This window comes from Salmo trutta, chromosome 23 (assembly GCF_901001165.1).
Source record: "Salmo trutta chromosome 23, fSalTru1.1, whole genome shotgun sequence".
Lineage (NCBI taxonomy): Eukaryota > Metazoa > Chordata > Actinopteri > Salmoniformes > Salmonidae > Salmo > Salmo trutta.
In genome coordinates this window covers 15,114,859-15,691,574 of record NC_042979.1, presented here as the reverse complement: position 1 = coordinate 15,691,574, position 576,716 = coordinate 15,114,859, and the positions used below count along the sequence as shown (strand labels likewise).

Below are 576,716 nucleotides of genomic sequence, written 5' to 3'. Positions count from 1 at the left end.
GGCAACTTCACCGCATCAAAGGGACGATGGACGGGGCCATGTACCGTCAAATCTTGGGTGAGAACATCCTTCCCTCAGCCAGGGCATTGAAAATGGGTCGTGGATGGGTATTCCAGCATGACAATGACCCAAAACACACGGCCAAGGCAACAAAGGAGTGGCTCGAGAAGAAGCACATTAAGGTCCTGGAGTGGCCTAGCCAGTCTCCAGACCTTAATCCCATAGAAAATCTGTGGAGGGAGCTGAAGGTTCGAGTTGTCAAACGTCAGCCTCGAAACCTTAATGACTTGGAGAAGATCTGCAAAGAGGAGTGGGACAAAATCCCTCTTGAGATGTGTGCAAACCTGGTGGCCAACTACAAGAAACGTCTGACCTCTGTGATTGCCAGCAAGGGTTTTGCCACCAAGTATTAAGTCATGTTTTGAGGGGTCAAATACTTATTTCCCTCATTAAAATGCAAATCATTTTATAACATTTTTGATATGCGTTTTTCTGGATTTTTTTGTTGTTATTCTGTCTCTCACTGTTCAAATAAACCTACCATTAAAATTATAGACTGATCATTTCTTTGTCAGTGGGCAAACGTACAAAATCAGCAGGGGATCAAACACTTTTTTCCCTCACTGTATGAATGTGATGAAAGAACCGGAACCAACTGTCACTAGTTAAACTGACAGAAAGGTGGGGGTGTTCATTTAATTTGGAATAAGCTTTTATTTTCATATTTACCACAGATCAGTACAAAATTGCATTTTAAACAAATAGGACAACAAATAGTAATTTGCAACTCCCTTTGGTCCCACCATACTATACTCCCTGCTATGTGATGGCTTATTATGTGACTGCTTTGCCATTTCATGACCCCTCTGTCTCAAACAAGTCCTGTGAGTCTGAGGAGGCTACGGGATCAGTGTCCCCCCACGGGACGGTTGAGCTAACGTAGGCTAATGTGATTAGCATGAGCTTGAAAATAACAAAAACATTTCCCAGGACATAGGCATATCTGATATGGGCAGAAAGCTTAAATTCTTGTTAATCTAACTGCAATGTCCAATTTACAGTAGCTATTACAGTAAAATAATACCATGCTATTGTTTGAGGAGAGTGCACAATTATGAACTTGAAAATGTATTAATAAACCAATTAGGCACATTTGGGCAGTCTTGATAGAACATTTTGACCAGATATGCAATGGTTCCTTGGATCAGTCTAAAATGTTGCACATACACTGCTGCTATCTAGTGGAATAATGCATTATGGCCTTTCACTTGCACTTCAAAGATGATGGTACAAAACAAATACAAAAAAACGCATGTTTTTTCTTTGTATTGTCTTTTACCAGATGTGTGTTATATTCTCCTACATTAATTTCACATTTCCACAAACTTCAAAGTGTTTCCATTCAAATGGTATCAAGAATATGCATATCCTTGCTTCAGGACCTGAGCTACAGGCAGTTAGATTTGGGTATGTCATTTTAGGCAAGAATTGAAAAAAAGGGTCTGATCCTTAAGAGGTTTTTAAGTGAATGCAAAAGCCATTTTGGTTAAGTTAAGCTGCTATTCAAGCACCATCTCAGATCATTGGCGCTCTCTGCCTAGGATGGCGCCCGCCTCAGAGCACGCACGCTCCATCTGACACCCGTCTTCCGGAGTGGTCATGGCAACCTGAAGGCTTTTTTCAATAATTTTTCTTAGCAGAAACAATTATGCCGAGATCCACTTCTAAAACCAAATCATCACGATGCATCGTGTTCTTGGAAATAATAAGTAGCAAGGCTACCATTCAATGGCGGAAATCAAAAAGCATGCTGTCACGCCTAAAGGACTGTTGAATAGTTTTGATAACAGAGGACCAGGAAAGAGCTTATTTCTACCACTCACATCACACAACTCATCTAATTGAGATCGGCTGGAATGTTCTCGATGCAAAACACTCAATATTTCCCTCCACAAAAAACCTTTCAATGATATGAGTGTATATGAATGGAGACTATTCTTAGACCCCAAAATAATGTCCCATGGGCTTAATTCCAAGTGCTTTACAGGCAGGGCTGGGTCGGTTACTTTTCAATGTAATCCGTTACAGTTCCTAGTTACCTGTCAAAAATCGTAATCAGTAACGTAACTTTTGGATTACCCAAACTCAGTAACGTAATCTGATTACATTCCGTTACCTTTAGATGACTTTCCCCTTAAGAGACATTATAAGAAGACAAAAATGAATGTTACCAATTGAACGACATCTATTGCAGGATAAATCAATGTTAAAGTATACATATCTGGCCATATATAGATGTAAAATTGTACTTTATGGGTTGGTTATGTAGGCTTCTTCTAACCCATCGCTTTCTACTACATATAATAATACGATTAAATGATATCTTTACATTAAAAACCAAAGTCTATCAGAATTCCAGTCATTCCAATAACTGTTATACCCCTTGTTCTTCAAGAATAGGACCTGGAAATATGGAAGTATAGATTAGCCAAATTGTTTTAACTGAGCATCAAAGCTAAGGACTTATTAGCCAGCCCTACTCTATTGTTTATGATTTTGTTATCATGAGGGACTGATTGGGCTCATTGATTTGAGTTGAAAATAAATGCTGCGCTCATGGAATGGCATGCTTTGATCAATAATAAGTGATATCCGTATCGCAATAGACTACACCACTGCTGTCATCCTTACCTCCAAGCATTTATTCATGTTGGAATATCTTTGGATGCCGACAGTAGTCGCACCATTGGAAAACATAGCTTGGACTGTAGCCTAGAAAAGCCTATTCCTGCTCTTTTCCCGCGATCCATTAAACACACATAGTGGTCTCTGACTTGTGGTTAGACTCGCTCAGGTGAAACAAATGTTGATTTGAATGTCATTGAGAAAACAAAGGTGTCTAATTTTTTGTTGTTGTTGCAAACTTCCTTTCTGAATTTAAATGTAATCCTCGAGGTAATCATATAGTTTTCAAAAGTATCTGTAATCTGATTACAATATTTTTGCTGGTAACGTAACGGATTACAATTACAGTTTTTTTGTAATCCCTTGCATGTAACGGATGCAAGGGATTACAAAAAAACTACTCCCCAACCCTGTTTATAGGCATAGAAAATCTCTCTCTCTCTCTCAGCTGACCTGTGGATGAAAATGACATGGATTCCGGTATACCATTCTCCCTCCCTCCCTCTCTCACTCCCTCCCTCCTCTCTATATGCAGCGGAAATCAAAGAGTGCTGAGCCAGGAAAAAAAGATGCCATCAATCTCCACTTGTCCCTAACAGTCACGTTTTCCAGACAGAGTTACACAGCACTCAGAGATACCGTTTTCTCCCTTTCCAAGCTGTAAATAGTGCTCCTGTAGCAACCTTCTCATGTTATCTACCCCTTTCTATTTAAACACACACTATTTACCAAGGGAGGACTCACACAGTGGGCCTATCTTTACATAACCCCCGTGTGTGTATTCCACTGTGTATGACTCATCTTATATGACATAATAGAATCCACGTGGAGATTTAGAAATGTATTAATACATTCCAGTTGCTGAATCGCATATGTGAGGACTTTTATATGAGTAAAGATTTACTTTTTTGCAGTCTCTCCAAAGTTGGAATAAATCAGTGGTCATTATTCTAATACGATAGTCTACAAAGCAGATGTTAGCCTCTCTGATAGGCTTAATAATCTTCTGCATCCCCTTTTCCCCCCCTGTTTGGATAATGCTATTTCAGATATTTTTATGATGATCTTTCTAAGTATATGAAGTGTATTTTGCAGCACTCCCTGCTCCAGCCTAAGCCCTGGAGGATCAACAACATTATTGTCGGCCGGGAGAACAAATTCCCTGATTTAATCCCTGGAGTGGTTTTTATAGACCGACAGAGACCCACTCCACCTGACATAACCTGAAGGATGTGAGAGAGACCCCTGGTTTTAGAACCTCACACAGAAACTGACTGACCTGCCTGGAGCGTATCTGGTAAACAAGACCGCAGGGCTTCTGTTGCCCTTGTCCTGACCCCAGGCTGCTTCCGTGTAAGTCGCCGACACATCAGTTATACTGCTGTTTACCTCGGCACAGGTGGGCTAGACTTAACAGATCATGACTCCCCTCTCTGCTTGGGCCCTATCATGTGTTCTGAGTGCCTGGCTGGGTGAACTCTCCCAGACTGATGCATCGTAGCTTCCTCCTTCCTGTCATTGGTGTCATAATGACAACACCTGTGTCACATGGCAGGATTGTCCAGGACGGTGTATGTTGCTCTTAGATGATGTAGCATCAGGAGTCTACCGAGCAGAACATTACAAGTCCAGCATAGCTATGGTCTGTTGGGCATCTGAAATATCCCCCTCACTCTGTAGCCTGAGGCGGAGTGAGAAACAGTTGCTTTGTGTAGGTGTTTCTGTCATGGGATGACTGGAGCTGGCTGAGGCACGTCTTGTGTTTACAGAGTTTCTCAGTACTTTCCACATAATAGCACATACGTAGGTGACAAAAGCCAGTTAGTTGGAGGAGCAACATCTATTTTAATCAAAATAGCCCATTTTAATATTCATGGAACAGCTACAGTATATAGTCTAGAGACAGTAGTATATCAACCAATTTGGAAAGACTGGCAGGGGTCTAATGGTATTCTCAAGTCACATTAATAGTCTATGAACACAGTTCAAGGTGTGAAAAAAATGAAACATCACTTTCCGATGTCCTTGTTTCCTCAAGTTGTTAAAAGACTGAAGATACTCAAAGGGCATTGCTTTATTCGGTGTAAGCACAGAGAAGCCGTGTTTTTGCAACAATGTGTGAAAAGCTCACAGCCAACTATTTGTCTCCAAGGCCCTCCTCTAGTCTCCCTCGTTGTGTGCTTCAACGGCAAAGCTTTTACTGTGTCGACAACCAAGGAACAGTGAGAGGACCGAGCAGAGAGAAATTACATGTGAAGTGAGCTATTTGAGGTGGGAGACCAACTACAGCCATTATTATGGGTCGTGAGCATCTGGAGGGCATGTGAGAGTGGTGGTAGGAGCGAGAGAGAGACAGAGAGAGAGAGAGAGAGAGAGAGAGAGAGAGAAGGAGAGAGAGAGAGAGAGAGAGAGAGAGAGCGAAAGAAAGGTTGGCACTGGCCCTCTGCAACCTCTGTTGCAAATCATGATGCAATAAGCGAAGTAGCTCACTTTTCTAAATGAGAATATAGACAAATGACGGATAGCGATAATCTGAGAAGTCAGCAGAGCACGTCGAACGTCTCAGTGCCCACACAGCCATGTTAAAACACTGGGAGGAAATAGATGGGGAGGGAACCAGGGAACCGCATTGGATGTAAAAATGTTTAAAAAAATTGCCAATACGGCATTAGCATCGCTCCAGTATTCCAAACAGAGCAACGACACCGAAGGCATGCCACAGCCGCTGAGCTTAAATACAGTATACATATACACCTGCTGGGCTGAGAGGACTGGGAGGACTGAGAGGACTGGGAGGACTGAGAGGACTGGGCTGAGAGGAAATGTCTTCACTGTAGCTCTGTTCGAATACCAACCATGCCATGTAGGACTGTGGGCCAACAGTATGTGTGAGGCTAGAAAAAAAGGAAAGATTAGATGTATCCCTCTCAGAGCCTATCCATACAACAGAACGCCAAAGATCTTAACCAGTACACGTTCCCTCACCTTGGTATGACCGGGCCATATGTACTGTGTGGTTCCAGACAGTTTAAGCCATGTCAGCTGCCCTAAATAATGCCATCACCTTAACAAGCAGGCATCAGCAGTGCAGTGGGGGAAGATTAGCCATTGTTCGGCTGGTTGCTTGTTGTCTCTCCTGCTGAAGGGCAGATGGAAATTGCTTGGGGGGAAAAATTATTTAATCACCAATGTCAATATTAATATGAATCACCCAGAAAGCAATTGTGTGAACAAAACATAGCCCAGGGTTGACGAGGCAAGAAAACACGTGTACACACCTATGCACACGCACAAACGCACACACACACACACAGACACACACACAGACACACACACACACACACACACACACACACACACACACACACACACACACACACACACACACACACACAACAATCTGGATCAAGACAAGTATGATTCTTTGCAGGGATAAAGATCATTTAAGGCCTAAAACTGCAATAGTTGCGAGCGAACTCCATGGAAATAGTTTAGGGCAGACAGAGATAGGCCATATCCAATAGGGCATATACAGTGCAATCAGAAAGTATTCAGACCCCTTGACTTTTTCCACAATTTGTTTCATTACAGCATTATTCTAAAATGGATTAAATAGTTTTTTTTCCCTCATCAATCTACACACAATATCCAGAATACCCTTAATAACAAATTTAATACAAATAAAAAACTGAAATATTACATTTACATAAGTATTCAGACACTTTACTCAGTACTTTGTTGAAGCACCTTTGGCAGCGATTACAGCCTCGAGTCTTATTGGGTATGACGCTACAAGCTTGGCACACCTGTATTTGGGGAATTCCTCCCATTTTTCTCTGCAGATCCTCTCAAGCTCTGTCAGGTTGGACGGGGGGCATCGCTGGACAGCTATTTTCGGATCTTTCCAGAGATGTTGGAATGGGTTCAAGTCCGGGCTCTGTCTGGGCCATCAAGGACGTTCAGAGAATTGTCCCAAAGCCACTCCTGTGGTGTCTTGGCTGTGTAATTAAGGTCATTGTCCTGTTGGAAGGTGAAACTTCTGAGCACTCTGGAGCAGGTTTTCATCAAGGATCTCTCTTAACCTAGCACCATCAGTAAAGTATTCTCCAGATGTGATGCTTAGCATTCAGGCCAAAGAGTTCAATCTTGGTTTCATCAGACCAGAGAATCTTGTTCCTCATGGTCTGAGAGTCTTTAGAGAACTTTTGGCAAACTCCAAGCAGGCTGTCATGTGCCTTTTACTGAGGAGTGGCTTCCGCCTGATTGTTGGAGCACTGCAGAGATGATTGTCCTTCTGAAAGGTTCTCCTATGTCCACAGAAGAACTCTGGAGCTCTGTCGGAGTGACCATCGGGTTCTTGGTCACCTCCCTGACCAAGGCCCTTCTCCCATTGCTCAGTTTGGCCAGCTCTAGGAAGAGTCTTGGTGGTTCCATTCTTCCATTTAAGAATGATAGAGGCCTCTGTGTTCTTGGGGACCTTCAATGCTGCAGAAATATTTTGGTATCCTTCCCCAGATCTGTGCGTCAACACAATCCTGTTTCTGAGCTCTACGGACAATTTCTTCGACCTCATGGCTTGGTTTTTGCTCTGATATGCACTGTCAACTGTGGGACCTTATATAAACAGCAGTCTGCCTTTCCAAATCATGCCCATTCAATACATTTACCACAGGTGGACTCCAATCAAATTGTAGAAACAACATAAGGATGATCAATGGAAGCAGGATGCGCCTGAGCTCAATTTCGAGTCTCATAACAAAGGGTATAAAATATTTCTGTTTTTTATTTTTAATAAAATAGCAAACATTACTGAAAACTTGTTTTCACTTCGTCATTATGGGCTATTGTGTGTAGATTGATGAGGAAAAACATGATTTAATATGTTTTAGAATAAGGTTCTAGCGTAACAAAATGTGGAAAAAGTTAAGAGGTCTGAGTACTTTCAGTATGCGCTGTATCTTTAACCTTCAGTGTATCAGTGTAAGTCATGTATGCTCGACCTCTCCAAACAAATATTGCCAGAAAAGCTTTTACACTTTTTGTCTCAATTGCCTTTTGAACTTCAGTTGCCTTGGAGTGGTTGGAGGGTTAACACATTATGTTTACGGTGTCCAACGTATCAACCTTGGCCCATTCATCATTATACTACATTTCATGAACCAAACTATTGACTAAAACATACCAGTATTCTATATTCTATACAAACAGTCTATATACACTGAGTGTACAAAACATTAAACATGAAAAGACATCTGTTCTTTCCATTAAATAGTCTGACCAGTGAAAGCTATGATCCCTTATTGATGTCACTTGTTAAATCAAACTTCATTTGTCACATGCGCTGAATACAACAAGTGTAGACTTTACCGTGAAATGCTTACTTACAAGCCCTTAACCAACAGTGCAGTTCAAGAAGAGTTAATAAAATATTTACCAAGTAGACTAAAATAAAAAAGTAATAATAAAAAGTAACACAATAAGAATAACAATAACAAGGCTATATACAGGGGGCACCGGTACCGAGTCAGTTTGCGTGGGTACAGGTTAGTTTAGGTAATTTGTACATGTAGCTGGGGGTGAAGTGGCTATGCCTAGATAATAAACAGCGGGTAGCAGCAGTGTACAAAAGGGAGGGGGGGTCAATGTAAATTGTCCGGTGCCGATTTTATTAATTGTTCAGCAGTCTTATAGCTTGGGGGTAGAAGCTGTTGAGGAGCCCTTTGTTCTTAGACTTGGCGCTCCGTGGCGATTTTATTAATTGTTCAGCAGTCTTATGGCTTGGGGGTAGAAGCTGTTGAGGAGCCTTTTGGTCCTAAACTTGACACTCCGGTACCGCTTGCCGTGCGGTAGCAGAGAAAACAGTCATTAACTTGGGTGACTGGAGTCTCTGACAACCGGTCAGGATGCTCTCAATGGTGCAGCTGTAGAACCTTTTGAGGATCTGGGGACCATTGGCAAATCTTTTCAGTCTCCTGAGGGTGAAAATGTGTTGTCGTGCCCTCTTCACAACTGTCTTGGTATGTTTGGACCTTGATAGTTTGTTGGTGATTTAGACACCAAGGAACTTGAAACTCTCGACCCGCTCCACTACAGCTCCATCGATGTTAATGTGGGCCTGTTTGGCTCGTCTTTTCCTGTAGTCCACAATCAGATCCTATGTCTTGCTCACATTGGGGAAGAGGTTGCTGTCCTGGCACCACACTGCCAGTTCTCTGACCTCCTCCCTATAGGCCGTCTCATTGTTGCTGGTGATCAGGCCTACCACTGTTGTGTCGTCAGCAAACTTAATGATGGTGTTGGAGTCGTGTTTGGCCACGCAGTCGTGGGTGAACAGGGAATAAAGGAGGGGACTAAGTACACATCCCTGAGAGGCCCCAGTGTTAAGGATCAGCGTTGCCTACTCTTACCACCTGGGGGCGGCCCGTCATGAAGTCCAGGATCCAGTTGTAGAGGGAGGTGTTAAGTCCCAGAGTCCTTAGCTTAGTGATGAGCTTCGTGGGCACTATGGTGGGCACTAATGCTGAACTGTAGTCAATGAACAGCATTCTCACATAGGTGTTCCTTTTGTTCAGGTGAGAAAGGGCAAAGTGGAGTGCGATTGAGATTGCGTCATCTGTGGATCTGTTGGGGCGGTATGCGAATTGGAGTGGGTCTAGGGTGTCTGGGAGGATGCTGTTGATGTGAGCCATAACCAGTCTTTCAAAGCACTTCATGGCTACCTACGTGAGTGCCACGGGGCGGTAATCATTTAAGCAGGTTACCTTCGCTTCCTTGGGCATAGGGACTATGGTGGTCTGCTTGAAACATGTAGGTATTACAGATTCGGTCAGGGAGAGGTTGAAAATATCAGTGAAGACACTTGACAGTTGGTCCGTGCATGTTTGAAGGTTTTGTTCACATCGGCTACCGAGAGATTTATCACACAGCCATCCAGAACCGCTGGTGCTTTCTTGCATGCTTCAGTGTTGCTTGCCTCGAAGCGAGCATAAAAGGCATTTAGCTCGTCTGGTAAGCTCGCGTCACTGGGCAGCTCACGTCTGGGTTTCCCTTTGAAATCCGTAATATTTTTCGAGCCCTGCCACATCCGACGAGCGTCAGAGCCGGTGTAGTAGGATTCAGTCTTAATGCTGTATTGATGCTTTGCTTGTTTAATGGTTCGTCTGAGGGCATAGCGGGATATCTCAAAAGCGTCCGGATTAGTCTCCCGCTCCTTGAAAGCGGCAGCTCTAGCCTTTAGCTCGATGCGGATGTTGCCTGTAACCCATGGCTTCTGGTTGGGATATGTACATACAGTCACTGTGGGGACGACATCGTCGAAGCACTTATTGATGAAGCCGATGACTGAGGTGTTGTACTCCTCATTGTCATTGGATGAATCCCGGAACATATTCCAGTCTGTGCTAGTAAAACAGTCTTGTAGTGTGGCATCTGTGTCATCTGACCACTTCCGTATTGAGCGAGTCACTGGTAATTCCTGCTTTAGTTTTTGCCTTTAAGCAGGAATCAGGAGGATAGAATTATGGTCAGATTTGCCAAATGGAGGGTGGGGGAGAGCTTTGTGTGCATCTCTGTGTGTGGAGTAAAGGTGGTCTAGGATCTTTTTTTCTCTGGTTGCACATGTGACATGCTGGTAAAAAATTTGTAAAACTGATTTAAGTTTGCCTGCATTAAAGTCCCCGGCCACTAGGAGAGCCACTTCTGGGTGAGCAATTTCTGGCCTTATAGACTTGGTTGAGAGCGGTCTTAGTGCCAGCTTCGTTCTGTGGTGGTAAATAGATGGCTACGAATAATATAGATGAGAACTTTCTTGGTAGATAGTGGGGTCTACAGCTTATCATAAGGTACTCTACCTCTGGTGAGCAATACCTCGAGACTTATTTAATACTAGACATCGCGCACCAGCTGTTATTGACAAATAGACACACACCCGCCACCCTCGTCTTACCAGAGTTAGCGTCTCTTTTCTGCCGGTGCATGGAATATCCCGCTAGCTCTATATTGTCCGTATCGTCATTCAGCCACGTCTCGGTGAAACATAAGATGTTACAGTTTTTGATGTCCCGTTGGTAGGATGATCTTAATCGTAGGTCATCAATTTTATCCTTCAATGATTGCACGTTAACAAGAAGAACAGATGGCAGTGAAAGTTTACTCACTTGCCTACGGATTCTCAGAAGGCTGCCCGATCTGCGGCCCCTTTTCCTGTGTCTTTTCTTCACGCAAAAGGCATGGATCTGGGCCTGTTCCAGTGAAAACAGGATATCCTTCTCGTCAGACTCGTTAAAGGAAAAAGTTTCTTCCAGTCCACGGTGAGTAATCGCTGTTCTCATGTCCAGAAGTTATTTTCGGTCATAAGAGACGATAGCAGCAACATTATGTACACAATAAGTAAAAAAATAAGTTACACAAATGCAAAAAAAAATAAAAAATAGCACAATTGGCTGGGAGAATGTAAAATGTCAGCCATGTTCTTCAGCGCCATCTTAAGACAGGTCCTCTTCAATCAGTGTAGATGAAGGGGAGGAGAAAGGTTAAAGAATGATTTTTAAGCCTTGAGACAGTTGAGACGTAGATTGTGTATGTGTGCAATTGAGAGGATGAATAGGCATGATAAAAGACTTAAGTGCCTTTAAGTGCTATAGTAGTAGGTGCCAGGCGGTTGACACCGGTTTGTGTCAAGAACTGCAACGCTGCTGGGTTTTCACACTCAACAGTTTCCCGTGAGTATCAAGAATGCTCCACCACCCAAAGGACATCTAGCCAACTTGACACAACTGTGGGAAGCATTGGAGTCAACATGGGCCAGTATCCCTGTGGAACGCTTTTGACACCTTGTAGGGGCCATCCTCAAACGAATTCAAGCTGTTCTGGGGGCAAAAGGAAAGTGGAGGGGGTGCAACTCAATATTAGGAAGGTGTCCTTAATGTTTTATACACTCAATGTATACAAACAGTGAATGGGTTTCCAGGACCTGGTATAAAACACCATTGTTCCAGTGCTGGAAGAAAGCATGTTTGAATTCATGCCTTTGTTTTTCTGCTGTAGACATTTTATATCTTGTGCATCCAGAGGGAGAAAAATATCTAATGCATCGGACCATTGCCATTGCTTGGTCCAGTACATGGCCATTGGTATGTACAGTAGAGGGGATGGTGAAAGCACTGAGTGTTCTGATAATATGCATCTAATTACCCCCTGGCTGTTGCTGTGGTAAGCGGACAGGGAGGTGGCATTATCTCCAAAGTTCTATGGCAGATGGCAGGATGTCTGAGAGGGCTGCTTGAGAGAGAGGGAGCGAGGGAGGGAGAGGGAGAGATAGATAGAGGGATGCATAATCACCATCTGACTCTTCCTCCACTATCTCCTCTCTTCTTCTTTTCTCGCGTCTTAAAGGATCCATCAGTTCAAATCGATTCAGCACTCTGTGGCACATTAAAATGCAAGTCGTCCGAATCCATTCATTCATTGGACAAACGGAGGGCCTCTCAATATTCTGACTGGGGTCAGGCCAGAGTATGAGTCAGTGTGGAGGAGAGGTGAGGAAACAAGAGGGGTTCTTCCATTTTAATGTGCAGAGAGAACAATTACACCTGCTGCAGAATGACCTTTCCCCTGACTTTTCATTACTCATCATCTCCCTACTCTCTGGGCTGCTGTACTGTATAACTTACAAGTAGAATTCAGAATAACAGTTTTATCATAGCTACTCTTCTTCACATCACAACCCATGTCCACTGACATTGATTACTGCAGATAATGACATATCTGGGTAGGAGAGGCTGCTTGTGTAATAACCACCATACTTTCAAGTAAAGGTGCAGTTGGGACTTCTATACAGTAGAAGTAAACCAGGGATGGGCAACTTTGATGGTGGCCACAAACAATCTGAACTCATCGTGAAGGGCAGAAGTTGCTCGCGGGTCTACATACCTACATCCACACTGACACATGCAGTCAGAGCCCGCACTAGCCTTTTGGGTGCCCTAAGCTACATTTTGTTGAGGAGCCCCCACTGACCTTGCAAGTAAAACATTTTAGCAGCCCCCATCTTGACAGCGTTGAGAAAAGGATGCCATTTGCTGCAATTCAACACATTTTGCCATGGGGCGGAGAGAAGATATTGAAATTTTATAACAAATGTTATGCAATACTATTCATTTTTCCATGGAGCAGAGGGAAAATGTTGCAGTGGAGAGAAAAAGTTGCAGGTAATTTCATGTAATAATTTTTTGGTGAGGGGGATATTGATCCACTGGCCAACAAAAGGGGGGCCACCAGTTGCCCTTCAGTAAACAATATTACTCTACTTCTGCTCTCTTTTTCAAGTGTAAATCGTTTTTGAAAAATGATATTACATTTTTCTCCTTGTAATAACAAATACAATACTGTATTGCTTCAACCAATGGTGTAAGGTACTTAAGTAAAAATGGTGGAAAGTAATACTTAAGTATTTTTTGGGGGGTATCTGTACTTTACTTTACTATTTATATTTTTGACAACTTTTACTTTTACTTCACTACATTCCTAAAGAAAATTAAATACTTTTTACTCCATACATTTTCCCTGACACCCAAAAGTACTCGTTACATTTTGAATGCTTAGCAGGACAGCAAAATTGTCAAATTCTCACACTTATCAAGAGAACATCACTGGTCATCCCAACTGCCTCTGATCTGACAGACTCACTAAACGCATACTTTGTTTGTAAATTATGTCTGAGTGTTGGAGCGTGCCCCTGGCTATCCATAAATTAAAATAACTAAGAAAATGATGCAGTCTGGTTTGCTTAATATAAGGAATTTGAAATTATTTACACTTTTTACTTTTATTACGTAAGTATATTTTAGCAATTACACTTACTTTTAATACTTTAGTATATTTCAAACCAAATACTTTTAGACTTTTACTCAAGTAGTATTTTACTGGGTGACTTTTACTTTAACTTGAGTCATTTTCTATTAAGGTATCTTTACTTTTACTCAAGAATGAGAATTGTATTTTTTCCACCACTGGCTTCAACACAACAATTGTGACCATCAAAGCAGCCGTAAATTAGCCTTCGTAATGTCTCTGAATCTCCTCTCATTTATTCTCTTTTTAATTGTATCTCTCTTCTATTCTCTCTATTTTTCCATGTCTTCTCCTAACATTCTTTAAATCCCTGCCAGAGGAGTGGTGCCCCCCCCCCACACACACACACACACTATTTCTGGTTATTGCTGTTGTTGTTATTAGTTAGATGTCTCTCTCTTTCCCTTTTCCTCCCGTCTGTCAACCAGCGCTGTGCCTGCAGGACACCAGAGAGGAGGACTGGCATCCTCTATGAGGAGGAAGCAGCAATTGCCCTCACGCTCCACTGCCCACAAGCCCCCGGGGGACCACAAGGAGAGGGGAAGGTGGAGGTTGACAGCCCCCAAACACTCTGCTTTCGGTTTCACACGTATCATGTGAGCACGCATACACACATGCATGTGCACATGCACGCTCACACACAGGCAAGCACACACACATCGTGCATGCACACACATACACACAAGCACACACAGAACATGCAAAGAATATTCTGCAGTTTACATCCGGAGGAAGGTAGCCTGACTAATGCTCGGATGAAGCCTGACCAATGCTCAATGCACTTTGCTTATTTTCAGTTATTTTATGTCTAGTCCAGTTCCTTACATAATCCAGTTTGAACCCTAACTTATTCCATGGACATTAAGCCAACCTCACAGATTGATAGTGTGTCATGTTTCTCAAGGAAGACGTGTTGTGAACAAGTGAACAGATCGCTGTAGCCCATCACAGCATGTTGCCCCTTTGGTTCTCATTGCTGTGATTCTGGTGAAAAATATGATGACAAATGGTCTAGTAAGGATTAATATGGTTAGGAACACATTGGCAGAGGTGTAGGCTCCTCTTTAATATCCAATTATTTAATCCAGATTAAAGATACGGATACATACATGGAGGAACATTCTCCAGGAGAGATGGACTATGTTGAAAGAGTGATTGGTAGCACGACATTATAGCTCAGTAATAACCGGGTAATAACTAAGTATTTGCAACATTACCTGTTTCTCTTTAGTTATACCGCTATATCCCTTTAAATATCCCAACTAGCCCATGGTTTGTTACCTGGAAACAGAGATGGTAGTTTATATGTAATAACATAGAATCAGGGCTGGAAAATGCAACATTACCTGTTTGTCTTTAGTTATACCGTTATATCCCTTCCCCATAACAGACAAAACATGACAGTGGCATATGTCCTTGTATAGTCACACTAAGGGCTCTATTCAATCCATATTGCGGAAGTTCAGCATTACAGCGTGAAATTTGAAATTTAATTGAAATTTAAAGGAAATGTTCCCGCATTAGCACAGACTGCATTCACAGTAAACCGCTGCCATATGTCAGTTCAATCAGAAATTACCTTTACATTTCTATCACACAATCTGAAACGCTTCAACTGTACAGATTGAATAGAGCCCTAAATTACTATGACATGACAAACAAAGCCCAGTTCACAATCAGAGGGTTTTTTATTTACAAAAAATATCTGCACAAGATATGATTAATATGGATATACATTTAACAAGTGACATTCGGAGACATGCTCTAACAAAAAGGGAAAAGACTGCTCAAGGATGAGTTCTTGATTACGGGAGAACGGCATAAAAATGACACAGTGAAAGTTGAATCCCCCCTCCTATTTTCTTGAGTTCAAACCAAAAAATGTAGGAAGAGTTGAGCAAGCTACTTATTTCTATGTGTAGGCTCTTTGCATTAGCCTAGACATACAGCAAAAAAATATCTTTCTTAACTCTTCCTCAGTATTGGTTATTTTTTAATTTTGTCTTTATCAAGAAAATAGTGGTGACTTAACGTTCACTGGGTCATTTTACCCCATTCTCCTGTGCGTCATCAATAACCTTTCTTTGAACAGTCGTTTTCCTTTTAGCTACAGCATGTCACCGAATGCCACTTCTCATATCTTGTGCATATCTTTATTTGTCAATAAAGAAACCTCTGATTGTGAAATGGCTTTGTTTGTCACTTGAGCACTTCAATACATTATTATAAATCACAGACATTTTGGATTTGGAGGAAACTCCACTCCATGGCCATGTTGACACCTGCTTGTCGACCATCTCATTCCAAAATCATGGGCATTAATATCGAGTTGGTCCCCCATTTGCTGCTTTAACAGCCTTCACTCTTCTGCAAAGGCTTTCCACTAGATGTTGGAACATTGCTGCGGGGACTTGCTTCAATTCAGCCATGAGTATTAGTGACGTCGGGCACTGATAAGGCCTGGCTAGCAGTCAGCTTTCCAATTCATCCCAAATGTGTTCGATGGGGTTGAGGTCAGGGCTGTGCAGGCCAGACAAGTTCTTTCACACCAATCTCGACAAACCCTTTCTGTATGGACCTCGCTTTGTGCACGGGGGCATTGTCATGCTGAAACAGTACAGGGCCTTTCCCAAACTGTTGCCACAATGTTGGAAGCACAGATTTGTCTAGAATGTCATTGTATGCTGTAGCGTTAAGATTTCCTTTCACTGGAACTAAGGGGCATAGCCCAAACCATGAAAACCAGCCCCAGATCTTTATTCCTCATCCAGAAAACTTTACAGTTGGCACTATGCATTCGGGCAGGTAGAGTTTTCCTGGCGTCCACCAAACCCAGATTAGTCCGTCGGACTGCCAGATGGTGTCGCGTGATTCATCACTCCAGAGAAAGCGTTTCCACTGCTCCAGAGTCCAACGGTGACGAGCTTTACACCACTCCAGCCGACGCTTGGCATTGCGCATGGTGATCTTAGGCTCGGCCATGGAAACCCATTTCATGAAGCTCCCGACAAACAGTTCTTGTGCTGATATTGCTTAGAAGCAGTTTGGAACTCGGTAGTGAGTGTTGAAACCGAGGACAGACGATTGTTACGCGTTACGCACTTCAGTACTCGTGGTCCCGTTCTGTGATCTTGCGTGGCCTACCACTTCACGGCTGAGCCTGTGTGGCACCTAGACGTTTGCTCTTCACAATAACAGCACTTACAGTTCACCGGGACAGCTCTAGCAGGGCAGAAATTTGAAGAACTGAATTGTTGGAAATGTTGCTATGACGGTGCCACGTTGAAAGTCACTGAGCTCTTCAGTACGGTCCATCCTACTGCCAATGTTTATCTATGGAGATAGATATCTATGGAATTAGATATCTGTGCTCGATTCTATAGACCTGTCAACAACGGGTGTGTCTGAAATAGCCAAATCCACTAATTTGAAGACGTACATTGTAGTGTATTTTGGTAACTTTGGTCACTACTAGCTAATATAGAAAGAGGTGTCAGCTCCAGGACGGAGAGCAGGAGAGGGGATAGTGTCTCTTGCGTTTGGATGCCTCCAGACATCTTACAGAAGAGAAGGCACATGGTGGACATCCCTCTCTTTCCCCCTCCCTCGCTCTTCCCCTCCCTCCTTACTTCTCCCTCTCTTTTCCCCTCTCCCCCCGTCGCCCCCCCCCCCCTCTTCCCTTCACTCGCTCTCTCTCTCCTTCTGTGCCATGTCTTTCGGGCCTATTCCAAGCTGCTCTGTCCCTGTCAGCATCTGTTAGACTCAGAGACATTCAAGGTGTTTTCCCCCTGCAGAAAAACATTCAGTGCCTCCAACCCCCCAGCCTGACACAGCAGCCCACCCAATTTATTATACTGTAATTTATCCATGGGCCTTATATTGTATATAAACTGCATTATGCATGCAGGGCTCACAGTTATCATATTTATGATTTACACCTCCATACTAATCCAAAGCCGTGATTAACTACCAATCTTCCAGCTTGTGCCTACATACATAGACCCGCAATGAACCACCCAACTTCATCTTCCTGCGTTCATATGCTGTGTTCCTGATTGAGATATTACTCATGTGGCAAACTGTGATTACGCTATGAACTTTTTCTCAGGAAGGTTTTCCCATATGGGAAATACTTCTTGCTGGATGCTATTTTCGATCTGCATAGTGATATTCCGAGGTGTTTTTGCTGTATATCTATACTATACCCTGGCAGCTGGTATCAGTGAATAGCAGCGACCTTTCTCAGCATGGTGAAATGACTGGCTCACAAGCCCCTGTGCCAGACTCAGCTCTCCCCAGACGCTAGTTAAAAAAACGATGTTGACCTATGCATGTCTCCAGGACTGTATATCTCAGCCAGAACAGCACAGAGGAAATAATCCGCCCATTTTAAATTATTATGTAGCCCTGAGTCCCTAAATTGATTTTCTTTTGAGTAACGTGCTCCTAGCTGCGACTGTTGGACATCTGAGGATTCTGCACTTCTTTTTTTATTTGTATTGATTTAGTATTAGACTAGACTTCCATGATCCCACTTATTTAATTGGATTTCAGACAGTTTTTCTCTAACGTAGGAAACAAATAACTAATCTGATTTGGACATGTGTTGGAGATTAATTAGGCATTAATTTAGACCTGAACTCTAACAATGGCCTGCTTCATATGCAAATTCAATTGAAAAGGTGACCTTCTTTCTTCCTTTTTTTACAACATGAGTTTAATTTAGCTACCATACAGTGTTTGTCTGACTGTTACGTTGAATGACCAGGGTTCGGGTTTCTGAGTGTGTTTTATGACTGAAGATTGTATTTGTGAGCTTTCATCACATAATCTGATACAGAAATGACATTTACAGATTTAGCCATCTCATTTTAAGAGCTCTGTGTTTTAAAGGTATATTGGGCTCTGGGAAACAGGTGATAGTGTCTGGTCACGTCGTCCCAATCTCTCAAAGGTCAGGCTGGACATCGCTCAATGCTCTCATTATGTCTCCGTGGAAACTAGTGTCTGGGGAGAAACAGTTGAACCTTTCTTTCATTACAGCACTATCAGGGTATTAGTTTATATTGGGGTGAGAGTTCACCGCTAAAATTCTATCAGTCTCTCTGTGGTCAAGAAGCGACTCCACTCCTCTGACAGACAGAATGTCTTGAGAGTGCTTGGTTGATTGCCTTCCTCCATCTTTTGCCTCCTCCATTTTTTAGGATGGTACCTATTGTTGCCTGCTGTGATGGATAAACTTTAATAAAAAAGACAACTCTGAAAAACTTACAAAATCCTGAAAGCTGTCTTCTTTATCCCCACTTTGCTGTTTTTTTATGTCTTGTTGTCTCCACGTTGGAAAATATTAAATCATCATCCCTTCTCCCTGGGGTGAATTTGCAAAACCATCCGTAAAAATAAGAAGGCAGCCACAAAAAAGCAAAAGCACCAAAAAAAAATCCATAAATAAAAGCTTCAAAGAGGGCATCTGAGAGAGAAAGGAGGAAAGCTCAAAACACGTCTAAAAAAAAGTCCAAGATGAATCCTCCATAATCCTCCTGGATTGGTGTGTCGGAAGAATTCAGCTACACTTTGTGGCTTGAGATCACCTCCAAATACTTGAAGTATCGCAATTAAACTTTACAGCGTTGAACAACTACGTTAAACAACACCTGTGTGTGCAGCGTAGAATCAAACCAGAAACACTTCATTTACTGTACGTCTCGCTGCTCCTTTCATGAAATAATAGATATCCATACTATATCTCATGCACACACAAGGGTGGAGGCAAGGGTGGGGGCAAGGGTGGGGGCATAGAGAGAGAGAGTAAGAGAGAGAGAGAGTAAGAGAGAGAGAGAGTAAGAGAGAGCAAGAGTGAGAGAGAGAGAGAGAGAGAGAGAGAGAGAGAGAGAGAGAGAGAGAGAGAGAGAGAGAGAGATGAAGAGAGTGAGTAAGCAGGAGACTTAAAAGGTGATGGTCAAAAGAGAGTACCTTAAAACCCTCAGAAGGGTACTGTAAGACCAATTTAAATGAAGAATATCTGGCAGCCTCCATCCCCAACGCCGAGATGGCAGGGAAGGTGACCTCCACTAAACAAGTGCCTGAGCTCCGACTTGCCTTCCCTGCATCTCTCTTCTGTCACTTGGGCAATCAGGGAGCCAGGCACAATCCCCCTATCTAAATTGCTATCCCTTAATGGAACACTTTAACCTCCTCCTTAAATAGCTACGGGAAAATGAGCCCCTCAGACTTCGGTAGCGCCGGCTGAAAATAGGACTCATCAAACAACACTTTTCCAGAATTGCTTGACAGATGCTTTCTCCTTTCTCTCGTTGCTGAGGGGGAAAATACAGTTACCTGTTTGACACTTGTAGACATGTGGTGTAATAGTACCTCGTCTTTCACAGCCTTTTCCAGACAACGCGTATCTCAACAGTTTCTGCAGCATTGCTCTTCAGGGGAAGCTGAGGAGGCTCCTGTGGCTCGTTTCATAACTATTATTAACTGCTTCTCAGTTTACTCCAGCAAGACCTGTAGGCATTGTCTTATGCATTTTTACTTTTTCTGAGAGCAAGGGCATAGACACTCCTCACAATAACTGCTTTAATGGAATTGAACAACAATTGAACAATTCCAGGTATTCTTGTTTCCACCAGGTGGTCTGTAGATACTGAAAGCACAAATATCCCTCCAGATGAAAGAAAGGCCAGCATCAATCTGATCAAGCCTGGACCTACAGCAAGAATTAGAGACATGGGAAGAAATTAAATGATAAACTCTCTTGGAGACCAAGTCATGATATAGCTGGCAAAGACTGGCTAATGAAGTTGTATATAAGGATATATAGGAGGGAATGTAAAAGTGACATTAGTCACATTTTGTATTTATATAATGGGTTCGTAGCGTGTAATAAAGCTATTCGCTCTCTTTTGTCACTCTCCTATTTGACGCAATCTTACTGTTGGCCTAAGAGTGGGAAAAGCAGGGGCTTCTATAGAGCAAGTATTAGGGACTGGCTAAATAGGAGGAAATTAAGGCTAAGTCTTATCAACACCTTCCCCTGACTGACCTGCCATGAGGTTTTTCTAATATCCATGTCCCCAAATGTACATTCACTGCAAACTAGTCCCGCCAAGTTCAGTGGGAAATCCCAAGAAAGCAATGATGAGAACTGATGCCAAATTTTAACACACCGTAAGGCATATGCACAAATTAAATCAAGCCAGATAGAATCTAATTAATAATGATCGCTGATTGAGTGACAACTTGTTTATGCAACACAACGATGAAAGACAGAGACATATTTGCCAGACGCAAGGTTAGAAATCATTAGGGTTAGGAATCATTCCCATCAACCGACTCAATGGCAAAAATCACCTTAATTGACCATTTTGGTCCCCTTTAAATGATGTTCAGCTTATAAAACTTCATAAAGCCTTCATAATGCCTTCCTAAGAACTACATAAATGTGTACAAAGCATCCATAAAAGTATGGCATGCGTTATAAAGGGTTCATAAATGTGGCATAACTGTGTGACATAATCACCAATGTCAGATGTGACATAAGCCACTATGTCGAATATGACATAAACATGTGCTTTATAAAGGGTGACATGTTATGCTGCAGGATGACACGCGCTCTAAAGAGAAGTCATGTTAGTCACATTACACCAGGCAACAATTACCTTGATGAAAGTGGCTTTCTTCTGAAAACAAGTTACATGTTCCTCAGTACACAAAGACACACACAAAATATAACTAGCCGTACCGTGGGGTTCTAGACCCAGTCAGGTCTTTGACACAACAATATAACAAGCCATACCGTGGAGAGCTGGACCCAGTCTGTAGACCCAGGTTCTGTAGGACTACTCCAAATCCTCTTGGCTCTGACACACACATACACTCAAACGCAAGCTTTGCAGTTCCATCAACCTATCTAAATACCTATCACACCCTGTGTATCATGACAACTTAAAAAAATTGTCAGAACGTTTATAACCTATTAATTGACACATTATGTAGTGTCCTGTACTACTTAGTTTGAAGTGAGACACCTTCGGTCATTCATAACACATTCATAAAGACTCTATAACGCATGACAATGTACTTACCTTAAAAGTCAGACACCTTTGGTCATTCATAAAACATACATAAATGCCTTATTTCATATGACGCTGTACTTACCATAAATTCAAACACGTTTGGTCATTCATAACACATACATAAAGGCTTAATGATGTAAACACAAATGTATTAACTCTAAAGGAATCAACAGTAAAAACAAAATAAACATTAAAGAAAAGTTTAAACCATACATTTCCTTTTAACAATACAAATACATTACATTTTCAAAAAGTCCAGCAATGCAGTTACATTGAACATTACACAGGGCTGTGAATAGTGTAGCTTGACCCTGATATTTTAGGAGCTTCAATGTAGCAACCCTTTGCCTTGATGACAGCTTTGCACACTCTTGGCATTCTCTCAACTAGCTTAATGAGATAGTCACCTGGAATGCATTTCAATTAACAGGTGTGCCTTGTTAAAAGTTCATTTCTTTCCTTCTTAAGTTGAGGCCACGGGTTAGCAATGAACCCTGAGACGGGATTGCTAGCAAGGCTGGAAATTCAAAACATCAAAAATCTAATAATTTCAATTTCTCAAACAATCAACTATTTTACACCATTTAAAAGATAAACATCTCCTTAATCTAACCACATTGTCCGATTTTCAAAGAGGCTTTACGGCAAAAGCATAAAGTTAGATTATGTTAGGACAGTACATAGCCACAAAAGTACAAACATCCATTTTCAATTCAAGGTCAGGCGTCACCAAAAGCAGAAACCAGCTAAAATTATGCACCAACCTTTGACAATCTCCATCAGATGACACTCCTAGGACATTATGTTATACAATACATGCATTTTTTGTTCCATCAAGTTCATATTTATATCCAAAAACCGCATTTTACAGTAGCTGTGAAATTCTGATTTTTTTTCTTCTCTGAAATGCTTCCGGTGAACAACGTTACAATTTTCAAAATTACTATTCGAAAACATTGGTAAATTATAATATTGTCATTCAAATAATTATAGTTTAACATTTCGTAAATGATACTGTCTTGCCAGATTTCAAAATAACTTTACTGGGAAATCACAAGTTGCAATAAACCAGGTGCTGTGCTAAGAACAATAAGCTAGCCTAATTAGCTTAGCATCATCTTGTAACCATGTAATATCAATAATACTATTGTCAATAATCCATTACCTTTGATTATCTTCATCCATTGGCAGTTCCAGGAATTCCAGGTCCACAACAAATGTGGTTTCTTTTGACAAAGTTCATAATTGATGTCCAAAGAACTCCAAGTTGTTCCATGTTGTTAGCGCTTCGGTGGCTACTAAAAAGTAGCGCGGGGGGGTGTGTGAAGTCACGGCAAAAAGTTAAAAAAGTTACAAAAATAATCTATTTATGTTTGTTCAAACATGTCAAACGTTGTTTAGCATCAATCTTTAGAGCCATTTTTAACGTGAAACATCAGTAATGTTTCAACCCGACCTCACCTGTGTCTAGAAAAACGTTTTTGAAAAATGTCCCGTGTCTCATGATTGCGCAGGTGCAGGCCATAATGGAAGTGACGACATCCCACGGACGTCAACTTCAATGCATTCTTATTTGCTCCCTGTTAATCATGGAAGCTTCAAACAACTTTATAAAGATCGCTGACATCTAGTGGAATCCGTAGGAGTTGCGAACTGAATCCTTTCTCACTATGGTATCTAATAAACAATGACACTAAATAGTACAGCCACAAAATTCTCATTTTTTTTAATCAATTTTTCTCAGGTTTTTGCCTGCAATATGAGTTTTGTTATACTTACAGACACCATTCAAACTGTTTTAGAAAATTCAGAGTGTTTTCTATCCGAATGTGTTAATAATATGCATATCCTAGCTTCTGAGTTGGTGTAGGAGGCAGTTAAAAATGGGCACGTATTTATTTCAAAATTCTCAATACTGCCACCGTGGCCCGTAGAGGTTAATGTATTTGAGCCAATCAGTTGTGTTGTGACAAGGTAGGGGTGGTATACAGAAGATAGCCCCCTCATCGATCTACAGACAATAACCCAAAAATGACAAAGAAAAAACAGGTTTCATTTTTTTTCTTCATTTTATCACATTTACATAAGTATTCAGACCCTTTAATTGGTATTTTGTTGAAGCACCTTTGGCAGCGATTACAGCCTTGAGTCTTCTTGGGTATGACGCTACAAGCTTGGAACACCTGTATTTGGGGAATCTCTCCAATTCCTCTATAAAGATCCTCTCAAACTCTGTCGGGTTTGACGGGGAGCGTCGCTGCACAGCTATTTTCAGGTCTCTCTAGAGATGTTCGATGGGGTTCAAGTCCGGGCTCTGGCTGGGAGACTAGTCTCCCAATCCCTGCCGCTGAAAAACATCCACACAGCATGATGTTGCTACCACCATGCTTTACCATAGGGATGGTGCCAGGTTTCCTCCAGACGTGACGCTTGGCATTCAGGCCAAAGAGTTGAATCTTGGTTTCATCAGACCAGAGAATCTTGTTTCTCATGATTGGAGTGGACTCCAATCAAGTTGTAGAAAAATCTCAAGGATGATCAATGGAAACTGAATTTTGAGTCTCATAGCAAAGGGTTTAATACATTTGCAAACATTTCTAAAAACCTGTTTTCACTTTGTCATTATGGGTTATTGTGTGTAGATTGATGTGGGAAAAAATGTATTTAATGCATTTTAGAATAAGGCTGTAACATAACAAAATGTGGAAAAAGGGAAGGAGTCTGAATATTTTCTGAATGCACTGTATACCAGTTTCTTGGTCTGAGTTTATACTTTCATCCAATGTAAAAAACACTATTTCAAATGTTGCTACATAAGACCAAATCGAGCCGGTCGGTCACATATGGTAAAGATGCTCTGTAACACATTTCTGTAGTGCTTATGAAGGCATTATGAAGGCTTTATGAAGTCTTTATAAGCTGAATGTCATTTAAAGCGGGAACACAATTTTTAAGGTCCCAAACCCTGAAAATCATGTTTTTCATCAAATTGTATAATATTTGAATAAAACCAGTTCATAGTAGGTTGACTTAAGTTTATGGAAAATTATTGTAGCTGGTACATTGACAAAGTTACTGGTTCCCTCCCCCCATGTCAAATGCTTGGATTCAGGAGGCAGGCATTACTTCCATCTTTATGCAACTTCACGTAAAGCCACAACTTTTATACACCAATGGTAGCGTGTTTATAATCTTAACTAACTTAAAAATGTAACGCATTAAAAGCATCATCATGTGCGCATCATATGGCTTATTTTTGATAGCTCAAGCAGAACGTGGCAGAATGACACTGGTAACTAACCCCTTTTCGTCTGTGTTGTGACTTTTAGGTAGAATGAAAACATCAGACAGCACTGGCTGCTTATCATTTTGGGTGGATAGGCTGAGGATGCACTAGAAATTACGAAAATGTCACGCGCATGTAGTGCACATTTCAAGTGACGTCGCTTTATTAATTAGGGAGAACAATAGATGGGTCTTATGAGTAAGGTAATCCTGAAGACAGATGCTGTACCATCATTGACAGTGAATCTTGCAAGCGCTGACCATAATATAAGTATCAGAGTTGGACACTGTAGCCAACATTTTGGTGTGATGGAGGGCTAACGTTAGCTAATGCAACTGTGTCTGTTTCTACTTTGATTTGTGAACGGTATCTTTTCTGTAACATGTGGGGAATTTGAGTGTGAGACATTTGCATAATGATTACAATTTAGGCTGTACCTGGCAGCTATGCATTTCAATGAGAATGCAGCCAGGCAACCACCGCAGCACGAATGCTGCGATACAAAATAAGCTTTCCCAAGGCAAAAAAGGGGGGATATGCTGTGAAGCCTGTGAAGAGACCCAACATACTGTAAGTCATAGTTCTTCATTCCAAGTCTGCATCAATTTAGCATTTCAGCCACATGATACTGTAATTCCAAATACTAACTGTCATGTCCTGGCCAGTATAAGGGTTAATTAGTATTGTAGTTTGGTCAGGACGTGACAGAGGGTATTTGTTTTATGTGGTTCAGGGTGGTGTGTTTGGTTAAAGGGTGTTTGATTTAGTATTTCCGGGGTTTTGGTTTATAGTCTATGTTTATGTATTTCTATGTCTGGTCTGGTGAGTGTGTTTCTATGTTGTGTTGATTGGGGTTGGGACTCTCAGTTGAAGGCAGGTGTTGTCTATCTGCCTTTGATTGAGAGTCCCATATATTAGGGTGTGTTTGTGGTTGTTATTGGTGGGTGATTGTTATGTGTTCAGCCTTATGCTTTAACAGACTGTTAGTTGTTGTTAGTTCGTTCATTTTTCTTGGTTTGTTATTTTGGTGTTCATTTTGTACTTATTAAATTCTCGAAATGAGCATACACATACCTACTGCGTATTGGTCTACCTTTTCAGATTACGATTTCGCATTATCGTCAGAAGACGAAGACGACAACCGTGACAGAATCACCCACCACTCAAGGACCAAGCAGCAGAGGAAGGAGCAGACGGCGTTCGAGTTGGACTTGCGGGAGAAGTGGACTTGGGAGGAAGTTCTGGACGGGGCCGGACCTTGGCACCAGGCTGGGGAGTATCGCCGCCCGCAGTGGGAAATTGAGGCAGCCAAGGCAGAGAGGCGGTGGTACGAGGCCAGAGACGCGCTGAGGGAGAAGCACGAGAGGCACCCCCAATAATTTTTTTTGGGGGGGCACACGGGTAGTTTGGCTAGGCGAAGGAAGAGCCGGAAGCCAGCTACCCGTGGTTATATGGAGGAGCGTATGGGGTGGAGAGCGCTATGTTTCGCTGAGAAGCGCACTATCTCACCCATACGCACGCACAGTCCGGTGCGAGTTATTCCAGCCCCTCGCAGGTGCCGTGCTAGAGCGGGCATCCAGCCTGGTAGGAGGATGCCTGCGCAGCGCATCTGGTCGCCGGTACGCCTCCGAGGACCAGGCTACCCAACTCCCGCTCTACGCACGGCTACCATCAGGCCCCTGCACAGCCCAGTCTGCCCTGTACGAGCACTCCGCTCGTACAGGGCTACTAGTTCCATCCAGCCAAGGCGGGTTGTGCAGGAGGTAAGATCTAGACCGGCTGTGCGCCTCCATAGCCCTGGGTTTCCAGCTCCTGTCTCTCGTGCGGACCCGGAAGTGCGTCAACCCAGTCCGACTCGTCCTGTTCCCTCTCCCCGCACTAGCCTGCAAGTGCGTAAACCCAGCCTCGCCAGTCAACAGTCGTCGGAGCTTCCCGCCAGTCAACAGTCGTCGGAGCTGCCCGCCAGTCAACAGTCGTCGGAGCTGCCCGCCAGTCAACAGTCGTCGGAGCTGCCCGCCAGTCAACAGTCGTCGGAGCTGCCCGCCAGTCAACAGTCGTCGGAGCTGCCCGCCAGTCAACAGTCGTCGGAGCTGCCCGCCAGTCAACAGTCGCCGGAGTGGTCAGACTGCGCTGAACTGCCGGAGTGGCCAGACTGCGCTGAACTGCCGGAGTGGCCAGACTGCGCTGAACTGCCGGAGTGGCCAGACTGCGCTGAACTGCCGGAGTGGCCAGACTGCCCTGAACTGCCGGAGTGGCCAGACTGCCCTGAACTGCCGGAGTGGCCAGACTGCCCAGACTGTCCGGAGTGGCCAGACTGCCCAGACTGTCCCGAGTTGCCAGACTGTCCTGAGTTGCCAGACTGCCTAGACTGTCCCGAGTTGCCAGACTGCCCAGACTGTCCCGAGTTGCCAGACTGCCCAGACTGTCCCGAGTTGCCAGACTGCCCCGAGCTGCCAGACTGGCCAGACTGCCCCGAACTGCCAGAGTGGCCCGACTGCCGGGAAAGGCCTGAACCGGAGCCACCTCCTGATATAGGTGGGTTGGGGAGGGGGGGGTGTAGCACAGTGCCGTCGTTGACGGCAGCCACCCTCCCTTCCCTCCCTTTAGTAGAGGGGAAATTTTGTTTTGTTGGTTGGGGTTGTTGTTTTTGTTTTGTTTTTTTGTTTTAAAGGTGCTTCCGGGGTTAGCACCTTTAAGGGGGGCGGGTACTGTCACGTCCTGGCCAGTATAAGGGTTAATTAGTATTGTAGTTTGCTCAGGACGTGACAGAGGGTATTTGTTTTATGTGGTTCAGGGTGGTGTGTTTGGTTAAAGGGTGTTTGATTTAGTATTTCCGGGGTTTTGGTTTATAGTCTATGTTTATGTATTTCTATGTCTGGTCTGGTGAGTGTGTTTCTATGTTGTGTTGATTGGGGTTGGGACTCTCAGTTGAAGGCAGGTGTTGTCTATCTGCCTTTGATTGAGAGTCCCATATATTAGGGTGTGTTTTTGGTTGTTATTGGTGGGTGATTGTACTGTGTTCAGCCTTATGCTTTAACAGACTGTTAGTTGTTGTTAGTTCGTTCATTTTTCTTGGTTTGTTATTTTGGTGTTCATTTTGTACTTATTAAATTCTCGAAATGAGCATACACATACCTGCGGCGTATTGGTCTACCTTTTCAGATGACGATTTCGCATTATCGTCAGAAGACGAAGACGACAACCGTGACACTAACATTGAAAAGATGTACTAAAAAGTCCCCAACTAAATATTGCATATTTCAAGAACTTCTAAAACATCAGAAAACACATTGCAGAATAAGTAGCTCACTACATAAACTAATTGATAGCATCATAACTCAGTATAGTACTGTAAATTAAATTCACTACCCATAACATTTCCCTTTTCAAACACATTACAGGCTACATAGACAGGTTCCTGGATCTCCTCTTCAACGAGGTCACCCTTGATCAAGCACCATATGTGGGGAAGCTATGTGATCTGTCCATCCCAAGACCCCTGTCTGCCCAGTATGGGAGGCATGGCAAGGAGGAGGCCATTGTTGGATTTGTGCATTGGATTTGTCCCCCTACCCTCCTCATCAATCTCCCCTCCCCATCGAATTGTACAAATGGGTCCTGCACAAAGTAGGGGGCCTATATTAGGCTTATGGCTCTAATAAATTGTTTCATGTCAAATGACGACACCAATATTTCTCAACATATTTTTTTCATAAGTATTCATGTTGATGAATATTTACACTATGCTGACCTAATGTAAATGATCAAATAAATGTCTGACCAAAAAACTAAATGTTGAGCTTTTTGAAATGTATAATGTTAAGGCAGAGATGCCAAGACATTGTCCAGTACACTTCTTGTATGCGGTTTTCCCCCCAATGTCTTTTGACGAAGTGTATCAGTGAACTTTATTCTGTTGTTAGTTTCAAAACAGTTGAAAGGCAATTGTGTTTAGCTCCTGTTCGTCAAATACCCAACAGTCCATGAAGAATTCTGTTAACCCACAAAGGAATTTTGGAGAGAAAATGGGTTGAGGCAAACTATTTACCCTTGAAAGTCAAGTCATCAATAACATGTGGCCCATTGTTTACCTAGTTACTTGGCAACGACCACAAGGGCATTTCAAAGAGCTGTCAGTCAAGGTGAGCTCATGAATATAAGTTCCCTGCCCACTCAACCTGTTCTTTCAGGCTTCCTGATAGTTGGAGATGAAATTTGGAGCATTTTAATTGTGTAAAAAAATTATAGGTGATGTTTCGGTCACTAAAAGGCTGTTTTTACTGTGTGGGACCTTGACGTATTTTCCAAGATTTTCAACTAAATTAATTGATATCATTATATCCAAAATAACTCTTCATTAATAGTAATACTAACTCCCAATGCATCATGTACATACACTTAAACAATAACTATTCTCCAAAGACAGCTACTGCCTCTATCCGTTTTTGCAGTGGCAGGGTTGAGTAAACTGCAAAGCCAGTCAGTTTTCCCTTCTTTTCTATTTTCTATGTGCTGTTACTATCTTTCTGAACTTCTACCCAACCATAATTCCCTCCTCAAAGCATCCTACTCTCCCAAGCAGTTCCATTTCCCCTCTCTTCCATTGTTGATCGGCTACCTCTCACCTTACCCCATCAGGATTAGATTTGAGCAGAAAGGATGTGTGTAGTGGGACCTGCCAGGGACTGCAGCATCCATAATACATTCCTACGAAGTCCCTCAAACCCTCTCCAGTAGCCAGCCTGCTGCATCGGGGGGAATTGGGAAAGACATAATCATAGTCCCATTGACTTTCTCAGTCGGATGTCGCTTTCATCTCGGCTGGAGTCCCCTCGCCTGCTGAGCTGATTCTGATTCACATGGAGGGAGAGCTGAGAGAACCATCCCAGGCCCAGGGGACCAACAGAGACCAGCACCAAGCAGGATTAGCCTCAGACCTCCAGCCAGACCACCAGCCAGACCACCAGCCAGACCACCAGCCAGTCCTGGGGTGTAGAAAGGAAAATGTGTAGACTCTGCAAAAGTGAAGCTGCATGCTCATTCGTTTGGTTTGATGACTTTCATGATCTGCGTCCAGTCTCAGACACTATACCCACACTGTTGATATTACCCAGGGCCAACCAGGCTGTGGGTGTTATCCAGTCATTTCAAAGGGCACATCATTTTACTTGATGGCCTCATCAAAATACAAGCCTGGCAAAGAACAGATAGCCTGGTAGTGCAGTATAAAGTATGTTTCTCTCACTATGGCCATTGGCCAGTAAAAACTGAGGCGTCCTAGTTTATGAGGAACACATTTATGTAATGCCCCACATCCACCTCATTAATTCTCTCATCTCTAGTTCTCACCCACCTACCAGGATCCTGTTAGCCCCCTATAATCCGGCTCAGAATGGCAACGTTCCTAGATTGTCCAAGGCAAAGAGATTATCTACGGCTTTCATTGGAGAAAGCAGCAGAAGCAGGACCGAGCCTATGCTTTTCTATTGAGGAACTACAAGGTGCATATATGCTACATTCTACCCCTTCAGCACTTGAACTGCATACTGCACCTAGACTCAGTACATGTTTGCAACAAGTCAAAACATACAGGGTTGCACACATCCAGTAGGTATATGGGTATGCAGTTGTTTCTCTCTGTATAGAGATGAAATAAGATGTCTCCGTCATGGCAACCTATTTTTGGTATGAACTTGTAACCTTCTTTGAAAGACTGGTCCTTCTCTTTTAGAGTTTGGATCCTGTTTGGAGGCCTACTGTTGATTATTCAGATACCTGGCATGGAAAATGGGTCAGTTACTTTAAACAAAGCATCTAACCTGGCTGGTTTAGTGCTTCATAGTCTATGAACAGATTAGAGTGAAGTGATGTGGGTCACCCTGCATGCTGGAACATCATCAGCATTGGGAAAAATAACAATCCTTCTAAATATTCTGTTATTCTAGTTGCATGGCTTATATTGCACAATGGTCCATTAAATAGTGATTTACCTAGTCTGTGATGTCCTTATACTCTTGTTCTTTCCCAGGCAGGTCCCTGAGTAAGCGAGTCTGCTGACTGACCTCCGGGGGGCGAAGGGCATTAACGTCTACTGTGGTGTGAAACTGACCTGCACCCTGTGACCAAGGTGACTGTTTCTGCCACATCCCATGACACGCTTCTGCTTCTGATGGATTGACTGACCACTTTGCTCTGTGTGGCTGAGTGTGTGTGTGTGTTTGTGTGTATATGTGTTTGTGCGTGCATGTGTACATGTACGCACAAACATGTACTGTGCGTGTTTTGTGTCATAAGAAGGTTTTGATTGTCCCTAAAAAGCAGGGAGATGCAGTATAATATGATACTATACACTTGTCGAGCAGCTGTTTCTCTTGATGTCTCTGCATAGACAAGAGTGGGTTTTCTGCATGTCTCATGCTAATGACTCCCCACACACTTTTTCCCTCTAATGATCTCTCGCTCCTCTTGTCTTTCTCTTATCACTATACTGCATGCTCCCTCCATTTATCTTGCATGCTCCCTCGTTTTAGAAAGCTAGTAACAACATTCCTAGATTTTCTACTCATCACCAGTAGCGGTGCGTGGGTAAAATCACAGAGGAAGCCAAGCCAAACCAGAACAACCTATGTTGTGATAACTGCGTTGTTTGCTCTATAACCCATTAGTTCGTAAGCACCCGTGTTATACAAATAGGCCGTGACAACAAAAAGACAACAGTCACACATATGTTTATTTCATCAGAAAACCGGAGAGAAATATCTGTCCAGTGAAGTCCACAAAGCAAATACTGCATGTAATAAACAGTTACAACACCTGCAGCATGGTCAAGCAAGTTCATGTTTTCGGCAGTTTACTGAACAACTACTGATTTAGAACCACATAGTTACCACAAGTCAGCACAAAGACAACAGGAGCACTGCCTCAGCTAATTCCAGCACCATTTTAGCTTAAACATTTAAACATCATCAAATCAACTGGGCTATATATGCTTAGTTTAATACACCAAAAACAAACTTAAAGATGCCAAAACTATTTAGTCCAATCAATGTTGTTAAATATCAAGTGGCTGTCCATAGTACTGATTTCTGTTTGTATGTGTGAGTGTGTGTGTGTGTGCAAGTAAAACAAAAAATGCTGACTCACACATCTTGTAGACTAGTTGAACGCCAATGCAATCCTCCCGAGAGGCGCAGCGGTCTAAGGCACTGCTTCTCAGTGCTAGAGGCGTCACTACAGACCCTGGTTTGATTCCAGGGTGTATCACAACCGGCCGTGATTGGGAGTCCCATAGGACGGCGCACAATTGGCCCAGCGTCATCCGGGTTTGGCTGGGGTAGGCCGTACATTGTCAATAAGAATTTGTTCTGACTAAAATAAAAATAAATAAAAATCCTCTCCTTCATGTTGGCAAAACGGTCTATGGCTGTGTCATACAGTACACTTCCTGACCCCTCCTGTCTCAGCCTCCAGTATTTATGCTGCAATAGTTTATGTGTTGGGGGCTAGGGTCAGTCTGTTATATCTGGAGTATTTCTCCTGTCTTATCCGGTGTCCTGTGTGAATTTAAGTATGCTCCCTCTAATTCTCTCTCTCTCTTTTTCTCTCTTTCTCCTTCGCTCTCTCTTTCTCTCTCTCTCTCTTCTCTCGGACCTGAGCCCTAGGACCATGCCTCAGGACTACCTGGCCTGATGACTCCGTGCTGTCCCCAGTCCACCTGGTCATGCTGCTGCTCCAGTTTCAACTGTTCTGCCTGCGGCTATGGAACCCTGACCTGTTCACTGGACGTGCTACCTTGTCCCGGACCTGCTGTTTTGGACTCTCTCTCTATCGCACCTGCTGTCTCTAACTCTGAATGATCGGCTATGACAAGCCAACTGACATTTACTCCTGAGGTGCTGACCTGTTGCACCCTCTACAACCACTGTGATTATTATTATCTGACTCTGCTGGTCATCTATGAACGTTTGAACATCTTGGCCATGTTCTGTTATAATCTCCACCCGGCACAGCCAAAAGAGGACTGGCCACCCCTGAGAGCCTGGTTCCTCTCTAGGTTTCTTCCTAGGTTCTGGCCTTTCTAGAGAGTTTTTCCTAGCCACTGTTCTTCTACATCTGCTGTTTGGGGTTTTAGGCTGGGTTTCTGTGCAGCACTTTGTGACATCAGCTGATGTAAAAAGGGCTTTATAAATACATTTGATTGATTGATTGATTTAGTTTTGTTGTCATGGGCTACCTAGCTAAAATGCTGCTAGCCTAACTTCCTCGCATGGGCAACAATGACCCAGCTCCTGAGCCTGCTAGGCTACATCTAGACTACATATTCAACTTCAATCATCTCAGGCCAGAGGCACAACATATACATTTATGGTTAGATCAGAATCGCCATCATAATCATTGGCCTGTACAGAGAATTACAGTGCAGTCTGAAAATATTCAGAACCCTTGACTTTTTCCACATTTTGTTACGTTTTCAGCCTTGAGTCTTCTTGGGTATAACGCTACAAGCTTGGCACACGTGTATTTGGGGAGTTTCTCCCATTCCTCTCTGCAGATCCTCTCAAGCTCTATCAGGTTGGATGGGGAGCGTCGCCGCACAGCTATTTTCAGGTCTCTACAGAGATGTTCAATCGGGCTCTGGCTGGGACACTCAAGGACATTCAGAGACTTGTCCCGAAGCCACTCCTGCATTGTCTTGGCTATGTGATTAGGGTCGTTGTCCTGTTGGAAGGTGAACCTTTGCCCCAGTCTGAGGTCCTGAGTGCTCTGGAGCAAGTTTTCATCAAGGATCTCTCTGTACTTTGCTCCATTCATCTTTCCTTTGATCCTGACTAGTCTCCCAGTCCCTGCCTTTGAAAAACATACCTACAGCATGATGCTGCCAGCACCATGCTTCACCGTAGGGATGGTGCCAGGTTTCCTCCAGATGTGACGCTTGGCATTCCGGCCAAAGAGTTGGATCTTGGTTTCATCAGACCAGAGAATCTTGTTTCTCATGGTCTGAGTCCTTTAGGTGCCATTTGGCAAACTCCAAGCGGGCTGTCATGTGCCTTTTACTAAGGAGTGGCTTCTGTCTGGCCACTCTACCATAAAGGCCTGATTGATGGATTGCTGCAGAGATAGCTCTCCTTCTGGAAGGTTCTCCCATCTCCCCAAAGGAACTCTGGTTCTTGGTCACCTTCCTGAGCAAGGCCCTTCTCCCCCGATTGCTCAGTTTGGCTGGGCGACTAGCTCTAGAAAGATTCTTGAGGGTTCTAAACGTCTTCCATTTAAGAACGATGGAGGCCACTGTGTTCTGGGGGACCTTCAATGCTGCAGACATTTTTTGATACCCTTCCCCAGATCTATGCCTTGACACAATCCTGTCTCGGAGCTCCACGGATAATTAGTTTGACCTCATGGCTTGGTTTTTGCTCTGACATGCACTGTCAACTGTGGGACCTTATATAGCCAGGTGTGTGCCTTTCCCAATCATGTCCAATCAATTGGTTCTTCTTGATTCTCTCCAGACCTGACTACCCTTGACCAGCACAAAAACATCCTGTGGCGTTCTGCATTAGCATCGAACAGCCCCTGTGATATGCAACTTTTCAGGGAAGTTAGGAACCAATATACACAAGCAGGTAGGAAAGGCTAGCTTCTTCAAGCAGAAATGTGCATCCTGTAACACAAACTCAAAAATGTTCGGGGACACTGTAAAGTCCATGGAGAATAACAGCACCTCCTCCCAGCTGCCCACTGCACTGAGGATAGGAAACTCTGTCACCCCCGATAAATCCACTATAATTGAGAATTTCAATAAGCATTTTTCTACGGCTGGCCATGCTTTCCACCTGGCTACCCCTACCCCGGTCAACAGCCCTGCAACCCCCACACAAACTCGCCCAAGCCTCCCCCTTTCTCCTTCTCCCATATCCAGTTAGCCTATGTTCTGAAAGAGCTGCAAAATCTGGACCCCTACAAATCAGCTGGGCTAGACAATCTGGACCCTTTCTTTCTAAAATTGTCTGCCGAATTGTTCAACCTCTCTTTCGTGTCGTCTGAGATTCCCAAAGATTGGAAAGCAGCTGCGTTCATCCCCCTCTTCAAAGGGGGGACACTCTTGACCCAAACTGCTATAGACCTAAATCTATCCTACCCTGCCTTTCTAAGGTCTTCGAAAGCCAAGTTAACAAACAGATTACCGACCATTTAGAATCCCACAGTACCTTCTCCGCTATGCAATCTGGTTGCAGAGCTGGTCATGGGTGCACCTCAGCCACGCTCAAGGTCCTATACGATATCATAACCGCCATCGATAAGAAACAATACTGTGCAGCTGTATTCATCGACCTGGCTAAGGCTTTCGACTCTGTCAATCACCACATCCTTATCGGCAGACTCAACTTGGTTTCTCAAATGACTGCCTCGCCTGCTTCACCAACTACATCTCCGATAGAATTCAGTGTGTCAAATCGGAGGGCCTGTGGTCCAGGCATCTGGCAGTCTCTATGGGGGTGCCATAGGGTTCACTTCTTCGGCCGACTCTCTTCTCTGTATACATCAATGATGTCGCTCTTGCTGCTGGTGAGTCTCTGATCCACCTCTACGCAGACGACACCATTCTGTATACTTCTGGCCCTTCTTTGGACACTGTGTTAACTACCCTCCAGACGAGCTTCAATGCCATACAACCCTCCTTCCGTGGCCTCCAACTACTCCTAAATACAAGTAAAACTAAATGCATGCTCTTCAACCGATCGCTGCCCGCACCTGCCCACCCGTCCAGCATCACTTCTCTGGACGGTTCTGACTTAGAATATGTGAACAACTACAAATACCTAGGTGTCTGGTTAGACTGTAAACTCTCCTTCCAGACCCACATCAAACATCTCCAATATAAAATGAAATCTAGAATTGGCTTCCTATTTCGCAACAAAGCATTCTTCACTCATGCTGCCAAACATACCCTCGTAAAACTGACCATCCTACGGATCCTCGACTTCAGCAATGTCATTTACAAAATAGCCTCCAACACTCTACTCAACAAATTGGATGCAGTCTATCACAGTGCCATCCGTTTTGTCACCAAAGCCCCATATACTACCCACCACTGCAACCTGTACGCTCTCGTTGGCTGCCCCTCGCTTCATACTCGTCGCCAAACCCACTGGCTCCAGGTCATCTACAAGACCCTGCTAGGTGAAGCCCCGCCTTATCTCAGCTCGCTGGTCACCATAGCAGCACCCACCCATAGCACGCGCTTCAGCAGGTATATCTCACTGGTCACCCCCAAAGCCAATTCTTCCTTTGGCCGCCTCTCCTTCCAGTTCTCTGCTGCAAATGACTGGAACGAACTACAAAAATCACTGAAACTGGAGACACTTATCTCCCTCACTAGCTTTAAGCACCAGCTGTCAGAGCAGTTCACAGATCACTGCACCTGTACATAGCCCATCTGTATATAGCCCAAACAACTACCTCATCCCCTACTGTATTTATTTATCTTGCTCCTCTGCACCCCAGTATTTCTACTTTGCACATTCATCTACCATTCCAATGTTTAATTGCTATTTTGTATTTACTTCACCACCCTGGCTTATTTATTGCCTTACCTCCCTTATCTCACCTCATTTGCACACATTGTATATAGACTTGTTTTTCTTCTGTATTATTGACTGTATGTTTGTTTACTCCATGTGTAACTCTGTGTTGTTGTATGTGTCGAACTGCTTTGCTTTATCTTGGTCAGGTCGCAGTTGTAAATGAGAACTTGTTCTCAACTTGCCTACCTGGTTAAATAAAGGTAGAATCAAATAAATAAATAAAATTTGAATTTACCACAGGTGGACACTAATCAAGTTATAGAAACATCTCAATGATGATCAATAGAAACAGGATGCACTTGAGCTCAATTTCAAGTCTAATAGCAAATACTTATGTAAATAAGGTATTTCTGTTTTTTTTATAAATATGTTCAAATTTATAAAAACCTGTTTTTGCTTTGTCATTATGGGGTATTGTGTGTAGATTGGTGAGGGGAAAAAAGTATTTAATCGATTCTAGAATAAGGCTGTAACGTAACAAAATGTTTAAAAAAAGTCAAGGGGCCTGAATACTTTCTGAATGCACTGGTACAGAGAATCAAGTCAAAACCACAAGTCCAAATCCCCATCAATGGCTTAGGAAAGGGCTTATTTAGCAAATCAAATCAAAGTTTATTTGTCACGTGCGCAGAATACAACAGATGTAGACCTTACAGTGAAATGCTTACTTACAGACTCTAACCAATAGTGCAAAAAAGGTATTAGGTGAACAATAGGTAGGTAAAGAAATAAAACAACAATAAAAAGACAGGCTATATACAGTAGCGAGGTTATAAAAGTAGCGAGGCTATAGATGTAGCGAAGCTACATACAGGCACCGGTTAGGCAGGGTGATTGGGGTGTATGTACATGTAGATATGGTTAAAGTGACTATGCATATATGATGAACAGATAGTAGCAGTAGCGTAAAAGAGGGGTTGGCAGGTAGTGGGTGGGGCACAATGCAGATAGCCCGGTTAGCCAACTGGTTGGTCAACCCAATTGAGGTAGTATGTACATGAATGTATAGTTAAAGTGACTATGCATATATGATAAACAGAGAGTAGCAGCAGCATAAAATGAGGGGCTGGGGGGGCACACAGTGAAATAGTCCGGGTAGCCATTTGATTACCTGTTCAGGAGTCTTATGGCTTGGGGGTAAAAACTGTTGAGAAGCCTTTTTGTCCTAGACTTGGCACTCCGGTACCGCTTGCCATGCGGTAGTAGAGAGAACAGTCTATGACTGGGGAGGCTGGGGTCTTTGACAATTTTTAGGGCCTTCCTCTGACACCGCCTGCTGTAGAGGTCCTGGATGGCTGGCAGCTTAGCCCGAGTGATGTACTGGGCCGTACGCACTACCCTCTGTAGTGCCTTGCGGTCAGAGGCCGAGCAATTGCTGTACAGTGATGCAACCTGTCAGGACGCTCTCGATGTAGCAGCTGTAAAACCTTTTGAGGATCTCAGGACCCATGCCAAATTTTTTTTGTTTCCTGAGGGGGAATAGGCTTTGTCGAGCCCTCTTCACGACTGTCTTGGTGTGTTTAGACCATTCTAGTTTGTTGTTGATATGGACACCAAGGAACAGCCCCGTCAATGAGAATGGGGGCGTGCTCGGTCCTCCTTTTCCTGTAGTCCACAATAATCTCCTTAGTCTTGGTTACGTTGAGGGATAGGTTGTTATTCTGGCACCACCCAGCCAGGTCTCTGACTTCCTCCCTATAGGCTGTCTCGTCATTGATCAGGCCTACCACTGTTGTGTCATCTGCAAACTTAATGATGGTGTTGGAGTCATGCCTGGCCATGCAGTGGTGGGTGAACAGGGAGTACAGGAGGAGACTGAGCACGCACCCCTGGGGAGCTCCAGTGTTGAGGATCAACGTGGCAGATGTGTTGCTACCTACCCTCACCACCTGGGGGCAGCCCATCAGGAAGTCCAGGATCCAGTTGAAGAGGGAGGTGTTTAGTCCCAGGATCCTTAGCTTAGTGATGAGCTTTGAGGGTACTATGGTGTTGAACGCTGAGCTGTAGTCAATGAATAGCATTCTCACATAAGTGTTCCTTTTGTCCAGGTGGGAAAGGGCAGTGTGGAGTGCAATAGAGATTGCATCATCTGTGGATCTGTTTGGGCGGTAGGCAAATTGGAGTGGGTCTAGGGTTTCTGGGATAATGGTGTTGATGTGAGCCATTACCAACCTTTCAAAGCACTTCATGGCTACGGATGTGAGTGCTACGGGTCTTTAGTCATTTAGACAGGTTGCCTTTGTGTTCTTGGGCACAGGGATTATGGTGGTCTGCTTGAAACATGTTGGTATTACAGACTCAATCAGGGACATGTTGAAAATGTCAGTGAAGCCACTTGCCAGTTGGTCAGCACATGCCCGGATCACACGTCCTAGTAATCCGCCTGGCCCCGCAGCCTTGTGTATGTTGACCTGTTTAAAGGTCTTACTCACGTCGGCTACGGAGAGCGTGATCACACAGTCATCCGGAACAGCTGATGCTCTCATGCATGCGTCAGTGTTGCTTGCCTCGAAGCGAGCATAGAAGCGATTATGCTCATCTGGTAGGCTCGTGTCACTTGGCAGCTCGCAGCTGTGCTTCCATCTGTAGTCTGTAATAGTATGCTAGCCCTGCCACATAAGACGAGCGTCGGAGCCGGTGTAGTATGATTCAATCTTAGCCCTGTATTGACGCTTTGCCTGTTTGATGGTTCGTCGCAGGGCATAGCAGGATTTCTTGTAAGCTTCCGGGTTAGTCCCGCACCTTGAAAGCGGCAGCTCTACCCTTTAGCTCAGTGCGAATGTTGCCTGTAATCCATGGCTTCTGGTTGGGGTATGTACGTACAGTCACTGTGGGGACGACATCCTCGATGCACTTATTGATACAGCCAGTGACTGATGTGGTGTACTCCTCAATGCCATCGGAAGAATCCCAGAACATGTTCCAGTCTGTGATAGCAAAACAGTCCTGTAGTTTAGCATCTGCTTCATCTGACCACTTTTTTATAGACCTAGTCACTGGTGCTTCCAGCTTTAATTATTGCCTGTAAGCAGGAATCTGGAGGATAGAGTTGTGGATGAATTTACCAAATGGAGGGTGAGGGAGAACTTTGTACGCGTCTCTGTGTGTGGAGTACAGGGGATCTAGAATTGTTTTCCCTCTGGTTGCACATTTAACATGTTGATGGAAATTTTGTAGAACTGATTTAAGTTTCCCTGCATTAAAGTCTCCGGCCACTAGGAGCGCCGCCTCTGGGTGAGTGGTTTCCTGTATGCTTATTTTCTTATACAGCTGGCTGAGTGCGGTCTTAGTGCCAGCATCTGTCTGTGGTGGTAAATAAACAGCCACAAAAAGTATAGCTGAAAACTCTAGGCAAGTAGTGTGGCCTGCAATTCATCACAATATAGAGAGACTTCCTAGAGACTTCCTTCGATTTCGTGCACCAGCTGTTGTTTACAAATATGCACAGACCGCCCCCCCTTGTCTTACCGGGGTGTGCTGTTCTATCTTGTCGGTGCAGCGTGTATCCCGCTAATTGAATAGCCATGTCGTCATTCAGCCACGATTCCGTGAAACATAGGATATTACAGTTCTTGATGTCCCGTTGGTAGGATATTTGTGATCGTACCTCGTCTAGTTTATTGTCCAATAATTGCACGTTGGCGAGTAATATTGACGAGTATTGACGGGTGAGCTAGCTAGCTACTCATCAACTCAAGCAGACCAGAAACAGACAACGTTTTTCTGAAGCCAAATCCATACTGGCCTCCTTTGGGGGGCATTTTTCTGCACCAGGACAACCCACAGTTGAGCTCAGCTCAATGCTGATTGGCTATTTATTTTTATAAAGGGAGACCAAATGCTTGCTGGCATCAATCAATCAAATACTACAATGGAGACATGTTATACTCTTTTGGTCCAGACGGCATCAGTCACATGGGCTGCACATACTGAGACAGGGGGGCGTTGTTTCCCTCGCTCAGAGGATTTCTCCATTGAGATTCAGCCACCTGCGAATTGACGGTTAACTACGGAAGCACAGAGAGCACTGAGAAATTATTTCACAATTTAATGGGTCAAATATTTGAGGAAGCCTTGCTTCCCTTGGCATCCATGAATACACATCAATGTTCATCACTCTCTGCCTCCCCCTCTCATTGTTCCACTCTTTCACCTCTCTCTCTCTCTGCATCAATGTTGTCACAGCATTTCTCTATCTCTCTCCCTCTCTCTCTCTCCCACCCTCCCTCTCTCCACCTTTCCCTCTCTCTCCCCCTCTGATTCGGGGTGATTTAGTGGATGGACAGAGCACCCGGAGGATGACAGCAGTGCTGAACTCCCACACAGTGGTATGGTGCCAGCTTCATTTATGGGATGAGTTATAGATTTCCTTCCCTATGCGTGGATGGGAAAAGTTAAAAAGTGCTAACGACATGACTGAGTTTGGATTTCATTACAACACGGTGCCACCGGCAGCCTTGGCTCTGTCTCCTAATGGAAGCTGGGTTTGTCAACTACACGTTCTTGGTATTTGGAGATGGATTTTAGAGTTGATTGACTCTGGACTAGGGATTGCATGGAAGCTGAAATGTGTTTGATTTGATTGTTCATAGGTTGATGGTCTTTCAGTCCATGCTGTTTGATGGGATGAGACCTTATAAAATAGTGTTTTAATGAAACACGTCAATGTTATGCAGGGCAACGACACAGTGCTATACAAACTCAGGCTCTGAGTAATTTTTTGTTACATGTTTTGGAGCCAGGCATAATTCATAAAAGTGCATATACACTGAGTGCACAAAACATTATGAACACCTGCTCTTCCATGACATACACTCTTAGAAGAAAAGGTGCTATCTAGAACAATCTTCAGCTGTTCCCATAGAACCCTTTGAAGAAACCTTTTTGGCTCCAGGTAGAACCCTTTTGAGTTCCATTTAGAACCTTTCCGAGAGGGTTCTACATGGATCCCAAAAGAGTTCTACCTGGAACCAATTTGGAACCCTTTTTTCTAAAAGTGTAGAATAACCAGGTGAATCCAGGTCAAAGCTATGATCCCTTATTGATGTCAATTGTTAAATCCACTTCATTCAGTGTAGATGAAGGGGAGGAGACAGGTTAAATAAGGATTTTTAAACCTTGATACAATTGAGACATGGATTGTTTATGTGTGCCACTCATTGCGTGAATGGGCAAGACAAAATATTTAAGTGCCTTTGAACAGGGTATGGTAGTAGAAGCTAGGCTCACTGGTTTGCGTGTGTCAAGAACTGCAACGCTGCTGGGTTTTTCACACAACAGTTTCTTGTGTGTATCAAGAGCAGTTCACCATCCTAAGGACATACAGCCAACTTGACACAACTCTGGGAGGCATTGGAGTCAACATGGGCCAGCATCCCTGTAGAACACTTTTGACACATTGTAGAGTCCATGCCCCGTTGAATTGAGGGTTTTCTGAGGGCAAAAGGGGGTGCAACTCAATATTAGGAAGGTGTTCTTAATGTCTTTTTGACATTTCTGAAAGGCGTATGTATAGCTCTCATTCTTTCTAGTGTATAAGCTCACGTCAACGTTGACAAATTACCTGCTTTGGCCCTCTGTATCTACACGTCTACACTCTTAGAATTAGTGGTGACTCGAGGAACCCTGGAGATCCTCAAGGATCCATTGCTAGTCAATGTTTCATGTTTGCATTTTTGGTTACTTGAGCAGTTCTTGGTGTGTTGAGTCGATGGAGATGACGATCGCGGCTCCAAGTGGCATTTCTCAGCCATTAACCTCTTATCCTACTTATCCCCTCAGATATCCTGCTCCTCTGTTTTTCAACTAAGTCATTTTTCTTCCCTTGCTATGTTTTTTCATTTAGTTTTTCATGTTATTTTCAACTATTCTTTTAACAGGAGAATTTAAGGACATTTTTTGTCTCTTACCCCATGCCGTGCATCCCCCTGGCAAATGAAAGTCACAAATTAAAACCAAATAAAAATTATATTTTTAGAGTCGCCCACTTCAAAAGTCACCCTGTAGTCTGCCTGGAGGAACAACTGTCGGCACAGCAACATCTAAAGGCATCACAGCAGGGGGCACGCCAGTTGAAAGAGGCCTCTTCCAAAAATGTGTCTGCAGGGTGCAGGATATATGCAGTGCCACAGACCTCCCTCGCCCAGGCACAACTGAGATAGCATCAACCTCAGACATTACTTGATTAAAACCTGTGGGCTTACCAGCTCCTCCTCCTTCTCTCCTGCCATCCTTTCTCTTTCCAATAGGAAACCCTCTCTTTCATGTTCTCTACATCTCTCTGTTTTACTCTCTCTCTCTCTCTCTCTCTCTTTCCCTCTCTCTCTCTCTCCCCCTCTCTCCCTCCCTCCCTCCCTCCCTCCCTCCCTCCCTCCAGTGTGGCATAATGCTGTCTACTGACACTTACCCCAGCCTACCCACCCACCCATGTCTGATGTTGGTTTGCCCTCCCAACCAGCCCCTGCATCACTGGAAAGCAGCAGAGGGCTCTACGGGGTCAGAATCGTTCTCTCTCTCTCTCCCTCCCAATCTGTGTGAGAGTGTTTACAGGGGACTAATTGAGCTGTTGGCCTTGTTAATCTCACTAATTATACACTTCATACAAGAGGGGGCAGCACCCCATGGGGTTTCTCTGGGGTTAAGAGCCCCATTGTTGACAACACAGCCGGATGGACAGACACAATGAAGAGAGGAAGGAGAGAGTTAAGGAGAGAGAGAAAGGAAGAGAGATATAGGTAGTAAAATCAATGTTATGCACAATAACATTCTCTTCAACACTGCTAAGAGAAAGAAAGAAAGGGACAGACAGACAGAAAGAAAGGGACAGACAGACAGACAGACAGACAGACAGACAGACAGACAGACAGACAGACAGACAGACAGACAGACAGACAGACAGACAGACAGACAGACAGACAGACAGACAGACAGACAGACAGACAGACAGAAAGAAAGGGACAGACAGACAGACAGACAGACAGACAGACAGACAGACAGACAGACAGACAGACAGACAGACAGACAGACAGACAGACAGACAGACAGACAGACAGACAGACAGACAGACAGACAGACAGACAGACAGACAGACAGAGTATGCTTACATGCACACTAATAATTTGATATTCAACTGATTATGGCAGTAGGCCAAGTATGGCATTAGTCATATAAACACCTTACTCTGCTTATCTTAATCAGCCGAAGGTCATCATTTCAGTAAGCATACGCCGAATAAAACTCCTGGTTTTCTGAGCAATCTTTTGAATTATTAGGACATGTAAACACCTTTATCTGAGTTCCAACGGTGATCTGCGCATGTGAACGTTCCGTATTTATCAAAGTCCCATCAGGTAGCCTGAATTCAGATGTGTAAACAAGACTATTAGGGAAATTGTTCTCCTTGCAAAGCATGTTAACGTTTTAATCAAACTGTTATATTCATCTGAGTGTTCACAATAATCGTATTAGAGAGAGAGATAGTGAAGCTATCTAAGGGAGTGAGAACAGCACTGTTCAAGCCAGCCTTTTCTCTTAATGAGGTGATTGTTGTATGAAACTGTCCAAAACTTAAACTTCAAACTTCTGAGAGGAGGAGAGGAGAGGTTGTGTCCTCGACCAGGAGTCTGCTGTTCTTTAGTTTGATCTGTGTGTAATTAGCTACTTTACACTGCAATAAGCAGTAGATTAACGAGGTGGATTTCTTCCTGCTAAAGCTTTGATCCGGCAAATCTTTATTCTATTAGTCAACGTATTTGAAGTGATTTATTCGCCTAATAATCTGCTAATACACAATTCAAATGCATAATGCAGTTTCTGCCACTGATATATTTGCTTCTGTGTGTTTGCATGATCATTTTGTTGTGAGATGTACCGGTAGGTAGTTAGCAAACACACATACTTAGCGGAGTGTGATGATGATATTGTTGATGTCAATTTGTTCACCTACACACTGACTAATGTGTGAGAGTTGTGCATAAGTGAAGTCAAGTGAACAAGAGCCTTAACTTTTCATACAGTCGTCTATAACCCTGTCATGGAACCTAGCCTCTGTGATGTTGTGACTCTCAACACTGTGATATCGACACAGATAACTCTGGGGTATTTTGTTGCCCTGGTTGGTTAGCCTCAGCATAGGGTCACTGAAGGTTGGACTCCTGCCAAAGGCCAGACAGACTCATACTTGGTCTTATGTCGTCAGAGACGTAGGAGAGGTCTAATCTCATTAGAGAGAGATATTAGGTAGTTTCAAACAATATTGAATAAATAACGCCAATCTTAGATTTTGTATGTGTGGGTTGCTGCTGCATTTCGATGGACTACTGAATGGTCACCTAAATAATGCAAATAATGAGGGGGGGAAACTAGGCAAATGGAATATTAACACATAAAACAGAAGTGACGGGAAAGGACAAAGCAAGTCAAGCATGTCGTGACCTGTCTAATACATAATGTACATATCATGTGCATCTTATAGAAAATGATTAATCTGACAAGTAAAGGATGCTTCATTTGAAAAGCAACCATGCAAACCTCTTCATTACAGGGTTGTAGAAACATGCTTTATGCATTAGTGCAGCTAACTGGAACTGATTATGACATGTTCAAGTATGGTTTCCTTAAATGAGCTGTTGCCACCCCCACCATTCACACACACATTGTTTTTATCTATGATATACAACACTTCAAAGTAGATCTACATACAGTTGAAGTCAGACGTTTACATACACCTTAGCCAAATACATTTAAAATCAGTTTTTCACAATTGCTAACATTTAATCACAGTTAAAATTCCCTGTCTTAGCTCAGTTAGGATCACCATCTTTCATCACATTCCCAGTGGGTCAGAAGTTTACATACACTCAATTAGTATTTGGTAGCATTGCCTTTAAATTGTTTAACTTGTGTCAAATGTTTTGGGTAGCCTTCCACAAGCTTCCCACAATAAGTTGAGTGAATTTTGGCCCATTCCTCCGGACAGAGCTGGTGTAACTGAGTCATGTTTGTAGGCCTCCTTGCTCGCACACACTTTTTCAGTTCTGCCCACACAAGTATGCTTGTGGTCATTGTCCATTTGGAAGACCCATTTGCAACCAAGCTTTAACTTCCTGACTGATGTCTTGAGATGTTGCTTCAATATATCCATATAAATTACCTTCCTCATGATGCCATCTATTTTGTGAAGCGCACCAGTCCCTCCTGCAGCAAAGCACCTCCACAACATGATGCTGCCACCCAAATGCTTCACGGTTGGGATGGTGTTCTTCGGCTTGCAAGCCTCCCCCTTTTTCCTCCAAAGATAACGATGGTCATCATGGCCAAACAGTTCTATTTTTGTTTCATCAGACCAGAGGACATTTCTGCAAAAAGTACAATCTTTGTCCCCATGTGCAGTTGCAAACCACAGTCAGACTTTTTTATAGCGGTTTTGGAGCAGTGGCTTCTTCCTTGCTGAGCAGCCTTTCAGGTTACGTCGATATAAGACTCGTTTTACTGTGGATATAGATACTTGTGTGCCCGTTTCCTCCAGCATCTTCACGAGGTCCTTTGCTGTTGTTATGGGATTGATTTGTACTTTTCGCATCAAAGTACGTTCATCTCTAGGAGACAGAACGCGTCTCCTTCCTGAGCAGTATGATGGCTGCGTGGTCCCATGGTGTTTATACTTGCAAACTATTGTTTGTACAGATGAACGTGGTACCTTCAGGTGTTTGGAAATTGCTCCCAAGGACGAACCAGACTTGTGGAGGTCTACAATTTTTTTCTGAGGTCTTGGCTGATTTCTTTTGATTTTCCCATGATGTCAAGCAACGAGGCACTGAGTTTGAAGGTAGGCCTTGAAATACATCCACAGGTACACATCCAATTGACTCAAATTATGTCAATTAGCCTATCAGAAGCTTCTAAAGCCATGACATAATTTTCTGGATTTTTCCAAGCTGTTTAAAAGGCACAGTCAACTTAGGGTATGTAAACTTCTGACCTACTGGAATTGTGATACCGTGAATTATATTTGAAATAATCTGTCTGTTAACAATTGTTGGAAAAATTACTTGTGTCATGCACAAAGTAGATGTCCTAACCGACTTGCCAAAACTATAGTTTGTTAACAAGAAATTTGTGGAGTGGTTGAAAAACAAGTTTTAATGACTCCAACCTAAGTGTATGTAAACTTCCGACTTCAACTGTATCTAGGCTGAGTGTACAAAACATTAGGAATGTCTGCTCTTTCCATGTCGATGACAGACCAGGTGAATGCAGGTGAAAGCTATGATCCCTAATTGATGTCACTTGTTAAATCCACTTAAATCGGTGTAAATGAAGGAGACAGTTTCTATTAGCCTTGAGACAATTGAGACATGGATTGTGTATGTGTGCCATTCAGATGGTGAATGGGCAAGTGCCTTTGAACAGGTTATGGAAGTAGGTGCCAGGTCCGCCGCTTTGAGTATGTCAAGAACTGCAACGCTGCTGGGTTATTCACGCTCAACAGTTTCCCCGTGTGTATCAAGAATGGTCCACCACCCAAAGGACAACCAGCCAACTTGACACAACTGTGGGAAGCATTGGAGTCAACATGTGCCAGCATCCCTGTGGAACACTTTCAACACCTTTTAGAGTCCATGCCCGATGAATTGAGGCTCTTCTGGGGGAAAAAGGGGGGTGCCACTCAATATTAGAAAGGTGTCCTTAATGTTTTGTACACGCTGTGTACGTTTACCACTGTACAGAGTTTACTGTGTTTATGAATAACTTTTATTGTGTATCGTTAAATATACTTTTTCCATTTATTTTCTGTGTTATTTCCCAGTATATGGGAGACAGACACAAGGAGAGAAGTCATAAACTGGAAAAATAGCATTTGGAAGAGAGAAAGAAAGACAAACAGCAAGTTAACAGGGAAAGGAGGAGGAGAAAGAGATGACAAGGAAGGAGATAGAGCAGCTTCTACAAAAGAAAGCCAGCATCCTGTCTTTTGTGTCTTGGAGCACTTCATGCTTCTGCTTCCATTAACCTCCAGCATGACAGGAGGAAAACAAACAGATAGTTCCCCCTCTTTCTTCCACAGTGTGTCAAACTGAAATGGGCCACGTGTATCAGAGGTGCGAGATGAATCACAGGCGACACAGATTAGGAGTCAACAGGGTTCCCTTCCTCTGACGGGGCCCTGCTGGAGGGACCATTAGAGAATCAGAGCATGTGCAAGGAAGGGGAGGCCCAACACTATCAAAGCATCTCAAACAGAATTCCTCTCAGGCAACTCTGCAGACAGCTGTGAAATCGATCAGGCCCTCAAAGTGTGTGAGAGTGATGTGTGAGGGAAGGGAAATTAGCATAACTGCCATTCCCACAAAGAACTTTCAAGAGTTTTCAGACGGCTACCAAAGAGTTCCAAAGAATTTAAAGTGCTTGACCTAATGCCCGGTCTCATGTACTCGCTTGATTTATATTCTAAATTGATGTACCTTTGATAAGTTAACTGATACGATCAGAGGCCAGAGCAACCATCCACAGGTACACAGCCCACACCCAGCCTTCCACCAACGGAGAAGTATTTTCCATGAGAGAAAACAGAGAATGTTTCCATTGCCCTTAGTCACCTGTGTTCTATATTCAACATGTGTCTCTCTCGGTGATGTCACACAGAGAGCAGATAGGATCTTCCTTTCGAGACTGATGGAGCGATAGGCATCTCTCCGGAATTTAGCATTTGGGGGAATGGATTGCCTGACAGGTCAGAAAAGCTCTCAGCCTCCTCAAAGCGAGCCCCCGGCTAATCGTCCAAATTGAAAAAGTATTTACAGGCAATCTGCCATGCCTATCTGGAATGGCCTAATCGGATCTGAGGGCTAGCTAGTTTGGTCCTGGTTGGATTGTTTGGAGTTGGAGACCAGAGTGTGTACTCTTTTTCCCTCTGATTTTTCCTCTCTACTCTCTTACCTACTTTTGGGATTAGACTTTAACTTTGTCTCACCTGCCAGTCACATAGCTCAAATAGCAGGTGAGTAGAGGTGACTTTTCCTTTGTCAAACACACTTCTCGACTAAAGAGACATGGCAGGTAAGACACATTGCAGGGCTAAGTGCAGCTTTGTTGTTCCCTAATCCAGACCAAATCTGGATGCTACACAATTGCCATTTTCTGGCTCTACAACGTTAGAGGAAGCACACCAAAGACAAATACCATAGAAACTCTTGACAGTCATGAGATGAGTCACTAAATGCCGTATTCTTTCACGTCAGACCCTGCTTTGATGTTAGAACTACACACTGCAATCGCACACAAGAGATAAGAGATGAATGCAGACATGTGTAACTTGTGCAGTCATAAACTGTCAACAATTCATGTTAAACCACAGGGAAAAGCTGACTTGCATAAAAGCTGTTGTATAGCAAAATGCAGGAACTCAGTTGGGGTCTCAATGTACTGTTTTCATCTCGTTTAAAGCCCCCAAAAGGCTAAATGCCCTAGCAAAATGCCGTAGTGAGTGGGTGTAGTGTATGATATAGGGATGAAGCTGATAATACACAGGATGAAGCTTATATACTCAACATACTGGAAACACTTGATAAACTCAGTGCCCTTTCCCTCCACAAGGGCCATGGAGGTGCGTGCCACGAGGGTGGGAATTGAGAAGGACCCATTGAGGATGAATGCTTGAAAAGGGTCGTTTTGGATGGAGTGTGAGGTTCTATGCCAGAGGGAATTTGCATGTGAATGTAGCTGAACGTGTCTGGGTTCGAGTTGGCTGGGCAATGGCCCTGAAAATCTTTTGAGTCTCAGTAGAGCCAAAGCTCCTCTTACTCGTCATTTACATAACCCAATAAAAGGATAATGAGCAGTCACTGAGCTGTCAATTAAAGGCCCAGTTACCTTCTCTATAGCCGGTTTGTTGTGTAGCTCGACACACCATTGTTTCTGGTCTCCTTCAAGGTGGTGGTCTTCCAGAGGATTCTAGGATGTACTGAGGCCTGCTAGGCTGCTAAGAATAGAAAACCATGTTACCAACCTAATCAACACCCCCTTCTCTCTCCACCCACAGCTTGTCTGTGTCAGCATGCCTGTGTGTTTATAAGTGCATGTGTGTGCATTTATACAGATTCCTAATTACACTTAATTGTATGTGATGTAAGTATGGGATAATTACTCTTATAGGTGTCTGAATTATTATGATGTTCTTACAGTGACTGTATGGAATATTCCTCTCTTAGCACTAGTTGAAGGTCACTAGAGTGGTAGTTTATGTTGCCATGACAATTAGTTGCTGGGAAAAACAAGAAAAAAAGAATAAGTAAAAGAGTCCAGAATCTGTGGACTTCTTCCCACTACCACACGTTCTTTACTCTGTCCCAGAGCTACTTTCTCGATTACACATCGCTCCCTTCCAGTGAACCCTGGCGAATGACAGTCAGCCTTTTGAGTGGGGCTGAATTAAGCAAGCAGAAGCTCATTAGGTAAGCAGGCTGAAGTAATTGAAAGCTAGGAAGGAGTTGGAAGGTGTCAGGAAACTTGGATCCATATTCATCCGTACACTTTGCAATGTGTTCTTACTTCTGTGTTCACATTCATCTGACCCCCGACTGAAGGGGCGGGCTTAAACCATCTAAACACGTATAGTTATATCAGTCTGCATTTAGACAGTCAGACCAATTCAGATTTTTTCCCCCCGACTAATTGGTCTTTTGAGAGCTGATCTGATTGGTCGAAAGACCAATTAGTGAAAAAAAGATCCGAATTTTGCTGCCTGTCTAAATGCAACCATAGTGAACAGGCTGAAACCAATGAACTGGAGAAGTGGAAGAGATTGTATATAGGGCATTGTCAATTAGGATAATGGTCTGACTCAACATTTTGTGTTTGCTTTGTGAACCATTCCAAAACAGTGTGATGTTTAGAATAATCATCTACATGTGTATGTTTCCATCCCATGACTCATGCTATGTTGCTGTGCTCTGTACCTCTATGCCCTGCTACATCACACTCTGCCGTGCTGCAGAGGCCCAGGCAGCAGACCCCATGTGTGGTGATTAATCTCCATGTGACCTTGTGTCTTGGGGGCCTGTCAAACACACAGGCCACATGGGGTCTAGAGATGTCTGGGGACAACTGGGATGACCGTGGCCATACGTCTCCCGGGGACAGTGGCCAGACAGTCCACCTCACGACCATGTCTCATGACGCCCAGAGTCTTTGTCCCCAGCAGACCATTCACGGACGATAGATTCCCACATGAATTACATAAACTATAATAGTGGTCCAACTGTGAAAGAATCCTCCAGAGGTGGGGGTTACGTCTTTATAGAGCACATCAACAATAACAGATTCAGCTGGTAGTATGCCTCTGGATAACAACACATAACACATAAAGCACAGCAACAACCTGCTGGTAAAGGCTAGGGATTACAATAACACTTAAAGAGGAGGCGCTGTGAAGTAGACTGATGTTGAAGTGTATATCTCAAAGTAATGCTTAAAGGAGCACATCAGTGGCCTGATACTGAGAAAATGTGGTGCTTGAAGAGGCAACAAAAGCTAGGGAGAAAACAGAGTGGTGTCAGAGACTTCTTTCTCCTTGCAGGGTTGTAGAGTCAGATCAGTGGCGCTGCTAGAAATAACTTTACACAGACTAACAATGCCGCTTCCAAGGAGTTCAACCAGGGGCGGACTAGCCATCTGGTTTTTCAGGCAAATGCCAGATGGGCTGGTACATTTTTAGCCCAGCGGGCCTGTCCAACTTTTTTTCTTCGCACAAAATTATAATTATCTTGTAAAAAAATGGGGGCTTCAAGAAAAAAAATGGTCTGGTTCATTAGAAATGCCTGGGTCGATTTTTGGTCACAGTCCACCCCTGAGTTCAACTAGAGCTGCGTAATTTCATCCAACAAACCACTATGCGCTCTGATGAACAACACTTCTTCCATCATCAGGTCATCCATGTCTATAGCAACTCTTAAACGTGCATCAAACACAAAAATCCAGTAACACAGAATAAAGGTTTTAGCACTGTTTTTACTAATGTTACTGCAACATAGGGGTTATGTTTAATACCCATAAAATAGATCATGCTCAATATAAGAATATGCAAAAAACTTTTACAGATTACAATTACTGCCTAAAGGTTACTGTCTATCTATCTATCTATCATCTATCTATCTATCTATCTATCTATCTATCTATCTATCTATCTATCCATCCATCCATCTATACATCCATCCACCCATCTACCGTTGAAGTCGGAAGTTTACATACACCTTAGCCAAATACATTTAAACTCAGTTTTTCATATTTCCTGACATTTAATCCTTGTAAAAATTCCCTCTCTTACGTCAGTTAGGATCACCACTTTATTTTAAGAATGTGAAATGTCAGAATAATAGTAGAGAGAATGATTTATTTCAGCTTTTATTTCTTTCATCACATTCCCAGTGGGTCAGAAGTTTACATACACTCAATTAGTATTTGGTAGCATTGCCTTTAAATTGTTTAACTTGGGTCAAACATTTTGGGTAGCCTTCCACAAGCTTCCCACAATAAGTTGGGTAAATTTTGGCCCATTCCTCCTGACAGAGCTGGTGTAACTGAGTCAGTTTTGTAGGCCTCCTTGCTCACACACGCTTTTTCAGTTCTGCCCACAAATTTTCTACAGGATTGAGGTCAGGGCTTTGTGGTGGCAACTCCAATACCTTGACTTTGTTGTCCTTGAGCCATTTTGCCACATCTTTGGAAGTATGCTTGTAGTCATTGTCCAATTGGAAGACCCATTTGCGACCAAGCTTTAACTTCCTGACTGATGTCTTGAGATGTTGCTTCAATACAGCCACATAATTTTCCTCCCTCATGATGCCATCTATTTTGTGAAGTGCACCAGTCCCTCCTGCAGCAAAGCACCCCCACAACATAATGCTGCCACCCAAATGCTTCACGGTTGGGATGGTGTTCTTCGGCTTGCAAGCCTCCCCCTTTTTCCTTCAAACATAACGATGGTCATCATGGCCAAACAGTTCTATTTTAATTTCATCAGAACAGAGGACATTTCTCCAAAAAGTACGATCTTCGTCCCCATGTGCAGTTGCAAACCGTAGTTTGGCTTTTTTACAGCGGTTTTGGAGCAGTGGCTTCTTCCTTGCTGAGCGGCCTTTCAAGTTATGTCGATATAAGACTCGTTTTACTGTGGATATAGATACTTTTGTGCCCGTTTCCTCCAGCATCTTTACAAGGTCCTTTGCTACTGTTCTGGGATTGATTTGCACTTTTCGCACAAAAGTACGTTCATCTCTAGGGGACAGAACACGTCTCCTTCCTGAGCGGTCTCCTTCCTGAGCTGCGTGGTCCCATGGTGTTTATACTTGCAAACTATTGTTTGTACAGATGAACATGGTGCCTTCAGGCATTTGGAAATTGCTCCCAAGGATGAACCAGACTTGTGGAGGTCTACAATTTTTTTCTGAGGTCTTGGCTGATTTCTTCTTGATTTTCCCATGATGTCAAGCAATGAGGCACTGAGTTTGAAGGTAGGCCTTGAAATACATCCACAGGTACACCTCCAATTGACTCAAATGATGTCAATTAGCCTATCAATTAGCCTCTAAATCCATGACATCCTTTTATGGAATTTTCCAAGCTGTTTAAAGGCACAGTCAACTTAGTGTATGTAAACTTCTGACCCACTGTAATTGTGATACAGTGAATTATAAGCAAAATAATCTGTCTGTTAACAATTTTTGGAAAAAAGTACTTGTGTCATGTACAAAGTAGATGTCCTAACCGACTTGCCAAAACTATAGTTTGTTAATAAGAAATTTGTAGAGTGGTTGAAAACGTTTTAATGACTCCAACCTAAGTGTATGTAAACTTCCGACTTCAACTGTATCTATCTATCGATCTATCTAGATATGCCTTGTAAATGCTTTACCTACTATACATAGATGATTTTTATGATAAGATATTGTCATCACAATGTTCCTTCGGTACAAAAGTATACCAGTGATTCACAGTCAATGAATTCAATAGATTTTAATGAGCTTCAATGCATAAGACCTTGCTCAAGCATAAGACCTTGCTCATTATACAGCCATCCCTGTGCTTATTCAAGGGACTGTAAAGCAGAGAAGCATGTGCTGTGCTCTCTTGGGTCTGGTCCCTGGTCTGTGACGGTATGATGAATGATGGCCGAGGGGGGAGGAGACAGTGCCAGGGCAGGTCTGACAGACGTTCCGTGTGCCACGTGTGTGGCTTTGTCTCAGAGAGCATGCTCATCTTTGTCCTACTGTCCCAGCGGCTGCCGGTGGCACCAACGCAGGGCCTGGTGGATTTAAAGAGCCTCCCGTCTGTGTGACGTTTGGCAGGTGGTGGCTTCAGAAAGCATTGTTTTCTCAGAGGGAGGGATTTCTGCAGTAAAACCCTGCCATGCTTACTGTTGTTGGACTGGCTGGGCATGCACACTGGGGCTATGGAGACTTTAATACCTGTGACAGGACTAGAGGGGGACTCCAGGCAAACTGTACTGGAATTCATACTGTTTTAGAGTTATTTTGTTGTGAATATCAATATTTCTCAGGGTCAATCTGTAAATCATTGTCACCCCCGCATACAGTACACTCACAGAGATTGAGCAACTACATGCGCTGTCCTTGGTGCTGAAAATGGTATGCGTATTCAAGGACAAGATGGTCGCTGTCCAGTGCTGAATTTTGTGTAAATTATTGACAATTGAATGCTATAGGTTTATCTGCTATACAAGTGTTGATCCCCAAGGCTGCAGTATTCTACACTGAATTCGTTCTATACTGGTATCAGTATGGAGACTAAGTGCCCTTATTACTTTTATCTCTGTGTGCTTATGGAAATGTACTTTGTTCGAAACTGTGTGTACACACACACCACCCCCCATCACACACAACCCAACTGAGTTTGTTTGCTTCATTTGGCAGTGCCTCTGTCACGTTGAGAGACCTCTCATCTCCAGGTGCCAGTGGAGTGAATGGCCTTTCATTAATCTGCCTGTCCACACTGGAGACCTCCCCTAATTAAAGGAATTGTTTACCTTTGAGCTGGCACGACCGCTGAATTATTGATGATTAGCCTGCCCTGGTCACTCCACTGGGTCTGCCACTGCGAACACACCGGCCAGTGGATGGATAGATGCCAACACATACCCTAAGTCTGTTGTCTACACTGTTAGAAAAAAAGGGTTAAAAAAGGGTTCTTCGGCTGTCCCCATAGGAGAACCCTTTTTCATTCCAGTTAGAACCATTTTGGGTCCCATATAGAACCCACTGTAGACGGGGTTCTACCTGTAACCAAAAGTGTGCTTCCTGCAACCAAAAAGGGTTCTTCAATGGGTTCTCGTATGGGGACAGCCGAGGAACCCTTTAAGGTAGATAGCACATTTTTTCTGAGAGTGTAGGCCAGGGGTATGGTCTCAGGGTAGTAAGTTAGGGGCCTGTTGATCTCCCTTTAGTGGTGTGGGGGCTGTGCTTTGCCAAAGTGGGTGGGTCATACCCTGCCTGGTTGTCCCTGTCTGAGTGTAACTTTTGGGGTGTTCCCCGCCCCCTATCTCAGTCTCCTGTATCTATGCTGCAATAGTCTATGTCCCGGGGGGCTTTTGTCAGTCTGTTATATCTGGTGTAATTCTCCTGTCTTATCTGGTGTCCTGTGTGAGCTTAGGTATGCTCCCTCTAAATTATCCCATCTCTCTCTCCCCTCCTGGAGGACTTGAGCCCTAGGACCATGCCTTTAGACTATCTGGCCTGACAACTCCTGGCTGCCCTTGTCCCCAGTCCACCTGGTCATGCTGCTGACTCAGTTGCCTGCGGCAATGGAACCCTGACCTGTTCACCGGACGTGCTACCTTGTTGTGCTACTGACCCAGTTTCTGTTGTTCTGCCTGCACTATGGAACCCTGACCTGTTCACTGGTCGTGCCTCCTTGTCCCGAACCTGCCGCCCCCCCCCCCCCGCACATGCTGTCTCGACCTCTGAGTGCTCAGCTATGAAAAGCCAACTGACATTAACTCCCGAGATGCTGACCTCTTGCACCCTCTACAACCATTGTGATTATTATTTGACCCTACTGGTCTTCTATGAACGTTTGAACATCTTGAAGAATGATCTGGCCTTAATGGTCATGTACTCGTATAATCTCCACCCAGGACAGCCAGAAGAGGACTGGCCACCCCTCAGAGCTTGGTTCCTCTCTAGGTTTCTTTCTAGGTTCCTGCCTTTCTAGGGAGTTTTTCCTAGCTACCGTGCTTCTACATCTGCATTGCTTGCTCTCTGGGGTTTTAGGCTCATTTTAGGTATAAGCACTTTGTGACAACTGCTGTTGTAAAAAGGGCTCTATAAATGAAATTGATTGATTCACAGACTGTAAATGTATCGCGATATGTTCTCCTATTTAAACTAAGATTCTATAAACTAGAACAAAAGTATGTAGGTAGCAAGGCCATGGTTACTGTTTGTGTCTTGTTATGTGAGCATGCATTGTTATAGGTTTTAGGATGAGAATGATTCTGAAAGCTGGCTCCAGATGCAGTAATGTACTGTTGTATGGCACTAATGTAATATGTCCTTGATAATCTAATTGCTGTAAAACTTGACCTCTGATACCCAAAACTATGAACTCTGTCAATGTCAATACATCTGGTACATTATAGAAAAGGCTGCTGAAAGCTGATCCCATACTGAATGACTACTGAAGACAATGGTCCTTGGGCATACATTTAAACCTAATAAATTAATTGAAACCTTATCTTTAGTAACCAATGATATTATTTGCATTTAGCTTTAATGTGAAAGGAGACAACTTTAATAGCATATACAGAATAAATCCCTGTATCTTTCCTGTGGATAAAAAAGCAACTCAGACGAAACCAAATCCATGAATGATTAACCCCAACAATAAGTAAATCCGCAGAACTAAAATTCAATTTTCAGAAACCCCAAAGCGAGACGCCATTCAAAGCTCATGAGGATTTGGACTTAAGACGACTTAGAGGTGATTTATGCAGTAAGCCAAATGGCTATGCTGGGAGGAGAGGGAGAACGAGGCCCCAGCAGCCTTAAAGAGGGAGCCTGTCTCTGTGTCATGACTCACTGAAGCAATGTGCTGTATGACAAGCAAAGATGCCGGTGAGCATCAGATTGCCACAGGATGTGTTCCAGTGGGCGATTCCAGTGTCTATTCCCCTCTAAATCAGCTCTTACCTCCTACCCTTTGTCACCAGAGGCCAGCCTGTGAAAGAATAATGGTGTAGGCTAAAGTGTCAAACTGCTTATCCATGCCCACTGGGTATGACCATTCCAAATATATCTGACAAAAACATTTACATTCATGTTTGAGTTTACTCGCAACTGTGAACAAAATAGTATTTTATAGATAGCATTTGTCAGTAAACAAACAAAAAACTTGGGCTCCCAAGTGGAGCAGTGGTCCAAGGCACTGCATCGCAGTGCTAGAGGCATCACTACAGACACCCTGGTTGGGAGTCCCATAGGGCTGCACACAATTGGCCCTGTCCGGGTTTGGCCGGTGTAGGCCGTCATTGTAAATAAGAATTTGTTCTTAACTGACTTGCCTAGTTAAATTAAAACAAAAAGTTACACATGTTTATCCAGGAAGGACACTCCAATCAGCATGAAATGTTACATTTGGTATGGTATGGTATGTATTCATTTGTGGATGTCCATCATCTGTTTCGTATGATATGTTCCGAATTACAATTTGTACAACATGTTACGAATTGGAATTCGTACAATATGTTACCAATTTTCAAAACGTATGATATGTTACGAATTCCAATTTGATGTTAGCTAGGCTAGGAGTTAGGTTCAGGGGTTAAGGTTAGGGATAAGATTATGGGTTATAGAAGAAGGGTTAGCTAACATGCTAAGTATTTTCAAAGTTGCGAATTATCTAAAATGCGAAAGTTGTCTGTGATGAGATTCAAACACACAACTATTGGGTTAATAGGCGTTTGTGTTATACGCCTACCCATCCACCCCGACCAACCACCCTACTTTCATTTTTGTCTTAAGTAACCTTCAGTCTTATGCAACCATACCAAACATATCATACTGATTTGAGTGTCCAGGATTTACATTTACTTTGTTACATCTAGTCTTGAGACCAGGCTGAGATATACAACCTGCTGCTCATAGAGACCTTGCTCTTCACAGTATAAAGAGACCAATAAGAGATTGTACTGCTGAGACCTACATGAAGGTTTTGTGAAGAACATTTATTGATCATTGAAAACATCCTGTGGCGTTCTGCATTAACATCGAATAGCCCCCGAGATATGCAACTGTTCAGGGAAGTTAGTAACAAATATACACAGGCAGTAAGAAAAGCTAAGGCTAGCTTTTTCAAACAGAAATGTGCATCCTGTAGTACTAACTCAAAAAAGTTCTGGGACACTGTAAAGTCCATGGAGAATAAGAGCACCTCCTCCCAGCTGCCCACGGCTCTGAGGCTAGGAAACACTGTTACCACCGATAAATCCACTATAATTGAGAATTTCAATAAGCATTTCTCTACAGCTGGCCATGCTTTCCACCTGGCTACCCCTACCCCAGTCAACTGCCCGGCACCCTCCACAGCAACCCGCCAAAGCCCCCACCATTTCTCCTTCACCCAAATCCAGATGGCTGATGTTCTGAAAGAGCTGCAAAATCTGGACACATACAAATCAGCTGGGCTAGACAATCTGGACCCTTTCTTTCTAAACTTATCTGCCAAAACAGTTGCAACCCCTATTACTAGCCTGTTCAACCTCTCTTTAGTATCGTCTGAGATTCCCAAAGATTGGAAAGCTGCCGCGGTCATCCCCCTCTTCAAAGGGGGTGACACTCTAGACCCAAACTGCTACAGACCTATATCTATCCTGCCCTGCCTTTCTAAGGTCTTCGAAAGCCAAGTTAACAAACAGATTACCGACCATTTCGAATCCCACCGTACCTTCTCCGCTATGCAATCTGGTTTCAGAGCTGGTCATGGGTGCACCTCAGCCATGCTCAAGGTCCTAAACGACCGATCATAACCGCCATCGATAAGAGACATTACTGTGCAGCCGTATTCATCGACCTGGCCAAGGCTTTCGACTCTGTCATACACCACATTCTTATTGGCAGACTCAACAGCCTTGGTTTCTCAAATGCTTGCCTCGCCTGCTTCACCAACTACTTCTCTGACAGAGTTCAGTGTGTCAAATCGGAGGGCCTGTTGTCAGGACCTCTGGCAGTCTCTATGGGTGTGCCACAGGGTTCAATTCTCGGGCCGACTCTCTTCTCTGTATACATCAATGATGTTGCTCTTGCTGCTGGTGATTCTCTGATCCACCTCTACGCAGACGACACCATTCTGTATACTTCTGGCCCTTCTTTGGACACTGTGTTAACTAACCTCCAGACGAGCTTCAATGCCATACAACTCACCTTCCGTGGCCTCCAACTGCTCTTAAACGCAAGTAAAACTAAATGCATGCTATTCAATCGATCACTGCCCGCACCTGCTTGCCCGTCCAGCATCACTACTCTGGATGGCTCCGACTTAGAATACGTGGACAACTACAAATACCTGGGTGTCTGGTTAGACTGTAAACTCTCCTTCCAGACTCACATTAAGCATCTCCAATCCAAAATTAAATCTAGAATCGGCTTCCTATATTGCAACAAAGCATCCTTCACTTATGCTGCCAAACATACCCTCGTAAAACTGACCATCCTACCGATCCTCGACTTCGGTGATGTCATCAATAAAATAGCCTCCAACACTCTACTCAACAAACTGGATGCAGTCTATCACAGTGCCATCCGTTTTGTCACCAAAGTCCCATACACTACCCACCATTGCGACCTGTACGCTCTCGTTGGCTGGCCCTCGCTTCATACTCGTCGCCAAACCCACTGGCTACAACCTATCTACAAGTCTCTGCTAGGTAAAGCCCCGCCTTATCTCAGCTCACTGGTCACCATAGCAGCACCCACTCGTAGCACGTGCTCCAGCCGGTATATCTCACTGGTCACCCCCAAAGCCAATTCCTCCTTTGGTCGTCTTTCCTTTCAGTTCTCTGCTGCCAATGACTGGAACGAATTGCAAAAATCTCTGAAGCTGGAGACTCATATCTCCCTCACTAGCTTTAAGCACCAGCTGTCAGAGCAGCTCACAGATCACTGCACCTGTACATAGCCCATCTGTAAACAGCCCATCTATCTACCTACCTCATCCCCATACTGTATTTATTTATTTATTTATTTATCTTGCTCCTTTGCACCCCAGTATCTCTACTTGCACATTCATCTTCTGCACATCTACCATTCCAGTGTTTAATTGCTATATTGTAATTACTTCGCCACCATGGCCTATTTATTGCCTTAACTTACCTCATTTGCACTCACTATATATAGACTTTTTTTTTTTTTTTGTTCTACTGTATTATTGACTGTATGTTTTGTTTATTTAAATGTGTAACTCGGTGTTGTTGTATGTGTCGAATTGCTATGCTTTATCTTGGCCAGGTCGCAGTTGCAAATGAGAACTTGTTCTCAACTAGCCTACCTAGTTAAATAAAGGTGAAATGAAAAAAATTTACAAATTAAAATTGACTCGTTGCTGGTTGTAATAAAATAAGCTGCCTGGGGTTAATGGAGAGCATGCAGGTGCATAGGTTGTTAGATATGGTGCATATGCAGAAGGATATGACAGAGTGAGAGTATGTACAGTATAGGAGAGATGGCTGCATATATGCTTGCTGAAAGGATGGCAATAATTGCCCACTATAAATAGTCTTGAAGTAGAGCCGGATGGGAAGAGAGATGGGACGGGTCCTTTCACCATTTCTCTCCACCCTGTGGAGTGCTCCTGCTGAGAGGAGGGAGGGGAAATGAAAGATGAAGGAGGGAGGGGAAATGAGAGATAAAGGAGAGAGACCCCATATGGGTTCTCTTAACCAGCCGTGCTATTAGCAGTCAGCATGATCAGACTCCCACATCCGCCAGGGTAGACAGTGGGTGGGGTCAGAGCCTGGTGCAGGAAGTCTTTCTAGCAGCCGCTGCTGCAGTATAGGCAGAGTGGGCGAATAACAACCAGGGTTCTGGAGAGGCTGTACTCAAGTGCCAGCTAAACTACGTCATTCACATTTACAATGCAAATCATTATAAGGGGATTTGTTAAAAGCATCTGGTGGAAAGTTACTGCATCACGGGCTTTGGTTTCTTGATTGTACCGTAGCACTTTGTTCATTCAATGTTTTAAACATTTTGGTTGGACAATGTTACGCTATGATGGAGATCAGTTGACTGGTGAAACAGGACAATATCAACCATACGTACAAAACACTCCGTATTGATATGTTATGTTATTTAACAAAATATTGACCATATTTTGGCACATAGCCTGCCATAAACAAGTGGAATTCAAAGTCTTAAAGAGAGACTGAAACCACCGATTCACAGATTCTGCATGTGTTTTCCTGTTGCTCAAGGCCGCAGCCATGGAGTTAACATTGGGGGGACCAAATCTGCAGGGGGGTCTGCCCCCACCCCTCATTTTCCTGCCATTTAAAATATTTTAAAAATTCACTACACATGGGATTTTTTAAAATAATGTCTTATAGTGTATTGTATTTTTTTAACCTTTTCTTGTTTCATTGTCTGTAATGGCAGAGATTAGGGATTAATAAAGTACAATGATAACCATATAAACAGAAATCTATGCATTTTTAAATAAAGAGAAGTCCAGATATTGTGGCCAAGGTTTAGCAAATTGTTGTTTTTATTTACATATTTACAAGTAAACTTGGGTGGGCAGCAGGGGCATTTGCTCTGCTCTCTCTCCTCTTGTCCTATCATGTCTCCAGACCTCTCTCCTCCGGTCCTATATTCTCCTCTCCTCTCCAGTCACCTCTTCTCCTCTCCTCTCATCTCCCCTGCTCTCCAGTCATCTCTTCTCCTTTCCTCTGCTCTCCTCTTCTCTCCAGGCAATGACATGTGTTTTGACTTTCCATTCTTCAAGCAAAGGATCCAAAGGCCTTTTTGCGCTTATCGTTGACAGCGATAAAAGACTGGCATATTCCTTCAAGGTCCAGTCTGTCCAGTTTCTCCTGGTGCACATGACACATGGCCACATTATTCAGCCTTGTTTGACTCATCGATGATCTAAGCCATGTCTTAAGCCTCCTCAGGGCACTAAAACTCCTCTCAGCCTCTACAGAGGAGGCAGGGACGAACAGCTAAAGCTTCCACCTGACTGAAGAGACCTCTCACCTCTGGCACCATTTCTCAAATAATACTAGCAACATCTGAGCTCGTTTGATATGTGTTATTAGCCCCAAACATGGCCAGCTGCACCTGCAGTAGTCTTGAATTCAATTCAGGATACTCGTCTACCAACTTGTCCATGTTTCCGCGTACTGTAGCAGCACATTTTCAAGCTGCTTCAGCTTGTGTAATCCAGCTTGATCAAACCTATGTATGAATTGAGTATTCACTGTGTCCAAGGCGTTGTAGAATTGGGCTCTGTTCAAAGACTAGGCATCCGGATGGATATGGGCTGCAGCCTGACCGGTGTTGCTTTGTAGGTTTGCGGATATGAGGCATCTGAATAGGTTGTAGGTCCAACTTTGTTGCCATAGCACTTGCTTTTGCGAACAAGACATCAAAGTGCTCCTCCGTTCGCTTGTCCTGCATGCTTGTTTTGACATGGTCCACAGCCTCCAACATGCCTGAAACAATCGGTTTCCTAAGCTGCAGGGAGGTGTTCAGGCACTCAAGCCATTACAAGGCCGAGCACAGTGTTCCCTTTTAGAAATGTTCCATGAAGACCATTAAGTTGAAGTGTCAGATGAGCTGCATGATTCCATTTCTTCAAGGGCTGTCAGCATTGACTCATACTGGCTGAGAACTGAGCGGGTGGCAGGGGTGCGAACAGTCCACCTGGTGGGACAGAGAGGTTTGAACTAGAGATTGACTGATTAATCGGAATGGCTGATTAATTAGGGCCGATTTCAAGTTTTCATAACAATCGGTAATCGGCATTTTTGGACACCGATTATGGCCGATTACATTGCACTCCACAAGGAGACTGCGTGGCAGGCTGACTACCTGTTATGCGAGTGCAGCAAGGAGCCAAGGTAAGGTGCTAGCTAGCATTAAACTTATCTTACAAAAAACAATCAATCTTAACATAATCACTAGTTAACTACACAGGGTTGATGATATTACTAGTTTATCTAGCTTGTCCTGTGTTGCAAATAATCAATGCGATGCCTGTTAATTGATCATTGAATCACAGCCTACTTCGCCAAACGGGTGATTTAGCAAGCGCATTCGCGAAAAAAGCACTGTCGTTGCACCAATGTGTACCTAACCATAAACATCAATGCCTTTCTTAAAATCAATACACAAGTATATATTTTTATACCTGCATATTTAGTTAATATTGCCTGCGAACATGAATTTCTTTTAACTAAGGAAATTATGTCACTTCTCTTGCGTTCTGTGCAAGCAGAGTCAGGGTATATGCAGCCGTTTGGGCTGCCTGGCTCGTTGCGAACTGTGTGAAGACCATTTCTTCCTAACAAAGACCGTAATTCATTTGCCAGAATTGTACATAATTATGAGATAACATTGAAGGTTGTGCAATGTAACAGCAATATTTAGACTTAGGGATGCCACCCATTAGATAAAATACGGGAACAGTTCCGTATTTCACTGAAAGAATAAACGTTTTGTTTTCTAAATGATAGTTTCCGGATTTGACCATATTAATGACCTAAGGCTCGTATTTCTGTGTGTTATTATATTATAATTAAGTCTATGACTTGATAGAGCAGTCTGACTGAGCGGTGGTAGGCAGCAGCAGGCTCGTAAGCATTCATTCAAACAGCACTTTCCTGCATTTGCTAGCAGCTCTTCGCTGTGCTTCAAGCATTGCGCTGTTTATGACTTCAAGCCTATCAACTCCCGAGATTAGGCTGTCAATACTAAAGTACCTATTAGAACATCCAATAGTCAAAGGAATATGAAATAATAACTACAACCTAAAACTTCTTACCTGGGAATATTGAAGACTCATGTTAAAAGGAACCACCAGCTTTCATATGTTCTGAGCAAGGAACTTAAACGTTAGCTTTTTTACATGGCACATATTGCACTTTTACTTTCTTCTCCAACACTTTGTTTTTGTATTATTTAAACCAAATTGAACATGTTTCATTACTTATTTGAGACTAAATAGATTGTATTGGTGTATTATATTAAGTTAAAATAAGTGTTAATTCAGTATTGTTGTAATTATCATTATTTCAAATATATATATAAAAATCGGCCGATTAATCGGTATCGGCTTTTTTTGGTCCTCCAATAATCAGTACGGGTGTTGAAAAATCATAATCGGTCAAACTCTAGTTTCAACAAGGTGAAACCATGCTTGATTTTGCGATTTCCTGGAAAATCACCTTGAACTTGCCAGATTGATTAAAGAAGCCCCCCAATTCATGCACCAGACCCATTGAATCTCTTACTAGTGGAGAGGCTACACAGGCAGCCTGTGTAACTAAGTTCACGCAGTGTGGACCACAGTGACAATACATAACCAGCGGTTGTTCTTTCCTTAAAATGGCTTGCACCCCCTGCAATCGTCCAGCCATGTGTGCGGCACCATCATAGGTTTGTTCTCGAAGTTGGGACAAAGGAAGGCCTAGACGCATCATCACATCACATGCCATCTTGGCTATATTTTGCCCTGTCGTTGATGACACTTCATAGAGTCCCAGGAATTCTTCCTTTGGTTGTAGATATGCATCTACAAAGCGCAAACATATTGACTCCTGCTCAACTCCTGATATATCCTGGGTGCCATCAATGATAAGTGCGAACTGGACCACTGGCATTGATGTTATTTCCGACACAATTTCTTTGACGATTGTATTGCCCACTAGCTTAAATATTTTTTTCTTCATTTGGGGACTGCTGAAATCAAAGTGACATTTCAGCCAGGTGCTCAGCTCTGCATCGCCCTCTGCCGTGTACTTTAGAAGTTGGCTGAAATTCCCACTCTCCTTATCAAAGCCTCAAAAAGCCTGACCTTGCCGCGCCAATTACTTCACACCCCCAACAATCTTCATAAGATTTCTCCTCGCTTGTTGCTGCTGTCTTTCAAGCTCACGTGAAAGTTGCACATTAACAGGCTTTGGCTCCTGAATCCGAGTCATCACAGCTCATTTGTGACACTGGCTGTCTTTATGCGCACTAAATTTCTCCGGTGCCTTCTTCCAATTTTGAAAGCCATTCTTGAATCTGCATCTGCTTTTAACGCAAGCTTAGACTTTTGTGTTGCAAAGTATTTAGCACAATAGAAACAGAGGACCCCCTTTAAGGAGGGGCTGTAATGGAGCCAAGTATAATCTTTAAACTATTTCTCCTGAAAGTAGAGTATTTGATAGGGTTTGACTAGGTATGACATTCACATTTGGCTGATTTGGGCGAGGTTCAAGCTCCCCTCCCTCCCTCTCCTGTACCTTCATCTTCGCCTGCCTGTCTGCTCTCTCTCTCTCTCTCTCTCTGTCTGTCATTGTCTCAAACTCACTCTCCCTGCTTGATTATATTATCTGAAATACACATGAGAAGCCGTACTTAGAGGAATATCTCAGCTTAAATGAACATTAGGACTAGACTGTTGTGATGTCATTTTTCGGTCTTAACCCTCAATATTTGCTCCTTTTCTCACTCACCTCCATGTCACCTGCTCTCCCTGTCCTGTTGGCATCCTTGTGCTCTCTCTCTCCCTCTTTACTCTGAACGCACCAGAGTGGCGCCTGTGCCTAAACTCAAATCAAATCAAATGTATTTATATAGCCCTTCTTACATCAGCTGATATCTCAAAGTGCTGTACAGAAACCCAGCCTAAAACCCCAAACAGCAAGCAATTCAGGTGTAGAAGCACCTAACCTCAGTGGGCCCTGTGCCTAAACAAATCAAATTTATTTATATAGCCCTTCGTACATCAGCTGATATCTCAAAGTGCTGTACAGAAACCCAGCCTAAAACCCCAAACAGCAAGCAATGCATGTGAAAGAAGCATGGTGGCTAGGAAAAACTCCCTAGGAAAAACTCCCTAGAAAGGCCAAAAACCTAGGAAGAAACCTAGAGAGGAACCAGGCTATGAGGGGTGGCCAGTCCTCTTCTGGCTGTGCCGGGTGGATATTATAACAGAACATGGTCAAGATGTTAAAATGTTCATAAATGACCAGCATGGTCAAATAATAATAATCATAGTAGTTGTCGAGGGTGCAACAAGCACGTCCGGTGAACAGGTCAGGGTTCCATAGCCGCAGGCAGAACAGTTGAAACTGGAGCAGCAGCACGGCCAGGTGGACTGGGGACAGCAAGGAGTCATCATGCCAGGTAGTCCTGAGGCATGGTCCTAGGGCTCAGGTCCTCCGAGAGAAAGAAAGAAAGAAAGAGAGAAAGAGAGAATTAGAGAGAGCATATTTAAATTCACACAGGACACCGGATAAGACAAGAGAAATACTCCAGATGTAACAGACTGACCCTAGCCCCCCGACACATAAACTACTGCAGCATAAATACTGGAGGCTGAGACAGGAGGGATAAACCTAACCTCAGTGGGCCCTGTGCCTAAACTTAACCTCAGTGGGCCCTGTGCTTAAACTTAACTTCAGTGGGCCCTGTGCCTAAACTTAACCTCAGTGGGCCCTGTGCCTAAACCTAACCTCAGTGGGCCCTGTGCCTAAACTTAACCTCAGTGGGCCCTGTGCCTAAACCTAACCTCAGTGGGCCCTGTGCCTAAACCTAACCTCAGTGGGTCCTGTGCCTAAACCTAACTTCAGGGGGCCCTGTGCCTAAACCTAACCTCTGTTGTGCCAACATTAATTGTGTCGTAGGAACAACACCAACACGGCGATATCAGATCAGTCATCAATATGTGCTCCTTTTTTCACTCACCTCCACATCACCTGCTCTCCCTGCCCTGTTGGCATCCTCATGCTCTCTCATTCCCTCTTTACTCTGAACGCACCAGAGTGAACATGAAAGAAATATTATCAGTAAACAAGGGGTGTTTCTTGCCATGATGTTCAGGAATGGATAACTAACCATTTCTGATCTGAATGGCAATAATTATTATATCAAGAAACATTGACTCATCTGTTGTACTACTGTGTACTTCTATCATCTGACTGGTACTCATTTTCTCACTGCTCTCAACTTACTTTTCTTCTTTTCTGATGCCCAAAAAACTGACGACTGTCACTGCTACCCATCCTCTTTTTCACGATGACACTCACTGTGAATGAAAGCTGACTGTAATAAAACTGCTTGCACTTTAATCAAACAAACACTAATAATGCTATTTATCATAAGCAAGTACAGCTATAAAGTATACTATACGAATATGCAATAAAAGAAAGCTACTACTGTCTACATAAATTACACATGCAGCGCAACATAAATTATTGACACTTTACTCAGACTTCACGTGGGCTTTCTGACAAATATAACTTAATAAAGACATTAACGTTAGTTGAATGCGCCCGTGAACACCATTGTTGGTCCCTGGGTGAATGTGTGGCAAATTAACTTTCCAGGTATTTTTCACTAAAACGTTTGTTTCCACTCCATGCAATTACTGTCACTTTTAAGCTAAATATTATTTATTTCCACAATTACTGTTACAGCGCAAAATTACGTTTTGACGTTGATGTAGCCTACATAACACTCATATTACATTTGAAAGTAATGAAAAAGAGAGACAGTACAGTGCTTGACATTGATTGTACCTACCCACAGCAGTCGGGGCAAAGGCTTCTGCTGGGGTACGGCAACACCACTTGGACAAACCACACGCAAAACTGCAGTACATGGTAAAACGAGAACCGGTAGTAATACTAATGGCAATTTGTTTAGTTTAGTTATGATTATGATTAATGATTATTTCGAACGGCGGTGCGTGGTTGCCTCTCTTAGCATAGCAATTTTTTTTTTAAACTTTTTTTTATATCAATATATTGGGGGTTGGGACATTTTGAGCATATGTGTCCCCCCCAATATATATTATAATTACGGCCTTGCTGTTGCTCAATAAGAAACATTTGATTTCAGTCTTGGAGGGTGTGGTTCGATGTGGCAGTTACTGATGTTTGTCCCCCATGAGACACCATATGACTGGAGGCAGTATCACTTCCTCAAAATAGTCAGAATGAATCTAAGATAACTCAAATCTGTTACGAATTTTGACGTTTTTTGCAGAGGAGGTTTTAGTCATGCAATTTTACATCTAACTAAGGTTTCTGGTGCAGTATTTCTCAAGTTACAAGATGCGCAACATTTTGTCTTATGTAAACAAATTCCGAGCTGCTGCTCATTGCTGGAAAGGTCTCAGTCTGTGCCATTGGATAGAGTGCAATTTACGCAGTTGTTCATCCCGTGTCAATGGGCAAATGGACATTGTGAAAATCAAAACCCAACCCAACCCTCAAGTAGGTCATGACAAACTCAGTTTTGGACGATACTGACTTTATGACCAAAGTTAAGCTAGGTACTTGCACTTAAGTAAATTCTAGCAATGGAATAAATGTTTCTGACTAATACCGTTTTCAACAAGAGAAGTTGGTTCTTGAGTTCAGCTCGCCTTTAAGGCTGTTAATTCTGGCTCCAAGCATGCATCAGCCGCCTCCAGTCGCTCCCTTGGCATGGAGATACACAAGACGAGTCTGTGGTAATTGAATACAGCCAGCCCAGCCGCCCAGGCCCCTGCATGATCCTGCGGGAGTGCCGGTGCCCCTGTAAGTGAGGCTGAACACTTTATCCCGTGGCATTAGGCCTCCATGTTTGAGTTAATACCCCAGAGTAGAGCCTCTATCCACTGGCATTAGCATCTGACACTCCACCGCAGAGCAGGGAGCTCACACTTTTACTCACAGCATCAAAATCTCGACTGGGTTTCCTCACTGTATGTATACACAGTGATTATTATATATTATTTTACTTTGGAACAGATATGGTATGTATTGAGTTGTAGTTATTGGATGTCGGATATTGGTTGACTTCAAATCCATGCACCAAAGACAAATATTTACTTGGTCACTGTCCCCTGAGGGTTTTGGGTTGATCCCTGTGGTCACACAAGTGTCCATAATCACTATAATTAACATGGGTGCTATTTTATCCTCTTCTTACAGACGAATCAGCCTTCCTGGACCCCCTCTGATCTGTGGTTTCCTTGGGATGCAATGTGATGTACTGGCCTGTGTCCTCTGTGCTGGAAGAGCAATGCCATCCCTGAATTAGAACTGACAGGGTTATTTCATTTGTGCTCAGTGGGTGGACCAATAAAGAGAGCAGGATTAAATTAATAGAGGAGATTTTTTTTCCGTGACATGTCCAGGGGAATTTCCATTAGCAGAGGGGAGGATGAACGAAACCACCTGAAATGAAGAAGGGATGTATGTGTGTGTATGTGTGTGTGCACATTCGTCATCTGGTTGTTCTCTCTCCAAATGCCATCCATGGAGTGTTCTTATTTTTCCATTCATTTCCACAATGTCAAGCAAAAGTCTACCTCAGCCCTCCTCCAATTACTGACATTCTTTACCCTTTGCTGCCAAAATGCCACGATATATTCCAGTAGAAGTGTTGCTCAGATTCCGTAAGATATTCTATACTCTTTTTATACTGTCGGGATACTTGTATACATCTCCTCGACAACTACTTAAGCTGTTGTTTTAGCTTTAGTCTGTAAGGTCCTAAATCAAATGAAATACTCAGTGTGTGTAATGGGTGTATAGGTGGGCGTTATGGGGGTGGGATTCGCAAGATGTATCACTGTTGGAAAATCAACATCAACCAGCAGTAAGCTAGTACATTCAATACGTAATTCATCTGTAGTTCCAAGCTAATGGCCTTCTAAATGAGTCCTGTTGAGATCTCCTAGATCGATCATTAGGTCATTTCGCTTGAAGTAAACATGCGTTATTTAAAGAGGACCACGGTCCACAGAGAATACTATGAGCTTTGAATATAAACTCTTTAAGGGTCAACTGCCACTATCACTTTTTGTCCTTCATTCGTTTTCCTGTCCATGTCTTCCCCCACTTTCTCCCTCCTTTAGCCTCAGTGTCTGTCTGCTCCATAGATCTAATGTCTGGACAGGTGCTTTTCAACGTGGTCTCAAAGCATTTGGTATTATTCTGTGAGTAAACCTGTGACACTCCATTTAGTATGATATGTTACATTTTGTATGGTATGTATTCATTTGTGGATGCCAATCATCCATTCCGTATGATATTTTACGAATACAATTACTATGATATGTTACGAATTGCAATTCATATGATATCTTGCGAATTGCAATCGTATGTGGCTAACGTTAGCAAGGTGGCTAGGTGCCTAACGCTAACCTTAGCTAGGCTAAGGGTTAGGGGTTAAGGTTAGGATTAGGAGTTAGTCTTATTTATTCCATTTTATTTAACCTTTATTTAAGGTTAGGGTTAAGGGGTTAGCTAACATGCTAAGTAGTTGGAAAGTAATAAGTAGTTGCAAAGTTGCTAATTAGCTAATGTTGTCCTTGATGAGACTTGAACACACAACCTTTGGGTTGCTAGACGTTCGCCCACCCATCCACTCTGACTAACCACCTTAATTTTGCTTTTGCATAAAGTAACGTTCTGTCTTAATTTACCATACCAATCCGTAACATACACTACATGGGCAAAAGTATGTGGACACCTGCTCATCGAACATCTCATTCCAAAAATCATGGCCATTAATATGGAGTTGGTCCCCTCCTTTGCTGCTATAACAGCCTCCATTCATCTGGGAAGGCTTTCCGCTAGATGTTGGAACATTGCTGCGGGGACTTGCTTTCATTCAGCCACAAGAGCATTAGCGAGGTCGGGCACTGATGTTGGGCAATAAGGCCAGGCTTGCAGTCGGAGATCCAATTCACCCCAAAGGTGTGCAATAGGGTTGAAGTTCTTCCACAGTGATGTCAACGAACCCTTTCTGTATCGACCTTGCTTTTTGCACGGAGGCATTGTCATGCTGAAACAGGAAAGGGCCTTCCCCAAACTGCTGACACAAAGTTGGAAGCACAGAATCGTCTAAAATGTCATTGTATGCTGTAGCTTTAAGATTTCCATTCACTGGAACTAAGGGGCCTAGCCCAATCCATGAAAAACCACCCAAGACCATTATTCCTCCTCCACCAAACTTTATAGTTGGCACTATGCATTCGGGCAGGTAGCGTTCTCCTGGCATCTGCCAAACCCAGATTTGTCCGTCGGACTGCCAGATGGTGAAGCATGATTCATTGCTCCAGAGAATGCGTTTCCACGGCTCGAGAGTCCAATGACGGCAAGCTTTACACCACTCCAGCCGATGATTAGCATTGTGCATGGTGATCTTAGGCTTGTATGCGGCTGCTCGGCCATGGAAACCCATTTCATGAAGCTCCCGACAAACAGTTATTGTGCTGGCGTTGCTTACAGAGGCAGTTTGGAACTCGGTAGTGAGTGTTGCAACCGAGGACAGACGATTTTTACGCACTACACGCTTCAGCACTCGGCGTCCCCTTCTATGAGCTTGTGTGACCTACCACTTCGTGGCTCAGCCATTGTTGCTCAGCCGTTTCCACTTCACAATAACAACACTTGCAATGTTGGGGCAGCTCTAGCAGGGCATACATTTTACAAACTGACTTGTTGGAAAGGTGGTATCCTATGACGGTGCCATGTTGAAAGTCACTGAGCTCTTCAGTACGGGACATTCTACTGCCAATGTTTGTCTATCAGAGCATGGCTGTGTGCTCAATTTTATACACGTGTCAGCAACGGGTGTGGCTGAACTAGCCAAATCCACAAATTCTAAGGGGTGTCCACATACTTTTGGCCTGTAGTGTATCTTACTTATTGAACGTCCCGGGCTTACGTTTGATATGTTACGTGTAGTCTATGAGACCAGTCTGTGCTTTTTGACCTGTCTGTACTTTGCTACTGGCCAAGAGGTTCCTGTCTGTTTGTCTGAGCTAAATGGCAAAGCAAAACGAGACACAACCTTCCCTCTTCAGCTCAGCAAAGTGGTCAAGATTTATGGCCAAATACCTAGACCACTGACCTCCAGCTTTTACGCATCATCTGATGTCTTCTACCACAGAATGATCAGCTCTTGAGCTACAATGAAGATAGATACAGAGAGAGGGATACAGAGAGGGAAACTATTCCAAAACAAATATATAACAGGTGTTATTTTTTTTACTTTTTAGGTTGACAGGTATGACTATGGTGGTAGCTTGGATGCTGTGATCTACTGCAACAACAGACTGAATAGTAACACACAAGGACGCTACATTAAGGTATTCCACAGGCGTTTCTCTCCCACTCGTCAGTGCATGGTGTTTCTCTGACCTGTCTCCTGTCACAGCACTTATATTTACAGGGTGGAAATCTGAGCTGAAGGGCTTTCAAACCAAAAACAATCACTGTCCAGGTCAGGATGGACAGAGAGGAGAGAAGGGAGGGGGAGAGAGGGAAATTAAGAAATAGAGAGAGCAGGGGAATCAGAATAGAACAATAATGAGAGGAAAGGGGAAGATAGAGCATGCAGTGTGTGGCTGGGAGACCCACAAGGGATGGGTGAACTCAGTGCATCCCAATTTCCATTTGTTGCTGCACAACCCCAGATGATTATAGTGTAATGATGGTTATTTTAATTGGGCCTTTTTCATATTGCTTATTGCTTTAACCCTTGGGAACCGCCACACACATGCATGCATGCATGCACACACACACACAGGCACACACACACACACACACACACACACACACACACAGCTCAATACGCATTCACACAGACAAGTCAAACCCTCACAAGCCTCTATTGAAATACTTGTTCAAGGTCATGCATGTGTCTAGTGTTTGACTCACAAACACTTATGAGAGAGTGAGCCTTTATGTACTGCTTTGTTTAGCGAGTTTTCCTCTTGAGATGGCCTAGCATTCAATCATCCATTTTGAATCAGATCGGAGACGATAAGTGGATGGCTGCTGTTATCCAATCAGCACTTACCTCAAGATCAAAACAAAAGCCTGGCTGTCTTTCTTTACTCCATCTCTCTGATATATGGCTATATATGCACAGGGCCTGTTTAATAAAGGGGCTTAGGGGGCCCTCGAGGCAGAGAAAAATGGAAATATGTATTTAAAAATATATATTTCACTGCAACCAACAACCACAGGCCTTGGGGGCTGAAGAACCAGAGAAAAATTGAAAAATATACATTTTTACAGTTAAATTACATCTTTACTAATAGGCACATACATTTTTTAATTTTTTAAATATCTAATTCTCTCTCAGTATGAAGTGAGGGTGAGGGGGAGCCAGGCATGCAGCATAAATACTTATTCAGATGTTGTTTGTTGAAAGCTAGTGAATCCCTCTCTTCCAATCATCGGGGCATGGTGTCATGTGCATGCATCCAGTAGGTAATGTAATGGACACCAGCTTCTATACCGCAACTCATTCAAGCATTTCAGGTCTGCTCTCCTAGGACCTCGTTATATGCAGAGCACTCTGTAGAGTACCCACAGCTACTGTACAGGGCTGACTGAACAGGATAGGAGGTGCTTCTTATGTAGGCCATTCCTCCGTTTCAATTCAATTTGTTCCTATGAGAAGATCTCACATTGTTTTCACCAGCAGCTGTTTTTTTCAAGGTTCAGTGCCTATTTGATGGTTAAGCGTAAAACCCATCACCCATGATGAGTTGGAGCGAGGGTATCTGTGAGTGTTGTGTTGTGTTCTGAGCTGTGCTATGCTACAGTATGCTGTGCTGTGGGGCAGGCCTGTGCTGAGAGGGAGGTCATGTCTGTGATGTCTTCTGAAGCCTCCCGGTCTTTTATCATCCAAAAGGGAGCAGACCCGGCGGGCTGTTGGGAAAGGAAGGCTATCATCAGAGGACACGTTTAATTTCCATAAAGAGGACTTTGTTTCCTAATTAATCTCCTGGCTCCGGCGCCCTGCTCCACTCCTGTCACTTCCTCGGAATGAAACACGGCCGGCAATTTGTTAAATCAATTATTCCGGAGAGGAAGCAGCCTTTTGGCGAGCACGCACACAAACATAGGCTAAGCCGCACACACATGCATGAGATAGTTAGACGGTAGATGAGATGGGCTGCTGTGGAGAGGCAGGATGGCCTTCAGGAGGATGGTGGAGTGTGTTGTTGGAATAAGGGGCTCAGCATTAAGAGCGCAAGAGAGAAAAGGAGTTTGTCCTTGTTGACATGGCAGAGAGCTTTGTAAACATGAGTCTGATAAGGACTCACCTTGGCCTTTCGTCCTGAGCTCCAACAAAACAGCACAGCGGCTTCTCAAGAGACACGATCCACACAAAGAGAGATGAGGAGAGGGAACATAGAGAGGTAAAGAGCGGGGGCAAGAGAGAAAGGTAGATGCTGAGAAGGAGAGGAGGCAGAGCGAAGCAGAAGAAGGGGTTAGAAAGAAAAAAAACTATTGTTCCATGGGAATTCTCTCAGTCTCTTTCTCTCTTTTTTAGGGCATGGATCAGCTTTAATATTGCAAATAGATTGTGGCTTCTATGAATGTAATTTTCTGCATAATTTCCAATCCCCCATTAAAAAAAATATATATTTTTTTTTCTGTTTTTATGTACAGTATATATTTTCCTTTATTATTTTCCCCTAACCCTATCACCCCTCGCCTAATTGGAGTAAACTAATGGACAACAACACTTAGGCCTCTACTTTCAGCTTATACATACCATATACAGTTGAAGTCAGAAGTTTACATACACCTTAACCAAATACATATAAACTCAGTTTTTCACAATTCCTGACATTTAATCCTAGTAAAAAGTCCCTGTCTTAGGTCAGTTAGGATCACCACTTTATTTTAAGAATGTGAAATAGTAGAGAAAAATAGTAGAGAGAATGATGTATTTCAGCTTTTATTTCTTTCATCACATTCCCAGTGGGTCAGAAGTTTACATACACTCAATTATTATTTGGTAGCATTGCCTTTAAATTGTTTAACTTGGGTCAAATGTTTCGGGTAGCCTTCCACAAGCTTCCCACAATAAATTGGGTGAATTTTAGCCCATTCCTCCTGACAGAGCTGGTGTAACTGAGTCAGGTTTGTAGGCCTCCTTGCTCGCACACACTTTTTCAGTTCTGTCCACAAATATTCTATAGGATTGAGGTCAGGACCTTGTGATGGCCACTCCAATACCTTGACTTTGTTGTCCTTAAGCCATTTTGCCACAACTTTGGAAGTATGCTTGGGGTCATTGTCCATTTGGAAGACCCATTTGCAACCAAGCTCTAACAATATCTCAAGACTGATGTCTTGAGATATTGCTTCAACATATCCACATAATTTTCCTCCCCTCATGATGCCATCTATTTTGTGAAGTGCACCAGTCCCTCCTGCAGCAAAGCACCCCCACAACATGATGCTGCCACCCCCGTGGCATTTTTGTTTCATCAGACCAGAGGACATTTCTCCAAAAAGTACGGTCTTTGTCCCCATGTGCAGTTGCAAACCGTAGTCTGGCTTTTTGATGGCGGTTTTGGAGCAGTGGCTTCTTCCTTGCTGAGCGGCCTTTCAGGTTATGTTGATATAGGACTCGTTTTACTGTGGATATAGATACTTTTGTACCCGTTTCCTCCAGCATCTTCAAAAGGTCCTTTGCTGTTGTTCTGGGACTGATTTGCACTTTTCGCACCAAAGTACGTTCATCTCTAGGAGACAGAACGCATCTCCTTCCTGAGCGGTATGACGGCTGCGTGGTCCCATGGTGTTTATACTTGCGTACAATTGTTTGTACAGATGAACATGGTACCTTCATGTGTTTGGAAATTGCTCCCCAGGATGAACCAGACTTGTGGAGGTCTACAATTTTTTTTTCTGAGGTCTTGGCTGATTTCTTTTGATTTTCCCATGATGTCAAGCAACGAGGCACTGAGTTTGAAGGTAGGCCTTGAAATGCTTCCAAAGGTACACCTCCAATTGACTCAAATGATGGCAATTAGCCTATCAGAAGCTTCTAAAGCCATGACATCATTTTCTGGAATTTTCCAAGCTGTTTAAAGGCACAGTAAACTTAGTAAACCTCTGACCCACTGGAATTGTGATACAGTGAATTATAAGTGAAATAATCTGTCTGTAAACAATTGTTGGAAAAATGACTTGTGTCATGCACAAAGTAGATATCCTAACCGACTTGCCAAAACTATAGTTTGTTAACAAGAAATTTGTGAAGTGGTTGAAAAACAAGTTTTAATGTCTCCAACCTAAGTGTATGTAAACTTCTGACTTCAACTGTACATCTTACGGACACAATCTATTTTACTTTAATTATCTTTTGTTTGTTTTTAGTCCGTTCATTCAGCTACCCTCAACCCCTCCCATCTATCTCTGAACACCATCCAGTTTTGATTTCTATTTGCCATATATTTTTCAAATTGGTGTTGATGTTTTACAAAAGTTCTGAACCTTTCTATTTTCATAGTTATTACAGATTGTAAATTAAAGATAAACATTTTTGCTAAGAGTATTATTATACTATTGATCGATTGACTATGACTTTTCAGGTCACGCAGTAGTGCTATCTGCAGAGTTAGCTCCAGGTAAATGTTGCAATTCTTCAGCCATTCTTGAACCTGCGACCAAAAAGAAGCTACATGTGGACAGTACAAAATATGCAGAGCTGGGATGGTTGTGTTCCCATATATATAACATTCTGTTGGTTGCAAGAATTTTCTATAATAATTTAAATGTAAAAACTGTTGTCTCTTTCTCTCTTTGTCCCTCAATGTCTTCCACAAAGTTTTGAATGAGCAGTTTCACCTTGAATCATTTATATGGTGAAGGTGCTATTTTCTATACACTACCGGTCAAAAGTTTCCGAACACCTACTCATTCAAAGGTTTTTCTTTATTTTTACTATTTTCTACATTGTAGAATAATAGTGATGACATCAAAACTATGAAATAACACATATCGAGTCATGTAGTAACCAAAAAAGTGTTAAATAAATCAAAATATATTTTATATTTGAGATTCTTCAAATAGCCACCCTTCGCCTTGATGACAGCTTTGCACACTCTTGGCATTCTCTCAACCAGCTTCATGAGGTAGTCACCTGGAATGCATTTCAATTAACAGGTGTGCCTTCTTAAAAGTTCATTTGTAGAATTTCTTTCCTTCTTAATGCATTGTGTTGTGACAAGGAAGAGGGGTGTACAGAAGATAGCCCTATTTGGTAAAACACCAAGTCCATATTATGGCAAGAACAGCTCAAATAAGCAAAGAGAAACGACAGTCCATCATTACTTTAATACATGAAGGTCAGTCAATGCGGAAATTTTCTTCAAGTGCAGTCGCAAAAACCATCAAGCACTATTATGAAACTTAAAAATATATATATATTTAACCTTTATTCAACCAGGAATGGCTCACTGAGATTTGAAATCTCTTTTTCAAGAGCGTCCTGGCCAAGATAGACAACACTAAGTCATTACACAATTACAGACATACAACATGAACAACTACAGGTAATCTAGTAAAAAAAACTAGAATTCACAAGAGTCTAACAAAATCATAAAACAGCAAATTAAAAACATTGACAGGTCATGGAATGCGCCTCAAAATCCTTCATCATTGATTTAAAAACACCAATCGGGACAAGCTCTTCCAGTTTAAAAGTATTTTGTAAGGCGTTCCAAGCCGATGGCGCAGAGTACATAAAAACCCTTTTACCAAATTCAGTTCAGACATTTGGAACAGTTAGCAGGATAAAGTCATTGTCACGAGCGGGATGAACCGTTTAAGGAGTGAGTCAAGCGCAGGAGACTGAGGTCCGTTGGAACAAACTTAATTTAATAATCCAATGGCAAGATCCAATATATGGCTGAGAGCATAACAGTCAAAAAATGACTAAACGAAGCTCCGCTCAAAAGGCAGACGGGGCGCAGCCCGGCAACCCTAATGCCTATACAATAAACGTAACACCACACGTAACAAAGAACAATCCCGCACGAATCCTAGCTAAACACAGACAGACTAAATACCCCCCACTAATGACAAACACAAAACAGGTGCAATAACAAAACAGACATAACTAACAGACACTGAAACACAGATCGGTGGCAGCTAGTAGGCCGGCGACGACGACCGCCGAGTGCCGCTCGACCGAGGAGAGGCGCCACCTTCTGTGGATGTTGTGACAGTACCCCTCCCCTGACGCGCGGGTCCCGCAGCGTGCCGACACCGGCCTCGGGGACGACCCGGAGGGCGAGGCGCTGGGCGATCCGGGCGGAGGTTGTGGAAATTCCGCAACATGGCTGGATCCAGAATGTCCCTCGCCGGGACCCAGCACCTCTCCTCCGGACCGTACCCCTCCCAGTCCACGAGGTACTGTAGGCCCCCCATTCGACGTCGGGAGTCCAAGATGGCCCGGACTGTGTACGCCGGGGCCCCTCCGATGTCCAGGGGGGGCGGGGGGACCTCCCGCACCTCAGCGTCCTGCAGCGGACCAGCTACCACCGGCCTGAGGAGAGACACATGAAATGAGGGGTTAATACGGTAATATGTAGGAAGTTGTAACCTATAACACACCTTGTTTATTCTCCTCAGGACTTTGAATGGCCCCTCAAATCGCGGACCCAGCTTCCGGCAGGGCAGGCGGAGGGGCAGGTTCCGGGTCGAGAGCCAGACTCTATCCCCTGGGTTAAACACCGGGGCCTCACTGCGGTGGCGGTCAGCGCTCTCCTTGTGTCGATCTCCAGCCTTCTTTATACACTCCTGGACCGCATTCCAGGTCTCCCTAGAGCGCTGGACCCATTCCTACACCGCAGGAGCCTCTGTCTGGCTCTGTTGCCATGGCACCAGGACCGGCTGATACCCCAACACGACCTGGAAGGGTGACAGGTTAGTAGAGGAGTGGCCACTCCCCTGGCCGGTCCTGGTAATATGACCGCAGAAACCTGCCCACATCCTGGTTAATGCGCTCTACCTGCCCATTACTTTCGGGGTGGAAACCCGAGGTCAGGCTGACCGAGACCCCCAGCCTCTCCATAAACGACTTCCACACCCTGGACGTGAACTGGGGACCCCGATCAGATACGATGTCCTCGGGCACCCCGTAGTGCCGGAAGACGTGGGTGAATAGGGCCTCCGCGGTCTGTAGGGCCGTGGGAAGACCGGGCAACGGAAGCAGACGGCAGGACTTCGAGAACCGATCCACAACAACCAGGATCGTAGTATTTCCCTGAGATGGCGGGAGATCCGTAAGGAAATCCACCGAGAGGTGAGACCATGGTCGCTGTGTAACGGGGAGGGGCTGTAATTTCCCTCGAGGCAGGTGCCTAGGAGCCTTGCACTGGGCGCACACCGAACAGGAAGAGACATAGTGTCTTACATCCTCTACCAAGGTGGGCCACCAGTACTTCCCCCTCAGGCCTCGCACTGTCCGTTCCACCCCAGGGTGACCCGAGGAGGGTAGAGTGTGGGCCCATCGGATCAAGCGATCGCGAACACCCAGCGGAACGAACTTCCGACCCGCGGGACATTGAGGTGGAGTGGGTTCGAACCGACCCGCCCGCTCGATGTCCGCATCCACCTCCCACACCACCGGTGCCACCAGACAGGAAGCAGGGAGTATGGGAGTGGGATCGATGGTCCGCTCCTCGGTGTCGTAGAGACGTGACAGTGCGTCGGCCTTCCGGTTCCGAGAACCCGGAATGTACGAAAGGGTGAACTGAAACCTCATAAAGAACATGGCCCACCTGGCTTGACGAGGATTAAGTCTCCTCGCTGCCCGGATGTACTCCAGGTTACGGTGGTCGGTCCAGATGAGAAAAGGGTGACGTGCCCCCTCAAGCCAATGTCTCCACACTGTCAAAGCCTTGACCACAGCTAACAACTCCCTGTCCCCCACATCATAGTTGCGCTCCGCCGGGCTCAGCTTCTTAGAAAAGAATGCGCAGGGGCGGAGCTTCGGAGGAGCGCCCGAACGCTGCGAAAGCACAGCTCCCACCCCAGCCTCGGACGCGTCCACCTCCACTATGAATGGCAAAGAGGGATCCGGATGCGCCAGCACCGGAGCATTGGTAAACAGAACCTTCAGACGACGGAAGGCTCTGTCCGCCTCTGCCGACCACCGCAATTGCACCGGACCCCCCTTCATCAGTGAGGTAATGGGAGCTGCCACCTGGCCAAAACCCCGGATAAACCTCCGGTAATAATTGGCGAACCCCAAGAACCGCTGCACCTCCTTTACCGTGGTAGGGGTCGGCCAATTACGCACAGCCATAACGCGGTCATCTTCCATCACCACCCCTGTGGTGGAAATGCGATATCCCAGAAAAGAAACGGCTTTTTGGAAGAACTCACATTTCTCAGCCTTGACGTATAGGTCATGCTCCAGCAGCTGCCCAAGCACTTTACGCACCAGAGCCACATGCGCGGCGCGAGTGGAGGAGTAGATCAGGATGTCATCGATGTACACCACCACCCCCTGCCCGAGCATGTCCCTGAGAACCTCGTCCACAAAGGATTGGAAGACGGCGGGAGCATTCTTTAACCCATACGGCATGACGAGGTACTCATAATGGCCAGATGTGGTACTAAATGCAGTCTTCCACTCGTCTCCATCTCGGATACGCACCAGGTTATACGCGCTCCTGAGATCTAGTTTGGTGAAAAAGCGCGCCCCATGAAATGACTCCACGGCCGTAGCAATGAGAGGTAGTGGGTAACTGAACCCCACTGTGATAGAATTTAGACCTCTATAATCAATGCACGGGCACAGGCCTCCCCCCTTCTTCTTCACAAAAAAGAAACTCGAGGAGACGGGTGATTTAGATGGCCGAATGTATCCCTGTCTCAAGGATTCAGTGACGTATGTCTCCATAGCCACTGTCTCCTCCTGCGACAGAGGATACACGTGACTTTTAGGAAGGGCCGCGCCAGCCTGGAGGTTTATCACACAATCCCCCTGTCGATGGGGTGGTAATTGAGTCGCCTTCGTTTTATTGAAGGCGATAGCCAAATCGGCATATTCAGAGGGGATGTGTACAGTGGAGACTTGGTCTGGACTCTCCACCATGGTTGCACCGATGGAAACTCCTATACACCTACCTGAGCACTCCCTCGACCACCCCTTAAGAGCCCTCTGCCCCCATGAAATCTGAGGATTGTGAGAGGCTAGCCAGGGAAGTCCCAGCACCACCGGAAATGCCGGGGAATCAATAAGAAACAGGCTGATACGTTCCTCATGACCCCCCTGCGTTACCATGACCAGTGGCACTGTTACCTCCCTCACTTGGCCAGACCCTAGTGGTCGACTATCTAAAGCGTGCACGGAGAAGGGTTGGTCCAGTTTAACCAGGGGAATCCCTAACTTATCAGCAACACTTCGGTCCATAAAACTCCCAGCTGCGCCTGAATCGACTAGTGCCTTATACTGGGAGTGAGGGGAAAACTCAGGGAAGAAAACAGAGACATACATGTGGTCGACAGGGGGCTCTGGGTGTGGCTGGTGCAGACTCACCTGGGGGGTCGATGGGGTGCTCCGCCTGCCATCTGAATTCCCGGGAGAACCTCTCCAGCACCGGTCCGCAGTGTGTCCTCTACGGCCACAGTGGGTGCAGGAGAGGCCCCCCCCTCCGGTCCTCCCAGCAGCAGTCCCTCCAAGCTCCATGGGCGTTGGAGCAGGAGGGATGGGAGGTGGAATGAATAGGCCCCGATCGGAACGTCCCCGGGCAGCCAGCAGGTTGTCCAGCCTGATGGACAAATCAATCAACTGGTCCAGCGTGGTGGTATGGTCCCGGCAAGCCAGCTCCCGGCGGACGTCCTCACGTAGACTACACCTGTAGTGGTCAATCAGGGCCCGCTCATTCCACCCCGATCCGGCGGCTAGAGTCCGGAACTCCAGAGCAAAGTCCTGAGCACTCCTCGTCTCCTGCCTCAGATGAAATAATCGCTCGCCCGCCGCCTTGCCCTCCGGGGGATGATCGAATACCGCCCGGAAGCGGCGAGCGAACTCTGGGTAGTTGTCCTTCGCTGAGTCTGGGCCCTCCCAGACGGCGTTGGCCCATTCCAGGGCTCTACCCGTGAGGCACGAGACGAGGACGCTCACCCTCTCTTCATCGGAGGGAGAGGGCCGGACGGTCGCCAGGTACAGGTCCAACTGGAGCAAAAACCCCTTGCACCCAGCGGCCGTCCCATCGAACTCCCTGGGAGCCATGATCCGTATCCCGCTTGTACTGGGTTCGGTTGGATTCGGTAGGGGCGCAGGGTGATGACTCGGTCCTGGTGGGGTTGATGGAGCGACTCGCTCCCAGCTCTCCAATCGGGTCAGCACCTGGTCCATGGCCGTGCCCAGTCGCTGGAGGAGGCGGGCATGTTGGGAGACTTGTTCCTCCATTGAAAATGTTTCTGTCCCTGCTGACTCCATAAAGTGGTGCGGGATTCTGTCACGAGCGGGATGAACCGTTTAAGGAGTGAGTCAAGCGCAGGAGACTGAGGTCCGTTGGAACAAACTTAATTTAATAATCCAATGGCAAGATCCATATATGGCTGAGAGCATAACAGTCAAAAAATGACTAAACGAAGCTCCGCTCAAAAGGCAGACGGGGCGCAGCCCGGCAACCCTAATGCCTATACAATAAACGTAACACCACACGTAACAAAGAACAATCCCGCACGAATCCTAGCTAAACACAGACAGACTAAATACCCCCCACTAATGACAAACACAAAACAGGTGCAATAACAAAACAGACATAACTAACAGACACTGAAACACAGATCGGTGGCAGCTAGTAGGCCGGCGACGACGACCGCCGAGCGCCGCTCGACCGAGGAGAGGCGCCACCTTCTGTGGATGTTGTGACAGTCATGTGAACGAAGAACGTACCCACCACATTTCTGAACAATAAAAATGCCCAAATAAAATGGTAGTAAACCCCAAATGGCTTTGTAAATAAAAGTATACCAGTGACTGAGCCTATGATTGACTAGAGAAGGCCAGCCAACCCTTGTATATAAAGTGCAGTGGTGCATGAGAGTTTTGCAGTTTAAAATAAATCTCAATGCTCCATGGTAAAGGGTGTCAATTGATCTCAAACACTGAGCGGAAGCATTCATATATGAAATATCCCCATCGTCTAGTAAAGGCATAAATGTAGCTGATACTAGCCTACCTCTGGCTTAAAAAAAACAGGCCTTATTCCAAAAATAAAATCCTAACTTCAGCTTTAATTTAAATTTCTTTTTAAGTTGTTCAATATGCAATTTAAAAGAGAGGCCGTCATCAATTAAAATTCCAAGATATTTATATGAGGTTACAGTCTCAATCTCATTGCCCTGACAGAAAGGTTCACAGGTCTATTTCTTGCTTTAGAAAACACCATTAGTTTAGTTTTGTCAGTATTGAGGATGAGCTTCAACTGACACAAGGTATGTTGAACAGTATAAAAAGCAGTTTGCAAGTTCTGGAAAGCTTTTGTGAGAGACAAGGCAGAACAATAAATAACAGTATCATCAGCATAAAAGTGAAGTTGTGCATTTTGCACATTTCTGTCTGAATTATTTATATAAATATTGAATAAGAGGGGACCAGCTAGAGAGCCCTGGGGCACACCATTACAGACAGCAATTTAACAGACATGAGCCCATCAAATTGAGTGCACTGAGCAACTGCATGCTCCGAAAGACCTACACTCGACAATCTCTGCCTCAGTATAGCATGATCAACTGTATCAAAAGCCTTAGAGAGATCAATAAAAAGTGAGACACAGTGCTGTTTTTTGTCAAGGGCTTCAGTGATATCATTTAAAACCTTCATGGCTGCTGTAATTGTGCTATGCTTCTTCCCGAAGTCCGATTGGTACATTGATAAAATAGACTTAGTATATTAAAACTCTTTCAGCTGTTCACTAACAATTGTTTGAAGTATTTTCGCCAGAGGTGATAGCTTTGAGATTGGCCTATAATTATTTAAAAGAGTTGGATCTCCCCCTTTTAAAAGTGGTAGGACAAATGCTGATTTCCAGATCTTTGGAATTTCATTACATTCCAGGGTTAGATTGAACAGATATGTAAGTGGTTCAGCTATGACATCAACTGCCAGTTTTAAAAAGCAGGGATCAAGAAGATCAGGACCTGCAGGCTTTCTCTGATCTAAGGATTTCAGGGCTTTATGTACCTCCTGCACCGAGAATGAAAAAAAGCTAAAAGTTTGACCAGCTCTCACTGGTTCATCCACACAGGGATGTACAGAGAAAGAGGATACTGAATCAAACAGCCTACCAGATGATATAAATTGCTCATTGAAACAATTCAGCATTTCAGTTTTGTCATATACAGCAACAGAGTCCTTCAATACACATGACGGTAATTCATTAACACTTCTTTCACCTAATAGCCTCCCAAAACTTTCTACGGTCATTCAGGTTATTAGTGGTAACATACATAAAATATTCAGACTTGGCCTTCCTGAGAAGAAAAGAACACTTCGCAGCTGCCTAAAAATAAGCCAATCAGCATCAGAACATGATTTCCTTGCTTTAGCCCAGGCTAGATTCCGTTTGTGAATAATACAAGACAGCTCAGAAGAAAACCATGGATTATCCCGCCCTTTAACCCTGAACCTGGGAATGGGGCATGTTTGTTTATTATTTGGAAAAAAAACATCTCAAAAGAACTTCCAGGCAGTTTCCACATCAGGAATAAGCTCCATCTTGCTCCAGTCAAAATAAAACAAATCATGAAAGAAAGCCTGCTCATTCAAACTCTTAAAATTTCTCTTACGAATAAAGCATGGGTTTATCTTAGGAACCTTAGTATTTCTAACAGCAACAACAGCACAATGGTCAGTTAAATCATTACAAAAAACACCAACTGCAGAATATTATTTTGAAAATTTGTCAATATCAATTCAATCAGGGTAGATTTCTCTGGACATTTGAGATTTTGGTGGGTGGGTGAGTTAATCAACTGGGTAAGATTCATAGGATAAAAAAAAAAAAATTAAATCATCAGACACCGGCTTTAACCAGCACCAGTTGAGATCACCAATCAAGATAATTTCACTGTAAAGAAGTTGAGACATAATGTGCATCAGAGAAGAAAATGCATCACCAAGAGCAGAGGGGGGTCTATAACAACCAATCACAGTTATAGAGAGACTGGCTCTCATGAGGAGCGCCATAGGAATGGAAGACCCAAGAAACACGAGCAATGGACATTAGACCGTTGGAAATTTGTCCTTTGGTCTGATGAGTCCAAATTGGAGATTTTTGGTTCCAACCGCCGTGTCATTGTGAGACGCGGTGTGGGTGAACGGATGATCTCTGCATGTGTATTTCCCACTGTAAAGCATGCAGGAGGAGGTGTTATGGTGTGGGGGTGCTTTTCTGGTGACACAGTCTGTGATTTATTTAGAATTCAAGGCATACTTAACCAGCATGGCTACCACAGCATTCTGCAGTGATATGCCATCCCATCTGGTTTGGGCTTAGTGGGACTATCATTTGTTTTTCAACAGGACAATGACCCAACACACCTCCAGACTGTGTAAGGGCTATTTGACCAAGAATGAGAGTGATGGAGTGCTGCATCAGATGACCTGGCCTCCACAATCCCCCGACCTAAACCAAATTGAGATGGTTTGGGATGAGTCGGACCACAGAGTGAAGGAAAAGCAGCCAACAAGTGCTCAGCATATGTGGGAACTCCTTCAAGACTGTTGGAGGATTCCAGGTGTAGCTGTTTGAGAGAATGCCAAGAGTGTGCAAAGGCAAAGAGAGGCTATTTGTAGAATCTCAAATTTAAAATATATTTTGATTCTATTTTGATTTGGTTAATACATGATTCTATATGTGTTATTTCATAGTTTTGATGTCTTCACTAGTAAAAATGAAGAAAAACCCTTGAATGAGTAGGTGTTCGAAAACTTTTGACCGGTAGTGTACATCCATGTGAATGTGTGGAGGGGACCTAGCAATCTATCTTCTGTCTGCTAGTGTAGAGGTAGTTCTCCACAGAAACTGTTTAACAAGGACACTTGTGAATTCAAGCTCTTTCTCTCTCTCTTACTGTATGCTTTGAAAGTGTCTAAATACACTAGCTCTGTCTGTAATAGAATGACTTTAGAAATAAGAGGAGGGACAGGCCTGAACACAAAAGATATCTGTAGATTCTGTCTGACTCATGCTTGATCTTAAGACACAAAGAATGGACCACTATTCATTTTAGAGATGAGAGATATTTGAGGGGTGCAAAATGAAAAAACGGATTCTCAAATTGAAAGATAAACAGTAGAGAAAGTGATGCTGATGGCTATTCTTCCGGGCTGTATTAGAGGAAAGAGGAATAGGCATCGCAGGATGTGTTTGAATAATGCATTCCATCTTGTTGTGGGACACATTTCATTAAGCCTAGCAGATGGGGCCGACGCTCCATGCGTCCACTCATCTATCATAGGAAATTCATCAGGCCTATCCTCTTCCTGCTCAGACAGCATGTATGTGATAGGACCCTGTCCATCTGATCAGATAACTGACTGCCCACACTTATTCATTTCTCTTTCCATCTTCATTTACTTTCTCTCCTCCCCAATCCCTGGCCTCCTCCCTCCATTGCTCTTTCCTCCCCACGCCTTCTCTGACTGACCCTAATGACCGCTGCATATAATCCTGATTCCCGACCCTGCTGCCTGCTTATTCTCTCTCTCTCTCTCTCTCTCCTCTCTCTCTCTCTCTCTCTCTCTCTCTCTCTCTCTCTCTCTCTCTCTCTCTCTCTCTCTCTCTCTCTCTCCTCTCTCTCTCTCTCTCTCGCTCTCTCTCTTCTCTCTCTCTCTCTCTCTCTCTCTTCCTCTCTCTCTCTCTCTCTCTCCTCCTCTCTCTCTCTCTCTCTGTGTGTGTGTGGAGGGCACATTCACTCTGCAACTTGCTAACACTACTGTAATTGGTATGGGAATGACTTCTGAGGGAGGAAAGCAGCCAATTAAAGCCTTTAACATGAGCGTTGGGGTCATGGGCAACAGTGTAGACAGGGGCCATGCTGATTTGAGAAGGGGTCAAGATGGATAAAGAACATCTGTATGTCTGACATTGTGTTAAAGCTCTCCCACAACTAGCCTTGGGTTGATGTGTGTGGGCTTCACTGGGTATGATGGCTAGGGCATCGGGTAATTGGTATTTGGAAAGTGGAGGTCAAAGCATTAAATGCTTGACCTATGGAGTGCTTGTTGATGCATAGTTGATAATCAACCCTCAGTATCGAAGCTCATCATATACAATAATGAATGGAGGTTGAGATTACCAGATAATGACTTGATCTATTTATAATCTATTTATTTGTGGTTTTCAACATGAACATGTTCAGAGTTGGATGCACTCACTGAACGATAATTTTGCTTATGAGTGATTCCTTACAAAACCCCAGACAATTTCGAAATGTAATCCATAGAAGAGTCCTTTGGAGGAAGATTGTTGACATATACTTGACATTTGTATCTAAAAGCATAATTGAGAAATAATTGAACAAAGTTGGAATATTAATGACATTTTATCCAGGCCTAGTTTATGACTTTAGTGTTTTAATCTGTATGTGCTACAAAGCAAATATTGCTTGCTCTGTAATATGAGTAGCATTTTGTTTTCAATAACTTTGTTTTACCTTAATTCGTGAATAATGAAAAATTTAAACATGTTCCAGAGTGGATTCGCTGCTACTTTTAGAGTTATGAACCAATTTGTAAGCATTACCAACAGAGTGAATGTGAAAATGGATTCAAAATTGTGCCCTCGGCTGGTGATTTGCAGGGTGTGCAATGATACAAGTAAAAGGAGAGCTGTGATTGGTTACGTAGCTGTCTATGCCAATTTCTCTGTATAAAATAATGTTCAACAATATATTAAAAAAATGTGATTTAAAAAAAAAATATTTTAACATGCATGTTTATATTTTTCAATATTAAATTGATTAAAATTTAAAAAAAGATTGAAATCAAAATACTACTCATATTACAGAGCAAGTGGTAAAGCTTCATATGACACCAATGTTTGCTTTGCAGCACCTACAGACAAAACACTAGAGTCTTAAAGGAGGCCTGATACAAATGTCAAATATATGTTAACAATTCTTGCTCCAAAGGATTATTCTATGTAATACATCTTGTGAAAATCCCTGAAATCATGGTATTTTTTTGTCTGGGTTTCGTGAGGAATCACTCTGATTTTGTCCATTTATTGTGTCCTTGTTGTTGATCAGGGGAAAACCTCTCCAAGGTATTGAAGCCAAAGTGATCCATCCGAAGGGGATTTTCAAAGAGCTCGCTACATATCCCAATCCTAAGAGGAAACAATGGCTCTGACGGCTATTCACAAAGTGAAAAGAGCAGAGTCCTACGGGAGCTAACGGCAGGTCATCCCACCCTCTATACAGGCACTCGATGCAGACAGATCTACAGTAAGTAAAGAAAGAAGCTGGGTGGATGAGAGTTAAATCAACAAAAGGTAGGGGTAAAAACACAAGAATGAAAAATATACTATATTTCAAAGAAATGAAAAGGGTTTGGAGGGAACCGGGAGAGGTGAGGAGAGATGACATATAAGGGGAAAATAAAATTGGAAAATTGCAAGTAAATCCCTGGCTCAGCTTCAGAGAGGGGTGAAGGTTGAGGTGTGTGTGACAACTGGTGTATACAGTACATATACGTGTGTGTGTGTGTGTGTGTGCGTGCGTGCGTGCGTGCGTGCGTGCGTGTGTGTGTGGAGTAATCAGAGGATCGTCTCTTTGTAATGGTTGGAATGGAATGAATGGAAAAGTATCAAACACATCAACCAAATGTAAACAACACAATGTTGCTTTCATTCCATTCCAGCCATAACAATGATCCCCCCCCCCCCCCCTCCGGTTTAAAGTGACGCCAGACCTTTCTGATGTGCACGTGCATAAACGTGCAAATGTGAAGCAAGCTGGTCAAAATGTTCCAACGAACACCCTGCTGTATTAATCAGTTCAGGGCAAGGAAATTGAGTCATAACTCTCAATTCCAATGAGGCGTGGCTGGATCATGATGTACACAGTGTCTACCCTCACCGCATTCCCAAGGCTTCTTATCACTCCATGACCTGACCTGGCTTTCTGGCCTCACACCTCCAGGTCAACAAAAATCACTGCTGTGTTTGAGCAGGATAACCTTGTCCCTCTTTATCAGTGTGCAATCTCTCACCGTCTGTTCTTTTATATTCCTCGTGAGTGGCAGATGTGAGCTCATCTCAGACAGGGCTGATACAGTCTCTGATTCCATCTGGCTCAAAAACCTCTCTCTCTCCTCGTGAGCTGCTGCTGCTGTTTCATAAGCATCAAAAGTGCTAGAAGGGGTATTAGTGGGAGCAATATGTGTGAGAGTCGTACCAGTAAATACTAATGGTAGTATTTATTTACAGATGAGTTTAGCTATGATGGTCCAGATGTTGATAATACAACTCACTCTTATCTGTCTTGCACAGCTCTCTATCTATCACTCCCGCCTCTTCCTCTATATCTATAATTTACTTTCTCTCTCTCTCTCTCTATATATATATATCTCTATTCCTCCTTCCATCATATGGTTGAGGGGGTGCAGCTTTCTAAGACAGTAGTGCTCTTGGAGAGAGGATAACCAAATCCCCGCCAACTAAATGACAAGGGGAAGGGTACATGGTGTACTTTAGACGCTGCAGCGATACCAGGGACACGTGGGTATCCTTGTATGCTAAATCCCCCCTTTACCCCTGTCTGGGTGTTAACGCTCTGCGCCATATCGCTCCCAATCTGTAGTCCTGGCTCTCCTGAAAACCCCATTATGGGAGCTAATCCCCAGCAGTGCTCCCTCCATGCTCGCTGCTACTCCCCGCTCAGGGAGACCCAGGCTGGGCTAAATAATTCAGGCACCGCTGGGCCCGTGCTACAGCCTGCCCAAAGCTAGGACCCTGCATCAAAATGAATTGGTGTGTTTTTTCTCTATCACCTCTTATCGTCCTGCCTTTATCCTATGCGGTAAAGTACGGCTTACACCATTGTCAGGCTTTTGAATTGTTTTTGCAGTGGAGAAGCAGCAGGGAGCCACATATGACACCACAAGCTAAGCATATGTGTCGACGTGGAGAACAAGAAAGAACACTTCAGATATGTTTGATTCTGAAGACTGCACTGAATGAGTAGCTTTACTACTACCAGTAATGATTTTATGTTGGGCTCTCATAAAAGTGCTGTACTTTTCTACAAAGTGAGAGAAAACACGGAAAGGAGAGAGAGAGAGAGAGAAAGGAGAGAGTGCTGGTCCCTTTGGGGGCCGTCCCAGACTGACTCATTTCTGCCAGATCTATCTAAATGGATCTGGTCTCTGTGAAAAAAGCCCCGGTCTGATGAGAGATGGGAGGCACAAAGAGGATAAGAAAGAAACCATAAATACAGAAAATAGTTATTGAGGCTGAAAACTAGGCTGGCTGAGAGGATCTGACCCGACTGACCCGACTGAAATGCAAAGGTGTCGTCAGAGTCAGTGCTGCGGCAGATGAGAACATAATTACTGGTACTGACACAAACTGCTGGACTCGGCTTTAACTAGGCCTATCTGTCAACATGGCTTATTGTAGATACTGTAGCTATCCTGTTTAGCAACATGGGTGCTATATCACAGGTGGTACAGTATGTGAGCTCAGGTATAATTGCCTTGCTGTTAGAGATAATATTACGACCTAAGAAGCCATCTACAATAGCAGGTACACTTCTCTGGCAACATGCTGTATTGAGAATCATTTTAAGCTAGTATTTCTCTATTTCTTTGTTCTTTAAAATAGCACTATGATTAAAGGGAAAAGTTATTCAGGTCTGAGTGCAAGGTTATGAGGTCACGTCTCGGCCACTCATCACACACATAGAACCAGAGAAGAGTACAGGTAAACAACAATAATGTCTCATTAAAGAAATGGCTCATAATGGCTTATTAGAAACATAGTTAGTGGTTGACCCAGTGTGGAGAGTGCAATGTGAAGAAGAAAACGAGGGATATAAAATACCTGATCTGTTTCTCTGATGTAAAGAGAAACAGAAACTCATTCTTAATAACAAATATTTAGAGTAAATATTGAGTTTCTGAAGTAGTCATCAAATATTGATATATGCAAATACCAGCAGAGGAATACAGGGGGGTATGGACCACTTCTGGCAAGGTTATTGCTAAGGGAATGAGTCATTCTGAGAACATGAATGGTCTGAAAAAGCTCTCTAAGCACCAGAACCATGGTATGTACTGTGAATGAGACCGACTGATGCACATTCACACCAAAGCCGTTAGAGTCTGGCCACCCTGTCTAAACATGAATGTAGGACTTCTCCTCACCTATTACTAATTATATTCTCTCTCCTCTAGGATTTCCACCAGGCACCTATTGAGCTGTCTGACAGATCTGCTCAGGCCTGGCCTCCAAGGCTGTGGAGATCAGATGCTGTGCAATGCTCCCATAGCATCTGTTTTGAAAACAACACATTATTGCAAAGCCTCATAAATTATGTTGTTTGCTAGCGTAAGTCCAAGCCAGAAGCAACTACTAGCATCTTCTCTGGCTTACATAGAGCTGTATTGACGAGAGAGCTAGTGACTCAATTGCCTCAGAGCTATGGTTCCAACAAGTGAGGACCACTAGAATTGGATAGGGACCGATCTCAAACCGTCTCCAGATCCATAAATGAATGATGAATGGCATACAAGTATCAATACCAGTTTTTTTTTACTAGATTAGGGCCACACAGAATGAGAGGTTGGAGTGAGTAGCAGATGTGGCAAGGTCTTTGGGTATTGTGAGTATTGTCTCCTCTTAGACCCCCCTTTAAAGCCTCCTCAGGGGGCCCTTAATGGAACAACAGCTGTGCCGGCGCTATTTCTCATTTAGTTCACTTAGAGGCTGCCTCCTTATCAGCGGCTCAGAACAACAACACAAGGTTGCCCTTCCTGCGCTCCTCTCTTTCTCTAAAGCTCCCCTAACGTGATTGTAAACTTTTTAAATTACATTGTGCTTCTGGAGAGTTGCAACATTGAATTTGATAAAACCCTCTAGAAACCAAATGCAGCGTTTTCTCTGAGGCAGCTCCCTGATCACCCCAAACCAACAGCACACACGCACACACACACACACCACACAAAGGAATGCATGCGCACACAGCAGCACACACACAAATAAGGGATGGATCTAAATGTACAGAATGGTTAGCTGGAGGAGAATGGGGGAGGGTCATGCTTTTTCAATTTCAGACAAGGGGAGGGTTTAGTATTTTTTGTATCTAGTCCAGGGGAAGGTCATGTAATTTGTAATTGATGAAATTTCAATATTTCTCAGTTTTAGAATTGGTAGCTTATTATGCTATGTATCGATGTGTGCCCAATGCTGCCCCTATAGGCTATTTATTGTGGTCTCAATCAAATTATCCATAGCCTATAAGCTATAGGCTATGAAGTGCATGATCAGAAAACCACAGAGCAAAGTTATATTTCTAAGATAGCTGCTGGAATGGTGTAAATATAACTAGTCTGCATTATTCCAACCCTGAGCCCCAGCCTGCTCTGCTCTTACTGATCAACAACCTTTGTGTGTGCTGCCTATCCAATGCTGTGCTGTGTAGGCCTACAATGACAGTTCAAGAGGAGAGACAGTACGGAATAAAAAAAATGTATGAAATGTATGCAATGTAAGTCGCTCTGGATAAGAGTGTCTGCTAAATGACTAAAAATGTTTAAAAAAATGTAAATAATTCATTTGTTTTTAGGCCTATTCCCAAAAATGAAATAGCTTGTGCGCGGACTAGCCTATAGCCTATGTTCTGTTACATTTTAAAAGGAGAGCGCGAAGTTGAGAAGGAAGGACCGGAGGTCAAATTTGATAGCTTGTGAATACTACAATGGATTTTATTAAAAACTATGTGCTTTTTACCCATGATGTATTTATCAGAGTTATTGACCTCACAATACGCCATATTCGAGTAACTCACAATGTGGTGCTGAAACTTGAAGCAGCAGCCGTGGCACCATCTGTAACGGCAGTCATATAGAGGGGACCAAGGCACGGCGTGTTGAGTACTCATGATTATTATTTAATGAGAAAATGAAACACTTTACAAAGGAACAAAAACGACAGCAAACAGTTCCGTCAGGCAACAACCACAAAACAACTACCCACAAAACACTACCCACAAAACACCCCAACTACCCACAAAACACCCCAACTTAAATATGATCTCCAATTAGAGACAACACGAACCAGCTGCCTGAGGAGCGTCGCCTGAGGCTCCGGACTGGGAAGCGTCATTATAGGTTCTGGACTAGGGACCGTTGCTGCAGGCTCCATGCCATGGATCATCTCTACAGGTTCCGCACCATGGATCATCACTGGAGGCTTCGTACCATGGATCATCTCTACAGGCTCCAGGCCATGGATCATTCCTACAGGCTTCTTGCCATTGATTATCCCTACAGGCTCCAGACCATGGATAATCCCTACAGGATTCTTGCCATGGATTATCTCTACAGGCTCCGGGCCATGGATTACCTCTGGAGGCTTCGTGCCATGGATCATCACTACAGGCTTCGTGCCATGGATCATCTCTACAGGCTTCGGACCATATATTATCACTGGAGGCTTTTCTCATGGAGCTGGAACAGGTCTCACCGGACTGGAGAGACGCACTGAGGACCGGGTGCACAGAGCAGAGCAGGCACCGGACGTACTGGGCTATGGAAATAAGAGCAGGCACCGGACGTACTGGAAATAAGATAAAATGAACACGTAGGCTAATACGATGCAAATACAATGATATTCATGCAATGCCTTTACTATAAATGAAATCTTTCCACCCCTACTCTTGTTCACGGTGGTCTGTGAACCCACAACCTTCTGGCCCGCAGTCATGTGCCTATCAAATTCCTGTGTTGCCATGCAATGCATACATGACAAAGAACAGTTTCCAAAACTCTGGTCTGTCCAAGAAGCGAGGGTAAATGGTAGGCATGTTCTCTGCTATCTACTTTATGTTTTAATTATTATTTTGGTTATAGGAGAGGGTCGCTTTTTTCAAGGGTTCAGGGAGTCTTTAGGTAAAATATATTTTGCTGAAGGGAGGTCCATCCATTTTCATTTAAGAGGTCAGATTTTCTCCATGTAACCCTTATTATAAATCCACTATTCCCCGGTAAGACGTCATTGTAAATACAAATTTGTTCTTAACTGACTTGCCTAGTTAAATAAAGGTTAAATTGAAGAAATGTTAAAAAATAACATTCACTCCCTAAGCATACCCACACAAACCCAAGAGGACACTCTAATACAATTAGCTGCAAAGCAATTATTCAGCACTGAGTTTAGGTTTGATGATGTGTCAAAATGCTTGTCAATGCTTTTTCCCCTCTCTCATTCCCCAGGTTGCAGCAGTGATCATCCAGCATTCTGTTCATCGACATCAAGGGGGATTTCAGTAAACATCACACATTGCAGGCCTCCTACTCTCCTAAATCCTTATACTTTTAGCTGCAGCATATGGTCCGGTGGAGAAGGGGTCAAAAATGTCCTCAGTGAATATGATGACACAGCAGATTTATTACAGGAAGCATTCGAACAACTATATTGGCTATGAAGTGTTCCATTCACAATTAGGATGCAAGTCTGCATGACTAAGAGGTGGATAGAAGAGAAGACGAGAAATATACTGAACAAAAATATAAACGCAGCATGCAAGAATGTCTGAGATTTTACTGAGTTACAGTTCATATATGTGTTACGTTCGTCGTTAGAAGGATCGGACCAAAGTGCAGCGTGGTAGGCGAACATTTTACTTTTATTTAAAAATGAACACCGACAAAACACCAAAATACAAAACGAACGTAAAGTTCTGCAGGCTACACAGCAACTATACAAAAACAAGATCCCACAAACTAAAGGTGGAAAAAAGGCTGCCTAAGTATGATCCCCAATCAGAGACAACGATAGACAGCTGCCTCTGATTGGGAACCATACCCGGCCAACAAAGAAATAGAAAACATAGATTGCCGACCCTAGGCACACCCTGACCTAACCAAATAGAGAATAAAAGGGATCTCTAAGGTCAGGGCGTGACAATAAGGAAATCAGTCAATTGAAATAAATTAATTAGACCCTAATCGATGGATTTCACATGACTGGGCAGGGGTGTACCCATAGGCCCACACACTTGGCAGCCAGGCCCACCCACAGGCGAGCCAGGCCCAGCCATTCAGAATTAGTTTTTCCCCACAAAATGGCTTTATTACAGACAGAAATACTCCTCAGTACCCTCCCCCCACACCTCCTCAGATGATCCCGCAGGTGAAGAAGCCGGATGTGGATGTCCTGAGGTGGCGTGGTTACACGTGATCTGCGGCTGTGAGGCCGGTTGGACATACTGCCAGATTCTCTAAAATTACTTTGGAGGCAGCTTATTGTAGAGAAATTAACATTAAATTCTCTGGCAACAGCTCTGGTGGACATTACTGCAGTCAGTATGCCAATTGTACGGTCCCTCAACACTTGAGACATCTGTGGCGTTGTGTGACAAAAATGCACATTTTAAAGTGTAATGATCCTGCTGTTTAATCAGCTTTTTGACCTGTCAGGTGGATGGATTATCTTGGCAAAGGAGAAATGCTCACTAAAAGTGATGTAAACAAATGTGTAAACAAACATTTGAGAGAAATAAGCTTGGAGAACATATAGGATTTTTTATTTCAGCTCATGAAACATGGGACCAACACTTTACATGTTGCGTTTATATTTTTGTTCAGTGTAGATAGTGCCATTTGAAACCAGGATAGTGTAGATAGTGGTGCTTGAAACCAGGACAGTGTAGATAGTGGAATTTGAAACCAGGACAGTGTAGATAGTGGAGTTGGAAACCAGGACAGTGTAGATATTGGAGTTTGAAACCAGGACAGTGCAGATCAGGCCTCGGAATATATTTTTGCCATCGCGGGCCAGAATCATATTACAGGATTATACATCATGTGTATGATTGTGTTGACAGATATATCTACTGTAATTCATGTCCAGAAATGCTAATTATTTTACTTTTTTAACATGCACAGAAATAAACCACATCCATGTTCTCCTTTTGGTAGGTATTTTCATTATTAAACATGCTATTAACTACACAGAGAGAAAAATATACTGTGCAATCAGCAACACAGACAGAACTCTTGTCAACGGGTATGCACAAAAACACAACGAAGAGAGAGAGCTCAACATTACATTTAAACTACTCAATAAGTGTGAGGAGTGAAGTCTCTGATGGGCATTGACTAGAGCAGCGAAGTCAGGTAATGTTTCTGACGTCGCTATGCGCAGGATTGCTGAGAGGTGAGAGTTAGTAAGAGATTATCTGTGCCTTGACTTGTTATATTTCATCAATGAACATGTCTGTTCACATACATAGGTTGGCCCAAACAGTACAAACATCTTCTGAGCATGACTTCTAATCTTTCAAAAGTTTTGTTAATTGAGAGATGCATAGAACCTCGTCCGTGACATTGTTTTAAATAGTTCTCCAATCACTGCATCAGACTGAAGATCGATATGCTCAAGTTGCAGGTCAGTGGGAGCGTTATCCACATTGAAGGAGAGGAAACTATAGTTTTAGCAAGTCGGTTAGGACATCTACTTTGTGCCTGACACAAGTCATTTTTCCAACAATTGTTTACAGACAGATTATTTCACTTATAATTCACTGTATCACAATTCCAGTGGGTCAGAAGTTTACATACACTAAGTTGACTGTGCCTTTAAACAGCTTGGAAAATTCCCCAAAACTATGTCATGGCTTTAGAAACTTCTGAAAGGCTAAATTACATCATTTGAGTCAATTGGAGGTGTACCTGTGGATGTATTTTAATGCCTACCTTCAAACTCAGTGCCTCTTTGCTTGACATAATTGGAAAATGAAAAGAAATCAGCCACAGAAAAAAAAGACAAAAAAAAGACCTCAGAAAAGTCTGGTTCATCCTTGGGAGCAATTTCCAAATGCCTGAAGGTACCACGTTCATCTGTACAAACTATAGTACGCAAGAATAAACACCATGGGACCACGCAGCCGTCATACCCCTCAGGAAGGAGACGTGTTCTGTCTCCTAGAGATTAACGTACTTTGGTACGTTAAAGTGCAAATCAATCCCAGAACAACAGCAAAAGACCTTGTGAAAATGCTGGAGGAAACACATACAAAATTATCTATATCCACAGTAAAACGAGTCCTATATCGACATAACCTGAAAGGCCGCTCAGCAAGGAAGAAGCCACTGCTCCAAAACCGCCATCAAAAAGCCAGACTACAGTTTGCAACTGCACATGGGGACAAAGATCGTACTTTTTTGGAGAAATATCCTCTGGTCTGATGAAACAAAAATAGAACTGTTTGGCCATAATGACCATTGTTATGTTTGGAGGAAAAAGGGGGAGGCTTGCAAGCTGAAGAACCACATCCCCACCGTGAAGGACGGGGGTGGCAGCATCATGTTGTGGGGGTGCTTTGCTGCAGGAGGGACTGGGGCACTTCACAAGAATGATGGCATCATGAGGAAGTAAAATTATGTGGAATTATTGAAGCAACATCTCAAGACATCAGTCAGGAAAATAAAGCTTGGTTGCAAATGGGTCTTCGAAATGGACAATGACCCCAAGCATACAGTGAGGGAAAAAAGTATTTGATCCCCTGCTGATTTTGTACGTTTGCCCACTGACAAAGAAATGGTCAGTCTATAATTTTAATGGTAGGTTTATTTGAACAGTGAGAGACAGAATAACAACAAGAAAAATCCAGAAAAACGCATGTCAAACATGTTATAAATTGATTGCCATTTTATTGAGGGAAATAAGTATTTGACCCCCTCTCAATCAGAAAGATTTCTGGCTCCCAAGTGTCTTTTATACAGGTAACGAGCTGAGATTAGGAGCACACTCTTAAAGGGAGTGCTCCTAATCTCAGTTTGTTACCTGTATAAAAGACACCTGTCCACAGAAGCAATCATTCAATCCGATTCCAAACTCTCCACCATGGCCAAGATCAAAGAACTCTCCAAGGATGTCAGGGACAAGATTGTAGACCTACACAAGGCTGGAATGGGCTACATGACCATCGCCATGCAGCTTGGTGAGAAGGTGACAACAGTTGGTGTGATTATTCGCAAATGGAAGAAACACAAAGGAACTGTCAATCTCCCTCGGCCTGGGGCTCCATGCAAGATCTCACCTCGTGGAGTTGCAATGATCATGAGAATGGTGAGGAATCAGCCCAGAACTACACTGGAGGATCTTATCAATGATCTCAAGGCAGCTGGGACCATAGTCACCAAGAAAACAATTGGTAACACACTACGCCGTGAAGGACTGAAATCCTGCAGTGCCCGCAAGTTCCCCCTGCTCAAGAAAGCACATATACATGCCCGTCTGAAGTTTGCCAATTAACATCTGAATGATTCAGAGGACAACTGGGTGAAAGTGTTGTGGTCAGATGAGACCAAAATAGAGCTCTTTGGCATCAACTCAACTTGCCGTGTTTGGAGGAGAAGGAATGCTGCCTATGAACCCAAGAACACCATCCCCACCGTCAAGCATGGAGGTGGAAACATTATGCTTTGGGGGTGTTTCTCTGCTAAAGGGACAGGACAACTTCACAGCATCAAAGGGACGATGGACGGGGCCATGTACCGTCAAATCTTGGGCATTGAAAATGGGTCGTGGATGGGTATTCCAGCATGACAATGACCCAAAACACACGGCCAAGGCAACAAAGGAGTTGCTCAAGAAGAAGCACATTAAGGTCCTGGAGTGGCCTAGCCAGTCTCCAGACCTTAATCCCATAGAAAATCTGTGGAGGGAGCTGAAGGTTCGAGTTGCCAAACGTCAGCCTCGAAACCTTAATGACTTGGAGAAGATCTGCAAAGAGGAGTGGGACAAAATCCCTCCTGAGATGTGTGCAAACCTGGTGGCCAACTACAAGAAACGTCTGACCTCTGTGATTGCCAACAAGGGTTTTGCCACCAAGTACTAAGTCATGTTTTGCAGAGGGGTCAAATACTTATTTCCCTCATTAAAAAAATGCAAATCAATTTATAACATTTTTGACATGCGTTTTTCTGGATTTTTTTTGTTCTGTCTCTCACTGTTCAAATAAACCTACCATTAAAATTATAGACTGATAATTTCTTTGTCAGTGGGCAAACGTATAAAATCAGCAGGGGATCAAATACTTTTTTCTCTCACTGTACTTCCAAAGTGGTGGCAAAATGGCTTAAGGACAACAAAGTCAAGGTATTGGAGTGGCCATCACAAAGCCCTGACCTCAATCCCATAGAAAATGTGTGGGCAGAACTGAAAAAGCGTGTGCGAGCAAGGAGGCCTACAAACATGACTCAGTTACACCAGCTATGTCAGGAGGAATGGGCCAAAATTCACCCAACTTATTGTGGGAAGCTTGTGGAAGGCTACCCGAAACGTTTGACCCAAGTTAAACAATTTAAAGGCAGTGCTACCAAATACTAATTGAGTGTATGTAAACTTCTGACCCACTGGGAATGTGATGAAAGAAATAAAAGCTGAAATAAATCATTCTCTCTACTATTATTCTGACATTTCACATTCTTAAAATAAAGTGGTGATCCTAACTGACCTAAGACAGGGAATTTTTACTTGGATTACATGTCAGGAATTGTGAAAAAATGAGTTTAAATGTATTTGGCTAAGTTTTATGTAAACTTCCGACTTAAACTATATACGTACCTTCAACATAAATGTCCCACAAGCAGTGGGAGTGAAATCAATACACAAAGGCAAGTATTCATTGGCATTTAATTTGAATAACAAATACATTTTTCAAAACTTTACTTAAGCAAATTCTTTATGTGATCTGAGCATGATTCCACGGGCCATATTGAATCAGGTCGCGGGCTGCATATGGCCCCCGGGCTAGCCTTTGCCCAGGCCTGGTGTAGATAGTGGAGTTTGAAACCAGGACAGCTATTTTGGAAACAGAAATAGAAAGACGGAGGAACGTGGGTGGGAAAATATAGATAAGGAGGATATTATCTGAATAGAGAGACAGAGATATAAAATGGGGGGATGACTGAATAGAGATTTAATTTGATTTATTAGGATCCCCATTAGCCAACGCCAATGGCGACAGCTAGTCCTACTGGGGTCCGACAAAGAGACAGCGAGATACTGAGGAAGCAGGTTGAAAGGTAGACTACAGTACATGACTAGAGTTTAAACCTCCCACACATGGCATTTCTCTCTGACTGTGGAGCATCTCAGTCCTGCCCCGAGAGCAGGTTATCCAAATTTCAGAGACCATTCCCCTGACTACATGACCGTTGCCAAGTCTTTATTGCAGGAAAGTGCGCTTTGGATGGAAAGTCTTTCATGATTTTATCCAGCTCCCCCTGAGTACAGCCCTCAATGACCAGTCGATTTCTGGTCACCCAGGAGATAAGTAGGAACTGCCATTAAAAATTACTTTTCCCTTCTTCTTAGACAGTCACTACCCACTGCATTTTTTTCTTTCTTTCTTTCTCTCTTTCTTTCTTTTTCTTTCTTTCTTTCTTTCATTCATTTTTCGGGCTGAAAGTTTTACTACCTTCTCTGAACATTTTAAATAAGCATTGACTTGACACTTGAGGTGCACATCAACATTTATACTCATTAGTAGGATAAAATTTCTGAAAGAGGTTAGTAGCTTGAAAGCATGAAAGTAAAATTACAGCGAAAAATTAAACATGGAAAGTAGCCTCAATGTATTATTCGTGGTTAATTACATTTCCCTCCAAAGGGGACAACCAAAAAGCTATATGTTCAGACTGCCATATTAGCTACCTTCAGCAAGTCAAAACATAAAACGGCAGATACTTTGCAGCAGGTGGATGTCAGCACCCAACCACTCACCTAACTAACCCTGAAGAGACAGCAGGCCAGCAAAGATTACAGCAGCAGAATAGCACTGGGCTCTCCTATCAGTGACCACAGAGAGACTGGGGCTCTGGTGCTTGATTGGCATGTCTGCAGTCCTATCTCTCCGTCTGTCCCACCCCCTCCCCATCTTTTCAACCCTTCGCCCCCTCCCCATTTCTCATCCCATTAATGCCTGAATTATTCAAAGCAGAATAAATTGATTTCTTGATAGCTGATAGTCTCAAATCAAAACCAAATCTCAGGCCCGTCCATTTGTTAGGCAATTTTTGACAATCAAATATTCATAGAGGAATAAACGTTAGGAGATAATTTGGCTTCTGGAGAGATAAAGTAGACACATTGGAATTTCAAATGAGGAGAATCAGGAAATACACAATTAACTATGACAATATGCAGGTCCAGAGTAATGAAAAACTGAAAAGTTATTTTACATTTCATACTATTCATGATCCCTTTTATCTTCAGTTTTATGAATCACAAAAACACCAGACATTATGCTTTAAAGGGGCAATCTGCAGTTGCTACATCTATTTTTGGACTTCTAAATGTATGATATGTAGGAACCCAAAATGTTTGTAAACAAAGCAAATGTAAACAAACACTGTATAACCTCAAGACATGGTTAATAAGAGAAAATGAGCAAGAGCAGGAGGGAGAGAAAGAAAGAGGAACGGAGCGTGAGATCAAACGGCAGCCAACCCCATCACAGGGAATGAAGGAGTAAGAATTAGTCAAGAGACTGTGGTTTTGATTTCCCAGAGTGTACTGCTAATGTACTAATGAACTCTCCCGGTCTTCAATGAGAGGCCAACGCTGATTGATTCACCCAGGATATAGAGGGAAAAACACCAGAGATATTAATCATGCTGATAACATCAGTACTCAAATCAAGAGAACCTTTGTGCAATTATATGAAATTGCTGTTTGCGTTTCACATCTTTCCCTCCTCGCTGTGCATGACGTCGAAACATTGTGTCTGAAATTAGAGCAGTATTCCAGTCATGCTCAATTCAAAGACCTACTGTAAACCAGTGGTGTAAAGTACTTAAGTAGTACTACTTAAGTCGTTTTTTGGGGTATTTGTACTTTACTATTGATATTTTTGACTACTTTTACTTTTACTTCACTACATTCCTAATGAAAATAATGTACTTTTTACTCCATACATTTATTGTGACACCCAAAAGTACTTGTTACATTGTGAATGCTTAGCAGGACAGGAAAATGGTGCAATTCACGCACTTATCAAGAGAACATCCCTGGTCACCCCTACTGCCTCTGATCTAGTGGACTCATTAAAGACAAATGCATTGTTTGTAAATTATGTCTGAGTGTTGGAGAGTGCCCCAGGCTATCTGAATTATTAAAAAAATGTTAGTTGTGCTGTTTAGTTTGCTTAATAATATAAGCAATTTGAAATTATTTATACTTTTACTTTTGATAAAATTGTGCCGTTTGGTTTGCTTAATATAAGCAATTTGAAATTATTTACACTTTTACTTGTACTACTTAAGTATATTTAAAACTAAATACTTTTGGACTTTTACTCAAGTAGTATTTTACCGGGTGACTTTCACTTTTACTTGAGTCACTTTCTATTAAGGTATCTTTACTTTTACTCAAGTATGGTACTTTTTCCACCACTGGACCTAACTGGATGGCATTTAATTAACAGAGTCTTCTCTCCTGGGAACTGAATCCATGACATAAGGCCTTTAATAATGCAAAATCCATGAGATGGGACACTCCTGTAGGCTGTGCTCAGAGTTGTGAGACTAGAGTATGCAATAGCTATGGGTTCATAAGATGCATTAGAGGAAAAAGGTTACAGTGAGCAATAGTATTTTGGACTGTGATTTCACATGGTAACAAAGAGGATTCATCATATTGTAGCAACTGTTTCATACCGTATAGCTTGGGGGACTGTGTTTCATAACATGAAACCATTTTACCACACCATATACTGTTCTATTAATGCACTGTAAAAACAGAATATGGGCTTTATATGATATGAATGCACAATACGTACTGTAGGTTGCTGATTGCATTTAGTGTTTCATTGCTGTGCTTTGTACCCAACTTTATGAAAGGAGCTGCATCATTCCCAGGATATAACTGCTTCATACCACAGTACAAATAACTGTTTCACTAAACAACACAAGAGCAATTGTTATTACTGTCTCGCAATTGTTTGGTTGGCATGGTATTGTAGCAAACGGGGAGCAGGGACGCGAACCCGAGTCCAAGGCCGGCACTATGGGGTGGCAAAGCCGGGCATGGCCACCCCAGATAGAATTTGTACCACCCCAATCATAATATTAAAATTTTTAAAAAAGGATCTGTTGCTGTGCACTTGAGCAAGCCACGTAACACTAATTGCTCCAGGGGCGCTTTACAATGGCGACCCTGGCCGTGACCCCACTCCTTGCAGGTGTCTCAGGGTGAGTTGGGATATGCAACAACAAAAACACTTTTCCAGGACAAATATAAGCACCCCCCCAAATAATAATAATATGAATAATTATTATTATTATTATTTAATGACCATGTAGCGCCAATGTAGCGCCTCCAGGCCTGCCAGTAGTGCAGACCAGGACCAAGGCTATATGCTGGTGTGCACTCATGATCTGAAGAGGCGGGGGAGGGTGAAATAATGTAATATTTAGTAGTTCAAATCCAAAAATGCATTCTGATTGGGCACCTAGCCATGCAATGTCATAAGGTACCATCTTCATTACCTTGTTTAGGAAGCTCATTGTGTCCTAGGGTGAGGTAAAATGTACAGTTTATTTTCTCACAGAGAGGGAAAAGGTTGTTCATTTTTGCAGACGGCTACAGCTAGCTTCGTTAAGTTTTGGTAGTGGCACACAGAGTAATTATAGCTAGTTGGCTAAGCTTTGATCAGCATGGATATCCGAAAATGGCTGGGCACTGACAAAAGCAAAACAACTGAGGACCACCATGTCGAAACTGATGCCTGGCACACGAGCAGCCTGCTAGCCTGATAACCAAGGTTCATATGCCTAGCAGCAAATGCAATGCCAGCCAATCCCCCACACCGCCTGCTGACATACAAGAGCACGAGGGTAACATCACAACTGCCAGGCTCCCGAGTGGCGCAGCATCTCAGTGCTAGAAATGTCACTACAGACCCTGGTTCAATTCCAGGCTGTATCACAACTGGCCGTGATTGGGAGTCCCATAGGGTGGTACACAATTGGCCCAGCGTTGTTAGGGTTTGGCCGGTGTAGGCCGTCATTGTAAATAAGAATTTGTTCTTAACTGACTTGCCTAGTTAAATAAACCTGCACATCTGTTGCCACTAGCACCTGACGATGATAATGAGCCAACGCAGGTTTGTCTTGACACTTACCCAAGCTGCATTTTCAGTGGAAGAAAGCGGATCTTTTGTAGCGCCTGGTTCAGCGACAGAGAGTGGCTTGAATATTCCTGCAAGTCAGATGCAGCCTTCTGTCATCGTTTTAGCATCGTCTCCAATGCTAATTTAGACAGAGCTTTCACTCAAAATGGCTACTGAAATTGGAAACATGTCATTGACAACACTCAGGGCTGGGGAAGCAAGCCTCTTGTATAGAGCATTTGAAATGCATGATTTTATGGAAGACAAACACGAAGCACAATGGGAAAATAAATGTCTCACTCTTGTGAATACTGAGCAGCTAGGAAGATATCATCTTTATCAGTGGACATTTATTGCAGTAAATGTGCTTACTTTGCGAGGGAGTTTGAATGCGATTGACTCGATGGGAGAAGGAAGCAGTGGACTTTTTCTGTCAATGTTGGAATACACGCTGAGAAAAGACAACGAACTTGCAAAAGCATTTAGTACAATTCCACGTAATGCCACACATACATCCCATGACATTCAGAACGAAGTCATAGCTCTTAAGGGTAAGATTTTCACAGAGGAAATTGTGAATGAAAGTGGTATACACTGAAAGTAGATGGAACCAAAGACCCAACTGGATGAGAGAACATTTATATTGTCATTCTTTATCACTAACTAACCTTGTTATCGCTAACTAAAGAACCACTATCGCTAACCAACCTTGTTATCTCAGCGCTAACAAATGTTGGCCTCAGCACTGAAAATATTCCAAGTCAATGCTACGAGTGGGCTAGTGTTTCCCTGTGTCCCGGAAACACAGGGGTGTGCAGAAAATATTTCAAGATAACTTTAATTGCAAAGTGCCATTACCGACTGCATTTGGCTGTGGTGCACGCTATGTTGTATGAGGAGGCGGCATAGGACTTTTACAATATGTGTAACTCCCTGTACAATTTCTTTAGGAAACCCACGGTGGCTGCACAGTACACTGGGGAAAGACTTAAAAGACTTATTGATCAGAGATGGACTGGCCACCTCGCCATGATGTCAGTTATTTTGAAATCAAGTGACCACATCACAGAGATGATCTGTGAAATCAAATATACTTGCGCATATGGCACAGAAGTGAGACTTACAGTGCATTCGGAAATTATTCAGACCCCTTTACTTTTTCCACATTTTGTTACATTACAGCCTTATTCTAAAAGTGATTAAACAGATTTTCCCCCTCATCAATCTACACACAGCACCCTATAATGACAAAGCAAAAACAGGTTTTTAAATTTTTTGCAAATGTATTAAAAATAAAAACTTCAATATAACATTTACATAAGTATTCAGACCACAGAAGCTTGTAGCGTCATACCCAAGAAGACTCGAGACTGGTGGGGTCTGAATACTTATGTAAATGATATATTTAAGTTTTTATTTTTAATACATTTGCAAAAAATTATAAAAACCTGTTTTTTCTTTGTCATTATGGGGTATTGTGTGTAGATTGATGAGGGGGAAAATCTATTTAATCACTTTTAGAATAAGGTTGTAATGTAACAAAATGTGGAAAAAGTGAAGGGGTCTGAATACTTTCTGAATGCACTGTAAGACCACAGGCTTATTGAAAGCTACGCCAGAGCCGAGCTTTAAGTTTATTGCTGACATGAATCAAGATCCTGGGGCTCCTTGACCCTCCTAACAAGTTACGTCAGTCAGAAGCTACTGATTTGCACACTGGTGTCAAACTTGTCCGCTGTATGTATGGGTGCTTGAAAACTGTGATATGAACCTGAATTCGAAAGGTTTTGGGAGGCATGCCAGGAGGGCACGAGTCACTAGCTCCAAGCAAACGACGGAGACTCATGAGTTAAACGCTGCAAGAGTATGTAGTTGAAAGCACAGTGGGTCAGCATGATGATGGAGACGAGAGGGAGTGTAAACAACAGTTTTTCAGCACTTTGGATGCCGTGCTGGGGGAAATGTCATCACAATTTAGCAAAGGAAATATTAAACTGGTGTTAGCTCGTTCTGCCATGGATCGGAAGCGGAGTTTATTGTGGCTTGCACATTCTTGCAAAGTGAAATCGCAACCACAGCCAGCGACAACAAATGGAGCCCAGTCAGTGTTCTTCAAAGATATGGCAGGCCTTTGTCAGCAGTGCCAACTGTGCTGTTGGCACTGAAGCATGAATTAACATTTGGGGCATCTACAGCAATGTGCGAAAATTCCTTCTCCACCCTGAAGAACGTATTCAGTGAACACAGAAAATCATTGTACCATCTAAACCACTGTGAAATATATTTTCTTTAACCAAAATATTGAATTTTCAGCTGTTTGAAGCTGGTGTACAAAACCGAAAGTAAAAGACTCAAAAACAAAACTTAACGGGAAGCCTAGAAAGTCAGAAATAGAGCACATAGAACAGATCTACTGCTTCTTAGACTTGCTTTCTATGAGAATGAGATCTATAACATACATTTCTATGTGAATTTAGTCTGGTCGCCCAAAAAGTGACAAATTGCAGCTTTCATTTATTGGTTTTCCCTCATGTAAGACTGGTTGTTTGGCAGATTTTTTTATGTAATGTATAGTTACTAAAGGCCTTTCCTTTTTACTTCAATGCATGTTACATTTATCTGTGATTCTTAATGTCATTGCTTGTTTTTGCAGGTCTAATTTCTATTTATAGATATACTGCTTTGCGCTATTTTATGGATATAGGGATAATGACCAATGTAGCCTATTGGTTGTGCTCTAAGGTGAGGCCTGGTGCGGTGCTCCTATTGTCCTGGCTGTCCATTTTGGTGGTGCTGAAATTGGCAGCGCATCCTTTCATCACGCTGACTGGCAGTGCCTTCTGTCCATGGTCCTGAATCAAAATCAAATCAAATCAAATTGTATTTGTCACATGCGCCGAATACAGCAGGTGTAGGCCTTACAGTGAAATGCTTACTTACAAGCCCTTAACCAACAATGCAGTTTTAAGAAAAATACCCCCAAAAAAGTAACAAATAAAAGTAACAAATAATTAAAGAGCAGCAGTAAAATAACAATAGCAAGGCTATATACAGGGGGGTACTGGTACAGAGTCAATGTGTGGGGGCACCAGTTAGTCAAGGTATTGAGGTAATATGTACATGTAGGTAGAGTTATTAAAGTGACTATGCATAGATAATAACAGAGAGTAGCAGCAGCATAAAAGAAAAGGGGGGGGGGTCAATGCAAATAGTCTGTGTAGACATTTGATTAGATGTTCAGGAGTCTTATAGCTTGGGGGTAGAAGCTGTTTAGAAGCCTCTTGGACCTAGACTTTGCGCTCCGGTACCGATTGCTGTGCGGTAGCTGAGAGAACAGTCTATGACTAGGGTGGCTGGAGTCTTTGACAATTTTTGGGCCTTCCTCTGACACCGCCTGGTATAGAGGTCCTGGATGGCAGGAAGCTTGGCCCCGGTGATGTACTGGCCCGTATGTACTACCCCCTGTAGTGCCTTGCGGTCGGAGGCTGAGCAGTTGCCATATCAGGCAGTGATGCAACCCGTAAGGATGCTCTCGATGGTGCAGCTGTAGAACCTTTTGAGGATCTGATGACCCATGCCAAATCATTTCAGTCTCCTGAGTAAGAATAGGTTTTGTCGTGCCCTCTTCACGACTGTCTTGGTGTGCTTGGACCATGTTAGCTTGTTGGTGATGTGAATGCCAAGGAACTTGTAGCTCTCAACCTGCTACACTACAGCCCCGTCGATGAGAATAGGGGCGTGCTCAGTCCTCCTTTTCCTGTAGTCCAGCGGTCCCCAAGCACCGGGCACATTTGCTACCGGGCGTCATGGAAAGGATGAATAATAAAAACTTTTTTTTTTAATCGGTAAAATAAATTGTGCAGTAATTACATTGAAATTGGTGCAGTCTGTTCTGTTGGTCCTTTTCTCACCACTCTTTAGTAATGCGAGCGCCGCGAATTCATCACGGTCTGCGTGAGTTGTGTTGCCCGCCAACTTTGTACTAGCTAGCTATGTTAGCTGACATGAATGAAAACAAACAAACGTCGCTGGAGAGCTTCTTCAGAGGTGGTAAGGGAGATAAAAGGCCCAACAACGATGTCGATAATGCAGAGACAGCAGAGCCAGAGACTGCAAAAAAAGAAAGCCTCATTCAATAGAAAAAATGATGAATCCTACCTAAAATATGGCTTTATTGCGACAGGTGACTCTCATGTTCCAAGCCCCCTGTGCGTAGTATGTGGAGATAGGCTATCTAACGAGGTAATGAAGCCCTCAAAACTGCTTCGGCACATCAAATCCAAGCAACCTGCACTTAAAGACAAACATGTTGAATTCTTTGAGTGAAGAAAACCTGAACAAGAAGGACAGAAGCAAGTCTTGAAAGCCACCGCATCAACAAATGTGGTTGCACTGAGAGCGTCATACTTAGTGGCTAGCCATATTGCTAAGGCCAAGAAGCCTTTCACTATTGGCGAGGAGTTGATTCTACCTGCTGCTAAGGACATTTTCTGTGAACTCTTAGGAGAGGCTGCAGCTAAAAAGATAGCACAGGTTCGTCTTTCGGCTACCACCGTCACAAGGCAAATTGATGAAATAGCGGAGGACATTGAGGCACAATTGTTAGAGGCTTAACGAGTCACCATGGTATGCAATACAGAATGACGAATCTACCGATGTCGACAACACGGAAATACTGCTTGTTTATGTGCAATATATATTTCAAGATGATGTGCATGAGGTTATGTTGTGTGCGCTGTCCCTGCCGACTAACACAACAGAACTATTCAAGTCTTTAGATGATTACATGTCAGGAAAATTGGATTGGTCATTCTGTGTTGACGTATGCACAGATGGGGCTGCTGCCATGACTGGATGGCTGTCTGGTTTCACTACCTGGGTTAAATAGGTTGCGCCTGAATTTGAGTCTATGCACTGTGTCATTCACAGAGAAATGCTGGCTAGCCGAAAAATGTCATCTGAATTTAACGTCGTATTAAATTATGTTATTAAAGTATTCAATCACATCAAAGCACACACCCTTAACTCGCGTCTGTTTGGCAGCTTTGTGAGGAAATGGACGCAGAGCACAAACACCTCTTATACACAGAAGTCAGATGGCTATCCAGGGGGAGATCGCTTGCTAGAGTGTTTGAGTTACGAAAGCCGCTGCAGAGATTTCTTTCAGAAAAAATGTCACCACAGGCAGCACATTTCAATGACGAGGAATGGGTCGCAAAACTCGCTTACCTGTGTGATATATTCAACCTGCTCAACGAACTCAATCTGTCACTTCAGGGGAGAATGACAACTGTCTTTAAGTTGGCAGATAAAGTGACTGCATTCAAAGCCAAACTGGAACTGTGGGGATGACGAATGGACAAGGGCATATTTGACATGTTCTAAACATTAGCGGGGATTTTGGGAGAGCCTGGGCCGTCTTTCTCCCAGCTGGTGCGCAATCAACTAGCTTCGCTGTCAACGGACTTCGAGCGTTAGAAAGAGGAGGAAGGGAAGCGCTACTAAGGTGCACAATAGTAAATGTTGGTAGACAGAAGGTGCTCTTTGGTAAAAGGGGTGAGTTGGTCATCAAAAAGAAAGGAGGACCAAGGCACTCTTCATATAATTGATTAAAATGCCTTTATTAGTGTGGCATGTTCAATAAAAACAATGTTTTTAAAAATCTGACGCGTTTCGGCTGCATGGCCTTCGTCAGGGAGTACAAAGAAATAATACAATGTTCTCTTTTTAACAGCTTTTCACATTAACCCTAATTTGAAGAGGGTGTGGTTAAAATTGATTGGACACACCTAGTAAGCAATAGTATACACACTTTAAAGTGAAATACTGTAGCTATGTTGTCATAAAAATGTTACTCCAAGCTAGAAGTATCAGAACACTTAGAAAGGTAGGTCTAACCTAAAATATGTCTGGGAGAAGTGTCAAGAATAAGAAAGCAATATATTCCATAGTACACTAGAACATAGCAAAACATGAACAACAAGAGTCTAAACATAGCTGAGGGCAATTGAGCAAAATGTCCACTAGATGACAGCAAATGTACCCATCACAACCCTACAAGAAGGGTGAGAAATCCATATCTTCATTTAAATCCGGGTATTTAGTGGCCTGTAGTTTGTAAATCCCCAAACTTTCCCTTTGGTTTAACTGTTTAAGACGGTCCCATTTTCTAATAGAGGCCGGGATATGATCAATACCCATAGCTTGTAGGGAGGCAGGGTTGCCATGGTGTAAGGACTTGTAGTGCCTTGCCATGGGGTAGTCTTCATTGCCTACCCGTATGGCGTACTTGTGTTCCGCTAGGCGATCTTGAAGGCGTCTCTTTGTCCGTCCAATGTAGAACACCTTGCACTGTGGACATTCCAATCTATAGATGACATGAGTGGTTTTGCAGTTAATGAAATGCTTGACGTAATACTCCATTTTGGAAGCTGTATCAACAAAATACTTTTTCTGTGCAATATTTCTGCAATGGTTGCACTGGTTACATTTTAAAGAGCCCTTATGTTTAGACTCTTGTTGTTCATGTTTTTCTGTGTTCTAGTGTACTATGGAATATATTGCTTTCTTATTCTTGACACTTCTCCCAGACATATTTTAGGTTAGAACGACCTTTCTAAGTGTTCTGATACTTCTAGCTTGGAGTTAAATTTTTATGATAACATAGCTACAGTATTTCACCTTAAAGTGTGTATACTATTGCTTACTAGGTGTGTCCAATCAATTTTAACCACTCCCTCTTCAAATTAGGGTTAATGTGAAAAGCTGTTAAAAGAGAACATTGTATTATTTCTTTGTACTCCCTGACGAAGGCCATGCAGCCGAAACGCGGCGGATTTTTATAAACATTGTTTCTATTGGACTTCGAGCGTTACTTCCAAGCCGCCAAAGACCCACGAAGGGCGAAGGAATAGATCCGCGACCCATTTGTGAATGTCCCAGGTGAATCGTCCATGTTTGTGCAGGATCAACTCCTTGAGGTTGCAAATGATGGTGGCCTTAAAAGTATGTTTGAGATAACTTCATGTCTGCCGAACGTTTGGATTAAAATCAAGGCTGAATATCCTGAGATAGCCATAAAAGCACTGAAAACCTTGCTTCCATTTCCAACATCCTATATCTGCGAAGCGGGGTTTTCCGCAATGACGGCAACAAAAATGAAATTACGGAGTAGACTGGACATAAGGAACACCCTTCATGTCACCCATCACCCCTAGATGGGGCCGTCTTGTTGCCTGGAAACAAGCTCAGCGACATGGTGAGTTGCAATGTTTTTGTTATGTGGTCTTTAGAGAAAAATATAAAATAAACTTTTTTTATAATATCATCAAGTTAGACCTACTTAAACTAAAATGTTATGAAAAAAGCGTCTATACTAAACTTATAGGCCTTATCGATATTCCGGTCGTGTTTGAGGGCACTATGGTGTTGAACGCTGAGCTGTAGTCTATGAATAGCATTCTCACATTGGTGTTCCTTTTGTCCAGGTGTGAAAGGGCAGTGTGGAGTGCAATAGTGTGGATCTGTTGGGGTGGTATGCAAATTGGAGTGGGTCTAGGGTTTCTGGGATAAGGTGTTGATGTGACCCATGACCAGCCTTTCAAAGCACTTCATGGCTAGAGACGTGAGTGCTACGGGTCGGTAGTCATTTAGGCAGGTTACCTTAGTGTTCTTGGGCACAGGGACTATGTTGGTCTGCTTGAAACATGTTGATATTACAGACTCAGACAGGGAGAGGTTAAAAATGTCAGTGAAGACACTTACCAGTTGGTCAGCGCATGCTCGGAGTACACGTCCTGGTAAACCGTCTGGCCCTGCGGCCTTGTGAATGTTGACCTGTTTAAAGGCCTTACTGAATCAATGGTTACATTGTCTGCTGTTTTAATGAGCGCATCATAGGCTATCAGTCTTCGTGGGGCTTCTCTTTAACATTGCTTGCTTTCTTGTGTGCAAAATGACAGATGTGAGAGCTTTCAAGGAGCAGAACATTAATCCGGACACTTACAAGAAATCTTGCTACGCCCTCCGACAAACCATCAAACAGGCAAAGCTTCAATACATGACTAAAATCGAATTGTACACCAGCTCTGACGCTCGTGTGGCAGGGCTTGCAAACTATCACAGATTACAAAGGAAAACCCAGCTGAGAGCTGCCCAGTGTTGCGAGCCTACCAGAAGAGCTAAATGCCTTCTATGCTCACTTCTAGGCAAACAACACTGAACGTTGGGTGAGAGTACAAGCTGTTCCGAACGACTGTATGATCACACTCTCCATAGCGATGTGAGTAAGACTTTTAAACGGGTTAACATTCAGATTTATTACCAGGACGCGTACTCAAAGCATTCACTGACATTTTCGACCTCTCTTTGACCCAGTCCGTAATACCTACATGTTTCAAGCAAACATAACCTGTCTAAATTACTATCGCCCCATAGAATTCACATCTGTAGCCATCAGTTGTGTGTATTCATGAATGCCAAGGGAAGCCAGGCTTCCAGAAATATTTGACCAATATTATTTTGTAATTATAAAATATTTCATCTTTTGTCTCTGTGTTTCACAGTTTTTCCGTCAATTCGTCAAAACAGCGCCACTGTCTCAGTATGTGTAGCGCATGTATCTGATGCTGTCTGGAACAAACGAGTATGACATGTTGCCGCCGTAGCATTTCATTGATTGATGCCCGCAAGCATTTGGTCTCCCTTGATTTAAAACCTCTTGTGGCTCGGTGTCCCGCTAGCGTTCCACTACGTCAACATCCGGTGAAATTGCAGAGCGCGAAATTCAAAATACAAAAATTGTAATATTAAACATTCATGAAAATTCAAGTGTCTTACATTATTTAAAAGTTGAACTTCTTGTTAATCCAACTGCGTTGTCAGATTTCAAAAAGGCTTTACGGCGAAAGCATACCATGCGATTATCTGAGGATAGCGCCCCACATCAAAATACTTTTTTAAACCAGCACAGGCGTCACAGAATCACAAACAGCGATAAAATAAGTCACTTAGCTTTTGAAGATTATCCTTTGTTTGCAATCCCAAGGGTCCCAGCTACACAATGAATGGTCGTTTTGTTTGATAAAGTCCTTCTTTATATCCAAAAAAGTCTGTTAAGTTGGCGCCATTGATTTCAGTAATCCACTCGTTCAACATGCATAAAAACGAATCCAAAAAGTAAAGTTCGTCCAAACAAGTCAAATGATAATTCAAATTAATCCTCAGGTACTCTAATATCTAAATAAATGCTAATATTTAAGACAGAGAATAGTATGTTCAATAGGGAAGATAAATAACGAAGAGCGCACACCTCATTCACGCGTGCAACAAGACTACTTTTCTAATGAGGGACACCTTGGATAAACTACAACTACTTGTTTGTTTTTCAAGACACAAGCCTGAAACCCTGTCTAAAGACTGTTGACATCTAGTGGAAGCCATAGGAACTGCAATATGGGTCCTATTTATTTGTATATCCCATAGGCTAGCATTGAAATTGCCTGTGACCTCAAAAATACATTTTCCGGATGGATTATCCTCGGGTTTTCACCTGCCATATCAGTTCTGTTAAACTCACAGACATTATTTTAACAATTTTAGAAATGTCAGAGTGTTTTCTATCCAATGCTACCAATTATATGCATATCCTAGCTTCTGGGCCTGAGTAACAGGCCGTTTTCATTGACTACAGCTCAGCGTTCAACACCATAGCGCCTTCCAAGTTCATCACTAAGCTAAGGACCCTGGGACTGAACAGCTCCCTCTGCAACTGGATCCTTTACATCCTGACGGGCCGCCCCCAAGTGATGAGGGTAGGCAACAACACATACTCCACGCTGACCCTCAACACAGGGGCCCCTCAGGCTTGCATGATCTGTCCCCTCCTGTACTCCCTGTTCACCAATGACTGCATGGCCACACACGACTCCAAGAGGCTCAACATTAAGTTTGCCGACAACATAACGGTGGTAGGCCTGATCACCCCCGACAATGAGACAGCCTATAGGGAGGAGGTCAGACCTGGCAGTGTGGTGCCAGGACAACAACCTCTCCCTCAACGTGGGCAAGACAAAGGAGCTTATCTTGGACAACAGGAAATGGAGGGCCGAGCACGCCCCCATTCACATCGACAGGACTGTTGTGAAGAGGGCATGACAATGCCTCTTCCCCTTCAGGAGGCTAAAAAGATTTGGCATGGGCCATCAGATCCTCAAAAAGTTATAAGGCTGCAACATTGAGAGCATCTTGACTGGCTGCATCACCGCTTGGTATGACAACTGCGCGGCATCCGACCACAAGGTGCTACAGAAGGTAGTGCGTACAGCCCAGTACATCACTCGGGCCAAGCTCCCTGCCATCCAGGACCTCTATGCCAGGCAGTGTCAGAGGAAGGCCCTAAAAATTGTCAAAGACTCCAGCCACCCAACTCATAGACTCTTCTCTCTGCTACCGCATTACGAGAGTGCCAAGTCTGTGACCAAAAGGCACCTGAAACAGCTTTTACCTCCAAGCCATAAGACTGCTGAACAGTTAATCAAATGGCTACCCGGACAATTTACATATGACCCCCTTTATTATTAATGTATTTATCTTCATTGTTATGCACTGACTCCCTTGCACTGGCTCAATGCACACTCACTTGACTCTACCCACACACTCACTACACTGACAGTCCGACATACACGCACACTAACTCACACACAAAACACACACACATGCATATTAACAAACACACACACACCCACACACACTGCTGCTACTCTGTTTATTATATATCCTGATTGCCTAGTGGCTTTTACCCCTACCTATTACCTCAACTACTGCTTTGTTATTGTTTTGATTGTGTTACTATCTATCAGGTTTCAGGTAAGACCCAAATACAGACTGTGTTGAAGTAACATTGTTTATTACAGCAACAGGTTAGGCAAACGACAGGTCAAGGCAGGCAGGGGTTGAAAATCCAGAGTAGTGGCAACAGTACAGGACGGCAAGCAGCCTCAGGGGCAGGCAGAGAGGTCAGGCAGGCGGGCTCAGAGTCAGGACAGGCAAGGGTCAAAACCAGGAGGGAAAGAAACAGAGAGACTGAGGAAAAACAGGAGCTGAGACCAAACGCTGGTTGACTTGACAAGCAACACGTACTGACACCAGACAAACAGAGGACACAGGTACAGTATTAGTACCCAGGGAGAAATGGGGAAGATGGGCGACACCTGGAGGAGGGTGTAGACAAGCACAAGGACAGGTGAAACAGATCAGGGCGTGACACTATCTCCTTTTTTATTTAGCAAATATTTGTCTTACTTTTAAACTCTGCACTCTTGGGAATGGGCTCGTAAGTAAGCATTTCATTGTAAAGTCTACACCTGTTGTATTCGGTGCATATATCATTTTATTTTATTTTATTAGAACATTTTATTATTATTATTTATTATTATGCGATAGGCTACTGTAAAAGTGACGTCAATACTATAAAAACGACACAGCTTACTTTTCACCCCCACTCTGCTCTCGTGCTATGGGCATTTACTTTTATTTGCGGCAGATTCAAATTGGCTACTGTCATATAGGACATTTCACATTAGCTATGAACATAGAATATGCACTTAGTTTGATTTAGTTTGCTTTTCTGAAACTCTCTTACAGAAAATATTTGGCACCTGGAGAAGTGGCAGCTTGGCTCACTGTAGGTTACACTCATTGCGTAGTGTAACAAATTCAACAGAAATGTTGACTATAGCTCTAATTATTGAAGTTCAAGCTATGAAGCCAGTAAGAAACTTTGATAGCCCAGTGGTGCATATCCTGTCCAGCTGATCTGTGCAAGTTGGTAGGCAAAAATTATGTGTAGATCTACGCAGCTACCGCTGCATTTCGGATACACTTGTATGTCATAGTGAGACACATATCTTTGTGTTATTATGCTGAACAAAAATATAAACACAACATGCAAAAATTTCAACGATTTTACTAAGTTACAGTTCATATAAGAAAATCTGTCAATTGAAATAAATGTATTAGGCCCGAATCTATGGACCTCACATGACTGGGCAGGGGCACAGCCATGGATAGGCCTGAGAGGGTATAGGCCCACCCACTGGGCAGCCAGTCCCAGCCAATCAGAATTCGTTTTTCCCCCACAAAAGGGCTTTATTACAGACAGAAATACTGATCAGTTTCATCAGCTGTCCGGGTGGATGGTCACAGACGATCCTGCAGGTGAAAAAGCTCGATGTGGAGGTACTGTGCTGGCGTGGATACACTTGGCCTGCGGTTGTGAGGCCGGTTAGACGTACTGCCAAATTCTCAAAAATGACGTTGGATGTGGCTTATGTTAGAGAAATTGATATTCAATTATCTGGCAACAGCTCTGATGGACATAGCTGCAGTCAGCATGCCAATTGCACTTTCCCTCAAAACTTGGCGTTCTGCATTAGCATCGAATAGCCCCCGCGATATGCAACTTTTCAGGGATGTCAGGAACCAATATCCTCAGTCAGTTAGGAAAGCTAAGGTTTGCTTTTTCAAACAGAAATTTGCTTCCCGTAGCACTAATTCCAAAAAGTTTTGGGACACTGTAAAGTCCATGGAGAATAAGAGCACCTCCTCCCAGCTGCCCACTGCACTGAGACTGGGAAACACTGTCACCACCGATAAACCTACGATATTCAATAATTTCAATAAGCGTTTTTCCACGGCTGGCCATGCTTTCCACCTGGCTACCCCTACCCTGGTCAACATCTCAGCACCCCCTGCAGCAACCTGCCCAACCCCCCCCCCCCACCCGCTTCTCCTTCACCCAAATCCAGAAATTGTTGCAACCCCTATTCAAACTCACTTTCGTATCGTCTGAGATCCCCAAAGATTGGAAGGTTGCCGCGGTCAGCCCCCTCTTCAAAGGGGGAGACACTCTAGACCCAATCCTGCCCTGCCTTTCTAAAATCTTCGAAAGCCAAGTTAATAAACAGTTCACTGACCATTTCGAATCCCACCATACCTTCTCCTCTATGCAATCTGGTTTCTGAGCTGGTCATGGGTGCACCTCAGCCACGCTCAAGGTCCTAAACGATATCATAACCGCCATCGATAAAAGACAGTACTGTTCAGCCGTCTTCATTGACCTGGCCAAGGCTTTCGACTCTGTCAATCACTGCATTCTTATCGGCAGACTCAATAGCCTTGGCTTCTCAAATGACTGCCTCGCCTGGTTCACCAACGACTTCTCAGATAGAGTTCAGTGTGTCAAATCGGGGGGCCTGTTGTCTGGACCTGTGGCAGTCTCTATGGGGGTGACACAGGGTTCAATTCTCGGGCCGACTCTTTTCTCTGTATGTATCAATGATGTCGCTCTTGCTGCTGATGATTCTCTGATCCACCTCTACGCAGATGACACCATTCTGTATACATCTGGCCCTTCTTTGGACACTGTGCTAACAAAACCAAACAAGCTTCAACACCATACAACTCTCCTTCCATGGCCTCCAACTGCTTTTAAATGCTAGTAAAACGAAGTGCATGCTCTTCAACCGATTGCTGCCCGCACACTCCCGCCCGACTAGCATCACTGCTCTGGACAGTTCTGACCTAGAATATGTGGACAACTACAAATACCTAGGTGTCTGGTTAGACTGTAAACTCTCATTCAATACTCACATTAAGCATCTCCAATCCAAAATTAAATCTCGAATCTGCTTCCTATTTCACAACAAAGCATTCTTCACTCATGCCGCCAAACTTACTCTCGTAAAGCTGACTATCCTACCGATCCTTGACTTCGGCGATGTATTTTACAAAATAGCCCCCAACACTCTACTCAGCAAACTGGATGTAGTCTATCACAGTGCCATCCGTTTTCTTACCAAAGCCCCATATACTACCCACCACTGTGACCTGTATGCTCTTGTTGGCTGGCCCTCATTACATATCTGTCTCCAAACCCACTGGCTCCAGGTCATCTATAAGTCTTTGCTAGGTAAAGCCCCACCTTATCTCAGCTCACTGGTCACCATAGCAACACCCACCCGTAGCACGCGCTACAGCAGGTACAGTTGAAGTCGGAAGTTTACATACACCTTAGCCAAATACATTTAACCTCAGTTTTTTACAATTCCTGACATTTAATCCTAGTAAAAATGTCGTGTCTTAGGTCAGTTAGGATCACCACTTTATTTTAAGAATGTGAAATGTCAGAATAATAGTATAAAGAATTATTTATTTCAGCGTTTATTTCTTTCATCATATTCCCAGTGGCTCAGAAGTTTACATACACTCAATTAGCATTTGGTAGCATTGCCTTTAAATTGTTTAACTTGGGTCAAACGTTTCGGGTAGCCTTCCACAAGCTTCCCACAATAAGTTGGGTGAATCTTGGCCCATTCCTCCTGACAGAGCTGGTGTAACTGAATCAGGATTGTAGGCCTCCTTGCTCGCACACACTTTTTCAGTTCTGCCCACAAATTTTCTATAGGATGGAGGTCAGGGCTTTGTGATGGCCACTCCATTACATTGACTTTGTTGTCCTTAAGCCATTTTGCCACATCTTTGGAAGTATGCTTGGGGTCATTGTCCATTTGGAAGACCCATTTGTGACCAAGCTTTAACTTCCTGACTGATGTCTTGAGATGTTGCTTCAATAATTCCACATAATTTTCCTCCCCTCTTGATGCCATCTATTTTGTTAAGTGCACCAGTCCCTCCTGCAGCAAAGCACCCCCACAACATGATGCTGCCACCCCCGTGCTTCTCGGTTGGGATGGTGTTCTTCAGCTTGCAAGCCTCCCACTTTTTCCTCCAAACATAATGATGGTCATTATGGCAAAACTGTTTCATCAGTTTCATTTTGTTTCATTAGACCAGAGGATATTTCTCCAAAAAGTACGATCTTTGTCCTCATGTGCAGTTGCAAACCGTAGTCTGGCTTTTTTATGGCAGTTTTGGAGCAGTGGCTTCTTCCTTGTTGAGCTGCCTTTCAGGTTTTGTCGATATAGGACTCGTTTTACTGTGGATATAGATACTTTTGTACCTGTTTCCTCCAGCATCTTCACAAGGTCCTTTGCTGTTTTTCTGGGATTGATGTGCACTTTTCACACCAAAGTACGTTCATCTCTAGGAGACAGAACGCGTCTCCTTCCTGAGCGGTATGAAGGCTGCGTGGTCCCATGGTGTTTATACTTGCGTACAATTGTTTGTACAGATGAACGTGGTACCTTCAGGCATTTGGAAATTGCTCCCAAGGATGAACCAGACTTGTGGAGGTCTACAATTTTTTTCTGAGGTCTTAGATAATTTCTTTTGATTTTCCCATGATGTCAAGCAAAGAGGCACTGAGTTTGAAGGTAGGCCTTGAAATACATCCACAGGTACACCTCCAATTGACTCAAATGATGTCAATTAGCCTATCAGAAGCTTCTAAAGCCATGACATCATTTTATGGAATTTTCCAAGCTGTTTAAAGGCACAGTCAACTTAGTGTATGTAAACTTCTGACCCACTGGAATTGTGATACAGTGAACTATAAGCAAAATAATCTGTCTGTAAACAATTGTTGGAAAAATTACTTGTGTCATGCACACAGTAGATGTCCCAACTGATTTGCCAAAACTATAGTTTGTTAACAAGAAATTTGTGGAGTGGGTGAAAACCGAGTTCTAATGACTCCAACCTAAGTTTATGTACACTTCCGACTTCAACTGTATATTGCACTGGTCATCCCCAAAGTCAACACTACTTTGGCCACCTTTCCTTCCAGTTCTCTGCTGCCAATGACTGGAACGAATTGCAAAAATCTCTGAAGTTGGAGTCTTATATCTAACTTATCTCTAACTTTAAGCATCAGCTGTTAGAGCAGCTTACCAATCACTGTACCTGTACACAGCCAATCTGTAAATAGCACACCTCATCCCCATATTATTACTTACCCTCTTGCTCTTTTGCACCCCAGTATCTCTACTTGCACATCATCATCTGCTCGTCTATCACTCCAGTATTAATGCTAAATTGTAATTATTTTTGCCTCTAGGGCCTATTTATTTCCTACCTCCCTACTCTTCTACATTTGCACACACTGTACATAGATTTTTCAAATTTTCTTTTCTTTTGTGATATTGACTGTACTATTTGTTTATGTGTAACTCTGTATTGTTGTTTTTGTCGCACTGCTTAGCTTTATCTTGGCCCGGTCGCAGTTGTAAATGAGAACTTGTTCTCAACTGGCCTACCTGGTTAAATAAAGATAAAATAAACAAAATAAAAACATCTGTAGCATTGTGGCATTGCACATTTTAAAGTGTCCTTTTATTGTTCCCAGCACAAGGTGCACCTGTGTAATGATCATGCTGTTTAATCAGCTTCTTGATATGCCACACCTGTAAGGTGGATGGATTATCTTGGCAAAGGAGAAATGCTCACTAACAGGGATGTAAACAAATCTGTTCACATAATTTGAGAGAAATAAGCTTTTTGTGTATGGAAACTTTCTTGGATCGTTTATTTAAGCTCATGAAACATTGGACCAACACTTTACATTTTGCGTTTATATTTTTGTTCAGTGTATATATATATATATATATAAAACACAAGTTATACCACTCTTACAGCCTACATTTCAGATCCATTTTCTTTACATTTGAACAGCAGGTGGACCAATCTACCTTATTTTATTAGGGCTCTAAAGCAATACTAGTTGTGCCTCCCCATGGATTTAAAATGCAGCCTCTGGCATGTCATCCTGGAGCCGGGCCTTCCTGGCGTTAATAGCAAACACCCTACGCATTGCGCCAATAGGGTTAACCCACTTGGTGGGAATTATAGCATGGCATACAGCAAGGATTGCTACAGTATAATACTCATACTATTTGAATCCAATGTCTCATTTCAGTCAAGTACAGTAGTACACTACCAGCAGCCTATGTAGGCCTACAACATGACAGCATTACACAGTTAAACCCTCAAATTACTGTTCGATTTGAGCAGGGCTCACCTCCCTCACCGGCTTCGCCTGGTCATGTGACAGGCAATAGTCCTGTTCAACACGGGCCAACTTAATCAAATCCCCTCTTTGTTCCAGTATACACTGTTGCCCTCGGGCTGGGATTTCAATAGAGATAGATGGAGGACTCTTGTGCCCAAAATACCATTTTAGTATGGGCAGCGCCATTATGAACTTACACCGTTTTGGGTGGGACTTCCTATGGGTCGAGGAAGGATGTCAAAATTCCATCCAGGTCATCAGGAGGGATCAGTTAACCTTGGCTTTACAAACAACACACTCCAGGTGGGAGTATGCACCCTTTTAGTTTGTTTACCAACTCATAGAAGTAGAAGAAGAAGAAAATGTACTACTTCAAAATGGGGATGGCCTCAGTGGCGCTGCCAATGCGCTCACAGATGACACAATGGGACAGATATAATGGCGCATCCTCTAATTATTTCTATGGGGATTTCTGAAATATCAGCTGGTGGACGTATTGTATTTCGCCGGAAGTCGCATTTCATAATAATAATAGTGATAATAATAATAATACATTTTATTAATGCCTTTCAAGATACCCAATAAAATAGCAAAAATAAACATGACAATAATAAAAGTAAAGTGCATGACAACTAGAGTGGCAAAGCTTAAACATTTGAAGTAATAATTACTTTTCATTGACTTTGAATTCAACTTACTAAAGTATTTGGGGTTTTCAGTCAGCATAATGCATCGTTCAGAAACATACATCTCTTTTCCATAAAATATATGTTCTAATTTTGAAACAAGGTTTAATTGGGAATGTCGATAAAGCATTTTTATCAAAAGCAATCACTTTTGTATGTGAAAACACAGAATCCTACTCAATACATGGGGGAGGCCACCCGGTTCGTAGCCCGGTTCCAGAACAAATGCCATCACTTTGCACACAGTGCAAAGTCCTCTCACCCAGGCTCCCAAGCCAGCTTAATCGAATCCCCTCAATGGTTATATTGTGGGAAGAAACCAGTCACAGGAGGTTGGTGGCAACTTAATTGGGGAGGACGGTATTTTATTTCTTCATTGTGTCGTAGCCAAGCTGATCCTGATGTCAACGATTCCCAGGCAAGGTCATTTGACATGGAGCCCAGTCTACTGTCTCTGTTCCAGCATCTTTTCATGGTGTTTATTAGGCTTGGTTTTAACAGGATGAAGGTGCTGCTAACTGTGAGTCATTCCAGAAACTGTATCATTCATTTTTGAGACGGAGGCAACCAGTGGATCTTGGCACTGAGTTTTGGATGAGAGTGCCAGTAAGTAAACAACATATTGCCTAGATGATTTCTGAGAGAATGAATGTGTGCATATAGCTACAGGAAATGTGAAGGCTATGGTCAGTGAGTGAGGAGAGTGAGTGACACTGACAGACAGATGCACTTGGTTGCTGTGTCAATCCACACACTGAGCAGTGACTCTTTCTCTAACCAGGATGGAGAGGTTTAGGTCCAGTGCTTGGCAACATGGTCCTATGCTGGTTTTCTTTCAGGGCAGGGTAAAAGGGTGAATTTTTACTGCAAATATTTTAAGGGCTTCTATCTTTCTGTCTGGTCTGATGCCAGATGGAACATGATACAGACATGGGCAGTGGTCCAGTGAATTAAGCTCTCCTTTTTTGAAAGGTAACATTTGTTATATGCTTTTTCTTGTGTGCACACTGCATCACGGAACCAACTCCACTGCGTGACAGTTTACAAGATGTCCCATTTGCTATCAGGATATTCAAAGCTGATGCTTCAGCGTCATCAAGTGGAGCTACATTAAATTACACCTAAAAAAAAAAAAATCATTGAGATTTCGGTAAATCCTCTTAAGTGTAGACCCCATTCTGTACATAATATCCCCCATAATACAACTTGCTGAGAGCTGTCCTGCAAAATCACATTTTGTAACAGGAAATGAAAAGCATAATGGATATACATTAAAAAAACAACAACAGCAAAGAAACACCATCCATGGACCTTGAATGAGATGATGAATGATCTATTTAAAACTGCAGATAGAATCCCTACACACACACACACACACACACACACACACACACACACACACACACACACACACACACACACACACACACACACACACACACACACACACGACTCACACCCACGCACATTTACACACTATCAATAAGTGGTCATTTAGTATATGGACTCACAGAAATCAATGATTTTCAAATATAAAACCGCCTTGTAATCAATTGCATTTGCTGGTTAAAGTGAATCAATGGGGATTACTTCACCAAATTTGGAACATCGCTTTGGCTCAAGAGACACAGTCTATTCTGTTATCTGAGAATTCTAATTTACTGAAAGAACCATGTGGGCTCATCAGGGCCAATGTCACATTCCCTTTATTCAGGTCCTCCTAATTTCTCTTTTGATCACTGACTGCAATTACTGTACCTGCTCTTCTGTTTTGATCAAGTCATATTCATTTTGCTGTGGTTACTATTGGTACCTTTTTTTCACTTCTCTTTAATAACAAACCTAGGTTTTATTTTATGCGGTGGTGTTTAAAACCACCCCCTAACAATGTGATCAATCACATTTGCAAACATCTACATCCTATTTATTGTGAATTTGTTTGTATTGCTCAATAATCTTTCCCTTATCTCTGATTTACAGCTAATTGAAACCTGAACATCAGTTCCAGACTTTCAGGAATGGTTGTTTAAGGACATGTATTTTCTTTGTTATTATGAACTGTGTGATGAATCTGGCACCTCTAGTGTCACATCTGGTATCACATCTGGTATCACCTCTGGTATCACCTGCCACTGTCCATCTTGATGCACTATTCCACTTCTCTATTGAACGTTGAGATATCAGAGAGCAGATACTCTATCAGCCTTTAGTGAGATTATTTATGCCCCCAGTTTAACTTTGTGTGACTCGTTTGATTCAGGTTGAAGGTGAAAGGTTCAGCTGTCTCCTCTACTGTCTGTGTCTATTGAATAAAATGACCCAGCAATGCTTTGTTCTGGGAACAGTCTCTTTGATCCCAGTGCAATTTACAGTTAATTTATACATGTAAAAAACTAAAATCAATGACCAGTTCTGATATTCAGAGACGGAGTAAACTATCTTGGGAGATACTAGAGATACGCCTACTTTCCTCCTATTCTTGCCAGCTGTCCGTCATCTTTGAACCACACACTGTATTGGGAGAGAAAAAAATGAAAAAAAGAGGTTTTAGCCTGGAACAATAACCAGTTTTCCTCTGGATAAATGAGGCTCAGAGGCTGGCATGCAGGCGGACAAGTAGGAGGATCGGCAGACAGATGAATAAACATACAAATTATAGACAGATTGACAGACTAACCTTACTCATTGACTACTGTGTGAGTTTACCAGTGAAAGCGGCCATGCAGTAGACGTGCATTGCATAAGCCAATGATGTCACTTCACCAAGACCTTTAGTACAGCTGTGCTTGTATGTCTGGGGATGAGAGGTCAGCTGAGGTAAGGCCCTGTTGAAAGACTCCTATGGCTGTGGGGAGAAAATAAAAGGTTGAAATGAAAGATCCCATTTAATCTGATTGCAAAAAAATCTATGCAACAGACCTTTCCCAGACACGCCCAACAGCCCTGTGAAAAACCTTTATGCTTTTAATTAGCAACATAACTCGTTTTTAACTGTCATAAATAACTCCATCTGTATCATAGGAGACACCCTGAAAGTATAATTGTCTTAATTGGCATCATTCACACAAACATTCATTTTTATTGTATCATGTTTAAATGGCAATGCCATTTTTAATAACACCTGCCCTAGACTGCTTGATTCGTTTTTTAAAAAGACAACACAAAACAGACAGCAGAAAAGCTGATGCATCCTTGTCTGAACCTGAATGCAGGGTTTGATTTCACTCTGACAATACATTCCTAATGACAATGTGCCGGTTCAATAATATTGTGGTTTTGTTTCTATGCCTATCTTATTTACTATTGTAAAGTGGTTGTTCCACTGGATATCATAAGGTGAATGCACCAATTTGTAAGTCGCTCTGGATAAGAGTGTCTGCTAAATGACTTTAATGTAAATGTAATCCTGTGTTGTGTAAGACAGTTCAGCCTGGTTCATTTCTGTGGGGCTTACCCATGTAGGCAACCCTATAACCAGAGCCATGCAGTCACATGACCCAGACTGATCTCCTGGTAGACTGGGTCAATAGATGGGTCCGTCCCTCTACCTCTGTCTTGAGGATGTGCTTGCAAGTGGCAACATGGGCGTGGGCAACAGAAACAATGTAGTAGTTTGTAAACAAACACACTGTAAACATTGCTGTGGCTGATTCAATTGAATTCCAGCCATTCCAAGTGAGAGGATTAGACAAATCCTCTTTATTTATGTGTACGCTGTGTACAGGATTACTTTATAATGTATCTGTAATGCACAGTACCAGTCAAAAGTTTGGACACACCAACTCATTCAAGGGTTTTTCTTTATTTTTTACTATTTTCTACATCGTAGACTTCAAAACTAGGAAATAACACATATGGAATCATGTAGTAAGCTAAAAATTATTAAACAAATCAAAATGTTTTTTTTTTCTTCATATTCTTCAAAGAAGCCACCCTTTGACTTGATGGCAGCTTTGAACACTCTTGGCATTCTCTCAACCAGCTTCACCTGGAATGCTTTTCCAACAGTCTTGAAGGAGTTCCCACATATGCTGAGCACTGTTGGCTGCTTTTCCTTCACTCTGCGGTCCAACTCATCCGAAATCACCTCAAATGGGTTGAGGTCAGGTAATTGTGGAGGCCAGGTCATCTGATGCAGCACCCCATCGCTCTCCTTCTTGGTCAAATAGCCCTTAGACAGCTTGGAGGTGTGTTAGGTCATTGTCCTGTTGAAAAACAAATGATAGTCCAACAAAGCGCAAACCAGATGGGATGGCGTATCACTGCAGAATGCTGTGGTATCCATGTTGGTTAAGTGTGCCTTGAACTCTAAATAAATCACAGACAGTGTCACCAGCAAAGCACCCCCACCCCATCACACCTCCTCTTCCATGTTGCACGGTGGGAACCACACACGGGGAGATCATCCGTTCAACTACTCTACGTCTCACAACAACACAGCGGTTTCAACCAAAAATCTCAACCAAATCTCAGACCAACGGATAGAATGTCTATTGCTCGTGTTTCTTGACCCAAGCAAGTCTCTTCTTCTTATTGGTGTCCTTTAGTAGTGGTTTCTTTGCATAAATTGGACCATGAAGGCCTGTTTCACACAGTCTCCTCTGAACAGTTGATGTTGAGATGTGTCTGTTACTTGAACTCTGTGAAGCATTTATTCGGGCTGCAATTTCTGAGGCTGGTAACTCTAATGAACTTATCCTATGCAGCAGAGGTAACTCTAAGTCTTCCTTTCCCATGGCGGTCATCATGAGAGCCAGTTTCATCATCGTGCTTGATGGTTTTTGCGACTGCACTTGAAGAAACTTTAAAAGTTCTTGAAATGTTCTGCATTGACTGACCTTCATGTTTTAAAGTAAGGATGGACTGTCGTTTCTCTTTGGTTATTTTAGCTGTTCTTGCCATAATATGGACTTGGTCTTTTACCAAATAGGGCTATCTTCTGTATACCACCTCTGCCTTGTCACAACACAACCGATTGACTCAAACGCATTCATGAACTTTTAACTAGGCACACCTGTTAATTGAAATGCATTCCAGGTGACTACCTCATGATGCTGTTTGAGAGAATGCCAAGAGTGTGCAAAGCTGTAATCAAGGCAAAGGGTGGCTACTTTGAAGAATCTCAAATTAAACATATATTTTGATTTAACACTTTTTTGGTTACTATTTGATTCCATATGTGTTATTTCATAGTTTTGATGTCTTCACTATTATTCTACAATGTAGAAAATAGTAAAAATAAAGAGAAATCCTTGAATGAGTAGGTGTGTCCTAACTTTTGACTGGTACATTACGTCTGACTGTAAGCACTGCAGCCCATTTCACGGGCGTAGGAGGGAACAAAGTGATTCATGGCTACATCATGATTAGGGAATGCAGTTTTTGCTGGCTAGACAACATAAATCTCATTTGTGTCTATAGCACTTCCAATTATTTTTATAGAAACAAAGAAGTTGTGTTTATAATGTCTTCCCTAATACTGCTTTTTTTAAATAAAATAATTGGCTCACAACAGAGGGTGTGTGGTAAAAGTATTGATTAATGACTTGAAATGTTTCACCTAGTTGCACTGATTGGCCAGGGTGGAGACTGGAAACATCTGATTGGTTATGCGACACGGATCACATGAAGAATCAAAAGCTAGGGGTACGAGTAGCATCTCATTAAAATAGAGCTTAAACGTCTTGTGAAAGAGATCATTCGCATTGAGTGTTGAAAGGTGTGATCGATACCGTAACAATATTTTGAATGGAAAGAACTGGGAGGTGATTTTCACATGCAGACACACACTCATGACTCACACATGCACATGAACACACAGACATTTACACTCTGTCGATAAGTGGTAATTTAGTCCAATCTAGTACAGGCTTAACTGAATGGACAGCAGAGACAGAATGCAATATGACGTTTTATTAAATAGTTTAGGCAATGGCCTCGTCTTCGAGGGAAGATCCTCAGAGCCAGATGATATGATGGCAGGCAGCCCTATGCGGGGCTGCTGGCATCAACACCCTGCTTGGAGAAAGGACTTCCAATGACGGGCCTTATAAGGTTATTATAGCTGGTGGTGGTGGGGAGGTGGAGGGTTGTATAGGCTCACAGAAATCAATAATTTTCAAGTGTAAAACTGCCTTGTAATCAATTGCATTTGCTGGTTAAAGCGAATCAATGGGGATTACTTGACCAAATGTGGAACATCGATTTGGCTCAAGAGACACAGTCCATTCTGTTATCTGAGAATTCTAATTTACTGAAAGAACCATGTGGGCTCATCAGGGCCTATGTTACATTCCGGTGGAAAGTCCAGACCAGGTCTCCACCGTGCACATCCCCTCAGAATATGTCGATTTGGCTCTCGCCTTCTGTAAGGAGGGCGACTAAATTACCACCTCATCGACGGGCGGACTGTGCGATAAATCTCCTGGTAGACGCAGCACTTCCCAGGAGTCACGTGTATCCTCTGTCACAGGAGGAGACGGTGGCTATAGAAACATATGTCTCCGAATCCCTGGGGCAGGATACATTCGGCCCTCCACTTCACCTGCCTCCTCAAGTTTATTTATTGTGAAGAAGAAGGAAGGGGGTCTGCGCCCATGTATTGACAATCGAGGTATCAATCAGATCACTGTGAGGTACAGCTACCTGCTGCCTCTCATCGCCAGGTGCGTATCCAGGAGGGGGACGAGTGGAAGACGGCATTTAGTACCACCTCAGGGCATTATGAGTACCTCGTCAAGCCGTACGGGTTGATGAATGCTCCATCAGTCTTCCAGGCCTTTGTTGACGAGATTTTCCGGGTATAGTGGTGTATATCGACAACATTCTGATATACTCCGCTACACGCGCCGAGCATGTGTCCCTGGTGCACAGAGTGCTTGGTCGACTGTTGGAGCATGACCTGTACGTCAAGGCTGAGAAATGTCTGTTCTTCCAACAGTCCGTCTCCTTCCTAGGGTACCACATTTCCACATCAGGGGTGGCGATGGAGAGTGACCGCATTTCAGCCGTGCGTAATTGGCCGACTCCCACCATGGTAAAGGAAGTGCAGCGGTTTCTAGGGTTTGCCAACTACTACCGGAGGTTTATCCGGGGTTTTGGTCAGGTAGCAGCTCCCATTACCTCACTGCTGAAGGGGGGACCGGTGCGACTGCAGTGGACGGCTGAGGCGGACAGGGCTTTTGGTCACCTGAAGGCTCTGTTTACCTCGGCTCCCGTGCTGGCTCATCCGGATCCCTCTTTGGTGTTCATAGTGGAGGTGGACGCGTCCGAGGCTGGGATAGGAGCTGTGCTCTCTCCCACCAAAGCGCCGCCCCTGTGCTTTTTTTTCGAAGAAACTCAGCCCGGCGGAGCGAAACTGTGATGTGGGGGACCGGGAGCTGTTGGCTGTTGTCAAGGCTCTGAAGGCATGTAGACATTGGCTTGAGGGGGCTAAACACCCTTTTCTCATCTGGACTGACCACCGCAATCTGGAGTACATCCGGGCGGCGAGGAGACTGAACCCTCGCCAGTCAAGGTGGGCTATGTTCTTTACCTGTTCTGTTTTCACTCTATCCTACAGACCAGGTTCCCAGAACGCTAAGGCAGGCGCACTGTCCCGGATGTATGACACAGAGGAGCAGTCCATGGATCACACTCCCATACTTCCGGCCTGGTGGCACCGGTGGTGTGGGAGCTGGACGCGGACATCGAGCAGGCGTTACGCACAGAGCCCACTTCCCCCCAGTGTCCAGCTGGGCGCCTGTACGTTCCGTCTGCTGTCTGCGACCGTTTGATCTATAGGGTCCATACGTCACCCTCCTCTGGTCATCCTGGCATCTGTCGGATGGTGCGATGCCTTAGTGGGAAGTACTGGTGGCCCACCTTGGCCAAGGACGTGAGGGTTTATGTTTCCTCCTGCTCAGTGTGCGCCCAGTGCAAGGCTCCCAGGCACCTGTCTAGAGGGAAATTACAACCCCTACCCATTCCACAACGGCCGTGGTCGCACCTGTCGGTGGACATCCTGACGGATCTTCCTCCCTCACAGGGCAACACCACGATCCTGGTCGTTGTGGATCGGTTTTCTAAGTCCTGCCGTCTCCTCCCTTTGCCCGGTCTCCCTACGGCCCTACAGACTGCGGAGGCCCTGTTCACACACGTCTTCCGGCACTGAGGACATAGTTTCTGATCAGGGTTCACGTTTAGGGTCTGGAGAGCACTCATGGAACGTCTGGTGGTTTCGGTCAGCCTCACCTCAGGTTTTCACCCCGAGAGTAACGGGCAGGAGGAGGGAGTAAACCAGGATGTGTGTACGTTTCCGTGGTCATATTGCCAGGACCGGCCGGGGGAGTGGGCGGCGTTCATTCCCTGGGCAGAGATGGCCCAAAACTCACTCCACCACTCCGCCACTAACCTCTCTCCTTTCCAGTGCGTACTGGGGTATCAGCCGGTTCTGGCACCTTGGCATCAGAGCCAGATCGAAGCTCCTGCGGTGGACGAATGGTTTAAGCGCTCGGAGGAGACCTGGGACACCGCCCATGTGCACCTACAACGGGCCGTGAGGGGGCAAAAAGCGAGCGCCGACTGCCACCGCAGCGAGGCACCGGTGTTCGCACTGGGGGACCGGGTCTGACTCTCAACCCAAAACCTGCCCCTCCGCCTGCCCTGCCAGAAGCTGGGTCCGCGGTTTGTGGGGCCATTTAAAGTCCTGAGGAGACTGAACGAGGTAAGCTACAGGTTACAGCTTCCCCCAGATTATCGTATTAATCCCTCGTTCCATGTGTCTCTCCTCAGGCCGGTGGTGGCTGGTCCACTCCAGGAAGCTGAGGTGCGGGAGGTTCCTCCGCCCCCTCTGGACATCGAGGGGGCCCCAGCGTATGCTGTTCGAGCCATCCTGGACTCAAGGCGTCGGGTGAGGAGCCTTCAGTACCTCGTAGAGTGGGAGGGGTACGGTCCGGAGGAGAGATGCTGGGTGCCGGTGGAGGATGTCCTGGACGATTCGTTGCTGCGGGATTTCCACCGTCTCCATCCGTATCGCTCTGCGCCTCGTCCTCCGGGTCGTCCCCGAGGTCGGTGTCGGCGCACTGCTGGAGCCGCGCGTCAAGGGGGGGGTACTGTCACGACTTCCGCCGAAGTCGGTCCCTCTCCTTGTTCAGGCGGCGTTCGGCGGTCGACGTCACCGGCTTTCTAGCCACCGCCGATACACTTTTCATTTTCCATTTGTTCTGTCTTTGTCTTACACACCTGGCTTCACTCAACCAATTACTTGTTTATTATTTAACCCTCTGTTCCCCATCTTGTGTTTGTGAGTGATTGTTTATTGTAATTCGGTCTGTCTTTGTGGGCTCGGGATGTTACTTTGTAAATTTGTCTTTTTGGGTAAAGTACGTTGATTACTCATATCTGCTGTCCTGCGCCTGACTCTCTTCACCAGCTACACACAGGACCCTTACATGGTGAGAAGACCAATTTTCGGGATGTCTCAGGGTCTGAAAAACACAGCTGTAGCTCGGCCACCTTCCACCGCAGATGCAGAAGTCCGCCATAGGCAGTTGCGATAGATTGAGACGCAGCCCATGAAAACAAAAGGTCTAGCTTAATTTGATGGATTTTGATGGGGATTTTTTTTATTTTAATTAGGCCTACAGTTTAATTAGGCCTACAGTTGCATAGGGCAGGACTACACGATGTAAAACTGCATAAAGCAAGCTCAGCCTTGTGAGTTGTATTGTCCAATCATGTTGCTTTCTCTGTGTAAAGGAAACCCACCTAGTCCCCGTCTTTAAAATATAATTCATAAGAACAAGTACAAGTTTACTGCAGTTTTACAGGGTTTTCATCCTCCTCAAGGCCGGGAGTTTTTTTTAACAATGTGACCTGATTAGAAAAACTCTGGTCACATCATAGCCCATATTGAAACTTTTTACAACAGATTTATCATGTCATACAGTATCATACAGTATAAGGTCCAAGGTTTTACCTGGTTAGGTTACCAGATCAGGAAAAACAACAGCCCCAGAATTGTTTTCTTTGCCACACTGCTCTGGGACCTGTGGTGCCATCTCTGTTAGCAAGCATCTACATCCTGTAAATAGTGAACTTGTTTGTATTGCTCAATAATCTTCCCCTTATCCATGATTTGCAGTAAATCCCCAGTGCCCTGCTAATTGACCATGAACATCCGTTCCAGACTTTCAGATATGGTCGCTTAAGAACATGTCTTTTCTTTGTCTTTATACATCTGGCACTTCTAGTATCACATCTGGTATCACCTCTGGTATCACCTCTGGTATCACCTGCCACTGTCCATCTTGATGCACTATTCCACTTCTCTATTGAACGTTGAGATATCAGAGAGCAGATACTCTATCAGCCTTTAGTGAGATTATTTATGCCCCCAGTTTAACTTTGTGTGACTCGTTTGATTCAGGTTGAAGGTGAAAGGTTCAGCTGTCTCCTCTACTGTCTGTGTCTATTGAATAAAATGACCCAGCAATGCTTTGTTCTGGGAACAGTCTCTTTGATCCCAGTGCAATTTACAGTTAATTTATACATGTTAAAAACTAAAATCAATGACCAGTTCTGATATTCAGAGACGGAGTAAACTATCTAGGGATATACGTGGGATAAGACTACTTTTCTCCTATTCTTCCCAGCTATTCGTCATCATTGAAACATACTGCATTGGGAGAGAAACATTTTTCTTAGCCTAGAACAATAACCATTTTTCCCAAGGCATATTAGGCTCAGAGGCTGGCATGCAGGCAGACAAGTAGGAGGATCGGCAGACAGATGGATAAACATAAATAATATAGACAGATTAACAGACTAACCTTACTCATAGACTAGGTGTGAGCTCACCAGTGAAAGTGTCCATGCAGTAGACATGCATGCATCAGCCAGTCACTTCGTCGAGACCTTCAGTGCAGCTGTGCTTCTATGTCTGGGGGTGAGAGGTCAGCTGAGGTAAGGTTGAAATAAAAGGTCCAGTTTAATCTGAATGCAACCAATCAACTCCCTCAAAGATATTGCCCAGACACACCCAAAAGCCCTGTTAGAAACGTTAAGCTCTTAATAAGCATCAGGTTTTATATGACTAGTTTTTAACTGTCATAAATAACTTCATCTCTATCCTAGTAGTCACCCTGGATGAACAGTGCCTTCGGAAAGGATTCATACCCATTCACTTTTTCCACATTATGTTATATTACAGCCTTATTCTATAATGGATTTAAAAAAAACAAAAAAATTCTCAGTAATCTACACACAATACTCCATAATGATGGAGGGAAAACAGGTTTTTAGAAATGTTTGCCAATGTATTAAATATAAAAAACAGAAATACCTCATAAGTATTGAGACTCTTTGCTACGAGACTCGAAATTAAGCTCAGGTGCATCCTATTTCCATTTATCATCCTTGAGATGTGTCTACAACTTGATTGAAGTCCACCTGTGGTAAATTAAAATGATTGGACATGATTTGGAAAGGCACACACCTGTCTATATAAGGTTTCACAGTTGACAGTGCATGTCAGAGTAAATACCAAGCCATGAGGTCGAAGGAATTGTCCGTAGAGCTCAAAGACAGGATTGTGTCGAGGCACAGATCTGGGGAAGGGTACCATAAAATGTCTGCAGCATTGAAGGTCCCCAAGAACACAATGGCCTCAATCATTCTTAAACAGAAGAAGTTAGGAACCACCGATACTTCCTAGAGCTGGCCGCCCGGCCAAACTGAGCAAATGGGGGAGAAGGGCCTTGGGAGAAGGGAGGTGACCAAGAAGCCGAGGTCACTCTAACAGAGTTCTGGAGTTCCTCTGTGGAGATGGGAGAACCTTCCAGAGGACAACCATCTCTTTAGCACTCCACCAATCAGGCCTTTATGGTAGAGTGGCCAGACGGAAGCTACTCCTCAGTAAAAGGCACGACAGCCTACTTGGAGTTTGCCAAAAGGCACCTAAAGACTCTCAGACCATGAGAAACAAGATTCTCTGGTCTGATGAAACCAAGATTCAACTCTTTGGCCTGAATGCCGAGCATTACGTCTGGAGGAAACCTGGCACCATCCCTATGGTGAAGCATGGTGGTGGCAGCATCATGTTGTGGGGATGTTTTTCAGTGGAAGTAACTGGGAGACTAGTCAGGATGGAGGGAAAGATGAACGGAGCAAAGTACAGAGAGATCTGTTGAAAACCTGCTCAGGACCTGACTGGGGTAGAAGGTTCACCTTCCAACAGGACAACGATCCTAAGCACACAGCCAAGACAATGCAGGAGTGGCTTCTGGACAAGTCTTTGAATGTTCTTGAGTGGCCCAGCCAGAGCCCAGACTTGAACCTGATCGAACATCTCTGGAGAGACCTGAAAATAGCTGTGCAGCAACACTCCCCATCTAACCTGCCAGTAGCTTGTAGTGTCATACCCAAGAAGACTCAAGGCTGTAATCGCTGCCAAAGGTGCTTCAAAAAACTACTGAGTAAAGGGTCTGAATACTTATGTAAATGTGATATTTGTTCTTATTTTTAATAATTAGCAAACATTTCTACAAACCTATTTTTGTATTGTCATGATGGGGTATTGTGTGTAGATTGATGATGGGGGAAAAAAACTATTAAATCAATTTTAAAATAAGGCTGTAACTAGGGCTGCCAGGAACATGTGATACAGCTGCCTGGTGAAGCAAGTGCAACTGCTGCCCATTGGGAAGCAATAGTGGAAAGCACTTTGATACAACACCGTTGCACTGGTCATTCACACAAGCTTGTCGTTATGTTAGCTACAGTAATTGGAATTTCAATCAAATTTATTTATAAAGCCCTTTTTATATCACCATTTTACATCAACCAATGTCACAAAGTGCTGTACAGAAACATCTCAATCTAAAATCATGGGATTAATATGGAGTTGGTCCCCCCCCCTTTGTTATAACAGCCTCCATTCTTCTAGGACGGCTTTCCACTAGATGTTGGAACATTGCTGCGGGGACTTGCTTCCATTCAACTACAAGAGCATTAGTGAAGTCGGGCACTGATGTGGGACGATTAGATATTGCTAGCTGTTGTACATATGTATATTATGGGGTTTTATATAATCTATTTTACAAGTGTACTGAGAAGTGACTGATTCCAGCTGCATCAGAAACCAATAAAGTGTTGACTTCAACTTCTGGATCATGTCATTGTGAAATGTATTTGGATAAACTAGCTTCAATCTTACTTCTAAAACAAATCATGCAGGGAGCTGGTGTATCATTTAAACTTTAATTTGTTGGCAAGTAAACATGTTTTAATAAAACAGATTAGTCTGTCAATATAGCATATAAGTAGACATGGCTTGTATTCAAGACGGTTTATTTGCTCTGGAAATCTCTCATCAATCAGAAATATGTAGGGAGAAACACCCCAAATAGTGTCCAGCGGTGAAGTATCCCTTTAATTAACCAGCGCCATGCTGCTGTTGTTGCCAGCTAGCCAGCATAAACTAGCTACCTGGGAAGAGCATGGCTTATCAGGACAACTGACTGAACCGAATCCATTCAACTCCACTCGAGTCTCAGCTGCGCAACATACGTCATCAATTTGGGAACCAGGCGTGTCCATATAGCTGCTCCCATGTTCCCTGAAAACTGGAACATCCGGTTGTTGGGTATTTGGAACATACTAGACAAAGATGGATATACTGACAAGATACACTACATGACCAAATGTATGTGGACACCTGCTCATCGAACATCAATCAAATTTCAATCAAATTGATTTATAAATCAATTTTTACATCACCCTTTTTACATAAGCCAATATCACAAAGTGCTCTGCAGAAACATCTCATTCCAAAATCATGGGCATTAATATGGAGTTGCTCCCCCCCTTTGCTGCTATAACAACCTCCACTCTTCTGGGAAGACATTCCGCTAGATGTTGGAACATTGCTGTGGGAACTTGCTTCCATTCAGCTACAAGAGCATTAGTGAAGTTGGGCACTGATGTTGGGCGATTAGGCCTGGCTCGCTGTCGCGTTCGAATTCATCCCAACGGTGTTCGATGGGGTTGAGGTCGGGGTGCTGTGCAGGCCAGTAATGTTCTTCCACCCCGATCTCGACAAACCATTTCTGTCTGGATCTTGCTTTGTACACAGGGGCATTGTCATGCTGAAGCAGGGAAGAGCCTTCCCCAAACTGTTGCCATGAGGTTGGAGCCACAGAATCGTCTTGAATGTCATTGTATGTTGTAGCGTTAAGATTTCTCTTCACTGGAACTAAAAGGCCTAGTCCGAACCATGAAAAACAGCCCCAGACCATTGTTCCTCCCCCACCAAACTTTACAGTTGGCACTATGTTTTCGGGTAGGTAGCGTTCTTCTGGCATCCGGTGAAGTGTTATTCATCACTCCAGAGAACACATTTCTACTGCTCCAGAGTTCAACGGCAGCGAGCTTTACACCACCCCAGCAGAAGATTGGCATTGCGCATGATAATCCTAGGCTTGTGTGCGGCTGCTCGGCGATGGAAAACCCTTTCATGAAGTTCCCGACAAACAGTTACTGTGCTGATGTTGCTTCCAGAAGCAGTTCGGAACTCGATAGTGAGTGTTGCAACCGAGGACAGGCTATTTTACACGCTACGCGCTTCAGCACTCGGCAGTCCCGTTCTAGGAGCTTGTGTGGCCTACCACTTTGTGGCTGAACCGTTGTTGCTGCTAGATGTTTCCACTTCACAAGAACAGCACTTACAGTTCACCGGGACACTTCTAGCAAGGCAGAAATTTGACTAACTTACTTGTTGGAAAGGAGGCATCATATGATTGTGCCACGTTGAAAGTCTCTGAGCTATCCAGTGAGGCCATTCTACTGCCAATGTTTGTCAATGGAGATTGCATGGCTTCGTGCTCGATTTTATACACCTGTCAGCAAAGGGTGTGACTGAAATAGCCAAATCCACTAATTTGAAGGGGTTTCCATATACTTTTGTATATATAGTGTACATGTCTCTACGCCCCAAACAATGGGAGCCATTGTTCACAAAGCCGCACGGCAGGCTATCTAGCTCCCGACTATCCTTTATTTGGATTGGTGGATACATCTAATCATTGTAATCCTTTTTTAATATTCGATGAGTATTGTTGACATCAACCGCCTGTATTCAATGGAGAGAGATGCTATGCTACTAGCCTCATACCATGAATATGCATAGCCTTCTCGAGACAAAAGTGTTTTTTCTCAAAGTTGCCGGGATATCACGTGTCCTACTTTTATCAGTAAACACGTAACAATTTAAGCATTATGAAACGTCTAATAGATCAAGTAAACCTCACATAGCAAATAAGTCATAGATTTTTTTGCTGACCAAATTTGACACTTTCTCATTGACCTCCAAAAAAAAATCCTTGCTTGGTGGGCGAAATGTTGGGGTGCCCTTGTTGCTGGGGATTGGAAGTGTCCAGTGTAAGAGAGGCAGGTTGAAGTGGCCAGAGTCAGAGTATTGCAGAAGGTGAAGTATGCTGAGGCAGTATTGAAAGTAGAGGAGGATGGGTCAAGGGTGAGGGATCCAGAGAGGATCCCTGTGACTAGCAGATCTGTGCCAGCACAGAGGGCTAGGCCAACGAGTGATATATGCTTCAGTAAGGTTGGCTTCTTAGCGTTCATAGCAATGGTTATAAACTGTGCCGCAGAAATGGAACTTAATCATAAAAAATAGATGTAGGCAGCTGCAGAGAAGTATTTGGGTATACGAGATTTGACTTCAGAAGAGTTACAGGGTGTGTTGAGTGTTGGTGTCCGGTCCTCTCAAGCCATTGGCATGGTGCAGGAGCAGATAGGTTCAAAGTAGTGGAATGGGGTAGTGGATTTTTAATGAGTGTAGGGTTAGTTGGAACTGTGTTTTTTTTGTATCATTAATAAATAAATAAAAATGTGTGTGACTTTTTTCCATTTTGTATCACAAAGTATAATGGGTTTATATTATAGTCCAGTTGGGGGTGGTAATGCAACATATTGGATGCCAACTGCCATTAAACCTCAAAGAAGAAGAATGCCCCAGTATGTAGGGGATCTAGTTTCAGGCATTTCTTTTTGCCTGCTAGCTGCAACATGGACAGACATAACATAGTAAATGTAAATCTGTCATACTCCAATTGGTATGTATATATTTTTTGATGTTCATCATTCATTTCATATAATATGTTACAAATTACAATTTGTTGTGACTAAAGTTAACTAGGTGTCTAACGTTAGGGTTAATGTTAGAGTTAAGGGAAGGGTTAGCTAACACACTAAGTAGTAAAAACTTGTAAGTAGTTGCAAAATGTCTAATTAGCTCAAATGCTGCAGTTGTCCTTCATTAGATTCAATATGCTTGTTACACGTAATGTACGTTCACGTTATGTAACCATACCTAACATAACATATCAAATTGAATTTGATTGTCTCGGATTTACATGTAACCTACTATGTTACGTCTAGTCTATTAGACCAGTCTGCTACATTAGATTCAGTTGATCAAGCCACACTTCATTCATACAGGAGGCTCCGTTTGACGAAGGTGGAGACAGGAGACATTTGATTGGTTAAACCACACGGTTCACGTGAAGACACAACTGCTGGGGGCACGACTCACGAGTTGTATCTCATTAAATAAATAGCACTTGGCTGTCTTGAGAGAACATTCACATGAGGGGTGATACTGTAACAACGTTTAGAATGGAAACAACTGGGAGGTGATTTTTTCCGAAGCTATTCAACGTGTTTATTCTGTTCTTCAAGCTAATTACAGATATACTTTATCAGAGTGATTTTTGGAGTGAATATTCCGTAAGTAGCCTACGCTTATTCTTATTTTTTACGTTTATTTTTTGGCCATATTTTCACAAATTAGGGCTACTGTGTGTGTCCATGTGTTTAGTTTTTATAGCTCGTTAACTGGGTCGTTTTACGAAACGGTGGCTTTCCTGTCCCACAAGAAGTGTCTGACTGACAATGTTTTTTGTTTTATTTGAAGTGTTTTATGTTAAATTGCAAACAAGCGCATGGTGGGTGTGCATTCTAGCAATTTGGTAATTTCATGCAAGGTCATAAGATGTGTCAGTGGTTTTATAGTAAGGGAAAGGACATTTTAATTATAATTTATCAAATCACATGATTAAGTGATTTTAAAAAATAAAAAAAATTTATGGGTGCCATTTTAGCTAGGCATCTTGTCTGTAGATTTGTCACTTAGTCACTGGTGTTTAGTGTTACCTTCACTGATTTTACACATTTCTGTTTTTAAAGTAAATTATTACTAGTTCAAAACATTTTCTTAAATGTACATCTTGTCTTTGGTTTATATATGCAAATGTATGCAACATCCTGAACTTCCATAGTGTAGTTTGGGTTTTAATTATCTCAAATGTAATCTTGTATAATTGTCAGATGCTCATTCCAGTTATTTCTGTCTGTCCATGACATTAGGGTTTTAACAGTATCATTATAGATTGAGTATTACATTTTGTGTTTTTCTTGTTCACAGATATCATTCTGGTCTTTGCTAGAACAACTTTTAGCTCCGCTCCATACAACGTCCAGTCTGAGAATGAACTGTACACAGTAAGTGTTCACTAATCCTTTGGATCTCACCTAAAACATTTGTTGATGTTAGATATGTTTTGGGGGGGGGGAAATGCATCCCCATTTCTAACCAGAATTTTCTCCTTCCATCCTCAGAGTGCTTCATGTGTTTGGAGGCCACTCCATACCCCAGCAGTCTGCCATGCCAGTGGACCTTGCCATGCGACTGCGACTGTGCCTGAGCCAGAGCCTGCCCCTCTGTCACCTACAGGGGGTGTCCCCTCTGAAGGTCCTGAGACCTCACCTTCACACCAGAGACTACCGGTCTCCCAGCCTTCACACTGCGGCGCTGCAATCCTCATCTTCATCCTCCTCCTCCTCAGAGCGATCAGAGACCAAGAGCTGTGTGCGCAGGAGCAGTGCCAGCCCTAAGAAGAAGCGTGTAGTGTTTGCTGATACTAAGGGGTTGTCTCTCACTGAAGTGCGACTGTATATTCCAGACAACTTCTTTTCCACGGCCCAGAGGGCTGACTCCTCTACCTCCTCCTCCCCTGTCAGACCGCAGAGCCTGTTGCCGGGTCCTGCCAGTGGGAAGCAGCAGCTCTGGAGATTAAGTCTGGCCTTCCCCCAACCCATGGCAGACTTCAAGACCTTCCAAGCCCGCCTGCAGGAGGTCCTGGTGCAGCTGGAGAGCTGCAGTGTGACTGAGCGATCACTGAGTGGCACCGTGCGTGTGTGCAATGTCAGCTTAGAGAAGGCTGTGTATGTGCGAGTAACCTTTGACTCGTGGCGAAGCTACCAGGACATCCCCTGTTCCTACCTGCAACAGCGCTACGGGGGTGCTGAGACTGATGTGTTTGCCTTTGATGTCCCCCTCCCCCAAAACCTGGATCCCAGCGAGCGTCTGGAGTTCTGTGTGTTGTTCCGGCCAGGCAGCGGGACCACACTGCGTTGGGACAACAACGGGGGACAGAACTACTGTGTGTGTGTGGAGCCCGAGGGGGCTGGGTATAGTAAAGCCCCGGTACAGCGCCGCATCACCACTCCCCGCTCCCTCCAACGTCCCCCCTCATGGCCAAGGAGTGGAGGAACCAGCCTGAAGAGCCCCCTTTACCCTGGACTCTCCCACTCCTCAGAAGCCTTCATCAGCCAGAGTTCGGGGTGACTGGATAACTGTCACTTTCTGGTAGTGAACTGTCCCTAGTTTGGTCAGGAGCGAGCCAGCTTTGCCTTTTCTGATTCAGGTGTGGATCTAAGTAGCTGTCTCAACTTGCCAGCTGGACAATCTGTTGCTAAGAAAATGTGCAATGTTAAACCTGATTTTTAATCTTGATCGAGGAAGTGACTCATTGAATTGACTGTTTAAAATTGACTTGACCCCATCAGATGGTCGAGGTTAGGAGGACTACAATGTGTTCCTTTGTAGTGGCCCTTACGTCCACGGCTCATCTGGGCCCCAACTAATGTGAAATTGATTTGCACCTTTGTATTTCTTACAGAATATTGTCCTGTGTTACTATTTTTTATTTATTTTTTTAATCCATTTCAGTGGGTAAGTTTCCCAGTGCCAAGATCATAATATCTTATCTTATTATTTTAGTGTACCTAGGCTTCTGGGAAATGTCCAGATGTTTTTAGGTGTATATGGGGCACTAATTGTACAAACCCAATGCCCTCCCACTGAGGCTGGATGTTCTTTATAACTGCCATGCAGACTCCAACTTCAGCCACCTTAACTGGCCTTTGAACAAATGTAATGTGCTTTGATTTTATTAAACATTTGAAAATAACATTAAGTTCTCATTCTACTACTTGCACAGATCACTTGTGTCAATTGCTAAATTGTAATTACTTTGCCACTATGGCCTATTTATTGCCTTACCTCCTTTGCACACACTGTATACAGATTTTCTATTGTGTTATTGATTACGTTTTTTGTTTGTGTAGCTTTGCTTTATCTTGGCCAGGTCAGTTGTAAATGAGAACTTGTTCTCAACTGGCCTACCTGGTTAAATAAAGGTGAAGTAAATGCATTCTGAAACTTCATGGATAGCTAAACAGACACAACATACCACACTCCAGTTTCCTATACTAGTTATCAGAAGACATCTAAGCTAACCCCTACTATAAGGATGTATACCAAAATGAGCAACTCAAATGCACATTGACAAATGTGGATGGAATCTTGAACATTCTGTCTCATGAATGGAATGCAGTAGGAACAGGTTTTTGTCCAAAGCCGATGAACGGCAGCGATTAAAACTAATCAAGCTTTATTTTATTTATTACAAAAAACACAAGGGGTAAAATGAAAGTATTAGAACATGAAGGACAAACAATACAGCCTCAAGACGCTATCAAACATGTATCAGTCTTTCCGCAACAGAGCCATCCATGTGTGAGAGTGCGTGTGTATGATAGTGATAAAAATGTCAGTTTCCTTTTTCGTGATCACAATCTTGTGAAACCTGAAACCTCCAAGACCCCCCCCCCCCCCCCCCCCCAGTTCCCCAATAGCTGTCCCTCAACCATTCGAGACCCCTTCCACAGTCCCCCCCCGGAAGAAAAATAAATAAATAAAATTAATTCCATTCCCCACCCCCAAATGCACCAACAACCAAGAGAATGAACTAAAGAGAAAAAAGGAAAAGACAAAACAGCAAACAACAATGCAAACAAAACAAAGGACAACTGAAATCATAACAGCAATGCCAACTGTATATGTTTGTGTGCATGTCTGGCACTATTACATGTGTGTGTTCTTGTATGTGTTAATTGGAATGAGAGTGTGTGTATATGCATGTGTACAAACACCTGCACGGCATCAGCCTCAGGCAAACCGGCATTAGTTGTAAAAACACTGCCACTTAGTGTCATTCAAATGCACTTTTGTTTTATTTAGACTTTTTTTCCCCTTTATCTTTGACCATCATTCTCTCTCTCACACAGCAACTCCACTCCCCATTGTCTCCAATTCCACATACCAACCCTCAGCTTCCCTCAGCCCATCCCATCTATCTCTGCTGGCCACCCATTTCGTGTTTCTACGCAACACATATCTTTCAACTATGCTATGATGTTTAACGTACAATTTCAATCTATCTAATCGAATAGAATCTACAGATTGCGTGTTGAAGATAAATACTTTTACTAAGAGTATTAGTAATTGACTGACCCGGTCTCTCCAGATCTAACAGTACAATTTCTAGGGTCAATTTTAGATCAATGCTATGCATTTTCAGCCATTCCTGAACCTGAGACGAGAAACAGGCTACCTGAGGGCAATACCAAAAAAATGGTCTATTGATTCTGTATCCTCACAACTAAATCTGCAGAGCTTCGATGATTTTATGCCCCAAATATTCAACATTTTGTTGGTGGGAAGAATTCTATATAATTTTAGCTGAAAAGCACGAAGTCTTGAATCTTGCGTTGTTTTATATATCAACTCATACACCCTGTACCATGGAATCAGTACATCAAAAATCTCTTCCCAACTATTTTGCAATCTGTATGGCACGGTTGTCAACATCCTAACTTATCAAGCTTTTGAGTTGTGTCCATATTAGTATATAAGTCAGGTGTGCAGTTTGCGCATGCTTCCACTACCGAACACTATCTAAAGGCTTGTTATTGTGCTCTACATCAATAAGGCTCAGATTTCCCTGGGTGTCTTCCTATCTGCCACATCATGCATTCCAAACAGCCTAGCCTATGTCAATGGATGTTCTGGGTGGAGGAGTGATACAATGGCATGCCTCCACATGAGCCACCCTGACTGGCACGCCCAACTATCTGCAGTACTGTTGGGTAATGCTGTAGAGCCTCCGGCAACGTGAACATCAGCTCACTTGGGCGGTAGAAACAGCAAGTGGTTTGTTACCATGGCAGCATTGGAGCCTGTGTTTACATGCTAGGGTGGTGTCACCATGTGTTCGGAATAGGGAGCGATGTGAGTCTGCTGTCACTTGTTCTCTCTTACCCCTCTCTCCTCTAGGACTATAATGTCCTTGGACTAAAGATGTTGTGAATAGTTCCAGGTAGTTAGGTCAGCCTGAAACTAGTGTGTGCGTGTGAACACGGATCTCACATTGTATGGTCATCATGAAAGGTGATGCCATGTGTCATGACCCCTCCCCACAAAACATAAACATGATAGTTCTCTATTTCCAAATACAACTCAAAAGCCAGCATGGCATGTGTCCACTATTGTGTGTTCTGACCAACATGGACTTGGAGCATTTCATATTATTCTGTATGTAAATCCGAGACACTCTATTTAGTATGAAATATGTTTCGTATTGTATGTATTCATTTGTGGATATCCATCAGCCATTTTGTATGATGTTACAATTTTGCAAAACGTACAATATGTAATGACTTGGCGAAACGTACTATATGTTATGAATTTGCAAAATGTATGATATGTTACCAATTCTAGCTATCTGGCTAATGTTAACTTGGCTAGGGGTTAAGTTGAGGCGTTAGGTTAAATGGTTAGAGGAAGGGTTAGCTAAATGCAAAGTAACTAAAAGTAGTAAGTAGTTGAAAAGTTGCTAAAATGGTAAAGTTGTCCGTTGGCCTCCCGAGTGACACAGCGGTCTAAGGCACTGCATCGCAGGTTTGATCCCGGGCTGTGTCTGAGAGAACCAAGAGAGGGTACACAATTGGCCCAGTTGTCCGTGATGAGATTCGAACTTGTGTTATATTTGCTCGACCAATCACCCCACTTTAGATTTTGCCTTAAGGTAACCGTCGGTCTTATGTAACCAAACATAACATACAGCTATCAAACTAATTTGAGAGTCCTGAATTTACATTTACTGTGTTACGTCTGACGTCTGAGACCAGGCTGTTCTGGCAGGCTGGTACAGGTAGGCCTACATGTTGTGGAATGTTCCAAGTTCCAACCCCACAATGAAACGGCACATGCTGTTCCAAAAAACAGAAACACTACATATTACCCAATAATTAAGCCAAGTTAAAATGTCTGGACATGTGTAAAACTCTCCCAATGAAATGTCAGTCGGTGGTCTTTTTCTAAGATGCAGGCCAGTAATTTGCCGCCAACCAGTCTGCTTCTCAGTGCCATTCTGAAAACTCCCCTGTTGAGTCTAGTGTTGTCCCACCTGAATGCTACTAACATTTATGAACCACTCGCTAAACAGAGGGTTTATGTTGCTGTGTGAAGTTTTTTTGTCGCTTATTGCTGCCGCTCTTCACCATGACAAGAGGAAGAGGGGGAACGCTCTTTTGTCTGTGAGCTCTTTTGTCAGCAGCACACCTGAGATGGGCCTGAGCAGACAAACAGAGAACTGGTCACATTGCGTTCCACAGTTTGGCAGGTGTTCAAATATGTTGTGCATATTCCTCTCAAAGTGCATGACTTGTCACTAGTAGGACATATGAAAACATTGGTTCCCTCTACTGGGGGTTTGAATGTTGGCCTGCAGAGTAAAATAGTTTGAATTATAATCTCTTTGCCTCCCTCTTTCTTTACTTCCATAGTGGACAGTTATCCAAATAGAGAGACAGTGACACTAGTGCGAGTTTCTCAATCTTTATTAAGTTTCATCTGTTACTTAGTTTATCATCCACACAATCTGAAATATAAATAAATCCAAGAGTATAGTAGAACGAAGTGTGTTACTGGCTGGTAGGTCGTGAGTTACTGGCTGGTAGGAGCGAGTTACTGGCTGGTAGGTCACAACCAGATATAGGACACAACAGGCAACATCAATAACTGACAACCAAATAGATTCAACTCAAAAGTCATGACTTGAAAAGATAAGGTGGTTTTAGCGGGGGAAAGCAATTGAACAAGGAGCTACCTGGAGCACTGAAGGAGCAATGGTGGAAAAAGTGCTAAATTGTCATACTTGAGTAAAAGTAAAGATACCAGAAAATGACTCTAGTGAAAGTCACCCAGTAAAATACTACTTGAGTAAAAGTCTAAAAGTATTTGGTTTTAAATATACTTAAGTATCAAAAGTAAATGGAATTGCTAAAATGTACTTACTGTAGGTATCAAAAGTAAAAGTAAACCATTTAAAATTCCTTATATTAAGCAAACCTGTATTTAAAAATGTTTTACGGATAGCCAGGGGCACACTACAACACTCAGACATAATTTACAAATTAAGCATGTGTGTTTAGTGAGTCTGCCAGATCAGAGGCAGTAGGGATGATCAAGGATGTTCTCTTGATAAGTGTTTGAATTGGACCATTTTCCTGTCAAAATGTAACGAGTACTTTTGGGTGTCAGGGAAAATGTATGGATTAAAAAGTACATACTTTTTTTTAGGAATGTAGTGAAGTAAAAATTGGCAAAAATATATATAGTAAAGTATAGATACCCCAAAAAACTACTTTAGTATTACTTTAAAGTATTTTCACTTAAGTAATTTACACCACTGTGAAGGAGCTATCTGAACTATGTTGTGTGATGGCTGCAGGTCTATCCAGCAGAAGCAGGGTCCTCTGTGGGCCTTATCTCCTGTCACACTCACAGATGAACTTCTCACCACCGTCATTGTTGCCTGAGGATGTGAGAGAAAGGACAATAAGGAGGGTAGAGAAAGAGAGTGACATGGAAAGAGCAAGGTAAAGAGTGTGATGAATACCATGAGCAGTACTATAAATAATGCAGTACATCGCTAATCATTGTTGTGTATTGTGTATGAGGTGAGAGGGAAGGGGACTCTTTGGAGCAACAACTGACCTTTCTGAGGCTCTGGTCACAGTCATGGGCATAGGACTCGGTGTAAGGATTGTCAACGATGGCCCAACATTCATTGTGCTGCATGGTATCATTGTACTGTAGCACTTGCCATGGACCTCACAGCACCCGTTGGATGATACCATAGAACACACTAACTCTGAGACAATATCAGAATAACACACACTGGCAATACTTTGGTCAGTACTTTGGTGGCAGCGATAAGTAACAAAGAAACAACACTTTAAAGCAAAACCTTCATTAATGTCAAGTCAACATAGATTAATTAGTGGTTGGTATAGAATGTGTGTGGACTGGAATGGTTTTAACCCTATTGCCATATTCCCAACCCATGTCCCTTGACCCTTAACCTCTGACCTGTCCAGATCGTCCACAGGGGACCAGAGCCTCACTTGCCACAGTAGCATCCGTAGTCAGTGTAGTCCAAGATGGCCAACTATCAGGCATGGTGCAGGGGATCATGTCTCTGAACTGACACAGGGCCCTGTCGTTAAGGTTGGTTCCCTGGGCTGTAAGAAAGATGATAAAGGATGTGTCAGATCAGATTAATATAAATATTAAGATTTGACCCCTTTACTTGTTTTCTTCATCCATTGAATACATTTGACATATTCACAAATATTGGATAATGCTAACGAGGATGATGATAATGATCGAGACTTACGCATGACAAAATTCAATTGAAACTGTTGCAGGTAAACTTGCCCGATTATAATTACATCGTATGAAGCTGCTAGTCAACAACAGAGAAGCCCAAAGCCACAAGGAAAACTGCTTGGGGGGTGTTCATGTTGTCAGCCAATGAGAAGTGAAGTTCTGGACCTACAGTAAATCTCTGAAATAGGGTCTACTTATATTACTTGTAACTCAGCGACCTTGAGGCGCTTTCCAAGACAAACCAGTAGTAAACATTGTGGCAGATACTGTTTACAGGAGAACATGCAGCCCCTCTTTCCAGACACATATGGTCATGTCTGAGATTGAGATTTTAGTCATTTAGCAGACGCTCTTATGCAGAGCGATTGGGGTTAAGTGCCTTGCTTCAAGCCACACCTGAGATCACAGGAGAACATACAGTCCAGTCCAGACAGACACAACTGAGCTTGTCTTGTCTCAAATAAGATAAAAGAAATGACAGCCCATCATTACTTTAAGATATGAAGGTCAGTCAATCCGGAAAATTTCAAGAACTTTGAAAGTTTCTTCAAGTGCAGTCACAAAAACCATCAAGCGCTATGATGAAATTGGCTCTCATGAGGACCGCCACAGGAAAGGAAGACCCAGAGTTACCTCTGCTGTAGAGGATAAGTTAATTAGAGTTAACTCCACCTCAGATTGCAGCCCAAATAAATTAGAGAGAGTTCAAGTAACAGACACATCTCAACATCAACTGTTTAGAGGAAACTGTGTGAATCAGGCCTCCATGGTCAAATTGCTGCAAAGAAACCAATACTGAAGGACACAAATAAGAAGAAGAGACTTTCTTGGGCCAAGAAACACAAGCAATGGACATTAGACCGATGGAAATCTGCAAAACACCAGTTTTAATGTCAACAGTGAAGAGTTCCTCTGTCCAGTGTCTGTGTTCTTTTCTTTTTGCTGGCCAGTCTGAGATATGGCTTTTTCTTTGCAACTCTGCCTAGAAGGCCAGCATCCCAGAGTCGCCTCTTCACTGTTGACGTTGACACTGATGTTTTGCGGGATCTATTTAATGAAGCTGCCAGTTGAGGACTTGTAAGCCGTCTGTTTCTCAAACTAGACACTCTAATGTACTTGTCCTCCTGCTCAGTTGTGCACCGGGGCCTCACACTCCTCTTTCTATTCTGGTTAGAGCCAGTTTGCACTGTTCTGTGAAGGGAGTAGTACACAGCGTTGTACGAGATCTTCAGTTTCTTGGCAATTTCTCGCATGGAATAGCCATCATTTCACAGAACAAGAATAGACTGACAAGTTTCAGAAGAAAGTTCTTTGTTTCTGGCCATTTTGAGCCTGTAATCGAACGCAAAAATGCTGATGCTCCAGATACTCAACTAGTCTAAAGAAGGCCAGTTTTATTGCTTCTTTAATCAGTACAACAGCTTTCAGCTGTGCTAACATATTTGCAAAAGGGTTTTCTAATGATCAGTTACCCTTTTAAAATTATAAACTTGGATTAGCTAACACAACGTGCCATTGGAACACAGGTGTAATGGTTGCTGATAATGGGCCTCTGTACTCCTATGTAGATATCCATGAAAAATCATCAGTTTCCAGCTACAATAGTCATTTACAACATTAACAATGTCTACACTGTATTTCTGATCAATTTGATGTTATTTTAATGGACCAAAAATGTCCATTAAAATTGAATTTTTTTTAAAACAAGGACATTTCTAAGTGACCCCAAACTTTTGAATGGTAGTGTGTATATAATGTTGAAGTCGGAAGTTTACATAACCTTAGCCAAATATATTTAAACTCAGTTTTTCACAATTACTGACATTTAATCCTAGCAAAAATCCCCTGGTCTTAGGTCTGTTAGGTCAGTTAGGATCACCACTTTAAGAATTTAAGAATGTGAAATGTCAGAATAATAGTAGAGAGAATGATTTATTTCAGCTTTAATTTATTTTATTTTCTTTATTCATTTTTATTACATACACTCAATTAGTATTTGGTAGCATTGCCTTTAAATTGTTGAACTTGGGTCAAATGTTTCGGGTAGCCTTCCACAAGCTTCCCACAATAAGTTTGGTGACTTTTGGCCCATTCCTCCTGACAGAGCTGGACTCAGGTTGTAGGCCTCCTTCCTCGCACACGCTTTTTCAGTTCTGCCCACAAATGTTCTATAGGGTTGAGGTCAGGGCTTTGTGATGGCCACTCCAAAACCTTGACTTTGTTGTCCTTAAGCCATTTTGCCACAACTTTGGAAGTATGTTTGGGGTCATTGTCCATTTGGAAGACCCATTTGTGACCAAGCTTTAACTTCCTGACTGATGTCTTGAGATGTTGCTTCAATATATCCACATAATGTTCCTCCCCTCATGATGCCATCTATTTTCTGAAGTGCACCACCCCCGTGCTTCATGGTTAGGGTGGTGTTCTTCGGCTTGCAAACCTCACACTTTTTCCTCCAAACATAACAATGGTCATTATGGCCAAACAGTTCTATTTTTGTTTCATCAGACCAGAGGACATTTCTCCAAAAAGTACGATCTTTGTCCCCATGTGCAGTTGCAAACCAGTCTGGCTTTTTTATGGCTGGTTTGGAGCAGTGGCTTCTTTCAGGTTTTGTCAATATAGGACTCGTTTTACTGTGGATGTAGATACTTTTGTACCTGTTTCCTCCAGCATCTTCACAAGGTCCTTCGCTGTTGCTCTGGGATTGATTTGCACTTTTCACACCAAAGTACGTTCATCTCTAGGAGACAGAACGCGTCTCCTTCCTGAGCTGTATGATGGCTGCATGGTCCCTTGGTGTTTATAATTGCATAATATTGTTTGTACAGATGAACGTGGTACCTTCAGGCGTTTGGAAATTGCTCCCAAGGATGAACCAGACTTGTGGAGGTCTACAATTGTTTTTCTGAGGTCTTGGCTGATTTCTTTTGATTTTCCCATGATGTCAAGCAAAGAGGCACTGAGTTTGAAGGTAGGCCTTGAAATACATCCACAGGTACACCTCCAATTGACTCAAATTATGCCAATTAGTCTATCAGAAACTTCTAAAGCCATGACATAATTTTCTGGAATTTCCAAGCTGTTTAAAGGCACAGTCAACTTAGTGTATGTAAACTTCTGACCCACTGGAATTGTGATACAGTGAATTATAAGTGAAGTAATCTGTCTGTAAACAATTGTTGGAAAAATTACTTGTGTCATGCACAAAGTAGATGTCCTAACCGATTTGCCAAAACTATAGTTTGTTAACAAGAAATTTGTGTAGTGGTTGAAAAACTAGTTTTAATGACTCCAACCTAAGTGTATGTAAACTTCTGACTTCAACTGTATATATATATATATATATATATATATATATATATATATATATACACACACACACACACTCTTTGGACTCCGACATTGCTCATCCTAATATTTCTTAATTCCATTATTTTACTTTTTAGATTACTGTGTATTGTTAGATTTTTCTGCACAGTTGGAGCTAGGAACACAAGTATTTCGCTACACCCGCAATAACATCTGCTAAATATGTGTATGCGACCAATCAAATTTGATTGGATTGATATACATTTATTTGAAAAGTACTGTACGAGATAAAGTAGTGAATTTATAGTGTCCCAGACACTCTGACTCAGGCAGATGTGTTCCCAGAATAGCTTTGAGATAACATGGCATGACACAACGAACAGACACACTACTAGATAAGAAGACGAGGTAACATTGTTGAATTTCCACCAATTGGGTGAGTGGTTGGAAACATATGACAACTTTCATTGCAATTGAGCTCAGGGCAAACCAGAGTCACATTACTAGTTGACCAAATGCTTTGTGTTTTTTTTTTTAAGTTGATGCGACAATACATCAAAATCACACACATTTATACTCATGTAGATTAAACATATATGTTGTGGTTGTATGGGGAAAGACATGGTGAGAAATATGTGTCTGAAAATTGGGGCTGTGTGTACTCCTGCAATCACTCTCTTCAAGGTCTCTATCCTTTTCACCCCAAAACATGTCCAGGAAAGAAATGTCCATATTGCATTGGGGAAGATTTTTTTGTTCCTGACATATTGCTGTCTTCACACTTTTAGAATACCATCTGGCATCTCAACAAAATGTTACCTATTACTTGAACATGAAAGAATACTAATATAACACTTCAATAGATTCACAATATTTGGTTCAACGAATACTGTGGAAATCAAATCAAACAAAGGGGTGGATACATTTTGATTAGATCTTCCATATGTGACACTCAAATTGATAGTCAAGGGGCTATGCCCATCTACAAGAGTTGTATTCCTATCCATACTGGTAAACCCTTTATTTCAGAGATACCACACAATAAGAATGCTATAAAATCAATTATCTTTATTGGGATAGAAATCTGGAAACAAAGAAGAAAAATGTACACAACATGGTCCAAAAGGGTTACATTAACAAGGATGTCAAAGGAGCTTCAGCCTCATTAATCCATCTCCATCTCTGCTCGTCTGTCACCCCACTGAGTTGGTCCCTTGGATTCACATGTAGGGGAGGTGTTTTGACCATATATAGTCATTTAGAAAATATACACAGCACTATCTAATAATTACTTAACTTACTACTATTTAAATAAAACATGTGCACTGATACGCAAACGGATATAGCTGGTGAAGCATAATGATACAAAGGCCAGGCACACTGGCCAAATGGCAAGTAACAGAGGCTGAAGAGAAAATCCCAATAAAAAGGCAGGAAAAAAATCAATGATTATTACTACTGTACAGCAACACTGGGGCATCCATCCAAAATCAAACACTGTATGGTTTTCCATGATATTGCATCTTACCTACTACTTCCCTGTTCTACTATTTCCTGTTCTTGTCTGATGAAGGGACCTCCTGTCATCAAGCACAGGCCACAACACAACCCTTACGTATTATCAGTCAGAATTCACCACCACCCCCAAAACCTCTCTATCCTTCCTATGCGTAACTATTCTGCTACCTAGTACTCCTCTATGTCTATAACAAAGCAAGGTTGGCGATCAGCAAATGGGATGGCAGTCATTGAACAAGAGGAAAGGCAGACTGAGGAAGATTGGGGTGATAGAAATAATTCTAAACTGAGATATGTACAGGTGTAATGCTGGAGGCTGTGCTGTGAGAAGCTGTGGTGTCTGCGGTGCAAAGGCAGAGAAGCCATAGACCTCTGGTCAGATCGGCTTATACAGCAGGGTGGTGACATACTTCTTCTTGTAGCGATGAGTCGCACTAAGCACCATCACACCATCCTGAGAGGAGAGAGAAATATACTCCATTAGCACATACTTGACATTTCCCTTCACCTCTCCAAAAGCAACTCTTCTGGGAGTCCTTCTGTTATCTCTTCCAGACGTTGAATCAATCTACTAAGGCTCCATGGCTTTGATTTAATCTTTCTGATCTCCCTGTGGTCTTACCTTGATGGACAAGGCGTAGAGGTGATTGAGCATGACATGATTGGGTTCTGGGAGCAATGCAGGGTCACACTGAAGAGGAAAAGAGAATACATCTTACTCCAGTGCATACACATTACTGTCAATTACATGAATAGCTCTCATGTCTTCATCATTGATATTCCCATGAGGGTTTGGATTCAGTTGTTAGCATCTTCTACTCACAGAGATTCCTGTGTCCTTGTTTAGGATGACCTGTAGCAAGTGAGGTGGGAGAATGGGCGGAGACTTGAACTTTTCTTCCTGCTTGGGTATGTAAGGGTCCTGATGGTACGGTCCGGGAGGGGAGCTGGACAGGTCTAACTCACAAACAGATGGGAGGAGGGGCAAGTTAATAAATACAATGGGAGAGCGAACACCAAGATTTGTCTAGTTAATATTTTGCTATTGCAAGTTGAAATCTAACTTTCTAACACCATGGAGACATTTTCCAATACAGTAGCATAACTTGAATGGATGAACACATTATGGATACTGACCTTGACACTGACCTGACATATCAGAGCATTTCTGTGAGTCCACCATAAGTGCATCAAACACCTCAAAGTCAGTCTTCTTCACTTGGATGACATTGTTGACTGTGCCTAGCTGGTTGGTTACAACAGGCTGGCGGGCCACAAAACCAGCAATCAAACAGAGAACTCATAAACATCAAATCTGTTACAGTCATTCACTCCCATATGCCTGTGTAAATAGCGGAGTAGACAGGTGTTCCTATAAAGCCATTACAACACGTAAAACAGAGGTCGTTCTGGTCCCAAAAACACGCTGCTCACCTCAGCTGGATCATGGGTCCACGTCCCGTCCACATAGAACTTATACTGATGCTCCCCTTCAGGCAGATCCACAATTGCCACAAAGTTGTTCTGACTGAAATAGAGAACAAACTAACATTAAGCGTTATGAATTCGGGGGCAGAAATGATTAAATATTAAAGCATTAGACCTCTCACTAAAGGACTTCATTCATACAAAAGCTATACTTAAATCCAAACTGGTTCTCTAGCAGATAGGTAAGAATGGCTCACCCAGTGTTCAAGAAAGGCCTTTTTCCTTGATTCAGATTACAACCTCTCACTTATTTGAAAATGAAATAATTTCCAAAATATCACAATTTTTAGAACAAGCCATAGAAAGTTGGTTGCAATTTCAGTTTAATCCACCAGAAAAGACAGAACAAATATTAGAACAAATATTATAGTTAAACTCAAATATACTAATAGATTTTTTTTTTAAAATATGGAAATGTCTGCTCTGTCCAAAATTACAACCAACTTATTGCAGCATTACCGCAAAAAAAATGGAGGAGGAAAGTGAAAGGGGGAGAAAGTAAGTAACTTGTCTGTTGGCCCTAAATTAAAGCCCATAATTGGTTAAAGAAAACTGTGATAAATAAAATGTATACCAGTTTGATTTAAGGACCAAAGAATTGACAGCTGTGTTGTATAGATTGCAAAATAGTTGGGAAGAGATTTCCAATGTACCAATTCCATGGCACATGAACTGATACACAAAAGGATGCCGGATTCAAAACCTAAGAGTTATTCATTTTAAATGATTTTACAAAACTCTTGCAACATATATAATGTTATATATATGAGGGATACAACCATCCGAGCTCTGCAGATTTTGCCGCGAATAGACAGAATCATCAGATCATATGTTTGGTACTGTCCATATGTAGCTTGTTTTTGGTCACAGGTATGGCTGAAGAATTCAAATGAAATTGTATTTGTCACATGCGCCGATTACAACAGGTGTAGACCTTCCCGTGAAATGCTTACTTACAAGCCCTTAACCAAAAATGCAGTTAAGAAAAAAAGTGTTAAAGTATTTACTAAAATAAACTGAAGTAAATGTATAAAATAAATAAGAAAAATAATTAAGGACCAACAATAAAATAACAGTAGCGAGGCTACATACAGGGGGTACCGGTACCGAGTCAATGTGCGGGGGCACCGGTTAGTCGAGGTAACTGAGGTAATATGTACATGTAGGTAGAGGTAAAGTGAATATGCATGGATAATAAACAGAGAGTAGCAGCAGCATAAAAATGGGGGTGTGGGTGGGACAAGGCAAATAGTCCAGATAGCCATTTCATTAGCTGTTCAGGAGTCATATGGCTTGGGGGTAGAAGCTGTTAAGAAGACTTTTGGACCAAGACTTGGCGCTCCGGTACCGCTTGCCGTGCGGTAGCAGAGAGAACAGTCTATGACTAGGATGGCTGGAGTCTTTGGCAATTTTTTGGGCCTTCCTCTGAAACCGATTCTTAAAAAGTAGCCACCCTTTGCCTTGATGACAGCTTTGCACACTCTTGGCATTCTCTCAACCAGCTTCATGAGGTAGTCACCTGAAATGGATTTCAATTAACAGGTGTGCCTTGTTAAAGTTAATTTGTAAAATATTTTTCCTTCTTAATGCGTTTGAGCCAATCAGTTGTGTTGTGACAAGTTAGGGGTGGTATACAAAAACTGCAAGACAAACAAAGAAGATAGGCTTTTGAAAAAGTAACTATTTTTCATAAAATTGTACAGTTATCTTAGCTAGCTGAATTGTTTACCAGTTGCTAAGCAGTTGCTAAGGACTCTCCTGGAAGAAGCTAGCTAGTTAACAAAGAATAACAAATAATATCTAGTTAACAGAAGAAAAGAAAGACAAAATAAGGACAGAAGAAAAAGGACATCAAAGTGAAACAGTCCTCTAAAGACACAAGAGACAATAGTACAAGAAACAACGCTTCTATTGCATTTATATTCTATTTCAATAGCTTCTTCAAGGTTTCCAAGATGGCGTAGCAGTCAGACGTCCTTTGTCCTCGTCTTGTCCCGTGTGTATGTATTTTATGTATTTTTCTTCGCATATTTTTTTGTATATTTTTTCTAGAAACTCAACTTCAAAACACTCTCCTGCAACCCACCTCACCAAATGTGGTGCTGATCTGTTTTTTTTATTTATCCTTTTTTTTCCTTTCTTTTTTTCCCCTTTTCTTTTTTTCAAAAGTATTATTCACCTCGTAAAGCTATCGCCAGTTTTGTACAACGCGACTCAGACCAGAGCATACCGGACCTATTTTCTCTCCATATCCCCGAATTTCTACTGCAGCTCTGGACATTTACACCTGGATCTTGCAGCTAACTAGCTGCTATCCGAGTGACTATTGGCTAACATCGATTCCGGAGCAAACACCAATTATCCCGGAGCTAGCCAGCTGAAGAGTTCCATCAGCCACTCCTGGGCTACAATCACCTATCTGGACCCGTTTTACTGCCGATGCGGAGCCCCACTGGGCCTTCATGACTGGAATTCCGATGTTATCTGCCCGAGGGAGTTATTCAACTGGCCCCTCCATCACAACGTAACCTGAATGCCCATCTGCTAACTGCGGCCCGCTAATCGTTAGCTGTCTTGAGCATATCGGCTGCTATCTGAACAGGTCTATCAAACAATCTTCTTGGGCCACTATAACTGAAACTATTTTGTCAATTGGATTGGTCCCCTCTACCACACGGAAGCCACTAATCTACCGACGGAAACGAACGGGGTGGCTAAAAACAGACCTCCATTTTCTGCTAGCTTGCTACCCATTGCTCGGCTAGCTGTCTGAATCGCCGTGACCCCAACCAACCTCACTACTCACTGGACCCTTATGATCACTCGGCTAAGCATGCCTCTCCTTAATGTCAATATGCCTTGTCCATTGCTGTTCTGGTTAGTGTTTATTGGCTTATTTCACTGTAGAGCCTCTAGCCCTGCTCATTATACCTTATCCAACCCTTCAGTTCCACCACCCACACATGCGATGACATCACCTGGTTTCAATGATGTTTCTAGAGACAATATCTCTTTCATCATCACTCAATGCCTAGGTTTACCTCCAGTGTATTCACATCCTGCCATACCTTTGTCTGTACACTATACCTTGAATCTATTTTATCGCCCCCAGAAACCTGCTCCTTTTACTCTCTGTTCTGGACATCCTAGATGTCCAATTCTCATGGCTTTTAGCCGAACCCTTATCCTACTCCTCCTCTGTTCCTCTGGTGATGTAGAGGTGAATCCAGGCCCTGCAGTGCCTAGCTCCACTCCTATTCCCCAGGCGCTCTCTTTTGATGACTTCTGTAATCGTAAAAGCCTTGGTTTCATGCATGTTAACATTAGAAGCATCCTCCCTAAGTTTGTTTTATTCACTGCTTTAGCACACTCTGCCAACCCAGATGTCTTAGCCGTGTTTGAATCCTGGCTTAGGAAGACCACCAATAACTCTGAAATCTCCATCCCTAACTACAACATTTTCAGACAAGATAGAACGGCCAAAGGGGGCGATGTTGCAATCAACTGCAGAGATAGCCTGCAGAGTTCTGTCCTACTATCCAGGTCTGCACCCAAACAATTTGAACTTCAACTTTTAAAAATCCATCACTCTAAAAACAAGTCTCTGACCGTTGCAGCCTGCTATAGACCACCCTCTGCCCCCAGCTGTGCTCTGGATACCATATGTGAACTGATTGCCCCCCATCTATCTTTAGAGCTCGTGCTGCTAGGTGACCTAAACTGTGACATACTTAACACCCCGGCCATCCTACAATCTAAGCTTGATGCACTCAATCTCACACAAATTATCAATGAACCTACCAGGTACAACCCCAATGCCGTAAACACGAGCACCCTCATAGATATCATCCTAACCAACTTGCCCTCTAAATACACCTCTGCTGTTCTCAACCAAGATCTCAGCGATCACTGCTTCATTGCCTGCATCCGTAATGGGTCAGTGGTCAAACGACCTCCACTCATCACTATCAAACGCTCCCTGAAACACTTCAGCGAGCAGGCCTTTCTAATCGACCTGGCCCGGGTATCCTGGAAGGATATCGACCTCATCCCGTCAGTAGAGGATGCCTGGTTATTTTTTTTAAATGCCTTCCCCACCATCTTAAATAAGCATGCCCCATTCAAGAAATTTAGAACCAGGAACAGATATAGCCCTTGGTTCTCTCCAGACCTGACTGCCCTTAACCAACACAAAAACATCCTGTGGCGTTCTGCATTAGCATCGAACAGCCCCCGTGAAATGCAGCTTTTTAGGGAAGTTAGAAACCAATATACACAGGCAGTTAGAAAAGCCAAGGCTAGCTTTTTCAAGCAGAAATTTGCTTCCTGCAGCACAAACTCAAAAGAATTCTGGGACATTGTAAAGTCCATGGAGAATAAGAGCACCTCCTCCCAGCTGCCCACTGCACTGAGGATAGGAAACTCTGTCACCACCGATAAATCCACTATAATTGAGTATTTCAATAAGCATTTTACTACGGCTGGCCATGCTTTCCACCTAGCCACCCCTATCCCGGTCAACAGCACTGCACCCCCCACAGCAACTCGCCCAAGCCTTCCCCATTTCTCCTTCTCCCAAATCCAGTCAGCTGATGTTCTGAAAGAGCTGCAAAATCTGGACCCCCACAAATCAGCCGGGCTAGACAATCTGGACCCTTTCTTTCTAAAATTATCTGCCGAAATTGTTGCAACCCCTATTACTAGCCTGTTCAACCTCTCTTTCGTGTCATCTGAGATTCCCAAAGATTGGAAAGCAGCTGTGGTCATCCCCCTCTTCAAAGGGGGGAACACTCTTGACCCAAACTGCTACAGACCTATATCTATCCTACCCTGCCTTTCTAAGGTCTTCGAAAGCCAAGTTAACAAACAGATCACCGACCATTTCGAATCCCACCGTACCTTCTCCGCTATGCAATCTGGTTTCAGAGCTGGTCATGAGTGCACCTCAGCCACGCTCAATGTCTTAAACGATATCTTAACCGCCATCGATAAGAAACAGTACTGTGCAGCCGTATTCATTGACCTGGCCAAGGCTTTCGACTCTGTCAATCACCACATCCTCATCGGCAGACTCAACAGCCTTGGTTTCTCAAATGATTGCCTCGACTGGTTCACCAACTACTTCTCCGACAGAGTTCAGTGTGTCAAATCTGTGGGCCTGTTGTCCGGGCCTCTGGCAGTCTCTATGGGGGTGCCACAGGGTTCAATTCTTGGGCCGACTCTCTTCTCTGTATATATCAATGATGTCGCTCTTGCTGCTGGTGAGTCTCTGATCCACCTCTACGCAGACGACACCATTCTGTATACTTCTGGGCCTTCTTTGGACACTGTGTTAACAACCCTCCAGACGAGCTTCAATGCCATACAACTCTCCTTCCGTGGCCTCCAACTGCTCTTAAATACAAGTAGAACTAAATGCATGCTCTTCAACTGATCGCTGCCTGCACCTGCCCGCCTGTTCAGCATCACTACTCTGGACGGTTCTGACTTAGAATATGTGGACAACTACAAATACCTAGGTGTCTGGTTAGACTGTAAACTCTCCTTCCAGACTCACATCAAACATCTCCAATCAAAAATTAAATCTAGAATTGGCTTCCTATTTCGCAACAAAGCATCCTTCACTCATGCTGCCAAACATACCCTCGTAAAACTGACCATCTTACCGATCCTCGACTTCGGCGATGTCATTTACAAAATAGCCTCCAACACCCTACTCAACAAATTGGATGCAGTCTATCACAGTGCCATCCGTTTTGTGACCAAAGCCCCATATACTATCCACCACTGCGACCTGTACGCTCTCGTTGGCTGGCCCTCGCTTCATACTCATCGCCAAACCAACTGGCTCCAGGTCATCTACAAGACCCTGCTAGGTAAAGTCCCGCCTTATCTCTGCTCGCTGGTCCCCGTAGCTGCACCCACCCGTAGCACACGTTCCAGCAGGTATATCTCACTTGTCACCCCCAAAGCCAATTCCTCATTTGGCCGCCTCTCCTTCCAGTTCTCTGCTGCCAATGACTGGAACGAACTACAAAAATCTCTGAAACTGGAAACACTTATCTCCCTCACTAGCTTTAAGCACCAGCTGTCAGAGCAGCTCACAGATCACTGCACCTGTACATAGCCCCTCTATAAATAGCCCAAACAACTACCTCTTCCCCTACTGTATTTATTTATTTATTTTGCTCCTTTGCACCCCAGTATTTCTACTTTGCACACTCATCACCTGTCAAATCTACCATTCCAGTGTTTTAATTGCTATATTGTATTTACTTTGCCACCATGGCCTATTTATTGCCTTTACCTCCCTTATCTCACCTCATTTGCTCACATTGTATATAGACTTATTTTTCTACTGTATTATTGACTGTATGTTTGTTTTACTCCATGTGTAACTCTGTTGTTATATGTGTCAAACTGCTTTGCTTTATCTTTGCCAGGTCGCAGTTGTAAATGAGAAGTTGTTCTCAACTTGCCTACCTGGTTATATAAAGGTGAAATAATTTAAAAAAAAATTAAAATACAGAAGATAGCCCTATTTGGTAAAAGACCAAGTCCATATTATGGAAAGAACAGCTCAAATAAGCAACGAGAAACGACAGTCCATCATTACTTTAAGACAGTCAATCTGGAAAATTCAAAGAACTTTTAAAGTTTCTGCAAGTTCAGTCGCAATAACCATCAAGTGCGATGATGAAACTGGCTCTCATGAGGACTGCCACAGGAAAGGAAGACACAGAGTTACCTCTGCTGCAGAGGTAATAAATGCTTCACAGAGTTCAAGTAACAGACATATCTCAACATCAACTGTTCAGAGGAGACAGCGTGAATCAGGCCTTCATGGTCTAATTGCTGCTAAGAAACCACTATTAAAGGACACCAATAAGAAGAGACTTTCTTGGGCCAAGAAACACGAGCAATGGACATTAGACCAGTGGAAATCTGTCCTTTGGTCTGATGAGTCCAAATTTGAGATTTCTGGTTCCAACCGCTGTCTTTGTGAGACCCAGAGTAGGTGAATGGATGATCTCTGCATGTGTGGTTCCCACCGTGAAGCATGGAGGAGGTGTGATGGTGTGGGGGTGCTTTTCTGGTGACACTGTCAGTGATTTATTTAGAATTCAAGGCACACTTAACCAGCATGGCTACCACAGAATTCTGCAGCGATCCACCATCCCATCTGGTTTGCGCTTAGTGGGACTATCATTTGTTTTTCAACAGGACAATATTCCAACACACCTCCAGGCTGTGTAAGGGATATTTGACCAAGAAGGACAGTGATGGAGTGCTGCATACAATGAACTGGCCTCCACAATCACCCGACCACAATCTATCTGTAATTTTAAAGCTGGTCTACCCCCTTAAATAAAAAAATAAAAAACAGTAAGGGCATACATACAGTATACACTGAGTGTATAAAACATTAGGAACACCTTCCTAATATTGAGTTGCACCCCCTTTTACAAGGTGTCGAAAGTGTTCCACAGGGATACTGGCCCATGTTGACTCCAATGCTTCCCACAGTTGTGTCAAGTTGGCTGGATGTCCTTTGGGTGCTGGACCATTCTTGATAAACACAGAAAACTGTTGAGCGTGAAAAACCCAGCAGTGTTTCAGTTCTTGACAGACTAAAACCAGTGCGCCTTGCACCTACTAACATACCGCGTTCAAAGGCACTTAAATCTTTTGTCTTGCCCATTCACACTCTGAATGGCACACATACACAATCCATGTCTCAATTGTCTCAAGCCTTAAAAATCCTACACTGATTGAAGTGGATTTGACAGGTGACATCAATAAGGGATCATAGCTTTCACCTGGTCAGTCGATGTCATGGAAAGAGCAGGTGTTCCTAATGTTTCGTACATTAAGTGTATACTCACTCACAACATTGTGTGAATTGCACCAAAGGCAGGTCAACAATAATGTTATAAGTATGATGCCCTTCTCATAGCTGCTAACCCACCTCCTGGTTAGGGGGATCTTGTTGGCCCAGTTGTTGAAGGATCCGGACAGAAAGACCTCCTTTCCGCTTCCAGTCCAGCGGAACACAGTGGGGCGGTCCAGTGTGGGCCCTTTATCAGCCTCCAGGTCCTGCCGCCATGCAAGGTACTCCTCTTTCTCTAGTGGAGCCTAGGAGACGAGGGAAGTGTGTGTGTGAGAAATGGGAAGAGGGAGAGATGAGTCTCTCTGTGTGTGTTTTGACCAATGGGTAATATACTATGTTAATACTGTAGATAATCCTCTAAGAAAACCAATGGTCCAAACCTAATGTCTCCATCATAATCCATTCAAAAGTTATTGAAGTGTTTACCCTTGAAGGACAGACAGAATTAGTTTGGCATCCTACAGGGTGACTAAATGGAGGACAGAGAAAAAAAAAGTGGTAATAAATCTGGAAAAATGGCATCAAGTCAGCTAGGCGGGATTCTGTGCAAGAATTAAGGCTACTGTCTACCTGACAATCCACAGGACATAAAACAATAGAGGTAAGATGGATAGGACACATGACATGTAGTATTTTATTTAAGATTCCCGTTCTTTTTCGAATATTTCTCACCAAAACAGGCGTATCTCTGTGAAATGTCAACAGAGCACTGAGCTTATACCCAGCTTTTTATTTTCAAAGCCTTTTACATTTAATTCAGCTCATGTCATGGTAAATTAGCTTTTTAAGACCCACTGAAATAACTTTGAAGACGACGACCACAAAATGTAAAATCCTCAACAAGAAAGCGAGAAATCTGCACCACTATCAACAGAGCTCGGTGCTTATTATGGGATGTATTAGGTTACAAAATCTGTCTTTTTGGATAGAATGTTAATGATATGATAGAGAACGACCACACTTGAACGATTCAGAACATGAATAATCCTATTTGTCTTGGTAAAATGTATTTTAGAAACATAAGGAAGATACATTTTATCACCAAAGCACGTTTTCTCTGGGGCAGAGTGGTTGGACACCCTACATAATTACAGAGGTTTACTCCTGTAAAACTGACCTTGATGTCCTCTCCATGGAACATATCAGCATCCTCTGGACTGTCTATGAGGATTTTAGGCCTGTCGCCCTCCTTGGTGCGGCTGTCCCGCCTGTGTCCCGTACCCATACCGGTGTTAGTGTTCCCCATGGTCCCCTCTGTGTCAATAAGCCAAAATCACTGTGGACAAAGGTTGGAAAATTGCCTAAACTAATGGGACAACAGTAAAAAATACTAAAATCAATAAGGGACATCAGGAACAGAGAATGTGGGCACATCTAAATACTATGTGTAGGGTAAATGCATTTGAATTCAATCACTTTTCACAGCATCCCCTTTAATTTAAACAAAACTTTGCATACATGTTTTCCCATGGAAGAAGTGGTCAGAAAGATTGTTTTTGGACATGAATGCCAAAACATTCAGGAGATAAAGGTGCTCAAAGTGGACCCATTTTGCATACCCAACAACAACATGAGACATCCATGTCTTCAGCACTGGAAAAGATAAACGGTTGAGTTTTATATAATTAAAACTCTCACAGTGTTGACAAATTATTCTGTTACTTCTTTGAAAATATATATATAATCTAAAACGAGTAAACTACAATTTTTTTCATATTCACATATGTTGAAGCTTAGACCTTATTTCACATCATCGGAGGTTTTGGTGTGCCCACAATCGGTTAAGACACAACATGATCTTGAATGAGTGTCATTTAATTCATAGGCCCATTCTCTGAATTACATTTCTATCACTTTAGACCACTGCAATTTAGCTCGTACACATTGAAATGTTAATTGAATTTAAATTGTAACTTGTAATTACTACCACAAAGACGGCTGCCAGTTCACCCACCGGCGAATGTCAACTTAAATGGTCATGTCTATTCTATGATCTATATTTCTATGATTGCTGTTTGGCCAAGCAGCCAGCTCTAGGAAGAGTACTGGTGGTTCCAAACTTCTTCCATTTAATAATGATGGAGGCCAATGTTCTTGGGGACCTTCAATGCTGCAAACATTTTTTGGTACCCTTCCCCAAATATGTGACTCGGCACAATCCTGTCTCGGAGCTCTATGGACAATTCCTTCGACCTCACGGCTTGGTTTTTGCTCTGACATGCACTAAAGTTGCAAACGTTTCTAAAAACCTGTTTTTGCTTTGCCATTATGGGCTATTGTGTGTAGATTGATGAGTATTTTTAAATTTTCTTTATCCATTTCAGAATAAGGCTGTAATGTAACAAAATGTGGAAAAAGCCAAGGGGTCTGAATACTTTCCGAATGCACTGTGTATATACATATATATAGTACCAGTCAAAAGTTCAGACACGCCTACTCATTCATGGGAATTTCTTTAATTTTACTATTTTCTACATTGCAGAATAATAGTGAAGACATCAAAACTATGAAAATAACACATATGGAATCATGTAGTAGCCAAATAAGTGTTAAAAAAAATCTAAATAGATTTTAGATTCTTCAAAGTAGCCACCCTTTGCACACTCTTGGCATTCTCTCAAACCTCTTCACCTGGAATGATTTTCCAACAGTCTTGAAGGAGTTCCCACATATGCTGAGAACTGTTGGCTGCTTTTCCTTCACTCTGCGGTCCAACTCATCCCAAACCATCTCAATTGGGTTGAGGTCAGGGGATTGTGGAGGCCAGGTCATCTGATGCAGCACTCCATCACTCTCCTTATTGGTCAAATAGCCCTTACACAGCCTGGAGATGTGTTGGGTCATTGTCCTGTTGAAAAACTAATTATAGTCCCACTAAGCACAAACCAGACGGATGGCGTATCGCTGCAGAATGCTGTGGTAGCCATGCTGGTTAAGTGTGCCTTGAATTCTAAATAAATCACTGACAGTGTCACCAGCAAAGGACACCCTGACAATCACACCTCCTCCTCCATGCTTCAAGGTAAAAACTACCCATGAGAAGATCATCCGTTCACCTGTTGAAACCAAAAATCTCAAATTTGGACTCATCAGACTAAAGGACAGATTTATACAGGTCTAATGTCCATTGCTCCTGTTTCTTGGCCCAAGCAAGTCTCTTCTTCTTATTGGTGTCCTTAAGTAGTGGTTTATTTGCAGCAACCTTCATGTCTTAAAGTAATGATGTAGTTTCTCTTTGCTTATTTGAGCTGTTCTTGCCATAATAAATATATTTTATTTAACTAGGCAAGTCAGTTAAGAACAAATTCTTATTTACAATGACGGCCTACACCAGCCAAACCCAGACGACGCTGGGCCAATTGTGTGCCGCCCTATGGGACTCCCAATAACGGACGGTTATGATACAGCCTGGATTTGAACCAGGGTGTCTGTAGTGCCTTAGACCGCTGCGCCACTCAGGAGCCCAATATAGACTTGGTCTTTTACCAAATAGGGCTATCTTCTGTATGCCACCCCTACCTTGTCACAACACAACTGAGTTGCTTAAACACTTTAAAAAGGAAAGAAATTCCACAAATTAAGTTTTACCAAGGCACACCTGTTCATTGAAATACATTCAGGTGACTACCTCATGAAGCTGGTTGAGAGAATGCCAAGAGTGGGCAAAGCTGTCATCAAAGCAAAGGGTGGCTACTTCGAAGAATCTCAAATATAAAATACATTATATAAACACTTATTTTTTGGTTACCACATGATTCCATATGTGTTATTTCATAGTTTTGATGTCTTCACTATTATTCTACAATGTAGAAAATAGTAAAAAATAAAGAAAACCCTGGAATGAGTAGGTGTGTCCAAACTTTTGACTGGTACTATGTGTGTGTGTACATATATATAATACACACACACACACACACACAAAGAAATAGTTTGACAACCCCGTTTGTAAGCTTTTAAATTATATACATCTCAAATGTGATTTTTGCAGTGATTAAGACATGGTAAGGTTGGGAATGCAAAATAGGTCAACTGAGCAACTTTGTCTCTTGAATGTTTTGGCATTCAGGTCCCAAAAAAATCCCTTTCTGAACATTTCTAAAATTGGAAAGGTTTCGTTCAAATAAAAAGGGGTGCTATCAAAAAGTGATTGAATTCAAATGGATTTACTCCATAATGTTATCTAGCTACAGTGCCTTAAAAAAATATTCACACCCCTTGACTTTTTCCACATTTTGTAGTGTTACAAAGTTTTCACTGGACAGTCACTTTAAGCTGCAATATCTAACTTTTTAGTTACCCTACCAAATTTACATATAAAATGTGAGTTATAGGACTCTCATTCTCCTTGAAAGACAGTCTAAGAAGTGGTAGATCTGTCCTATGTGAAATATATCTATGCTTCCCGTTCTAAATACTATATTTTCAGTTATTGAAAATATATTTCACAGTGGTTTAGACGGTACAATGATTCTCTACGCTTGTTTTGTCACATACACCGAAATCAAACTATTAGAAATTTAGCAACCAGGAAATGGCAGAGCGATTTCTGCCAAAAAATGATGGATATAATGACAAGATACTTCTCTCCCCACCTAACAGCCTCATCCCATGAATATACATAGCCTTGTCAGGACAACTCCGATATAAATAGCAAATAAGCCATTTGTTTTTTGTTGTTGATCAAATTCAACAATCTCATTGATCTCTATACAAAAACTCCTTGCTTGGTGGGCGAAAAAAACACCAACTGCTTGAGGTAGACAGATTTTCCATCAAGTGGAGGCTCTCTTTGCCGCTTCCTGTTTGTTTCTGCATAGTGCACCTTTAAAACAGACTGACATCAATGGATCAACTACCAATTCCGGGAAACGCAGTAAACAATACGGGAATGACGCTTTTTATAACCCTTACTTGCAGGTGAATGGATAAATTGCTTTGGGATAATTTAAACACTCTCTATTCTATTTTAAACAACGAAAATACATCCGCAACAGGGCCCGGATACGCTACATAATTGCAATTAGTTTTTTGGAAGGAAAACGATTTAACTCATATTGTAATTAATTATAGGTCATATTTCATACTAGACATCTGGAAACACCGGACAGTTTAGTATCCCTGGTTAGGGTGCTGTGTTAACTTAGCTAGCTAAAAACATTAGCTAACGTTCGCTTTACGTTACCAAGCAATGTCTAGTAGTTATGTCAAATAATTTGTGTGTGCTTCCCTGGGGTCAAACTTTTCCACATGGTCGGATATTAAATGTTTTACCGGGAACAGATAATAGATGCGTGCTGTGTAGGCAATCGGGCAAGCTCTTTTCGAGTTGCTGCAACCGATGGATCATTGGATGCTATAGTTACTAGCTAGCTAGCTAAAGTAAACAGCTAGCTCCCTCTGTGGCTATATCTGATTTAACGTTGACAAGAACCACAAACTGAGAAGGAAATATGAATATTGAAAACCATACCTTAGAATTGATGTCAGTTTACACCACTAAAATGCTCGTCTTTTATTTTACAATTTTCCCACGTTCTGTTGTTGACACCACAACCTTCCTCATCATTCCAGAGGGCCCCGCCTCCTTTCTTCCTTAACTGTCAGATAGTGCGTGCAGTTTCACTTTCTTACCACCAGGTGGAAGTGTCGACCTTTGATGGGCTATCGAGGCTCAGTCCAGCAGGGAAAACTAGATTTCTAGGACATAAAAGTTATAGACCATCCCAGCTAAACACTCATTATTTAAGCATTATTTAGACATTTTTTCAAACATTTTCCTTGTGTATATCTATAGTCACATAACAATGTATAATCCCTGTGCTGAAAGTCAAACTAGTAGTCCTTGTGTTTTTCATGCAAGTCTTTCAAGTCAACTTTACAATCATGATGACGGGCAGTCAAACAAACAAGAATGGTCACTTGCTTCTAAACTTCTGATATGGTTTTTCCAACACCCTACAGTTCTTAGCAGCTTGTGAAATAGCCCTGAGTGGCTGGCTCTGGCTGCACTGTCTGGTGGCTCCCTATCTTTAGTCTGTCTGGGTGTGAGGAGAGCTGCAGAGGAGACTGCAGATGATTCTGTCCCTGTTTCATCCTCACCTTCTGCATGTCCTTAATGCCAGTACCAATTACTCCCTTACCAGCCTCCCTCCATAATACACAAACAGAAGGCTAGTGAGGGGAGGATGGCTCATAATGATGCCTGAAATAGAGAGAATGGAATGGTATCAAACTCACGGAAACCATGTTTGATGCGTTTAATACCACTCCATATTATTCCGTTCCAGTCGTTACTATGAGCCCATCATCCCCAATTAAGGTGCCATCAGCCACCTGTGATACACACGCTCATCCACTCATAAACAGACACACTCATTATACACAGTTGCACAAATCTCTGAAGCTGGAGTCTTATATCTCCCTCTCTAACTTTAAGCATCAGCTGTCTGAGCAGCTTACCAATCACTGTACCTGTGCATAGCCAATCTGTAAATAGCACACCCGACTACCTCATCCCCATATTATTACTTACCCTCCTGCTCTTTTGCACCCCAGTATCTCTACTTGCACATCATCATCTGCACATCTATCACTCCAGTATTAATGCTAAATTGTATTTATTTTCACCATCAGGGCCTATTTATTACCTACCTCCTTACTCTTCTACATTTGCACACACTGTACATAGGTTTTTCTATTTTTATTTTATTTTGTGTTATTAACTGTACGTTTGTTTATGTGTAACTCTGTGTTGTTGTTTTTGTCCCACTGCTTTGCTTTATCTTGGCCAGGTCGCAGTTGTAAATGAGAACTTGTTCTCAACTGGCCTCAAACGCACTAATCAAGACATAGACACGTACACACTCTCTCTCTCTCTCTCTCTCTCTCTCTCATGCATAGGTCAGGTACACATATACATAAGGCATCCTCACAAACATACGGATACCCTCCAGTTTTGCTTGCTACCGCACAGGGAGCCTGTGCCCTTTGCTGTGGCTCATAATGAGGTCTCGGATCAAAGTGCTGTTCAAAGGGATGCTGGGTTGTGAGGCTCACAGACAGTAGGAGGCTAATTGTTACCAAGCTATCTAAAAACATCATCATTATATTATAGTAGCATGGCCCCATGTTTAGAATCCAATCTACCTTTACCCGAATGCCTTTTATTCAAATATTGAGCTTTACTTTCTAGCTGGGAGCAGGATGGTGCTGATAGTCCTGTATCCCTGTGGTGCCCTGTCTGTCAATCACACGGCACAGCATGCCCCTAGAGGCCAGGCCAGTCAGCAGTCCTTCCTTTGAGCTCAGTGGGACGTTTGTTACCCTTTACATTGATTTACACTGACCTTCATTCAGTCACACAAGAGACTCTGTATAGACACACTCTAGCTTGAATGGGCCCTGACCCTGCTGTCACTGAGTGGATCATTGCTGTGGTAAAGAATAGCAGTGCTGTGAGCTATGTTTGAGACAAAGGCTAAATCAAATTCAACTTCAAATTAAATTGTATTTGTTACACTTTGTAAAAAACAGTTGAAATGCTTACTTACCAGCCTTTCCCAACAATGCCAAGATATTGTTTTTAGAAATAATAGAAAAATAATAATATGAGGATTGCATAATGGGTAACGATAACGTGGCTATATACACAGGGTACCAGTACCAAGTCGATGTGCAGAGGTATGAGGTAAATAAGGTAGATACATTTGAAGTTGGAAGTTTACGTACACCTTAGCCAAATACATTTAAACTCCGTTTTTCACAATTCCTGACATTTAATCCTAGTAAAAAGTCCCTGTCTTTTAGGTGAGTTAAGATCACCACTTTATTTTAAGAATGTGAAATGTCAGAATAAAAGTAGAGAGAATTATTTATTTCAGCTTTTATTGCTTTCATCACATTACCAGTGGCTCAGAAGTTTACATACACTCAATTAGTATTTGGTAGCATTGCCTTTAAATTGTTTGACCCATGTTAAACATTTCAGGTAGCCTTCCACAAGCTTCCCAGAATAAGTTGGGTGAATTTTGGCCCATTCCTCCTGACAGAGCTGGTGTAACTGAGTCAGGTTTGTAGGCCTCCTTGCTCGCACACACTTTTTCAGTTCTGCCCGCAAATTTTCTATAGGTGAGGTCAGGGCTTTGTGATGGCCACTCCAATACCTTGACTTTGTTGTCCTTAAGCCATTTTGCCACAACTTTGGAAGTATGCTTGGGGTCATTGTCCATTTGGAAGACCCATTTGCGACCAAGCTTTAACTTCCTGACTGATATCTTGAGATGTTGCTTCAATATATCCACATAATTTTCCTTCCACATGATGCCATCTATTTTCTGAAGTGCACCAGTCCCTCCTGCAGCAAAGCACCGCCACAACATGATGCTGCCACCCCTGTGCTTCACGGTTGGGATGGTGTTCTTCGGCTTGCAAGCCTCCCCCTTTTTCCTCCAAACATAACAATGGTCATTATGGCCAAACAGTTTGATTTTTGTTTCATCAGACCAGAGGACATTTCTCCAAAAAGTATGATCTTTGTTTTTTAATTGCGGTTTTGGAGCAGTGGCTTCTTCCTTGCTGAGCTACCTTTCAGGTTTTGTCGATATAGGACTCGTTTTACTGTGGATATAGATACTTTTGTACCTGTTTCCACCAGCATCTTCACAAGGTCCTTTGCTGTTGTTCTGGGATTGATTTGCACTTTTCGCACCAAAGTACGTTCATTTCTAGGAGACAGAACGCATCTCCTTCCTGAGCGGTATGACAGCTGCATGGTCCCATGGTGTTTATACTTGCATACTATTGTTTGTACAGATGAACGTGGTACCTTCAGGCGTTTGGAAATTGTTCCCAAGGATGAACCAGACTTGTTGAAGTCTACAATTTTTTTTCTGAGGGTGTGTTGTGGGTGTGCTGATTTCTTTTGATTTTCCCATGATGTCAAGCAAAGAGGCACTGAGTTTGAAGGTAGGCCTTGAAATACATCTGCAGGTACACCTCCAATTGACTCAAATGATGTCAATTAGCCTAACAGAAGCTTCTAAAGCCATGACATCATTTTCTGGAATTTTCCAAGCTGTTTAAAGGCACAGTCAACTTAGTGTATGTAAACTTCTGACCCACTGGAATTGTGATACAGTGAGTTATAAGTGAAATAATCTGTCTGTAAACAATTGTTGGAAAAATTACTTGTGTCATGCACAAAGTAGATGTCCTAACCAACTTGCCGAAACTATAGTGGTTGAAATTTGTGGAGTGGTTGAAAAACGAGTTTTAATGACTCCAACCTAAGTGTATGTAAACTTCGGACTACAACTGTATGTACATATAGGTAGGGATAAAGTGACTAACCAACAGGATAGATAAACAATAACAGCAGCGTGATGAGTAAAAAGTTAGTGCAAAATAGTTACTGGGGCTAACTATTTAGCAGTCTTATGGCTTGGGGGTAGAAGCTGTTCAGGGTCCTGTTGGGTCCAGACTTGGTACATCGGTACCGCTTGCCGTGTGGTAGCAGAGAGAACAGTATGAATTGGGTGGCTGGAGTCATACAATTATTATGGCCTTGCTCTGACACCGCTTGGTATAGAGTTCCTGTCCTGGATGGCAGCGAGCTCGGCCCCAGTGACGCAAGTTGCCATACCAAGCGGTAATGTAGCCAGTCACGATGCTCTCAATGGTGCAGCTTTACAACTTTTTGAGGATCTGAGGGCCCGTGCTGAATCTTTTCAGCCTCCTGAGGGGAAGAGGCATTGTCATGCCCTCTTCACGACTGTTGGTCTGTATGGAGCATGATAATTCCTTAGTGATATGGACACAGATGAACTTGAATTACTCAACCTGCTCCACTACAGCCCGGTCGATGTTGATGGGTCTCTGACCTTCTCCCTGTAGGTCTCATTGTCGTCAGTGGTCAGGCCTACTACCATTGTGTTGTCGCCAAACTTAATGGTGGTGTTGGATTCATGCGCGGCCACGCAGTCGTTGGTGAACAGGGGGTACAAGAGGGGACTAAGCATGCACCCCTGAGGGGCCCCAGTGTTGAGGGTCAGCGTGGTGGTTATGTTGTTGCCTACCCTTACCACTTGGGGGCGGTCCGCCTAGAAGTCCAGGATCCAGTTGCAGAGGGAGCCTTTTAATCCAAGGGTCCTTAATTTAGTGAAGAGCTTGGAGGGCACTATAGTGAGCTGTAGTCAATGAACAACATTCTCACATAGATTGGGTTTCTTCAGAGCTGCCAATAAACAGAATATCATCACTTAATCTGTTATGAAAGCGTTATAAAACGCTCATCTAAGAAAATATCCCCAAGCTTAAAACTCCATTTAGAGATGGATCCAATCTTTTATTTTTCAGAAGAACAGTCTTGACAAACTCCCGGGGATAGTGTTCAGTGGTGTTGGTGGCAGTAGCCACTCACAGTAACCATTGTACTCCTACCACCGCAAGGTAGGGCTTCTTAGAAAACCACCCAGCCAGGGAGAATGTGGATCACTCTGTGCCTTTCACGCTTACTGGCGCCACATGAACACCTGAGGGGTTTCAATGAGCCACTCCACTCAACACTCCATGGGCAAACTCCTTTGTTTGTCCAGTGATCTGCTTAGGATACAATGGTTAGTCACTATCTATATAGTGCTCTTGGCATTTATTTACAGATTTACCTTGATAGATCAAATGTAATCTCGTAAAGACACTGACGTTTGTTCCCTGAGCAAAGAAACACGTAGCACATAGAGTCCATTAGGAGGGTTAATGTCATGCATTTATTTCAGCACTGTCACATATTCCCCAGCCTTGACCATCTTAGCATTCAAGTACCAGACATTAGACCTTCATTACATGAGCATAAACATGATATACTGTAGCACCTGGGAAAATGTATCAACATGTTCCCCTAACTAACCCAAACTGTAATGTCACTCCATAAAGCCAATACATTTCACAGTTAAATGTACAAGTCGAGTCTGAAGCAATGCTACTGCAAGTATCATGAAGGCCGAATGTGTGGGCGCCAACATTACTCATCCTACAGAGATCCTTTTAAATGCATGATTTCAATTCCAAGAAATAACCCTCAAAGCTGTACAATTCTAAACTTCAGTGTTCAAATAAAATTAGAATGGCAGCAGCAGATTATTCCACTTTGTCATGTGCAGTGGTTGTACAGGAGCAAATATACTTATGGATGAATGAACAGGCCAGCTACTGGATTAGTGTCCAATACAACAAAATTCACAACCTTCATCATAGTCTTTGCTTAAAGATAACATAAATGGATCTTAAACAAGTGAGTGGAAAAATGGAGGGTAGAATAAATACAGCGTTTTAAATGCATAATAATATATGTCATTATACTTATATGGCATATGTCTTGATATATAATATTATGTATGCACATAGCTTTCATTCCTGTTTGGTACATGTGCTGATCAGGAGCAGTTGCACTGTCAGTCTTAACACAGAAGTCTATCCGTTCGTCATCCAAGATTTGAAGGGGCTTCAAAATCTCCCTCAATGACAGATACTATTTTACTTTCAACAATTATGATACAATACAGAAGATGATCCAAATATGATGCTTGAACCAAAACAGGTTATGTGATAGCATAAGACAGCCTATCAATCTGATTCTTATCGAATTCAAAATCAAATCACAGAAAAGGTGTCTTAGACTGTAACATGACAAATGGAATGTATAAAGTAATCATTTAGGGCAGCGTTTCCCCAATTCCGGTCCTCAAGTACACCAAAAGGTACATATGTGTTGTGGCCCTAGACAAACACACCTGATTTTACTTGTCAACTAATCATGAAGCCCTTCACAAAAACATTGATTTAATTTGTCCGGGGCAACAACAAAAATGTGTGTCGTTGGGGGTAATCAAGAACCGGAGTTGGGAAGCACTGATTTAGGGGAAAGTGAGCCTCCCAGGATACCCCAAGCCTTCAAAGCACCACTGAATTGTTGGCTTGTGTGTGAAAATGGGCTGTTGCCTTTTTATCCTTAGTGTTTCATGAGTGTCTATAACAAGTGGGTTGTCAGCTTGTGTTGTCATTTTACTGTCAGTAAGTATTTGTAGGTCATTGAATGTTGTTTTCAGTGGGTCGTTGATCTGTGGTGTCAGTGGGTCGTTGATCTGTGGTGTCAGTGGGTCGTTGATCTGTGGTGTCAGTGGGTCGTTGATCTGTGGTGTCAGTGGGTCGTTGATCTGTGGTGTCAGTGGGTCGTTGATCTGTGGTGTCAGTGGGTCGTTGATCTGTGGTGTCAGTGGGTCGTTGATCTGTGGTGTCAGTGGGTCGTTGATCTGTGGTGCGAAGCAGGAGATCTGTTGATGGCTTATTCTGTCCAGTCTCTTAGTGGTGCAGTATTCCTCTATTGGGCTCAGGTTTGTCCCCTACAGTGCCATGGTATATGCTCTCCCAGGCAGGGTGAGGTCTCGTGGGCTATAGTGGTAGGCGGATATGCATGGCCAAGCTGTTGGGCCGTGCAGCCAGGATGTAGATGGCACTCTCCCTCAGGAAGTCTTCCCAGCTCACTGGTCTGGTGATGGGAACAGAGAGGTTAGGGAGCCAACTCCTCTAAACTGAGGCCTGCTTACTGCAAACACACAATTATATTTAGTACATACCTGTTGTCATCTTTCTGACTGCTTCTCTCACTGCTGGAGCTGGCTGGACTGCTCTCAGATATGGGGCCAACGTGGCTAATACTGCCTCAGGAAACACACACAACAGAAATATTGTATCACTATACACTACAATTGGCGGCATTGAGTTTCCAACATGTCTGCCAAGGACAAGACACCCTTTTCTTTCAAAAAGTGTTTTGTTTCAGCTGTGAAGAGGTCAGGTGCAAATATAGTGCAAAACCACATTCCCACTGAAAATGTCTCAGTGGGTTATTGAGACCAAATGGCTCTCTTCCAGGCCACAGCCAAACTCATGAATTATTAAAGATTGAGAAAGGTTCAAGGTCTGCTTTGTGAACCTCCTCTGTGAAAGATTAATACTTGAACACCTTCTGTTACATCCTCAATCTTCTCGCACTCTCTGGCTTAATATTATGTTTATATTATACATTCTCCAGCTTAAAATTATGTCTATATCATATACTATACGTAAGCTCTATGCAAAAGCTGAAAAAAAAGAAAAAACAGAAAACAGCCACTTCTGACCTAAGAGATGAATTAGAATGCATTCTCAGTTCTGGGCGTAGACCCTCTCACGTCAACTTAGCCCCCTGTGTCCTCAAAGCTGATGAGTGAAGCCTTCTAGAGCTTCTCACAGAAAAACAAAAGCCTATCTTTTGATCTTTCTAATGAGAGGACTGGATCGATCTTATCAAACCAACAGGGAATCATCACAGGAAGGACTCTTGGAGTATAGGCTAGACATCTCAATTGTTCTTTCAACTTTATAGCTACCACCTGTAGTGTTTGATCTGTGATTTCATTATTCCTCAGGTGGACCTTATCCTGGCCTTGGTGGGTGGGGAAGTGAAATGATGGGTGGAATGTCAAAAGGGAATAGGTTGTGTGAGATTACTTGTGGATTCAGGGCTTGGATGTGCCAAAGAGAAGAAAAATAATTATAACCCATGCCGTGCTGTGTCACTTACCCACAATTCACAGGAGAACACAATCCAAAGAGTCTGTGAAGGATGGAATGGCATTACATGACATATAACAATGAAGGAGGGTAACACAGGGTAGTGCATGCACGCACACACTTATTGTGAATTAATTGGTATCAGAGAGAAGGTCTAGATCACAGTGAGACCAACACTGAGATGAAGAGAGGTGAGTTATAGAAATAAAGCTAGCTTAAGTAAATTATTTCGTACAGCTCAGAGCAACCCTGAACAGGGCCAGCTCTACGAGGTAGCAAAGCCGGGCATGGTTATGTCATAAGGTACCTCCATTACCTTGTTAAGGAAGCTCATCGGATCCCGGGTTGGGGTTTCTTTCCTCACAGGGGGGAAAAAAGTTGTTCACTTTTGCAGACAGCTAATAATAACCTAGCTAGTAGATACTAGCTTTGTTACGTTTTGGTAGCGACAAGCTGAATAATTATAGTTGGTTGGCTAAGCGTTTATCAGCATGGACATCTAAAAATGGCTGGGCACTGCCAAGAGCACAAAAAAATAAAAATACATTTAAAATACATTTTAAAAAGAGGACCATGTCGAGTGCGATCCCAAGCTCACTGATGCGCCTGCAGCAGGCACGACCACTGAGATGGAGAAGAGCCAGGGCCTATCAGCAGCTGCACAAGGGTAACATCACAACAAGCACCTGTACCTCTGTTACCCCAGTCATAGCAACTGACAACCTGTTGTAGCTAACCAAAACTGAACCAGTGGAGTTTATTGTGGCTCGAACATTCTTGCAAAGTGAAATGGCAACCCCAGCCAGCAAAAAAAAAAAATGGACCCCACTGAGTGTTCTTCAAAGACACGATGGGCATTTGTCAGCAATGCAGACTGTGCTGTTGGCACTGAAATATGATTAAATTCAGATGAAACCCCAGCAGTCAGCTTTAGTTCACAGCTCTCACAGGCACAGTCAATTTGCTGCATCTCACACCATAAAAAAATGAATATTAGTCATTTGTTTGTAGAGCAGGGTTCCCCAACTGGCGGCCTGCGATTTCATAGATATATTTTTTTTATTGTTGGACATAAAAGACTGAAAACACCAGTAAAATCAGCTCCAAGGGAGCTTTGGAAATCTGTTCCCAAGTATTCCCACGCATAATAGAGATATACTGTATGTGATCGTATACAAAATTCAAGCAAGGTTTGAAATTATTATGTTTTAGTACACAATTATATCCGTTTGGGCTTCTTGCAGTCAATTTGCAGTCTACAAAATATTCGTAATTATGAAAATATCCTCCCGCAGCTGAATTTTAATTGATGTTCCCTGTTGTAGAGTATGAGGCGGATAGAAGAGCAGAAATGGGTCACATTGAGTAGGAGCGCCTGACTGCGAGTCTGTGACAGACATTGAATTAACTTTCCAACCTCATCTCCTGTAGATGGATGGTCATGGGCTCAGTCTCACCAGCGTTACGCTCACCTCACGTTGCAGGACTGGGACTCCTTGCTGAACTTCTGAAACCAGGACTGCTGGGCCCAGCGGGTCTCTGCTCCCGTAACCACTCCATCTTTATCCAGGTCCAAACCCACGAACACTAACCGCACGTGGTCCCTCTCCTTAGCGCTCAACAGACGCACCAATGAGTTCTGGGGACAAGGCAGTGTTAATTATGGCTCTCTTTTTACAGATTTAGTCCAGTCTCATTTTTGACTAAAATATCATTAAGTCTTAGTCACATTTTTGTCATTTGATTAATGATTTAGTTTAATTATTGTCAAAATGATGAAAACAGTGGGCCATTTGTCAAATAAATGGCCTTTCATTTGAGTCACATCACATTTTTATTGCCTCATTAACCTATATAGTTAACATAAATCAGTGACCATGTGCACAAACATACATAGCCTTGTCCTACCAACATATTGTAATGCATAACATCCTATTCTTCCAACAGCAGAAATATGACAAACAAACTCAGCAAAAAAATAAACGTCCTTTTTTCAGGACACTGTCCAAATAACTTCACAGATCTTCATTGTAAAGGGTTTTAACACTGTTTCCCATGCTTGTTCAATGAACCATAAACAATTAATGAACATGCACCTGTGGAACGGTCATTAAGACACTAACAGCTTACAGACTGTAGGCAATTAAGGTCACAGTTATGAAAACTTCAGACACTGAAGAGGCCTTTCTACCGACTCTGAAAAACACCAAAAGAAAGATGTCCAGGGTCCCTGCTCATCTGCGTGGAGGTGCCTTAGGCATGCTGCAAGGAGGCATGAGGACTGCAGATGTGGCCAGGGCAATAAATTGCAGTGTCTGTACTGTGAGATGCCCAAGACATCACTACAGGGAGACAGGACGGACAGCTGATTGTCCTCAGTGGCAGACCACGCGTAACACCTGCACAGGATCGGTACATCCGAACATCACACTTGCGGGGACAGGTACAGGATGGCAACAACTGTCCGAGTTACACCAGGAACGCACCAGGAACGCACAATCCCTCTATCAGTGCTGAAGGCTTGTAGGCCTCACCAGACATCACCGGCAACAACGTCGCCTATGGGCACAAACCCACCATCGCTGGACCAGACAGGACTGAGGGCCATTCCCCTCAGAAATGTCCGGGAACTTGCGGGTGCCTTGGTGGAAGAGTAGGGTAACATCTCACAGCAAGAAGGAGGAGATGCACTGCAGTACTTAATGCAGCTGGTGGCCACACCAGATACTAACTGTTACTTTTGATTTTGACCCCGCCTTTGTTCAGGGACACATTATTCAATTTGTTAGTCACGTGTCTGTGGAACTTTGTCTCAGAGGACGTTTCTTTTTTTGCTGAGTTTATATAAGAATTAGCTGGCCATGTAAATTCCTAATTCAGCCAACATAGATATTACTCATTACATAAAACAGAGAGAGACAGAGAGCAGCACAATCACCAGATGGTGCAGCAAAGTATTGGCAAAGTAGTATGGGTTGCACCTCGCATCATTGCCATTGTTGTCAATGTTCCACAGATGAATCAGCAACAATTGGGGTTTCGCCCAGTGATGTAGTTGAGTCACTAAACGTCATGTCCAAATCGGGAGTCCCAAGTCCCCTGTACTCGAGTCCCAGTCCAAGTCCGATTCCCCAATAGTCACAAGTCCCTATGGCTGAAGTCTGAGTCCCAGTGCTCAAGTCCTGGTCCAATTGCTCAAGTCTGAGTCACTGGGTCCACATTAACTCAAAATAACAATATTTACGAAGTCAGTGTAGTGGAAAAAGGAAATTGGTCAATAAATTGTTTGCTATCCCTTTTCCTTTTTTTCTGTGCCACCAAATATTTCTGGTAATGTTACCAGTTGCAAAACGTTGTTGAATGTTGCAGGTAGAAATACCATGAATAGAGCCAACGTTGTTCCTTATGCAACACGTCAGCGAGCCATGTTGGTTTTACAGATCATATTTCTATATCTGAATTTTCCAAAATGTTCCGTCCTGCTGAACACACCCCATGTTAGCTATAGCTAGCTAATGAGGTAACATAACTGAACAAGATGTAGCCTAAAATGGTTAACGGTCCGGTCCACAAGTAGCCTAGTTTAGAATGGCCTGCTATGTGCTCTATGAATGTAAAATGCGGCCCACCAATGCACGGTATTATCGGTCAGATCTTTGAAAGGTAAGGGCTAGATTCAAGCCTTTTTCTCTGACGAAAAGAGGGAGACTTGGCTACAGAACCTGGCTATGAAATGCAGTGGGGAATGTGGGAAGGTTGAATGAGACTATAACTTCAAAGACATTCTACTTTTCTACACTCAAGGGAGATAAAGGCATAGCTAGACTGTTGTTTTGCTATTAAACGCAATGCTGTTATTGTTTTTAATTTCGTAAAGCTGCTTGTGTTTCTTAACCAGGCAAAGGGTAGCTAACTAGAAGGCTGGTGGTGACTGGTTAGCTACAAGGAAGCAAGAGAGTGCGGCGGAGCTGGAGGGGAGCCGGAGCGGAGCCCGTCTGCCCACACTCCCCGGAGCGGAGCCCGTCTGCCCACACTCCCCGGAGCGGAGCCCGTCTGCCCACACTCCCCGGAGCGGAGCCCGTCTGCCCACACTCCCCGGAGCGGAGCCCGTCTGCCCACACTCCCCGGAGCGGAGCCCGTCTGCCCACACTCCCCGGAGCGGAGCCCGTCTGCCCACACTCCCCGGAGCGGAGCCCGTCTGCCCACACTCCCCGGAGCGGAGCCCGTCTGCCCACACTCCCCGGAGCGGAGCCCGTCTGCCCACACTCCCCGGAGCGGAGCCCGTCTGCCCACACTCCCCGGAGCGGAGCCGGAGCGGAGCGGAGCCCGTCTGCCCACACTCCCCGGAGCGGAGCCCGTCTGCCCACACTCCCCGGAGCGGAGCCCGTCTGCCCACACTCCCCGGAGCGGAGCCCGTCTGCCCACACTCCCCGGAGCGGAGCCCGTCTGCCCACACTCCCCGGAGCGGAGCCCGTCTGCCCACACTCCCCGGAGCGGAGCCGGAGTGGAGCCTGTCTGCCCACACTCCCCGGAGCGGAGCCGGAGCCTGTATGCCCACACTCATCGCTTTCTCCCCTGCAGTTCACCAGCTGATGCAGGCTGTGTGCCAGGTGTGGCATGTACATCCCATTGCTGAACAGAACTGCGCTTCTAATATTAATTGTGCTTATCACTGAAAAGCTCTCAATCTCTCCAAAAACTCTTGTCTAGTCCACTTAGTAGTCAGATTTAATTTTGTCTCGTTTTAAACACCTGAAAATAAAATAATGTGCGTTTAGTTATAGTTTCTGGGCCCATTTAGACAGTTATGGTCTCGTCAATTGCCACTGAAAAATAGGTGTTTGACTAATATTTGAGTCACTATTTTTGTTGACAAAATTAACACTGGAACAAGGGAATCTGGAGTATGTGAGTGTGTGTGTGTGTTTCATGGGTTCTGGTACCTCTGTGCGGAACTTCCTGAGCACTCCCAGAGACTCATGGTATAGGAAGTCAGACCACTCAATCTGGCCCCTCTTCTCTGGGTCCAGGGCAGCGAACTGAGCCAGTACCTCCTCTTCCTGCTCATCAGACAGGTCCTTCTCAAACAGTTGCTTGGACACAAAGTGGTGGTACTGCAGCAGCTCATCCGACACCAGGCACGACTCTACACAGCAAGAGCAATTGAACCAAAGTTAATCTCCACAAGCAGTGATCCAAAATACAATTAGTTTATGATTAATTTTACAAAGGTGAAATGCCTCTTGTTGATTTCCCTTCACACAGTAGGAAACGAGGCTGAAATAGTGTGCAGTTTTATAGCTACCTGTAAACAGACAATTGCTAACAAATACATACATTAACAGGTACTTACCAATAATTCCTGTATAGAGACATTTTGTTATTATGAGCATGTGCACATTACAACAGAGAGCTTTTGGCACCTTTCTGTACTCAGTAACTCATAACGCGCTCAGAGGGTTGGTTCAGAGATGCTTGAAGAGCTGTATGAGAACAGCCCTGTATGCATGTACTGATCTATTCATCTGTCAACTGTGCTGTACCAAATAAAGCATACTTGTCCTAGCTTATGGAGATCTGTCAGCTATGAAATGTATTGTTCTCTAGAACTTCAGCAGTATGACTGACCAGGGATGATCTTGCACTGCTTGAAGGTTTCCATTAGGCTGTACATCTCCTCTTCAGTCAGAAGCAGGTTCACATTGTCCTGTGGGAAGGAAATGTCACGGTTAAATGGGGAGAGATCTGATACAAACTGGCATCTGAAGTAAAGTCAAGTAGAGAGTACTGGAAAGCAGCACAAAGTAGGCTTGGGCGGGATACCGTATACTGAGGTATTTGGAAATAGCCTCAGGATGTTTTTTTTCAATACCTTTGAGACGTTTTTTTTCGTTCAATAGATTTTTATATTTGTAGCTTCTTTAAGTTAATACCTGCAGTCAACTTGTGCAATACGATAGGAAATAAAGCAGATCACGGTCTGCATTTCACATGATAAAACTTACCGAAGTTCCCCACAACAGCTGAGCCAGTCATGTTTGTTAGAAAATAGCACAACAGGAGAAAGCGGGAGCAGGTGAGTCCAGCGGTGTATTGACAGGGGTTGCATTTTATATTGAAAGGCTGTTGTTTTTGATTCAATAGAGTGATCAGTGGCGTGCAGCTACAGTTTTCCTTCACAGAAAATACATTAGTGCAACACATTCGGCAGAAAAATAGCTTAATTTTCATCAGATGACAACAGAAGCGCAACGCTATGAAAAAGCAAAGTCTTTGTTGCAAAATCGACGCATGGCCATCATATTTCTAATGTTTATCATAGAAATAATGTAGCCAGCTACATTTCCTAATGTTTTGCTTAAAGTTAATCTTGCATTTTACCAGAGAAAAGTAGGCTACACCACAAAAAGTAGGCAACTGAAGCACAAAATGTGTCTGATGCCTAGCAAAATTTTAAAAAAAGAAGTATTTTAGATCTGTGTTTACAAAATGCAGCAAGATATCTTAGGGATTGAACGCTATTTATAATAAGGGTTACATGGAGAAAATTGGACATCTCTAAAATGAAAATGGCCCTCCCTTGACCAAAATATATATGACCTAAACCCTCCCTAAAAGTTTGAAAAAAAACAAGTGACCCTCCCCTATACCCAAAATAGTAATTCAAACAAAGCTCATTCTAAAAATGTAATCAATCAATTACATGACCCTCCCATGGACTAGATAAAACTATTTTTTTTACTAATCCCTCCTCTTGACTGAAATTGAAAAAGCATGACCCTTCACCCTCCCCAATTTTCCTCCAGGAAGTAATTCTGTGAATTTCGATCCATTCCTTATGGGTTTTATATTTTTTCATTGTGAAAAACAAATATCATAATTTTGCGTTAACGCTTCCCCTAAGTTTAACTTGCTAGTTAACTAAGTGGCTGAATTAATAAGGAGATGGGGCATCATATAGTGTTCTCCTTCTGCTGTGTTTGAGAAGTCTGTACAGCTGCCACTGCTATGATTTTCTTGCGTTTTTTTCCTCCTCTCTGTTTTGTCCCTCTGCTCCGAGCAGAGCAGGCAGAGCATGTACACATGCTGCTCCAGGGCCAGTACTGTTCTTCCTAAAAGACAAGCATGCATCAATTTTGTTCATTTGCACAATAGATCTTGTTCACATTAGCTTGTAAATGTCCAAACTCAAAATTCGGTAGCTCCTACCTATATGTGTAAAACGTTGACCTTTGCAATTCACTTATTTATGTTTGCGCTCATTAGAATATTTAGCTAGCAGCCTCCATGGAAATTCACTATTACTTCTGCAAATTTTGTAATAGACAGATTTTGTGCGTTGTTTTTGGTGCCCCATTGTGTACTATGCCAGTAATACCATAAATCCCAGGATGAGAGAAGGACGGTATGACGATATGAAAATCTGGATACCGCCCAGCCCTAGCACAAAGTGTGACCCACTGCATGCGGTATAATCGCATGTACCATCATTATTTGAAGTGTTCTGTGGTAGATTATATATGGTGTGTGCCCTAATGGATTAATGTGCAGTGTGTCTGAACGCATTAAGTTCAGCATGCGTCATACATGTTCCAGAAAGCCTTGGTGTGCTTATTATGCAGTTTCTCTGAAGCTATTATTATCATCAAGTATGTCAAGTGTATTAGATGGTTTTATAGTATCGCTTCTTAGAAACTGTCCTGAAATAAACAACCACGGTAATAGGAAAATATAAGCCTAGCAGCCATTTTACTACACTCCAGAAAGGTGATGAGTCTGAATGTGCACCATATGTCTACCTGATTCTGTCTACCATGCTGTTCAAGCTAAAAACTTGGCGAGGGAGCAGCTCAGGTCGAACACATTAAAACTTAATTTAAGTTAATTATCTGCAGGTGTGTGATGGATGCGGAGGCTCTCAACCCTGATGAGCAGGTTGAGAGGAGGGAGTTGGAGGACAGAAGGTAATAATTGGGTTGGATAATTGTCCATGATGGGTGAAATCTCTGGGTCACCCAGGGTTATGAGATCACATGAATATCAAACCATTTGATTTCCAGTAGCGTCACCCACCAAAATATATTTAGATTATAGCTTTACGTACTAATATGGAGCTTGAAAACAGGATATGGAGTCCAGTGCTCTTTGGGCTTTCACTAGCCCCTTTAAGGAATCAAATAAACAGTAGCTTAGGGAAAGATAGGAGTATTCTTTAGAGCAGTGGTTCCCAAACTTTTTAATAGTCCCGTACCCCTTCAAACATTCAACCTCCAGCTGTGTACCCCCGACAGCACCAGGGTCAGCGCACTCTCAAATGTTTTTTGCCATCATTGTAAGCCTGTCACGCACCCAATACATGTATTAAACATAAGAATGAGTGTCACTTCCCACGAGGCAGTTTGTGACAAAGAGCTCTTATAGGACCAGGGCACAAATAATAATTTTGCCCTTTATTTAACCATCTTACATATAAAACCTTATTTGTTCATCAAACATTCTGAATAACAGGTTAATGAGAAGGGTGTGCTTGAAAGGATGGACATAACTGCAATGTTGGGTTGTATTAGAGAGAGTCCCAGTCTTATATCATTTTCATGCTAGTGAGGGCCGAGAATCCACTCTTACATAGGTACGTGGTTGCAAAGGTCATCAGTGTCTTAACAGCGCGATTTGCCAATGCAGAATACTCTGAACGCAGCCCAATCCAGAATATTCCATTTTCACAGAACCGCTTGTTGCAATTTGATGAGGCTCTCTTGTTCCGATATCGGTAAGTGGACTGGTGGCAGGGCATGAAAGGGATAACGAATCCAGTTTGTGTCATCCTTTTCGGGAAAGTACCTGCGTAATTGCGCACCCAACTCACTCAGGTGCTTCGCTATATCACATTTTATATTGTTCTTAAGCTTGAGTTCATTTGCATACAAAAAAAAAAAAATCATACATTGATGGAAAGACCTGTGTGTTGTCCTTGTTAATGCAGACAGAGAAGAGCTCCAACTTCTTAAATCATAGCCCCAATTCTGTCCCGCACATTGAATATAGTTGCGGAGAGTCCCTGTAATTCTAGATTCAGATCATGCAGCGAGAATGTTTTTTAAAATCACCCAGATAGGCCAGTCATGTGAGAAACTCATCATCATGCAAGTGGTCAGACAAGTTAAAATTATGGTCAGTAAATTCTTCTTTTTTTTTTAAAGTGTCAATACTTTGCCCCTTGATAACCAGCACACTTCTGTACGTTGTAAAAGCGTTACATGGTTGCTGCACATATCATTACATAGTGCAGAAAATACACAAGAATTCAGGGGCCTTGCTTGAACAAAGGGTTAGGTTAGGTGTCACAAAAGCTAATTAATTTGATGTCACAAAGCTGTCCAGTACTTTAAAAATATCCTCTGCTGTTGTCCTGGTTTCCAGTGGTTTGCAGAAGAGGATGTCTTCCTTAATTGACCCCCCATAAACATAACGGACATATACCAGGAGCTGTGCCAGGCCCGCCACGTCTGTTGACTCATCCAGCTGTAACGCATAGAATTCACTGGCTTGTATGGGAAGCAGTAATTGTTTCAAAACATCTCCTGTCATGTCACTGATGCGTCATGAACCAGTGTTTGATGAAGGCATTGGCCTTTTCCTCCCAGCCATATCCGCGGCAGCAGGAAGAATTAAGTCCTCCACAATAGTATGGTGCTTGCCTGTCCTAGACACTCAGTAGCTCACCATATAAGATGCTTCTAGCCCCTTCTTACTAATGGTACATGTTGCTTTTATACATGTCTTACTACTCAAAAGTCGTCTTAATTCTCGCTCAAAAAACTAATGTGGCTTATTTTTCAAATTGGCATGTTTTGTTTCTAAATGTCTGCGCAAGAGTGAAGGTTTCATCGAGTTGTGAAATTGTACTTTTGCATATATAAACACACTGTGGCTGAGGAAAGGTACTACTCCCAATATAAGTGAACCCCAAATCAATGTAGTTCTCATCATATTTGTGCCTTTGATGGTCCAACGTCCCTGTCTGTTGTTCGGTGCTTTCCCGGGTAAGGGAGCAGTAGCTCTTCGGCTGCATCAGATTCACAACTGTCAGTGTCCATGCTAGCTGGGCTAACAACAAATGTACAATTACTGATGCTAGCATTGGATGTGCTTGTGGAAGCAGAACAACTTGTGTCGTTGACAGGTGCAGGTGTAGCACTGCTGGTAGTAGCAGTACTACCAGTAGAGCTGGTCCATATAGACACATATGTGGGCCTTATTTTATTTGAACCATTTATCAATTTGAGCAAACGGAATGAGCAGCAGCTACATACGGACTGTTAGTGGAATTCCCACGAGAGTGTAAGGGTTAATGTGATTGGATGTTAGTTATTTGACAAGGCTACCTGCATTTGACATTGTGTTGTTATTTCGCTGAACACTAGATGGTTCAATTTTATTTTGGGCAGTGAAACGAGGCTACTCAGGCGAGAAAAAAATACAAAAATAAAACTCACCCAAATGTACAGCCACGTTGGAAAATATACAAATTTACTGTTTGAAAATGTGAAAGGCCAATATTTTTTAATTTGGCGTACCCCCGACGGCATTGCGCGTACCCCAGTTTGGGATGACCTGCTTTAGAGAGTTTATTTATCACACATATGCTAAATAGTCCAAACTCTGCCTGCCAGATTATCGTAACAGGGGGTGTCCAAACAGGAGAACGTCAGAAGAGAAGGGGATGAAGAGGTGGTGAATCAAATCTGGGGGCTGCTAGAGACAGCCTGCTGGGTAACATTAGTATTTCTGAGGATTGAGTAAACACACTGCATTCAATACGAGTCAACAAATAATCCCATAATTGTGAGTGCATTGATTAGCCTGCATGGGGAGACAGTTTCCTGGGCCTGGCAGTGTACCATACTCACTCTCACTCAATATCCACCATGCTCAAATCACCTCAGCACCGGGAGACTGCTGACTTCATGTTCGAAAGAGCGAAATCAGTTCTGTATCTGTACATAGTGGGATGTGTTGAACTTGGTGTATAATTAAAACACCACAACCCACTTTCTTGGCTACTGTTTGCATGTGTATTCTCTGGCAGGTTTGTTAAACTATTGCTCAAGATCAGTTCCATGTTGAAAATAATCCCATTTGAAATCCTCAGGGAGCTATAGTAAACATACTTTTTCTCATGTAGTGTATGTGGACACCTGCTCATCGAACATCTTATTCCAAAATCATGGGCATTAATATGGAGTTAACCCCCCTTTGCTGCTATAACAGCCTCCATTATTCTGGGAAGGATTTCCATTAGATGTTTGAACATTGCTGCGGGGACTTGCTTACATTCAGCCACAAGAGCATTAGTGAAGTCGGGCACTGATGTTGGGCGATTAGGCCTGGCTCGCAGTCAGCATTCCAATTCATCCCAAAGGTGTTCGATTGGGTTGAGGTCAGGGCTCTGTGCAGGCCAGTAATGTTCTTCCACACCGATCTCAAACCATTTCTGTATGGACCTTGCTTTGCACATGGGGGCATTATCATGCTGAAACAGGAATGGCCTTCCCGAAACTGTTGCCACAAAGTTGGAAGAACAGAAGAATTGTCTAGAATGTCATTGTATGCTGTAGCATTAAGATCTCCCTTCACTGGAACTAAGGGGTTTAGCCCAAACCATGAAAAACAGCCCCAGACCATTATTCCTCCTCCACCAAATTTTACAGTTGGCACTATGCATTCGGGCAGGTAGCGTTCTCCTGGCATCCACCAAACCCAGATTAGTCCGTCGGATTGCCAGATGGTGAAGCGTGATTCATCACTCCAGAACGTGGTTTCCACTGCTCCAGAGTCCAATGACCACTCCAGCCAACGCTTGGCATTGCTTATGGTGATCTTAGGCTTGTGTGCGGCTGCTCGGCCATGGAAACCCATGTTATGACGCTCCCAACAAACAGTTCTTGTGCTGACGTTGATCCAGAGGCAGTTTGGAACTCAGTAGTGAGTGTTGCAACCGAGGACAGACGATTTTTAAACGCTTCAGCACTCAGCAGTCCCATTCTGTGAGATTGTGTGGCCTAACACTTCGTGGCTGAGCTGTTGTTGCTCCTAGATGTTTCCACTTCACAAGAACAGCACTTACTGTTGACCGGGGTAGCTCTAGCAGGAAGAAATTTGACAAACTTACTTTTTCGAAAGGTGACATCCTATGACTGTGCCACATTAAAATTCACAGAGCTCTTCAGTATGGCCATTCTACTGCCAATGTTTGTCTATGGAGATTGCATGGCTGTGTGCTCGATTGTATACACGTCATGAACGAGTGTGGCTGATATAGCCGAATCCACTAATTTGAAGGGGTGTCCACATACTTTTGTATATATAGTACAACAACAGTAATAAATTGGATGACTTGCCCTAGATATTTCTGATGATATTGTCATCTCCCGAGTAACGCCTGGAGTGTTTTTTTTGTATGTGTTAATCCACAATCCAAACAAGTTTAAATAGGTTACTCTATCGTGAGCACTTTGGGGATTTGTGCACCGAATCAAATTATAACATATTAAAAGTAATCCCTTTATGTTACAAAGACCCTTAAGCAATAACAATAAAATTTAGGGACACTGTTGCTGTGACTTTCTGGTCCCCTTGACAGTGGAAAAGTCTAGTCATAAGTGACAGCAGCACCAGCTCTAACCACTTCAGTCAAAGCCTGTGGATGAGAAGAGAGGTGATAATGGCACAACACCAAAGCTGTGAAATTAAAATGTCAAATGGGGACACAGCTAGACATTTTGGATGGCTGTACTAGACAATAAAATAAATAGTATTTGTTTCTGCAGCGTCAATGAAGGTTCTTTGGCTGTCCCCATTGGATAACCTTTTTTGGTTCCAGGTAGAACCTCAACCTCCTTTCTGTGGAAAGGGTTCTACCTGGAACCAAAAAGGGTTCTTCAAAGGGTTCTCCTATGAGGACAGCCGAAAACCACTTTTAGCTTCTAGATAGCACATTGATTGTAGAGCTGAACTCTTCTTAGATGAAAATGTGTCTTTTTCCTCACTGTCACCCTCTTCTACTATCACTCTTCATCTCTTCACTTTCTCCCTCTCACCCATACTAAATGCATGCTCTTCAACCGATCATTGCCCGCACCTGCCCGCCCGTGGATAATTATAAATACCTAGGTGTCTGGTTAGACTAAACTCTCCTTCCAGACTCACATTAAGCATCTCCAATCAAAAATTAAATTGGCTTCCTATTTCGCAACAAAGCATCCTTCACTCATGCTGCCAAACATACCCTCGTAAAACTGACCATCCTACCGATCCTCGACTTCAGCGATGTCATTTACAAAATAGCCTCCAACACTCTACTCAACAAATTGGATGCAGTCTATCACAGTGCCATCCATTTTGTCACCAAAGCCCCATATACTACCCACTACTGCGACCTATACGCTCTCGTTGGCTGGCCCTCGCTTCATACTCGTCGCCAAACCCACTGGCTCCAGGTCATCTACAAGTCTCTGCTAGGTAAAGCCCCACCTTATCTCAGCTCACTGGTCACCATAGCAGCCCCCAATCGTAGCACGCGCTCCAGCAGGTATATCTCACTGGTCACCCCCAAAGCCAATTCATCATTGGCCGCCTTTCCTTCCAGTTCTCTGCTGCCAATGACAGGAACGAACTGCAAAAATCACTGAAGCTGGAGACTCATAGCTCCCTCCTTAGCTTTAAGCACCAGCTGTCAGAGCAGCTCACTGCACATAGCCAATCTGTAAACAGCCCATCCAACTACCTCATCCCCATACTGTAATTATTTATCTTGCACCCCAGTATCTCTACTTGCACATTCATCTTCTGCACATCTACCATTCCCGTGTTTAATTGCAATATTGTAATTATTTTGCCACCATGGACTGACTATTTGTTGCCTTAACTCCCTTATTTTACTTAATTTGCACTCACTGTATATAGACTTTGTTTTCTTTTTTTTCTACTGTATTATTAACTGTATGTTTTGTTTATTCCATGTGTAACTCTGTTGTTGTATATGTCAAACTGCTGTGCTTTATCTTGGCCAGGTCGTAGTTGCAAATGAGAACTTGTTCTCAACTAGCCTACCTGGTTAAATAAAGGTGACATAAATACAAATACTGATCTTGGGCCAGATAGGATAAAAGTCAATTGTGCTGCATAGTATTTGGGGACATGGTGTGTTCAGGTTCATAAAGTGTGTGCTGTTAACAGTTAGTAGTCAGAGCGTTGGGCCAGTAACCGAAAGGTTGCTGGTTCAAATACCCGAGCCGACAAGGTGAAAAATATGTTTGTGCCCTTGAGCAAGGCACTTAACCTTAATTTGTATTACTATGGCTACCATGTAAAATAACATGTCACAGCGCCAGTCCGGTGAATGTGACAAAACAATTTTTTTCTTCTTTTTTAACAGTGGCGGGTATGACTCAAGGTTAAAAAAAAATAGATACAAAAAATGTAAAACAACTTTGTGGATCGTGGTTGGTCCATGTGAATCGACAATGGGAGGTTCAGATTGAGTGACTCACGCAGTAGTAGCAGCCCCAGCCTGTCGCGGTGTGGGCCGTCTCCCTCATCTCCTGCAGGAGTTCGGTGCGCAGGTAGCCCAACTCCCTCAGACAGCCGTCATGGAAGACTCGTGTGCAGGTCCTGCAGGGGAACAGGTCGTTGGCCGTCCACACCTCACACACCTCGCACATCTCATCATTGACCGGCTGGAGGAAAAGGCAATTAAGGTCACTAGGTTAAAGGGCATACTCAATTCATAAAACTCATTGGGGTTTGATGCCTACGTAGGAGGATCGAGTTGTATTTCATATCAACTATGTTGAAAGATGCATCCGTATGTCTGTGAAATTGAAGTCACTCACACACAGACTCTCAGACAAAGCAGCTTTGAATGATGAAGGCAAGCGGTCCTCTCCTTGAAGTTACAGTCTTGGCTGGGTATTGGCTTGATTAAACAGCGAATAGAAATAATTATGCCATTGTCTGCTGATTATGCAATGTACTCAAATATTTTATTTAAGTTTGTATTCAAAGCTTAGACAGCAATGTTTTCTTTCGTAATAATTTAATAAGTATGGAGTGACATTTTAGCAGTATCAGTTTAGTCTTGGTCTTCTCCTCTGATTTCAGGTCTGTCCCTCAGAACTGGATTTACAAGAGGTACACACTTGACTGTCAATACAGTGAAAATGATTATAGTGGGACGTTTGACTATAGCACAGGCAGTTATTAGAATAATAATAAGTTAGATTCAATTCACTGTCTGGGTATTTACCTTTTTAACCTATCATGGTCATCTGGACTGACCTTGTCAAACCTGGTCCCTGACAGGTGACCATAGCCAGAAGGAACCATACCTCCTCCATGCTCAATACTCAAACCTATGAATTATATCCCACAGACAGTGTGGTCTACACTCTCATCACATTATGAAACGGATGTAACGCAACAGTAGTTTCTAACTAGCTTGTCTTCTCATTATGTGGGAGGATTCTTATTATTCTGAAGAGGCTGATAGGAACGGAGAAATGACTATTGGTTCTACCCAACCATGAAGGAGGCTGAAACTGCTTTTCAATATCACAATTATAGCAGATTTTTTGTAACTCCTTGATGACTAATTATGATTTTTTTTTATACTCTTATGTGAAGTATCCTACAGCTCCAAATATAACAGTTTAATTTAGGTCTGATTTGGAGTGCTATAATAACATATGCCATTCAGCGTTTTGTTGCTGCTATGGCCATCCGTTTCAGTCAAACGTTTATGTTTTATCTTTTCCTCTCCAGTCTGACCCTGGAGCTCGTATTATTGTAACATATAATTGTTAATTACTGCAAGTAGTCCACTCTCTATTCAATTTGTTATATCTGATGAGCACCATTAGTGATAGAAAGCATAACAATCCTCTCTAAGAGTCCTTTTATAACAATGTGCTCTTCCTAATAGCCCCAACCAGCTGATTGGTCATCTGGTACACTGCTGAACCCCGCCCCCATCCCTGACCACCTCAGGATCCCAATTAGTTATGGTGGCCCTGGGTAGTGAGGCAGGGCCAAGGCCTCCTCTCTGAGACAGCCCGAGTACCCGCCCACACCACAGCACGCGCTCTATGAAGAGCACTTAGACAACATTTTTACGGTGGAGTGGAAATAGCTGGTGTGTTTAATTAGTCATATGTACGGGATAGACATGGTCCAACGAAATGCTTCCTTGCTCATCTATAAATGCTCATTTCACCCATGGGAGAAAATGATAGACTCACCATACTTAACAGTTGTTTAGGTCTCTTTTCAGTCAGAACATCAACTCAACTGGAGTGCATGGGAGATAAGTCTGATGCCATGGTAATTCCTTTACAATCTCACACGCATCTTTAAAATCCCAAGATTCGGGGATTTAAAGAACAAAAAAAAAAGTGTGGATTTAGTCAAAGTATACCTTTTATTGAACAATACCTTACCTGCTCTCTCTGTCCCAGTGCTATTTCTACAGGCTGGTCATCATTGGCATCTCTCTTGGGACGTACAAATGCAGGTGGGGTGAGCTGATGGCCGGTCTTGTCCAGATCCTCAGGCTCCACCCCCTTCCCATCCCGTAACCTATTCCAGGCCTCCTGGTTGACCTTACACTCGTCCCTGGTGGGAGCCGGAGCTGGAGCAGCAGCTTGCTGGGAGGTCCCCGAGGGTCCCACTTTGCTGTCTGCCTCCCCATGCTCCCCCTCCTCCTTTGGACTTGGTGGTGGCAAGGATTCAGCCGGCCCCTCTCCTTCCTCTCCAGATCTTTCCCCCTGGTTTGTTGTGGATGGAGCGCGTTCCTTCATGCCCTGCTGAAAGGCAGAGACGACCGAGGTGCATTTCTGCACCTGCTGCTTCTTAGACATGAGCACTCCCATTACTATAGTTAGAGAGGGGGAGTGAGAGAGAAAGAGATGGGGGGGGCGAGAGAGGTCTTCATTACTGTGTGCATGGCATAAATATCGGTTGAGCGATATGGTTCATTAGACTTGCCATTTTATCAAGAGTTACTATCAAACTGATATACTGAACAACTTTGTGTGGTGTTTGTGTGCTTGCATTACTTGCCTTGCTCTTAATGGTTCCATTCTCAGGCCTAGTGACATATGATCTATCACCAGATTGATGAGCAGAAGCAGCTGAGCGCAATCACATCCCACTGGGCACAGATGTCAATTCAACATCTATTCCACTTGGTTCAACATCATTTCATTGAAATAGAAACACGTAGAAACAACGTTGATTCAACCAGTGTGTGCCAAGGGGGATGAAATGGAGCAGTAAACATAAATCAACAAATGAAATGGATGGGAATCGTAGAATAAAACCCAGTAATCTCCAGACAACAAACAGAACATATGTAACTAACTACTTGTGCTCATTCCACTCGGCTCATAAGTGATCATGAATTCCATTATTGAAAATGGGGCAGTTGGATTCAAGTTGATTACACGGTACTTAGAGGACACATGTTGTGATCTGAAATCTAATCCCATTCATCAAGAGTACAACAGGAGTCCTTCCGTGACTCTGTCCTCTCCTGTCATTCTCCGGTTGAAGGGCTTTAGGCTTCAGTTCTTAGGGCTTTTGGTGTACTATTCCCCCCTGCTCAATGACAGGATTTGGAGGACATTCTCTCCTCACACCCATAGGCCTTTACTGATACAGCCTCCTGTGGACCTCCACTAACTAGCAGCTCAGACAGACAGAATGTGAACAAGCTCAAAGTCCTCTTAGTGACAGGAGGAGATAATTATGCTGGTGTAATTAACCTCACCCAGTGATGTGTCCTTCCTCCCTTAGCTCAGAGTGTTGAGGTGATGGGGGACGGGTGATACAGTGACGAGGCTTAGGAGCCAGGATGTGTCTGCGGAGTGGTCTGTCTGGGTACTGTCTCATATTAGATAGTATTGAAATCAGGAGTAATGGCAAGGTCCAGGGTGGTCATCTTTGTTGAATCTACTCAAAATGTATTGAGGAAACATACGATTTGTCACGTGCACAGGATATAACAGGTGTAAAACAGTACAGCGAAAATACTTACTTTCCCAACAATGCAGTATTAAATATCAATGGGAAGAGGAAATAATATAAAATGTTATCTAGTGTAAAAGGTGTTTCCAGACACTAGAACTAAGTTAAATGAAAGTGAAGAGATTGCACTGTGAATAAGGAAAGAGCATGCAGGGGATCATATAAAAACATGAGCAGGTTAAAAATAATAATCTCCTTTGCCCATGTCAGATATCTTCTATGATGGGAAGTCTGACTGTGTCTGGGAGTTGGAGCTCACATATTGCTGCAAGACTCATGGCACCAGGTTGTGGGAAGAGTCTATAGAGCTCACAGAGCATCTGAGGAAAACCACAGGGAGGCTACAGTCAGGCTCCACTGGAGGCCATCGCTGGCTGACCAGACCTGGCACACACACACACTACCATCCTGACTACAGGGCCTGGCACCCCCTGATAGATATAATAAATAATCCGCCTCTCATTACTAAACATCTTCCCCTGGAGCTGGAACTGCTCGTAGAGAGACTGAGCAGAGTAGCAGTCCTCCCCGTTTTGAGGTTAAAGGGGCAGTGCAATTAAAACATGATTTTCCATTTTTTTTTAATGATATTTCCACACTATGTGGTCGAAATAACACTCTGAAATTGTGAAGATTACATATAATGCCCTTTGTGTAAGCCGTTTGGAGAAGAAAAAGAAAACAGAATTTCAGCCTTTTCAGATGGGATGGAATTTTTGGCCCACATCATGATGTCACAATGTGATCTGATTATAATAGACCAATGACTGTTCACCTGGGTAAGGGAGTGGGCTCTAGACCATCCTATCAGCCAATCAAGACTGTGTAACGTGTATGCTGGGAGTCGGGAAGTAAGTACAGGGAGTGAATTTAACAATAAATAGACGAACATGGACAAAACAAGAAACATGAGCAGCGTACAGACATGAACACAGAGTCAATAACACATAGGGAAAGAACCAAAAGGAGTGACAGTTATAGGGAAGGTAATCAGGCAGGTGATTGAGTCCAGGTGAGTGATGAGGCGCTTAACGATGGTGACAGGTGTGCATAATAATGAGCAGCCTGACGACCTTGAGCGCCAGAGAGGGAGTATACGAGAGTACCCCCTCCCTGATGCGCAGCTCCAGCCGCCAACCAGAGGTACGATACCGGAGACCAGGAGCAGGTCGATAGCTTCTGCTGAGGCGCGGGGGCCTGACAAGCCGGCTGAGGCATGGAGAGCCCAGCTGAGGCATGGGGAGCCTGTCGCGCCAGCTGAGGTATGGGGAGCCTGTCGCGCCAGCTGAGGTATGGGGAGCCTGTCGCGCCAGCTGAGGTATGGGGAGCCTGTCGCGCCAGCTGAGGTATGGGGAGCCTGTCGCGCCAGCTGAGGTATGGGGAGCCTGTCGCGCCAGCTGAGGTATGGTAGCCTGACAAGCTAGCTGAGGCGTCCTCGGTAGACACGGCAACGGACGCTTGACGGGGCAACCGGGTCTTGTAAACCTGACGAGCCGGCTGAGGCATGGAAGCCTGATGAGCCAGCTGAGGCACCCCCGGTTGTTCTGGTACCTGAACACGACGTCACCTACACTAACAAAAAAAAACACAAAACACTCCCCGATGCTCCGGCGTTATTCTGTAACATGTACACTGGGAGTCGGGAAGCAAGTACGGAGTAAATATTTTAATAAATAAATGAACATGGAACAAACCAAGAAACACGGGTAGCATACAGACATGAAACAATAATGCCTAAGGAAATAACCAAAGGAAGTGACAAAGGGAAGGTAATCAGGCAGGTGATTGAGTCCAGGTGAGTCTGATGAGGCGCAGGTGTCCATAACGATGGTGGCAGGTATGCGTAATAATAAGTAAACTGGCAACAATGAGCGCCAGAGAGAGCGAGCAGGAGTAGACGTGACAATGTATGTAAATATCATCCCATTTGTTTCCTAATGCCTGCATGATCACTGAGCATTTCAAGGGCCAAAAGAGGCTCGGGGAAATAAATTATTAAACAGTGGTTTAGACATAGTGATTACCTAAATTAATAAAGACTGCATGGGGGCTTTAACTTATTTATTTTTCTTGTGGAGGCAAGTTGAAGCTGACAAGTTGGTCAGTGCTTTGTACCATAAAGGGAATTGAGAAATATGCCACTGGTTGTCTAGCAGGTCTGCTAACCCAAAGCTTTTGCCAAGTAACTGTCACAAAATAATATACTTCCCCTAACACTTGGCTGGTGTTTTGGTAAGAATGTTTACACGAATCTTACCTCATGAGACACTCAGAATGTGTAGCCTATAATCCAGAATTTATAGTAGTGAAAACTGCATTTATTTACAAAAGGGGATAAAGACTCAATGTCTAAGATGGCAACAACCTTTATCTTTTGTCCCACATACTACAACTCAGGCTAAATCCAGAGAAATGTGTAGGGGAGGAGTGCTTTGGTTCCGTCAGGCTGGCTTTTCACTCGTTTCCTACAGGAGCAGCTGGGTCAGACCACTCTGAATGATTTAAATGCCCCTGGATCATTTTGGGGGGGGGGGGGGGGGAGGGGTGCATGGAGCGGAAAACATTGCCACTCCTTGGGGCCGGACCTGACATACATGCATGGCAGAGAGAGAATCCCAGTCTGAATGAGCTGCACTGCGACAGCCTGAATATTCTCCCACTTGGTCTTGAGATATGGGCATCATTCTTGGCCCTTTTATTGGCACTTGTCTCTTTCATATTTTTCTGTTTAACAAGACCCGTAATACCTATGGAGAAGTGGGTATTACTGTAATAAAGCAAGAATAACGATTGTGCAGCGTTTTTCGGCAGAGCAGCAGCATAGTGAATTTGCTCAAGCTAAAGAGGAGCACTTTCACATGCAGTGACCATTTCTGAATGTAATTTTTTTAATGAATGGGCAACACACACGGTTAGATGTCTTACACAACTACTTACTCAATGTGTGGATCCAAGTGTAGATTGTTGCCTACAGAAACTTCTGAATCAGTCTGATTTGCTTGTTAATTTTAACTAAGACCTCAAACTGGGTTTGCGCTCTGTAGAAGCAAGGCACCCAATGGTGGTGAACAAGATGGATGACGCTCACTGCACCGTCTTGGTGTAGTTAAATATTGATCATTTTGGAGGAAGATAAGAGCACCATGGTGCTCTTTAAATCCCTCTGACCTAGCGCTCACTCCCAGTAATCCTGTTTGTAGACTGTCTATACTCCACTGGTCAGACATGATCTATCAGAACGAGTCCATGTCTGGCACTGCCAGGCAGCTCTGATGGAAGTTCTTGGGTGTTATATAGAATCTCATTTTGTCCCGCAGAGATGACATTTTGGCAAAGGCAGAGCATATGCCAAACAGGAAATGAATCGTGGACTGGAATTAGAATGGGTTGGATCCTGTGAGCCGTGTATCAGGGGCAGATCAGGACATCTTGGTGCTCCATTAGTATTCAGTCAGACACCTCCACTGCACAGGTCTCTAAAACACGTTTTATGCGCGTAAAGTCATACCATATAACAAAAATAAATCACAACAGCGGTGATGGAAACAGGAAGGGTCGGTACAGTTTTATAAATGCCGATAGACAATTTGTTTGACACAGTGGGATCTTTTTGTGCCTGTAAAATTATTTATGCAACAAATTGAAGTGGAAACTATTTCTTGCTCAATTGTTGATAGAATAAGCATCATGTAAAGGCAAATTTGCGGTCATCCCACTAGGCACAGACATCAATTCAACATAGTTTCATTGAAATGACGTGGAAACAACGTTGATTCAACCAGTGTGTGCCCACAACCAGTGTGTGCCCAATCCGTTATTTAATAAAGGTAATGTTGGTGTTAGCTTGAGTAATTGGAGATGGGAGTGAACTTTTGCCTTGAGCGCATGCGCAAAAACCTGATTGGGTAAGTTTGCCATTTATTGCAATTGATGGTTTTGCCACAAACTATCAATAGATTGCATTTTCCAATGGAAACATTGAATTTGTGTTTTTATTTTGTACATGAGAACTTATCAAGAGGGGTTTTTATGTGCACTGTCGTCACACACAGCCTTTTATTCGCAACAAGTCAGGTTGATGGAAACAAACCTCTGCTGGGAAAAGTTAGATTTTATATAATATTCGCATGAAAATCTGTCGCAAATTGGATGGAAACCTAGCTACTGTGGAATGTCATCCAAGTTTAGCGCCTACATGATTTTTTTTTCTTCCTGCATTATACAAACTGGTGGATTTAAAAGATTAATTCAATGAATCCAGTTTCACAGTAAGGCCTGAGGTTCTAGGTCTGACTACAGAGTTGACTGTACATGTGACATGTTTTTCTTCACAGGTCCATTCTGGGTATGTGCTGATTAGAATCCCAACCAGTCCTCTTTTTCATGCTGGGATCATTTGGGGGGGGGGGGGGGGGGGGGCGCACAAAGCGTTCATGGGAATGAATCCCATTTAGCCAAAGATCTCATCCACGGACCCCCAGAGCAAAGACCTGGAACTAATTACACTAACAAGTTTGCCAATGAGCAGAATCGTTTACAAAATGTACACACACACACACACACACACACACACACACACACACACACACACACACGTAAGCATACATAAAAATGGTAGAGCCAATGGTTCCTTTTTGGAAATACAGACCATCAGGCAGAAGCTGTATAATCACATCTGTGTGAGGCATACTGCCATAGTTCTCTGTGCATGTAGAGAATGACTGAGACAAAATCTCCTTGCCCTGCTGGGATTCCTCATCTCTGGTACACCGAGAACACCTCTTCTCTGTCTCAGAACCCAACAAAGACACCCAGGGGGCTGACAACTGTCTGGTTAGTCCCAAAAACAACATATGGTGAGTTAAAATTCTGTTTGTGTGCTGTCCGTGGTGCACAGAGAGGCGCTTGGAAGTAGAGGAATTTAAATCTAAATGCATCCTTAGAGAGCAGCTCCTATGTTGGCATTGACAGGCTGCCAGGCAAGCAGAAAGGCTGTGCCAGTCAATACACTGAGGCTGAGCGAAGCGGACAATGGCCACTGTGAGAACGGCAGAGGAACATGCACAAGCTGCAGGGATCTGTCGCAGGCTGTTGAGCAGGACTCAGTCCAGGGCTCCAGGACTCCCTAGGTACAAGACCTGTGTTGACCCCAGGATGGGACATACTACCTGGGGTAGTATTGAACTCTGTTGCTCTGTTCTGCTCTGTTGCAGGTAGCCTACTTAGTGGGACATGATTCAGCCTTTGGTCTTGAGGAATAGCAGGATGTTATTTCCCCCCCACCCACATGACTAACTCCTTTTCCTGCCACCATTAACTGAAGTGAGCCATCCTACACTGCCCAAAGAGAGGTTATGATGCACAAAATGATCAAACGTGGCTGGGATCTACCCCCCCGGCTGAGTGCTGACCTAAATCGGCTGCGAAACGTGCTGTATTCCAGCCAGTTTAAGTGGAACGATTCCAATCATTTTTCAAATGAACTGTCAGTATGCCAACATTCCATACAAACAATCAACAGCCATACAGTAGCTGAAATCAGTTGATGACTTAATGCAACAAGTACTGATATTTTATAAACACTCAGTTTTCCTAGAAAACATTGCGACATTTATGGTCTGTTTACATATATTTTAAAGGTTATTTATATTGGCATAAAACCGGTGTAAATGTATTTATAATCATATGACAATATTTTAGGTTGACAGTAATTATATTACACAATCTCTGATATACATCAGATGCCTTACTTTCAATTTCCTGCATAAGAAAAAGAAAGAACTGCATCACCTATGCCACAACTACCATTCATTAAAAATAGACTGGTTTGGATTTCTCCCTGACCACAATGGCTGCCATTTCATATAATTTTGGAACTTGGGGCCATAGCCACTCTAGTAATTGAATAGGATATCTGTGGTTTCACCCCTATAGCGTTGCGAAGGCCTTGCTGACACCAGGTCACTATATCCAGCCTATGAATGTTTAGTTTTTTTAAAAAACACAGCCATCAATCATTGGCAGATGAAGAAAAATGCTATAGCCTAGCTCCTGCAAATCACCCGAGATGCCTTTTCGTCATGCATTAATTAAATGCAACTCTGAAATGTGTTATGCAACAATTTTGCTGTTGGTCTGTATGTCATATTGAAAATAAATGGAATTTACCTGAGATAAAATCGGACAACTCTCCACCGCGATTTGGGACTTTTTTTCCTTGTGTCTCACGAACAGCTACCCAGCATTGCAAGGCTTCGATTGAATGAAAAGTACGCGTTTAGCCTACTCAAAATAGCCTGGATTGCACAAATATATACTGAAAATGTGACACGAATTACCTATCCGTGATAAGAGTGACAAGAGTCCGTCAAAACGCTGACGTGGACAGCTCCAGTGCTGAAATATTTTCCTTGCCACTTGCACGTGTGGAGAGCGACAGTACAGCTCCGCCAAGAGGAACGCGCCCTTGAAAATGCAGCCTTACGCACAGCACAGTTCCAGCCAATATAAAGAACCATGGAGCAGGTGCTGTGCACTAATCACACCCACACTAACAACACGCCTTGCTAGTCAATCGAAAGCATCGAAGAGCTAGAGAACTTGTAGGCCACTAAATCTACCTTCTTGATTGGCCGGGACCAGTTCTAAAAAAAATTACGTTTGTGCCAGGATACACTTATAGCCAGTAACCTCCCAGAAAGGTTGAGAACGTCATGTAAATGGAATGTGGAGGCTTTCACAGCCCTCACTCACTGCTCTCATGGATCAATATCATCAACTCAAAACAACATGATGCAATCTGTCTGGAGATCTAATGGAAGCCTATAGAACTATCTGTTGACACACAGTTAGGATACTCATCGGTACAGCACAAGACATGCAACCAAAGGACTCTTTACAGTCCCCAGGTCCAGAACAGAGGCTGGGAAACTTTACATGGAACTCTGCCACAAAGGGGCCTGGAGAGACACAGCCACATACATACAATGTATTAGACCTAGATATTGCGTGTATATGCTGACATGTAGGCTGTGTGATGTTTTAAAATGCATGTATTTCACTCCTTGACTAATATGTTCTGTACTATGTATCATGTCATGTTTCATGTGGACCTCAGGAAGAGTAGCTGGTGCTTTTGCAGATGCTAATGGGGAATTCTAATAAATACCAAATAGTTCAAATTGAAGTTCAGGCATCTTCCAAATGCATTGGAAATTATATTTTGACATATTCAATTGCAGTACTGCACATTTGAACAGAGAAGAAATTCAAATGAATATCATAAATTGTAGTCCTTGTGCCTGAACACTCAGCTTCTGACCACATGACTTTAAAAGCCCTCAGTTTCTGAGCACATTGCTTCACTAAGATTGCCCTTTCTACATACACTCCCCTCCATATGCATTTGGACAGTAAAGATTTTTTTTTTTAAATTTGGCTCTATATTCCAACATTTTAGATTTGAGATGCATTTTGTTGGATACATTTGTGGTTTGTTTTGGACTATGTTTAGCACAAAAGGAACTGAATGTTGAACAATATTGTACCATTTTGGAGTCACTTTTGTCATAAGTAAGAATAGAAGATGATTCTGAGCACTCCTGCATTTATGTGGATGCTACCATGATTATGCATAATCATGAATAATGATGAGTGAATTTACAGAGGCACAAAGATCACACACACCACCCCCCCAAAAGAAAATGCTAAGCTCCCCTGTTATTGGAAAGAGGTTAGTTAGCATGTTTTGGTGTAGCCTCTAACCTTTATCGTCATTATTCATGATTCATTTTAAATCATGGCATTATCAGGATTAATTTATAAATTGTTCGTAAATATCTTACCTACTCACTTAAAAATAAAATTCCTTAAGGTCGTTATTCAGTTACTATTGGGCAAAACATAACACAAAACAAACTGAAAATGCATCCAATGAGTTTGTAGAGTCACAAGCTTGATGTAGTCATTGCGGGCAAGGAATATGGGACCAAATACTAACAGCTTTTGACATTAATACCCTTTAAGTGACTAGTTTCCTTTACACTGACCGGCTTGGATGGTGCAATGGAACAGATCATTAGCAGTTCATCCACAATGCAATAGCATTACCATTAGCATTCATTTGGCTGGATTTAGGAGAATAGCCTTGGCTGCTTTTCATGCACCCTAATGAACAAATTCCCCAGCACCATACCAGAGACAGTGTGTCACAGTCTCCTATCCCCTTTCGTTCGCACCCGTACCCTCCATAGATATGGTAATTGTTGCATTGCCTTATGGTTGAGCCAAGATTGATATGAGTGAGTGATATGCTTGCTTCCTTTGTCCTTTTCTTATACAGACCTTCAACTCAAGTATGAACCTTTACAAAGCCTTTCATTCTTCCGTCTGCGATCCTTGTGACTGTCCCACTCTAGATGGAATTTCCTAAATGATTGACTGTTCAGGATTCAAACCAACATAATGAAAAGCACATCCACGCTCTTGCTCTGCTCAAAAAAGGATTCAGAAAATAAAAATGTAATTCAATGATCTGTTTTATCAAAACAACCCCAAAACATTCATTCATCAAAGGGCAAGTCAAGGCTTTCATCTGTTGTATACCATGCAAAAAAAAAAAAGATTTAGAGAGCACAAAAGAGAGCTGGCTATTATCCAAGTTGTATCCATTCTCTCATTCCTAATCCATGTCAAATGTTTTAATTGGAGATTTTCAAAGGTTATAAAAATATTTCAGTGTCTCCAGATTGATCATCTTTCATTCCCTTTTTTTGTTCAAGCTGGACTGTTGCATTACAATTACTGATATGCCAACAGCCTCTCCTTCCAAGTGTAGTTATACTGTATCTGTATTTTGTCTAAGACAGCCGAGACAACGATACCTATCAGGGATCTTTCACAGTGTACTCTTCATCAAATCAGCTCACACTGCCAAACAGTGTCTGTCAGAGACTTAAAAGGAATGTTTAGAGGCCAAATGTGCTGCCGCAAGGAGATTGTTCCAGATCATTGTGAGTCATGATTTAAATATTAACCAAAACTTTGTTTTTCAGAGAATATGGGGATTTTCTTTTCTCTTCAGTTCAATGCAGTCCCCATCAGAGGACCATCAAAACTCAATAACAGAGTGAGCAGACAGTATAGGAGGAAAAGTGAGTTTAGAACTGACGTGGTGCTGTCCAACCTATTTAGTCTAACATGATTCAATCATGTAACCGGAGGCTGTACAGTATAATACTTTAAGTGCAATGCTTCACTATAGGGATACTCCCAACCTTGGCGGTTGGTCTTTCTTCCCTTTTCAAATAGCTACGAAAAAATATTCTAGTAGTGCAGGGGTTTACACAAAGAGATAAACCCATAGGGTTTACACCCTTCCAAAAATAATCAACGACCTACATATGACTGACCCTGGAGTGTGTCATTCTCTGAGATAACATTTAGCCTCCTTTCTAAACTGGGTTAAAACAGTCCTTCATGGTTTGATAGGATTTAAAATAGAAACTTAAGAAAACATCTGTGCATCCCTATGTTACTGTATTGTGTTAATATTTACTAAATAAACTAAAGTTTAAAAAAAAGTTACGTTTCTTAACTGCATTGTTGGTTAAGGGCTTGTAAGTAAACATTTCACTGTAAGGTCTACCTGTCTGACCTGTTATAGTCAGCGCATGTGACAAATACAAATTTGATTTAAACATGAATAGGAGGGGGGTTGTAAAAGTATAGTGATGTATGTTGATGTCAGGACTGTAGCCAAGCAACTAAAACAACTGATTTAGAACTACTCCAATTTGTGAATTGTTGCTCTTGCAAAGTGTCATGTCTCAATTGGCACTGTGCAACTGTCCTTATAGGCCCTTCCTTCATAAACCTGGGAGATAGAAACAGCTGGTTACACCACCTTACCAGACATAATAGAATAGTGACTAGATTAGGGTCCTAATGCTGAAACGCGAGAGAGACTACTACAGTCAATAGTCTCCTTCATTCAGGGGTCAGAATCACATTTATTCACACTATAGGCACTGAAGCTAAAAACTACAGACTATACTTTAAACACTTTAAGCTACATTGTAACTAATATACAGTTGAAGTTGGAAGTTTACATCCACTTAGGTTGGAGTCATTAAAACGTGTTTTTCAACCACTCCACAAATTTCCTGTTAACAAACTATAGTTTTGGCAAGTCGGTTAGGACTGTGTGCATGACACAAGTAATATTTCCAACAATTGTTTACAGACAGATTATTTCACTTATAATTCACTGTATCACAATTCCAGTGGGTCAGAAGTTTACATACACTAAGTTGACTGTGCCTTTAAACAGCTTGGACAATTCCAGAAAATTATGTCATGGCTTTAGAAGCTTCTGATAAGCTAATTGACATCATTTGAGTCAATTGGAGGTGTACCTGTGGAAGTATTTAAAGGCCTACCTTCAAACTCCATGCCTCTTTGCTTGATATCATGGGAAAAGAAATCAGCCAAGACCTAAAAAAAAATATTGAAGACCTCCACAAGTCTGGTTCATCCTTGGGAGCAATTTCCAAACACCTGAAGGTACCACGTTCATCTGTACAAACAATAGTATGCAAGTATAAACACCATGGGACCATGCAGCCGTCATACCGCTCAGGAAGGAGATGCGTTCTGTCTCCTAGAGATGAACGTACCTTGGTGCGAAAAGTGCAAATCAATCCCAGAACAGCAGCAAAGGACCTTGTGAAGATGCTGGAGGAAACAGGTACAAAAGTATCTATATCCACAGTAAAACAAGTCTTATAAATCGACATAACCTGAAAGGCCGCTCAGCAAGGAAGAAGCCACTGCTCCAAAACAGCCATACAAAAAGCCAGACTACAGTTTGCAACTGCACATGGGGACAAAGATTGTACTTTTTGGAGAAATATCCTCTGGTCTGATGAATCAAAAATAGAACTGTTTGGCCATAATGACCATCGTTATGTTGGAGGAAAAAGGGGGATGCTTGCAAGCCAAAGAATACCATCCCAACCGTGACACACGGGGGTGGCAGCATCATGTTGTGGCGGTGCTTTGCTGCAGGAGGGACTGGTGCACTTCAGAAAATAGACGGCATCATGAGGGAGGAAAATTATGTGGATATATTGAAGCAACATCTCAAGACATCAGTCAGGAAGTTAAAGCTTGGTCGCAAATGGGTCTTCCAAATGGACAATGACCCCAAGCATACTTCCAAAGATGTAGCAAAACAGCTTAAGGACAACAAAGTCAAGGTATTGGAGTGGCCATCACAAAGCCCTGACCTCAATCCTATAGAAGATTTGTGGGCAGAACTGAAAAAGCGTGTGCGAGCAAGGAGGCCTACAACCTGACTCAGTTACACCAGCTCTGTCAGGAGGAATGGGCCAAAATTCACCCAACTTATTGTGGGAAGCTTGTGGAAGGCTACCCGAAACATTTGACCCAAGTTCAACAATTTAAGAGGCAGTGCTACCATATACTAATTGAGTGTATGTAAACTTCTGACCCACTGGGAATGTGATGAAAGAAATAAAATCTGAAATAAATAATTCTCTCTACTATTATTCTGACATTTCACATTCTTAAAATGAAGTGGTGATCCTAACTGACCAAAGACGGGATTTTTACTAGGATTAAATGTCAGGAATTGTGAAAAACTGAGTTTAAATGTATTTGGCTAAGGTGTACGTAAACATCCGACTTCAACTGTATATAAAAACTAAGAAACAATTTAACAGGATGATGTGCAATGGGGTATATATATATATATATATACACATACATACATACATACATACACACATACATACACACACATATATACATATACACATACATACACACGCATGTGGACCCAGCTTCAAATTAGTAGATCAAGCCCTTTCAGCCACACCCATTGACAGGTGTATAAAATCAAACACAGAGCCTATGCAAACTCCAAAGACAAACATTGGTAGTAGAATGGCATTACTGAAGAGCTCAGTGACTTTCAACTTAGCACCGTCATAGGACGCCACCTTTCCAACAAGTCAGTTCTTCACATTCTTGCCCTGCTAGAGCTGTCCTTGTCAACTGTAAGTGCTGTTATTGTGAAGCGGTAACATCCAGGAGCAACAACGGCTCAGTCACAAAGTGGTAGGCCACACAAGCTCACAGAATGGGACCGCCGAGGTCTGAAGCGCATAGCACATAAAATCATCTGTCCTCGGTTGCAACATTCAATACCAAGTTCCAAACTGCCTCGTAGCAACGTTAGCACAAGAGCTGTTTATCAGGAGCTTATTGAAATGGGTTTCCATGGCCGAGCAGCTGCACACAAGCTTAAGAACACCTTGTGCAATGCCAAGCGTCGGCAGGAGTGATGTAAAGCTCGCCGCCATTGGACTCGTGTGCAGTGGAAATGTGTTCTCTGGAGTGAAGTATCACGTTTCACCATTTGGCAGTCCGGACTAATCTGGGTTTGGTGAATGCCAGGAGAACGCTACCAGCCCGTATGCATAGTGCCAACTGCAAAATTTGGTGGATGAGAAATAATGGTCTGGGGCTGTTTTTCATGGTTCGGGCTAGGCCTCTTAGTTCCAGTGAAGGGAATCTTAATGCTACAGCATACAATGACATTCTAGACTATTCTGCTCTTCCAACATTGTGGCAAGGCTCTTTCCTGTTTCAGCATGACATTGCCCCCATGCAAAAAGCAAGGTCTATACAGAAATGGTTTGTCGAGATCGGTGTGGAAGAACATTACTGGCCTGCACAGAGCCCTGACCTCAACCCCATCGAATGCTGACTGCGAACCAGGCCTAATTGGCCAACATCAGTGCCCAACCTCACTAATGCTCTTGTGGCTGAATGGAAGCAAGTCCCCGCAATGTTCCAACATCTAGTGGAAAGCCGTCCCTGAAGAATGGAGGACGTTATAGCAGCAGAGGGTAGCAACTCCCTATTAATGTCCATTATTTTGAAATGAGATGTTTTACGAGCAGGTGTCCACATACTGTTGGCCATGTACTGCAGTGTTTCCAAACCCTGGTCCTCCAGTACAAATGTTCGTTGTAGCCCTGTACAAACACACTTCATTCAACTCATTGAGGGCTTGATGATTAGTTGACAAGTTGAATCATGTGTGCATGTCCAGGGTTACAATAAAATGTGTACTGTTGAGGGTACTGGAGGACCAGGGTTGGGAAACACAGGTGTAGTGTATATGTTAGAGTCAGTCCGTGGCATAGCGCAAAAGGCAGTGCAGAGAGCAATGTGCAGTCCAGGATGAAAGTGCATGGTGCATAGTCCGTGCGTGAATAGTGAAAAGCCTATAAGTGGGAAGATCAAAGTGGACCAGATGGTCGGTTAGTAAGGTTCACGGCGCGGGGGAAAAGCTGTTAAGGTGGCGGGAGGTTTTCGTTGTGATTGACCTGAAACGTTTGCCAGAGGGGAGTCTTCTGAAGAGGGAGGGCTCGGAGTGAACGAGGTCGGCGAGGATCTTTCCTGCAAGCTTCCTTTTCCTGAAGGGCAGGACCTCGATGGAGTGCAGGTGCAACCGATGACCCTCTCAGCAGACCGGACAATCCGTTGCAGTTTGCCCTTGGACCAGGCACACGCATTCCCAAACATTGATCGAAGAGGTGAGAATGGACTCAAGGATGGCTTTGTAGAACCAGATCAGTATCATCTGGGAGAGTCTGAATTTCTTCAGCTGTGCAAGAAGTACATCATCTGGTGTGCCTTTGTGACTGCTGTAATGTTGTCCTCCTACTTGAGGGAGATGATGGTCCCCAGGAATCTGAATGATTCAACCATACTTTCAGCTGAGCCATAGATTATTTTAATTTATTATTATTTAACCAGGGAAAAAAGGCATTGAGATCTAGGTCTCATTTGCAACATTGCAGAAAAGAAAATTATACACAATTTAAAAACAAAATTAAATAGCAAATATTACATACACAATCAAACATGTATCAATATGCTTCCTGAAGACAATCACCATCTGCACAGTTTTGATAATGTTCAGCTCCAGGTTATTGAGCTGGTCCTCTGTAGCTCAGTTGGTAGAGCATGGCACTTGCAATGCCAGGATAGTGGGTTTAATTCCTGGGACCACCCATACATAAAATGTATGCATGCCTGACTAAGTTGCCTTGGATGAAAGCATATATTATACTACTGTGACTGCACTAGGAAACCATTCGGCCAACTTCTCTCCAGTACATAGACTCATCATCGTTGGAGATAAGGCAAATCAGGGTGGTGTCACCTGCAAATTTGAGTAGCTTGACAGACGCATAGAGTGAGTGGGGTGGGGGGGCACGCAACCCTGTGGCGCCCCTATGCTGAGTGACAGAGACATCGCTACATTGCTTTAAGCACACAAGCACTGGTCAGAGCCTAGGATCCTAGGGCTGGTAAATTAGTCTGTGGCTTAGCATTCACAATCAAGCAACATAATTTAACTAATATTAGGGATGATAAGAGATTTTGCTTCTTGTAGAGTGTATAGGGTAGATACCAACACTAATGTATTAAACCTATGTATTAAATGTATTAAACAAAGAATTGACTGGTTGAGATTGCTAGATGAAATCTATTGATGGTGCCTCCTGCTGAGCAGTCGATTGCAATGCTTTATGGCCTCTGAAGGAACCAAGTCAATAATTCACATATGATGGAAGAAACCCTGCGGAATGGTGCTTGTCTCCTCTTGGGTAGGTTTGGATCCTTGCATTTTACAGCTTATACCTTAAAGGGCCACTTTTCAACCTCATATTCATGATAACCAGTGTCTACATGTGAAAACTGCACATTTTTAATTTTGGTATAAAACATTTTAAAAAGTTCTACCCAATGACATCAAAAGTTACATTTTAAAAACAGTGGTTTTCAAACACTGAGAATAACGGTGACATGGGGAGCAAGGAAATACCATCCCTCTGGCTATAAACTCATTGCAGGTTTTGAAAAAGCACTGGTTTTTCTTACTTTTAATCCTAACGTGTGATGTCACAGAAGTATTTTTCACAGATAGCGTCATTTTCACAGACACTGGTTTGGTGCTGGAGATAATGAATATGAGGTTGAAAAGTGTCGGAGTTGGCCTTTAAGGCTAGGTGACGGCGCATCAGTAGTCTAGTAAGCTGAGCCAACAGTGTGGACCTGCCAAACAGTCATTATGGACCACAAAACATCCATTAGGACCAGTGAGACGGCCAGGCAGAACCGCTGACAGCCTTGAGCAATGAATTTAATTAAATGTGTCACAGGTTTCTGCCTATTTATGGCACAGCTGGAGTACATAGGACAGGCTGTAACGCTGGTGAGCACAGCAGGAGATTTATATCATATAATCTCCCCTGATAAAAAAATAAATAAAAATAGACCAAACACCATTTCAAAACCTGCACACTATGATGTGTAGCTTGCCAAGTAGAAAATAAAAAAAGTATCTTAAATGCAGATAAATGTGATATATACACACACCGACCTGTCATAAATATGTGCGGAAAAAGAGAAGAAAGCTAAATGCAATTGAACAGATCAGCTGGAGGGTCTAATTATCTCTTGGGGAATGCTGTGCTAAGGAGATTCATGTTTGATGTTTTGTTTACGCAATCAATTACTTATTTTTCTATTTACACAGTATTTGGGTCATGACTCTTGGGTCCCGTGTGGCTTAGTTGGTAGAGCATGGTGCTTGCAACACCAGGGTTGTGGGTTCGATACGATTCCCACGGGGGACCAGTACAAAAAAATATGCACTCACTACTGTAAGTCACTCTGGATAGGAGTGTCTGCTAAATGACAAAAATATAAATTACCAGCTGTGTGTACATCGCATAGCCCTACATTAAGTTGATGGATATCGATTATGCCGGAATGAGGACATTAACACCAATGAAACATACGGTTTTCAGAAATGGGGCATCGGGGAGAGTATCTGCCACATCTCTACCTAAGATGGAGAGAGGATGATTTGGGTGGGTGGTGGGGGGGGTTGTTTGTACAATGTAAATCAAGTTAATGCTTCCTCTCTAAAATGTACACTGTCAGACAGGAAGCATTAACTTGACTAGCAATGAACCATCTGAAGAAATGCAATTAGCCGCTTACAATAATAGATAAGATTATCAAACTGTACAGTAATGCTTCATCTAGAAATTTGTCATGATTATTCTACAAACCATCAATAGTGTTGAAGCATTTTTCATATTTATTTCTGTGTCTGGATGATGAGTGAAATAAACTCTTCATCATTACAGTTGCAGACTGTTGCATGATACAATAAATCCATAGGCATTTGGTTAAAAAAAAAATTTAAAGCAGAAAAATATTTTTGTTGTTGTTGAGTTTACAGACAAAAAGTTGACTGAAAACGTGCTACTTTCATAAGTATATAAAAAAAAACCTGCTGAGATGAAATGCATAGCTGCAGAGGAACACATATCTAGTCTTGACAAATGCGATGAAATGCGACGCAATCATGCTATGAAAGTGTAATATTAATTAGAATGGATTCTAATTAAAATGATTTAATTAGGTTATTTTAAAGCAGGAATCCCTAATGGTGAAACTGCCATGTTCATTTGCGATATTGCAACGACAGAGAAGTTACTTCAAACAATGAACACTGTTTTTTTTTCCTTCTGACATCATTGCACACATTTACCACGATGCTGGATGCTCCTCAGTTCCATTAACAAAACAAAAACAAAAAGTGCTCGGGCGAACAGTGGCACTGTTTCCCTTATGCCGATTTCAGCTTTAAGTATTCTGTTAATTTAATAGACCTGCTGCCTCAATCAGTAATAAGTAAAACAGGATTACTAACAAAAATAGATACGTTTAAATACTATTTATACAGCCAGCTGAAAACTATGGCTGACAGCAGCCTGACAAAACCTCAACATGAGAGGATCTCTGCTGATTAAAGAGGAGAAAGAGATGAGCAGAGAATGGTCACCTCTGACTTCATTCCTCTTGATCAAATCTCTTATTTTCCAATAGGGTAGTTCATTGTTCATTTGTCTTTTAGCAATATATCTTTGATTTACTGTGAGGGCACTTCACTGAAGAGTAACTTCATAAAAGTTGGACAGTAATGAATTGAAAGTGCATTAGCTTTAGAGTAAGGAGAAAGAAGGCCCCTTCTGTCTGCCAGACAATCACTCAGATGTCAAATATAAAGTGTTGACGGCACAAAAGGAATTCCATCTTACCGTGGCAGTAATCCAACAAACCGCTTTACAGCACTTCTTCCTGTAAAGGAAATAGGTATAACCAGAACCTGATGTTGTGGTGCACTGAGCATTCAAACTTTCAAAGCATCAGAGGGAACCTCTCCCGCCAGAGTGTTAAGACAACAGTGTGACAAAGCCTGTCTGCATTGCTTTCCATTGCATGCTATTTGCAACCAATTGAAGGCTGTCTAATTACTGGGCTCCTCTCATTTGCTGATAAGGATTTGGGTGTGGCCGTCCAGAGGAAGGAGCTCCATGGAGTGGACACCAGGGCTGCGTTCAGTACGTTTTTACGTTTTGGAAAGTTAAATTGAACAGAAATAGTGCTGTACTGAACGGCCAGTTGAAAACGGGGAGGGGTTGGGCTGTGGAATGCTGTCAGCACGCTGTCAGCCACTTCCCTTTAATATGTCACTTATTACTTCAAGCCACACCCACCAAAGGGGAGCAAACGTACCTCAAAGTCCGTTTAAGAACATTTTGGGGGAAACGTGTCGTTCAGTAAACCGTACCACAACATAGCAAATGTTCAAGCTAACTGAGCGCACCTACAGTAAACACTTCCTTGTATGTAAAGAGAAAATAAATTACTCTTTACTTGGTCTTGGTCTGTTCATTTCCATATTTGCCAGCTCAAGCAGATTTCTTAGAACCTTAGAGGACTTCCCCGCTAATGAACATCGTAGCATAGTCTTTGCATTGTTACATTGGCCTCACAACCACAAGGCTGCAACTGTACCCTATTACAGTGCCCTATTTACAAGAATACATTTGAACTTTGTATGTCCTTCCAAATGAACATAAAAAAGTAATCACCGTAATGTTGAATAAGTCAACACAACATAAGATAGGCCTACTTTAATAAGTGGTCAACAAATTACTGTTGCGTAAGGGAATATGTGACGTCATTTGGAGGTAATGCTTGAAAACTGAGAGCTGCAGGGGAACATCTACTATCTCACTGATCTAATTACCCTCTTCCGCACATCCTCACAAATTACTGTACGGCTGTCTACCCAAATCACCAGTTGGATAAGTAAAAAGTGCCTCTCTCCAAGGCAGCATGACACCTTGCAAACAGAGAGATGGAGAGACATGCAAAGGCAACATGATCTCATCAACTCACTGCGCTAAAGTTTGTTTTTGTTCAGATTCAGCACCGATGAACCCAGCTGTGGTTCCTGAGATTGCGGACTGATGGGCGCAAGGGAGACGCAAGATAAAGATATACATCCATCACATCCAAACTGAAGGCGTCACCGCTCCAGTGATGATGCTCTAATGTACTTGAGTCCGAAAGACAGGCTCAGCTTGCATGCATAATTGATTTCGTTGCTGGGCCAGATTAAAGATGGGCATGCTTTTGTGCGCGATGAGAGGCGGAAAATGTTTTCTGTTTGGCCCTAATGTGAAAGGAAATGGACTGCCACTTATCAGAGATGCACTGTTATGAATGCCTTGTTTATTGGTTCAACTCATCCTGTTGTTGGCATGGATACAGTGTGAAAAGAGAGGGTGAGACAAAGAGAGGGGAGAGGTCAAGAGTCTGAATCTACAGTGAGCTCCAAAAGTATTCAGACAGTGACACATGTTTTATTGATTTGGCTCTGTACTCCAGCACTGTGGATGTGAAATGATACAATGACTATGAGGTTAAAGTGCAGACTGTCAGCTTTAATTTGAGGATATTTTCTTCCATATCGGGTGAACCGTTTAGACATTACTGCACTTTGTAGTGAATAATGATGAGTGGGAGTACAATATTTGAGTGTCTTTTGAGAGTTTTTCTCACTCATTATTCACGATTCATTTAGGATTCAAGATTCATACAGTCTTGAAGGAGTTCCCACATATGCTGAGCACTTGTTGGCTGCTTTTCCTTCACTCTGCGGTCCAACTCATCCCAAACCATCTCAATTGGGTTAAGGTTGGGTTATTGTAGAGGCCAGGTCATCTGATGCAGCTCTCCATCACTTTCCTTCTTGGTCAAATAGCCCTTACACAACCTGAAGGTGAGTTGGGTCATTGTCCTGTTGAAAAACAAATGATAGTCCCACTAAGAACAAACCAGATGGGATGGCGTATCACTGCAGAATGCTGTGGTAGCCATGCTGGTTAAGAGAGCCTTGAATTCTAAATAAATCACAGACTGTGTCACCAGCAAAGCACTCCCACACCATCACACCTCCTCCTCCAAGCTTCACGGTGGGAACCACACATGCGGAGATCATCCATTCACCTACTCTGTGTCTCACAAAGACATGGAGGTTGGAACCAAAAATCACACATTTTGACTCATCAGACCGAAGGACAGATTTCCTTTGGTCTAATCTCAATTGCTCATGTTTCTTAGCCCAAGCAAGTCTCTTCTTCATATTGCTGTCCTTTAGTAGTGGTTTCTTTGCAGCAATTCGACCATGAAGGCCTGATTCACGCAGTCTCCTCTGAATAGTTTATGTTGAGATGTGTCTGTTACTTGAACTCTGTGAAGCATTTATTTGGGTTGCAATCTGAGGTGCAGTTAACTCTAATGAACGTATCCTCTTCAGCAGAGGTAACTCTGCTTCTTCCTTTCCTGTGACAGTCTTCATGAGAGCCAGTTTCATCAAAGCATTTGATGGTTTTTGTGACTGAACTTGAAAAAACTTTCAAAGTTCTTGAAATTTTCAAGATTGAATGACCTTCATATCTTAGAGTAACGATGGACTGTCATTTCTCTTTGCTAATTTGAGCTGTTCTTGCCATAATATGGACTTGGTCTTTTACCAAATAGGGCTATCTTCTGTATACTGTACCACCCCTACCTTGTCACAACACAACTGATTGGCTCAAATGTATTAAGAAGGAAAGAAATTCCACAAATTAACTTTTAACAAGGCACACCTGTTAATTGAAATCCATTCCAGGTGACTACCTCATGAAGCTGGTTGAGAGAATGCCAAGAGTGTGCAAAACTGTCATCAAGGCAAAGGGTGGCTACTTTGAAGAATCTCAAATATACAATATATATATTTGTTTAACACTTGTTTTTTGGTTACTACATGATTCCATATGTGTTATTTGATAGTTTTGATGTATTCACTATTATTCTACATTGTAGAAAATAGTAAAAATCAAGAAACACCCTGGAATGAGTAGGTGTGTCCAAACTTTTAACTGGTACTGTTTCAGGCTGCCTGGATGGCTGTACGGCCTTGTGGTGAGGATGTGCACCTACAGTAATTGGACAAGGAGAGCAGTGTGAAAACCATACCTACGGTATAAGCTGTCATTGGATCCAAGACAACAGACTCCGGAGCCCATGGATTTTGAATTTTGTTTAATGTTGATGTTTTTTTATGTTTTAAGTATTTTACACTTGTCAGTATAAAGATGGCTGAGTCATCAGCTACATCTGCTCTTCCTTCATACCCGACAGGTCTTTCTTTCTGCATGCTTTAGAAAATCACTATTTTGTACCTATTAACATTTTCCATTCTTTTTTCTTGCAGATATTCAAATGTGTTTGAAAGAGGATTGTTGTTTGGAAGCAGATAGGACAGCGTCTTGTAGCAACTAGATTGAAATGACAGGAACAAGATAGGCTAAGATATTACATTGCTTCTAGCGGTTTGTCTGTGTGTTGTTGGATAAGGAAGGTAGATATGTGGACAAATGGGTGAGTATGTATTCCCTTCCGATTGCTTATTTCTGATGTAAAATTGTAAATCAAGGCACTGAATGCTGTCATTTTTTCGGACTTGTATTTCTCTGAGATGGCTATTTTTCATGCATTTATGATGGCCTCTCAAAAGAATAACTGTAATAGTTTTAATGCCTGTAAAGTTGAAATTTCATATGCTTTTATATTGAATAATCAATTTCTGGGGCCCATTCCTTAAAACTGAGAACAAATATGCCTGGAGGATTTTTATGAGCATTGACACATCCCCTTGGGCACACACTGGTTGAATCAATGTTGTTTTTAATGTAATTTGTCAACGTATTGTGACATGGAATCAACATGGGAAATACATTGGATTTGAAAAAAGTAATCAACCAGTACTGTTTTCATCTCATTTCAACCAGTGTTGTTAACATGGTCTAAAGCATTGCATTTCAGTGCAAGAGGTGTCACCACAGTCCCTGGTTTGAATCCAGGCTGTATCACATCCGGCTGTGATTGGGCAGCGCCCAATCGGCCAAGCGTCGTCTGGGTTTGGCCAGGGTAGGCCGTCATTGTAAATAAGAATTTGTTTTTAACTGACTTGCATAGTTAAATAAAGGTAAAATATATAAATATATATAGACTTAACCTGACTAACAGGTTGTTACATCAATCTTATTTCGACACATAATCATCAGAACTATGTGTACATTGAAAATGAGTACAAAATTCCACATGGAAACATAAAATGTTTATTTATTTAACAGTTATTTAACTAGGGAAGTCAGTTAAGAACAAATTCTTATTTACAATGACCGCCTACCCCGGACGACACTGGGCCAATTGTGCACTGCCCTATGGGACTCCCAATCAGAGCCGGATGTGATACAGCCTGGATTTGAACCAGAGGCTTGTTTCAACGTCATGATATCAACCAAAAATGAAGAGATGTATTGAAATATAATGTGAAGCTACAGTTCAGCTATTTCTGCCTGAACAGTGACTCCTACTGGTACATGAGGGAGTAATACACTTCAGTGAGAACAAGGCTTCCATCCAAATGCCTACAATACCTTTATGTAACCTGCTTATCGTTGGAAATAAGCTGTGTTCGTTTCAGCTGAGCTATCATGTCAACACATTTAGGTATTGATCAGCTTTCATATTCATTTGCGTAGACTATCTAAATAACATTGAACAGTTGAAAGTAACTCTAACTTTTCTTATACAAGCTGTATGTGAAAGTAAATTCAGAGTGAGGTTGGGTTTATGTCAGTTTCATTGACATCTGATTTGCCAAACAAAGGACACCATCATTTCAATGTGAAGCTAGGTATACTGTCATTCATCCAGGGTTGATTGGATCTTTGGAAGTTTAGAAGTAGTTATTTGCCCTAAAAATAGGAAGCCAAATTCATGATTTTAATAGAAAACATTTACCTTTGAATATAAAATATATATTGAATATTGGATGAGATTGAAAAAATATTTAAACAAATATTTGTAACGTGTCTACATGGAATTTTCAATGCAATTTCAACATATGCGGCAGGTAGCCTAGTGGTTAGAGCGTTGGGCCAGTAACCGAAAGGTTGCTAGGTTGAATCCCTGAGCTGCCAAGGTAAAATCTGTTGTTCTGAACATGGCAGTTAACCCACTGTTCCTAGGCTGTTATTGTAAATAAGAATGTGTTCTTAAGTGACTTGCAAAGTTAAATATACATGTACACTGAACAAAAATGCTAAGATTTTACTGAGTCACAGTTCATATAAGGAAATCAGTCAATTTAATTGAATTAATTAGCCCCTAATCTATTGATTTCACATGACTGAGAATACAGATATGCATCTGTTGGTCACAGATACCTTAAAAAAACTAAGAATGGATCAGAAAACCAGTCAGTATCTGGTGTGACTGCACATTTTACAGTGGCCTTTTAATTGTCCCCAACACAAGGTGCACCTGTGTAATGATCATGCTGTTTAATCAGCTTCTTGATATGCCACACCTGTCAGGTGGAGGGATTATCTTGGCAAAGGAGAAATGCTCACTAACAGGGATGTAAACAAATGTGTGCACAAAAAAATCTGGAAATAAGCTTTTTGTGCGTATGGACATTTTCTGGAATCTTTTATTTCAGCTCATGAAACATGGGACCAACACTTTACATGTTGCTTTTATATTTTTGTTCAGTGTAGTTTATGAAGATTATGTTGAAATGAAATGTATTTAACAACCTGTTAGTGAGGTTAGTCAATGTATTTAAGTCAACGTTTGACCCATAATTTCAATGTTTACGAAGCTGGTTGAAATTAGATGATGTACTGGTTGATTACTTTTTTCAAATACATTGATTCCACGCCATAATACGTTGACAAATTACATTGAAACAACGTTGATTCAACCAGTGTGTGCCCAGTGGGATTGCCATAGATTCTTTATTATGACATATCCCATTCTGAGGACAAATCTATAATTAGGAAGTACACAAACACATTGAGTCCTTCTTGTTCACATTGTGAATTACAAAGTAGTAATTGGCTGTGAGAGAAACATTTTGACAAATTACAGGTACAGGCAATACTGACAAGTCTCAGACTCATTTTGTCCTTTTTTCTCCCTCTGTTATTTTTTGCCCCAGTTGGTGTTGTGCTGAGTGTGGCTGCAGAGAAAAGCTGACAAAGATAGATTGTCCCTTCACCACAGTTTAACATGGAGTTTACAGTACCAAACTCCTTCCATTTGTTTTAAATGGTTATTGCTCCAATTCTGAGACCAACATATGCTGGCTTGTTTGTGTCCACAAACACATTTCTATTTACTTGATAAGTGAACATCTGTTGCAGTTTTGATGGTGCACTGTGATGTAATGACGCTGGAGAGGATGGCTGCTGTTTTATTGGCTCAACCGTGTTATTTTGTTAGCTTTATTGCATTGTTTGTAACTTATATTGTACATAATATTGCTGCTACCGTCTCATATGACCGAAAAGAGCTTCTGGATATCAGAACAGCAATTACTCACCTTGAATTGGACTAAGAATTCTTCTTTAATGAGTCGGATGAGAGGGATTTACTCCAGACACCCAAACAGGCCCTCCTCCCTGTCATTTGCAGGAGAAAGAGACGGAAGAGGTATTGTGGAAGGAAATCAGGGCGCCTTGTGAGGATCCGCCGACCAGTGGCTAATCTGCCTTTGCCATTGGTCCTATTGGCCAACGTACAATCACTGGATAAAAAAATGTAACGAACTAAAAGCACATATAACCTACCAACGGGACTTTAAAACTGTAATATCTTATGGTTCACCGAGTCATGGCTGAATTATGACATGAATAACATAAAGCTGACGGGTTATACACAGTATCGGCAGGATAGAACAGCAGACTCTGGTAAGACAAGGGGTGTCGGTCTATGTATATTTGTAAACAACAGCTGGTGCATGATATCTAAAGAAGTCTCGAGGTTTTGCTCACCTGAGGTAGAGTATCTCATGATAAGCTGTAGACCATACTATCTACCTAGAGAGTTTTCATCTGTATTTATTGCAGCTGTCTACATACCACCACAGACCGATGCTGGCACTAAGACCGCACTCAATGAGCTGTATTCCGCCATAAGCAAACAGGAAAACGAGGACGTGTACTCTGAGCACCAACTGGCAAGTGTCTTCACTGACATTTTCAAACTCTCCTTGTCTGAGTCTGTAATACCAATATGTTTCAAGCAGACCACCATAATCCCTGTGCCCAAGAACCCTAAGGTAACCTGCCTAAATGATAGCCAACCCGTAGCACTCACGTCTGTAGCCATGAAGTGCTTTGAAAGGTTGGTCATGGCTCACATCAACACCATTTTCGCAGAAAACCTAGACCCACTCCAATTTGCATACCGCCCCAACAGATCCACAGATTATGTAATCTCTATTGCACTTCACACTGCCCTTTCACAGCTAGACAAAAGGAACACCTTCAGTATGTGAGAATGCTATTCATTGACTACAGCTCAGCGTTCAACACTATAGTGCACTCAAAGCTCATCACTTAGCTAAGGATCTTGGGACTAAACACCTCCCTCTGCAACTGGATCCTGGACTTCCTGACGGGCCGCCCCCAGGTGGTAAGGGTAGGTAACAACACATCCACCACGCTGATCATCAAATCGGGGGCCACTCAGGGGTGCGTGCTCAGTCTCCTCCTGTACTCCCTGTTCACTCATGGCTGCACGGCCAGGCACGACTCCAACACCATCATTAAGTTTGCCGATGACACAACAGTGGTAGGCCTGATCACCGACAACGACGAGACAGCCTATAGGGAGGAGGTCAGAGACCTGTCCGTATGGTGCAAGGACAACAACCTCTCCCACAACGTGATCAAGACAAAGGAGATGATTGTGGACTACAGGAAAAGGAGGACAGAGAACGCCCCCATTCTCTTCGACGGGGCTGTAGTGGAGCAGGTTGAGAGCTTCAAGTTCCTTGGCGTCTACATCACCAACAAACTAATATGGTCCAAGCACACCAAAACAGTCATGAAGAGGGCACGGCAAAACCTATTCCCCCTCAGGAGACTGAAAATATTTGGCAAGGGTTCTCAAATCCTCAAAAGGTTCTACAGCTGCACCATCAAGAGCATCCTGACGGGTTGCATCACTGCCTGGTATGGCAACTGCTCGGTCTCCGACCGCAAGGCACTACAGAGGGTAGTACGTACGGCCCAGTACATCACTGGGGCCAAGCTTCCTGCCATCCAGGACGTCTATACCAGGCGGTGTTAGAGGTAGGCCCAAAAATTGTCAAAGATTCCAGCCACCCTAGTATTAGACTGTGCAAGCAAACGGTACCGGAGCGCCAAGTCTAGGTCCAAGAGGCTTCTAAACAACTTCTACCCTCAAGCCATAAGACTCCTAAACATCTAATCAAATGACTACCCAGACTATTTGCATTGCCCCCCCCCCCCCCCCCCTCTTTTACGCTGCTGCTACTCTCTGTTATTATCTATTTATGGTCACTTTAAAAACTCTACCTACATGTACATATTACCTCAATTACCTCGACTAACCGGTGCCCCCGCACATTGACTCTGTACCGGTACCCCCTGTACATTATATAGCATCGCTATTGTTATTTGATATTTACATTTTTTCATATTTTTTGTTTTGTTTTATATACATTGCTCCAAAAAATAAAGGGAACACTTAAACAACACAATGTAACTCCAAGTCAATCACACTTCTGTGAAATCAAACTGTCCACTTAGGAAGCAACACTGGTTGACAATAAATTTCACATGATGTTGTGCAAATGGAATAGACAACAGGTGGAAATTATAGGCAATTAGCAAGACACCCCCAATAAAGGAGTGGTTCTGCAGGTGGGGACCACAGACCACTTCTCAGTTCCTATGCTTCCTGGCTGATGTTTTGGTCACTTTTGAATGCTGGCGGTGCTTTCACTCTAGTGGGAGCATGAGACGGAGTCTACAACACACACAAGTGGCTCAGGTAGTGCAGCTCATCCAGGATGGCACATCAATGCGAGCTGTTGCAAGAAGGTTTGCTGCGTCTGTCAGCGTAGTGTCCAGAGCATGGAGGCGCTACCAGGAGACAGGCCAGTACATCAGGAGACGTGGAGGAGGCCGTAGGAGGGCAACAACCCAGCAGCAGGATCGCTACCTCCGCCTTTGTGCAAGGAGGAGCAGGAGAAGCACTGCCAGAGCCCTGCAAAATGACCTCCAGCAGGCCACAAATGTGCATGTGTCTGCTCAAACGGTCAGAAACAGACTCCATGAGGGTGGTATGAGGGCCCGACGTCCACAGGTGGGGGTTGTGCTTACAGCCCAACTCCGTGCAGGACGTTTGGCATTTGCCAGAGAACACCAAGATTGGCAAATTCGCCACTGGCGCCCTGTGCTCTTCACAGATGAAAGCAGGTTCACACTGAGCACATGTGACAGACGTGACAGAGTCTGGAGACGCCGTGGAGAACGTTCTGCTGCCTGCAACATCCTCCAGCATGACCGGTTTGGCGGTGGGTCAGTCATGGTGTGGGGTGGCATTTCTTTGGGGGGCCGCACAGCCCTCCATGTGCTCGCCAGAGGTAGCCTGACTGCCATTAGGTACCGAGATGAGATCCTCAGACCCCTTGTGAGACCATATGCTGGTGCGGTTGGCTCTGGGTTCCTCCTAATGCAAGACAATGCTAGACCTCATGTGGCTGGAGTGTGTCAGCAGTTCCTGCAAGAGGAAGGCATTAATGCTATGGACTGGCCCGCCCGTTCCACAGACCTGAATCCAATTGAGCACATCTGGGAAATCATGTCTCGCTCCATCCACCAACGCCACGTTGCACCACAGACTGTCCAGGAGTTGACGGATGCTTTAGTCCAGGTCTGGGAGGAGATCCCTCAGGAGACCATCCGCCACCTCATCAGGAGCATGCCCAGGCGTTGTAGGGAGGTCATACAGGCACGTGGAGGCCACACACACTACTGAGCCTCATTTTGACTTGTTTTAAGGACATTACATCAAAGTTGGATCAGCCTGTAGTGTGGTTTTCCACTTTAATTTTGAGTGTGACTCCAAATCCAGACCTCCATGGGTTGATAAATTGGATTTCCATTGATTATTTTTGTGTGATTTTGTTGTCAGCACATTCAACTATGTAAAGAAAAAAGTATTTAATAAGATTATTTCTTTCATTCAGATCTAGGATGTGTTGTTTAAGTGTTCCATTTATTTTTTTGAGCAGTATGTATATATATATATATATATATATATATATATATATATATATATATATATATTTTTTTTTTTTTTTTTTTATTAAAACTGTATTGTTGGTTAAGGGTTTGTAAGTAAGCATTTCACTGTAATGTCTGTTGTATTTGGCGCATGTGACAAATAACATTAGATTTGATTCTGATACGATTTTTACTGTATGTCTTTCACTGGTTTACAAAAGGATTGTATGCAAACTATCTTCAGTTTTTCCTGAAAAACATTTAGCTCTTTCCTCAAACTCTTGATATCTGATGATATAAAGCTCATCAGTTGCTCAACGGCTTTCAAAGGCTCAATTATTTCAAAATCAAATTCAAATCAAATGTATTTATATAGCCCTTCTTACATCAGCTGATGTCACAAAGTGCTGTACAGAAACCCAGCCTAAAACCCCAAACAGCAAGCAATGCAGGTGTAGAAGCACGGTGGCTAGGAAAAACTCCCTAGAAAGGCCAAAACCTAGGAAGAAACCTAGAGAGGAACCAAGCTATGAGGGGTGGCCAGTCCTCTTCTGGCTGTACCGGGTGGAGATTATAACACAACATGGCCAAGATGTTCAAATCTTCATAAATGACCAGCATGGTCAAATAATAGTAATCACAGTGAACAGGTCAGGGTTCCATAGCCGCAGGCAGAACAGTTGAAACTGGAGCAGCAGCACGGCCAGGTGGACTGGGGACAACAAGGAGTCATCATGCCAGGTCCTCGGGCTCAGGTCCTCCGAGAGAGAGAAAGAAAGAAAGAGAGAAAGAGAGAATTAGAGAGAGCATACTTAAATTCACACAGGACACTGGATAAGACAGGAGAAATTCTCCAGATATAACAGACTGAACCTAACACATAAACTACTGCAGCGTAAATACTGGAGGCTGAGACAGGAGGGGTCAGGAGACACTGTGGCCCCATCCGATGATACCCCCGGACAGGGCCAAACAGGCAGGATATAATCCCACCCACTTTGCCAACGCACAGCCCCCACACCACTAGAGGGATATCTTCAACCACCAACTTACCATCCTGAGACAAGGCCGAGTATAGCACACAAAGATCTCCGCCACGGCACAACCCAAGAGGGATGCGCCAACCCAGACAGGAAGACCACGTCAGTGACTCAACCCACTCAAGTGATGCACCCCTCCTAGGGACGGCATGGAAGAGCACCAGTAAGCCAAAGACTCAGCCCCTGTAATAGGGTTAGAGGCAGAGAATCCCAGTGGAGAGAGGAGAACCGGCCAGGCAGAGACACCAAGGGCGGTTCGTTGCTCCAGTGCCTTTCCGTTCACCTTCGCACTCCTGGGCCAGACTACACTCAATCATAGGACCTACTGAAGAGATGAGTCTTCAGTAAAGACTTGAACGTTGAGACCGAGTCTGCGTCTCTCACATGGGTAGGCAGACCATTCCATAAAAATGGAGCTCTATAGGAGAAAGCCCTGCCTCCAGCTGTTTGCTTAGATATTCTAGGGACAATTAGGAGGCCTGCGTCTTGTGACCGTAGCATACGTGTAGGTATGTACGGCAGGACCAAATCGGAAAGATAGGTAGGAGCAAGCCCATATAATTCTTTGTAGGTTAGCAGTAAAACCTTGAAATCAGCCCTTGCCTTAACAGGAAGCCAGTGTAGGGAGGCTAGCACTGGAGTAATATGATCAAATTTTTTGGTTCTAGTCAGGATTCTAGCAGCCGTATTTAGTACTAACGGAAGTTTATTTAGTGCTTTATCCAGGTCGCGAAAAAATAGAGCATTGCATTAGTCTAACCTAGAAGTAACAAAAGCATGGATTAATTTTTCTGCATCATTTTTGGACAGAAAATGTCTGATTTTTGTTACGTAAATGCAAAAAAGCTGTCCTTGAAACAGTCTTGATATGTTCGTCAAAAGAGAGATCAGGGTCCAGAGTAACACCGAGGTCCTTCACAGTTTTATTGGAGACGACTGTACAACCATCAAGAGTAATTGTCAGATTCAACAGAAGATCTCTTTGTTTCTTGGGACCTAGAACAAGCATCTCCGTTTTGTCCGAGTTTAAAAGTAGAAAGTTTGCAGCCATCCACATCCTTATGTCTGAAACACAGGCTTCCAGCGAGGGGGCAATTTTGGGGCTTCACCATGTTTTATTGAAATGTACAGCTGTGTGTCATCCGCATAGCAGTGAAAGTTACCATTATGTTTTCGAATGACATCCCCAAGAGGTAAAATATATAGTGAAAACAATAGTGGTCTTAAAACGGAACCTTGAGGAACACCGAAATTTACAGTTGATTTGTCAGAGGACAAACCATTCACAGAGACAAACTGATATCCTTCCGACAGATAAGATCTAAACCAGGCCCGAACTTGTCCGTGTAGACCAATTTGGGTTTCCAATCTCTCCAAAAGAATGTGGCGATCGATGGTATCAAAAGCAGCTGCAGAGCCTCGGTCTGACGCCATTAAAAGGTCATTTACCATCTTCACAAGTGCAGTCTCAGTGCTATGATGGGGTCTAAAACCAGACCGAAGCATTTCGTATACATTGTTTGTCTTCAGGAAGGCAGTGAGTTGCTGCGCAAGAGCTTTTTCAATTTTTTTTGAGAGGAATGGGAGATTCGATATAGGCTGATAGTTTTTTATATTTTCTGGTTCAAGGTTTGGCTTTTTCAAGAGAAGCTTTATTACTGCCACTTTTAGTGAGTTTGGTACACATCCGGTGGATAGAGAGCCGTTTATTATGTTCAACATAGGAGTGCCAAGCACAGGAAGCAGCTCTTTCAGTAGTTTAGTTGGAATAGGGTCCAGTATGCAGCTTGAAGGTTTAGAGGCCATGATTATTTTCATAATTGTGTCAAGATATAGTACTAAAACACTTGAGCATCTCCCTTGATCCTAGGTCCTGGCAGAGTTGTGCAGACTCAGGACAACTGAGCTTTGGAGGAATACGTAGATTTAAAGAGGAGTCCGTAGTTTGCTTTCTAATGATCATGATCTTTTCCTCAAAGAAAAGGGGTGCAACTGCATCTAGGGTATTGCGCAAGATTAAATTGATTTCCTCAGTTAGGTGGTTAACTGATTTTGATGTCCTTGGGTAGGCAGAGGGAGTCTGGAAGGGCATCAAGGAATCTTTGGGTTGTCTGAGAATTTATAGCACGACTTTTGATGCTCCTTGGTTGGGGTCTGAGCAGACTATTTGTTGCGATTGCAAACGTAATAAAATGGTGGTCTGATAGTCCAGGATTTTGAGGAAAAACATTAAGATCCACAACATTTATTCCATGGGACAAAACTAGGTCCAGAGTATGACTGTGGCAGTGAGTAGGTCCGGAGACATGTTGGACAAAACCCACTGAGTCGATGATGGCTCCGAAAGCCTTTTGGAGTGGATCTGTGGACTTTTCCATGTGAATATTAAAGTCACCAAAAATGTGAATATTATCTGCTATGACAACAAGGTTCGATTGGAATTCAGGGAACTCAGTGAGGAACGCTGTATATGGCCCAGGAGGCCTATAAACAGTAGCTATAAAAAGTGATTGAGTAGGCTGCATAGATTTCATGACTAGAAGCTCAAAAGATGAAAACGTCTGGGGTTTTTTGTAAATTGAAATTTGCTATCGTAAATGTTAGCAACACCTCCGCCTTTGCGGGATGCGCAGGGGATATGGTCACTAGTGTAACCAGGAGGTGAGACCTCATTTAACACAGTAAATTAATCAGGCTTAAGCCATGTTTCAGTCAGGCCAATCACATCAAGATTATGATCAGTGATTAGTTCATTGACTATAACTGCCTTTGAAGTGAGGGATCTAACATTAAGTAGCCCTATTTTGAGATGTGAGGTATCACGATCTCTTTCAATAATTGCAGGAATGGAGGAGGTCTTTATTCCAGTGAGATTGCTAAGGCGAACACCGCTATGTTTAGTTTTACCCAACCTAGGTCGAGGCACAGACACGGTCTCATGGGGATAGCTGAGCTGACTACACTGACTGTGCTAGTGGCAGACTCCACTAAGCTGGCAGGCTGGCTAACAGCCTGCTGCCTGGCCTGCACCCTATTTCATTGTGGAGCTAGGGGAGTTAGAGCCCTGTCTATGTTCGTAGATAAGATGAGAGCACCCTTCCAGCTAGGATGGAGTCCGTCACTCCTCAATAGGCCAGGCTTCGTCAACAAAGTTGGCAGTTTATTCCTGGACCCCCCCAAGTAAGGTCAGGTAACGCTGTAAAATTCCAATATGCTATCTCACGGGACTAAACAACAATTCAGACAGCAGACTGTGCACACGCTTCAAAAGAAGATAGGTGGACCAAAACACACTGTAAAAACACAAAACACACTCAGCAAAAACCCTGTCCCTTTTTTTCCCCCACATTATAAATTTTCCAACACTATCGATTCTGCTCGCTCCAGGAAGTGAGTGGTAGCCGGTGAAGAGGCTTTCACCCTGTAGTCCTGAAAACATCCTTCCTCTGTGTTGCCAGTAGCTGCAGTAACATAACAGAGCCGTGATAGACAGCCTCTGGGAATCAGGCAGGATTTCATGATCCAATCCGCCAAGAGTGGTGATCCTGAACAGGCTTCATTATCATTATGGTCCCCTGAAGACCTCCAGGGCTATGATCAGCCATGCACATTCCTCTTACATGGCTTCTTAGGAGCACTTAAGGGGATTACTGGAGAATAAGGGACTCCTTGAGTATCCACTCGCGGACTTGGACATTTAGTATGCAACAATAAGACATGGAGCTTTCTGCAATCCACAGCTGTGCAACCCTTGACTGTGGTGTGATGCACTTTAAGCATATTATAGAAGGGATAGGACTTCTGTATATTTACAATAGAGACTTTAATCTCATCTGCTTAAAAGCAGATAACTGTTAGAATGCCAGTTGGTGAAGAGAGGTGCATTTGGAAGGTAAGCAAAGAAGCCCTCCACAAAGATCCACATCTGGAAAAGTGGCCTATTTTGGTGATTTAGTTTGGTTCTTCCTTTGCTTTCCTCCTGCCTTGCACAGACAAACGTAAAAAATGCCTGCCCTTTGCTCTCATCAACAATGATGGTTAGTTATGGTAATATGTTACTCAGCATCCTCATCCTGTTTCAATTTATCAATGCAGAAGTTATCCACTCCCCTCTCACTGTCCAATGATGTTAACAACTGCAGATAAAAATGTAAGATGGAACAAGATACAGAATTGCTTTGAAGGCTTGCTTCCATGTCCTCTAACACATTTTCAAACAGTCCATTTTATATTTTCCAACGTGGCTGTACATTTGGGTGAGGTTTTTTTCTCGCCTGAGTAGCCTCGTTTCACTGTCATAAATAAAATTAAACCACCTAGTGTTCAGAAAAATAACAACATAATGTCAAATACAGGTAGCCTAGTCAAATAATTAACATCCAAGCACATTAACCGTTACTCTTTAGCGGGAATTCCACTAACTGTCTGTATGTGTAAAACCCCAAACAGCAAGCAATGCAGATGTAGAAGCACGGTGGCTAGGAAAAACTCCCTAGAAAGGCCAGAACCTAGGAAGAAACCTAGTGAGGAACCAGGCTCTGAGGGTTGGCCAGTCCTCTTCTGGCTGTGCCAGGTGGAGATTATAACAGAACATGGCCAAGATGTTCAAACGTTCATAGATGACCAGCAGGGTCAGATAATAATGAGAGTGCGCTGACCCTGGTGCTAGAGGGGGTATGCAGCTGGACGTGGAATGTTTGAAGGGGTACGGGACTATAAAAAGATTGGGAACCACTGCTCTAACACATCCCATACAGAACTAAACTGAAGGGTTTTGAGAACACCTTGGGAAGTCCACAGCCGGACCAGGATGTGATGGACCAGTGAAAACATCGACTCCAGGTTAGCTTATACCTCTAGTCATGACAGGCAAGTCCTGAAAGGATGAGAAGGTCTATAGTTGCCCACAACAACCGTGGTACCTAGCACTGTTTCATACTTTAAACAGCCATTAGGTCAGAGTTCAGAACTCTCTTATGATATTCTTCCAATACAGCTAGAGAGGAAGAGGCGAAGCGAGAGGGCTGACACTGCCCCCCAAAATCTGTCCGTGTGAGAATAAAGTGTGAAGGAGACCAAGTGGAGATGTTTTGTATGGAGGCCAATGAGAGTGTCGAATTTGGTCAACATTAAATTTAATTGGTAATTTGCTAAGTGAAATAGACGTTTCGTAATGTTTTGGTTGTTATGAATGTACTGATATAAGCGGACGCACGTGGCTTCCTGGCAACTTTGAGAAAAAATAGTTTATATCGTAGTTGTGCCTGTTGTTCACGTGGATCTTCCCTCTAATTGGCTAGAATATTCCCGCCTGTTCCCCCCTCCTCCAGCCTGCCTTCAGCCTTTGAGGAAATGTACTCCCATTGTTAGAGCAGACATTCCAGTATCTTGTCAATATAATAGATCATCCTTGATACATTATATCTCAAGTATAAATACAAAAACAGGCTCAATATTCGTGCAAGAATATAGTATACTGTAGCTTCTCCAACAAAGTCTGCTCTTGCAACACGCTGATAAAAAGCCTCCCATAGTTTCTCCCAGGCAGACCCAGTGATTATCCTGGACGCTTTGTGTAGATGGTGCATTAGTGAACAAAGGTTGAAGGTTAGAGGAGTGTAAGAAGTAGCCCACCGGCTCCATCCATTAGCCTGGGTTCCTTCAGCCAAATCAGTACCACTGCCCCATCCCAAACACACAGACACACACACACACACCCTCCCATCCTCTTTCAGTGCACTGTCAGAGCTCTGCTCCGGGGAACTGAAAGAAAGAAAAGAGATATTATCACAGCCCCTCGTCTCTCGCTATCTCTCATCCTCAAAGTGGCAAGGGGTTGAGAAGGGCGGGAGCAGCTCTGTGAAGTGCCCACGTGAGTGAACTGCTAAGGGGAGCCCAGAGAGTGAGAGGTAGACAGAAAGAGGCAGAGAGAGTGATAGAGAGACAGACAGAGAGAGAGATGGGGAGAGAGAGAAGAACATCATTCCTGTGTGAGAGGCAGAGAGGCAGAGTAAGAGGCTGCTGAATGGGTGTGTGATTGCAGAGTGTAATAGTTGCCAGTGGGATGGAACACTGGGAGGACCAGAAACAGGGTGCAGTGTATGAGACTGACACAACGTGACTATGAAAGGGAATAAATGGAAGGGAAAGAAAATAGAGCAGCAGGAGACAGATGGGAACTTTATTTTCGTGCACAAGCCCTTTCCGGTTACACTTCTGCAAAATTGATGAAGGCTAAATCAAAAAGTGCTTAGATGTAAAAACTTTGTTTATTTTTTATAATAAATGAAAAGCATTCCCCAGATATCCTCAATGTTGGTGAAGGAAACTACAGTAACATCCTCACCCTTGCTGAGAAAGCAATTTACCGTGTTGAGAAAGCTGAATTTTGTCTCATATCATAGAGTGTAGGACTGTAATCGGTTCGTTCAGGGCTGCAGGCAATGAAGGATTCTGGGACATCTGGGATGTGTGTGTGTGTGTGTGTGTGTGTGTGTGTGTGTGTGTGTGTGTGTGTGTGTGTGTGTGTGTGTGTGTGTGTGTGTGTGTGTGTGTGTGTGTGTGTGTCTGTTGTGTGTGTGTTGTGTTGTCCAAGTTCCTAATCTTAGCAGTAGCCCCAGTGGAGAGAGAAATCAGTCTCAGTCCAGGGACAGAAGAGACCGACTCAGATGATTACCCGCCAGCTGGGAAAATATCATATCCAAAAGAAATCAGGATCTGTCTGGTGTGTGTGATCCTATGTATGTGTGCTACTCTTCCTGTAATATAACATTAGCATTAGACAGCTTTTGATATCAATCAAATCTACCGAAAATGATTCATGTGAATCTCTAAGGTCATATTCAAAGTATCCCCAGCACTAAATATTGTTTTTATGCAGCAAAATGACTCTGTAATTCTATTCCATTACCCTGTAGCCATCCACAAAGCAGGTACATATTTCCTGTGGAGCAAAAAGGGGAAATTAATCTAATTTACAAAGCATGCTCTGCCTCACCTCATCTTCATAAATCACCAGAAGATGATGCACTTTGACCATCACCTCTTCATGACGGTTGATTCTGCTCAAATCAGCCATATTGACCCTGTATCAGAAAATGGAGACAATCTGCCGCTGTAATGAACTGCCCTCATCTAATGTCTGTATAAATGACTTTCAGTGGCACATCCCATTTGAGGTATTTTTCATACAGCATGGGTTAGAAATACTAGAAACACATGTTATATGGATAGTGGATTGAAACTTGATAGGAATATGAATACAGCCCAGGCTCTGTCACATCCCTGACAGAATAGACTGGTTGTTTCAACTTCAACTGTCAATCTGAGGGAGTTAGTATGTTCCCACATTAGTCTGACAGGTTTTGGTGTGAAGTTGGGATTTAGAGGAGTAGCCTGAGGAAACTTCACCTACATGGGGCTTCCATGAATATAGAGATGTCACATTCTCATGAGCCATTAGATGGTGAGTTACAGGGAGACATGAAGCTGATGTCCCAATGCTAAATTCTTCCAGCTGGCATACTGTTGTCATCGGAGACAGATATGCTAGGCCACAACTTGGGCCAGATTCTTTTTTAGAGGAAAATAAACATAGAACTTGCATAGAACAGAATAATGAAATAAAGGTTATGAGAATAAGGAAGAACCCATCCAGGTAAAAGTGTAAATCTGTCTTAGTCTTTTCCTAGAAATGTCTTGCACCAGCTTGTTCCTAAGTAACCTCATCAAAGATACAACACCTTAAGCATGTACTGTAACTCATAGACTTGTTTCTCTGTACCTATCCCTTGATGTTGTTAGAACCTGCTCTAGCCTACTAACACCAGAGACTGTACTGGTATGAGTTCCTCATTGTGTTTTAGAAATGGATGTGAGTAACAAACTGGTGTAAGACATTTCTTCTCCACCATGAACAACTCTCTCGTTACTTTACAAATACAATAGGAAAAGACTTAAAGACAGATTTACACTTTTACCTAGATGGGTTATTCCTTATTCTCATAACCTTTATTTCATAATGCTGTTCTATGCAAGTTCTATGTTTAATTTCCTCTAAAAAAGAAAAGGTGCAATCTCTTAATCTGGCCTAAATTGTGGCCTAGCATACCTCTCTCTGATCATAACAGTATGCCAGCTAGAAGGATAATATCGACGTATACCCTGATTCGATGAGTATGTTTATAAGGAAGTGCATAGGAGATGTTGTACCCACTGTGACTATTAAAACCTACCCTAACCAGAAACCATGGACAGATGGTGGCATTCACGCAAAACTGAAAGTGCGAACCACCTCATTTAACCATGGTAAAGTGACTGGGATTATGGCAGAATACAAACATTGTAGTTATTCCCTCCGCAAAGCAATCAAACAAGCGAAATGTCAGTATAGAGACAAAGTGGAGTCGCAATTCAGCGTAGCAGGCACGAGACGTATGTGGCAGGGTCTACAGACAATCACGGACTACAAAAAGAAAACTAGCCACGTCACGGACACCAATGTCTTGCGTCTAGACAAACTAAACACCTTCTTTGCCCGCTTTGAGGATAATACAGTGCCACCGACGCGGCCCGCTACCAAGGACTGTGTGCTCTCCCTCTCCTTCTCCGTGTTAACCCTCGCAAGGCTGCCGGCCCAGACGGCATCCCTAGCCGTGTCCCCAGAGCATGTGCAGACCAGCTGGCTGGTGTGTTTACGAACATATTCAATCTCTCCCTATCCCAGTCTACTGTCCCCACATGCTGCAAGATGGCCACCATTGTTCCTGTACCCAAGAAGACTATCGCCTCGTAGCACTCACTTCTGTCATCATGAAGTGCTTTGAGAGGCTAGTCAAGGATCATATCACCTCCACCTTACCTGTCACCCTAGACCCACTTCAATTTGCTTACCACCCCAATAGATCCACAGACAACGCAATCGCCATAACACTGCACACTGCCCTATCCTATCTGGACAAGAGGAATACCTATGTAAGAATGCTGTTCATTGACTATAGCTCAGCATTCCAGACTCACATTAAACATCAATACAAAATTAAATCTAGAATCGGCTTTCTATTTTGCAACAAAGCAACCTTCACTCATGCTGCCAAACATACCCTCGTAAAACTGACCATCCTGCCGATCCTTCAAATCAAATCAAATCAAATGTATTTATATAGCCCTTCTTACATCAGCTGATATCTCAAAGTGCTGTACAGAAACCCAGCCTAAAACCCCAAACAGCAAGCAATGCAGGTGTAGAAGCACGGTGGCTAAGAAAAACTCCCTAGAAAGGCCAAAACCTAGGATGAAACCTAGAGAGGAACCAGGCTATGAGGGGTGGCCAGTCCTCTTCTGGCTGTGCCGGGTGGAGATTATAACAGCACATGGCCTAGATGTTCAAATGTTCATAAATGACCAGCATTGTCAAATAATAATAATCATAGTAGTTGTCGAGGGTGCAACAAGTCAGTAACACAAGAGTAAGTGTCAGTTGGCTTTTTCATAGTCGATCTTTGAGAGTATCTCTACCGCTCCTGCTGTCTCTAGAGAGTTGAAAACAGCAGGTCTGGGACAGGTAGCACGTCCGGTGAATAGGTCAGGGTTCCAGCAGGTCTGGGACAACAGATCTGGGACAGGTAGCACGTCCGGTGAACAGGTCAGGGTTCCATAGCTGCAGGCAGAACAGTTGGAACTGGAGCAGCAGCACGGCCAGGTGAACTGGGGACAGCAAGGAGTCATCAAGCCAGGTAGTCCTGAGGCATGGTCCTAATGCTCAGGTCCTACCAGAGAGAGAAAGAAAGAAAGAGAAAGAGAGAATTAGAGAGAGCATATTTAAATTCACACAGGACACCGGAAAAGACAAGAGAAATACTCCAGATGTGACAGACTGACCCTAGCCCCCCGACACATAAACTACTGCAGCATAAATACTGGAGGCTGAGACAGGAGGGGTCAGGAGACACTGTGGCCCCATCCGATGAAACCCCCGGACAGGGCCAAACAGGTAGGATATAACCCCACCCACTTTGCCAAAGCACAGCCTCCACACCACTGGAGGGATATCTCCAACCACCAACATACCATCCCGGGACAAGGCCGAGTATAGCCCACAAAGATCTCCGCCACGGCACAGCCCAAGGGGGGGGGGGGGGCGCCAACCCAGACAGGAAGACCACGTCAGTGACTCAACCCACTCAAGTGACGCACCCCTCCCAGGGACGGCATGGAAGAACACCAGTAAGCCAGTGACTCAGCCCCCGTAATAGGGGTAGAGGCAGAGAATCCCAGTAGAAAGAGGGGAAACCGGCCAGGCAGAGACACCAAGGGCGGTTCGTTGCTCCAGCCTTTCCGTTCACCTTCACACCCCTGGGCCAGAGTACACTTAATCATAGGACCAACTGAAGAGATGTGTCTTCAGTAAAGACTTAAAGGTTGAGACTGAGTCTGCATCTCTCACATGGGTAGGCAGACTATTCCATAAAAATTGAGCTCTATAGGAGAAAGCCCTGCCTCCAGCTGTTTGCTTAGAAATTCTAGGAACAATTAGGAGGCCCGCGTCTTGTGACCGTAGCGTACGTGTAGGTATGTACGGCAGGACCAAATCGGAAAGATAGGTAGGAGCAAGCCCATGTAATGCTTTGTAGGTTAGCAGTAAAACCTTGAAATCAGCCCTTGCCTTAACAGGAAGCCAGTGTAGGGAGGCTAGCACTGGAGTAATATGATAAAAAAATGTGGTTCTAGTCAGGATTCTAGCAGCCGTATTTAGCACTAACTGAAGTTTATTTAGTGCTTTATCCGGGTAGCCGGAAAGTAGAGCATTGCAGTAGTCCAACCTAGAATCGACAAAGGCATGGATACATTTTTCTGCGTCATTTTTGGACAGAAAGTTTCTGATTTTTGCAATGTTATGTAGATGGAAAAAATCTGTCCTTGAAACAGTCTTGATATGTTTTTCAAAAGAGAGATCAGGGTCCAGAGTAACGCCAAGGTCCTTCACAGTTTTATTTGAGACGACTGTACAAGCATCCAGATTAATTGTCAGATTCAACAGAAGATCTCTTTGTTTCTTGGGACCTAGAACAAGCATCTCTGTTTTGTCCGAGTTTAAGAGTAGAACGTTTGCAGTCATCCACTTCCTTATGTCTGAGACACAGGCTTCTAGAGAGGCAATTTTGGGGCTTCACCATGTTTCATTGAAATGTACAGCTGTGTGTCATCCGCATAGCAGTGAAATTTAACATTATGTTTTCGAATGACATCCCCAAGAGGTAAAATATATAGTGAAAACAATAGTGGTCCTAAAACGGAACCTTGAGGAACACCGAAATGTACAGTTGATTTGTCAGAGGACAAACCATTCACAGAGACAAACTGATATCTTTCCGACAGATAAGACCTAAAACAGGCCAGAACTTGTCCATGTAGACCAATTTGGGTTTCCAATCTCTCCAAAAGAATGTGGTGATCAATGGTATCAAAAGCAGCACTAAGATCTAGGAGCACGAGGACAGACGCAGAACCTCGGTCTGACGCCATTAAAAGGTCATTTACCACCTTCACAAGTGCAGTCTCAGTGCTATGATGGGGTCTAAAACCAGACTGAAGCGTTTCGTATACATTGTTTGTCATCAGGAAGGCAGTGAGTTGCTGCGCAACAGCTTTTTCTAAAATATTTGAGAGGAATGGAAGATTCGATATAGGCCGATAGTTTTATATATATTCTGGGTCAAGATTTGGCTTTTTCAAGAGAGACTTTATTACTGCCACTGTCAGTGAGTTTGGTACACATCTGGTGGATAGAGAGACGTTTATTATGTTCAACATAAGAGGGCCAAGCACAGGAAGCAGCTCTTTCAGTAGTTTAGTTGGAATAGGGTCCAGTATGCAGCTTGAAGGTTTAGAGGCCATGATTATTTTCATCATTGTGTCAAGAGATATAGTACTAAAACACTTTAGTGTCTCCCTTGATCCTAGGTCCTGGCAGGGTTGTGCAGAAAGAAGTTCATGAATTCATCACTGCTGAAGTGAGAGCCATCCTCTCTTGGGGAATGCTGCTTTTTAGTTAACTTTGCGACAGTATCAAAAATAAATTTCGGATTGTTCTTATTTTCCTCAATTAAGTTGGAAAAATAGAATGATCGAGCAGCAGTGAGGGCTCTTCGATACTGCACGGTACTGTCTTTCCAAGCTAGTCGGAAGACTTCCAGTTTGGTGTGGCGCCATTTCCGTTCCAATTTTCTGGAAGCTTGCTTCAGAGCTCGTGTATTTTCTGTATACCAGGGAGCTAGTTTCCTATGACAAATGTTTTTAGTTTTTAGGGGTGCAACTGCATCTAGGGTATTGCGCAAGGTTAAATTGAGTTCCTCGGTTAGGTGGTTAACTGATTTTTGTCCTCTGACGTCCTTGGGTAGGCAGAGGGAGTCTGGAAGGGCATCAAGGAATCTTTGGGTTGTCTGAGAATTTATAGCACGACTTTTAATGCTTCTTGGTTGGGGTCTGAGCAGATCCTTGACTTCGGCGACGTCATTTACAAAATAGCCTCCAACACTTTAGTCAGCAAATTGGATGCAGTCTATCACAGTGCCATCCATTTTGTCACCAAAGCCCCATATACTACCCACTGTGACCTGTATGCTCTTGTTTAGCTGGCCCTCGCTTCATATTCATCTCCAAACCCACTGGCTCCAGGTCATCTATAAGTCTTTGCTAGGTAATGCCCAGCCTTATATCAGCTCACTGGTCACCATAGCTGCACCCACCCGTAGCACACGCTCCAGCAGGTATATCTCACTGGTCACCCCCAAAGCCAATTCCTCCTTTGGCCGCCTTTCCTTCCAGTTCTCTGCTGCCAATTACTGGAACAAATTGCAAAAATCACTGAAGCTGGAGACTCATATCTCCCTCACTAACTTTAAGCACCAGCTATCAGAGCAGCTCACAGATCACTGCACCTGTACACAGCCCATCTGTAAACAACCCATCCAACTACCTCATCCCCATACTGTTATTTACTTTTTTTGCTCCTTTGCACCCCAGTATCTCTACTTGCACATTCATCTTCTGCACATCTATCACTCCAGTGTTTAATTTCTAAATTGTAATTATTTCACCACTATGGCCTATTTATTGCCTTACCTCCCTTATCTGACCTCATTTGCACACACTGTATATATACTTTTTTTCTATTGTGTTATTGACTGTATGTTTGTTCATTCCATGTGTAACTCTGTGCTGTTGTTTGTGTCGCACTGCTTTGCTTTATCTTAGCCAGGTTGCAGATGTAAATGAGAACTTGTTCTCAACTGACCTACCTGGTTAAATAAAGGTGAAATAAAAAAATAAAATAATAAAATCATTAAAAAATTCAACACCATAGTACCGCCAAGCTCATCATTAAGCTAGAGCACCTGGGTCTCAACCCCTACCTGTGCAATTGGGTCCTGGACTTCCTGACAGGCTGCCCCCAGGTTGTGAAGGTAGGAAACAACATCTCCACTTTGCTGATCATCAACACTGGAGCCCCACAAGGGTGCGTGCTCAGCCCCCTCCTGTACTCCCTATTCACCCATGACTGTGTGGCCATGCGTGCCTCCAACTCAATCATCAAGTTTGCAGACAACTCAACAGTAGTAGGCTTGATTACCAACAACAATGAGACAGCCTACAGGGAAGAGATGAGGGCACTCGGAGTGTTGTGTCAGCAAAACAACCTCTCAATCAACGTCAACAAAACAAAGGAAATGATTGTGGACTTCAGGAAACAACAGAGGGAGCACCCCCCTATCCACATAGACGGGACAGCAGTGGAGAAGGTGGAAAGTTTTAAGTTCCTCTGCGTATACATCACAAACATACTGAAATGGTCCACACAGACAGTGTGGTGAAGAAGGCGCAACAGCGCCTCTTCAACCTCAGGAGGCTGAAGAAATGTATTTTGTCACCTAAAACCCTCACAAACTTTTACAGATGCACAATTGAGAGCATCCTGTCGTGCTGTATCACCGCCTGGTATGGCAACTGCACTGCCCACAAGCGCAAGGCATTCCAGAGGGTGGTGCGCTCTGCACAACGCATCACCGGGGGCAAACTACCTGCCCTCCAGGACACCTACAGCAACCAATGTCACAGGAAGGCCAAAAAGATCATCAAGGACAACAACCACTGCCTGTTCACCCCGCTACCATCCAGAAAGCGACATCAGTACAGATGCATCAAAGCTGGGACTGAGAGAATGAAAAACAGCTTCTATCTCAAGGCCATCAGACTTATACAGCCACCACAAACACAGAGCGGCTGCTGCCTACATACAGACTTGAAATCATTGGCCACTTTAATAAATGTATAACTAGTCACCTTAATAATGCCACTTTAATAATGTTTGCATATCTGCATTACTCATCTCATATGTACATACTGTATTTTATACCATCTATTGCATCTTGCCTATGCCGCTCTGTCATTGCTGATCCATATATTTATATGTATATATTCTTATTCCATTCCTTTACTTAGATTTGTGTGTATTAGGTAGTTGTTGTGGAATTGTTAGATTACATGTTAGATATTGCTGCACTGTCAGAACTAGAAGCACAAGCATTTCTCTACACTCGCAATAACATCTGCTAACCATGTGTATGTGACCAATAACATTTGATTTGATTTGATAACTTATTTTCCCAATAATATAAGACCAAGGATTTGACTAAATGAAATTATTAAATCATTGATACCAAGATGAAAAATGCAATGTTTCTTAAAAAAATAAACATTTATTTACATAAAATGAGCTATACAATATAAAATCAAGCTTATAGTAACTGTGAGCAACATTTTGACAATTATGTTCTGCAATACATGACACATGACACAGTGTTGGTCAAAAATAATTCAATGGTATCACAGCGCCATCCACCTTAAAATGAGAACTAACTTTCAGTCCCATTCACTAAATATTTGAAATATTGAATCTTTTCAAAGGACGTATACTGGAGCTCCGAGGTTTAAGGATCACCCACAGCCTTTCAGTGTCTTCTCTTGCCTGATGAGAAATAAAGCACATAGAGTAACAGGTTAATACAGAGACAGGTTGGGAAACCTCACTGTTAAAGGAAGAATATAGATGAGCACCATGACTGACTATTTGTATCATTAATAGAATTGTTTATTGAATTGAATCATAGTTTTACATAGAAGCTCACCATTCTTCCCTTTTCTGGCCTTTCCCTTATGCGATTTCCTCTTCAGTTGCTTGATGAGTTTGGCCACCCAGTTGTTCTTGGTGGCAGGAGGAGCACACAGTCTAAGATTCTTCTTTGTGACAAACCTGTTGGCAGAAGTAAATGGCAGATTAGACACATTGCATCAATGCAGTCACACACAGGCAGAAAACATTCACTTGTGGCTAGGGTGATGGGTTCAATTCAGTCTGTAGAAGGTATGTTGCTTACACAGTGGCAGCTATCCGACATCCTCCACTAACTGTCTGGATACTGTATGACTTCACCACTCTGTGGGGAAGCTTGGTATCGGTCGTTGTCAAGCAGCAGTCCATAGCCTGATCTGTGCTTGCTGAAGGGACACACACACAAACACACAGCAGGTTAGATTATACCCTCTGTGTATCCCTTCTGTGTGCGTATACCGTTCTACTCAAATGAAACTTCAATACTCTCTTGAGAAGATGAAGAGCGTGTTTACAGTTCCACAGATGATGATAACAACTAGTGATTAAGGCACAGCATCATGTTACTAAGACGTTATTAGAGTAGTTACTATAACTTGCAGCAAAAGTAGTAATAACAGCAACTCTGCAGTAGAAAAGAAGAGGATCTCACCTGCTACATGGCTCCAGAGGACTGATGCCAACAGAAGAAATGCAGCCACCTGTAAAGACATCCTGTCTCAGTTGTGCTCTGTCTTAATGCGTTAGACAAGGATCTGCAGATCAATGGACTACTGTGGTTCAGGCACAGCTTTATATCCTCACCGTAGAACTCCTTTCACTTTCACTGTCCTCAAGTCACGCACCCATTTCCCGTAAACCATGCTTCAGCTCAGTACGCCCCTTGACCTCTCACCTTTTTAAAGAAAACTAAATAGAGACTCTGCCAGTGCTTTCTTCGGAGTTGAAGAATACTTTCACTGCAGTTACGCCTCCAGGCAATAATGTCTGTAAATCATTGTCACCGTTGATGGGGAGATAAGCAACCTATGAGAACTGATAATAGAGGATGGCCACAATCCTGTGCGTGGGTGTGTTTTAATGTGTGTGGCTTGTGTCAACATGTGTTGGTTTGTGGTTGTTTGTGTGTATGTAAGAGGGGGGCTGTTACTGTAAGTCAGTACTCTTTCTTTTATGTATGTGTTTTAATGTGTGACAGAGGGAACACACACGTCTGAGGCAGGCTACCTCTATGATGTGTCTGTCTGCCCTTACCTGTCTCTCTCCCAGATATGAATTGTGTGGAACCTTCTCAAATGCACCGTAGCATAAAATGTACATTCCAGTGGTTGTCTTACTAACCCTGTGTCAGGTCTAGGCTGAAACGCTTATGAAGACTGATGAGGCATGAAGAGAGACGAAGGCTTAGTGTTTACTTTGATCCTGCGTTGAGCTAAATGTGTCTCCCTTCCAGCTCGTTTTGCTAATATATGCTACCCAGTCTCTATGATGGATCAAGCCAGAGAGAGGCAGCCTTCTCCTTCAAAACCCAGTGATTAGAACAACTCTTTTTACACTGCGTTTTATCAAAGGGGTACACAATGTGGCTTCTCAATACTCAATACTTATCATTAAATCTCTTCCCTTGTTTAGAATATCTCTGCACACAAAATGGGCCAGTAGCTTGTAATGAAATAAGCTGCAGAACATAGTACTGGCACTGACTGTTTTCCCATTTTGTTATCTGACACATAACTAAACCCATCAGAGTCCTAATAAACTTGCTTGTTCAAACTTGTATCTCGTAAAATTTGTTCAAAGATCGGTTATTAGGAATGATTATCTAATCACTGTGAAGTCTCTTCAAAGTGTCATGTCACATAAACACCACATTGTGTCAATTCATACCAGTTTCACATAACTCTATTCAAAGCCTGCCAGATCTATGCTGGGATCTTTGTTGGGTAAGCCTATTCCGGGAAAGAGAACCCTTGATAATGTACTGGCATTAGAGATATAGGTTATGCAGGTAAGTAAGGCATGGCACAATAGATGGCAGTCCTCCAGTGGCAACAAGGGGACTGTCAGTCAGTGCTTTGTTCTGCTGTGACAGAGACATGTAATTACCAACGGCTGGAGCTACAGACCTGATGAAGATGCCAAATGGAGGATGACAGTGCCAATGACTGTTCTCATGTTCTCCTGTTTCATAGGCTATGAATGTTTAGTACCTTAACAATTAACAACCCCTCGCAGCAGTCAAATCCTAATAGACTGTGGTGGTCATCCGTAGGTGAGTAATTTGCCCCATGCTCACCTCATGTCAACCGTAAAGTTGGAGCTGGCCTGCCGATGCCACTGTCACTACAGAGTTATGTAGATGTCCAGTCAAGAAACAATTAGCCAGTACTAAGAGGGTTGTACGTGTAATGGTATGTCTTGTTTTTGGCCGGAAGCCAAGCAGAAATTCATTGTAACAGTTCCAAGAAAACTTGGTTTTTGGGAAGTCATTCCACAGGGATCCCTGACAGATAACATAAGACCAACAATGACACGCTATGTACACCTCATTTCACAAGAAAGCAATGTCGTACCAAAACAATCCTAGCTTCTAAAATAAGCAGTACGAGACTGTTTAACAATGTATATTGCACACTTATTTTGCACAACTATTCCTTTATACTCTGACAGTGTTCGTCAAGTAATCTTTAGTAATTAACCTTGTGTTCAAGGAAAGGCTGTAGTAGTGGCACTGCATATTTGTACATGATTATGATGTTAATCTTCTACTGGGTGGTGAAGGAGAGCCAGGGAGTTGTGGAAAGCCCCAAGTTCACACTGCAAAAATCAGAGATAAGGCTGTTTGACCCTATGGCAAGTGTCACCCTGACCAGGGGTCAATAGCTACAATTCCCAGAAATTCGTCAGGCAGTCAGCAGGGGATTCCCACCCTCTCACAAAGCCATGGAAACTGCTGATGTAACCTTGAATCGACAGAATGTATCAACTCCTACCTCACAGCCTGAACCAAGCTATGGAAATGGGCTGCACATGGACTCCTCTCTTCAGGTGGGACTGCCAAAAATGTGGAAAAACAGTTATTTCAGCTTCACTTTGTTCTGTTTTTTAAAATTGGATATTGTTTCATGTCTCAGTTAGCAACACATTTCAAGCCTAACTTCCTTGAGCAGAGCTGTTCTGTTGTAATGACTGTGACTAGTAATGACTAGTGTGACTGACAGACCAACTTCGGTCCTGCTTTAAATGAAGTGCAGCTCATAAAGGCTTCATAAAGCCTTCATAAACACCACATACATGTGTTACAAATTATCTTTAACCATATGTCATGCTTTGTAAAGGGTTCATAAATGTGGCATAACCACCCATGTCAAATATGACATAAACCTGTGCTTTAAAGGCCTTATAAATCATATTAAATTGAGGCTTCACAAAGCATTTATAACCCTGTCATGCATCTTGGTAGAGCATTGCAACTCTAGGATAGTGGATTTGATTCCCAGGACCACCCATACTTAAAAATATATTCACTCATGACTGTAAGTCCCTTTCGATTAAAGCTTCTAAATTGTATATATTATATTATATTACTCAAACATTTCTAGGATGCCCCAACCTCTTTCCCTTTTGGGTGCACAGACAATATTGGACCTGACCTCAACCTCCCCAAAAATTAACACTCTAAAGTGCAGTCATGCACAGCAAAAAACTTCGGTAGGGCCTTTTAAAATCTGTTTCTATTTTTCACCTTTTTTCAGACTTTTTAAGTAGAAAAACAACAACATTGGATTTTAACCCTTATTTTGCCAGGTAAGTTGACTGAGAACACATTCTCATTTACAGCAATGACCTGGGGAATAGTTACAGGGGAGAGGAATGAGCCAATTGGAAGCCGGGGATGATTAGATGGCCGTGATGGTACAGTATGAGGGCCAGACTGGGAGGCAAGCTAGCAGTGGGATGCAGGGTGGTATGCTGCTAGCTAACAATGCCTAGACCACATAATTGGATGACTTTTGAAGTCTGGGAAAAATCTAAGGAAACTTACATTTTCGAGTGTACTATCCCTTTAATTCAGTGAGCATGCCCTGTACTGTTGTTTGGTTAGTGGTTTTCTGTAGCTCAGTAAGCCACGTGATGATTATGTATTCCATATTCAGTGATTTGCTTTGTGGCCAATGGAATGGGTGGCGTAAAAGGCCAGCAACACTCCGTATTATTCAGAGCCCCATGACATTACACCATATATACATTCTACACACCTTACTGAGTATTCCCTACAATACTTTATACCAAGGCATCCAGTATAGTTCTTGCTCTTCACCGGACAGATGCTTCTCTCCGGTTTTGTGATGTAGTTTAATTTATTTTCCGCCATGGTGTGACTGTTGTCTTTATGCTGTCACAGCCTTAATGTATATCACGTGGCGTATGAACGAATGGGTTATAGAGCAAACCATGCAAATATCACAACATAAGTTGTTACATGGCTTTTTTACTGGCTTGGCTTCTCCAGTGATTTTACCCATGCACAGCTACCGGCTATAAGCCAATATATATTCCATACACAGTGATTCGAATTGGGGGCATTAATGTGATCTTGGAAAATGTTTTTTTAAACCCACATTAAATGAAAATGTCCCTTAAATATGAACACGTGAATTATTGTTCATGTTTAGACAATTATTTTCATATATCATGAATACAGGTTATTGACAGTTTTCTACTATTTGTTTGGGACTTTTATTTAGAACATTTCTGAAATTCCGTGACCCAGAAGTACTTTTTTAGTGTTGCTGACTAGATGCTGATCATGTGAGTTCAAAAATTAAAGGCCCACTTGTGGTGCCACAGGACAGCGAAAAACAAGTAACTTAACTTTTATTTATTGTAATTTAAATTAGTTTGAGTTAAATGACATACTGTACTTACCTCAATCGTTATTTCTAATAATTTCAGTGACTTCACAGCAATTGCTAGCTAGCCGAAATTAAGCTAGCTAGCAGGCTCAGCAAAAATAAAAATCCTCTTAGATAAGGCCACTTCTCATTCACGTCATGAGATTTGTAAAGGAAAGAGGAATATTATAATATGAATCGAATGGAGTTTCTCATCTCCCCATTTAGAGTTTCTGGCACAGCACAGAAATGCCCTTATCCAGATGGTGTGACAAAAGGCATTTCCTAACAGACCTGTTAGCTTTCTTTGTTGTTACTTTTAAGGTTGGAACCAACATGCAGTACCTCCAGCAGGCAGAGAAGCAATAACCATTTGTCTGCCAGCTCAGGGTAAAGCTACACTATTCACAGCTCTGTGTAATATTCAATGTAATTGCATTGCTGGACTTTTTGAAACTTAAAGTATTTATTTGTATTGTTTAATAAAAAATACAAATAAAGGAAATGTATGGTTTAAACATGTCTTTGTTTATTTGTTTTAGCTTTTATCTATGATTTCCTAAGTGTAAATACATGTGTGTACATCATTAAACCTTTTTGTATGTGTTATGACTAAAGGTGTCTGACTTTATAGTCAGAACAGCATCATATGATACAAGGAATTCATGTGTGTTATAAATGGCCAAAGGGGTATGTCTTTAAATTAAGTACTGCGTCATGAATGACTGAAGGAGTCTCACTTCAAACTAAGTAGTACAGGACACTACACAAAGAGTAAATAAATAGGTTATTAACATTCTGCTGATTTATGAAGATTCACAGGTTATTGTAGTATGTGAGGGGTATTTAAATGCATTTGTGTGTGTCAGAACCAAGATGATTTGGAGTAGTCCAACCTGAGACTACCGCACCAGGTATTCCTCTTCTGTTCCCATGCTGGAGACCAGGGCTTGATTACAACCTGTTACAATGGTGACAACATTCTGGAGCTGATCTTTCAGCGGGGAAGTGGGTGAATGTGTCAAAGACCTGATTGGGCCCAGCACCCCACGATATGGCTTGTTTTTGTGTGCATGTTTGTGTACTGCGGAACATGTAACTTGGTTCCAGAAGAAAGCCACTTTCAACTTCTTTAGGTTGGGGGCTTTCATCAAGTTAAGTGTTTCTTGGTATAATGTCATCCCCAGGATATTGCACAAGAAATATAAGCCTGGGATATCAACCATTCAGAGTTGGCCTTAGTGGGAGTGACCATAGAATTCTACAGGAGTGACCTTACGGAGTAAAGTACGTCATCATAATTATGGCTAAACCCTGGCCATTTCCACTATTTATTTGATTTGAAACTTAACTAATGAAGGCCAAGTGTGATGCGTTGGCACACCATACCTTCCACAAATTTGGCCGATAGTGTCTGGGAATGAGATTAGGTGTAATGTGACTAATATGACCTTACTTTAGAGCGTATGCAATCCTTCAGCAAAACATGTCACATTTATGAACCCTTTATAAAGCATGACATACTGTTATGGATGCTTTGTAACACATGTAGTGCTTATGAAGGATTTGTGAACACAGTATAAGCTAAACAATTTAAAGCAGGACCAACACTTTCATAAATGTACAAACTATTTAATTTGAGTTTCACAATAAGATCAATTTAGTTCATTGGTTATATTAAACAAAAGTATTTGTAACAAACAAAATCTATGGCAACTGAACCTATCAACTCACCAACACTTATAACAAGGCATGACTCAGATTGGCATAAATATAGTACCCACTACCTTCCGCCAAGAGAAGTAGACATCAATCATTCACTTAGACAGCTTGAGCAAGGGAGCTCTATTGCATTGGGGCAAATTCAACCTGAGCTCAAATAACATCCCTTCAGTTTCATGCATTGCAGACTAGAGGTGAGAAATGTAACATGTCCTTGTCCAGTGACCTACAGCACACTGTACCTACCACAGAGAAAGAAATAAAAACAGTCAATGCTTATGTCCTCAATTTCTACTTTTTCCTTTTTTCCATCCAACAAGTCACATCACACAAGGCATTCATTAAAGCTAGGCACCTGTCCAAGGGAAAAGGTGCTTTAATGGCTCACATAAGACTACAGACCTGTATATTTGTGATTAGAAAACATTGGGGATTAGAAAACATTGTTATAAATCATACTGTTATTCGAGATGAATTAAGACAGTTATTGCTGATGCTGTAAAATATTGTAATATAATCGTCAGTGTTGGCAGTAAGAAACCACCATTTTTAAATATAAAAACAAGAAAAGAATTGATAATTTCCTTCAGCAGACACTTGAGATGACAGACATAATGCACTTTGCTGGGATGGATTAATTCATTGCTTTTTGCACACTATCCACCCATTTCCTGTTGACTTGTCATACATAACTGAGCATGTGCCAGAGAGCATTGTGGGTCCCATAGGCCCCTTTCCCATCCACTCTGTAAACAGCCTCATTAACTGGCCACCCGATAGGCAATACAATGGAGAGTAATGCTGTGAAGGCTTCGATCTGTCCCATACATGACCAAGGAGAATAAAGTGGAGTATTACAGATGTTCTTCAATGGTTTTAGAGTTTGTCGTTTTGAGGATGGACGTGAAAAGTTCCAACCATCCAGTTCCATTGTGGTCCGTCTGCATTGACAGAGCAAGAGGAGAGAGCACCTTTGTTGACATCATACAGCCTACACTGAAGTTGAGTTTGAGAGGACAAGTCACCCAAACACCTCAGTCCCTCTAGATACTTACGGCTGCCCTTATGGCGAATTCTTCCGGGTCACCCCAGGACCCCCTCCCCCCCCTCTGTCCATCCTTGCACCCCCCCAGAACCAGAGAGGGATGTACAGTGTAGGGTGCCTTACAGTGGGCCCTGGTCAATTGCAACAGTGCAATAGCAGCTCTACCCGGAAGTGTCAGGGAGGAGTCTCTTAAACCAGCGCCCCACTGCCACATCCACCCTCATCACCAGGGTCACCCCCACCAGCACAAACACACTGCTCACCAGGAACCCAGAGGCCTCAAACATCAACCTGCAAATATATAGGAAACATGTTAAGAGAAGACATAATGCTTAATAGCATGCTAGAGAAGACAGATGACACATTTTGAGAGCATGGTCAGGGACTTAGACAAACCCAGTCACACAGAGTAGGAAGGAATGACACAAAGCCAATGCTGTGGTTACTGTGAGTTGGGAAAGATACTTACTTGGGTGCAAAAACCTTCCACACCATTAAATGTCTCCTGAGGATAGCAGCTGCACAGACTGATGCAAAGACCTGAAAGAGGGGAGAGGAGGTCCTAAGTCAATTGCAAAGCAGTAGCGTGTGTGTTAGGGATGGGCATGGTAATTCTACTATCCGAAGGGGCGTTATTATTCAAACACTTGTGAGAGTATTCATTTTGATAAATGTAGGTCTATTTTAAAACGTTGTCTAAATGAAATAGTTCAAGTTACCTTGTTACACACAAGCATATTTTCATGACGTTTGAAATTCTTAATTTAATAAAAACAAACTTAAAAAATATTGTGTTTATGTACGGTCCATTGAGCTACTGCTGCTTCAGACGTCACATGGCTGACAGTACACTGTTTACAGCTGTAAATGTAGCCTACATTTCTGAGGACACACAAAGTGATTATTTTAATATCATTGTCTCTCTGTCATGGACTATGGGTTGTTTTACATGAAAAGGTATTGACAACGATATTCTATTTCCCCCACTTCAAACAACGATTAGCCTACAGGCACACACCAACAGAGACCTGACACAGATCAATGCAAAAATCTCACCAGAACAGAATCAGTTCTACAATGGCAAACTTCAGACTTCTTTTTCACTGTTGCTAATAGCCTAAGCTACTGTTAGCCAGAAACTACCGGAGAATAGCACCCAGAAAAAAGCTGCATACGGTTGTGGCATTTTGCGTCATTCTGATTAGTCAAGAGCAATATTTTTGTTATTTAAATAAACTTAAAATATACATGATATTATTCTAATAGTGCTTACCTGTGCCCCGTTAATGAAGAGGTAGCGTGTTGCGAGCTGTAGAAGGGCAGAGCTGAACTGCTGGGGACTTTCCCTTAGTCTCATCTCCATGATAGCATTGTCCTCTCCTTCCTCCCCACCCCCTCCTCTTCCTCCTCGTCCCCCTCGCACCTCACACACCAGCGGCCAGAAGAGAAGCAGCGGACAAGCCACTGTATTCACAAACATACAGACACATCAGCATAAACTGACCATCATATTCATGATCAATATTCAGGTACACCGTGTAGCCATCAATTAACTTAAGTGGTTGTCAGTATTGAAATGTGGTACGGTATTACGCATAGACTGAAATAATGTCTGGAGGGATACGATTATAGCCACATTAACCACGATGTCAATCAACCTAAACACATTAGAATTCTTACTGTACAACACAGTAAACGGGTGAGTACCTGCAAAGAGGATGTGTGAGGAGAAGGTGTTGAGGGTGACCAGTGAAGCGGGGAGTATGGTGCCCGTGTGCCCACCAGGGAAGCCCACGAAGGCAGCAGCCCACTGGATGGATGGGAACGTAGGCAGATGGCCTGTGGCATGGAAGAACTGAGTGGCAGCCAGGGACCACAGCACTACCGGGGTCCAGGGCACAGAAAAGCCACCTGGCAGAGGGAGAGACAAGTCAAATCAAAGTAAAAACCTTATTGGTCGCACACACATATTTAGCAGATGTTATTGCAGGTGTAGCGAAATGCTAGTGTTCCTAGCTCCAACAGTGCAGTAATATCTAACAATACACACAAATCGAAAAAGTAAAAGAATGGAATTAAGAAATATTAGGACGAGCAATGTCGGAGTGTGTCTGTCTGTCTGTATGCATGTATGCATCTAGGTATGCACACTACCGTTCAAAGGTTTGGGGTCACTTAGAAATGTCCTTGTTTTTGAAAGAAAAGCACATTTTTGTCCATTAAAATAACATCAAATTGATCAGAAATACAGTGTAGACATTGTTAATGTTGTAAATGACCATTGTAGCTGGAAATGGCAGATTTTATATGGAATATCTACATAGGCGTACAGAGGCCCATTATCAGCAACCATCACTCCTGTGTTCCATTGGCATGTTGTGTTAGCTAATCCAAGTTGATCATTTTAAAAAGGGTAATTGATCATTAGAAAACCAAATGGCAATTATGTTAGCACAGCTGAAAACTGTCGTCCTGATTAAAGAAGCAATAAAACTGGCCTTCTTTAGACTAGTTGAGTATCTGGGGCATCAGCATTTTTGGGTTCGATTACAGGCTCAAAATGGCAAGAAACAAAGAATTTTCTTCTGAAACTCGTCTATTTTTACTCGGAGAAATGAAGGCTATTCCATGCAAGAAATCACCAAGAAACTGAAGATTTCGTGCAACGCTGTGTACTACTCCCTTCACAGAACAGCGCAAACTGGCTCTAACCAGAACAGAAAGAGGAGTGGGAGGACCCGGTGCACAACTGAGCAAGAGGACAAGTACATTAGAGTGTCTAGTTTGAGAAATAGACGCCTCACAAGTCCTCAACTGGCAGCTTCATTAAATAGTATCAGCAAAACACCAGTCTCAACGTCAACAGTGAAGAGTCGACTCCGGGATGCTGGCCTTCTAGGCAGAGTTGTAAAGAAAAAGCCATATCTCAGACTGGCCAATAAAAATAAAAGATTAAGATGGGCAAAAGAACACAGACATGGGACAGAGGAAGATTAGGAAAAAAAGTTATGGACAGACGAATCTAAGTTTGAGGTGTTCGGATCAAAGAAGAACATTCGTGAGATGCAGAAAAAAATGAGAAGATGCTGGAGGAGTGCTTGACACCATCTGTCAAGCATGGTGGAGGCAATGTGATGGTCTGGGGTGCTTTGGTGGTGGTAAAGTAGGAGATTTGTACAGGGTAAAAGGGATCTTGAAGAAGGAAGGCTATCACTCCATTCTGCAACGCCATGCCATACACTGTGGAAGGCACTTCATTGGAGCCAATTTCCTCCTACAACAGGACAACGACCTAAAGCACAGCTCCAAACTATGCAATAACACATTAGGGAAGAAGCAGTCAGCTGGTATTCTGTCTATAATGGAGTGGCCAGCACAGCCACTGGATCTCAACCCTATTGAGCTGTTGTGGGATCAGCTTGACCGTACGGTACGTAAGAAGTGCTCATCAAGCCAATCCAACTTGTGAGAGGTGCTTCAGGAAGCATGGGGTGAAATCTCTTCAGATTACCCCAACAAATTAACAACTAGAATGCCAAAGGTCTGCAAGGCTGTAATTGCTGCAAATGGAGGATTCTTTGACGAAAGCAAAGTTTGAAGGACACAATTAATATTTCAATTAAAAATCCTTATTTATAACCTTGTCAACGTCTTGACTATATTTCCTATTCATTTTGCAACTCATTTCATGCATGTTTTCATGGAAAACAAAGATATCCAAGTGACCCCAAACTTTTGAACGGTAGTGTATGTACAGTGCATCAAGAAAGTATTCAAACCCCTTGACTTTTTCCACGTTGTTACATTACAGCCTTATCTAACATTTGATAAAATAGTTTTTTTTCCTGTGTGAGACACACACACACACACACACACACACACACAACCAATCAAAAGTTTGGACAAGCCAACTAATTCGAGGGTTCTTTATTTTTATTATTTTCTACAATGTAGAATAATAGTGAAGACATCAAAACTATTAAATAACACATATAGAATAATGTAGTAACCAAAAAAAAGTGTTAAGAAAAATATATTTGATATTTGACATTTCTTCAAAGTAGCTACCATTTGCCAAGAGTGTGCAAAGCTGTCAAGGCATTCTGACAATCAGCTTCACCTGGAATGCTTTTCAAACAGTCTTGAAGCAGTTCCCACGTATGCTGAGCACTGTTGGCTGCTTTTCCTTCTCTCCGCGGTCCAACTCATCCCAAACCATCTCAATTGGGTTGAGGTCGGGTGATTGTGGAGGCCAGGTCATCTGATGCAGCACTCCATCACTCTCCTTCTTGGTCAAATAGCCCTTATACAGCCTGGAGGTGTGTTGAGTCATTGTCCTGTTGAAAAACAAATGATAATCCACTAAGGGCAAACCAGATGGGATGGGGTATCGCTGCAGAATGCTGTGGTAGCCGTGCTGGTTAAGTTTGCCTTGAAGTCTAAATAAATCACTGACAGTGTCATCAGCAAAGCACCCCCACAACTCCTCCTGCATGCTTAACGGTGGGAACCACACATGCGGAGATCATCCGTTCACCTACTCTGCGTCTCACAAAGACAGAGGTTGGAACCAAAAATCTCACATTTGGACTCAGACCAAAAGACAGATTTCCACCGGTCTAACGTCCATTGCTCAAGTTTCTTGGCCCAAGCAAGTCTCTTCTTCTTATTGGTGTCCTTTAGTAGTGGTTTCCTTGCAGAAATTCAAACATGAAGACCTGATTCACGTAGACTCCTCTGAAAAGTTGATGTTGAGATGTGTCTGTTACTTGAACTCTGTGAAGCATTTATTAGGGCTGCTATTTCTGAGGCTGGTAACTCTAATGAAAGTATCCTCTGCAGCAGAGGTAACTCTGGGTCTTCCTTTCCTGTGGCGGTCCTCATGAGAGTTAGTTTCATCATTGCGCTTGATGGTTTTTGTGACCACACTTGACGAAACTTTCAAAGTTCTTGAAATTTTCCAGATTGACTGAGCTTGACTGTTTCTCTTTGCTTATTTGAGCTGTTCTTGCCATAATATAGACTTGGTATTTTACAAAATATGGCTATCTTCTGTATACCACCCCTACCTTGTCACAACACAACTGATTGGCTCAAACGCATTAAGGTGGAGAGAAATTCCACAAATTTACAAGTCACACTTTCTGATTGAAATGCATTCCAGGTGACTACCTCATGAAACTGGCTGAATGTGTTAAGAGTGTGCAAAGCTGAATGACAAGAGTGTGCAAAGCTTTCATCAAGGCAAAGGGTGGCTACTTTGAATAATCTAAAATAGAAAACATTGAACATTTGTTAAATTCCATGTGTTATTTCATAGTTTTGATGTCTTCACTATTATTCTACAATGTAGAAAATTGAAAACATAAAGAAAAGCCCTGGAATGAGTAAGTGTGTCCAAACGTTTGACTGGTACTGTGTGTGGGTATATATATATATATATATATATATATATATATATATATATATATATATATATATATATATATATATATATATAGCCTTGCAAAAGTATTCATCCCCCTTGACGTTTTTACTATTTTGTAATTTAAATGGATTTTTATTTGGATTTCATGTAATGGACATACATACACAAAATAGTCCAAATTAGTGAAGTGAAAAAAATAACTTGTTACAAAAAATGTAAAAAAGGAAAAATGGTGGGTGCACATGTATTCACCCCCTTTGCTATGAAGCCCCTAAATAAGATCTGGTGCAACCAATTACTTTCAGAAGATACATAATTAGTTAAATAAAGTCCACCTGTGTGCAATCTAAGTGTCACATGATCTCATATATATATATATATATATATATATATATATATATATATATATATATATATATATATATATATATATATATATATATATATATATATATATATATATATATACACATACACACACACACACACACACACACACACACACATACACATACACATACCTGCTCTGAAAGGCCGCAGTGTCTGCAACACCACTAAGACCAAGGAGCTCTCCAAACAGGTCAGGTACAAAGTTGGAGAAGTACAGATCAGGTTTGGGTTATAAATCTCCACAGCGGAGATTGGAGTATCCGTCCACAGGACCACTTTAAGCCTACACTCCACAGAGCTGGGCTTTACGGAAGAGTGGCCAGAAAAAAAAGCCATTGCTTAAAGAAAAAAATAACCAAACACGTTTGGTGTTTGCCAAAAGGCATGTGGGAGACTCCCTAAACATATGGAAGAAAGTACTCTGGTCAGATGAGACTAAAATTGAGCTTTTAGGCCATCAAGGAAAACGTTATGTTTGGCGCAAACCCAACACCTCTCATCACCCCAAGAACACAATCCCCACAGTGAAGCATGGGGGTGGCAGAATCATGATGTGGGAATGTTTTTCATCTACAGGGACTTTGAAACTGGTCAGAATTGAAGGAATGATAGATGGCACCAAATACAGGGAAATTCTTGAGGGAAACCTGTTTCAGTCTTCCAGAGATTTGAGACTGGGACGGAGGTTCACCTTCCAACAGGACAATGACCCTAAGCATACTGCTAAAGCAACACTAATGGTTTAAGGGGAAACATTTAAATGTCTTGGAATGGCCTAGTCAAAGCCCAGACCTTAATCATATTGAGAATCTGTGGTATGACTTAAAGATTGCTGTACACCAGCGGAACCCATCCAACTTGAAGGAGCTGGAACAGTTTTGCAGATCCCAGTAATTGCTGCAAAAGGTGGCTCAAACAAAGTATTGACTTTGAAGGGGTGAATAGTTAAGCACGCTCAAGTTCAGGTTTTTTTGTCTTATTTCTTGTTTGTTTCACAATAAAAAACATTTTGCATCTTCAAAGTGGTAGGGATGTTGTGTAAATCAAATGATACAAACCCTCCAAAAAAATCCATTTTAATTCCATGTTGTAAGGCAACAAAATAGGAAAAAATGCCAAGGGGGGTGAATACTTTTGCAAGGCACTGTATATTCTGAAGAATAGTATAATGAACAGCAATAGTTAAATAGGATAGGCCTTGACTACAATACAGTATATACATATGAAGTGGGTAAAACAGTACGTAAACATTATTAAAGTAACCCGTGTCCAATGACTATGTACATAGGGCAGCAGCCTCTAAGGTGCATGGTAGAGTAACCGGGTGGTAGCCGGCCAGTGACAGTTACTAAAGTTCAGGGCAGGGTACAAATAAGTCAGGGGCAAATAAGATAAATCCATAATCATTAGTATCTCTAGTAGTTAGTTCGAGACAAACATGCAACATATGCAAAAGTAAAAATTACAGGCATGTTATAAAAGATGAAAAGAGGAACAAATAGTCAGACCATTGATCACACACTGTGAGCAGCTTACCAGAGTGCACCCCCTGCAGGGCGTTGAGGGTAGTGGAGGAGGCGTGCATCTGCAGCAGGGCTCCCATCTCCAGGAGCAGCAGCAGGAAGGACAGGGACATGCCCTCTGGATGCAGCAGCAGCAGGCCCAGCCCTAGCAGGCCGCACAGCAGGACCACGGGGGCCGAGTAGACCGTACCCAGCCCGTAGGCCTCCACGGCAGGCCGGTCGCCCCCCTCAGGAACCCTGGCTGGTTCTCCATCCTCCAGGGAGCGGCGCATGCGCTGGTAGAGCTGGGGGATAAGGTGGTGCAGCTCTGCCTGGGTGCTGATGCCCGTGCTGGCCCGGTAGCGGGGTGGGGGGAGCAATACAGGGGTTGCAGCCCTGCTCTTGATAAATACGGTGAGCGGGTCCAGCCATAGCAGCGCCAGCCCTACACCCAGCAGAGAGAAGGCAACCCTGGGGAGGGCCCGCTGGCCCAAGCTGATCAGCTCAGCCAGGTTCCGAAAGCTGTCCTCTGGGGTGGCAGCCACAGCCCAGTGGAGCCCCAAACAGACAGACAGCAAAGGCAGGATCCAGCGGGCCGTGAACACCGTGCCACCAGGGCTGTTCAGGTTGCCGTAGTGCCGCAGCCAGCGCCGCAGCAGGTAGGTCCAGGCGCCCAGAGAGGCCAGAGACAGGATGTAGTGCAGGTTCTTCAGACGGCTGTCCTGCACCCGTGACAGGGGGGAGAGGAACGGGGAGGGCTGGCAGGAGCCCTGCTCCTCACGACAGCCGTGGAAGAAGAGGGAGAGGTAGAGAGAGCCCACTAACACACCCAGGCAGGCCAGGAAGGTGCTGCTCTCCCTCCTCACGGCTAAGGGGGACAGAACCGGGGAGGGCAGCAGCCCAGCGGGTTTCAGGGGGTCATGGACAGGGGGCAGCAGGAGGTTGTCCCAGTTGAGATGGAAGGGGACATAGAGGCTCAGGGAGAAGAGCAGAAAGGTGACCACACGGCCCTCTGCTATTACATAGCTGTCAGAGAGCAGGGAGGCACAGCGCAGGAGGAGCACCAGGAGGGGAGGGGTTAATAAGAAGCGAGGCAAGGTCAGCCAGCCACGTCTTGGGGCCACCTCTCCACCCTCAGCCGCTGTAGTCTTCCTGGCCCGTCGGGCTCTCCAGAGGACCAGTACCTCAGAGGAGAGGGCTGCAGCCGCCAGGCACCAGGACCCCTCAGCATAGCCCTGGGTGAACAGCTGACTTGCAGCCACACACACCCCCACCACAGTGGCTGCCACCAGAGGGACCCTCAGCAGACCACTCTCCCTCACCAGCACAGAGGACATCTCAGAGAGGACGTAACACAGCACGCAGGCACACGCCAGGACAGCTATGCCGGCAGCCATCTTGGCTGGGTTGAAGTGGGCCCAGGTGGCGCGGCAGGTGTCCCGGACAGAGGTCAGGTACCCCTGCAGGGAGGCCACTAGTTCTGGGGTGGGAGAGCGGCCCTCTTTGACGGTGCTGAGGTACTTGGAGGAGAGGCGGGAGAAGTCTGCCTGCAGCTGAGACAGACTCTCTGGAGGGATGTCTTTGGCCATGCTGGAATAGGTCTCTAGGAAACGGTTGACCTTCAAAGACAAAAAAGGGTCAAATGTATCATTAGGTGTGGTCATGATACCAGAATTTTGGCTTCGATACCGACACCAGGTTTAGCATCACAATACCATCACCATGCTTGATACCACGTCAAAACAAGATGTATTAGCCAAAGTCACAGAACGGGACTTGATCCAGAAAGATCTTTTGAGTTCAATATCATTCATGCCATTTTTCAGAGATAGCCATGTATGCATTAATGAAATCAATTTTACAATCAATTTGACTTTGTTTTTACCAATATATACTGAACAAAAATTTAAACGCAACATGTAAAGTGTTGGTTCCATGTTCATGAGCTGAAATAAAAGATCGTAGAAATTATCCATACGCACAAATTGCTTATTTCTCTCCAATGTTGTGCACAAATTTGTTTACATCCCTGTTAGTGAGCATTTCTCCTTTGCCAAGATAATCCACCTGACAGGTGTGGCATATCAAGAAGCTGATTAAACAGCTTGATCATTACACATGCCAGCCCAGGACCTCCTCATCCGGCTTCTTCACCTGCTGGATCGTCTGAAACTGAGGAGTATTTCTGTCTGTAATAAAGTCCTTTTGTGGGGAAAAACTCTTTCTGATTGGCTAAGCCTGGCTCCCCAGTGGGTGGGCCTGGCTTCCATGTGGATGGGCCTATGCCCTCCCAGGACCACCCATGGCCCAATTAATTTATTTCAATTGAGTGAAATTGTTGCGTTTATATTTATGTTCAGTATAACTACATAACGGTAATCATTTATTTGAATGGTAAATCTCTATTGATAAATTGAGTCAATCAAGATGTAGCCTATCCACATTACAAGTGAATGCATATTCAATAGGAGTGTGGGCATGCATTGAGTTATTGCGCTTGTCTTGGCTGATTTCAAAGGGCTATAGACATAAAACAATCTGTTTCCTTTCCATTTAGGACTTATTGTATTGAACTGATGAACAACATTTGCATAGAAGTGCGCCATATCTCTTTATCCCGTGTGGCTCAGTTGGTAGAGCATGGCGTTTGCAACGCCAGGGTTGTGGGTTCGATTCCCACGGGGGACCAGTAAGGCGAAAAATGTTTTATGAAATGTATGAATTGTATGCATTCACTACTGTTAGTCGCTCTGGATAAGAGCGTCTGCTAAATGACTAAAAATGAAATGTAAAATGACTTCATTCACACAGAGCGAGAGAGACAGGAGAGACGTGGCTGAGGCGAGGGAGATGAAGTGAATGAATACATTTTTTGGCAATGACTATGTTTTTGGTGACAATGAGCTTTAGAAATCAACATATTTTGCATTATGGTTTGCATATTATCACAAACAAAGTACGAGGGTCATGAATTGATGTTAGCTTCACCTGTAAGCTAGCAAGGAAAGTTAGCCTACAAAGCTGGAAGCTACCTGTATCTTCTTGCATTGTAAAGTGTTCTAGCCTGTAATGGAAATTATTTTCTAAACAGTTGCAACATTTCTACATGCCATATTATTGAAGTGTGTTAACTTCAGTGTAGCATGAGTGAGGAGCTAACATGCAGCCCAGACTCCCAGTGAGGGAAGCGGTTCCTCAGTACAGGCTAAAGCTAGCAATGAATAAGTGGAGCAGGTACGTTGAGCTTGCGCTATAAGGGGACATCAGCTGCACATAGAGAGTTGATCCTCTCTCAAATCAGTAGATGATGTGAGAGAAGTACTGAAAGTAACAAAAATTCTAGTACTGAATCATTTTCCATGTTCTAGTATCAAAAAAGTACAGAAGTTTCAGTATACCGTACAACAAATGTGCAGCCAATTGTAATGTTCAACATACATCACATGTGCATCTGACATGATAACAGATCTTTGGGATTACCTGTTTGGCATTGATCCACAGTGCCTCTGTCTGGCTGAGACCTGCTGGTGCACCTCCTGTCTGGCTGTCTGCAGGGAACAGAGGCAGCAGGACCTGTCCCACACTGCTGTAGGGGATGGGGATGCCCAGGAGCAGGGCCAGGGTAGGCACCAGGTCTGTCTGGGGCACCATCTCAGGATCACTCTACAGGGAGACAGAGACAAAACAAGGGTCATTAAATGTGGAATGATCAATGCAACACTCACTATTCATATCATGATTGTTGAGGATATTATAGGAATGGTGGGAATGTGCAGCTGCTATACTCACCTGGGAAGGGGATGCTGGAAAGAGGGGAGAGGGGCTGTAGAGGAAGATGGCAGCATCAGTCTCCTTCTGGCTCTCTCCCCCGTGGTCACCTGTATCTGTCATACCGTGATCTCCCATAACCACTAAAAGGGTGTCATTCTGCAGCCGATCAAGCACAGATCTTGGGGACAAAACAATGGTCAGACTGGTAGAGCCATGGTATGTCATCTGACATACCGCACACAGTATTTTAGAGAGCATTGTACAAATGCAATCCTAAAGACAGTTCTTTAAAATGGCATTGATATTACATTCTGTACTACTGAATCTAAGAGAGTATGATATAGCCTAGTGCTACTGTGGCCAGGAGACCTTATAATTCCCACTGACCTGATGACCCCATCCATCTGGGTGAGCTTGTCAGCCATGGCCGGGTGGTCAGGACCAAACCTGTGGCCACAGTGATCCACCCCCAGGAAGTGAGCTACCAGCACATCCCAGTCATCACTTACCACTGAGGAAGAGAGGAGAGAGAGATGTGAAGGAGAAGTCCAATACTGTACACCACAAATGCAAATGTGTCTGGCTGTCTGCCAATGCTTACTGATGTTGTACAGGTGCTGCAGAATTCCATTGTCCACTGTGTGCAGATCCTTGACATTGAAAGAGGGGAAGGGCAGGGAACGGTGGAACTTTTTGGGGAAGAGACTTTCCCATGTGTCATCACCCATGAAGACCACTCTCTTGCCTATAGAAAGGAGAAAGGGAATAATCAGGCAAAGCTGAGTTCAAATTTTCATCATGTCCCATCTGTGCCTTTCTGAGTATAACCTTAAATGTTTTACTTACAGGATAGCGAATTGAGCCAGACTTTATAGACTGTCACTCACCCACTTCTGCTAGCTGGTGAACTAGGTTGTCCTCCAGGATAGCGCTGGAGGCAAAGTTATTGCCCACATCAATGAAGGTGGGCAGGGAGCCTGTGGTAAAGCCCTTGATCCTCTGCATAGTGGTGGTGGGGGGGTCGGCACGGAATGGGAACAGGCGGGCATGGGAGGGCTTTGATGAGGTCACTTCCTCCAGCACAGGCAGCTTGTTCTCGAAAGGACGGGGCTCTTTGTTTGCAGGGTCAAAGCGGGCAAAGTCGATCTTCAGGGCGTCTATGATGAGAACCACAGCCTTGCGGAAGCGTGGCTGTCCTTGGCAGAAGTCCCCCTGCTGGCCCCCTGGCAGCAAAACATCCCCACAGGTGCTGGTCCGGTTGACCTCCAGCCTCACCAGCAGGAAGCCGCCCACAAACAGGAAGATGCCAATGTAGAACATGGCACACAGCCACAAGAGCAGAACTAGGATGGGGAGTCTCTTCATCCTAGGGACAGATCATAGACTGTATATGGGCCAAATGCATGAGTGTAGAAACAATTTGCTGGTTGTAGCTGGAATCTTGATCATGACATACAAATGTCAATAGCCAACTGATAATCACGTTCATTGCTATAGCGGCAGCATTTCTAACGTGATTTAAAAATAGTATAGAATCTTGCAATATATGTACACATTCAACCTCTATGTAACCGTAGGCTACCACTAACAGCAAACTGGCTAACGTTCGCTAGCTACTGGTACACAAGAAGTGCCATAGCATCCATAACCATGGGCCAAAAAGTGAAATTATCTGACGTGTCCTTTCCTTAAGACTGGCTTCGTTAGAATTCAAGTTAGCGAGCTGGACTTGTAACTTGTTACCACGTAGCTATTTACATGATCTGTTTTAAATGCAACAGCCATATCGCTGATCAGTTGCTAGTGCTAGCTAGCCTAGCTACCAATCTGTACCGTTACTAGCTAACGTTACTGACCTTGTAGAGCTCCGTTTTGTCCTCTCTGAGACGGGGCTTGTCGATAACGAGTGTATACACGACCGCCAGCAACGAGACAGGTGCCTCAGGTACACACAGTGCGATAATATTCCCCCTTACCTTCATTGGGACTCCAGCTCAGCTATTCATTCAACTACCAGCGCCTAGCAGATCGGAAGCGCATGTCCCTACACGGTCACCTTTCGCTGTAACCCCACTTCCGGTATATACTTCTTCTTCTTTGGTATTATTGTGGTCTGCAAAAAAATAAAAAAAATAATTGCATGCTACCACCTACTGTATCGGCTGTGTATCAGCCTACTATTCTGTAGTACGAATTAATTACACAATGTGAAAACATTTCCCTACTAAGTAACCCTGCACACATTAAAATCTCACCACTATTCCACTACTTTGGCCCTATCTGATCCTACTCCAGGCCAGCAGCCTGGAAGGACGGAACACTATCATTCAAAACATCCTGTAACTCTTCCGCAGTAAAATCTAAGACACACAAGTACTTCTCTGCAACTGCCACCACAACATCTATCCTCTGTGATTTACATTCCATTCCTGCGGTACAATCGACAACCAGGGCCATGAACACCAAAAAAGCAACCTTACTGAAGCACATTATTCATATCACTATAGGCCTCGGGCCTACTCACAGGTATCCTCATAGGATCCCTTACCCTGGACCCATTTTCCTCTACTATTCTCTTCACTGCCTCAGCATACGACACCTTCTGCACTACTCTGATCCTGGCAACCTTATCCTGCCTTTCTCTCAACGGACACCTCTGATCTCCAGCACCATGGGCACCCCAACAGTTTACACACCAGTAGTGGAAAAAGTACCAAATTGTCATACTTGAGTAAAAGTAAAGATACCTTAATAGAAAATAAAATCAACCAGTAAAATACTACTTGAGTAAAAGTCTAAATGAATTTGGTTTTAAATATACGTAAGTATCAAAAGTAAATGTATTTGCTAAAATATACTTAAGTTTCAAAATAATAAATAATGATTTCAAATTCCTTATATTAAGCAAACCAGACGGCACCATTTATTTTTATTTTATTTTATTTACGGATAGCCAGGGGCATACTCCAACACTCAAACATAATTTACAAAGTATGTGTGTTTAGTTTGTCCACCAGATCAGATGCAGTAGGGATGACCAGAGATGTTCTCTTGATAAGTGTGTAAATTGGACCATTTTCCTGTCCTGCTAAGAATTCAAAGTGTAAAGAGTACTTTTGGGTGTCAGGAAAAATGTATGTTGTAAAAAGTACATTAATTTCTTTAGGAATGTAGTGAAGTAAAAGTTGTCAAAAATATAAATTGAAAAGTAAAGTACAGATACCCCAAAATATTTTAGTACTTTACAGTATTTTTACTTAAGTACTTTACACCACTGTTACACACACCACATTTCCACCAATAAGACACATTCCTTTTTGTCATGTCCTCCTGCATCAAAACTCAGTAGTAGAGACAGTGTCTTCCCTGGTCTATGCTGACATTCGCACTGCAACATATGGAAAGTGCTGGAAATTCGGACTCGGGTTATTGTCAAGGCCTACATAACAATGATTAAAAACATTGAAAGTGTTAGAAATATTAAACATTCACAATGTATTTTTTATTATATTTACAATAATGTAAACGTATATTTTTTTCATGAAACAACGCATCATCTGGAAAGATAATCGCCAAAGTTCCATTTCCCCTATCAACAGGGGGACGTGTTTAACCAGTGCACCAATTCGATGTTGTAACTGCGTTTCCTGAATCGGCCGAGGGTCACACATGAACAAATATTCATTCATTTCACCTAAACCACATAGCTACATATCTGCCAACAATTAAGTTAAGAAAATGTTCCGAACATTGTGCCGGACTGGCGGTGCCCTTTTAATGGTAAGAGACATGCTAATTCAAACTAGCTAACTTTAGGTAATTACTGTTAGTCTACTGAGTTAGCTTGCTACTGTACGCCAGCTAGCTTGCCTTGCTATCATGTGTTCACTGAGATGTTAGTCAGCTACCTAGATAACTAGTTACACAATATATACAAAAGTATGTGGACATCCCTTCAAATTAATGGATTCGGTTATTTCAGCCACACCGTTGCTGACAGGTGTATAAAATCTAGCACACAGCCATACAATCTCCATAGACACACATTGGCAGTAGAATGGCCTTACGGAAGAGCTAAGTGACTTTCAACATGGCAACAAGTCAGTTCGTCAAATATCTGCGCTGCTAAAACTGCCCTGGTCAACTTTAAGTGCTGTTATTGTGAAGGTGAAATGCAAAGTGGTAGACCACCAAGTCTGTCCTCGGTTTTGAACACTCGCCACCTAGTTCCAAACTGCCTCTGGAAGCAATGTCAGCACAAGAACTGTTTGTCGAGAGCTTCATGAAATGGGTTTCCATGGCCGAACAGCCGCACACAAGCCAAAGATCACCATGTGCAATGCCAAGCGTCGGCTGGAGTGGTGTAAAGCTCGCCGATATTGGACTCTGGAACAGTGGAAACGTGTTCTCTGGAGTGATGAATCACGCTTCACCATCTGAAATAATAAACTGGTTGGCTGGGACGATGGGATCTCCATACATGGAGTCTTCCTCCAGGTTTAGCGGATGCCAGGAGAACGCTACCTGCACCAATGTACAGTGCCAACTGTAAAGTTTGGTGAAGGAGGAATAATGGTCTGAGGCTGTTTTTCATGGTTCGGGCTAGGCCTCTTAGTTTCAGTGAAGGGAAATCTTAAAGCTAAAGCATACATTGACATTCTACACGATTCTGTTCTTCCAACTTTGTGGCAACAGTTTGGGGAGGGCCATTTCTGTTTCAGCCTGACAATGCCCCTGTGCACAAAGCGAGGTTTGTCGATTGATGTGGAAGAACTTGACTGGCCTGCACGGAGCCCTGACTTCAACCCCATCGGAACACCTTTGGGATAAATTGGAAATCCGATGTGAGCCAGGCCTAATCGCCCAACATCAGTGCCCACCCTCACTAATGCTCTTGTGGCTGAATGGAAGCAAGTCCCTGCAGCAATGTTCCAACATCTAGTGGAAAGCCTTCCCAGAAGAGTGGATGCTGTTAGAGCAGCAAAGGGGGGACCAGCTCCATGATAATGCCCATGATTTTGGTATGAGATGTACGACGAGCAGGTGTCCACACTTTCGGTCATGTAGTGTGTCGTTGGCCAGTTGAAAATGCCCTCAACAGTACAATCAAATCACATTTTATTTGTCACATTAGCCGAATGGTGCTTTCACAGAGTTTATAAACCTAAATCTGCGCTCTTTGTTGCTATTATATTTAGTGTTGCACGGTGTACCGGCACCACGGTAATATCATGGTACCAAAACGTTTATGAACCAACATATTAGAATACCATTTCATATGATAGATACTACTGACTTTTTCAGCCCTACCCATCTGAAGAACCTGCTTGTGTCTGTTATAAAATCTTTATAAAATCAGTTTTGTTTATAAATTCAGTTGAATTTAAGCTACAGCAGCTAGTCTCTTGTATGTGCAGATCCAATAATATCCACTTTCATGTGCATATCACTTGTGGCATCTGTAATCGCCAACCGCATCCCCTATCAGCCCTCACTCACCTGCTTCTCTCCGTCCACTCTTTGCTCGCTTCTATTCCTCAGTCAGTTTGAAAAAATATATAATTTAGCCGGGATGCAGACCCTGATGAGTCTTCTGTTACAATGTATGAACATTGCTCTGTTATAACCAAGAGCACAGACCAGTCTGAGTAGCCTTTGCAAGCTCACTGTCATGCAGCCTCTGAGTGTCGGAGATGGAAAAAGCACCGCTCCGCGACAGGCATGCTTGCAGCTTTACAGCAAAGAAAATGGCTCGTCTCTAGCCTAAAAATGTGCCATATTACCAGAGAAGCCTTTTTTCTTTCTATCGGGATTCACACTCATTTTATATAATTTCACAAACCATGTCGAGGGACACCTTAAACTAATCCTGGGTCGCGAATTATTGGTTTGATAATATACAATATTGTTCAGTCATCTTACCTAGCTAGCTAGCAACCTGGTAACTTAACAGTAGGTTTAGGCAAATTTAATGGCACATAAAGAAAGGAAAAGAGCTTGCCACTCATGAGATGTGCTTAAAAATGTAGGATTCATATAGGCTTAATTGTAAGCCTAAACTATCGTGTGCCTCCCATAGCCTGTTTTGGACTTGGATTGTGAAGAGACATCTTGTGGGGTATGCATGGGTGTCTGAGCTGTGTGCTATTAGTTTAAACAGACAGCTCAGTGCATTCAGCTTGTCAACACTTCTTACAAAAACAAGTAGTGATGAAGTCAATTTTGAGCCATGAGAGATTGACATGCATATTAATGTTAGTTCTCATGTCAATTTAAGGGCCAGCTGTGCTGCCCTGTTCTGAGCCAACTGTCATTTTCCTAAGTCCCTCTTTGTGGCACCTAACCACACGACTGAACAGTAGTCCAGGTGCAACAAAACTAGGGCCTGTAGGACCTGCCTTGTTGATAGTGTTAAGAAGGCAGGGCAGCACTTTATTATGGACAGACTTCTCCCAATTTTAGCTACTGTTGTATAATTTTTTTTTTTACTATTACAGTTACAATCCAGGGTTATTCCAAGCAGTTTAGTCACCTTAACTTGCTCAATTTACACATTATTTATTACAATATTTAGTTTAGGGTTTAGTGAATCATTTGTCCCAAATACAATGCTTTTAGTTTTGGAAATATTTAGGACAAACTTATTCCTTGCAACCTGTTCTGAAACTAACCTCAACTCTAAGTGTTGCAGTCATTTCAGACGCTGTAGTAGCTGACGTGTATAGTTTTGAGTCATCCGTGCACACGCAACACTGGCTTTACTCAATGACATGTCATTAGTAAAGATTGAAAAAGGTAAGGGGCTTAGACAGCTTCCCTGGGGAATTCCTGATTCTACCTGCATTATGTTGGAGAGGCTTCCATTAAAGAACGCCCTCTGTGTCCTGTTAGACAGGTAACTCTTTATCCACAATATAGCAGGGAGTGTAAAGCCATAACACAAGTTTTTCAAGCAGTAGACTATGATCGATAATGTCAAAAGCCGCACTGAAGTTTACTAAGGGTTAGTAACAGGCTGATTGGTCGACTATTTGAGCCAGTAAACAGGGCTTTACAATTTTTAGGTAGCAGAACTACTTTTGCTTCCCTCCAGAACTGAGGGCACACACATTTCTAGTAGGCTTTGATTGAAGATGTGGAAATATCGTCTGCTATTATCCTCAGTAATTTTCTATACAAGTTGTCAGACCCCGGTGGTTTTTCATTGTTGATAGACAACAATAATTGTTTCACCTATTCCACACACATAATTCAAAATGACAATACTTGTCTTTCAAAATTTGGTCAGTTATAATTGTATGTGTAGTGTCAGTGTTTGTTGCTGGCATGTCATGCCCAAGTTTGCTAATCTTGCCAATGAAAAAAATCATTAAACTAGTTGGCAATATAAGTGGGTTTTGGGACGAATGAGCAATGTGATTCAATGAATGATGGAGCTGAGTTTACCCTTTTGCCCAAAATGTAATTTAAGATGCTCCAAAGCTTTTTACTTTCCTTCTTTATCATTTATCTTTGTTTCATAGTATAGTTTCTTTTTTTAAATTCAGTTTAGTCACCTGATTTCACCATTTGAAGTATGTTTGTCAATTGGTTGTTCAGCCAGACTTATTTACCATTCCTTTTGCCTCATCCTTCTCAACCATACAATGTTTAAATTCTTCATCAATCCAAGGGGGTTTAATAGTTTTTAGTCATTTTCTTAATGAGTGCATGCTTATTAGTAACTGGAATAATCAATTTTATAAATGTTTCAAGTGCAGTGTCTGGTTGCTCCTTATTACACACCACATACCAGCAAACGTTCTTTACATCATAAACATAGGAATCACTACAAAACGTAATGTATGACCTCAGACTTTGGTTTCCCAAGATATGGCTTCTATATTGTGATTACTGCATCCGATGGATTTGGATACTGCTTTCAAGCTTATTTCTGCAGCACTAGTAAAGATGTGATCAATACATGTTGATTTCATTCCTGTTCTGTTTATAACTACCCTTGTCAGTTGACTGATAACCTGAACCAGGTTGCAGGCACTAGTTACAGTTTGAAGCTTTTTCTTGACTGTGCAGTTTGAAATCCATTGAAATCACCCAGAAAATAGAGAGGTATATCACATACTTTATCAAGAATTTCACACATTATCCATATACTGACTGTTAGCACTTGGTGTTCTACAGCAGCTTGAAAAAAGTTTGTGGCCGTACGCACATCCTTAGCATAAAGAAGCAGCTTCCCACAATAATGGGCTTTAGGTGAGGCAGATGAACTGGTAGCCATATTATTTCAACAGTATTTAACATGAGATGCTCTCTTAGCTTTACAGGAGTGTGGTTCGGAATATAGACCGCAACACCGCCACCATGGCATTTCTGTATTTTCTGTAGATGTCATAACCATGTATTGCTGCCACGGTATTATCGAAGTGAGTTTCAGAGATAGTCAGAATATGAATGTAATCTATAACTAGCAAGTTATTGATTTTATGAACCTTGATTCTTAGGCTACATATGTTAATGTGGGACATTTTTAGCCCTTTTCTGGGATGCTTGATTGTTTTTATTGCTTTACTGGGAAGCTTATCAGAAGTAGACATGCTCGTGTTGTTTATGTTTGAGCTGATAGTGCAGGGTGAGCTGCACATGGTGGACTTCCTACTAGGGCACACCGCCACAGTGCTAACAGTATTACTCTGGTTCATAGGCACATGATTACTGCATACAATAGCTGTAGGATCAACAGAGACATTCAGGGCATTTAGAAGGACAAATTAAGTTACTTACGTTGTTTGCCAACGCCCCTGGGCTAATGTACATTTGCAGCAGCATTATGACAATTTAGCAACACAATGGTAGGGATCAACTGAGCTGGTCTTGGGTCATTAAGTCATTCTCAACGCAGCCTTGAAATGCGTGGAGAGAGTCCAGGAGCCTAGATGATTTGGACGGAATCCGTCATTCCTGTAGAGCATCTTATATTTCCAGAAGGTGTCGAAGTTATCTATGAAAGTGATTCCAACAGAACTACAGTAATCTTTTAGCCAGGTGTGTAATGCCAGTAGCCTGTTGAATCTTTCACAACTGCGGCACGACGATGGTACCGGACCTGAAATAATTGGCTGCTTTTTGGGATCTTTCATTGCTAGAATCAGTTATTTTAAAATCAATTTTCAGAAGTTCCGAGCTAGCCCTCGTCATTTGACCCCACATGGATTACGACGGCGTCAGCTCCCGGCATCTGTCTTAGAAAAGTCAGAAGCTGCCTTGTAATGTCCTGTACTCGTGCTCCAGCATTGCACAGGGTTTTTTCCCCGGGAGCCAAGATGTTTCTTGGTTTCTGTTCATCACTCTACTTTTAGAAATATTGATATTGACAGTATGTTTGTACATCCACTGTATATCTGTACAGCCACTACTCATTCTCTTATAGCTCTATGTTCTCTCTACCTATTTGTATATAATGTATGTAAACACTGTAAATTCTAAGGTCGGTATTCTGTCTCTTAATGTTGTCTCTAAATGTTGTCTATCACTAGCAGCACCATATCACCAAGTACAATTCTAAGTGTGTAAATGTACCTGGTGAATAAAGGTGATTCTGAAGTTGCAACTCTAATGGAGTAACCTTCTGATGCAACAATGTGTAATGTACATTGATGGTGATTTAGTGTTTCCCTCCAGCATTCCCAGAGAACAGTGCCCACAGTCCCAGCGTTGTGGGCGACACAAGCCCAGCAGCGATGGGCGTCCAGTCTGCCCATGAACACTGTGGTTCTGTTTGTGCCACAACAAGAATCCTGGGTTGTGGAAAGGATGGGCCGCTTCCATCGCATCTTGGAGCCGGTAATTTAACCATTGTTTTCCAATTAGCCAGTGATCTGCACCCTTAATTACACTTTCACACTATGTCACAGTTTTTGTCCCGAATGCATAAAAATGATCAATTTACTAATTTGTCTTTTACTTTTCTGGATATTCTGTAGGGCTTGAATTTCCTAATACCAATACTGGACAAAATTCGTTATGTGCAAAGTCTTAAAGAGATAGTTATTGATGTCCCAGAGCAGTCTGCGGTCTCTTTAGGTGAGTGGCAACTGTGTCACTGTTATCTTCACTGTAAGCCAGTCCTCATTATTCTCAGTCGGTCCTTGTCTCGGAATGAACTGATATCTGATTACATCCACAGATAATGTGACACTACAGATAGATGGAGTCCTCTATCTTAGGATATTGGATCCTTTTAAGGTAAGTTTGTAAAGTCCATGATTTCTTGAGGTTGTTGTTCATGGAAGTTTTTGCTTTGTTTGTAGATATTGATAACAAGATGTACTTCCTTCCAGGCCAGCTATGGAGTTGAGGACCCAGAGTATGCTGTCACCCAACTTGCCCAGACCACCATGCGGTCAGAGCTGGGGAAACTGACCCTGGACAAAGTATTCAGGGTGAGTCTCGGTTCTTTTTTACAAATTTTGTTTGTGATATTTTTTTTTAACCTAATTTCCTTGTTTTATATTTCTCTATTTCTCCAGGAAAGAGAGACCCTTAATACCAACATAGTGCACTCCATCAACCAGGCGTCAGATGATTGGGGAATCCGTTGCCTTCGTTATGAAATCAAGGATATACATGTTCCACCACGTGTCAAAGAGTCCATGCAGATGCAGGTGAGAGGGGCTGGCCCTGCTGCCAACAAACTGAGAGACAGGTCTTGAACCTCCAAACTATTTCTGAACATGATCTTATCTATAGATTAGTGATACATTGCACATTATTAAGACTTAGCCTATCAGTTTTGTATGTTTACACTCTTTCTGACTGCCTTCCGTTGTGTAGGTGGAGGCAGAGCGTAAGAAGAGAGCCACTGTGCTGGAGTCTGAAGGTCACAAGGAAGCAGCCATTAACGTTGCTGAGGGTCGCAAGCAAGCTCAGATCCTGGCCTCGGAAGGACAGAAAACAGAACAGATCAACAAAGCAGCTGGTAGGTTAATACACATATCTAGATGACTTAAGGCCTTTGTTAACTACTAATGATGGTGTGAAAGTTGGACCGTTGTTTTTGATGTAAACTAAGTAATGTAGACTAAGTTTGCTTTATCTGCCTTAGTTGAATGTAAGTCGATCTAGATAAGGGTCTGCTAAATTACGTAAATATTTCTGTTGTGCGAGGCAGCTTGATGTACTGAGCTTTCAGAAAGTATTTAGTCCCCTTTTTCCACATTTCAGCCTTATTCTAAAATTGATTAAATAAACTCAGCAAAAAAGAAACGTCCTCTCACTGTCAACTGCGTTTTATTTTCAGCAAACTTAACGTGTAAATATTTGTATGAACATAAGATTCAACAACTGAGACATAATCTGAACAAGTTCCACAGACATGTGACTAACAGAAATTGAATAATGTGTCTCTGAACAAAGGGGGGGGTCAAAATCAAAAGTAACAGTCAGTGTCTGTTGTGGCCACCAGCTGCATTAAGTACTGTAGTGCATCTCCTCCTCATGGACTGCACCAGATTTGCCAGTTCTTGCTGTGAGATGTTACCCCCACTCTTCCACCAAGGCACCTGCAAGTTCCCAGACATTTCTGGGGGGAATGGCCCTAGCCCTCACCCTCCGATCCAACAGGTCCCAGACGTGCTCAGTGGCCATGGCAGAACACTGACATTCCTGTCTTGCAGGAAATCACGCACAGAATGAGCAGTATGACTGGTGGCATTGTCATGCTGGAGGGTCATGTCAGGATGAGCCTATAGGAAGGGTACCGAATGAGGGAGGAGGATGTCTTCGCCGTAACGCACAGCGTTGAATTTGCCTGCAATGACAACAAGCTCAGTCCGATGATGTTGTGACACACTGCCTCAGACCATGACAGACCCTCCACCTCCAAATTGAGCCCGCTCCAGAGTACAGGCCTCGGTGTAATGCCCATTCCTTCGACGATAAACGCGATTTAGACCATCAGCCCTGGTGAGACAAAACCGCGACTCGTCAGTGAAGAGCACTTTTTGCCAGTCCTGTCGGGTCCAGCGACGGTGGGTTTGTGCCCAAAGGCGACGTTGTTGCTGTTGATATCTGGTGAGGACCTGCTTTACAACAGGCCTACAAGCTCTCAGTCCAGCCTCTCTCAGCCCATTGCGGACAGTCTGAGCACTGATGGAGGGATTGTGCATTCCTGGTGTAACTCAGGCAGTTGTTGTTGCCATCCTGTACTTGTCCCGCAGGTGTGATGTTCGGATGTACCGATCCTGTGCAGGTGTTGTTACACGTGGTCTGCCACTGCGAGGACGATCAGCTGTCCGTCCTGTCTCCCTGTAGTGATGTCTTAGGCGTCTCACAGTACAGACATTGCAATTTATTGCCCTGGCCACATCTGCAGTTCTCATGCCTCCTTGCAGCATGCCTAAGGCGCGTTCACGCAGATGAGCAGGGACCCTGGGCATCTTTCTTTTGGTGTTTTTCAGAGTCAGTAGAAAGGCCTCTTGAGTGTCCAAAGTTTTCATTACTGTGACCTTAATGACCTACCATCTGTAAGCTGTTAGTGTCTTAACGACCGTTCCACAGGTGCAGGTTTGTTAATTGTTTATGGTTTATTGAACAAGTATGGTCAACAGTTACAATGAAGATCTGTGAAGTTATTTGGATTTTTACGAATTATCTTTGAAAGACAGGGTCCTGAAAAGGGGTCCTTTTTTTGCCGAGTTTATATTTTTTTCCTCATCAATCTACACAAAATACCCCATAATGAAAAACCGAAAACATGTTTTTAGAAATGTTTGCTAATTTATTAAAAATAAGCATACCTTATTTACATAAGTATTCAGACTCTTTGCTTTGAGACTCGAAATTGAGCTCAGGTGCATCCTGTTTCAACTGATCTTCCTTAAGATGTTTCTACAACTTGATTGGAGTCCACCTGTGGTAAATTCAATTGATTGGACATGATTTGGAAAAGCACACACCTGTCTATATAAGGTCCCTCAGTTGACAGTGCCTGTCATAGCAAAAACCAAGCCACGAGGTGAAGGAATTGTCCGTAGAGCTCCTAGTCAGGATAGTTTTTTGGCTCCGATTTGAGGAAGGATACCAAAACATTTCTGCAGCATTGAATGTCCCCAAGAACATAGTGGCCTCCATCATTCTTAAATGGAAGAAGTTTGGAACCACCAATTCTCTTCCTAGAGCTGGCCGCCTGGCCAAATTGAGTAATCGGCGGAGAAGGGCCTTGGTCAGGGAGGTGACCAAGAACCCAATGGTCACTCTAACAGAGATCCAGAGTTCCACTGTGGAGATGGGAGAACCTTCCAGAAGGACAACCATCTCTGCAGCACTCTACCAATCAGGCCTTTATGGTAGAGTGGCCGGACAGAAGCCACTCCTCAGTAAAAGGCACATGACAGCCCGCTTGGAGTTTGCCAAAAGGCATCCAAAGGACTCTGACCATGAGAAACAAGATTCTCTGGTCTGATGAAACCAAGATCAAACTCTTTGGCCTGAATGCCAAGCGTAACGTCTGGAGGAAACCTGGCACCATCGCTACGGTGAAGCATGGTGGTGGTAGCATGCTGTGGGGATGTTTTTCAGCGGCAGGGACTGGGAGACTAGTCAGGATCTAGCGAAAGATAAACAGAGCAAAGTACAGAGCGATCCTTTATGAAAACCTGCTCCAGAGCGCTCAGGGCCTTGTCCCTAAGCACACAGCCAAGACAACGTAGGAGCAGTGGTGGAAGAAGTACCCAACTGTCCTACTTGAGTAAAAGTATAGATGCCTTTTAATAGAAAGTTACTCAAGTAAAAGTCACCCAGTAATCTACTACCTGAGTAAAAGTATAAATCATTTCAAATTCCTTCTATTAAGCAAAGCAGGCGGCACCATTTTCATGTTTTTAACATTTATGAATAGCCAGGGGCACACTCCAACACTCAGTGTGTGAATTGGACCATTTTCTATGCCCTGCTAATCATTCAAAATGTAATGAGTACTTTTGGGTATCAGGTCAAAAGTACATTATTTTCTTCAGGAATGTAGTAAAGTAAAAGTTGTCAAATATAAATAGTAAAGTATAGATACCCCAAAAAACTACTTAAGTAGTACTTAAAGTATTTTTACTTAAGTACTTTACACCACTGGACAGGAGTGGCTTCTGGACAAGTCTCTGAATGTCCTTGAGTGGCCCAGCCAGAGCCCAGACTTGAACCCAATCGAACATCTCTGGAGAGACCTGAAAATAGCTGTGCAGCGACGCTCCCCATCCAACCTGACAGAGCTTGAGAGGATCTGCAGAGAAGAATGGGAGAAACTCCCCAAATACAGGTGTGCCAAGCTTGTAGCGTCATACCCAAGAAGACTCTAGGCTGTAATCGCTGCAAAGGGTGCTTCAATAAAGTACTGAGTAAATGGTCTGAATACTTATGTAAATGTAAGATTTCAGTTTTTTATTTTGAATAAATTTGCCCAAATTTCTAAAATCCTATTTTGTTTTGTCATTATGGGGTATTGTGTATAGATTGAGGAGAAATAAAACAACTTAATCGACCGATAATGATTTTTTTTCAACGCCGATACGATACAGATTAATCGGCCAATTCGGGGTGGTTTTTTGTTGTTGTTTTTTTACTTTTAAAATAAAATATTTTATTTGTAATAATGACAATTACAGCAATACTGAATGAACACTTTTATTTTAACTTAATATAATACATCAATATCAATTTAGTCTCAAATAAATAATGAAACATGATCAATTTGGTTTAAATAATGCAAAAACAGTGTTGGAGAAGAAAGTAAAAGTGCAATTTGTGCCATGTAAAAAAGCTAACGTTTAAGTTCCTTGCTCAGAACATGAGAACATATGAAAGCTGGTGGTTCCTTTTAACATGAGTCTTCAATATTCCAAGTTAATAAGTTTTAGGTTGTAGTTATTATAGGACTATTTCTCTCTACGATTTGTATTTCATATACCTTTGACTATTGGATGTTCTTATAGGCACTATAGTATTGCCATCCTAATCTCGGGAGTTGATAGGGTTGAAGTCATAAACAGTGCTGTGCTTCAAGCATTACGAAGAGCTGCTGGCAAACGCAGGAAAATGCTGTTTGAATGAATGCTTATGAGCCTGCTGCTGTCTTCCACCGCTCAGTCAGACTGATCTATCAATTATCAAATCAGACTTAATTAGAATATAATAAACACACAGAAATACGTGCCTTTGGTCATTAATATGGTCAAATCCGTAAACTATAATTTTGAAAACAAAATGTTTATTCTTTCAGTGAAATACGGAACCGTTCCATATTTTATCGAACGGGTTGCATCCATAAGTCTAAATATTGCACAACCTTCAATGTTATGTCATAATTATGTAAAATTCTGGCAAATTAATAACAGTCTTTGTTAGGAAGAAATGGTCTTCACACAGTTCAACGAGCCAGGCAGCCCAAATTGCTGCATATATTCTGACCCTGCTTGCACAGAACGCAAGAGAAGTGACACAATTTCCCTAGTTGAAAAAAATTAATGTTAGCAGGCAATATTAACTAAATATGCAGGTTTAAAAAATATACTTGTGTATTGATTTTAAGAAAGGCATTGATGTTTATGGTTAGCTACATTGGTGCAACGACAGTGCTTTTTTCACTAATGCGCTTGTTAAATCATCAAATCAAATCAAATTTATTTATACATTTATTTATAAATCATCACCCGTTTGGCGAAGTAGGCTGTGATTCGATGATAAATTAACAGGCACAGCATTGATTATTTGCAACGCAGGATAAGCTAGTTAAACTAGTAATATCATCAACCATGTGTAGTTAACTAGTGATTATTGCTTGTTTTTTTATAAGATAATTTTAATGCTATCTAGCAACTTACCTTGGCTCCTTGCTGCACTCTCATAACAGGTAGTCAGCCTGCCACGCAGTCTCCTTGTGGAGTGCAATGTAATCCGAGTCCAAAAATGCTGAAACTTCAAATTGGCCGTAATTAATCGGTCAACCTCAACTTAATACATTTTAGAATAAGGCTGTAACGTAATAACATTTGGAAAAAGTCAAGGGGTCTGAATACTTTCTGAATGCACTGAACAAGTACACCCACTGGACAGGACGCTAGCCTTTGTGACCGTTTCTGATGAGACTCTTATCTTCACCTAGGTGAGGCCAATGCTGTCTTAGCCAAAGCAGAGGCCAAAGCTAAGGCTATCCGGCTGTTGTCAGACGCTCTAGCTGAACAGGTAAAATAGTTGTGATGGCTTCATTGTGTGTGTGTGTGTGTGTGTGTGTGTGTGTGTGTGTGTGTGTGTGTGTGTGTGTACGCGCACATCTAGATGGCACATTGACCCAACTGTGATTGTGTTTCGAACAGAATGGAAACGCTGCAGCCTCCCTCAGTGTGGCTGAGCAATACGTCTCCGCTTTCTCCAACCTGGCCAAAGAGTCCAACACCATCCTGCTGCCCTCCAACTCTGGTGACATCAGTGGCATGGTCACACAGGTCTGTCTCTGTTTCTTAAGCTATTTAATTATGTGTGATTGCTCAGCCCATCTACCCTGGCCCTCCCTTTCAACACACCCCTGTCTCTCCGTCTCCTCTCTCAGAACAGTAACAGTCTATATCTTCCCCTTCCCCTCAGGCTATGACTATTTATGGCAGCCTGGCTAAGCAGAGCTCAAAAAAGTTAGAAAGTGTGTCCCCAGAGTGGGCCATGGAGAAGAGTGAGGAGCTTGTACCACCAGCCCCGTAGTGAATGACGTCAAGACCACTCAAAGCAGTCACCGAACCGGAAGCAGTGCCAGACAACCATGAGGCGCCAAGGCATTGTTGCCTGGTTAGCACCACCACTGTCTGGCCCAAAGGACACACTATCTGTTGCCGATTTGAAGGACATTGAAACAGGATAAGAACGTAAAGATTTGCTTAGAGGCCTGGAAACGTCAACCCATTTGGGAGGATTCATGTCACTTACACATTGTTTAATTTTGATTGAGTGTTATTGCACACATTACATATGTTCCAATTACAAATCCACAAGCTGTCATATTGGTACTCTTCTCTTGCATCAAATACCAAATGACTGTGATGATGGGTATGATAGTAACTTATGGTAAACTAGTAACCTGATTTAAAGCATTCTGTTTAAGTGCTGTATTGTTGTCTTTTATATTTCCAACTATTTGTCCTTCATATGTTTTCATTTCATAGTGTCATGAATGTTTTACTTCATGTGAGAGCTTGTAACCTGACATTAAGATCCTCCAAGGGTCAGAGCAAGCAGAGGAAGGAATAAAGGTCAGGTATTTGAATAGTTAGGATGCAATACTTTCAATTTGGCTGCATTTAGACGGGCAGAGCGTTCTGATCTTTTTTCTACTAATTGGTCTTGACCAATCACATCAGATCTTTTTCAGAGCTGATCTGATTGGTCAAAAGACCAATTAATGAAAAGAATGATACCTGTGTAAATTATAAACTACATCAAGTTAAGTCACCAAAAGTACTTGTAAGAAAATGACCTTGGATGGAAATATAATTGTTGAAGTGGAATGTTTTGGAGGAAGGTTTTGCATAACATAGCAAGATTATTGATTTAAATGGCCAATATACCAATAATGGTCATCCATTATGATACTGTCACTATTAAAGGAATTGTGATTGACTTTAGGGACGATTGTAACACCTCATCACAATAAATCTTGGTTGAGAAAATTATTGGTTTGAATGATTTGGAAGTGGACACAGCAGTGATTTCATGTAATTTTTTTTCTCCATGTTAACTGTAGTAAATGTACATACAGAAGTCATGCTCTCTGAAAACGATCTCAGTGAGATTCCTCCTAAGACGCAATTTTCTGAGGATTTTTCACCTTCGATATCACATGATTTCCATCAGTATGCATGTTACACATAGGAAAAGCCTCAGGGGGGGCTGTTGAGTTATTCTGTGGTAGTTTGTCTACAAAGCTACTTTACAGCCTTAACCATTTCTGTTGCACCGTGACTGGGGTCTCAACTCCTTATGTCGTCCGCCATCCTCATTTCGCCTGCTTTCGAAAAATGTCAAAGGTAATCTCGAAGGCAAAGAGAGGAAACGTGGAAACAAATGCCCTTGTATGAAATGAGACTAGGCCGCTAGCACATCATCAGGCAGGAGGAATCCCAAAGTATGTGTTAAGTGCCCCAAAAATTAAGCTTCTTTTGCTAGACATTTTATAGATCAAAGGATAAGTAGAGAATTTTCTCCTCTGAGAAAACAGCTGATTCAAAGGGGAATCAGCAGATTTTAAAACACGTCCATGCTAGCTATAGGGAGGATGCTCTTGTGCATCCTCTGCCGAAGTAGATAATCGAGGAGGTGAGCATACTGTTCGCCTACTAACGAATTGACACTCTTTGACCACCTATCGGTTTCCGGGTCACAGAGGAGAGGCTGGAATTTTGTATAATTGAGAATTGTTCAATATCGTCAATTATCCCATGAACCACCCAATCAAAGTTTTACATGCTGACCAAACCACCTCTGTGTCATCGTGCGTATGTTGATTTTCACTATCCCCACCAAATGTGTTCATGACACACAGGTTAAAATACCAAAACCAACTGTGAACCAGCTATATTGGTCAAATTCCAGGTTATCCTGATGGTTATATAGGCATAATGACATCACTCAGACTCAACAATGACAAGGTATTGGCCACCTAGATATGTACATAATCTAGTTTATTTTAAATAGGAAACACTGTCAGCAGAAAATACAATAGTCTAGAATATCCATGTGAATGGACAATAAAGGGCTATCAAAATGTATTGTTGATGGCAACATTGTTTGTGATATTGTAGGATTTACTCATGTGACACCATTGCTTCCAAGCAGTTTTGTGATAATCATTTTAATCATTAAGAAAATTACTCCAATCCTTAGTGGTTATTTATTTATTCTTTCAGCATGGGTTGTTGTCATTTGTATCATACGCTTGCCCGACACATTTTACTGAACATACATTGTGATATTTCTATCCATTTATGTCTCTATAGAAAAAGAACATCTGGAAAAAAGCACAAGCATACTTTTTTAATCCTTAAGGGAAGATAAATATGTAGCCTTATGTTGTGTGCAAATTTGATATAGGCCTATATTTTGACCAAAAAGTTACACTTTTTTAATTCTATATTTTTTGTACAGGTGAAAACTACAAAACAGGCCACTAACTGGGAGCGACAAGTCTGCGTCACCACCTGTTCCCTCATTCTGTGGTTTTTAGTCTCTCTTCATTGATTGGTCAGAACTTTCTGTAAGGTCCGCCCTTTTCAGAGATTATGCTCACTCAATGGATGGACTAGATGTCATTAGAGAGTATTTCGGCGCCGCCCTCTTATCTCGGTGCCCTCAGGTTAGTCTAATGAATTTTATCATGGCGTGCCCGTGGCAGGGGGCTATTGCTCTCTGCCGAACCTTTATGTTGCCCTTTACAGCATCTCAAGCCCACCTGTAACTCTGTGACAACTTAAAAAAGTGATTGGAGACATTGTTTGCAATGTTACCGGGCTGAGCGCATTTTTTCTGAGACGTTTGGTACATTTTTTTAACTAGAGGGATTGTCAGAGAAAAGCTCTTGCGATGTCTCTACTTTGTGTAAGAGGTGAGTTTTTCCCTTTTTCTTTAATACATTTTCATGGATTTTTGACTTCATAAATCGAAAGCAAAAGAATTGTTTCAAGTGAAGTAACGTTAGATTGTGAATCCCAGCAGTAACCGGTTTGAAAACCAAATAGACCAAACTGGATGAATTGAACTTTTGCGGCCGTGATTGTTTTTTTCTTTTCCTTGTTGAAACAAAGTTGTTTCCTTATGTGTCTCCCTTATGCAGATGTAAAAGATAAACGCTCGAAGTTAATATATTGTATAAAAATAGTTTATTTTGGCAATTTAATTTGGACATGGAGATTATCTATTACATAATTCTGAGATGGGAGCCGTCACCTCTACCACCAGCTGTTTCCCAGCGTTTCTGCTCTTGTCAGCTGAGTTAACGTTTGTTAGTGTGACATGTCAGTTTCCAAATTACAACATTAGCAAAAAGCAGTTTTACTTGCTAAATATTTTTTGCTTGTGTAATGGTTGTTATTGGCTATCAAAAGTATATTTAGAATTTGGTTGACTATTATATCAAGTAAACCAAAGCCACCTAAATTAGATTGTGTGCTCTTATGGTACACAATCTGGTTTTGCAATAGTGTTATCGTTTGTGTGGTGTGTGTGTGTGTGATCGAGACACTGGACAGCCTTTTATCTTTAGTTTGTGTGATGTCTAAGATCACCATTGCCATGTCCTCTAAACATCTCATTTACTTCACAAAGAGTAGCCTATAATCCAATTTGTGTGGTAGTGTTTCTGCTTAACATCTAAAGTGTCTTAACAAGACTGTATACTACAGTTCAGGTAACATTTTGCAAATGAGGTTGTTTGAAGTCAAATAAGTGTCAACTTAGTCAAAACCACATTTCTGCTCTTATATGTGTGTAGTATACAGCCCGGGGTTAAGCTGGCTGCCCATGTTTGATTATTTTTCTGGGGGTACTTGATACTGGCACAATTTATGCTTGTGCAGTGACTCATTTTTCAATTGATGATGTAATTAGTCATTGAAATTATGCACAAAATACCATCAAGGAATAGAGGCAAAAAATACAATTTTGCTTGACTGAGTTCTCTGAACTTGTCAATTATTTATACTGTAAGAAAAGCTTTTCCCTGTTTCTTTTTTCAGTTCTGAAAAATACTAAAATGAGGCAAAACATGAGTCAGATATATCTATTAATGAAACTGAAAAATAATTACTAGTATCTGATTAGTTTTATTAGCTCCCCCTCTGTCGTCAATACCTGTGGCTCAGGATCAATACCCATGGCTCTGCGGCTGGTATGGGAAATCTCTCTTTTTGGCACTGAGGGAAATGGGATAAAAAGCAGGCAGGTGTTGACTGACAAGTCTTTCAGGCCTATCTCCATCAAGACTAATAATGTTTAAACAACATTTTATGCCCGACATCTCATGTTAGTCTACATAGCAGACCAGGTAATAGACCAGTGTCAACCATGCTTGAAGCATTATTTTCATTATCTCTTCAAACATTATATTTTTGCAGGTACATAATGGCACAGATGTGTGATTGTGGTCATTAGGAACAGTTGGCAGAGGTACTTTTTGATGGAACTTGTGTGCCTTGTCACAATTTCATAGTAATCAGGCTCCTCCCACCTAACAAGTGAGGCGTCTAAGTTTTTAGCTCACTTAATTGAGTCAGTGGCTTTTGTTGTCACATCCAGACTTACAGCAGGTGCATGACACCAGATGGTGAGGTAATAAAACGGTAGAAATGATAGCAGTCTTCTCTTGGCATCTCTCCATGGGCTAACCTTAATTCTCCCCATCCAGTAGAATCTTGTTTGACACCTCATTAGGCCAAGCCTCTACCTGGGCCCGTCACAGGCCAGAAGAGATGAGGGCTTGTGGCAGTGTATGGGTCATGAGGAGTCTGGACAGGTGAACACAGCACATCCAGAGACGAACACTCTAATTTACAGTAATTTAGCATGTTTGTTTAATATTCTGTGGTTTCCTCGAACACGTTAGTCCTAGAAAATGTACAAGATCCATTTATTGATTAGTATTGTGAAAATGGAAGCTGGAGCCACCGTAGTTTAGTCTACCAACAAACAGATAGTGGTGCATTGAATCTTAGACCGGATGGTCGGCCTGTATGTGATTGGCTGCTGTGACTCACCCCTTCCCCCATACAGCAGTGTCATGGTTTTTTGTTTATTTATTGCCCCTAGAAAGGCCCATCTCCATGGTGATGTCTTTACACAACAGATATGTGTTCTAGCCCTCCAAGTGTGACAGGTGGACAGTCACAGAGACCCCTGCTGTGTGGATGAGGGCGGGGCTGGGTGGACAGTACACATGGACCTCTCATCATAATAATATCGTCCTGCAAACCTAGGGATTGTATTGTGTGGATGCTGAATAGGCATCCTGGTTTGGTAGATGATTATTATTGCAGACTGAGTGTTTTAGGAGTACCACCAAGCCTTTTCAAATGCTAAGTGTGCCATTGACATGGAGAGGGGTTTATTCTGTGGCTCCTTTTGAATAAACACTGATGTGTGTCTCTTAGTGCTATAAAAAACAGTGTTCGTGACAGTCTTGATGAAATGAAAGCACACTGTGCATGATGAAATGGGCCATGTTGACTTTGTCACAGATTCAGCTGCGTCAATAATCTGATATGTAGATAGAGGGACAGAAGGATAGCTCGAGGTGTATGGACTAGGCCTATAAATCATGAAGATGTCATGTTGACAGGGCGAAAGAGAATTGGTCAGAGGACAGCGAGATTGAGAATAAAGTGCAGTGAGAGAGCTGAGAGATTGCAACAGTAATCCCCTGGCCATCTGTTGTTCTGTCTCGCTCTCTCCGTCTCTGTTTCTCTCTGCTCTCTGGTCTGCTTTCCCGCCCATAGGCTCCACCTGATCCGCTCCAGTGCAGTGTGTAAATACAGAACAATAGAAGCCTCTTACCCTGCTCTTCTCTTCCTGGCTTCCTGTGCCGCCTGACAACACTCCCTAGGCATGCGTGGCCGGAGTCAGCAGTGTGTCTGTCCCATCCACAATATGTGGTCACGTGACTTGCATCCTCTGACCCCAATTTAAGGGTTACCAGTACTAATCCTCCGAGCTGAGTAACAGTCGCAAGCCAGGCAGGCGTCCAGTGGATTCATTGGTGGAAATCCCTTAACTCAATATTCAAATGCACCTTGTGCTGGGCAGCTGGCAACTCCCAAACGTATCTTAAAATTTGACTGGATGTGATCAATGATATAGTTGGTATGTAGTATTCTTATTGGATCTTTTATCTGTCCCATTTTATTACTCTGCTGCTGTGTGTTTTCAGTCTACTAAAACTAATATATACCTTATCTTCAATTATATATAGCCAATTGTTTCCTTTTACTGCTTTGGATACAGTTAGGGTTCTTTTGTTGTTCCTATCTTTTGGTTGAGAAACAAAGCTATGGTCAGACATCAGGTGAGCACACAGTAGAGCAGATTAGAAAACAGTAGGTTGATAGGGGAACTGAGCAACTGCCCCTGGCCAAACACTGATGGCTTCCTCCAGTCACAAAGATGGACGGCTGAGCAGAAGAGAGATAAGAATCACTTTCCATCATAATGGCCCCTCGCTTTATGGCCCTCTGCTCTGTTCGCCGCCGCTTACAATGACGTCAGCTTGATTGGGACATCATGCCTGCCGTCGTGCCAGCTCACAGGCCAGAGTCACAGCCTGGTGGCCTAGAAGAGCTGTTCTGGAAACACTGACGTCACACTCCTGACCCTCTGCTTTTCCACTGCTCCCTTTCCTATTTCCGCAGAGCCAGTGGGAGAATCGCAATTGGATTTCCTTGGTTCCTCCAAGAGGAAAGATAATAAATAAATAAATAAATAAATAAATAAAGGAGCTTGTATGAAATGACTCTTCTCTAGCGCGTCATCATCAGGCAAATGACAATTGCAGAAGTGGAATCCCAAATGAATGTGTAAAGTGATGAATAGAATGTAGCTGGTGTTGCTAGACTTTTAATATATAAAAGGATAAGTAGCGTTTCAATTCGTGCGCATGCTTTTCTCATCTGAGAAAACAACAGCAGTTTCAAAGGAAGTGTGGTGGATTACAAAACTCTTCCGCGGTAGGATACACCAGAACATCCTCCCCCACAGGAGGCAATCGAGGAGAGGAGCAAATTCCTCTGTTCACCTATTAACGAATTGATGCTCTCCTACATATGGCGACCGCTTGTCGGTTTCCGGGTCACGGAGGAAAGAGGAGTCGGAGTGGACAGACCTTTGCCCAATTGAGAATATCTCAGTGTCAGGGAGTGGACAGGAGTCTGTGTGTGTGTGTGTGTGTGTGTGTGTGTGTGTGTGTGTGTGTGTGTGTGTGTGTGTGTGTGTAGAGAATGGAAGATGGCAGGTGCATTTTGAAAGCGCTCTCTCCTCCACCTCCATTTCCCTCCTTGGGGTCGTCTCTTTGCCACGTTGTTGCTGGGGAGGTTAAGAGGCTAACTAAGATGGACAAATACATGAAGCCACACTCACTTGGGCTGCATGTTATTCTAGCTGTGTGCAGAGCGAGAGAGGGGGAAGAGCTGTACGTGCTGATATTAAATTCATGTAGAGTCAGCTCCTGTCACTCACTGCCACCCGATCCTGCCCATCTGCCATCCCAGCCCTGTCGTTTAGTCGCCGGTACATAAGGCTGAAGCAGCTATCACAATTAATCCCGTCTAAACCATCTTTCAAATCCATAACCCTTATTGTATAGATACAGGAAAGGTCTGAAGTCCGCCAGGTCTAAAAATACACCGGAGTGCACTGGATGTTTTTCTGCTCTCGTTGTCCACATAGTAGATGAAAAGAGAATTTGCTAAAAAAAACGTCTGGTAGGCTTATCATCATCATTGCCCTTGTTGTATGTTACATTCTGCTTTGTGATACCTATATTTTGTGTAGATTAATCCGCCATTCAACCAATGACTACCGTCTCACCATTCTGACTTGTTCTTCACACACCTTACACTGGAATGATAGGTATGACTTTGACTTTCTGTGAACTGAAGGTCATTAGGCCAATATTAGGCTATCCCTAGACATTTGAAATATCTTCATGCCGAGAAGAGCCTTCAGGCTTCTGTCATAATAAAAATGTAATAATGGTCCATTTTAAGTAAAAAAACTAAAAAACTATTATTGCAGGGGAAGTTTGGTAAAACTAATTCCGTCTGAATCGTCCACTGGAAAACTGACATGCTGTGGTAACATTTATATAACCAACATTCTATAGTAATACTAGTCCTGTGCAACTAGGATTTAGGGCTCTCCATATTCCAGTCTATCAGGGTTTTGTCCAGGCAAAGGTTGGGATTATGGATCCAGTGCCAGAGAACATAGCCTATCTGGGAGGGCTAGGTCAGTACGGGAGTGGATTGTGTATTATGGGATTTGACTGTGAAAGATTACAGCACAGAGGTCAATATGAAAGTGTGGCCTCAGAGTAGTGGTAAATTTATTAGAAACATCTGAATATTTACATGAGAACTTGATAACATGTTACATGTTATTTTAACTCATTTTTATGATGTTCAATGGTGTATTGAAACATTGTTTCTTTAGTTTTAATGTTTTCAGCCTTGCTGTTCTCCATCGGAATAACAAATCAGTTTTTATGAAAGTATCCCACATCTTTAGGGTTTAAACTTTAGGGTTTAGATACATTTTTTGGTGAGTATTTAGTGATTGTCTAAAATGTGAGAGGCTGGTGTTTTCTGCTGCTAGGTTGAGGTTGAGAGGATATTGTAATGCTGATGCTCACTCATACAGACATCACCTGGATGGCCACGTCTCACCCTCAACAGGTTCCTACTCAACGCTTCATCAAGACGTGCTCCATCTGTTGGTCTGCATACATTATTCATGAATTTCAGGCCTCACCTACACATGTCATGTGCTCTTTTTTTCCCCTGTGGTTGTGGCTGATTGGTGTTTGTGTGACTGGTTCCTGGTCCCTGATTCACCAATTGGTATGCACTGCTGGGTTACACTCAGCATGATGGATCTGACTGCAGCCTCTCAGGGGATGCCGTTGAGGAGACATGAAGTGACCACGGGATCATAGTCATTGTACACAATGTAGTCTACAGCAATTTGTTTCTGATAAAGCTGTGTGATATCCCTGAAGTAAGCCATGAGCAGGGATACTGACTTGCTGTCTCTTTTAAAAATAAATAAAAAACACATCTTTGATGTTTAATGGTTATTTTATGTTTCTTTTTCAGTAAAGAAAGCCAAGCTACATGGATCACCGGGTAAGTCCTTAAACTCTTTCTTTTATTTTAGTGTTATGTCTTTGAATGTTGTCCCGAACTAGAAACTTGTGGGTGTGTCATAAATATTTTAGCTATTTTGACAGTGGGAATTATGGGCACAACACCTGGCATTAGCGTGATACACGCAACAAATACGTTTTATAGGTCTGACGAGGTTTGACCACTCACTGGCCAATGAAAGCATCGGAGCTGGTTTTTTTGAGGTTGTAATAAACAGAGTGGTGTCTGTTTTCTACCTACAAATATAGCTGTCTTTTGAACGGTTTAAGCTACCAAATATTATGACCCCATGACTGAAAGATAAGACTCGCAGGAACACGTATTGCCTGATGATCTTCTGAATTTCCCAATATCTTTTTGATGCATTTGTCACTGCAAACCATACATCCTTATGATTGAAGTACTGTCAAAAGTACTGTCAGACTGATTTGGCACCGGTGCACGTTTTTAAGGACACACCTCAGATATTGCCATCCCTCCCACCTCAGCGCAAGCGAGCACATAAAACAGGTAAATTACCAATCCTGCTGCAAGGGTTGGAAAATAGCAGAGCACCGGCTTTAACAAGTAGAAACTGCCAACAAGTGTGTGTTTGACAATTGTCAGCCTAAAAATAGAGGTGTTACCGAGGTATTTGGAAATGGCCACGGGATGATTTTCAATACTGTCAATGCCGTTGAAACTTCAAATAAATTGTTTTCATTACATTAGAATATTTGTAGTTACTTATTAAGTAAATACCTGCAGTGAACTTGTGCGATCGTTGGAGATAAAGCAGGTTGCGTTTTTCATTTCACCTGTCACATTATTTTACATTATGAAGCTTACCGGTAGTCTCCAGTCTAGGGCTGTCCTGACAAAAAAAATCTTGGTCAAATCGATTGGTCTAAATTTTTAAACATGTATTTTTCCATATATAGACACACCCTATGTGTTTTTAATAAAATCAACTATATGCATTGAGCTTGTCTGATGCTTAAAGCTTACGGTTTGATGAAATAAGACAAATGCCTCACGAGGGCGCCAGAGATCTATATAACCAGAAGAAAAAACACTTAACTTGACCCAACTATTCTCCTCCAGCTCCTGCTGGCTTTCGCAGATTCTGCTATTACTCTCCTGAAGTTGCTTGTAATACGCTACACGAGGAGTTGGCAACCTTTCTCATATTGAATGCCAATTTATCTTTTCTACCGATCTGTGTGCCAGTTATGGTTTTCATATGCACATTTTCGTGTGTAACAGTTTCATTTAATTTATAATAACGTCTTCATATCTCAAAATCATTGTCATGTGGTTAATCAAAATTCCATAAAATCTAAATGATGAACCTAAAAAAGTAAATGCCATTGCCAACTATGTAAAAAATAGCCTACATAAAGCCAACAAATAAAAACATTGCAGCCTGCAGGTAGAAAAAATCCTATACAACCTCCCGAGTGGTGCAGTGGTCTAAGGCACTGCATCGCAGTGCTAGCTGTGCCACTAGAGATTCTCGGTTAGAGTCCAGGCTCTGTCGCAGCCGGCCACGCCCGGGAGACCCATGGGGCGGTGCACAATTGGCCCAGCGTCGTCCGGGTTAGGGGAGGGTTTGGCCGGCAGGGATGTCCTTGTCCCATTGTGCACTAGAGACTTCTGTGGCGGGCCGGGTGCAGTGCACGCTGACACGGTCACTAGGTGTACAGTGTTTCCTCCGACACATTGGTGCAGCTGGCTTCCGGGTTAAGTGGGCATTTTGTCAAGAAGCAGTGCGGCTTGGTTAGGTTTTGTTTCGGAGGACGCACAGCTCTCGACCTTTGCCTTTCCTGAGTCCGTACGGGAGTTGCAGCGATGAGACAAGACTGTAACTACCAATTGGATACCACAAAATTGGGAAGAAAAAGGGATAAAACATTTTTTGCCAACACCTTTCTGCAACGAACTTGAAACTTTGTATCAACTATTAAGATGGGTACAGTCATGACGTTTATGCTAGCGAACTTGCAACATTGTATAAAATATTCTGGGCACTCAGTTTCCTGCGCCAGTGAGCTCGGGACAGACACAGCTCTAGGCTATTTGTGCAAGGGATAAGAAGCAGTGCTTGACTTGGGCAGGAGCCAACCGGAGCTGAGGACCAGCACCTCAAATTTTCTACTGCTTGAGCTCCTGTTCCTCTTATAGAATATTAGCTCAAAAGTATTGTGGATCTCCTGCACCTAAATATAAACAGTACCAGCACCCAAAATGAGTACCGAAACCTATTTCAGTTCTGGAAGACTGTGATAACGCTCTTGGTAGCCGATGTGAGCAAGACCTTTAAACAGGTCAACATTCACAAAGCCACAGGGCCAGATGGATTACCAGGACATGTACTCAAAGCATGCTCTGACCAACTGGCAAGTGTCTTCACTGACATTTTCAACCTCTCCCTGACTGAGTCTGTAATACCTACATGTTTCAAGCAGACCACCATAGTCCCTGTGCCCAAGGAAGCGAAGGTAACCTGCCTAAATGATTACCGCCCCGTGGCACTCACGTCGGTAGCCATGAAATGCTTTGAAAGACTGGTCATGGCTCACGTCAACAGCATCTCCCAGATACCCTAGACCCACTCCAATTCGAATACTGCCCCAACAGATCCACAGATGCCGCAATCTCAATTGCACTACACACTGCCCTTTCCCACCTGGACAAAAGGAACACCTATGTGAGAATGCTGTTCATTGACTACAGCTCAGCATTCAACACCATAGTGCCCACGAAGCTCATCACTAAGCTAAGGACCCTGGGACTTAACACCTCCCTCTGCAACTGGATCCTGGACTTCCTGACGGGCCGCCCCCAGGTGGTAAGGGTAGGTAACAACACGTCTGCCGCGCTGATCCGCAACACTGGGGCCCCTCGGGTGTGTACTTAGTCCCCTCCTGTAATCCCTGTTCACCCACGACTGCGTGGCCAAACATGACACCGACACCATTAAGTTTGCTGATGACACAACAGTGGTAGGCCTTGATCACTGACAACGATGAGAGCCTATAGGGAGGAGGTCAGAGAACTGGCCGTGTGGCACCAGGACAACAACCTCTAACTCCGTGTGAGCAAGACAAAGGAGTTGATTGTGGACTACAGGAAAAGGCGGGCTGAACAGGCCCCCATTTAACATCAACGGGGCTGTAGTGGAGCGGGTCGGGAGTTTCAAGTTCCTTGGTGTCCACATCACCAACAAACTATTATGGTCCAAACATACCAAGACAGTTGTCAAGATGGCACGACAAAACCTATTCCTAGACTGAAAAGATTTGGCATGGGTCCTCAGATCCTCAAAAGGTTCTACCGCTGCACCATCGAGAGCATCCTGACCGGTTGCATCACCGCCTGGTATGGGAACTGCTTGGCATCTGACCGTAAGGCACTAAAGAGGGTAGTGAGTACAGCCCATTACATCACTGGGGCCAAGCTTCAAGCAATCCAGGACCTATATAATAGGCGGTGTCAGAGGAAAGCCCATAACCTTGTCAGAGACTCCAGTCACCCTAGTCGTAGACTGTTTTCTCTGCTGCCGCACGGCAAGCGGTGCCAGGGCATCAAGTCTAGGACCAAAAGGCTCCTTGGCAGCTTCTACCCCCAAGCCATAAGACTGCTGAACAATTAATCAAATGACTCCCCCCTCTCCTTTGTTTTGTACACTGCTGCTACTTGCTGTTTGTTATCTATGCATAGTCACTTCACCCCTACCTACATACCAACAAATTACCTAATCTGTACCCCGCACATTGACTCTGTACCGGTACCCCCTGTGTATATAGCCTCGTTATTGTGTTCTTTTTTTTTCTTTTTCAAGTTTATTTGGTAAATATTTTCTTAACCTACAGTACAAGAAGAGTTAACGGCTGGTAAGTAAACATTTCACGGTAAGGTCTACACTTGATGTATTCGGCGCATGTGACAAAGTTTGATTGGATTTTGATAAGAAGTAGTCAGGTAGGCCTATTTTATTAGGTTTCTACTGGATGAGAGCATGACATTTTTCCCCTTTCACGCTGAGTGGTTATCGAAAGGGAGAGAGCTGGAAAGATTTTTCAAATACATCAAGGAACTATTGTAATTCTCAATGGATGTAAAAAACATACTTTGTTTGCTTGCTGTTTGAAGCGAAGAAAGCATTACTTTGAGAAGCTCCATAGGTCATTAGTGGTGGTGCGTTAAGCCAATCAGAAAGACTATCAGATCCCCAAATGGGCACATTTTATATGCCAACATTTGCACCTATTGGCCTACTTCTATGTGTGTGCGTCCCTTACTCAACATTGACAGGAGCGCTCCAAACAAAAGACAATGACTAAATTGACAACTCGTAAATGGAATGAAATAAACCAAAACTTGTTTCTCACAAGTGTAGCATTGTTTGCTGAGTGCACAAACAATGTTTCCACTCCTACATTGAGAACGGGAAGATTGGAATAATAATATTGAATGCATTAACAGAAATACCATAACCAAAGAAACAAACATTGTAGATTTTAAAGTTCATTCCTATAATTTCTGATGTACTACTGGTTATATATGTAATAGGGAATTGATATACACTAACGATCAAATGCGAACAATTCACACAATTAAGTAACAATGAATGTGCACAAATTGGCTAGAGAGCGCATTCTGGAGAGAGAAGTACATTGTGCATCTGGGTGCATGGTCAATCTGATGTCTGCATTGGTCATGCAGCATTTACGGTCATACAGGCTCAGCAGAAGTCAGGGCATTCATACTTCTTGTGATTCATGGAGCAGTGCAGTTCTTGTCAAGGAAGTGAGTTTTTGTTTATACAGGATTTACCGCCTCCACCTAGCGTCAACCAATCATGTCAATGCGGAGCTATATAGAGTCCTCTGCATTGTTACAACATTTGGGAGGTGCATGGCGATGCGGTACAGAGCTGGATTTGGCCTCTGCATGCCTCTGGAGGCTCCGCGATTGCGTCACACCCTGCATATGGTGCTTCCGACCACATTTTCGGATCAAGCATAAATTGGCTTTTAGTCTAGGTCTCCGCAATGGATTAGTTCATTGAGACGGGGGCAAATATATATTTGTTTGTTTTTTAGTCAAGCAGTAACAAACACTCTTGGTCAACCAACAGCCTAACGACCAAACAATCGACCGGTCGACTAATGGTCTAGGGCTGTCCTAAGTCACGTTTGTTTACAAACACACAACGACAAGAGACCAGAGCCTTGTGAGTCACTCACTGTGGGGCAGCACGCACCAGGTGATCTAGTTACAGTATGGAATTCACAAAATGATAGATATCTTATAATTCTCACCTTAACTGTCTAAAATGTGCTAAATGTTGTGCATTTGGTTTGCTAACTTAGTAGCTAGTTATATAGTCTTGCAAAATGAAACTTATCTTGGTAACAGCAGAGAATCCCTTCCTGGATCAAGAGCCTTCCTTGCTGTCTATTTGTTTTGTGTGCAGCAAACTGTGAGTAGAATGTTTGAGTTGCTTGCATAACTTTATGAGCTGGGATGACTGTCCTGCAAATAGCTTGCATTTTGCTATGAGATTTGACATGTACTTGTTAGCATTGCTAACCTTCAGATTACAGAGGCTCAGTGGGGTTTGCCCCTTGTGTTCAGTGCCGGTGTTACTGAATATCCCAGGATGGCACAAGGTCTGTTTGACAGTCAGAAAACTGCCTAAATCTAACGTGCACAGACCTTTTGTGGGGGCGTCCCAAAAAAGGTTTCCCACAACCGCGGTCACAGATTCGTTCAGCAATTAATACAAGTGGTGAAATCAGCACCATCGGATAAGTAAAGTATTTTGCAAAACTATTTTGATCTAGAATAAATTCTCAATTGATTGACAATAACTCCAGTCAAAATAGAAGATAGTAATAAATATTATAGCCTAACATTACTATATCCAACTCCATTTATTGCCACTAATATGTATCCCGGTGGTTTTCAAACTTTGACCGCTACCCCCCCCCAAAAAATTGGTACAAAACTTGTGACCCGTACATGTGCACATTCGGAAAGTATTCAGACCCCTTCAATTTTTCCACATTTTGTTACGTTATAGCCTTATTCTAAAATTGATTAAATAAAAAAAAAATACTTGTCAATCTACACACACTACCCCATAATGACAAAGCAAAACTGTTGGAATTGTATTTTTAAAAAAAAACTGTATTCAGACCCTTTGCTATGAGTCTCAAAGTTGAGTTCAGGTGTATCCTGTTTCCATTGATCATCCTTGATGTTTCTACAACTTGATTGGGGTCCACCTGTGGTAAATTCAATTGATTGGACATGATTTGGGAAGGCACACACCTGTCTATATATGGTCCCACAGTTGACAGTGCATGTCAGAGCAAAAACTAAGCCATGAGGTCGAAGGAATTGTCCGTAGAGCTCTGAGACAGGATTGTGTGGAGGCACAGATCTGGGGGAAGGGTAACACAAAAATGTCTGCAGCGTTGTGAAGGTCCCCAAGAACACTTTGGCCTCCATCATTCTTAAATGGAAGAAGTTTGGGACCACCAAGACTCTTCTTAGAGCTGACCTCCTGGCCAAACTGAGCAGTGGGGGAGGAGGGCCTTGGTCAGGGAGGTGACCAAGAACCGATGGTCACTCTGACAGAGCTCCAGAGTTCCTCTGTGGAGATGGTAGAACCTTCCAGAAGGACAACCATCTCTGCAGTACTCCACCAATCAGGCCTTTATGGTATGGTGGCCAGACGGAAGCCACTCCTCAGTAAAAGGCACACGACAGCCCGCTTGGAGTTTGCCAAAAGGCACCTAGACACTCTCAGACCATGAGAAACAAGATTCTCTGGTCTGATGAAACAAAGATTGAACTCTTTGGCCTGAATACCAAGCATCACATCTGGAGGAAACCTGGCACCATCCCTACGGTGAAACATGGTGGCAGCATCATGCTGTTGGGATGTTTTTCAGAGGCAGGGACTGGGAAACGAGCCAGGATTGAGGGAAAGATGAATGGAGAAAAGTACGGAGAGATCCTTGATGAAAACCTGCTCCAGAGCGCTCAGCACCTCAGACTGGGGTGAAGGTTCACCTTCCAACAGGACAACGACCCTAAGTACACAGCCAGGACAACGCAGGAGTGGCTTTGTGGAAGTCCCTGAGTGGCCCAGCCAGAACCCGGACTTGAACCTGATCGAACATCTCTGGAGAGACCTGATAATAGCTGTGCAGCGACGCTCCTCATCCAACCTGGCAGAGCTTGAGAGGATTTGCAGAGAACAATGGTAGGAGATATTTCCCAAATACTGGTGGACCAAGCTTGTAGCGTCATACCCAAGACGACTCGAGGCTGTAATCGCTGCCAAAGGTGCTTCAACAAAGTACTGAGTAAAGGGTCTTTATACTTACGTAAATGTCATATTTCTATTTATTTTTAATACATTTGCCAAAATTTCTAAACCTGTTTTTGCTTTGTCCTTATGGGGTATTGTGTGTGTGTGTGTGTGTGTGTGTGTGTGTCTGTACATTGAAGGGAAAACATTTATTTAATACATTTTATTATAAGGCTATAACGTATCAATGTGGAAAAAGTCAAGGGGTAAATATTTCCAAGTGCACTGTACATGCAAGTGTGCACACGCTCACAATTGCTGTACAAATCTAGCCTGTCATTACAGCCATAAACGTTGATGCATTTTCAAAATGCAAGATCGGCTACAGAAATAAACTGTTTTACAACTGCATTTGGAGCAGAAATTCATTCATGTTTGCAGCCAATATCAACTAGGGATATATCATGTAGCTTTTTTGGAGTCCAGGGCAGCGAAAATCATATACCCTACATTAGTGGATGTTGCAGGATTGGATGGAAAGCATGTTCTGTCTGCACTGCACCATCACTTTGGAGGGCAGCCTGCCTGCAGAGTGCTCGTTGCCAGCCGGGAAGCCTTGTTCTTCCTTGTCGTAAATACATTTGCAGAATATGTTATGTCTTCATCCCATAATATTGAAGGCAGTGCGATGTTACAGCTGCTTATATTTAGACATGTAGCTACTCAAACTAGGCCTATATAGAAAATGATCAATCAGATCGCCAGGTTGCCTATTATTGTTTTGGCAAAGATGCCTCCGAAGTATGTTTGGTCATTGGTCAATATCAAGACGTGCAACTATTGGTTCTAAAGCGTAGATGAGAATTTAACCACGACTTGTGGGTTCCTAACAACAACGACGACAAAGTTATACAAAATAAATTAATATTTTGGGGGAAATTCTACCACCACTGAAAGGGGCACTTTGGAGGGACAAAGGGTAAAGTGCTCTGCACAGGTAGAGCCCTATCTGTGCACGTGTCTGCCTATATGTGTAAACCTTAAAGCCTTCATAGCAGCTAGTCACTTGCACCCATTTATCTTGTAGGTCAAACAGTTAAATGTGTCAGGGCAGTGATTGGTTGATTGTATATTGCATAATCTCATGGAGCTGTGTGTCCCTACTTCCTGCCTAGCTCTAGCCCATGTGCTGCAGGTTAGCTGCTCAGATAAGTGTTGGCTAAGTCCAAATCCCCACGCCCTCCACCTAGGCAAATCCTTCCACTGTTTGCCTTCACACCTATCCCATAAGCCCCATGAGCGTGTTCCTGGCTAGCAGTAGCTGCAGCAGTGCAGTGAGTCACTGCTGATCTTACCATGGGATCTCCCAGTGTGGTGTAACTCACACCTCAGGTCCTTGACTAACCCTTGTCTTGGTTAATGATCACTGATTCCCCAGACTTTATCTCTTAGATTTGTTTGATTCTTGTCTTAAAACAGTTTAACTTCGTACTTTTTCTGGGATGTGTTGTATAGTCCTAGGTAAACAGCCTATGTCCTAGGAGGTAAGAGAGCAGTATCCCTCTGGCCCCTCCTCCACTTGTGACATCAGCTCAGCCGCAGAGCAAACACTCCACTCCACTTCTCTGCTCAGAACAGAAGACATAAATTCTGTTCAGTCTCCTCCATTGTGCTGTGGGCTACATGTAAACATTCACCTCACAGACAAGGACAGGACCAGTTTGCCGGCTGTTTTTGTCTTTTGTCTGTTTATTCAGTTCTATTGAGCCTGTAATCATGGCTTGATTTGTAAGCTCTGGTCTGTGAGAAGTTCTGTGACTTGACTGAGGTGATAGAGGTTAGTTGCAGAATAAACATGGACACGCATATGCAGGCACACACAGACACACACACATTCACGCGTGCCCAACCCTTTTAATGTTTTGGTCTCTGGTCAAGTGCTTTTACCTAACATTAAGATTGACCTTGAATTGGCCTGGGATTTTTGTGAGGGCTTGCATCATGCTGCTTCCATATTACCTTGAAACCTTGAAACCGGCCAATGGTTTGATGGGTGATTCTTTTGTTTTCCGCTCTAGCAGAGTTCTGGTACTCAGAATGAAGACTTGATACGAGGCTGCGTGGTTGATTTGAAGGTTTCCTGGAAGTATCAACAGGGTTATATAGTCCTAGAACTGGACAGAATGTGGCTGTGTTTTATGGTGGTCACTGTGGGCAGGGGAAAGAGGATGGTGTAGCTATACTGCACGGTACAGTACGTATCTTCTGAGGCAGTGTTTGGTTGAGCTCAATGTTTTGACTACTCCGTGTTAGGATTACTTTTCAATTGCAGATTAATCCAGCTGGTCATGCTTGACATGAATTGTTGTAGTTGCCCAGAATACAAATATACTGTAGCTACTAGCAAATACTTGCCCACCACATACATTTGTACTGTAAGCTATTCATAAAACACAACTACCTCAGGTGCTTCTTGTGACAGAGGAATATGTCTCCTAACCCATACAACATTGATGAGAGGTCTTAATTTTAAATGTCAGCCTTTCCAACCACACGTGTTTTTCTGACTAATTTATTGAAAAACTCAGCATGCGTTAATAATGAATGAAGACACTTGACTAAGGCATGTGGAGTGAGTTGGAGCGACAGACAGAGGGGCTCGGTGAGCTCCCTAAGAATGGCTTCGTAACCTGTGCTGATCATTACATGATCTTCGCTGATCAGTCTCCACACTCTGATCGTAGACCGTCAGCAATCATTTCCTGCTCGAAGCTGGACTGTCTATGCTTCTTGATGCTGGATCAAATTGCATTTGTCACATGTTTCATAAACAACCGGTGTAGACTAACAATGAAATGCTTATGGGTTCTTCCCAACAATGCAGCACGAGAGAGAAAAAAAGAGATGGGTAATAATAAATACACTGAGTAGCGGTTACTTGGCTATATACACAGGGTACCAGTACCTAGTCGATGTACAGGGGAACGAGGTAATTAAGGTAGATACAGTTGAAGTCGGAAGTTTACATACACCTTAGCCAAGTACATTTAAACTCAGTTCTTCACAATTCCTGACATTTTATCCGAGTAAAAGTTCCCTGTCTTAGGTCAGTTAGGATCACCACTTTATTTTAAGAATGTCAGAATAATAGTAGAGAATTATTTATTACAGCTTTTATTTCTTTCATCACATTCCCAGTGGCTCAGAAGTTTACATGCACTCAATTAGTATTTGGTAGCATTGCCTTTTAAATTGTTTAACTTGGTTCAAATGTTTTGGGTAGCTTCCCACAATAAGTTGGGTGAATTTTGGCCATTCCTCCTGACAGAGCTGGTGTAACTGAGTCAGGTTTGTATGCCTCCTTGCTCACACATGCTTTTTCAGTTCTGCCCACAAATGTTCTATAGGGTTGAGGTCAAGGCATTGTGATGGCCACTCCAATACCTTGACTTTGTTGTCCTTAAGCCATTTTGCTATAACTTTGGAAGTATGCTTGTGGTCATTGTCCATTTGAAGACCCATTTGTGACCAAGCTTTAACTTCCTGACTGATATCTTGAGATATTGCTTCAATATATCCACATAATTTTCCTTCCTCATGATGCCATGTATTTTGTGAAGTGCACCAGTCCCACCTGCAGCAAAGCACCCCCACAGCATGATGCTGCCACCCCCAGTGCTTCACAGTTGGGATGCTGTTCTTCAGCTTGCAAGCATCCCCCTTTTTCCTCCAATCATAAGGATGGCTATTATGGGTAAACAGTTCTGTTTTTGTTTCATCAGACCAGAGGACATTTCTCCAAAAAGTACGATCTTTATCTCCATGTGCAGTTGCAAACCATTGTCTGGCTTTTTTATTGCGGTTTTGGAGCAGTGGCTTCTTCCATGCTGAGCTGCCTTTCAGATTATGTCGATATAGGACTCGTTTTACTGTGGATATAGATACTTTTGTACCTGTTTCCTCCAGCATCTTCACAAGGTACTTTGCTGTTCTGGGATTGATTTGCACTTTTCGCACCAAACTACGTTCATCTGTAGGAGACAGAACGCATCTCCTTCCTGAGCGGTATGACGGCTGCATGGTCCTGTGGTGTTTATACTTGCGTACTGTCATGACGTTGGCCTGTGGGTAAGGTTTATGACCCCCCATAAATACCTTCTCCCTTCCCCTCTCTCTCTGACCCTACTGAAGGACTGGAATAGCCTGTGTTAAATATAGAGAGTCTGGGAACATCAAACATGGGGAAAGGAACCATCTTTTGATAATAAAACCAGTTGGAAATATGCTTGATAACGTAATGAGTATGTATGTCAGTTCATTGTTATCTGAGACATTATGATTGATGACAGGAGGACATAAACTTTACCTGAGAAAGTATACACCCTCTAGTTATCAGAGTCACATGGAATTGTTATGCAATTGAAATGTTTGATATTGAAATTGTTTGTTAGGAGATTAAATGTAATTTTAGCTTCCAAGTGAGAGAATTGGGTTTTCATAAGGAAAGTGCCCTGCCGATCAGTGGCCCAACCCTTTGTAGAGACATGGGGTTATAAACGATGGGGCGCCTCCTTCCTCCCCCTCTCCACTATATAAGTCTTTGACGAAAAGACATTCAGGTGTTCCAGTACGGGAGGACTGCAGCCTCTACGTTATAAGGACAGACACATATCAAGAACAGAACTAAGCCAACCTCGGCGTGAGCTATGGTATGAACTGGTATGAACTTTGAGCTTATTCACTACAGAAGTGATACTTCCTAGCCGTTGAGTTAGCCGCTGCTAACGTGGGCTAGGAAAGGACGGACGACGGATCCAGTCTAACAACCAGACGAAGATACCACCACCATTGACATTCTTCCACTACACAACAGGAAGATCTGTTGGCCAACCACGGCCAGCATCTACGACCAATCTACCGAAGCGCAGCTCAGAGTAAATATTTATTGCATTTTCCTTTTCCAAATGGGCGGTAATTTAGAATGCATAAGATAATGTATTTACGATAGCATAGCTGCTGTTTCTGTGTTCCTAAATCTTCCCGCTCTTTCATTCAAGCCCAACCCCCTTTTCCTTTGTGTAACCAGCCATGATACAGGCTCAGTCCACCAGGACGTTTTCTGTATGACATCATATGAATTCTGTGTATTTGTAATTCTGTGTGATTAGTTAGGTATTTAGTAAATAAATAATTAAACCCAATTTTGTATTGCTGATTCAACTTGTTAGCCAGGGTTCGTGAAGATAACCAAGAATTTATAACTTTCATGATGAGATTGAAAATAAGATAAGATTGACTGCTATCGATGTAAAATATTACTAAGTATTTTAAGAGTTTATTCAGAAGATAACAGCTCTATAAACGTTCTTCTGTGGTGCCCCGACTTTCTAGTTAATTACATTTACATGATTAGCTTAATCAGGTAATATTAATTACAGAGAAATAATTTTATAAATTAGCATGTCATATCACTTAATCCGGCATAGCCAAAGACACCACAGTACTATTGTTTGTACAGATGAACGTGGTACCTTCAGTTTTTGGAAATTGCTCCCAAGGATGAACCAGACTTGTGGAGGTCTTTTTTTTCTGATGTCTTGTCTGATTTCTTTTGATTTTCACATGATGTCAAACAGAGGCACAGAGTTTGAAGGTAGGCCTTGAAATACATCCACAGGTACACCTCCAATTGACTCAAATGATGTCAATTAGCCTATCAGAAGCTTTTAAAGCCATGACATAATTTTCTGGAATTTTCCAAGCTGTTTAAAGGCACAGTCAACTTAGTGTATATAAACTTCTGACCCACTGGAATTGTGATTTAAGTGAAATAATCTCTAAACAATTGTTGGAAAAATTACTTGTCATGCACAAAGTAGATGTCCTAACTGACTTGCCAAAACTATAGTTTTTCAACAAGAAATTTGTGGAGTGGTTGAAAAACAAGTTTTAATGACTCCAACCTAAGTGTATGTAAACTTTCGACTTCAACTGTACATATGTAGTGCCTTCAAAGTATTCATAGCCCTTGATTTTTCCAAATTGTGTTACAACATGAATTGAAAATGTATTAACCTCTATGGGCAAGCGTCCCACCTACTCAACAGCCAGTGTAATCCCGTGGCGCGATATTCAAATACCTTAGAAATGCTATTACTTCAATTTCTCAAACATATGACTATTTTACACCATTTTAAAAACAAGACTCTCGTTAATCTAACCACACTGTCCGATTTCAAAAAGGCTTTACAACGAAAGCAAAACATTAGATTATGTCAGCAGAGTACCCAGACAGAAATAATCAGATACCCATTTTTCAAGCTAGCATATAATGTCACATAAACCCAAACCACAGCTAAATGCAGCACTAACCTTTGATGATCTTCATCAGATGACAATCTTAGGACATTATGTTATACAATACATGCATGTCTGTTCAATCAAGTTCATATTTATATCAAAAACCAGCTTTTTACATTAGCAGGTGACTAGCATGTGACTAGCATTCCCACCGAACACTTCCGGTGAATTTACTAAATTACTCATGATAAACGTTCACAAAAAACATAATTATTTTAAGAATTATAGATACAGAACTCCTTTATGCACTCGCTATGTCCGATTTTAAAATAGCTTTTCGGTGAAAGCACATTTTGCAATATTCTGAGTAGATAGCCCGGCCATCACAGGCTAGCTATTTTGACACCCACCAAGTGTGGTACTCACCAAACTCCGATTTACTATTAGAAAAGTTTGATTACCTTTGCTGTTCTTCGTCAGAATGCACTCCCAGGACTTCTACTTCAATAACAAATGTTGGTTTGGTCCCAAATAATCCATAGTTATATCCAAATAGCGGCGTTTTGTTCGTGCGTTCAAGACACTATCCGAAGGGTGACGTGTTTCGTGACAAAAAAATTCAAAATATTCCATTACCGTACTTCGAAGCATGTCAACCGCTGTTTAAAATCAATTTTTATGCCATTTTTCTCGTAAAAAAGCGATAATATTCCGACCTGGAAACCCTGTTTTAGTTCAAAGACAGAGAAAATAAAAACATGGGGTCGCCTCGAGCACGCGCCTCAGTCTCATTGTACTCTGATCGACCACTATCAAAATGCGCTAATGTTTTTCAGCCAGGGCCTGCAAAGCCACCATTCATCTTTCTGGCGCCTTCTGAGAGCCTATGGGAGCGTTAGAAAATGTCACGTTATGCCAGAGATCCCCTGTTTTGGTTAGAGATGATCAAGAAGGCCATGAAATGGTCACAGAGAGCGCTTCCTGTTTGGAATCTTCTCAGGTTTTGGCCTGCCAAATGAGTTCTGTTATACTCACAGACACCATTCAAACAGTTTTAGAAACTTCAGGGTGTTTTCTATCCAAATCAAACAATTATATGCATATTCTAGTTACTGGGCAGGAGTAGTAACCAGATTAAATCGGGTACGTTTTTTTTTATCCGGCCGTGCAAATACTGCCCCCTATTCCCAACAGGTTAAATAGTTTTTTGTTGTTGTCACTGGCCTACACACGATATCCCCATAATGTCAGTGGAGTTATGTTTTTTGAAATTTTAACAAATGAATACCAAATGAAACGCTGAAATGTCTTGAGTCAATAAGCATTCAATCCCTTTATTATGGCAAGCCTAAGTAAGTTCAGGAGTAAAAATGTGCTTAAGTCACAATACGTTGCATGTGTGCAATTTTTTTTTGACTACCTCATCTGTACCCCACACATACATATTATCTGTAAGGTCCCACAGTCGAGCAGTGATTCAACCATAAAGACCAGGGAGGTTTTCCAATGCCTCGCAAAGAAGGGCACCTATTGCTGGATTGGTCAAAAACAAAAGTGACATTGAATATCCCTTTTGAGCATGGTGAAGTTATTAATTCCACTTTAGATGGTGTATCAATACACCCAGTCACTACAAAGATACTGGCATCCTTCTGCTCAGGGATTTCACCATGAGGTCAATGGTGACTTTAAAACAGTTAGAGGTTAAAACCTCTTACATCTAGATGTTCCGCTAGCGGAACACCTGCTCCAATATCCAATGATGGGCGTGGCGCGAATTACAAATTCCTCAAAAATCAAAAAACATCAAATTTTCAAACATATGACTATTTTACACCATTTTAAAGACAAGACTCTCCTTTATCTAACCACACTGTCCGATTTCAAAAAGGCTTTACAGCGAAAGCAAAACATCAGATTATGTCAGCAGAGTACCCAGCCAGAAATAATCAGACACCCATTTTTCAAGCTAGCATATAATGTCACAAAAAACAAAACCACAGCTAAATGCAGCACTAACCTTTGATCTTCATCAGATGACACGCCTAGGACATTATGTTATACAATACATGCATGTTTTGTTCAATCAAGTCCATATTTATATCAAAAACCAGCTTTTTACATTAGCATGTGACGTTCAGAACTAGCATTCCCACCGAACACTTCCGGTGAATTTACTAAATTACTCACGATAAACGTTCACAAAAAACATAATTATTTTAAGAATTATAGATGCAGAACTCCTTTATGCACTCGAGGTGTCCGATTTTAAAAAAGCTTTTCGGTGAAAGCACATTTTGCAATATTCTGAGTAGATAGCTCGCCATCACAGGCTAGCTAATTTGGCACCCACCAAGTTTGACCCTCACCAAACTCAGATTGACTATAAGAAAAATTGGATTACCTTTGCTGTTCTTCATCAGAATGCACTCCCGGGACTTCTACTTCAATAACAAATGTTGGTTTGGTTCAAAATAATCCATAGTTATATCCAAATAGCGGAGGGTTACGCGCCCGACACGTTTCGTGACAAAAAAATTCTAAATATTCCATTACCGTACTTCGAAGCATGTCAACCGCTGTTTAAAATCAATTTTTATGCGATTTTTCTCGTAAAAAAGCGATAATATTCCGACCGGGAGTCGTTGTTTTCGTTCAAAGACGAAAGAATAAAAACATGGTGTCGCCTCGTACACGCGCCTCCAGTCTCTGTTCTCTGATCGACCGCTATCCAAATGCGCTACTGTTTTTCAGCCAGGGCCTGCAAAGACATCATTCAGCGTTTTGCCGCCTTCTGAGAGCCTATGGGAGCCGTAGGAAGTGTCACATTACAGCAGAGATCCTCAGTTTTCAATAAAGAGAGTGTAGAAGGCCAAGAAATGGTCAGAGAGGGCACTTCCTGTAAGGAATCTTCTCAGGTTTTGGCCTGCCAAATGAGTTCTGTTATACTCAGACACCATTCAAACAGTTTTAGAAACTTTGGAGTGTTTTCTATCCAAAGCTAATTATATGCATATTCTAGTTTCTGGGCAGGAGTAATAATCAGATTAAATCGGGTACGTTTTTTATCCGGCCGTGAAAATACTGCCCCCTATCCATAACAGGTTAATGGTTGTGATAGGAGAGAACTGAGGATGGATCAACAACATGGTAGTTACTCCACAATACTAACCTAAATGACAGCGGGAAAAGAAGGAAAAACATTCATCCTGTTTGCAACAAGGCACATAAGTAATACTGCAACAAATGTGGCATAGCGATACTTTTTTTGTTGTCCTGAATACAAAGTGTTATGGTTGGGACAAATCCAATACAACACGTTGCTGAGTACCGCTCTTCCTATTTTTAAGGATAGTGTTGGCTGCATCATGTTATTGATATGCTTGGGATCGTTAAGGACTGGGGAGTTTTTTTCATGATAAAAAAGAAACGGAATGGACCTAAGCACAGGAAAAATCCTAGATGAAATCCTGGGAAATAATTTTCCTTTCAGCAGGGCAATAACCTAATACACAAGGCCAAATCTACATTGGAGTTTCTTACCAAGGCAGTGAATGTTCCTGAGTGGCCAACTTACAGTTTTGACACAAATCTACTTGAAATTCTATAGCAAGAACTGAAAATGGTTGTCTAGCAATGATAACAACCAATTTGACGGAGCTTGAAGAATTTTGAAAATTTGTAAATTTTGCACAATCCAGGCGTGGAAAGCTCTTAGAGACATACCCAGAAAGACTTACAGCTGTAATCGCTGCCAAAGATGACTCAGGGGTGTGAATATTTATGTAAATGTATCTGTGCATTTCATTTTCAATACATTTGCAAAAAAAAATTTTCACTTTGCCATTATGGGGTGTTGTGTGTAGATTGAATTCAGGCTGTAACACAACAAAACGTGGAGTAAGTCAAGGGGTATGAATACATTCTGAAGGCACTGTTACGAGGAATAAAGTCACTAGGCAACAGGATAGATGATAAACTGTAGCTGCAGCATTATGCGATGAGTCAACATTTTTTTGCAAAAAGAGTCCATGCAGATAGTCCAGGTAGCTATTTAACTAACCACTTAGCAGTCTTTTATGGTTGTTCAAGGTACTGTTGACTCTAGACTTGGTGCATTAGTACTGCTGGCCATGCAATAACAGAAAGAACAGTCTGGCTTGGGTGGCTGGACCCTTTGACCCTTTATTAGGGCCTTCCTCTGACACTGCCTTGTATAGAGGTCCTTGATGGCAGGGAGTTTGGCCCCAGTGATCTACTGTGTCGTACGCTCTACCATTTGTAGCACCTTGCGGTCGGATGCGAAGCAGTTGCCATTCCAAAAGGTGATGCAGCTAGTCAAGATGCTCTCAATGGTGCAGCTGTAGAACTTTTTGAGGATCTGACCAAGTCTTTTAAGTCTCCTTAGGGGGAAGAGGCGTTGCCATGCTCTCTTCATGACTGTGTTGGTGTGTGGACTATCATAGATCCTTTATTGATGTCGACACCGAAGAACTTGAAGCCCTCAACCCACTCCACTACAGCGCAGTCGACGTGAATGGGGGCGTCCTTGGCCCTCCTTTTCCTATAGTCCACAATCATCTCCTTTGTCTTGCTAATGTTAATGGAGAGGTTGTCGTCCTGACTCCACACTGCCAGGTCTCTGACCTCCTCACTATAGGCTGTCTCATCATCGGTGATCAGGCCTATCACCGTCGTGCCGTCAGCAAACTTAATGATGTTGTTGGAGTCATGTCCGGCCAAACAGTCATGGGTGAACAGGGAGTAAAGGAGGGGACTAAGCACGCACCCCTGATGGGCCCGCGTGTTGGGGGTCAGCGTGGCAGATGTGTTGCCTACATATCCACAGATGTGTAGGCACCTGGGGGCAGGCCATCAGGAAGTCCAGGATCCAGTTGCATAGGGAGGTGTTCAGTCCCAGGGACCTTGGGTTAGTGATGAGCATAGAGGGCGCTATAGTGTTGAATGGTAAGCTGTAGTCAATGTACAGCATTCTCACACAGGTGTTCCTCTTGTCCAGGTGGGAAAGGGCAGTGCGGCGTGCAATAGAGATTGTCATCTGTGGAGATGTTGGGGCGGTATGCGAATTGGAGTGGGTCCAGGGTGTTGATATGAGCCATGACCAGCCTTTCAAAGCATTTCATGGCTACAGATATGAGTGCTATGGGGCGATTATCATTTAGACAGGTTACCTTGGCGTTTTGGGCACAGGGACTTTTGTGGTGTACTTGAAGCATGTAGGTATTAGACTGGTAGGTATTACAGACTGGGAGAGGTTGAAAACGTCACTGAAGACCCCTGAACAGTGTTTCCACCAGCGCCGGCTGTCGGCCGACTACAGTGTCATTTTCAGCCGGGTACTTTTTCAATTTCCATTAACTAGGCTACTTTTCAATTCACTAGTCAGAAAAAAGTCTGCCGAGCCATCTACCGCTAAAATGAACAATATGCATCTTCTAGCGATCTATTGATAAGACAGGCGCCTGTCAGTCGCGAAGTGAGTGATGACAGGGAAAGACTGCTCGTTTGACAGTCTGCTGTGGGTCCGACCTCCATACCTGGGTGTGTGTTGTGTGCACAGTGTACTGTGGTTGCAGTCAAATTTCTACACGGTGGGACAGAGCATGAATTTGCACGTCCCATATAATGTGGTAATGATGAATCTAAAATCAGTTAACCTATTGTTTTCTGGCATATTCATTTCCTTTCGCGTGCAGGGTCTGACATTAACGATGGCCTGCCGGGACCAGTGAAAACATGTTGGACCAGTAGATCTCGTCAGTGGCCAGTTACTTTTCATTATAGGATTTGTTTTATTTTTATAAACTTTATTTTCATGCCGATAAACTTTACCTGAAAGTGGGAGTGTTCACTAATGATTCATTATAAGCAAGTGTTTTGCTAACTTAGTCTAAACATTCTACATCTCTTTCCAACTGTGATGCTAGATGCGAGGGGGGTGTAGAGCGCTGTAGGCCGTGGCACTAAAGAAAAATATTTGGACTTTTATACACGCTTTCATTGCTTGCTAGTAAATTAATATATTGTGTTTTTTTGTTTTGTTTTTTAAAGGTTGGATATGTCTGACTTTAATTATCAACAGCAGTTGACAAGGTGGTTCTGGCTCTGAGGCCTATAACCTAATGTGCTAATGTTGTGTCAAATGGACAATGCGCCAATCGTTTCCAACCTGGCATGGTATAATTTGATAGTCTTTTCTTAATTTATAGACCAACACCGATCAGGCCCGGTCCTTGCCGATATGCCGCCCTAGGCGAGACCCAAAACAATTCCGCCCTCCAATCCCCGCAAAGTAGAATACTAGCCTAGGCTTTAGTGTCGGCCCACAATGCACTTTTATGAATGCCCATGTGGTAGCCTACTGTTTGTAAAACAATTTACTGTTAATCCCTGTAATTTAGTTACATTCATTTCTGTTAATGCATGTATCAATTACCGTTATCATTCTCTGAGTGGAAATGTTTGCAGAGTTCATTCATAACCTGCTACACTTGTGAGAAACAGGTTTTGGTTTATTTAATACCACACTCCATATGAGCATGTGTCTGGTTTCTCTGTCCTGTTAATGTTGACAGAGTGTGCACGCACCTGAGGACTCATAGAAGTAGCTGGCATGCTTCTCGCAAATGTCAAATGTAGTAAAGTGTCTAGCTCAGCTTCTCAGTCATTTTTTTTCTTCACTTCACACAGTAAGTCAAGTCTTTTCTCTTTTTTTACATTTTTTTTTTACATCCATTCAAATTGTAATAGTGACGCACAGTATTTGAACAATCTTTACAACGCTCTCCCCCTCGATAATCAGCGTCGCTGATAAATAGGCTATGGACGTGGTGTTTTTGTTTCAATTTTAATGATTGTCAATTTCATCTTCATAGCTATCCCCTTCATACGTTCCTTGTCAATTCATTGTCTTATAACCATGCAGAATTCTTAGTTTTTCATGCAGGAATAAAATATAAAACGTTTATTTTGTAAATGCAGTTCTAAAATGCTGCTTATTGTCCTTTCTGCTCGGCATCAGACTAATGTTGTGCTTTAGTTGCACTTCTATCATCAGACAGCACTCTGACTGATGTGTAGCTACTTTTCTCAGGTACTTTTCTCAGTGTAGCCAGCCTACTTTTCTCTGGTACTTTTTTCAGTGTAGCCAGCCTACTTTTCTCTGGTACTTTTCTCAGTGTAGCCAGCCTACTTTTCTCTGGTAAAATGCAAGATTAACTAAGAAAAACATTAGGAAACGTAGCTTGCTACATTCTTTCTATGATAAACAGAAATATGATGGCCATGCATAGTTTTTTTGAAAAATACCTTGCTTTTTCATTAAACTCATTTAGCCTACTTGTGTGGCTACCAGCCAAATAGCGTTGCACTTCTGTTGTCATCTAATAAATTAAGCTATTTTCTGCCTAATGTGTTGCACTAATGTATTTTCTGTGAAGGAAACTGTAGCTGCACGCCCCTGATCACTCTATTGAATCAAATACCCCGGTATACGGTAAATACTATATACCGTCCAAGACTACTCGTGGCTTTGATTGACGAGTGCTTTTACAGAGGTGTGCACGTGTGAGTTCGCTGATTCTCTCCATGTCCATTCAGAAAGTTATCTTGACCGTCTGAACTCCATCTCTTTTTAATAAAAATCTAATGCACCTGTCATGATTTAATCTTGTAAAAGGCCTATTTTCGGTAGCTTGGGCTACATTTTATTTCTCTCTTTACGGCATCATCTCTTTGAAGAACATATGCCATTGAATGACCACAGCACAGGACTTGTGACGTTATGCAACTATTTCTGGGAAAAGTGGGAGAACACTTCGGACTTAGTTTGAATGTTTTTGTGCGTCGAAATATGATCTGCATTAAAAATGTATATATGCAGAAAAGTCAACGGACAAGGTAGACATCTTTATTTTGACTCCGTTAATATTGTCAGTATGAAAATGCAACAGATCCTCTCCAACCTGCCATTATTTAACTTGTTGGTTTATTAATATTTGGGCCTATAAGTAATAACATGAATAAGATTGAAATGACATGATAATAACAAAGTGTAATGGCTTGTTTCAAATAGCTTTTATTAAGAAGCATATCCATGAAAACAAGTGTACAAACAGAATTTAACCATTGTCAGTGACAGTGTATATTGGCCTGGCCAATTCAATTACCGTAACCTCATATTCCAAGACAGTAACAGCCCTATTTCAGTTTCCCTGTATTACAATCACCGACCACTAGGAGCGCAACCTGGATGAGCATTTTCTTGTATGCTTATTTCCACCAGCGTGCAGGCATGCGTGCGTGCCCCTGCACGTGGGTGTGTGTTATGACAGAGGGTGAGTGTTTCCTCCTAAAGGTAGATGGTATCATTCCGTTGTGCAAGGTGGAAGAGTTCTTTCAGGGAGAGACCGCAATCACTACGTGGCTCTGATCTAATCAAGGCCTCCTCCTTCTCCCCTTACCTTTTACCTAGTATTCATGGGAAGCAGCAAGTGTGGTCCAAGACAAGGCATGGGGCATCTAATTTGTAAGGGGGAGATGGTGAGTGTCTTCAGGGCATGGTTGTAATGTAATGGCTGTTGTTACTGACTGCCTGTCATCCTAAGACTCTAATTAGACCTGTGTCTTCTCACCCCAAAAGCCCTGGGCCTGGTGTCACTGCTAGGGACCTAATAGCTTACAGCTGGTGTCAATATAACTAGTCCTCTGGGGCTAACAACATAACTGCAGGGCTCAAAACTGTGACTAAACATTTGCATTTGCAAGGCTTTGACAAAAAAATGTTTTATTGGTGCTAGGGTGCCAGTAATAATTACTTTTTTCCCTCAACTGTTCAGAGGAGACTGCGTGAATCAGGCCTTCATGGTCGAATTGCTGCAAAGACACCACCACTAAAGGACACCAATAATAATAAGAGATTTGCTTAGTCCAAGAAGCACAAGCAATGGACATTAGACTGGTGGAAATCTGCCCTTTGGTCTGATAAGTCCAAATGTGAGATTCATCTTTTGTTCCAACAGCTGTGTCTTTGTGTGACGCATGGTAGGTGAACGGAGGATCTCCGCCTGTGTGGTTCCCACCGTGAAGCATGGAGGAGGAGGTGTGATGGTGTGTGGGTGCTTTGCTAGTGACACTGTCAGTGATTTATTTAGAATTCAAGGCACACTTAACCAGCATGGCTACCACAGCATTCTGCAGCGGTACGCCATCCCATCTGATTTGCGCTTAGTGGGACTATCATTTGTTTTTCAACAGGACAATGACCCAACACACCACCAGGCTGTGTAAGGGCTATTTGACCAAGGAGAGTGATGGAGTGTTGCATCAGATGACCTGGCCTCCACAATCGTCCAACCTCAACCCAATTGAGATGATTTGGGATGAGTTAGATCGCAGTGAAGGAAAAGCAGCCAACAAGTGCTCAGCATATGTGGGAACTCCTTCAAGACTGTTGGGAAAGCATTCCTATCTTCACAATTATTCTATGTATAAAAGAGTTAAAAAAAAAGAAATACCCTTGAATGAGTAGGTGTCCAAACTTTTGACCGGTATTGTGTGTGTGTGTGTGTATATATATATATATATATATCTCACAGTGCATTCGGAAAGTATTCAGATGCCTTGACTTATTCCACATTTTGTTACATTGCAGCCTTATTCTGAAATTGATTAAATGGTTTTTTCCCCCTTATCTACCCATAATACCCCATAATGACAAGTTGTTGTTTTTTTGTGCCTTTTGGGTAACTCCAAGCGGGCTGTCATGTGCCTTTTACTGAGGAGTGGCTTCCGTCTGGCCACTACCATAAAGGCCTGATTGGTGGAGTACTGCAGAGATGGTTGTCCTTCTGGAAGGTTCTCCCATCTCCACATGGGAACTTTGGAGCTCTGTCAGTGACCATTGGGTTCTTGGTCACCTCCCTGACCAAGGCCTTTCTCCCCCGATTGCTCAGTTTGGCCGGGCGGCCAGCTCTAGGAAGAGTCTTGGTGGTTCCAAACTTCTTCCATTTAAGAATGATGTAGGCCACTGTGTTCTTGGGGACCTTCAACGCTGCAGACATTTTTTGGTACCCTTCCCCAGATCTGTGCCTCACACAATCCTGTCTCGGAGCTCTACGGACAATTCCTTCCATGGCTTGGTTTTTGCGCTGACTTGCACTGTCAAATGTGGGATCTTATATAAACAGGCCTTTCCAAATCATGTCCAATCAATTGAATTTACCACAGGTGGACTCCAATCAAGTTGTAGAAACATCTCAAGGATGATCAATTGAAACATGATACACCTGAGCTCGATTTGAGTCTCATAGCAAAGGGTCTGAATACTTATGTAAATAAGGTATTTGTTATTTTTAATACATTTGCAAATATTTCTCTAAACCTGTGTTCGGTTTGTCATTATTGGGTGTTGTGTGTAGATTGAGGGAAAACAATTTTATCCATTTTAGAATAAGGCTGGAACGTAACAATGTGGGAAAAAGTCAAGGAGTCTGAATACTTCCCGAATGCACTGTATGTGTGTAAATATTAAAAAGTGTATTGTTGTTTCCAGACCTAAAGTGGTCTCCTGATGTGTTTGAAGCATTGTTGTGGACTTAGAACATCCCATTTTTGTAAGTTTTCCCATAAAAAAGTGTGATTTTTGAGAGTGAACCTGAAAAACCTAGGACAACTCGGTAACCTGGAAAATAATACCAGGAAAAAGGTTGAACTGATTTTCATAGGGCCTGTGGAGTGAATCGCTAACAATAACACCCTTTTTGAGATTGCGAAAGGTTGTATTTCTTCCCTCCAAACAATCAATATAAATATATTGTCAAATTGGAATTAATTGTGTTTGGAGGGTAGGTCATTATTGGCTGTAGATTACTTGCTCAGCCCGCTAATTAAGAACATTTGAAATTATTTGCGCATCGTTCGCTTTCTCGGGACATTGTTATTTTCTTTCGGACCAGTAGCTTTCAGTTGGCACTGGCAAATTTACCTGAATGTCAAGCCCTGCTGTTGTTAATTCGCCAGGTTATCTATGTAATGAGTCCTCTGGGGCTAACAGGTGTTATTCCATTAGTGTTAATGCTTTGTTTCCTTCTCTGTAGAATGTGGTCCGTGCGTGGATGACGTTGTTGCCCCATACAGTCTCATTCTGTACCTGTTCTAATGATTTAATCTGAAGTTTTGTTGAGTTTGTGTCCATGGCATAATAAATGTTTGTTTTTGTCATTTTGGAAACCTGTGTAAACCGGTGGAGAGGCATTGGGATGTGACGTAACCAGTCTAAAACTGATCTGGTGACATGTATATTTTCCCAGATCGATAGACTTGTATAAAGGTGCGTGTCTGTCGGAGATCACAGCTCTTCTTGGAAAACAGGTAATTTTCCTGAGTGTTGTGTATAATTGTCTACTGGTTTGTTGGACGACATTCAAATCCATAGTCTGGGCGCTTTGGTGCTGGCTTGTTTGTGTAGCTGTGTTACGGTACCACTACCAGTGTATCTGATAGTTTAGATTACTGTTTCTAATCCAGGCCCCTCCCCTCTGCCCCAGGCTGTGGGTCAAGCAGAACCAACAGCACTATGGGAGGGCGGGGTGGGTGGTGGGGCTGGTAGCTGGCAGAGTGCGTCAACAGGCACGTGTCGGGCCCGCCCGCTCTCGCAAACTGGCGCAGGAAATGAAAAGTGGTGGTTATGTCACACGGGCTCTCTAATCTCCCCTGGGCAGGCGCTGCTGCAAACCGCTGCTGGCTCCTTTTTGGGAGAAACCAACCAACAACGTTATGTTATGTTGAGGCTGAGCACTGGCTGTTTAAAGCTGTACGCTACAGCCAGGACCACTGGGATGGGCTCATCCCGATCTACCCTCCTCCTTTCATCCCTCTCTCCATGTCAGTGCTGCTGGAGGGATAGAGGGAGTTACCACTGCAACGTCAGACAGAAGGGCCAGCCGACGTCTGGTTACATATCCTCCTACCACTAAAGTGGAATATGTTTCATGTTGTAGCCTTCATATATTTCAATAACAATCAAGATGGAGATCGTTTTCTCTACCTATTATTTAAATTTGATACAGAACATAATATACTGTACTATACACTGAGTGTATACAACATTAGGAACACCATCCTAATATTGAGTTGCACCCGTAAAGTTCTTTGGGCATGAACTACAAGGTGTCAAGTGTTCCACAGGGATGCTGGCCCATGTTGACTCCAATACTTCCCACAGTTGTGTCAAGTTGGTTGGATGTCCTTTGGGTGGTGGGCCATTCATGATACACAAGGGAGACTGTTGAGCGTGTAAAAACCCAGCAGCGTTGCAGTTCTTGACACACTCAAACCCCGTTCAAAGGCACTTAAATATTTTGTGTTGCCCATTCACCTTCTGAATGGTACACATACACAACCCATGTCTCAAGGCTTAAACCTCTTTCACCTGTCTCCTCCCCTTCATCTACACTGAAGTTGATTTAACAGGTTCCTAATGTTTTCTACAGTCAGTGTATAATATCCTACAGTAAATATGAAATAGTTTGCCAATCATTGCTTTATTAAATGGAACTACCTGCTTCAGTGCTGCCTTTTTCAATATGTTTATGAATCAATGGTATTTTAACCTTGGTCTTTAACTTGATAGTATGATTGATGGTGACCTTTTCTGCTGTAGAAGCGGGTCACAAGTATAACGACTTTCTCTGCATCGCGTAGGCCTTATGTACTGGCTTGTTTCAGTATCAGAGGTGAAGTGGTGATCATGCCCAGAGCTATGTTCGGGAGGCTGCTCTGCAGTGAGGGAATCCAATCTGCCTGGGGAGAGAATGGCTCGGCTATATTTTGCTGCCTTCCTGGCGGTGTCCGACTCTGTAGTGAGATTAGCAGGGTCAGTGCATGGGGCTGTGTGCAGGGCATGGGGGGGGAAGGGGAAACAGACTTATCTCCTTGGACTCTCACTAATGACAGTTGGCGAGTGAAGCTGCAGGCCAAGCTAGCTTTACTGCTACTGTACAGGCCCCAAGTCTGATCTATGGTCAATCATGTTACTATCCATGTCGCATCCCATCATGGCCACGTCTGCCACCATGTTTTTTTTTCTTTCTGACCTGCATACAGAAGTTGTATGATTCTTGTCTGGCAAATCATTTGATGTCCTGCAGATTACTGCCTATGTCATATAAAGACAAAGTAATATGGAGACTTCGTCTCCTACATGTACACAGTAATATGTTTGACTCAATGGTATCTTTCTCTTTTGTTCCCTCCCACAATTACTGAGGTACTTTCAGCATGACTATCCTAATTATGTGGTGGGGATAAGTACTGTTTATCAGTATTGTATACTGAACAAAAATATACCACCATTTGCATCATGGAGCGTGACACATCTCCTTCGCATAAAGTTGATCAGGCTGTTGATTGTGGCCTGTGGAATCTTCTCCCACTCTTCAATGGCTGTGTGAAGTTGCTGGATATTGGCGGGAACTGGAACACGCTGTAGTATATGTCGATCCAGAGCATTCCAAACATGCTCAATGTGTGACATGTCTGGTGAGTATGCAGGCCATTTTCAGCTTCCAGGAGTTGTGTACAGATCCTTGCTACATGGGGTCATGCATCATGCTGAAACATCAGGTGATGGTGGCGGATGAATGGTATGACAATGGGCCTCAGGATCTTGTCACGGTATCTCTGTGCATTCAAATTGCTATCGATAAAATGCTATTGTGTTCGTTGTCTGTAGCTTCTGCCTGCCCATACCATAACCCCACCACCACCATGGGGCTCTCAGCAAACCGCTCGCCCATACACATGGGCTTCGGTTGTGAGGCCTGTTGGACGTACTGCCAGATGTTCTAAAACGGCTACTCAAATCCAGAGGTACGTGACAATGCCGTTGGGGGTACGCCAAATAAAAATGTGATTCACATTTTCAAACAGTCCATTTAGATTTTCCAATGGGGTTATACATTTGGGTGTTTTGTTTTTTTTCTTGCCTGAGTAGCCTCATTTCACTGCCAAAAATCAAATTAAACCATCTAGTGTTCAGCGAAATAACACTATCAAATACAGGTAGCTTAGTCAAATAATTAACATTCAATCACATTAACCATTACTCTCTAGTGGGAATTCCACTAACGGTCTGTATGTAGCCTAACGTAGCTGCTGCTCATTCCGTTTGCTCGAAAACCAGGACAACAGAAGTGGATATTTTTAAAGTACTGGACAGCTTTGTGACATCAAATGGACTTTGGTGGTCAAGATGTGTTGGTATCTGTACTGATGGCGCAAAAGCCATGACAGGAAGACGTAGTGGAGTGGTAATGTGTATGCAAGCAGTTGCTCCCAACACCACTTGGGTACACTGCAGCATCCACAGAGAGGCTCTTTCTGCCAAAGGAATGCCTGACAGCTTGAAAGACGTTTTGGACACTACAGTGAAAATGGTTAACTTTGTTAAAGCAAGGCCCCTGAACTCGCGTGTATTTTCAGCACTATGCAATGATATGGGCAGCGACCATGTAACACTTTTACAACATACAGAAGTGCGCTGGTATTCAAGGGGCAAAGTATTGACACTTATTTTTATATATATATAAAATCTTTTTTTTTTTACTGACCATTTTCACTTGTCTCTGACTGCTTGCATGATGAGTTTCTCACACGACTGGCCTATCTGGGTGATTTTATTTATTTAATTATTATTATTCTCGCTGAATGAACTCTCCAACTGTATTCAATGTGCGGGACAAAATTGAGGCTATGATTAAGAAGTTGGAGCTCTTCTCTGTCTGCATTAACAAGGACAACACACACGTCTTTCCATCATTGTATGACTTTTTTTGTGTGCAAATGAACTCAAGCTTAAGGACAATATAAAATGTGATACAGCGAAGCACCTGAGTGAGCTGGGTACGCAATTACGCAGGTACTTTCCTGAAACGGATGACACAAACAACTGGATTCGTTATCCCTTTCATGCCCTGCCTCCAGTCCACTTACCGATATCTGAACAAGAGAGCCTAATCAAATTGCAACAAGCGGTTCTGTGAAAATTTAATCAGAAGCCACTGGCAGATTTCTGGATTGGGCTGCGCTCAGAGTATCCTGCCTTGGCAAATGCGCTGTTAAGACACTGATGCCCTTTGCAACCACGTACCTATGTGAGAGTGGATTCTCGGCCCTCACTAGCATGAAAACTAAATACAGGCACAGACTGTGTAAAATGATTTAAGACTGAGACTCCCTCCAATACAACCCAACATTGCAGAGTTATGTGCATCCTTTCAAGCACAACCGTCTCATTAACCTGTGGTGAGTTATTCACAATTTGATGAACAAATACTGTTTTATATGTAAGATGGTTAAATAAAGAGCTAAATTATTGATTATTATTATTTGTGCCCTGGTCCTATAAGAGCTCTTTGTCACTTCCCAGGAGCTGGGTTGTGACAAAAACTCACTAATTATTATGTTTAATGTGTGAGTGAAGCAGGCTTATAATGATGGCAAAAGACATTTTGAGAGTGCGCTGACCCTGGTGCTAGAGGGGTTACGTAGCTGGAGGTTGAATGTTTGAAGGGGATCGAGACTATAAAAAGTTTGGGAACCATTGCTCTAAAACAACGTTGGAGGTGGCGATAACATTCAATTATCTGGCAACAGCTGTGGTGGATGGTCCTACAATCAGCATGCCAATTGTACACTCCCTCAACTTGAGACATCTGTGGTGTTGTGTGACAAACTGCACATTTTAGAATGGCCTTTTTTAATGTCAACAGCACAAGGTGCACCTGTGTAATGATCAAGCTGTGTAATCAACTTATTGATATGGCACACTTGTCAGGTGGATGGATTATCTTGGCAAAGGAGAAATGCTCACTAACAAGGATGTTAACAAATTTGTGCACATGGAACATTTGGGCAATCTTTTATTTCAGCTCATGAAATATGGGACCAACACTTTACATGTTGCGGGTTATATTTTTCTTCAGTGTGTATATGAGTCCTCTCCATGACCTCACGTCATCGTGCAGGCTTTTGATCTCCTTTCTCATCTCTTTGTATTACAGACAAGTTCAATTCATATGTGACGCTGAAGGTACAGAATGTCAAGAGCACCACCATCACCGTGCGAGGGGACCAGCCATGCTGGGAGCAGGACTTCATGTTGTAAGTGACCAGTGACCACACACTTCTTAGACTGCTCTTCCTGTCCTATGCACTCACACATTGTCGTATAGGCCACAACACACCTGCTGTTTGTGTGGAGTATAGAATAGTCTGTCTGAAGGCTCTGTAAGTGTCACTGTTTTCATACAGTGTCAACAGAATCATGTAACATCAGGTTTGTTTTGGTCGATGAGGATCAGAGAGTGAAGATAAAGGGAGGCTCTATGGCTCTGAGCTCAACAGACTTTATTGTGACAGTATGTCCTCCATGCTCAGTCACTAACACCTTTTTTTGATTAAGGCTCACGTGCTGATTTGGCTTTTGTAATTATGCAGCAGATGCAATCACCCGAGTGCTCTACCCTACAGACAGGTGAGAGCAGGAAAGCTAGCCTGCCGCTGGTGGTAATGCTCTGTAGCTACACTTCAGGTTTATGATTTTTCAGACAGTAATACGTGGCAGTAGGGTGGGTTGTTTCGGGAAAGGTAGCTAACCGGTTCTCACAGCTGTTCACTTCCTTATTGTTAATCATCTCATTTTCTCTTTTTAGTGTTCTGATTGTAGGCTGTGACGTTGTAACTGTAGATTTAGTCTTTGTGTGTGTGGTCATTGTTCTGTTTATTTTTCCAGAACTGTCACAAGGATGTTGCGGAGTGTAAATGCTCTGCCTTAGTACTGTTTATGAAACACAATACGATAGCTTAGCACATCACTCAACGGTGTTGTCATCAAACATTCAGCTCAGGCCCCTTGACGAGCACCACCTGTTACTGTAAATCATGTTTAGCAAATGTGTTAGTTTAGCACAAACTACAAGTCCTATGCCAATGAACAGGACAGTGTATGGTCTAGCTGAGGTGAGCAATTGAAGCGCTAGTGAATGGCATTGGCATGTTAAAAATTATATCTAGTGTGTGTAAGAAAATACACAAGTTTACTGTTATCTGGAAACTAGCTCAGCTCAATTTCTTCCTTCTCCAGTGATGTCTTTTCTTGCCAGAAAGCTGTAGCCTATTGGTTCTGTGGGTCAACCTTTATGTAACAGCTTCCCTAATTGATATCGATCACGTTCTATATAATTGACTTCGAATACTTTAGTGGATGGCTGCACGTTGGTCTTCTTAATGACACAGCAGATTGCCAAAGGGTCTTATGGTTTGTCAGGCCAGGCTTCTGTTTCTATGTTAGCCAGAGGGCCTTGGAGACTAGAGGCCAGATCAGACCACACCTTCCTTGTGAGATAATGGCCATCCCCACCTAGAGACGTGCTCAGGCCACCAGAGGTTACAGAAAACAGGCGTGTAGTGACAGCTGTGGATCGATATGTATGTCTTACATCCCACACTCGCCGTATCTCTAGGTAGGGATTTTTCCATAGCGCCTCTGCTATGCTGCTCAGAGTCATTATAGACCTATTGTTCTTAATGCTCTTTAGGTGTACAAATACAACACGGTTTGATAGAGCTTAGCCTACAGTATGTGATGTTAAGAGCCTACATGGAATTGTCTCATTTGGACTGGGGCTTATGTTTACACTGATGGTGTTGTTTTTGACGATTGAGGTAATGGAAGGATCTTTCACTGTTTCCGTGACGGGGTGCTCCAGGAAGTGACATAGAGGAGAGCCTTAATGTTTCTGTGCTTGAATGAGGCCTCAACAGAACCATCTGTCTCTATGGCAACTCATCAATTAATCATTATTCTCTCCTATCCCTGCTTTTTGAGTGTTTAGAGAAAGTAATGGGGGAAAATGATAAATGCAGTATTTTCCAGCGTTGTTTCCCGAAGCCTGTTGGGGTGGGGTCCTGTGGTTCATTCCCATCTCACTCCACAGACAATGGGAAGCTCAAATGAAACATGCATGGATTTCTGAATGCTGCTTTCACAGAAATCGGTCTGTGCCGTGGGTTCTTTAGTTTGTGTTTCTATGCTGCAGAAAGAGAGCGCTCAAAGTGAAGTCAGTGTGTGATTGAGTCTGTTTACTATTTTGATATGTTCAAAATGATCTACTTATTGTTTGTATTTGTTTTCTAAAAGTATATTGGTATGACCATAAGCAATTTATACAAGTACCTGGTTAATCATGTTTGCATCCACTGTGGCCACGTAAGAGCCTAAGATTGACAGTGGTTGGTTTTCTCATTAGGGTAATAGTGTTGTCGTCATTTGGTGCATCTCTTTAAGTGTGAGTGGTTTAGAATATCTTTGTTTGCACCTGGGCTCACTCTTACTGCCACCGTTACTCAGGGCAGTGCACTTTTGATAATTATCTTCTCTCTTCTTCCTATTGTTTTTGCCGCATTAAGTTGTCAACCACGGTAGATGCCAGTATGCAAATGAGATGGATACATCATGAGTAATAGTCGCTTTCGAAGGAGATGCTCTTTTATTGTTATCAAGCTTTACTTCCATTTGAATGGCAAATAAAGGACTGAATGCATCTCAACGTCTGACATGATGCGTAAACAAAGACCACAAGTAGTCGATGAGCAGCAGGCCAGACAGTAGTACTTATCCTAGTTTCTGTTGTCATAGTTACTTCGATGTTTCCATTTGAATGGATGTGACTCACTACATAATGAATGCAAACCATCCTTTAGAATATTTACAGTTTAGTCCTATACAATGTTACCTATGGGCTCAATCACTTTGTCTCTGTCTATCAAACGTTATCCAATGGGAGTTGATTATGACCCAATCTTCTTCATTCCCACCCTCTGTCTCTCCAGTGAGATAAACCGTCTGGACCTGGGGCTCATCGTGGAGGTGTGGAACAAAGGCCTTATCTGGGACACCATGCTGGGGACTGCCTGGATCCCCCTCAAGAGCATCCGCCAGTCAGAGGAGGTGAGGAACACAGAGAACGCACACATGCATCCAAACGTACACACACAATTACATCAGACATCCAGCTCAAATGTTAAAACCATGTACACAGATATGTCTGGGCACTGTTTCACCACCCAGTTAGTTTAATCTGGTCTGTCTATGACCTCTGACCTTGTCTTCCTCTTCCTTCAGGAGGGCTCAGGGGAGTGGACCTTCCTGGATGCTGAGGTTCTGATGAAGGCTGATGAGATTTACGGCACCAAGAACCCAACGCCACACCGGCTTCTGCTGGACACGCGCTTTGAGCTGCCTTTCGGTAAAATGTCATATAGATCACCATTTTTCGATTGGGCACATGGCTATCACAGGATATCTCTTTTATATAATAGGCTCTCTTTAAAATGTATTTGTTGCTTCTATACAGTACATCATGGTCAAATAGCTTTTACAGTTACAGTAGCTAAAGGTAAGATGCTGAAATGTTGTAGGTCTGTTTTTGTTGTTGCATTGGAAGAAGTGACAGACATGAGGCACAGTAATGATTTGTACAGTAGTAGCTTTTCCAATGACCTGTGCTTTAACATACGTCACCAGACATGATATCGATTGGCTGAAATGCCAGCAGGTTGAGTAGTGAGCCTCTTGGATGCAGCCGCTCTCGTCTCTCTACACTGAGAGGGAACAGTTCTGTAATTTGTACGTCACTTTCAACATCGCTGTCCCTTAATGTTGCCAGTATTGGGGTCGACGTGCCTCAAACACTTCAGATCAGTAACTTCAAAGTTAAAACTGTGGGAGGAGCTCAGGCTGCTTTCAGGTGTTTAAGGGCAGGCCTTTGAAGGTAGGGGAGGTGAGGCTGTGTGTTTGTCTGGGTTCTTTGTACAATTGATCCCATTCATTCACCAGGAAAGGGGTTTGGTTTCATCTGCCTTTGAAGCCCTGGCCTTTTGTGTTTGGCTCTCTTTAATGTCCAGTGTCTCTGTAAAGGATCATGGCCCATCCGGGCACAGGGAGGGAGTGGGGGCTCTGCTCTAATAGACCAGCGGCATCAAATCAAGTTGTATTTGTCACATGGGCCGAATACAACAGGTGTAGACCTTACATTGAAATGCTTACTTACAAGCCCTTAACCAACAATGCAGTTTCAAGAAAATACCTTCAAAAAAAGTAGGAGAAGAATAACAAATAATTAAAGAGCAGCAGTAAATAACAATAGTGGGGCTGTATACAGGGAGTACCAGTACAGAGTCAGTGTGCGGGGGCAACGGTGTCGAGGTAATTGAGGTAATATGTACATGTAGGTAGAGTTATTGAAGTGACTATGCATAGATAATAACAGAGAGTAGCAGCAGCGTAAAAAGGGGGGGGGGGTTAGCAATGCAAATAGTCTGGGTAGCCATTTGATTAGCTGTTCAGGAGTCTTATGGCTTGGGGGTAGAAGCTATTTAGAAGCCTCTTGGACCTAGACTTGGCGCACCGGTACAGCTTGTCGTGCGGTAGCAGAGTCTAATACTAGAGTGACTGGAGTCTTTGACAATTTTTAGGGCCTTCCTCTGACACCGCCTGGTATAGAGGTCCTGGATGGCAGGAAGCTTGGCCCCAGTGATGTACTGGGCCATACGCAGTACCCTCTGTAGTGCCTTGAGGTCGGAGACCGAGCAGTTGCCATACCAGGCAGTGATGCAACCCATCAGGATGCTCTCGATAGTGCAGCTGTAAAACCTTTTGAGGATCTGAGGACGCATGCCAAATCTTTTCAGTCTCCTGAGGGGGGATAGGTTTTGTCGTGCCCTCTTCATGACTGTCTTGGTGTGCTTGGACCATGTTGGTGATGTGGACGCCCCGTCGATGAGAATGGGGGTGTGCTTGGTCCTCCTTTTCCTGTAGTCCACAGTCATCTCCGTTGTCTTGATCACGTTGAGGGAGAGGTTGTTGTCCTTGCACCACACGGTCAGGTCTCTGACCTCCTCCCTATAGGCTGTCATGTCGGTGATCAGGCCTACCACTGTTGTTATCGGCAAACTTAATGATGGTATTGGAGTCTGGCCAGGCCACGCAGTCATGAGTGAACAGGGACTACAGGAGGGAACTGAGCACGCACCCCTGAGGGGCCCCTGTGTTGAGGATCAGCGTGGGGGATGTGTTGTTACCTACCCTTACCACCTGGCGGCGGCCCGTTAGGAATTCCAGGATCCAGTTGCAGAGGGAGGTGTTTAGCCCCAGGGTCCTAGCTTAGTTATGAGCTTTGAGGGCACTATGGTGTTGATCGCTGAGCTGTAGTCAATGAATAGCATTCTAATATGTGTTCCTTTTCTCCAGCTGTGAAAGGGCAGTAGAGATTGCATCATCTGTTGGGCGGTATGCAACTTGGAGTGGGTCTAGGGTTTCTGGGATAATGGTGTTGATGTGAGCCATACCCAGCCTTTCATAGCATTTCATGGCTACCGACGTGAGTGCTACGGGTCGGTAGTCATTTAGGCAGGTTACCTTAGTGTTCTTTGGCACAGGGTTTATGGTGGTCTGCTTGAAACGTTGGTATTACAGAGTCAGACAGGGAGAGGTTGAGAATGTTAGTGAAGACACTTGAGTTGGTCAGTGCATGCTCAGAGTACACATCCTGGTAATCAATCTGGCCCTGCGGCCTTGTGAATGTTGACCTGTTTGAAGGTCTTACTCACAACGGCTGCAGAGAGCGTTATCACACAGTTGTCCGGAACAGCTGATGCTCTCATGCATGTTTCAGTGTTCCTTGCCTCAAAGCGAGCGTAGAAGTTATTTAGCTCGTCTGGTAGGCTTGTGTCACTGGGAAGCTCTTGGCTGTGCTTCCCTTGCAGTCTGTAATAGTTTGCAAGCCCTGCTACATCCGACGAGCGTCGGAGCCGGTGTAGTATGATTTTGATCTTAGCCCTGTATTGATGCTTTGCCTGTTTGATGGTTCGTCGGAGGGCACAGAGAGATTTCTTATAAGCTTCTGTCAGCTCTAGCCTTTAGCTTAGTGCGAATGTTGCCTGTAATCCATGGCGTCTGGTTGGGGTATGTACGTACAGTCACTGGGGACGACATCCTCGACGCACTTATTGATAAAGCCAGTGACTGATGTGGTGTACTCCTCAATGCTATCAGAAGAATCCCGGAACATATTCCAGTCTGTGCTAGCGACGCCGTCCTGTAGTTTAGCATCTGCTTCGTATTCCCGCTTTAATTTTCGCTTGTAAGCAGGAATCAGGAGGATAGAATTATGGTCAGATTTACCAAATGGAAGGCGAGGGAGAGCTTTGTACATGTCTCTGTGTGTAGGGTAAAGGTGGTTGCACATTTAACACGCTAATAGAAATTAGGTAAGACCGATTGAAGTTTCCATGCATTAAAGTCCCCGGCTACTAGGAGCGCAGCCTCTGGATGAGCGTTTTCCTGTTTGCTTTTGGTGGTATACAGCTCATTGAGTGCGGTCTTAGTGCCCGCATCGGTCTGTGGTGGTATGTAGAAAGCTCTTGGTAGATAGTGTGGTCTACAGCTTATCATGAGATACTCTACCTCAGGCAAGCAAAACTTCGAGACTTCCTTAGATATTGTGCACCAGGTGTTGTTCACATATATGCATAGGCCCCCACCTGTGTCTTACCAGTCTGCTGTTCTGTCCTGCCGATACAGTGCATAACCCGCCAGCTGTATATTCTTAATGTCATTGTTCAGCCGCGACGCAATGAAACATAAGATATTACTGTTTTTAATGTCCCGTTGGTAGGATATATGTGCTTTCAGCTCGTCCCATTAATTTTCCATCGATTTGAACATTAGCTAGCAGGATGGAAGGTAAGGGTAGATTAGCCACTCGTCTAATCCTCGCAAGCCACCCTGAACTTTTTCCACAAAATCAGTTTCCTTCTCAATGAATCACGGGGATCTGGGCCTGGTCGGGTGTCTAGTAGTATTTCCCTCCCATCCGACTCATTGAAGAAGAACTATTCATTCAGTTTGAGGTGAGCAATCGCAGTTCTGAGGTCCAGAAGCTCTTTTCGGTCATAAAAGACAGTAGCAGCAACATTATGTACAAAACAAGTTGTGAACAACGCAAAAAAATAAAAAAAATAGCATGGTTGGTTAACAGCCGTTAAGACGGCAGCCCTCCCCTCCAGCGCCATCGTAACATCATAATACCTTGGTAGTAGCTATTAATGTATACTTTGTCTGTCTGTACATTAGTCACTTGTTGGGCTGGTTATGTCCTCAAGTAAAGGCTTGTGCAGTTTTGCAGCCCATAAAAGTCCTGTACTCTGCTTCTTATGTCTCTGTGAAGTTCTGTCACTGTCAGGACTATGATCTTTTTCTTCTGGGCATTCATTTGCGTCTGTCATTACAAACGTTTCTACAGTGGAGCTGTAGTACCGGTCCCTGGCACCCAACAGTGCAGTTTGAGGGCCTAGCCAACTATTAGTAATGTCTCATTCTTAAGTGGCTTATGATATATTTAAAGGGCCATGAATATGTAATGGCAGCATGGTGTATGTGGGAGCACGGATGGTGTAGGTTAGGATGCAGCTCACCAGTCGTGTGTGTGTGTGTGTGTGTGTGCGCACCCCTCTCTGCCAGACATCCCAGATGATGAGGCACAGTACTGGACCGGCAAGCTGGATCGCATCAACACTATGAGGATCCATGATGAGGTAAGGCCTACCCAACATGCAAGGCGCCAGGAACAGTGTGTCAAATATGTAGATACAAAATGTACGTATTTTATATTTCAAGCAGTTACACCGGTAATCTATTTATGGAAATAGCCTCTGTTTGCATATTGTAAAATACCATGTACGTTGCGGTCAAATGTTTTGTCACCTTATCTCGTGGATTACACTTGGCTCTTTGCATTCACTAGCACACAGTAAAATACATGTAAATAGACAATGGAACTAACTCTGGTCATATGACTCTTTCCTCACAGAAAGCACTAGTTAGGTACTGTATTGACATGTGTTCATCACTGTTTGCTGTGCTCTGAAGTGACAACAGATTGTAGATAATAACTAACTATTGCATGCAGTGGCATTGAAGTCATGGTGGTGATACAAATATTATACAAATGCAGGAGTTTGAGAGTGACGATGATGCTTTGTTGTTGTGGATGATGGTCAGAGGTCACAATTCCTCTTCTCTTTTCCTCTCTCCAGTACCCTCTGCAGGATGAGGTCCAAAGACGCCCCATGCCGCTTGCTGCCTCCCAATGCTGTGAGTGGCTGACTTCCACACCATAATATCCCACTAGATGGAGCTCTCTCATCATCCCCGTCTCTCTCTGGCTTACCATTTAGTTTGGGCTTTTCACGTTCTATATTTGCTTGTCGTATTCCTGAGTTATGTGTGAATCTCCTAACCCAGACTTAACATCAAGTAAGCCTTTTATCCAATACATTTTTTCCAAAAGTCACTACTCATGCAAAGTTATGAAAAATGTCAACACACAGGGATGCCACTTTCATGCATGGCCATAATTCCCCCTCCCAAGTCAGGCACTGTTTTTGCATACTCTCCACTACCTCTCACTTTACTTCTCTGCCAACACCCTCACCAGGCAACTATTTCGGATGGGCTGACACACTGAGTATGTAAAACAGTCTTTTTTGTGATTAATTTTATCCCTTCCCAAAGCTTCACCTTGGCCTATCCTCAATGCATTGTGCATGTTATCCAGCACCAAAAACAATCGCTACAGCCAGGGGAAATACCCCCCCCCACACACACACACACACACACACACACACACACACACACACACACACACACACACACACACACACTCTCCTCTACACCTCATGTCAGAGTTTCATCTATATTTCTTGAGTTTCATCACCTTTATCAATTTCCCCACGGGACATGGAAATACACACATTGTTATTATTTCTACCTGCATGTAAACAAAACTGGACAATAGCAGTTAAGGCAAGATCTGTTTTTGCAGTCAGCAGGTCACCTTGATAAGCATAGTGGAAGTTGATGACTTCCTGAACAGATGTCAATGAGATGAAACGGCATCGTCACACAGACAGGGGGCAGTGTTCGCCAGCCTGTTTTGAAAAATGGAAACATCAGTTAGTTCAGGACAGGACATTCTATTTCACTTATCAGTCTGGAGCGCAGCCCAGCTCAACTTGCACCTTAAGCAGGCCACTCAGCTCAGGGTCAGCATTCTGCAATCCAAAGGACCTGTCTGCGTGCCAAAGTTGAGACTGCGTCACTGAGGAGAGACAATGTCAACATTGCATTTGAATTTCTTAACTGATTCATTTTGGAGTTTCCCTTTTTGACTGTTTAATGACTTATACGTTCAGTCGCATCACATTCCCCTTCACACTGTGGTTTACTTCCTGGTTGGCTTGCATTCAAAGGTGCATGACCCTTGCCCTCCTTATCTCCCTCTTACCTGACCCTTCCTGACCCCAGTGTATATCACCACTTGTTCTTATTGTGTAACTCATATATGTATGAGGCGAACATGTTTTTCTTTTTTTTTGTGAAATTGTGAGCATCAGTGGGATATTGTAGTGGAGATTCTGTAGTCATTTTTAGCAGTTGTTATAATGCCTAGGTCTCTAGAAGTTATCTTGTGGAGCTTGTCCTTTTGCCCCTCTTACAGCCCTGGATGACCATGACAGTGCGGTGGACGACCGGGACAGTGACTACCGTAGTGAGACCAGCAACAGCTTGCCCCCACGCTACCACACCACGACCCAGCCCAACTCCTCCATGCACCAGTACCCCATGGGCCCCCGGCTCCAGAACCACCTGGACTCCTGCACCGACTCCATCCGCAGCTTTGACATGGACTACAGAGACCACCGTGGTAGCAGGTAGAGCTTCTGAATATCACCCGCAAACGTGCAACATATGCCCCTACACAGGATTCACAGAAATGCACAAATTCAACCCGTAAAAGATTGCACACCTGTTCATATATTCTACAGTCATACATATTGACAGATAGTGAAGGATGTCCAGAGTTAGGACATTAATAAAAAATGTTTAGTGCTGTATTGGACATTTTATTTTGTTTTGTTAGTTTGTTTTAAACATAGAAAATTATGTAAATAAATCATATTGCAAATAGACCCAGTTAGCTGAGGGCCTGGATCTTAACTGTTTTGTTTGTTAGAGGGCTTCCCTCTTTCAGACGATTAAGGGACATCCACCCTCCTGGGACAGAATGGCTGAATCAATTGGCTGCCTTTGTTGTACCCGGAATACAAGCATATTTCTCAAGTAATATGAGTAGCTTTAAATCTAGTCAGTTTATGTTCATTTGTCACTGGCACATGGTTTGACACCGCATAGGAAGGAGGTAAACAATGTCACCTGCTTGAATATATGAACTGTGCCCCCGAGGACGTGCTACTTCCATCTGCTTAGGGTGTGTGCAACCGTGCAAGATAACCCAATAGCAATTGAGTCTTTGGTGTTTTGTGTATTTGGATCTAGTATAGAATTTCATTTAGTTAATGGAATTTGAAAATGCAGTGTAGCTTTGAAGAAGGAACAGATTTGGTCTTAAACAATGTCGAAATTGTCCAACTGCTTAGATGTTTTCCCAGATGGAGCACAAATAATCTGCCAACTCCATTCATGTACCCAGTGTAGAGTGGGTCTTTGCTCTCTTACATGTGTGACTTGCTGTGGAAAACATGTGCTTCAGTGAGATTGTGGTAAATCTCAGTCTGTGTGGACAGATAGAAAGCTGATCCGGATAATTCCATAACATCTGAAAAGAAAAGTGGGATTACAGCCAGGAAAAACTGATTTAAAATTGACGTATTGTTATGAAACTTCTTTGGCAGTTTGAATGAAACTGAGCTTAGTTAAGCCTGCTCTTGTCTCATATGGGTCTTTGTGACCCTGATTTTGGAAGGGAAGGTTCAGTAAGAGGGAAATACTGCCCTCCCTGACCATATTTCTATGCAGTCTGTAAAATGACTTTGGACAGAGATACTTCAGGTTGGATTTCAGGGCTTTTGTGCTGTTATTGATAATCCCCAGAATGACAAGATCACGCACATAACACGGGCATATCAAACAAACTGAACACACGTTCACCGAATAGTTATTTACACATGACAAACATTTTTATTTATCGTATTTAATGCTTATTGTCTGTCACATGGGCTTTATTACTTTTCTGTCCTCTTATAATTTGCAATAATTTCTGTTTGCTTTTTTCTTTCCGGTTTTTGTCCCCCCTCGCACATCCCATTTTGCCTCTACTTTAATCCATGAACCTAAACTAGAGCAATAAACCATAAAGGGAGGGTCAGGATCATCCCTGTAGATTCTGGCATGGGTGTGGAGGATTGGGAAAGCAAATACAAAGTGCAGGGGAGAAATCAGCTGAGCGAATTCCTGGACAAGGAAGAGAATTGTTGGGTTGAGGATGATGTTATTCTCCGAATGGGGAGAGCTCTCACTGAGCCCTCAGGCAGCTCGCTCTGCCAAAGCACACAACGCAGTGGCATCCTACCTGCCACCTACCCAGTGGGCTATGACACTATCGATCGGCGGCGGAGAAAAAAGATCCGGGATCCAGGAGGGCTGGCCTTCTCCGAGGCGGAGAAACTCACAGACGAGCCTTTTCCCCCTGACCTTGCACTCCTCCGCCAGAAGAGAGGGGAGCTAGTGCTGCGGCAGGTGGCAGAGATCGAGGAAGAGGAGGAGCAGATGACGCCATGTCTCAAGCCATACAAGAATGGACTTCTTTACAAGACTAGGATGTGGGCCAAAAACAAGCTGGGGGACACCTTGGAGAACTATGTGGCGTATCAGGAGGAGGAAGCTGCCAGAATGAGAACAGGTTTGGCGTACGATTCAGAGGAGGAGCTCCAGTACTCCATGGGATCAGAGGAGGAGCTTGAGGAAATTGCCTCCTTAGCGGAGGCCATTCACTCTGAGAATGGGAGGGTCCAAGGCAGGTATGCTTCATCCCATGGAGGTCACATAGACAAGTATCAGAGTTATCTGGTTAAGAAGAGTGGAAAGGGGAAAATGGGAGGATGGGCTCCTGAAGCAATGCTGTCTCCAGTGGAGGAACCAAGTGACGAGTATGTAGATCCCATGGATGAGCTCCAGTGCCTAGTTGAAACAGTATCAGAGTACCTGGCTGAAAAAGAGGAGGAAATAAGCAGGTATGGGTCTCTTCCCAAGTCATCCAAGTCAAGGTTATCTTCCCAGGGCAGCATAAGAACAGAATCTACTGGAGAGGACCCAAGGACCCCTATTGATGTCAAGGAAGAGACCCAGACAGAGGCTCCACCTGAACCAGGAATATCTGGAGTGAAACATGCAATGAGTTCATTATTCAGTTCCTTCACAGACAAGGTTAGTTCAGCACCCAAGCAGCCACACTCTGGTTCTGCAGAAACTAAAGAAGTACCACCTGCACCATCTTCTCAATCTGGTATATCTAAGCTATTTTCATTCATTCCAAAATCCACCAGTCCTGCTCGTGTAGCTCTTGTATCTCCTACAGCTCACCCCAACAGAACATTTTCCTTCAATTTGCCTTCCCAGTCTGATGCCAAGACACAAGTCCAGAATCAAGAAATGCCAGCCATGAGAACAGAGATGTATAGTGCAAGTGATGAAGTTCAGGACTCTGCAACAAAGCCACAAACACCAGCAGTCACTGCAGTTGTTGAGAAAATGAGTTTTGCTATAAAAAAATCTGGTGAAGTGGTAGTGAACTCCACCGAGGGAAAACAATCCCCAGGGAGAAGTGGCTCAAGAGAGGGCTTTCAAAATCTTGTACACTGGGAGGAGAAACATATCCAGCAAGGTGAACAGTCAATGGCTGTGGGAGGAGGCAGAAGACTTGATAATTCAAGAAATGTACCCCAAAATAAACAATTTGTTAATACACAAGGAAAAGTTGTGCATGTGAGACCTGACTCTATGACTGCCTCTCAGCAAAATGTGCCTACTTCAGTGGATGGGAAGTCCATCAGCCAACCAGAACCAGCGAGTTCAGGGTTCTTTAGCCCTTTCAAGAAATCATTCAGTTCATTGATTGCACCAGTTAACCCTGTTCCCCCGCAGGGCCCTCCACCTGTTGCAGTGTATCCTGTATTTGGGTCGGCACCAGATATTACATCAGAGAAGCCTGTGGAGGAGCCATCTTTAGGCAGTAAGCTAAAACTCCAGTTTCTCTCCTCTGACAATGTATCTTCCCAACAGCCTCCAAAAGCAGCAGGAGGAGGAATGTTCTCTGGGTTCATGAAATTTGCTTCTGGTGAGGATGTCAGTGCTTCCAAACCCCTAGAAATTCCCAGTCAAGAACAGGCCCAGCATCACCAATTGCCCCCAGTTCCACATCAGCAACATCAAAGGCCTCCACCAATGTCTCTTGGGATGCAGCAAGCTCCTCCTGAACCTCAAGGTTTTTTGACAGGTCTTTTTAAAGGGGCCGCCACTGACGATACATCTAAGGTTGGCTCCAATCAGCCCCAGCAAGGAGGGCTGTTGTCAGGACTTCTTAGATTTGGCTCTGGAAGTGACTTATCTGGGAACCCACCACCACAGCAAGTCCCCCCAAACAGTCAACCTCCTAGTGCCAGTAATCGTCAACAGTTCCCTCCTCAACCTCCCCCACAACAAATTGTACCTCCTCCTTCTCAGCCTGGGGGTATTCTCTCAGGGTTACTGAGGTTTTCCTCTGCAGAAAACCTTTCACCTAATGTACAATCTCCCCAGGGCCAACAGCAAGGGGTGTTCCCTAGAAATCACCCCAGTCAGAAACAAGCACCAAGCCCATCCCAACAACCACCCTCTCAACAAGCACCCCCACAACAAGGAGGACTTTTCTCTGGGTTGTTTAAATTGGGTTCCTCTGATAATGTTTTGAGCACCCAAACAACTCCCCTCCAGCAGCAACAACTGCCGTCTGGTGGTCCTCGTAATCAGCAGAACTTCAACCACCAGAATATGCAAGGGCCAAACCGTGGTCCACTGAGGGACCAGGCTTTTCTAGACAACAAACCAGGCTTCTCTAGACAACATACAGTTCCGAAACCTGCTCAACAAGGTGGTCTCCTTTCTGGACTTTTTAAGTTTGCTTCTGCAGACAATGTATCTACCAATCAGTCCCCAATACCTCAGACACATTCTGCAGCTCCTCTCAATCAGCCTAGCCAGCAGTACCCAAACAGGCAGAATGTGCCGTTGCAAAACCAGAATCAGCCTAGTCAACAAGTACAAGACCAAAATCAACCAACACAGCAGCCTAGTCAACAGGTACAAAGCCAAAATCAACTAACTCAACAGCCTAGTCTGCTGTCTGGGCTATTCAAAAAATCTTCCACAGAAAATGTGCCTCAGCAGTCGCCACCAATCAGCCAAGAAAGACAGCAACATGTAATTTCGCCACCAAATGTAATCTCGCCAAATACCAGACAAAATCTAACTCCTTCACGGCCAGATACTGCAAGCCAGCCTGGAGTTCTCTCTGGATTGTTTAACAAGTTAACAAAACCCTCTGGAAATGTTGAGGCCTGTAATCCGTCACCAGCCATGCAAATACAACATCATACAATCACTCCAGCTGGACAGCCTACACAGCAAACTCATCCATCTACACACATACCACATCAGGTCCCACATGAACCCAATGAGGAGACTGACAAAAAGCCAGGCTTTCTATCAGGACTATTCAATAGGAATCCAACAGATGAAGTCTCCACTCATAAATCAGCAGAAATTGTCAAGCACAATCTAGAGCCAAAGACACTATCTGAAAGCTCCCCAGGTTTTCTCTCAAGCATGTTCAGAACTGGGCCAAGCAACACTGTAGCGAACCATACTTCTGAGTCTGAAATGGAGAGGAGAGAAAGTGGTCTCCTTGGTCGCTCCTTTCCAAGACAAAACAGAAATGTTGCAGAAATTGCACCTGGCTCATGGGAAGCTGAGACTTTAGATTTAAGGACATCAGCTACTTATGCTAGGTCTTTTCAGAGCCGACCATCCTACACATCATGCAGCACTGGCCATTTACCTCAGTTAATGCACTACCATGGTTCTCTTCAGTCAAACCACCCAGTAGCCACCTCTTACAGTGCAGAAAATATGTTATCCCTTTTACAAGGGCATCCAAATACTGCAGTGATGTCATCCCAACAATATCTTAATCAAAGTAACCATTCTTTATATTCAATAACCGGACAGGATGGTTACCAAGATCTGTTGGAATCATATGGAGTCAATTCTAGTTATGGTGAAAACCAATGGATCCAAGAATCAATTCTGTGGCAGCAGCTTCAAAATCAGTCACAGACTTATCACACAAGTGATGTGAGTTATGTACAGCCTCCAGAAGGAGCAGTGTTCCAAGACTCCACTCTCTACTGTAGCTCCACAAATATAGATAATCAATATAGTTCCCCTCAACCATGGCATGAAATTGACTATAACAAAGAACCGATTAAGCACCACCAACAAGAGGTGCCCAAAAATGTTGACAGTAATCCATATGCCAAGACAAAATTATGGAACAGCTATGATGACTTGGGAAATCTGCATACTAATCAAATTATGGAACAGAAGGAGTACTGGACTGAAGAAGAGGGTGCATTGAACTTGAGCACCAAAATTAGTAATGCTAAGTTTGGTAAGTGGAACTCCTTTGATAATGGTAGCTGTTACAGTCTGAATGGAATTTCATATCATGAGGGCTATTATGAGGAAAATCCACCTAATCTATCTTATTCAGCTAATTGGCAATATAGTGACCAAGGCATGGTTAATCAAAGTCAATTGAGTTTGACTAGGTCATTTGATTGCAGTTACCCTAAACCTCACAATGGAGAGATGGAAGAGTGTATGTACTTGGAAGAGACAGAATGGTACCAGCAATGGCTTGTACTTTTGGAGCAAGGTATGTGGTGGCCAGCTGATGATGGGGATTGTGGGTACTTTGTTTACACTGATCATGAATACATATATGCCTTGCTAACAGATGCAGGAGGTACGATGGTCTATGCTTGTGCACCTGAGGGAGAGTCCTTGGGAACTGGGCCTGATAACTTCCCAAGTGCTTGGCTACATAATGAAATGGTCACAGTATGTGGATTTAAAGTCCCTCTCTATAATGAAGATGAGCTCCTCTGGCTCCCTGGACAAGATCAGGGTGATCCCAAACTCCTCAATGCCCCCCTGGACCTATCTGCTGCCTATAGAAAAGGAAATCAGATCATGAATTTGAACCTGGAGCGCTTCTCTCAGATGTTTGAGAGCTCCTTCCTTGCACAAAAAGAACAGGCTGTAGATTTCTCACTATATAGACTGAACAAAGTAAGAATGGATCCAAGACAACCCAACCATGCCTATCAGAATCCATATATGGAGGTCATAGACCTTTCGTGTTCTAACAGGGATCAGAAAGGCCCTTATTGGAACAATCAGCAAATGAAGGAACTTCTCTCTCAAAAGGTTGCTGTCTCACATAATGCTACCCCCACCATAGATTCCTCTCAACAATGCTTGAACAACTGTTACCAGCCTCGTCAAAGAAGGCGTTCATCTTTTGGGGTCAGAGTCAGGCATGTAGATGACACACCAGAGGAGGAATGGAGACAGAGAGTGACTCCAGGAGAGGAAATACCTAATCGCCAAGTCAAGAAGTTCTCTTCATTCATTTCCTCAATGGTTGGCAAAACCGCTGAGTCAGATTTGAACAAAGGAAGAGCTGGCTTGGCTTCTCGTGTTAATGGAGAACAACATAAACCACCTGGGACTGAGGCTACCCCAGTGGACCAACAGGCCAAGAGCATACTTTCATCAGGTTTCCAGAGTCTCAAATCAAAGATTATCAAAGAAGATCCCCCTGCTACAACAACTCCGGCTCAGAGTGCAGTTCAACAGACAGAGAGACCAGCCGCATCCACCTCTTCGAGAATTCTACCCACACCTCCCACATCTGGACAATATGGGCAACCTCCAGCACAACCACACACTGTTACTCAGAAACCTAGACTTGCACGACAAGCCACCATGTCTCAGCAAGCTGCTCCACCAACACAGCCCACAGTGCCAACCAGTTCCATGGACCCACTCAATAAATCTGTCTCTCCCCTACAACCACAATCACAGTACACCACAGATAGATCATCTGTAAAACCAGTGGAAAAACCAGCTGAACAACCACAGGGAGGATTTATGAGCTTTTTCAAGTCTGCCCTACTGATCGAGGAGCCAATGCGAGAGCCCCCTAAACCCCCAGAACCATTGTCAAAACCACAAGATGGAACTGGTTCTACTGCTAGCTTACCTGGCAGCACATCCCCGAATAAACAGGAGGACACAGGAGCTTCTAATCTTTTTGGGTCAATAGGCAGCTTCTTTAGTGCAGAGTCTCCTCCATCACAGCAACCAAAACCTGTTGTTAAAAATGAGCCAAACAGAGTTGTTACACAAGGTTCTCAATCAAGACCATCTCTACAGAAACAACAAACAATGGACGGAGTGCAACGTGGGGTACCACATCCAGCTCCTGGTCAGCCACCAGGTAAAAGCATGTCACAAGTATTTTCTCCCAATACAAGCACTGGCCCCACCCCAGGCCGATCGCAGACTATGACACCAACCGGACAAACCAAACAGGAGCCACCCCCCAAACCATCAGGTGGACTGTTCGGCTTTATGGGAGAAATTGGAGACATGATCTCTGGCACACCAACAACTACAACTGCTACTAAAGAGGAATCTCCTGGTATGGGGTTATTGTCCATGTTTGGTGGGTCTAGTCCTCAGCAGGCACCAACCCAAACTGAGTCACCTCAAGCACCTCCCCCAGAACCACATGTTAAAAGTTTATTCTCAATGTTCGGTGGACCAAGTCCACCACGGGGACCATCACAGGCGGCAACACCACAGGCACCTCAATCTGAACCCAGTCCACCACAAGCTCAACCACAAGCTCAACCTCAACCAGAGACTAGCTCTATTCTTGGGGGACTCTTTTCTGGTTCATCTGCCAGTGAAAGCCCACCAAAAGGACTATTTTCTATGTTTAGTGGCCCCAGTGCCCCACAACCTCCAGGACAAGCTGGGTCAGCTCCAGAGTCCTCTGTCCCAGAATCTACAGTGCATAAAGAACCACCTACCAAAAATGTGTGTTCCATGTTCAGTGGCCCTCTGTCACCCCCACAAGCAAGCTCTGTTGATTTGGTAGCCACAGTACCTACTCCTGAGTGTGCCAATGCCCAGAAGGAATCCATCTCAGGTATTCCACCTCAGGAATCTGCCCCACCTAAAGAGCCACCAGCTACAGCTGCCCCTCAAACTGCGGGTTCTATGTTGGGAGGGTTGTTTGGAGGATCTAGTCCGCAGCCAGCTACAACTGCCCCTCAAACTGCGGGTTCTATGTTGGGAGGGTTGTTTGGAGGATCTAGTCCGCAGCCAGCTACAACTGCCCCTCAAACTGCGGGTTCTATGTTGGGAGGGTTGTTTGGAGGATCTAGTCCGCATCCAGCTACAGCTGCCCCTCAAACTGCGGGTTCTATGTTGGGAGGGTTGTTTGGAGGATCTAGTCCACAGCCAGCTACAGCTGCCCCTCAAACTGTGGGTTCTAAGTTGGGAGGGTTGTTTGGAGGGCCTAGGCCCCAGCCAGCTACAACTGCCCCTCAAACTGCGGGCTCTGTGTTTGGGGGATTGTTTGGAGGACCCAGTCCACCCCCAGCACCTATTCAAACAGCAAAACCCCCTGAGAACAAAATATCAACAGCTGCACCTCGCACAACTCAAGCAGATGGCACTATAAAAATAAAAGAGCAGGGAAATGCACCTGAAGATGGTACTGCAGTTGAGGCTGTTGATTCTGCAAGCACATTACCTACCCCTGAGTGTGCAAGTGCCCAAAAAGAATCCATCCCAGAGGGTGCACTTCAGGAACCTGCACAACCTAAAGAGTCCGAAGCCCCTAAAGAGCCACCAGCTTCAGACACTCAAACTGCAGGCTCTATGTTGGGAGGGTTGTTTGGAGGGTCTAGTCCCCAGTCAGCTACAGCTGCCTCGCAAACTACAGGCTCTATGTTGGGAGGGTTGTTTGGAGGGTCTAGTCCCCAGCCAGCTACAGCTGCCTCGCAAACTACAGGCTCTATGTTGGGAGGGTTGTTTGGAGGGTCTAGTCCCCAGCCAGCTACTGCAGGTTCTATGTTGGGAGGGTTGTTTGGAGGATCTAGTCCCCAGCCAGCTACAGCTGCCCCTCAAACTGCAGGTTCTATGTTGGGAGGTCTGTTTGGAGGGTCTAGTCCCCAGCCAGCTACAGCTGCCCCTCAAACTGCAGGTTCTATGTTGGGAGGTCTGTTTGGAGGATCTAGTCCCCAGCCAGCTACAGCTGCCCCTCAAACTGCAGGTTCTATGTTGGGAGGTCTGTTTGGAGGATCTAGTCCCCAGCCAGCTACAGCTGCCCCTCAAACTGCAGGCTCTATGTTGGAAGGGTTGTTTGGAGGGTCTAGTCCCCAGCCAGCTACAGATACTTCTCAAACAGAACCAACAAAACCCCCAGAGAACAAAATATCAACAGCTGTGTCTGATACCACTCCAGATACTACTGCCAAAATAAAAGAGCCGGGAGACACCCCTAAAGATGGTACTGCGGTTGAGGCTGTTGATTCTGAAACCACAGCGTCTACCCCAGAGTGTGCCACTGCCCAAAAGGAATCCATCCCAAAGGGTGCACCTCAGGAACCTGCCCTACCTAAAGAGCCAGAAACCACTAAAGAGCCACCAGCTACAGGACTTCTCTCCCTGTTTGGAGGTTCTAGTCCCCAGCCAGCTACAGCTGCCCCTCAAACTGCTGGTTCTATGTTGGGAGGTCTGTTTGGAGGTTCTAGTCCCCAGCCTGCTACAGCTGCCCCTCAAACTGCAGGTTTTATGTTGGGAGGTCTATTTGGAGTGTCCAGTCCCCAGCCAGCTACAGCTGCACCTCAACCTGCGGGTTCTATGTTGGGAGGGTTGTTTGGAGGGTCTAGTCCCCAACCAGCTACAGCTGCCCCGCAAACTGCAGGTTCTATGTTCAGCGGTATGTTAGGAGGGTTAAGTCCCCAGCCCGCAGCTACTTCTCAAACTGCAGCTTCTATGTTTGGGGGGTTGTTTGGAGGGTCCACTCCCCAGCCAGCTAAAACTACTCCTCAAACAGCACCAGCAAATCCCCCTGAGAATAAAATATCAACAGCTGCCCCTGACAACACCCCAGTGGATAGCACTGACAAAATAAAAGAGCCAGGAGACACGGGCACCGTTACTTTACACGAACACTCACAATTATCTGAGGCACCAAAACAACCTGACACCAAAACTCAGCCTCAGGAGTTGGTTGGCCTCAAACCGGATGGTAATGCTGTTGAAGTAGCCCAGGATCAAGGGTTTGAGAAACTTCCTGCTCCAGCTGTGGACTGTCAATCAAAAGAAGCGGAAATCCCTGCATCATCAGGGCAACCTGATAAAACAGAACAGCCCTTGAAATCAGAACAACCTCCAACAAATGATCAGTCCAGTTCTGGAAAAGAAAAGGCTGCATCTGTGGAAGGAGAAGTAATGCATGAGAAGCCCATTGTAATTGTGGGAGAGCCTGAGAGTAAGGGAACGGACAAATCAGGCCCACCAGTGGAAAGTACCCAGAAAATTCCCCAAGCTGACCAGTTGACTAAGACTGAAGAGCCAGCCCCCAAATCCCTGTTTGGGGGTTTTATGACAGGAACCAGTGATGCTGGAAAGTCTTTTGGATCCATGTTTTCATCTCCCCCCACAATTCCCAAAGCCCTTCCCACAATGCCTCAAGCAGAAGCAGGTGGTGGTCTGTTCTCAGGATTCAAAACGATGTCTGCAGGCCTGTTTCAGGAGGAGAAGCCAGGTGCAGCAAAGCAAGAACCATCCACAACCTCTCTATTTGGGACAAAATTAGGTTTCTGGGGGGCTGCTGCCGAACCTCCCAAGCCACAAGCTCCTCCGGTTATTACCACTCAGCCCAAAGCTAATGATAAGCCAACCAAGGAGACAAGTGATCAAAGTTCGGTAGGTCCCCATGACTTAGCCAAACCCCAGATTTGCATCTCCACACCTGACGTAGATCCTTCAGCATCCCTGTCCCAAAAGGAGAAGGAAAGCCTTGTAGAACCACTCCCCTCTGCAGATTCCACCTCTGAAGTGCTGCTGGACAACCAGTCCAAGAAGGACCTATTGAGTTCTAAAAGGCCAGTAGAAGCATAATAAATGGTCTTCCCCAACACCATTTATGATGCATTGATATTTTGGGGAGAGTAATCCGGGTCCAGCTTCGCACTCCACCCCATTGAATTCTGTGTTCTGTTTTTCCTTTAACCGTGTTTGTTTTTAGTGTTTGTGCTACTGTAGCCTTGTGGTGTTGGTGGTTGATTGTGAAGTATATTATACCCATCGTGGTATAGTGATAATAAGCTAAGTATTTCTTACTCTAGAACTCCTAACGTAAGATTAATTCTATTTGCAATTAGAATTCTATGAATGCATTCAAAAGAAAGTCTAACCTTACAGAATTCCCTGTTGTCATTGTTTGATCAAATTAGAGATTTCAGTAACTCATTGTCCCCCAGATATAGAAATACAGAAAACCAATACAGACAAACAATGATTGAGATAATTTAGTACATTCAAATTCATTTCAGGCAATTGGTGTATGCATTCTAATTTGCCAAAATGTAATTTTTTTCTCTAAGGTTAGATGTCTTTTAAAATGGTGTACAATTCAGTAGAAACAATGGACTAGTTGTAATAACGTCTATATCCAATTAATGAGCCCAATCAGTTGCATGATTCAAAGTGTTTTTCTTCCTCACAACAGTTATTATTCTAATATTAAGTCTCTTCCCTTACCTCTTTTTCACCACTCCAGTCCGGTGGAAAGTAGTCGCTTTGGGTCCTCTGGAAACCTGAGCCAGACCAGCTCCCAGCTTAGTGAGACAGGCCAGGAGAGTGCTCCAGGCTCAGGGCTAGAAGAGTCCTTCCACTCTTACCACAGTACCACCTTCTGCCCCTCTACCAATGGCCAGCAACCCACCAACGGACACCTCCCCAGCAATGGACACGCTGTTTTGGGGCAGGAGGAATTGCGCAGACCCTCCCTGGATGTGGGGAAGAGCTTAAATGGCTCTATGAAGAGATTGGACCACTCAGTCGAGAAAATATCCAATAAAATGCTGCAAAGGTGAGTCTGAGCTCCAGCAAGTGTCATACATTTCAAACACTTAGATATCCACATTTTCGAGCAGTAAATATTACAAATACAGTATTAGTGAGTGGTCATTCTATCTCTTTCTCCCCACACACCCCAGTTTCCACGACAATGGGCCTCCGTTGCCCTTCTCTCCATCCAGAATACGCTGGTTGAAGGCCATCAACAAAGTGAGGGTACAGCTGCAGGAGGTAGGAAGTTATCGCAATGTAACTTGTCGGTCCTTTGCTCTTATCTTTTACTCACTCTCTACACATTTGCAACCACCATTTTATTATCCTGCTACCTGTTTGTATTGTTTCCCCATCTGCATGGTTGGGTTTCACCTCTATGGTAGTTTGAACTAGGCAAACTATATTTCTTATTGAAAGTGTATTTAGATGGATTTACTTGTTTACTGCTATCTGGGTGTTCCCTCAGTGAGGTACCAGAGGGGTTTTCATGTTGTACATGCAGATCATCCCTCTAAGGTCTACTGGGAGTTACTTATTGTTGCATAAACATGTATTGAACAACCAGAATGTGTTACTCTGCTTGGTATTTCAGTACAGTACACAGTTTACTCTCTGGAAAATGTACAACCTTTAATTTCTTGCACTCTGGCCTCTCCACACAACCCCCCCCCCCCTCTCTTCAGACCCCTCTAGTTAATTTCACCTCTCATCCTGACACCATGTAATTGTGAGAGGTAGGCCTTGGCTTCTCTTTGTAAAGTTACACGTGACCTGGTGGCGCTGTGCTTCAGAGGTGGGTAATTATCATTAATGGATTGTTAACTCAGGAATGAATCGCTCTCTCACACAACAAAGAACCTCTCAAATGTAGCCTCTCGTCTTCTCGTGCTATATCAGATAAGTGTTTTCCATAATACAACCCAAGCTACAACCAAATTATGTGTAGTTCATAAGTATGTTGATGTCCAAAATATCTTCTGAAAAACAGAGTTCAGTCTACAGTACTTATTTATTTTGCTCCATGATCCCTGTTGTCGTCTTCCCTGTCTATGGATCTATCCCTCTGCAGCAACTGAGCTAATGGAGTGGTGAATTGAGCCTAGGGGAGAGACTGAGCAACTGAATGAGAGGGAGAGATGCAGGGAAATGGGGAACGAGTGTGAGGGGAATAAAGTACAGCTTCAATGTTGTTTATCCCATTTTTCTTTTGCGTATTTTGCCGAGCAAATGTAGGCCATGCTTTTTCCTGTGATGAAGATGCTCACTTGGGGTGAAAGGATAGTGGGGAAGTGTTGCACATACGAAAATAAAAACTGACACGCCCAGTTAGATATAAAAAGGTACAAGGGAAAGGAATGGGCTGAGATGTTGGCAGAATAATACTGTCAGAAACCATGTTGATTTCACATAGTAGACTTGGTGCTTAGGACTCATTTGAATGAGATGGTGGCCAAACCAGTATCTCCAAACTGTCGCTCAAGGAAATTGAATACATCAAAAAAAGAATGACCTCTGTCAACCTCAATTTATCCTTATTCTCTGTGAGGTCGGTATCTGGGTTGGTGCTGCTTTGAGGTTTTATATTGAAGCCAGTCTGTCTGTTGGTCAGAGACAGTTCATATACAGTGTGAGGACTGCTTTCAGCTGTAGCACAGATTATGTTATCTAAGCATGCACTCGATTAATCAAACTCCACCCGCGGTTAGAGACCAGTGCTGGTCGTAATGAACAGGTTACAGTTGTTGTGCATTGTCTGGTTATGAGGGAGCAGTTGTCATAGCCCTGTTCCATTATGCTAATTGCTATAGGGCCGGTAGAGAGGGGGCCATGTAAACGCCTGCTGATGGAAGGCAACAGGAGAGCTGTAGAGCAAGGTGAAAGCCATACACAGTAAGTGTTATTTATTTTGGGACATCAGGAGGGACTTAAGACACAAGCCTGTATCCTGACAAGACTGTGTAATGAAGTACAATTAGTCATTCATCAGTCAATAAAGGTGTCAAAGGACAGGATGAATCTAATTGGGTGCTACAATGCATCTTAACACACATTTTCACACATTTGGGAATGGATATTAGCTTGTGTGTTTGTCTGGGTACATCAGTGTGTATGTCATATACAGTGCCTTCACATTTTGTTGTTAATCTCAATTGAATCCAATTAAAATTCAGACTTTGTGTCACTGGACTACACATTACCCCATAATGTCAAAGTGGAATTATGTTTTTAGAAGTGTTTACAAATGAATAATAAATTAAATGTATTCAACCCCTTTTTTATAGCAAGCCTAAATGAGTTCAGGAGTAGAAATTTGCTTGACAAGTCACATAAGTTGCATGGACACTTGTGTGCAAAGAGATACAGACGTCCTTCCTAACTCAGTTGCCGGAGAGGAAGGAAACCGCTCGGGGATTTCACTAAGTCCAATGGTGACTTTAAAACGGTTAGAGAGTTTCATGGCTGTGATAAGAGAAAACTGAGGATAGATCAACAACATTACAGTTACTCCACTACTCCAATACTAACCTAAATGACAGAGTGAAAAGGAGGAGGCTTGTACAGAATACAAATATTCCAAAACATGCATCCTGTTTGCAATAAGGCACTAAAGTAAAACTGCGAAAACTGTGGTAAAGACATTTACTTTATGTCCTGAATATGAAACGTTATGTTTGGGACAAATCCAACAACGCATCACTGAGTCCACTCCTCATAATTTCAAGCATGGTGGTGGCTGCATTGTGTTATGGGTATAGTTGTCATCAGCAAGGACTGAGGAGTTTTGTTTTAGGATTAAAAACAAATGGAATAGAGCTAAGCACAGGCAAAATCTTAGAAAACCTGGTTCAGTTTTCTTGCTAACAGACACTGGGAGACATTCACCTGTCAGCAGGACAATAACCTAAAACACAAGGACAAATGTACACTGGAGTTGCTTACCAAGATGACAATGTCTTGAAAATCTTTGGAAAGACTTCAAAATTGCTGTGTAACAATGATTAACAACCAACTTGACAAAGCTTGAAGAATTTAAGGAATGTGCAAATATTGTACAATACAGGTGTGCAAAGCTCTTCGACTTACCCAGAAAGGCTCAGCGCTGTAATCGCTGCCAAAGCTGATTCTAACATGTATTAAGTCAGGAGCCTGAATGATTAACTATTACAAATATATTAGTGTTTTATTTTTCATAAATTGTAACATTTGTAAAAATAAAAAAATCTTCCACTTTGACGTTAGTGTTTTGTATAGATTGTTGACAAATCCATTTTAATCCCACTTTATAACACCAACAAAATGTGAAAAAAGTCGAAGGGTGTGAATACTTTCTGAAGGCACTGTATGTGCGAGTTATGAAGTCAAAAGGGTAGGCACACAGCCAAACGGAGAGAGTGAGTGAGGACAGCGGGAGGAGACCGATAAAGAGGGGGAAATGAAGAGGGAGACTGAGAGCTGGCATTTTCACAGTTTCAGATTAGCTTTGTGCTGGAATATGTCGCCAGAGGACAGAGCGAGCGAGAGAGAGAGGGAACAAGAGAAAGTGAACGCACGAAAGAGTGGGAGAGAGGGGTGGGAGGGATACTTAACTGGGAATGAACTGTCATGTGAGCCTACACTCCTCGCTCCTGCCCTTCCTGTGTTTGTACATCTGGAATGAGAGAGAGTCAACACTTCCCCTGCGTCTGTCAATCTGGGTGAAGACGACCAGTCGTATGTGCTTTGAATGTAGAGCATGGAATTAAATGTACAGTACCCGGAGATATTTAACGAACGAAAAAAAATCTGTGGTGACTTTTACGATTTTGCGCTTGTCATCTATTGAGCAGTTTTCCACATGGGGTAAGGTTTATTGAATGATATGCATCTGTAGAAATTGTGTTCTTGCATGAAGTTTGCATTCAATATTGCACTACATAAAGAGAATGTTTGCTCCTGACTTTTATTCGTGAAATGTACTACTAATAGAATATCTGCTTTTCATAACAAAGTGTAATATTGAATTATAGTTGAGTATTGTTTTTACAAATATTAAAGGACAACTTTGCTCTTTGTTTGCCTTTATTTTACTAGGCAGGTCAGTTAAGAACAAATTCTTATTTTCAATGACGGCCTAGGAACAGTGGGTTAACTGCCTTGTTCAGGGGCAGAACCACAGATTTGTACCTTGTCAGCTCGGGGATTCGAACTTGCAACCTTTCGGTTACTAGTCCAACACTCTAACCACTAGGCTACGCTGCCGCCCCTGTTGCCTGAATAAGAAAAAGAGCGGCCAATCGATCAGTTGAAAACGAACAAAGCAAACCAGACTTTTTTTTTTTCCAGGCCGCAGACCATGAAGGAAAGAGAGAAAAGACATTGCTCTTGGGCACTTCAGTGACTCTGTCAGAATTACCCAGACAGGCTCCTACCAGCTGCCTCCCCCTCTCCGTAGTCTGGACAGCTTACTGTGGAGGCTGAGCCACTGGCCATTCAGACTATATGGGCCACTGGCTGGCTAGGTTAAATGGGCCAGTAATGGTCTTCAGGAGCTTCTGCTGAAAGTAATTTGTGTCTAAATTACATTTAGATAATCAATGTGTATTTTACCTCAACGTTTCTGTTAATCTTGTCCCTGTTTATTTTCTGATTGTCATAGTTAATGGAGTATGATATGAAATGGCTAAAACGGGTCATTTAAATGGAAAGTTAATGGATGTGGATATCTAATTCCTGACAGTCATGGACAGCTGTTATAAATGTATATACATCACTAATAGCCAAATGGTTCTGGCAGGCTAGCTGTTCTTATTGCTATGCATGATTATGCCTTCCTGCCAACTGTGCTCTTATCATGCTAATGCACACCTCCAGAACTTGAGTGGTATTGGACAGAGGTAAAACCTCTGGTATAGGAGCGGGTTAATGAAGTTTCCCACCAAAATTAGTTTTGTGACCAACTGTGGTAAATTTGCAGCAACTTGTGAACGTCTGGCAAACAATTCTAGGAAACTTGTGGCAAACTTTCTGTTTGCTGCAAACTCCGTATGAATATGCAAATTAGATCAGGTTTTTGGTTACTCTGTTAAACAACATTGAAATGTATCGACATAAACCAAATCACATAACTTTAAATGAACTTCAGAGAAAAAAACTAAACATACTAAATGTACAGTACCAGTCAAAAGTTTGGACAGCTACTCAATCCAGGATTTTTCTTTTCTTTTTACTATTTTCAACATTGTAGAATAATAGTGAAGACATCAACTATGAAATAACACATATGGAGTTCCCACATATGCTAAGCACTTGTTGGCTGCTTTTCCTTCACTCTGCAGTCCAACTCATCCCAAACCATCTCATTTGGGGTGAGGTCAGGTGATTGTGGAGGCCATGTCATCTGATGCAGCACTCCATCACGCTCCTTGGTCAAATAGCCCTTACACAGCCTGGAGGTGTGTTGGGTCATTGTCCCATTCGGAAAAAAAGTGATAGTCCCACTAAGCGCAAACCAGATGGGATGGCGTATTGCTGCAGAATGCTGTGGTAGCCATGCTGGTTAAGTATGCCTTCAATAAATCACTGACAGTGTCACCAGAAAAGCACCATCACACCACCTCCTCCATGCTTCACGGTGGGAACCACACATGCAGAGATCATCCGTTCACCTACTCTCCAACTCACAAAGACACGGCGGTTGGAACCAAAAATTCTCATCAGACCAAAGGATGGATTTCCACCGGTCTAATGTCCATTACTCGTGTTTCTTGGCCCAAGCAAGTCTCTTCATATTGGTGTCCTTTAATAGTGGTTTCTTTGCAGCAATTTGACCATGAAGGCCTGATTCACGCAGTCTCCTCTGAACAGTTGATATTTAGATGTGTCTTACTTGAACTCTGAAGCATTTATTTGGGCTGCAATCTGATGTGCAGTAAACTCTAATGAACTTGTCCTCTGCAGCAGAGGTAACTCTGGGTCTTCCTTTCATGTGGCGGTCCTCATGAGAGCCAGTTTCATCATAGCATTTGATGTTTTTTGTGACTGAACTTGAAGAAACTTTCAAAGTTAATGAAGTTTTCTGGATTGACTGATCTTCTCTTAAAGTAATGATGGACTGTCGTTTCTCTTTGCTAATTTGAGCTGTTCTTGCCATTATATGGACATGGTCTTTTATCAAATAGGGCTATCTTCTGTATATCCCGCTACCTTGTCACAACACAACTGATTGGCTCAAATGCAATAAGAAGGAAAGAATCTCCACAAATTAACTTTTAACAAGGCACACCTGTTAATTTTAAATGCATTTCAGGTAACTACCTCATGAAGCTGGTTGAGAGAATGCCAAGAGTGTGCAAAGCTGCCAAAAAGGCAGGCCACTTTGAAGAATCACAATTATAAAACATATTTTGATTTAACACTTTTTTGGGGGGTTACTACATTATGCCATATGTGTTATTTCATAGTTTTGATGTCTTCGCTACAATGTAGAAAATAGTAAAAATAAAGAACCTTGAATGATTACAGTAGGTGTGTACAAACTTTTGACTGGTACTGTACATCACGTCAGAGAATGTGTAGGAATATATGATACATTTTTAAAACCCAGTGAAACAAAGCCCTATTGTCTAAATATGTTTTTCACAAGATAAGATTTCATAAGATAGGATTTATTATTAGAATTGATGTGCACTCTCTGATTGCAATCTGAGAAAAACAAAACGTGTGTGTGACAGTCTTAAGTGGTGTTAACTCAGATCTGTCTAAAAGACAGTGCCAGAGCAAATCAATAGATTTTCACATTCACTGACACACTTTGGCTATCTTAGGTGACAACACATACACACACACCATGCTGTTTTGCCATACAAATACGGTCTACATTTGGGTCGAGTTAAAATATTGTTACACAGAGAACATGTTTTAAAATGTTACATTTGAAGGTCACTCTACTAAGGACATGGACTAAACTCATTACTTGTATGTATTTTATTCATAAAGCACTTTTCACAATCCCCAAATTTGAACATTTTGTATTTAAAATAAATTGTTGTGATAGAATGAAAGTGTAACACAACGCGCTGCAGTAGTTGAACCAAAGGCTAACAAGCCAGATACCATACTGTAGGCAAAAAGCAGGCACAAATGCATTAAAAAAGAAACTAAAAGTAATTTTAGCAGAGCTATAAATCGTGGCTTAAGAGCATATTAGCATTGGAATGAGACACTCATGGCTCATCAGTCTATTGATCTATTAATTCATAGGAACATATCAGCAGGAGGGCTGTGCATCCTCCTGTCACTTCTCACACTACATACAAGAGCAGATACTTATCCACTATTGTTCAGTGGAAAAAATACATGCTCGCAACAGTCTTGCTGCGGGGGATTTTGTTCTTTGCAGCTAATACACTGTGGTCTGTAGGAATTCCCATGCTGGGGCACAGTGGGAAAATTGATATCAACACATCATAGGACTTGAAGCACACATCCAGTGCCCAAAGCAGTGTGTACCTTGCTCCAATGCTGGTCCATTAATGACCGTGAACACCTGTGAGCAGTCCCCAAGAGTCAACACAATTGGGTAGGGTCTGGTCACCTCCGCCTGGTGCAGGTACTCAACCATGTTGGTCCCAACTTGTTAGAGAAATAATTTAATTTTAGAATATGAGGACTTGTCAGGCACACTGACAATGCCATCACACACAATTTATTTGGTATATTTTACATCAATCAACACCCAATCCCTGTTTGACGCCTACGTCTTCTATTCATTTTGGGCTGGGGCATATAGTTATATTTACACAACACTAACCATGTTTCCAGCCAACCACTTTCATTTGGCTGAATTACCTGACGCATTAAAAGTCATGACCGGGCTGATGGAAAGATTAAACGCCTACAGACAACTTGTTTGTTTGACGTAGTGGGATGTCTCTTTTAACCCAGAGTAACCAAAATGTATTACGCGAGAAATGGCGGCGGAAACTCCTTTACGCACAAATATTGCTATAATAACCGTCATATCAAAGTAACCCTGGACAAGCACACCTGATTCAACTTGTCAACTAATCATCATGGCCTGAGTGAGTTGAATTGAGGTGTGTTTGTCAAGGGCTAAAACGAAACTGTACTGTTGGGGGTACTCGAGGACCAGGGTTGGCAAACACTGGGCTAGAACGCATGTGCCAGAGGGGGCACATTTGCTATATAATGCAACCGCAACCGTTTGACAAAACTATCAGTAGAGTTGAAAATGCAATGTAAACCCATTGAACTTTTTTTTTATTATTAGGTACATGAGAATTTAACAGCAAAAGTTATTTTTATGTGCACTTCGTCATCACGCATAGCCTTTTATCCGCAAAAGGTCAGTTTGCTGGAAACATCACCGGTGGGAAAATGCGTATATTGTTTTATGCAGATTTTTTTTATATTTGCATTTAAATCTGTCGCAAATTGAATGGAAATCTACCCAATGTCTTTGAGTGTGCAGTAATGCGTAACAGATTCTGGAATGCTGTTCCTTTCATTCAAGGTTTACAAAAGGCCATCTAATTTTCCCATCAATCTCCCTATGCTTATCCAATATAACAACTAACAGGCTGAAAGTCAATGAAGGGCTTTCTGGTCTCATTGAAGCTGGGTCAGAATGTCTTCCTGCCTAATTTGTATACTGGTGTTGGGAGGACCACTGTCAGAAGTCTTAAAGCGATGTCACCTTGTGTATCTGGAGAGAAGAATGTTTAGTGAATAACTTGATAGTTTCAGGCTAAAAATTAATGAGCATGTGAGGTACTATACCTGCACTTCCAATATAAGTATTTAGGTCTGTTTCTCTCTGGGCTGGCAAAGCAAAGTTTTTTTTTGGTCCTTGAAGACTGCAATCTGGTACCAGTGAGTTTCCATGAGCAGTCTGGGTTTGAAATGTAGAAGTCCTGAACAATCTGTTGTAAAGCAGACTAACTTTTTTTGTAATATTTTATTACCGCCCCATATGACTTCAAATTGCGTTATGTTGTAGCCAGACAAACGATTACTTTTCCGTTGCAGTTGATCGTTAGTCTGGCTAACACCTAACTCTTGAAGTCCTCCTGACTTCAGAGTCTGGAATGGCTCTTTGATGTTGTCGGCGCAATGCGTCGATAATGAAGGGGGCTGTGCTTTTACTGGTTGGCTGTCCTCTGTCTTTCTCACTCAAACAGCCATACACTGAGTACTGCCCACTTCTATTACAATGGTTGGATTTTCAGATCCAAACAATGAGAGGTCTCAACCCCGAGGGAAAAATAAACATCTGAGAGAAACAATCAAACCCTGTTGTGCAATTTATTAGAACATATTGCATTAACAAACAGCCTCCTTTCCAGACCAGTGTGGTCACAGCTCTCCCTGCGCTGTGAGTCACGTGGGTTGCGTCAGCCAGGCTAGTTAATCCCAGCAAACAGAATCAAATTCAAGTCTGTTTTTGTAAAAAATGTAATCCACCATGGCCTGGAGTATCCAGCAGACGTGGATACTCTCTGACTATCTCAACTGTCTTGGCCCCATTCTGTCTGGTCCACTGAGCCCTCCGGATCATGGTCTCCTTCATGTACTCTGCAACCTGGTTGGCTGGCCAGATGTTGTTCAACCACTTGGTCGTCTGGGCTGCGCTCTCATATTTGACTCTGTTGTGAGCACAAAGTATTCAATAAATAATAATACTCCTTTTAACAATCAGTTCTCAAAATACACAAATCTTTCAACATATACCTGGCAAGACCGGCTACTGCTCAAGCTTGGTGTGTCCACAGTCCTATGTGTGTCCTGAGGACCTTCCCTTGTATATCAAAAAAGGTGGCGTTTACAGAATACTCACTGCGTGTAAGGCTTATGTTCTTCTTTAACTTTAGGCTATAGTTGAGTCGCTAGCTAACATGCTACTGAACCGTGACACTAGCATATTGACATGCATATTGGTATTAAAAGACTGCAACGTATTCACCTAAAAATGTTTTTAGGCAAATCATTAGTTATCTAGCTACCTAATCACATGAATTGTGCAAAAATATGATAGTTAACATGAACTATTTAAGTGCTAGCCAGCCAGTCAGTCAGTGGCGCTGACCGATTTTGAAACTGGTATCACAAAAATGTTTTTCACTCTATCCCATAAAACATGACATTGCTAACTAGGCACCATTTAGCTAATAAAATGTTAGGAAGTTTAATAATAAGTTACTCTCACCGGACAACTTTGGCAGGTACTGTAGCTAGCTAGATGGATTGGTTTCTAATTTCCAACAGATGTTTCTCATTTCTAATCCCCTTGATTGGTCAGTAACGCTTACTGGTCTTGGAACTCATGTGTTTACCACAAATGCTGTTGGTAAACTGTTTGCCACTAGTGGAAATAAATGTTGCTACCAAAGGTTTGCCACAGATGCAAATAGAATCTTGGGAGAAGTGTCTGCCAGAAAAAAACCTTTTGGCAAACTATTTCATTTGTAGCATATTTGCCACAAACTTGCTGGAGATTTGCAGCAACAAATTCATTTTTCTAAGGGAGGGCCTTCTATGCGTTTAGAGAAGGCCTAAGGATTTATGAAATTATTTGTAGTTTTAAAATACAGATGTATTTTTAATTTCAATACTATTTCAATGATATTCAAATTCTATTTTTCTTTTCAGTGATATTCTGATTTAATCGCTTCAGTTTGTGTTGGAATGGAAAGGGTTAACACTGAAGAGAAAGATTCAATCAGAGTTTTCTTTGGTGGTCTTTTGGGAGATAAATCCTAGCCAAGTCAGTCATTTGCTCTCAGAAGCTAGAAGGCATCTGCCATTGAACTGTATTAGCAAAGATTTTTTTATAACTAAACCAAGATACACCTGTCGTTTTAAAATTGGAACAAATGAATCATAGTGGACAGAACAAGCAAGGAGGTGGGCAGAGCCAAGCACGAGCTAGCGAGATCTTATTGGCGTGTTCTAGCATGCATTTGCATATTACCATTAGGGAACATCTGCTCTTCCATATTTGGTAGTGAGTTGAAACTCCAAGTGGATGCTTAACATTTATACATCCGGTGAAATATCTGTCTCATTGTTCGATCTGTGGTATTAGGGCAGAATTTTGGAGTGACAGTGGAATCAATCAATAACATTTTGACTTGTAATAAGTGGGACAGTTTCTGCAGAAACCTATGGAAACGGGTTTCCCACGGCCTCGCTAGCTAGCTTTTGTTGTAGGCAAGGGGTATTCACCTGGGGTTGGCGAACCCCTAGATACTGCTGAGGATTTTTATGATCTCTAGCAACAACAGAATAAACAAATTACATTCCTACAGAAGAAAAGAGGAGAATGTCTTTCTAATGATGATTCTCAACTCCTAATCTTGAGCAAATTACACATTGGAGCCAATTATATTTACTGGAGTATCTGACATACAATAGGCTTTGAAAAAGCACCCTGCGAATAGGTTAGCAGTGTGGCAAGTGCTGCTGGTAAGCTTTCTTGACTTGGACTTACATTTTGCCAACACATGGTTAACATTTGTTAAACCAGCTAAACAGCTGCTCTTAGTGAAAATGTGTTTGGAGTTACCTTTTGTAGCCAGTAGACTATGTTAAAGTTTACACTCCCTCTTCCAATTATAATGTGGGGAGGTCAAAATAATGAAAAATGATCTACCAAATCAATTCATATTAATATGTTGATTACTTCTCCTTGCCTTTGTCATTCACTTGATGATACGAAGAGACGTGAATTTGTTTTGTTTTTGCTAACGCATGATGGGTGTCCCTGGGTCACCGGTTTGTCTAGGAGGGGTCCCATGGCAAGAAAATGTTGAAGACCCCTGTTCTAGGCTAGTGTGCAGCGACTGCAGCAGGTGTTATCGAAGAGGATGGTGCTAATAGCTTCACCCTTTTCAAGATTAACTTTGAACAGGAAGTTAAGTTTCATCGTATGGTGCGTGAAAGTGTTTGAATTTTTTTTTATTGCATCTCACTTGCTGTTAGCTATCTCTTTGAAAGTAACTTGTGTGTGACACATTGCTGCATTTAAACTTTAGCTGGCCGGTTACTTTGTGTGCTAAACGTGAGATTTTCTTGCGCTGGGAACTAATATTTGTACATTTTGGTTGGGAAATGCTTAGCCTAATAGTTGTGTTTTTGTATTCTTATGATTGGGACCTACTGGCTTTTTTTTTTTATTGAATATTTGTAGCTACCTTTTAAGTAAATACCTGAAGTCAACTTGTGCAATACGTTAGGCGATGAAGCAGATCGCGTTCTTCATTTCACCTGTCACATTATTTTACATTATGAAGCTTACCGTAGATCCCCAGAACAGTTGAGCCAGTCACGTGTTTGTAAACGGCACAACTGGAGAAAGCAGGAACTGGGAGGAGTAAGGAGTTGGCCTGCCTCAATTCTGAAATAACTTTATTTTGATAAGCTTGAAATGGGCATGGTCTACTAAACTTAACAACCAATAACGCATATCTAAGTTTAGCTTTCAGGTTGTTTATCAAAGTTATCTGGCTAACTCATTGATCCTGCTTTTGTAGTACACCCTCCTGGTGAGTCCAGCTGTTTATTTGGTTTAACTTGCTTACGAGCCCCTAACCAATAATGCAGTTTTTAAAAATACGGATAAGTATAAGAAATAAAAGTAAAGTAAATAAAGAGCAGCAGTTAAATAACTATAGCGAGACTATATACAGTGGTACCGGTACAGAGTCAATGTGCGCGGGCACAGGTAATATGTAGGTAGAGCTATTAAAGTGACTATGCATAGACGATAACAACATAGTAGCAGCAGTGTAAAAGAGTGGGGGGGCAGGCAATGCAAATAGTCTGGATAGACATTTGATTAAGTGTTCAGGAGTCTTACGGCTTGGGGGTAGAGGATCAGTTGCTATCCCAGGCAGTGATGCAACCAGTCAGGATGCTCTCGATGGTGCAGCTGTAGAACCTTTTCAGGATCTGGGGATCTGATACTATGTTCATGTTCTTTTTCTTGATTTGGGCATTTGGTACAACATGTTGTAACGTTTTTTTCCCCCACTGAAGGCCGAGGACCAATACCCACGTTTCGTCACTGTCTCCTCCTATATTTGTACATGCTCTTAGTTTCTCCGCCTTAACACCAGCCAGAGAATTACTCCCCTATCAATTTCAGATGGGAGCAAAGCCGTTTTTGCAGTACTTTTGTGATGTTACATTGTGAACTTGCGTCTAATATAGTACTAGGCATAGGAGGCACGTCCATAAGGTACATTGAATTAAATTGTCAAAATGATATAGCCTAATTAGCCTACTCCTGTCAATACAGAAATCAATTAAATCATAAAAAATGGGCTACTACACCAGAAAGCATGATTTGGCCACAGAGGATCATTGGCTGCTGTCGGAAGGGTGTGCATGTTCAGTCTTTTATCATTTTTGGGTCAGTGCTACTTGAAAAAAAGAATTCTGACAATTTCGTCCTCGGTTAGATGGATTTCATAGTGTATTTGTCTCCCCTTGTAGGCCTATTATATGCACTAGACAATGTTTTTATGTGCAACTCAATATTGGGAAGGTGTCCTTAATGTTGACTATACTCGGTGTATGTTTTATCTTATTGGTCAATTTCATAGATATGTTTGGTATGTGCTCTAGCTACAGTATATGCATCAAACTCCAGTCCAGTTAGACGTAGATGATAAACGAGCTCAAAAGCTGACGGGAAAGAAAGTTAAGCCAACAACCCTGTGCTCTGTCGGACACAGACTTTTTGGTCTGGGCAAATGGCCACAGAACCACACAGAATGATGGTGGTTAAACTGACCATTCTGTCATTCAGTCACAGACAGCAGCACGGGGAGGGAAATTGTGCAGCACTGATTCCCCTCAGCGGGTTGGTTCTTAACAGCATAATGGCACACAGTGAGTGGATAGGGTTTGGCTTTCACTGTGTCTGAGCTGCTTCAAACAACCAGGATCAGTGGGGATGAGGGTTAGATGAACAAGCAATGAATCCTTAAATGCTAGTTGGCTGTTGCGTAAGTGCGTGTTTACTTATTGCCTCACGATAGAGTACATTTGTGGATTTCCATGTACATTCAGGTTCATAATTATTGGCACCCTCTAAGAATCTGTTCTATGTGCTCTATTTCTATGCTTCCCGGTCTTAAGTTTCGTTTTTTGCGTCTTTTGCACACTAGCTTCAAACTGCAGAAAATATTTTGGGGGGGATTTAATGACCAGATACTGTATTTTACAGCGGTTTAGATGGTACAATGATTAGCTACACTATCCATTGCTTGTATTATCACAAACTGATATTTTAGCAACAAGGAAATGGCAGTTCGATTTCTATATTTTGCACCTTTAAACAAAATATATTTCTCTGAGCAATTGTATTAGTAACAGCCCCAGACCATTATTCCTCTTCCACCAAACTTTACAGTTGGCACTTTGCATCGGGCAGGTAGCGGTCTCCTGGCAGCCGCCAAATCCAGATTCGTCCGTCTGACTGCCAGATGGTGAAGCTTGAGTCATCACTCCAGAGAACGCGTTTCCACTGTTTGAGTCCATTGGCGCTTGGCATTGCGCATGGTGATCTTAGGCTTGTGTGCGGCTGCTTGGCCATGGAAACCCAGTTCATGAAGTTACGGACAAACAGTTCTAGTGCTGAAGTTGCTTCCAGAAGCAGTTTGGAACTTTAGTGAGTGTTGCATCCGAGGACAGACAATTTTTTTACGAGTTACGTGCTTCAGCCCTTATCGGTCCCGTTCTGTGAGCTTGTGTGGCCTACCACTTTGCAGCTGAGCCATTGTTGCTCCTAGACGTTTCCCCTTCACAAGAACAGCACATACTGTTGACCGGAGCAGCTCTAGCAGGGCAGGATTGTGAAGAACTGACTTGTTGGAAAGGTGGCGTCCTATGATGGTGCCACGTTGAAAGTCACTGAGCTCTTCAGTAAGGCCATTCTACTGACAAGGTTTGTCTTTGGAGATTGCATGGCTGTGTGCTTGATTTTATACACCTGTCAGCAACGGGTGTGGCTGAAATAGCCGAATGCACTAATTTGAAGGGATGTCCACATACTTTTGTATATATTGTGCATCTCTACTGCAGCTGGTGTGCACAAAAATTACCCTGACTCAGAGGAGAGAATTGAGCTGTCAACTAATTACCAGGCTGTCTTCTGATCATGTCCTAATTATAGAGTTTATACCAGCTGTACGGTGTCTGATCATTTCCCTGCTCCTTCCTTCTCCATGACTGAAGAGAGGGGGTGAGTGGCCAACCCACTGATGTACAGAGCATTGGTTTGACTCACAATGACCCCCAATATCAATGTGTGGTTTTTATCACAATTCCACGCTCCACCATAATCTATCTCTCTGGCGTTGCAGAGATGAATGCCCTCTACTCCCACTCTCCCATGCCTGAGTGTCTGTGTTTTGTCTGTGTGTGTTTTGTATGATTCGGCCGGCAGTGTAAATAGGAGTGCATTGGCATGAGCTAGCTAAGTTCTTATGTGCGTTGTTTGCAAACCATATAGAAACTGACTCCTCAAATAACTCATCCAGTCATCCATTGCAATTTGACTTATCTTGGCTATAGCACCACTTATTTAATTAGTTTTTTAATGATATCACCAGACATTATATAGCAGCAGGAATCTGGTGTTTTTCTCTCTCTACTTTCTGGTCTGTTGGACTGAAAAATGTGTATACTGGCAAGGTCTCAAAATGAAGGTGGAATTATAAATATGTTTATTGATTCTCTGAGGGGTTTGTGTACTGTATGCCAATGACTGAAATGTAAAGGATGAAAGGGCTTGTACGCATGCATAAGGGAAGGTTCATGTTGATAGGAAACAAGCATTGCAAAATAAAAAAAATCATTGTGTATATAATAATGTTTAGAAAAACAAACTTGTATTATTTCTCTCATGTCTCTGTCTTCTCTGCCTTGCCAGTCATGGACAAGGCTCTGTGAGCAGATCAGTCTCTTCTACATCATCAGGATGTTGTGTGGTCACACAAAGAACTGAGGCCCAGGGTGCTGGTTGGCCCCTGAGGACGAAGACCAGGAAGCTTACCCCCCAGACAGATGTTCTCTAGGGGCCACGAGAGGGGCCTCGGTGGACCAGATGAATCCAGCGATGTAGAGGCACCTCAGAGTCCACACAAGTGGTCCAAGAGGAGGGAGCTGGGGGGTAAGAAGAGCACTCAGAGCCCCAAGGTGGGCCGGAGCCTGCGGAGGAAGTTCCAGAAGTTCCTGCAGGGCCCGGCAGGGCCGGGGGAGCCCTCCATCCACCACCAGCCCCAGGATCTGCTCTCCCCTGTGGAACAGGACATGTTTATATGCGGCCTGAAGAGAGACCCCTCCAGTGGGGAGTTCACTGGACTCCACTCCTCCCTGCCCAATGGCCGAAGTCACACAGGGACTCTAAACCTACCTGTGGCTGGGGATATGGCGCTGAACAGAGAGTGCTTCATCAACGCCCCCGGTACTGTAAGTACCAACGGCCCGACCGCAAGCCTACCCACCTCTCCCTCTGGAGAGAACAGCAGCGCTGAATGTCAGGATGGGATCGGGGTTGTGGAGGACACACACATGCCTTCTCCTAGTGAAGGGGAAGAAGAGGAGGAAGATGAGGGAGAGAAATGCTCCAGTGACATCGTCGAACACATCTTGAAAGAGCTGAGAGGTATCAACAAGATTCAGGAGGAGATCGCAGACCTGCGGCAGTACCTGACCTCTGTGAGAGGCTCAGTGGACGAGGTCTCCTGCTGTGTGGATGCAGTGCTGAATGAGATAGGGGAGCTCTACTCCTCTGGAGCCTCAGCACCAGGACCCCAGACCCCTCAGAGGCTTAGCGTCAGACGTGGCAGCCCGGGCAGTCAGAATGTCGTCACAGCCTTCCACAGGAGGGCCACCAGTCCTTTACTGGAGCGCCGGCAGGGGTCTTGGGACAAAGACCCAGTGATGATGATGGTGCCACCACAGGGGTCACCTAAAACATGGAGAGAAAGGTTAGCTCCTTGCCAACCCGAACCAGCCGACCAGGAGAATTCCGACCACAGCTCAGACGTGCCCTCTTCACGACCAGGGCCAAGTCAAGCCAGCCTCTCCTACCTGGAGAAAGGGTATGCCCATGACTGCCCAAGCACCAGCTCCCTGTCGTCAGGCCACAGCTCCAACACTCTGGACCGGGACGCCAGGTACCGCTCAGTTAAGGCCAGGCTATGGCAGAGTGGCTGGGCCTCGGCAGGCATGCAACACAGTGTGAGTGGAGATGGGGGGTGGAGCGAGGAGAACGGCTGGAGCGAAGAAGACATCTACTCCTGTCAGAACAGTGGGGAGGAGGTGGAGGACCACTGTGCAGGGCCAGGTGGCTGGGACAGGTACACCACAGGAGAGACCAGCAGCACCCCAGGCCAGTCCTCCCACAGCAGCTCAGAGCACCTGTCCCTGCTGTTCGGCATCCACAAGAACTCCCCCTCCAGCTCGTCCAGTGTGGTGGACTGGCGGCACCCCAGGCAGCAGGGCAGCAATGGACACCTAGTGTGTGACTGTTCAGCCAACTGCCCATACTCTCGGAGCTCCGGCTACCACACAATGGACGCCTATGCTGATGTGGGGAGCTGTGGGCCGTCCAGGAGCATGAGTCGCTCCACTGTGCTGCTCACAGACTGTGATGATGGCTACCTGGAGCTGCACTCCCCCTATGACCGCTATACGTCCTCTGCTGACACCCTGGATGTGGGATCCGTTGAGAGCCTGGACAGGGAGTGGACTGAACAGTCTGTCCCAAGAGACGATGCAGGAGAGTGGGGGTCGGGGAACCTGCCTAGCCCTGAGCCTGAGAACACCCAGCTCCTCAATGTGGGATTTGATGTGAAAAGCATTGGGAAGGCTGTGCTCACCTTTAGGTCTGCTCTGAAAGGGGCTCTGAGGAAGCTGGAGGGATCAAGCCTAGAGCCTGGCAACGATGACAGTGAGTCAGAAGCAGCTCCCTCTCCTGTCAGACCTTGTTCCCCTGAACCCCCGGAGGGAGAGATCACTATGCCAACTGATCACGTTCGCCCTGTGTCTCCACTGGAAGAGTACAGCGAGGCCTCAATCTATGTGGACTGCAGCCCAGCCCAAGAGAACCTGCCTTGCTCCCTACAAGCATCCCCAAATGAAAGGACTCACTCCCCCTGCACCCCTACCGAGTATCACTCCATGGAGCATTTAGAGAGCCAAGGAGAGTATCAGACTGATGGGGAACTGTCCAACCCAGAGCTGACACCAGACCACAGTCCTCCAGGAAGGGCTGGGAAGAGTTCAGCCGATTTTAACATCAGCCCAGAGAGGATAGGGTTAAGTCCAACAGGGTTAAGTCCAACAGGGTTAAGTCCAACAGGGTTAAGTCCAACAGGGTTAAGTCCAACAGGGTTAAGTCCAACAGGGTTAAGTCCAACAGGGTTAAGTCCAACAGGGTTAAGTCCAAAAGGAGAAGACCACGATGGAGCTGATCAGGATGAGTTTAGAGAACAGGATGTTGTTAGCCCTAAGAAGGAACGCCTTGCTAATCTGCAGCGCATCCTGAAAGAAAAGAGACAGAGATGTAAACTTTCCAAAACTTCCCAAGGATCCCAGTCCATGTTCTCTGAGGAGGAGTTCAATCCAGGTAGATCTCTTTTCGTGTGCTACATTATTTGCAAGTACAGCAAAAAAATTAAGTAATCTAACACTCATTCCCTATGTACCTAAACTCTGACTGCTTTTTTCTGACTGCATTAGATGGAAATTACACATTTAGCCCATGATTTATAACTATTAATGTAGCAGTATAAGATATGATTGATCCTGACACCTTGGATTGAAAATTGTCACTATTGATTGCTTGTGTAGTTGACCTGGTTATTTATGATCTTCTTAGATATTTATATCCATGAACCCTAATGTTGTCTTTTTTGATGGATGTTCTTCCTTCCAGATGGCAGCAGAGAAGATGACCAGGTTACTCTCATGAATTTCAAATGAGCTCCCTTTTCAGTTATGTTTTGTTGTTTTCATTTACACAGATATATTTAGAGTTTTGGTGCGACTGTTGCGTTTGCCGTTGGGTGTTTTTATATCGTATGCATGGAGCCAAGCATGGTCCCTTTTGTTTGTCATATTTTCAACTGAGCTGTTTAACTCTTTGCTTGTGATTTATTTTTGAGGTTTGCTCCTAATGAATGCATTTTCAAATGGATATAGAATAATGTTTTGATCGAATTAAAAGCACCTATTATTTCTGTAAACCTGAATAGAGTAAAAGAATGATGTTCTTGGCAGGATCAGACCAATAGAAAACACTGGTTAAGTTGTTTTTTGAGAAGCAATATTCTCGGCACCGGCTTCAGTGTTTACATACAACAGCCGATCCTGCCTGGTTCCCTCAGAACTGTTTCAAACGCTGTCAGAACCTCCTAGTACTGGGAGAGGAGAGCCCCAGAGGGGTCCAGCTACCTAACTCTAGCCCCATTTAATCTGAGTGGAAGAGGAGCACTGGCACTGATGAAACACTTTACCTCGGAGGAAGAGAGATTAAACATTTTTAGTTATTGTAAAACTTCAAAAGAATGATCCAAAACTTCCCCACCAATGTTCTCCCTGTTGTACTCTGAACTGCGCAGCAAAAACAAGTTGTGCCTTGCTTTATCTGCATCTGTACATTGTAGTGATGTGGGACAGCAAACTGCTCATTGTTCATCATCTCCTTCCCACATCTGATTTGACATGCACCCCCCTCTTGCTATTGAGATAAACACATATATACATATACCGGTCAACATTTTTAGAACACCTACTCATTCAAGGGTTTTTATTTTATTTTTACTATGTTCTACATTGTAGAATAATAGTGAAGACATCAACTATGAAATAACACATGGAATCATGTAGTAACCAAAAAAAATGTTAAACATCAAAATATATTTACTATTTGAGATTCTTTAATGTAGCCTCTCTTTGCCTTGATGACAGCTTTGCACACTCTTGGCATTCTCTCAACCAGCTTCACCTGGAATGCTTTTCCAACAGTCTTGAAGGAGTTCTCACATATGCTGAGCACTTGTTGGCTGCTTTTCCTTCACTCTGCGGTCCAACTCATCCCAAACCATCTCAATTGGGTTGAGGTCAGGTGATTGTGGAGGCCATGTCATCTGATGCAGCACTCTCCTTATTTGTCAAATAGCCCTTACACAGCCTGGAGGTGTGTTGAGTCATTGTCCCATTTGAAAAACAAATGATAGTCCCACTAAGCGCAAATCAGATGGGATGGCTTATCTCTGCAGAATGCTGTGGTAGCCATGCTGGTTAAGTGTGCCTTGAATTCTAAATAAATCACTGACAGTGTCACCAGCAAAGCACCTCCTCCTTCATGCTTCACGGTGGGAACCACACATGCAGAGATTATCCATTCACTTACTCTGCGTCTCACAAAGACACGTCAGTTGGAACCAAAAATCTCAAATTTGGACTCCTCAGACCAAAGGACAGATTTCCACCGGTCTAATGTCCATTGCCTGTGTTTCTTGGCCCAAGCAAGTCGCTTCTTATTATTGGTATCCTTTAGTAGTGGTTTCTTTGCAGCAATTCAACCATAAAGGCCAGATTCACGCAGTCTCTTCTGAAAGTTGATGTTGAGATGTGTCTGTTACTTGAACTCTGTAGCATTTATTTGGGCTGCAACCTGAGGTGCAGTTACCTCTAATGAATGTATCCTCTGCTGCAGAGGTAACTGGGTCTTCCTTTCCTGTGGTGTCCTCATGAGATCCAGTTTCATCACAGCGCTTGATGGTTTTTGCTACTGCACTTGAAGAAACTTTCAAAGTTCTTGAAATTTTCTGAATTGACTGACCTTCATGTCTTAAAGTAATGATGGACTGTCATTTCTCTGCGTATTTGAGCTTTTCTTGTGTATACAACCGCTACCTTGACACAACATAACTAATTTGCTCTAACGCATTAAGGAAAGAAATTCCACATTAACTTTTAACAAGGCACACCTGTTAATTGAAATGCATTCCAGGTGATTACCTCATGATGCTGGTTGAGAGAATTCCATGAGTGTGCAAAGCTGTCATCAATGCAAAGGGTGGCTACTTTGACGAATCTCAAATATAAAATATATTTTGACATGTTTAACACTTTTTTTTGGTTACTACATGATTCCATAAGTGTTATTTCATAGTGGATGACTTCTATATTATTATACAATATAAAGAATAGTAAAAATAAAGAACAACCGTTGAATGAGTAGGTGTGTCAACTTTTGACTGGTACTGTGTATATATAAACAATGATCATATCGGTTGTTGAATTTTATCTATTTTAGGCTTTTCAGTTTGGCAACAATCATGCCATGTATGGATCAAATGTAATCCTCTCCTTGTCTCGAGACATTACTTAAAATGCTGCTGTTCTGAAAGCGTTTTGTTCTGCATGTACCATCCAAGAGGTGAAACTCAACCTGCTCTGTCTTTTTCCATTCTCTCTAACCTCTGTGTACCTTTTTAACAAATAAGATTAACTATATTACTGTGGTCTAATTACTGAATCTGAAAAACTAATGTGTGTTAAATCCTACAGGGACGAGATGATGGACCCAATTCCAGACAAGCTTGGATCAAACCAGGGTAAATCATGACGCCCAAATCATTTCTGTCAATGTTGACTTATATTTCGCATGCCTTTTTAATGTGCTGTAAAAGCTGATGCATGTGTTTCTGTGTATTCTGTACGAGTGTATCATTCTGTTCCGTGTCCACAGCGGTGGAAGTGGTTTGTTTGGGATTGACAGCATGCCAGACCTTCGTAAGAGGAGGCCTATACCTCTGGTCAGCGACGTGGTAAGTGTTGCTTCCCATCCGTCTCAATGCTTCAAATCACACTTTCTGTCCTGTCTGTCAGTACATGTTTTTCTATCCTGTAATACCAGAACAAGAGAAGCATCTTGATAATTAAGGATTCAATTGATATTTTCAGCTTTTGCTTGAAAAAAAGTGCTATCATCATAAGGAATCACAGAGCTATCACCCAGTGAGGCACATGTGAAACCAGTATTACAATCTCTCTAATTATTCCCCACAACTCTCTTGAATGCAATCACTCTCCTTGGTCAGGCTATGGTAAGTGGAAAAAACACAATTGCTCCTTTCCTTTTGTAGTCAGAAAAAAAAATATGACTGTATATCAAGTAGGACAAGAGATTGTACACCATGCAGCTGTTCTGCAAATAATGGGCAACAGGGGTTTCATGCTGCACCTGAGTAACCAAATGCACTGTAGTGTTCCTACTTGATATAATCATTTAAAACAATACTCCCTTCCTCGTATTCTACCTCCCCTTAATTCATTCATATGATAGATTGATTTGTTCTGTTGGGTTTTATTCTCCACCCTTACATGCTGAGCCATGTACAGACCATCACTACCGAGGTTTTATCTGAATCCTCCATTGGTAACACACACACCTGGGTTAAGTGTCTCGACTGGTCAGTGATGGTTTAGTTCCTCCCATGTTGTAACAATCCTTACATTAGTTCCTTCCTTCACCCGGTCTGGTGTTTAAAACTCTATGGGCCTTGTACTACTCACTTGGGTAGTACACTCACTGGGTAAAGGTTCACAGAACACTTACAATACTCCACCAATCTGTGTGATCACTGTTTTGGGTTTAGTTGTGTTAACATGGCAACTAACAAGATTTTCCCCTGTCGTCCACAGTCACTGGTCCAGGCTAGAAAGGCTGGAATTACCTCTTCCATGGCCGCGCGCTCCTCCGTAAAAGACGAGGAGCTGGTGAGTACATCATGGGATGCATGTTACTCAACTGAATTAATCAAGACTGTTCAAAACTCACCTGAGAGGACCAATATCATAGGAACAAGTAATATCTCAGTATCCTCTCTCCTCCCCCTCTGTAGAAGAACCACGTTTATAAGAAGACTCTACAGGCTCTGATCTACCCCATCTCCTGCACCACGCCCCATAACTTTGAGGTGTGGACGGCCACCACGCCCACCTACTGCTACGAGTGTGAGGGGCTGCTTTGGGGCATCGCCCGCCAGGGCATGAGGTGCTCCGAGTGCGGGGTCAAGTGTCACGAGAAGTGCCAGGAACTGCTGAATGCTGACTGCCTGCAGCGTAAGTACAGCACAGCACAGCTGAAGCTAGACAGAGGAAGTATGTTTAGGATCCTTTTGCGACGACACAGCCGTATTGCTAAACTGAGCTATCTGATGCATTCAAAAGCCAGTCACATGATTGACAGTGTATGAGACATAGATATGCATTTTGCAATAGATTTGTTTATAATTTCTCTGATTGGCTGGGTTGACACTTTTCCAGACTTTGTCTACCGAGTTGGTGGCTCGAACTTTCCTATTGAATTACTTCTACCTCCTCACCATCCCAGAATACAGCTGTCAGTGACATGTAAAGTACAGTGGAATTATATGGTGTACTCCGTTGGTTATGATTGATGTTGCACAAAATACATAATTATACATCCAACTGCTTTCAGTCATTCCACTCGGATGGTCAAATAAATAGCTTTTAACAACTGGGGAGATATATTCGAATGTTTACATCACAACCTTCACATTATGGTGCCAAAAAGAGACTCCTATTCCATGTACTGTATTTGGGTGGTTTCTGATGTTCTAGGTGCTGCGGAGAAGAGCTCCAAGCATGGGGCTGAGGATCGTACCCAGAACATCATCATGGCCATGAAGGACCGCATGAAGATCAGGGAGAGGAACAAGCCGGAGATCTTTGACGTGATCCGGGATGTCTTTGTCGTCAGCAAGGCGATCCACGCTCAGCAGATGAAGACCATCAAACAGAGTGTACTGGACGGAACCTCCAAGTGGTCGGCCAAGATCACCATCACAGGTACACCGACACAGAGAGTAATGGTATTGCACCAGTGGTCACGTTCCATGAACTGTTCTATTGTATTGTAACTAGTCTTCTCTCCCCATCTGAATTTGTCCATGTCTCCTTTATTGATTTCGAATGACTCTGTCGTCCTGTCTGTCCACCTGTGGTATGATGTTTCTCTGTCTCACTGTTCATATGTCTGTCTGCAGTGCTGTGTGCCCAGGGACTGCAGGCCAAAGACAAGACGGGTTCCAGCGACCCCTACGTCACGGTCCAGGTGGGCAAGACCAAGAAGAGGACCAAAACCATCTACGGCAACCTCAACCCTGTCTGGGAGGAGAAGTTCCACTTGTGAGTCTGACTTGGCCCTGCACATGTAGTCAGTAGTATTATCTCGCGAGAGCGCGTGTTCCTATGTGTAAGCAGGCCAAGACTTCAAGTCTCAGGCAGTCTAGGTTTCCTCACCCAAAGGAAGTATGTGGTCATGTTTAACCCACTTCCAAAATGTCACACGCTGTCTGGAGCCCTTTGACAATGGGAGACACTAATTTATTCAGGGTAGTGGTGCACACAGGCGTAATTAAATCTTCCCCTTAAATTACATCAGGCCACACCTAGTTCAGTTCAACTACCTTAGAATGAGCTGCAATATTAGCATCCACGCAATGTAATTACCATGCATATCTGTTCTTGGTATGAAATCTTCACATTAACGCTACCTTACTCATTTTCTGCCCCAGCGAGTGTCATAACTCGTCGGACCGCATCAAGGTGCGTGTGTGGGACGAGGACGATGACATCAAGTCCCGGGTGAAGCAGCGTCTGAAGAGGGAGTCCGACGACTTCCTGGGTCAGAGCATCATCGAGGTCCGCACGCTCAGCGGAGAGATGGACGTCTGGTATAACCTGGGTACGTCCTGCAGTATAACGTCGACTGTATGTGAGACGAAGGTGGCTGCCTGTGTTCATGAGACCCATCATTATTATGTTAAGTGAATGTACAGATAAGTCAAAGTGGTAAGAATGACCGCGTCAAAGGGGGACATTCCACTGCATCGCAGCCCTGAGAAATAATAGTGGGTTCACACAGGGCCTGTTTTGGAGTTGTTGATCCAATGTTAATCTAATGTTCATGGCTTCTGTCCATACCAGGCCAACTCTGAGCCATTGGAAAGTGTCCAGTGTACAGGGCCCTCTCCCTTTCACAGCCTCTCCTCAGTCCTCACATGCCCCTGTGCTCCCTCCTCATTGTGTCCAAGAGGCTCTATTTTTAGTGTGTGTACACGGGTCTCAACGTAGAAGTGCTTTTATTCAGCCGCCGCTTTGAGGGAATATTCCCTTCTGATCTGATGGGGTTGGTGTGAGAATCAAAACGTTTCAGATGATCAAAGGGTGAAGGTTGTTTGTTTTGTTCATGCTTCTTTTATCCTGGAATCCTCCGTTTTCCAGATATGTACTGCTCTAATCCCTATCACCCATACATCTACTCTTCTAAGTTATGCCAAAGGCATATTCTGTTAGCTTCCTCGTTGCATCCGCCAATCCCCTCCCTTTCCGTTTTGAATTATACTCTATCATTATTATACTCTATAGGAGGGCTGAAATCAACCCTTTGAACTACCAGATTGTTAGTTGCTACACAGTGCTTTGTCTTAATGGCCTGTCTGTCCCAGGGTTAGTTAATGATGGGTAGAAAGTCTAAGGAAAAAAAACATTGAATCAAAATGTATTTGTTACATACACAGTTTACAGCAGGCATAAAATGTGCAGTGAAATCCTTATCTGCTTGCTCCCGCAACACCCAAGACCTCTTACGGTAACACAGTGGGTTAGTTAGCACCCTAGTGCATCTGCCTCTCATATGTCACCAGCTCTGTTCTACATCTTAGCCCTCTTCTGTAGTCCAGTCTGTGTTGTGCTTGTACCTCATTACCCACGTCTCCCTTGGCCAGCAATACCATTTTTCTCGCCCAATTGCACAGGCGAGGAGTGGCCCTAAGGCTCCTACTTGCCCTGGATGAAAACATTGGCTGTCCCCACCAAGTCTTTACTTTCCCCTGGGCTTACTCTCACTTGTGCTTCCTCTCCTGCCCCTTTCTCTCTTCCTTTGTCCACATGGCTTCTTTCTTCCTCTGTTTTCTAGCTTTTTTAAACTCTCCATTTTGGAATGGGCTGGTTAGGGACTCAGGAGGAGGGTGGGGTGTTGAACAAGCTTGTCAATGTTCTTCTAGCTTTAAACACTTTCCAAAAGTGAATTGTTTCATCGCCCTTAGCTTTCCTTTTTCTTCCTCCTCTTAATGATAGTCAACCTTTTTAGGGATGCCTCACTGTCTGTCATGGACTTCCTATCCCTGCAGATGAGACACACACCATGAGTTACTGATGTGGTGTTTGTTTGCATGCATGGGTATGTGATTAACTGTGCCATTCTGAAGCTGCAGGCCTCTTTCTTTGCCTGTTTAATCATGACTTTTTGAAAACGACTCCACCATGATACTGAAAAGGCCTTCAAAGGAACAGCACTTCTTGAATGTTAAAGTGGTTGTGCAGTGTGTTAGCCCTATGACAAGCAAAACGTCTGTACACTTTCCCTAGACTGTGAAATATACATTTAGCTGATGTTACTCATTGACTGTGTTCGACACTAAAAGAGATGTGAAATCATAAGCAAAGCCACTCTTTCACCTCCTCCATCCTCTTAGGGCAGATCTCCTCCTTGATTAATATGTAGCACACTCCAGTCGTATCGCGACCGCTTAGACGACACGTACGAATTACCCTGATAATGTGGCTGTCAGGGGAAATAGCCGGGGGTGAGCTGCTGAACACGCCACTTCCAGAATAAGACCAGCTGAAGTGTCTTCAGCCGGAAGAACAAGGACAAATCCATACAACCCTGAGCCCTTGTCCTCAGTACAAACTGTAGTAATACTAGTAGTATAGCACCCACTGAATGGCCTTGTAGCGGAGCCACTGTACACCCATTGATAGTAATAGTCTGTAATTGCCATTTGATTAGCAGACCTGGTTAGTGTGACAGATCTAGATTATAGTAATTGACTCACTGACGTGTGTGTGTGTGTGTGTGTGTGTGTCTATTGTTACAGAGAAGAGGACCGACAAGTCAGCCGTGTCCGGCGCTATCCGTCTCCACATAAGTGTGGAGATCAAGGGAGAGGAGAAAGTGGCTCCCTATCACGTCCAGTACACCTGTCTACACGAGGTACAACACTCAGTACATCTCCCTGTTCGTATGATTACTGCAGACACCATCAGTGAAACTAGTCCTAAACCAGCTCAGAAACACAGCTACTTGTGGGTCTCTGTATCACACGGACATTGTGGCGGTCTGCCTTCCAGAACCTCTTCCACCACTCAACGGACGTTCTGGGCCAGGGGGTGGTGAGGATCCCAGATGCCAAAGGAGATGATGCCTGGAAGGTGTACTTTGACGAGGTGGCCCAGGAGATAGTGGACGAGTTTGCCATGCGATACGGGATCGAGTCCATCTACCAGGCCATGACGTGAGTCAGAGGAATCTGACAACCTACTCTAACTTTCTCTTGCTTTGTTCAATCGCTCTCTCTTGTTCTCTCACTCTCGTTTCTTCTCTCTTTCTCGTTCCCTCTCTTTTGTTCACTCTCTTTCTCTTGTTCCCTCTTTCTTCTCTCGTTCTCCGTTTCTTCTCCCTCTTGTTCTCTCTCTCTCGTCTCTTATCTCTGTTATTTATCTTATCTCTCTCTTGTGCTCTCTCCGTCTCACTCTGTCCTTCTCCCCCTCTCTTCCCCCTTTTCTCTAATATGAAATAGCCATTTGGTGCTGTTGTCATTCGCTGGTGGCCCCAAATGAAGGAAAGTCAATTATAAATTGTCTGAAAATGGCTCTGTCTCCATGAGGTGCTATTTTCCGTACAGATGCCTGTTAACCGGCTCCATCATTTACACAAAGCACACTCAGGTGGCCATCCCTCAGACGGAATGGAGCAGGGGCCTGATGGGAGAAATGAGACAGCCGTCCCACGTAGTGAGGGATCATTGGGTGAAAACCTGACCCCAGAGAGAGTGCTAGCTAGCTAAACATAGGCCTGCTTTTGTGCAGTGTGTTGTAAATCCTGATACGTCCCTGAAATCCACTGCTACTGTATATTATTTTGCCCCGTAATGAAAGATGTCTGTGTGGTATAAATTGAGTCAAATTACATAAACATGTTCTTAGCATTTTGACCTGAACATTACATTGCGATAATTATGGTATGTGAACAAGAGACATAATGAAACTTTAAAATAATAGAATCAACGAACATTGAGCTGCTGTCTCTGAGCCCTCCCTGACAGGGCCCTCTCCTGGTGTGTTTAGGCACTTCGCCTGCCTGTCCTCTAAGTACATGTGTCCTGGCGTTCCGGCGGTGATGAGCACCCTGCTGGCCAACATCAATGCCTTCTACGCCCACACCACCGCCTCCACCAATGTCTCCGCCTCTGACCGCTTCGCCGCCTCCAACTTTGGGGTTCGTATGGCCCCACACCCCTTTCTCTCCCAACCCTAATAACACCATCTGCCTTGTAGTTGTCATATACCACAGGTTGTCTTTCTCTGGATGATTTTCACCTTAATTCTCTCTTCCCTCCAACAGAAAGAGCGCTTTGTCAAGCTCTTGGATCAACTCCACAACTCCTTGCGCATTGACCTCTCCACATATAGGGTAAGTTGAGGAGTTTTAACATTGACCTCTAAATATGCACCTTCCCCTTTTATCTCTGTTTTTCTCATGGAATGGTCCCCAATTGTTCTCCCTCAGAACAACTTCCCTGCCAGCAGTAAGGATCGTCTCCAGGACCTGAAGTCCACTGTGGACCTACTGACCAGCATCACCTTCTTCAGGATGAAGGTATAGGCCAAAGGGCTAGGCTACAAAGACTCTCTGTGAAGAAATCTTTTCTCTACTCCTGCCTTTGATGTGTTTTGTCTTTCTTACTCTCAATGAGTACTGGTGTTATAACAGTAAATCATCACCATATAATATCACTCTTTATAGTGCTGTGTAAGGGTTCTCTCTCTCTGTAACGCTCATCTCCCTCTGGTGTTCAGGTCCAGGAACTGCAGAGTCCCCCCAGAGCCAGTCAGGTGGTGAGGGACTGTGTTAAGGCCTGCCTCAACTCCACCTACGACTACATCTTCAACAACTGCCAGGAGCTGTACAGCCACCAGTACCAGCTGTTAGACACAGTGAGTCACACAGTCGATCTCAGTTCTACTCACTGCCATTTACACTAACAGAATTAATGCAGGTTATTCATATTAGGGTGTCTATCCATTCTACCCAGAGTGGTTGAAAATGCACTTTGGTGACGACATTTCACTTCATTATGTTAGAAAATACATTTTACCAAGGCAAGTATAATTGTTCATGTTCTGAATCATTCAGTGGGGTCTTTCTCTACCATACCATTAACATCAAAAAGTCAGATGTCAGAACCTAATACATCCCATAATAAGCACCAAGCTCAGTTGACAGTGGTGCAGCTTTATCGCTGACACTTGAGGAATTTACTTTTAGTCTTCCAAGTTATTTCTGAGTGTCGCAAATATCAAAATTAGCATGACATTGAGCTGAATTAAATGCAAAAGGCTTTGAAAAGAAATAAAAAGCTTGCAGTACCCTCAGTGCTCTGTTGACATTTCACAGAAATGCGCTTGTTTTTGTGAAGTCTTTGGGAAAAGAACAGGAACTTCGCATGAATATGAACAGCGTATATTAAAATACTACGTCACGTCTCAAAATCACTATTTATCTTACCTCTCATATGTTTTATGTCCTCCGGATTCGAGAAGAAAGATGGCGAGTTCCACAGTGAGCCTGTCAGTTAACCTTAAATCTTGCACAGTATCCCCCCTAGCTGACGTGATGCTGTTTTCCTGATTTATGACCACTTTTTTTCCTCTGTTCTCCATTCATTTTGTCACCCTAATTTTAACCATCGTACAAGAGTAAAAACTCCAATAACCTTTGAACGGATTATGATAGAGACATAAAGTTTGGATCATTGGCTTTCTTAGAGGAGTATCTATACAATTTACATATCATTTTGCCCGTTGGTCCAAATTTGTTTTTGAGTCAACACCCTTTTCATATGAATATGTCAAGGGATATCACTTTAATCCAGCAGTGTTACATGCGGTGTTTTGTCTGACTGGGAGTGTGGTTGTGTTCTGGTCCAGCACAAAGAGGATCTTCCCCTGGAGGAGCAGGGCCCCAGCATCAAGAACCTGGACTTCTGGCCCAAACTGATCACCCTTATAGTCTCCATCATAGAGGAGGACAGGAACTCCTATACACCTGTGCTCAACCAGTTAGTATCCAAACACACTAATCATTTATGTACTCCTGTAATATTTCCAGTGTGTAATTATACTCTCAACCATCTCTCCTCCAGGTTCCCTCAGGAGCTGAATGTGGGGAAGGTGTGTGCTGAGGTCATGTGGGCGCTGTTCTCCCAGGACATGAAGTATGCCATGGAGGGTGAGTCACCACGGATGACCTATCAGGAGCCGAGCAGACACGTGTCCAATCTGCGTCAATTTGGGGTCAAGCTCCTCAACCACTAATACCATTTTCCCAGTCTTAATGGCCCTACCTGGCCTTTTGTCTGAGTGTGTTTGCGTGCGTCGTGACTATATGGTGAAAGAATGAGCCTCGGTGTATACAGTTGAAGTCGGAAGTTTACATACACTTGGGTTGGAGTCATTAAAACTTGTTTTTCAACCACTCCACAAATTCTTGTTAACAAACTATAGTTTTGGCAAGTCGGTTAGGACATCTACTTTGTGCATGACACAAGTAATTTTTCCAACAATTGTTTACAGACAGATTATTTTGCTTATAGTTCACTGTATCACAATTCCAGTGGGTCAGAAGTTTACATACACTAAGTTGATTGTGCCTTTAAACAGCTTGGAAAATTCCATAAAATGATGCAAAACCGCAATAAAAAAGCCAGACTATGGTTTGCAACTGCACATGGGGACAAAGATCGTACTTTTTGGAGAAAGGTCCTCTGGTCTGATGAAACAAAAATGGAACTGTTTGGCCAAAATGACCATTATGTTTGGAGGAAAAAGGGGGACGCTTGCAAGCCGAAGAATACCATCCCAACCGTGAAGCACAGGGGTGGCAGCATCATGTTGTGGGGGTGCTTTGCTGCAGGAGGGACTGGTGCACTTCACAAAATCGATGGCATCATGAGAAGGAAAATGATGTGGATATATTGAAGCAACATCTCAAAACATCAGTCAGGAAGTTAAAGCTTGGTCGCAAATGGGTCTTCCAAATGGACAATGACCCCAAGCATACTTCCAAAGTTGTGGCAAAATGGCTTAAGGACAACAAAGTCAAGGTATTGGAGTGGCCATCACAAAGCCCTGACCTCAATACTGTAGAAAAGTTGTGGGAAGAACCGAAAAGCGTATGTGCGCAAGGACGCCTACAAACCTGCCTCAGTTACACCAGCTCTGTCAGGAGGAATGGGCCAAAATTCACCCAACTTATTGTGGGAACCTTGTGGAAGGCTACCCAAAACGTTTGACCCAAGTTAAGCAATTTAAAGTCAATGCTACCGAATACTAATTGAGTGTATGTAAACTTCTGACCCTCTGGGAATGTGATGAAAGAAATAAATCATTCTCTACTATTATGCTGACATTTCACATTCTTAAAATAAAGTGGTGATCCTAACTGACCTAAGACAGGGAATTTTTACTCTGGTTAAATGTGAGGAATTGTGAAAAACTGAGTTTAAATGTATTTGGCTAAGGTGTATGTAAACTTCTGACTTCAACTCTACATGTGGAGCGTACTATAGGTACTAAGTAACAGTAGAAGGAAAAGGAAATCTCCCCAGTCTGTCTTCTCCACCCCCTGTCTGTGGCTCCGTCTCTGTCTCAGCATTGTGTGTGTGTGTCTTCTACCATATCTTTCTTTCAGTAATGGATAACGTTGATCATTACCAGTGGCTTCAGGGTAAGACTGCATACTGTACTGTAAATAAGAGACCCTCTTCTTATGCTATTCTACAAGATGTGCCAGTATTCTGTTAGCCGTTAGATATTTCAGCAATAAGGCCCGAGGGGGTGTGGTACAGTATATGGCCAATATACCACAGCTAAGGGCTGTTCTTAGGTACTGTTCTGGATACAGCCCTTAGCCGTGATATATTGGCCATATACAACAAACCCCCGAGGTGCCTTGTTGCTATTATAAACTGGTTACCAACTTAGTTGGAGCAGTAAAAAAAAATGTCATACCCCTGGTGTACGATCTGATATACTACGGCTTTCAGCCTGTCGGCTATCAGGGCTGGAACCACCCAGTTTATAAAATGTATTTTAGTGTATTTCTACCAGAGCACTACTGTGTGAATCTGGCCAAAAGGTGACAGAAGTTACGTTGGCAAGCCATTTGCATTCATCAGTTGTGTATGGCTCGTCTCCATTCCATCCTCCTCTCCACTTCTATCTTCATCTATTTCTTTCTATTGTGTTGCCTTGTTCTTGTCTTTCATTTCGTTCCTTCGGTCCGTGCTAATTTCTCTGTGTTCTAGCCCCATCTGAATTCCACCTTCGTGGGCAGACGTTTTATGCTGGTAAGAGCATCAACTCCCACCCCATCACTCCTCTTGTCTTGTTCTCCTCCCAGAACCCCCAACATATAAACATAGTTAGATCTGTGTTTCCATCAGAGATGCAAAGGTAATCCTATAGGGAAGGCTGTTTCTCTGTGGTCGGACAGTTTCCGACGATGTTTTACTTATTCCGTCTCTGATTTCATTTCTGAGGATAGAGAATGATGTGTAAGGTGGAGGGCTGAGTGGGATGACTAGGGAGGGAGAAGAATGGGGAGCAAGCTACACTGAAGCCGAGTATGGAGAGAGGGATGAGGCGGGATGGAGAGAGAGAGAGGGGTATCCCAGGGGAGGATGGAGGAGTTCTGGGGATGTGAGATACAGTAGAGCTTCATGCGGTGCAGAGCGAGAGGGCTACAGGACGCAGGGAGTAGATGGGCTGGGTGTGAAAGCTGCTCATGTCTCCCAGGACCCCATCCATTACCTCCTCTCCCCAGAGGTGGATTGTACATCTCTAACTTTCCTCTGTCCTCATGAAACTCCTTTTCACACTCCCAATGAAAGATGTCTCTCACAGGAGAGTTGAATGGTTAAGTGTGTGTGTGTGTGTGTGTGTGTGTGTGTGTGTGTGTGTGTGTGTGTTAATCAATCACCCTGCCCAGGGGCACAAGGGGAGTGGAGCCGCCCACCACACACTCAGCCTGCAGTAAGCCCACTTCAAAGCCCAGTTGAGAGAGGAGAGCCCTCATGTCACCTGGCTGTGGCTGTACAGCCCGCTGGGGGTGGCTGGCTGCTCTTCACTCCTCTACCTCCAAGCTTACTGAATCGTACCTGTTCTGTGCCCTAAATATCCATACTACTCTTACAGTAATATTATGACTCACACTCATACATAGGTGCATATTTATGCACACTTGTACACAATGACACACACACACACACACACGCGCACAAAAAGAAACACACCCTCAGAGAGACACACACTCACTCTCTGGTGTCTGTCTCCACAGAGCATGAGAAACACACCCTCAGAGAGAGACACCCTCACTCTCTGGTGTCTGTCTCCACAGAGCATGAGAAACACACCCTCAGAGAGAGACACACTCACTCTCTGGTGTTTGTCTCCACAGAGCATGAGAAACACCGGCTGTGTAAGAGTGCTGACTACATGAACCTGCACTTCAAGGTCAAGTGGCTGTACAACGAGTATGTGAAGGACCTGCCAAACTTCAAAGGGGTTGTACCCGACTACCCATCGTGAGTTAACTATGACTTGTCTAAACTTAAGAAATGTGTATAAAAATAGGTTCACTCTATTTTACCCCTTACGCCAATCTTTCCCATGTGCAGGTGGTTCTTACAGTTTGTGCTGCAGTGGCTGGATGAGAATGAAAGCGTTTCCATGGAGTTCATGCATGGAGCTCTGGAGAGAGACAAGAAAGATGGAGTGAGTAACGGGAAAATAACCAATCTTTGTCAGCTCTTTACTATAAACTATATAGTTACAATTGTCTCCGTCCCCTTCTCCCACCAGTTCCAGCAGACATCTGAGCATGCTCTCTTTTCTTGCTCGGTGGTGGACGTCTTCACCCAGCTCAACCAGAGCTTTGAGATCATCAAGAAACTGGACTGTCCTGACCCAAAGGTCATGGCCCACTACAGCCGACGATTTGCCAAGGTGACCTTACCCTCCTTGTCCTAGCTACCTGTCTGACCTGTAGACAAATGCCTGTTGGGATACATTGCTCTCTCATATCTCCATCTGTGAGATTCATTTTAGGGAACCTCTCCCTGAGTCATGCTTGAGTTCTACTTTTGGCTTGAAATGTTTTTCAAATAATAGCTAGGTTTCCATCCAATTGGCAACATATTTTAATGTGAATATAAAAAAATCGGCATTCGAAAAATATGTGCATTTTCACACCAGAGATGTTTCTATCAAATTGACTTGCTGCAGACAAAGGCTGTGCGTGATGACATAGTGCACATAAAAATAACGTGTGGTTACATTTCCATGTACCAAATAAAAAAAATACAAGATAAATGGGCTTCCACCGCATTTTCAACTCTAATGGTTTTGTTCATAAAAAACGTGTGTTATATTGTGAATGTGCCCACTCTGTGCTTGGCGTGTGCGCTCTAGCCAAGAGCTTGTACATACAGTGCAGGTGTGCTACCTACTGAACCAGTGTCTGGGCAAGGGAGAGGATGAATATGATGACATCTCTGACCAGAAAGCTACCATTCACCAGCTCTGCAAGAGTTTTGTCAAAATATGTTTGTTACTCACCAAATTTGCCTGCATCTAATGTAATTTACTGCCGTTACACCTGGTATGTATTGTACTTCCAAAATAGGTCTAAATAAAAATTTACAAGCAATCATGTTTTTTTTATGTATTGTTTTTGACCGGAAGAGGCATCGCTAGGGTTGCAAAATTGTGTGAACTTTCAATTAAATTCCCTGGGTTTTCCAGAAATCCTTGTTGGAGGATTTAGCATGTCGTGCTCATTCCCTCCTGATTCTGGGACCCTCCAACTGGGATTTGGGGGAAAACCAGGAAAATTATTGAAACCCTAGCAGTGCCTTTTCTGGTCAAAAACAATACATTTGCTTGTATATTTTCATATACACCTATTCTGGAAGTACGTACCGGGCATAACTGCAGTAAATGACAATTGTTGCATATTTGGTGAGTAACAAATGTATATTGACATAACTCGCAGAGCTGGTGAATGGTAGCTTTCTGGGCAGGGAAGAGATCTTGTCATATTCATAATTTATTTTCCCCAGATCCTGGTTAAGCTACCTACATGATGAGATTATTAAGGACTAAATAGTGAGATTATTTTTGTTTCTCAAATGGCAGCCAAGCATTGATCATCATGTCACCAGAATAAGACCCTAAATATTTATTGGAAAGCAACATCAAGCTCATCACCGTGCACTTTCATCACCCTGTGAAGTTTTTTTTAATTAAAATTTTACCCCCTATTTCTCCCCAATTTCCATCTTGTCTCGTCGCTGCAACTCCCCAACGGACTAGGGAGAGGTTAAGGTCGAGTCATGCGTCCTCCAAAACATGACCGCGCTTCTTAACACCTGCCCACTTAACCCGGAAGCCAGCTGCACCAATGTGTCAGAGGAAACACCATTCAACTGATGACCGGAGTCAGCCTGCAGGCGCCCGGCCCGCCACAAGGAGTCGCTAATACGCGATGAGCCAATTAAAGCACCCTCCGCCAAACCATCCCCTAACCAAAATGACTCTGGGACAATTGTGTGCCGCCCTATGGGACTCCCGGTCACGGCTGGTTGTAACATAGCCTGGGATCAAACCTGGGTCTGTAGTGACACTGCGACACAGTGCCATAGACCACTGTGCCACTCGGGAGGCCCAACCCTGTGAAGTTCATCAGAATTGATTTAATCTGTAGCCTAATAAATTGTATGCTTTCCCGAGTTGTAGTGTGAGGACCACACAACATATCATTGCGTGACTCCAAGTTTATCCCGCCATTTCTCGCCCAATTAATTTTACTCACACAAAAATATCCCACCTTGTCTAGCGTATTTTGTTTTCTCGACATTTGAAAAGTTTACCGACAAATTAGCTTTTCCATCAGGCCTGTCGCAACATTTTTTTATCCGACATGTACTTTACTCGCATGAAATGGTTGGATGGAAACCTGGTTACTGGGAGAAAAAGTTTGGCATTTGCTCAAACCTTTTGAAATAGCCCCAAATCTCATTAAAGTGATTCATGATCATGACCGCCCGTTGCGTTTTCTTCGGAAAGCAGCCAACTCTGCCCTTTAGAGAAATCCTTACCATTGCTTTTTTTATTTTAGAGTACTATACCCTTATTACCGATATTAGCCCCAGAAAATCCTATTTCTATAAAAGCAGCCGGAGCATTGTCTGGGGGACTTTAAGATTTGTGTAAAGGAATTGGATATGATATGTTCTCATTAAATAGAAATGTCTAATGCGACAGTCGTTCTTTCTAGCTGGGCTTGGGCTGGCACAGTCTATAGAGAGACTGAGGTTTTTCATCACAGAGAATATATTCAGGGAATGCATTCCTACTTTCAGAGGACTCTTTCCAGCAGTAGGGCAGAAAAGTTACCCGACAGTTACCTCACATACCCTCATTCTAACTTTACCTAAAAAAACACACTAGCCTCTAGCCAGTGTTTAAAGGCCACTTCCCATTAACAGAAAAGGATGACAGTCGTTTAGTGGTTGTAATGAGATAATATATTTCCAATGACACTGTAATGACCTGTTTTCCTCCCCACAGACTATTGCCAAAGTTCTTCTGCAGTACAGTGCCATTCTGACCAAGAGCTTCCCCTCGTACTCTGACAAAGAGAAGATCGTAAGTCTTCATATACTGCCTTACACAACATACAGTGCATTCGGAAAGTATTGACCCCTTGACTTTTTCCATATTTTGTTACGTTAGACATATTCTAAAATGTATTTATTGTTGTTTTTTTTCCTACATACAATACCCCATAATGACAAAGGGAGAACCAGTTTTTAGACATTTTAGACAAAATTTTGAAAAAGTCAAGGGGTCTGAATACTTTCCGAATGCACTCTATCCTTAGTGTTTTCAATGGGAGTTTCAACCTCTAAATGGTCTCTCTATCGCTCGCTCTCTTCCCCTTTGTAGCCCTGTGTACTGATGAATAACGTGCAGCAGTTGCGTATCCAGCTGGAGAAGATGTTTGAGTCCATGGGTGCCAAACAGGTAAGCAGCAACACTATGTACGGGAAAAGATGATAACAAAGAGCTTTTTTTCACAGATGGGTAAGATGGCGTCGGGGTGAACAATGTTCATACTCACTGTGCTCCGGACCACCAGGAACCTCCTGGAGAAGACTACAGGCGCGTTGTGTCTCTGGGCTCATGCAGCCGGTTGAGCAGCCATTGGTGTTAGCAGGTTTTGATTTAAAGCAGTGAATGATGTGCTACTCTGGCATCACACCTAGAGAAATGAAGAACCTCAACTATTTGCTCTATGTGAACACATGGTTCAAATTGCTTTTGTGTGTGACTGTTCTCCATAGTCAAGATTATGAACTTGTTGTTTGTGTCTTTCCGTACCAGATTGCAAAAGCGGAAGCAATGGTAGGGAGATGGTTCACGTGACTTAGAGTTGAGAAGTGGATGTGTGCTACTGTAGTATCCTGCCATGTGGAATAAAGCATTAGATCAATAGCAGCTATAAGCCAGTGCTTATTGTGTAGACTACTAGACTGTTACATTAACATATGCCCTTGGTGATTCTATTATGTCCGTAGATCAATTTCCTAGAGTGCATAAAGCTATGTGCGGTCTATAGGTTTTCATTACCGTCCCTACAGTATGTTTAGCATCCCTACTTAAGAGCACAATATAGTATCTATATGTTTAGAACATGCTTTATTCAGAATGATTGTTCCGTTCATACTGTGTAGTAATTCAGTTATTATGTGGTTTGGATGTTGAGTAAAGCAGTTTGTAGTTTGGCCTAGTAATCCCTTCGTTTTGGTTTACGCGCCCATGGCTGAATTGTAGCACTAGACTTTGACAAATTGACTTGAAATAGGTGTTTCCTTCGCTGCTTAAGATTGACGAGCAGGTGGATGATGAGGAAGAAGAGGACGAGAAGGTGGGTGTTCACTTTTGATTGGAGGCTGTTTGATAGTTGCCAAAGTGGTGTTGTAGATCCTGTTGCATATTACGTATTGTCTAACTCACCTTCCCCCTGACTAGCAGGTCATAACTGAGGATGAGGAGAGAAAGACTCTGGTGGGTATTTATCATTAGAAGACTGTAGAATAGACTTCACCCTCTATAGAGCCTTTAGGAACCCCCATAGTAAAACCATAGACGGTCAACTACTGGAGCTAGATTTCTCACATGATAGTTCCCTGTGGCCAATTAGATGAGTCTTTAGTCTTTTGAGGGTATGGAAGTTTAATGGTAAGAACTTCTGCACCCAGAGGATCAGTTTCAGGTTATTGGGGCTGTGAAAGTGTGAAATGCATGGAATAAGCTAGTATCCAGAATTGTTTGTTTATTCACTGCTGATGAATGGCACATGGCTTGTGGTTGGGTTTTTCTAAGGTAAGACAATCAGTGTTCATCTAATGAATGTAGAGAGTGGAACTTTAATCTGAGCTGTGTTTTCAAAGAAGCACAACTCTGGGGTTGTGTGAAGCCGTGATGTTGTCGTAGTAGCTCTGCGTCGTGCTGTGAGGAGATGAACTTGAAAGGCGGACTGTTCTGGGCTCCTGTAGAGAAGCAGGGAGATGTGGGAGGGAAGGAGTGATTAGCAATTGAGTTATCCCAGATGAAGCTTAGTAGGAAGAGTTCACAGGAACGTCACAGTGCACGCTGACTTGCGCTCTTCTGCCTGTCAACACAAATTAGACACTTAAAAGACAAGACACACTGTTCAAGTTTCATTGTCAACAAGCACCAATTTAAAATAAATAAATAAAAAATTATGTTTTGTTTATTTTGACAGTTAGAAATACTCAAATAAACTACAGTATCTTCAAAATTGTACAATATAATGGAATGGTCATAAACCGTTGACTGATAATGAACATTCTGCTGTTACTGCTGTTACCACATGTCTATCTGTGTCCTGGAAAGCCAACACACAGGTCTTCATTATAATCAGTCTGACCTTCAAACTGTGGTGCTGACTTTGTGCAGTTAGCAGGAATAAAAGAAACTTGGGCATTTTCCCCCTCTTTTTCCCCCCCTAGGGCAACCTGGGCAAAATGATAGAATGGCGGCAGGTGGGTGTAAGACGAGGACATTATGTATGTGCATGTATGGACGTTCTGTACATGGATATATATAAAATATATTGTTTTTGAACCTCAAATAGAAAACTGACGATCCCTTTTCCGTACAGTGCATTCGGAAAGTATTCAGACCCCTTGACTTTTTCCACATTTTGTTACGCTACAGCCTTATTCTAAAATGGATTAAATTGTTGTTTTTTTCCCTCATCAGTCTACACTCAGTACCTTATAATGACGAAGCAAAACTTATTTTTTAAACATTTTTGCAAATGTATTAAATAAAAAACTTCATATTTACATAAGTATTCAGACCCTTTTTTCAGTACTTTGTTGAAGCACTTTTGACAGCAATTACAGCCCTGAGTCTTCTTGTGTATGACGCTACAAGCTTGGAACACCTGTATTTGGGGGGTTTCTCCCATTCTTCTCTGCAGATCCTCTCAAGCTCTGTAAGGTTGGATGGGGAGCGTCGCTGCACAGCTATTTTCAGGTCTCCAGAGATGTTTGATCGGGTTCAAGTCCGGGCTCCGTCAAGGACATTCAGAGACTTGTCCCGGCTGTGTGCTTCGGGTCGTTGTCGTGTTGGAAGGTGAACATTTGCCCCAGTCTGAGGTCCTGAGCACTCTGGAGCAGATTTTTCATCAAGGATCTCTGTACTTTGCTCTGTTCATATTCCCTCAATCCTGACTAGTTTCCCAGTCCCTGCTACTGAAAAACATTGCCACAGCATGATGCTGCCACCATCATGCTTCACCGTAGGGATAGTGTCAGTTTTCCTCCAGACGTGACACTTGGCATTCAGGCCAAAGAGTTCAATCTTGGTTTCATCAGACCAGAGAATCTTGTTTCTCATGGTCAGAGTCTTTAGGTGCCTTTTGGCAAACTCCAAGCGGGCTGTCATGTGCCTTTTACTGAGGAGTGGCTTCCTTCTGGCCACTCTACCATACAGGCCTGATTGGTGGAGTGCTGCAGAGATGGTTGTCCTCCTGGAAGGTTCTCCCATCTCCACAGAGGAACTCTGGAGCTGTCAGTGACCATCGGGTTTTTGGTCACCTCCCTGAAGAAGGCCCTTTTCCCCCGATTGCTCAGTTGAGCTGGGCAGCCAGCTATAGGAAGAGTCTTGGTGGTTCCAAACTACTTCCATTTTAGAATGATGGATGCCACTGTTTTCTTGGATCTTCAATGCTGGTACCCTTCCCCAGATCTGTGCCTTGACACAATCCTGTCTTGGAGCTCTATGGACAATTCCTTCGACCTCATGGCTTGGTTTTTGCTCTGACATGCACTGTCAACTGTGGGACCTTTTATATAGATAGTTGTGTACCTTTCCAAGTCAAGTCCTATCAATTGAATATACCACAGGTGGACTCCAATATAGTTGTAGAAACATCTCAAGGATGATCAATGGAAACAGGATGCACCTGAGCTCAATTTCGAGTCTCATAGCAAAGGGTCTCAATACTTATGTAAATAAGTATATTTCTGTTTTTTATTTTTAAATTTGCACAAATTTATAGAAACCTGTTTTCGCTTTGTCATTATGGGGTATTGCGTGTAGATTGCTGAGGAAATTGTTTATTTAATCAATTTTAGAATAAGGTTGTAACATAACAAAATGTGGAAAAAGGGAAGGCGTCTGAATACTTTCCGAACGCACTGTAAATACAGAACATGATACTGTACTGTCTGATACTGCTGTCATTGTTGACGTGGTCGGCTGATGTAACTTGTAAACCGACTCAGTGTATCAATCAGTTCTCTGAGGGTTTATCAAGTGTTCTGCCTCTAGCTGGAGGTTCACAGTATGTTTTGTGTTCTGTCTCACTCCAACCCTTCAGGAAAGTGTGGAGGAGGAGGAGGTTGAGGAGGAGCAGGTTGAGGTTTGTTGGTGTAGTAGAGGTTGTGTCAGTGACACACTGTCACTGATATGGTCATGGTCACATATCGTCATTCCCACTCACTGCCCCTCTCTCCACTCACGTAGTGGTGGTCACACTCGCATTCGCCACGTCATTGTGCCTTCTCATGGTGGGAACGGACACCACCATCGTTACCGGGGTGACTTTGATCTTGTTGGGTTTTTCACTGGTCATCTGTTTGGTGCAACACTCTTCCCCTATATGACTGCGGTACTGTTGTCTCTTACCTGTTCTCTAAATCCAAGTGCAGCTGTGTTGCGCTCCATTACAGACATCTCCTTCCCACAACTTCATTTACTTTCAGACTACTATGCAGTTTAATGATTTAGTTATTTTCCCTTTTCTTTTGTTTTCAATAGACTGACAAAGAGAAGGTGGGTTCATTACAAACAAGTGTTGTGTATATATACAGTATGTAGTCCTACAGTATGTATGCAAAGGTTTACTGTACCTCTTTTTACAATTTTGTCTTTTGGTTAAGTCTATTATCCTAAATCTTCTCCTGCTGTTAGTGCTAGTTGGGTTTGTTGCTGGTCCGTACTCTAGTTATTGCAACAAAAGACACATTTGACAGATGTTCTTTTTTTTATTTTATTTTTTACTTCTCTCAAAGATGGATGCACCCCCAGAGGAAAAGGTGGGTTATAGTTTGTGCCTTTCTCCCTGGGTTGTATAGTTGAGCAGTAGCTATGCTGCTCACAAAAATGTCACTGGTTCATTGGTCAACACATTTCCCAGTTGGTACCATATTATTTTATAGCACCATCAGATATTTGCCATGTATTTCTAGTTTTTACCTCATACTAGCTCTTGATAAATACGGTCATCTCCTTTTTTCCCCCCCTCCCACTCTCTGATAGCCTGAAAAGAAAGACGAGGAGAAGGTGAGTGTAGTAAGGATGTGACATCATCAGTGCCCATCTCCACTAACACTGTCACTCTCACTAACTGTCACTTACTCAGCAGTATACACACGTACAGGAGGCTCATGAAAAACATACTCAATCTCTCCCTATAGCCCCTGTAAGCCCTCCTTGTATCCACTGGTGCAGAACTCCTTCAGTAGTTCCCCTACAGCTGTCCTATACTCTTGTCTGGAATCTAGACATGTAGTCTAGTCCCTGGCAGTCCATGTATCAGCTGGCCTATTGAAGCATTAGCTTAATGGGCCACATCATGTTGTCATCTGTCTGGCTGGGGTTGCTTTAGGCCTCTGAGATGGTTTCTGTCAGACTGATGCTGTGGTTGTTGATACGGGACACATTGTGACCCCTGGTGGTCCTCCAATAGGATATACTTCTGAGTCAATGAATCTTCTGTCATATTAAACCGCCATTTTCTTTCATCTGCTTTCTTTGAAGGTGGTGATTATTACCGACAAAAAGGTGGGTTAGTCTACAGGAGTGTTGGCTCTAATAACAATGACTGTAACTAACTGGAAGGGAAGTAGCAGTGACATTGCAAGTATAGGGAATCTCCCTACTTCAGTCAAACATTTTTCACAGTTTCTCTGAAAACGATGTTTGAGTGACCATTGCCTTTCCTTGCCATGCTTGTTCATCTACTGGCAAAAAGCAAAATAACACGTTTTCTCCATTGCTGCTGGATTATTGTGTGTGCTCTACTTTGGCTTACAATCCGCATACTTTACAGTATGTGTATTATCTGGCATCAAAGGGAATTATGTTGCTGTTTTCCCCCATATCTATGGTTTTTGAGAATCATGCTTAACTGTTGTACAAAAAAATGTTCTGTACTCAGACTTATTACACTGTCTCTGTTATCTCTCTGCGTCTGTCTTACTATCTGTGTGTCTGCCTGTCTGTCTGCAGCTGGACACAGAAGCCAGTGACCTCCTGAATGAGCTTCAGGTCAAGCTGAACAATGTGCTGGATGAGCTGAGTACCACGTTTGGAAACAGGTACACACATGCTCCCACACAGTCCCAGGATTCCAACATGTACACTCTCCCCATACTATGTCACTCATAATGTTTCTACTGTAGACTCATGCACACAGCTTCAGTCCATTTTGCTCTGAACCCTAACCCCTGTGGCTCCTTTCTCTCCTGTAGTTTCCAGGTCCGTATTGATGACTGTATGAGACAGATGGCCTCTCTGCTGTACCAGATCAAGGGCCCAGTCAACGCCAACAGCCGCAACATGGTGGAAGCCGACTCCGACAACATGCTACGGCCACTTATGGACTTCCTGGATTCCAAGTGAGTGGATCCCTCCTGCTTCTCTATTGGCTGCTGATTTGGTGGTGTTCATTTTGGTGCATTCCCTCTGAAGTCAGTTGTTTTTGTCAGTATGTTGTGCCATGTTGCGTGATTGTGTATTTGTTGATTTGCTGTATGTGTTGTCTCATTAAACGTCTGTGTGTGTCTATGCAGGTTAACGCTGTTTGCCACAGCGTGTGAGAAGACTGTTCTAAAGCGGGTTCTGAAAGAGCTGTGGAGGATTGTGATGAGCAGCCTGGAGAAGACCATCGTCCTGCCCCAAGGAAACGACACCTTCGTAAGGCCCAACACCCCTCCCTAACATTTACCTTCAAACCTGGCCCTTTTCCTCACGTCACTCTACTCCAAACACACCGTCGCCTAATGTTATGTGTATTCCTCTCCTCAGGGGGCCCAGATCCTGTCTGCAGCCAAGGAACTGGGGCAGCTCTCCAAGCTCAAGGATCACATGGCAGGAGAGGCCAAAAGCCTGACCCCTAAACAGTGTGCTGTCATGGATATAGCACTGGACACAATCAAAGTTTGTGTTTGAGTTTATAGGCCAACATACACCTGTGGTAAAGTGACTACTTAGATGATGAGGGGACTGTGTTGCTGATCCTTTAATTACAGGCCTCGTTCATTTTATAGTAGGGAATCAAACCTTCTCCCTCTCTCTCTCTCTCTCTCTCTCTCACTCTCTCACTCTCACTCTCACTCTCACTCTCTCTCACTCTTCTGCAGCAATACTTCCATGCAGGAGGGAACGGTCTGAAGAAGGCGTTCCTGGAGAAGAGTCCTGAGTTGACCTCACTACGCCACGCTCTGTCCCTCTACACGCAGACCACAGACACGCTCATCAAGACCTTCGTCACAACACAACACACACAAGGTGAGGCGGCGCGCATGCACACACACACACACACACACACAATAGCATCAGTGTGCTTCCCATTGTGTCTAACTAAATACTGTACATTAGTCATAAAATAAGACCTTTGCTTCTCCCCTGCTTTGCCACCAGGGGTCACCAGAGGCTCCAGTGCTCCCTCTTGAGTACTGTTCTATTTAGTATTGGGCTTGAAGTTGATCTATCAGCTAAATACTGTGTGTGCCTCTGTTACATACCTGGAAACTAACTTTCTCTTGCTCTGTGACTGTTCTGTGTGTGCTGGGATTTGTCTAACTCTAAAATGACTCACTGCTGCCATTTGACACTTTGTTTGCTTATTTGTCTTCTCTCCTGTGATCTTTTCTGCTGCCTCCTCACCAGTGCACAATGGGAAGGGTATTAGGTTAACTCCCAACGAAAAAATACAACCCTCCAGGGGTAGGTGGTGTCAACAACCCCGATCTCCTTTACTCTGTGTACATAAACCCCCTCCCATCTCCCCCTGTGGGTGAGTTTGCCCCAAACACCAACCTTGACTGCTCCTCCTCCTGGTTGTATGACCTTACCCATACCCTCTCCTCCTCCTCCTCCTCCTCCCTAACGGATACTATGGTATCTATAATCACACTGACCACCACTGGAAGATAATGTCTTGTGTTCCCATCTGTGTGTGCTAGGGTCAGGAGTGGACAAGCCGGTGGGAGAGATATCCATTCAGATCGACCTGTTCACCCACCCTGGTACTGGGGAGCACAAAGTCACTGTCAAAGGTTTGTATATTTGTAGAGTTAAGGAAAACAATTACTGCAATAAACCCTTTTCTGTGTCTCCCCATCCCAACAAACAAACTAATCTCCTTTCTCGTTGTACCAGTGGTGGGAGCCAATGATCTGAAGTGGCAGACGTCTGGGATGTTCCGGCCCTTTGTGGAGATCACCATGATTGGACCCCACCTCAGTGACAAGAAGCGCAAGTTCCAATCCAAGTCCAAGAACAACAGCTGGGCGCCCAAGTTCAACGAGACCTTCCACTTGTGAGTCCAGAGTCAAGCAATAGTACAGTAACCTGTTGCCTAAAATGATCAATGTGTAGTCCCTTGAAATAGCCATTGCTCATTGTAAAAAATAAATAAAAAATTGTAAAAAATGATCTCCCTCCCCTCTTCCATGTCTCCTCAGTATCCTAGGTAACGAGGATGGCTTTGAGTGCTACGAGCTGCAGATGTGTGTGAAGGACTACTGTTTTGGCCGTGCCGATCGGGTGGTGGGCATGGCTGTGATGCAGCTGCGGGATGTGGCAGAGAAGGGCAGTGTGGCGTGCTGGTGCCCCCTGGGTCAGCGGGTCACCATGGACGAGACAGGCCTCACCGCCATGCGCATCCTCTCCCAGCGCTCCAACGACGAGGTGGCCAAGGAGTTCGTCAAGCTCAAGTCTGAGATACGCTCTGAGGAGGAGGGCAGATGAGGTCTCCCTGAAGGAGGGGTGTGAAGGGCCTCTAGTAAAGTGGGAAGTAATAGGAGCACGTTGACTACTACTACTTTGGACTAATAATGTCCCCTGGCTGCTACTGGCTGTTTGATGGACACTGGTTCACCATTACACTGTCACTCACTGTGTATTTCCCAGACTCCCATTTTGTGTCCCTCACTCACTATCTCCTACACAGACGTAGTTCGTTTCTCTCTCACTCAATGGTTATTAGACACAATCTCACACGATATTGTACTTACTGTGGGTCGGCCAGTCTGGCACTATGGACATGCCATGGGCGCTATATGCCAATCAATTCCTGCCAGCCTGTATGCACTTCAGCACAGGGTCTCCCCCTCACCCCACAATCCCCACCAGTGTTCATGTGCAATACCCCCCAACTGTGGCCATATGTTTGATGCCTTACACTTTAGAAGCTGTGAATGTGTGAAGTTCAGACACAAAACTGTAACTGTAGTAGAAAGCTGTTTATCTTCCTCAATCTCTCTTTAGTGTTCTTCAGGATCCATGTTCAAATCTCATTGATGCCACTATTAGGGTCCAAACGCAGGATGTCATTGTTGGTGTTTTGGTCGAAGTAGATTCACCTGGTTTCTATCGTTTGGACTTCTACCACATGTCAAGTACCCTACTCCTAAATATAGTGTACAAATCCAGTTTTTTTTCCTGTAGAAAAGTGAAGTGTTTTTTTGTATTGAAATTAGTGCCGTGTGGTGGTTCTGAAGTGAGTTTTACATTTGAGTCTCCCCCCTATTTTTTGACATGAGGTACTGTAATGGCAACAGCACTCAATATAAAGGGTTTGTAAGTTGTGTGCCTTGTCAGGTGTTGGGCTTCTATTCATAACCCATTAGTCCCATACAGTGTTAACAATGCACTTTGAATGAGAATTACTGTAATACTTTTTAGTCTAAATTGTCATAAATGTTCTTAATGCAAAGGGCTGCCTTCTATCCAGAGAGAAACTTCCTTTTAAGGATAGAGAGTGGTGAGCACTTTTTAATATGGACTATTGCTTCTTACATCAAAAACGACAATAGTGTATGTAGGGCCCTGTCTTGAACTTAGTAATCACTGCTAAATAACCCTGTTGAATACAACATTTTACAAACATTTGGCTAATGTTGCCAACCCTCAATGACAGCCATTTTATTTATAGTTTTTATGTATTTATTCCGTATGTAGAGTCTGGTCTACTTTGCAAACAGAGGGCTGCTAGATGGCATTTGAGTATAGTTTTGAATTGCTTTTTACTGCAATTTTCTAGCAGGACACTACAGATACTAAGTGGACCTAGAGGGGCTTTTGGGACCAGAGGAGTTTAAACAATTTTCATCTCAGATGAGGGAAAGGCTAGCCTCGTATGGTTCGTAACGAGGCTAGGAAAAGGCAGTCCAAGCCCTCGGTTTGCAAATATTTTCCTGCTATGTTTCCTTGTATCTCTGAGTGGCCTTACATTGGTGATAATAGAAGTTTTCTATATACATGTTTTTACCCCCCATTTTCTGTGTATTTCTTTTGTCTCACAACGATGCAGAGAGTTGGTCAATTTGACCGAAATCAACCGTATCAGACTGATGTTGTCAATGTGATTTTCCTTATTGCTGTTACTTTATTTTTGTTTTTAATTGTATTGGAGGATTTATATTTGTTTAGATGTAGTCATTTTCTTAGATATAGTATTTATATTTTTGTTGTTTTCCATTTTGATCCCTCTTAAAAAAATGTTGGAATGATGTGGAGATGTTCAGTACGGTATCATGAGTTCTGTTGGATCTACAGTATACATTAAGGGGTAATGCATGAGTTCTGTTGGATCTACAGTATACAGTAAGGGGTAATGCATGCCTGTCATATCCCTGATAGAAATGAGAACATATCACTCCTAACAAAAAATATTTAGCGATTTGTCAAGTTACACTGCCGTTGTCCATACAATAATAGTCAGTTTGATGTTCACACACAGAAGAAAACTGCAACATCACACACTCTTAAAGCGATGTCTGGGCTTTATATGCAGTATCTACAGTACCAATGTGAATACATCTTTTTGGCTGTTGATTTAGGGGAAAAAGTCTACTTCTAAGGAGGGCACTGCCACTAAGATACATGTTCCTTGTGCCAAGCTGTGCAAGTGTTCACTTTTTATCGTTTCATTACATTTTTTTAATACATATTTTTTAAATCTTGTGAAGCATTGCACTATAATTAAAACACTACAATAGTTAGTTAGCACGTGTTGTATGTCTGAGTATCTGGACTTTTGTGAAGTTTTATTTGTATTTTGCAACTGGAAAGATCATGGTATTGATCATTAAAATGTGTACATTACAATTTATTAATTTTGTATAAAGTATTTAAGAAATGGCTATTGATGTGTCTGGCTAATTTATTAGGGGTTCACAGCGAACTCGCATAGATTGGTTACTTTTATTTCAAATTTGGCACACAGAAACTACAGGCCAACTACCGATTTGGCCCATAGGTGACAGTTATAAGCAGTCTCACTTAAACCCTCATATCCAGTGGCCCGTTTGACCTAAACACTTGAAACCTTGCATGTAGGTGTCTTGCCAAAAAAACTAAAAAATGTAGGTGTCTTTCCTCATCCTGAACAAATTCTTCTCAAGGACCCATAATGTCCGTCAGGATAGATTTTCCTCCATCTTGGACATTTTTTTTTTTTTTTTACTTTTCAAAAACGTATTCTCATGAACCATACACTCTAAATAACACCAAATGCAGTATGTAGGCCCATGGTACATCACTTAGAGTTTCTCAAATTAAGGGATTGGTTAAGAGATGACTGAGTAATTGATAAATCAGGAAATCTGATTTTATTTGTCCATTTAAATCCACTAGACAATGGCCCTTCAACTCAAAACTTTTTAGGGTCATCACAAACATTACCATGATGAACCGTGTTAAGTTTGGCATTTATCTTCAAAATAAGGAACCTTAGCAATCAAATTTGACTATGTAAAACTAATGCATTATTAAATAATGATAAAAAATCTCTGACTAAATTTGGAATGTAGGACCATGGTACTTCTCCAAACTTAGCTTTTCTCAAGCTAAGGGATTGGTCAAAACATGGCTGAGTTATTGACAAATCTGATTTGTGTCCATTTAAACCACTGTAAATCCACTTCCACAGTGGCCTATCAACTTGAAACGTGTCATCGCTATCATGGTCGTCCCTAAAATGAACCACACTGAATTTCATGTTGATTTCTCAAAAAACAGGGAAACTATTAACAAATAGTTATTTTCATATTTAACGCTAATGCTCAAAATCATCTTCTCATGAACCATATGCCAGATTCACTCCAGATTTTGTGTGTATAGACTCATTACATCAGTCGCTTAATGGTTTTGAGATTTATTTTGTTGCTGCTGCATTCAAATATTGTATGGCCGGACTGTACCTAATAGATGCACGTTAGCACTTATGCTAATGCAAAAATACTTAATCTTCTCATGAACCATAAGTCAGATTGATTCCAGATTTGGAATATAGACTCAATGAATTAGCCTCTAATGAATTTGAGAATAGTCAGCCACACTACTAGATGGCACCATATCAAACCAGGGCTATAAGAACTGAGCCGATGGACATGGGGCCAGGAAATTTGGTATGGAGCACCTTCCTAATATTGAGTTGCACCCTCTTTTGCCCTCAGAACAGCCTCAATTCGCCGTGGCATGGACTCTACAAGGTGTCGAAAGCATTCCACAGGGATGCTGGCCCATGTTGACGCCAATGCTCCAACTTGTGTCAAGTTGGCTGGATGTCCTTTGGGTGGTGGACCATTCTTGATACACATGGGAAAATATTGAGTGTGAATAACCCAGCAGTGGTGACACACTCAAACCTGTGCGCCTGGCACATACAACCATATCCTGTTCAAAGGCACTTAAATATGTGGTCTTGCCCATTCACCCTCTGAATGGCACACACATACAATCCATGTCTCAATTGTCTTAAGGATTAAAAATCCTTCTTTAACCTGTCTCCTCCCCTTCATCTACACTGATTTTGAAGTGGATTTAACAAGTGAATTCAATAAGGGGTCATAGCTTTCACCTGGATTCACCTGGTCAGTCTGTCATGGACAGAGCATTAGTTAGTTCCTAATGTTTTGTACACTCAGTGTACGGTGCCTTCTGGAAGTATTCAGACCCCTTGACTTCTTCCACATTTTGTTAGGTTACAGCCTTATTCTAAAATTGATTCAATTGTTTTTTTCCTCTCATCAATCTACACACAATACCCCATAATGACAAAGCAAAAACTGTTTTTTTCTAAATGTTTGCTAATTTATAAAAAATGAAATATCACATTTATTTAGGTATTCAGACACTTTACTCAGTACTTTGAAGCACATCTGGCAGCGATTACAGCCTTGAGTCTTCTTTGGTATGGCGCTACAAGCTTGGCACCCCTGTATTTGGAGAGTTTCTCACATTATTCTTTGCAGATCCTCTCAAGCTCTGTCAAGTTGGATGGGGAGCATTGCTGCACAGCTGTTTTTTAGGTCTCTCCAGGGTTCAAGTCCGGCCTATGAGTGGGCCACTCAAGGACATTGAGACTTGTCCCGAAACCCCTCTTGCGTTGTCTTGGCAGTGTGCTTAGCTATTTTTAGTCCCACCCTTCAGCTCTCCTCAACGCCTCCCATCTACAGCTGAAGTCAGAAGTGTACATACACCTTAGCCAAATACATTTAAACTCAGTTTTTCACAATTCCTCACATTTAATCCTAGTAAAGATTCCCTGTTTTAGGACAGTTAGGATCACCACTTTATTTTAAATTTGAAATGTCAGAATAATAGCAGAGAATGATTTACTTCAGCTTTTATTTCTTTCATCACATTCCCAGTGGGTCAGAAGTTTACATACAGTGAGGGAAAAAAGTATTGGATCCCCTGCTGATTTTGTAAGTTTGCCCACTGACAAAGAAATGATCAGTCTCTAATTTTAATGGTAGGTTTATTTGAACAGTGAGAGACAGAATAACAAAAAAATCCAGAAAAACGCATGTCAAAAATGTTACAAATTGATTTGCATTTAAATGAGGGAAATAAGTATTTGATCCCCTCTAAATCAGAAAGATTTCTGGCTCCCAGGTGTCTTTTATACAGGTAACGAGCTGAGATTAGGAGCACACTGTTAAAGCAAGTGCTCCTATTCTCAGCTTGTTACCTGTATAAAAGAGACCTGTCCACAGAAGCAATCAATCAATCAGATTCCAAACTCTCCACCATGGCCAAGACCAAAGAGCTCTCCAAGGATGTCAGGGACAAGATTGTAGACCTACACAAGGCTGGAATGGGCTACGAGACCATCGCCAAGCAGCTTGGTGAGAAGGTGACAACATTTGGTGCGATTATTCGCAAATGGAAGAAACACAAAGGAACTGTCAATCTCCCTCGGCCTGGGACACCATGCAAGATCTCACCTCGTGGAGTTGCAATGATCATAAGAATGGTGAGGAATCAGCCCAGAACTACACGGGAGGATCTTGTCAATGATCAAGGCAGCTGGGACCATAGTCACCAAGAAAACAATTGGTAACACACTACGCCGTGAAGGACTGAAATCCTGCAGCGCCCGCAAGGTCCCCCTGCTCAAGAAAGCACATATACATGCCCGTCTGAAGTTTGCCAATGAACATCTGAATGATTCAGAGGACAACTGGGTGAAATTGTTGTGGTCAGATGAGACCAAAATGGACCTCTTTGGCATCAACTCAACTCACCGTGTTTGGAGGAGGAGGAATGCTCAAACATGGAGGTGGAAACATTATGCTTTGGGGGTGTTTTTCTGCTAAGGGGACAGGACAACTTCACCGCATCAAAGGGACGATGGACGGGGCCATGTACCGTCAAATCTTGGGTGAGAACCTCCTTCCCTCTGCCAGGGCATTGAAAATGGGTCGTGGATGGGTATTCCAACATGACAATGACCCAAAACACACGGCCAAGGCAACGAAGAAGTGGCTCAAGAAGAAGCACATTAAGGTCCTGGAGTGGCCTATCCAGTCTCCAGACCTTAATCCCATAGAAAATCTGTGGAGGGAGCTGAAGGTTCGAGTTGCCAAATGTCAGCCTCAACCTTAATGACTTGGAAAAGATCTGCAAAGAGGAGTGGGACAAAATCCCTCCTGAGATGTGTGCAAACCTGGTGGCCAACTACAAGAAACATCTGACCTCTGTGATTGCCAACAAGGGTTTTGCCACCAAGTACTAAGTCATGTTTTGCAGAGGGGTCAAATACTTATTTCCCTCATTAAAATGCAAATCAATTTATAAAATTTTTGACATGTGTTATTCTGGATTTTTTGTTGTTATTCTGTCTCTCACTGTTCAAATAAACCTACCATTAAAATTGTAGACTGATCATTTCTTTGTCAGTGAGCAAACGTACAAAATCAGCAGGGAATCAAAAAAAATGTTCCCTCACTGTACACTCAATTAGTATTTGGTAGAATTGCCTTAAACAATTTAAACTTGGGTCAAACAGTTTGGGTAGCCTTCCACAAGCTTCCCACAATAAGTTGGGTGAATTTTGGCCCATTACTCCTGACAGAGCTGGTGTAACTGAGTCAGGTTTGTAGGCCTCCTTGCTCGCACACTTTTTCAGTTCTACCCACACATTTTCTATAGGATTGAGGTCAGGGCTTTGTGATGGCCGCAAATGGTAGCAAGATCTTATCTATTTTTGCTAACTTTCTATTCAAATTAATTGTAGTGAGATCATTTCTTTCTTTTAGAATATGAATACTGAGTAAGTCAACTTCACTCTCAGACCATTTTATTGGTAAACTGCACGGTAATGTAAAAATTATCTTTTTTATCCAATAAGTAATATAGTTCACTCATCATAATTCGGTTGTAATCTAGAGAGGTTAGAAAAATTACCTAGATCCTCTGAGGCTGTGGAGGGATCCAAATTGTGGATTTAAAAGAAAACATGAAAGGAAATCTTAACGCTACAACATACAATGACATTATAGACGATTCTGTGCTTCCAACGTTGTGGCAACAGTTTGGCGAAGGCCCATTGCTGTTTCATGCAATGCCCCCATGCACAAAGCGAGGTCCATATAGAAGTGGTTTGAGATCCATGTGGAAGAACTTGACTGGCCTGCACAGAGCCCTGACCTCAAGCCCATCAAACACCATTGGGATGAAATGGAACAGCGAATGCGAGCCAGGCCTAATCGCCCAACATCAGTGCCCGACCTCACTTATGTTCTTGTGGCTGAATGGAAGCAAGTCCCCGCAGCAATGTTGCAACATCTAGTGGAAAGCCTTCCCAGAAGAGTGGAGGCTGTTATGGCAGCAAAAGGGGGACCAATTCCATATTAATGCCCGTGATTATGGAATGAAATGTTTGACGAGCAGGTGTCCACATACTTTTGGTCTTGTAGTGTATGTTCTACAGGTTCTTGGCAATACCTTGAGTTATAAAAGACACATGCCCTGTAAAGACCACTGTGTCATTGAAGAAGGGTCATGAAGATGTCCATACCCACAAGGTAAGACTTACCCGCAGTTATAATGACATGATGTGTCTCTTCAACAGCTTGGTATCATGTGTCTATATTCGTGTCTGTGCGTCCTTTTACCCATTGGCTCATAACGTAGTCCTCGGGACTACAGAGGACCCTTTGTACTCATGTCCAGGTATTGGATTTCACCTATAGCTCTGAAGGGCTGAGATTCTGATCAACATCCTCCCCCTACTTTCATAACAATTATCGCAACTCCGATGGTACTGACACTTCAAGTCCACGTATGAGCCATTTCATTGTCTGATAAGAGTAACATTTATAGACATGAATAAATCTTGTCAAAATCAATATGTAATCTATTGTAACTTTGGGCAGTATGCCTGTTTGATATGAATTCATATTGGAAGTGTAAAGTGGTGTGCGTCTGCGCATGTGTCCCCACCTCCGGGTGTGTGACATACCTTGCATCCTCTGATCTCCCTGGTCATTGCTCCATTGTTTGTTCTGATTGGCTAGTGTCAGTCCCTTACCTCACAGTTTTACTGCCTCTGCTCCTGCCCTGCTCTGTGGCTCACCATCGAAGTCCAAAGATCGCTGCCTGCAGTGTTTGCTCAAGCTTTGTGCCATTACACTGAATGGGATCCCGTTCCGTTACCTGCTGCTGACTGTGGCTCCCCCAGCCCTTCACATCCCAGCACTGGGACTCCACCTTTTCTGCTCTGCTCCTGCCTTCTACCTAGGGGTCTGTGAGGAGCGTCTGTGTCTACGTCTCGGCCTGTGTCTGTATTTGACCAGACGGAAGCACAGGTCTGTCTCCTGGATTTTTTTCTAGTTCAACTAAAAAAGGGAGGGCGCGCTGAGTGAGAGAACTGGGAGTCATTGGTGTTGTACTTTCTCCCTGCTCCTCTTATTTGTACCTATCTGTGTGTTTTGCTGAAGGACCTTGCTGTTCCTAAGGACTCTGATACCATTCTTCTCACTGACGTAAGTGACTGAAATGATTTGATTTTTTTTAATGACTTTCTACTGATACTGCTGCTAACAATGTTGTGAACCTGTGTCTGGGGTCTAGGAGGGAGTCTCTACAAGTTCAGAGACTTCCGAGATACAGTATTTGGCTATTGAGTAAAACCTGATCAAAGTCTAATTGACCTCCAGCATCTCAATTATCTTTAACACAATAAAGCACTGTATCCAGGTGTATTTTCTGGTACAATGAAGGGAGTAGAGATGTCCAATGTGAGTCTCAACTAAAACAAAAATGAATGGAATACTGTGTGGGAAAGCATTGTGATTACCTAGTTGTTTTAGTTTTGGGTGTTGTGGTGGGCGTGAGAGGGATAGATCACCTTATGACCTCTGGTTTGGATTTGTATACAGCTGTTGATTTGTCAGTTTCTGCCAAAAATACATTTAGCTGTGGTGATTGAACTGCACAGTGTCATGGTGACAACCCTGTTGACATTATGGACGCACAGAGACTTCAAGTCGTCTCCCTCAAAAATATATGACCCATTATTGTAAACCCATTGTGGAAAGGAAAATTGCTCTGTTGAGAATCTGAAATGGCAAATTATATAAGTGGCTCATCATGTTATCTCCATTGCTATATACTATAAATACATATAAATTAAATACAGTTTATGTAACTCTAATGCTTTCCATTTCCTTAAATAAAAAGTGTGGGCTGTATATGAGGTTGAGCTGGTGGCGCCCATCACGAAGGACCTAGAAAACAGATAAGATAAGAGAACTTGAGAGGAGCTTTGTGAATATACTGTAGGGAATACCAGGTCTAATGTTCAGGGTTATAAGCTATCTCACGTGTAGTGACTCAGTATGGATTATCAACAGGATATTTTTCTCTGGTACTAAGCGTTGATAAGGATTGGTGTTACATCTCAACATGACATACAGTGCACTCAGAAAGTATTCAGACCCCTTGACTTTTTCCAAATTTTGTCACGTTACAGCCTTATTCTAAAATGGATTAAATAGTTTTTTCCCCCTCATCAATCTACACACAATACCTTATAATGACAAAGATAAAAACGTTTTTAGAATAAAAAAAACTGAAATATCACCTATACATAAGTATTCAGACCTTTTACTGAGTACTTTGTTGATGCACCTTTGGCAGCGATTACAGCCTCGAGTCTTCTTGGGTATGACGCAACAAGCTTGGCACACTTGTATTTGGGGAGTTTCTCCCATTCTTCTCTGCAGATTCTCTCAAGCTCTGTCAGGTTGGATGGGGAGCGTCGCGGCACAACTATTTTCAGGTCTCTCCAACGATTTTTGATCGAGTTCAAGTCCAGGCTCTGGCTGGGCCACTCAAGGACATTCAGAGACTTGTCCCGGCTGTGTGCATAGGGTCGTTGTCATGTTGAAAGGGGAACCTTCACCCCAGTCTGAGGTCCTGAGAGCTCTGGAGAAGGTTATATCTAGGATCTCTCTGTACTTTGCTCCGTTCATCTTTCCCTCGATCCTGACTAGCTTTCCAGTCCCTGCCGCTGAAATCATCCCTACAGCATGATGCTGCTACCACCATTCTTCACCGTAGGGATAGTGACAGGTTTCCTCCAGACGTGACGCTTGGCATTAAGGCCAAAGAGTTCAATCTTGGTTTCATAAGATGAGAGAATCTGAGAGTCTTTAGGTGCCTTTTGGCAAACTCCAAGCAGGCTGTCATGTGCCTTTTTACTGAGTGGCTTTCGTCTGGCCACTACCATAAAGGCCTGATTGGTGGAGTGCTGCAGAGATGGTTGTCCTTCTGGAAGTTTCTCCCATCTCCAAAGAGGAACTCTGGAGCTCTGTTAGAGTGACCATTGGGTTCTTGGTCACCTCCCTGATCAAGGCCCTTCTCCCCTGATTGCTCAGTTTGTTGGGGCAGCCAGCTCTAGGACGAGTCCTGGTGGTTCCAAACTTCTTCTATTTAAGAATGATAGAGGCCACTGTGTTCTTGGGGACCTTCAATGCTGCAGACATTTTCTGGTACCCTTCCCCAGATCTGCGCCTCGACACAATCCTGTCTCGGAGCTCTACGGACAATTCTTTCGACTTAATTGCATGGTTTTTGGTCTGACATGCACTGTCAACTGTGGGACCTTATATAGACAGGCGTGTGCCTTTCCAAATCATGTCCAATCAATTGAATTTACCACAGGTGGACTCCAATCAAGTTGTAGAAACATCTCAAGGATGATCGATGGAAACAGGATGCACCTGAGTTCAATTTCGAATCTCATAGCAATGGGTCTGAATACTTATGTAAATAAGGTATTTCTGTTTAAAAAAAATTATACATTTGCAAAATGTCTAAAAACCTGTTTTCCCTTCGTCATTATGGGGTATTGTGTGTAGATTGGTGAGGAAAACAATTAATTTAATCTATTTTAGAATAAGGCTGTAACATAACAAAATGTGGAGAAGGGGTCTGAATACTTTCCAAATCCACTGTACTCTACCAGTGAGTATAGAGGGAAGAAAACTTAATCCATAGCACGTTAATGTACATGAGCTTTTACAAGAGCTTCACCCTTGATAGAAGAAACTAGTATGGTACAGTCAATGTCTTTATGAGGGACTATACATTTTACTTGCTCTGATCAGATTTGTATTTTCTTCTATTTTTGGGTCGTTACACCAATTAGGTGCTTTTTGAGTCGTGTATCTTTTTCCACCATCTCAAGAGGTAGTAAGTGCCAAATAAAGGGTAACACTTCATTTGGATAGTCCATCTGTAGATGGTCTACAGACTATTTACTGACTATCAGAAACATTTCAACGATCTCCTAACCTTAACCTTTATCCTAACCTTCTTCTAAACCTAACTGTAACCTTAGCAAGCAGTTGCTTATCAACAGATAGTTTGTTGATAGTATGAACATCTGTAGAGCAGCCCATCTACAGATGGACTTTCCAAATGAAGTGTGACAAAATAAAGTAACAGGGTTGACCGTAACAGAGTTGACGACTTCATCTTAAATCAGCTGCAAATCCCTTTGTCACAGGGGGAATGGAAGCTTTTTGTGTGCAACAGGGAGGAGGAATTAAATGCTTAAATTCTTATTTTTGTATTATTAATATTACGTTTCTAGCCTGTCTATCTATGGTTGATGTGTTATGCTCGAACTGCTCAGTTTTCCACCACAACATACCATATTAAAACAAGACTTCATTTCATGTAACAGCATTGACCTTAAAATGAGAGACAGGGTTTGTTTTACTTTAAAATAAATCACTAATAACATGAAATAAATCATCTTTAAAAATGACTTTGTCAAAGCAACAAAATAACTAGGGCTTCACAATGAGGGTGAAAACTTGGAAAAATGTGTGTGTGTTAAAATCTTCCTAGAAGTCACAGAGGATGCACAGAGGGAAACTTTATCAAGTCTTTTTTACATTTTACATGTGGTCTATATTAAAGGCCCCTAATTTTATATAACAGAATTTTAAAATTAAATATTTGTGCACAAATTACTGAAAATATAAAATATCATGGAACGACCCTTTTAACACGTTTCAAAGACTCCTAATGGAACAAATTACACTGTACTAACGATGAGTCATAGTTTGGCGACATGGACTAAGATATTCCCAGTGACTATGGTTTATTTTAATTTAAAAAGGCTCCAGCCACAGTAATCCAGAACAACATTTATGAAATTCATATTTCAGGGATTCTTGAAAGATGGGACAATCTCAACTTTTCTTCACAAATATTTGTCTTAATATTAACAACATTTGAAATGTACATTTTGATAGACTAAAGTACAGTATCTATCACCATGTAAAGGAACAATATCCTGATTAAATGCAACTAAATGGATTTATGTGACCTCTGCCAGTGTCAGGGATTTCTTCGTCGTCAGACGATATGGCGAAATCATCGTCGGAAAATGAGGACCAATATGCAGCAGAGTTGAGATAGTTCATTTTGAACGTTTAATAAACTCAAAACGAACATACAAAAATAACAAAATAAACTCACGATTTACAGACAGTCCTGTTATGCTCACTCACGCTAAACCAGAAACAATCTCCCACAATTACACAGACAAACACACCCAACTAATATAGGACTTCCAATCAAAGGCAACACCACACAGCTGCCTTCAATTGGAAGTCCACCCCAATTAACCAAACATAGACATACAACTAACTAGATCAACATAGAAATACGTAAACAAGGAACAGTGCCCAAAACCCCCGGAATACTTAAATCAAATACCCTACAACAAACACACCACCCCTAACCACATAAAACAAATACCCTCTGCCACATCCTGACCAAACTACAATACCAATTAACCCTTATACTGGCCAGGACGTGACAGCCAGACACCATAAAAGGCATTTCATTTCTGCATTTATTGTTCAGCAAGTGATAAAAGGCCTTGATTGCTTAATTCTAACATTAGATTAGTCAAATATGTAATACAAATCTCCAAACATATTTTTGTTTTGTGTTATAGCACTATATAATGCTCCAGGGCTAATTTATTTAGCTTTTTGGCATGTTTTTCTAGATTCAGAACATAAAACAACATTTTCATAAAGCAAACATACCTTACAGTAGGTAGAACTGCAAATACTTCAATAAGTTAAGAATATGTTGCAGAACAGTGATTCAAATAAAATTCTGAATATTGTCATAAACTTGGATTTGAAAGAATATCTGTCCCTAAAAAAATTACTTTTCATTTAGAAAACAGCCTATTTGGCATTGATATGAGTCAGAAACATTTATTCTACTGTCAAAATTGACTGAGTGTAAATAGGATAATTCTGGTCATAGTCCATCTCGTCCAAAACAGAGTTTTGTGAGACTTGTGGTCGTGACTGCATCACAAGGTTGGGTTTGTTTCAATTGTTTCAATCCTGCCCACATGCCCAAAGCTGGCAGCACACAAGTAATCATCAATTCAGAGTGCAGCAGTACGCTACCCAATCATAATGCCCGTGGTAAATTTGGATCACCTTTGGATATCTCTATGGGGCTAGGTAAGGACCAACGGTAAATTACACAATGTACATGGGACAATATGTTAACTCCAAATTTGAATGACTTAACTATAAATTGTAGAAATTAATATACAAATATTGAAAGCATATGTATATTATGGAGAGTGGTACTCAGTAATATGTTGTATTGGATTTGCCCCAAACATAACACTTTGAATTCAGGCCAAAAAGTTAATTTCTTTGCCACATGTTTTGCAGTATTACTTTAGTGCCTTGTTGCAAACAGGATGCTTGTTTTGGAATATTTGTATTCTGTACAGGCTTCCTTCTTTTCACTCTGTCAATTACAGTAGGTTAGTATTGTGGAGTAACTACAATGTTCTTGATCCATCCTCAGTTTTCTCCTATCACAGCCATTATACTCTGTAACTGTTTTAAAGTCACCATGGTGAAATCCCTGAGCGGTTTCCTTCCTCTCCGGCAACTGAGTTAGGAAGGACACCTTTATCTTTGTAGTGTTTGGGTTTATTGATACACCATCCAAAGTGTAATTAATAACTTCACCAAGCTCAAAGGGATATTCATATGTGATAAAAACAAATGTACCCATCTAGGTTCCCATCTTTGCGAGTCATTGGAAAACCTACCTGGTCTTTGTGGTTGAATCTGTGGTTGAAATTTCCCTGCTCGACTGAGGAACCTTAGAGATAATTGTTAAACACTATTATAGTCCATGCAACTTAAGCATAAAACTTGTTAAGAAATGTTTTACTCCTGAACTTATTTAGGCTTGTCATAACAACGGTGTTGAATACTTATTGACTCAAGGCATTACAGCTTTTCAAGATTTTGAAAATATAATTCCCCTTGACATTATGGGGGCCAGTGACAAAAAAATGTAATCAATTTAATACATTTTAAATTCAGGCTGTAAAAACAAAATGTGGAAAATGTCAAGGGGTGTGAATACTTTCCAAAGGCACTGTACATATTTTTGCCTCTAAAAATATAAATTCAACGCAAACATTTCTAATATATGGAAAATGATTCAATTAAAAATCTTCAATAAAAACAACCATTCTCTGAGATCTTTCAGTACTCAGCGAGGAGTTGACAAAAAACCTCATTAAAATGTACATATTTTAACCAAAATACATATTCTATCTTAAAGGTCCAATGCTGCCATTTTTATCATATCAAATGATTTCTAGGTAACAATGAAGTACCTTACTGTGATTGTTTTCAATTGAAGATGCACTTTGTAGAAATCGCTCCGCCATTTCCTGGTTGCAAAAATTCTAATAGTTCACCTAATTTCAGTTAATATTCATTATTGCCAGTTTTTAGAATTTGAAACACATTTTTGGAGATTTTGACATTGGGATCCTTTGCTCCAGACAAGGGCATATTTCGAAAATTCCAAAAACTAAAACTAATCTTTTCCCATATAAAATTCCATGTTTTAAATCATGTAAAAATTATATAAAACAATCCACTATAAAAATAAAGTTTCCCTGCCTGACAAGGATTGTCTCGACTTTCAAGAGTCCCTGATTTAGTTGAATTAGGCCTCCTCCAGGATCCATTTAATCTGTGTATGAGAAACCTATTCATAGAAACCTGCTCCTTGTCCAAAACTTAAAAGAGAATCCCTATAAAGCCCATTAGAGCACCTCTGTAACGTTATCAATGCTGTATTGTTGCTCAATTTCACCTAGTCAATTCTCTGTGTTTATTTAGATATCAGGAAGCTCACTCTGTGTTTAGGGAACAGGTGTGTGCCTTTGTCTGTGGGCAGAAGGATATGTATGGAGGCGGGGGAGGTCATTAACTAATTATCGCTCTCAGTAGTGTAAAACTGATAAGAGTGGTCGTTACCAATGACACTACATTTGAAGGCCTACATGAGTACAACACTGCAAGGCTCACCATGAACTTGTCATAATAAAATTATAGCTGTTCTACACTTGCTCCGCCACACATTGGTTAGAGAATATAGACCTACTATACCATCTACTGCATCTTGCCTATGCCGTTCGGCCATCGCTCATCCATATATTTTTATGTACATATTCTTATTCATTCCTTTACACTTGTGTGTATAAGGTAGTTGTTGTGAAATTGTTAGATTACTTGTTAGATATTACTGCATAGTCGGAACTAGAAGCACAAGCATTTCGCTACACTCGCATTAACATCTTCTAACCATGAGTATGTGACAAATAACATTTGATTTGATTTACTAGAGTAAATGAGACCGTTCCTGTCGTTAAATAGTTACAGTATACTGTAGCTGCACCACCCTTGTATGAAGAAATCACGGTCAGGAATTTTCCCACCTTGCTTCTCATCATTTTAGATAACAACTTTCACTATTATTCCATTATGTTTCTAGCTACTATTCCACATCACCCATCTGTTTTTTCCCCCAGGTGGAATATGGAAGTGTTGAGGTGAACATGGGATCCCTACTGTCACAGTTGGGTCTGGAGTGTGGGGGGAAGGCTGTGAAAGGTGAGTTAAATGACCTGCTGATGTCTGATGCGGAATTTATTATTTTACTGCCACACCTATGTCTCAGCCCTAAAGTGTGCTAAAACCAGAGTTTATTGGTGGAAAAGTTGCTACTTTTATGGCCACACCAGTGATCTTTAAATGATGTTGTGTTTCCACCTACAGAGGAAGAAAGACACCTACGAGCAAATGACAGAGAACTGAACTTGTCTTACAAGTACGCTGTGAGTACTGGGGTTGACTATTCATTCCAAACCAATGTTTACACGATGTGTGTCTGTGTATATATGTTGTATGCATGTTCTATATGTTTTCATGTGTATGTGTCACAGTAACACGTTCCCCTCTTGCTCCCCATGCAGGACAATGCCATCAAAACCTCCAAATACAACGTATTCACCTTTCTCCCGCTCAATCTGTTTGAGCAGTTCCAGAGACTGGCCAATGCCTACTTCCTCTTCCTCCTCTGTCTCCAGGTAACCTTTACACAGCCACTCTGAGCCGTATCCTCTCAATGCTGCACAGGGCTGAGTCCTGTAGACAAATGCACTGGGACTGTACACCTACATACTATACTTGTTAGGAGAACATCAGTATGACACAATGTACATGTAATTGGACATCTTCACTGGCTTTCAACAGACATTAGATATGCTTCTCTGAACTCTTTTGATTTTAACCAGTTATAATATCTTATCCAGTTATCTTTCAGCATATCTACGTATGATTTAGGTAGCACCAGTCCAAGGCCAAATCAAGGGAATCATTGTACACATATTCAAACTCCTGAAAAATACAAAAAACGTACATTGACTCTGAGTGCAAATGTGTATTTCTTCATAGTATCCACGTAAGCTTCCACATGCCAATGGAGCTGGCTGTAGGCCTATACAGTACTATACACAAACTGTACAAAACATTAAGGACCCCCCCCCCATTTGCACTCAGAAAAGCCTCAATTTGTTGGGGCATGGACTCTACAAGGTGTTGAAAGCGTTCCACAGGGATGCTGGCCCATGTTGACTCCAATGCCACAGTTGTATCAAGTTAGCTGGATGTCCTTTGGGTGGTGGACCTTTCTTGATACACACAGGAAACTGTTGAGTGTGAAAAACCCAGCAGCGTTGCAGTTGTTGACACAAACCGGTGTGCCTGGCACCTACTACCATACCTCGTTTAAAAGCCCTTAAATCTTTTGTCTTGCCCATTCACCCTCTGAATAGCACACATACACAATCCATGTCTCAATTGTCTCGGCTTAAACATCCTTCTTTAACCTGTCTCCTCCCCTTCATCTACACTGATTAAAGTGGATTTAATAAGTAACATCAATAAGGGATCATAGCTTTCACCTGGATTCACCTGGTCAGTCTATGTCATGGATAGAGCAAGTGTCCTTAATATTTTGAATACAGTGTATAGTAGGGAGTATAGTAGTACAATATAGCAGCAGAAAGTTTTGTCTATCCTGGCTCCTCTCAGAGCATCCCAGAGGTCTCGTCCCTGCCCTGGTACACCACCGTGGTCCCCCTGGTCCTGGTGCTCTCCATGACCATGGCCAAGGACTGCAGCGACGACATGGTGAGCTCAACATCTACTAACTACAGTATTAAGACCGCATGCAGGAGATGGTCCACATAGACCTGTTTGTCGTCACAATTATGTACGTGTCCTGGTCTCCAAATCCTCATTCTCTTTCCGTTTCCTTCGCCTGTGTAGAACAGACACAGATGTGACAGACAGGTGAACAACCGGAAGGTGGAGGTCCTCATCGAAGGAGAGTCAGTCTCTTTTTTGTTGTTGTGTAAACCAGATTCTCAGTGCTTGGAAAGTGCTTGAATGTCACAGATTAGCAACAGTCTCAAGAGGGAGAGGCTACAAGGACACGCCTGGTACCCAAAGTATATGACGTATGTCGCGCAGCGAGAGTTTAGTGGGGACAAACGGATTTGGTTCAGTCAGTCATCATAATGAGACCTCAATTTGGATGTTAAATGACGAGACAGAGTCATTGATGCGAGTAACCAGTCTTGTTCGGGTACATTGCAATACGTCCGGGTATATCAATCACGCCGGTAAAAAACACCGGTGTTGCAGTAATTAACATTTACCAACAGATGGTATCAACGTGCCATCTTACACCCATAACAACCTCCCCAGCTTGCTTAGTTTATGCTTGTGACAAGGAACTTGAATTTCAGAATCATTCCGTTTTTATAGGAGTAATTGTTCCTTATTTTGAATAAAAATGTAGACGTTAATGCCGTAGTTGTAGGCTACGTTGAAAATCACTAGAATAAATGTCCTTTAGCTGTCCCCCTGGTATTGGCTACGCTATCTAACTACTTCCCTCTCCTTAATCCAGGAAAGCAGTCCGCAGCAAGTGGGAGCATAGGACACACTGTGCCAATTTCAAAGATTTTACTGAGTTACAGTTCATATAAGGAAATCAGTCAATTAGGCCCTAATCTATGGATTTCACATTGGTTGGTCACAGATACCTTCAAAAATAGGTAGTGGCGTGGATCAGAATACCAGTCAGTATCTGGTGTAACCAGACACATCTCCTTCACATAGAGTTGATCAGGCTGTTGATTGTGGATCAATGGCTGTGCGAAGTTGCTTGATATTGGTGGGAACTGGAACACGCTGTCATACACGTCGATCAAGAGCATCTAAAACCTGCTCAATGGGTGACATGTCTGGTGACATGTCTGGCCATGGAAACACTGAGGCATTTTCAGCGTCCAGGAGTTGTGTACAAATCCTTGCGACATGGGGCCGTGCATTATTATGCTAAAACATAAGGGTGATGGCGGCGGATTAATGGCTGAATAATGGGCCTCAGGATCTCGTTACAGTATCTCTGTGCATTAACATTTACGTTGCTAAAATGCTTTTTTTTAGTTGCTCGTAGTTTATGCCAGCACATACCATAACCCCACCACCACCATGGGGCTCTCTGTTCACAACTACTTGCCCACACGATGCCATACACACTATCTGCCATCTGCCCGCTACAGTTGAGACCAGGATTCATCCATGAAGAGCACAGTTCTCCAGCGTGCCAGGGGCCATCGAAGGTGAGAATTTGCCCACTGAAGTCGGTTGAGCTTCCCTTAAACTGTTTGCGACAGTTTGTGCAGAATATTTGGTTGTGCAAACGCACAGTTTCATCAGCTGTCCGGGTGGCTGGTCTCAGACGATCCCGCAGGTGAAGAAGCCAGATGTGGAGGTCCTGGGCTGGCGTGGTTACACGTGGTCTGAGGTTGTGAGGCCGGTTGGACGTACTGCCACATTCTGTAAAACAACATTGGAGCGGTTTATGGTAGAGAAATGAACATTTCATTCTCTGACAACAGCTCTGGTGGACATTCCTGCAGTCAGCATGCCAGTTGCACGCTCAAAATATGCCACACCTGTCATGTGGGTGGATTATCTTGGCAAAGCAGAAATGTAATGTAAACAAATGTGTTCACAACATTTTATAGAAATAAACTTTTTGTGCGTGTGAAACATTTCTGGGATTTTATTTTAGCTAATGAAACATGGGACCAACACTACGTTGCGTTTATATTTTAGTTCAGTATAAATGCATGGCTCTCACTGAACCAAATCCATTCATGTCCAATCAACTGTGCAACACACGTCATCAATTTGGGCACCAGGCATGTCCATATAGCCTCTCCCCTCTCAAGAGGTCTATATATTTCTTATGAATGCATCTGGTGGTGACGTCAGTCAGTGTTCTTAGCTTTCTCAAACACCAGAGGTCCCTGTAGGCTTGCTTTAGCGCTGCATCATTACATTCTTGCTCTTTTCAGACTACAGAGTGAAAAGTGGATGGATGTTCAAGTTGGGGACATCATCAAGCTGGAGAATAATCAGTTTGTCACGGTAAGGATGGAGGTGATAAAGGTGTCTGCAGATGGTGATAAGGTCAAAGGGCAGATGTACAATAGAAATACAATCAGCCAGTGAGGTTCACCAGTCATTCTACAGAATTGAAAATCTAACTGATTTCATAATTTATGAGGTCTCTCTCTCTTTTTCTCTCTTTTTCTTTTTCTCTCTCTCTCCTTTTGTTATGTCTATCACTCCTTCTCCAGGCTGATCTTCTGTTGCTGTCCAGCAGTGAGCCTCTCAATCTTGTCTACATAGAAACTGCTGAACTAGACGGGTGTGTTTCTGTGTGTTGCATGTGTTTGTGTTTACCTTTCACACCTGTGACATTTCACAGCATTTTTTAATTGTATCAGCTCTCCCTCTGTGTTTCTCATCCTGCTTTCTTCCTCCTCTAGAGAAACTAACTTAAAGGTGAAGCAGGCCCTGACTGTGACAGGGAAGCTGGAGGATAGTGTAGAGAAACTGGCCAACTTCAATGGTAAGACTGGAAAAACGGATAGATTATCATGGCTTAAAAGTCTAGATTGTATTATTTAGAATACTCTTACCTGTTCATCAGTCACTGTTGTATAGTCCCTGAACCTTTCTGTCCCTGCGTAGGCGAGGTGCGCTGTGAGCCTCCCAACAACCGCCTGGATAAGTTCACTGGCACCCTGACCCTGAAGGGAGAGACGTACTCACTGGACAACGAGAGGATCCTGCTGAGAGGTTGCACTCTGAGGAACACCCAGTGGTGCTTCGGCCTGGTCGTCTTTGGAGGTGAGCCATATCGGTCCACATAATGACAGAGACATTACCTAACAGGTTAGGGTGTCCCTTTATATGGCCAAAACTTTCATTAAAAAAAAATCCTCAACCGACGATAGATCTATTCATTCTTTTAGGTCCAGACACCAAGCTAATGCAGAACTGTGGAAGGACCACATTCAAACGGACCAGCATTGACCGCCTCATGAATGTGCTGGTGCTGAGTGTGAGTATGAGTATTATACACACACACACACACACACACACACACACACACACACACACACACACACACACACACACACACACACACACACACACACACACACACACACACACACACACACACACCTCTTAACTGTTGTGTTTGGTCTTCCAGATCTTTGGTTTCCTGATGATTATGTGTTTAATCCTGGCCATTGGGAATGGGATCTGGGAATACCAGGAGGGCTCTAAGTTCGCTGCCTTCCTGCCCAAGGGGGTTAGCGCTCCCTTCTCAGCCTTCCTCACCTTCTGGTCCTATGTCATCATCCTCAACACTGTGGTGCCTATATCTCTCTACGTCAGGTCAGTGCACTTCACATCTTCTCTAGGAGTGACAAACATATATTTTAGATGTTGTTGTAAAAAAAAGAAAAATATGGAAATGATAATGGACCTACATTCATACCGGTTTTTTGAATGTGTCCAGACAATAATCACTGAAATGAAAGCTAGACAGTCAGGGAGAATAAAAAAATCCCCAAAATATGGATAGATGACTATTTTTTTGCCAATTTTGACGGTGAGGAAACATAACCAATTTTCAGTGCGGCCCTCCGGATCTCGTTGAAGGCCACGGCCTCGTGGCAAAATGAGTTTGGCACCCCTGATCTAGTCATTCACTGCATGTGCATCTAAATGTGTTCCTCTTACTGTGCCTTTGGTGACAGGACTGTTTCACCACTAACCATCAAAGTGAATTGATTGCATTTCTTTCTCTCTCTCTTTCTTTCTCTTCCTCCTGTGTATTGGGTGCAGTGTGGAGATAATTCGCCTGGGGAACAGTTTCTACATAAACTGGGACAGGAAGATGTATTATCCCAAGAGTGACACGCCTGCCGAGGCCAGGACCACCACGCTCAACGAGGAGCTGGGCCAGATCAAATACATCTTCTCTGACAAGACCGGAACACTCACACAGAACATCATGACCTTCAACAAGTGCTCCATCAACGGAAAGTCCTATGGTGAGGCCTGGCGCTGGAATACACACACATAAACAGTTGTCATGTGTTTACACACACAAATGCATTAAGACTTAATTTAATACACATTGGCGCCAATCAATCACTGTACCATGTAACTGACTAAATGTGCTTCTGTTCTCCAGGGGAGTTGTTGGACTTTTCAGGACAAAGAGTTGAGATTAATGAGGTGAGAGGAGGAACAGGGTGTGTTGGGTTTATGGATTTAATGTATGAAAGAACATCTCTAAGTCCCTTTCTTTGGCAGTAAGTGTTTACATTCTGTGGCACAAACATTCCTAACCCTCCCTTTTCTCTCTCCGGTAGAAAACAGAGAAGGTGGACTTCTCTTGGAACAACTTGGCAGACCCAAAGTTCTGTTTCCATGACAACAGCCTGGTGGAGGTGGTGAGGGCGGGCAACCCTGAGGTGCAGGCCTTCTTCCGCCTGCTGGCACTGTGCCACACTGTCATGCCTGAGGAGAAGAAGGAGGGTGAGCAAGCGCCTCCTGCTGGATTCACATGTTATTGCATGGGTGTAGGTGACCATATGGAGGCTTGAGGTAGAAGTTGTACCTCACCACAGCCCTATGTCTACCCCTGAATGGGAGAACTATCTGTGTTACCAGTGGTTGGGACATCTGCTACCTGCTCCATAGGCTAGACTAGTCTGGCTACCAGTCTTTTTAGCTAGCATTCCACTCTTTGCCATTCCTCTGGCAAATGACAGGAGTGGCAAGGAGTGGAATGTTAGCTAGAAAGACTGGTACCCAGGACAAGGTTAGGCACGGTGACAAATGAATCACTCCATTGTGATCTTCTAGGTGAGTTGTACTACCAGGCCCAGTCACCAGACGAGGGCGCTCTGGTCACAGCAGCCAGGAACTTTGGCTTTGTGTTCCGCTCTCGTACACCAGAGAGCATCACTGTGGTGGAGATGGGAGAGCTGGTCACCTACGAGCTGCTGGCTGTTCTGGACTTCAACAACGTCCGCAAGAGGATGTCGGTCATCGGTGAGTCCAACCAACACTTACCGTTATGCTTTTACAATTTTAAGGAAATATGTTCTGGAAACATAGCTATCTAGAATGATCTGAATGACATGAAGAATCTATGAATCTATAACATTTGTTCAAACTTTGGTGGCTTTATTGTAAGAGGTTGACTTTTTTAGTTTTTTGATTTGAGCAAACCAAACCTGATTATATCTTGTGTGGCCCCAAGTGCGCAGTCCAGAGGGAAAGCTGACTCTGTACTGTAAGGGAGCAGACACCATCATCTTTGAGAGACTGAGCCCTTCCTGCAGCAACCTAACGGAGGTCACCACCGAGCACCTCAATGTGAGTAACCAGTATGTCTGTGTCTGTGTGGGTGTTTATGATTACGTATTTCTTGTGGACCGTGTGAATATATGTAAAATCTTACAAGATTGACTATATCTTGTGTCCAACCCTGTACATGTGTATACGACTATAACTCTAAACTGTTCCATTGACAGGAGTTTGCTGGAGAGGGTCTGCGTACGCTGGCTCTAGCCTACAAGGACATAGACCCAGAGTATATGGAGGATTGGAAACTGCGCCACCATGTGGCCAACACTGCCATGGACGAAAGGGAGGAGAAGCTGGATGCGCTGTATGAGGAGATAGAGAAAGGCCTGCTGGTGTGTACCACAGAAAAAATATATCATTTCAATGGCTTATCATAAGCCCCACAAGACAATCTACTAGCATAGACTGAATATTACTGAATCTTAGCGTTTTTACCGGTATGTGTGTAGCTGTTAGGATCCACTGCCGTAGAGGATAAGCTACAGGATGGAGTGCCCCAGACCATCGAACAGCTTTCCAAAGCCGACATCAAGATCTGGGTGCTCACTGGAGACAAGCAAGGTGGGTCATCTTCCTCAGAATACACTATCAGGCTGTATCACATCTGGACGTGATTGGGAGTCCCATAGGGCGGTGCACAATTGGCCCAGCGTCGTCCAGGTTTGGCCGGGGTAGGCCGTCATTGTAAATAAGAATTTGTTCTTAACTGACTTGCCTAGTTAAATAAAGGTTAAATAAATGAAATAAAAATCAATAGGAAAAAAAAATTATCTGGCACTTCCTGAGTCTCTTTTCTCTCTGTCGGGAACAGAAACAGCAGAGAACATTGGCTACTCCTGCAACATGTTGAGAGAGGAGATGAATGAGGTTTTCATTGTGTCGGCAAACACAGCAGAGGAAGTCAGAAAGGAACTTCAGTGAGTCCACAGACAGACCATTGGCAACCACATTCGTAGCTTGAAGCACCACAGTACGGCGACATGTAAAAGTACCTATCTCTCCCTTTCGACCTGACCAGGACTGCGAGGAGGCAGATGACACCTGATGGAACAGAGGAACCTACTGTCAAGAAGAGTAGAAGTGGCCTGTTTTGTCTTCTAAAGACGGAGACGGTGGCGGATGAGCCAGTGAATGGAGAGTACGCTATGGTGATTAACGGACACAGTCTGGTAAGGACAAGGACCCTGGTGGGTCACAGGACAAGGACCCTAGTGGGTCACAGGACAAGTTACTGGAAACATGATAACATAACATAATATTCTGAGCCCTGATTGACAGATGTTGTAATTACTTTTTTAATGATGATCGTACAATACAAAAAATAAATGTTTTAAAGTGAACAAATGACACACACACACACACACACACAAAAGGAGGAATCTATTGGTCCTAGTGATGGTCCTAGTGATTGTGTCAATCCACTGTGTGTGTGTGTGTGTGTGTGTGTGTGTGTGTGTGTGTGTGTGTGTGTGTGTGTGTGTGTGTGTGTGTGTGTGTGTGTGTGTGTGTGTGTGTGTGTGTGTGTGTGTGTGGTTCTTTGTGTGTGTGTGTGTGGTTCTTTGTGTGTCTGGTTCTTGCGAAAACAGGACGTGTTCCAACACTAGTGGAATTGTTCCAATATTTCATGAACAATCCTTCATTACTTTCCTTCTTCCCATCCCGTCCCATCTCACTTTCCCCCCACCCTCCCTCTCCACCCAGGCATTCGCCCTGGAAAAGGACATGGAGATGGAGCTGCTGCGGACGGCATGTATGTGTCAGACAGTGATCTGCTGCAGGGTGACTCCACTGCAGAAGGCCCAGGTGGTGGAGCTGGTGAAGAAGTACAAACAGGCCGTGACTCTAGCCATCGGCGACGGGGCCAACGATGTCAGCATGATCAAGGGTAGGAGGGAGATGGGGAGACTGGAGAAGGAATCCGATTATATGAACTACTGTAGTTAAAGACTGATCCTGATGCTAAAAGTTTGACTGCTATTATACGATTCCTCTTATCAACTCATACACACAAGCACACACTCATCCTCTCACTCTCTCTCTCTCTCTCGACCCCTCTCTCTTGCCCTTCCCCCCCCCAGCTGCTCATATAGGGGTGGGTATATCAGGTCAGGAGGGTATGCAGGCTGTGCTCTCCAGTGATTACTCCTTCGCTCAGTTCCGCTACCTACAGCGCCTCCTGCTGGTGCACGGCCGCTGGTCCTACCTGAGGATGTGCAAGTTTCTGCGCTACTTCTTCTACAAGAACTTCACCTTCACCTTTGTCCACTTCTGGTACGGCTTCTTCTGCGGTTTCTCAGCACAGGTGAGACAAAAATGCACACACCGACACATAGAGGCATGACAGAAAAGCTGTCATGTCTCATTTAGTTAATTATATTTTCGCTAGTGCCAGGAGTTTTTGCTGAGCACATGGCCAGGCCAGGAAAAACTCTGGCATGTATGTAATGTGTGTATGCTGTGTTGTTTTTCCCACAGACGGCGTATGATGATTGGTTCATCACCCTGTTTAACCTAGTTTACACAGCTCTACCTGTGCTCAGCTTGAGTCTTTTTGACCAGGTAATTATAGTGACATATCTGACATGTCTGTAATGTACGTCAGTGGCATATTATTCACACCAAGTATTTATTCCAATGTATGTACTTAATATGTTTGTATTCACGTGTTTATCTTTAGGATGTGAATGACTGGTGGAGTTTCCAGTACCCCCAGCTCTACACCCCAGGCCAGCTGAACCAGTACTTCAGTAAGAGGGCCTTTGTCTACACAGTGTTACACAGTGTCTACAGCTCCCTGGTCCTCTTCTTCATTCCGTGGGCAGCCATGTACGACACGGTCCGAGATGACGGCAAAGACATTGTGGACTATCAGTCCTTCGCCCTGCTGGCCCAGACCTGCCTGCTCATTGCCGTCAGTATACAAGTAAGAAGGGAGGAATGCATTGACTTACGATACGACATACAGTATGGTCAGTTTGTGGTGGTACATGAGTGTCCTGTGAATTAATGTTGGGTGGGGTTACAGCTGAGGCGAAACCATATCCATATAAATACACACACACACACACACACACACACACACACACACACACACACACACACACACACACACACACACACACACACACACACACACACAGTAACAGAGTCTGAGGTAGCTGCATGTGTCTTTGTTAAAGCTGGGTCTGGACACCCATTATTGGACAGCAATGAACCAGTTCTTCCTGTGGGGCAGTCTGTCTGTGTACTTTGCTGTCATATTCACCATGTACAGCAATGGCATGTTCCTCACCTTAACCTCCTCCTTCCCCTTCATTGGTGAGTAGTACCCCTCAGCACCCCCCATCCATCCACCTCCTCTCCCTTCATCATTCATGTCTTTCTGTCTGAACGTTTGGTAGTACTGTGGTGTGTATGTTCATAGGCATGTCAGTCGGTGACATCATCTGTCATTATGTAGGTTAGTGTCTGTATCTAAACGCATGTTGTCATGCTGTACTGTATGTAACAGGCACAGCCAGGAACTCCCTGAACCAGCCCAACGTGTGGCTGACCATGCTACTCACCTCCATCCTCTGTGTGCTTCCCGTGGTGGCATACCGCTTCCTGCGCATCCTGTTGTGGCCCACCATCAATGACAAGGTTAGAGGTCGAGGGTCAACACATTTTTCATTGGCATAGAAGATTCACAAATGATTACTTTTCCCTCATTGTCTCTCTCATTTCTCCTCATCCCTCCCCCTCTAGGTGAGGTACAAGGTGAGACAGGACAAGGTGCTGCCCCCTACCCCTCGCCGTGTCCAAGCCCGGCGCACCAGTACCCGCCGTTCAGGCTATGCCTTCTCCCACGCCCAGGGCTACGGTGACCTGGTGACCTCAGGCAAGTTTCTGCGGAGGACCCCAAAGAGGCGGCCAGCCCTCTTCTCCCAGACAGACTCCCCATTGGCCCAGACCCAGCCTCAGTTCTACCGCACCATCAGTGAGCGGGAGGAGCCACCACTGAGTCCCTAGGACTGATGACGTGACAAGCACACAGTGTTCAGGTCATTAAGTCTGACAACCCTCACTCAATCCTTTCCAAACATCTATCAAATATCAATCAGCCATGTTTCTGTGAAACACTTCAACACTTGAGTCTGATTTCCACTGATGTGAGGACGTGTAACATTCTTTGACTGGATTTTAAAAAAATACAAGGACAACACCAAGCCTGAATTCAGCATTTATTGCCAGGCATAGAATTAAGAATGAAAATACTGTAATTTAATAGGATCTCTATGGTGCCAGGCTTAGATGTATGTGTAAGTACTTGTAACTGTGAAAAAACTATTGGTGAAACAACAAGAATATCATGCTGGACATTAGTCAAAGTGATAATTATGTGGTATTATGTTCAAGATTTTACAATGCAGATGTATAATATATTTTATTATAGATGTATACATGAAATGTAGTTATTATTGAGTCATAATGATGTTATTATATGATTTGGTGAGACTAAAATTATCTTATTCAAACTTTCTTTGAATATTGTTCAACTGACATTCTGAGTACACCCTGTGTACTCAGGGTTTTGCATTGAGTTATTTATGATATATTAGATCATTATTTGAGATATCATGGGTGCATTATGTCAATCATAGCCTATATCTGACTAACTGACATAGTAGATGTATTTTTGTAATATTTGTTGGACCTACATTAAGTTGTAATCTTTTTTTAAATCTGGGAATAATGTAATTTGTTTAATGTATTGTCGTTATTGTATGACAATGTGAAATGATTCTCAATCACTGAAACACTAATCATAGACACTCTCCAATATGATTTCAATGATGTACTTTTTCAGCATTGTAGGCTACAGCCATAATAAATGTTTGATATTTTTGTATTCCTTTTGTTGTTGTGATTGTTGTTTTTAGTCATTGATTATTTTCAAGTAGACTGGTCTAAATAGCCTACATTTATTTCTATTCGCTATTGTTATTGTTGGAAACGGCTTGAGTGGCAAGTCCTGCGCTGTGCGCATTGGATAGACACGTTGTGACGCAAATATACTGTATACCGCTGACCCGTCTGGCCTCTGTTTTCATCAGCACTAGAAGCGCGGCGCCCTGACTGTTGGAAACAAGGAACTGTCCTGCAACGGTTGGAACTATTAAACAATGTACAACAAAATTATCGATTGAAACCTTCAAACTACCTGCAACATCCACCGTATGTATATTTAATGTTGTTTATTTTACGTAATACATCACCATTCGAGGGGCGCATGTTTTATTAATCATTCAATTACATTATGTTGAAGAGTTTGAAGGAAACATATATCGTTATTCTTCTCAATTATATAATATGCATATGCATCCATTGTAACTTTAAGTTGGAAAATTGGGAGAAGATTACAGTGCAAGTTTTTACCTACAGCTATTAGAATAAAATGTAGGTTAGGAGATGCCTATGCGTAGGCTTTTCCATGATGCTTTCCTGACAAATGTAAATCCATTTCTTAGTTTTTTATTGCTTTAGTGTGTGTTCATTTTGAATGTTATTTAATTAATGTAAACGGATTTAGGACATTGTAGTGCGACTGGCAAACGTTGGTCATGTGTGTGTTGCGGTAGACTACAGGCATGATGCGGTGACACACACGTTCTGTGCTCCGCTGTCAGTTTCTCGCTTTCACACTCGCCCTATTTCACTCGCCTTCCCCATCTTTCATGCAGACCCTATGTCTGAAAAGCTGTGTGTTTTGGAGCGATTTCAGTGCGAACAGAAATTGTATTTCAATTAGGCTACATCATTTGTAATTTGTATTAGGATTTAGAATTTGAATGTAATATTTTTACATTTGTAATGCACAAATGTAATTATAGATTTCATCATTTGAACTTGTATTTCATGATTTGAAACTGAATTTAATCAATATTGCATTACATTTTAAAAAACTATTTCATTTAATATTCAAATTGAATGTTTATATATTCAGTTTCAATATGGTAGATATTGAATTCATTGTCTGTGTATCAAGTTTACAAACTATTATTGAATATGTTAATATATTTCATATATTCAACTTCTCAGATGCATTCAGATTCAGTTTTCTAATTCAGTAATCTAAATTCCGATTCAAAACCAGAGACAACATCATGGTACTTTGGCAGCCAGGAAAGGTAGAAGAGAACAGATAGAATAAAACACTGTGGTAAACAGAAGCTTCTGGTGGTTTCTGAAGCCAATGTGGCATGTTGAATACATTTTCTTCCTTTGAATTTGGCTCTACCGTTGGAACTGTTTTGGCTATAAACTATTGTGACCCCTTTCCTGAAAGCTATACTCTCTGAAGCATGGACGTGCCTTCTGTTCCCCTCTATGATGATCACATGTCGTGTAAGACACGTTAGAAGGGAGTGTCACAAAAAACACAATTTGGCCCCCATAAGAATATAGTTGAATAGCCCTGTCATAACCCCTCAGGATAGTCTTTCCACTCCCTTTTCAATTTTGCTCTTGTGACTGACTGGGTTCGAAACAGGTCTCCTGCATGTCACAAGACTGTGTTAGCCCACTTAGCTAAAGCCTGTAAGTTCAGGAAGTTCATATAAAGCTACTGCTGCTACTCGCTGTTCATCAGATATGCATAGTCACTTTAACCATATCTACATGTACATACTACCTCAATCAGCCTGACTAACCGGTGTCTGTATGTAGCCTCGCTACTTATATAACCTCGCTACTGTATATAGCCTGTCTTTTTACTGTTGTTTTATTTCTTTACCTACCTATTGTTCACCTAATACCTTTTTTGCACTATTGGTTAGAGCCTGTAAGTAAGCATTTCACTGTAAGGTCAACACCTGTTGTATTCGGCGCATGTGACAAATACACTTTGATTTGATTTAACCTCCCTGGGCAAGGTGGGACGTTTGCGTCCACCTAGTCAACAGCCAGTGGAATCGTGTGGCGCGAAATACAAATACCTCATAAATGCTATAACTTCAATTTCTCAAACATATGACTATTTTACACCATTTTAAAAACAAGACTCTCGTTAATCTAACCACACTGTCCGATTTCAAAAAGGCTTTACAGCGAAAGCAAAACATTAGATTATGTCAGGAGAGTACCCAGCCAAAAATAATCACACAGCCATTTTCAAAGCATGCATATATGTCACAAAAAAACAAAACCACAGCTAAATGCAGCACTAACCTTTGATGATCTTCATCAGATGACACTCCTAGGACATTATGTTATACAATACATGCATGTTTTGTTCAATCAAGTTCATATTTATATCAAAAACCAGCTTTTTACATTAGCATGTGATGTTCAGAACTAGCATACCCACCGCAAACTTCTGGTGAATTTACTTAATTACTCACGATTAACGTTCACAAAATACATAACAATTATTTTAAGAATTATAGATACAGAACTCCTTTATGCAATCGCGTTGTCAGATTTTAAAATAGCTTTTCGGCGAAAGCACATTTTGCAATATTCTGAGTAGATAGCCCGGCCATCACGGCTAGCTGATTTGACACCCACCAAGTTTGGCCCTCACCAAATTCAGATTTACTATAAGAAAAATTGGATTACCTTTGCTGTTCTTTGTCAGAATGCACTCCCAGGACTTCTACTTCAACAACAAAAGTTGTTTTGGTTCGAAATAATCCATAGTTATATTGAAATAGCTCCGTTTTGTTCGTGCGTTGAGGTCAGTATCCGAAGGGTGATGCGCGGGCGCATTTCGTGACAAATAAAATTTCTAAATATTCCATTACCGTACTTCGAAGCATGTCAAACGCTGTTTAAAATACATTTTTATGCGATTTTTCTCGTAGAATAGCGATAATATTCCAACCGGGCGACGTTGTATTCGTTCAAAGAGAGAAAGAAAGACATGGAGTCCTCTCGTGCACGCGCGCTCCAGTGTCAGTGTTCCGTGCCTGACCACTCACAAAATCTCCTGCTTTTTTTTGCCCAGAGACTGCAGAGCTCTCATTCCACTTTCTGGCGCCTTCTGAGAGCCAATGAAAGCCTTAGAAAATGTCACGTTACAACAGAGATGCTGTATTTTTGATAGAGATGCCCTAGAAGGACAACAAATTGTCAGACAGGGCACTTCCTGCATGGAATCTTCTCAGGTTTTGGCCTGCCATATGAGTTCTGTTATACTCACAGACACCATTCAAACAGTTTTAGAAACGTTAGAGTGTTTTCTATCCAAATCTACTAATTATATGCATATTCTCATTTCTGGGTAAGAGTAGTAACCAGTTTAAATCGGGTACGTTTTTTATCCGGCCGTGAAAATACTGCCCCCTAGCCCCAACAGGTTAAAGGATGATACACTGCTCATACTCAGGACCTCTGCGTCGCAAAAACACGTAACCCCCCCCTCCCCTCCCCCCCGAAGCATTCCAACCCAACGCGCTATTGAAAAAGGCCTCCTTCAATGGCGCAAGGTGCAAGACTTCAGGCTGAAGAGTGAGTTTATGAATCCCCATCTGCTACATTCACACCCCAAATTCACTCCACAGCGACCCCAGTGGTTAAACTGAGCTCAACTGTAGATCTGAGTCCAGTGGCACCATTGTAAAGGACGCCACGCTGCCTGCGAGTACCGCTGCCTGCAAGTACCGCTTCCCTATGATATAGGTCAGATGGAGACTCAAACTCAGGACTTCTACCTCATAAACACACGTGACTGCCATCCTGAAGCATTCCAAACCATCGTGCTATTGAAAAAGGCCTCCTTCAATGACGCAAGGTGCACAAGGTCACTTCAGGCCGAGGGATGAGTTTCACAGATCCCCCATCTGCTACACTAATACATGTTACAGGTGTTAGTTTCAAGTCTCCGGCAAGAGTAGTCATAAGGGTAATGTGACTGACTAGGTTAAGAATGTGTTAGTCTGTTGAGCTAAAACCTAGACATTGGTCCTGTGACTTGGATGGGTCTCTTCAAGGAGGAGGTCAAAGGGGGGTGAAGTGTAAGACAGGTGGTTTGGTGACCACGTTCGCATAATGAGTAACTTGTCTGAGACCTGAAAAGTTGCATTGCCTGGCACACAGGAGCCCTGGGTTAGAACCCCATCAAAAAACAAACACGTCATTAGGTCTCAGGCAAGGTTGCTCATCACACGCATGGATCACCAAACCATTAAATGTGGTGGACAGATCCTTCTGCTTCTGTTTGCCACAGGAAGGGTTGTTGTTGTGCAACAGGCCTGATTTCGAACCCAGTCAGTTATATTGGTGCCGTGATCTCTGAGTTGGAGATCAAAGGGGGGTGAAATGTAACGGAGGTGGTTCGATAAACCACGCTCTTTTGATGAGTAACCTTGCTGGAGACTTTAAGACTTGTGTTAGCTTCCTGAACTCATCCCGTTGAGCTTTAGCTTACACAGTCTTGTGACATGCAGGAGGCCTGGTTCGACCCCAGTCAGTCACAAGAGCAAGATTAATAGGGAGTGGAAACTAGAATGACTATCCCTAGAAGGGCTATGACAGGGCTAGTGAACTATTCAGCCAAATTGCGGTTTTTGGGTCACTCCCCTTCTGATGTATCCTGCGCGGCATGTGATCATCATAGAGGGGAACAAAAGGCACGTCCATGCTTCAGAGAGTCTACGCTTTCAGGAAATAGATATGGTTAAAGTGACTATGCATATCTGATGAACAGCGAGTAGCAGCAGTAGCTTTATATGAACTTCCTGAACTTACAGGCTTTAGCTAAGTGGGCTAACACAGTCTTGTGACATGCAGGAGACCTGTTTCGAACCCAGTCAGTCACAAGAGCAAAATTGAAAAGGGAGTGGAAAGACTATCCTGAGGGGTTATGACAGGGCTATTCAACTATATTCTTATGGGGGCCAAATTGTGTTTTTTGTGACACTCCCTTCTAACGTGTCTTACGCGACATGTGATCATCATAGAGGGGAACAGAAGGCACGTCCATGCTTCAGAGAGTATAGCTTTCAGGAAAGGGGTCATAATAGTTTATAGCCAAAACGGTTCAAACGGTGGAGTCAAAAAGAAAATTATTTCAACATGCCACATTGGCTTCATAAACCACCAGAAGCTTCTGTTTACCACAGTGTTTTATTCTATCTGTTCTCCTCTACCTTTCCTGGCTGCCAAAGTACCATGTTGTCGTCTCTGGTTTTGAATCGGAATTTAGATTACTGAATTAGAAAACTGAATCTGAATGTATCCGATAAATTTAATATATGAAACTTTGATAAACTTGACATAATAGTTTGTAAACTTGATACACGGACAATGAATGCAATATCTACCAATATATAAATATTTAAATTTAATTTTAAAACTGATAGCAAAAAGTTCAAATTATGAATTCTATTATTCAATTTGTGCATTACAAATGAAAAAATATGAAATGAAAATTCAATATCCTAATACAAATTCAAAATTATCTAATTCAAATAAAATGTCTGTTCGCACTGAAATTGCTCCATAATACACACACACACTTACCCTAACCTTAACTCCAAAACCTAACCTTAACCCTAAACCTAACCATAGCTTCTAACCCTAAAACGAACCCTAGCTCCTAACCCTAAACCTAATTCTAACACTAATTCTAACCTTAACCCTAAACACCCTAGAGATAGCATTTGACCTTGTGGGGACCAACAAAATGTCCCCAGTTGGTCAAATGTTTTGTTCGTTTACTACTCTTGTGGGGACTTCTGGTCCAAGTGAGGGAAAAAACTCACTATACAGTGAGGGAAAAAAGTATTTGATCCCCTGCTGATTTTGTACGTTTGCCCACTGACAAAGAAATGATCAGGCTATAATTTTAATGGTAGGTTTATTTGAACAGTGAAAGACAAAATAACAACAAAAAAATCCAGAAAAACGCATGTCAAAAATGTAAGTATTTGACTCCCTCTCAATCAGAAACATTTATGGCTCCCAGGTGTCTTTTATACAGGTAACGAGCTGAGATTAGGAGCACACTCTTAAAGGGAGTGCTCCTAATCTCAGCTTGTTACCTGTATAGCTTGGTGAGAAGGTGACAAATGGAAGAAACACAAAAGAACTGCCAATCTCCCTCAGCCTGGGGCTCCATGCAAGATCTCACCTCGTGGAGTTGCAATGATCATGAGAACGGTGAGGAATCAGCCCAGAACTACACGGGAGGATCTTGTCAATGATCTCAAGGCAGCTGGGACCATAGTCACCAAGAAAACAATTGGTAACACACTACACCGTGAAGGACTGAAATCCTGCAGTGCCCGCAAGGTCCCCCTGCTCAAGAAAGCACATACACATGCCCATCTGAAGTTTGGCAATGAACATCTGAATGATTCAGAGGACAACTGGGTGAAAGTGTTGTGGTCAGATGAGACCAAAATGGAGCTCTTTGGCATCAACTCAACTCGCCGTGTTTGGAGGAGGAGGAATGCTGCCTATGACCCCAAGAACACCATCCCCACCGTCAAACATGGAGGTGGAAACATTATGCTTTGGGGGTGTTTTTCTGCTAAGGGGACAGGACAACTTCACCGCATCAAAGGGACGATGGACGGGGCCATGTACCGTGAGAACCTGAGAACCTCCTTCCCTCAGCCAAGGCATTGAAAATGGGTCATGGATGGATATTCCAGCATGAAAATGACCCAAGGCAACAAGGAGACGCTCAAGAAAAAGCACATTAAGGTCCTGGAGTGGCCTAGCCAGTCTCCAGACATTATTCCCATAGAAAATCTGTGGAGGGAGCTGAAGCCTCGAAACCTTAATGACTTGGAGAAGATCTGCAAAGAGGAGTGGGACAAAAATCCCTCTTGAGATGTGCGCAAACCTGGTGACCAACTACAAGAAACGTCTGACCTCTGTGATTGCCAACGAGGGTTTTGCCACCAAGTACTAAGTCATGTTTTGCAGGGGGGTCAAATACATATTTCCCTCATTAAAACGCAAATCAATTTATAACATTTTTGACATGCATTTTTTGGGGGGTTTTGTTATTCTGTCTCTCACTGTTCAAATAAACCTGCCATTAAAATTATAGACTGATCATTTCTTTCAGTGGGCAAACGTACAAAATCAGCAGGGGATCAAATACTTTTTTCCCTCACTGTAGTTAAACACGTATACACACACACACTCACACAGTTTTCCTTCCACTCTGTTTGATAAATATTCTGTTGAAATGACTGAACATCGTCTTTTTTTACCTTGTCAATCACCTTGCCCATTCCGTATTAGCCCTACCTTACAACAATTATTTTCACAGAATATAGGCCAAGCTGTTCTAATCTGAGCATCATAATGTCTTCTGTACTTCTGTACTTCTGTACTTCAACTGCTCATTACAGAGAAACAAACTTGATAGAAACAGACAACAACAACTGAAGTTTGTCATCTTGATCTGTCTTCCACTAGACCACAGCCTCTGATTCCATGGCTAAGAACAGAATAGTGAGTTGTCTGTGTATCTCATGTTACGACAATTTCTTCTCTCATATGAGATGGATTAGTAGATCTGACAGAAATGTTGCTACCGCAATAGTTGGGGTTAATCACATCAGGTTGATCTGGTTTCCTCTAATATTCCTGTATCCAGGCCACAATGAGTCTTTGCTCCACTAGTTTGTGTCTAGTAGTAGCCAGGCAGGCATGGGTGCTGACTGGGACACAGGGGGCATATCAAATATGCAGTGCAGTGGTTAGTCATCTGCAACAACATCCTGTCAGCCTGCATGGCCCACTTTCCACAGGAAGTTCTCTCCTGGTATTTAATTCAATTATCTTATTTAAAGGTGAGAGGCTCCAAGGTACTGTCAGTGCACAAATCCCAGTTCTCACTGATATGACGTCTATGTGATCAGAGATCATCTTCAACTGGGTAGTTCCACGAAAGGAGTACCTTTTGTGTCCCTTTGATATTTTAAGTAGAAATTGTGCAACAATATTGAATTTTAAATGAAGTGCCCTTTAACAGGCACTTACTATAGTCATTTTTTTAAATGTAACTTCTTGAGATGGGAAAACTCTTTTTTTATTAAGTTGAACATGTGCTCTTTATGACAGAATGTTACAATTAGGTGAAATCAAACTTTTTTTTACCAAGTTGCACTTCTCAAAAGGCACTGAATTGGTGGAACGACCCAACTGTTGTGCCAAATCAGGAACAGTAATCTTGTTGATGACAAGTGATGCTGTTATGTATTTCTCCAGTAAACCGATTGATTGAGACACAGAGGCCTATATCCTGTGATTAAAATATGAGGGTATTTATGAAAGTGTCTGCAATGGATATTACTACAGGTAGTGTTATGTTATGGCAGTGATGGACAGGTTGGAGATATTTGTTGACGTGTTATTTATTAGAAACCTTTGAGCATAAAGAGGATTTTTCCACTCTTTCCCTGGTCCCTGGCGCCAGATGTTGCTGAGATTATTTACAGATTACACCCAGATGAGGCACTGTGAGGGGTGTGAACGATGCAACACCTCTCACCAGCAACACCCTGTACCCCAGAAAATGCAGCAAACAGACATTTTGAATTTAGAATCTCTTCAGGGTTATTTATAGTGACTTGACTGCAATGTGAAAATAAGCTTCAAAATTCAAGATGATAGACTATTTGGATGATTTAACAGAATTCAGAAAATGACAGGGGTTTCATATTCTAAAACAGAGGCATGACATACAATCATACACACTCACATCAAGCTCCCTTCATGCCAGGAGGAGAGTACAGCCCACCCTCGGCCCAAAAAATAAAAAAATAAATACTCTGTCATTGAATTAGAAATTCAGTTTAGTTTCATTCAGTTCTTTGAACCTGATTTGCTAGTTTCAGTTGTATAAAAATATTTATATTTAGTTTTATATTATTTAGATTTAGTGGGACAGAAAGCATGCAGAAAGCATGACAAACAAAACACACACCTACTTATAGGACTCCCAATCAGAGGCAACTAGAAACACCTGCCTCCAATTGAGAGTCCAGCAACCAAATCTGCACATAGAAAACTTAACCTAGAACCTACTCATACTAAAACATACACCACAAAACCCCGGAACACATAAATAACACACCCCTCTAAGCTATACACACAAAAAAAACACCATACAAAACAAACATACCTCTGCCACGCCCTGACCAAATAATACAAATAATCCTCTATACTGGTCAGGATGTGACAAAGACAGCACAAGACAGATCAGTGTGTGACACCAGCCAGATTCCGAAGCTTGAAAACTCCCAAAAAGCTTAAAAACCCATTTGAAAACCCCATTAGATTTTTGCCCAAAGTCTAGAAAAAAATACTACAACTGAAAATAATTCATGATGGTTTTTATTTTAGTTATTTTTGGAGTAAGCAATATTAGTTTCAGTATGGTTTTAGTTTTTCAAACGGGTTTGTTAATTATTTTATTTCAGTTTACTAAATAGTTTTTTCAGGATTCGTTTTCATTTCAGTTTTCATTTACTATAATAACCTTGATATATATAAACAGTATGTGATAGTCTGCTGTGTGCATAGGTCTAAGTGTTAAAGGTCCAACGCAGCTGTTTTTATCTCAATTTCAAATAAGTACCTTACTGTGATTGTTTTCATTGAAAATTGTCAAAAAGATACAAAAATAGCTTCTTAGCAAAGAGCAATTTCTCAAGCAATAATTTTTCAAGGACTGTCTGGGAGTGGTCTGAGTTTGGAAGGGGAAACTGAAATCTAGCTGTTATTGGCAGAGGTTTAGAGCTCTCTTTATTACTGGTCTATTAACACTATAACTGCTAAAGCAGTCATTTGGACTGCTCATGAATGTATTATTTACTGTAAAAAAATAAAAATTAAAGCCATGCCCCTCCTTCATTCTTGACTTTTCCTAAATAAGTCTATATAACACACTGTTGTTGTTAGAATCTTCATATCACACACAGAACTGGAGTTATAACCACTTTTAGGAGGGCATGTCATTTTTTGAACGGTTTTCCCCATTGCCCCTCCTTCGCCTGGCAGTAGGGCCTGTTCCCCTCTTTTTTCTAACAGTTGAAGGTGCCGTGCCCAGTTGATAATCACCCCGATAATTGCCTAGAAACTATACTGAAACTAGTTTCACATATAAAACAACAGATGAAATAAATGAAGTAAAGTATGATGGGGAAGAAAAGGGACAAATGGGTGAGTTGAAAAATCAGAAAAAGGTGGGTAGGCGTTTACTTGCGTTTACCCTTCACTAGGCTTACACCACTGTTGGTAGCCTACCCTCTCACGCAAGGCAATTTTTAACAAATGAACACATGCAGAATAGCACACATTCAGTATAAAACATGAGTTGAATCAAAACATATTTTACACCGAAGTTCAAGAGTTGTCCATAATTCATGATTTCAAGTTGAGCTGACAGACGTTTTGCACTGTTTCGCTATGGCTTTAGTCATCAATCTAACAAGAGGGTAATATTTCGTTAATCTAGTAGTGTCCCCTCCCTAGAAAGCTATGACCTTTGGCTTTCACCAGGAATTGTTCATTTATGTCTGAGAAAGAAAAAAAACTTTTCAACCAATATGATCCAGTACACAATAAAAGTACTATAAAATCTATACCAAGATGATAGTATGATAAAATACAATTGTGAATGAATAAGCCTTTTCATACTTTATAATATGTCCATATATTGCTATAATCCGCTTTAGGAATATCTACCCAAAATATTTCACCTTCTTTAATACTTTACCAAACATATTATGACATTAGTGAGAGTCAAAATCTGTTAAATTTGTGAACGTCTAAATCAACATTTGGTCCATTTAAACAGCGTGCGTCCCTCTTATAGATGAGGGGGAATCCTTAGCATATACAATGTGTCTGTCTCCGACCTAAAACAAATTTTGACTTCCACACAAAATTACTTCTTTACTTATTTTAGGTTTAAGGAAATGTGTAGGTTGGATTCTTTGTCGTAGAGCTATGAAAGTGATGTATTTAGATCCGCCTTCTCGGGACAAATTCAAAGATTGCTTTGACATAACATTACGGTGAAGTGATATAAATGGATGTAATGATGCAGCCGACCACCAGAGGGAGGCAAATACAAGTTTAATCGACAGAGGACATTTACATGGTCCTAGGAAGGTCTGGATGGCTGTCTTCTGACTTATAAAACGGTGGGAAATAAATAAAATAAGTAATGTAAACATATACATATTTTTAAAACACTACCTTTCTTTCTTTACATTAATGACATTTATGGCAGTGTTATTTGTCATTATTAAGCGTTTAACAATAGCGTTAGCCTTGATGCTAATTGTTGCATTGCTCCAATAGAGTTCCAGACACTTGTAGAATCTATGCCAAGGCACATTGAAGCTGTTTTGGCAGCTCGTGGTGGCCCAAAGCCTTATTAAGACACTTTGTTGGTATTTCCTTTATTTTGGCAGTTACTTGTATATAAAACACAGGAAAATCACATTTCTGACTGCACTGGGTCTTTAAGAGGTGTACATGAATAGCTGTGTTGTGTAACACGGTCTTTCTATCAGACTATCAAGTTTCAAGTTTTATACAGTATGTTTGTCCATGTAACGTCCTCTGTCATGTGTATGCTGACAAACTTAAAACTGCTGATTCTCTCTACTGCAGTCCCGTTGATGTGGATCGGGGCGTGTTCCATCCTCTAATTCCTTAAGTCAACAATCAACTCCTTTGTTTTGCTGAGGTTGAGGGATAGGTTGTTGTCCTGGCACCAGAATGCCAATTAACTTACCTCCTCTCTATAGGCTGTCTCGACGTTGTTGGTTATCAGGCAGTATTGTTGGTTATCTCGTCTTTGTTGGTTATCTGCAGTATTGCTGCCCCAGTTGCAGTGCAGAGTCAGACAGACTATGAGTAGCCAGTGGCGATTTTAGAATGTAAATCTTGGTTGGGCAAACTAACAAAAATTGGGGGATGCATGCCAGCAAAGCCACTACACAACACAACACTAAACAATACATGAATTGCAATATAACGGTGACAAACAGTGCCCACAAACTGTTAGGGCCAACAGCAGTCCAAACACCTTGCCACTTCTACACCTGGCTATCAGCAGAGCCTTGTCTGACAGCGAAACAGTTCATTCAGCCTCATTTACTGCCTTTAACACACACTGATATGGCTGACTTGCTTAAACAAATGTGGTTTCTACTGACAATTGAGATGTACAAACTATGGCATAAGGGGACGATAAGCAGACAAGAGGCAATCCGTAATTTCGATTAAGACATTAATGAACGTAGTTAATATAAATATTTGTTCAGCACTTTTGAAATGTACAGCGACAGAATTCAGAACATGGGCCGTTCTTACAGTATTCTCCCTGTACACCAAGTCAGAACCGTAGTATAAATAATGGGGGCATATAAGCAGACAATGAAAGCTCTTACAATATTCAATGATTACATTTCTCTAAACCGGTTATAGGCTACATGTGCACCACCAAGTCAGAACAGTAGGCTAAATTAAGAGGGGAAAATAGACCAAATTATTAGGGTGAGGCACATGGGCTACTAACAGCTTACTACACAACATACACTTAGTATTACTTTCTTAGCTACAGTATACATATTTCCCTGGCATTTTACATAATTTATGCAGCAGCTTTACAAGACATTTTTGGACTCACCTTGTTGTGCTCACTTGAACTGGAAGGTGGTGTGGCGGTCTTTCGCAGGCAAATTTTGTCATCAGTCTGGCATTCTCTGGATTTATGGTGTTTTCAAGACAACAGGGAACTCAGAAAAAAACAAGGTATAATCATGATGACGTCAATGATCTTCAGGTTGTAGCTCTAGAAAGAGGCCAGAGATCCCGATTTGGATGACCATTCAAAATGTATTTTCGCAGTCGGAGCTCGTTTTTTCCTGAGTTCCCAGTTGTCTGGAACTCACTGAAGTCAGATTTCCCAGTTCTGAGTTAACTGTTGTTTTGAGCGCGGCTGAAATCATGCTGGATTGACAGCATGGCTTATGTTGAATGTTTATTATTTTATGCTTGGAAAAGAGACCCTTAAACCAAGAATTGGGACCACACACCCAATCCACTGAATAGCAGGCTAGTGATTGCTTTGCAATGTTTGCAGTTAGCCACTGATTTCTTCCAAACCACTCATTGTTGAAATTACAATTTCCAACTTGTGTAATGTTTATGTCCAATGGCCAATGAGCACCGGTACATTTTATCTATAATTTCTCTTCATTATTTATCTTCATATGACAAGGATTAAAAAGGATTTGCCGGTAGATTGTCGACTTGATTCATGATGATGACTGCTAGCTAAGATTTTGAAAGTATGATGTTGACATGATCAGTCCAGTCAAAGCTACTGTAGATATAACATGATTTTACATCATTTTAACTGTGGCCAATGACCTTGAGCCTTCTTGGATGGGCACTTCAGAATCAGCTTGATCCCCTCTGTCGAAAACGCTTAGACCTTCTTTTTTATATATTTTCAGTGGTATCGTTAACTTCTATGGGCTAGGTGGGACGCTAGCGTCCCACCTGCGGGACACAGCCAGTGAAATGTCAGGGCGGCAAATTCAAAAACAACAAAATGTCATAATTCAACTTTCTCAAACATACAACTATTTTACACCATTTTAAAGATAAACTTTTCGTTAATCTAACCACATTGTCTGATTTCAAAAAGGCTTTACAGCGAAAGCAAAACATTAGTGTCACAGGATCCAACGAAAGTGGCGCCCCTCCTCGGTCGGGCGGCGCTCGGCGGTCGTCGTCGCCGGCCTATTAGCTGCCACCGATCGTTGTTTCTGTGTCTTTTAGTTTTGTCTGTCTGTTCCGCACCTGTTTTGTGTATGTCATTAGTGGGGGCTTATTTAATGTGTGTTTTCAGTTGGGATTTTGTGCGGGATTGTTTATTGTCCACGTTGTGTTTTCCGACAGTTTTGTCTAAGGATTTACCGGGCTGCGCTCCTTGCTTTTGTGCCGTGGAATATATATTTTGTGTTTTATGGGAAAGTGTTTCTCCCAGGCGAACTTTGTATACCGCCCTGTGCTTTTCAGCGTTTGTGTGTGTCAGTTTATTAAAAGACACTCACCTCCAGCACCTCTGTCTCCTGCATCTGATTCCGCCTCTACGCCAGTCCAAATCAGACGTGACAATTAGATTATTTAGGAGAGTACATAGACAAAAATAATCACACAGCCATTTTCCAAGCAAGGACATGTGTCAATAAAACCCAAAACACAGCTAAATGAAGCACTAACCTTTGACGATCTTCATCAGATGACACTCCTAGGACATTATGTTACATGTATGTTTTGTTCGATAAAGTTCATATTTATATCCAAAAACAGCATTTTACATTGGCGCGTGATGTTCAGAAAATGTATTCCCACCAAAACGTCCGGTGAATGTGCACATCAATTTACAAAAATACTCATCATAAACGTTGACAAAATATATAACAATTATTTTAAGAATTATAGATAGACTACCCCTGGATGCAACCGCTGTGTCAGATTTTAAAATAGCTTTACGGAGAAAGCTCATTTTTCAATATTCTGAGTACATAGCTCAGCCATCACGGCGAGCTATTCAGACACCCGCCAAGTTCGGCGCAACCTAAACTCAGAATTAGTATTAGAAATATTCTCTTACCTTTGCTGATCTTCGTCAGAATGCACTCCCAGGACTGCTACTTCCACAAGAAATGTTGTTTTTGTTCGTGCGTACTGATCACTTATTCAAAGGCATAACGCGCGAGCGCGGAACGAGAGACGAAAAGTCAAAATGTTCCATTACCGTACTTAGAAGCATGTCTTTATGGTATTTTTTTATCTCAATCTTTATGGTTTTTTTAATGGAAAATTGCGATAATATTCCTACCGGACAATAGCATATTCATTTAAGAAGAAAAAGAAGGAGGGGCGTGCTCGCGGGACCGAGCATATCCAATCTCTTTGTTGCCAGGCAGACCACTCATTAACTGAGCTCCTATTATCTGCCCAGTGACAGGAAAATGCTCAAACCACTTTCTGAAGGCTTTAGACAGCCAATGGAAGCCTTAGGAAGTGCAACGTCCCCCACAGACACTGTAGCTTCGATAGAGAATCAAAAGAAGAACTACAATTCTCAGACTTTTCACTTCCTGCTTGGATTTTTCTCAGGTTTTTGCCTGCCATATGAGTTCTGTTATACTCACAGACACCATTCAAACAGATTTAGAAACTTCAGAGTGTTTTCTATCCAAATCTACTAATAATATGCATATTCTAATTTCTGGGCCAGAGTAGTAACCTGTTTAAATTGGGTATGTTTTTCATCTGGCCGTGAAAATACTGCCCCCTAGCCCAGACAGGTTAACAAATACGCGGCCATAAAGAAAATGAGAATTAAAAACAGGTTCAGCCCCTGGTTCGACCGTGATCTGTCAGAGTTACTCCACCTCAAGAATTCAATTTGGCAAATCGCTCAGCACATGCATACTCAGGCTGATTGGCTCTCATTAAGGCAAATTAGAAATAAGTGCACTCAGGCTATCCGGAAGGCCAAAGTTAGTTACTTTAAGGAGCAGTTCTCTCTCTGTGGGTCTAACCCCAAGAAGTTCTGGAAAACGGTTAAAGACCTGGAGAATAAACCCTCCTCCTCACAGCTGCCCATGTCCCTTAATGTTGATGATGTGGTTGTTACTGACAAGGAGCACATGGCTGAGCTCTTTAATCACCACTTCATTAAGTCAGGATTCCTATTTGACTCTGCCATGGCTCCTTGCCTGTCCAACATTTCCTCATCTCCCACCCCTTCTAATGTGACGATCCCCGATGCTCCTCCCTCTTTTTCCCCTGCCCCACTACAAAGTTTCTCACTGAGTCCGAAGTGCTAAAGCAGCTCCTTCAACTTGACCCTTTCTTCTTTAAGGTTGCTGCCCCTATCATCGCCAAGCCTCTCTCTGACCTTTTTAACCTGTCTCTCCTCTCTGGGGAGGTTCCCATTGTTTGGAAGGCAGCCTTTATTTAAAGGGGAGATAAAGTTGATCCTAACTGTTATATACTGTAATTTCTATTTTGTCCTGTTTACCCAAAAGTGTTGGAAAAACTTGTCAATAATCAACTGACTGGCTTTCTTGATGTCTATTGTATTCTCTCGGGTATTCAATCTGGTTTCCGCTCAGGTTATGGATGTGTCACTGCAACGTTAAGGGTGCTAAATGATGTCACCATTGTCCTTGATTCTAAGCAATGTTGTGCTTCTATTTTTATTGACCTGGCCAAAGCTTTTGATATGGTAGACCATTCCATTCTTGTGGGCCGGCTAAGGAGTTGTCACGACTTCTACCGAAGTCGGCTCCTCTCGGGCGGCGTTCGGCGGTCGACGTCACCGGTCTTCTAGCCATCGCCAGTCCACTGTTCATTGTTCCATTTGTTTTGTCTTGTTTCCCCGCACACCTGGTTTACATTCCCTAATCACACTACATATATATTCCCTCTGTTCCCCCCATGTCTTTGTGTGGAATTGTTTTTGTTACATGTTTCGTGTTACGCGCCAGGCTGGTTTTCCCCGGGTACCGTGTTGTACCCGAGTGTGTTTAATTGTTTAACTTATGCATTATTGTGACTGTTGTCGCGCTTTGCACTTTTGCCATTTGGCTGGAGGTTTTTGAAGCAGTTGCATCCGTCTGTTGTTACTTCTGCAAATTAAAGTGTGCGCCTGATCACAACTCTCCGCTCTCCTGCACCTGACTTCTTACCAGTAGCGCACAACCTGACAGGAGTATTGGTGTCTCTGAGGGGTCTTTGGCCTGGTTTGCTAACTACCTCGCTCAAAGAGTGCAGTGTATAAAGTCAGAACATCTGCTGTCTCAGCCACTGCCTGTCACCAAGGGAGTACCCCAAGGCTCGATCCTAGGCCCCACGCTCTTCTCAATTTACATCAACAACATAGCTCAAGCAGTAGGAAGCTCTCTCATCCATTTAAATACTTATACTCAGCTGGCCCCTCCCTGTATTTTGTGTTGAACGTTCTACAAAAAAGCTTTCTTAGTTTCCAATGATCTTTCTCTGCCCTTAACCTTGTTCTGAACACCTCCAAAACAAAGGTCATGTGGTTTGGTAAGAAGAATGCCACTCTCCCCACAGGTGTGATTACTACCTCTGAGGGTTTAGAGCTTGAGGTAGTCACCTCATACACCTCACACATCCCTGGGTTGCTCCTCTTTTCAGTTTGCTGCAGCTAGTGACTGGAACGAGCTGTGAAAAAACACTCATGCTGGACCGTTTTACCTCTTCATTCAAAGACTCAATAACGGCTGCTTCGCGTGATGTATTGTTGTCTCTACCTTCTTGCCCTTTGTGCTGTTGTCTGTGCCCAATAATGTTTGTACCATGTTTTGTGCTGCTACCAAGTTGTGGTCATGTTGTGTTGCTACCATGCTGTGTTTTCATGTGTTGCTGCCATGCTATTTTGTTGTATTAGGGTTCTCTTTATGTAGTGTTATGGTGTCTCTCTTGTCGTGATGTGTTTTGTCCTATATTTTATATTTTATTTTTAATCCCAGCCCCCGTCCCCACAGGAGGCCTTTTGCCTTCTGGTAGGCCGTCATTGTAAATAATAATTTGTTCTTAACTGATTTGTCTAGTTAAATAAAAGTTAAATAAATACAATTCTAATGTACCTCTATGGCAGCACCTAAGGGGCTTGAATTTTCAAGCTCTACCCTTAGATTTGGCAGTGACATAGTGTCCCCATGAGTGACAGAACACTGAGCCACTCACGGCGTAACTAGAGAACATTACCAACCCCTACGCTCCGTATTTTCCGCTGGCTGCCCCACCACCACAGAAAGCACGGATCTAGGCTGAAACACCTGTATTTTGGACCTGCTTTACTCAAGAAAGCAAAAAAGAGACCATGTTTGTATGGAGGCTTTATTAACTCAATATAACTTTTAATTTTATTTTTTACATTGTTTGCAAACTGATGTGTGACACATATTAATGGCAAAATAACATGAAAAACAGGCAACCTCCCCCCAAAAAATTGGCCTAAAAATGTGGGGCCCCGCCCAACCTGCCCTGAATGACGGGTCGCCACTATGAGTAGCTATGGGTGACTTTTGTTAGGTGAGGAGGAAGGGAGCACGCCATGGCTGACTGAGTGAATCATGCAGCGCTGGCCATGCTGATGGCTTGGGGCAGAGGAGGCATTAGTAGTCCGAGTCTGACTATAGACTCCAGAATTAGCATGAGGCTTCATAGTAGCATTGGGCTGCTTATCTGTTCTAGTATCATCATAACCCATTTAATGCTCTCCTTTCCTCCTGTTTCAGATGTTTCCTTCAGAGCATGGAGACTCTTTCAGTAATAACATCAACTGCTGAGCTGAGAGAATGAACAGGACAGCCAGCCTATCAGGGGACACCCTGATCGCGTGTCACTTCCCCCTGGTGCAGCTCCCCCCCTGGCAGCTTCCTGTGCAGGCGGCTCTGTGCCGCAGCTCTTCCAAGCGGCCTGGTCGACTGTGTTCCAGCTCCGTGGGTCTGACCCGCGCTGCCTCCCTCCCCGAGCAAGGCAACCTCCACAGAGAGCCCTTCCACAACCGCCTCAGACATATCTCCTCCAGCTACTGGAGCCTCAACGAGGACTGGGGCGAGGGGGACGGGGAGGGGGGCAGTGACAGCAGTGGGAAGTGTGACTCTGGATCATCATCAGAGGAGGCGTCACAGATGACAATCTCTCAAAGACATAAACAACACCCTGTAGTTAGAGGTACTTTACGGCTACACAACTCCTTTCTCCCTAATGAAGGGGTGGATGAAGATGAGGAGGATGAAGATAGTGATGGAGATAACCTGCACAGATACCATGAGGACTCCTCTTTTGTACTGCAGCTACATGGAAACTCTAACTGGGCCCTGAGTAATGCTGGGAGGCGGACCTCCAAACCTTCTAGCCAATCAGCCAGTCAGAACCATGACAACAGGGGTAAAACTGTGTTGAAGGACTGTAGGGAGCAGGAGAGACTGGAGGAAGTTGAAGATAATATGCTAAAATGTGGTGATGAGAGCTACTGCTTCAGCTATGGCCAAACAAAATGTTTCCCTGAGTCTTTCTCTGATGGGCTTCTAGAGTACGTCACAGACTCCTCCTGCAACAGCTCAGATGGGGTTCTCGTCAACTTTAGCGCGATCTACAACAAGAGTAACAACCCTGCCACCCCAAACGACCTCAGCAGCCCTGCAATGCAGTCATCCCAGCCAGCAGAAGGCACTGTTGTCCTAAACCTGCAACCTTTCCCCCAGGAGCCCCAGGGTCCTCAAGCTGCTGGCCCCAGTCAGGGGGGCAGAACAACCTCCTCTCCTCTTGACGGGGAGCCTTCTGTCCCCTGCTGGTCACCACAGGCGCTGGACTCCAACTGTAATGTCTACCTTCCCGACGCCCAGGGCCTCCTGTCCTCTCTGGAGGTCTCTGACCTCACTTCCTGTCTCCAGAGCCAGGCCAGGCTGCTGCCCACAGGGACCACCCAGAAGTACTACAAGCTGGTGACCTGTGATCTGTCATCCCAGTCAGCCTCGCCCAGCCCAGCCTGGTCCAGCACCACCAGCGTCACCTCAGAGGGCCACTACTTCCTCTTCAGTAAGGCCTGGGGAGAGCAGAGCCAGGGGGAGAAACAGGTTGGCATACCACAATGACTTACAGTATGTTTAAAAAGATGCACAACTTTTGAATTTCTTCTTCAGGTTTTGACTAATTTGTAAGATGTATGATGAGCAGAATGACTTTCATAGCAGTTGACATTCCTGTCAACTAATCAAAGTTGTATCTGTTTCTCCATGGCCAGCAGGAAGAAGGCTTAGACAAAGAAGGGAGGAGAGCTACCCCATTGCACCGTCCTCGCTGTATGAGCTGGGACTCCCAGCATGTCACCTCCTTTGCTGAGATTGCCTACTGTAAGAGACATACAGACAGCTGCCAGAGTTCCAGCCACTCCCACACCTCCCAGGATCTGTGTCCCATTCAAGAGGCAGTTTCCCTGGGCCAGAGTAGCAGCCACTCCCCCCTACTCCTGAGTCCCAACCAAGGCAGTATCACTGTGTCCAACCACCCTTCTGTGTCACCGAACCATGAGACGGAGGAGGAGGGTAAGAAAACAAGCCAGTTGGTATTTTTACATGAGTAATTACGATTCAGCTGATCTACCCTTGTTTTTTCCTTGTCTTTAAAACTTTTCATCCCCTCTCCCTCTCAGGGGCATGTTCATGGGCCACTCCTGTGGTTCGATATAGTAAGGCACAGAGGCCCACCTCCCTGCCCATCCAGCCCTTCGTCCTGCTTCCCCCAGCGGGTAAACCTCAGAGCCAGCCCCTGGGCTCCCTGCTGGACCAGTACATCAGCCACAAGAACACTAAGCCCAGCTCCAGCTCCCAGCCAGGGTCCAAGTGCATAGGCAAAGGCAACAGACTCCTGACCCACCTGCATCCCTCACCACTAGGCAGCTATGGAGCCATCCTCCTGGAAGGCCCCTCCAGCTCTGATACCTGCTCCACCTGCACCCCCAGTCCACAACACTTCCAGTCCAGACTCAACTGGACACACTCCAGTCCATACAGGCCCCACACTAGCGTTGGTCTCACATCGACCAGTCCAAAACAAGCACAAACAAGCACCAAACTAACCCAGGCTTATTCATGCCAGGACAAGCTCTATGAAGACCTAGACCAAACCTACCCCAGCCCAGCTCAGGCCCACAGTAGCCCAAACCAGTCTCATTGCAAAGATTCAATCAAACGGAGCCAAGGCATGGCTCAGATCTGCCAAGATCTCATACGCCTGTCCCCAGTGCAGAAGAGCCTCAACCCAGTCCTCCTGACCCACAGCCCTCACTGCCCCATCTCCCATGTAGCAACCATGTCACCCTCTGACAGTCACATCCATCATCCAGACCTGCTGGTGTCCTTCTCTCCAGACCCACCCTTACTGCCCCACAAGACAATCCCACTGTCCTCAGTCCCTATGACTGGGTCTGCAGCCTCTCATCGTAGCCTGACAGCTGCTCTCTCGTCAGTGTCCTCTCTGAGCGCCCTTCTGCAGCCCCTGGTGTCTGCAGGGCCCAGTGTAAAGCAGCATCAACAACAGCACTGTGACTCCTTCAGCCTGAGTGACAGTAGGCCACCTGTGGAGTTCTGCCTGTCACCTGAAGCCTCCTACGAGTCTCTGTCCATCAGCCACCTGCAGAGGAGAGGTGAGGAAGCGGGAGGGGCCTGATCTGTGTATAGGTGATAGAGCATGGATCAACCTGGTCTCAGAGCATTTCATATTATTTTCAAGTTAAATGAAATTATATTTGTCACATGCGCCGAATACAACAGGTGTAGACCTTACCGTGAAATGCTTACTTACAAGCATATAACCAACAATGCAGTTTTAAGAAAAATATTTACTAAATAAAATAAAAAAATAAAAGAACAACAATACAATAACAATAACGAGGCTATATACAGGGGGTACCGGTACTGAGTCAATGTGTGGGGGTACAGATTAGTCGGGGTAATATGTACATATAGATACAGTAAGGGTAAAGTGACTATGCATAGATAATAAACAGCCTTATTGACACCGCCTGGTATAGAGGTCTTGGATGGCAGGAAGCTTGACACCAGTGATGTACTGGGCCGTACACACTACCCTCTGTAGCTCCTTGTGGTCGTAGGCCAACCAGTTGCCATACCAGGCAGTGAAACAAGCAGTCAGGATGCTCTAGATGGTGCAGCTGTAGAACTTTTTGAGGATCTGAGGACCCATGCCAAATCTTTTCAGTTTCCTGAGGGAGAATAAGCATTGCTGTGCCCTCTTAACGACTGTCTTGGTGTGTTTGGACCATGATAGTTTGTTGGTAATGTGGACACCAAGGAACGTGAAGCTCTCAACCTGCTCCACTACAGCCCCATTGATGAGAATGGGGGTGTGCTCGGCCCTCCTTTTCCTGTAGTCCACGATCATCTCCTTTGTCTTGATCACGTTGAGGGAGAGGTTGTTGTCCTGGCACGTGGCACCACACTTCCAGGTCTCTGACCTCCTCCCTATAGGCTGTCTCATCGTTGTCGGTGATCAGGCCTACCACCGTTGTGTCGTCGGCAAACTTAATGATGGTGTTGGAGTCATGCTTGGCCACGCAGTCATGGGTGAACAGGGAGTACAGGAGGGTACTAAGCACGCACCCCTGAGGGGCCCCCGTGTTGAGGATCAGCGTGGCAGATGTGTTGTTGCCTACCCTTACCACCTGGGGACGGCCCATCAGGAAGTCCAGGATCCAGTTGCAGAGGGAGATGTTTAGTCCCAGGATCCTTAGCTTAGTGATGAGCTTTGAGGGCACTATGGTGTTGAACACAGAGCTGTAGTCAATGAACAGCATTCTCATGTAGGTGTTCCTTTTGTCCAGGTGACAAAGGGCAGTGTGTAGTGCAGTAGAGATTGCATCATCTGTGGATCTGTTGGGGCGGTATGCAAATGGGAGTGGGTCTAGGGTTTCTGGGATGATGGTGTTGATGTGAGCCACTTCATGGCTAGAGACGTGAGTGCTACGGGTCGGTAGTCATTTAGGCAGGTTACCTTAGTGTTCTTGGGCACAGGGACTATGGTGGTCTGCTTGAAACATGTTGGTATTACAGACTCGGCCAGGGACAGGTTGGAAATGTCAGTGAAGACACTTGCCAGTTGGTCAGCGCATGCTCGGAGTACACATGCTGGTAATCCATCTGGCCCTGCAGCCGTGTGAATGTTGACCTGTTTAAAGGTCTTGCTCACATCGGCTATGGCGAGCGTGATCACACAGTCGTCCAGAACAGCTGGTGCTCTTATGCATGCTTCAGTGTTGCTTGCCTCGAAGCGCGCATCGAAGTCGTTTAGCTCGTCTGGTAGGCTTGTGTCACTGGGCAGCTCGCGGCCGGGCTTCCCTTTATAGTCGGTAATAGTTTGCAAGCCCTGCCACATCTGATGTGCGTCGGAGCCGATGTAGTAGGATTTAATCTTAGTCCTATATTTACACTTTGCCTGTTTGATGGTTCTTATGAGGGCATAGCGGGATTTCTTATAAGCGTCCGGGTTAGAGTCCCGCTCCTTGAAAGCGGCAGCTCTAGCCTTTAGCTCAGTGCGGATGTTGCTTGTAATCTATGGTTTCTGGTTAGGGGATGCACATACGTTCACTGTGGGGACAACGTAATCGATGCACTTATTGATGAAGCCATTGACTGATGTGGTATACTCCTCAATGCCAACGGATGAGTCCTGGAACATATTCCAGTCTGTGCTATTAAAAGAGTCCTGTAGCTTAGCATCTGTGTTATCTGACAACGTCCGTATTAAGTGAGTCACTGGTACTTCCTGCTTTTGTTTTTGTTTGTAAACAGGAATCAGGAGGATAGAAATATGGTCAGATTTGCCAAATGGAGAGCGAGGGAGAACTTTGTATGCGTCTCTCTAGAGTTTTTTTCCCTCTTGTTGCACATGTAACATGCTGGTAGAAATTAGGTAAAATGGATTTAAGTTTCCCTGCATTAAAGTCCCCGGCCACTAGGAGCGCTGCATCTAGATGAGCATTTTCTTGTTTGCTTAAGGCTTTATACAGCTCGTTGTGGTCTTAGTGTCATCATCGATTTGTGGTGGTCAATAGACAGCCATGAAAAATATAGATGAAAACTCTGGTAGATAGTGTGGTCTATAGCTTATCATGAGATACTCTACCTCAGGCGAGCAAAATCTTGAGACTTCCTTAATATTTGATTTTGTGCACCAGCTGTTATTGACAAATAGACACAGACCGCCACCCCTGGTCTTACCGGAGGCAGCTGTTCTGCCTTGCCGATGCACGAAAAAAACAGCCAACTGTATATTATCCATGTCGTCGTTCAGCCACGACTCAGTGAAACATAAGATATTACAGTTTTTAAAGTCCCGTTAATTCTCCAATGATTGCACGTTGGCCAACAGGACGGATAGTAGAGGTGGGTTACTCAGTCGCCGACTAATTCTCACAAAGCACCCCGACCTGTGTCTCCTGTATCAGCGTCTTCTCTTCATGCAAATGACGGGGATTTGGGACTGGTCGGGTATCTGGAGTAAATCCTTTGCGTCCGACTCGTTAAAGAAAAAATCTTTGTCCAGTTCGAGGTGAGTAATCGCTGTTCTGATATCCAGAAGCTCTTTTCGGTCATAAGAGACGGTGGCAGAAACATTATGTACAAAATAAGTTACAAACAACCCGAAAAAACTAACAAAATGCCACAATTGGTTAGGATCCTGTAATACAGCAGCCATCTCCTCCAGCGCCATTCTCTCACGTACTCTGTACGTAAATCCGAGACAATCCATTTAGTATAATATATTATGTTTCGTATCTATTGTATTCATTTGTGGGTGTCCATCAACCATTTCGTATGATATGTTACAAATTAAAATTAGATCATAGGTTACGAATTTGCAAGTCTAAGCCGTGTCTAAGCCAGGGGAGGGGGGTGGGGGGTTCTACTAAGCTATATGGAATTGTTTTAAGGTCATACCAAAGATCATTTAGCTATTTGATTTGGAATTTTAAGACCCCTTAAAGTATCAGAAATATACAGTACCAGTCAAAAGTGTAGACACACCTACTCACTTCCTTTAGATTTTTTTTCTGTTGTTCCATGTAGTGAATCTGTTATTCAATGCATTTATATGGGCTAATAGTAGAGTAGTAAAGCCAAATAAACATTTTCATATATTGTTTTTATATATACAGTACCAGTCAAAAGTTTGGACACACCTACTCATTCAAGGGTTTTATTTTAACTTTTTTCTACATTGTAGAATAATAGTGAAGACATCAAAACTATGAAATAACACATATGGAATAATGTAGTAACCAAAAAAGTGTCAAACAAATCAAAATATAATTTATATTTGAGATTCTTCAAAGTGGCCACCCTTTGCCTTTTTGCCAGCTTTGCACACTCTTGGCATTCTCTCAACCAGCTTCATGAGGTAGTCACCAGGAATGCATTTCAATGAATAGGTGTGCCTTATTAAAAGTTAATTTGTGGAATTTCTTTCTTTCTTAATACGTTTGTGCCAATCAATTGTGTTGTGACAAGGTAGGGATGGTATACAGATTATAGCCTTATTTTGTTAAAAGACCAAGTCCATATTATGGCAAGAGCAGATCAAATAAGCAAAAAGAAAGGTCAGTCAATCCGGAAAAGTTTAAGAACTTTGAAAGTTTCTTCAAGTGCAGTCGCAAAAACCATCAAGGGCTATGATGAAACTGGCTCTCATGAGGACCACCACAGGAAAGGAAGACCCAGAGTTACATCTGCTGCAGAGGATAAGGATTAGTTACCAGCCTCATAAATTGCAGACCAAATAAATGCTTCACAGAGTTCAATTAACAAACACATCTCAACATCAGCTGTTCAGAGGAGACCGCGTGAATCAGGCCTTCATGGTCAAACAGCTGCAAAGAAACCACTACTAAAGGACACCAATAAGAAGAAGAGACTTGCTTGGGCCAAGAAACATGAGCAATGGACGTTAGACTGGTGGAAATCTGTCCTTTGGTCTGATGAGTCTAAATTTGCGATTTTTAGTTCCAACTGCTGTGTCTTTGTGAAATGCAGAGTAGGTGAACGGATGGTGTGATGGTGCGGGGGTGCTTTGTTGGTGACACTGTCAGTGATTTATTTAGAATTCAAGGCACACTTAACCAGCATGGCTACCTACAGTATTCTGCAGCGATACACCATCCCATCTGGTTTGCGCTTAGTGGGACTATCATTTGTTTTTCAACAGGACAATGACCCAACACACCTCCAGGCTGTAAGGGCTATTTCACCAAGAAGGAGAGTGATGGAGTGCTGCATCAGATGACCTGGCCTCCACAATCACCCAACCTCAACTCAATTGAGATGGTTTGGGATGAGTTGGACTGCAGAGTGAAGAAAAAGCAGCCAACAAGTGCACAGCATATGTGGGAACTCTTTCAAGACTGTTGGAAAAACATTCCTCATAAAGCTGGTTGAGAGAATGCCAAGAGTGTGCAAAGCTGTCCTCAAGGCAAAGGGTGACTACTTTGAAGAATCAAAAATATATTTTAATTTGTTAAACACTTTTTTTGGTTACTACATGATTCCATATGTGTTATTTCATAGTTTTGATGCCTTCACTATTATTCTACAATGTAGAAAATAGTAAAAATAAAGAAAAACCCTTGAATGAGTAGGTGTGTCAAAACATTTGACTGGTACAAAAATATGAAAATGTTTATTTGGCCTTGCTACTATTAGCCCATACAAACGCATGGAACAACAGATAGTCCAAAAAACAAATATAAAGGAAGTCTCTATCCTATATCTGAGACATATAAGAAAGATCAGGAAACATATATTTCTTAACCAGTGGTGTAAAGTACTACTTAAATATTTTTTGGGGTATCTGTACTTTACTTTACTATTTATATTTTTGACAACTTTTACTTTTACTTCACTACATTCCTAAAGAAAATAATGTACTTTTTACTCCATACATTTTACCTGACACCCAAAAGTACTCATTACATTGTGAATGCTTAGCAGGACAGGAAAATGGTCTAATTCACGCACTTATCAAGACAACACATGGTACTCCCTTCTGCCTCTGATCTGGTGGACTCACTCAACACAAATGCATCTTTTGTAAATTATGTCTGAGTGTTGAAGTCTGCTCCTGGCTATTTGTACATTTTAAAAACAAGAAAATGGTGCTGTCTGCTTTGCGGAATTTGAAATGATTTATACTTCTACTTTTACTTTTGATACTTAAGTATTTAGCAATTACATTTACTTTTGATACTTAAGTATATTTAGAACAAAATACTTTAGACATTTACTCAAGTAGTATTTTACTGGGTGACTTTTACTTGAGTAACTTTCTATTAAGGTATCTTAACTTTTACTACAGAATGACATGTTGGTACTTTATCCACCACTGTTTTTAACCCTGTCACTAAACAGTCTCCATATATACAGTACTTCTCAACTTTACACAAAGAGGTCATAGTTAGTGTGTAGCCCAAACTGTACGGAAGCTACAGACAGAAGTTGGCAGGTCGGCTGTACCGACCTCAGACTAGTCCCAAGAAACTTATGGGGGTCGTAGAGTAAAACGGAGTTAGGTTAATGGGGTTATGGGTGTTTTGAGCTGAGAGCATATAATGTGGATTGTGTGATGTGATGTGATGTTGACTGTGTGTGATGTCAATGTATAAATCGGAGGATGTATGTGGTAGGTAAACAGTGTCAGTAATCTAGTGTTATGTCACAATGGACAGTAATTAGACTATTACTGAACAGTCATTATGGGAAACTGGAATCCTGTTACTCTGTGCTGCTGTTGGGTTCCAAAGAGAGTAGCAGCAGAGCTTTCTGCAGCAGTGCCTTCAATACCCTGAAGGGGGTTTCTTTAAAACATGACCTATTTTTCTCTCCCTGCATTGGATTGGCTGAGACATTTAGTGTGTGAATGTGAGTGTGCAAGCTCCAGTGTATGTTTGTTGCAGTGGGTGCAGTGTTGTTGATACGCTGGATATATGATTCACAGATTTATGTTATTTTAGTGTCACAATACAGACACACATGATTATAACCAGACAATGTAAATGTCAATCCCATGCTTGTGTGCACATTGTCTTGTGAAAGCAAAGCTTGCACAGTGATGCACTGTCCGTTTGGCAGGGGAGAGCATTGTAGGCAGATTCAATACGCATTAAGAATGTACCCTGACATTTTAGAGAGAGCCAGAGCAAGATGGAAGGGAGATGAATCATGGATGTTCCCATGTGGTTCTGTATATACACCCTTTTTATTCAGTGTCTGATGTTTCTGGTTAATGAATCAAATCTGTTTTATGTCAGTCCCTCAGGCATTTTGATAACCCCCCTGCATGGCACAGAATATGAAATGAGCTAACTCCTGATTGCTTCTTTCCATGTTTCTCCAGGTCTGCTGAAATCTGTGAGCTTGGCAGTGGATTTGATCATGGCTCATTTTGGCACCAGTCGAGATCCTGGGGAAAAGGTAGAGTACAGCAGAGCTAAAAGCAACCTGAAGGGAACTAGGAATAACCAATTCCCAAAAACTGACAGTAACCTTGAATAGGATGAATCAACTCCCATAAATGTATGGTATTTTTAGATTAAAGTGTAATTATTGATCATGATCATATGATAATGTCCCACTTCTCTCCAGATCCGGCTAGGGAACAGCTCTAGGAGTCCCACCATTGGTGGTCTAGTCCTGGAGCATCTGTGTCCCACCATCCAGAACATTCTGCAGGATGGCCTTAGGGACCACAAACTTGACCTGATCATCGGTCATCGGCGCAACCACGCCTGGAATGTGGTGGAGGCCTCCACTCAGACAGGTCAGAGACACATAGTGGTGATGATGGTAATGATGATGATGTGGGTGGTTGTGGTAGGTTTGATGCTGATGAGGGAATGACTACAGTGCTGCATTTGCTAATGGGGGTTGTAGTTCAATGGTCTCTGTTCCTATCTAAGGCCCTACCACCCAGGTGCTCCACAGCCTGCTGTCCAAGGTGAGGCAGTGCTCCCTGCTGACCAGCCACTGTATGAGACTACGAGCCTTCATCATGGGCCTGCTCAAGTGAGTCCCTTCAAGTCTCAGTCTTTTTTAGTGTATCAAATTGTGTTCTAATGGTGATTTATTAAATGTTATGATTGTAAAATGAGGGACTTATATTCTCTCTTTTAGCTTGAGAGCCTTGGAATTCTGGCTAAATCATCTCTACAACCAAAAAGGTATGTGTTTAGATTTTTTACATTTCTCCAAATTGTTATTAGAAAACATATGGTTCTTGGAACATACCTCTCTCATACTCTTCACAACTCTCCTCTCCCCAGACAAGGTGACAGATCACTACCATCCATGGGGTTTCCTCGCTATGTCACATGGGCAGTGTCAGCCTCTGTTCCAGGAGCTCCTCCTCCTGCTGCAGCCTCTTTCCATGTTACCCTTTGACCTCAACCTGCTGCTGGAGCCCCGCCTGCTGCTAAACAGACAGCTCTGCTCCGAGGAACAAGCTTCACCATGCTCCACCTTTCTCATGACCAGTTGGCCCCTATTGAGAGGAGACAGACAGGGGGCATATGGTTCTATGGATGGTCCCAGAGATAACAGCAGGCCACCAGGTGACCGACACCAGCTGGTACAGCATCTTCAGGGGTCCACCCAGGGGTCAAAGGTCATGGGTCAGGAGAAGTGGGTGAGGCATTTAGGCAAGTCTAGCAGAAGTCTGTGGTCAGCCACCAGTCCAGGGTGGTGGCAGAGACGGCCTGCCCACGCAGAGGGGGGGGTGGAATATGGACAGATTTACATGGATGTCATCCACACTGAGCCTCAGCAGGGGATGGAGGGGAGGAGAGAAGGTGAGAGTTCACAGGAGGGCAGGAGGGAGGGAACTGGGCTGGAGACCCCCAGGATGCCAGCAGACCCCCAGGATGAGAGTCTCTCCCAGGGTGGGCTACGCTGGGCCAAGCTGTTTGGATCAGGAGGGAATCCCCCCACCAAGACACAGAGGGCACCTCCAAATCTCAATGGGGCACAGGCCCAGAAAAGGTCAGAATTACTGAACTGAACTATGGCTAAGCTGTTCCTATGGTGTTATTACAATTCCTCCTTAATAACTGTATTTCTCTTGTCTTAAAGGAGACCTTCACAGTGGCTGCAGTTGGACAGGTCTCAGCTGGGCCTATTGGCTCATACAGTGTGGTCAGGGAAACTCCCAGCTCCACAGCCTGACCAGAAACACCAGACATAGACATGGTGCCCCTATGACCACACTCACCCAACTCTCTGATGAGTGGAGAGGGATAGGGAGAAGAAAAGATACACCACCAAAAACATCAACCGCATGATCCTGATTCAGTGTTATAGTGCACAGTGTTACACACACAGTGTTACACACACAGTGTTACACACAGACACCTCAGCTAGAACACACTCACACTGGTCAGAAAAGCACAGTAGACCAGTTGATACAACTATCGGAGCATGGGTGATACTTTTTGCTATGTTATTATTAGGCAATAACAACTCCCCCCATGTATTATTAGATTTACAAGTGCTTCTTTTCATCTGTCATGAATTGGGATTTATGCACTATATTCTCCCTGTGAACCTGTCAATCAAACTGTGTGGTCAGAGAGGCTCCTCCCATGTTAGGGTCTTGCCTTAGTCTGAAAGCCTTGTACAACATCCCAGACTCTGCAGAAGAAACCAATTAGTATGTCATGGAGCTGCATGCATACCATACAGTAGCATCCTATTCTCCTAATAGTGTCCATCTGATCCTCTACCTTCCAACCCCTACCCCGTGACTATCCTATGTGCGAATGGAATGACAACAAAAAATGCAGAAAGGCAATCTTTACTAGCCATGTTTACTAGTGCCACATATTAGGCCAGTCAGCAGCCTTGTGCAGTGGCTTATCTTCCAAAAGGAGGTTGCCTTCACATTCAACTAGACAAACATGTTTATGAGGTAATCCTGACTCTAGCATGGTAAAAACAAACGTTCAAGGAGTCATTAGGTGCTAATTTAGGCCTACTACTGTGTGTGGTTGTACTGTACTACCTACATCAATATCCTATTATACTGTTTTTTTTATGAGAGAAATAGAGTTTTGTAAATATTTAGGAAAGAAAAGTCTAGATTTGTGGAACTGTTAGGTTCCAAATGGAGTGTGTTGTTTGCACAATATAAAGCTATCATGTTGTGTTTCAGGTGTACACCGTTTTGATAGGCCAGTACTACTAAGCTAAAGAGAAAGGCAAAGTCTGGATTTACATGACAGGAATGACTTGGTTATTATAGCCTTTGCAATAAATGTGAAAGTGAGTTTAGCATATTTCCTCCACAACCTAACTGTCCTTCCCCTAAAACCTTAGAAGAATGGGCTACGCTGGGGTGGCAGGTAGCCTAGTGGTCAGAGCGTTGGGCCAGTAATCAAAAGGTTGCTGGTCCCCAAGCTGATAAGGTAAAAATCTGTCGTTCTGCCCCTGAACAAGGCAGTTAACCCACTGTTCCCCAGTAGGCCGTCATTGTAAATCAGAATTTGTTCTTAACTGACTTGCCTAGTTAAATAAAGGTTACACAGAATGCACCCTCTCTGAGTGTAAGTTCCCAGTGACAATCAACCTTTCTGAATAAAAAGGTATTGATTTCTCTTGTGACTTATGTTTCACATCCACTTGTACAGCAGATTTTTTTTAAATCTACACTATCGTTCAAAAGTTTGGGGTCACATAGAAATGTCCTTATTTTTTAAAGAAAAGCACATTAGCTAACACAACGTGCCATTGGAACACAGGAGTGATGATTGCTGATAATGGGCCTATGTAGATATTCCATAGAAAAATCTGCCGTTTCCAGCTACAATAGTCATTTACAACATTAACAATGTCTACACTGTATTTCTGATCAATTTAATGTTATTTTAATGGTCCAAAAATGTGATTTTCTTTCAAAAGTTACCCCAAACTTTTGAACGGTAGAGTATATCGCTAAATACAGGAGAAACAGTGTTCCACTGCCCATATTGACAGTGTGTACATGTTCTGTTCATATATCATTATTATGTTTCACTCTGGGATGTACATAGTCCACAGACCAAAGTTTTGCTGTTCCACAGACATATGCATTTATTTCAAAGTCCTTGGATTCATCACTCAAAACAACTCCATGATGTGTTCTCTACCCTAGTCCTTTATCAAGTCATGTGATTGTCTTGTGGATTGTACCTCCGTTACTGAGCTCTGGCCTCTATCTTCTGAGTGCCGCTTAGCCCTAGGGCATTGTGGGTAAGCTGTCCAAAGGTCTGCCCGTACCTGAACTTGTGTCCTGTGGGCAGATCAAAATAATATTATAGTTAAGCAATAATGTTACAGTATCACATGATCTACCATGTGATGATATGATACATTTTAAAACATAATATGGAGATTTCAGAGCTGTGTGTGTGAGGCTTGGTACTATAGTGTTTTGATGAAATTTAGGGCCACCTGGAACATGGCCGGTGTAGGAGGGCAGCAGGCCCCGGTGGGACGGGTAGACTGTGGGGATGGGGGGCAGGACTCCTGATTCCTCCCCGGGGAGGCGCAGGGAGGTGGGGTCACTCCTCATTTCCTTTCCAAACTGGACCAGGGCCTTGTTGGTGGTGATGGGGTATCCCGTGCCAATCAGGAAGCGAGATTTGGGCACGTACCCTGTGAAACCTAAATACATGCCTCAATGGAAGATCTACTCAATACAGAGACTCATATACAGTTGATTGTGTTGCATACACTCATACACGCAAAAGTATGTGGACACCTGCTTGTCGAACATCTCATTCCAAAATCATGGGCATTAATATGAAGTTGGTCCCCCCTTTGTTTCTTAACAGCCTCCACTCTTCTGGGAAGGCTTTCCACTAGATGTTGGAACATTGCTGCGGGGGCATCCATTCAGCCACAAGAGCATTAGTGAAGTTGGGCACGGATGTTAGGAGATGAGGCCTGGCTCGCAGTCGGCATTCCAATTCATCCCAAAGGTCTTCAATGGGGTTGAGGTCAGGGCTCTGTGCAGGCTAGTCAAGTTGTTCCACACAATCTCGAAAAAAACATTTCTGTATGGACCTTGCTTCGTGCACAGGGGTATTGTCATGCTGAAACAGGAAAGAGCCTTCACCAAACTGTTGCCACAATGTTGTAAGCACAGATTTGTATAGAATGTAGTGTTACGATGTCCCTTCACTGGAACTAAGGGGCCTATCCCAAACCATGAAAAACAGCCCCAGACCATTATTCTTCCTCCACCAAACTTGACAGTTGGCACTATGCATTGGGGCAGGTAGCGTTCTCCTGGCATCTGCCAAACTCAGATTCGTCATTCGGACTGCCAGATGGTGAAGCGTGATTCATCACTCCAGAGAATGCGTTTCCACTGCTCCAGAGTCCAATGGTTGAGAGCTTTACACCACTCCAGCTGACGCTTGGCATTGTGCATGGTGATCTTAGGTTTGTGTGCGGCTGCTTGGCCATGGAAATCCATTTCTTGACGCTCCCGACGAACAGTTATTGTGCTGACGTTGCTTTCAGAGGCAGTTTGGAACTCAGTAGCGAGTGTTGCAACCGAGGATAGACGATTTTTACGAGCTTCAGCTCTCGGCGGTCCCATTTCTGTGAGCTTGTGTGGCCTACCACTTCGCAGCTGAGCCGTTGTTGCTCCTAGACGTCTCCACTTTACAATTACAGCACTTACAGTTGACCGGGACAGCTCTAGCAGGGCAGAAATTTGACGAACTGACTTAGAAAGGTGTCATCCTATGACGGTGCCGAGTCCTACTGCCACTGTTTGTCTATGGAGATTGCATGGCTGTGTGCTTTATTTTATACACACCTGTCAGCAACGGGTGTGGCTGAAACAGCTGAATCCACTCATTTGAAGGGGTGTCAACATACTTTTGGCCATGTTATGTATGAGTTTTTTTTAAATGGTACCTCTGGTATACTGTACCTACCTGAGATGAAGTACTTGTGTGGACTGCTGTCCTCCATGAAGTAAGGAGACACTTTGGGCTTCCAGGGGTCCAGGGCCTCGTAGGGGGCTGGATCTTTGGAGATGGCCGTCAGAGGGGTGCTCAGTCTCCGAGGCTGAAGGGGGTATACAGAATGGCAGACAGACACTATGGTTGAGACAGAGAAGGTGTTCAAGCTTTTGGCTCCTACCAACAGCCCTATCCCAGACTATAGACCTTTGATTATAAGAGAAGATTTTCTCGCATGGTATCAATGTAAAGTTATCATTCACTCAACCTAAGTGACTAACAGTAATTGCTTGTGTTGTTGAGCTTTCCTGTCAGCTCCTACACAACGAGAGATAATGGGTGTGAATCTCAAAGAATTAATTGGTTTGAATCTATGGGTGGTCTATGATTGGAGAGCTCTCCAGGTCATGCAGCCGGCCTCATTTAGACTGAGACAGAGAGTGATAAATGACACAGGATCTCAGCATGGATTATTAAACGTGTGTGTGTGTGTGTGTGTGTGTGTGTGTGTGTGTGTGTGTGTGTGTGTGTGTAAATAGGAGAGAGATTAGAGCTGATTACTTTAAACTCGGAATTGGTGGTGTTGCTGACAAGCGGTATGTCTGCTGATGCCAGACGAACCCTCTTCTGCTGGTCTCGGTCAAACTCAGACAGTGCCTCGCGACACGTCTCAGCATAGGTACGGGAGAAGTAGTTCTGGCTTTTGGGGACAAAGCCTGGAAAAGACACCATGTCAACACAATGCAAAGCATACTTTACAGATGGAAGAGATGTTGGGTGTTCTGCTTAATGTATGGAAACTGAGTAACCGTGTGTTTACCAGTGTAGCCCGGTATCCTCCTCTCTAGATTCCTGCGTTCTCCATGGTGGCTCCTCCAGTTCTCGTCCCGCGGGCCCATGTCTGTCTCTGTGGAGGGGAAGCGGCCCGTGTGGAGGACCAGGCGACGTGAGCGCGACACCTCCGGAGAGGACAGCAGCTTGGCAGTCAGCTGTCCGTAGGTCTTCCCCAGGTGGTACTTCAGCTGGGGGCAGTAACCTGCATACCTGGGGGGGGGAGAGAGAGAATTGTGATTAGATTTCAAACAGGCCTATTTGGATTTATTCTGTTATGTTGACAGTAGGCCTAGCGTAAATATTTGAAACCCTTTTTTTATTTACAATGCTTATATCAAAGTAAGGCTTTATTGAGGTGAAAGGTGACTGTATGGATCTCATGGTATTTAGTTTAAGCTGTGTTGTGTTCCTTAATGTCAGCGAGTGTAGCCTCAGAGTTTAACCTTCCTGGGAACAGTTGCCATGGGTGATGGCCATCACAAAATACTTTTGGCCTCGAGCACTGGACTTGCTCTTGCTCATGGACATTTCGTGTAGCTTTGTTCAATTGTTTGTGTTAATTCCTTAGGCCTATAGTAGGCCGAATGTATGCTATGTGTAACGACATAAAAAGGCATAATATAATCAAGTAAAATGTAAAGGTATGCGCAAGCATAAAATCAATGGAATGATGCACGAATACAATAATGCGTCATTAAAAAGGTTTAGAATTTCACTATAAATAGCACACCATGCACGTAATACAAATAACATGTCAATACAACACGCATCTAATTAGAGTGTATATTTAATTAATTAATTTGAAAGAATTCAAAAGCAAAGAGGCAGTTTCAATGTGAATAACCTACCCCGGTATGTACTGCGGATCAGGTGTCACCAGCACCTTGCTGAATTTGGGTGGGAATTCATCCATGTTGACCGCACACACTGTACCACTGAACACGGAACTTGAGATGGACGCCGGACAGCAGCCAACTTTGCAGTTCTCTGTTTGCGTGTGGTTGCCAGGTGGAGAGGATGTGGACAACGCGCAGAGATATTTCTTCGACTAGACCAGGTCAAGAATCCATTATTCCGTCATTGTTGGCTTTGTGAGGTAAGACGTTCATTGCATTGACGTTCTGTGCGCCTTTTGCCACCGACATTCTAAAGCTTGTTGTGGTTGTTAAGTACTGTACTGTAGGCTACAGCTTGTTCCTTCAGTCCGCGGTGGTAAATAAACACCGCCATCACAAATTCCTATGCACCTTATGGTCAAATAGGTGTAGTGTCATTTGAATAAACACTATCCTACCAAATATTTACATTTCACATTTTAATGTTATTCTATAGCCAAAGTTGTTTTTACACAAGCCCTCCTGTTTTAGCCATCTCACATGTTTCCCCCACTTTTTATTATCAGATCTTATATTTTCCTATGGGAAAAATGTATAAATAAATGAATTGATTAATTAATTGTTCATTTTGACAGGAAATTACTTATCTGAAAGGATATACAGTTTGTGGCATGAAATAGCGACACCTGGTGAATTAAAGCAGTATTGCTGCATTGGCTGGGATATTTCCTGGGCCACTCGAGCTACTACTCTTCTGAACTACATCGTCATCCCGCTGTGGAAGATCGTCTCCCATGAACTGCCAGCTCCTTTGAGATTCTTATGAAAGCACTATATAAAATACATCTATAGTATTATTATGTGTTCACAGTAAAGCTCTGAAACCTGTTGTTGTTCTTGTATACTTTTTCTTCCTTGATATGGTAAAATATTTCAAACATAGATTGGTAACTTTTTACTAATTTGGCACACAAACTAGAAGCGGTTAGTTATAAGCAGTCTCACTTAAACCCTCATATCCGATGCCCAGTTTGACCTACAGACTTGAAACTTTGTATTTAGGTGTCTTTCTTCATCCTGAACAAATTTGCCTCATGGACCCTTAAGGTCTTTCAGGATAGATTTTCCTCCACCTTGGAAAGTTTGGAAAACCTTTAAAAAAAACGTATTTTCATAAGCAATAACAACACCAAATGTGGTATGCTGGCCCATGGTACATATCTTAACTTAGTTTGAGAAAGCTAAGGGACTGGTTAAGAGAGGGTTGAGTTATAGATAAATCAGGAAATCAGATTTTACATGTCCATTTATATCCTTTGTACCCCTAATAATAGATGTATTATATACATCGCTTATCAACTTCAACGGGTCAGCAAAGACATTACCATGATGAACCATGTTAACTTTAGCGTTGATATCTTAAAAAGTAAGGAAACTATTACTACAAAAAAAACAAACAATGTAACTCAAAAAAAATCTTCTCATGGACTAAAAGTCAGATTCACTCCAAATGTGGTATTTGGACTCCTCACAATAGTCCCTAAAGAGTTTGAGAAAATAACGTTGATGTATTCAAAGCCGGCCACACTATACCAGTAGCGCTAGAGGCATCACTACAGACCCTGGTTCGATTCCAGGCTGTATCACAGCCGGGACGTGATTGGGAGTCCCATAGGCCGGCGCACAATTGGCCCAGCATCGTCCGGGTTAGGGTTTGGCCGAGGTAGGCCGTCATTGTAAATAAGAATTTTTTTCTTTAACTGACTTGCCTAGTTAAATAAAGGTTAACTAAAACAAAATATAAAGGATGCATTTTAGCACACATGCTAAAATATGCAAAAAAATACTTAAAAAATCTTCTCATGAACCATAGGACCAAATGACACCCAAATGTGGAATGTAGGCCCATGGCACATGTCTTACCCTAGTTTGAAAAAGCTAAGCTAAGTGATTAGTCAAAAGATGGCTGAGTTATTGACAAATCCAAAATCAGATTTCATGTGTCCATTTAAACCACTGTAAATCCACTTCCACAGTGGCAGGATAGTTCTTGCATGATAAAGTGCTTGCTTTGTTATCCAGCTGATCTTGTGTCCTTTCTATCATCATGTGAACCCCGTTCATTGCTGCTTGCATCTATATTTATTATTATCATCATCATAGGGCATGTGTAGAAAAAAATGTAATACATACATACATACAGTGGGGGAAAAAAGTATTTGATCCCCTGCTGATTTTGTACGTTTGCCCACTGATAAAGAAAGGATCAGTCTATCATTTTAATGGTAGGTTTATTTGAACAGTGAGAGACAGAATAACAATAGAAATATCCAGAAAAACGCATGCCAAAAATGTTATAAATTGATTTGCATTTTAGTGAGGGAAATAAGTATTTGACCCCCTCTCAATCAGAAAGATTTCTGGCTCCCAGGTGTCTTTTATACGGGTAACGAGCTGAGATTAGGAGCACACTCTTAAAGGGAGTGCTCCTAACCGCAGCTTGTTACCTGTAAAAAAGACACCTGTCCAGCAATCAATCAATCAGATTCCAAACTCTCCACCATGGCCAAGACCAAAGAGCTCTCCAAGGATGTCAAAGACAAGATTGTAGACCTACACAAGGCTGGAATGGGCTACAAGACCATCGCCAAGCAGCTTGGTGAGAAGGTGACAACATTTGGTGCGATTATTCGCAAATGGAAGAAACACAAAATAACTGTCAATCTCCCTCGGCCTGGGGCTCCATGCAAGATCTCACCTCATGGAGTTGCAATGATCATGAGAACGGTGAGGAATCAGCCCAGAACTACACAGGAGGATCTTGTCAATGATCTCAAGGCAGCTGGGACCATAGTCACCAAGAAAACAATTGGTAACACACTACGCCGTGAAGGACTGAAATCCTGCAGCGCCCGCAAGGTCCCCCTGCTCAAGAATACATATACATGCCCGTCTGAAGTTTGCCAATGAACATCTGAATGATTCAGAGGACAACTGGTGAAAGTGTTGTGGTCAGATGAGACCAAAATGGAGCTCTTTGGCATCAACTCAAATCGCCGTGTTTGGAGGAGGAGGAATGCTGCCTATGACCCCAGAACACCATCTCCACCGTCAAACATGGAGGTGGAAACATTATGCTTTGGGGGTGTTTTTCTGCTAAGGGGACAGGACAACTTCACCGCATCAAAGGGACGATGGACGGGGCCATGCACCGTCAAATCTTGGGTGAGAACCTCCTTCCCTCAGCCAGGGCATTGAAAATGGGTCGTGGATGGGTATTCCAGCATGACAATGACCCAAAACACACGGCCAAGGCAACAAAGGAGTGGCTAAAGAAGAAGCACATTAAGGTCCTGGAGTGGCCTAGCCAGTCTCCAGACCTTAATCCCATAGAAAATCTGTGGAGGGAGCTGAAGGTTCGAGTTGCCAAACGTCAGCCTCGAAACCTTAATGACTTGGAGAAGATCTGCAAAGAGGAGTGGGACAAAATCCCTCCTGAGATGTGTGCAAACCTGGTGGCCAACTACAAGAAACATCTGACCTCTGTGATTGCCAACAAGGGTTTTGCCACCAGGTACTGAGTCATGTTTTGCAGAGGGGTCAAATACTTATTTCCCTCATTAAAATGCAAATCATTTTATAAAATTTTTGACATGCGTTTTTCTGGATTTTTTTGTTGTTATTCTGTCTCTCACTGTTCAAATAAACCTACCATTAAAATTATAGACTGATCATTTCTTTGTATGTGGGCAAACGTACAAAATCAGCAGGGGATCAAATACTTTCCCCCCCCACTGTACATATATTCAAATATCATATTCCTGAGTGACAATTGCATTTCACATCAGTGTTTACAGGTGCCGATTCTGCCTGTACACTCAAAACAGATTAGTTATGTGTAAATCCAAATAGAAAATAAGCGAGTGGCAGCCTATGTATAGGCTATGCTTGTGTAAGTAAGTGGCTCAGATAGGTCACAGCCTTTGGAGTTTTAGGCCACGTACAAACTTCATGAATGAGTGACAACCGACAATATTGTGTGGACATCTTGATGTATAGGTCTTGTTTGTGTCTGTGAGCTGATGAGACATACCGCCACTATTCACGAGGGAACTGGAATGTTGATCCTTATCAGAATAACCAGACACGAAGGCTCCTTCTACGCATTCCAGGTTCTGAATCTGAGATGCTTTACCTAGATTATGTCTTATCAGTCTACGTCTTGTCACACCTCACATCACACCTACCCACTCACGTACATGACAAACCTCTCTGTTATGTAAGGTATTATTGTCCAAAAAGATTGATCTTTCATCAGCAGTTAACTGGTTGAGAGGCACCACAGTCAGTCTGTGGGACTGACACATGGTGTTGCTATCACTTTGGCCTTGTCATGGCTTGCCCCTGTCATACCTGAGTTTCATGGTGTTTGGTGGGGGAGTTGGGGGCTCAAGTGAGCGTGAGTCATACTCCCAAGACAAACCACAGAGATATGCCAGCGAACAGCCGCTCCACACAGGCCTCCATATGCATGCAGCATCAGTGCCGTGACAGGATGATTGATGAGGAGGTGTGTCATAAGAATGCAGGCGGACCGTCAGGGATATTTCAAATTCTACATCCCAAACTCACTTCGGTTAATGACTATGTGGGCGTCTCTAAACCAGAGACTTTTCATTTTCCTCCTCGTGCTGCTACCATTTAGCAGAAGAAGAGTGAAGAGGAGGGGACAGGAATTGGGTTTTTGAAATGGATTTCATGCGCTTTAGCCATCTTCCGGAGACCTGGGTGATTGAGGGCCCCCAGGAGAGAGTAGCTGTGGAGGGCCAGTGGGAAGGAGGTGAATCTGGAGATTCCATCACGCTTTCAGGGGCCACTTTCATGTCTAAATCTAACGTGGGGACACTGATGCGGTCTGATACAGAGGATTCTGGGGTGGAGATCTGTTCTGAGGCTTCTCTCCCCTCCTCTCCTCCCTCTGTGTCCATGAGTAATACAGATATTGATCCTACAGTCAGTGACGAGGATGGATTCCCCTCTACCTCTCCTCCATGCTCTCCTGTCTTCTCTCTGCCATCTTCCTGCTCCTCTTCCCCCCTGTCCCTCTGCCCCAGGGCTCAGCGGCACAGGGAGCTGGCTGCGGTCGTGCACCTAAAATTGGAGCAGGCACTGAGGAGGGCAGACTCTGGAGACAAAGACGCTGTGCCCCTACAGCGGTGTCACACGGCTTCACTACCATCACCTCACTCAGTGACCCATATACAGAGGGCAGGTCACAGGTCAGGGAGTGCTGGTCTGAGGAGGACAGTCAGCCAGTCAGTAGTGGAAGAGCAGGCCTCAACGGCTGTGCTGCAGCACAGAGGAGGGCTCTGCCCACATCACAACACTCTGCCTGCTCAGACTGACACAGAGGTAGGTTTATATTGAAAGGAGTTGTTTACTTCAATCTCATGATTCTCTGACTGTTTTCTTACCTTCAAAGTAGTAGTGGTTCAGAGTGTTGTGCCAAAAGGTTGCTGGTTCGAATCCCCGAGCCAACTAGGTGAAAAATCTGTCGATGTGCCCTTGAGCGAGGCACTTAACCCTAATTGCTCCTGTAAGTTGCTCTGGATAATAGCGTCTGCTAAATGACTAAAATGTCAATGTAATCTAGAGTTTGGGACTAGACAGTGATCCATAGTGTTGCGTTTTCTTCCAAAATCTCAGCCAGCTGAATGTTTGTTTGGCAATTTTTTCCTCTTCTTGCTTGTATAGGACATTTTCAGTAGTCATTTGAAAGTTTATTCCCAAATGTACATTAGAATCGGACTGTTATCGCTGTTGTTGTTGTTATGACATATGTTATTACACAAAAACATATTACACAATATGCCGGACAGAAGTCCATTGTCATGTTCAAGCGGTATACCGAGCATAAATCCTTTCATGTCTTTTTTTACAATGAACTGAAGGAATGTCTGGGAGGAAATGAGCGTTTTACCATTACCACAGTGAACAGTTGCAACACACACACAGTTAGACACACAGAAAAACAAACACTAATTGCATCGACTGAATCAGTCGTGTCTGTAGGTTGTCATCTTTCAAATATGTTAGCTTTTTTTAGGAACTCAGACTTTTAACTTACTGCTGCTGAGACTTGTAATAGTAGAATGTATTTTCGACATTTTGTAGTGCATGGGCAGTTTTCTTCTTGTTATGTCATTCACTGACAGACCTTGGAGAGCTATTTTAAACCTGTCAAATCAGATGTCCAGCTGATCAATTGCTGGCTATGTTAGCTGGTTAGCCTGACTTTCTCATCTAGCTATCTAAATATTGTAGTTATCATGACAAGATTACGTGCCCAGGGGCTTCAACGCCCCCAGGGGGCCCACATTGATTTTGTTGAGTCACTCAGGTACCATAGCACACACAAGACATGGCAAAACGTGTATACTTGCTGGAAAATATGTTTAAAACTGCAACATTTTCTTTCAGCCTCATGGCCAAATGTGTAGAATTGCGGGGAATGATCTTTAAAATGGCAACATTTTCTCTCCGCCAACAAGAAGGGTGGGAACAGTTTGAACAATTTGGGGTTGCATGGGTCACGAGGTGGTGTTTGTTACTATGCCGGTAAATGACAGTATCCATCCGGGCCTACAGTCTGTTGTAGAGTATCAGACAGTGAACCAGTCTGTCCAGGTGAGCAACAGGAATGAGTGGAATGGAGCCAAGCTGGTGTGGTGCTGCCTGGGAAGATGGAGTGTGTGGGTGATGTGCTGAGCAGTCTGCTGTGTTGTTGATAAGACTGTGACGGACATGTCACGCTTCTGCGTCAGATGGCAAAGCGAGGGCAGTCCCATTGGGGAAAAATTCTTTATTTACTAATTTTGGCGGAGATAATATTTAATCGTTATACAAATGATCCGTTTTCTGCACCAAGGATTCCTCTTTGTATAGTTATTATCCAGTGGTCATGTAGTGTTGACAATGTTTGGTGTAATGAAGCAAAGAGATGCTTGTGTTTCATGTTTGCCTCAGTAATAGAGGATCATTAAGTCTTATTAAATGGGGATATTAGTCGGTGTATGTGGAGGTCTTTGCTCTCGCCAGGACTCAGAGACTGGGTGCTGAGTGTTTTTGAGGAGGGCAAAGACCAGTTAAAGGCCACCTCATTAGCTTAGCTCTCTTTGGGGAAGAAATATATTTCCTGCTCCTAATGATGGTGCACTTTATGTATTTGTATTTATTAAGGATCCCCATTAGCTAGTCTTCCTGGGGTCCAGCAAAATTAAGGCAGTTACACAATTTTAAAAACATTACCATACATTCACAACAGATTTCACAACACGTTAAGTGTGTGCCCTCAGGCCACTACTCAACTACCACGTATCTACAACAAATGTGCATTGCTGATTAGTTAGGTCTGCTGCCCCAGAAGTCATAGCTTTAGATTGCTAATCTATTCAGAGCAATAAATGTTTTGTGAAGTAATACACCAGGGTTAATTTACTGTATACTTTTCCATGTGCACTGTTATCTTCCTGCATGTGTTGTCTTTACAGATCAGGGAGAAGGATGTGTGTGAGGAGGAGTATGAGGGGTTCACCCCTGGGCTGGGCTACCTGGAGCAGGTATGCCGGATGCTGGAGGAGATCGCCAGGCTACAGCTACGTAACCAAGGGTTACAGGTGGAGATGGATGCTCTCCGGGAGCAGCAGCGGAGCCAGGTAAAAAGATATGTTGACATTTGGCATCTCAGGATTATGTGTAAATAAAGAATTATGTGGATGAAGCTATAAACAAGTCAATATTTGACTAGATGTGCTGTGACCATTGACAGTCAGTGTAACAGGTACAGTTGAAGTCGGAAGTTTACATACACTTAGGTTGGCGTCATTAAAACTCGTTTTTCAACCACTCCACAAATTTCTTGTTAACAAACTGTAGTTTTGGCAAGTCGGTTAGGACATCTACTTTGTGCATGACACAAGTCATTTTTCCAACAATTGTTTACAGACAGATTATTTCACTTATAATTCACTGTATCACAATTCCATTGGGTCAGAAGTTTACATACACTAAATTGACTGTGCATTTAAACAGCTTGGAAAATTCCAGAAAATGTCATCATGGCTTTAGAAGCTTCTGATAGGCTAATTTACATCATTTGAGTCAATTAGAGGTGTACCTGTGGATGTATTTCAAGGCCTACCTTCAAACTCAGTGCCTCTTTGCTTGACATCATGGGAAAATCAAAAGAAATCAGCCAAGACCTCAGAAAAGAAAATTGTAGACCTCCACAAGTCTGGGAGCAATTTCCAAACGCCTGAAGGTACCACGTTCATCTGTACAAACAATAGTACGCAAGTATAAACACCATGGGACCACGCTGCCGTCATACCGCTCAGGAAGGAGATGCGTTCTGTCTCCTAGAGATGAATGTACTTTGGTGCGAAATGTGCAAATCAATCCCAGAACAACAGCAAAGGACCTTGTGAAGATGCTGGAGGAAACAGGTACAAAAGTATCTATATCCACAGTAAAACGAGTCCTATATCGACATAACCTGAAAGGCCGCTCAGCAAGGAAGAAGCCACTGCTCCAAAACCGCCATAAAAAGCCAGACTACGGTTTGCAACTGCACATGGGGACAAAGATCGTACTTTTTGGAAAAATGTCCTCTGGTCTGATGAAACAAAAATAGAACTGTTTGGTCATAATGACCATCGTTGTGTTTGGAGAAAAAAGGACGAGGCTTGCAAGCCGAAGAACACCATCCCAACGGTGAAGCATAGGGGTGGCAGCATCATGCTTTGCTGCAGGAGGGACTGGTGCACTTCAGAAAATAGATGGCATCATGTGGCAGGAAAATTATGTGGATAAATTGAAGCAACATCTCAAGACATCAGTCAGGAAGTTAAAGCTTGGTTGCAAATGGGTATTCCAAATGGACAATGACCCCAAGCTTACTTCCAAAGTTGTTGCAAAATGGCTTAAGGACAACAAAGTCAAGGTATTGGAGTGGCCATCACAAAGCCCTGACCTCAATCCTATAGAAAATTTGTGAGCAGAACTGAAAAAGTGTGTGCGAGCAAGGAGGCCTACAAACCTGACTCAGTTACACTAGCTCTGTCAGGAGGAATGGGCCAAAATTCACCCAACTTATTGTGGGAAGCTTGTGGAAGGTATCCCAAAACGTTTGGCCCAAGTTCAACAATTTGAAGGCAATGCTACCAAATACTAATTGAGTTTATGTAAACTTCTGACCCACTGGGAATGTGATGAAAGAAAGAAAAGCTGAAATAAATCATTCTCTCTACTATTATGCTGACATTTAACATTCTTAAAGTAAAGTAGTGATCCTAACTTACCTAAGACAGGGAACTTTTACTAGGATTAAATGTAAGGAATTGTGAAAAACTGAGTTTAAATGTATTTGGCTAAGGTGTATGTAAACTTCCGACATCAACTGTAATTAACCAACATTTGACTTGATGTTTCTATCCGTATAGAATTCAGAACGCAACCAGTGTGACTTCAAGGCTTCTGAGGAAGGCGGCCCCTCTGCCAATGAAAGACTTGAAGTCAAAGATTATGAGGACTTACCCTACCAATCATCTGATAGCAATAGTAATGTGCATCAGCATTTTCGACTTAGGTCAACATCGGACATAACACTCATGATGGGACATCTAAGTGAGTTACAATCCAATGTTAATTTCCCCAGTGTAAACAGTAAAATACTGTGTCATCATTGGGGTATTTAGGTTGCAACTGCAGGTTTTGAATTGTGTGTGTTCTAGAGAAGGGGAAGGAAGTGTCTGGAAGGAGGTACCGGACTATAGAGTATCTACTTGAGCATCCCGAGGATGATGAAAAGCAGGTGAGATGATGTGAACTCAACTCACACACGCACACATACACACACACACACACACGCACATACACACACACACAAGCATGCATATATGCACAAACACACACAAGAACAAGCATACATGTATGCATGAACACACGAACACAAGCAAGCACGCACACACACACACACTTACTTATATTGTATACACACTGAAATAGACACAATTGTACACTTCTGCTACTCGCTGTTTGTCTGTTACCTATGCGTAGTCACTTCACCCCCACCTACATGTACAGATTACCTCAACTAGCCTGTACCCCTGCACACTGACTCGGTACCGGTGCCCCCTGTATATAGCCTTGTTATTGTTATTCTTATTGTGTTACTTTTTATTATAACTTTTTATTTTAGTCTACTTGGTAAATATTTTCTTCGTCTTGAACTGCACTGTTGGATAAGGGTGTGTAAGTAAGCATTTCATGGTAAATTTTACACTTGTGTTCTGCGCATTTGGCAAATAAAGTTTGATTTGATTTTGATTTTAAGCTATATTTTTGTATTTGTGTGTGTTGCTAGATGCATGCAAACCTATGGTAGAGTATGTATGTGTGAAAGTGTGCTTGTATGCTTGTGTCTATGTGTAAATGTTTTTTGAATGAGTCTGCATCAATGTCTCTGTTGACAAATATCTACTGTATGTTTCTCTCCAGGAAAAAGAAGAAGCAGGAAAGAAAGAACAGGGAAGTAGGACAAAGACCTGGAAGCTGAAGATTGGCTCTCTGAAGAGGGAGACCACAGAGAAAAGCAGGTGAGACAACATTGACACCTAGAGGACAGTGTGTGTGTGTTGTCATACTGTGCATGATGCTCTTAGAAAATGTCCATGGCTGCTCTAACATGGCAGCCAAATGGGAATGATGCACTGTTGCATAGATAATGCAGAGTGTGCTGAGGAGCTGTGGAGAGCACATATTTAGCCTAGGCATCTGTTCATGAAAATTCACTCTGACCCATCCCAAATGGCCTCTTTGTTTACAATCACACATAGGCTTATGTTAGTGGCCTACCTCAGTTTCGCGAGGCCCCCTGCAAGGTCTTTCTGCCCCCCCAAAAATATGTTTTAGGACTTCTACACATTTTGCCATGGGGCAGAGAGAAAAATGTGCAACTTTATAGCTAATCTCATGCTATTTTGCACATTTTGCCAAGAGGCTAAGAGAAAATTGTGTAGTTTTAAAGCTAATTTCCTGCTATTCTACACATTTTGCCATGAGGCAGAGAGAAAATGTTTCAGTTTTAAAACTAATTTCCTGTCACTCTAAACATTTTGCTATGGCTTATGACGTGTTCATATGCTATCTTGGGGGGAAAGGCCCCCAAACAGTGCTTGTGGGGCCCCCCACAATGGGGGCTCCGGAGTGGGATGTGGTACACCAGTGCTCGCTGTACATCTAAGGAATTATGTTGTAAGACATAAATATTAATTTCAGTGTAATCTTTAATGGTTCTGGTGCATGATTTGTCTTTCACATAAAGCCAACAGATGAATTCATCCGTGAAGAAAGCTAGCGGGCGTTGGTTGGGACAGCTGTTCAGGAGCAGGAAAGCTGTGCCAGAATGAGAAGAGCAGAATGTTCCAACATTACAGTCATTGGTAACATTCCTCCTCTAAGACTTGGAGAATGAGGACACATACTGTAGCACTTTTTGCACCAAGCTGTGGAGGAATAGGACTCAAATCTATTTAGTCATCTCATTATATGGATATTGACATGTATATTTATTGTCTAATTCTTAGTAATTAAATATGAATTTTAATGTGATCACAGTGATCATTGTCCCACAGTATGTTTTAAAGATACCAAACAGCAAAATACGCAGTAAGGCCTGAGGGGGTGTGGTATATGGTCAATATACCATGGCTAAGGGCTGTTCTTCCGTACGACGCAACGCTGAGTGCCTGGATACAGGCCTTAGCCATGGTATATTAGCCATATATTACAAACCCCGAAGGTGCCTTATTTTCTATTATAAACTGGTTACCAACGTAATTAGAGCAGTAAAAATAAATGTTTTGTCATACCTGTGGTATACGGTCTGATATACCACGGCTTTCAGCCAATCAGCATTCAGCTCTCGAACCACCCAGTTTATAATCTGATTTAGCCACTCTCTCTTGTATTCAGGATCCTGAGTTGGCTCTAGAAAATGTCTCCTCCATATTTTTTCACTCCATATACACGCCCCTTTTAAACAATTCAGAGGTAAAGATAAATATAACCGTTGGTTTTCTTATGAGCTATCTGAGCTCATTAAGATGTAAAATCAGACCTGGGCCAAAGCAAGGAAAACTGAAAGGTGTCAATCTGACAATCTTTCGGACAACTGAGAAACAGATGTACTATCTCCATTACGAAAGCTATACTGAGCAAAAATATAAACGCAACATGTAAAGTCTTGGTCCCATTTTTCATGAGCTGAAATAAAAGATCCCCCAAATCTTCCATAGAACTAAAAGCTTATTTCTCAAAAATGTTGTAAATGTTCAATTCCCTACCATAAGCCACCTCTAATGTCGTTTTAGAGAATTTGGCAGTACATCCAACTGGCCTCACAACCGCAGACCACGTGTAACCACACCAGCCCAGGACCTCCACATCCCTCTTCCATCACCTGCAGGATCGTCTGAGGAGGGGGAGGGGGAGGGGGGGTGCTGAGGAGTATTTCTGTCTGTAATAAAGCCCTTTTGTGGGCTCCCAAGTGGGTGGGCCTATGCCCTCCCAGGCCCACCCATGGCTGCGCCCCTGCCCAGTTGTGAAACCCATAGGTTCAGGCCTATTGAATTTATTTAAATTCCTTCTATGAACTGTAACTCAGTAAAATCTTTTAAATTGTTGCATGTTGCATTTATATTTTTGTTCAGTATAAATCAAGCTATTTTTTTAAGCTCTATCTCAGGATTTTGAAAAACAGTAAATGCACTGAAGCATGCAAATTCCTCTTCTTCCCTGCCTAATCAAGTCCTGTCTGAATCTGGCATTATAACTGAGAAGAATGGGATAAGTGATGCTTTTAATCGTCATTTTATCTCGGCAGGCTTTTTACTTGAGAGAAACGGTGGTTTAATTGACCCTGGTCAGTCAATAGACTGCTCTTCACTCTGCCAGCCTCTCACTGACTCGACAGTTAACCCGTCAACTTGTAGTTAATCTTTGTTTTCATTTAAACATTTTACTACCTGTGATGTGCTAGATGCCTTGCTTATGATTGATGTAAATAAAAATACACTGTGACTGATATGCTTGGTCCATTTTTGCTGCAGCTCTCTGCCCCCCTGATTGCTGAATCATTAACCCATATTTTAACCTGATGATTATATCTGGTACTATCCCCAACGTTTGGAAGGTGGCCCATGTACTCCCCCTTCACAAAAGTGGTGACCCTTGTGAACTAAATAATTATCGCTCTATTTCTAAACTTTCTTGCCTAGTTAAAATATTAGAATCCTTGAATAATTCTCAGCTAAGATCCTTCTTATTGTTGAAATGTATTCTAATTGTACATCAGTAGGGTTTTAGACCAGGTCATAGCACTATCTCTGCTGCATCCCTAGTTATTTACGTTTACATTTTAGTAATTTAGCCGATGCTTTTATCCAGAGCGACATACAGGACGAATTAGGGTTAAGTGCCTTGCTCAACGGTACATCGCCAGATTTTCCGGGGATTCTTAACTGCTAGGCTACCTGCCGCCCCATTAGTTATTTAGTTATAAATGATGTGGTTAACTGTATGGATAAAAGGCAACGTTGTGCTGCCCCCTTTATTGACCTGTCAAAGGCCTTCGATTCTGTTGATCACTCACTGCTAATTTAAAGGTTTTCCTCAATTGGCCTAGACCAGGCTGCATGTAACTGGTTTAAAACTCAATGTGATGGTCTTAAATCAGGTTTTCTGGACATAACGAAAGGTGTCCCGCAGGGGTCGATTCTGGGTCCTGTACTTTTTACTGTTTATATTACCAAAATTGACAACCTGCCAATGATACTGTTGTGGATGCTATTGCCGAAACACTTGACCAGGCTCTATCTGAAGTCTGCCCTCATTGTATTACAGAAAAACATTATTGACCTGAAATTAGTACTGAATGCAGGTAAAACTAAGAAAGAGGTCATGCCTCTCGGTAAATAGTAGAAAGCAGATTATTCAGTCGACGTTCCTATCAGTCCTAGACTATGATGACATTATCTGTATGAACACAGCTGCCACCTCATTAAAGCCGTTAGATGCAGTTTATCATAGCACACTGCTCTTTATTACGGATGACAATTTTAGTACTCATCACTGCATTCTCTACCAGGAAGTTGGTTGACCCTCTTTGATGTCACGTAGGTTGATACATTGCTATGTTTTCATGTTGATACATTGCTATGTTTTCATGTATAAAGCCCTTTTACAAAAAGTCCCTCTGTGTCTAACATCATTACTAAACTTTAGACATATCAGTCACCGCACCAGGTCTCAGGGATGGATAACTCTGGAAATTCCTTTGGTCTCTACTGAGTTAGGTAAATCAGCTTTTTGTTTTCTTGCTCCTTATTTGTGGAACATTCTTCAAAATGTTCTTAAATTTGACATTTTGGTTCCTCTAGGGCCTTCAAACTCAACTCAGGACCTTGAAGTCAGTTCCACTGCTTTTTCCCCATTGTTTTCCCCACAGATTTAGACCTGGGACACCAGGCAGATGCAATTAATTATCAGGTAGAACAGAAAACCAGCAGGCTCCGGACCTTGTAGGGTAAGAGTTGAATACCCCTGCTCTAGGGAAATTCAGAAAGCTGATTGAGGACCTTATTACTGATTAATGTGTTTGTTTTATTGACCGTGTTTTCTTTCAGGTTGCATTTTGTATTTCTATTTCATGTGTGTATTTTCTGTAATTTCTGTAATTCAGGGCTCATCTGTAAAATACACCTTGGTGTCAGTATGACTCCCTGATAAAATAAAGGTTTAAGAAAAACAAATAACATTTTCAAAGAACATTTTCCAAATGAATAAAAAATGAAGACGTATTGATTGTTTGTCTTCACACCCCATAGTTAATACTTGGTGGAAGCACCTTTGGCAGCCAGGGATGATGGCCCATGTTGACTCCAATGCTTCCCACAGTTGTGTCAAGTTGGCTGGATGTCCTTTGGGTGGTGGACCATTCTTGATACACAGGGGAAACTGTTGAGCATGAAAAACCCAGAAGCATTGCATTTCCTGATAGAAACCAGTGCGCCTGGCACCTACTACCATACCCCGTTCAAAGGCACTTCAATCTTTTGTCTTGCCCACACATACACAATCCATGTCTCAAGGCTTAAAAATCCTTCATTAACCCATCTCCTCCCCTTCATGTACACTGATTGAAGTGAATTTAACAAGTGACGTACATAAGGGATCATAGCTTTCACCTGGATTCCCCTGGTCAGCCTATGTTATGGAAAGAGCAGGTGTCCTTAATGTTTTGTACACTCAGTGTATTTCACCACTTGTCCATGTCTGTATGGGTCCCCATGTCTGCAACAGGATGATTATTTTCACATTTGGTCTTTTTTAAAGGGCCAGTACAGTAAAAAACGTGATTATCCAGTGTTTTATATATACACTGCTCAAAAAAATAAAGGGAACACTTAAACAACACAATGTAACTCCAAGTCAATCACACTTCTGTGAAATCAAACTGTCCACTTAGGAAGCCACACTGATTGACAATAAATGTCACATGCTGTTGTGCAAATGGAATAGACAACAGGTGGAAATTATAGGCAATTAGCAAGACACCCCCAATAAAGGAGTGGTTCAGCAGGTGGGGACCACAGACCACTTCTCAGTTCCTATGCTTCCTGGCTGATGTGTTGGTCACATTTGAATGCTGGCGGTGCTTTCACTCTAGTGGTAGCATGAGACGGAGTCTACAACCCACACAAGTGGCTCAGGTAGTGCAGCTCATCCAGGATGGCACATCAATGCGAGCTGTGGCAAGAAGGTTTGCTGTGTCTGTCAGCGTAGTGTCCAGAGCATGGAGGCACTACCAGGAGACAGGCCAGTACATCAGGAGACGTGGAGGAGGCCGTAGGAGGGCAACAACCCAGCAGCAGGACCGCTACCTCCGCCTTTGTGCAAGGAGGAGCAGGAGAAGCACTGCCAGAGCCCTGCAAAATGACCTCCTGCAGGCCACAAATGTGCATGTGTCTGCTCAAACGGTCAGAAACAGACTCCATGAGGGTGGTATGAGGGCCCGACGTCCACAGGTGGGGGTTGTGCTTACAGCCCAACACCGTGCAGGACTTTTGGCATTTGCCCGAGAACACCAAGATTGGCAAATACGCCACTGGCGCCCTGTGCTCTTCACAGATGAAAGCAGGTTCACACTGAGCACGTGACAGACGTGACAGAGTCTGGAGACGCCGTGGAGAACGTTCTGCTGCCTGCAACATCCTCCAGCATGACCGGTTTGGTGGTGGGCCAGTCATGGTGTGGGGTGGCATTTCTTTGGGGGGCCGCACAGCCCTCCATGTGCTCGCCAGAGGTAGCCTGACTGCCATTAGGTACCGAGATGAGATCTTCAGACCCCTTGTGAGACCATATGCTGGTGCGGTTGGCCCTGGGTTACTCCTAATGCAAGACAATGCGAGACCTCATGTGGCTGGAGTGTGTCAGCAGTTCCTGCAAGAGGAAGTCATTGATGCTATGGACTGGCCCGCCCGTTCCTCAGACCTGAATCCAATTGAGCACATCTGGGACATCATGTCTCGCTCCATCCACCAACGCCACGTGGCACCACAGACTGTCCAGGAGTTTGCGGATGCTTTAGTCCAGGTCTGGGAGGAGATCCCTCAGGAGACCATCCGCCACCTCATCAGGAGCATGCCCAGGCGTTGTAGGGAGGTCATACAGGCATGTGGAGGCCACACACACTACTGAGCCTCATTTTGACTTGTTTTAAGGACATTACATCAAAGTTGGATCAGCCTGTAGTGTGGTTTTCCACTTTAATTTTGAGTGTGACTCCAAATCCAGACCTCCATGGGTTGATAAATTGGATTTCCATTGATTATTTTTGTGTGATTTTGTTGTCAGCACATTCAACTATGTAAAGAAAAAAGTATTTAATAAGATCATTTCTTTCATTCATATCTAGGATGTGTTGTTTAAGTGTTCCCTTTATTTTTTTGAGCAGTATATTTCCACATTGAGGTTGGAATAATACTGAAATTGTGAAACTTGTGATAATGCCCTTTTAGTGTAAGTGCTGTTTGAAAAGACCACTTGAAATGGTGACATCACCATGTGGTAAATTAGTTAATAGACAAATTAGAAAGAGAGTTCCTAACATAACAGCAAATTTTCAGTTTTCCACTCCCAGACAGTCCTAGCAAAATTCTTTCTTGAGATATTGCGCTTTCCTAAGAAGCTATTTATGTTTCTTTTTGACCATTTTAATTGAAAACAAGAACAGCATGGTGCTAGATTGTTGCCCAGAAATTATTTGATATTGAGATAAAAACGGCTGCTTTGGACCTTTTAAGTATACCAAAATACTGCCTGCCTTCTGTAGTTAGAGTGAAAAGAAGAATAAATATGCTGTCTTAAATGAGACTGTAATGTTTGTTCAGAACACTTTTTCTGTGCTGCTATGCCCTGTACCAAGATATGAAACATACTTTGATTAGATCTTCATTGCAACAAACTATAACGATACCCAATTTATGAGATTTGAGGCACTTATTAATGCAATCGTAACAGAGATTTCTTCATCCTTACTGGATCTTGATTGAAGCCGTGATATAATTTATGCTCCTTTTATTGGATCTCCACTCCATGACTACCCCAGTTGTTATGCACCTGATCGTGACCACCCCAGTTGTTATGCACCTGATCATGACTACCCCAGTTGTTATGCACCTGATCATGACTACCCCAGTTGTTATGCACCTGATCATGACTACTCCAGTTGTTATGCACCTGATCATGACTACCCCAGTTGTTATGCACCTGATCATGACTACCCCAGTTGTTATGCACCTGATCATGACTACCCCAGTTGTTATGCACATGATCATGACTACCTCAGTTGTTATGCACCTGATCATGACTACCCCAGTTGTTATGCACCTGATCATGACTACCCCAGTTGTTATGCACCTGATCATGACTACCCTAGTTGTTATGCACCTGATCATGACTACCCCAGTTGTTATGCACTTGATCATGACTACCCCAGTTGCTATGCACCTGATCATGACTACCCCAGTTGCAATGCACCTGATCATGACTACCCTAGTTGTTATGCACCTGATCATGACTACCCCAGTTGCTATGCACCTGATCATGACTACCCCAGTTGCTATGCACCTGATCATGACTACCCCAGTTGTTATGCACTTGATCATGACTACCCCAGTTGTTATGCACCTGATCATGACTACCCCAGTTGTTATGCACCTGATCATGACTACCCCAGTTGTTATGCACTTGATCATGACTACCCCAGTTGTTATGCACCTGATCATGACTACCTCAGTTGTTATGCACTTGATCATGACTACCCCAGTTGTTATGCACTTGATCATGACTACCCCAGTTGTTATGCACTTGATCATGACTACCCCAGTTGTTATGCACTTGATCATGACTACCCCAGTTGTTATGCACCTGATCATGACTACCTCAGTTGTTATGCACTTGATCATGACTACCCCAGTTGTTATGCACTTGATTAGTTCCAGGAAAATAAAATCTTCCATGAGAAAAGGGCCAATTTATTTACAGTAACTGACAAGTCATCAGCACTCCAAATAACCCTGTGGGGAAATGTATAGGCTGTTCATCATAACAATTACACTTACACGATTACCAATGTACCGCTTATTATTGACAGTAAACAGTGCAGTGGTAATGACGCGCGGAGGAGTTAGTCTGATGATGAACTGAGCTATAGGGCTTTTTCCTCTTTCACCACAAGACAGAGGTGTGACTTCAGATAAATGTATAAACATCCTAAATCATCAACCTAACAACCTTATATAATAGTCTCTACATGACTGAACATCTACAGCCAGTTCAGACCAAACAGCAGTGGGTTTTTTAAAATCATTTGTTTATTCTTTATTGACCTAGGTTGAGGGGATAGGCCTCCCCTAGCATTCCCATGTAAAGAGATGTCAATGACAAACACATCCGAACAAGAGAGGGGGAATAGGATTCATACTTCATACATAAAATACATTTATTTGCTATTTCCCTGTTTTCGTCTGCAAGACAGTGTCCTTCACGATCCATTTGAACCAGACAGCATCCATCTGTGCTATTAAATATAGAGATACATCTGTGTGGGGTTGTATGTATGTGAGAAGAGAGGAGGCGGGTTGTATGTACGTGAGAAGAGAGGAGGCGGGTTGTATGTACGTGAGAAGAGAGGAGGCGGGTTGTATGTACGTGAGAAGAGAGGAGGCGGGTTGTATGTACGTGAGAAGAGAGGAGGCGGGTTGTATGTACGTGAGAAGAGAGGAGGCGGGTTGTATGTAAGTGAGAAGAGAGGAGGCGGGTTGTATGTACGTGAGAAGAGAGGAGGCGGGTTGTATGTACGTGAGAAGAGAGGAGGCGGGTTGTATGTATGTGAGAAGTGAGGAGGCATGCCAGTTTGGCCCCTGCCTAGATCTCTACATGATGCCACAGGAGGACAGGGGGTTGGCGATCTGGCAGGTGCAGGCTGACTGGCAGTACTGGCGTACCGTCTGGTAGCAGCTCCGGTCGGCCTCCCCGCCCCACTGCACCGGGCCATTGGGGTCAGAGGGCAGCCGGCTCAGGATGCTGGTGTTGATGGCCAGGGCAGCCAGCCCATAGTCAGTGAACAGCACCGTCTCACGCCTGCACGTTGGGCACGAGATGAACTTGTACTTGGGGCAGGACTCGTAGAGGATCTGCAAGCACTCCTCACACACCGAATGCAGGCAGGAGAGGATGCGTGGACGCTTGCCTGCAAAGTTGTAGGTGTGGCCGCAAGTGGGGCAGTCCAGGGGCTCACAGGGCATCACGGGCCCCGAGGAGGAAGAGGAGGTGGAGGAGGAGGTGGAAGAAGAACGCAGCACGTACTGGTTGACTATGACGTCCTCCATCTTGTAGTGGAACTGGTGGTAGCAGATCTCTGCGGCGCTGGCTTTGCGCTGGGCCAGGTAGCTCTCCCTGCGGCCCATGCGGGCCATGGGAGCTGGGGGAGATGAGACCATGGGTCTGGTGGGGGCCAGGTCAGTGCAGGTCATCTCCAGGGCTAGGTCACTGCACGCCTGGTTCACAATGATCTCTCCCTCTCCCCCTCCATCCCATGCCACCCGCGGGGGAGGGGTGAAGCAAGGCTGGGTGACTGGCACCGTGCATTCCCGGGGGAACTTTTCCGACTGGATGATCTTGACGGTATCCATGGGGATGGTCACAGGCTGCCGCCTGAGGCAGGACATGGACATTAAGCTTATTTGTGTGTCTGTGTCTTTGTTAGAGAGAGGGGGCTGTGGGTGGTTCAGCAGGCGATGCCCCTGGCTTGGGTTGGGCGTGGGGCGGGGCTCTGAAGTGAACTGGGGGTGTCAAAGTCAGCCATTAGAGGGGACATGGGGACGTATGATTCTGTCCATTGTTTCAATTAGAAGGCCTCCCACGTCTGTGGTGCTGTTACCCTGAGTCTTTATGTGGGACAGAAGGACAGAGGACTGTAGCCAGAGGCCTTAAACCTGGAGCAGTGAATCCTATTACACAGAAACACTGTCCTCTGATAACACTACTGATAGACAGCGATAACAGTCCGAGCCTGGAAGTTAGTCCTCTTAAAACTAGTCTGTGCAGTCTTAGATATACAATAAAGATATGTACTGGATATTCAACCACAGTAACAGCTGGACAACAGACAGGACTCAACACATCAGCACAAAGATATGTTTTCAGTGATAACACCAATAAATAATCTTATATGTACATATATAGATACTAATATTATACACTTACACAACAGGGTTGTGAAGAGTTCTACTCTCTCAAAATGGAGAGCTCAAGCAGCACAGGCTGTTCAGTAGTAATTCAGTCTGTATTGTCTCACACAGAGTCCTGTGGCTTGTCAGGGGAAACTGACTCAAACAGGGCTTGGGGCTTGCTTGTTTCTAGGTTGTTGCTGCTCAAACCAGAACTTCCTTCCTGTTTCTGAGGCTGTGGAATGGCCTTGTGTGTGAGAACAACCTGTAGACACTCAGGCTGGAACCTTCTCTCTCTCTCTCTCTCTCTCTCTCTCTCTCTCTCCTCTTGGTCGAATATGGTTTTGTGTCCTTTGGCTTCCTTGGCTGGAGTCTGATAAGGCAGAGGTCTTTTTTTAGGAGGCAATGGAAATCCCCTGCTCCTTAACAAACCACTCCTGAATTCCTCTAAGGAAGGGGTGCTTGACTTTCAAACTGAGTCCTCCCACTAGTGTAGCTGATAAAGGTCTCTAGGGAGACCGTGTCCTCGTCACGGTCTGTCTGTCTGTCCTCCAGCGGTTCAGAGTGACAGCAGTGGCCTCAGACAGTCAGATGGTGTGACTGTCGTCCTCACAGTCCTCTTTGGCTGAGTTACCTGAGGAAGGAGAGGAGAGTTTGCTAAGTTAACACCCCTCATCCAGATAAATCACACATGAATCTGCCATGACTATGTATTATTGTTAACTAATGTTATTGCAATACTATAGGATGGGTGTGATACGATATGTGGATGGATATGGATACTCTCTCTATTTTAAGACATGCCTCTTTAGGGAGTACACTGAAATATTAAGAATAGAGCACCCTTCTTTGAAATCCTTAATAACCGTAGAGAAGGGGCTCTATTTATTACCAAAGCATACTGTGGTCGTAGTTGTCTGAAAGAATGATGAGTCTGGGTGGTTTTAGTCTCCTCACGCCGCAAGCGTCCTATCAACTCCCATTATCATCCTACTATATGGTGCATGAAAGAGATGCATGTTTGGTCAGCGGCAGATGAGCAAAACCATCGCTATCATGAGGGTGTGTGACTAGGTTTCATTATGCAGGTGGTGTAAATGTATGACTGGATGTAATACTATGTCTGTTTCCACAGCAACGCAACAAGGAGTAAAATTGCACATCTTTTCTCTTCCACACAAGGCTCTCGTTAGACGTGATGCACGAAGAGAGAGAGAGAAGGAGAGAGAGAGAGGATGAGAGAGAAAGAGGAGTGCAGCAGTCCTAGTTACTATTAATGGTCTATTTCTCTATGCATTTTACTGTGGTTTCCTGCCCCCAACCTCCCTTTATGATGCCTGGCTAATTCACATCAATACTGTATGTCTACAGTGTATATGTTTCACCATTGAGGTAGAATAGTATTCATTATTCCTTTCAGTGTCCATTCATCCATCCACGCCACCACACGCATACCAGACACCTGAGGTACTGTATGTACAGTATGTAATCATGTCAGTCAGAGACAAGGGAGCTGTCTTATGATGTTGGACGAGCAACATTCAGGCCGACTGTCCAAAGAGCCTCACAGCAACACACCCTCGGAAATTAATCATGCAAAATGAACATCTCATTTGGCGACAGTGATATAAAAATGGAAGCTGATGACGAAGGAGGCCTCCTGCTGAGGCGTGACGTTGGTGCCTTGTGATAGACGCCCCTCTTCAGTTATGTAAGAGGCTAATATCAGAACTAGACTCAGTATTAACACACATAGAGGAGGGTTACAGCTGTAGCAGCCCTACATTAGTCAGTCAGGCCTATGTTGTTAAGATACCAGGCCTCTCTCTCTGTCTGTCTGTCTGCCTGTCTGTTTGTCTGCAGCCCTGCCCAGCCCAGTAGTCAGCCTGCCTGCCCAGGAATTAAACTAATGAAATCATGTGCTGAACATTTGACCCTGTCAGCACAAACAAACAAGGGAGAAAAGGGAGAGCCGGAGAGATGGCGATAGCAGCGCTCTGGCGAGAGGAGAGACACACAACACACACATTCCTACATATGTACGTACACACACACTAACACCAAGAACCCTCTCACCCTTATTCTGTACTTCCCAATCACATACGCCACCCATAACATTTTAGGACGCACAAATTGAATAGACAGACTAACATGCGTGCAGAGATGCTATTAAACGCTAATAAACCAGACTACTAATAGTCTCATCTTCCATGGACTCATTACAGATTCAAGAATACAGTTAGTATAGAAAGTCATCACCATGCAATTTGACTGAGCTTAAACAATTCTGCAAGGAAGAATGAGCAAATATTACACAGTCTAGGTGTGCAAAGTTAGTAGAGACGTATTCAAAGAGACTCATGGCTGTAATTCAAGCAAAAGGTGGTTCCACCAAGTATTAATTCAGGGGGGTGTTCACTTATCCAAATAGGGTATTTTACTGTTTTACTTTTAATAAAATATATATATATTTTTACTTGGATATTGTGGGTTACAGTGTGTAAATAAAGCCGGACGAAGTTTAGTTTGATGTGTTTTCATTTCAGGTTGTAAGGCAACAAAAGGTGAACATTTTGAAAGAGGGTGTTGACTTTCTATACCAACTGTACATGTAGTCTGGATTATTCACATCATTTGGCATTTCACCACGCATGTTTGTGTGATTGTTTACGTGTGTCGGTCTGTTTTTCAAAATGTTCTAGATTATTTTGGAAGTTCCTGAAAAACAGAACCAATGCAGGAACAAACATGACCAACAACAAAAAAACGGCCAGAACATCCCTACCATCTTCCACTCCCCCATTCCTCCTCCCTCCATTTTCCTACACACACACCTAAACTGCTGAGTCCAGCTGTCTCCCTCACACTGCCTCCTGGCTGCATTCCACCTGTGCGGTGCAGGGAGCAGGAGAAGGACACGGTGTTCTGACTGAGTCAGACACTATCAGCAGGCTCTCTCTGCATCTCCATGACACACACCTTCACCCTCAGCCAGGGGACCTGAACTGGACCAGGCAGAATGACTGGTTGACTGGTACCTGTGCCTCTATAACACACCCAGCAACAGTACACAGAGAATGTTGACAATGTTCTGATTAGTATCCACAGCTCTGTCTTGGCTGATAAAAGGTATGTGCTGCTCTGCTCTACCATGTGGTGGTTATAATGTATTATGATTACATAAATGGTATAATGACCTTAGAGTTGGCTGTGGACAAATCCCCAGAAGTGTCCCTGTTGACTGCAGTGAATCTGCATAAAGTGCTATACTCTAAATGCCTGTGAATTCCATAAAGCACCGCTTAATGTTGTTGTCGATTAGTATAGGCCTATATAATGCTGATTATGATAGGATTTTAATCTGCATGGTTGTTTTTTTAAATCATTAGATGTTGGTCGTTATCATTTTTATGTCTGCGCTGTGCTACCATAAAGTGGTATTCAGATGTGTACATTCAATGTTGTCAATGTGTAAATCAATCTACTGTAAGAAATCTGTTTTCTGAATTCTGACTAGGATATTGATGTGGATTCTGCTCTATTCTTTGTACATAATCCTGTTGGGATTGAATGAGGAGATATGAGGAGTGATTATGTTAGTGTATGTGTGAGGAGGAGGTTAAAGAATTCAACTCCTTCCATTCAGGAGTGGGTGGCAGGTAGCCTAGTGGTTAGAGCGTTGGGCCAGTAACCAAAAGGTTGCTATATTGTATCCCTGAGCTGACAAGGTAAGAAATTTGTTGTTCTGCCCCTGAACAAGGCAGTTAACCCACTGTTCCTAGGCTGTCATTGTAAATAAGAATGTGTTCTTAACTGACTTGCCTAGTTAAATAAAGGTTAAAAATAAAAATGAATAAATAAAAAATTCAAAGCAGACGTCAGCCATTTTCCCCACAATTCATTACAGCCAAATACTCTTTGTGCTCCCTATCTCTCTTCTCGCCTCTCTCTCTCTCTCTCTCTCTCTCGCTCTGTGGCAACATGGCCGGCCACAGAGCTTGTTGGTGTCGACACCAGCAGAAACATTATAACGATATTGGCCCCTCTTGACACACAGCCTCATGAAGGACTTATGAGGGACACGTCGAGCCACATACAAATCAATATTCCAGTGGCTCGATTGATTGAGCTGATTGATTTTTGTGGAGACTTATGTCTCAGCTCAGGGAGAAACAGACACTGTTGCTGTGATGAGGAGGGGTGTAGATGGAGATCTGTAACTGATGAGCATGTGTGTATTTGGGGAGCTTGGCTCAGTGAGAAGGAAGGAGCAGGTTTAGCACGGTGGCAGCGTGTGGGAGTGGTGCGGCAGTGGCAGCAGCAGTTATGCAATCACAGCATGGCAGCAGGAAACAGCACTTGGACTGCAGTCAGCACCAGCACAGTGCATGGTCAATATGGAGATCCCTCAGTGCTGTTGACAGCTACAGAACAGGCAGTTCCAGCCAGGCCCCTCCCCTCCCAGAGATCTGTCATATGTCATGACCTCTGGGGATATGATACCCCAAAGGTAGCCTTAAGATACCCTTTCCCCTGCAGTCAACACACAATGGAATATCTGTAGACCGAATCGGACCCCCCACCAGGTGTGTGTGTGCTTGTGTATGTGCGTGCATGTGTGTGTGTAGCTGATGCATACGTGTGTGTGTATGTCTGGGCGCGGGCATGTGTCCAAGGAATGGAGGATTGTGATGCAACAACCCTCTCATCTACAACAAAGACACGGTACTACAGCTGTAGGATTTTAATTTGACCCCTTTTGCTGCAGGAGGAAAATAATTCTGCAGCAGGAGGATTTGAATATCTGAAGAAGTGGTTAGAATCGCCGCCAGGGGGGAAGCTGGAAGTGGTATTTGTATACAGTGCACACTGTAACTACACTTTACCTTATGTAGGTTACGTACAGGCAACAGCACGACTCATGTTAATTCTTATGTGGATTATCATAAATTAACATTTTTGTAGGGGTAGATGCATTTTTCGTTAGGGAAAATCCGTTTTTTTTAGATCAATTGTCTTATTATATGTGGAAGGCAAGCAATAGGCAGAATCTATGAATGGTTTTCTCAGTACCTGTGTGGTCCAGTGGTTACAGCCACTGACCCTGGCACACATATGCCAGAGCTGGTGTGGATTTGAATCTGGCCCTTTGACTCATGGATGAACGTCTATTTTTGAAGCATTTATTTTGAGCGGTTACAGGGTTGATTCCTCTTGGTTACAGAGTTGAAACAGAAACAACTCAAAGGTTAACAGTTTAGGCGTTAATTCCGAGTGGTTAAGGTTAGGGCTATGGTTGGGGGACGGCTTAAAACAAAAAAAATAAAACGACGCACCTATGGATCATCAGTATTCATAGTATTCTTAGTGAACTGCCATAGAACAGTGGTCTAAGCAGCGCACTCCGAGCCTCATGAGTGCTGGGCGATATAGCGTCCAGCCTGAGTCTACATTGGGCCCACAAGTTAATTGCATTTATTTCAATGTTTTCAAGAAGTCAAACAAATAGTCTGATAGTTTACACATCAAAGAAGTGTCTCAGCTCAACAAAGTCGTCTTTGGGTAGGCTCAAATGCATAAACATCTTGACAGCTTTACGAAATAACATATTAAAGCCACACAATACAGGCTTTCAATCCAAAGACCAGAACTATGTTGACAAATAATACATAGCCTAACTATAAAGCGTGGACGAGCATCCACACTGGAGGAAAGTATATCGTTCTACAGTAGTGCTACATCTGTCAATCAACTGATGGCCCAAATCAGCTCATCAACTCTGACAGGGAAACACAGTAGCATATTATCCGTTTTCACATCTTTCATTATGTGACAATGATAGGCTAACGGGTAGCCTACAGAATGTAGCCTATTGGAATATAATCAAATAAAAAGGGGCCTATTGCAGCCATCGATGGCACTAGATTATCGCCAGCTGATGTCTCGTTAAACCATCAATATGCCCTAAATTCACCTTCACAGCTGATCTCAATTGCAACCTTTATTGGTCACCTCTACTGCTGCCTGAAATATGACGTCGGTGTTACCTTAGTCCTGCTTGCAACCAAAGTAAATCGAGATATGTTCGCCCTCTGGCTGGTATTGTAATCAGAACAACTTAGTCCTTTTTAACAAACTAGGGGCAAATCATCTATTTGACAAGGATTCCGTACAATAATAATAAAGTGTTTCCTCGTTTACCACGGCAAATCTACCGTGGTAATTTACCCGACTCTTTGTATGAATGGAAACTAATGTTGGTGTAGACTATTGTTATTATTTTATTAGTTTCCTATTCATGTTATCCAAAAAGGTCTGGTAAGGTCATTTCTTATCAAGATCGGGGGTAAATATCCCTGGACTGTCCATTTGAATTGTGTGAATATATCAAGTCAATCTAGGGGATTGAGTTAGTTGTGCCAGTAGGGCCAGAATCGAACCCACGGAGACACAGTAGACCACCTATATGCCCTAACCTCAGGACCATAACTGAACTCAATTTTGCTGCATTCCAAATACATGTTTGTACATTTGAATGTTGCAGTAATAGGTCCTAGGCCTAGCGTTTGAGCGAGGGAGAGAGAAAATGATTTTGAGAGCAAGCCCTGATCCAAATGACTCGACAGTCCCTGCATGGAGAGAAAGAGAACTGCTCTTTATCAGGGACTTACGAGGCTCATTCTAATTTCCTGATGCAGCAGGAAAATTCTCAGCGACAAAAGAGTGATCAAGGCAAGATCCGACATCTGGACAAACACACACAGACACACACACACACACACACCAGCACATACATTGGCGCACACACAATATGGAACGCACATGCACAGACATAAATATTCCACAGAGCCCTCTTTCAGTGTACACGGACACATTGATGCATCCTTGATCAAGCCTTTTACCTGTGTTGTTGTTTAGTCCTGTCGTAACATATCGTCTCCCAGTTCTCTTACCACCTTGCTGTGTTGTTGTTGTTGTTGTTGTTGGTGGTGGTTTTGGATATTACTGTGCTGTGAGGTGACAATAGTCTTGTTACAGGGTAAAGCTTCCATGTGCGTGTGAAGCTGATAACATGGTCCATTGGTCTCAGTTCGTCTGAGAGTAGAACAGAAGGTGTTTTGCCAGAGGGGCAGAGGAGGAGGAGGAGGAGGAGGAGGAGGAGGAGGAGGAGGAGGAAGAGGAAGAGGAGGAGGAGGAGGAGGAGGAGAGGAGCGACGGAGGCAAGGTGATCATTCCTGTCTGTGAGACCCTGAGAAAACAAACGATGGAGGTGGAGGGAGGAAGGGAAGGTAAGATGGAGGCTGAGCTGTCGAAGGATGGATGCGTCACTCCTTCCTTTAGTCACAGTGATGGAGGACAGGGACTGGTGGTGGAGCCCACCTCTTCTTCTCCTCTGTCGGTTCCCTTCGTCCTTCAAACTCTCTCCCTCTCGCCCTGTCGTCTGCGGTGTGGCCGAGCGGCGGTTTCTAGCAGCTCCCTCTCCATCCCTCCTCCTGTCTCTTTCTCTCTGCCTGTCAGTCAGCCAGCCAAATAGGTTGTGTAATTACGTGTGCTTCTGTGATGCCTCTCTGGGTATCTTCCTCTCCTCTCTCTCTCTCTCTCTCTCTCTCTCTCTCTCTCTCTCTCTCTCTCTCTCTCTCTCTCTCTCTCTGCTCTCAGAGCCTCAGGTCTTCAGGTACTCACTGCTGTCTTTCTTTCATCCTCTCTTCTTTTCTTCCACTCACTCGTTATCTCTCCCCCAGTGGCGTCTCTGTGCTTCTTTTCGCTCACGCCTGCCGTTTGTTAGCCTTGCTCCTTCTCTGCTGCTGTCAATGCGCCTCTGTGCACACACTCACACACTGGCTCACACATACACACACACGCTTGTTCTCTGTTTCTGTCTCCCTTACCATATGTATGTGGCTCTCTCTCTCCCTCTCTTTCTCTCTCTCTCTCTCTCTCGATCTCTGTCTCTGGACCTGACAATTTCTATTGCATGTTTTCTCCTCCCCCTCTCTTGCTCTCTCTCTCCTTGCTCTCTCTCTCTTATCTTGCGCTCTCTCCCTCCCTGCCTCTCTCTCTCTCTCTCTCTGCAGTCTCCGCTGCAGTGCCTCTGCAGGCTGGATCACGTTTTCTAGTTGCCAGTGAAAATATTTCAGCCAATGAGGGCCCTGAAACCCCCCCCCCCCCTTCTACCCTACACTCACTCACACCACCTACTGAAAGATGGAGGCTATGTGCAGAGAGCACTGAATCATACTCCATATACAATATTAATCCATCACACACAAACAAAAACGTATTCTCGGTACACAGGCCAGGCACACAGGAAATACAGGAAGCTGCTAACAAATAGATCTGATCTGCAGAGTGCAGCACTAAACATAAATCCAATAAACAAATTCATTCAAATATGGAATATTTAACAACACAACACCCATGAATCATACATTACAGACCAACATACTATAATGAGCAACACAGTTCATATAGGGAAAACAGACAGCATACTAAAATTAGCATTATATCTGCATTTTTCAAAACAACATAGAAATGTTGAATACTCATGGTGAGATTTCACTGAAACGCAGTATCACAGAAACATGGGATATTCATGTCATTGGCTCGCTTTCACAAACACAAAGTGGCAGACACTTAAAAGCAGGGTCCCTGTCTGGCCGTCATGCCACAGCCTCAGCCATCACAGACTAGCATTACGTAACGAGGATTTGAATCAGTTTCCCATCTCCACAGGCCTGCATGTTGACCTATAAATAATCCTCAACTCGGACTGAAAGGATGATCTATGAAAGAATATCTGTGTGTGCTTCTGTATAACCCACGCATTGAGAAAACATTCCATTGAAGTTGCTTGATTCTTTGTACTTTGGCTGTAACAGAGAAAGAAATATCTCTCTCTCTATACACACATGTATTGTATGAGCTAGATACAGTAAGTAGCCTAATAACCTAATGTGTTTTTCAGTGTGTTAAAGGAATACTTCACGATTTTCCCCCAGAGTCAGATAAACTCATGGATACCATTTTTATGTTTCTGCATCCATTATGAAAGAAGTTAGAGTTAGTTTCGCGAGCCAATGCTACCGTTTGCACAATGACTTGAAGTCTATGGTATCTACTAGCATGCTAGCAGTTACCATAGACTTCCAGTTATTCCTCTGCCGCTAGTTAGCAACTTCCTTCAAAATGCACGCAGAGACATAACAATGGTATCCACTAGGGAAGTATACTCTGGGGAAGTAGATAAAGAGTTGAATTGCCAAAATCCCGATGTATCCCTTTAACAGTCTGAAAAACAAATTAGGTTATCTTTATGATGATGTTATTATTATTATGTTATTATTGTTATTATGATGAAATAGGGATGTGAGAGTGTTACACAGCAAGAAAGATACAGAGACAGTGAGTGTGTGTGTGTGTGTGAGAGAGAGAGAGAGAGAGAGAGAGAGAGAGAGAGAGAGACTGTTCATTTTTTATTGTTTATTTCACTGCTGTCTATTATCTATTTCACTTGCTTTGGCAATGTAAACATGTGTTTCCCATGCCAATAAAGCCCCTTAAATTGAGAGAGAGAGAAGAGAGAGAGAGAGAGAGAGAGAGAGAGAGAGAGAGAGAGAGAGAGAGAGAGAGAGAGAGAGAGAGAGAGAGAGAGAGAGAGAGAGAGAGAGAGAGAGAGAGAGAGAGAGAGAGAGAGAGAGAGAGAGAGAGAGAGAGAGAGAGAGAGAGAGAGAGAGAGAGAGAGAGAGAGAGAGAGAGAGATTTTGTGCAAAAATAATACAATTCATATGTGGATGTTTTGAGACAAGAGACAGATGCTTCTAAGATGGCAGCGTGTTAGAGGGACTGGGATGGCACCAACAGGCAGAGTTTTCTGTGTTCTTTTACAATTACGCCAGGATTCAATCCAAAACCTCACTATAGCACACTTGACGTTGAAGGCTTATGGTTGAGCTCAGTATTACAGCTGTAGGACATTATAATACCATTCTAGGGTTAGGGTTAGATGCAATATAAGGCAAGTGACTTCAATGACTCATTTCTCTGAATAGGGGTTAATGAACATCACCAGATTCACTGGGAATACATTACATAGTATGAAGAAATACTCCAGGCCGCAGTGTCGTACTACTTGTCAGACATAGAAAACTGAAACTCTTTAGGCCTACTGGGCGTTGGGGTGGGCTTGGTGTGGGGTTTGGGGCGTCCGTTGGTGGCTTTTGAGCATTTATTTGGAATCCTCATGTCTTAAAGGTACACTCAGCAAAATCATGTTGCCACGAGCAGCACCGGAGATATTGAGATGAGCAAGATGCAAGACTTCGCTCTCACATAGTCACACACGGTATCTGCTCACGTGCACGGGTTCGCTTCACGCTGTTCACAGCGTTGTAGCCAGGGCACCAGAACAGTGGAGAATTGTATGAATCCTATAAATTAAAATGGCCAATTTGGGTGCAATCCATAGAGTTCAAATTGTCTTTCAACAAAAGAATCTGTTTCTAACTACAGAAACCATTTTAGAACAATCTGCGATGGTGGGTGTCATGGCTTGCTGAAATGACATGGAACAACCCTAATACCATTCTAGGGTTAGGGTACACTACTTGTAACAGGTATACTTAGGGCTCTATTCAATCTGTACAGTTGAAGTGTTTCAGATTGTGTGATAGAAATGTAAAGGTAATTTCTGATTGAAGTGACATATGCAGCGGTTTACTGTGAATGCAGTCTGTGCTAATGCGGGAACATTTCCTTTAAATTTCAATCACGCTGTTAAAAGGAACTTCCGCGATGCGGATTGAATAGAGCCCTTACACTAAAAGAATGTAAACCACCCCATGTGACTGTGATATTTTACATTCTTGGTCCTCCAGATGCATTTACTGTAATGACAGGCAGGGGGCAGTAAAAAGAAGCATGGCTCGGATGTGTGTGCGTGTGCATGGAGTGGGTTATTACTCCAGTACCATGAGGAAATGTACTGCTCCTTCCATCTTTGAGATATCATTCATTAACACATAGCAAAGCAAAATAGCAAGAGGAAAGAGGAAATATGGCACCACTTTTGACCTTTGATCGCCAGGCTCCATTTACTGTAGTCAGTCAGAGATTGAATGTGTGATAGTGAGTTTGTGAGTCCATCCCTCATCTCTGAAAAATAGGGTTGTTCTCAACTTTTGTCGAACTAAGGTTGAATACTTTATTCATTCAGTAAAAGAAAGCTACCAGATACATGTCATACGTGTTCCCTTCCCTGTGGCTCAGTTGGTAGAGCATGGTGTTTGCAATGCCAGCATGGTGTGTGCAACACCAGGGTTGTGGGTTTGATTCCCACGGGGGGCCAGTACAAAAAAAAAAATGCATGAAATGAAATGTATGTATTCCCTACTGTAAGTCGCTCTGGATAAGAGCGTCTACTAAATGACGTATATGTGTTGTATTGGCCTTTTTCCTCTCATTGCCAACAACATTTGATGTGTCAATGCGTTAAAATCCACTTGCTGTACAGTGTTATCTTGGTAATGATACTCTTTCAAATCTTAAATTATGGAAGTTTATTGATACTGCCGCCCCACATGATGTTAATATACCAAACCATAGTAACTTCATGAAGGGCAGAAAGTTCAAAGTGAACATTGGACACCGAGTTCTATTCAGATCCTTCATCAGCATCATCATCAGTATCATCATCATTATCCTCTTTATCATCCTCATGATCTTCATCACACATTCAACATACATGTACATACATTTAAAGTCCACAAAGCGAAGAACAAAAACACCAAAACGAAGGAGCGTTGTGACTCCCAGTTAGAGGGCCTAGGCCAGTCGTTTAGGTATGGAGCCAGGTAAGGCGTTCGTAGCATTGACCACGTTGCGGGGGTGTGGAGATTACAGAGTTAAGAGGTTAAGAGCGACCTGTACAGATGATGGATAGAGGGGGGGAGTGTACGAGGGGTGGCAATTCACAGTGCGTTGTGGGCCTGTGAGTCTGGGGGGATTTCAGGGTTGAAAGAGGAGGCTACTCAAGTTTATGGTTAGACAGTGCAGACTCCAAGGCAGTGGAGGTCCAGTATGAGGAGATGTTTAACCGTAGAAGCCGTGCAAGAAGACACAGACGCACAGGAGGATGATGGCGTTGGCATTGACCACGTTCCTCCACATGGGTTTCTCTGAGGTGTCTGTGAGTTTCCTCTGCAGCTCAGCCTGCTCCTCAGCACTCAGCTTGGGAGCATTCGATTTCTCCAAGCCACAGAAGCTCAACACTGCCTTCTTACAACAGCCTGGCTCCTCTGTGGGCTCTGCACACACACACAAACACACAGGGATGAGGAAACAGTGTGTGGATGTAAATGTGAGAAATCAAATCTGTATGTGTGTCACGGAGTAACAGATAGAGATCGGAGAGAGACCTCTCTTACCTTCAATATCCACATAGACAGGTTCTTGATTTTCTTCCCAATTGTCTAGCTCCAGATCCACCCTCTCCTCTGTGCTGTTCCTCAGCTGCCAGCACAAGCGGTGCAACTGCAGATGGATGGAGGAAGAGGCACGGGACAAACACATGGGAAGAAATGAATTTAGAGATAGCAGAGAGACTGCGTTTTTATTAAATTAACATTCACGGATGGAAGAATAACTAAATAAGTTTGACTATTGGGGGCGGTTGTAACTTACATGTTTGTCGTCGATGGGTTTGGTCATGAGGGAGATGCTGACTATCAGCAGGCAGGAGATACAGAACAGAATAATGGAGAAGTAGAGGTAGTGGACCCCACAGATGATCTCTGGACAGTTAGTGGGGGTCACACAGCTTCCTGTCCCATAGGCAAACTCACTGATCATCCTGGTTAAGCCAATAGCCAGGCCTATCGTAAGGCCATAGAACACACCCTGAAAGTGGGGGGGGTCTGTGACTCAACACATTTTCATGGATCACTTCCAATTGCACAAACATCATGTATAACATGAACATACACAGGAACAAGGTATTAAATGGTGAAAGTGGTTACCAGGGTCCTTTGAGCCGAGCCAGCAGAGTTCAGATAAACTACTTAAGCAATAAGGCCCGAGGGGCATGTGATATATGGCCAATACACCACGGCTAAGGGCTGTCATTTACGCACGACGCAACGCGGAGTGCCTGGATACGGCCCTTAGCCGTGGTATATTGACCATATACCACAAACCCCTCAGGTACCTTATTGTTTAATTGGACAACAGGTTAAATAAACCAGTTCAAACCACAAGTAGCTCAAGGAAACTAGTTTATATCACACTGACTTTGGTTAAGTTAGAGACTCACCGGCTCATTGACGCGCTTACAGAAGATGGCGAGCATGAAGGTGGCGGCGATGGGCGGGGTCAGGTAGCTGGTGATGGACTGGATGTAGTCAAAGAGCTGGCCGCTCTGAGCAGACTGGACCACAGGGATCCACGCTATACTCACCCCGATCAGAACCAGGATAAACACCCTACACAGCCAAGAATAATACATCAATATCAATATTACCCATTTATCTAAACGCTAACATACACAAACACAAGCATATACACACATGTATTAAAGCAAGTGAAGTCCAGCTGTGTGTTACTGTACCTCCCAGCGATCATGAGTTCCTTCTCGGAGGCGGAGCTGCGTATCTTGGTGTAGATGTCCATGGTGAACAGGGTGCTGGCGCTGTTGAAGATGGAGGTCAGGGAGCTCATCAGAGACGCCATCATCACCGACAGCATCAGCCCTCGCAGACCTGCAGGAGAGAGGGGGAGGATGGGAGGAGAGGGCAGGGAGGGGGGGATGCAAAGGAGAACAGGAATGGAGGGAATGCGGATTAGGATAGGTGTGGAAAAGAGAAAAGAGAAGGAATGAAGAGATGAACAAATGTGATGGTTGATTGTATTGGCAGCAACAACTGTTTTCCTGGAATAAGGAGTAGTACTTATTGAATCCAGTATTTGTAGCAGTAGTAACAGTGTTGTAGTAACATAGTCCCTGTGCAGTGCGGTGCCAGGACAACAACTCTCCCTCAACGTGAGCAAGACAAAGGAGCTGATCGTGGACTGCAGCCGAACACGCCCCCATTCTCATCGACAGGGCTGAAGTGGAGCAGGTCGAGAGTTTCAAGTTCCTTGGTGTCCACATCACCATCAAACGATCATGGTCAAAACACACCAAGACAGTCGTGAAGAGGGCACGACAACACCTTTTCCCCCTCAGGAGGCTGAAAAGATTTGGCATGGGTCCCCAGATCCTCAAAAAGTTCTTTAGCTGCACCATCGAGAGCATCCTGACCGGTTGCATCACCTCCTGGTATGGCAACTGCTCGTTATCCGACTGTAAGGGGCTATAGAGGGTAGAGCGTATGGCCCAGTACATCACTGGGGCCAAGCTTCCTGCCTTCCAGGACCTCTAAACTAGGAGTGTCAGAGGAAGGCCCTAATTCATTTATTTTTTGTCAAAGTCATAGACTGTTCTCTCCGCTACCGCACGGCAAGCGGTACCGGAGCGCCAAGTCTAGGTCCAAAAGGCTCCTTAACAGCTTCTACCCCCAAGCCATAAGACTGCTGAACAATTAATCAAATGGCCACCTGGACTATCTACATTGACCCCCCCCCCCCCCCCCCCCCTTGTTTTTACACTGCTGCTACTCACTCTTTATTATCTATGCATGGTCACTTTACCCCTACCTACATGTACAAATGACCTCGACTAACCTGACTCGGTAACGGTACCCCCTGTACATAGCCTCAGTATTGTTATTTTATTGTGTTACTTAATATTACCTTTTTTTTACCTTAGTTTATTTCGTAAATATTTTCTTAACTCTATTTCTTGAACTACATTGTTGGTTAAGGGCTTGTAAGTAAGCATTTCACGGTAAGGTCTACAACTGTTGTATTCGGCGCATGTGACAAATACAATTGCGTTTCATTTGATAGTGGTGCTAGGACTGTCATTGTTACTAGATGGACTAGTATCTTCTGTTACCCACCATTTGGCATGAGGTCCACCACCAGTTTGGGATAAGCAATGTTGGTGCAGCCAACACTGGCCCCACAGTACCTCAGACACTCCTCTGGTTCCACGCACGCCACCTCGTTTGGGTAGAGGATTCGGCTGATCATGCCAGGGAAGACCATGAGGAACATGGGCAGCAGCTTCAGGTAGCCACACAGGATACAGCCAGCCTTGACATGGGAAAGATTCTTGGCAGATAGACAGCGCTGGACAATCACCTAGGTGACAGGAGAGATAAAAGGCCTCCAGTGATAAAAGGCCTCCAGGTGATGGATTAAGTTTTCATGGTCAAAACATAAGTATGGTGCCTCTGTATTGCTTGAATATGTCAATATCCAGAGTAGAGGGGAATGAAAGGGGTTTGAAGTAAAATGCACTCATCATTCCTTCCATGCACCATACAACCACAGATCTTCTGACAGGCACAAATGTGTATGCAGCTTTTCTAGCGGAAATATTCATCAAATGAAATGTTTCCCTTTCCAAACGTGACCCAAATTGCTGATCACAGAAGAAGGCATGGCGCTATCATATGTGAATTAGAGAACCTTAAGCTTTGAGTTCTGCTAATTGAATAAACTGTTTCAACTTGCATATTTAACGTGTGTGAGTGAGTGCTCGCTCATGTGTGTGATTGTGTAAGTCAACATCCTGTTCTTTTTTCACAGTCACCTCTGTGTTCCCGGATTTTAGTCTTATTTAAGTCTGTGGGAAGGAAGTGCATTTGGGTCTAACTAAAAGCATGCCTTTCTTCATAAGGCAGCCACTTAAGCTAAGACAAGCTGAGAGCTGTTTGGAAAGAGTGGCCATGGTAATGATATACACATTAGTGTATGTGTGTGTGTGTGTGTGTGTGGGGTATGTATGCAAGATACGTGTGTGTGTGTGTGTGTGTGTGTGTGTGTGTGTGTGTGTGTGTGTGTGTGTGTGTGTGTGTGTGTGTGTGTGTGTGTGTGTGTGTGTGTGTGCGCTCGCGCATGTAACTAAGGGAGGGTGTTAGACTTATTCATTCCCTATGGAGCAGTAGGCTACCTGATCAGTGCACCAGTACCAGGTGGCCTGGACAGTGAGGCCAAACACCAGGCCTGGCCAGGGCAGGTCCCCTGTCACCGCGTCCCTGAAGATGTGGAAGGAGTCAGGCCGAGGCGTGTAGCAGCTCTCACTGATGTTGACCCCAGTTAGAGTGGGTATGGCCTCCATGTAGCGCGGCTGGAAGTTCTCATAACCTCCCACCTCATTGAAGGCTGAGGAGACAGGCAGAAGAGGGTTGGGAAAGAGGGATGAGAGAGGTTGGAGGAATTGGAAGAAGAGAATAAATCAAGGAAATTATCCTCTGTAGAAAGGGGGAAGGAGAAAAAGGAATGCATGGAGGAAGGGAATAAAGAAGGGAGGACAAAGAAGAAGAGATATAGAGTTATAGGAAAAGGAAAAGAGGCAATGAATAAATACATTACCATAACCCATGAGGGTGAATAAATACATGACCATAACCCATTAAGATGAATAAATACATTACCATAACCCATGAGGATGGATACATGCATTACCATAACCCATGAGGGTGAATAAATACATTACCATAACCCATTAAGATGAATAAATACATTACCATAACCCATGAGGATGGATACATGCATTACCATAACCCATGAGGGTGAATAAATACATTACCATAACCCATTAAGATGAATAAATACATTACCATAACCCATGAGGATGGATACATGCATTACCATAACCCATGAGGATGAATAAATACATTACCATAACCCATGAGGATGAATAAATACATTACCATAACCCATGAGGATGAATAAATACATTACCATAACCCATGAGGATGAATAAATACATTACCATAACCCATGAGGATGAATAAATACATTACCATAACCCATGAGGATGAAAGATCCCACGACCATGATGATGGTCTGCAATGTGTCTGTGTAGATCACTGCAGCCAGTCCACCTGAAGCAGAGTGCACACGGTGAGAGTCAGCACAACACAATCCCACTCATTACTCATACAGGGTTACAGTCAATGACTAAGCTGTGGAAAACCACTGTAGTACTCATTTACACTGTAGACGTGATGTTTATTTTTTACTTTAATGATTGCCCTTGGTCAAAAGGGATAGCCTGTTAGTGGTCCAGTTGTTAGTTTGATGTTTGTCTATCATATAGACTCTATAACTCCCCTCAGTAGTTGTGTACGGTATATGAATATACATGTAGGTCATTGATATTCATTTGAGCACAATAGTAATAGAGAAGATACGGTGGCCTACATACATTTGCGTGGGGTTGCCTTACAGACTGAAAATCAAGCCCTAGCAAAGAATAACAGTGCACACAACGTTTGCTGTTGACTGCACCTCGAAAGCATTGATGTGTCACGTGTGCATGACAGTATTTGATGCTGTGAGTCACTCTATTTTCAGCAGTTAACTCACCTTCATGTATGATATTTACAAAACCTACACTAAACTCCATTACATGTTTATATGAGCATTATGGAAACCTAATCCTGTACAGAGACTTTTATTTTATATTTAACCTTAAATTAACTAGGCAATTTACAATGACGGCCTACCCTGGCCAAACCGTAACCCGGACAACGCTGGGCCAATTGTGCACCGCCCTATGGGACTCTCAATCACGGTTGGTTGTGATACATCCTGGAATCAAACCAGGGTCTGTAGGGATGCCTCTAGCACTGAGATGCAGTGTCTTAAACTGCTGCGCCACTCAGGAGACAGTATACACTAACCTCCATTACATGTATATATGAGTATTATGGAGACCCAATTCTATACAGAGACAGTGTTGCGTCACTGACCTTGCTGATGGCCTGTCAGTGAACTAAAGTCCAGGAATTAATGCATCATTACAGAGGTGAACAACAAGGTTTTATCAGGGAGTATGGGTAATTACCCATGTTGTACAGGAGATAAACAGCCTTGGAGGAAGGCATTTGTGCCGTCAGACATAGTCTGCTATTAAGACTCAAATACAACAATACAGTATGGACTTTACTCCACTCTGCCATGGTTACAGATAAGAACTCCATATTGGTTTAAATGGACATAGTTGATATAGGGCTCCTCTCAGTGAATGAGCTATATATCGCTGCTATACACTGAGTGTACAAAACATTAGGAACACCTTCCTAATGTTGAGTTGCACCCCCTTTTGCCCTCAGAACAGCCTCAATTCGATGTGGCATGGACTCTACAATGTGTGGAAAGCATTCTACAGTGATGCTGGCACATGTTGACTCCAATGCTTCCCACAGTTTGGTCAAGTTGGCTGGATGTCCTTTGGGTGGTGGACCATTCTTGAGACACACAGGAATCTGTTGAGCGTGAAAAACCCAGCAGCGTTGCAGTTCTTGACACACATATAAACTGGTGCACCTGGCACCTACTGCCATACTCCGTTCAAAGGCACTTAAGTATTTTGTCTTGCCCATTCACCCTCTGAATGGCACACACATAATCCATGTCTCAAGGCTTAAAAATCGTTCTTTAACCTGTCTCCTCCCTTTCATCTACACTGATTGAAGTGGATTTAACAAGTGACATCAATAAGGGATCATAGCTTTCACCTGAATTCACCTGGTCAGTCTATGTCATGGAAAGAGCATGTTTTGTACACTCAGTGTATATCCCTGCTATATACAGTTATGTAGTGTATAAGTTGAGAGTATGTATTAATATACCTGTGACAGTGTATAGAGCAGTAATACTTAGCAGGAGAACCACAGCAAGGTAGATATTAAGCCCCAGAGCCTGGTTAATAAAGATGGCTCCAGAGAACATATCTGCCTGAGAGAGAGAAAGAGAGATTGAGAGAAAGAGAGTGAGAGAGAGAGAAAGAGAGAGAGGGGATTAACGACAAAGGAAGGGGTTCTATAGGGCTAGCACACAATTTTGGATGAAGAAAAAATTCAATACAATAACTGTCATAAACGAACAGTTGACTGAAGACCAGATGGCCGAGTATTCGTGAAGTTGAGTCTGTTTCTACGTACATAAATTAACATGGACTTTTAACAACGTGATGAAACTTTGTTGCCCCTTGCTGAAACAAGCAATAAAACTGGCCTTCTTTAGACTAGTTGAGTATCTGGGGCATCAGCATTTGTGGGTTCGATTACAGGTTCAAAATGGCCAGAAACAAAGAACTTTCTTCTGAAACTTGTCAGTCTATTCTTGTCCTGAGAAATGAAGGCTATTCCATGTGAGAAATTGCCAAGAAACTGAAGATCTGGTACAACGCTGTGTACTACTCCCTTCACAGAACAGCACAAACTGGTTCTAACCAGAATAGAAAGAGGAATGGGAGGCCCCGGTGCACAACTGAGCAAGAGGACAAGTACATTAGATTGTCTAGTTTGAGAAACAGACGCCTCACAAGTCCTTAACTGGCAGCTTCATTAAATATTACCCGCAAAACCGTTATTTTAATGGACATCAAATTTGCTTTTCTTTCAAAAACAAGGACATTTCTAAGTGACCCCAAACTTTTGAACGGTAGTGTATATATACAGTGTACCTAGTTGTTTTTATGGACTGAACATCAGTAATATACAATGAACAGTCATATGAGTGACTCACTGAGATCTTAGTGAAGACATAGAGGAAGAGTGAGAGCACTGAGAGATAGATACGGATGCGCTGGCCTCCGAACCTCTTCCTCAAGAACTCTGGCATGGTCACCACCTAAACATATCCAGTAGACATGATTACATTGTGGAATAGCACTTGATTATATGCTACAGAAATGTAAGAAATGGCATGGTATAATGGTAATTACACTGTGATAGCAGAAAAGGTTGTTCTCACCCCAGCTTTGATGTAAATGGGAACAAAGAGCCATCCAAGAATGATCACCACCACGAGGGCCTGAAAAACACACATCCTAAGGGCTCAGATGGGGAATTTATGAAATGACAGATTTCTTTTTACTAGAAGTGTTACTTCTTTCGCCCACTGCTGTTCTCTAGTATCGTTCATATAGTGACATTTAACCTACAGGCTTATCAGCCCCAATATAGATAATAAACGTACAAATAATTGCAGAGTGAAATAGAGATGATATGATAACAGAGATAGAGATGAGATGATAATATAGATAGAGATAAGATGATGATAACAGAGATAGAGATGAGATGATAACAGAGATGAGATGATAACAGAGATAGAGATGAGATGATAACAGAGATAGAGATGATAATAGAGATGAGATGATAATAGAGATAGAGATGAGATGATAATAGAGATGATGATGAGATGATGATAATAAAGATAGAGATGAGATGATAATAGAGATAGAGATGAGATGATAATAGAGATAGAGATGAGATGATAATAGAGATAGAGATGAGATGATAACAGAGATAGAGATGAGATGATAATAGAGATAGAGATGATAACAGAGATAGAGATGATAATAGAGATTAGATGATAATAGAGATAGAGATGAGATAATAACAGAGATAGAGATGAGATGATAATAGAGATAGAGATGAGATGATGATAATAGAGATAGAGATGAGATGATAATAGAGATAGAGATGATAATAGAGATAGAGATGAGATAACAGAGATAGAGATGAGATGATAACAGAGATAGAGATGAGATGATAATAGAGATAGAGATGAGATGAGTGATAATATCAGGTACGTTTCAGAGGTTATGATGATGTTTGCATGAGAGGTTATCATGGTATTTATTTACATTAGACGTTGCCACTCACATTCCATTCAAATCCGCCAATGGCAAGTCCACCTGCAGCCGCAGTCCCTGCGATGCCAACAAAATGCCCACTGCCAATGTTGCTCGCAAAGAGGGATGCCCCAATCTGGAGAGGAAGGACAGAGGAATGTTCATGATCAATTTATACAGAAAGTAATGATATTCTTTCACAGTTTTTGGATATGGAAGGTCATTGAGAAGAACTTCATTCATAAAGGAACATTTACAACAACAACAGGTGTACCATGTAAGATAAGTTTGCCAAGTACGTGGTCCATAGAAGGGAAATATGCAATTAAGTTAGACACCTCACGTGTACTGGTACAATCAACATCAGTCATTATTGAGTCATTAGGAGCAGTCTCAAATGAAGAGCATATGATTTATGGGCTTCCAACACATCAAGATAAAAGATTATGACCTTGATTTAAGTATGAGCTGGACACTTCCATGGAATACAGGGGCGTACTAGGATAGTTCAGGAGAACAGGGTGTGTCTTTCCAAATATGGGCCAGTGTCATAAACAGTGGCCAGTAAATTAGAGCGAGTTCGATGCCTTTGAACGTAATAATGTATCAGCATTCAGGGCTCGAACCACCCAGTTTATAATATATAATAGACTGTCCTGAGAGAAGACATACTCACTGGCCACCACACCATGCTTCTTCCTGCAAGGAAGAATCCACCTACGGTGGCTCGGTTTGTGCTCACCATAGCCTGCAAAGAGAGACGGATTAATTGAGTAGTTTTGAGATACCATATTCATGTATCAGGGATCATGTTGATCAATAACCTTGTTGTTACATGATACGGTCGTTTGCACCTTTTTCAGTTATATATATATATATATATATATATATATATATATATACAAGGTCAATATACATTTTTGTTTGTAAGGTGTTTAATTGGACTCTGTTAGTTTCCCACAGTTGGTTTACTACATCTTGGAAACATTGTTTGGGTCAATCATCAATCAACACTAACCACTGGGCACACACTGGTTGAATCATTTCAATGAAACTACATGAACGTTAAACCAACGAGGAATAGATGTTACTTTGACGTCTGTGCCCAATGGGTGTGTAGTTAGTACTGTATTGACTCTCCACACAGCTGAAACAATATGACAAATGCAAAAGTATTCCTCAGCAATTTATTCAAACATACTTGGTGACTTGTTCTATAAATGTCTGGCAATATTATACATTTTGCAGCTGGGCATAAATTGAAGCAATCCGGGTACTTCAATGAGAGGTCAGTGCACTTGGTAATCATAGTCTACTTAACACTTGGTATTCATAGGCTACTTGACACTTGGTATTCATAGGCTACTTAACACTTGGTATTCATAGGCTACTTCACACTTGGTATTCATAGGCTACTTAACACTTGGTATTCATAGGCTACTTAACAGTTGGTATTCATAGGCTACTTGACACTGGGTATTCATAGCCTACTTGACATACACTTGAGGAGAATTTCCGCATAAGGTACCTGGCCCAATGGCCCAATTGGACAATATCTGCCGCAACATCATAAGGTGAATGCACCAATTTGTAAGTCGCTCTGGATAAGAGCGTCTGTTAAATGACTTAAATGTAAATGTAAACAAGTGTACTGCATGAGTCCAGTCATTAACCCATTAGTGATTATGTTTTTTGGAGGACATCTGAATTACTTTGTATAGAAAGTGTAGAATATCATAATTAATATTTTATTTTTGTAAATATAAGGACATATTATCACTCAGAAGGAAACTCATCGAAACACTATCCAGATGCTTCTATTTTTTTATTTAAAAAAAATCATATTCAGAATAGAGAAAATAACTTTTCTCCAGATTCAACTAAAACATGCTCTCTTTTCCTTTCTGAGGGATTAACTATTCACAGACACAGAGTTGTTTTAGTGTCAATGTGTCAATGGAAAGATTAAGGAACTCACCCATACTCCGACTGCCAGGACAACCAAAAAGTAGATCACAATGACGGAGATATCCGCCGCGTTGTTAAGGGCCACGGTGCCATTGTTAGGCACACTTCTAACTAAGGAGAACCCAAAATAATCCTGTGTCATTTTGTCTGTTCTGAGCTGCAGAGGTGACCAGAGGACAGGTGTATTGTAGAAGCCTCTCTCCTTTACTGCTGTGCTACTGATTCCCCTGTCACCTGCAATGCTACTTATGTACTACTGACCCCACAGATAGGTATGTGTGTGCACGTGAGCACGTATGTACGTGTGCGTGTGGACCAGTGGAGGCTCCTCAGAGGAAGACGGGGAGGACTGTCCTCAACAGTGAATTTCAGAAAAGTGTAAATAGTGAAACATTTAAAAAGTTATCATTTTAAGATGAAACTATACTAACTATATTCACAACACCAAATAATTGATTAAAACACACTGTTTTGCAATGAAGGTTTACAGTAGCCGCAACATCACTCTGTAGGGTAGCACCATGGTGTAGCCGGAGGACAGCTAGTTTCCGTCCTCCTCTGGGTACATTGACTTCAATACAAAACCTAGGAGGCTCATGGTTCTCACCCCCTTCCATAGACTTACACAGTAATTATGACAACTTCCAGAGGACATCCTCCAAACTGTCAGAGCTCTTGCAGCATGAACTGACATGTTGTCCACCCAATCAAAGGAACAGAGAATTAATCTAGTACTGAAAGCATAAGCTATAGCTAGCTAGCACTGAAGTTCATAAAATGTGGTGAGTAGTTGACTCAAGGAGAAAGAAAAAAATAGTTCAACAGTTTTGAACAAATTCATTTATTCAAAAATGAAGGAGAGGCAAGAGAGAGAGAAAGAGAGATACTTTGTCTTTTTTCATTTTCACTTACCTAGCTAGTTTAGCCTACTCAAACACCCTGCTCAAACAGACATGAATACTATGTTAGCTAGCTGGCTATGGTAGCTTGCCGGCTGTTGCTATCAAACACTGGAACTCTTCGAAGTCAAGGTAAGCTTTTGGTTTTATTAATTTATTGCCCGCCAGTGTAACTGCTTAACTCCTTGCTGACTGTACACTGTAATGCATGATCGTAGCGGGTTTACTAACACCTTAGTTCTAGTAGCTATGTTGACTATGACATTATTTAATATGGTGACAACGATGTAGCATGTGTGTAGCGGTTAGTGGTTATGATATGAAGGTTTGGTTTGGAAAGGTTTTTTCATCTGGTCACAGACAGCTGATGTGTTGTGCACTGAAGTCCACAAGCGCAGGGAAAAGGTGAGAAGAGGGGAGTGAGTAGATGCGAGAAGCAATTCTACAATGATCAAAAGGATCATGCTGTTTGTATGTGGCTGCTATGAAAGTGAACTCTGTTTGCGTATGATCAGGGGTGTATTCATTCCGCCGATTCTGTTGTAGAAACATTTCTTAAACGGAAGGAAAAGGAACAAAATACGATAAACTTACCTGAATTTGTCCTATAGAAAAATCTGGTTTGCAACTGTTGGACAAATGATTACACCCTAGATCAGCTAGAGGCAACAAAAGTGTGCAAGGTAGTGTTGAATGTGTCAATGTCTGTCACCTTGATTACTCAAATTTCTCTCGACCTGTGCTCCTACATTGTAAACTTTCATTCATAGGCTAGGTTGTAGCAAGCTCATGATGTGTATAGGTAAAATTTGACTATCATGTAGTAGCCTAAATCTATGGATGTTACATTGAGCTGGGTTAATTGTATATGAATGACAGTTATCCAATGTGTTGTAGTAGAAATAAGGCCAAGCTCATAAAAAAAGATTGCTGTCCCTCATTTTAAACGGCACCAACCGCCACTGGTGTGTTGGTTAATAGTGTGTTTGAGACAATGCAAAGAATGTGCTTTATGGCAAACAAAGGGTCATTGAAGGGGAAATCAACAGTTGCTACATCCATTTTTGGACTTATAGATTAATTATATGTACCCATTGATTCTTGAAGAATGTACAGTAACTTATGCCTCATAAGCTTAGTTCAACTGTTGTACCCTATCAGAACCCCAAATATAAGCTTGTTTTACTCCAATGTTTGTAAATAAACACAATATAGCATAAGAACGATCATTTTGATATCATGGTTGGTCAGTCCTTGCATCCATAGCTCTGTCTAGGAATTTGAGAATTGTTGCATTTCTCCAAACCCATCCCTCAGCTTTTTACCGAAACAGTGGCAGGCAGTAGCTTTGTTATTGTTTCTACTGCTGATTGACGCTTTAATGATCAACTGAACCGAAAATACTTAGAAGAAAAAAAATATCCTATAAAATACAACTTGTAAGCCACTCCACTTCAGAATTACACTAACCCTAGTCCTAATGGAAACGGCTGAAAGTAGGTGACTACTGTAGGTAGATACATCAACTGTGAAAGTGCTGTGGCAGCAGGTGAATTGTGGACTCCTGGGAGAAAGAGCACACCAAAGAGCATACAGGAAAAACAATATATTGGGTTTTTGATAGATCACAACCATTAGGAAGGGTTTATTGGCTATAATAGGACATGTTTAATGGGGAAATATAGTAATAGCATTAAATGTATGTTAATGGATATGGCTGTTGACAATAAGCCCAGTCCATGAACTCCTCTGTCAATATTATGATTTATTTCCACAAGGAAACAAATTCTGAATCAAGGTAACAGTCAATCACAAAACTACCTCACTCACAGAGTAAACACACACAGAGAGTGGGTTAATGATTATTCTGCCCCTCCTCTATTCCTCTTCAGGTTGCTGGTGAAGACTTGAGTGTGCGTGTGATAAGGGGCTATCCATAAAATGTTATTAATCTCTCTCATCACAGCTACAAACAATCTGGTTCACATACATTTACATCAGCCATTAGTCTCTACAGGTATAAAACATTTACAATGTCACTGTATGATCTTACCCTTGTATTGTTCCAAGGGTTGGGTAGGTTACTTTTTCAATGTAATCCGTTACAGTTACTAGTTACCTGTCCAAAATTGTAATCAGTAACGTAACTTTTGGATTACCCAAACTCAGTAACGTAATCTGATTACATTCAGTTATTTTTAGATTACTTTTCCCTTAAGAGGCAATTGAACATCTATTGCAGGATAAATAAACGTTAAAGTTTACATAGCTGCCCCTGAACAAGGTAGTTAACCCACTGTTCCTAGGCCGTCATTGAAAATAAGAATTTGTTCTTAACTGACTTGCCTAGTTAAATAAAGGTAAAATAAATTTTAAAAATATATGGATGTACAATTTCACTTTATGGGTTGGTTATGTAGGCTTCTTCAAACCCATCGCTTTTTACTAGATATAATAATACAATTAAATTATATCTTTACATTAAAAACCAGTCTCAGAATTCCAGTCACTCCAATAAATGTTATACCCCTTCATCTTCAAGAATAGGACTTGGAAATATGGAGGTATAGATTAGCCAAATTGTTTTACCTGAGCATAACCCCAAAACTAAGGACTTATTAGCCAGCCCTACTCTGTTGATTATGATTTTGTTGTCATGGAGGACTGATTGGACTTATTGATTCGAGTTAAAAAATGGATGCTCATGGAATGGCATGCTTTAAGCACTACTGAAAAGTGTTATTTACATGTGAAAATTAATGCCATATGCTGCATTTGCTATAGGCCTATTGTTTACCTTTTTGTTAATGCCTATTTGATATCTTGATAACATGCAGTTGTTTAAAGGGCAAATCCAAAGATGAAACAATAACAAAATGGTCGCCCCGCCTCTGCTTTGGTAAAAAGCTGAGGGATGGGCCTGGAGAAATCTAGCCACTGCGATTAATAGACAGAGCTATAGATGCAAGGACCCATGATTTCAAAATGTTTGTTTTAACAATGTTATAAATTAGATATACACTACCGTTTAAAAGTTTAGGGTCACTTAGAAATGTCCTAGTTTTTTAAAGAATAGTACATTTTTTGTCCATTAAAATAACATCAAATTTATCCGAAATACAGTGTAGACATTGTTAACGTTGTAAATGACTATTGTAGCTGGAAACGGCAGATTTTTTATGGAATATCTACATAGGCGTACAGAGGCCCATTATCAGCAACCATTACTCCTGTGTTCCAATGGCACGTTGTGTTAGCTAATCCAAGTTGATCATTTTAAAAGGCTTATTGAGCATTGGAAAACCCTTTTGCAATTATGTTAGCACAGCTGAAAAATGTTGTGCTGATTAAAGAAGCAATAAAACTGGCCTTCTTTAGACTAGTTAAGTATCTGGAGCATCAGCATTTGTGGGTTCGATTACAGGCTCAAAATGGCCAGAAACAAAGAACTTTCTTCTGAAACTCATCAGTCTACTCTTGTTCTGAGAAATGAAGGCTATTCCATGTGAGAAATTGTCAAGAAACTGAAGATCTGGTACAACGCTGTGTACTACTCCCTTCACAGAACAGCGCAAACTGGCTCTTAACAGAATAGAAAGAGGAGTGGGAGGCCCAGGTGCACAAATGAGCAAGAGGACAAGTACATTAGTGTCTAGTTTCAGAAACAGACACCTGACAAGTCAACTGAGGCACCTCTTCACTGTTGACATTGAGACTGGTGTTTTGAGGGTACTATTTAATGAAGCTGCCAGTTGAGGACTTGTGAGGCATCTTGTTTCTCAAACTACACACTCTAATGTACTTGTCCTCTTGCTCAGTTGTGCAATCTGATTACAATATTTTTGCTGGTAACGTAATGGATTACAGTTACCCATTTTTTGTAATCCCTTACATGTAATCTGTTTTTTTGTAATCCCTTACATGTAACGGATTACATGTTACTCCCCAACCTTGAATGCTCCTATATCATCAACACCTGATGCTTCTTCCCTGACCCTGAGCTTTTATCTTAGCAATTTCAAAGCCTGAACTATGCCCGACCTCTCTCCTCCCTGAGATGATCGAGATAAGCCTGTACCAATATAAAAGACTGACAATTTAATTGATAGAACTTTGATTGGTTTTGGATCATGATGGTTTTCTATTTCTTTCATCCTTGTATTCCTTGTAGTGGGATGTTTGTAATACCAGTCTCAGCATAGACCTATAAATCAATGATAAAGTCAAAAGATTGCAACAACAAAAAATCCCTTTAATGGGTCTGTTACGTTATTATGGACCTTGTAGTCGGGAGGGTAAAAGTACCAGAAACAACCACCAGGTAAGTAGCGACTCTGGAGCTTAACATGGTAAAATGCAGCACAACAAAGAGCCAGGAAGGTAAAAAAAAAAGAAAAAAGTGGTAAAACAAGCCAGGGTGGTGTTCAGTTGGGCATATAGAATCAAAACTTTTGCAACAGAAAACTAAAATGGGTCATATTACACCTACTACTAGCCTACTGTCCATTTCACTCCAACAGAAGTGTGCAGCTAATTCATTGGAAATGTAGGCTGCACCAAGACACCATTCTGACTTTGTCCATCGTGGGGAGGAATACCATGAGAACATTCTCACAAAAAAACACAATACAATCCTACACAGTGATGTGTGCGTGTGTGTAATACAGAGATAATCGGAATGAGAAAGAAAATACACGTTCAGCAGGAAACATCATGACCAAATAGCTCATGACCGCAGGGCCACAGATTCACTCATGGTGACTGATGCACACGAGCATGCTGTTCATCCAAGCATTCACACAGAACAGGGTATAAACCCACAAGTTCCCAGGGTAGGTAATGTTTTAATGGCATTCTTTTAATGACCACACATTATTCAGAATAATAAACAAATGTACTTGCACAACTGAAAACTCCAGACACCGTCCCATCAACCTTCAAATAGTGGACATTTCAAAATGGTATGATTGCTGGCACACACATTGACAGGGGCTAGCAGTGCACACAGAGATCAGAGGGCAGAGTGGAAAGGGCAACAGACAGGAAATCGAGAGGAGGAACAGACAGACATCTTACAGTGACAGGGGGGCATAGAAAGGGTTCAAGTTCAGAAGGAGATCACAACCACATTCTGGTCAATAGTAACATTTCCACTATGCTGTGTAACGTAATGAAATACATTTTCCCTAATTAGAATTACAGACATCCACTCATGATCGATACTAAATTGTCCTCACGAGAACATCCTGTGGAAATGTCACTTGAATACCAACTAGTCAGTTAATTATCAGCAACTATGGAAGGGAGGGGATGGAATGGATCGAAGCAGAAAAAAATACCACCTAGCACACAGGAAGTGGGCCATGGACAGAAAGCCTTGGAGGACAGAAAAGAGGGAGAGAGTTGAGCAGGACAGTATGAGAGGGTGAATGCAGCAAGGGAAGAGGTGAGAATGTAGGACAAAAATGGCAGGCCACTAGAGAACAGATTATTCCTCATGAGGCCTTAATTGAGCATGATAATGGCACAAAGAGACAAAGAGGTGAGCGATGAGGAAGAGATTAGAGAACAAAAGATCTGAAACTAGTAAAGAATGGGGGGGGGCAGTGGGAAGGGGAGTGGCTAACTCTAGCTAAAGACTATCAGGGGTTAGGAGGAGGTGGTCTCAGGGTTGGGCCTCTCCCCCCTCGCTGTCCTGCTGGTCGCTGGTCCACAGGGTCAGGTTGTCCCGCAGCAGCTGCATGATGAGGGTGGAGTCCTTATAGGAGTCCTCGTTCAGATTGTCCAGGTGTCCGATGGCCTCATCAAAGGCCTCCTTGGCCAGCTTGCAGGCCTCCTCGGGGGCGTTTTGGATCTCGTAGTAGAACACAGAGAAGTTGAGGGCCAGACCTAGGCGGATGGGGTGGGTGGCCGCCATGCTCTTGCTGATCTCGTAGGCCTCCTTGTAGGCGCCCTCGGAGGACTCCACGGCGGAGGTCTTCTTCTCGGCCGTGGCCACCTCGGCCAGGTAGCGGTAGTAGTCGCCCTTCATCTTCAGGTAGAACACCTTGCTCTCCAGCTGGTCTTCTCCGCAGCTCTTGATGAGGAACTGGTCAAGCAGGTTGAGCACGTCCTGGCAGACCGTCTCCAGCTCCTTCTCGATGGTCTCCCGGTAGGCCTTCACCAGCTCCAGCTTCTTGTCGTTGCCATCGGCCATGGCCCTCTGCTCGATGCTGGAGGTGACGCGCCAGGAGGACCGCCTGGCTCCCACCACGTTCTTGTAGGCCACGGAGAGCAGGTTGCGGTCGTCGTTACTCAGAGGCTCACTCAGCTCAGTCACCTGGTGAGGGCATAGAAGTGTTGCAAAGAATGGTGTCAGGATGTGAAAATGCTACCATATCATAAACCTTCCATAAATTGAACAAATGTACCATTGACCTAACATTCCTATCCTGAAGAAAAGCTCTAGAAATTAACCAATGACAAAGGTGTGACGTTGCAGGGTGCATGCATGCCTAGGTGGAGAAAGCCTAGACTGTGCTTGATTCTTAACTGTGAATATTAAACCCTCTTTTTTATATAAAGATGCTTGTCTTATGCCTTTTGAGAAACAGGCTACAATTAAGTCATAAGCTAAATATGTATCCATCATCATCGATACATCAAACTGCAGCAGCCATTTCCACCCTTGCAGACAGGTTTGTGGGTGCGTTTGTAAAGGAGCAAAATCTGGTCGTTTATAAACTTCCGCCATCATATTTGTTCGTAATTTAAGAAATTGTACCTCTGTCTGGCATAAATATGACGACTATTCTGTATATTAGTCTATTACAGGAAAGGTAAGACCAGCTTTCAAGCTTGGAATAGCTAGTTTTATTCAATCGGCCCAAAGTGATGTAGTGAACGAACGCACCCAACGTGTGTCCCTGTTCAGCCTCTAGGCTAGTGCTGCTACTACTGCATCATACACCAGCCGTAGCCACGAAACCAGACAACCACCAGTTTCATTGTTAGCTCAGCTAGCTCTTTAGCTACCACATTCACTTCTAAAAAATATATGGCAAAATAACATAGCAACAGAAGCGAAATAGCCAACCTTGGTATTGTGTGCACCAGGTTTCACATTGATTTATGATATTGCACAGAATTCTGGAAATTATTTCTTAAATTAAGACGATAATCCCAGGTACTACAGTTAGTTAGCAAGTTAGCAAGAGGCTACATTGTCTGACTAGTGAATAATGTAATAATAGATGACCTTTGTTACAAACTGATATGAATTACTGTCACATTTGGCCATTCTTCCAAGTGAGCTGCATTGCTCATTATGCAAAATGATGTCTACCTGTTTCATCGCTGAGGCCATGTCATCGTACCGCTCAGCCTGCTCAGCCATACGGGCTCTCTGGATCAGTTGCTCTCTATCTGCCATTGTCGCTGTTGATGTGCCGAAGGTCGAACAGTCAGTTCCAAGATACGGGAGGCTATTGACGATAACTAGGTGTATTCGAAAGCAATGTGTATTTTCCCGATGACGTCCAACGCTACACACAGCACATCAAATGTCACTGCGGATTATCTCTAAAAACTCACAATACTAGCTAAACAATGGTGAAACAATACGATTTTCAATGCTGCCGAGGCGCAAATTAGAATTAAGATAATCAGTGACTCCCCTCCAAGTCCTCGCTCCAACCCCTAACCGACTCTATCTCAACACCCGGTGGCTAACTAGCTGCTGCGGCCTCCCACTGCTATCGACATTGGGTGATGCTCCAAGAGTCCTGTCTATCCGGGGCGGGCGGGGGGGTGAAGGCTGCTGCTGATATTTCAAGATGACGTCACTTTCTAAAAATAGAAACGTACGGTGCAGGCGTGCACCTGCGCAGTGCAACGTACTGCATCGGTTGCAGCAAATGAGAGCGCGTGCGTGTAGGGTTGCAGCTAGCGTGACCTCACATATGGCATACAAGTAATGGTTCCACCATAGTAGGATGGAGATGTGAACATATAGGACATAAGCAGTGCCTTCCCTTACGTCTACCCAGTCCCAAAGCCATGATAGCGTTTATGCCAACCGCTGTAATGTACAAAACATGACTGAAAGGTACAGAAGACCTCTGTGTTGCTGACAAGTATTCCCTCCCCTCATCCCTAAAAGGAAATCACTCCCCATTCCAGCGTCTCTTCCCTGTAACTGGGTAGGAGGAGTGTATGACACACTTCTGTATATTATCAGGGATGTGATATTATTCCAATGTAGCAGAACATCTAGCTACCAGCAGTGTTGGTGAGTCGTGAGCTAAATGTAGTTCAACTAGTAACTATACTGAACTAAAATATAAATGCAACAGGTAACGTGTTGGTCCTATGTTACATGAAATTAAATAAAAAGATTGCAGAAATTTTACATACACACAAAAAACGTATTTCTCCCAAATGTTGTGCACAAATTTGTTTACACCCGTTTGTGAGGATTTCTCATTTGCCAAGATAATCTACCTACCTGACAGGTATGGCATATCAAGAAGCAGATTAAACAGCAAAATCATGGGCTCCCGAGTGGCGCAGCATCTAAGGCACTGCATCTCAGTGCAAGAGGCATCACTACAGTCTCTGGTTTGAATCCAGGCTGTATCACATCCGGCCATGATTGGGCGGCGCACAATTGGCCCAGCATTGTCCGGGTTTGGCCATCATTGTAAATGAGAATTTATTCTTAACTGACTTGCCTAGTTAAAAAATGAAACATTACACAGGACACCTTGTGCTGGGGACAATAAAAGGCCACTCTATAATGTGCTATTTTGTCACATGCCACAGATGTCTACATTTTTGCAATTGGCATGCTGACTGCAGGAATGTCCACCTGAGCTGCTGTCAGAAAATTGAATGTTAATTTCTCTACCATAAGCAGTCATTTTAGAGAATTTGTTAGTACATCCAACCCGCCTCACAACCACAGACCAAGAGTAACCACGCCAGCCCAGGACCTCCACATCTGGCTTTTTCACCTGTGGGATCATCTGACACCAGCCACCTGGACAGCTGATGAAACGGAGGAGTCTGAAATGAAGCCCTTTTGTGGGGAAAAAGAAATTCTGACTGGTTGGGCCTGGCTCCCCAGTAGGTGGGCCTATGTACAATTTGCAGACTGCAGTAGCTTGGTGGTAGTTGAACTAAATTCAAATCTAGGTAGTGTTTATTACTTTTTTGCCATGTAGCGGTGTAGCTAACTGAGATTCCCTAAAAATCTCAGTTGGTTCGTAGCAAGTTAGGATAATTTAGGTTAAGGTTAGGACAAGGATTAAGGAAAATGGTCTCCTAACCTTTTACAAAATAACTTTAGTTAAACTATATTTTTCTTAGGGGTAGCTTTAGTGTAGCTTAACTTCTTCCAGCGTGAAGTTATTGGTAGCTTGGTAAACTATATTTTCAGAGTAGCTTCCCCAACATCGGCTACCAGTCACCGAGAAGGTAAACTAGCATTACATTATCCCCTTGCAATAAAACATCCTGAACAAACCCCATAACAACCTCTTGATATTTATTTTGTATTCATTTCTGCAACAAATTAATACTCCTCAAAGTTTTAAATTTCACAGTTGCACTCGTAAACACATCATGTACAATTGAGAGCATCCTGCCTGGTATGGCAACTGCACCGTTCGCAACCGCAGGGCTCTCCAGAGTGTGGTGCAGTCTGCCCAACGCATCACCGGGCGCAAACTACCTGCCCTCCAGGACACCTACAGCACCCGATGTCGCAGGAAGGCCAAAAAGATCATCAAGGACATCAGCCACCCGAACCATGCCTTGTTCACCCCACTATCATCCAGAAGGCGAGGTCAGTACAGCTGCATCAAAGCTGGAACCGAGACTGAAAAACAGCTTCTATCTCAAGGCCATCAGCCTGTTAAATAGCCATCACTAGCCAGCTTCCACCCGGTTACGCAACCCTGCACATTAAAGGCTGCTGTCCTATATACAGTTGAAGTCGGAAGTTTACGTACACCTTAGCCAAATACATTTAAACTCAGTTTCACAATTTCTGACATTTAATCCTAGTAAAAATGTCCTGTCTTATAGGTCAGTTAGGATCCCCACTTTATTTAAAGAATGTGAAATGTCAGAATAATAGTAGAGAGAATGATTTATTTAAACTTTTATATATATCTTTCATCACATTCCCAGTGGGTCAGAAGTTTGCGTACTAATTGAGTGTATCTGGTAGCGTTGCCTTTAAATTGTTTAACTTGGGTCAAACGTTTCGGGTAGCCTTTCACAAGCTTCCCACAATAAATTGGGTGGATTTTGGCCCATTCCTCCTGACAGAACTGGTGTAACTGGAGTCAGGTTTGTAGGTCTCCTTGCTCGCACACTTTTTCAGTTCTGCCCACAAATTTTCTATATGATTGAGATCAGGGCTTTGTGATGGCCACTCCAAAACCTTGACTTTGTTGTCCTTAAGCCATTTTGCCACAACCTTATGAAGACCCAATTGCAACCAAGCTTTAACTTCCTGACTGATATCTTGAGATGTTGCTTCAATATATCCACATAATTTTTCTACCTCATGATGCCATCTATTTTGTGAAGTGCACCAGTCCCTCATGCAGCAAAGCACCCCCACAATATGATGCTGCCACCCCCGTGCTTCACGGTTGGGATGGTGTTCTTCGGCTTGCAAGCCTCCCCCTTTTTCCTCCAAACATAACGATGGTCATTATGGCAAAACAGTTCTATTTTTGTTTCATCAGACCAGAGGACATTTCTCCAAAAAGTACAATCTTTGTCCCCATGTCCAGTTGCAAACCGTAGTCTGGCTTTTATATGGCGGTTTTGGATCAGTGGCTTCCTTGCTGAGCGGCCTTTCAGGTTATGTCGATATAGGACTCGTTTTACTGTGGATATCAATACTTTTGTACAGGTTTTCTCCAGCATCTTCACAAGGTCCTTTGCTGTTGTTCTGGGATTGATTTGCACTTTTCTCACCAAAGTACATTCATCTCTAGGAGACAGAACGCATCTCCTTCCTGAGCGGTATGACGGCTATGTGGTCCCATGGTGTTAATGCTTGCGTACTATTGTTTGTACAGATGAATGTGGTACCTTCAGTCGTTTGGAAATTGCTCCCAAGGATGAACCAGACTTGGAGGTCTACAATTTTTTTTTAGGTCTTGGCTGATTTCTTTTGATTTTCCCATGTCAAGCAAAGAGGCACCGAGTTTGAAGGTAGGCCTTGAAATACATCCACAGATACACCTCCAATTGACTCAAATTATGTAAATTAGCTTATCAGAAGCTTCTAAAGCCATGACATTTTCTAGAATTTTCCAAGCTGTTTAAAAGCAGTCAACTCAGTGCATGTAAACTTCTGACCCACTGGAATTGTGATACAGTGAATTATAAGTTAAATAATCCGTCTTAATAATTGTAAAGAAAATTACTTGTGTCATGCACAAAGTAGATATCCTAACCGACTTGCAAAAACTATACCTTGTTAACAAGACATTTGTGGAGTGGTTGAAAAACGAGTTTTAATGACTCCAACCTAAGTTTATGTAAACTTCCGATTTCAACTGTACAGACTTGGAATTACCAGCCACTTTAATAATGGAACCCTAGTCACTTTAATAATGTTTAAATAAAGTTTACATACTGCTTTACCCATCTCATATGTATATACTGTATTCTATTCTACTGTATTTTAGTCAATAACATCTGCTAAATATGTGTATGTGACCAATAAAATGTGATTTGATGTAGAGGCGTATACCAGGTTTAGATTAGTTATTTTATTATTCACTTGATATGAAGAAAAAGTAGCAGCTTAGTAGCAGGACCAGAAGAAGCAGAATCTCTGCTCCTCATGCATAGTCTTCATATTAAACTGTCATAACACTTGACCTGCCACCTTGACCTAGATGCAAAGCACAAGTCCTGCCACAGATGGGACATAGCACACTTATACAAGGTGTTGTTGAGGAGAATTCTTCCCGAAAACCTCAACACTGCAGCCAATGCATTCCCATTTCAATAGATTTGTATATCTCTCTTTCTCAGTTTCACCTCTCCATCTCGTCTTCATGGAGCACTAGCGTTCATTTTCTCCTGGCAGCTGTCCCAAAAGTTCACCAGCCTCTTGTCTTTGTTGGCGCAGAAGTCAGTGAAGTCTCTGAGCAGGCGGTCAGCCAGCTTCTCGTCCCCAAGCACACCCGTCCTCCAAGCCTTGGTCAGCATGGTATTGTAGGCCCAGTAGTAACCCACCAGCTCTTCCGATCCAAACAGGCCCTGACTGGCTGATGCTGTTGAATTCCTCCTCCTCCGCTGCTGCCCGCTAGAGTACTTCCTCTTGGAGTAGGGCAGCTGGAGGAACACTGTGCCTAGAGAAGGAGGTAGAAGGGGAGCGGGGAGGACAGAGAGGGAGAGAAAGAGGGGCAGGAGAACAGTACTGTGAGGGAGGGTGTTAGCGATATCAAAGGGCATATTGAAAAAAAATGTGTGACAGAATTAGAAATTATGCTCATCTTTGTGTTTATATGTGCCTACCTGTTACGTGGATGTATTGGGGTTTGTTCTCTGAAGGGAAGTTGAAAGCAGAGGCAGAAAACTTGTCTTGGACAAAACCGAATCTGAGCGAGAGAGGTAAGTGAGAGAATCTTTGGATAAACACCTAAAGCCCTTTGCAGCACATATAGTGCCTCAGAGTTTATTTATAGACATCTCCATCCCATGTTTACAGAGAACAACAAAAACATTTCTGCCACATACACCAGATAGGTGGAGTGAAATGTGTAGTTTTACAGGGTCAGCCATAGTAGTGCGTCGCCCCTGGAGCAAATTAGGATTAAGAGGCTTGCTCAAGGGCACGTCGACAGATTTTTCACCTTGTCGCCTCAGGTATTCGAACATGCAACCTTTCGGTTACTGGCTCAACGCTCTAACCGCTAAGCTACCGGCTGCCCTCTAAACTATGTATAGAGAATCACCTACCGGTATAGTATGGCCTCCTGAAAGAGCTGCATTCTATCCCAATACGTCTCTGGTTCAAACCCTGTCAAACAATTATCACAGCGGAATAATATAGACAAGCATGAACACCCAAAGCAACACCCAATAAATTGTTTATGCTTCTGCCCCTGTACGTTTACTTACAATCTATGTTAAAAATAGGTACTCTATAAAATGATGGAGACAAACTGTGTACAATGACAGTGGTGTAAAAAGCTCCTAGTGTTTCCTCACCCTCAAACAGGTTGTCGCTGCCGTCCCTCAGCAGACGGTGGATGTGGAGAGGGATGAAGAGCTGGGCCCGCAGTGGGTCACCATATAGGTAGGAGGGCAGGGCAAAGGGCACCTCCAGGACGGGCACCAACAGGAACCCACAGGAGGCAGCCTTTCTGTGCCAGCCTTGGACCTGTCGAGATGGGAGTATGGTGGAGTGTCAAGATAAACATGGGTCTTGTTGTCAAACTCTCTCGTCCAAGCAAACAATGTGATGTGTAGTGTTGTGATGTCGGGAATTAGTGAGCTGTTCTTCGCCCTTATGGTTTAATTATCAGCTGACATGCCTTGTATGACATCCTGAAATATTTAATTTAGTCGTTTACTACATATCTGTGGCAACATCAAGAAATATGTCAGTAGGTCTTAAAAAGATCTTACATGAAATAATGCTGACAGGAAGTCTTAATCTTAGTCTTAATGTGTAGAGTGCTAGACTAACTTTTTGCACTGGTGGCACTACCAACGTTTTCAGGTCGATGGCACTAGCACATGATTTGGTCGCACCAATTAAATTGGGCCGTTTTTTGGGGAAGCATTTAGAAATGTAAATTCAAAACAGAGCATGATGAATGAACTGCGCATCGCAAACATTCAACCAAGACTTCGGACCAAACTTTTTGAATACCTGGTTTGCATACCCATTGCTGTTAGAATACATTTTTATAAAAGCACATTGTGAACCAAAAACAAATGTGACCAGATAACAAAAAAATTAACTGGCACCCTAGCGACCAATAAAACATTGTCAAGTCAAAGGGTCGTAAATGCGAGCGTTTTGGTCACAGTTTGAAGCCCTGAGAGTGTCTCTAGTGAGTCAATGGACATTCCCCCTCTGTCTGTCCTTGTCTTACCATCTCAAAGAGAACAGCTGCAGTGACGGCCATCCAGTGCAGCTTGACCTCGAAGGCAGCGTTGAGGGAGAAGTTGCCATGATAATAGCAGCTGCACCACTCGGTGCGATCGCTACGATTGTTAACGTCCACATCCAAGGTGACTGTCTTCTGCTCTGGTACAGTGGCAGCTGAGGAGAGAGACAAGGAGGGAGGGGAGAGAGAGAGAGAGAGCAAGGGAGTAGAGGGACAGGCCCAGAGATCAGGCCCAAAGGGAGAGATGGTTGTAGAGATGGACAGGCAGGAAGAGGACATTTACATGGATATTATGAGATTAAGAGGATGAGAGTTGTTGGAGTATATGGCACAAATGTTTGTGATGGAGTTAGAAACTTCACGAAGAATGTTAGTAAGTTATCGAAAGTCAGTGAAGCCACAATATTCCACCATCCTCTCTTGCCCTGAAATACCTCTTATGCTCAGAATCTCTCTCCAGGGTTGGGGTCAATTCCATGTCAATTCAGGAAGTACACTGAAATTCCAATTCAATTTCTCTTCAACACCTTTCAGTTAGGACAATTTGGAATTTGTTTTATCTTCTGAATTGACCCCAAACCTGTTCTGTACTGACTATGTGCTAAGTATGCATGCATCACAATTCTTTAGAAATCATGATTTGTTTGTCCATATGATTATTTCATTCTGAAAAGGTTAGTGTGTTATTTTTTTTTGTATTATTTAAAAATAGGCCTATAGGTTTTAAATTACCAGTACACTGTTAATCACTGGAGACAACACAAACATGGTCATCATGACAAACATACGCATACAATAAATTCTTTCTACAGCTAGATTTTGGTGTCATTGTTTCATGATTTGCTGGAGAGGAACCATTGAGTTTATGTATAAATTACTATATTTTATGGTACTGAATTATGATTCACAACTCATATTAATCTCACAGAAATGTGTCCAAATAAACCAGATTTTATGGGAGAAAAGTTTTTGCATTTACGTTTTCAGCAATGTTGGGTATAATGACCATATCTGTTTTCTGAGCAGATGGGGGCATAGCCTACAGTTAGAGGTGTTTTTCTCAGTGTCAGACATTTTCATGGCAATAAGCTGGTTTATATAAACCAGAAATCCATTCCAAACTCATCAGTAATTTAAAGTGGCAATCCTTAGTTGAAACAATTACAAAGCGGTCACCCTGCTTTGGAAAAAACTGAGGGATGGGCCTGGAGAAATGTAACCACTCTCAAATGAATAGACAGAGCTATGGATGCCCCCCCGCACCTCTCTGATTCAGAGCAGTTGAGTTAAATGCGGAAGACACATTTCAGTTGAATGCATTCAGTTGTGCAGCTGACTAGATATCCCCCTTTCCCTACTTTATAAATCCAAAAATGCATGTAGCAACTACAGATTGCCTCTAAATTGCTGTAAAAGTGGCAACATAAACAGCATCAAATCACAGTAAGAAAAATCACAGTGAGACAGAAAGAAGGATTGGTGAAGAATCCCTAAACGCATTAACAGTCTCACAACATTTTATAGTGGAAACGCATTAAACAGTATAGAGAGAGAAAGCAAAGAGGACAGTGCACTGCACACCACTGCACTACTGTACACAGCCACTACTACCACAGCATGCACTAAACACTACCACACCAACTAGTTCTCTAATTGGACGGAAAAGAGAACTACCACACCAATTACTGCTCTAATTGGAAGAAGTAGATGCAAATCACATCCATCAGCGATCCGATTGGATGGAGTTGTTTTCAAATCAGTCAACAGCGGCACGAGTACAACCATTAGATGTAATATGTACTGTACTTTACATACTGACATGCCAATTCAAGCTCCAATTGGAGGCAGAGGGGGTTGGGATGAGAATGGGAAGAGGTTTAGGTGTGCCACCAACCCGAGCTCTGCAAGCTGGAGTAGATAGATCACCAGCAATCACATGCAGCCCTGTTGTTGCCCGTATGGGGGATGGGTACTGAGGTCCAATGCCTTGTGTCACACAGAAGGAACAATGTCACCAGGATAATTATTAGTTCAGATGGCAAGTCATTGATTCAATGATGTGAGAGCAACGTTGCGATGGTGAGAAATTCAAGTCATGGAAAGTACTTCAAGAGTCAACTTGTCATTAGTATATCATGAATCATAGGCCAATTATTCAAACCTAAGAATAAATTAGCGAGAGTTTGATGGTTTTGATGGATGTTTGTAAGTTCCCTGAATGCCTCAATCAAATAGAATAGTAGCTCCTCAGTTATGGAATGATAAGTTAGAGATCAGCTTTTAACAAGTTCCTAATGATTTTTGGGAACTTATTGTCAACAATACAAACCAAGTTAATGGAAAAATGTCTAACCGGATCTCAACCAACCATGTCCCAATCTGACGACCAAGTTAGCACCACTTCATATTTGCATACGGAGGCATGCAGGAATCTTGTCTGGTGGCTCTGTGTGACACCTGCTATGGGACCCTCCCTCCCAAACCCCTGAGGGCCCGTTCCAGGGTATGTGTCTAAACCCCTGAGGGCCCGTTCCAGGGTATGTGTCTAAACCCCTGAGGGCCTGTTCCAGGGTATGTGTCTGACTGGAAGGGATGGGGGAGGCATGCTCATTCTGATTGTGGGGGAGGAGGGAGTCATGCCCATTTTGGGGTGGGGTTGAGGTGGGTGGGCTGAGGCTCAGCTCTGGGGGAGGAGCAGCCTGTGTGTACCTAGCAGTGCTGCGGCCTGGCTGCGTCCTCCAAAGCTGCGGCTGAAGGAGCTGTGCCTACTTGCATAAGAGGCGGGCCGGCTGGGCAGCCAGGGCAGAAGGAAGGCCGGGAGGTCACAAGGTCGACGCTCCTCCAGGACGAAAGCCACCTCAAACCACTTCCTCTGAAACAGGGCAAAGTCCTCCAGGGCTGCCGTTGACCAGCCCTGTGCCACAGGAGGGGGCAGCTGGGATGTAGGGCCTGGAGTACAGTAGAGATGGAGAGATAGATGTATGGTTATTATTGAGTCCGGTTAGTTGTTCTCGAAATGAGAACAATCAATATCGGCATGACTGAGAATCAATGACTGGAAAGAAGTCAGTGTGTGGAGCAGGCAGGGTTGGGGTCAATTCTATTACAATTTAGAAAGTAAACCAAATTCCAAATTTGCTGCATTGAAAAGCAAAGAGTTGGAATTTCAGTGCACTTCCTGAATTGACTGGAATTGAAATGGAATTGGCCCCATGTCTGGTGGGCAGCATGGAGGACTACCTTGTCCCAGGAGAGCAAACCAACGTTAAAATTATACATTTTCAGATTAGCTTTGTGCAGACTAAGTGTCTCTTTAACCTCGCTCGCTGTCTTTCTCTGCCACTATCCTGTAGAAGTAGAAGCCATAGACAAAGGTCCTCATGGCATCCCCCGATGCATGGGCAACCAGGCCCTCATCCAGCATCTTCTACAGAAACACAGGGGACACAGCAATACTGTTAAAAACACAAAGACACAAATGCTGGCTTCACTACATACAGTGTGTATCCGGCACATGCTTTAACAAAACCAGATAAACATACCTACCTGCATGATGTCGACAGCCATGCCTTGTGTGGCCACACCCTCTACGTTGTTGACCAGCCAATGGACGATCTCAGCACTGATGAAGCAGTTAGGCGGCAGACCCTTCTGCTCAGGTAGAAGCTGCACACCTGTTCTATATATATCACATAACAGGACAGAACACTAGCTCAAACACACCCATCTAACTGCAGGGACAACAACAGACCACACCTAAAACACTTGAGGTATGTGTTGTGGTTCACGCCAACACACACTTGTTTTATCATCCTTGTGGGGACAAAACAATTGATTTCCACTCCAAATCTTATTTTCCCCTAACCTAACCTTAACTCTAAGCCTAAAAAAAGCTTTTTTTCTTATGGGGACCGGCGAAATGTCCCCACTTGTCGGAATTGTCCTTGTTTTACTATCCTTGTAAACACACACACACACACACACACACACACACACACACACACACACACACACACAGGGTCTTACGTGGGGTGTTTGATGGCCTCTAGTATTTCCATCAGGGTGGAGGATGAGGACAAACACAAGGCTCCAGTACCAGACTGTCCACTGTAAACACAGACATAAAAGTCTGGTTAACATAACACTTTCCAATTAGAAACATGATTTTGAACACTTGACATTTGAAAAACGGGATTTCTTTCCCACCTGGTTTCTGTGGCTAAGCTGGGTCCTGTGTCCCCTGTTGCCTGGGCTGCAGCCCCACCGGTCGCCACCACCCCAGCCCCTACCTGACCACCTTTGTCTGTGGCCCCTCCTTCAGCAGGATCTGTAGAAACCTACAGGCCAATCAAAGGTTAGAATGAAGTCAAACAATCTCAGGCAGTCACTCTGCTGCCTTCTATTTATTTAATTACATATCAAATCACTCCTGGTCTCATGCTAGTTAGATACTGAAGAGGATAACTCGCATCTGGGATACATTACCATGGTTGACTTGGCTGAAATCTGCCAGTTACTAGTGTAATGTGTGGTCTCTTCACAAACAACAAACGATGTGTCTATGGTAGACACATGCAGACATGCAGATTTCATGCCAGAAGGACAGTGCAAGATGCAAGTTAACAAAATAGCTACACGGGCTGAGTTTACCTTGTATCTTTATTGACCTATGTATGTGCACACTCACAGGGCCCTACATAAACTTACACACTGTCATTCCAACACACACACCCGCACTCCATCATTTGCTGACACACACATAATATGCACATACATTTATACTGACTCTACAAACCCGCACACCCACTCACGTCTGCTGCTGCTACTCTGTTTATATATTATCCTGATGCCTAGTCCCTTTACCCCAATAAATATCTACCTTCATCACTCCAGTATCACTGCACATGTACAGTGCATTCGGAAAGTATACACTTGAATTATTTCACATTTTGTTACGTTACAGCCTTATTTTAAAATGGATTTAAAAATAAATTCCCTCATCAATCTACAAACAATACCCCATAATGACGAAGAAAAAAAAACAGGATTTTAGACCTTTTAGCAAATGTATTATCAACAAAAAACAGAAATACGTTATTTACCTAAGTATTCAGACCCTTTGCTATGTGACTCAAAATTGAGCTCAGGTGCATCCTGTTTCCATTGAACATCCTTGAGATGTTTCTACACCTTGACTGGAGTCCACCTGTGGTAAATTCAATTGATTGGACATTATTTGGAAAGACACACAGCTGTCTATTTAAGCTCCCCACAGTTGACAGTGCATGCCAGAGCAAAAACCAAGCATTGAGGTCGAAGGAATTGTCCATAGAGCTTTGAGACAGGATTGTGTCGAGGCACAGATCTGGGGAAGGGTATCAAAACATTCTGCAGCATTGAAAGTCCCCAAGAACACAGTGGCCTCCATCATTCTTAAATGGAAGAAGTTTGGAACCACTAAGACTCTTCCTAGAGCTGGCCACCCAGCCAAACTGAGCAATCGGGGGAGAAGGGCAATCGTCAGGGAGGTGACCAAGAACCTGATTGGAGCTCTGTCAGAGTGACAGAGTTCCTCTGTGGAGATGGGAGAACCTTCCAGAAGGACAACCATCTCTGCAGCAGTCCACCAATGAGGCCTTTAGGGTAGAGTGGCCAGACGGAAGCCACTTCTCAGTAAAAGGCACATGATAGCCCGCTTGGAGTTTACCAAAACACACCTGAAGGACTCTCAGACCATGAGAAACAAGATTCTCTGGTCTGATGAAACCAAGACTCAACTCTTTGGCCTGAATGCCAAGCGTCACATCTGGAGGAAACCTGGCACCGTCCCTACGGTGAAGCATGATGGTGGCAGCATCATGCTGTGGGGATCTTTTTCAGTGGCAGGGACTGGGAGACTAGTCAGGATCGAGGCAAATATGAAAGGAGCAAAATATAGAGAGATCCTTGATTACAGGCAACATCCTGCTGCTAAAGCTACCGTTTTCAAGGAGCGGGACACTAATCCAGATGCTTATAAGAAATCCCGCTACGCCCTCAGATGAACCATCAAACAGGCAAAGCATCAATCCAGGATTAAGATTGAATCCTACTACACCGGCTCTGACGCTCGTCAGATGTGGCAGGGCTTGAAAACTATTATGGACTACAAAGGGAAACCTAGCCGCGAGCTGCCCAGTGAAGTGAGCCTTCCAGACAAGCTAAATGCCTTTTTTGATCGCAAAGAGGCAAGTAACACTGAAGCATGCATGAGAGCACCAGCTATTCCAGACGACTATGGGAACACGCTCTCCTTGGGCCGATATGAGCTAGACCTTTCAACATTCACAAAGCTGCGGGGCCAGACGGATTACCAGGACGTATACTCAAAGCTTGCGCAAACCAATTGGGAAGTGTCTTCACTGACATTTTCAACCTCTCCCTAACCTAGTCTGTAATACCTACATGTTTCAAACAGACCACCAGTGCCCAAGAAAGCAAAGGTAACCTGCCTAAATGATTACCGCCCCGTAGCATTCACATCGGTAGCCATGAAGTGCTTTGAAAGGCTGGTCATGGCTCACATCAACACCATCATGCCAGAAACACTAGACACACTCCAATTCGCATAGCGCTCCAACAGATCCACAGATGACGCAATCTCAATCCACACTGCTCTTTCCCACCTTGGCAAAAAGAATACCTATGTAAGAATGCTGTTCATTGACTACAGCTCAGCTTTCAACACCATAGTGCCACCAAAGCTCATCACTAAGCTAAGAAACCTGGGACTGAACACCTCCCTCTGCAACTGGATCCTGGACTTCCTGATGGGTCGCCCCCAGGTGGTAAGGGTAGGCAACAACACATTTGCCACACTTATCCTCAACATCAAGGCCCCTCAAGGGTGCGTGCTTAGTCCCCTCCTGTACTCCATGTTTACCCATGACTCCAACACCATCATTAAGTTTGCTGACACCACAGTGGAAGGCCTGATCACCGACAACAATGAGACAGCCTACAGGGAGGAGGTCAGAGACCTGGCAGTGTGGTGCCAGGACAACAACCTCTCCCTCAATGTGAGCAAGACAAAGGAGCCGATTGTGGACTATAGGAAAAGGAGGGCCGAACAGGCCCGAATTAACATCAACAGGGCTGAAGTGGAGCAGGTGGAGAGTTAAGTTCCTTGGTGTTTACATCAACGAACTATCATGGTCCAAACACACCAAGACAGTTGTGAAGAGGGCACGACAACACCTTTCCCCCTCAGGAGACTGAAACAGCTGCACCAGAGAGCATCACTGCCTGGTTGGGCAACTGCTCGACATCTGACCGTAAGGAGCTACAGAGGGCATTGCGTATGGCCCAGTACATCACTGGGGCCAAGCTTCCTGCCATTCAGGACCTAAACTCAGCAAAAAAGGACCGTCTTTCAAAGATAATTCGTAAAAATACAAAGGGTTTAAACACCGTTTCCCATTCTTGTTCAATGAACCATAAACAATTAATGAACATGCACCTGTGGAACGGTCGTTAAGACACTAACAGCTTACAGACGGTAGGCAATTAAGGTCATAGTTATGAAAACTTAGGACACTGAAAAGGTCTTTCTACTGACTCTGAAAAACACCAAAGAAAGATGCCCAGGGTCCCTGCTCATCTGCGTGAATGTGCCTTAGGCATGCTGCAAGGACGCATGAGGACTGCAGACGTGGCCAGGGCAATAAACTGCAATGTCCGTACTGTGAGACGCCTAAGAGACAGGAGCTACAGGGATACAGGACGGACAGCTGACCGTCCTCGCAGTGGCAGACCACGTGTAACAACACCTGCACAGGATCGGTACATCCAAACATCACACCTGCGAGACAAGTACAGGATGGCAACAACAACTGCCCGAGTTACACCAGAAACGCACAATCCCCCCATCAGTGCTGACTGTCCGCAATGGGCTGAGAGAGTCTGGACTGAGGGTTTGTAGGCCTGTTGTAAGGCAGGTTCTCACCAGACATCACCGGCAACAGCGTCGTCTATGGGCACAAACCCACCGTCGCTGGACCAGACAGGACTGGCAAAAAGTGCTCTTCAATGGCGGGTCGGGGTTTTGTCTCACCAGGGGTGAAGGTCAGATTTGTGTTTATCATCAAAGGAATGAGCTTTACACCGAGGCCTGTACTCTGGAGCGGGATCAATTTGGAGGTGGAGGGTCCGTCATGGTCTGGAGCGGTGTGTCACAGCATCATCGGACTGAGCTTGTTGTCATTGCAGGCAATCTCAACGCTATGCGTTACAGGGAAGACATCCTCCTCCCTCATGTGGTACCCTTCCTGCAGGCTCATCCTGACATGACCCTCCAGCATGACAATGCCACCAGCTATACTGCTCATTCTGTGTGCGATTTCCTGCAAGACAGGAATGTCAGTGTTCTGCCATGGCCCGGATCTCAATCCAATTGAGCACATCTGGGAACTGTTGTATCGGAGGGTGAGGGCTAGGGCCATTCCCCCCAGAAATGTCCAGGAAATTGCAAGTGCCTTGGTGGAAGAGTGGGGTAACATCTCACAGCAAGAACTGGCAAATCTGGTGCAGTCCATGAGGAGATGCACTGCAGTACTTAATGCAGCTGGTGGCCACACCAGATACTGACTGTTACTTTTGATGTTGACCCCCGCTTTGTTCAGGGACACATTATTCCATTTCTGTTAGTCACATGTCTGTGGAACTTGTTCAGTTTATGTCTCAGTTGTTGAATCTTATATTCATACATATTTACACGTTAAGTTTGCTGAAAATAAACGCATTTGACAGTGAGAGGATGTCTCTCTCCTCCCCCCCCCCCCCCTCGAGTTTATATAATAGGCAGCGTCAGAGGAAAGCCCATAAAATTGTCAGAGACTCCAGTCACCCAAGTCATAGACTGTTTTCTCTGCTACCGCACGGCAAGCGGTACCGGAGCGCCAAGTCTAGGACCAAAAGGCTCCTTAACAGCTTCTACCCCCAAGCCATAAGACTGCTGAACAATTCATCAAAAGGCCACCCTGACTGCTTACATTGACCGACCACCCCCCACTTGTTTTTACACTGCTGCTACTCACTGTTTATTATCTATACATAATCACTTTACAAATTACCTCGACTAACCTGTACCCCCGCACATTGACTTTGTACCGGTACCTCCTGTATATAGCCTCGTTAATGTTATGTAAATATCTTATGTTAATTTTTGATTTTTTACTTTAGTTTATTTATTAAATATTTTCTTAACTCTATTTCTTGAACTGCATTGCTGGTTAAGGGCTTGTAAGTAAGCATTTCACTGTAAGGTCTACACCTATTGTATTTGGCACAGGTGACATAACATTTGATTTATGAAAACCTGCTCCAGAGCGTTCAGGACCTCAGACTGGGGCGAAGGTTCACCTTCCAACAGGACGACAACCCTAAGCATACATCCAAGACAACACAGGAGTGGCTTCGGGACAAGTCTCTGAATGTCATTGAGTGGCCTAGTCAGAGCCCGGACTTGAACCTGATCGAACATCTCTGGAGAGACCTGAAAATAGCTGTGCAGCGACACTCCCATTGTCATTATGGGCCATTATGTGTTAATTGATGGGGGGGGGAAACGATGTAATCCATTTCAGAATAAGGCTGTAACTTAAAATGTATAAAAAGTCAAGGGGTCTGAATACTTTCCGAATGCACTGTAAATATGGTATTGGACTTTTTAATATTTAATGTACAGTACCAGTCAAAAGTTTGGACACACCTACTCATTCCAGGGTTTTTCATATTTAAAAAAATATTTTCTACATTGTAGAATAATAGAGAAGGCATCAAAACTAAGAAATAACACATATGGAATCATGTAGTAACCAAAAAAGGGTTAAACAAATCTAAATATATTTTACATTTGAGATTATTCAAAGTAGCCAACCTTTGCCTTGATTCCAGCTTTGCACACTCTTGCCATTCTCTCAACCAGCTTCATGAGGTAGTCACTTGGAATGCATTTCAAATAACAGGTGTGCCTTGTTAAAAGTTAATTTGTGGAATTTCTTTCCTTAATGCGTTTGAGCTAATTAGTTGTGTTCTGACAAGGTAGGGGTAGGTATACAGACGATAGTCATATTTGGTAAAAGACCATGTCCATATTATGTCAAGAACACCTCAAATAAGCAAATAGAAACGACAGTCCATCATTACTTTAAGACATGAAGGTCAGTCAATGCACAAAATTAAAAAAAACTTTTAAACTTTCTTCAAGTGCAGTCGCTAAAACCGTCAAGCTCCATGATGAAACTGGCTCTCATGAGGACCGCCACAGGAAAGGAAAACCCAGAGTTACCTCTGCTGAAGAGGATAAATTCATTAGAATAACTGCACCTCAGACTGCAGCCCAAATAAATGCTTCAGAGTTCAAGTAACAGACACATTGCAACATCAACTGTTCAGAGGAGACTGCGTGAATCAGGCCTTCATGATCGAAAAAACAACAACAAAAAACACTACTAAAGGACACCAATAATAAAAAAAGACTATCTTGGGCCAAGAAACACGAGCAATGGACATTAGACTGGTGGAAATCTGTCCTTTGGTCTGATGAGTCCAAATTTTAGATTTTTGGTTCCAACCGCCGTGTCTTTGTGAGACGCATAGTAGGGTGAACAGATGATCTCCGCATGCGTGGTTCCCACCGTGAAGCATGGAGGAGGAGGTATGATGGTGTGGGGGTGCTTTGTTGATGACACCGTCTGTGATTTATTTAGAATTCAAGGCACACTTAACAAGAATGGCTACCACAGCATTCTTTAGCGATGCACCATCCTATCTGGTTTGCGCTTAGTGGGACTATTATTTGTTTTTCAACAGGACAATGACCCAACACACCACCAGGCTGTGTAAGGGCTATTTCACCAAGAAGGAGAGTGATGAAGTGCTGCATCAGAGGACCTGGCCTTCACAATCACCCGACCTCAACCCAATTGAGATGGTTTGGGATGACTTGGACCGCGGAGTGAAGGAAAAGCTGCCAACAAGTGCTCAGCATATGTGGGAACTCCTTAAAGATGTTGGAAAAGCATTCCAGGTGAAGCTAGTTGGTTGAAAGAATGCCAAGAGTGATCAATGCAAAGAGTGAACAATGCAAAGGGTGGCTACCTTGAAGAAAATATATATTGATTTGTTTAACACTTTTTTGGTTACTACATGATTCCATGTGTGTTATTTCATAGTTTTGATGTATTCACTATTACTCTACATTGTAGAAAATAGTAAAATAAAATAAAAACCCTTGAATGAGTAGGTGTGTCCAAAGTTTTGACTGGTAATGTATATAGTAGGCTTACTACTTTGTGTATTTCATATCGCTTATTCTTATTTCTCGTGTATTTTCTTTCAAGTTTTACATTGTTATTGATTATTGCAAAGTTGGGTTTTGAGTTTGCAAGAAAGGCATTTCACTGTACTTGTGCATGTGACATTAAAACTTGAAACAGGACAACACACACACACACACACTTCTACTCTAACAGATGCAGCAGCATCCAGTGCCCCTAGTTACTGACCTGTGTGTGATAGATGTAGGAGGAACGAGGGCTACGTATAAAATCCAAAATGAAGGCAGCATCCTGTTAGCATAGGAAGAGGGATACACCATAGGACGAAAAACCCAAAGTCCATCAACAGGAAAAGAAGGAAAGGAGAGAAAGTTGGGGAAGGAGAGAAGGAAACAAAAGCAAAGCGAAACCCCATAATAAGGAAGCAAAGATAAACCCCTATAAAAACGCCAAACCAACATTCCATACACACCAACAACAAAAAATGCCCCCAACCAAAACGCCCCAATTGAGCTCCCTTTAACCCAAGACAGAAATTGAGCTCCCTTTTACCCAGGCCGGAAATTGAGCTCCCTTTTACCCAGGCCGGAAATTGAGCTCCCTTTTACCCGGGACGGAAATTGAGCTCCCTTTTACCCAAGACAGAAAGCCCTAGATCATTGTGTTCCTTCCCAAAACCACACAAAGACACCCACCTTGCGAGGGCTGTCCACATATGTAGTGGTCATGGTGACAGTGGAAGACTCACTGGTGGCAGCTGAGGGTTTCCCCTGTTGTTGCTGCTCCTCTAGAGTCCTGCAGACAGGAAATGCATCATCATTGTGAGACCGGTACCTTCAATGTCAGATACCCTGTGCTTCTAATAATTTGGAAACACACAAGGTTCCATTGAAAGCACACAGACAGGACAACTACACTCACTTTTGGTTCTGCTCCAACTCCAGCAGAGCTGATAAAGCGGAGGTGCCTTTCTTGCCCAGAGGGGGCGCTATAGGCTCCGGAGGGTAGGCAGAGAGAGGACCAGTCACCTGCAAACCCTTCATCGCTGGTCCTTTCTACAGACAGAATGAGAAGGGAACAATATTGGCGTAGGATCATTGTTCCTGGCAGTCAGTTTCTCTCTTAGCTGGGTTTGCAAGACTACTCAATCACATCTTTTGAGTTTTTTTTGTCTTTTGAAATGAGTAAGACAGTGTTTTAGGGTGTTACCCTGATGATCCTGTCAGAGCGGTGGCGTCTGCGGATGCGGTTGAGTCCCTCCAGGAAGCGGATGAAGCCATCCAGCAGGGCCCAGTCCCCGGTGCCCGTCATGCCCTCTCTGCCCGCCACCGTGCCCACTCCCTCCCCGTAAACGTCCCAGTGCCCCTCCCCGTCCGCCACACGTCTAGCCCCCCCGGCCGGCAGCAGCAGGAAGCGGGTCCGCCAGAACTTCAGAGAGTCTATCAAACTATGGCACACGACCAGTAGAAATTAGAGTTATTTGGAAGTGTGACATACATATACATACACACTGAACAAAAATAGAAATGCAACACGTACATTATTATTATTATTTTTTTTACATTTAACCTTTATTTAACTAGGCAAGTCAGTTAATAACATATTCTTATTTACAATGATGGCCTACCCCGGACAATCCCGGACGACGCTGGGCCAACTTTGCGCCGCCCTATGGGACTCCCAATCACGGCCGGATGTGATACAGCCTGGAATCGAACCAGGGTGTCTGTAGTGACACCTCAAGGACTAAGATGCAGTGCCTTAGACTGCTGCACCACTCGTGTTGGTTGCATGTTTTACGAGGTGAAATAAAAGATCCCAGAAATGTTCCATACACACTAAAATCTTAACTCTCTCAAATGTTGTGCACAAATTAGTTTACATTCCTGTTAATGAGCATTTGTCCTATGCCAAGATAATTCATCCACCTGACAGGTGTGGCATATCAAGAAGATGATTAAACAGCATGATCATTACACAGGTGCACCTTGTGCTGGGGACATTAAAACGCCATTCTAAAATATGCAGTTTTGTCACACACACAATTCCACAGATGACTTAAGTTTAGGGAGAATGCAATTGGCATGCTGACTACAGGAATGTCCACCAGAGCTGTTGTCAGAGAATTGAATGTTAATTTCTCTACCATAAGCTGCTTCCAATGTCGTTTGAGAATTTGGCAGTACGTCCAACCAGCCTCACAACCGCAGACCACATGTAACCACGCCACCCCAGGACCTCCACAACCAGTTTCATAAACTGCGGGATCGTCTGAGACCAGCCACCCGGACAGCTGATAAAACTGAGGAGTATTTCTGTCTGTAATAAAGCCCTTTTGGGGGGACAAACGTATTTCTCCCCAGTGGGTGGGCCTATGCCCTCCCAGGCACAGTCATGGGAAATCCATAGATTCGGGCCTAATACATTTATTTCAATTGACTGATTACCTTATACGTGCATGTTGCGTTTATATTTTTGTTCAGTATAGTTGACTCTGTACACTCAGTGTTGGTATGGCAAACTCTTTTACAACAGAAAGGGGTCCAAATGAATGTGTTAAAGCCTTCCCTGGGGCTGAACATGGCTCTGTATGTGACTGTGTGTTTGCTGAGCATAGGTACCTGAAGTCCTCAGAGCCAGCAGAGCAGATGTACTGGTCCAGATAGTTCCACTTGTACTCCTCCAGTCTCTCGTGACCAAACTCCACCCAACAGGACAGGAAGTGGGCGTCAGAGTGAGGGGGACACAGACTGTAGGTGTACTGGATCTGGGCCGACTCATACGGGTACCTGACACACACTACAGGTGAGTGACATGCAAAAAGTACAGTTTGATGATTTAGCTGGGAGTATGGATCTAATGTCAGGCTGGAGACTTACTTGGGAAGGTAGCGGGTAACAGTGATGATTTTATCCTTCAGGCAGACTTTATGGAAGGTACGGCCCATGCTGAGCCAGTACAGACTCTCCTCCTCTTCTGGCCTGCGCCGAGAGACCAGCCCTGAGAAGGAGGAAGAGAGAGGGTAAATGACTGCACTTGGTCCAAACTGAGATTACTGTGGTTTACCAAATGATTACATTATGCAAGTGAATATGCCGTATAACGGACTCATTAGCCTCTCTAAGTGAACAGTGTCAGTCTGCTAACTGTGACTGTGGTGTTATTAGGTAACTGTGTCAGAGCTGAGCCACAGGCCCGGACAGAGACAGTATAGAACACCTCTGGTGTAGAGTGGACTACTGCTGAGGGGCGGGGCCACAGCGGGCTGGGGTTTCCTTTTGTTTGGTTGGACGATGATCTGGTAGCCCTGCATCAGCCGCTGACAGATAAACTCCTCAAACACCTGAGGGGCACTCATCACCGGGGCCTCATCATCCCGCCTGAGACAGAGACAGGGTGAGAGGGGTGGAGCATCTGAAACAGCTGCATGTACCTGCTGGTCTATTAGTTGCTATATATTTCTCAGTAGACCATGCAGTCAGTCAGTGTTGCAGAAGTCATTTTGTATACTGCGTGAGGTGTGCGTGTACTCTGCGTGTTACATTTTCTACCCCTCCAGGTCAGTGTGTGGCAGCATGTTGTACCAGCCCTCAGTGTAGTCGTTCTACAGTGTGTGTGTATTTTTGGTTTTACTATCCTTGTTTTGACCAGTAGAACATTTGGACAAGTGGGGACATCACCAGTCCCCACAAAGAAAAGGCTATTTTAGGCTTAGGGTTCCAATTAGGCTTACAGTTAGGGGATAGGTTTAGGGTTAGGGAAAATAGGATTTTGAATGGGAATGACAGTAAAACAAACATGTGTCCTGTACCTCTCCAGGTCAGTGTGTGGCAGGAGGTCGTAGCAGCCCTCAGTGTAGTCGTTCTGCAGGGTCTGCCATTCAGGGAAGTAGTCGGTGGTGAGAGGCAGACAGGCGGGTGTGGTCAGAGACTTCCAGTCTACCCCCACCGTGCAACAGAAGCTGGGCACTGTCGGGGGGGCAGACAGCAGCAGGGCTTCAGGGGAACCCCCGCCACACACACACGGAGCCAACCAGACAAAAATACCATACATACATACATACATACATACATACATACATACATACATACATACATACATACATACATACAACACAGAGACAGACACAAACAAACGCCCCGTGGCAAACACACATACCACCCAACAGGGTGCATTTTGTGGACGAGGAGGAGGTAAGGAAATAGGAAAAGAAGGACAAGCAAAAGAGAGAAATACATTTGGAATGAAGGTGTGCAGAGGTGGTTGATAAAGTAGGAGGAGGGGAAAGTGTGGAACAAAGATACAGGTTGGAATGATAAAAAGAGTGGCGTGGGAAAAAACAACAGCCAACGACAGACAGAAACAAACAAAAATAAAAAGTAGAGAAAGAGAGAGGGAGAGAGAAAAGAGGGGGAAGGAAAAAAAAGAGAAGAGGGTTATTCTCATTGCCTTCATTACACCTGATGATGATTCCAGTGTCATTGACAGAAGTGGAGCTCTGATCAACACATGCAGGAGATTGAGGCTCTGTGACAATCGACCTGGCAATCTGTGATGATGTGATAAGCAGTGATCTCATCAGCAGTGTGATTACAACACATGCACGCATATATGACTCATACAAACACATATGTTATATATACACACACAGTACATGCAAAACAAACACACTGCACATGCCACAGAGAAATGGACTGAAAGTCATGCGTTTACATTTTAGTCATTTAGCAGACACTCTTATCCAGAGCAATTAGGGTTAAGTGCCTTGCTCAAGGGCACAGACAGATTTGTCACTTAGTCAGCTCGGGGATTCAAACCTTTCGGTTACTGGTCCAATGCTCTTAACCGCTAGGCTACCCATGCAGACAGTCAGGAGTCTCACACACACACACACACACACACACACACACACACACACACACACACACACACACACCTGGAAGAGGCTAATTAAGCACATACACTTGAGAGCAGAGACTAATATTATTATGTATGATAGAGTAAAAGATAGCAGATACACTGAGGAGAGAGATGTGAAGCCTGAGGGAGAAAATGGAGGAAGCCGAGAAAGAGTTAGAGAAGCTGGAAGATAGAGAATGGAAGTGAGAGATACTCAGACGTAGAGAGAAGGACATTAGAGAGAGGGGGGGTGGGTGCGTGACCCAATAACGTGTGACCCTTTATGAACCCTAGTCTTTCCCTCACAGACAGAAACCGAACGGAAGATTCAGCCAATCAGGGGTTCAGCTGAATAAGCTCTCAGTTCATCATGTGAAGGCTTATTCCAATTATCAGTTCGGCTGTCAGGCAATGTTCACAACCAAACTGATAGGATATTGTGTACATGACATGTGTGTGACTGTGTCAAAGTGTGTCTGTGTAGTGAGTGTGTTTTCTTTCTTAGGGCAGCACAGACTCACTTGGATCCGGACTGCCAGAGGAAAAGTCCTCCAACGAGGAGCCACGGTTTACCGGTGTTCCTGCACAGACGTTATCAGCATTAAAACCAACCGCGTGACCATCAACCATATAACATTAAGAGAAAAGATAGTTGGCAGGGTTTGTGTGTGATGTATAACAATGCTTATATAGTGAGTCAGATGCACTAGTGTGTGTGTGTGTGTGTGTGTGTATGTACCAGTGCTGTTGCTGCTGGCTGGGCTGCCATGAGTATACTCCTCCATCCCTCCGCTGGAGTACAGCCCATTTTCTCCTGCCTGTCGTCTCTCTGAGGCTGTCCGTCTGAACACACAGTCCACAGGGGGAAATAATCAATAGACAACTATAATTACATTTTTTTTAAAAAGAGGCATGACCTTCCCCCTGGGGCGTGTCTAACCTGCCAGTGGCTTCATGATAGGCCAGTTCCAAGAGTTCAGCGGAGGTGTGGGCGGGGTCTCTCTGCTCGCTGCCCTGCAGTTCAGCCATGTTCTGTCTGGTCTGGTGGTGGATCTGGATGGCCTCTCCTGACGGACCTGGAACACATCCATTACACATTAATTACGTTCCACGTGAAAGATGTCCTGTACTGGAACGTATGATTTGTACCTGTAGCATCATGACTGCCCTGTGCTTGTGGTACACTGATACTTCTATTTTTGTCTCAAAATGCGCGTCAGCCAATTAGAATCGTCAATGTAGTCGGACGTGCTAAAATGCTACACGTTAGCTGTTCCCATTGCATAACCTGGCACATTTAGCCCTATGCTAACCTGACCAGGTGGTAGTGATTATTTCCTGTAACAAATTCCACATCAGCCTATCAAAGATCTTAGACTATATATCCACCAGCCCAACGGCATTTCTTAAAATAGGTTGACTTGGCCACCAGAGATATTTTAAACCTCCAAATGTTACTTTTGTTTCACTTGGTCGGTCATAAGTGTAGTGTGTCAATATTGCATGATACATCCTTGACTAAGATATGTATCTTAATATGTAACCATGAATTTGCGGGGTACAGTAACGGCGGGTTCGAGGCTCCCTCACATCCAAGCTTTTTTGTTAAGGACAAAACATTTCACTGCTGGTCCTCGATGCTCGATTCAAATAACGCACTTGATTATTAGCAGAGCTTGACTACAAGGCTGAAGAAAGATGCAGCTCCTTATTAAATGTATTCTTAATCTTAATTTTCAAAGTGTTAGTTGCACTTCCCTTCGCAACACACAATAAATGTAATGCAGGCCGATGCAGAATTACAGAAAACTATCATGTCCAGCTGGTGTTGTCAGAACAGAGCTAAGTGTGCCATGTTATCTTAAGGGAAAAGCTAACATTCAGCGTTCTATCACGTGCAACTACGTCAAAGATTTTAATTGGCTGATGCGGATTCTGAGACAGAGAAAAAGTTTCAACTAGCGGGTTTAAGTCTGTGTCTAATTCTAAGTGGATGAAGGGGTGTGTGTGTGTTTGTGTCCTCACCCACAGGGAAGGTGTGCATCCAGCGCCTGCGGTTGGAGGTGAGCTTCATGGGCATGCGTGAGGGGGCGAAGGGGTTAATCAGGGCCCTCTGAGGGGTGTAGCCCCCTGGGCGCACATGGAGGGTGGACTCAGCACTCCCCACAGTGAACCTCCCCGGAGCACTGGAGTCCCGCTGAGATTCCATCATCTTCTCCAACAACTCTGAGAGAGAAACAGAGAGACAGACACAGACATTAGCACAGTTGTAATAAACACTTATGGCTACTCAGTACATGAATCGATACCACATCCTCACGATTAAACATCACACAAATCACTCATACAAGGGATTTATTCCTGGTACCTCTGGTGCTGGTGTAGCCCAGGGAGCTGCTGACCTCTCCATACTGGGCTGGGGGCAGACGGGGGATCAGCAGGATGTTGGACACCCTGCCCAGGCTGTCATCAGAGGCCAGGCTCCGCTGCTCGTCAGGCCCACAAGAGCGGACAGGGGGAGACACACCGCCCCCTAGAACCCCACTCACATCCGCAGACCCCCAGCTTCTCCTTCCACTCACTTCCCTCTCTCGGACCACCCTAGAAGACCGTCACACTGAGTTACTCCTATTCTTACTCTTAACTCTATTCATTAGAAGTGTGCAATAAATGTGTGGTTGTGTTTGAGCGGCACCTGAAGTTGGTGCTCCTCTGGGCTCGGGACGGCCCGGGGAGTCTGAACACCTGTGCATCATGGGCATCGTAGTCCACCTGGATGGGAAGGCTGTTCTCGTCCTTCGGAGCCCCAAGAGCTGAAAGAGGCAATGAAGAAGAGGCACAGTTTGTTAGAGAAGAAAAGGAAATGATAGTTCATCGCAGGGGGGTTTAATCAATAAACACATTCTCTCTTACTGTGCTCTTTGTTGTTCTTGAATTTTTCTGCATGGAGCTAGACATAAACAGATGGAGAAAATAAATGACAGGTGAGCTGAAAGCCTAATTCAAAATATTGTCTGCATCTGGATTAGGTCTATATATGTACCTTGCGTCCTGCCAGCTTGATGCGAGGAGTGAAGCAGCTGCAGGAGTTCTGGCTTTTGGATGTGTAAAAGCTGTGGTCATGGTAACAGAAAGAGATAACATCAGAAAAACATCCCTTCCTTTCTCTAAAACCCATTCATCTCTTCACCAGGAATAGTCAACAGTCTCCCATCCTGAAATATATGAACCTCGCTTACCCATATTACCCTTCCTCTGTCCTCCTCCATCTCTCCATCTCTATCCGGAAGCTGTGTCTGTCTGGTCTTACCTGTGGTTGATCCAGTGGGGCAGGTTGTAGTCATCCCCCAGTCGTGAGTCTCCAGGCACTGTCCTGTTGTGCAGCTTGTTAACATCACAGGGACAACATACAGTAACCATCCAATACAAAGACGGTGACATATTGTAGAAAATCATAACTCAGAAAACAGTAGCAATAACAGACATTCTGTATCTGCACATCAGACCCGGGAAGAAAATAGTTTTATTTTGTAGTTTACTTGAAAATACCAACTCTTCAAATAATCAAGGTAGTCAAATATAATTTATATACAGTTTCAACTAAAAGGCAGCTATTTTCTTTGATATTCAAATACAGGTCTTAGAAAACCAAATCATATTTTAAGGTATTTGAAAACATGAAAGTTATTTGAAAACCACAACAGTTAGTTTAATTAGTCTGAATATAATAAAACACATCGTTTGGATGGCTCATAGATATTAATATAGCCTATAGCCTAGAATTAAATACATGGAATCACCTCAACATTAGACTAGACACTTTTTGCAGCTTCAAAATGACTGACAAAGGTAAATTAGTAAGGTAATGCAGCAACACTTGACATCAGGTACTACATGTGTAGTAACTTAGTGATTATTAAAAAAGCGAAGTTATATAGGACTTTGGAAATAGCTTTATAATAATGGAGTTATTAAATAATTGGAATAAAGAACAGTAACTATGCCTTGTGTACAGTAGTTACAAAAACTCAGCTCATTGCAATGCAATTCAAATGCATTGACCAAAGTATTTTGTATGCAAATAAAATGTTGCTCAAAAGGTAATGAGATTTTTATTAAAACAGGCACAAGAACAGTTTAATGTTAAAGTGTTAATGAGAATGCTAAAAGTAACAAAATATGGCTATTATGTTTTGAAAGGAAACTAAATATCCCAAAACTGCCTTCTACTTTTTTTTGTCACTTTCTGAGATGTGTATTTAAATTGTTTTAAAAAGTAGTCATTTTTGAGGATCTGTTTTCAAACAGATGTAGTCACCGCCAAAGTAACAATTTGTTCCCCTTCCACAAAGCAGTTAAAACAGGTCTGCTGCACATCGACTTGAGTCCAAATAATTTGGTCATAATGACGATTGCGGCATTTCCAGGGTTTAAAGAAAAAATGTATCCATGACTGAAACTTAAGTTCATGTCAGGCAAACTTTTTGGCTAGAGGGCCACATTGGGAGGGTCGCATAGATTTTTTTTAAAGACAGATTTCTTTGTCAGAATTGATTTGCGGGCCAGAAAAAGGGCAATTATTTGAAAATATATAGGTCCATTATCATTTCTCCAAACTTTCTAGTTTTAGATGTTCAAGTGTGGCTGGAGCTTTTTTTTAAAACCCAAAATAATAAAAAATACAATTGTTTACTAAAACCCTCATGCGTCATCCATATTACAGAAATCCGTCGCAGTGATGGAGAACTTTAACCTGAGTTTATATTTGGGTTCAGTCCGTCTTACCTTAAATAGAGGCACTGCATGAAGTGGCTGCTCTCCCATACACACCAAGTCTACACCGATACCTGGCAAAGGAAAACAAATGTCAGAATAATCCCTTTAGTCCTATCACCTTCTAATAGCAAATCATTTATGAGCATCAACAATGTACAGTGCTTCGGAAAGTATTCAGACCCCTTGACCTTTTCCACATTTTGTTAGGTTACAGCCTTGTTCTAAAATTGGTCACTTTTTTTCTCATTAATCCACATTCAATATCCCATAATTACAAAGCAAAAGCAGGTTTTTATAGATTTTCGCAAATTTATTTAAAAAATCCCAAACCGGAAATATCACATTTACATAAGTATTCAGACCCTTTACTCAGTGCTTTGTGGATGCACCTTTGGCAATTACAGCAACGAGTCTTCTTGGGTATGACGCTACAAGCTTGGCACACCTGTATTTAGACCCTCTCAAGCTCTGTCAGGTTGGATGGGGAGCGTCGCAGCACAGCTATTTTCAGGTCTCTCCAGCGATGTTCGATCGGGTTCAAGTCCAGCCACTGGCTGGGCCACTCAAGGACATTCAGAGACTTGTCCCAAAGCCACTCCTGCATTGTCTTGGCTGTGTGCTTAGGGTCATTGTCCTGTTGGAAAGTGAACCTTCAGCCCATTCTGAGGTCCTGAGCACTCTGGAGCAGGTTTTCATCAAGGATCTCTCTGTACTTTGCTCCGTTCATCTTTGCCTCGATCCTGACTAGTCTCCCAGTCCCTGCCTCTGAAAAACACACCCACAGCCTGAAGCTGCCGCCACTATGCTTCACCGTAGGGATGGTGCCAGGTTTCCTCCAGACGTGACACTTGGCATTCAGGCCAAAGAGTTGAATCTTGTTTTCATCAGACCAGAGAATCTTGTTTCTCATGGTCTGAGAGTCTTTAGGTGCCTTTTGCCAAACTCCAAGCGGGCTGTCATGTGCCTTTTACTGAGGAGTGGCTTCCGTCTGGCCACTCTACCATAAAGGCCTGATTGGTGGAGCGCTTCAGAGATGGGAGAACCTTCCAGAAGGACAACCATCTCCACAGAAGAACTCTGGAGAACTGTCAGAATGACCATCGGGTTCTTGGCTCCCTGACCAAGGCCCTTCTCCTCCGATTGCAGTTTAGCCGGGCGGCCAGCAATAGGAAGAGTCTTGGTGGTTTAAGAATGATGGAGGCCACTGTGTTCTTGGGGACCTTCAATGCTGCAGAAATGTTTTGGTACCCTTCCCCAAATCTGAGCCTGGACACAATCCTGTCTAGTAGCTCTACGGACAATTCCATCGACTTCATGGCTTAGTTTTTGCTCTGACATGCACTGTCAACTGTGGGACCTTATATAGATAGGTGTGTGCCTTCCCAAAACATTTCCAATCAATTGAATTTACCACAGGTGGACTCCAATCAAGTTGTAGAAACATCTCAAGGACGATCAATGGAAACAGGATGCACCTGAGCTCAATTGAGTAGCATAGCAAAGGGTCTGAATACTTAAGTAAATACGTTTGTGTTTTTTTTCTTCTTTATATAAATTAGCAAAAAAACATTTCAAAACCTGTTTTCACTTTGTCATTATGGGGTATTGTGTGTAGATTACTGAGGATTAAAATAAGGCTGTAACGTAGCAAAGTGTTGAAAAGGTTAAGGGATCTGAATACTTTCCGAAGGCACTGTATATGACTGTCCATCCCATTACTGCTGTTATAACTACCTACCATTGTCAATCATGCGCTGCTTGGTTAGGATCATGAGCAGTCGGTCCACTTCAAACACGCCCACCCCCGGGGTGATGACCACAGACATCTGACCGGTGCGGTCAAAGTTGCGGTTTATGTAGTGCTTGTCAAAGACTGTGAAAGGCACAGTACCGTATTTAAGTCATAAGGAGACAAGATGATATGTGGCTCAATATGAACACTGAGCATCACACAAAATAATGAGGAGATGACACACTCACCGTTGAAAGACAGGTTAATGGCCTCAAGGTAATTCCCCTGAGCAGCAGTAGAGTTATGGCCGGAGGGGAAACCAACTATCACAACAATAACCACATGTACACAAGTAAACATAAATAATATGGTAACGTTCATAAGTGCCCTGCTCATAACGTTAAATGTACAAAGTTGTGTCTGATTCATTACCCGCTTCTTTTAGCCGCACCAAGACAGGATACTGAATGAAGAGCTTCTTGATGGTGACCAGTAGAGAGGTCCACTCATCACGTCTCTCAGTCTGAGCCACTACCCTACAAAGACACAACACAAGAGAAACACCATGAGTCAGTCAGGCCGTTGACAGATGAGGTAAAGAGTTCAACTAAAACTAGAAATCAGTAGACATACAAAATCGGACATTGTGAAAATAGAACTGAAATAGACAATGAGGCTGAAAGACAGTAAACCTGTAGAAATCTTCATAGAAACGGCCTTCGTGGTCCTGTCTGATGGAACCTCTCAATATCTCAGGAAACTCCTCTACAGAAGATGGGGGAAAAAAACAGAACATTTAATCTAATAATAGCTAGCATGTGATATTCCTGATGTCTCATGAAAACAGAAATAAAAGGGCTCACCCAAGGTTTTAGCATTGTAGAAAGTGCGTGAGAAAAGCACCACTGTGACTTCATGGCTGCAATACCTCTCCTGAAAAAGTCAACACAATCTCACTAGGATAAATACCTTTAGAACTGCATTGATGAGGAGGAAAATTCCAGTCCTCGAGGGCCTGATTGGTGTCACAGTTTTGCCCCAGCCCCAGCTAACACACCTGACTCCAATAATCACCTAATCATGATCTTCAGTTTAAAATGCAGTTTGATTAATCAGCCGTGTTTGCTAGGGATGGAAAAAAAGTGTGACACCAATCAGGCCCTTGACGACTGGAGTTGCCCACCCCTGGTTTAATGCCTATAAATCTGTTGATTAAGTTTAATTAATGGGTTTATGCATTGCAAGTGTAACACAGAACATAAGTCACAAACCTTCCATTTGGCAAAAAGATCAGACAAAAAACCACTGACTGCTTTCTCAAAGTAGAGATCCCCTGAAAACAAATGAAAACTTTATTTTCCTCCTCATTGACAAACTACAGGGCTCATTGCTCAATGCCAATCTCAGTACACCACCCACTCACTCAAGACAGAAGAAACACAGCCTCAATCTCACACACTCAACAATACCAAGACCTGATAACCTGGGATAGAAGAGAAACTAACCGTAGATATCAAAGTCCCACATTTCGCAGCTCATCTGGATGAAGATGTACACCATGGCAGAGGTCGACCTGAACACCACCTGCATTAAACACCACAAATATGAAAGGCACTATCGTAGGGAGACTGGAGAACATATTTAGTAACTACATACAGTGTCCTGCAATATCTTAACAGACAGTTACCTTTGAAGGTGACATTGCTTACCCTGGTGTCTTCACTGATGTAGCCACAGGTGACTTTCTCTCCTTTCACCCATAACTCACTGGCCTGGGCTCTGAGGGTAACAGAGACAGGATACAAAGTAAGGGACAGAAGCTCACATAATAACATATTTACACATGAAATAGCATATTTATTGTTATTAATTATTGCATACCTGATCCCTGCAAATTCCACTTTCTGGGTCACATAAGCACAGGTGCTCACCTAAGATAAATATAGTTAATGAAGTTCTAATAGGCACATATTCAAGAAGTAGGCTAACTTAACAAAACACCAATAGCATATACAGAGGTATTCAAACAGACTCCCTCTCACCAGACTCTTCTTCAGGCGCCACATGTCTCCCCTTCCAATGTATTGGTCTTTGAACGTGAGTTCTACGAGGTCCAGAGTTACATCCTACCACAGAAATCCATATACAGCATGAGCTCACTTTAAAAATCATCTTGAACACTGTAATTCAATCAAATACTATTGGAAGTATGATTCATGGAAAAAACACCTTTGGATCCACAATGTTTACAATGACATCCTGGTATGCCCGGAGTTTGAAGGCTTGCGCCACAGTCTGGTCCACACTGATTGTCTCTGGAGGAGAGGATGAATGCATTGTATTTAGGCTACAGATTTACTGCTGAGCTTTCCTTGTGCATGTAATTTACAATCAAATGGGATATTGATCAGTTCATTAAATAGGTTCTATAGGGGCTTCCCCTAAAACTGGAGGAAATGTGTCATGCTTTACCTTTCTGGAGGTCTTCTTTGATACTCTTCACCTGCAGCAAGAGAGGGCTGTTGGAAAATGAGGAGAATCTATCATTATTTTGGACCAATACATAGACCCAGGCAAAAGATAACTTTTTGGCATGCATCCTCACCTGTATTCATCTGTGGGGTGTGCAATCTCAATGATGTCCCCAAGGGAAACTTGAGGGAACACCTTGGGGTTCACCACCAGCTCATCATCTGTGTATAAGGACGGGTTATTGTTAACGACAGAACAGCATTCATTTCACCCAACACATGATAAATCAATGTGAACCGTTTTACACCGTCACTGAAAGGAATTCACTCACCACTGCCTCCAAAGCCTTTCTTGTGCACCACGAGTTTGTATGTTTTATTCTTCATGATGAACAAGCTAAAGAAGGCACACCGAATGCATGTTATATCACCTTTCGGTTACACCCAACTATATCAAACCGAAGAAACGAGAAGTTGTGTAGACACAAATAACACCCTATTAGTAACACAGAGCTCCACGCATGGGACACCACTGACTTGACGGTCTCGTGATGGTGGCTAACGTTAGCTGCTACAGCTAACTTGTGAGCTTTTAGCAAATTACATCTACCTGCAAACACAACGTGAGAAAATGCACACAAAAGTTGGATGAAGTTCAGACTTGCCTTTACAACGCATTAATATGAAAAATAGGTTAAACGTTATTGAAATTAGACGTTTCGTAGATTGTTGTTTTTACTGCACAGCGAGGGTTCAACTTCCTGCAAAACATGGAGTATACCCGCCCACAGATTATAAAGTCATTCAACGATTGGTTTCTTGTCAGTTGTTGACGCTAGCCGATTGGGTGTTCCCAAAACAGAGTACCAAGTGGTATTGGCTACTGGGGGTGCGTTCGTAAATTCGCTCTGGCCATCTACTCCGCTTTCAGAGCACTCTCGTCTGAGTGTGTCAGAGCGTAGAATAAACGAATTTACGAACTTCGGCAAAAAACACTTTATTAAATTGTTGTCAGCAGCACAGTCACCGGGAATGGATAACATGAAACAGTCTAAACCACTTCTGCAAGGGAGAGTAAAATGGTCAGAGTGAAGTATTCTCTCGTTTTTGTCTTGAAGTAGCTAGCAAGCTAGCCAGCGTTAGCTTGGGTGCTTGACTGCCGTTGTGAGGTCAGAACGCTCGAATCAACCCAACTCCTCGGCCAGTGTGCCCTCTGAACGCTCCGAGAGCGAATCGCTCCGAATTTACGAACGGACAATCTGACAACGCTCTGGATTTACGAACGCCCAGAGCGCACTTTGAGCGAACTCTGGCACTCCAGAATGAATTTACGAACACACTCTGGGTGTACTTCATTTTCATTCCCGTGCACTTTAGCACAGATTATTTATATTAACCACATACTCTAGTGGCCGCTCTAACAATGAAAATACATTTATTCAACAATGGAAGGCAGTAGGGAGGCAAAACCATTCTAGACAATGTGAGGACAGATACTCGTGTGCAAAACTGTTTCCACTAGTTACCACAGCCAAAAGTCAAAATTGTCTATATCGTAATTTAAGGTTAGGGGCAGGCATAAAGTTACAAGTGTGGTTAAGGTTAGGTTTAAAAATCATATTTTAAGAAGAGAAACTGTAGAAATAGGCGGGAGTTATGTGGTAACCAATGACGAGAAGGCACAACTCTTATTTAACGTGTTTTTTCGTTTTATATCAATACACTCGTAACAACCTAATCATTACGAAACTTATATTTGGTCAAATAAACCACAAGTAGCAAATAAGTCATTCCTTTTTTTGTTAACCAAATTCGACACTCTCATAGACCTCCATAAAAAAACGACACAATTACGCCACTTTCTAGAGAAGACAGATTTTGGGCCCAGTTATCGCTTTCACTTCCCCTCTTCCTCTGTGACTCTAGTCTCCCTTGGCCAGATGGGACTCAGTCGGGTCCAAATTTACTGTTGCGAGGTAGAATAGCAGAATACACAAGATGCAATTTGGAAATTTGGTTGTGCTTGAACAGTTTTTCTCTTATGTCAGTCACTGATAGTCACTCAATTAGCCCATGCCAGCTAAACATTTATAGATTGGTAAATTAGCCAGCTATCTAAACTTGTAGTAATCAAGGTCGAATTAGAGCCCCCATTGATTTTGTTAGTCTCACTCGCTCCACCCTATGGCATAATGTGTAGAATAGCAGGAAATTCGCTGTAAAACTGCTCATTTCCTCTCTGCCCCATGGCAAATGAGTATAATTGCACGAAATTAAACCTAAAACTTAAAAATGTGCATGAAATGAGTTAGAAAATTGCTAAATATTCTCTCCGCCCCATGGCAAAATGTGTGGAATTGCAGCAAAATAGCTTTAAAACAGCAACATCTTCTCCACACCCCATGGCAAAAGTGTAGAATTTACACAACATTTTTTTTATCTATCTGGGGTGCAACTACAGCCCTCGTGATGACTTCAGATTATTTGTGGCCCCCACCAACATCAAAGTTGCCCATCCCTGCCCTATGCGGACGAAAGCAGAGAGGGAGGAGCGCCCTCAAATCGAACAGTAATATGTGCCGGTCAGCCATTTTGTCAACAAGGCAGCATAGTTTCATCTCTTTTCCATAGAATAAATGTTAGAATTTTCTGACTATTTTTCATTGGGAAGGCAGATTAAGTATTTTTATCAAAAGCAATCCCTTTTGCATGGGAAAACACAGAATCCTAGTAATTACTACACATGCTTAATTACGTCTCTTTTGTTTTGAGCAGGGCACCTGGCTCAGGTCTGGGAGGCAGCCCGGTTCCAAATCGAATGCAATCAACTTTCATCTGGTGCAAAACCCGCCTACACGTGCTCCCGAGATCCCCCGGGGGGGTTCAATTAATCTCGCCCGGGCGCCCATGTAGGCGTGTTTTGCACTGGCTGAAAGTTGATTGCATTCGATTTGAAACTGGCCTTCCACCCGAACATGAGCCAGGTGCCGGCGAAGTGACATAATTAAGCACGTGTAGTAATGAGCAGGATTCAGAGTTTACTGTTTTCACATGCAAAAGTGGTGGCTTTTGATAAAAACGGTTTATCTGCCTTTCCAATGAAAACTAGATTGAAAATTCTCACATTTATTTTATGGAGAAGAGATGTTATATGTTTCTGGATGATGGCTTCTTGACAACATGACCGAGTGGCGCAGATTACAGTTCCATTTAAGAAGGGCGATCCTCCCTCCCTGCTTTCTAACCCCCTCGCTGGTGGAGTTCAATTGGCATGGCCTGGGTCAGTGGAAATGTCCCTTAAGGACCAATGGAGTGGTCTAAAATGACCCAAACTCCACCTACCGGGGTACCGGGCCATGTAAAACGAACCCGACCATTGTTTCAGCCATAGAGATCCTCATTCCATATTCTATGGTTCCAGCATACACTTCTGTTGCCCTAGGTTTGGGATTTCTTAGACTAACAGCAGTAGTTTGGGCTCCCGAGTGGCGCAGCGGTCTAAGGGACTGCATCTCAGTGCTAGAGGCATCATGACAGACCCTGGTTCGATTCCAGGCTGTATCACAACCGGCCATGATTGGGAGTCCCATAAGGCGGTGCACAACTGGCCCAGCGTCGTCCGGGTTAGGGTTTGGCCGGGGTAGGCCGTCATTGTAAATAAGAATTTGTTCTTAACTGACTTGCCTAGTTAAATATATATATTTTCTAACATAGTGATGTCCTACTACTCTAATAATGAATAAGATATTTAACCTCAAGTAATCATACAATAAAAAGTTTCTAGTGTGACAGGGTAGGAACCATTTTGGGGACCGTGCAGTCTTGAGCAATTGTTTTGGGTGTGGTCGAATTTGTTCATAAGGTATGCTTGTTTCTCTGTATCAGTGTGTTTATTCAAATTGTACAGAATATGTATCTCTTAACAAGGTATGCCACTGCAGTAATGTCTTGTTTGCAGTTCATTTTTTGTGTTTGGAGAGATGTTGATGGGGGTCCAAGCAGTATATTGAACCCTAGCTACAGAATTGTAACGGGATATATGATGCTCCATATCGCCAGTGCTTATTGTGGAGCTCCTGCACCTAAATGTAAACAGTACCGGCATCCAAAATGAGTTCCAGCACCTATTTTAGTCCAAGTCAAGCACTGCATATCTCTATTATAGCTTCGCACAGAAGTAACCTGTGCTTGGCAATACTTTCTTCATTCTCAATTTAGAAGAATTGTGTAACTTATCAATAGTTTATAACTGTGTCCAGTTGCAGGTGGTCCTCCAAAAACCAGAGAAAATTCAGAATTATATTAAATCCACTTTTTGCACAGAGTGCAAAAAGGGAACAAAGTTCCTTAACCAATTTAGCTGTCAGACATCTTGCATTTCCCAACATCTTTCTTCTTTGATGAGGTTTAAGAGTGGTTGGCATCTAATAAATGTTGCATTACTGCCACCTACTAGACTGGAGTATAACTCCCTTATACATTGCTTGAAAAAAACATGGGAAAAAAAGAAAGAAATCAACAAATACTCTACCATCTACCCTACACTTACTAAAAACCCACCACCTTACTAGACTATTTAAAACGATCTAGTCCTTCACAACATCCTTGCAGGAACAAGTCGTTTTTATGCGCTGCGGCCACAGCCAAATTAAGAAGTAGATGACAGCGCGACCAAAACAGAGATCTACACACATGCAAGAGGCAAAACATGGATTTAATATAATTCTGAATTGTGTCTGGTTTTTGGAGAACCACCTGCAACTGGACTCGGACATTTATAAGATGCACTTTTCTTTCCCAATGGAAATAGAAGAAAGTATCCCCAAGCACAGGGTTAGTTGAACAGAATGACATATCTTGTTACACAATGTTGTAGCTTATTGAACCTGTCCTCCATTGAGGTGATTCTTTAAGTTCATGCATTTGTATTTCTTGAATTTACTGTTTGTGTAAATGCAGTGGCTAACTGTTCTTTCTTTTCTTTAATGTTGAATTGTTTTGTCACTGTTTTTGGTCAGTTGTGAACTCGGTCAGCAACTAGCTCTGTAGCACTTTACAAAGTGAGAGTCATCCAGTGAAAGGAACTGAGATATTTAGATGTCATGAAGACCCATACAAAAATATGAAACTTTATTTTGATTAGGGGTAATGTCATCACCAGCCAGCTCTGTCTCTGTGCAGAAACAATTCAGCCTAGGAACGAGGTTAGCAGTAAAAACAAAAATACGCAATAAAATTATTGTAAATGTATCTGCAGAATGTTAGGGCTACACAATACATAATGATAATACAGTATATTACATAAACTATCAAACCACTTCTTCTACAAATGAGTCTGAAATGCACCCTAATTTCCAAAATTCGACAAAATACTGAATTCATAAAATACTTTACAATGCATATAATAAAGGTCATTGATGACTGGATTAAAATCAAGGAAGTTGATACATTACATCCCAAAATGGCAGTACTAAATGATGATTATAAAGGCTGTAGACACGTGTGTGTCCACGTATGAATGATACCAGTGAAGACTGAGAAATAGAGGCACATGTCAGTCACAGCTCTTTCCACTTTTAAAATCCACTATTTCAACATCTTTCTACACATCTCACTCTCCTTCCTTCTCTTGACTCCTACTTCAAGTCCTCTTCTCTTTCCTCAGCAGCAATTCGTATTCACTGCTTTGGACTGGGGCTCCTCCAGGTTGGCTCTGTCAGATTCTAAAGGGAAAGATACCAAGAACATCAATAACGAGTATTGCAATTTACAACCTCAATTCAAGTCCAATCTGAGAGATGAGCAACTGACAACATATTTATTCCCAAAGCTTTAAATAAACATCCACTATTTTCCTCTCTATATATGTCCCTCCACCTACTCTCTCTGACCCAAACCCCTCTGTTGCCCTTTGAGTTGTCTCTTACTGATGCTGTCTCCTCCTCCAATTCGAGTGGAGGTGATCCCTCTCTCCATGTCCTTCAGTACAGAGTCTTCAAAGGCCAGAGATGCCACCCGGAAGAAGAACCCCTGCACATTCTCCCCTACACAGTCACACCGATAGTGAGTGTCATTATCATATCATCAAAATGCTTATTTACAGTAACAAGACAAGCAGCTGCATTGAAAGCACATGGCCCAGACACACTCCATACAGTGAAACAGCTCTGATTACACAATAAGCACATTGCACACCTAGAGACCATCTCTTAGTAATTCTCCTGTGGTCTCTAAAACTACAGCTATGCTTGTGTGTATTAGGTCGTTGTTGGGGAATTGTTAGATTACTTGTTAGATATTACTGCACTGTCGGAACTAGAAGCACAAGCATTTCGCTACACTCGCATTAACATCTGCTAACCATGTGTATGTGACGGATAACATTTGATTTGATATGCTAACGTCAACATGAACATCGCAATGAAGTCATGGTTTCATGTTATAATAGGGGTTTTTGCTCATAAAATACCTGTCTTGGCCGAAACAGACCAAAACTCAGCTTTCATTTTAGTTGCTATCTTGATGGCGTCTCTCTCAGTCCTCCTGCGCTCCTCTGGAGCCTTGGGCACAGAGAGAGAAAAGATGAATCAATTGTATTTGAAAGCATAGAAAGGAGCCACAAGACAGAGCTAATGGATATGGTTCTTCATTACGGATATGGGGGGAAAAAAAGCATATTATACACCTATGTGTGCCTATCTACAATATCTATCTATCTGCCAAGAACTATGTACATATTTGTGCACTCACAAGTAGGTCACTCTTGGTTCCGACCAGGAAAACAGAACAGGAGCCAGGTTCATTCTCCCTCATGGCCTCATCTAACCACTGCCTGCGAGCGATAAAGAGACATTTCATTTGAGAGGACATTTTACTTTGATTGTTCTGATTTATCTTTGTGCTCGCTCTTGATTTCATATTATATTAAATAAACCTACCATGAGTGCTCCAAGCTCTTAATGTCTGCCATGTCAAATACTGTGATTATCACTGTAATAAAAAACACAGAGGCTTAGATACAGCAACAGTGAACACCTCAGGGTTTCCATATTCTACAATGGCTGCGTTTACACAGGCAGTCCAAATCTGATCTTTTTTTTAACTAATTAGTCTTTTGACCAATCACATCAGATCTTTTCACATCAGATCTTTTTCAGAGCTGTGAAACTAGTGAAAAAAAGATCAGAATCGGGCTCCCTGTGTAAACGCAGCCAAAGGCATCTCACTGGCTGCCTCTGTCTTACCTTGAGCTCCTCTGTAGTATGCTGAAGCGATGCATTTGAATTTTTCCTGGCCAGCTGTGTCCCAGCTATATAGAGAAAGACAAGTGAAAAAAATGACCTTCGAATACAAGTAAAGAATCACAAGTTTCTAATAAAATAATAAAGCACATAATCAAACTGAAACCAGAGCATGACCCTCACTCACATCTGAAGGGAGAATGGAGCTCCTGAGAGCTCAAACCTCTCAATCTCAAAGTCCACTCCTATGGTAGCCTTGTAGTCTCTGTCAAATACATCTTTGCAGAACCTGAAAATGCAGCACAGAATATACAAACATGTTAGAAGGCTGTTTACCACCTAAAAGGAACATGATATAGCAGCCAGGTCGCAAGCTGAATACTTTACCGGTTTATTAGGCAGGTCTTGCCCACATTAAGGTCACCAACAACCACTGCTTTAGACATCTTCAGTCTGTCCCATCTTCAAAGGAAATATTGAACAGCTAAATCCAGTGTTGCTTTTCCAGATAAATCCAATACCAATCAATAAGTGAATCAGTCAGACATAAATCAATCAATTCATCTAACCAGGCAACTCACCCCTGATGCCTGTCGGCTCTTTCTTTGCAGGCAGCCTTGGCCCTGGTATCCCAGTCCTCCTTAATCTGCAGACAGGCCTGTGGAGTATAACACTGGAAACAACAGTCGCATCAACGTTAACAGGCATCACTCTCCGACGTACAATCACACAGAAGAGTTTAAAATGCATTGTTTGGTATCTGTAATGAAAACAATAATGCAGCACGGACGTTTATTTTGTTATGAGCTTCCATCTGACATACTGAAGGCATTTTTAATGGTGCGTCATGAAAATGGCAGCTGTCTACGAAGTCTTGCTGTTCCAGTTATTCCTGCTGACGTTACTGTAAAAGCTCCTCATATCCAGGCTTGAAAAATGTCACTCAAACTCCCCTGAACTTTTCATTTAATCTACTTTTGAAACGGCACCAAGAGACTGTGGGGGGGGGGAAATACCTAAATCCTTGCGTATTAGGAATACAGTATGTGTGCAACATCCTCTGAAGCTTTTGCAGCCCTGGCAATTTACATCTTCACTACTTATTTGACGAGACAATTTAAAATACATAAAATGTTACATCAGGCAACGCATACATATGCCAAAATTGTCGAGGATACATATCCAAAAAAAGTCAGGACACTTGTTTCTATTGTGGTCCTATATTACCTACTCAGAATACTGTCCTTCACCAAGAAGAGTTTAGGTGTCTCAACAACAGCTGACAGAGAGGCTTCATTGGGTACAGTAGGTTACTAGACAACATTAACTTTATTAGTGCCATTTTCAGAAATAGCCAGCCCTGTGATCACACACACACTCAGACAACTGTAAGCCCCTGTGTGGATGTCACCCGGTTTCAATAACACCAACCACATACTGTTGCCCCTCCATTCCAACCTGTTTTGAATGACAGCACTTGTGACTTTTAACAAACGGTACAGCAGAGCCACTAAAACATTATGGGAGCTTTGAGTTGATCCAGATGGCTAGCAGGCTGGTAGCAGGTTGCTGGTGTGTGCTCAGGTACCTTTGGGAACTTGGATATGACCCTGTCTCTGCTTACAGGTGGTGGGAAGTGCATCATCCCGTTCCTCATCTCCTGCATTATGGTAAGGCTGTGTGGTGGTCTGCCTGTGAACGAGAATCCTGGCCATGACCAGTGCCGTGTACTGATTAGCTAAATTAATTCCCATGCCATAAGTGTGCAGACTCCTGTGAAGGGTGCACCCCCTTCTCTAAAACACTGCAGTATGATTATTCACACATCAATAACCATACTGGAGTGTTTTAGGGAAGGGGGTTCGCATTCATTATTATGTAGGTCGTGCACAAATTAGGCTTCAGCGGCCTAAGGTTTAAACTCCAGTGTCCATATAATATTTAGATAGCCTACATAAAGCTCGGAAAATGACTCAACGATAACATTTCTCAGATGAAATGTTATGTTTAGCGACAGTGATAATAAAAAACACTATGAAGTGTGGAGAATCTAGACTTGTGTGTGTGCAAGTACAGACGTTTGTTTATATTCTGGAACACAAAGTGGCTACGCTACAATATAGCAAGACGCAATGAAATGGCAACATTTGGCCAATGAAAGTATCCGCAACATAGTACCTTGAAATGAAGAATGATGTGTAAGCTACTCACGGATTCTTGTCAACTGTTCCGTCGTTGATGTTAAAAAAAATCGTTCACTTGAATCTCGAGCTGCAAGCATCAGATCTACCCCGCATCTCCATGACAACTACCTTTCAGTGCCCTACGGGGATATTAGTCATGTGATAAAAGCATGGCAGCCAGGCAGAAACGCGTAAATTCAACGATTGTTAGGCCATTAAAATGTCACATGTATCGAGTGGAATGTGGCCATTCTAACAAACAACATGTTTTGGATGATCCAATAGCTAAAATCGTGTAGAATTTGAAATGACGTTAGGTCAATGCGGGTATGCTGTATCTGCTCCTGTGAATACAAGGGCCGTGTGCAGCTAACTGCAGTCTATTACATCTGTTCGCATTGATGAGAAATCCTGGCAAGTACACTAAAGAAACTGAAGTATGTGTTTGGTTTTGTTGCTAGTATTATGCACTTTCTGTAGTAAGAATAGTGGTCTATCTCTTTCTCCCCCCTCTTCTCTCGTCAGCATGTTTGAACACACAAGCTCTCAAAACGACACAGAGAGAAATGTAATTGATCGTTTTGGACCTCCAGGTGACTGCAGATGAAACTGTCTGTGAGAAGGCAGTTAATAAGACCAATCATTGAAATGATCCATAGCTCTGAGAGGTTTAATTTCCCTCTCTCATTAAGAATGTATTGGTTCATCAGCTGGAAGAGTCTCAGTGGGGAGACATGTAGAGGCCACTCACTGCTAAGCACTTTTTCTGAGTGGGCACAAGGTAGGCAATTATCTGGCTGGTGGGGGGTGGGCAATGTTACATACATTTGTTAAATCATATCCCACTTCTGCTCTCAGACGGGTGTCTTCTCAGTATGCCGTGAATCCGTCACTGCTGCAAGTTCCATTCTCAGCCACGGGGAGGCAGCAGAGGTCTAGATACAGAGCCACCCATGCATACTGCTGGCTGTGTCATGCAAAACAGGTTTGATTTTACCCCACTTACTACCTACATTATCTTCCTATCTTCTCATTATAAAGGATTGTCCAACTGTCAAGTAGGTCCCAGGCCTGGAGCCTTAACAGGATCTGTGCCAAAGTGTTGTCAGGGCCAACTAATATCCTCTTTATGTCCACTAACCCAAATGCATGTGGGACAATAGCTCCCTTTCACCCAAGGTGTAATTCCATTTCATCACTGATCAATAATGATGGACTGTAAGGCAGTGTATGAGGCTTAATTGCACCCCTCACCTCCCTAATGTTAATGCTATCCTGTTGCAAAGCCCTTTGGGCCTATCAGTGACAGAGACAGGACAAACAGGTGGCAGATAGGCAATTTAGTAGAGGACAATATCACACCGTCTGGAAGATGACTTTTCAATAGACATTCATGTGTCCTCTCTGATTTTCAGCATAGAACTTGGGCCTGTTATTGTGTTTGTTTCATGAAAATATTGTGTATGTTCAACCCCTCTGTTGGCAAATGGCATTTTCAGTCCTTTTCTATTTCTACTGCACTTTACTGTGATCATTTGAGCACAGTCTTTTGAGGTGTCTGTCATAAGCTGCAAATTGCACAGAAATCTATATAAATCTAGTTGTGATCCCATGGAGTTACAACAACAAGATAGAAAGCATATGAAACACTTATCTCCCTCACTAGCTTTAAGCACCAGCTATCAGAGCAGCTCCCAGATCACTGCACCTGTACATAGCCCATCTATAATTTAGCCCAAACTACTACCTCTTCCCCTACTTTATTTATTTAATTTATTTTGCTCCTTTGCACCATATTATTTATATTTTAACTTTGAACTTTCTTCAAATACCAAATCTACCATTCCAGTGTTTTACTTGCTATACTTTATTTACTCTGCCACCATGGCCTTTTTTGCCAATACCTCCCTTATCTCACATCATTTGCTCACGTTGTATATAGTCTTATTTCTTTCTACTGTATCATTGATTGTATGTTGTTTTACTCCATGTGTAACTCTGTTTTTGTATGTTGTCGAACTGCTTTGCTTTATCTTGGTCAGGTCGCAATTGTAAATGAGAACTTGTTCTCAACTTGCCTACCTGGTTAAATAAAGGTGAAATAAAAATAAAATAAAATGAAGCCATTTGCTTTTCAACACCAGTAGATGCCTTAAGAGCATTTCTGGTGGAAACACAAAGCATGCTCCAGAAACATTGCTCTAGACTCTCAATGTTATAATTCCTAACAATTTGTGAGTGCAAAACTTGTTTCCATGTGTGGCTGCTCGGTTTGTTCCGCATTGTTTCCACTTTACCCACCAACAACATTGTGAACATTCATACTATAGATGGTCAGTCTGCTGTGGACACCACAGTGGTTCATGCCTTTGCAATGGGATCTACTGTAAGACATATTTTGAGCTTTTTAAATTGTATTTCCTTGATGGATGGATAATATAGAACATTGACGGTCCTGTCTGTTTGTTCTCCATACACTTTCAATTATACACCCATAACCAGCTCTCATATCATCCAGTAACTCAAATGTTTTCTATAGGGGAGAGTGGGGTAAGTTGAGCCACCCTTGTTTCTAGGAAACCATACGGAAAATTCATAATTTGACCAAATGTTAAGGAAGAGGCCGTCATTACATGGAGTCTGTGAAGGAAGAAACCGCATGGAAAAGGTGGTAAGCAAGTAAGGCAAAAAAAATATTGAGATTTCCACCAAGTCAAATTAATTTATTGTGTTGGGGTCTGTTTAAGCTTCAATATGAGGTCCTGAACCTAGAATGAAAGTGCATCCTTGTAGTTGTGTGGGCTAATATAGTCAAAATGTTTGTCTTTGTGTAAGTTGAGCCAATGGTTGAGCCGATAGCAAGTTGAGCAAATTGAAGTGTTTTCTTCCCTGGCTTATTGCTGGGATATGAGGTAACAAGAGGGCCTAGCCTATGTACTTTTTTTTCTTTTTTTTACACTTTTAACAAAGTCTTTGTTAGGTGTTAAGCCTGTGTTAAATATGTTTAAAATGCTTAAAAGACAGAAAAGCAATTGTGATAGTATTGAAATGTGTTTGGGAAATAAAGATACACATGCTTTAAAAAAGGTAGTGGTAATATTTCATTCAGTACATTTGTAGGCAGCTTAACTTATCCAATACCCAGGGTAAGTTGTACCAAGGGAACACTTTTTTTTGGACAAGCTATGTTTTCAAAACTGTGATGTGTAAATTCATTCAGATTATTTTCTGGGTTACATTTTAGTCATTTAGCAGACATTCTTATCCAGAGCAACTAACAGGAACAGTTGGGGTTAAGTGCCTGGCTCAATGACACATCAACTGATTTTCAACTAGTCAGCTTGGGGATTTGAACCAGTGACATTTTGGTTATTGGCTTAACGTACTTAACCACTAGACTACCTGCTACCAAGGAATATACACATCCTGAAATAAAAAGTGCATTCGGAAAGTATTCAGACCCCTTCACTTTCTCCACATTTTGTTACTTTACAGCCTTATACAAAATATTTTTTTTTAAACTTCCCCTCATCAATCAATCTACACACAATACCCCATAATAACAAAGCAAAAACTGTTTTTAGACATTTTTGCTAATTTATACAAAATAGAAAACTGAAACATAACATTTATGTAAGTATTCAGACACTTTATCAGTACTTTATTGAAAAAAAAGTACTTTATTTGAAGAACCTTTGGCAGTGATTACAGCCTTCAGTCTTTTTCGGTATGACGCTACAAGCTTGGCACACCTGTATTTGGGAAGTTTCGACAATTCTTCTCTGCAGATCCACTCAAACTCTGTCAGGTTGGATGGGGAGCGTTGCTGCACAGCTATTATCAGGTCTCCAGAGATGTTAGAATGGGTTCAAGTCTGGGCTTTGGCTGGGCCAATCAAGGACATACATAGACTTGTCCCGAAGCCACTCCTGTGTTCTCTTGGCTGTGTGCTTGGGGTCGTTGTCCTGTTGGAAGGTGAACCGTCGCCCCAGTCTGAGGTCCTGAGCAGGTTTTCATCAAGGATCTCTCTGTACTTTGCTCCGTTCATATTTTCCTCCATCCTGACTCGTCTGCCAGTCCCTGCACTAAAAAATATCCCCACAGCATGATGCTGCCACGACCGTGCTTCACTGTAGGGATGGTGCCAGGCTTCCTCCAGACCTGATGCTTGGCATTCAAGCCAAAGAGTTGAATCTAGGTTTCATCAGACCAGAGAATCTTGTTTCTCACGGTCTGAGAGTCCTTTAGGTGCAATTTGGCATACTCCAAGTTGGCTGTCATGTGCCTTTTACTGAGGAGTGGCTTCCGTCTGGCCACTCTACCATAAAGGCCTGATTGGTGGAGTGCTGCAGAGATGGTTGTACTTCTGGAAGGTTCTCCCATCTCCACAGAGCAACTCTGGATCTCTGTCAGAGTGACCATCGGGTTCTTGGTCACCTCCCTGACCAAGGCCCTTCTCCCCCGATTGCTCAGTTTGGCCAGATATCCCGCTCTAGGAAGAGTCTTGGTGGTTCAAAACTTCTTCCATTTAAGAATGATGGAGGCCACTTTGTTCTTGGGGACCTTCAATGCTGCAGAAATGTTTTGGTACCCTTCCCCATATCTGTGCCTTCAACACAATCCTGTCTCGGAGCTCTACGGACAATTCCTTCGACCTCATGGCTTGGTTTTTGCTCTGACATCCACTGACAATTGTGGGACCTTATATAGACAGGTCTGTGCCTTTCGAAATCATGTCCAATCAATTGAATTTACCACAGGTGGACTCCAATCAAGTTGTAGAAACATCTCAACTCAAACTCCATAACATACTCACAAAATAGGAATATTGATGGAGACCTCACACACACACACACACTATAGATGAGGCTTTGATCTCAACAAGGTTAAAACCATGTGCGGCTACAGGGTCATTAGGTCAGGGTTGAGATGAAGTAATCAGGCATGAGTCTAACAGCCACTGTCCGGTCCCCAGTCTGGAATAGTAATTTCTGGTCACCTGCTGAGGGTAAGACTGAGCATTCTCCCCCACAGAGCTAAATACCTCAACAGCATAATTTGAGATGTAGAAATTAGGGATGGATATATATCGTTCTCCCACCCATCCAGGACATCTACTCGAATCGGGTGCATGAGGAAGACACGCAGCATCACCAAAGACCCTCCACTCCCCAGCCACGAGCTGTTCACTCCCTTACCGTCGGGCAGATGGTATCGGAGAATGAGGTGTGATACCAACAGGCTCAGAGACCGTTTCTATCTACAAGCCATCAGATGGTGGAACACTTGAATTGGACTGACCAACTGCTCTGATTCTACGCACCTGAGCACACATGCACTCACTCATGCATACACCTACACAGACACACACACACACACACACACACACACACACACACATATACATTCATGCTACACACACATCACAACTGCTGCTACCAGACTCTTATGTTGATCAGTACACTGGCCCCCATCCCCCCTTTCCCCAATACACGTGTAAATATTGGACTATAAATTGTTCCTTCCTGTATTATACTTATGCTAAAATGTTTATTCTGTTCTACTGAGCCATTTATATTATGTTTGTATTCGTATCTTTTTTTATTTCTTATTGTTGTCTTGTTGTTGCAGTCAGTGACGGTGCCGGAGAAGATGGCTGACGTTTTACGTGTTCCTAACCGATTGTGTTTTTTTGCGTTGTTTCTAACTTGTTTTTTAACATATTTTGTACATAATGTTGCTGCTACCGTCTCTTATGACCGAAAATAACTTCTGGACATCAGAACGGCGAATACTCAACATGAACTGGCAGAAGATTTTTTTTCCTTTAACGAGTCTGACGAGCCCAACGTGAACACTATACTGCTTTCCCGGGAACAGGCGTAAATCCCCGTCATTTGCGTGAGAGACGTCGGAGAAAAAGAGGACGGAGGTCGGGCTGCTTTCTGAGAATTCGTAGGCGATCAAATAAATCCCGCCCTCCGTTCTTCTAGCTAACGTGTAATCATTGGAAAATAAAATTGATGACCTACGAGGAAGATTAAACTACCAATGGGACATGAAAAACTGTAATATCTTATGCTTCACGGAGTCGTGGCTGAACGACGACATTATCAACATACAGCTGGCTGGTTATGCGCTGCACCGGCGGGATAGAACAATGGTGTTTGGTAAGACAAGGGGCGGCGGACTATGTATTTTTGTAAATAACAGCTGGTGCACGATATCTAAGGAAGTCTTAAGGTTTTGCTCGCCTGAGGTAAAGTATCTCATGATAAGCTGTATTCCACACTATCTACCTAGAGAGTTTTCATCTATTTTTTGTAGCTGTCTAAATACCACCACAGACTGATGCTGGCACTAAGACCACAGTCAATGAGCTGTATTCCGCCATAAGCAAACAGGAAAACGCTCACCCAGAAGCGGCACTCCTAGTGGCCGGGGACTTTAATGCAGGGAAACTTCAATCGGTCTTACCAAATTTCTATCAGCATGTTAAATGTGCAACCAGAAGGGGAAAAAACTCTAGACCACCTTGACTCCACACACAGAGACACATACAAAGCTCTCCCTCGCCCTCCATTTGGCAAATCTGACCATAATTCTATCCTCCTGATTCCTGCTTACAAGCAAAAATTAAAGCAGGAAGCACCAGTGACTCGGTCAATAAAAAAGTGGTCAGATGAAGCAGATGCTAAGCTACAAGACTGTTTTGCTAGCACAGACTGGAATATGTTCCAGGATTCTTCCTATGGCATTGATGAGTACACCACATCAGTCACTGGCTTCATCAATAAGTGCATGGATGGCGTCGTCCACACAGTGACCGTACATACATACCCCAACCAGAAGCCATGGATTACGGGCAACATTCGCACTGAGCTAAAGGCTAGAGCTGCCACTTTCAAGGAGCGGGACTCTAACCCAGAAGCTTACAAGAAATCCCACTATGCCTTCCGACGAACCATCAAACAGGCCAAGTGTCAATACAGGACTAAGATCGAATCGTACTACACCGGCTCCGATGCTCGTCGGATGTGGCAGGACTTGCAAACCATTACAGACTACAAAGAGAAGCACAGCCGAGAGCTGTCCAGTAGCTCGTCTGGTAGGCTCGTGTCAATCTACTTCTATGCTCGCTTCGAGGCAAATAACACTGAAATATGCATGAGCGCACCAGCTGTTCCAGACGAAAGGATGATCACACTCTCCGCAGCCGATGTGAGTAAGAGCTTTAAACAGGTCAACATTCACAAAGCCGCAGGGCCAGATGGATTACCAGGACGTGTACTGCGAGCATGCGCTGACCAACTGGCAAGTGTCTTCACTGACATTTTCAACCTTTCCCGGTCAGAGTCTGTAATACCAACATGTTTTAAGCAGACCACCATAGGGCCTGTGCCCAAGAACACTACGGTAACTTGCCTAAATGACTACTGACCCGTAGAACTCACATCTGTAGCCATGAAGTGCTTTGAAAGGCTGTCATGGCTCACATCAACACCATTATCCCAGAAAACCTAGACACACTCCAATTTGCATACCGCCGTAACAGATCCACAGATGATGCAGTCTCTATTGCACTCCACACTGCCCTTTCCCACCTGAACAAAAGGAACACCGATGTGAGAAAGCTATTCATTGACTACAGCTCAGCTTTCAACACCATAGTGCCCTCAAAGCTAGCTCATCAATAAGCTAAGGACCCTGGGACTAAACACCTCCCTCTGCAACTGGATCCTGGACTTCCTGACGGGCTGCCCCCAGGTGGTAAGTGTAGGTAAAAACACATCTGCTACACTGATCCTCAACACAGGGGCCCCTCAGGGATGCGTGCTCAGTCCCCTCCTGTACTCCCTGTTCACTCATGACTGCACGACTAGGCACGACTCCAACACCATCATTAAGTTTGACGATGACACAACAGGCCTGATCACCGACAAAGACGAGACATGCTATAGGGAGGAGGTCAGAGACCTGGCCGTGTGGTGCCAGGACAACAACCTCTCCCTCAATGTGAACAAGACAAAGAAGATGATTGTGGACTACAGGACATGGAGAACTGAGCACGTCCCCATTCTCATCGACGGGGCTGCAGTGGAGCAGGTTGAGAGCTTCAAGCTCCTTGGTGTCCACGTCACCAACAAACTGACATGGTCCAAGCACACCAAGACAGTCGTGAAGAGGGCACGACAAAACCTATTACCCCTCAGGAGACTGAAAAGATTTGGCATGGGTCATCAGATCCTCAAAATGTTCTACAGCTGCACCATTGAGGGCATCCCGACTGGTTGCATCACTGCCTGGTATGGCAACTGCTCGGCCTCTGACCACAAGGCACTACAGAGGGTAGTGGGTACGGCCCAGTACATCACTGGGGCCAAGCTTCCTGCCATCCAGAACCTCTATACCAGGCAGTGTCAGAGGAAGGCCCTAAAAATTGTCAAAGACTCCAACCACCCTAGTCATAGACTGTTCTCTCTGCTATCGCACTGCAAGTCGTACCGGAGCGCCAAGTCTAGGTCAAGAGGCATCTAAACAGCTTCTATCCCCAAGCCATAAGACTCCTGAACATCTAATCATTTGGCTACCCAGACTATTTGCATTGTGTGTGTGTCCCCCCCCTTTTACGCCGCCTCTACTCTCTGTACATTTTACCTCGACTAACCGGTACCTCATCACATTGACTCTGTACCGGTTCCCCCTGTATATAGTCTCGCTATTGTTATTTTTACTGCTGCTCTTTAACTACTGGTAACTTTTATTTCTTATTCATATTTTTTAAACTGTATTGTTGGTTAAGGGCTTGTAAGTAAGCATTTCACTGTAAGATCTACACCTGTTGTATTCGGCGCATGTGACTAATACAATTTCATTTGATTTGTTCGAGAAGGAACCTGCAAGTGAGCATTTCATTGTACGATGTCTGCCATGCGTATTCTGCACATACAACTAATAATTACACTTGAAACTTGATACATTATTGACTAAAATGCATTGCATTTTAACACATTTTAATGCATTGTTATTTGATAAGCTGGAAGAGAAATGTATTTTTCAGCAACTTCTATCATTCCATGTGGGCATTCTTCAAGAAGCAATAATGCATCGATTCTGCTGTTATACATTTTATGTAATCGCCGGTTAATACTTGGTCTAACGACATGTTTGTAGACAATTAGAATGCGACAAGTGTCGCTGGTCAAAACAACATTTAATTTATACTCCGGTGGAATGACTGTAGATTGTCGCTGCGACTGTCAGTTTCCTTGTAGCACTGACATGAAAAAAGTTAAATGGCTGGTTTACAGTCCATCTCTCGACATGTAGACAATTGTCGTAGCGACATCATGAATATTCTATTGTCGTCGGACACCAAACTTATGAACGTTATGAAAAAGAATAAGCAGCCAGGTGCTCCAGATAGCATACTTTCTCTACTTTCTCTCCAGGCAACTAAAAGCAATTTTTTTAAACAATGTTTTGGTTCGTTAAAAACTAGTTAGCTAGCTGGCTAGCCAGTTCAAATAATGACCAGAGGGTAGCTGACAATGTCTTAACTTTAGCGACTTTTTATTAATTATTACAAGAAAATAAACCCAACAACATTATTATTTGCAAGGTAATGGCGAGCTTACAGAAAATCACTTACTGCCACAGTGTGACGAAATAAAAGTAGCTCATTCTATCTGATCATTTTAGAACTGTGGCAGTCCGGTAACCACGACAATGGACATTGCGACAGTCACAGAGACTTTTTTCATGTCTGTGCAACAAGGAAACTGACAGTCGCAGCGACAATCTACAGACATTCCACCGGAGTATAAATTAAATGTTGTTTTGAATTGTCTACAGACTTGTCGTTAAACCGGCCTTTCATAATAACAATGACAAGTTTGATGTCGCTACGACAATTGTCTACAGACATGTCAATAGACAGACTGTAAACCAGCCATAAGAAGCAGGCGCTGTGGATGGCCAAACAATGACCCGTGGAACCATTACCAGTAGGAAGGGGTTCAATCGGGGTTTGTGCTCTGAGTGGAATTTGTGGCTATCCCAACCGCCTCTGCCACCCTGTCAAATCTCTGCTGCAACAATTTATCACTTAAATCAATTTACCCGTAATTTAATTACCTACTCTAATTGTGTGTTAGCTATTTGTCCCTCCCTGGTAGTGTAGCATGGTGGCTCAGATAAGAACATGCTCTTTTAATGGTGATTTAGGAGAGAGAGAGATGGCTTAGAAACCGAGAGAGAGAGAGATGGCTTAGAAACAGCATGTCCCACTCAAAATTTTGAAAATATTTTTTGTTGTTGGCGGGTGTGGTGTTAGATTAGAATTAAAGGTATGAGACAGCAAAACATAATACCAGTGCTTCATCAGCATGGTGTGGAACCTGTTCTCATAAAGATCTGAAACACAGTAGTGTGTACTGTATTTCCCTGTCTACTCCCATCCTACCCATGACCACCGCCCAAAAACACATTCTCTGCACAACCAGCATTTGCATAATTCATTTTATTTATTATTATTTTATTTTTATTGTTTGGCTAAATTGGTTGTTTTTTGTTGAAGTGAACATCCTGTAAAGTCAAGCCTGAAGCCCTTAGCTGAGTTGTTTGCACTTCATCCTCTTCGTTGAAAAGGTGAGGGAGGGTTGGAGGAGAGAAGTAGAGCAGGGCTTTCTCTCTTTCTCTTTCACATTCTCTCTCTCACATTATCTCTCTTTCTCTCTCACATTATCTCTTTTTCTCTCTCTCACACATTCTCTCTCTCACTTACAGTATTCCAACTCAACCTTTTATTTATTGTTTTAACAGAGTGAACCTTACAGTATATTTACACATCATACCCACTATATCACAATTACCATGTAGATAGCGCAAGGAGGATTAAACTGAAGCGTTTGTTTTTTCGCATTCATATTTTTTGCAGTCCTCAAACTTTTTTCCCTTTAACCCTCCCCGACCCACTCTATCATCTCATGCTGGGTTTGTAATGAGCTTGTCATTGGCGTCATCATCGTCACCATCTTCATCATTATCATCATCGTAATCTCAATTTATAGTACTCTTTTCAATAAATTCCTCTTAGACAACAGCTGTACAATCGTACACAGTGTTTGACTTGTGTATATATATTTTAGGGAATATATTAGTTAAACCTAAAATAACAGAAAACAAATCCAAAATAAAAAATGATCAATATCCCAGTTAACAAAATCATGCATGTTTTAATGTTTCTGTCAATAAAACCAACATTATTGATGGGATCTGTTTTTATTTACACTAAAATTGGCACTGTTTTTGATGTCTTTGTTGCTGGAAACTGGAATGATCTTAGAGAACACCATCCACTCTATGGAGTGTAACACTCTCCTGGTAGGTCAGAGACCTGCTCTAAGGGGCAGGTTTGACAAACATAATCTTTAAAAAAAAAAAAAAAAACTGAAAATAAAATGAAGAGGGACAAACAGATAACCTTAAAGAGCCATTTAGCCCTCAAGAAATGAGATACAGTGTGTGTAGAAAATACCCTTTACTTCAGCTTTCAACTCTGGCAGTTTTCTCCTTTGGATAGAAACCCTGTGACATAAGTCATGTCCTCCAACTATTTTCCCAGGACACCTGTGACTCACCATCTCCCTATACCTTGCCAGGTAAACCCGCTGTCCAGCTTTTTAGGGGAAAATCCACAGGAATTTATTGATTTTCGCAAAGCAGCATTAATTGACTGAGGCAAATCAAACAAACTAAAATGACAAACGTAACTCTGAAACTGCCAGTCAAGAACTCCTGCTCAATACCAGATTTGGCAGGCAGAGGGTAGGGGTAGCTGTCCAGTTTCCATTGTTTCCACGCCAAACAAGTGCTTGACAGTTGATCCCAAGTCCTTGTGTGTGAGCAAACATAAGCGCGTGTGTGTGTGTGTGTGTGTGTGTGTGTCTCTATATAGTCAGTGCAAACACATTTATGCTGACCTTGGGTAAATCTCATCCTGACCTTTGACCCTCAACTCTAATATTTCAAGCAGATCAGTTGATCCTATAGCCGTCCCTGACAATCCCAACCCCCCTCGCTCCACCTTGCAGGTTCTCTCTTTCCTACACTTCCTCAAAGAGACTGACAGACAGGCGTTGTGTGTAACGGGCCTGGTAGCGAATGGGTCTACTGCTGCCATGCAGCCCTCTCTCCCCTCCCCACCCTATCCCCAGTCCTAGCACAGCCCAATGTACTTGAGATTGTTCTGGATGATCACGTCCGTGACGGCGTCGAACACAAACTGGATGTTGCTGGTGTCTGTGGCGCAGGTGAAGTGCGAGTAAATCTCCTTGGTCTCCTTGTTGCGGTTGAGGTCCTCGAACTGCCTCTGCACGTAGACTGCCGCTTCCTCGTAGGTGTTCTGACCTCTGTAGTCGGCGAAGCACACAGTCAGAGGGATGCGCTTGATCTTCTCGGCCAACAGGTCCTTCTTGTTGAGGAAGAGGATGAGTGAGGTGTTGGTGAACCAGTTGTTGTTGCAGATGGAGTCAAACAGACGCAGGCTCTCTGCCATACGACTCTGTAGAAAGGAGGGATGAAAGGGAGAGAGAAGAGGCAATCATAAGAAAATTGTTGTTCCCTCACGTGAGACACAGCCTATTGATATGTAAGAGAAAGAGGCTGACGTTGGGCTAAAGCTGAAGATGGCGTTAAATTAGTCATTTTTAGTGATTGTGAATATGATTTGCTGTAACTGCTAAATCTTCAAATAAATAAAATAATATGCTTCCAAAAACTCATTGAAAATGAGAACACGATTTGACCCTGTAGTGTAGATTAAAAATCTTTGTGGCAGTTGTTCAGATCTCCACTCGAGCAGGCAAAGGTGTGGTTTATATGTTGTGTAAACATGGACTGGAGACTTGGTCAAAGACCTGCACTTGAACTCTCATCCCGGAAAAAAACAGAGCAGGTCTTCTCTCTCACTTCAAGCTTAACATGAGTAGAGAACTGTCACTGCCCACATGATAAGCACTAAATGAGTTACTGGAACTATGCACAGTTAAAAAACACATCAAAGTCTTGATTTTGAGGTCAGATGATGTACAGATAGCCTTGCCCTGTCTGACGTAAGACAAATGGGTGAAATGAGTATGAAATGTCTTTCAAATCAACGGTATTACGTTTCAGGGAATTTCCATGGTATTTTACACTGAACATAACCATGAACAGCAACAATTCTCAGTGTGGACAGATGGACTAATCGACAGAATAGACTTGATAGGTTGAGTACATCTCTTAAGCCCATCCCAGGGATGACATTAATAAAAAGAATAATAAAAATAAAAATAAATAAAAAATGCATGAAATGAAATGTATGCATTCACTACTGTAAGTCGCGTCTGCTAAAATGACTAAAATGTAAATGTAAAATATTTATTCTACCTTTTGAGCTTTAGCCATGGGAGTAAAAGCATAGCCTGCCTGACATTGGCTTTGCCCAAAACACAATTTCACTGTTTGTTTTCTTTCTATGATTGCAAGATTGTGTTTTTGGAGGCATATTAAATTAAGCAATATACAATCTTTTGGTTCTTAGTTTTCTGCTACTAGACCAAGACCCATTTGTTTGTGCTGCCTCGGAGATGTCAGCTGTGTATTATCCAAACCCCAAGGATACATTCTATTTTCCTCTTAGGATGTTTTCCAAATTCATGAATGGGAGCCAGTTCTGTTAAAATGTGTAGCCATGAGGGCCACAGTCATAACTGTCCAGATCACATGCTCCCAAAAATGCAATTTGTTGTGAAGGTTTGTGTTTCAAACCTCTAAAACGCATGAAATACAAATGCAAAACCAAAGAGGACTGTAGCCTTTTACACTTGTACCCATATACGTGTTGAAAATGGCAGATTTGGGCCCTGATAATCGCCTAAATTGTAATGCAGTGGCTGTACAGTCGTGGCCAAAAGTTTTGAGAATGACACAAATATTAATTTCCACAAAGCTTGCTGCTTCAGTGTCTTTAGATATTTTTGTCAGATGTTACTATGGAATACTGAAGTATAATTACAAGCATTTCATAAGTGTCAAAGGCTTTTATTGACAATTACATGAAGTTGAGGCAAAGAGTCAATATTTGCAGTGTTGACCCTTCTTTTTCAAGACCTCTGCAATCCGCCCTGGCATGCTGGGCCACATGCTGACTGATGGCAGCCCATTCTTGCATAATCAATGCTTGGAGTTTGTCAGAATTTGTGGGCTTTTGTTTGTCCACCCGCCTCTTGAAGATTGACCACAAGTTCTCAATGGGATTAAGGTCTGGGCAGTTTCCTGGCCATGGACCCAAAATATCGATGTTTTGTTCCCCGAGCCACTTAGTTATCACTTTTGCCTTATGGCAAGGTGCTCCATCATGCTGGGAAAGGCATTGTTCGTCACCAAACTGTTCCTGGATGGTTGGGAGAAGTTCCTCTCGGAGGATGTGTTGGTACCATTCTTTATTCATGGCTGTGTTCTTAGGCAAAATTGTGAGTGAGCCCACTCCCTTGGCTGAGAAGCAACCCCACACATGAATGGTCTCAGGATGCTTTACTGTTGGCATGACACAGGACTGATGGTAGCGCACACCTTGTCCTCTCCGGACAAGCTTTTTTCGGATGCCCCAAACAATTGGAAAGGGGATTCATCAGAGAAAATGACTTCACCCCAGTCCTCAGCAGTCTAATCCCTGTACCTTTTTGCAGAATATCAGTCTGTTCCTGATGTTTTTCCTGGAGAGAAGTGGCTTCTTTGCTGCCCTTCTTGACACCAGGCCATCCTCCAAAAGTCTTTGCCTCACTGTGCATGCAGATGCACTCACACCTGCCTGCTGCCATTCCTGAGCAAGCTCTGTACTGGTGGTGCCCCGATCCCGCAGCTGAATCAACTTTAAGAGATGGTCCTGGCGCTTCCTGGACTTTCTTGGGCACCCTGAAGCCTTCTTCACAACAATTGAACCACTCTCCTTGAAGTTCTTGATGATCCGATAAATGGTTGATTTATGTGCAATCTTACAGGCAATATCCTTGCCTGTGAAGTCCTTTTTGTGCAAAGCAATGATGACGGCACGTGTTTCCTTGCAGGTAACCATATTTGACAGAGGAAGAACAATGATTCCAAGCACCACCCTCCTTTTGAAGCTTCCAGTCTGTTATTCGAACTCAGAGTGATCTCCAGCCTTGTCCTCGTCAACACTCACACCTGTGTTAACGAGAGAATCACTGACATGATGTCAGCTGGTCCTTTTGTGGCAGGGCTGAAATGCAGTGGAAATGTTTTTGGGGGATTCAGTTAATTTGCATGGCAAAGAGGGACTTTGCAATTAATTGCAATTCATCTGATCACTCTTCATAACATTCTGGAGTATATGCAAATTGCCATCATACAAACTGAGGCAGCAGACTTTGTGAAAATGTATACTTGTGTCATTCTCAACTTTTGGCCATGACTATACAGTAAAATGCTATAAATTACGTCAGAGCTCAGGCTCTGCGCTTCACAACGCTGTAGGATATTGACTGACAGCCGTTCTGAGAACATGAGCACCACACGAGACAAGTTGCCCCATCACTCCCGCCAGTTGGGCAACCTTTGGACATTTTTGTCATCTGAGTGAGGGAAATGCTGTAAATTAATGAGACGTTAAGGATTATAATAAATACTGATTTGATGTCATACAACAGGCTAGTGTCAGACTAGCCATAAACAAATATCCGGGACACTGAAATTAGTATGATGTGTTATGTTTGGTATGGCTACATAAGACAGAATTTAATTTAAGGAGAAATTTAAGGAGAAAAACATGAACGTCTAACAACCCGAAGGTTGCGTGTTCCAATCTCATTACAGACAGCTTCAGCATTTTAGCTCATTTGTAACCTTACTTACTACTTTTTAGCTACCTTCAACTACTTAGCATGTTAGCTAACCCTTCCCTTTAACCTAACTCCTAAACTCAACCCTAACCTTACCCCCAACCCTAACCCCTAGCCTAGCTAACATTAGCATTAGCCACCTAGCTAATGTTAGTGTTAGCCACCTAGCTAACTTTAGCCACAATAAATTGGAATTCGTAGCATATCATTTGTGTATTGTAAATTCGTAAATACTGTACGAATTGCAATTCGTAACATACTCTATCATATGAATTGGAATTTGTAACATATCATACCAAATGGATGATGGACATCCACAAATGAATACATATCACACCAAACGTAACATATCATACTAATTTGAGTGTCCTGGATTTTCGTTTACTATGATATGTCTACCCCTGAGTCCAGATCGCAGTCATACAAGCAAGCCAAACACCCACGAGTCCAAATGTGCACTTGACATTTCCATATCATGAAACTAATGTCATAAACAGTGTCAATGTCTATGATCACTTTGTTTGATATACAGTTACAAGATGACATGGTGTCATAGCCTGGGTTGTTCTGAACACAATGAGCCTATGTTTGTCTGTTTTGAAGAAAATTTGTCTCAGAACGTGCACCTGAATGCACTCATGACTCCCTTCTATGCGCATCACAATTACGTTCTGTTTCTCTGAATTGCCTTGTGAAAGCCTAACACTGTAAGATCCTATTTTAGAACTTAGCTAGTCATGTTGGCAGTAGAACAAGCTTTCAAATGATGCTCACCTGACCCAGATTGTGATTTGTAAAGGTCAGTTTTTGGATTGTGTAAACAACAACAGTAATTGTGTGATGGTGGGGATACAGGTCTGTGTTCCAAACAAAACTACTACAAGTGTGCTTGCTCTAGTTCCTCAACGGCACAGCTAGGAGAGCTCCAAAAAAATGGAACTCTTCTTTGAGTCATAAAAGTGCATTGAAATGACTCAGGAACTGTGCACACTTTGGAGAGGAATGTGGTCACTTGGAGACCTCAGTTAGTCCTCTCACTCAAACCCTTGTCATTTTTATGACGTTTTATGAAGGTGTTTAAACACGGTCAAGACCTTTCCTTCCTCTGGAGGCCGCCAAACTATATATGCTATGATCCTCTCGCATCTGAGATATTGCCTCACATGCTGGTCACAAGCAGGACCTACTATTCTGAAACCAATTGAATCACTCTACAAACAAACACTTAAGATTTTTGATAACAAACCAAACAGTTACCACCATTGTCATATCATTTACAAACATCATTTATTTAGTCTAGATAGCTTTAAGCAGAATGTAGATGCAAGCCTTGTCTTTAAGATCCTGCATGGTCTTGCCCCTCCACCCCTATGCCGGCATATCATCCTCAAGGAAAGCACCTCCAGGATAACAAGGGCAGTAACTAGAGGGGACTGCGTTGTCCCTTCTCGACACAGTAAAATCGTCCAGTCGGCCGTCTCTGTTAGAGCTACAATATACTGGAATGCAATGCCCATGGACTTGAGAAGATGCACTGATTATTGTACTTTTACATTTCAATTGAAAACATGACTAAAATCTATCCAAACCTGTACACATTCAGTCTTGTGTCAGGTCAACTGTTGTGTTCTCACCTTTTGGTCTAATAATTTCCCCATAATCTCCAAACTGTTCCCTTTCAATTGCTACCATGGTTATGCATATGCTTTTCATATTTCTTCTGTAAGAAACATTTCAATTTAGCCCTATCCATATACATTAGTCCAATTCCCATGATTGTAAAGAGTTAACCGCTCCCTAAATCACTGGCATACTGAAATATATATTCACATATTACTGGGGAGAGGAGGAGTTATATATCAAAGAAGAACAAGGAAACAGTTGTTGGTCATGCAGTGAATCATAGTTTGAGCACAAGGGAGTGCTGGGCAGTTGGTGAAGCCAAATGTGAAAAGAACAGTCTGACTGACATCAGTACAGATGCAGCAAGTAGAGCTCTGTCATGCATGAGGCTTTTCCCAAGATGTACAATATCTATGGGATTAACAAAAATCTTTGGTCTGATAGATTTCATATTCCATTATAAGTCCCCGGTACTAAAATGATTAACACTAGACGTGCGTGTGTGTGTGTGTGTGTGTGTGTGTGTGTGTGTGTGTGTGTGTGTGTGTGTGTGTGTGTGTGTGTGTGTGTGTGTGTGTGTGTGTGAGAGAGAGATATGGGAGGCTGCAGGCATGTGGTGTGAATCCAGTAGCTTGTGACTGAGTGAGGAGTTCAGTCTGAAGACTGGGCTGCTGTTTAAAAGGTTACACAAAACATCATGGTGCTCTGAGCAAATCACAAGATATGCTCAGAGAGATAGGAGAGAGAGAGAGCGATAGAAGGAGAGAGAGGGCGATAGAAGGAGAGAGAGGGCGATAGAAGGAGAGAGAGGGCGATAGAAGGAGAGAGAGGGCGATAGAAGGACAGAGAGGGCGATAGAAGGAGAGAGAGGGCGATAGAAGGAGAGAGAGGGCGATAGAAGGAGAGAGAGGGCGATAGAAGGACAGAGAGGGCGATAGAAGGAGAGAGAGAGCGATAGAAGGAGAGAGAGGGCGATAGAAGGAGAGAGGGCAATAGAAGGAGAGAGAGGGCGATAGAAGGAGAGAGAGAGCGATAGAAGGAGAGAGAGCGATAGAAGGAGAGAGAGAGCGATAGAAGGAGTATGAGACCGATAGGAGAGAGAACGATAGAAGGAGAGAGAGAGCGATAGAAGGAGTATGAGACCGATAGGAGAGAGAACGATAGAAGGAGAGAGAGAGCGATAGAAGGAGTATGAGAGCGATAGGTGGGCAAGTGCAATTAAACAGTTTAATAACTAGAGGTTTGTAACGTATAAAGTCTCTGTTGTCTCATTTACTTCATAGCTTCCCTGTGGCTCAGTTGGTAGAGCATGGCGTTTGCAACGCCAGGGTTGTGGGTTCGATTCCCACAGGGGGCCAGTACGGAGAAAAAATAATAAATGTATGAAATGAAATGCATGCATTCACTACTGTAAGTCGCTCTGGATAAGAGCGTCTGCTAAATGACAATTTTTTTTTTATATACACTGCTCAAAAAAATAAAGGGAACACTTAAACAACACAATGTAACTCCAAGTCAATCACACTTCTGTGAAATCAAACCGTCCACTTCGGAAGCAACACTGATTGACAATAAATTTCACATGCTGTTGTGCAAATGGAATAGACAACAGGTGGAAATTATAGGCAATTAGCAAGACACCCCCAATAAAGGACTGGTTCTGCAGGTGATGACCACAGACCACTTCTCAGTTCCTATGCTTCCTGGCTGATGTTTTGGTCACTTTTGAATGCTGGCGGTGCTTTCACTCTAGTGGTAGCATGAGACGGAGTCTACAACCCACACAAGTGGCTCAGGTAGTGCAGCTCATCCAGGATGGTACATCAATGCGAGCTGTGGCAAGAAGGTTTGCTGTGTCTGTCAGCGTAGTGTCCAGAGCATGGAGGCGCTACCAGGAGACAGGCCAGTACATCAGGAGACGTGGAGGAGGCCTTAGGAGGGCAACAACCCAGCAGCAGGACCGCTACCTCCGCCTTTGTGCAAGGAGGAGCAGGAGGAGCACTGCCAGAGCCCTGCAAAATGACCTCCAGCAGGCCACAAATGTGCATGTGTCTGCTCAAACGGTCAGAAACAGACTCCATGAGGGTGGTATGAGGGCCCGACGTCCACAGGTGGGGGTTGTGCTTACAGCCCAACACCGTGCTGGACGTTTGGCATTTGCCAGAGAACACCAAGATTGGCAAATTCGCCACTGGCGCCCTGTGCTCTTCACAGATGAAAGCAGGTTCACACTGAGCACATGTGACAGACGTGACAGAGTCTGGAGACGCCATGGAGAACGTTCTGCTGCCTGCAACATCCTCCAGCATGACCGGTTTGGCGGTGGGTCAGTCATGGTGTGGGGTGGCATTTCTTTGGGGGGCCGCACAGCCCTCCATGTGCTCGCCAGAGGTAGCCTGACTGCCATTAGGTACCGAGATGAGATCCTCAGACCCCTTGTGAGACCATATGCTGGTGCGGTTGGCCCTGGGTTCCTCCTAATGCAAGACAATGCTAGACCTCACGTGGCTGGAGTGTGTCAGCAGTTCCTGCAAGAGGAAGGCATTGATGCTATGGAGTGGCCCGCCCGTTCCCCAGACCTGAATCCAATTGAGCACATCTGGGACATCATGTCTCGCTCCATCCACCAACGCCACGTTGCACCACAGACTGTCCAGGAGTTGGCGGATGATTTAGGCCAGGTCTGGGAGGAGATCCCTCAGGAGACCATCCGCCACCTCATCAGGAGCATGCCCAGGCATTGTAGGGAGGTCATACAGGCACGTGGAGGCCACACACACTACTGGGCCTCATTTTGACTTGTTTTAAGGACATTACATCAAAGTTGGATCAGCCTGTAGTGTGGTTTTCCACTTTAATTTTGAGTGTGACTCCAAATCCAGACCTCCATGGGTTGATAAATTGGATTTCCATTGATTATTTTTGTGTGATTTTGTTGTCAGCACATTCAACGATGTAAAGAAAAAAGTATTTAATAAGATTATTTCATTCATTCAGATCTAGGATGTGTTATTTTAGTGTTCCCTTTATTTTTTTGAGCAGTATATATATATATATAAACCATCCACACTTATTTGTTGTTGCGTACAATATGTAGTGTTTTGCAATGTTAAACAAGGGACTAGGCAAATGAACTCATTTGTATACCGTAAGTTCTATGTTCTATATAAGTTCTATGAACCAATCATCTGAATATACAGACTTGTTATGGATCCGGTGCTGTGGCGCGAGACGCAAGCCTCTTTTCTCTGGCATAAGTAGGCATCCTTAGGGACTGAGCTTAGGACCCTAAGCAGTGTACACTAAATAAGGTCAGAGCCAGAGGCTCCGCCTCCATTTGTTCTCAGGGTGTCTACACCAGAACCCTGCTGCGTGGAGAGGAAGGCAGCAGCCCACCCACTGTGCTTTGGGACTCTCTACCCTCCTTACCTGTTCATTCCGTCATCGTTAGAGTTAAAGAGGGAGAGAGGAGGGAAGAGGGGAAAGCGGAGTAGATACTAGGGTAGCAGCACACAGCAGGAAGCTCCCCCTCCCCTAGACCCTGAACACACCATCCCTCCCCGTGGCCTATCGGCAGAGCCCCCCTCACCATCCCTCCCCTTGGCCTATCGGCAGAGCCCCCCTCACCATCCCTCCCCGTGGCCTATCGGCAGAGCCCCCCTCACCATCCCTCCCCGTGGCCTATCGGCAGAGCCCCCCTCACCCTCCCTCCCCGTGGCCAACCGGCAGAGCCCCCCCTCTCCCTGAGCACTCTAGACACACAGGCCTTAATTAAGATGAAGTATTAATGAGGAGGTTCAATCCTGTGTTAATGCTTTCTTTCAAGTAAATACAAATCTCTGGAGTGAGTGAGGAGCCACCCCTAGATAATTCAATTAAGGTTCGATTCGAATGGCACTACCTTATATACTGAAGAAACATATAAACTCAACATGCAACAATTTCTATTATTTTACTGAGTTACAGTTCATATAAGGAAATCAATCAATTGAAATGAATTCATTAGGCCCTAATCTATGGATTCCCTAAAAACTTGAGACATCTGTGGCATTGTGTTGTGTGACAAAACTGCACATTTTAGAGTGGCCTTTTATTGTTCCCAGCACAAGGTGCACCTGTGTAAGGATCATGCCGTTTAATCAACTTCTTCATATGCCACACCTGTCAGGTGGATGGATTATCTTGTCAAAGGAGAAATGCTCAAAAACGGGGATGTAAACAATTTGAGAGAAATACGCTTTTTGTGCGTGTGGAAACTGTCTTTTATTTCAGCTCATGGAACATGGGACCAACACTTTACATGTTGAGTTCATATTTCAGAAGTCTAAAGTTTGAACACACCTACTCATTCTTGATTTTTTACTATTTTCTACATTGTAGAATAATAGTGAAGACATCAAAACTATGAAATAACACATATGTAGTAACCAAAAAAGTGTTAAACCAATCAAAATAGATTTTAGATTCTTCAAAGTAGCCACCCTTTATAAAGAAAAACCCTTGAATGAGTACGTGTGTCCAAACTTTTGACTGGTACTGTACATTAAGACATGGGACACAAATAATACAATTGCCTCAAGAATATCATACACAACGTTTTCCATTATTATTTTTCATTATAATTGCCAAAGCCACAAAAAAGGTATCTATATACACACTACACTTTTATTAATCAAGGTAGTTTATCGCTCTCTCCCTGTTTTGTAATGCTACCTGAATATTTTGAGCTAGCGTTACCTCACATCTTTTCACCTGATGCTCTGTAGCTGTCTTTAGCGCTCGTTACTCCACCCTATCCCTCTCTGCTCTCTCTGTGTCGCTACGCTGTGCTGCTACTCACTGCAGCCTCACTCAATCAAAAGCTCTGGGCTCTGCAAGATTCAATTAAATGTGCAGCCTATAAACAACATTTAATTCCAGGATAAATTCAATTCAAGAAGCTTCCATGATTCATTTGAACGGATTCAACATTTTACTGTGATTGATTTCCCTAATACACCCCCATACCATAACAATTGTGATTTTACAATGAATACATTCCTCAAGGACCCTAAAGCCTAAAGTGTCTATCACAGTCCAAAACATGTACGTTACACACACCAGCGTTCTAGAATATTGCACCGCTGGCTTTCAAACTTTTCGAATTCTCAGCGCAGCTCAAGCAATTTCTCCAACTGTCAACACATTGAAATGAATAGAGTAGGTGTTCCAGAGACGCGTTGGTTTACTGCAAGGGGCACATTCCATGGTGGTCTCAGAGTGCTATGTCACAATGGGACGCCGGACTGTCGCGTCTCAGTGTCTATGGACTATGATTTATGCTTTACTCTCATGGCAGCCTGGTCTCATAGACTAGACTTATTAACATAGCAAATGTAAATTCAGGACACCCAAATTAGTATGATGTGTTATGTTTGGTATGGTAACATAAGACATGTGGTTAGTTAAGGCAGTGGTTGGTCGGGGTGGATGGGTGGTCGTATAACGCAAATGTCTAGCAACCCAGATGTTGCGTGTTCGAATCTCATCACAGACAACTTTAGCATTTTTGCTAATTAACAACTTTTCAACTACTTACTACTTTTTAGCTACTTTGCAACTACTTAGCATGTTAGCTAACCCTTCCCTAACCCTAACTTTAACCCTTTAACCTAACTCCTAAACTTAACCCTAACCCCTTAACCCTAACACCTAGCTAGAATTCATAACATACACTACATGACCAAAAGTATGTGGACACCTGCTCGTTGCCACAAGAGCATTATTGAGATCTTAAATTCTGATCTTAAATTCTGTTTTAAACACCTCATAGTTGGTGAATGTTTCAGTAGCTAACCCAAGAATGGTCCTACTCTGTCATCCTATCTGCTGTGAAACCCAGTTTCCAATTAGACACAATTCCCCATTCATTAACATGAAATTGTATTAGCTTAACTTTTTCAATTATGACTTTCATATTAACAGCGTGAGAAAGTATGCTTACGCTCCTTAGGAGATTTTAGAAGTGTAGAAGTGTGGTCCTATTTTGGATCCTCTGGAGTCACTGGACACTTTAATTTAACACCTCTACTATGTCTATGGGGCTTAGAGTGCAGTCACATGTCACTGTAGCAGCTCTGTGAAATGTATGTCCACTGTACACCACTCCAACCAGAAAGCTCTTGTACTTTGTTTTCACCTCACATACACACAGTATGGAACCCAGTTGCTCAGCCCTCCCTACCGCATACAAACATGTATTCGTTTACAGTACACGCACGCATGCAGGCAGGCAGAACACACACATGTGGATGCACGCACACACACCCTCCTTAAGTCACAGCTCACTGTCAACAGCCCAGGATTATTAGGAGCATTTGACTAGTCTGTTACTAGGCAACTGAAGCCATGGCAACCAATTCATTATGAAGACAGGGATGGGACAGGAAAAATGCATCAGGGAATGGGTGGGTGGGGAAAGAATTGCAAGACTTTAATTTTTCCTCACAAAGACAGCCATCCTCTCTAAAAACCCTATGTAGCATGTCCTACCAGGGATCCACTACTACACTACATGTGATGGAATAAGAGAGAGCAGAGCCTCTTTTCCTGCTGGTTTCTCAGGTGGTGATGTCATTCAGCCTTCTATTCCATGTTAGTATATCATAATCTGAGGTCATCATGTGTTCCCCTAGCCTCCTCTATTTTTTACATTTAACATCAGCCAATTGCGCATGTTAAAACCTGTCTGGGCTAGGGGGCAGTATTGAGAATTTTGGAAAAATATGTTCCCATTTTTAACTGCCTCCTACACCAACTCAGAAGCTAGAATATGCATATTATTGTTCAGGTTTGGATAGAAAACACTCTGAATTTTCTAAAACTGTTTGAATGGTGTCTGTGAGTATAACAGAACTCCTATGGCAGGCAAAAACCTGACAAGGTTTCAAGCAGGAAGTACCCTGTCTGACAAGGAGTCGTGCGTCTTGCATCTTTTTATTGAAAAGTAAGGATCTTAGCTGTAACGTGACAATTCCCAGGGCTCCAATAGGCTCTCAGAGCCCGCGAAATAACTGAAGGTTTACGAGGGAGCCTCAGGTTGAAACATATTATCGCCTTTTGTAAGTGGATGCTCCGAGGACCTTTGAATGATGCGCGTGCATGAGTCGCTTCTGAGGAGAAATTTTATTCGGCTGTTTAGGCTCAATGCATACTCCCGGTCGGAATATTATCACTTCTCTACGACATAAATGGCATAAAAATTGGTTTTAAACAGCGGTTGACATGCTTCGAAGTACGGTAATGGAATATTTAGACATTTTTGACACGCCAATGCGCCATGCGCGAAACCGGGAAGAAGCATTCTAGAACTCACGAACAAAACGTCGCTGTTTGGATATAACGATGGATTATTTGGGACTAAACCAACATTTGTTATTGAAGTAGAAGTCCTGGCAGTGTATTCTGATGAAGAACAAGCAAGGTAAGAACATTTTTCTTATAGGAAATGTGATTTTGGTGGATGCTGACCTGGGTGGGTATCTAAATAGCTAGCCCTGTAATGCCGGGCTATGTACTTAGATTATTGCAAAATGTGCTTCATCCGAAAAGCTATTTTAAAATCGGACATATCGAGTGCATAGAGGAGTAATGTATCTATAATTCTTAAAATAATTGTTATGCTTTTTGTGAACGTTTATCGTGAGTAATTTAGCAAACTGTTAGTAAATTCAACGGAAGTTTGCCGGGGGTTATGCGTTTTCTGAACGTCACATGCTAATGCAAAAAGCTGTTTTTTGATATAAATATGAACTTGATTGAACAGACATGCATGTATTGTATAACACAATGTCCTAGGTGTGTCATCTGATGAAGATCATCAAAGGTTAGTGCTGCATTTAGCTGTGGTTTGGGTTTATGTGACATGATATGCTAGCTTGAAAAATGGCTGTCTGATTTTTTCTGGCTGGGCACTCTGCTGACATAATCTAATGTTTTGCTTTCATTGTAAAGCCTTTTTGAAATCGGACAGTGGGGTTAGATTAACGAGATTCTTGTCTTTAAATAGCTGTAAAATAGTCATATGTTTGAGAAATTGAAGTAATAGTATTTCTAACGATTCAAAAATCGCGCCACTGGAATATCAGTAGCTGTTACGTAGGTGGGACGAAATCGTCCCACATACCCCAGACAGGTTAAAACAGATGTGAAATATTGCAGTTTAAGGCCACCATTGCAACTGGGTCCATTTTGTTATAGAGCATGGTTGAATGATGACTGTGGTTATGGAGGTTGTACTATAGGGTCATACGAGCTCTATTAATGAAGTCATTGTAGATCCAAAGCTTTTCCTCAGTGGAGAAACCTCAGCACTCTTCTCCCAGTTCTGCTACACTCTCTAGGAAGCTTTATCTTGCTCCTTTGTGTCCCTCTCTTTCCCTATGTCTCACCTAATCAGTCCGTGTTTCAAACACATGTTTTGATTATTTGTTATATAAAATAGCCTACTATTTGAAAGTATTTTCAAATACTATTTTCAAATACCTGGGTTAAATGTATGGGAGTGTATTTGAGCATTTTCAAATACATGCCAATACTTCCCAAGTACATTCCAATATTCAACTACTTTTAAAATAAAAAATATCTCAATACTTAATTTGAAATGTATGTGAAAGTAATCATCAGTCCCATTCTATTTGCCATGGTCTTTCAACCTCAACCCATCTCTTTTGATTAGTAACAGTCCCTAAACCATAAAACATACACGTACACTGACAACAAAAAAATACAATCAGTGAACTGCCTAGAGTGTCAGGGCCTCAGGTGTCCCTTCTTGTCTCAGACAGTCCATCAAAGATGCACAAACCCCTTTCTCTATGTCTCCCTCTCTGACTACCTGCCTCTCTTATTCCCTCTGACTCTATTCTGATTCCCTCTCTGACTCCATGCCTCTGATTCCCTCTCTGAATTCCTGACTCCATGCCTCTGATTCCCTGATTCCCTCTCTTACTCCATGCCTTTCTGATTCCATCTCTGACTCCCGGCCTCTCTGATTCCTTCTCTGACTCCATGCCTCTCTAATTCCCTCTCTGACTCCATGCTTCTCTGATTCCATCTCTGACTCCATGCCTCTCTGATTCCCTCTCTGACTCCATGCCTCTCTGATTCCATCTCTGATTCCTTCTCTGACTCCATGCCTCTCTGATTCCATCTCTGACTCCATGCTTCTCTGATTCCATCTCTGACTCCATGCCTCTCTGATTCCCTCTCTGACTCCATGCCTCTCTGATTCCATCTCTGACTCCCGGCCTCTCTGATTCCTTCTCTGACTCCATGCCTCTCTAATTCCCTCTCTGACTCCTTACCTCTCTGACTCCCTGCCTCTCTGATTCCTCTCTAACTCCATGCCTCTCTGATTCCATCTCTGACTCCCGGCCTCTCTGATTCCTTCTCTGACTCCATGCCTCTCTGATTCCCTCTCTGACTCCTTACCTCTCTGACTCCCTGCCTCTCTGATTCCTCTCTAACTCCATACCTCTCTGATTCCCTTTCTGACTCCATGCCTCTCTGATTCCCTGTCTGACTCCATGTCTCTCTGATTCCTTCTCTGACTCCCGGCCTCTCTGATTCCCTGCCTCTCTGATTCCCTCTCTGACTCCCTGCCTCTCTGATTCCCTCTCTGACTCCCTGCCTCTCTGATTCCCTCTCTGACTCCCGGCCTCTCTGATTCCATCTCTTACTCCATGCCTCTCTGATTCCTTCTCTGACTCCATGCCTCTCTGATTCCCTCTCTGACTCCTTACCTCTCTGACTCCCTGCCTCTCTGATTCCTCTCTAACTCCATGCCTCTCTGATTCCATCTCTGACTCCCGGCCTCTCTGATTCCTTCTCTGACTCCATGCCTCTGTGATTCCCTCTCTGACTCCATATCTCTCTGATTCCCTTTCTGACTCCATATCTCTCTGATTCCCTTTCTGACTCCATGCCTCTGTGATTCCCTCTCTGACTCCATACCTCTCTGATTCCCTTTCTGACTCCATGCCTCTCTGATTCCCTCTCTTACTCCATGCCTCTCTGATTCCTCTCTAACTCCATGCCTCTCTGATTCCTCTCTAACTCCATGCCTCTCTGACTCCATGCCTCTCTGATTCCCTCTCTGACTCCCTGCCTGTCTCCCTGTCTTCAGATACATTCTCATCTTCCTCCGAGGATTTATGAGAGACATTGAGACATAATACTACATTGAGTCAGACACTAATACTTCTAGAGCTGTTTTTGTCATTTCTGACATAGTATGTGCTTGAAGGCTTGAAATACACCAGAACTTAGTTTGCACCAGAACCAAATGTTTCTTTAAACAGAATACTTCATATGACGCTGACTGTGTAGGCCTATTACATAGCATCTAATTAAAATATTATTCATGGTCATCCCTCAAACCTTCATACCACTTTGGGTTGAAAAAGCCTCTTGCAATAAAGGGGAAAGCTGTGGAAACTGTTCCAACAGACATTTCACTGATAAGGGCCCAAATCAGCCGTGCCTGCCAACCACACCCGGAGTTCAGAAATAATGTCCACTGGCTGAAGCCTCAGACAGACAAGGGGAGGAAAAGGGTGGGCCCTCTGATTTCCTCCAAACAATCCCCTTTTTTCCTTCTCCATTCCTCACTTCCTCTCCTTCTCTCTCTTCACCCCCCTCTCAGTCAATTGTTCCTGCACCTGTGATGTCCTACTGCTGAACAGTGCCATCGCAAGCTGCTAATTCTCACAGGTACACCCTCACACCTTACACTATGAACTCAATTAACACCTAACTGCATTATCCTCTCAAGAAGGTATTTATAACTCGCTAAAAAGGGCAGCCGGTAGCTTTGCGGTTAAGAGCGTTGGGCCAGTAACTGAAAGGACGCTGGTTTGAATCCCGGGGCAGAGTGGGTGAAAAATCTGCCCTTGATCAAGGCAATTGAGCCTGTGAGTCGCTCTGGATAAGATGACTCAAATATAAACGAATTGATTTCATGTACTAAATCAGCGAGTGCCTTGTTGGCTGCTTTTCCTTCACTCTGTGGTCCGACTCATCCTTAGATGCAGGAAATGCAGAAGGTTGTAAAGAGCGGTATAGAGTAGTGTTGACGCAGCAGAGATAACATCAGGCTCGTGCTCTTGCATGTGTTATCTCCTCCTAATGCTTCTCACAAAAGGTAGCCCTTTTTTTGTGCAAATAAATACAACTAAAAATAAATAAATACACCTTTAGCCCTCTGTCTAGGAATACAGTCTTCCCTTTTCATGCTTTCACGGGGTAAAGCTATCATATCCACACAGAATGTTAGATATACTGTATATTCCTCTTTGAAGAGTTAGTTAGGGTTTGTTACTTGATCATTTACCTGTTTTTAACTCCAACATTCTGAGGACACATGCTAGAGGTCAACTTGGGCCCCTGCCATTTTGAGTCACATGATATCTATTCAATTCTGCAGAAATGAGTAGTGTGGCCCTAGATGTAATGCACCCTGAGAAGTGTGAAAAGGAGAACACCACAGTGCCATATCTAACAGCAGGCCCCAAGGGTGTGATGACAGAGTGTGGACAGGAACTGGCTGGTTGTGTAATGGCTGATGTTGCATGTGTTGCCCAATGGCATCCCTTACCGTCTGGTTGTCCTCGTATAGCTTGAGGTCATAGCCGCTTAGCTCCACACAGAAAATGATGGCGGTCACGCCCTCGAAGCAATGGATCCACTTCTTCCTCTCCGAGCGCTGCCCCCCCACGTCCACCATCTTGAAGGTGAGCTCCTTGAAGGTGAACTTGTTCTCCACGATGCCCGTAGTCATGTCGCGGGAGCACAGGATGTCCTCCACGGTGGGGATGAACTCGTTGGAGGAGATGCGGTCCAGGTCGTTCAGATAGTAGGCAGTGTTATCCTCCAGGTGGTACTCGTTGGAGCGGCAGAAGCACTCCTGCACGCCTGAGTCGGCCCACAGGCGCTTCATGACCCCCTGCAGCTCCTCTGTGATCTCCCCTTTGCTCTCGGCCGGCCCGGTTAGGGCGAAGAGCTGCACGGCGTCATAGGCGCGGTCGGGGTTGTGGAAGTCGATCTTGAGCGTGGCCAGGGCACGGATGATGCGTGTGAGCGAGTCGATGGCGTTGTAAAGGATGAGGGGCTTGTACTCCTTGCAGGCATCCAGATTAAAGCCTCCACTGTGGATGATCTTCATCTGCTTGACGATGGTGCTCTTGCCAGAGTTGCTGGTGCCCAGCAGAAGGAGCTTGATCTCACGCCGCTGCCGCTGGCTCTCCGAGCGCAGGTGGCGGTCGATCCGCCGGGAGCGCCGCGCCGCCTCCTTCTCCTCCGAACTCTGCCGGCAACCCATGGTCGTCTGCCACGCGGTGAACACCGAGGAAAACGTGGTGATCACAGAGGAAAACGTGGTGATCACAGAGGAGAACGTGGTGATCTCAGAGGAGAACGTGGTGATCACAGAGGAGAACGTGGTGATCACAGAGGAGAACGTGGTGATCACAGAGGAAAACGTGGTGATCACAGAGGAGAACGTGGTGATCTCAGAGGAGAACGTGGTGATCACAGAGGAGAACGTGGTGATCACAGAGGAGAATGTGCCGGGTGGAAAAAGGGGCGCGTCCGGGGTCAAACTAAAATAATCTGGAAGATCAAAAGGAACAGAGATAAGAGACTAATGAAGAGAGGGATGGATGTCAGAGCAGGAATAGGATTACGTTTGAATCTTCAAAGCTGCAGGGGCTTGATGGGAAGAGAGAGAGACACCTTCCACTCAGAGCAAACAAAGAGAAACGAGAACCATAGAGCAGGAATGACTCAGGAATATTTCATTATCCTCGTGATCTAGAGGCTGTGTGTTGGTCCTCTGTGGGTTCATCCCAGGATTTGGGACTGGCAATGGCACAGAGCTCTACCAGGACATGGTGGGATGTCCACACAGAGCCTGGAGCTGGGGCTTGGGCTGGATTGCCTAATTCCACGAGTGCTGGGGGTCATATCAGGGGTCACCCCCTGAGGAAACTTACGGAGCAGGAATGGGGATGGAGGTGTTAGTGGAGACAGTGTTCGGGGATAATGTGTAGGTGCAGCAAATCCCCCTCGCTCTCCTCCCTCATGGCTCTCACGTCACCGCTCCCTATCTTGGTGACAGCAGTCATCCAGGGCAGTCCTTCACGCCTTGTCTGCCTCCTCCCTGGGCTATATTCTGCTCCGTTTCCTCCTCGCAGTGGTGCGTCTCAGGAAACTGAAGGCCCCCGCTTCTGCCAACAAAAGAGGGAGGAGAGACATGATCAATGAACACAGTCATGACGAATCAGAGCATAGGAGCCTTAGAGGAAACCAAGAAGTGGAGCTGAGCTGCTTCATTTACGTCTCACAAAACACACAAAATGCACATACTAAAATACACACTCAAACAAACATGTAGAGAGAGACACACACAAGGGACACAAAATATCATACCCCCAAAACTGACAGTGTATTTCCACTACAATGCATGTGGAGCACACAGCACCCGTTCTCTTGGTCAAAGCCCAGACCTGTATCTCGGATCCTCAGCTGTGTCGCCATACTGTCCCTCTCAGTGCTCACTTCCTCTTTGCTGTTTCTTTCTAACAAGCGTTTCTCCTATCTATCTCCATCTGCAGCCCTGTGTTACCATAAACCTTCTGAGTCATACACAAGAAAACACACAAACACGCATACACACACACACACGCACGCGCATACACACACACAAAAGCAAACCCAAAAGATATCCAGGGTGTGAAACGGAAACACATGCAAGATGAATGTTTCTCCCCCTAGCCGCTCTCCCCTCACTTCGCCCCTGGACTCTCCCGCTCTCCTGTCTACCTAAGGCTCTGCAAGCTGATGTCATGTGTGCTGTTTATTTACTATCACAGTGGAAAATAACTGCCTCAAGCCGACAGGTGCCTCTCACTCTTTCATTCCACTGCAAAGGCTGATCTCTGCCTCGACCTCCAATTTGTGATCCTGCAGGTGCGTTGTTCAAAACAGGAAAAAAAATGATCGCAGCTTTGGGTATCAAGCAGAAAACAAACAGATTGCCCTACAAAAATGCTGAAAACATTTTGCACCATGTGGATTTTTATGGATTATTAACATTTTCTTACATCATATAATCACAGTGTGAATACACTGCATTTAATGTGTTGGAATACTGCAGGTAGTCTGGCCCAAAATGATTGGCACCCTTGATAAAGATGAGCAAAAAAATACTGTATCAGATCAATAATAACGACACTGAGTGAACAAAACACTAGGAACATTTGCTTTTTCCATGACATAGACAGTCCAGGTCAAAGCTATGATCCCTTATTGATGTCACTTGTTAAATCCACTTCACTCAGTGTAGATGAAGGGGAGGAGACATGTTAAGTAAGGATTTTTAAGCCTTGAGACAATTGAGACATGGATTGTGTATGTGTGCCATTCAGAGGGTGAATGGGAAAGACAAAATATGTAAGTGCCTTTGAATGGGACCCGTGTTTATCAAGAATGGTCCACCACCCAAAGGACATCCAGCCAACTTGACACAACTGTGGGAAGCATTGGAGTCAACATGGACCAGCATCCCTGTGGAATGCTTTCAACACTTTGTAGAGTCCATGTCCTGATGAATTGAGGCTGTTCCAAGGGCAAAATGGGGTGCAACTTAATATTAGAAAACAGTTCCTAATGTTTTCCACAGTTGTGTCAAGTTGGCTGGATGTCCTTTGGGTGATGGACCATTCTTGATACACACGGGAAACTTAAATATTTTGTCTTGCCCATTCACCCTCTGAATGGCACTCATATAAAATCCATGTCTCAATTGTCTCAGGGCTTAAAAATCCTTCTTTAACCGGTCTCCTCCCCTTCATCTACACTGATTGAAGTAACATCAATAAGGGATCAAGGCTTTCTCAAGGATTCACCTAGTCAGTCTAGGTCATGGAAAGTGCAGGTGTTCCTAATGTTTTGTACACTCAGTGTAGCTCAGTATTTGTATTATTTGTTTCATACAGTCTTTTTTGCTAATCAGGACCAAGGGGTGCCAATCATTTTGGACCTGACTGTATATTACAGTGAATGGGCTGCATTATGAGATCGGACTCTGGGACTCTGATAAATAGATGCACATTGTGACAGGACAGACCGTATGCTATTGGTTGTGTAACAAATGTGAAATCACGCTGTGGCCTAGTTTTGTTGGCCAGACTACACTCTTCAGACCTGTCACACAGAGAGAGAGACAGACAGACGGCGAGAGACAGGGAGAGACAGAGAGACAGAGAGAGACAGACAGACGGCGAGAGACAGAGAGAGACAGGGAGAGACAGAGAGAGACAGACAGACGGCGAGAGACAGACACAGAGAGACAGAGAGAGCATTCCCCAAAGTTAGTGAGGTCCACTCTTGGAAAGACTAGGAGGACTGTCTGACACAGCAGAAGCACCACACAACACAAACAGGAAAGACAGTATTGTTCTTCTGCTTCGGGCACCTGATTTCCCAAGCTCTCAAAATGGCGGAGCCAGCCAAACCAGTTAGAAAGCTGCACATCACTGATTTTCAGAGGCCATAAAAGGAGTTATTACAACGAACGGTGCATGAGCTCATTTCAATGTGCAATTTCAGCGTTCCTCAGCATTGCCATACTGCCTCAGAGGTAATGCTTCTTTAGATAACTGCTGAGGAGGTGGTGGGATGTGTATTTCTTCATGATTACGCAACAATATCCCCACATTTAACGCAGGCTCTTGTGAATGATATTACCCATTTCCCTCTCTGAATGAACAGACTGTCGTACACTTAATGGTGGGTTTATTTGTTCGGTTAGATTAGATAGATTGACGGTTTAGGTATTAGTTGAATGGCGAACTAGCATGCTATTTGTCTTTTGGCGTTAACATTACACTTTTGCAAGCATTTAAAGGCAAACATGCAACTGAGCTAAATGATCAAAGCTGAAATTATTTTGATCAGTTCAAGTATCACTTTACTCCCTGGCTCTGCATTTTGGTTGTTCAGTTGACCAGTTAATTCTACATGTAGGCCACTGACTTGATGGCATGACAAGGTATGCATTATGTTAGTGTGGAAGCACAAACACCAGGGGCAAGATGAGGCACGAGGTCGGTCGGCAGGCCTTCCACTCTGAACACGCAGATAGTCAGGTATAATGGGCACAGTGGAGTGCCTTCTCTGCTTACGGAACTACAGAACTGCTTGCACTCTTTCTCGTAAGGCACGTGCTAAGTGAGAGGGGGGCATATGGGGTTAGTATCACTTCACAAATATTATTTCAGTCAACTACAATACCCCACCCTTTTTGTGTCCATATGAAACCGTACTTTTTGAAACTGTAGAACTGGATGCACTTTAAACCTGGTTACCCGGAGCACACAGCACCAGTTCACTGAATCAAGGACAGTAGTTGGGATGTGGAGAATAATGGCGTTGTGTGAAGTAGTGAGGGTGTGTCCCTTTTTAAGTACGCGAGAGGAGGAAGAGGGAGCGCGGAAGGGGCCGTGGAGAGAGGCCAGGCCAGACTCCTGTTTAATGGTGAGCACTGAGGTAATGTGATAGTCAGGGTGAGACCAGCTCTGTCACTCTCTCGCCTCTCCTTCGCTACTCGTTGCACACGACACAAATGGCTTCCTCTCCCTGAGCTCACCTCCTATTTCTAATTCGACCGTGCCGCGAACAATTACAATATCTAATCATGATTAGAAATGAGCAGATGTACTACAGTCACAGTCTGTCACGGTAGTGTAATGGGCTATTTCTGTCATGATAGTGGAAAGCACCAATTTGTCGTCGGAAAGAAGGTCAATCATATTAGATTGGGAGGTGATGGTAATCCTCAGAGGGTTGGGTAATAGAAGATTCCTGGTTAACGGACAGAATGCAAGCACAGGCCTTTATTACGTGCTTAAACAATTACCATAATTTCCGGACTATTAAGCGCACCTGAATATAAGCCGCACCCACTGAATTAAAAATATATATATTTTGAACATAAATAAGCCGCACATGTCTATAAGCCGCAGGTGCCTACCGGTACATTGAAACAAATTAACTTTACACAGGCTTTAACGAAACACGGCTTGTAACAAAAATAAATAGGCTTTAACGAAACACGGTTTGTAACAAAAATAAATAGGCTTTAACGAAACACGGCTTGTAACAAAAAATACAAAATTAGCAGTAAACTTTAGTTGTCTTTTTGCACTGAGTCAATTCCTCACGCTGCTGTTTCCAACATCTTATCATCGACTCATTAAGACCAAGCTCCCGTGCAGCAGCTCTATTTCCTTTTCCAACAGCCAGATCAATCGCCTTCAACTTGAAAGCTGCATCATATGCATTTCTCCGTGTCTTTGCCATGATGAGGGTGACAAAATGACTACCATAATCAGAATGATGGGAAGTTTGAGAGCGCTCGATTTAATCTAAACAGTAAACAAAAAAGTTGTTTGACCTTAACCCGTTCGGCAATTTCATTGGTCTAATGAAAGCTTCATGCCGCCAAAAAACTGAGCACGTCACAGAATGTTTTTTTGGAGAAAAAAAACATTTAATGCGGGAAAAATCCATATATTAGCCGCATCATTGTTTAAGCCGCGAGGTTCAAAGCCTGAGAAAAAAGTTGCGGCTTATAGTCCGGAATTTACGGTAGTTCAAATGTACGTTATGTGCAAGTTGTGTAAAACCCACATGCATGACATTGCATCAGCATGAGTAGGTGTTCAAATGGAAATCGAAAATGTTATGTATGATGTTCTTGAAGCAATTGTGTTATTTGTGTCCCATGTCCTAATGTACAGTGGAATACATTGAACAAAACTAAAAACGCAACGTGTAAAGTTTTGGTCCCATGTTTCATGAGCTGAAATAAAAGATCCCAGAAATGTTCCATATGCACAAAAATATTATTTCTCTCAAATGTTGTGCACAAATGTGTTTACATCCCTGTCAGTGAGCATTTCTCCTTTGCCAAGATAATCCACCTGACAGGTGTGGCATATCAAGAAGCTGATTAAACAGCATGATCATTACACAGGTGCACCTTGTGCAGGGAAAAATAAAAGGCCACTCTAAAATGTGCAGTTTTGTCACACAACACAATGCCACAAATGTCTCAAGTTTTGAGGGAGCGTGCAATTGGCATGCTGACTGCAGGAATGTCCACCAGAGCTGTTGCCAGATCATTTTTATGTTAATTTCTCTACCATAAGCGGCCTCCAACGTTGTTTTAGAGAATTTGGTAGTACGTCCAGCTGGCCTCACAACCGCAGACCAGACAACGTGTATGGCGTTGTGTGGGCAAGCGGTTTGCTGACGTCAACGTTGTGAACAGAGTGCCTCATGGTGGCGGTGGGGTTATGGTATGGGCAGGCATATGCTACGGACAACGAACACAATTGCATTTTAACAATGGCAGTTTGAATGCACAGAAATACCGTGACTAGATCCCGAGGCCCATTTTCTGTGACCAGCAGACGCATCTCTGTATTCCCAGTCATGTGAAATCCATGGATTAGGACCTAATGAATTTATTTCAATTGGCTGATTTCCTGATATGAACTGTAACAAATTGTTGCATGTTGTGTTTATATTTTTGTTCAGTAACGTTATATGATACCAAGACTATCCACACATCACCACTCTTTTTCACATGTAGTATGGACATGATCTTTTCCTTACAATTAATAAATAAAATAGGACTATGAAAGAGGTTGCAATGGGGTCAGTCTGCTAGCCTTCCTTTATCCGATGGGCTGGGCTGAATTAAATAGAATTAATCGAGAGGCACATACAGACTGTAGAGCGAGACAATGAAAGCCAAGCCAGACAATTTAAGAATTGAGGAACAGCCAGGTGCTGTTTTTGTGCTAGTGTCATGTTTAGTGATGATAGAGTTGCTAGACAGAGGAGTAATGTTGTTCTCAGGTCATTATGTTTTCAAAACGAAGGAGGCAGAGCGGAGTGTGTGATGAGTATGGTTTTTGTTAACTATCAATGGTTTAGAAATGAGGTGAACAGGTGTGTGTGTGTGTGTTCATGTTTTGTATTTGAAGAGGGATCCTGTTAGGTGTTCAGAGCAAACATACTGTACTGTCCATTGTCCAAAGGTTTTTGACACAACAGCCAGCTTGACATGTGTTGAAATAAACATAAATAATCAAGTAGAAATACCGGTATACAGGAGTGCGATTTTTAGATTAAAAAATACACCTGAAGAAGTGTGTTGTTTTAGATATGATAAACTCTGCATACAGGTAGTTACGAGAGCATGCAGCAGCTCCCCCAGGTCCAGGGTTACCATGCCTACCTTGTATGCCACTGCTCCATCTCTCCTGCCACTGAACAGGCCTGGCTCTGGCAATAAATAGATTATGTAAGTCCTGACAAAAAGCACAATGGCATCTCTGTCTTATTGATGAATACCGTTGTTACATAAAGCATCTCACCAGCAGTGGCATTGTGCGATATGCCCCAGTCCCTCTTCACTCATGTCTACACACACACACACGCGCATGCCCCCCTCCTCACACACGCATACCACATGAACACACATGAACACCCCAGGCCTCTTCCCAACAATCACAGTCACTGGTTACTTTACATCATGCTGAGGTTACTTCCCCCCCTCTCCTCTCTCCCTCTCTTCCCTCTCCCTCCTCTCTGTCTCTTTTTCTCTCACACTCTCTCTTTCTCACTCCCTTTCTCTTTCCCATCTCTCTCTCTCTGCCGACGGTCCTCCGTGAACCTCAGACAGTAAACTGTGTAATAGGGATCGTTTTGCACAACGCTTATGGTTCTAATGTTCCATTTACCCATTGGTCCATGACAGTGCAGGGACAGGGACAGTGGTTTTGGGAGAGAGGGAGGGTAGAGGGTTTAGTACCTTCTGGAGGCTGGGGTTCCTGTGGTAGCCTGGCAGACTGAGGGTACTGAGGACACCAGACTAAATAGTCAGTCAGTTACAGTTACCCTCCCTGACCTGGCTCCCCCAGTAGACATGAAGACAGTTGAGCTGTGTGACATATTAGCCTATAGTGTTTTCAACCAGTTCAAGGCCTCTGAGGGGAGGACGGCTCGTAATAATGGCTGAAATGGAGTCAATGGAATGGTATCAAACACATCAACGATATGGTTGATATCATTCCATTGACTCCATTCCTGCCATCATTATGAGCCGTCCTCCCCTCCACTGTTTTCAACCAACAAAATTATTGCTAACGATCAATAATGACCAACTTCCTGGCATTGACAACTTCAATAGAAAGCTACTGAGGATTGTAGCTGACTCTATAGCCACTCTTATATATGTCATATCTTTTATCTGAGCCTAGAAGAAAGTCTTTGTCCTCAGGCCTGGAGGGAAGCCAAAGTAATTCCGCTACCCAAGAGTGGTAAAGCGGCCTTTACTCTTTCTAATAGCAGACCTATAAGCTTGCTACCAGCTCTTAGCAAACTATAGGAAAGAATTGTTTGACCAAATACAATACTATTTCTCTGTAAACAAATTAACAGACTTTCAGCAGGCTTATAGAGAAGGGCACTCAAAATGTATTGCACTGACACAAATGACGGATGATTGGTTGAAAGAAATTGATAATAAGAACATTTTGGGAGCTGTACTGTTAGATTTCAGTGCAGCCTTTGATATTATTGACCATAGCCTGTTGTTGAAAAAACTTGTGTTATGGCTTTTCGACCTCTGCCATATCGTGGATTCAGAGCTATCTATCAAATAGAACTCTAAGGGTTTTCTTAAATAGAAGCTTCTTTAATGTCAAACATGTAAAGTGTGGTGTACTGCAGGGCAGCTCTCTAGGCCCTCTACTCTTTTCTATTTTTACCATTGATCTGCCACTGGCAATAAACAAAGCATGTGTGTCCGTGTATGCTGATGTACACATCAGCAACCACAGCTAATGAAATCACTGAAACCCTTAACAAAGAGTTTCAGTCTGTTTTGGAATGGATGGCCAGTAATAAACTGTTCCTGAACATCTCTAAAACTAAGAGCATGGTATTTGGTACAAATCATTCCCTAAGTTCTAGACCTCAGCTGAATCTGGTAATGAATGGTATGGCTGTTGAGTAGACAAAATTACTTGGCATTACCTTATTACAAACTGTCATGGCCAAAACATATAGATTCAATGGTTGTAAAGATGGGGAGAGGTCTGGCCGTAATAAAGAGATACTCTGCTTTTTTGACACCACACTCCAAAAAGCAAGTCCTGCAGGCTCTAGTTCTGTCTTATCTTGATTATTGTCCAGTCGTGTGGTCGAGTGCTGCAAGGAAAGACCTAGTTAAGCTGCAGCTCACCCAAAACAGAGCGGCACGTCTTGCTCTTCATTGTAATCAGAGGGCTGATATAAATACTATGCATACCAGTCTCTCTTGGCTAAGAGTTGAGGAGAGACTGACTGCATCACTTCTTCTTTTTATAAGAAACATTAATGTGTTGAAAATCCCAAATTGTTTGCATAGTCAACTTACACACAGCTCTGACACACACACTTACCCCACTAGACATGCCACAAGGGGTCTTTTCACAGTCCCCAAACCAGAACAAGAAAGAAAGTGTACAGTATTATATAGAACCATTATTGCATGGAACTCCATTCCATCTCATATTGCTCAAATAAACAGCAAACCTGGTTTCAAAAAACAGATAAAGCAACACCTCACGGCACAACGCCTCTCCCCTATTTAACCTAGATAGTTTGTGTGTATGTATTAATATGTAGGCTACATGTGCCTTTAAAACATTTTTTATGTAGTTCTGTCCTTGAACCGTAGTATGCCATGTTCCATGTTTTGTGTGGATCCCAGAAAGAGTAGCTGCTGCTTTTGAAACGACTAATGGGGATCCTAATAAAATACCATAAGAAAAGCAGCGCAAAATAAATAGGCTGTGAGTAGGCTTGGCTTGGTGAACGACATTACAGGAACAGAAAGTTGGGAGTGAGAAGAGCTGACGTGATGGGACTCGTGATCATTTAGACAGATAAATGTTGGTGTGTGTGAGGCTGTCCAAACTGCCTTTATCTGGCTTTGACGTTTATACAGCGGCATGTGAATCAATGACTGCCCTGGTGTAGTTGTACTTAGAAATGAGATCCAATCAGCTTAACATGTCCTTTAATCTCTGTCGTCATCGTCAAACTAAAAGTAGGATGCCATTCAGATTGTTTTCATATTGAATAAAGTGATTGAATTAGACCACTGTAAAATAAATAAATGTTGAGAGTCAAAAATCATATAATCTTTTTTCTCTTAGGCGACCAAGGAATTCAAGGACCTGTGTTAGAGTGGACTAAATCTGTATCTAATATTCCTGTGAATTCTAGCTGGTTAGATGGGAGAGAGCTGAGTGACAAATGTGCACATTTTCTCAACGTTTAAACAGACATTTTTAACGTTTAATCGTTAATTACATGTGAATTGACAATTCGGATATAGTCATGCGTATGACCTCTATGGGGCGATGCAGTTCAAATCTATCGCAGTCCAGGCTACCTACCAGATGGCGCTCACCTTACTGCTGTCCCCCTCCCAGTCAGCAACGATAGTAGTTAATGCCTTTTTTACCTTCTCTTCTGTGTGCCTCTCCTCCATGTTCTAAGTGGTCAGTACATGGTACCCCTCCTGTCTCAGCCTCCAGTAATTATGCTGCAATAGTTTATGTGTCGGGGGGCTAGGGTCAGTCTGTTATATCTGGAGTATTTCCCCTGTCTTATCCGGTTTCCTGTGTGAATTTAAGTATGCTTCCTCTAATTCTCTCTCTCTTTCGCTTTCTCTTTCTTTCTCTTCTCTCGGTGGACCTGAGCCTTAGGACCATGCCTCAGGACTACCTGGCCTGATGACTCCTTGCTGTCCCCAGTCCACCTGGTCGTGCTGCTGCTCCAGTTTCAACTGTTCTGCCTGCGTCTATGGAACCCTGACCTGTTCACCGGATGTGCACAACCTTATCGCGGACCTGCTGTTTTCAACTCTCTGTCTCTACCACACCTGCTGTCTCTAACTCTGAATGATCATCTATGAAAAGATAACTGACATTTACTACTGAGGTGCTGACCTGTTGCACCCTCTACAACCACTGTGATTATTATTATTTGACCCTGCTGGTCATCTATGAACGTTTGAACATCTTGGCCATATACTGTTATAATCTCAACCCGACATGGCATCTTGCAGTCCGGTTCTAGATATGCCATCAGGGTATTGAAGCCGACATCCTCTACCAATGACAAAGGCTGTATTTGAACTGCAATCATTTCTGTAATCAGCACTGTGATTATTCTCACTCACACTTTTTTCGTGTGAAAAGCCTGTGTAATGTCTGTTGTTGGGGGCCTGTGCTGCTGCCAGCATCGGTTTGGGTCTCACAGTACCTCCCTGCACTCTGATTTACATTTTGTGTAAAACCCCACCAACAAAACGGTTTTTTTTCTAGATGTTAACGATCCCAATTTAATTTAAATGTTTAACACCCCTAAAGGACACAGAGATGATGGCTTGCCAGCCTTGTGACCAACCAACTGACCAATGAAACCATTGTCAACAAACTAGCAATGGAATAAAAAAAATGTAAATCAAAACATTTCCCATGAGACGGATCTGGGCCTTCATTTTAGCCAACACAGGCCTTTTGTTCCGATAAATCAGTTGTGAACAATGGGATGAGGCCATGCAATACTACTGAGGCACATGCAGTATATGTTGTTCAATTACTTTTTTGGATTGAAGACACAAGTTTTCTATCTTTCTCGCAACAAGCTAGGGATTCTGAGGCGCACTGTGACGTCTGACTGATTGAGACAGTACACATGACTTAAATCAGCCAGTTTATTGTTCCTGATAACTCCAGCTCAGAGCAAAGTACTCTGGGACAGGGAGGCAAAGGAAGATACATATAGA

The 576,716-nt window shown here is 43.1% G+C and overlaps 17 protein-coding genes and 1 long non-coding RNA gene across 46 annotated transcripts in view; 7 read left to right on the top strand and 11 right to left on the bottom strand.

Moving 5' to 3' along the window:
* Positions 1-138,027: 138,027 nt before the first annotated feature.
* LOC115159481 (protein phosphatase 1 regulatory subunit 3C-B) lies at positions 138,028-140,852 on the top strand. The gene is made up of 3 exons (XM_029709238.1): positions 138,028-138,327; positions 139,025-139,101; positions 139,219-140,852. The coding sequence occupies exons 2-3, from the start codon at positions 139,088-139,090 to the stop codon at positions 140,225-140,227; spliced, it is 1,023 nt and encodes a 340-aa protein (XP_029565098.1). The 5' UTR covers positions 138,028-138,327; positions 139,025-139,087; the 3' UTR covers positions 140,228-140,852.
* A 9,966-nt stretch (positions 140,853-150,818) lies between these two features.
* On the bottom strand, positions 150,819-166,271 carry prkab1a (protein kinase, AMP-activated, beta 1 non-catalytic subunit, a). Of its 3 annotated transcripts, none has more exons than XM_029709236.1 (8): positions 166,138-166,271; positions 161,785-161,973; positions 160,746-160,912; positions 152,723-152,816; positions 152,426-152,552; positions 152,112-152,245; positions 151,911-151,979; positions 150,819-151,742 (listed from the first exon to the last, which is right to left on the bottom strand). In XM_029709236.1, exons 2-8 carry the CDS (start codon positions 161,911-161,913, stop codon positions 151,665-151,667), a joined length of 798 nt encoding a protein of 265 aa, XP_029565096.1. In that variant the 5' UTR covers positions 161,914-161,973; positions 166,138-166,271; the 3' UTR covers positions 150,819-151,664. The 3 variants fall into 3 exon arrangements, with proteins under 3 accessions (XP_029565096.1, XP_029565095.1, XP_029565097.1); XM_029709235.1 differs by having other exon boundaries at positions 161,785-161,943; positions 166,138-166,270; XM_029709237.1 differs by having other exon boundaries at positions 152,438-152,552; positions 161,785-161,943; positions 166,138-166,270.
* A 5,136-nt stretch (positions 166,272-171,407) lies between these two features.
* Positions 171,408-209,666, bottom strand: LOC115159479 (PHD finger protein 24). 3 transcript variants are annotated; one of them, XM_029709231.1, is made up of 9 exons: positions 209,576-209,666; positions 190,772-191,205; positions 188,828-189,013; positions 179,904-179,982; positions 179,219-179,421; positions 175,748-175,914; positions 174,286-174,318; positions 173,297-173,377; positions 171,408-173,208 (listed from the first exon to the last, which is right to left on the bottom strand). In XM_029709231.1, exons 2-9 carry the CDS (start codon positions 191,201-191,203, stop codon positions 173,112-173,114), a joined length of 1,278 nt encoding a protein of 425 aa, XP_029565091.1. In that variant the 5' UTR covers positions 191,204-191,205; positions 209,576-209,666; the 3' UTR covers positions 171,408-173,111. The 3 variants fall into 3 exon arrangements, with proteins under 3 accessions (XP_029565091.1, XP_029565090.1, XP_029565092.1); XM_029709230.1 differs by lacking the exon at positions 209,576-209,666 and adding an exon at positions 198,528-198,950; XM_029709232.1 differs by lacking the exons at positions 174,286-174,318; positions 209,576-209,666 and adding an exon at positions 198,528-198,948.
* Positions 209,667-235,759: 26,093 nt separating this feature from the next.
* On the bottom strand, positions 235,760-237,007 carry LOC115159478 (C-C motif chemokine 19). The gene is made up of 4 exons (XM_029709229.1): positions 236,847-237,007; positions 236,460-236,580; positions 236,211-236,335; positions 235,760-236,050 (listed from the first exon to the last, which is right to left on the bottom strand). The coding sequence occupies exons 1-4, from the start codon at positions 236,905-236,907 to the stop codon at positions 236,034-236,036; spliced, it is 324 nt and encodes a 107-aa protein (XP_029565089.1). The 5' UTR covers positions 236,908-237,007; the 3' UTR covers positions 235,760-236,033.
* Positions 237,008-242,705: 5,698 nt separating this feature from the next.
* pigo (phosphatidylinositol glycan anchor biosynthesis, class O) lies at positions 242,706-257,025 on the bottom strand. 2 transcript variants are annotated; one of them, XM_029709228.1, is made up of 11 exons: positions 256,924-257,025; positions 255,835-256,313; positions 255,549-255,692; positions 255,335-255,458; positions 254,966-255,125; positions 254,657-254,839; positions 251,211-252,795; positions 245,564-245,767; positions 245,130-245,320; positions 244,326-244,396; positions 242,706-244,147 (listed from the first exon to the last, which is right to left on the bottom strand). In XM_029709228.1, exons 2-11 carry the CDS (start codon positions 256,310-256,312, stop codon positions 244,018-244,020), a joined length of 3,270 nt encoding a protein of 1,089 aa, XP_029565088.1. In that variant the 5' UTR covers position 256,313; positions 256,924-257,025; the 3' UTR covers positions 242,706-244,017. The 2 variants fall into 2 exon arrangements, with proteins under 2 accessions (XP_029565088.1, XP_029565087.1); XM_029709227.1 differs by having other exon boundaries at positions 256,804-257,010.
* A 1,526-nt stretch (positions 257,026-258,551) lies between these two features.
* stoml2 (stomatin (EPB72)-like 2) lies at positions 258,552-272,652 on the top strand. Its single transcript, XM_029709226.1, has 10 exons — positions 258,552-258,727; positions 264,629-264,790; positions 264,931-265,030; positions 265,134-265,192; positions 265,288-265,389; positions 265,477-265,611; positions 265,781-265,925; positions 271,098-271,177; positions 271,309-271,437; positions 271,577-272,652. Exons 1-10 carry the CDS (start codon positions 258,686-258,688, stop codon positions 271,685-271,687), a joined length of 1,065 nt encoding a protein of 354 aa, XP_029565086.1. The 5' UTR covers positions 258,552-258,685; the 3' UTR covers positions 271,688-272,652.
* A 1,683-nt stretch (positions 272,653-274,335) lies between these two features.
* On the top strand, positions 274,336-380,904 carry unc13bb (unc-13 homolog Bb (C. elegans)). 3 transcript variants are annotated; one of them, XM_029709224.1, is made up of 47 exons: positions 274,336-274,580; positions 280,834-280,863; positions 310,576-310,675; positions 313,406-313,523; positions 313,698-313,821; positions 318,096-318,169; positions 318,671-318,728; positions 320,134-320,347; positions 332,401-332,712; positions 332,840-332,930; positions 354,285-354,331; positions 354,466-354,544; positions 354,818-354,823; positions 355,422-355,496; positions 355,622-355,841; positions 356,364-356,591; positions 356,789-356,930; positions 357,320-357,489; positions 359,687-359,802; positions 359,940-360,103; positions 360,936-361,086; positions 361,213-361,281; positions 361,378-361,467; positions 361,668-361,805; positions 362,799-362,929; positions 363,014-363,099; positions 366,328-366,454; positions 366,548-366,644; positions 366,732-366,875; positions 369,501-369,578; positions 369,879-369,956; positions 370,317-370,337; positions 370,819-370,860; positions 370,968-371,000; positions 374,289-374,303; positions 374,543-374,566; positions 374,790-374,813; positions 375,291-375,314; positions 375,762-375,850; positions 376,004-376,150; positions 376,325-376,448; positions 376,560-376,691; positions 376,895-377,042; positions 377,424-377,480; positions 377,720-377,812; positions 377,916-378,075; positions 378,221-380,904. In XM_029709224.1, exons 1-47 carry the CDS (start codon positions 274,559-274,561, stop codon positions 378,504-378,506), a joined length of 4,998 nt encoding a protein of 1,665 aa, XP_029565084.1. In that variant the 5' UTR covers positions 274,336-274,558; the 3' UTR covers positions 378,507-380,904. The 3 variants fall into 3 exon arrangements, with proteins under 3 accessions (XP_029565084.1, XP_029565082.1, XP_029565083.1); XM_029709222.1 differs by lacking the exons at positions 274,336-274,580; positions 280,834-280,863; positions 310,576-310,675; ... (13 more) ...; positions 374,790-374,813; positions 375,291-375,314 and adding exons at positions 348,653-351,333; positions 351,643-351,665; XM_029709223.1 differs by lacking the exons at positions 274,336-274,580; positions 280,834-280,863; positions 310,576-310,675; ... (14 more) ...; positions 375,291-375,314; positions 377,424-377,480 and adding exons at positions 348,654-351,333; positions 351,643-351,665.
* Positions 380,905-386,638: 5,734 nt separating this feature from the next.
* On the top strand, positions 386,639-406,634 carry atp8b5b (ATPase phospholipid transporting 8B5b). Of its 2 annotated transcripts, XM_029709218.1 has the most exons (29): positions 386,639-386,857; positions 386,990-387,034; positions 394,453-394,534; positions 394,700-394,758; positions 394,897-395,010; positions 396,017-396,115; positions 396,254-396,315; positions 398,359-398,431; positions 398,644-398,714; positions 398,836-398,918; positions 399,041-399,199; positions 399,325-399,413; positions 399,567-399,754; positions 400,208-400,416; positions 400,560-400,603; positions 400,741-400,906; positions 401,237-401,425; positions 401,637-401,752; positions 401,911-402,075; positions 402,193-402,304; positions 402,555-402,660; positions 402,762-402,912; positions 403,445-403,628; positions 403,822-404,045; positions 404,219-404,302; positions 404,421-404,666; positions 404,923-405,061; positions 405,255-405,385; positions 405,491-406,634. In XM_029709218.1, the coding sequence occupies exons 3-29, from the start codon at positions 394,480-394,482 to the stop codon at positions 405,752-405,754; spliced, it is 3,582 nt and encodes a 1,193-aa protein (XP_029565078.1). In that variant the 5' UTR covers positions 386,639-386,857; positions 386,990-387,034; positions 394,453-394,479; the 3' UTR covers positions 405,755-406,634. The 2 variants fall into 2 exon arrangements, 1 of the variants encoding a protein (XP_029565078.1); XR_003868893.1 differs by lacking the exon at positions 404,923-405,061 and having other exon boundaries at positions 405,491-405,624.
* A 202-nt stretch (positions 406,635-406,836) lies between these two features.
* LOC115160270 (iporin) lies at positions 406,837-437,769 on the top strand. Its single transcript, XM_029710637.1, has 10 exons — positions 406,837-406,960; positions 425,059-426,402; positions 426,570-426,870; positions 426,978-427,970; positions 434,732-434,808; positions 434,980-435,154; positions 435,294-435,399; positions 435,508-435,554; positions 435,657-436,371; positions 436,462-437,769. The coding sequence occupies exons 2-10, from the start codon at positions 425,119-425,121 to the stop codon at positions 436,571-436,573; spliced, it is 3,810 nt and encodes a 1,269-aa protein (XP_029566497.1). The 5' UTR covers positions 406,837-406,960; positions 425,059-425,118; the 3' UTR covers positions 436,574-437,769.
* On the bottom strand, positions 427,668-442,153 carry cimip2b (ciliary microtubule inner protein 2B). 3 transcript variants are annotated; one of them, XM_029709221.1, is made up of 7 exons: positions 442,025-442,153; positions 441,163-441,386; positions 440,904-441,058; positions 440,316-440,448; positions 438,817-439,029; positions 438,556-438,655; positions 427,668-427,957 (listed from the first exon to the last, which is right to left on the bottom strand). In XM_029709221.1, the coding sequence occupies exons 1-6, from the start codon at positions 442,087-442,089 to the stop codon at positions 438,561-438,563; spliced, it is 885 nt and encodes a 294-aa protein (XP_029565081.1). In that variant the 5' UTR covers positions 442,090-442,153; the 3' UTR covers positions 427,668-427,957; positions 438,556-438,560. The 3 variants fall into 3 exon arrangements, with proteins under 3 accessions (XP_029565081.1, XP_029565080.1, XP_029565079.1); XM_029709220.1 differs by lacking the exon at positions 427,668-427,957 and adding an exon at positions 434,575-434,797; XM_029709219.1 differs by lacking the exon at positions 427,668-427,957 and having other exon boundaries at positions 438,431-438,655.
* On the top strand, positions 442,137-442,902 carry LOC115159474 (uncharacterized). Its single transcript, XR_003868894.1, has 2 exons — positions 442,137-442,272; positions 442,648-442,902. It is a non-coding gene; the product is annotated as an uncharacterized LOC115159474 (long non-coding RNA).
* A 3,754-nt stretch (positions 442,903-446,656) lies between these two features.
* On the top strand, positions 446,657-455,156 carry si:dkey-106l3.7 (uncharacterized). 2 transcript variants are annotated; one of them, XM_029709216.1, is made up of 7 exons: positions 446,667-447,424; positions 449,563-449,727; positions 451,513-451,696; positions 451,804-451,883; positions 452,570-452,667; positions 453,396-453,513; positions 454,444-455,156. In XM_029709216.1, the coding sequence occupies exons 1-6, from the start codon at positions 446,762-446,764 to the stop codon at positions 453,478-453,480; spliced, it is 1,275 nt and encodes a 424-aa protein (XP_029565076.1). In that variant the 5' UTR covers positions 446,667-446,761; the 3' UTR covers positions 453,481-453,513; positions 454,444-455,156. The 2 variants fall into 2 exon arrangements, with proteins under 2 accessions (XP_029565077.1, XP_029565076.1); XM_029709217.1 differs by lacking the exons at positions 453,396-453,513; positions 454,444-455,156 and having other exon boundaries at positions 446,657-447,424; positions 451,806-451,883; positions 452,570-452,584.
* A 5,829-nt stretch (positions 455,157-460,985) lies between these two features.
* rnf208 (ring finger protein 208) lies at positions 460,986-470,917 on the bottom strand. The gene is made up of 2 exons (XM_029709215.1): positions 469,767-470,917; positions 460,986-463,498 (listed from the first exon to the last, which is right to left on the bottom strand). The coding sequence occupies exon 2, from the start codon at positions 462,367-462,369 to the stop codon at positions 461,569-461,571; it is 801 nt and encodes a 266-aa protein (XP_029565075.1). The 5' UTR covers positions 462,370-463,498; positions 469,767-470,917; the 3' UTR covers positions 460,986-461,568.
* Positions 470,918-474,404: 3,487 nt separating this feature from the next.
* slc5a1 (solute carrier family 5 member 1) lies at positions 474,405-485,723 on the bottom strand. Its single transcript, XM_029709214.1, has 14 exons — positions 485,592-485,723; positions 484,290-484,361; positions 483,645-483,749; positions 482,731-482,790; positions 482,503-482,607; positions 481,605-481,710; positions 479,772-479,852; positions 478,916-479,127; positions 477,858-478,101; positions 476,465-476,615; positions 476,171-476,339; positions 475,543-475,758; positions 475,287-475,392; positions 474,405-475,166 (listed from the first exon to the last, which is right to left on the bottom strand). The coding sequence occupies exons 1-14, from the start codon at positions 485,721-485,723 to the stop codon at positions 474,952-474,954; spliced, it is 1,974 nt and encodes a 657-aa protein (XP_029565074.1). The 3' UTR covers positions 474,405-474,951.
* A 4,988-nt stretch (positions 485,724-490,711) lies between these two features.
* Positions 490,712-494,261, bottom strand: ywhah (tyrosine 3-monooxygenase/tryptophan 5-monooxygenase activation protein, eta polypeptide). The gene is made up of 2 exons (XM_029709212.1): positions 493,805-494,261; positions 490,712-492,799 (listed from the first exon to the last, which is right to left on the bottom strand). Exons 1-2 carry the CDS (start codon positions 493,889-493,891, stop codon positions 492,146-492,148), a joined length of 741 nt encoding a protein of 246 aa, XP_029565072.1. The 5' UTR covers positions 493,892-494,261; the 3' UTR covers positions 490,712-492,145.
* Positions 494,262-498,237: 3,976 nt separating this feature from the next.
* On the bottom strand, positions 498,238-526,598 carry depdc5 (DEP domain containing 5, GATOR1 subcomplex subunit). Of its 11 annotated transcripts, none has more exons than XM_029709202.1 (43): positions 526,477-526,598; positions 526,144-526,208; positions 525,946-526,033; positions 525,813-525,859; positions 525,570-525,655; positions 525,383-525,466; positions 525,222-525,271; positions 525,050-525,119; positions 524,846-524,924; positions 524,612-524,673; positions 524,204-524,273; positions 524,033-524,105; positions 523,773-523,876; positions 523,589-523,663; positions 523,347-523,481; positions 521,618-521,679; positions 520,143-520,216; positions 519,876-519,945; positions 519,746-519,782; positions 519,528-519,645; positions 519,201-519,433; positions 518,858-519,058; positions 517,773-517,908; positions 517,572-517,675; positions 517,354-517,413; positions 515,745-515,928; positions 515,153-515,313; positions 514,813-514,933; positions 514,555-514,722; positions 513,143-513,380; positions 512,855-512,988; positions 512,629-512,728; positions 512,162-512,224; positions 504,822-504,952; positions 504,642-504,722; positions 504,162-504,294; positions 503,934-504,042; positions 503,325-503,564; positions 500,601-500,770; positions 499,708-499,879; positions 499,456-499,516; positions 499,012-499,094; positions 498,238-498,845 (listed from the first exon to the last, which is right to left on the bottom strand). In XM_029709202.1, the coding sequence occupies exons 2-43, from the start codon at positions 526,196-526,198 to the stop codon at positions 498,547-498,549; spliced, it is 4,821 nt and encodes a 1,606-aa protein (XP_029565062.1). In that variant the 5' UTR covers positions 526,199-526,208; positions 526,477-526,598; the 3' UTR covers positions 498,238-498,546. The 11 variants fall into 11 exon arrangements, 9 of the variants coding, with proteins under 9 accessions (XP_029565062.1, XP_029565066.1, XP_029565065.1 ...); XM_029709206.1 differs by having other exon boundaries at positions 503,385-503,564; XM_029709205.1 differs by having other exon boundaries at positions 515,745-515,901.
* A 4,305-nt stretch (positions 526,599-530,903) lies between these two features.
* rab36 (RAB36, member RAS oncogene family) lies at positions 530,904-535,527 on the bottom strand. 4 transcript variants are annotated; one of them, XM_029709198.1, is made up of 11 exons: positions 535,264-535,527; positions 534,641-534,759; positions 533,634-533,725; positions 533,440-533,514; positions 533,240-533,341; positions 533,056-533,120; positions 532,750-532,801; positions 532,562-532,643; positions 532,281-532,371; positions 531,739-531,855; positions 530,904-531,534 (listed from the first exon to the last, which is right to left on the bottom strand). In XM_029709198.1, the coding sequence occupies exons 1-11, from the start codon at positions 535,331-535,333 to the stop codon at positions 531,473-531,475; spliced, it is 927 nt and encodes a 308-aa protein (XP_029565058.1). In that variant the 5' UTR covers positions 535,334-535,527; the 3' UTR covers positions 530,904-531,472. The 4 variants fall into 4 exon arrangements, with proteins under 4 accessions (XP_029565058.1, XP_029565059.1, XP_029565060.1 ...); XM_029709199.1 differs by having other exon boundaries at positions 534,641-534,744; XM_029709200.1 differs by lacking the exon at positions 535,264-535,527 and adding an exon at positions 535,231-535,263.
* Positions 535,528-545,999: 10,472 nt separating this feature from the next.
* The window catches only part of gnaz (guanine nucleotide binding protein (G protein), alpha z polypeptide), a 40,947-nt gene continuing 10,230 nt past the window's right edge, over positions 546,000-576,716 (bottom strand). Inside the window, exons 1-3 of one of the 5 annotated variants that reach the window (XM_029709193.1) lie at positions 575,388-575,510; positions 564,396-566,025; positions 546,000-547,800 (exon numbers count right to left, since the gene is read on the bottom strand). In XM_029709193.1, coding sequence (XP_029565053.1) covers positions 547,456-547,800; positions 564,396-565,118 — 1,068 coding nt within the window. In that variant the 5' untranslated portion in view covers positions 565,119-566,025; positions 575,388-575,510 and the 3' untranslated portion in view covers positions 546,000-547,455. The other 4 variants (XM_029709196.1, XM_029709195.1, XM_029709197.1 and 1 more) reach the window with 4 other exon arrangements.

What these genes read in the sequence shown, in the direction of transcription:
- slc5a1 (XM_029709214.1), bottom strand. Translation starts at nt 485,723, where the DNA reads ATGACACAGGATTATTTTGGGTTCTCCTTAGTTAGAAGTGTGCCTAAC. An exon ending in TCCTGGCAGTCGGAGTATGG is followed by an intron (nt 484,362 to 485,591) that starts GTGAGTTCCTTA and finishes CTCTCTTTGCAG; the next exon opens with GCTATGGTGAGCACAAACCG. An exon ending in GTAAGCGCGTCAATGAGCCG is followed by an intron (nt 475,759 to 476,170) that starts GTGAGTCTCTAA and finishes CCCCACTTTCAG; the next exon opens with GGTGTGTTCTATGGCCTTAC.
- atp8b5b (XM_029709218.1), top strand. Translation starts at nt 394,480, where the DNA reads ATGGGATCCCTACTGTCACAGTTGGGTCTGGAGTGTGGGGGGAAGGCT. An exon ending in GCCTGAGGAGAAGAAGGAGG is followed by an intron (nt 400,907 to 401,236) that starts GTGAGCAAGCGC and finishes GTGATCTTCTAG; the next exon opens with GTGAGTTGTACTACCAGGCC. An exon ending in GAAGTCAGAAAGGAACTTCA is followed by an intron (nt 402,661 to 402,761) that starts GTGAGTCCACAG and finishes CGACCTGACCAG; the next exon opens with GACTGCGAGGAGGCAGATGA.
- cimip2b (XM_029709221.1), bottom strand. Translation starts at nt 442,089, where the DNA reads ATGGATGAATTCCCACCCAAATTCAGCAAGGTGCTGGTGACACCTGAT. An exon ending in GAGGATACCGGGCTACACTG is followed by an intron (nt 441,059 to 441,162) that starts GTAAACACACGG and finishes TGTCTTTTCCAG; the next exon opens with GCTTTGTCCCCAAAAGCCAG. An exon ending in ACACAAGTACTTCATCTCAG is followed by an intron (nt 439,030 to 440,315) that starts GTAGGTACAGTA and finishes GCATGTATTTAG; the next exon opens with GTTTCACAGGGTACGTGCCC.
- si:dkey-106l3.7 (XM_029709216.1), top strand. Translation starts at nt 446,762, where the DNA reads ATGGATTTCATGCGCTTTAGCCATCTTCCGGAGACCTGGGTGATTGAG. An exon ending in GGGAGCAGCAGCGGAGCCAG is followed by an intron (nt 449,728 to 451,512) that starts GTAAAAAGATAT and finishes CTATCCGTATAG; the next exon opens with AATTCAGAACGCAACCAGTG. An exon ending in ACTCATGATGGGACATCTAA is followed by an intron (nt 451,697 to 451,803) that starts GTGAGTTACAAT and finishes TGTGTGTTCTAG; the next exon opens with AGAAGGGGAAGGAAGTGTCT.
- unc13bb (XM_029709222.1), top strand. Translation starts at nt 348,765, where the DNA reads ATGTTCTCTAGGGGCCACGAGAGGGGCCTCGGTGGACCAGATGAATCC. An exon ending in AGTACCAGCTGTTAGACACA is followed by an intron (nt 361,806 to 362,798) that starts GTGAGTCACACA and finishes GTTCTGGTCCAG; the next exon opens with CACAAAGAGGATCTTCCCCT. An exon ending in TAGCACTGGACACAATCAAA is followed by an intron (nt 376,692 to 376,894) that starts GTTTGTGTTTGA and finishes ACTCTTCTGCAG; the next exon opens with CAATACTTCCATGCAGGAGG.
- prkab1a (XM_029709236.1), bottom strand. Translation starts at nt 161,913, where the DNA reads ATGGGGAACACTAACACCGGTATGGGTACGGGACACAGGCGGGACAGC. An exon ending in TCCATGGAGAGGACATCAAG is followed by an intron (nt 160,913 to 161,784) that starts GTCAGTTTTACA and finishes CTCGTCTCCTAG; the next exon opens with GCTCCACTAGAGAAAGAGGA. An exon ending in TATGTCAGGTCAGTGTCAAG is followed by an intron (nt 152,246 to 152,425) that starts GTCAGTATCCAT and finishes TTTGTGAGTTAG; the next exon opens with ACCTGTCCAGCTCCCCTCCC.
- LOC115160270 (XM_029710637.1), top strand. Translation starts at nt 425,119, where the DNA reads ATGAACAGGACAGCCAGCCTATCAGGGGACACCCTGATCGCGTGTCAC. An exon ending in TCATCTCTACAACCAAAAAG is followed by an intron (nt 435,555 to 435,656) that starts GTATGTGTTTAG and finishes TCCTCTCCCCAG; the next exon opens with ACAAGGTGACAGATCACTAC. An exon ending in GGGGCACAGGCCCAGAAAAG is followed by an intron (nt 436,372 to 436,461) that starts GTCAGAATTACT and finishes CTTGTCTTAAAG; the next exon opens with GAGACCTTCACAGTGGCTGC.
- stoml2 (XM_029709226.1), top strand. Translation starts at nt 258,686, where the DNA reads ATGTTCCGAACATTGTGCCGGACTGGCGGTGCCCTTTTAATG. An exon ending in CAGACGCTCTAGCTGAACAG is followed by an intron (nt 271,178 to 271,308) that starts GTAAAATAGTTG and finishes TGTTTCGAACAG; the next exon opens with AATGGAAACGCTGCAGCCTC. An exon ending in TCAGTGGCATGGTCACACAG is followed by an intron (nt 271,438 to 271,576) that starts GTCTGTCTCTGT and finishes CCTTCCCCTCAG; the next exon opens with GCTATGACTATTTATGGCAG.
- LOC115159478 (XM_029709229.1), bottom strand. Translation starts at nt 236,907, where the DNA reads ATGTCTTTACAGGTGGCTGCATTTCTTCTGTTGGCATCAGTCCTCTGG. An exon ending in CCTCTGGAGCCATGTAGCAG is followed by an intron (nt 236,581 to 236,846) that starts GTGAGATCCTCT and finishes GTGTCCCTTCAG; the next exon opens with CAAGCACAGATCAGGCTATG. An exon ending in TGTCGGATAGCTGCCACTGT is followed by an intron (nt 236,336 to 236,459) that starts GTAAGCAACATA and finishes TTCTGCCAACAG; the next exon opens with GTTTGTCACAAAGAAGAATC.
- depdc5 (XM_029709202.1), bottom strand. Translation starts at nt 526,198, where the DNA reads ATGAAGAATAAAACATACAAACTCGTGGTGCACAAGAAAGGCTTTGGA. An exon ending in GAAAGGCTTTGGAGGCAGTG is followed by an intron (nt 526,034 to 526,143) that starts GTGAGTGAATTC and finishes CCTTATACACAG; the next exon opens with ATGATGAGCTGGTGGTGAAC. An exon ending in GGTGCGGCTAAAAGAAGCGG is followed by an intron (nt 523,664 to 523,772) that starts GTAATGAATCAG and finishes TTGTTGTGATAG; the next exon opens with TTGGTTTCCCCTCCGGCCAT.
- rab36 (XM_029709198.1), bottom strand. Translation starts at nt 535,333, where the DNA reads ATGCTTGCAGCTCGAGATTCAAGTGAACGATTTTTTTTAACATCAACG. An exon ending in TCATATCCAAGTTCCCAAAG is followed by an intron (nt 533,726 to 534,640) that starts GTACCTGAGCAC and finishes TGTTGTTTCCAG; the next exon opens with TGTTATACTCCACAGGCCTG. An exon ending in AGAGCCGACAGGCATCAGGG is followed by an intron (nt 533,515 to 533,633) that starts GTGAGTTGCCTG and finishes TTTCCTTTGAAG; the next exon opens with ATGGGACAGACTGAAGATGT.
- ywhah (XM_029709212.1), bottom strand. Translation starts at nt 493,891, where the DNA reads ATGGCAGATAGAGAGCAACTGATCCAGAGAGCCCGTATGGCTGAGCAG. An exon ending in TGGCCTCAGCGATGAAACAG is followed by an intron (nt 492,800 to 493,804) that starts GTAGACATCATT and finishes TGCCCTCACCAG; the next exon opens with GTGACTGAGCTGAGTGAGCC.
- pigo (XM_029709228.1), bottom strand. Translation starts at nt 256,312, where the DNA reads ATGAAGAGACTCCCCATCCTAGTTCTGCTCTTGTGGCTGTGTGCCATG. An exon ending in TCACCAGCTAGCAGAAGTGG is followed by an intron (nt 255,693 to 255,834) that starts GTGAGTGACAGT and finishes TCCTTTCTATAG; the next exon opens with GCAAGAGAGTGGTCTTCATG. An exon ending in TGGAAGGTTTTTGCACCCAA is followed by an intron (nt 244,148 to 244,325) that starts GTAAGTATCTTT and finishes ATATATTTGCAG; the next exon opens with GTTGATGTTTGAGGCCTCTG.
- rnf208 (XM_029709215.1), bottom strand. Translation starts at nt 462,369, where the DNA reads ATGTCCATGTCCTGCCTCAGGCGGCAGCCTGTGACCATCCCCATGGAT.
- LOC115159479 (XM_029709231.1), bottom strand. Translation starts at nt 191,203, where the DNA reads ATGGGAGTGCTCATGTCTAAGAAGCAGCAGGTGCAGAAATGCACCTCG. An exon ending in CACTGGGACAGAGAGAGCAG is followed by an intron (nt 189,014 to 190,771) that starts GTAAGGTATTGT and finishes CTTTTCCTCCAG; the next exon opens with CCGGTCAATGATGAGATGTG. An exon ending in GCAGTGCAAGATCATCCCTG is followed by an intron (nt 179,422 to 179,903) that starts GTCAGTCATACT and finishes CTTGCTGTGTAG; the next exon opens with AGTCGTGCCTGGTGTCGGAT.